At 42.3% G+C, this 477,892-nt stretch overlaps 2 protein-coding genes across 2 annotated transcripts; one reads left to right on the plus strand and one right to left on the minus strand.

The window, feature by feature from the left end:
* Positions 1-1,234: 1,234 nt before the first annotated feature.
* Positions 1,235-404,690, minus strand: LOC109432381 (uncharacterized). The gene is made up of 8 exons (XM_062845445.1): positions 404,001-404,690; positions 281,066-281,792; positions 104,755-104,813; positions 58,696-59,494; positions 2,942-3,062; positions 2,619-2,880; positions 2,436-2,559; positions 1,235-2,370 (listed from the first exon to the last, which is right to left on the minus strand). The coding sequence occupies exons 2-8, from the start codon at positions 281,576-281,578 to the stop codon at positions 2,140-2,142; spliced, it is 2,109 nt and encodes a 702-aa protein (XP_062701429.1). The 5' UTR covers positions 281,579-281,792; positions 404,001-404,690; the 3' UTR covers positions 1,235-2,139.
* On the plus strand, positions 315,070-316,893 carry LOC134289523 (uncharacterized). The gene has a single exon (XM_062855433.1). It carries the CDS (start codon positions 315,070-315,072, stop codon positions 316,891-316,893), a length of 1,824 nt encoding a protein of 607 aa, XP_062711417.1.
* Positions 404,691-477,892: the final 73,202 nt, after the last annotated feature.

Below are 477,892 nucleotides of genomic sequence, written 5' to 3' on the forward strand. Positions count from 1 at the left end.
TCCCGCCAAGTGATGAGTTGAAAGTGCATTTAAGAATTATATCACCGGAAATTCAAGAGTAATTAGTCTGAATCGTCTTGAATCCATTCTGGCAGCAGCTAAAACGGTTTAAACGCCTTTGAAATCACCCTGATGCTTACCAAAAAACAGTGTTCCAAAAAAGAATTTTCAGGAAAGTGTGGACCCCTTGAAACCCCCTCAAGACCCCTGTCACGCCCTCGAAACCCTCCGGAATCTGTAAATCTGCTTTTGAAACCCGCTGAAAATCCCCTACACTGCCTCGGATCCCTTGCTACACACATGGGAATCTCTGGAAACGCTTTTGTAACACTTCCTAAATCCACTGAAAATCACTCGAATTTTCCCGAAATGCCACCGCATACCCCCTGAGATCATCTCGCACATCCTGTTACGCACCTGAAATTCTCCTAAACCCCGGAAATGCCGTCAAAGGGTTCGGCATTGAAAGCCTTATGAAACTCCCTGTAGTCTATTCCCAAGTAACATTTTTATGTCAAATAGGCTAGAAGAGGTTCTCAAAACCATCATAAAACCAAAAAAGGCATTAGGTTTTATGACGGTTGTCAAAACTTCTACAAGACTAATTAGCTATCAGAATGTTACTTGGGTTGGAACCCCTGTAACACACATATCGGCACCAACATTTCAAAAGGGCGTAACTGCTTTTGCAATCAATTCCTTCTCACAGAGCTGTGGGTCGTATTTCATTCATCTTACGCAATTCACATCCATTAATCGAAAGAGGAGGATTTTATCTTTCTATTTGTGCTAGTGGATTGCACGAGATGGATGGGATACGCTCCACAGCTTTGTGAGAAGGCATTGGTTGTAAATGCAGTTACGCCCTTTTGAAATGTTGGTGCCGATATTTGTTTTAGTTTCCATTTCTCTGTATTTAACATAGGCTAATTCAACACTCTAACAGTCTAACATACATGAGACTTCCGAAACCTCCGAAAACGCCTCTGGAACCCCTTAAAAGTCCTCTTGGATGATTCAAACCCTCTCGGACTTCTTGTAAAGCAACCTGAGAAACCCCTATGTAAGCCCTCTGGAACCCCGCAAGACCCCTCTCGTCCTCCTTCTAAATCTTCTTACCAACCTCCTTGCCTTGAAATCCATTTACCTAGGTAAAATTTCTAGAAAGGTCATCAAGCGCGAAAAGCGCGAAAATGTGGAAATTCGGAATTAAAAAAAACATCTCAACACAATAAACTGTTTTAATTAATTTATTCGCACTTTACCTCCATACCTTAATAGCTACTGTATATGATATGTATATTTTTTATGAAAAACTATACCTCTCGTCTACCTGACTAGCCCAAACTGACTGACCGAGCATCCTCGTGTTGTGTATTGATATCGATTATCGTTTTTAATTGGCGACTGTTTGCGCAGAGCTATACTTTCTGCTTTGCACATTTTTTTATGTTTGTTCGACTACTACCTTCCCTTCAACTATCCGGGTAAATTTAGTGTTCTGTTGATTAGTTATATGTTCAAGCTAGTTTTTCTTTTGTGTCGTTGCTGCTGTTCGAGCACATTGAATCGATTGGTTGGATTTTGATTTGTTTTTGAGCCAAAAAATGTAACTACGATGCATATCCCGTTTTGCACCATCTGGATCATTGGTTTGCTAATTTCATCTCGACTATAAGCTCTTTTGCTTCACAGGTTTTTTGGTTTCGCTAGAAGGGAAGGATCTAGTCTGGAAATGAAATTCGATCGATTTGCTATCCTGATTTTCAAACATCTAACTATGGAAACACATGAATGTGGCTCCATTAGGCGCAATGAAATTAAACACTACAATATGACCAACGTAAAATAAATGTAACAAATTTCATTAACAATTGCTTCGTGTTGTTTTCTAACCAACCTGAATTCCGATTTGTGTAATTTTCTCCTAGAGGGTGTGGCATTTTCATCTTGTAACAAAACTAGTGTAATCATTGTTCGTGTATCTAGCGTTCCATAGCCATTTCCTCGACGTGTTTGCTACTATTTACACTTCATATTGTGACTATCTATGTTCAAGGGGTTTGCTACTTGCTATTAGGCTACCAATTGGTGATGATTTAATGCGGCTGATGCTACGACGAGATGGATTAAATAATATTACCTACATATGGCGCTGTCATCGGCGGTGCATATACTGTGAGCCGGAGCGAGAAACAGTTTCCCGTTGGAACAGGCGCACAGTTGGTAGACCTTGCTGTGCGATGACGACGAAGATGCTGTCGAACTGCTGCCACTGCTGTGATCTCGGGAAGATCCGGATGATGAGGACGACGGGGCTTGCACGGTTCGCAGATTAGGCATGATAATTGTGCTGGCATCCAGGCGAATCTGTTGAAAGGAAGAGATGAATGCCTTACTGACCAACTTCTTCCAAGCATACAAACGGAACTTACGCTGCCCGCCACCGAATGTAGCTTGAGATCATTGAGGCAGTTGGCTTCGATGCTTCCGGCACGCGATTGCAAGAATATTTCCTGAGTGGCGCGTGCCTCCAGAGATCGTGTTGGAGATTCCAGCCTTGACACAAGAAATGAAATTCATATAAAATCGGTTTCTCTTCGCCAGTACAAACTCACTTCAAATCCTTTCCGGCTTCGGCCCGGACCAACGGTGTCTGGATGGAATCCCTGAAAATGACTCCGCCTTCTCCTTCAACCCGCAATGAAGTGGCTCCGACGGTGACTTCATCCCGATCCACGGCAAACAGCGACGTACCGTGGGTGTCCGCTACCCGGAAATGATTGGCCAGAACTTCCAACCGATCGTGACCTAGAAAGAGCTGGTTCTCCAAATACCCTTCCGAGTCTCGCGTGTTGATACTGAAGTTGCGTGATGACTCTGCGAAATTAAGTAGTTTGGAATAAGTTTCCAGTTCAGCGCCAAATACCTTCAATCATACCAATCGAAATCGGCTGCCCATGTTTGGATCGTATCGAGGAAGCTCGCAGAATATCCAACACCATCGCTTGGCCCGTCAGTTGAATCCCTCCGGAAACTATCTTCAGCTGACCCATTCCGTCCTGCAAAGATAACAAATTAATCCACAAATTAACCGTGCTATCACAACCGAAGAAACAAAAAACACACCCAACTCTCCCACCAACCGCAGTTCATCAAATCAATCCGAGAAAATGAAGAAGTTTCCCTCCAGTATGTCCATCCAAGTCCATTCCCCCAACATTTCCCGAAGGAATCAAAGATCATTATCGCTACTAATGTGAGTTAGAAGCTCACTCAATGGGGAGAAAAAAGAAACAACCAAACAGTTTTCCCCACACTCAACGTAAATAAATAAACACGTGTCCCTCAATCAGTGTTCGCCAGCCGCACTCAGTCAACCCTCCTCTAGCTAGGAGCTGGGAGGATATAAGACGAATGGTGGTGGTGGTGCGGTTGGTAATACGTCAGACGGCTTTTCCCACAATGTGTATCAGAGCAGAATTGTCTGATGCCGTCTACCCCAGGTTACCCGGATAAACTGGGTGGATGGATGGTCGGGGGTGGCTTTCACGTCTTGGTGCCATGCCAGCAGGAGGCAGAAAAGTTTCAATTTCACCCGTCATATCCTTTTCCCTTTCACCTTTTCATCTGGGGGGGAATGAAATGAAGTGGAAAAGTTCTGATCGGGGAGCAGATTTCAGCTGAAGGGGGCGATACAATGGAATTTTGGTTTGTTAAAAAAAAATCGAGATTGTACTTTTTTTACTTACACATCATCTTTGGAATCTTCCCTTAAACTTCTTTTGATATTCCTCTAGATGTTCGTCGAAAAGTTTTGCTTTGTAATTCTTACAATAGTTTATCTGGGATTCATCAACAGTTTCTTCAAGGATTCTTCGAAAAGCTCGTTAGACACTCTTCCAGGAAATCATTCTGGAACTCGTTCAAGAATGTCTCCAAGAGTTCCTTTTGGGGTTTATGCAGGAATTCTTCCTGGTATTCGTGCAGGAGAGTCTTCTGGAACAACGATTTTGGATAATTCAAGAGATTTTGCTGGATCTATCGTCCTTGAAATTTCTCCAGGAATACTGACCTCGTGTCCTTCAGTGTTCTCTTAAAATCTCAAGGAATTCCTATTCGTAATTGTCCCGTACTAGGCGACAAGTTAATGTGTGAAAAGTTTCGAGCGATCACCATTTCAAATGCCGCCTACAAAGTGCTAGCCCAAATTATCTTCCGCGTCTTTCACCTAAAGTAAATGAGTTCTTGGGAAGTTACCAAGCCGGTTTCATCGACGACCGGTCGACAACGGACCAGATCTTCACTGTACGGCAAATCCTTCAGAAATGCCGTGAATACCAGGTCCCAACGCTGTTCATCGAATTCAAGACGTCATACGAAGTATCTACCGCACAGAGCTATGAAATATCATGGACGAGAAAAGCTTTCCCGGGAAGCTTACCAGACTGATAAGAGCAATGATGGACGGTATGCAGAACAGCGTAAAGATTTCGGGTGAACTATCCAGTTCATTCGAATCTTAACGAGGAATACAACAAGGTGATGGACTTTCCTGCCTACTATTCAACATCGCCCTGGAAGGTGTAGCCGGGCTCAACAGCCGGGGTACGATCTTCACGAAATCCGGCCAATTTGTCTGTTTTGCGGATGATATGGACATTATTGCTAGAACATTTGGAACGCTGGCAGAACTGTACACCCGCCTGAAACGTGAAGCAGCAAAGGTCGGATTGGTGGTGAATGCGGCTAAGACAAAATACATGCGAGGCAGGACATGCCTTGGCAGCAATGCTACGATAGACGGGGATATTTTCGAGGTGGTAGAAGAATTCGTCTACCTCAGTTCCTTGCTAACGGCTAACAGTAACGAAGGCGCATTATCAGTGGAAGTCGTGCCTACTATGGGCTCCAGAAGAAACTAATGTACTATGTACAAGACGCCAATAAGACCGGCGGTTCTTTACGGACACGAGACATGGCCCATGCTCGAAGAGGACCTGCAAGCACTCGGAGTTTTCGAGCGACGCGTGCTATGGACGATCGTCGGCGGCGCGGCGTGCAGGAGAACGGTGTGTGGCGGAGAAGGATGAACCACGAGCTCGTTGCACTCTACGGTGATCCCATCATCCTGAAAGTGGCTAAAGCTGGACGGATACGGTGGGCAGGGCATGTTGAAAGAATGTCGGACAATAACCCTGCAAAGTTGGTGTTTGCTAACCATCCTGTACAAGAAGGCGAGGAGCGCAGAGAGCACGATGGGCTGACCAGGTGGAGCGTGATCTGGCGAGCGTTGGGCGTGACCGACGTTGGAGAGCTGCAGCTGCAAATCGAGTATTATGACGGCAAATTATTATATCATGAATTTGATGTTGAACTAACTAAATGAAATGATTTGTTCCATACTTCTATATGAGAATGCCAAGGCTCATTCTGTGAATAATATATGAGGTTCTTCTGGAAATCCTCCTCTTTTATCTGAAAATCCTCCACGAGTTCCATTTTTTCTGAAAGCCTTCCTAGTATTTCTTAATGAAATCTCCCAGGAATTATGTTTGAAAATCCGTCACAGTTCATTCTGAGAATCTTGCAAGTACTCTTTCTAGAAGTCCTCCAGGTGTTTCTTGTGGGAATCCCCCATGACTGTTTGCTTGGATTCTTTCGGGAGTTTCTTCCGTGAATCCTCCAGATGTTCCTTCTAGAAATCTTCAAGAAGTTTTTTCTGCGTTTCCTTCGGGAATTGTAATTCCTGAAGAAATGCCTATTTCGAATTCCAGGATCATATACTAGAACGCTGTAGGGATTCCTAAAAGAACTTCTGAAGGATTTCTTGCAGAAATTCATAAAGGATTCTGGAGGAATCCACAGAAGGCATCCATGGTAGAATCATCAGAAGGAACTTCTTTGACCAGTAAACACTGAAGGAATTCTAGATGGCATTTGGCCGGGGTTCTGCTAAACCGAACTAAGCGCCAAAAAGATAATTCCGAGATAATTAAGCTTAAAGTTCAACCACTCACAAATAAACAACAGCGGAGATTATTTGAAACTTTTCCGCACACATGTAACTTACAAGCCATCATTAACCATCAGAAATTAAGAATACATGTAAATTATTTGGAATCATTGATATAATTACATTTTATTTCTTGGTACTTTGCACTCAGTTCACTCTGGCTGATCTAAAAGATTAGAAAATGGTTTATAGTTCAGTTTGGCTGAATGTGATTTTTTGTTTCAGGTAAAACCAGTTGGATAGTGAAAAAAATCTCGATTTTTCATCGTCTATCAAGTTGAAATCGATATCACTCACAATCCTTTACATGAATCAAAAAGGACGCGTATAGTATGGTAGCACTAAGCTCTCAAAATAGTTTGAAATATGAACGGCGGAAGCCCTCCCAGCTCAGCTTTTCCCACCCATGCTTTTTCTTCATAAGCGGTGCATGTGGAGGCACAGAGCAAGAGTGATTATGCCAAACGATGTACTTGCATACTCTGAGGCCCTGAGATGGGAATGTGGAGCAATTTGTGTACTTCAAATTTATACTGGTCGAAGAAAACCATGAAAATGTTCTGCCAAAGTGCACTAAGTACAAAAAAGTTTTCAAAAATATGAAATAGATTCGAACTTGGATCATCTGAGTGATAACCAAGCGCGTTACCTCTAGGTCATATTACCTTGCTGAAGGTCAGTCGTTAAGTCTGAATCAAGTTCTAAACATTCTTCTCAAGGATGGTTTTCGTGAAAACGCCATTTTTCGATCAGCCAAAGCGAACCAAGTGTTTGATTTATTTTCAAGCTTTATTAATCTGATTAGGCTTGTTGTTCAATGACGGCTCCTGTGTTAAATTACCAGTATGAGGTGTATCGACATAACGCTGGTATTAAAAACCACTTGGTTTTTGTATTGTTGGGAATTAATTGATTCTAAAATGCTGTGGACTTGGTTCGGTCTGGCTGAATGTGATTTGGAAAAATGGCAATCAGCTCCATCGAAGCATAATTGGTTCCTCCCACACCCATATTTCTAATAACGTGTTCATTTCTCTCACAGATTGTTTCTATGAGTCGGTTAGAAGTTAGAAATCTGACGGCGATGAGGAGAACTTGAAATGTTCAGCACCTGGATCAAAACTAAAATATTTCGCTGATTCTATCGAATGGTTTACAGTTCACTCTGGTTGGATGCAAAATGATGTTTTGTATGTTCCGCCAAACAGAAATTTTGAATTTACTCCACGAAGAGCTGTCAGAATTACTGGATTTTTACATGGAAGGAAGATCATCATTTTCTTCATTTAATGGCTAAGAAAACTCAATTTTTCAAAAAATGGTCTTTGGTTCGGTTTAGCAGAACCCCGACCATTTATGAAATAGTTGATAGATGAAATTTCTGGCAGAACCCCTAAATAACCTTCATGTCAGTATTTACGAAAAGAATTCCTGGAAGATTATCCAGATGGCATTCCCGGTGTAATCCAGTTCTTGAAGGAATCCCTAGTAGACTGACGACTCCACCAGAAACTCCAGGATTTCTCTGAATAGCATTTTTGGAGTAAGCGACAGATGCAATTCTTTCATTGGAATACAAGATAGAGTTATTCAGAAGAAAGTTCTTGAAAGTTCGTTGATTTTAGATACCAAACCAAAGTTCTGAAAATCTAAAAAAAAATCATGGTGACTCAGAAAAAGGTGCTCTTTTGTATAAAATCAAAAAATCAATACATTTTTCAAAATTTTAAACCCAATTAGCTGCCATCTTGACTACGGCACCATCTTTGGTTTTGAACCATCATCTATAATATTCTGGTCAATTCGGAGGCACATCATCAGCGGAAGTTGGGCCTACTACGGGCTCCAGAATAAACTGCGGTCGAAAAAGATTCATCCACGCGCCATATACACCATGTACAAAACGCTAATAAGCCGGTGGTCCTCTACGGACACGAGACATGGACCATGCTCGAGGAGGACCTGCAAGCACTCGGAGGTTTCGAGCGACGCGTGCTAAGGGCGATCTTCGGAGAACGATGTGTGGCGGATAAGGATGAACCACGAGCTCGCTGCACTTTACGGCGAACCTAGCATCCAGAAGGTGGCCAAATCCGGAAGGATACGGTGGGCAGGGCATGTTGCAAGAATGCTGGACAACAAAGCTGGTGTTTGCTACCGATCCGGTTGGCACAAGAAGGCGTGGAGCACAGAGAGCACGATGGGCGGACCAGGTGGAGTGTGAACTGGCGAGCATTGGGTGCGACCGAGGAAGCGGCAGCCTCAAACCGAGTATTGTTGCGTACTTTTGTTGATTATGTCTTATCTTAAATGTGATGTTGAACAAATAAATGCATATATGCATGTATGTAACTCCTTAAAACAGCTGCTATCTTGAATTTTGAGCCGCCATCTTGGATTTTGGGCCACCATCAGGCATATTCCAGTCGTCATTTTTGGACTCCGGACATCTTCTCTATACCAAATGTACATATATTGTATGTATTTAGAGCCTAAAACTCCTTTAACTGCTGCCATCTTGAATTTTAGGCCTCCAGCTTGACTTTTGGGCCGCCATCTTTCATATTCTGGTCGCCATTTTTTAACTCCGGACATCTTCTCTACACCAAATATTCAAATATTGCATGGCATGATACTTTTTCTGCTGAACTGCTCGTTTTTTATCACTTCAAAAATGCGAGACAAACAATCATTCAAAAACGAACAGTTAATGATTCCTAGGGAACGTCTATAAATTACGTCACCATGACTAGTTCACCGGAACTGGTATGGATCAGTAAAATGGACATAACTCCGGAACGCCTTGACCGATCCGCACCATTTTCTTAGACAAACAATGCTGTAAAAATCCGGTTCGATTCGAGCTATAATCCGTGAAATCCAATGGAAAGTGCCTTATAATGAGTAAACTGTTTTTGCGCACAGACATACCCAGGTATCAGGTATCAGAAGGCCGGCTCCAGAGGCACGTTATCCTCCATTTGGGACATTTGTGCTATCGCCAAAATAACATCCTGTTTCATCATCTACCTGAGGGAAAAGGAAGGAAAAAGGATTTGGATGGGGATAGGGACAGGTAGGGAAATAGGAAAAATACCCTGGAAGAGGGTACTAATGCACAAGCGTACCACAATGGGTTCAAACAGCGCCCTGAAAAGGGCACTGTAATAACGCATAAAGCGAAAGAGAGCCTATAGCTCTTTACCACAGCGGGTTAAGAACAACAGAATATCCTGAAGATTCAGGTTTCTGAAGTCAGTTTCACTTAATAAGTGTTTACCGAATACTCGGAAACGCAGTTGCGCGAAAACTGGACAGTTACATATCAAATGATACGAAGTTCCATAATCGGATTCACAGCTATCACAGGCAAATGAATCAGCTTGCAGAATATTCGCCATGTGATAGCTGAGTCGGCAGTGGCCAGTCAATGCTTTGACCAGCATGCTGCAATTCTGCTTAGACAGATTAGTTAGATACTTCGCCACCCGTAGAGATGGCTCAGCACTATACAATTTGGTTTGACGACATGACTCCAAACTATTCCAATATTGTCTGTGTTGAGTGACAGCCCAGGTGTGAATCTGAAGCTTAATATCGGAATAGCTGGCTCAGGGCCAATGAAGTCATGTGATGCTCCAGTGCGAGCTAACTCATCAGCCAATTCATTTCCAGCGATGGAAGAATGGCCAGGTACCCATAGAAGGTGAACAGCGTTTGCTGAATTCAGCTCCTCGATTTGAGTTCGACAAGCGATAACTATCTTCGACCTGGAGTTGGCCGAAGCAAGTGCTTAATAGCAGCCTGGCTATCTGAACAGAAGTATATTACTTTGCCCATTACGTGCTGCTGAAGTGCTGATTGCACTCCGCACATAAGAGCAAAGATTTCGGCCTGAAAAACGGTGCAGTGTCTGCCAAGTGAATAAGACTGATACAGCCTTAGCTCACGAGAATAAACACCAGCACCTGCTCGACCTTCGAGAAGGGAGCCATCAGTGTAACATACGATGCCGTCTGAAATACTTCTTTCCAGATAACCAGATGTCCACTCTTCCCGGGAAGGGAATTTCGTGGAAAATGTCCTATATGGAAAATTACAAGCAATTGTAAGATCACTTGGAGCAAGGACAATTTTGTCCCAATTCACCAAAAGTGGAAACAACGAGGTGTGTGTTGAACTGCGGTTCACAGGAGTTTCCTCTAGTAGACTGAGTACCCGTAACCGGTAAGTGCAAGAAAGGGCTTCTTGTTTGAGATGAATGTGTAGTGGGGCAACGTCAAAGAGAACTTCTAGCGCTGCCGTAGGAGTTGAAGAGAACGCTCCAGACATCGCAATTAAGCACATCCTTTGGAGATGGCCCAATTTTGATTGGACCGTTCTCACTTCACCCTTTTGCCACCACACAAGACATCCATAAGCCAATATTGGCCGAACCACAGTTGTGTAAATCCATTTGATATACTTGGGTTTTAGACCCCAAGTTGTACCAAAAGTACGCCGGCATTGCCCGAAGGCCATACAAGCTTTCTTGATTCTGAACTCAATGTGAGGTGTCTAGGAAAGCTTGGAATCAAGAATGACTCCAACGTACTTTACCTGTTCAGTCACATCGATTTCAGAATCAAAGAGACGCAAAGGTCGAACGCCATTACGGTTTCGCCTTTCCGTGAAAAGAACAATAGATGTTTTACTCGGATTAACCGAAAGGCCATATTGGCGACACCAACCCTCAACTACCTGAAGGGCGTTTTGCATCAGGTCGAAAAGGGTGCTGATGCACATACCAACTAACAATGTTAGGTAGTCGTCGGCAAAACCATAAGTAGGAAAACCGCTATTACTGAGTTGCCTCAATAGCGTATCTGCTACGAGATTCCACAAAAGCGGTGATAAGACTCCCCCTTGGGGGCATCCACAAACACTCAATTTCCTAATCCCTGCTAGACGCAATGTCGAGAAGAGATATCGGTTTTTGAGCATTTGGTGAATCCAATTGGAAATCATTGGAGATATACCATGACTCCGTGCGGCTTCCAATATGGCATCGAAAGGCACGTTGTCAAAGGCACCCTCGATATCTAAGAAAACACCCAAACAAGATTGCTTTTGAGCGAATGCTTTCTCGATATCGTAAACAACCTTGTGTAAAAGAGTCACAGTGGACTTACCAGATTGGTAGGCATGATGGTTCACATGAAGAGGCACGTTGGCCAGATGAACATCACGGATTTGATGAATCACAATGCGTTCTAAGCATTTCAGAAGAAAAGAGGTCAAACTGATAGGTCTGAAACTCTTTGCTTCTTCATACGACGCACGACCCACTTTCGGAATAAACTTTACAGTAATATCCCGCCAGGATTTGGGAATATACCCTGTAGCAAAACTGCAAACCAGTAGTTTTTTCAAAACATGTTTGAAATAATCAAATCCCTTCTGAAGCAAAATAGGATAAATCCCATCTGCCCCAGGAGATTTGAAAGGAGCAAAGCTATTAAGTGCCCACTCAATCGATTCTATAGTTACAATACTCCGAGCCAAAGCTAAAGAATCATAACTACAAGAAAAGACATCAGGTTCATCCGAAGATGTAATATCCACACATCCAGGGAAGTGTGTGCTGAATAAGCATTCCAGAACTTCCTCATCAGAGGAAGTCAGATCGCCATTTGGCAAACGAAGTTCGTTCACCCGGAAATCCTTAGATTTCGCAAGGATTTTGTTTAACCGACTGACTTCACTCAAGCTGGAAACATTTGTACAAAGGTTTTTTCCAGCCGATTCGTTCATCAGACCGGAGAGCTTTGCTGTAGGCCTTACGAGCCGACCTGAAAGCCTCCGAACCAGCCGAACGTCGTCTGTTCCAACTCTTTCTACATTGTTTCCTGAGTTTCGCCAGATCAGAGTTCCACCAAGGGGTTCCTCTTGTGATCTTCACAGACCGTAGAGGGCATGCTTCTTCAAAAGCTTCCATGATGAAGGTCGTTGTAGTATCAACGGCATCATCTAAATCACTTGGAGTGTCAATGGATGGTGAGTATCCATGAAATTTGGCCGCAACCAAATCAGTAAAAAGATCCCAGTTTGTTGACCGAGGATTCCTGAAACGCAATGTTTGCGAAGTAACATTTAAATGTTCAAAAAAGATATAGCGATGGTCAGAAAAAGATTCTTCATCTGACACATGCCAATTGATCAGCTCGTGACTAATTCTGCTAGAGCAAAGCGTTATATCTAACACTTCCTCTCTAGCAGATACCATGAAGGTTGGGCGGTTGCCTATGTTAAGTAATGCAAGATCTGTACTAATTAAGTACTTCATCAAACTGGAGCCTCTCAAGTTAATGTCTGAGCTGCCCCAGATTAAATGGTGAGCATTAGCATCACTGCCAACAATTAGCGGAAGGCCATTTGAATTATAGTATGCGATGACTTGTTTGAAAGCATCAGTAGGGGATGGTCCATCATGCGGTAAATAAACCGAACAATAGACGTATTTACTGTTGAGGTTTCCAACAGATACATCAATTGTTATAGCACATACATCTCTGGTGGTTAGTTCAGAGATGAGTGTAGCAACTATTGCGTTGTTGACAAGCACACAGGCTCGAGGTATGACACGCGAGTTTGCCATTTCATGTTTACTGAAAGTGACAAACACCGGGTTCACAAGGTTTCCTAGATATAAATTTCCCTTACGAAAGTAAGGTTCTTGTACCAAGGCCACTTGGGCTGTACCATTTTGCATAAGTCTGCAAAGATTGATCGTTGCTGTTCTTTTATGCTGAAGATTGATCTGAGCTATCCTAACCCTAGCCACTACCCAAACTAGGTAAGATTAAACTCTTCGCAAAAACAGCACAACAAAGAACAGCAACAATAAAACCAAATCGATATCGATTGGAAAACGCCAAAGGCGAGGATACACAGAATACACTGTGTAAATCGCATAATGCGAAACCATATAGGTGAAAATTTAAACTTATTACCAACATCTTCATAATCCCGCCCTTATTTAGCCTCAAGTGAGACTAAAGAAGGGCAGCTGATTGTCTCGGAGAAACACAAGGTCCACTGCACCATTGCCGGTTAGCGCGGTAAGGGCTACATACTGTGGAGGGCGCCCTGGTACTCCACAGGCTCCGTTAGCTATTAGGTTTTTATTATACCCCCCTAGCCATTCATTCCTAGGCACGGTAAGCATAAAGCCGCTTCACACCATGAATTAGGGGTCACCTGTTGGTGGATTCTTACCACCGGAACAGGCGGTCCGTAGTGTTATTCTTAGCCAATTGAGACAATCGCTACCGACACTACACAGCTATAGGGTGTCCCAGAAAGTATGGGCACAACTTTGCAGCTCTGCCATTTGGGAATGGGTGCATAAACAAACTTTATTTTCACACATAACCTACCTTAATATATTAACATCAAATGCCAATCATTGAAATTTGCATTTAACACTTCGTTTGAAAGCGGCAGAACATTCCCTAAAAGACCTTTTAAAGCTTCTGCACAAATTGCTATATTTTTTCAAAAACATCGCTTGACAAATTGTTTCCAACACATGAAATTGAGCTCGATAAAAATTTCAAAAAATATTTCTGTGTATTTCAATATGCGTATCTATTATACAACCCTTAGTTTGATTTGAAAACATATACTTTTGAACCTGAAAAATGAATGTAAACACCAAAATCGATATTTTTGAAACCATACATGAAAACAAGCTTCTGAATATATATCACAACATGCACTATAAGAAAAATAAATGCTCCAGCTTTATAAAGTGTAGATTGAATTTTTTCTATTCTCGTTAAAGCATGTTTAAAAACTCGAATGTCTGTGGGCTGGGCATGTCTTATCCAGAAATAGAAAATGCGAATTTTCCAGTTTTCTCAAAATTCTGAAATACCCGTACGCACAGGCAAAACATATTTTTATTAAAAATTTCAATCAACCATCTGAGGAAACATGTTTTCGTATATATCATGTGAAAAAAAATCGAAAAAAATGTTTCGAATTTGGATATTTGGCCAAACCGTAAAAATGTAGTTTGTGCGGAAGTTATAAAGATGTTTTTTCATTTTAAACATTTTGCATACAAAAACCCTTTTTAATGCATAAACTCTTTACAGGTATCAATCAAAATACCTTGAATTAAAATACAAAAATATAAAAATTGTTGTTTGTTAAGAAAATAATTGCATTTTCGCTATACAAAGTTGTGCCCATACTTTCTGGGACACCCTATATCTAGGCTGATCGAGAAAAGAAGTTAATATTGATGATCAACTTCATACGGACTCGAACAGCCGACATTCTCTAGTTTGCCCACCCGATCTTGCAGCGATTTGTTTCGGTTTGTTATCATCCGAGCTAACTTATTGTTGGATATGTCTGAAGATGGTGAACTAGATGCACTAGATGATTCATCAGGCTTTATGCACTTAGGGTCTGTGTCAATTGGCGAATTAAAATTTATTTTTACTTAAACTTGACAGTTCGATAATTATTTCCTTAGGAGAACTGTCAAGTTTAAGCACAAACCCTTAGTGTTGGTAGCAGACTATGGTGACATCGCGTTTGTTTTACTCCTGGTCCACAGTTGACTCATAGACGAACGCTAGCTGTCAAATTTGGTATCGTTATGCCCGATCGAAGACTCGCAGATGTTCAACAATTTTCGATGATTTCCATCACGATAATGGAATGTATGTTGGTGTAACAGTCCCACATAAGCATGCGGATATGCTTTATTGATTGTCACTAGGTGTTGCTCGATAGAAAGCAGATAACAAACACTGTTAATTATTGTGGCAAAAGCGCGCTGCAATTCTACAGCCACTTCACCGTACCACAGTTGACACAGTTCCTTTACTAGTAGTGCGGATCTGGGCTACCGAAAAGCTACTGGAGGAGTGGAAGGGTGGGGTCATTTGCCCCCAATGTGATGTAAGTGTATGTTATATCACATTGATTCGCCCCATCTACAAGAAGAGTGAAAAGTTGGAGTGCGAGAACTTCCGAGCGATCACAATTCTGAATGCTGCCTACAAAGTGCCATCCTAGATCATCCTTCGCCGGCTTTTACCCAAAATAAATACGATTTTGGGAGCCAGGCTCAACAGCCGAGGCATAATTTTCACGAAATCAGAACAATTTGTCTGTTATGCGTCGACATTAATATTAGGGTAGGTAATCAAAATTTGAACCAAATTGCGGCTTTCTGAAGCAGTGCAAATTTTAAGTGATTTTTTCTCCCACATGGAAATAAATTACTACGGCAAAATCGTATGTACATGAAAGCCACGGGTATAAGCTTTCTGTTAAATGGTAAAAAGTTTGTATTTGCACCGAATTTCATTGAAATATTTGATTTTTCATCAACAATGATTTTAATCTTAATTTGAACCATCATAATCATAATTTGAACCAATTTTAATCTTAATTTGAACTACTGGCGGCAGCAGCTCGAGCAACTCACAAAACAGCCAATTCTATGCTAAACAATTAAAAATCACATGAATCTGCTAATTCTCATACCTGTTTTTCATTAGGCAGTGGAATCTCAACTCAGAATGTTCGAAATTCTTTAGGAATTTGGAAACTAAATTTGGAATTTTTCATCCCCCAAGAGTAAACAAAGCAACCACTAGCGCAATCTACAGGCCAACACTAGAAGCTCACCCCCGTTTACTAGTTCAAATTTAGATTACAAATGGTTCAACTTAAGATAACATTCTTAAAGTAAGAATCACTTAAATTTGATAATTTTATGACAAATAATGCGAAATATTATTCGGTTGGTCGATTCTACGATAAATAAGCTTTCATTTGACGTATTCACATATTGCGTGTGATACAATGCATGAGCTGTACGAGTGCACCGAAAATGTGCTTTCTCTTGGGGGAAATGGGTGAAATCACAGTGATTTTTCAATTGCCTGTTTTCCATAACAAAAACGCTTTTTTCAATGCTTTTAAAGTCCATGTTATCAGGTTATATTACGGAAAGCTGTTTAACATCTTTTTCGGGAAAATATTTGCCTGAAAAGTACGTCGTTTTAATGAATTTTGAAATGGTTCAAATTAAGATTACAATTTGACTAGTTCAAAGTTTGATTTCTTACCCTATTGCTAGAACATTTTAACGGTGGCAAAACTGTACATCCGCAAAACTACGAGCTCGCTGGTGAAAGGTGGAACAAACTGTAAGGATATGATGGGCAGGCTATGTGGTGGGAATGCCGGACAACAACCCTGCGAAGCTGGTGTTTGCAAGAGATCCGAATGGTACAAGACGACCAGGAGGGCGGCGTCCAAGATTGGCGGAACAGGTGCAGAACGATCTGACACGCGGAGACGCGGTCGTGGATGATGGACTAGGGTAAGAAATCAAACTTTGAACTAGTCAAATTGTAATCTTAATTTGAACCATTTCAAAATTCATTAAAACGACGTACTTTTCAGGCAAATATTTTCCCGAAAAAGATGTTAAACAGCTTTCCGTAATATAACCTGATAACATGGACTTTAAAAGCATTGAAAAAAGCGTTTTTGTTATGGAAAACAGGCAATTGAAAAATCACTGTGATTTCACCCATTTCCCCCAAGAGAAAGCACATTTTCGGTGCACTCGTACAGCTCATGCATTGTATCACACGCAATATGTGAATACGTCAAATGAAAGCTTATTTATCGTAGAATCGACCAACCGAATAATATTTCGCATTATTTGTCATAAAATTATCAAATTTAAGTGATTCTTACTTTAAGAATGTTATCTTAAGTTGAACCATTTGTAATCTAAATTTGAACTAGTAAACGGGGGTGAGCTTCTAGTGTTGGCCTGTAGATTGCGCTAGTGGTTGCTTTGTTTACTCTTGGGGGATGAAAAATTCCAAATTTAGTTTCCAAATTCCTAAAGAATTTCGAACATTCTGAGTTGAGATTCCACTGCCTAATGAAAAACAGGTATGAGAATTAGCAGATTCATGTGATTTTTAATTGTTTAGCATAGAATTGGCTGTTTTGTGAGTTGCTCGAGCTGCTGCCGCCAGTAGTTCAAATTAAGATTAAAATTGGTTCAAATTATGATTATGATGGTTCAAATTAAGATTAAAATCATTGTTGATGAAAAATCAAATATTTCAATGAAATTCGGTGCAAATACAAACTTTTTACCATTTAACAGAAAGCTTATACCCGTGGCTTTCATGTACATACGATTTTGCCGTAGTAATTTATTTCCATGTGGGAGAAAAAATCACTTAAAATTTGCACTGCTTCAGAAAGCCGCAATTTGGTTCAAATTTTGATTACCTACCCTACAACCACGAACCGAGTATAGAAGCGTAGGTACTGATTGTGTTATCTTAATTGTGATATTGAGCATAAAATGTATGCATATGTATCATCACAAAACATGAATCTACCCTAAAGTATATTATTCACAGCAACTTATTTGATCATCCATTGATCCACCCCTCGTTCGCCCCAACTCACCCAATCACCCTTTTACAAGCAGAAAGAAAAACAAAACACCAACTCCAAAGTGACGTGCTCGATGATGGCGAGAAAAATTGCTCAACTTTTTGTTTGCATCCACTTCCCAGTTTTGTCTCCCTCCCTCCATGGCATGGTTGGTTGCTCGTTTCCCCATCATATTAGCTTCCAGGAAGCACACCTTTCACACCAACACCCGACCCTCTCCAACCAGTCAGTCATTCGATTCAATCCTCTGACAAATTCTTAAGAAATGAACAACTTTCCGTCGCATCGGGTTCCCCGCCCGCCCCGGCGTCAAGCAAGAGACTCCCCTTTTAGCTCATCTTTTCTTTCGCGAAGCAGGAGACTTCCCCTGACGCAACAAGAACCGAAGGCATGAGCTGGCCACCTTGGGTGGGTGGTGTTGAGAGTTGGAAGTGAAATGAGGGAAAAAAAGATAACAGAGGGATAAAGTTAATAAATTGCGGTGTTTTATGGCTTAGCACATGGCTTCGGTCTGTTTTACTGCGGTACTTTTGCTAAGGTCGAGGCCAGATTTGGCCATCAAGCTTGGTTTGGCTTGGCACTGAGTGCAGAAAAGTTTTTAATTTGCAATCCTCAAATGACATTAGTGCGTGGTTGGATGGGGAAATGGTTCATTATTTCGTATTAAATCAATTCTTAACGGTGAAAGCGGTTGAAAGGAACGTTTGTGGGAACATGTTTTTTTTTACTGTGCATTGTTGGGTCCTGGTGGGAAGCATTCGAGGCAATCCAATCGAATGGAAACGTAATCGGTTGGTGATATCTGTTGGTCGGTTGGTCTTTCTCTGGTAAATTGGTGTACTGTTACATGGGGTGGTGTTTGTTCAGTGTGAACTTCAACCAGAACAATTCAAATGTATTTTTATAAAACTGTTTGAGATCGTGATTCTCAGTTAATACGGGATTTCTAAACCTTGGGCTGATCTGGTTTTTGACGTGATAGTAGCGTGTTCTAACCATCACACCAGGTAAGTGAAGGTTTTAGTTTTGATTTCAAAGTTTCTGTCATAGTAAATCTCAGACACAGAGGTTATGAGTCAAAGCCGCTCTATTCTACGATACGGCCACATTGTGGTGCCCAGTAAATGGGGTGAAAAAAGCGAGGTGTATGCGAAATCAACCGTGCTCATTGGCATTCTGAAGGCGATAAGAATTCTTTTACTTTGGCTTCGACTTCGGCCTGATGTAACTGTGGGTGGGGTTTTTATAGGAGTCATTAGTAGCAATTGACTGGCTGAGTGAATCTGAAACAATACGAGGGAAAACTTTAGCTGTTTCTGAAGGTTAAATTAAGCGGGGGGTATAAAAACTTAATGAGTGCTAAATGGAAGGCATTTCGTTGTAAGCAGAAAGTTGCGTTAGTTAGATGGGACGTTGCTAATGATCGGTTTGCTAGGAGATAGTGTACATTTTTGTCACAAAGGAATTCGAAGGAACAGAATAAGGTTCTAGTTCGGTCATATCATTTAGCTTGCCAGACTTTTATTAAGGTTGCACTATTCGTCACCACTTTTGTAAAGCTATTTTTTCGCTACTAACTCATAATTATCCGGTACGATATTTATTAGGCCATAGGTGGACAATTTCAAAAACGTTTTCTGATTCTTAAGTCCACCCCCATATTTTGATTGGCATCCTAAAAGAAGTAACTGGTCAAAATTTCAGCCAAATCCATTGAAATTAGGAGGTGCATCAAATCAATTTTGTGTTTTACGACTATTTTTGAACTTCAAAAAATCATAACTACACTAAAACTTGACAAAACCTAATTCTTTCGGCACAAATTGAAAGCTATACTTGTTTGCTACAAATTCTCCGAACAACGTTTGCCAATAAAATTGAAGGAGAAATGTGTAATTATCACATATGTAATCAGAAAAACCTTTAAAAGTTGATTGTTTTGATAGATTTCGTTCTGGAACACCTTAATATACTTAATAAGTTGGATTTTTTTTTTTAAACGGCATCATATTCTCTAATGTTTTTTGGTTATTTGTTTCTTTGATACCAATGCTGTAGGAGTTGTGCAAAAATTACGAAAATTCGTGAAGGCCAAATGTGTCCTAAAACTAGCATTTTTTTTACCCATTTAGGGTCTCCAGTCAGCCTAGTGGTGAAGGCCATGGATCGCCAATCCGGAGACGGCGGGTTCGATTCCCGTTCCGGTCGGGGAAATGTTCTCGACTCCCTGGGCATAATGCATCATTGTACTTGCCTCACAACGTACTAATTCATGCAATGTCAGGCAAAGAAAGCCCTTCAATTAATAAGGAAGAGAGGCCGGCCAAGTTCCAGTGGGAACGTAAAGCCATTAAGAAGAAGAAGAAGAAGAAGACCCATTTTTTTATTTTGATGTAAATGTTTTGGAAGATGATTCTTTTTAATAATTTTAATAATTATTCTCGATTTTGTCAATTTCGGTTTTTGATTTTTCTAATTTTTATTTCTGGACATCCCCACACTTGTAGATTTCTCCTGGAGGTCTATTCGTGATACGGATTTTTTTAGATGAAAACATTTTGAGATTTTATGATTATTGTTGAAATATCATTTTTTTTTCATGGAAAATTTTATTTTCCGTGTAATTTTAAGGAAAACAATTTTAGAGTGTATTCGACTCTCTTAAACTATTTTACTACACTGAGGAAAAAATCACTTAAATTCTACTGGAAATCATAAGTAGATTTTTTCCATCTAACTAAGCATTTGCAACTTAAACGATTGGTTAGAGAAAATGTTCCACTGCAAAAATCCAATAGAAATTAAGTGAAATTTTTCACTACACAATTACATGAAATTTAAGTAAATTTTCAGTATGATTGTGATTTTGTAATTGTTTATTAAATTTTAGTCCATTTTAATGTATTCAAAAAATTGATTTTTCTCCTAAATATCGGAGTTTACCAAATGGTTTCTTTACAGAAAAGAAATCGTTGTAAATCACGGGATATATTGCATCATCACACTCAAGCATGCTTCGTTAGTGATGTGTGACAACGAAACGCTTCTTTTTGCAATCATTGGACTGCAGTAAAATCCACTTCAAAACCATATGCAATTTACGATGCAATACAGTGCAAAATTTTCAATAGCTTTTCTACAGAGTTGCACCAAATTTTCAAGCGGATTTCACTCAGTTCATGTAAACCTACTGAGAAAATCTTTTTCAACCTCTTACTTGACTTATTCCAGTGAAATTAAAATGTAATTTCCTCTCAGTGTATGATAGAATGATTTAGGAAAAAAAATAAAATATGTTAATTGTAGCGAATCTATGCAAAATAAACAATGACTTTTAAAAGGTGACAAAAAAAAAACAATTTTTCAATGATTTTTAAAAATTTTAAATTCGCTTTGAAAGACACCAAAAACCATTTTGAAATATACAGAACAGTCCTAAATTTCAGCCAAAAATATAAAAATTTTGATTGTCCACGAAACAGAAATTACAAAAATGCTCAAACTATACCCCGTCTAAAGGCGGGGTTGGGTATTAGAGGGTTATACCTTGAACGCGAGTCAGCTTTTAAGGACAAACGTCTTGAAATCCCGCTACAATAGTGCATTAGAACTTCAGAAGCACAAATCTCAAGAAACAAGCTTTGAACAACAGTGCATTTTATTATTCTGTACTTGCTCACTTGTAATAAGTTTAAAATAAAAAGCACAGGTGTGCTGGTTTTGTTTACGAAGAGATTTGTGCTCTCGAAATCGTGAGTAGGTGCCAAAGTTGGCCATTGTGACGGCCAATTTGGGATTCCAAGAAGTCTGTCCTTTAAGCTGCAATAAGTGAAATATATTATCTAATTTATTCATGAAATTGATAGTATATGCCTTACATTTATAGTCCTCGGTTGTCGCATTCGGTTGCTGATTGATTACTGTTCGGAACAATTAGGGTAATTCGCTAATTGTTGAACACCACCCAAATGTTGAACGGTTTCTTATCATAGAGTGAACTCAAGCCTTTTTTGCCACTAATTTTTGACTGGAACAGATGATTGTAAAAGTTTAACAACCTATTGCACTGATTTGAATACATATCACACAAAAATCAAAACAATATTTTAAATGTTATCTTTCCGATGGCACAAAAACTTCACCTTGCTTTAAAAAAATTATGATTTCACTGCCACAAAATAAGGTTTACTAAAGAATTCAATGCAAAAATCAATAACACCGCTTATTCACATTATTCGGAAGCAAAATACATACACTTTTTCTTTGATAAAACCTCTCTTTATGTTGCTAGTTTATTAATTAAATTGATTTCTTATTGCACTCCAACTTTATGTTCACGCTCCATTTGTTGACCGATGGCATAACCTAAAATGCGCATTTTTATCAGCAAGGCTGCCAGATTTTTTTTTTTAAATCACTGATTTACTTTTTTTACTTAGTTGAAAAAAATGCACTATTTTTCCTATATATGCGCTTATACATAGTTGAACAAATATTTTTGTAATTGCGTTGCGTTTTCCCCTACTTTTCACTCGCGGTTGTAATGTTAAAACGGCCTACTTTTCTTCACTAAAACAAAAGTGCCGAAAAATACTGCAGACAAGCGTAGAATCAGCTGCAGAAGCTATTTTTCCTCTTGCCCATGGTGCGGTATGACGACGACGAGAGTTTGCAAATTTCTGACACCTGCCTTATCATAGCCTACCTGATCAAACAAAAGCACCACGCTGACGAGCATGTATGCTTACCCGTGGTTCGTCTTGATACATGTACGTGAAGCAAGATTATACCAAGGATTATACTGAATGGGTATTTTTAGCAATTACAAAAAATGTTGTATGCAACTCCTTGCAAAACTCGATTTTTTCAGCACTCGTCGTATTTATCCAACTCGGCAAGCCTCGTTGGATAAATGTACGATTCGTGCTGAAAACTCATCATTTTGCCACTTGTTGCATAAATAACTATTTTAATACCTGTTTTCATAAAATATTCGATGTAACCGTGATTAAACAGCGTGTGTGTGAATTACAAACAATTTGCAGTTTTGTTTTGTCAATGCATTGATTAACCTCTGGCACCTTTGTTTTGGTCGTTGGTTTGTTTACATAATTGGTCGATCTCCGTGCCGTCGGGTGCCTAGAAATTTCAACTTTTTAAACTATGGATACGGATCAGAAGGTAAAAAGCTCCAATAATTTAATTGCCATACATTCACGACATTTTCTATTTGTTTTTAACAGATGAGCAAGATGCAGAATTAGTTTCTAGGAAACGCACCAAACAGAAGCAGTATCCGGAGGCTAACCTCAACCTTGCAGCAGAAGCTGTGAAATGCAAGGCAATGACGTTGGGGAATGCAGCAAAAGTCTACGGTGTGCCCAAAGCGACAATTCACTTCCGACTGAGTCCAAAGTGGTCAGGGAAACTACCCCGCGGACCCAACCCTGTACTAACAACCGACGAGGAAAACAAACTTGCCACTTGGATCAAGGAGATGGAAAGGCACGGTTTTCCCTGTACAAAAGCCGCTTTATTTTCAAAGGTCAAAACATTCCTGGATTGCGCGCAACGGATCACGATTTTCAAGCAAAACACCCCCGGTAAGTAAATGAATTTAACTCTTTATATTTTTTACTGACGAGCCCATATTTTTCAGGCTATAAGTGGCTGGAGCTCTTCATGAAACACCGTGGAATGAACGATGCGCTGGCAATTCGTAAGCCGGAAAGCATAAGTCGTGCTGCCGCGACAGTTTCCGAGTTAGACATCAGAAAGTGGTTCCAGCATATCGGAAAATATCTAACAGATAATAACCTATCCGACATCCTGAAAGACCCACATCGCGTACTGAACGGAGACGAAACAAGCTTTATGTTCGATCCTGTGACCAAATCAGTTATTGCGTCAAAGGGAAACCAGAACGTGTACCTGGTTCAACAAGCTGAGGCCAAGAAAAACGTCACGGTCTTGTTCACCTTCAACGCAGATGGGTACATGTTTCCGCCTGACACGATCCTCCCTTACAAGCGTTTGCCGACACCTGTCGTTAGATCTTTTCCAGCGAGCTGGTGCAAAGACCTAAATATTCCCACGCCTTCCGATATTCAAAGTCAATTCAACTGAAACAAAAATGCATTTTCACCCCACATTCCCAACAGCTGCCCGGGGGATTTTAGATTCAATTTTCATCGTAGGGTCTACCTACCTCACGCGCGGCATATTGGAAGCAACGAAAATCGCACCATTCGTTACTGACCTAGTTTTTATAACCCATCATCGTCCGGTGGTGGCCGGGTGCGATCGTGTTGCACCGCGTTAGGTCCGGTCGGTGTGATGCAATTTCAGTTACGCTTGGGACAACGATGGGTAATAAACCCGAAAGAACGATATAGAACCGCGACATCATATTGATCGCGCTGGAACAAAGATTGTTTATTTTTGTTTCGAAATCAAGGCGCCGAATTGGCCGGGTAAGGTTCTGAACTCAGGTGAACCTTAGCTGGAATGTTCTGAAATTGAGACACCGTATTGGCGGCATACGGCGCCGGACTTGTTTTGCACTCGATTTGTTTTGACTTCGAGTAAACTGAAAGAAAAGAATGTGGGGGTATAATTTCAACCAACATCCGCGGCCGGGGGCCGGCTAGGGTTCACTGTGCCCAAGTAAGGTACACTTCAATAACAAAGCGGGTGCTTTGTTTTGGAGAATTTGGTGCCAAATTCCAAAGACGATGAGGATGATGATGGTGACGATGATGATGATGGGGAGAATGATAATGACGTCGATGATTGGTTCAATTCTTTCACACACCCAAGCCTTGTATACACTCAAGTGAGGCGGGACTAGAAGATGTAGGCCTTGGTGTAAAGATTCTCAGTAGGTTTTGTGCGAACACGCCCAAGTCAGGCGTGGTTAGGAGATTTAAGTTTTTCGTTGGTATTAATATTCTTGGTAGGGCTTGGGATACGCCCAAGATAGAAGAGTCGTGATGTTTTCAAGAAGAGAAGGATTTTAATCACGATGAGGACAAGTAGGATAGGTAGAGGTCTAGGTTTTGGACTTATTAGTATTTTCATTTGGTAGGGTTTTGGATACGCCCAAGTTGGTTCGGGCATTGTTAGGAATTATCATGACATCTTCGGCAAGACGAGAATGATCGTAGGAATTTAAGACACGCCCAAGCTGGTTCGGGTATTGCTAGGAAATTTAGGCTATAAATACGGAGGCTTTGGCTTCAGTCGGGGCAGTCAGTGAAGACAGTTCGTAGAGAACAGTCAGTTGTCGAGAGTTCGGTGACAACGTTAACGCAGGCAGCACATCGGATAAGTCTTGAGCTCCCATGTGGGACACCTCTAGATACTGTCCAAATAAAAGCTGTAGGTAGGACGTAGTAGTCGGGTCAAGAAGAAGCTGGAAGTGTCTCTAGTAGTTCGGTGAAGAAATACAGATAATGTTAAGATGATATAAGAAAAAGTGAACCGTTGTAATATAAGATAAGTGATGGTTTGTGATACTTCAATATAGTTTATTAAAACTGTGTCGGACTGTAATGAAATGAAAGATATCACATTCCGTGTAGTGTTTAATGCAGCCCCTGGACGGTACAGGGCGCTTCACTGGGGCATCGGAAAAAGTGAACGAGGTTGGATGGACAAGGAAAACTTTCTGGCGTACATCCAGGAAGTGCTGTATCCGTCGTTGGTTGAACGAGATGTTCCGTTTCCGGTTATCTATTTTGTAGACGGCCACTCTTCTCACACCGGAATCGAAGCAGCCGAGCTATGCGAAAGCTTGGGAATAATATTGGTTGCTCTTTTCCCAAACGCGACACACATAATGCAGCCATGTGATGTTGCAATATGTAAGCCTCTCAAAAACCAGTGGACCAAGGAAATGGATCGATGGAAGATGGAGAACGAAGGACTCATGTTTACGATCGATCACTTTGCAGCTGCACTAGAAAGTGCAATCAATGCCGGAATAAAAACATCAACTGTTCGGGCTGGATTCCGAAAATGTGGACTCTTTCCTTTTGATGAAAATTCCATCGATTATAGCCGTTGCTTACAGAGGGTCTCTGAAAATCAATCAAAATTGATCGATTCGTCATTGTCCCCCGTACCGGATATTTCGACGGCTGGTTCTAGTCGGGGTTTGGATGTCGGTTCCCCAATTGCATCCGGTACGTCATTGTATCTACATTCCTCAAGTTTCGACCATCAATCAGTGCGGAGTACTACATGCGTGTCACAGTCACAGGACCCGGACATAACATTAGCGGAGCACGCTTCAGTTGAACAACAGCTACCTGGTCCAGACTCCTGTCTGATGAATATCATAACAGCCCGAACTCGCTCACCGAACCCGGAACCAACACTACATGAACAAACAGCCAATTCTACACCACTACCACACTCCTCCGTTGAAACAGACCCTTCGTACTCGTTACAGAATGCTGATCGTCGCGCTAGTATCAGCAATTTTCTTCAGCTTCCGCCCACACCAAAACGCAAGCAAGTGAAACGGAACTACAAGCAAAAACGTCATTTCATACTGACCGCAGCGGATCATATTAAAGAACTTGAACGAAAAGAGGAAGAGAAGGAGAATGTAGCAATTCGACGGCAGGAAGCTATTGATCTGAGGGCAGCAAAAAAGCGAACATAGAAAAGCAGAAACAAGAGCGAAAGATACTCTTAGAAGAACGACGAGCTTTGAAGAAAATGGAAATTGAAACGAAGGAGAATGAAAAAGAGAAAAAGAAAATGGAAAAGTTTAAGGGTGTGACTAAGAAGAAATCAAAAGATAGAGCAAAACCGAAGCAGATTCGAAACTGATCGTTGGAGAAGCAGAAACTAAAACGGAAAACTATCTGGATAGACGAAAAGCTTTTTTGTATCCCTCCCGAAACTACGATGAATTAACAATAAAATGCAAATGATATAGATAGTAACTTAAAACGGAAGAATCTCCAATAAGATGCAAAATACAAAGTGAAATAAAATAAAAAGACACAACTAACAGCATGACTTATTTTATTGAATACAACGATTACAAGTGGCGTGTAAGATCTTAGAATTTCTGAATGAATTTCTCATCGAATAACTGTATAAGTTTGTTTTTCTGAGTGCAGATTTTTTTCCAGTAGGAATGTAATTCCAAAAAGAAAGAAATTGTTCATACAGATCGGCATAGCGAATTTCCCGATGTAAAACAAGACGTGTGCTTGCTTTTTGCTAATTCGGTGTTGACAAACCGTTCAACATCTTGCGAATGTCGTCTAACATTTAGATAAGTAAGTTTGGCGACCTGTTCAACATTTGGGTCCTGTACTGATGGTAGGAAAACATAATTTTTTAAGCGAAAATTGAGATCAAACTGATGCAAATGCAAAAGAATTTATAAAAAACAACTACTTAAAGATGCTCAGCGATTTTTTTTTGTCGACTTCTTACGTGAATTGGCGAAAAATCGCAAAAAAAGTAAAACTTCATGCTTAACTGTTCAACAATTAGCGAATTACCCTACCTAAAACATTTTTATAAGCAGGTTATTGTAACCGTTTGTTTCAGGCCATTCAATTAAGTGCGCCAAATTAACTGACAGCATTTTCGAAGTGCTTCATAATATGGCACAAGTGGCACCGAGCAAAATTATAAAGGCGCCCTGCTCGAAATAGAGCTCGGCCACGCGAAGCGTTTGTGAATTTTGTGTTTACAGTTCTAATTAGACTAGTTCTCTCCCAAATGAAAAACTCTCAATCGGATGAGCACTCTTTTTTCGAAATGTGGGGTCGAACATTGCAACCCACCAGTAATCAGGTCTCTTGCATTTTGATACTCGAAGTGAACAGTTCACAGTTAGAGAAGCTAAAGTTGAAAGTTAAGTGCTAGAAGGAAGGGTCGTTTCTGCACACGTGCTCTAGTGAGCTTCACGACCAGATAAATCAGTGTAAGCTTTGACATTATGTATTGAAATAGTAGCAATTCCTAACTTTCTATACCGTAGTGATACCTAATAGAGAAATCGACAACCCAAAATAGGCAAGAGTGCGATTAGACACCTTGCAAATTAGAAAAGGTAAAATACATGTGATTGCATATAGGGGAAAATATCTAATTGGAATTGTGTGCCGTTCGAAGGCTTAAACCTTCGAACGAAGGTTTTTTTGGTAGGTGCAAAAATCCGGCATACCGCAGCCACACAAGCCCACGAGTGCACTCCAAACTGGAGGCTAGCGAACACGTGGAACAGGAGCTCGTTATTGAAGCCCTTTTCGTCGCCGCGAGCATCTGCGCTCAGCCCGTAGGGGTCCCCAAGTTACCGACCCTGAGCCAGTGGGCGTGCGGCTCACACGTGCAGCGGTAGCGTGCTTTAGCTCATCGCGAATCGACCGGCAAGCCAGCCCCCAAAGACCACGTTAAACCCCCAGTATAGTGTAGGCCACCATCTTTGATCCGGTCCGCAGAAACCTATTAAGTGAAGTGCCTTTTGTCGCCGCGTAGATAAGCGCACATCCCGTAGGGGTCCCCAAGCCACCGTCCCTGAGCCAGTGAGCGTGCGGCTCACACGTGCGTCGTTAGCGCGCCTGGCGATCCATCAACTAGCGAAACAACCGGCAAGCCAGCCATCAAGGATCTCGCTTAACCTTCTGTGCACTGGCCCCCATTGCACCTGAGCCGCTGCCGGTGCCACGAAGCTAGTTTCCGGAACTTCAGTACTCGACTAGAGTCCTACTTCCGGAACGTATCTAGTCTATCAACAACACAAGCCACTGCCTGGTGTCCCAGCAGTCGACGGAGGTCCTGTTGCCAGTGCGTAACCCGTATCTGTGTGTCGACGTGGGTCCGGCGACTGGCCAGAAACAGCAACCGAAAACTCAAGCCACAGCCTGGCACCCCAGCAGTCGACGGAGGTCCTGCTGCTGGGTGAATCGATTCGTACGACGTGCCCCAGCCACATCTCAAACAAGTCAATATCACATTTTGATCGTCAGTACTTGAACTCTGCCCGGGCATACACGTGGCCGACAGAGGTTCCCACTACCAGTGCGCCAGACGGACCACCAGCTCGAGGGTCTTGGAGCCGACGTACGCAGTATCAGACGTACTCGTACGGGCGAAATGATCCTGGAGCTTAAGCGCCAGAAGGATCACAAGGGCGCCGCCTACAAGAGGCTGGCAGAAGAGGTCCTTGGAGATGGAGTGGAGGTGAGGGCTCTTACGCATGAGGCGACTCTGAAGGTCAAAGACCTAGACGAGATCACCGAAGCGGAAGAGCTCGTCACGGCACTGCGGCAACAGTGCGATGTTCAGGTGGCCGCCACAGCCGTCAGGCTGCGGAAGGGGCCAGCAGGGACACAGATAGCTCTGGTTCAGCTACCTGTGGCGGATGTTAAAAAGTCCGTTAAAGTAGGAAGTATTAAAGTGGGCTGGTGTGTTTGTCACCTGACATTCCACGAGCCACCTGAGGTTTGCTTCAGGTGTCTGGAACCAGGACACAAGTCGTGGGACTGCAAAGGCCCCGACAGGCGCAAACTGTGTAGGCGATGCGGCGCTGAAGGTCATAAGGCCCAAAGCTGCACGAGTCCGCCCATCTGCATGATCTGTACCGGGAAAACCTCGAAAAACAGACATGCGATGGGTGGTCCAGGGTGCCCGGCCTTTAAGAAAGCCGCAGTGAGCAACAAATCACAGTGCAGGTAACGCAGCTGAACCTGAACCACTGTGATGCGGCTCAGCAACTGCTTTGTCAGGCGGTTTCTGAGTGGGAGACGGATATCGCCATCATTTCGGACCCATACCGAGTACCCGCCGGCAACGGCAACTGGGCCTCGGATGGGACCAGGAAAATGGCGGCGATATGGACGACGGGTAAATACCCCGTGCAGGAGTTGGTGTCTACTACCTATGAGGGCTTCGTGGTCGCCAAAGTAAACGGGGTCTTCTTCTGTAGCTGTTATGCGCCTCCGCGGTGGCCGATCGAGCGGTTCACGCAAATGCTGGACCGCTTAACGACCGTGCTAACAGGGCGAAGGCCGGTGGTAATAGCGGGTGACTTTAATGCCTGGGCTGTGGAATGGGGAAGCCGTTTCACGAACCAGCGGGGTCAGATCCTGCTAGAAACACTGGCCATCTTAGATGTCGACTTGGCTAACGTCGGTACCAAGAGTACCTATAGTCGAAACGGAGCGGAGTCAATTATTGACGTGACCTTTTGTAGTCCTGGCCTAACAAGTAGTTCGAACTGGAGAGTAGATGATGGCTACACTCACAGCGACCACCTGGCGGTTCGCTACAGTATCGACTACAACAACAGCAGACAGCGGATAGAAGAAGAGGCGGCTAGGCCAAGGCCAAGCCCTCGTAGGTGGAAGACATCATACTTCGACGAAGAGGTATTTAGGGAAGCGCTCCGCCGTGAGCGAAACTTAATCGGTTTAGACGGCGACGAGCTGGTAGCGGTGCTCTCACGTGCGTGTGATGCGACCATGCCTAGGCGAGTCCACCCTAGAAATGGGAGGCCACCGGCTTACTGGTGGACCGACGCGATTGCGGACCTGCGCCGCGCCTGCCTACGGGCTAGGCGACGGATGCAGCGAGCACGATCAGAGGAAGAGCGAAACGAACGGCGGGTGGTGTTCGCCGCTGCAAAAGCCGTGCTCAAGACCGAGATGAGAGCAAGCAAAAAGGCATGCTTCGAGGGTCTCTATCAGAGTGCCAATACGAACCCGTGGGGTGACGCTTACAGGATCGTTATGGCCAAGACGAGAGGGGTGATGGCTCCTACATAGCAATCTCCAGAGATGTTGGAGGGGATCATTGGAGGACTTTTTCCGCGTCATGATCCTAGTCCTTGGCCTCCTTTCGTAGGACAGCCGGGGACTGGGGCTGGCGATGAGGAGAGGGTCACCGATGTGGAACTTGCGGGGATAGCTAAGTCCCTTAGCGTAGGTAAGGCCCCAGGTCCGGACGGAGTTCCGAACCTGGCCTTAAAAGTAGCTATTGCAGAGGCTCCCGAGATGTTCAGGTCTGCTATGCAGAAATGCCTGGACGAGGGAGTTTTCCCAGAAGCTTGGAAGAGGCAGAGCCTGGTACTATTGCCAAAGGCGGGGAAACCACCCGGAGACCCGTCGGCATATAGACCAATATGCTTGATTGGCACGGCGGGGAAGGTGCTCGAAAAGATCATCCTCAATAGAATGTTGCGGTTCACCGAGGGCGAAAATAGTCTTTCGAGTAACCAGTACGGCTTCCGGAAGTGGAGGTCCACCGTAGACGCTATCTTGTCGGTTACAAAAAACCGCCGAGAAAGCACCCGAGCCTAAGAGGAGGGGAATTCGCTTTTGCGCGGTAGTGACTCTGGATGTAAGGAATGCGTTTAATAGCGCCAGCTGGTCTGCTATTGCCGATGCGCTCTTGCGTCTGGGGATACCGGAGTACCTGTACAAGATTCTCGGAAGTTACTTTCAGAATCGTGTACTAGTTTACGACACGGAGGTGGGTCGGAAGTGCTTTCACATAACCTCAGGAGTCCCTCAAGGTTCCATCCTGGGTCCGGTGTTATGGAATGTCATGTACGACGAGGTGTTGAGGTTAGAGTATCCAGTGGGAGTGGTGATTGTCGGATTTGCCGACGACATTACGCTCGAAGTCTACGGTGAAACGATCGAGGAGGTAAAGTTGACTACCAACCACTCGATCAAGGTTGTGGAGGCTTGGATGCGGTCCAGGAAACTGGAGCTGGCTCACCACAAGACAGAGGTGACGGTTGTTTACAACCGGAAGTCGGAGCAGCAGACGAAGATCAGTGTAGGAGAGTGTACTATCCTGTCAAAGCGCTCCGTCAAACACTTGGGCGTGATGATCGACGATAAGCTTACCTTCGGTAGTCACGTCGATTATGTCTGTAAAAGAGCCTCCACAGCTATCGCGGCACTGTCCCGGATGATGTCCAATAGCTCTGCGGTGTACGCCAGTAAGCGCAAGCTTCTGGCTAGTGTTGCTACGTCCATACTTAGGTATGGCGGCCCGGCGTGGGGCACCGCGCTAAGTACTAAATGCTACCGACGGAAGCTGGAAAGTACTTACAGGCTTATGTGCCTGAGGGTTGCGAGCGCGTACCGTACCGTGTCACACGACGCTCTCTGCGTCATTACTGGTATGGTGCCTATCAGCATTCTTATCAGTGAGGACATGGAGTGCTTCGAAATACGAGGGTAGATAGTTGGATTAATAGGCGCCATGGGGAAGTTACATTCCACCTGACACAGGTCCTTACAGGTCATGGTTGCTTCCGACAGTATCTACACCGTTTCGGGCATGCGGATTCTCCCGAATGCCCAGTGTGCAATGGTTTAGAGGAAACGGCGGAACACGTTTTGTTCGTGTGCCCGCGTTTTCGCACAATGCGTGACCGCATGCTTGCCACATGCGAGGAGGACACAACTCTGGACAACTTGGTCCAGAGAATGTGTAGGGATGAGATTAGCTGGAATGCCGTTTCAACGGCTATCACCCATATCGTCTGGGAGCTACAGAGGAGGTGGCGCGTGGACTCGGAGAATGGCTAGTCCAGATGCAGTACAAGAGGTGGTCCAGGGGTTCGAAGTCGGCTTCGTAGGTCATACCGGTGCCCTGCGGTCGAGATCGACCCTTACAGCGATTACGTGGCCGCGGAGAGGAAGTCCCGGTAGCGGTGCTGTCGTTGCGTCGGTCTACTGGGTTGGATCCAAGCCCGCAATTGGAAAGGGGTCCCCGGCAAGGGTCGGGGCAGGTGGAGACCCTGCCGTCAGCAACCTACGGATGCATCTGATAGGGCCTGAAGGGTAGTGATACCCTTCCTTTGCGGGCAGGTCAGATCGGGTTGCATGTGGGCATCAGTTCTTGGTGTCCGCTCAGCAGTAGGGCGCGGGCTGGGTTGACCCTGCCCACCTTCCGAGGACAAAGGGAGTGGCGAGGACCACTCGGGAAACTGGCTAAGCGCCAGCATGCTACCGTGATGGACTCTCCAAAGCGAGTCATCGATGTTCGTTGCTGCAGGCTACGCAGCTAACCTTGTGGGTGCGATGTGCACTAGCCCCTCTCTGAAGCAATACCTTCTTGGTGGTTCCGGAGAGACGTAGGGTTTGGCGACCATAGGAATGGTTTAGTGGGTACGAGGAGAGAGTAGTCCTGGATTTTACTTTTGTTGTAGAAGACGGCCTGTCAGACCTACACTACCCTAACCTTCTGTTAGGGTGTCTGTTGAGCAGATTATCCCCCTATGGTTTAGAAGGAAAAAAAACGACGAGATCCTCCCAACGGACACAAGTACGATGCGCTACGATTTCTCCCATGATTCCTTCAGAAATTCTTACAGATACTTCTGCAAGGATGCATCGAAGATTTCCTGCAGGAATTTTCCCATAACTTCTTTTAATGATTTTATAATGGATTCATCCATACAGTGATAGACATTCGTTTAGCCGAGGCTAAAAAATTGTCAAAAAAAACTTTTTTATCGTAGTATAGTATATCTAGTACTGTTTTATAAAAATGTGATACATCACACTTACATATACACTGAAACAAACAAAGGGTAAAAACCCTTCAAATGTCATTTTTTGCCTAGACAATCGTTTAGCCGAATTGTACAATTTTGAGAATTCCATAATGAAAAACTATCAAATTTCGAAAAATATCCAACAAAGTCATTTTGTATGGTGATCTGCATTATATTGCTGTGTGCGTTCAGGATGCAAATGATGCCCAAATGCGCTTCAAATGCGGTAACGCAGTGTTGCCAAAGACAACAAGGCAACCATAGTCAATATCACCGCCAACCTAGGATTCAAAAGCTCCCACTGACATCGGGTTACTTGTTAGAAAATCTTACCACATTTGGTGTTCCCGCATTTGATATTTGTATTTTGAATGCACACAGTAATAGATCGACTTGTAAATCATGAATTAGATCGTTTTTGGAAGTGTTGCCATATTAATTTTGCATGCATCTTATATAAATATGTCATAATATTGTAAATGTTTCCAAATTGAGATTTGATGTAGTTATTTTTATCGGAAGTATTTCAAAAGAATCTAATGAAAGTTTCATGACCAAAACAGGTTGAAAAATTACGAAAAACAATGTTTTTAACAGAAAAAAATAACGTAAACCATCTAAAAATCACGTATTTAAGTATTGTTTTGATGAAATATGATGGTTTCACTTGCGTAAATCACAGCGTTTACTACTATTACGTCTTCTAATAGCTCCCAATATCTTCTAGACTGTATTCTGGCTGAAATAACATACATTGGACGGCTCATATTTCGAGAAATGGCACCGAAAGTATTCAAATTTCTAGCATGAACTACTTGTTTCATAATTTAGACATTCTTTTCAAATAAATTATGTTAAAAATGAATGTGGTTCACAACTAAGACTCATTTATAATATACTAGCTGTCCCGGCAGACGTTGTACTGCCATTTTGACTGAGGTTGTTTGACAACTGTTGGGGAGTGATTTTGGCACCGCACTCTAGATTGGTTTTGTTGCGATCGTTTTGAATTTCTTCCCCACTCATGACAATTTCAGTAATTTCACAATTGCTCTGTTTTGCAGTTGATTTGCGTAACCTTTTTTACATATAAACACAGCCACCATGAATACGAATCAAACCCTGCAAGAGTCATCCCGAACGGTTCAGCCGTTTGTGAGTTTTGTTGCCTCAAAGGGACTTCAAACTCATTTTTATATATATAGATTTCTTCACATTGAATGAAATAAGCCAATTGTTTGACCATATCTTGCATTTTTGTATGAGCATCTGCTTTTGAATAAACAGGGTACAAAAAATCTGACACTTCTTGCAGTTCTTTCACTTTGCAGTCTTCTAACTCATTTGCTAGTAATGCTAGTATCAAACAGGTATACTCCACAGGCATTAGTGCACGTCTTTATTCCAATGCAGAACTATTTATTCTAGATTTTATCAATCCTTTAACCAACCAAAAACCAATATACTCTATTTTTTCATGACATTTTATGCAATAATTTGAACATTTCTAACAATAATTCTGTGCCATATTTTTGAAACTGCTAACCTAGCTTACGTTTGAGTGTTTACAGAAACCATTTCTCTTAAATAAATTTGTTTATCATCGCTTCTCCTTATCGGGACATTTTTTTTTGCAATACTTCTCTGAATTTCATAAATAAATAAACTTTTAAACTTTTAAGGTTAATTATCTTGCTAACACGTCATAAACTAAATGCCTTGAAGTATATCCTCAAAATATACTCAAGAAATTGCAAAAAATCTATTGAAAACCAATTTTTAATTTACCTCGGCTAAACGAATGTCTAGGCAAAAAATTACATTTTTACCCTCGGTTTTGTTTCAGTGCATATGTAAGTTTAATGTATCACATTTTTATAAAACAGTACTAGATATACTATCACTACGATGAAAAAAATTTATCATAAAATCTTTTGTGTGAGTTTCCTGACACTTTTTTTGGTCTCGGCTCAACGAATGTCTATCACTGTAGATTCCTTCAAGAATTCCTTTAAGAATTTTACCAGACATTCCTACTAGAATGTCTACTGCTATATGTTAAGTGCTGTTTCAAGGATTCCTTCAGGTATTTCTCCAGGGATTCCCAAAGGAATTTCTCCAATGATTTATCTGGAATTATTCGAAGTATTTCTATAGGTTTTTTCCTGAAATTCTTTCAACAAAATTCTACCACAGATAGTTCAAAAATTGATCCAGCAATTCCATCAAAATTATTTACAAAAAATCTTATGGGAGCTCATCCAAGAATACTTTCAATAATTCGTCCAGAAGTTACTGCATGCATGGATTCCTTTAGATTCATTTCCTGAGTTGCCAACAGAAATTCTTCCATAAATTCTTTTAGAACTCTCCTGTTTTTTTAAAGGAATTCCCCATGTATTTTCCGCTGCTTACTTAAGCAATTCCTTCAGGTATTTCTCTCAGAAATCATTCAGACATTTCCGCAGAAATTTCTCCAGGGATTCTCTCATAAATTCATTCTGGGACTCTTTCAGGAACAGCTCCAGGTATTATTTTATAAATATCCTCCAAGTATTCTTGAAGGAACTCTTCTTGGTATTCCTTCAGGAATTCCGCTTGGAAATTTTTAAAATAAAACCTACAGGATACAGGAGTTCCACCAGGACCGGTTTATGTATTTACTTGGGAACACCTCCAGGGATTGCTTCCGAGATTTCTGCTGGTGTTTCTAGAGGGATTTCCTCAAGAACAGCTAAAGAGATTCCTCCAGAGATTCCTCCGGGAAATTCTCCGGAAATTTCTTCAAAGATTCCTCCAGGCATTTTTCCAACGATTGCTCTTGGAAACGCTCCTGTGATTTTTCAAGAAATTCCTCCAGGGAGTCTACCAGGGATTCCTCCTGAAATTCCTCCTAGAATTCCTTTTGGTTTTCCTATAGGAATTCCTCCAGACATTCCTTCTGGCATACCTCCAGGAATTTCTTCAGGTATTCTTACAGAATTGCTCCAGGTATTCATTCCTCCATGAATTCCTCCAAGAACTTTTCCAGGATATTCATCCAGGAATTCTTTCAAAGATTTCTTCAGGCAATCCTCCAGGCATACCTTCTGAAATTCGTCCAGGATTTCATCAAAGAATTTCTCCAGGAATGGCTCCAGGTATTCCTGCAGGAAATCTTTCAGGTATGCCAGCAGAAATTCCTCCGGGTGTTCCTGCAGGAAGTTCTCCAGGTATTCCTGCAGGATTTCCTTTAAGTATTCCAAAGGATTATTCAGCTACCGGAAGAGTGAAAAGTAGGAGTAATCTGCCCCATTCCCCAGAAAGGCGACCATTTGGAATGTGAGAACTTCAGAGCGATCACTATTCTGAATGCTGCCTACAAAGTTCTATCCCAGATCATCTTTCATCGTCTGTCACCCAAAACAAATGAGTTCGTGGGAAGTTACCAAGCTGGCTTCATCGACGGCCGGTCGACACACGCTATGTCCAAAGGGAAGTATTATGAAAAGTGAATGTACCTCAAAGTTTATTCGCTAGAACCGTATTTTTGGACCTGTAGATTCAGAATATGTGCGATTTAAAATAATCCATCTTGGGTTTTTTTTTCCATACATTTTTATATGGGATGAAATTAACCTTAAAATGACTTTTTTCGTCATTTGTATGGGAAAATAGGAAAAAAAATCAAACAAATCGAAAAAAATCGAAAAACCCAAGATGACATATTTTAAACCGCACAGATTCTGAAACTAGAGGTCCAAACCTACGATCCTATGGAATAACATGTAGCACGCAAATTGCGGCTAAGAGTTTTCCCGTCTTCTTCTTCGTTCCCTGGCTCCGAAAACAGACGGTTTAAGCGCCACCTCCGAAGAGGACCGTCTGTCGACTTATGTTTGCCTGGCAAGAAACCCAACCTCAGGGCGGGTTTGTTTTATAAGAGACCAAATAGCGATTTAGGGACGATACAGAAAACTCAAAAGTACGGTTAATCGAGATATCTCACTTATAGAGGTCGCCTTAAGCGATTCTCAAAATATGGTTGATGCTAACCGTCGTTCTACCAACTCACAAAGACACCACTCACGAGTATCATCACTGGAAGAACTCATCAATTCAAATTTCCCTGTTAGCTTCGGACACGTGAGTGGAGAGTCTGATTTCCCAGGCTGTCTACCCTGGCGTACAAAAATAACTAAAAAAAAACAAGTAGAACGACGCGAACGTGAGAAATCTCGAAGACCAAAAAACTGTTACAGGAAAAGCACTAACATTTCACAAAAATACAGCATGTTTGAAGGTAACTACCAAAACTAACGAAACATTTATTCAATTTGATAACCTAGGTTTTATTCGAACATGTTCCTTTCCATGCTTTCTCTTCTTCTAGCTTTCCCTAATGTGTGCGGTTTAAATTTGTTATCCTACTCTGGTTCTATCGACAGTAATCGATCCAATAACTTTCTTCTCCGAGCTCGGTTAGTGTGTGGAGTTTAACGCATGCGCATGGTTAATTGGATTTTGTCTACTCACGGTACCCTTTTAACTACTGATGAATGCCGCCGGCAAAGAAGAAGCGACGGTGTGGCGGTCGACGGACGGCTTGGCAAAGCAGAATGCTATTCTTAGCGCATCCTCACTGGTGGTATTGCGACGATTGCACCAAATGCGCGCGGTGCGCGGCGGTTCGGAAAGTGCGCCTTTCTCGCTGCCGGTCGCTAAACGGACCGGATCACCTGCGCAGTTGCTTCTCGGTGTCGATGACGATGGGGGTCGTCGATGGCTCGGTGGGTGTGGTGGCTACCACATGGCCGACGTGGAAACGTGGGATTTCGGCCGCCTCCGGTGGTGAATGTTCCGATCACCGAAAAAGTTGGTTGATGGCGGAGCTGACGATGGGGGTCGTCGGTGGCTTGATCGGTATGGTTGCTACCACAGAAACGCCGATGAAAAACGAGGGTTTTCGGCCGCTCTGTCGGAACGGTTGTTCCCTTCCGGCTTTCCCCTCAAACCGGGACTTTTGAGCACTGCGACGTGGGGCCGAGAGCGTGTTTAGCGAAAAAGGTGCGGTGTGCCGAGCTTTCGGTCAAATCCTGAATAAAAAGCCGTCGAACGGCAGTTCGACTGGTTTAACAAAAAAAATCTCCACACAACAAATTTCACAATTACCTTTTTGCCTTTCTCGTACACTAAGTGTACTGGAAAGGCTATATGTTCACTCCAAAAATTACTTTTTGATAGAAGGCTCGGAGGGTCGAGTCACATATACCAATCAACTCAGCTCGACGAGTTAAGGTGATGTCTGTGTGTGTGTGTATGTATGTGTGTGTGTGTGTGTGTGTGTGTGTATGTGTGTGTGTGAGTATGTGTGTGTACAAAATAAACTCACATCACTTTTTGGCAGTAAACCTCAACCGATTTTAATGACCGACGGTTCATTCGACGCGGAATCTGGTCCCATTGTTTCCTATTGAAAATGGTTCGAATCGGTTCAGCCGTTCCGGAGTTATGGCCATTTAGGTGTTCCGGACCGGTACCCCAGGAAGGGGCCAGATATGAAAGTGCTACAAAACCATGCATGCGACACATCAAACCGCGGCTTTTTCAATAACCTGACGAATGGTAAGCAGGAAAATAGTCTTAGACCATATCTGAACCGGTAGTGTTCCGGAATCGGTTCCGGATATCCCGCTGGAAGTGCCAAAATATAAAAGTGAGCCAAATCCATGCATGCGACACATCAAATAGTGGTTTTATCGATAACCTGATGAACAGTAAGCAGGTAAATAGCCTTTGATCCAGCATAGACTACCGGTAGTGTTCCGGAACCGGTTCCAGATGCCCCGCCGGAAGTGGCCAAATATAAAATTGAACCAAACCCTAGATCAAACCCATGCATGCGACACATCAAATCGCGGCTCTTCAGATAACCTGATGAACGGTTAGCAAATAAATGGAATCAGACCATACTTAAGAAAACCAAATGTATTCCGGAACCGGTTCCGTGAGTCCCTTCGGATGTGGTCAAATGTAGATGGGAACCAAACCCATGCATGCGACACATTAAATAGCAACTTTTTCGATAACCTGTAGAACGGTAAGCAGGAAAATAGCCTTAGATCACAGCAGAGACTACCGGTAATATTCCGGAACCTATTCCGGGTGCCCCGCCAGGAGTGTCCAAATGTAAAAGTGAACAAAACCCTAAACCAAACCCATGCATGCGACACATTAAATAGCGGTTTTTTCGATAACCTGGAGAACGGTAAGCAGGAATGTAGCCCTCGATCAAACCTAGATCAACCTAGATCAGACTACCGGTGGTGTTCTGGAACCGGTTCCGGATGTCCCGCCGGAAGAGGTCAAATATCAAAGTGAACCAAGCCAATGCATGCGACACATCAAATCGCGTCTCTTTAGATAACCTGATGAACGATTAGCAAGAGAATGGTTTCAGACCATATTTGGGAAAACCAGTAGTATTCCGGAACCGGTTCCGGGTGTCCCACCGGGAGTGGTCAAATGCCTATGAGAGCCAAACTCATGCATGTGACACATCAAACCGCGGCTTTTTCGATAACCTGATGATCGATTTACAAGAAAATATTCTCAGATCACATTAGAGACTACCGGTAGTGTTCCAGAACCCGTGGTGTATGTCCCGCCAGAATGACCAAAATGTAAAATGAATCAAGTCGATGCATACACATCAATTTTCGGTTTTTCAGAAAACCTGTTGAACGGTTAGCAAGAAGCTAGTATCAGACCATATTTGAGACAATAGGTACTGGTACAGTCTTGGAAGCGGTTCCGGGTATCTCACGAAAAGTGGTAAAAACAGTGAAAATAATCAATGCAAGCGATAAATATGTGTAAAAGAACAAAATCTTGACAAAACTGAAGCAGGTTCATCAAATCACACCTTTTAAAATTCTTGAGGTGTAAATATATAGTAGAATGGGGGTGTTGCCGCGATCAGGGTTTTCGAGATGGGGAATCAGTGCCCTTGATTGGAGTTAGAGGAACGACACAACTTTATTACTCCGTAGAATCACTTTGCACACTATGTCTCGGGTGATGTGGTTTATTGCGCGTGCGAAACGTAACTGACTAACTAATCTGATCTACACTTCGTCTTTTTTACGTCAAGCGGGAAGATGAGTGGACAGTAAATTGGCAAAAAATCTACCTACGATCAGATCACTGTCGGCAGCATCATCGGATGCTGAGACGGACTGAGAAAGCTATGAGATAGAACGAGTACACTAGAACATTTTGATTCGAGCAGTTAGACTGGTACAATATTCACGTTGTGCGTGAACATACCGGCCACCGTTAAAAAGGGGCTTTTTAACTACTAATACCCTAGTTCTAATCTATCAATGGAAGTTCAATGTTCGTTGGTTCTTATGCTACACTTAATCTAAGCGATTTCACTTTGCAATTCATTATTCGGAATTCACTTTAGATATTAAGTTCGTTATCGCCACTCTTCGGATGACGTCACTGGTTGTTGGATAATCTTGTAGTGTCCGAGTGGTCGCTGCGTCTGACTTCGTCTGCTGTCGGGATCCTCTCACGATCGGGTTGTTTACATCTGCTCGTGGGATCTTCGTCGATGGCCATGTGCGTTGTCGGAAACACATAGTGACCTCGACCGTGCTTGGCTTGCAGTTGTTTGATGGTGCAGGAGTCGTCTCTTCGTCTCACGTGATCTTGTACGGGTGGATGGTCCTCGTCGACACCCTCGCTGGCTGGTCATTCTCTGGAACAAAACATAGGCGGCTTTTTCAACAATATTTGAGAACAAAAACAACACTTAACTGGGTTGGAGGCTACCGGCCTCCGCGGGTCCGATAAACGGACGATGACCGTTGGCACCAAGCTACTGAGCGTACTTGTGCATCGTAGAATGACCTTCCTTCGGGGACGAATTGGACCACTGGTTGAGTGTGACGAGACATCCTTCGGTTTAGAGTTGAGTCCAAGCACGAGTCGAACCTTGCATCCTTTGATCCTAGCTTCTCCTGTTGCAGAACCACTCGTCTCTCCGACATAGAGTGAATGCGGTCGGATACAGCATCAGAACGTTGGACAGCAGTAGGTCGAAACTCGTAGTGGTTGCAGACGTCGTCATCGCAGGCGGATATGGGGGATGAAACATTCCATTAGCTTTTTAGAAATTCAATAAAATACAAAGACTTACATGGATGGGAGGTCTTTCGACCCCCCAGCGTTGCGCAGAGTTAGACACTGCGATCGTCGGAAGGGTTCTAATTTCCTTCTGGTTCGTCAGCGGATGGATCTCCGCCGGGTTGCTGGATTGGTAACACGCAGATCTTCGTAATGGCACGCCGGAACTCGCCGTCCTTTGTCCGAACTGCCACCACTCGAACGAAGTTGTCGCCTCCTCTGAACACCTGCGTCACTCGTCCCAGTCTCCACTTCATTGGTGGAAGGTTGTCGTCCTTCAGCAAGACCATTGTACCCACTTTGATGTTGTCCCGTTGTTGAGTCCAACGAGTTCGAGGTTGCAGTCCAGAAAGGTATTCGGACTGCCACTGCTTCCATATCCGACGAACGTATTCCTGGGTCTGCTGATACCGGTCGAGCCTATTCATCGGAACATGAGCCAGGCTGGGCTCGGGTATTGCGATGAGTGGACGATGGACCAGAAAATGCCCTGGCGTGAGCACCTCGAGGTCGTTTGGATCTGCAGTGAGCTGGGTCAGTGGACGAGAATTGAGACAGGCTTCAATTTGTGTGAGGAGAGTTAGAAATTCATCCAGCGATAGAATAGTGTTCAGTAGAGTGCTGCGAAGATGCTTCTTGAGAGATTTGACAGCGGCCTCCCAAAGGCCACCGAAATTTGGAGATCTCGGTGGTATGAACTTGAACGAGATACCATCTTCAGCACAGCTACTGGTTACGAGATGCTGGTGATGTTGAGTGCCAAAGAGACGGACGAGCTCGTCTAGCTCACGCTTGGCACCTCTGAAATTTAGCGCGTTATCGCACTCGATTAGTTGTGGCTTCCCTCGCCGGGCAACGAAACGTCTCAGTGCGGCGATGAAAGAACTTGTGGACAAATCGGCTACACATTCGACATGAACAGCTTTTGTCACCATGCAGACGAAAATGGCGACGTAACACTTGGTAGGAGCTCCTTTTCTGCTTGTACGATAGAAGAAGGGTCCACAGTAGTCCACTCCAGAGCGAAGGAATGGTAGCGTAGGCGTAACTCGTTCTGTTGGTAGTTCGCCCATGAGCTGTTCCATGACGTCAGGTTTGCAGCGGAAACATCTTAGACACGAATGTACCACTTGTCGCGCTTGGTCGCGAATACGAAGTGGCCAGAATCGTTCCCTAACTGCAGCTGTTATCAGCTGGGGTCCAGCGTGGAGGTTGTTGAGGTGGTAGAACTTCAGGATCAGGTCGGTCAGTGGATGCTTGTCCGGCAGAATCATAGGATGTCGTTGGTTGTACGTCACTGGAGCGTTCCTCAGCCGGCCACCGACACGCAATATGCCATTCGCCAGGTGTGGAAGAAGCATTTTCAACCGCGAATTCCTTTTGACCTGCCCATCGCGAAGCACATCCGCGATATCGTGCGGAAACCTTTCTTCCTGAGCGATCTTCACTAGCTGTTCTGTACTTTGAACTAGTTCGACTGCAGATAGGAACCCCGTTCGTTTCTCGTCCCGATTCTGAGGGTTTGAGTTGTGGCGAAACCGAAGAATGATAGCTACGATGCGTACCAACTTCGTGAACGATGAATACAGCAAAAACAATTCGTTTGGCTGGATGATTTGTGTTGGCAGTGCTACGATACGTTCTTCGAGCTGGTCAGGCGGGAATTCTTCGTGAACAGGAGCAGTAAGCGATGGCCAGAAACGAGAGGGTTGTCGAAGCCAGTCGGGTCCATTCCACCAAGGGGTGAAATCCTTAAGTTCGTTTGGAGGCATTCCTCTGGAGATGACGTCCGCTGGGTTTTCTAGACCAGGCACGTGTGCCCAGATTCCTTTGGCAGTGATTCGTTGGATCTCTGACACCCGGTTTGCCACGAACGTTTTCCAACGAGATGGGTTAGAGGATAGCCAATGGTAGACTATCGTTGAATCCGTCCAGAAGAAACTCTTGGCATGGAGACTGGTGCTGGATTCGACCTTTTCGAAGAGGTGGCTTAGAAGAAGCGCGCCAGAGAGCTCTAGACGCGGCAAACTTATGGTTGGGTTTCGTTTCGAGTTTCCAAGTGGAGCCACCTTGGATTTTGCAGTGAGCAGGTTTGCGAAGACATCTCCGTTCGATGCAACTGTCCTTACGTAGATGCAGGCACCATAGGCGCGAGTTGAGGCGTCACAAAACCCATGTAGTTCAACAGAAACTACACTTGGAGTAGCAAGAACCCACCGTGGAACGCTTAAGTTCGCTATGTCCTGCAAGTTTTGTCGAAATTCTGCCCAAAGTTGTTGAGCAGAGTCACTGAGTTCATCGTCCCAGGTTTTTCCTTCTCTCCATAATTGTTGCATGAACAGCTTCGCTTGCACTACCACTGGACCAACAAGTCCCAGTGGATCAAAGAGCCGAGCGATATCCGAAAGAACGATGCGCTTGGTTATAGGGTAGACATCACTGTGCTTCGGCACCTCAAAGCAGAATTCGTCCGTGCGAGTGTTCCATTGCAGGCCGAGAGTTTTAACCGGAGAAGCTGCTTCGAGATCGAGAAGTGTACGCTCATCCCTTAAGTGTTCAGGAACGGCTTGGAGAATCTGTGGACAATTGGATGCCCACTTACGAAGTTGTAGTCCAGCCGAATTCATCAACTGGAGTAGCTGCTGTACAAGTTCCTGACCTTTTTCGATACTGTTGACACCAGTGAGCAGATCATCCATATAGAAATCCTTGCCCACGACAGCGGCTGCTGCAGGATGGCTTGTCGATCCGATTTCAGCGAGTGTTTGCAGACATTTTGTTGCGAGGTACGGAGCGGACGATGTACCATACGTCACGGTTGTGAGTTGGTATGTCCGGATTGGTTCTGAAGGAGAATCTCTCCAAAGGATCAGTTGAAGCATCTGATCGTTCGGGTTCATTCCAATTTGCCTATACATCTTTTCGATGTCCGAGATGATAGCAAACTGTGGAATGCGAAAGCGCAAGATAATGGTGACAAGATCGTCTTGCACTTGTGGACCCACCATGAGAGTGTCATTCAGCGACACTCCTGTATCCGTTACGCAAGATGCGTCGAAGACCACTCTCAGCTTTGTGGTAATGCTGTCTGGTCTGACGACACAATGGTGTGGTAGAAAGTAGGTTGGTAGCTGCGTTTCTAGATTGTCCACTAGCTTCATATGACCGAGCTCCGCGTACTCGTTGATGAACGCTGTGTATGCTTGCTTCAGTTGAGGATCAGCGTTGAGCCGACGTTCAAGGGACAGGAACCGACGAGTACCAACGACCTTTGAACTGCCAAGTTTTGCAAAGGCTGTCTCACGTTTTGGAAGAGCAACGACGAATCGACCAGTTGAATCCTGGGTAGTTGTTTTGGCAAAGTGCTCCTCACAGGCAGTTTCTTCCAACGACAAAGTGCTACTAGTTTGGCAAGACTCGATCTCCCAGAATCGAGCTAGTTGTTCTTCGATGGTTGGAGTGGAATAGGCAAGATTGACGACCGAAGATTGTACGATTCCTGACTGGACCTTCCCTGATTCTACCCATCCTAGTGCCGTATTTTGTAGGCTGGGTTGATAGGGGCCAGTTTTGACCTGACCTTCTCGCATCAAATCAAAGAAATTCTCTGCGCCGAAAATTAGGTCGATTGGACCTGGTTCACCAAACGAAGGGTCAGCAAGAACGATGTCCGATGGTAACTGAAGGCTGGATACATCCACTGCTTGTGTTGGTAGCTCCATTGTAATCCTCGGGAGGACATGGAATCTCCAAGTGGTCTCGAAATCTGCATGGTGGGATTGGATACGAGCGACGACCGAATATTTGGAAGAGGTAGACGACAATCCAACACCGCTGATAGGAAGAAAATCTTTGGATCGTTTCAGCTTCAGCTTCTGGACGAGTTGCTCCGATACGAAATTCAGCTGGGATCCGGAGTCCAGCAGAGCTCTGGCCCACAAGGATTGTCCCGATGGATCAAAGACTTTGACCAGAGCTGTAGACAGCAGCACCGTTGAAGGAACACGATGATGTTGTTTGGTGAGCGACGATGAGGCGTATTGGGCCGAAAGGGCAGAGATTGTGGGGGCTTGGTTCTCAATAGACGAAGTTGAGGGCCTGCTTGCATGAGAGGACTGCGAGTGGTTTGTTTCAGCGGACGGCGAAAAGGATGACTGCGAACCAGGCGACGACGACGACTTCGATGGTTGGGTTTGGGTTGGTTGGCTAGTAGAGGGCTGATTGGTTCGTTGATGCAGCATCGTATGATGTTTTTGGTTGCACACTCGACAGGCTCCACTCGAACAGTTCTTCATTTGATGGGAAGGAGAAAGGCAGTTGATGCACAGCGAATTCTTTTTGGTTGCTTCGAACCGCTCGGTAGCGGTCATCTTCCGAAAGGCTTCGCAATGGAAGGGCGAATGAGAGGATTGCTTGCAGAAAACGCATGATTTCTGCGACGACGATATGGCGGAATGAGCCGAGGTTAGTTTAGAGGAGGCGTTACGAGGTGAGGTAGTTGTACGAGTAGGTTCACTAGATCGAGATTTTGAAGCAGCTACAGATTGCAGGATCAAACTGTGACTTCTCAAGAAATCGATCAGTTCTTTGTACGTAGGAACATTAGTGGATCTTCTATGCGTCTCCCAGTGACGCATGGTAGCGATGTCAAGCCTTGAACTGAGCATGAAAACGAGAAGTGTGCTCCAGTCCTCCGGGTGCTCACCAACCTTCTCGAGCATTCGAAGGTTACGTTCGTATTCATCGATGAGCTTGTTGAGAGAGTCATAGCACTCCCTTTTCATAGGCTCGACATTGAAAAGCGCTTGGATGTACGCTTTAACAATGAGGTATTTGTTCTCGTACCTCTTTTCTAATAGTTCCCACGCTACACAATAGTTTGCTGATGTAACCTCAATAACTTCGATTACACGTTTTGCTTCTTTCGAAAGCGACGAAACTAAGTACGAAAATTTGTCTACATTGCTGAGCTGAGGAGTAGAATCAATCAGCGATTTGAAAGTGTCTCGGAATGTAGGCCAATCCCGAATGGATCCATCGAAATGCGGAAGTTTTATTTCCGGCAGCTTAACTCTAGACTGGATACTGTTCACTGGTTGTACAAGTTGTTGGGTAGCAATAGTGTTTGACGTGCTTGGTTTTTGTAGCTTTGATTTCAGAAACCCTTTTATCTTCAAATACGTGAGCTCGACTTCAGCACGTGTGGCCTTAATTGTAAGATCCAACTGTTCAGATGAACCTTCTTCCAATTGCATTGATTGCTCTAGTGCTTTACGAAATTCTTCGGACAACTCCAACTCTAACCTGACTCGTTTAAACTCGCCATAAATTTCCTCTAAATATTCCTGCCAACCTTCAAGCGCAGCGAGATCTGAATCCTCATATTTCCCAATATTCTTAGCAAGATTGTTGAGAGAATCCACGCAAAATCGCTCCTGCTTGGTAAGCTTTTTGAGTTCCGAAGCCATTATTTAATAGAACAAAGCAGCACTAGAACAATCGAAGTGAACCGCGTTTCCACACACGTGCCTTCACAATGCCAAATAGCACCCAAAATTCCAAAAAAAATGCTCACGTCCGAAACCACTCGAGTCATGCAAAATTGCGAAAAAATTAGTAAGTCAGCGAACTGATCTTACTTTTGGTATATCTTGCCACTCGGGTCACATGCACATGCAAGTGTACTTACAGTCTCCGTTGGGGTAGAGAGAGAACCCAAGCCACGCCACTTTTCGATACCCAAGCCACAGCAACGACGACAATGGGACGGAGCACAATAGACCGACGCTTCTCGATGGTGTTAGCAGCATCCAACGTTGTTCCCGCGTGGGTCAAATGTGGTTTTCACTATCACTTTTATTGCTAATTATCGCCGAAACCGCACTTCACACATGAATGTTCGATAATTTCTCAGCTCACAGTTCGTTTTTAGTCAGAAGTTCTTTTCTCGATCCACTTTCTTTCGTGACCGTTGATCACGTTATCTTCGTCACTAGTGTCCGTGTCACTTGAGTCTTTTGATCACTTTCACTAATGTCCGTTTGCACTTTTTCACACGAAAATCACTCCGAAATGACCGCGAATCGCAAACACTGTTCCCGACAGTCCTTGATCCGGTTCGAAGGACCAGATTTTTATGTTGCCGCGATCAGGGTTTTCGAGATGGGGAATCAGTGCCCTTGATTGGAGTTAGAGGAACGACACAACTTTATTACTCCGTAGAATCACTTTGCACACTATGTCTCGGGTGATGTGGTTTATTGCGCGTGCGAAACGTAACTGACTAACTAATCTGATCTACACTTCGTCTTTTTTACGTCAAGCGGGAAGATGAGTGGACAGTAAATTGGCAAAAAATCTACCTACGATCAGATCACTGTCGGCAGCATCATCGGATGCTGAGACAGACTGAGAAAGCTATGAGATAGAACGAGTACACTAGAACATTTTGATTCGAGCAGTTAGACTGGTACAATATTCACGTTGTGCGTGAACAGGGGGTTACATGGGAAAATTGAAATTTAATCGCATCAACAAAGTTTTTCAATCCCGTTTTGTGTCTGAAATTACTGCGCAAAATTTTGATTCGACTGGTTGCTGCTCGCGCTCTGTGATATAGTTTAAATTTTAATTGGATTCAGTATGAAAAATTTCACTGTCTCATTTTTTTTTTAATTGTTTGAATCCAACAACCAATGATAATAAAATACGGCCTTAAGTGTGCAAAAAAAAAGTTTATCGTAGACTTTTGGTTGTTTTTGGTTTGGAAATAAGTTATATTTAAGCTTGTTATTATCGTCTTGGTATTGATCGGCCTCCAGTAATAGTAAAGGTGGTCAGGCAGTCAACTAAGAGGACTGATATTTTTCAGCTCTGCCTATACATTGAACCAGTCTTGTGCATTATCACCATCATAACACGAAAAAGCCGCAACATCAACATTGGTCTTCTTCCTCCATCAACGCTACAGCCGACCGTCTCTATGTTGCTAACGAACACATTCGAGACGAGCGCATTGATACGGTGGCTGTCGCCGCCACGCTCTATCTTTGCAAATCTCCTGAGCAGCCGAACGCTTGTTAACAGTCGTTCCGACGCAGAGCTATGTCAGTCACAGCTGGGTGACTCTCATCTGAAAGGGCCAGGATGAAGGTCAATTTGTTAAGTAGTATTGCATGGCACAACAAACACAAACACAGCACGCCCTTTGAATATGAATGCAAGGCGTAGAACAAAAACTCGCTTCGGTGTTTCATCGTGTGGTTGAAAACATGAGACGATCGCTGATGTTGGATGTGGTTGACTCTGCATTGAACGAGTGTTGGCTTGAGTGGCTTATGCGTGAATCGATTATGTTTTGATGGACTGCGTTTGTCGTATGAAGTGATGGTTAAAGCGAGTGTCGTTCGACATTAATCATCCTGAAACTGCACAACCCTGCATTGAACATAACGTCGGAAATATGTGCCATCAATAAGTTTCCCAACTCGATGATGGCTTGGATAAAATTCTTGCTTTTATAAATAAAGTATTCATAGGATTCAGGATGCTTACGTCGACGGAAAGATTATGATAACATATTCGACGAGAAAGGCAGTATCACCACTAGGTGGATTAATCCGGGTTTTTCTATTCACACACACGCACACAATCTAGTTTGACCGCACTTAACCTTTTAACATAGGTTATTGAACTTTGCTATCTAATGGAAAGGAACGAAAAAGTAACATTTAATTTAATCTAAAAGACTTCTCACATTTCAACTATTACCAAATTAAACACACCGCGACACTAAACTTAGAACACGCACTCCCGCCTCTTCCACGGTCCAGGTCAAAATGGACGAGTAGAAGTTCTGTAGGTCCTCAGATAAGGTCGGATCCCAAGACTTCGTGGCCGGAAATACGTAAAATTACCGAAGTAATTTTACGATCTTTTCAAACGACAATTCTCATCAACCACGAATGAGAACCGAATAAATTGCTATCTCTTTCACTTTCATACCCATCTGAATGATCTGTATCGTTCCTTCTATTTTTAAATACCCGATCTATTTTTGACAAGAGAGTTCGGGCTTGAACATTGAACCTCGAGATTGTTCGGGTTTCGTGATGTAGTGGATAGAGCAGCAGGAATATTATTTGCATGTATTGAACTTGTGAAGGCGACTTGCATGCAAGTTGTATGCGGGTGCAACGGTGCATGTCATTTCGAATGGTGACATTGAATATCGCAAACATTTATAGTGAACTTTGGAATTTAGTATACTTTACAATGAAAACAATGAATTGAAATGAAAAATAAATTAACACGAATGATAAATTAACATTGAAGAACATGAAAAATATTTAATTTATTATACAATTTATGTGCATTTTATATACATTTTCTATTATATATTGAATAAATCCTAAAATAATATTTACAAAAAAGTGACCATGCTACAAACATTTGAGGTACATTCGATTATCATAATACTTCCCTTTGGACATAGCGTGCGACAACGGACCAGATCTTCACCGCATGGCAAACCCTCCAGAAATGCCGTGAGTATCAGGTCCCAACGCATCACCTGTTCTTCGACTTCAGAGCAGCATACGACTGTATCAACCGCGCAGAGCTATGGAGAATCATGGACTTAAACGGCTTTCCTGGGAAGCTGACTAGACTGATAAGAGCAACTATGGACGATGTGCAAAACTGCGTAAGGGTTTCGGGTGAACTATCCAGTTCATTTGAATCTCGCCGGGGACTGCGACAAGACTTTCATGTCTACTCTTCAACATCGCTCTGGAAGGTGTGATGCAACGAGCCAGGCTCAACAGCCGGGGAACGATTTTCACAAAATCCGGTCAATTTGTGTGCTTTGCGGACGACATGGACATTATTGCCAGAACATTTGGATCGGTGGCAGAGCTGTACACCCGCCTGAAACGCGAAGCAGCAAAGGTAGGGCTGGTGGTGAATGCCTCAAAAACAAAGTACATGCTGGTAGGCGGAACCGAAAACGACCGGATCCGTCTGGGTAGTAATGTTACGATAGACGGGGATACTTTCGAGGTGGTGGAGGAATTCGTCTACCTCGGATCCTTCCTTACGGCTGACAACAACGTGAGCCGTGAAATTCGAAGGCGCATCATCAGCGGAAGTCGGGCCTACTACGGGCTCCAGAAGAAGCTGCGGTCGAAAAAGATTCACCCACGCACAAAATGCACCATGTACAAAACGCTAATAAGACCGGTGGTCTTCTACGGGCACGAGACATGGACCATGCTCGAGGAGGACCTGCAAGCACTCAGAGTTTTCGAGCGACGCGTGCTAAGGACGATCTTTGGCGGTGTGCAGGAGAACGGTGTGTGGCGGAGAAAGATGAACCACGAGCTCGCTGCACTTTACGGCGAACCCAGCATCCAAAAGGTGGCCAAAGCCATACCAAGGGCATGTTGCAAGAATGCCGGACAACAACCCTGCAAAGTTGATGTTCGCAACAGAGCTGGATGGCGCAAGAAGGCGTGGAGCGCAGAGAGCACGATGGGTGGATCAGGTGGAGTGTGACTTGGCGAGCATCGGGCGTGACTGAGGATGGAGAACGGCAGCCACGAACCGTATATTATGGCGAACTAGGGTCTTGTACCATTTGGCCCGGTGTACCTATTTTGGGCACTTGCCGCTATAACTAAGTCAATTTCAAACCGATTGATTTGAAATTTTGTCCAGAGTTAGGCACGTACAGTATCTAACTCTGTACGAAAATTCAAATCAATCGGTTTGAAATTGACTTAGTTATAGCGGCAAGTGCCCAAAATAGGTACACCTGCCCAAATGGTACAATACCCTATATAAAAAAAAGTCTTAGTATACAAAGTCAACCAGAGAAGAAGTTGTCAATGTTACGTTATTATTATTTTGATATTTTCGTTTACTTTCGGATACCTCCAGAAAAAGGGATAATCATTTGAAATTGAATCGATACCAAACGGGATGGGATCACGATGATAGAAATTAATTATCCAGTGCAAAGCACGCTTGATTGGGTGCCAAAAAATAAACGGAATCAACAAGCCAATTCCACTCTGCCGGTTGCTCATGGGAATCTCAGCAAAACTGCAGCCCAACTGAAAATAAAAGTCGAAAAAGTTCAGGGCAGCAAGTGTGCAGACAGATACGATTAAGCTAATAACACTTAAAAATTAAATTTCATACGGATAGTTTAGATTGAAGTGTGCTTATGAGCTTTAAGCACTGGGAGAAAATCGCTTCTCGTTTTCACTAATCGACGGCTCTCTATTTAAACCTTATATTCTCGCAGTGCCATACCCAACATTCCGACGATTCGTTGGAGGAAAGCACCACGCTCGCTCGAATCCTCAGAGAAAAAGGATATAAGGCAGACGGAGTGAAATTAACTTTGAACGCCCCACTTGTCCGAGCTAACGACAAGTGCTCGACTAACACCAGCAGAAGGTAAGACAGCAAAAGGATATCAGCGAATGTGCTGTGGTGTGGCTGCAGCAGCAGCAGCAGCAGTGACTTGAATCCAAAAGTGCAATCAGGTGAAAATTTCTTTCCAACTCTTGGTGAAACTGCAACCTTTGCCGCCGTAGTCGTCGTCGTGCTGCAGCAGTTGGTTTTAGTTTGTTCAGTCAGCGCCTAGCTTGGCTTGTGTGGACGATGCAGCGGCCGAACCCAAGTGTACGGGTAACACTTGGTGGTGTAATGTAGCGTTTCAAGTGCGAAGAAGAGCTTCGAAAATAGTGTGGCGGAAATAGTTTTGGAATTGCTACTGGCTGGCTGGCTGGCTGGCAGGGTGTGAAGCAGGAAAAAAGAACGATGATAAAGTGAGTCTTTGGCTGTACTCGAGCGTCGACCAGGTGGGAATGTGTGCTGTAATTGGATTTCAAGGTTTATTTGCAGCTCAATTTCCGGCTCATAGCGCCATGTATGTGTAGTGTATAGGTTTGAAATCGACTGAGGAGTTAGCACAACGCTGGAGAAATTGACCATAATCTACCAAAGCTATTGGGAGTATCATATAGAACAAATCAGATCTAATGATATTTACTGCACAGTTGCCGGCTTGGGATAGCACCACGAACCTGTTTTGGAGGCAGAATTATGCCAAACAAGGAATCTCAATTCAATGTGTCATGCGACCCGGTGTCAAGGAATGAATAGTCGAGGGTTAAAAACAACTCGATTGTTGACGGAGCCTGTGAGGTACCTGGTGACCTCTTACAAAAATTTGTACCTTGCCGAGTTAATACAGGACTCCAGTCACCGACCTAATGGCTGACTGTCGATCTTCCTTTGCGAAACCCGTACTGGCTGTCTGATAGCCCCGCGTTGTCCGTCCTCTCGGTATAGACCAATAACCTCGACAGAATGATCCGCTCTAGGAGTTTCCCGGCCGTGTCTAAAAGGCAAATTGGTCTATAAGCCGACGGGTCGCCTGGTGGCTTCCCGTGCTTGGGAAGTAGAACCAATTTTTGCCTTTTTCACCTCTCCGGAAACTCGCCTCTATCCAAGCATCTCTGCATAGCCGATCCGACCATGTCAGGGCTAGCTTCGATGGCTGCTTTAATAGCCATCCTCGGAATGCCATCCGGGCCCGGGGCCTTGTTCAGCTTAAGTGATTTCGCAATTGCGGCCAACTCAGCATTCGTCACTGGGGGAACCTCACTCGGACCAGGATGGTCTTGCAATGTGGGTGCCCATGGTCTTACCTCGTGGTGCGGGAACAACGTTTCCACAATCCTCTACAGCATCGCGGGAGAGCGTTCCGGTGGTGCAGATGTGCCTTTCGTTTTGCACATGACTACCCGGTAGGCGTCTCCCCAGGGGGTTGTGTTGACCGTCTGACAGAGACGGAGCCTGAAGCACGCCCGCTTACGCGCCTTGATCTCAAAGTGTCAACTTTGCCGCCCTGTATGCCACCTCTCGCTTCGCTCCCAATTCATCGGTCCAGGCTCTTTGCATCCTTCTCCTTGACATGTGGTAAGATGCACGGAGCTCCGCGATTTCTTGACACCACCAGTATACCTGTCTTCGTCCATTCCTGGGTATGGATCGCCTCGGCATTGCCGCATCACACGCTCGTCTCAAGGTACCAACTAGACCGTCGCTAGACAGGTAGTCGGTATTCTGCTCCATAAGCAGTCGCTCCCCAAATGCCGGCTTATCGAAACTCGAGATTAGCCATCCTCGGTGAGTGTCGGTTATCCTCGACTGCTGCCGTCTACCGCCCTGTTCGATACTGTATCGAATCGCCAGGTGATCACCATGCGTGTACCCGTTATCAACTCTCTAGTCTGAGCTAAGTTTAAGCCCTGGGCTCCAGAAGGTCACATACATCAATGATGGACTCCGCACCGTTTCTGCTATATGTGCTTACACTGCCGACATTCGCGATCTCAACCGCCATAGCTTCGAGTAGAGCCCAACCTCTCTCGTTCGTAGAGTGACTGCCCCACTCGACTGCCCACGCGTTAAAGTCCCCACCAATGACCAAGGGGCTCAGTCCTACTAGTGCGCTTGACAGCGAGTCTAGCATGGACGAAAACTGACCTATCGGCCACCTAGGTGGGGCATAGCAGCTGCAGTAGTAAACCCCGTCGATCTTCGCAATCGCGAAGCCCTCGCACGTCGTGGAGATTATCTTCTGGAGGTGGAGTGGACCTGGTGTAATGGTTAGAACACTTGACTATCACGCCGAGGACCTGGGATCGAATCCCACTCCCGACAAACTCACTAAATGTGGGTTCTTCCTTCGGAAGGGAAGTAAAGCGTGGACCCCGAGATGAACTAGCCTAGGGCTAAAAATCTCGTTAATACAGATATAAAAAAAAATATCTTCTGGACCGGGTACCGACCGGTCGTACAGATTGCCGCTTTCTTGGCCTTATCCGCAACCCAGTTCCCGTTATTGGGGGGGATGCGGTATGAGTCCGAAAGAAGCGCGATGTCTGTACTCGACTTCGAGGCGGATTGCCACAACAGCTGCTGCGCGGCTTAACAGTGATTCAGTGAAGTGATTCACACTTCCGGCGGCTCACATACACTAAGCGGACACTCCGACCATCCGACTTCAACCATGCCCTTAGCAGTCGCTTTCTTCGCTTCCCCGACTGGAAGCTTGATCGTTGCCACAAAAGTTCAGCCTATTGGACGCAGTAGCTTAATTTCCCCAACAGGGGAGCAAAAAAAAAAGCTTGATCGTTGCGATCTGCGTACCTGCTGGGCCTCGCCTGATGTGGATCGACGCGCTTGGCGCGTCCACATTACACTGCTGTTTAAGGACAGCAGAGAGCTCCTCCGCGGTGGTGATCTCATCCAAGTTCTTGCACTGGAGAGTCGCCTCCGGCGTCAGAGCCCTCACCCGTACCTTGTCACCTAACACTTCTTGTGCTAGTGCCGTATAAGAAGAGCCCATGTTGACAGCATTCTTCTTAAGCTCTAGTATCATCTCTCCAGTCCTAGTGTGCCGGATGCTTTTAACATCCGCGCCTAGTCCCGAGAGACGATCCTCACTCCGCATAGCCCGCAGCACATCTGCGTAGCTGTTACCCTCTGTTTTGAGGACCAGTGCGTCGCCTTTCGTACGCTCATGCGCCGGCTTCACCTTGGTTTTGCTCAAAACCTTCTCTTTTGCGATACGCCCTTTCTTAATAACCGTAATCCAAGGGTTCTCCTTCTCTTGAACCGGTTGGTCACTGCTACCGCTCTTAGCAGCCTCACCTCCGGGTTTCGGATCTTTGCCCCGAGCCCGTTTCGCGACCGGCTTGGGGTTGCTCGCGCTACGCGGGCGTTTGCCACTCACCGGCCGCTCCTCGTCCATCGATCTCGGCCGTTTGGTTTGAGCCGAGATTTTCCCTCTTTCTGCAGCCGTTTGCGTGGACCTTTCTTTTCTACCCACGCTAATCGTGTTACCTCGCTCGAACAGGAGATCGTACTCCTTCCTGGCCTGGGCAACTGAATCGTGGAGCATCAACAGACCTTTTTTAAGGTCTTTGCTGATGTTGTTCCGCCCACTAGTGTATCCAATCAGCTCGTCAAGCTGTTAAGAAACCACCAGCAGCTTCGGAAGCCCATCTCTTTGGGGCTGTCCATAAACCACGTGGTCATTTTTTTGGGACTTCTCAACCCCCCCCCGCGTGGTCATCAGCCCATACAAAATTTTTTATTCATCCATACAAAATGGTCATTGGCCGAACCCCCCCCCCCTCTCATGACCACGTGGTTTATGGACAGCCCCTTTTGCGGGTCAGCGCACGCGTGAGTTCCGCTCCACTCATCTGCGTGTCCTCGGTCGCTGACCCGACCCTCGGTGTGCCATACTCTGACACTTGGGGGGATTCCACCCTCGTCGCTTGCGTTGGTGATCTGAACATTCCACTTCTCGCGAACGGGTTGATCACCTCACCCTCCGTATTCTCTGTCTCCCTGATTAAATATGTATCCAACTCTTTTGTAAGGGTCCCCCTTAGAGCCGCTATCCCTCACTGCCACTGAAATAGTCGCCCAAGGATCCCGGTGGTTATCTATGCAAGCAGGGAGGCTACCCACGGGTTGGCACAGGCCCTTATGGGACCTGAGCTCAGAGCCAGGATCAGCGCAAATCAGGATACTTCAACTAAACCTACCTCCACCCAGTTAGTTTCCTAAGCTGGGTACAGATCGGGAACGTACTCTAAGGCCTTGCCAAGGTTTAATGGGACGGAAGGCAACTCCGACATTAGCCCATCCGTCGTTTCTGGTCAGTGTCACCCGGCCCTACTAAGAGGATAGAATGCCGTCGCCACCAGCACTTCTCTACTCCGCGGTCATCTTAGAGTGTACCATCTCATCGACCAGTTTCATCGCGCGCGCGCGCGCGCTCCAGTATACCGTAATCAGGAACTTACTGGCATTGCTCCTGATGTGCTCGAGGCACCCCTGACTAGGCTAAGGCACTTTGGAAGCGGTGCCGGTTCGCTTGAACAGAGTTGATGCTTCCGGATGTGTGGTATTTCTGAAGAGGCCCAGCAGAGCCCACTGCTGAACCCGCGCCACGGCTAGGCAAACTCCACTTGAACAGTTCGTGTGCAGCGCACATGATGTTCGGTCACCTTGCGATGCCAAAGGTGGTGAGTCCTCACTGGTGTTAGAACATGCTTCGCCTAAGAAAAGCCATCTTAAGCTCCCACCGTCGTGGTGTCAGTCTTTTTTTTTTTTCCTTCTAAACCATAGGGGGATAATCTGCTCAACAGACACCCTAACAGAAGGTTAGGGTAGTGTAGGTCTGACAGGCCGTCTTCTACAACAAAAGTAAAATCCAGGACTACTCTCTCCTCGTACCCACTAAACCATTCCAAACCCTACGTCTCTCCGGAACCACCAAGAAGGTATTGCTTCAGAGAGGGGCTAGTGCACATCGCACCCACAAGGTTAGCTGCGTAGCCTGCAGCAATGAACATCGATGACTCGTTTTGGAGAGTCCATCACGGTAGCATGCTGGCGCTTAGCCAGTTTCCCGAGTGGTCCTCGCCACTCCCTTTGTCCTCGGAAGGCGGGCAGAGTCAACCCCGCCCGCGCCCTACTGCTGAGCGGACATCAAGAACTGATGCCCACATGCAACCCGATCTGACCTGCCCGCAAAGGAAGGGTATCACTACCCTTCAGGCCCTATCAGATGCATCCGTAGGTTGCTGACGGCAGGGTCTCCACCTGCCCCGACCCTTGCCGGGGACCCCTTTCCAACCGCGGGCTTGGATCCAACCCAGTAGACCGACGCCACGACAGCACCGCTACCGGGACTTCCTCTCCGCGGCCACTTAATCGCTGTAAGGGTTGATCTCGACCGCAGGGCACCGGTATGACCTACGAAGCCGACTCCGAACCCCTGGACCACCTCTTGTACTGCATCTGGACTAGCCATTCTCCGAGTCCACGCGCCACCTCCTCTGTTGCTCCCAGACGATGTGGGTAATAGCCGTTGAAACGGCGTTCCAGCCAAGTGGTGTCAGTCTACTGAGTTGGATCCGAGCCCGCGGTTGGAAGGGAATTTCCACTCCCTAGTAAGGGCCGGGGCAGGTGGAGACCCTACTATTAGCAACCTTCTGGTGCAGCTGATAGGGCCTGATGGGTAGTGATACCGTTGTATTCAGCAGGTCAGATCTGAGTGCACGTAGGTATCAGTTCTTGATGTCTGCAAAACAGTTGGGCATGCTACGTGATGGACTCTCCAAAGCGAGTCATCGATGTTCGTTTCTGCAGGCTACGCAACTAATTTTGAGAGTGCGGTGTGCACTAGTCCATCTCTGAAGCAATGCTTTCTTGGTGGTTCCGAAGAGACTAAGGGTTTGGCGACCATAGGAATGTTGTTTAGTGGGTCGAGGAGAGAGTAGTCCTGGATTTTACTTTTGTTGTAGAAGACGGCCTTATCCCCACACTACCCGAACCTACCTGATCGGGTGTCTGTTGACCAGATGTTTCTACTATGGTTGCAAACCAGTGTAAGTCTCTATAAGACCTGAAGAGACGGGAATTCTGAGCATCCCTACATTGGCTAGTTGGGCTCTGTAGTCGGTGTGGCAAGTCATCGTACAGTCTACTATCGCTCTTGAAACGTGGTATTCATTCATTCGTGTGGAAACTGCCTGCTATTCAAGGCGCGGTTGGAAAAGGCCGGAGGTCGGCTAGTTTAATAGTTTAGTTTTGAGTCAAAAGTGTGGATTTGGTTCACATGGTTTAGAAAAAAAAACAGATGTGCCTCGACTGAGGCGAATATGGAGAAGTGGAAAAGACAAAGACTGGTTCTACTTCCTTAACGCAAGAAGCCTCCTGCCGACCCGGCCTACGCACTTATTTGTCTACTGGACACCACTGGTTGGTGCTGCTGCGTGATCGAGTGCGCTATTCGTCAAACGAAACGTGGAGCGACTTGAGAATACGCACAGGCTGATGTCCCTAAGGGTGGCTAGCGCATACCGCACAATCTCAAAGAATACGTAGACTAGTGGTCATGAAGTCCATAGCGCTATTGGAGGCAAAGGACAAAAAGTGCATTGAGCTACGTGACATTAGAGGCGCGAGACGAATCGCCAGAACAATGAGACTCCTCCAGCAAGGGTAGATGGACACACAGACTCATACCGAATATGTTTAAATGGACCAGCAGATCCCATGGTGAGGTGAATTTTCCGGATTGGCGATCCATAGCCTTAACCACTAGGCTAACTGAAGACCCTTCCTGACACTATTTTTGTCGGACAAGGGGTAGGTGGTATCTGAAAAAAATTGGGCATACAGGTTCTTCCGCATGTCCGGAATGCACAAGTTGCAACGAGACTGCGGAAATCACTAGTTATGCTTGTAGATTCAGTGACTCAAATTCCCAAATCAATTTTATAAACCCTTTAACAGTCCCATACAATCCCCACTGTAAAGGAAAAATACTCCTAAAGTATAAAACATAACTTACCGATGAGAACTCCATCACTTTCAGTATCCACAGCGTCAGCGCCAGATTGATGATGATCATTATCATCAGGATCAGTATCACTGAGTAAAGGCATTTCTTGCGCCAACCGTACAGCGTCAACTGCACACCGGTCGTCCCACTACCCGACATCACTGCACTATTCTGAGGCCCAGCTGTTCTTGCTGCTGCACCACCCCCACCACTACTATCACCACCCCCACCGTAATTATTTACAACATTCCCACTGTGATGCACATTGTTACCGGCACTGGTGCTACTATGTACATTGCTGTTCGCACTACCATGGGGCGGGCCTTTACTGACCGCGCCCAGCGCACCAGTTCCACCATTTCTAGGCATTTGTGGTGGTTCCGCCGGGTGATGAGTGCCACTTCCTGGTGCCGTGGAAGTCGGTGTCGTCGTTGCGGTACTACTCGTTGGTGAAGGCCGGAAATTGATCTTCAAACTGTTCGCTGTGACGTCCGGTTCGTTGAATAGCTTGCTTGGGGTGGCCCCAAAGTTGGCACTGGTACTTCCGATAATCCGCGGCGGTTGCGACGAATACAAGGACGAAGATGCGACGGGTTTGCTGCTTCCGATCCCGGACAGTGTCGACGTATTGTTAGTGCCGAAGAGCGGTCGTTTCAGCATTCTTTCGCTGTCCAAGGGGGAAGAGTTGGAGGGCCCGGCTGTTTCTTGCTGTTCCACGATTATTGGGTGCAATATCTCTTTGGCTGGTTTGGAATTAGCGTCCTGCGGCACCGGTGGTGGGTTGAAAAACAGCGAACGAGGGCCATCTCTGGAAATGGATAAACAAAATCGAGATTAGTACACTAGATGAGGGTTCATTTGCGTAAACATGATTTAGCATTCTATCAATCAAGAAACGGGTAAATTTCCCAAGGCTCATAAATGCAAATCAACAAATACTCGCCGTAATCCCATGATGGGATCAAACGGGACCTTTCTGCTGAAAGCCAAAAGTGCATAATTTGTCACAGAAACGTACGTTCTCGTCCACACATGTTGCCATCCGCAAATTATCACAGTCGGTTTCGGTAATCATCGTCAGCTGGAAGCACTCTGCACGCGCTCTTGCCTTCTTATGAGCCGTGTAACGATGATGCTGGATGTGATGGACTTTTGGACGGGCCTGCAGCATCAACATTGCTGCTCTAAACTCATTACTTCGTTCCGTCACTGCGCCACCAGCTTCAAATCTGGAGCTCATTTCGAAAACATCCAGTACTCATCCCGGCGGTACGGTGGTGGCAACATGGTAATGACGACGCGAATGTGCCAACAGTTCACACACGCCCAACAGGGTCGAAGCTCGTATCAATTCTATTACAATTAAAATATTTACTAACAGCGTCGGAATTTATTGCATTCAACTCGAAAACAATTTTCCTACTTTCAAACAAATTAATACAAACAACAATCCGAAAATTCAATCCTGGAAGCGGCAGCACGGGCAACGGCGAGTGCCAGCTCCCGGCATTCCACTTGTTGACCATATGTCGGCAACGTCCGATCCGGTCCGCTCCGGTCGTATTCCCAACGGACTTTCCCCGAGGGTTCACCCGAGTCAATCATTTCATCGTATACATCCAGATAGAGCGCGTGGTTCAGTTCGGCTGGACGTTGTTGGTCAGCGCAGGTTGCAGGGCTGTTGTGTGTCGAGTTGTTGCCTCAACAAGCCCCAGTGCAAATACGCGACTATTTACGTTTGAAGAAGAGTGGACGTAGGTACCTAGTCGTTCGCCATCGACGGGACGACCCGCGCGTTGGCCCAGATGACCAACCATAGAGTTGATTGAGACACTCGGTGGGATGCGGAAGGCGAGAAGAGCGGGACGGTTGTTGTGTACGTTGCGGGATTATGCCGCCGTCGTCGGTCAGTCGTGTGGTACTCTATGCACACATATTTACAGGAGTACGTTCAGACTAGTAGTAGGTAGGTAGGAACCGAAAAGTGATTACGAACTAGGGGAAGTGTGGCAGAGCAAATAAACACAAAATTGTAAAATTATGTTTAGATACAAATCCCAGCTGTTGTGGACTAATTCGGCGGTTCGTTGCCCGACCGTGGGGTGATACTATTGTGTTCTTGAATTGGTGGACTTTTTTTTCTAACAAATTTACTGAGACTTCTATGCTTTTCTGATGGATAATTCGAGTTAATAACAGTTTGGAGTCCGCTAAGACGACTGATAAGATCATTCGATCTTGGATCACACCGAACAGAGGATTTTTCCAATCAAATACTAACCATTCAGGCACGGTAAAGGCTGGGTATGCTGCGCAATTCAGATCCCATTGTAATCCACTAGCCTCTGCCCAGCAACTCCTATCCCTACCTCCACACGGTACCGGCCGGAAACTACGAGCAACCTTAGGGAAGATCGAGTAACCAACCCCGGTGGGAACTTTGGTCGTAGGCTGACAGGGAAGGGGGGGGGTCTTGCTTCGCCAAACCAGAGCGTCTGTTCTCCAGGAGGAGCGGCTCACAACAGCGTCTGATCCCCATGTTAGGGGCGGCTGATCTACGTCCGAGTGCCAGGGAAGGAATCTAAGCTCAACTGTGCACTATGGTTCTCCGGAAAGTAGGGGGTTGGTGTCAGGCCTTACGAGCCAGCCGTAAAAAAACATTGTAGCGGAAAATCAGCAACAGAATAATACGAACCGAGACCAACGGCAACGACCCCAGCAAACAAAAAGGACTTGCGATTGGAAACTCGGTACGTGGAACTGCCGATCTCTTAACTTCATTGGGAGCACCCGCATACTCGCCGATCTACTGAAGGACCGCGGGTTCGGCATCGTAGCGCTGCAGGAGGTGTGTTGGACAGGATCCATGGTGCGAACCACCCCCCCTTGTAAGATTTTTTGTATGAAACTCTAAATATTTTTGTATTACACGTAAGATTTTGCAAGATTAAGATTTCTTCAACATAATAAACGTGCACAGCCCACACTCCGGAACTACATACTGATGATGACAAGGACGCATTTTACGCGCAGCTCGAACGCGAGTATGATCGCTGCCCAAGCCACGACGTCAAGATCATCATAGGAGATTTGAACGCTCAGGTAGGCCAGGAGGAGGAATTCAGACCGACGATTGGTAAGTTCAGCGCCCACCAGCAGACGAACGAAAACGGCCTACGACTCATTGATTTCGCCGCCTCCAAAAATATGGGCATACGTAGCACCTTTTTCCAACACAGCCTCCCTTATCGTTACACCTGGAAATCACCACAGCAGACGGAATATCAAATCGACCACGTTCTGATTGACGGCCGGCACTTCTCCGACATTATCGACGTCAGCACCTATCGTGGCGCCAAAATCGACTCCGACCACTATCTGGTGATGGTCAAACTGCGCCCAAAACTCTCCGTCATCAACAATGTACGGTACTGGCGACCGCCACGGTATAACCTAGAGCGACTGAAGCAATCGGATGTCGCCTCAGCATACGCGCAGAATCTCGAAGCTGCGTTGCCAGACGAGGGCGAGCTCGATGAGGCCCCTCTAGAGGACTGCTGGAGTACAGTGAAAGCAGCCATCAACGACGCAGCAGAGAGCACCATCGGGTACGTGGAACGGAATCGACGGAACGAATGGTTCGACGAAGAGTGCAGAAAGGTTTTGGAGGAGAAGAACGCAGCGAGGGCGGTAATGCTGCAGCAAGGGACTCTACAGAACGTGGAACGTTACAAACAGAAGCGGAAACAGCAGACCCGCTGCTTTTGGGAGAAAAAGCGCCCCCTGGAAGAAGCGGAGTGTGAAGAAATGAACTGCTGTACCGTTCCCAAGAAACACGGAGGTTCTATCAGAAGCTCAACACATCCCGCAAAGGCTAGGGGCCGCAAGCCGAAATATGCAGCGATAAAGATGGAGGCTTTTTGACGGACGGATGGGAGGTGATCGAAAGGTGGAAGCAGCACTTCGATCAGCACCTGAACGGCGTGGAGAACGTAGGCACGGGGCCCACGGCAACGGAGGAAACAACGACGCCAGTGCAGCGGAGAAAGGAAATGAACCAACTCCCACGCTGAGGGAAGTTAAGGATGCCATTCACCAGCTCAAAAATAACTAAGCAGCTGGTAAAGATGGTATCCCAGCTGAACTCATCAAGATGGGCCCAGAAAAGTTGGCCACCTGTCTGCATCGGCTTATAGTCAGGATCTGGGAAACCGATCAGCTACCGGAGGAGTGGAAGGAAGTGGTAATCTGTCCCATTCACCAGAAAGGCGACCATTTGGAATGTGAGAACTTCAGGGCGATCACTATTATGAATGCTGCCTACAATGTACTTTCCCAGATCATCTTCCGTCTTCTGTCACCTAAACCGAAAGAGTTGCGTTAACAAGCGCAATGGTGGGATTGAGTCCCGTGGTCATCGGTGGAGACTTCAACGCCTGGGCGATTGAGTGGGGTAGCCGCTTGACTAACGCGAGAGGTTGGGCCTTACTTGAAGCTATGGCTAGACTAAACGTAGATGTCGCGAACGTAGGCGAACAAAAAACCTACAGTAGGAATGGTGCAGAGTCCATCATTGATGTGACCTCCTGGAGCCCGGATCTAAACCCTAGCTCGGACTGAAGGGTCGACGATCGATACACGCATAGTGACCATCTGGCGATTCGATACAGAGTGGAACACGGAGGAAGACGGCCACAGCCGAAGGTCATCGACAGTCATCGGGGATGGCTGACCTCGCGATTCGATAAGCCGGCATTTGTGGAGCGATTGTTTATGGAGAGTAACACCGACGATCTATCCAGCGATGATCTAGTCGGAACCCTAAGCCGTGCATGTGACGCCGCTATGCCAAGGCGATCCCTACCCAGAAATGGACGCAAACCGGTGTACTGGTGGTGTCCAGAAATCGCAGAACTCCGCGCATCCTGTTTAAGAGCTAGAAGGAGGATGCAAAGGGCTCGTACCGATGAGGATAGAATTGAACGAAGCGAGGCCTACAGGGCGGCTAAACTGGCACTGAATAAAGAGATTAAGACTCTTAAGCGGGCGTGCTTCGAAAATCTCTGCCAGGCAGCCAACACGACCCCATGGGGTGATGCCTACAGAGTAGTCATGGCCAAAACGAAGGGCGCGTCAGCACCCCCAGAACGCTCTCCAGAGATGCTGCAGAAGATCGTGGAAACGCTGTTCCCGCGCCACGATACAAGACCATGGGCCCCCGTTCCCTATAGCCAAACCGGCCATAGCGAGGTAGCCCCGGTGACGAACGACGAACTCATTGCAATAGCGAAGTCGCTTAAGTTGAACAAGGCTCCGGGTCCGGACGGTATCCCGACATTAGCCATCAAGACGGCCATCGAGGCTATGCCTGACATGTTCGGAATGGCTATGCAGATGTGCCTAGACAGAGGCGAATTTCCGGAGAGGTGGAAAAGGCAAAGATTGGTTCTACTGCCCAAACCCGGGAAGCCACCTGGCGACCCGTCGGCATACAGACCTATCTGCTGGACACCGCCGGAAAACTGTTGGAACGGATCATTCTGTCGAGGCTGATGGTCTATACCGAGAAACCCGATGACTCTGGTCTCTCGGATAACCAGTTCGGCTTCCGGAAGGGTCGGTCGACGGTGGACGCTATTAGGGCTGTAACCAAAACGGCCGAAGTAGCGCTCCAAAAGAAGCGAACAGGAATCCGCTATTGCGCGGTCGTCACGCTGGACGTTAAGAATGCGTTCAACAGCGTCAGCTGGACCGCCATTGAGTGCGCAATACACCACCTAGGAGTCCCGGTTAGCCTATGCCGGATATTGGAGAGCTACTTCCAGAATAGAGTGCTAATTTATGACACCGAGGAAGGCGAGAGTAGCTACAAAATCACCGCAGGGGTACCGCAGGGGTCCATCTTGGGCCCGGTACTATGGAACGCGGCGTATGATGGCGTATTGAGGCTCAAACTTCCACCGGGCGTAAAGCTGGTCGGCTTCGCCGATGATATTACCCTCGTGGTATACGGCGAGTCGATAGAGGAAGTGGAACTGACAGCAACTCACGCAATTGGCATAGTGGAGGATTGGATGAGATCGAGACATTTGGCAGTCGCGCACCACAAAACGGAGGTGGTGGTGGTAAACAACCGCAAGTCTGAACAGCAGGCAGTGGTCACTACAGGTGGATGCACGATCAACTCTAAGCGCTCACTGAAGCAATTGGGGGTCATGATCGACGATAAGCTGAAATTCGGAAGCCACGTAGCCTGCAAAAGGGCAAGCATGGCGATAATGGCATTGTCAAAGATAATGTCAAACAGCTCGGTCTCGAGTAAGCGTAAGCTGCTCGCGGCAGTAGCGGTCTCCATACTACGGTATGGCGGCGCTGCATGGTCGAAGGCGCTAGTGGTTAACCGAAACGTGAAGCGACTTGAGAGTACCAGTACCCACAGGCTGATGTGCCTTAGGGTAGTGAGCGCATACCGCACGGTCTCAAAGGGCGCGGTATGTGTGCTAGCGGGCATGATGCCCATAGCTTTAGTGGTGGCAGAGGATGAAGAATGCTTCGAGCGACGCGGCATAAGAGGCACGAGGCGTATCGCCAGAACCTCGTCTATGCTGAAGTGGCAGAGCGAATGGGATTCCTCCAGCAAGGGCAGATGGACACACAGGCTCATACCGAGCGTGTCCAAGTGGACGAGCAGGCCCCATGGCGAGGTGAATTTTCACTTGACTCAATTTCTGCCAGGCCATGGGTGCTTTAGGTGGTATCTGCACAGATTCGGACACGCAGGCTCCCCCGCATGTCCGGATTGTGCAGACTGCGACGAGACCGCGGAGCATGTGCTCTTTGAATGTCCACGTTTCGTGGAGCAAAGGTCGAGTATGCAGGAGGTATGCGGTAGAGATATCACGCCTGACAACATTGTTGAAAGGATGTGTATGGGGGCAGACAAGTGGGACTCCGTTACTTCCACGGTTTCTCGAATCGTACTAGAACTACAGAGTAAATGGCGAGCCGAACAACAGCTAGTTGAGTTGGCCCCCCTTCCCCATCCAGGAGCTTGAGTTCAACGGGTAGTCTAAGTACTAGCCAGGACCCGAGCCTCCAGGGGAGAGTGAACAACTTAAGGCGGTAGCTGGTGGAACGCTTACTATTAGAGTGTACTCATGTTCGGTCCCCCCCTTCTCGAAGTCATCCCTAACGGGCGTACCGCGAAGGTAAGGAAGAGAGAGAATGAATTCTTAGTGGGTCGATCCCCACATCATCCGAGGAACCACCTCTTGGGTATCTGTTGCAGATTTTCTCATTCTATATATAAAAAAAAACCGAATGAGTTCGTGGGAAGTTATCAAGCTGGCTTCATCGACGGCCGGTCGACAACGGATCAGATCTTTACCGTACGGCAAATCCTCCAGAAATGCCGTGAATACCAGGTCTCAACGCATCACCTGTTCATCGACTTCAAAGCGGCATCCAACAGTATCGACCGCGCAGAGCTATGGAGAATCATGGACGAAAACGGCTTTCCTGGGAAGCTGACTAGACTGATTAAAGCAACGATGGACGGTGTGCAAAACTGCGTAAGGATTTCGGGTGAACTATCCAGTTCATTTGAATCTCGCCGGGGACTGCGACAAGGTGGTGGACTCTCATGCCTACTCTTCAACATCGCTCTGGAAGGTGTGATGCGACGAGCCGGGCTCAACAGCCGGGGAACGATTTTCACAAAATCCGGTCAATTTGTGTGCTTTGCGGACGACATGGACATTATCGCTAGAACATTTGGAACGGTGACAGAGCTGTACACCCGCCTGAAACGCGAAGCAGCAAAGGTCGGACTGGTGTTGAATGCCTCAAAAACAAAGTACATACTGGTAGGCGGAACCGAACACGACCGGATCCGTCTGGGTAGTAATGTTACGATAGACGGGGATACTTTCGAAGTGGTGGAGGAATTCGTCTACCTCGGATCCTGAGGGCCTGCAAGCACTCGGAGTTTTCGAGCGACCCGTGCTAAGGACGATCTTCGGCGGTGTACAGGAGAACGGTGGTGTGGCGGAGAAGGATGAACCACGAGCTCGCTGCACTTTACGGCGAACCCAGAAGGTGGACAGGGCATGTTGCAAGAATGCCGGACAACAACCCTGCAAAGCTGGTGTTTGCAACTAATCGGTTGGCACAAGAGCGCAGAGCGTTGGCGTGTAGCGCAGAGAGCACGATGAGCAGACCAGGTGGAGCGTGACCTGGCGAGCATTGGGCGCGACCGAGGATGGAGAGCGGCGCCACAAACCGAGTATTGTGGCGTACTATTGTTGATTATGTCTTGTCTTAAATGTGATGTATGTACTACATGTATGAAGTAGTTCAGTGGAGGTTACCATCCACCATACTTTTTTACCCATTTTTGCCATTCATGCGCGACGCTCTTTGCGGTCAACTCAGGCGTATAGATCTGATTTGACCGTCAAATATTTACGCTAATTTCACAGTTATTATCTTGTTTTCCCACACTCAAACGTTTTATATTTATAACAAATGTTACCCAATAGTAACAATTAAAGCCCGTGCGAGCAGCACGGGAAAACAAGCCGACTGCACCAGGGCCCTCTCCACTATTCGTCGGCACGGGATGCATGACATCTTGAATTGAGTATAAATGTTTGGTGGACTTCTACCCTACCCTGAAAAACATGATCCGCAGTGTCATTGTAATTCGGCAACTACACACCAAAGATGCGGTCCCTCTAGATGACTGCTGGGGTACAACCAAAGCAGCCATGAGCAGCGTGCGTGTTAATGCTGCAGCATTGAAACCGGTAGAATGTAGAGCGATACAAACAGATGCTGAAACAACAGACTTTCAGGAGAAAACGCCACCTGAAAGCAGCAAAGTGCGAGGAAATCAACTACAAGCATCTCGCAACGCCTTCGTGCCGTCGTGTGCCTAAATGTGCAAGGATAAGGACGAGAACCTCTTGACGGCTGGAAGTACGGTAATTGGTATGTGGAAGTAGCCCTTCGATGAGCATCGAATGGCAGAAAGCACCTGTTTTTCAAGTCAAAGCTAACAAAGCAGCTGAACTCTTCAAGATGAGCCCAAAAATTTGGCTACCTGCTTCGGTTAATAGTCAGGATCTAGGAAACCGAACAGATACTGCGTAATGGAAGAAAAAGGTAATACGCTGCTTCATTCGCCAGAAAGGTGAATAGTCAACTTTGTTGGAACTCTCGAGCGATAACCATGCTGAATGCTGCTTACAAAGTATTATCTCAGATTATAACCCGTCGTCTGTTACCTAAGACGAATGAGTTCATGGAAGTTATCAAGCCGGCTTCATCGCCGGCCGCTCGACAATGGGCCAGATTTTCACCGTGCGACAAGCCCTCCAGAAATGCCGCTGATAGTAAGTCCCACTGCAGCTCCTGTTCGTTGACTTCAAGGTAGTATACAGTGGTATCGACCACAACAAGCTGTTGAAAACCAATACACAGAATGGCTTTTCTAGGAAGCAGATGACGGATGGGGTACAAAACTGTGTTAAGTTTCCGGTGAACTATTTAGTTCATTAGCATGAGTGAAGAACTAGTAACTACGGACTACACGAACTGCTAAACAAAATGATGCATTCAGAAATTATAAGAACATGTTGGGACAACTTCTTGCACTCGGGTCACAATACAGAGATCTGTTACCGGTGCGATGTGTGGACGTAATAGAATTGCAATTAAATAAATATTTATTGTTCGCAAAGCTGTGCCAAAACCTATCAGCAAATAGCATCGATAATTCGCACTTTGCGGTACATTTAACATCATTTCACGGTTTGCTCGTTGCACACTCCTCCGCAGTTTTCCAAGTGGTGACGACCCACTAACTTTTCGTTTTAGGATCGCGACATAGGGCTACTGTTCCTGCAGTTGCGGATTTAATTTTCGATTGATGTGCTAAATAAAAATTATTAAAAGTAAATGTATTTAAATTTCAACAAGCATCGGCATTATAACAAATTTTATACTTAGTTTTCATAAATTCAAGGGACTAAAAATCATCACTATCACCACCAAGTTGAACGCTGTAATTTATTACATGATATGACGTTCTTGAACGCGCACTGATGAGGTCGCACATGCTCTAATTTATGGCCGATCCATGACGTCAAAAACCATCGTCTATCGAATCGTCTGAAGGCACACATATTGGCGCTCTTCTGTTTCTAGACGGCATCAGGTCCGATCTAGATCTTCTTATGTCGATTGCAATCGAACCACTGGGAACCTAAATCTTACTCTGAGGATCTACCGCCGTGCCGTCAGACCATCCTCCCAGTTAGCAATCCGCGTCCGTCAAACCCACGAATAGCTGTTTAATGTTTAGTCACCTATCCGCCGGCCGGATTCGACCGTGGAATATGTGAGAATTGGAAACATGTTTATGTCTCCACCACTCGAGAGTTGGCAAATACTTACGATTTAAAAATAACCTTTTCGATTCTTCCGAGCGATTCTCGCTCACACCGGCCGCGTGGCGGCAGACGAGTGGTCCATCACTTGGTCGGCAGAAGATAATTCTGTGGTTCGTGTTTTGTATATAACTAGGAACGACCGCATAGTAAGAAGCTGATTTGCAGACACGGACGCTCCTGGCCGGCCACTCCGAACGAATGCTGTCAACCGACCGGCAAATGTGGGTCACTGTCCAGGAGGACGACGACGACGATGACGACGGATGGCGGCGGGTGTGTCGCGCTCTCGGATCGTGTTCTTTCGCGAGAGATGCGTTGACATGCGGCCTGGTTTATGGCGGTATAAATAAACTGTCTCCACGGTCGATTGGGATGGCGTGTGTGATGGGAATGCTTGCAGGTGAGCGTTGGACAGTTTGCTTCGTGGTGCGGTAGGACGTTGGATCGCACTATACGTGAACTATCGATTCTTTGCGACGTAGGAATAGTTGCTATGTGTAACAGGTTTTTTTTTATAGAAATTATTAAAGGTACTTTCTGCTTGTTGCTTTCAAGTTTACTTTGTATGAAATATTTAGATAACAGATCCATATATTGGAAAGCATGTAAGGTAACTGATCTGAGCCCACAGAAATGACGGCATTATTTATGTAATCCTAAACAAATCCCACAATAGACCAATGGTCATAAAATCCTAGGCTTTTTATTCAATTCAATGTTTTAATATTGTCCACAATAGAACTAGTCATTTGCCAGTAATCTGCCTATGTTGTTAGCGTTGCTCCTCAGCTTACCCAGTAGCAGGCCCACCTTGATACCCAGTTCAAGGGGTCTCCTGTTACTGTGATATTGTCCGATTCAATGAAAATAAATACAAACACCCTGGACCATTATGAATCCTTTGGATATCTTATTCTACTCCTTTTTCTAGTAACTCCTATTTCCTGAAATTTATCTGAAATTCCTTCGAAATGCTTCTTGATACATCATTATATCCCTCTTAATACTCGCCGCAGCCCCTTAATCCCCTCTGAAGTCCTCTCGATCTTCATCCATTAGCCCACCGGTCGGATTTGTTCTTCAACATCACTTTCAACTTGTTGATGTAGTTCTCCGACAGTGCCTCTTTAAGCAGGCACCGCTCCGCCCTTGCATACTCCTCTTGTCTCAACGGTGTGGATTGTATCCGCACCTTCAGCTGGCCACTCGTTGCTCGAAGCGTTTCAGCCTTTCCTTACTTCGTCTAAGAAGTCAAAGCCATTGCTCGCACCACAATTATCTACTTCAAATAGCGGCTTCGCGTCCACAAGAGACACTGAAACCTTCACATTGTGCAGCAATAGGTCTATCCGTAGCTCCTCCGTTTTGTTCGTCAATGATAAGGCCTTCCTTGGGCAATCTTCCTCGCTCTCGTGAAGAAACTGCTGATCTTTCACCCAAGGGCTGCTAGGATTTATATCTGTATCCATGCCCCACTTTGAACACCCTTCGCCAGTTTGTCAGCCTCAGGTCTCCCCGATACGGAATTCGACGAATTGCTTAGGCGCTATACATAAACTACGTAGACTTTTTTCTGTCACCTCAGACCCCCCCCATCCACTCTCTCCTGGTAGACTTTTGTTCAAGCTAAATTTTCAAAATTTTTAAGGAGCGTAGACTTAGGCCCCTCGTACCACGGCTCAGAAACACGCCACGAATCCGTACGCCATCTCGCTCACATCCACAAATACATTCATCTGCACGTCCTGGATGTCTTCTGACCCTGCATTGTTGAATTAGCAACGTGGCAGCTTGAAAGCTTAGACAGCCGCTAGAATATTCGTCCATCGTTTCCACTTTCCGAAGGTCGCTTCGTCCAGAACAATATCCCACTAGCACCCTGTTCGCCACAGGTCTTGACTGAGCAACTGCACCAGCACGATTCGTTTCTTTGGACGATCTTCTCCTCGGAGGACCTTCAAACCTTTACTACCTCTGCGTTATGGATATTCTGTCAAGGCAGCTGCAACTCAAATACCGTTCCCGCATTGAACAGCGGATACTTCTCCTTCGAGCTCTTCGCCGACATGGCAATCTCTACGCTCCAATATTTGTTCGCAAACCGGTTAATGTTGCCGGTTTACGCGACTATCAGTGGCTCGGGTGTCCTTTCAAGTAACATTTTCTAGTCAAAGATTAGAAGAGGTTCTTAGAACCACCAAAAACCAAATAAAGGTTTTATGAAAGTTCTCAAAACCTATACAAGATTAATTTATCATCAAAATGTTACTTGGACCTTCTGCCTGCAGCCGTTTTTCCACCGCGTCATCCAACTTCGCCTTCAACAGCTGCACTGAATCATCCACCCGGTGCAGCAGAGGATGATGAGCCCCCTGAAAATTCCGCATTATAGAGCCAATCTCCGATGATCACCGGCATCCGCTATGTTTGTACAGGCAGATTCAATTGAGTTCCTGTCATTCGACTTCACGTAGCCACTCCGCGATGTTTTTTTGTCTGAAATCATCGTAGTAATGGATAAGATGACCCGTTTGCTAGCATTTCCAACATGACTGGCCATCTCGCTCCAACGTTTAGCTTCTTCTCAAATTCGTAAACATCCACGAACTCCCTTTTCCGGCAACTCTCTTTTCCAGGGCGCACACGATCGTTTACCGACGGTATAGAAAACATCACCTAGAAAACTTTGAAAACAATGTCAGTTGTACAACTGGTGAACATCCTCAGCGGATTGTCCTCCTTGCCGCGCTTATACCGGACCCAATCCAGCGTGTAGCTCGGTGGCAGCGTGTCGACCAGCTCCTGCACCGGTCATTATACTGAAATTATTGAACGTCTTCAACCGATCGGCATTCGACGCAGGAGCGTTCCTCGCCTTCGCCAGTATCGTATTCAACAGCTTCTCCAGCTTCCCGAACAGAATCCGTAGATCGGTAATCACATCCGGGACTGAGTCCGGTAGAACTAGCCGACTTCTTACGGCCTTGAGTGCGAAGCCTTGCAAGCAGTCCTGAAACCATTTCAGATTCTCTAGACTCAAGAATCCGTACACCACCGATGTGTATACGAAGCTGCTCATGAACGGCGACCAGACTTCTGATTCTTCGCGAAACTTCCGAAGATGTTCCGCTTTCCGAGCCGCTCATTGCTCTTGGGATATTCTTGGGCCACGACCCGTCAGTAACTCTGCTACACCGTAAATAACTACGCAGGTTTCTTTCCGCACGAGCATCTTCAAATGACTCCTCGCTTTCGCTATTTTCACTCGTCTCGGCTAATGATTCAGTGCTTAGTGGCACTGTATTCGGTTTCGCTCTGAGAGTCAGTGAACTTCTTCCCACACCAGCGGGTCAGCTCGTTTCGGGTACGCCTCAACACCTAACGGTTGACGGTTTTTCGACTACATGCTCGTCCAACCGCTCCCGTACTTTTTCCTTGGATGATGTAGCGAAGCTGCTTCAGCAAAGACCTCTTTGTTTCTTCAACGTGTTGACCTTGTTGACCCTGGAGAATGGTTTACTGCTTCCTCATTGACCAATCCAAATTCATGTGTGATAGTGGTTTGTGTTCAGATTTCCCGTGTTAATCTATCTGTAAGAACTTTGTAAACATCTTTTGTTCTCACGTATATGGATAGGCTTGCAGTAGGTTTCGTGAGACTTTTTTTGGACAACTCAATTGCATCCCGCTTTTCTAAAAAAAACTCTTGCTCTGCAGTGACGTCATCAAGAAAAACAAACAGGGTTCGAAGGCCATTCCAAAGAATGCAATGATTTTTTTTAGTAATTTCGTTGACGTCTTTCCATCCCTCTCACTGCCATCATTCAATCTGCCATTTACTGCTGACACTTACACTTGCCTCATCGGCCTAAGTATACCTTGTGGCAACCGGTCCTTATACAGTGCTGCCAGATCATAACCCTCATTGTATTTTTTTTTTCTAAAAGTCCTTCAAATATCCTCAAGCATCTTCGAAGACATCGTTCAAACCCAACAAACCATTTTAGAGTTACTATTTTTGAAGAAAAGAATACGTTTTTTTCCATACGCACATTTCGGAAGTTCTTCTTCTTCTTCTTCATGGCTTGACGTTCACATTTGAACTTGGCCTGCCTCTTCAAATTAGTGTTCTTAGAGTACTTCCACAGTTATTGATTGATTTGCCTGCCATTGCATGAATTTGTACATTGTGTGGTATACAGTGATACATTATGCCCAGGGAAAAATTTCCCGACCGGAACGGGAATCGAACACGCCGTCTCCGGATTGACGATTCATAGCCATAATCACTAGGTTAACTGGAGACCCGGAAGTTAGGTAAGGAAAAATCGTTATGTGTTGATGCAAAAGTAAATCTAGTGCATGAACAAAATCTCATTCAAAGTGAAAAAAAAATATCAAGCCAAAAATGGCATATTGTTTGTGTTTCGGGATGTAAATGTTCTACAGTAAGCCCGTAATTCAATTCCCAAAAGGGTATTGTACTTTGCACGAGTCGCTCGAAAAAGCTCCGATTCCAAGGGTCATGAGGAGGTCCACCGGTCTTATAAACGTCCTGTGCATCAGTAGATCGGCTCCAGAGAAACGTTATCCTTGATTTGAGATATTTGTGCCATACATGTATCTTCGCAAATCTCGGCTCTCGTTGTTATCAGCCGGCAGTGAGGAATCGAAGTAGATGAATTCTATCTACCACCCGTCTATCATAACACTGCTGCCAAACCTTGTCCTGCCCCGCTCAGTTCCACCAGTACGAATCTTGTTTTCGATACATAACCATCATTCCGACATTTGCTACTTGGCGTTAAAGGCTGGTGTACAGCTTTGTCACAGTTTCCATTTCAATGTTCTACCTAAGATATCTATGTCGTCCTCGGAACAAATAAATTGGCCTGATCGGTTTACAATCGTACCATGGTAGCAGACCGACTCTTCGCATGACACTCTCTAACACAATTTTGAACATCAGGCACGCAAGTCCATCACTTTGTCGTAGTCCCCGTCGAGATTTGAACAAAATATGATGTTAGCCCAAAATCTATACGCTGTTTTGAGCGCCACTCATCGTTGCTTTTATCAATTTTTAAAGCTCTCCAGAAAAGTCGTTGTTGTCCATAATTTTGCATAGTTATGTGCGGAACATACCTATCGTTTGCCGTGGAATCGATGAAAAGGTGATGCGTGGGGATCAGATATTCAAGAGTTTTTGCCGTATGCCAAAGATCTTATCCGTTGCGAACGACCGGTGATGGAGCCGGATCGTTAACTTTACACGAACTCTTTCGAACTCGGATCAATTTGCCGCACTCTTTTCTCCTACTGTTTTTTTGGGCTCATGCACAGAAAAAGCGAAAAACGAAGGGTTTTACGCATTCCATGCAATGAAATTCGTTTCTAGTATCTAGTATATTAACCTAACCCTAGTAGGATGTTGGGGCCAATATGACACAGATAGGCACGCTGAACGTGCACTACGCCACCGAGGCGCAAGGGTCTCCCTGAGAAAATCAACGGCCTCATTGAAGCACAGTACAGGACATTTTCGTGCAGAGTACAGCACAACGGTGTTTTGTCCGATCCCATTCGGGTTGTTGCTGGAGAGAGGCAAGAATGTATAATACATATCACCGCTATTGCTCCTCATTGTAATCGACGAGATCCTGGTAGGTGCGATTGACCGTGACCCAAATCGTGGATTGCTGTGGTAACCCATTACTATGGAGCACCTAAATGACTTCGAACTGGCTGATGATGTTGCTCTCCTAGCTCAACGGCGCTCTGATAGGCAGAGCAAGCTCGATGATCTTGCTAATCGCTCCTCAGCGGCAGGTCTTACCATCAACATCAACAAGACCAAATCGTTGGATATAAACACGGTCAACTCTTCCAGCTTTATGATAGCTGGGCAATCAGTGGAGAATGTTGAAAGCTTCCAATATCTTGGTAGCCAAATGGCGGCCGATGGCGGCACCAAGATCGACATAGGTGCACGGATCAAGAAGGCGAGGGCTGCTTTTACAAGTTTAAGAAATGCATAGAAAAACAACCAGTTTAGGGAACGTTCAAAATTACGTCCATTATTTGGGGGAGGGGGGGGGGTCTAGAAAAGTGTGAAAGTACGTGTACTGGGTATAGGAAAATTGCGTGACAGAGTGGGGAGGGGGGGTCTGGAAAACCCGAAAAACGATGGACGTAATATTTGAATCTTCCCTTAGTCTACGCACCAAGATCCGAATTTTTAACTCGAACGTGTTAACATACGCCGGTGAAACCTGGTGTGTATCAGTGGAGAACACTCAACGGGTGCAGGTATTCATCAATATATGCCTGCGGTATATAATTCGTGCATGGTGACCTCACAATAGGATCTCCAACGTGGAGCTCTACCATCGATGTCAATAGAGACCGAAATTCGGGTGCGAAAGTGGAGGTGGGTCGGCCACACTCTACGCAGGGGCGGAAACGAAATCTGCAAGCAAGCGTTAGATTGGAACCCAGCAGGACATCGCAGCAGAGGCAGACCCAGAGGCCGCGTAGTTGCCGGCTAAGAATAGGACTACTAACCCCAATTCAAGGTGTCAAGCGACCCGTGCCGAGGAATGAGTGATCGAGGGGGTGAAAAAGATGCTCGATCTTTAACGGAGCCTGTGGGGCACCTGGGCACCCCCCACAGTAAGCTGTCCCTTACCGCGTTAATGCAGAGCTCTGGCGTGGTGGACATTATTTCTCGTGCGACTCGTGGGAATCAAATATGAGTAAACAAATTTCAAAATCAAGTGTAACAGGTAGTAGTGGTGCGATCAACCCCTTCGCAAGAAGCGGGTTGATGCGGTCTCCAACAAGGAGAAGCGAGGAGTCAGGTGCTGGAAGCTGCTTACGCAGCTCAAGCGTGGGAGCTCCTGTCCACTCCACGGCAAGCCAGCCGGCGGAGGTTATGGACGGAGCATGGTTGCTGAGGGCCATCAGCCAAGTAGCAGGAAAAGGACGGCCCGCATTGGAGGTAGCTGAGCAGCAGCTTGGCAAAATTATCGACTTCGCGACGACTAAGTCGAATATAAGCAAGCACCTGAAAACGGCCTTGCTTCGGCTTAGAGCGTCAGTCGACGAGGCCAAGCAGGAGCACGCGGTCGCGTTGCTGGCTGCGGCAGCGGCGGAACCCGCAAAGGAGAAAGCGTCTAAGCTTACGCAAACGGAGGCCTTCTCCTTCGCGGGTAGTCCGAAGAGTGTGGAAGCGAATGCTCGTGACAAGCGTGACAAGCATTCGCAGAAGCGGGCGAGGCAGCCGTCAGGTGAGGAGCTGTCTGGCGGTGCCCGCAAGGCCAGGCGCATAATAACCCCGAAAGCCGGTGGTTATGCCGGAAAGTCGGACCCCAGCCAGGGTTCCCGGAAAGCTGGGAAGGGTGGGCCTGAAAAGGCTGGCCCGTCCCGGAATGATGGGAACAAGGGGTTGCGACCAATGGTGGGCCCTCAGCAGCCACAGAGCAGGGCGATCCAAGGAGAGGACCCTCCTTGGACAAAGGTAGAGCGGAAGAGGAAGAAGAAGGTGAATCCGCAGGCAGAAGTGCAGGTCGCCAAGCCAAGGCGTAGGAAGGCAAGTGCCAGGCGCGAAAAAGGTGACGCTATCGTCATCAATACCGAACAGTCGAAATACTCGGACGTCTTGAAGGCGATGAGGTGCGACGCCAAGCTCGAGGGTCTTGGAGCCGACGTACGCAGTATCAGACGTACTCGTACGGGCGAAATGATCCTGGAGCTTAAGCGCGAGAAGGATCACAAGGGCGCCGCCTACAAGAGGCTGGCAGAAGAGGTCCTTGGTGATGGAGTGGAGGTGAGGGCTCTTACGCATGAGGCGACTCTGAAGGTCAAAAACCTAGACGAGATCACCGAAGCGGAAGAGCTCGTCACGGCACTGCGGCAACAGTGCGATGTTCAGGTGGCCGCCACAGCCGTCAGGCTGCGGAAGGGGCCAGCAGGGACACAGATAGCTCTGGTTCAGCTACCTGTGGCGGACGTTAAAAAGTCCGTTAAAGTAGGGCGGATAAAGGTGGGCTGGTGCGTATGTCCTTTGATATTCCACGAGCCACCAGAGGTTTGCTTTAGGTGCCTGGAACCAGGACACAAGTCGTGGGACTGCAAAGGCCCCGACAGGCGCAAACTGTGTAGGCGATGCGGCGCTGAAGGTCATAAGGCCCAAAGCTGCACGAGTCCGCCCATCTGCATGATCTGTACCGGAAAAACCTCGAAAAACAGACATACGATGGGTGGTCCAGGGTGCCCGGCCTTTAAGAAAGCCGCAGTGAACAACAAATCACAGTGCAGGTAACGCAGCTGAACCTGAACCACTGTGATGCGGCTCAGCAACTGCTTTGTCAGGCGGTTTCTGAGTGGGAGACGGATATCGCCACCATTTCGGACCCATACCGAGTACCCGCCGGCAACGGCAACTGGGCCTCGGATGGGACCAGGAAAATGGCGGCGATATGGACGACGGGTAAATACCCCGTGCAGGAGTTGGTGTCTACTACCTATGAGGGCTTCGTGGTCGCCAAAGTAAACGGGGTCTTCTTCTGTAGCTTATGCGCCTCCGCGGTGGCCGATCGAGCGGTTCACGCAAATGCTGGACCGCTTAACGACCGTGCTAACAGGGCGAAGGCCGGTGGTAATAGCGGGTGACTTTAATGCCTGGGCTGTGGAATGGGGAAGCCGTTTCACGAACCAGCGGGGTCAGATCCTGCTAGAAACACTGGCCATCTTAGATGTCGACTTGGCTAATGTCGGTACCAAGAGTACCTATAGTCGAAACGGAGCGGAGTCAATTATTGACGTGACCTTTTGTAGTCCTGGCCTAACAAGTAGTTCGAACTGGAGAGTAGATGATGGCTACACTCACAGCGACCACCTGGCGGTTCGCTACAGTATCGACTACAACAACAGCAGACAGCGGATAGAAGAAGAGGCGGCTAGGCCAAGGCCAAGCCCTCGTAGGTGGAAGACATCATACTTCGACGGAGAGGTATTTAGGGAAGCGCTCCGCCGTGAGCGAAACTTACTCGGTTTAGACGGCGACGAGCTGGTAGCGGTGCTCTCACGTGCGTGTGATGCGACCATGCCTAGGCGAGTCCACCCTAGAAATAAGAGGCCACCGGCTTACTGGTGGACCGACGCGATTGCGGACCTGCGCCGCTCCTGCCTACGGGCTAGGCGGCGGATGCAGCGAGCACGATCAGAGGATGAGCGAAACGAACGGCGGGTGGTGTTCGCCGCTACAAAAGCCGCGCTCAAGACCGAGATAAGAGCAGGCAAAAAGGCCTGCTTTGAGGGTCTCTGTCAGAGTGCCAATACGAACCCGTGGGGTGATGCCTACAGGATCGTTATGGCCAAGACGAGAGGTGTGATGGCTCCTACAGAGCAATCTCCAGAGATGTTGGAGGGGATCATTGGAGGACTTTTTCCGCGTCATGATCCTAGTCCTTGGCCTCCTTTCGTAGGACAGCCGGGGACTGGGGCTGGCGATGAGGAAAGGGTCACCGATGTGGAACTTGCGGGGATAGCTAAGTCCCTTAGCGTAGGTAAGGCCCCAGGTCCGGACGGAGTTCCGAACCTGGCCTTAAAAGTAGCTATTGCAGAAGCTCCCGAGATGCTCAGGTCTGCTATGCAGAAATGCCTGGACGAGGGAGTTTTCCCAGAAGCTTGGAAGAGGCAGAGCCTGGTACTATTGCCAAAGGCGGGGAAACCACCCGGAGACCCGTCGGCATATAGACCAATATGCTTGATTGACACGGCGGGGAAGGTGCTCGAAAAGATCATCCTCAATAGAATGTTGAAGTTCACTGAGGGCGTAAATGGTCACTCGAGCAACTAGTATGGCTTCCGGAAGGGGAGGTCCACCGTAGACGCTATCTTGTCGGTTACAAAAACCGCCGAGAAAGCACTCGAGCCTAAGAGGAGGGGAGTTCGCTTCTGCGGGGTAGTGACTCTGGATGTAAGGAATGCATTGAATAGCGCCAGTTGGGCTGCTATTGCCGATGCGCTCCTGCGTCTGGGGATACCGGAGTACTTGTACAAGATTCTCGGAAGCTACTTCCAGAATCGCGTACTAGTTTACGACACGGAGGTGGGTCGGAAGTGCTTTCACATAACCTCAGGAGTCCCGCAAGGTTCCATCCTGGGTCCGGTGTTATGGAATGTCATGTACGACGAGGTGTTGAGGTTAGAGTACCCAGTGGGAGTGGTGATTGTTGGATTTGCCGACGATATTACGCTCGAAGTCTACGGTGAAACGATCGAGGAGGTGAAGTTGACTACCGACCACTCGATCAAAGTTGTGGAGGCGTGGATGCGGTCCAGAAAACTGGAGCTGGCTCACCACAAGACAGAGGTGACGGTCGTGAACAACATGCAGTCGGCGCAGCAGACGGAGATCAGTGTAGGAGAGTGCACTATCCTGTCGAAGCGCTCTGTCAAGCACTTGGGCGTGATGATCGACGATAAGCTTACCTTCGGTAGCCACGTCGATTATGCTTGTAAAAGAGCCTCCACAGCTATTGCGGCACTGTCCCGGATGATGTCCAATAGCTCAGCGGTGTGCGCCAGTAAGCGCAAGCTTCTGGCTAGTGTTGCTACGTCCATACTTAGGTATGGCGGCCCGGCGTGGGGTACAGCGCTAAGTACTGAATGCTACCGACGGAAGCTGGAAAGTACTTACAGGCTTATGTGTCTAAAGGTTGCAAGCGCGTACCGTACCGTGTCACACGACGCTCTCTGTGTCATTACTGGTATGGTGCCCATCAGCATTCTTATCAGTGAGGATATGGAGTGCTTCGAAATGCGCGGCACAAGAGGCATACGCAAGACTGTCAAGATGGCCTCTATGGTCAAATGGCAGCGCGCGTGGGACAGTTCCACCAAAGGAAGGTGGACCCATAGGTTGATACCGAGGGTAGATAGTTGGATTAATAGGCGCCATGGGGAAGTTTCATTCCACCTGACACAGGTCCTTTCCGACAGTATCTACACCGTTTCGGGCATGCGGATTCTCCCGAATGCCCAGTGTGCAATGGTTTAGAGGAAACGGGGGAACACGTTTTGTTCGTGTGCCCGCGTTTTCGCACAATGCGTGACCGCATGCTTGCCACATGCGGGGAGGACACAACTCCGGACAACCATATCGTCTGGGAGCTACAAAGGAGGTGGCGCGTGGACTCGGAGAATGGCTAGTCCAGATGCAGTACAAGAGGTGGTCCAGGGGTTCGAAGTCGGCTTCGTAGGTCATACCGGTGCCCTGCGGTCGAGATCGACCCTTACAGCGATTAAGTGGCCGCGGAGAGGAAGTCCCGGTAGCGGTGCTGTCGTGGCGTCAGTCTACTGGGTTGGATCTGAGCCCGCGGTTGGAAAGGGGTCCCCGGCAAGGGTCGGGGTAGGTGAGACCCTGCTGTCTGCAACCTACGGATGCATCTGATAAGGCCTGAAGGGTAGTGATACCCTTGCCTTCAGCAGGTCAGATCGGGTTGCATGTTCTTGATGTCCGCTCAGCAGTAGGGCGCGGGCGGGGTTGACCCTGCCCGCCTTCCGAGGACAAAGGGAGTGGCGAGGACCACTCGGGAAACTGGCTAAGCGCCAGCAGGCTACCGTGATGGACTCTCCAAAGCGAGTCATCGATGTTCGTTGCTGCTAGGCTACGGCAGCTAACCTTGAGGGTGCGATATGCACTAGCCCCTCTCTGAAGCAATACCTTCTTGGTGGTTCCGGAGAGACGTAGGGTTTGGCGACCATAGGAATGTGTTTTAGTGGGTCGAGGAGAGAGTAGTCCTGGCTTCTACCGGCATTGTAGAAGACGGCCTCAACCCCACATTACCCTAACCTTCCTGTTAGGGTATCTGATGAGCAGATTTATCCCCCTATGGTTTAGAAGGAAAAAAAAAAGACCCAGAGGCTCTTAGCGGCGCAGCTTCAAAAAAGAAATCAAGCAAGTCGACAGAAATTTGACCTGGCCACAGGTCAAGGCGATTACAGACAATCGCCCAGGATGGAAATCTTTCAATTCTGCCCTCTGCACCACTGTGGGTGTCCAGGACTTAAAGTAAGTAAGCAAGTAAACGGAGAGGTTTATCCCATAAAAACCACCTTCGGCACGGGCTTGATACCTGTGTTCTATTCACCATTCAGGTGTTCATCGCAGTGTTGCTTCCACCTTTCGATCACCTCACGTTGGTGCATCAAGAGGCTCCCGCCTATGAGAACAGTATAGCAGCAGAACGTTCTTACGGGTCCTATGCAGCATGACCACCCGCGCTGCGTTCGTCCCCCAAAAATTTCTCTACACTCCTCGTCGAATCAATACAGCAATCAAGTGGGCGTAAGGTTCTCGCCTTCGGTCGTTGATTGCAAAGAGTTTTGGACGCAGTTTGATGATCACAAAGTAGTGATCAGAGTTGATGTGTCGGAAAGTCCCGTCCAAATCTATTAAAAAAAAAAAAAATTCTTTCATTTAGTCGAAGCTAAGTTCCCTTTAACCAGTATACTTCCATTGGTCACGTACATTAGCACTTTATTACATATTTTCCGGTAGATTTGTCACTTTCACATCCTACAGTAACGCACAAAATCATGTTTTAGTAATGTTTCCATTTTCCCATTTCGATTCACGTTTTCAATAGAAAATTTTCCTCCGTTCACTTGAAAAACGACGAAATAATCGCGGACAATGAGCTCTCCATTCTCCAGTTTATGCTAATTCCATGGTATGTACATATAATGACGCCAAACAGATGGACACATCATTATTGGTGGTGAGTGAAAATGGCTGAGCCAGATCATGTTCACCAAATGTAGCGTTCATCCGACAATAATCCACTGATTCTAGTGCGGTGTGGCATTTTGTTTGCAAACCTTGGTGTGGTAGAGGGTAGCACCGACCACCCCCGCCGTCACCTCCTGGCGCGGATCTACACTTGGATCAACACTAGAGTGGCATAAAATATTTTTTGGATTTTCGAACCCCATCTTCTTAAAATAATATTAAATAGTCAAAAAGATAAATTATCGAATACAGGGAGGAATTCCGGGAGGAATTCCAGGAGGAATTGCAGGAGAAATTCCAGGATAAATTCCATGATAAATTCCAGAAGGAATTCCAGGAGGAATTCCAGGAGAAATTCCAGAAGAAATTCTAGGAGGAATTCCAGGAGGAATTCCAGGAGGAATTTCAGGAGGAATTCCAGGAGGAATTCCAGGAGAAATTCCAGGAGGAATTTCAGGAGGGTTTCCATGAGAAATTTTTAGAAAAAATCCAGGAGGAATTTATTCCAGGATAAATTGCAGAAGGAATTCCAGGAGAAATTCCAGGAGGAACTCCAGGAGGAATTCTGGGAGGAATTCCAGGAGGAATTCCAGGAGCAATTCCAGGAGCAATTCCAGGAGCAATTCCAGGAGCAATTCCAGGAGCAGTTCCAGGAGCAATTCCAGGAGCAATTCCAGGAGCAATTCCAGGAGCAATTCCAGGAGCAATTCCAGGAGCAATTCCAGGAGCAATTCCAGGAGCAATTCCAGGAGCAATTCCAGGAGCAATTCCAGGAGCAATTCTAGGAGCAATTCCAGGAGCAATTCCAGGAGCAATTCCAGGAGCAATTCCAGGAGCAATTCCAGGAGCAATTCCAGGAGCAATTCCAGGAGCAATTCCAGGTGCAATTCCAGGTGCAATTCCAGGTGCAATTCCAGGAGCAATTCCAGGAGCAATTCCAGGAGCAATTCCAGGAGCAATTCCAGGAGCAATTCCAGGAGCAATTCCAGGAGCAATTCCAGGAGCAATTCCAGGAGCAATTCCAGGAGCAATTCCAGGAGCAATTCCAGGTGCAATTCCAGGAGCAATTCCAGGAGCAATTCCAGGAGCAATTCCAGGAGCAATTCCAGGAGCAATTCCAGGAGCAATTCCAGGAGCAATTCCAGGAGCAATTCCAGGAGGAATTCCAGGAGCAATTCCAGGAGCAATTCCAGGAGCAATTCCAGGAGCAATTCCAGGAGCAATTCCAGGAGCAATTCCAGGAGCAATTCCAGGAGCAATTCCAGGAGCAATTCCAGGAGCAATTCCAGGAGCAATTCCAGGAGCAATTCCAGGAGCAATTCCAGGAGCAATTCCAGGAGCAATTCCAGGAGCAATTCCAGGAGCAATTCCAGGAGCAATTCCAGGAGCAATTCCAGGAGCAATTCCAGGAGCAATTCCAGGAGCAATTCCAGGAGCAATTCCAGGAGCAATTCCAGGAGCAATTCCAGGAGCAATTCCAGGAGCAATTCCAGGAGCAATTCCAGGAGCAATTCCAGGAGCAATTCCAGGAGCAATTCCAGGAGCAATTCCAGGAGCAATTCCAGGAGCAATTCCAGGAGCAATTCCAGGAGCAATTCCAGGAGCAATTCCAGGTGCAATTCCAGGTGCAATTCCAGGTGCAATTCCAGGAGCAATTCCAGGAGCAATTCCAGGAGCAATTCCAGGAGCAATTCCAGGAGCAATTCCAGGAGCAATTCCAGGAGCAATTCCAGGAGCAATTCCAGGAGCAATTCCAGGAGGAATTCCAGGAGCAATTCCAGGAGCAATTCCAGGAGCAATTCCAGGAGCAATTCCAGGAGCAATTCCAGGAGCAATTCCAGGAGCAATTCCAGGAGCAATTCCAGGAGCAATTCCAGGAGCAATTCCAGGAGCAATTCCAGGAGCAATTCCAGGAGCAATTCCAGGAGCAATTCCAGGAGCAATTCCAGGAGCAATTCCAGGAGCAATTCCAGGAGCAATTCCAGGAGCAATTCCAGGAGCAATTCCAGGAGCAATTCCAGGAGCAATTCCAGGAGCAATTCCAGGAGCAATTCCAGGAGCAATTCCAGGAGCAATTCCAGGAGCAATTCCAGGAGCAATTCCAGGAGCAATTCCAGGAGCAATTCCAGGAGCAATTCCAGGAGCAATTCCAGGAGCAATTCCAGGAGCAATTCCAGGAGCAATTCCAGGAGCAATTCCAGGAGCAATTCCAGGAGCAATTCCAGGAGCAATTCCAGGAGCAATTCCAGGAGCAATTCCAGGAGCAATTCCAGGAGCAATTCCAGGAGCAATTCCAGGAGCAATTCCAGGAGCAATTCCAGGAGCAATTCCAGGAGCAATTCCAGGAGCAATTCCAGGAGCAATTCCAGGAGCAATTCCAGGAGCAATTCCAGGAGCAATTCCAGGAGCAATTCCAGGAGCAATTCCAGGAGCAATTCCAGGAGCAATTCCAGGAGCAATTCCAGGAGCAATTCCAGGAGCAATTCCAGGAGCAATTCCAGGAGCAATTCCAGGAGCAATTCCAGGAGCAATTCCAGGAGCAATTCCAGGAGCAATTCCAGGAGCAATTCCAGGAGCAATTCCAGGAGCAATTCCAGGAGCAATTCCAGGTGCAATTCCAGGAGCAATTCCAGGAGCAATTCCAGGAGCAATTCCAGGAGCAATTCCAGGAGCAATTTCAGGAGCAATTCCAGGAGCAATTCCAGGAGCAATTCCAGGAGCAATTCCAGGAGCAATTCCAGGAGCAATTCCAGGAGCAATTCCAGGAGCAATTCCAGGAGCAATTCCAGGAGCAATTCCAGGAGCAATTCCAGGAGCAATTCCAGGAGCAATTCCAGGAGCAATTCCAGGAGCAATTCCAGGAGCAATTCCAGGAGCAATTCCAGGAGCAATTCCAGGAGCAATTCCAGGAGCAATTCCATTAGCAATTCCAGGAGCAATTCCAGGAGCAATTCCAGGAGCAATTCCAGGAGCAATTCCAGGAGCAATTCCAGGAGCAATTCCAGGAGCAATTCCAGGAGCAATTCCAGGAGCAATTCCAGGAGCAATTCCAGGAGCAATTCCAGGAGCAATTCCAGGAGCAATTCCAGGAGCAATTCCAGGAGCAATTCCAGGAGCAATTCCAGGAGCAATTCCAGGAGCAATTCCAGGAGCAATTCCAGGAGCAATTCCAGGAGCAATTCCAGGAGCAATTCCAGGAGCAATTCCAGGAGCAATTCCAGGAGCAATTCCAGGAGCAATTCCAGGAGCAATTCCAGGAGCAATTCCAGGAGCAATTCCAGGAGCAATTCCAGGAGCAATTCCAGGAGCAATTCCAGGAGCAATTCCAGGAGCAATTCCAGGAGCAATTCCAGGAGCAATTCCAGGAGCAATTCCAGGAGCAATTCCAGGAGCAATTCCAGGAGCAATTCCAGGTGCAATTCCAGGAGCAATTCCAGGAGCAATTCCAGGAGCAATTCCAGGAGCAATTCCAGGAGCAATTTCAGGAGCAATTCCAGGAGCAATTCCAGGAGCAATTCCAGGAGGAATTCCAGGAGGAATTCCAGGAGGAATTCCAGGAGGAATTCCAGGAGGAATTCCAGGAGGAATTTCAGGAGGAATTTCAGGAGGAATTCCAGGAGGAATTCCAGGAGGAATTCCAGGAGGAATTCCAGGAGGAATTCCAGGAGGAATTCCAGGAGGAATTCCAGGAAGAATTCCAGGAGGAATTCCAGGAGGAATTCCAGGAGGAATTCCAGGAAGAACTCCAGGAGGAATTCCAGGAAGAATTCCAGGAAGAATTCCAGGAGGAATTCCAGGAGGAATTCCAGGAGGGATTCCACGACAAATTCCATGAAGAAAACTCTGCAGGAGTTCCCGAAGGAATCTCCGGTGGAATTCCATCAGAGAGATTCCGAAAGTAATATCCCCAAATATATTCAGCGAGCACTCAGTCCTCAGCACAGCACGCCGAGCAGGTTTTCCAGAAATCACCCTATTCAGCACTCTTTGTGACCGACAGCCCGGCATCGGCCACAAATCTCTGCGTGAAAATGCGTTCGCTCCAGAATGAAAATATGTGTGCACGACTAAATTACCTCTATTTGTGGTTTGTCGATGCCCCTAGTCTCTGTATCTCTCTCTCTCTCTAGGAATAGATCCGCATTTACCGGCCGCGCGGTCGGCGGCGAATGCCATATGTACGAACAATTATATCAATTCGTGGCCGTAAACGTTATGTGGCGCTGCTGGCTGGGCTGGAACATTTCCTCCCACACACCAAAGGTACCCAAACAAATTTATTAATGCAAATGCATTTGTTGGAATAGCGGGAGAAATTGGTACTGTTTTGTTCTAGGTTGGTTATTTCGCTATTTAGCATTTGACCATCCGTGCAATTTTTGATCCGGTGCCAACAACGAGAAGACCGGCACACGAGGATAGTAGTTTTGTGGCACTCAACTGAACCTGATGCCGTTAAGCAGTTTAAACTGCATTTTCGGCTCGTATATCAAAGATTCGGTTGAAAGAGCCCTTTGTAGTGTGGACTTTCTTCTCTTTCGCTAGCGATAACTTTCACATGTTCACAATGAGCCGAGTGAGAGTTAATTTCAAGCGAAGAACTAGCACTTGACAAATGTCGTAAATTTTCTGCGAACAACAGTAAGATGATTCTTGGTGGACGAGAGAACAAGAACTATGGGACAGCATAATAGCTGACAGCTGGTAATTAGTGGTAATGCTAATGATTCAAAAACTGCATAATGAACGACCACCAACAGCGTTCAATCTTAGCACAGAACCCCGGTCTTGCAGCGGTACGATCTACCTGAACGATAACTGAAATAACAAACAATCACGATGACCAACCCCCGAAACGCCACGTTCGGACTTCATTCATCCAGGCTCCAAAACCGAACTTTAAGCAGTGCCAAGCATGCTCTTCTTGAGTTTTGGGAAGAATTCAACGTAAATTTAATTATCTTCTACCGTCGCTGTCGTCGTCGAATTGAAAGCCATCATAGACATGATTTCCTGTGACGTGATGGAAGGTTGGTTAGGATGGTTGGATGCCGTGGCATCCTTCTGGATGTTTTCCTCTGCTACCGCCTCAGAATTAATGCTCAAAGCAGCAAATTATTTTCATGGTCACGTTTCAGACATTTAATATAGCTGCGTTTGTTCGCATCCTGCTTGGAACTTATGAAAGGGTATATACACACTCAGATGGGTTGCATGCGGGTTTTGCGGGTGTGCTGGAGAAATGACAGTTCATTCCTGTTCTGAAAGTTTTTGAATTGCTGGAAAATCGATGAGCTAAAAATCGCTTTAAAAGAATTCAGCAAATCATTTTCATTTCTTAAACGTTCTAATGTGAGAATTATATCTTTGCCTTTCAATGGATTTTGCAGTAAATTTCACAACTATTTGTAGTTTATTACGTTACAGGAAAGCAATCCATCCCCAGCCATCTTAGCAAACTATAGTACAATCACTTGGAATGAGACGGGATCTCGTGATGCCGGCGACTTGTTTAACTCGCATCAATAAAATCTAGACCAACATACCAAAGAAGCCAAACAACCTTTTGAACTTTAGCATTTCCCGTTCTTGTTATGCGTATTTTGGATGAGACTTTTAGAACTGTCTGGTTTTGCACATGAGTCAGTTATGCGTTCCCTTGCAGCATGATCCTTGGAGTTTTCGAACGGAAGGTCTTGCGTACCATCTACAGCGGAGTGCAAGTAATGTCTGTGGCACACGACAACGATCAAAATATGGTAGCATCCGTAAATAAGCTCAGAAAAATCATCGATTCAAATGATGACGCGCTTGCTGACGAGCCTTGTTGCCTCAAAGCGGAAAAGGATTGCCGGGTAAATTTTCCAAAAATAATTTCTACAACGCTATATTTGAAGAATGCTACCAAGCGAGCTTCTAAAATACGGTGGAGAAGCACTGATGAGAGCACTACACTGGGCCATTACCAAGATTTGGGAGGAGGAAGTATTACCGGAGGAATGGATGGAAGGTATCGTGTGTCCCATCTACAAAAAGGGCGACAAGTTGGATTGCGGGAACTACCGCGCGATCACACTACTGAGCACTGCCTACAAGATACTCTCTCAAATTTTATGCCGCCGTCTATCACCGATTACAAGAGAGTTCGTGGGGCAATATCAGGCTGGATTCATGGGTGAACGCCCTACAACGGACCAGATGCTCGCCATCCGCCAGGTGTTGCAGGAATGCCGCGAATACAACGTGCCCACAAATTACTTCTTCATCGATTTCAAATCGGCGTATGATACTATCGATCGAGAACAGCTATGGTAGATTATGCACGAATACGGATTCCCGGATAAACTGATACGATTAATTAAGGTGACGATGGATCGAGTGATGTGAGTAGTTCGAGTATCGGGGACACTCTCGAGTCCCTTCAAATCTCGCAGAGGGTTACGGCAAGGTGATGGTCTTTCGTGCATGCTATTCAACATTGCTTTAGCGAATCGGACTAGTCATTAATGTGTCGAAGACAAAGTACATTATGCAAAGGGCTCCAGGGAGGAATCACCGCGCCCACCACCCCGAATTTCTATCGACGGTGATACAATCGAGGCGGTTGAAGAATTCGTGTACTTTGGCCTAATGGTGACCGCCGACATCGACACGGGCAGAGAAATTCAGAGGCGCATTGTGGCAGGAAATCGTGCTTACTTTGGACTCCGCAGAACTCTACGATCGAATAAAATTCGCCGTAACACGAAGTAAACTATCTACCAAATGCTGATTAGACCGGTTGTCGTCTATGGGTACGAAACATGGAGCCTACGTGCAGAGGACCAACGCACCCTTGGAGTTTTAGAACGGAAGGTGTTGCGTACCATCTACGGCGGAGTGCAGATGGAAGACGGGGCATGGAGAAGGCAAATGAACCACGAGCTGCACCAGCTGCTAAGAGTGCCAACCATCGTCCACACCGTGAAAATCGGGAGGCTACGGTGGACGGGTCACGTCATCAGGATGTCGGATAGTAACCCGACTAAAATGGTTCTCGAGAGTCATCCGACCGGTACAAGAAGACATGGAGCGCTGCGAGCTAGGTGGGTCGACCAAGTGGAGGACGATCTGCGGACCCTACGCAGAGTGCGGAACTGGAAACCAACAGCCATGAACCGAGTGGAATGGAGACGGCTACTATGTACAGCAGAGGCCACCCCGGCCTTGGCCTGATCGGTAAGGTAAGTAAGCCTTCTGCACTAATTCTTTCACGCTGATCCGTTTCTTCTTGATAATGACCTCTCGCAACTCATCCGATACGCTGTTGTCGAACACCTGCTCAGTAATGCACAAATCGAGAGCATTCCCGTAATCCCATAAACGTCCTTGCTCCCGCATCCTGCATTGCAGAAGGCACCCTTGAAACAGTGCATCGCAATAAGAAGGATATGAAAAATGCAGTGCCAGTGGACCAAAGCAACGTGAACAACAACCCTGTCGGCGTCTGCCGATTCCTCTGCAGAGCGTAGTCGAAGCGAAGCTGGATGATCTGTTGAAGCAGGATATCATAGAACCTGCCCCGCTGAAAATCACCTGGGCCTCACCTTTCGTGGTGATCCCGAAGGATGGAGGAAAAAGTGTACGACTGTGCGTTAATATGCGTATGGCTAACAAAGCCATAATCCCTGAACGACACCCGCTACCGACGTTCGAAGAGATAATGCCCCATTTGGATGGGTGTAAGTATTTTTCCAGAGGCCCATATAGCCGAGGCGGTAAACGCACGGGTATTCAGCATGACCATGCTGAGGGTGACGGGTTCGATTCCCGGTCGGTCCAGGATCTTTTCGTAAAGAAAATTTCCTTGACTTCCTTGGGCATAGAGTATCTTCGTGCCTGCCACACGATATACGCATGCAAAATGGTCATTGGCGATCTGGTGAAAGCATTCCACCAAATAGTGCTGGAGCCTGCTTCTCGTGAAATATCCACTTCTGTAACTCCGACCGCATACTTCCGTTACAAAAGACTGATGTTTGGGATGAACTGCTGCAGAAATATTCCAGCGGGAAATCGAACGTGTTTTGAAGGGCATGGAAGTTGTCCGCGTATTCATCGACGACATTCTTGTATACGCAAAAACTAAGGCGGAGCACGACGCTAGAGTGGAGTTAGCCAATTCTACATACGCGACGAACGTGCTACCGTTCGTATCCCAACGCTTACGGTTGCAAATTGATTACAACAATGTATCGCTCGCCAAATCGCTCTGAGCGTACGACGGTTTGATCGAGACGACGACGATGCGTTGTCCGCTGACATAAGCATAAATCACTCCAGGAAACTTCCATAAGGTTCAATGTAAACACATTGTATGATATGCTTTTGGCAGTCTGGCTGGCCCTTTAAAAGGGGTCTTCCCAGGCCGAATAAATCAGTTCAATTTGGTCTTCGGATCTCAACGCACAACGTGGTTCTTAATCGATATCACTACCGAGTGCCTTTAATAAGGCACAGCATTACAAAAAGCATAAACTGACGATTAACCGAGGAAAATGTGAATTCGGGAAAACATCGGTAGATTTCATGGGCCACACGTTATCCGAGCAAGGCATACTACCGAAAAACGACAAAGTTAGTGCTGTGCAGTCGTTTCGGCATCCACAAAACGCTACTGAGATGCACAGTTTTCTAGGGCTGGTGAACTACGCCGGTAAGATCATACCAAATCTCTCGGAAATGTCAACCACCCTTCGCCAAATGGCAGTTAAGTTCGCTAAATTTGAATGGACGAAGGAACGCCTACGATGATGTTTCGAGAAAAGACAATTACACCGTCTTCGACCTTGCGGCCTCTACAGACTGGACATTACAAACATTCGGCAACGGACAACACATACACCGAGTCCAATAAGTTCTCATACAAAATCAAACTGAATTCATTTCCCATCTGTAATTAGGATTTTCAAAATAAGTATATTTATTGAAAGGCCACCTAATACTGATCAAATACAGCATATGTTTTGGAACTAATTGTCCTTTGTCCTTCTCTGCTGATCGCTTATGTGTCGTAAGTCCATTTCAGCTGGCACGCACGCCATTTCATGGAAATTTCGTCTCATTTCAATGAGTAATGGTATTAAGTTAAAACAAATTAGGTTCCTGTCATCAACATTGTTAGTAGCCCACTCGGCCACGAAGCCCACAAGAAGGATGAGAAGATCAAGGCTGCCCTGGTTAACCCTAAGCACCTTGGATGCTTCAGCTCAAGGAACCGCACACTGCTTATCACCGATGCCAGCGACAAAGGTCTTGGTTCAGTCTTGGTAGAGATCATCCACAACGATGCCCGAGTCATCAGCTACGCGAGTAAAAGCCTTACCAAAACTGAACGGAAGTACTCAACACTCGATAAGGAAGCTCTGGCTATCGCCTGAGCTGCTGAACGGTTTCAGATGTAGCTAACCGGTATGGACTTCACCGTAATAACCGATCATAAGCCCTTAGTGGGTATGTATAACAATCCGTTTCCGACATTCTTAGCAAACTGCAGTAGAATCACTTGGCATGATACGGGACCTCGCAATACAGGCTCCGCCAAAGCTCCACTCCTTAATGAGGCAGCAATACACTCACTGTCTCGTAATGATGATTGCTGTCACCGATGCTTACTAGAGGAATGACACGCAAGGGGAATATCACTAATCATTATTCACACCCCACAGGTACTTTCAACGAGAAGTCAACACCCAACAAGCGACAAGAGAGGTAAGTCTTAAGAATGCAACACCTCCGGTATCAAAACGTGCACGCTCCGGGAAAGACTAATATTGCGGACCCACTATCGCGACTACCAAAGGATCCGAAGTGTACAACATTAGACAAAGGAGTTTAAACTGCGTTATCTGCTATTGTGGAAGTCAACAAGCCGGCTGCGATAACGATGTACGAAATTATGCTGTATTCGCGAGAGGATGCTGAGTTGCAGAGTGTAAAAAAGGCACTACACGATGATCAGTGGCAAGGCGATTTGAAACGATACGCAGTAAGAGCTTTGTTTCGCAAATGAAGTTCTACTGAGGGGATCTAGGATTGTCATCCCGTTAAAGTTGCGATAGTCGGTTCTTAAACTGGCGCACATCGGTCATCCAGGTCACGAGAAAATGAAACGGAGAATGCGCTGAAGGCAACCATTTGGAATGTGAGAATTTCAGAGCAATAACCATTTTGAAATCTGCCTTTAAAGTGCTATCCCAGATCATCTTCCGTCGTCTGTCACCTCAAACTAATGAACTCGTGGGAAGTTATCAAGCCGGCTTCATCGACGGTCTGTCAACAACGGACCAGATCTTCACCATCCAGCAAATTCTCCAGAAATGCCGTGAATACCAGGTCCCAACGCATCACTTGTTCATTGACTTCAAAGCGGCATACGACAGTATCAACCGCGCAGAGCTATGGAGAATCATGGACGAAAACGGCTTTCCTGGGAAGCTGACTAGACTGATTGAAGCAACGATGGACGGTGTGCAAAACTGCGTAAGGGTTTCGGGTGAACTATCCAGTTCATTCGTATCTTGCCGGGGACTGCGACAAGGTGACGGACTCTCATGTCTACTCTTCAACATCGCTCTGGAAGGTGTGATGCGACGAGCCGGGCTCAACAGCCGGGGAACGATTTTCACAAAATCCGGTCAATTTGTGTGCTTTGCGGACGACATGGACATTATCGCTAGAACATTTGGAACGGTGGCAGAACTGTACACCCGCCTGAAACGCGAAGCAGCAAAGGTCGGACTGGTGGTGAATGCCTCAAAAACAAAGTACATGCTGGTAGGCGGAACCGAAAACGACCGGATCCGTCTGGGTAGTAATGTTACGATAGACGGGGATACTTTCGAGGTGGTGGAGGAATTCGTCTACCTCGGATCCTTACTGACGGCTGACAACAACGTGAGCCGTGAAATTCGGAGGCGCATCATCAGCGGAAGTCGGGCCTACTACGGGCTCCAGAAGAAACTGCGGTCGAAAAAGATTCACCCACGCAGCAAATGCACCATGTACAAAACGCTAATAAGACCGGTGATCCTCTACGGGCACGAGACATGGACCATGCTCGAGGAGGACCTACAAGCATTCGGAGTTTTCGAGCGACGCGTGCTAAGAACGATCTTCGGCGGTGTGCAGGAGAACGGCGTGTGGCGGAGAAGGATGAACCACGAGCTCGCTGCACTTTACGGCGAACCCAGCATCCAGAAGGTGGCCAAAGCCGGAAGGATACGGTGGGCAGGGCATGTTGCAAGAATGCCGGACAACAACCCTGCAAAGCTGGTGTTTGCAACTGATCCGGTTGGCACAAGAAGGCGTGGAGCGCAGAGAGCACGATGGGCGGACCAGGTGGAGCGTGACTTGGCGAGCATCGGGCGCGACCGAGGATGGAGAGCGGCAGCCACAAATCGAGTATTGTGGCGCACTAGTGTTAATTATGTCCTATATTAAAGGTAATGTTGTGCATATTAATGTATGTATGTACATCTATGAACTAGATGAGGTAAAATTTGCATGATCATAACGACGAGCAGAAATTGATAATTTGATATTGCTGGTGGTCGATGTTGTCATTTTATCCTGAGAAAGCGTGAGGAAGGAACTTACGAGGACTACAGTTATGTTGGACGCTCCATCCAGGTTGTTAACTTCCTTTGCTTGTAATCTAGAAAATATTGGGATTGATAGGTAGTCAAACATTCAACAAAACTGTTGAATAACCGTTTGCATAATAAAAATAGCATGCATTTTTTAAATCAGCCGGGCGGCGGGCTGAGAATCCACCAAGGCCCACAAAAACACACTTCAAACATGGCGAGAAATTTCTCGCTTCCCCAAATACTTCGATGACACTTTAAATGAAACACGTGTTACCCATATATTTCTGTAGAAATGCGGTTTCGAAATGGAAACTATTGATTTTAGCTTGTGGCACTTGATTGTTTGCGGTAGGCATCAGCCGTCGCCGCAGAACTGGAGAGCAATCGATCTCTCGGCGATGGCTTGGTTGAACATGGTGTAGTAATCGTGACGATTTGAATGGAATGTGCACGTACCTACCTACCTAGCTACCCATAGCTAGGTACATATTCAAATGGAATCCGTTGCAACGGACACCACCGTTGCAGGTTTTTGTTTGCCGACAATCCAATTGAAATGCGTCGGCAGAAACGACCTCACGCCAGCCAAACTGTTGCGAAATTGATTCCAAAAATGTGCCATCTGTTCGAACGCAGCAGGAAAAAAACCTCAATCAAAAATCTCGTTTCAATCGTTTAATGTGCTCATGGAGGCAACCGATTTCATCACGTAGCTATTTTCTAGACTAGGCGAAAGTGTTTCGATTTCGAAACCGAAGTTGTCTAATCACTGCCTGAGACTTGGGGTATGCGATATATAAATTTGATTCTTTTCATTCTTCCATTCCATTGATGAAAAAAACAAAGAAACAGAGCTGAAGTACTAGTAAACTTTTTTTTTGGTGAAAACATTCTAATTATACACATTTTATAAAACAAAAAAAAAATATATGTTGTTCATATACCTAACCACATAACCTTAACTAACATACCTTTCCGTTCAGGTCTAATGCATCCTAATTGCCACTAAACGTCCATCAACCTCCCCCACGGGATGAAGCATTCCCGATCGTTTACTCTGGATAGAACAACCTAAAATTATCATTCCAACCGCACAGCAATTCGCGTCGTGTCGCTAACAGCAAACCCACAAACTGCTACCGTAGCCGTACCCGTCACGTCGCGTCGACACCATGATCTGCGTGACATGTGAACAGGTTTCATCGTTCTACGGATGTTTAAAATTTAGGCCCGCATCCACCGGTGGCGCAGCCGTGGTTGAGAAACCGCATCCATATCCGCTTTTATTTACACTATAAAATGCGTGCGCAGAATGCAACCAACAACGTTGCTGTTGCAGACTGCTGCCCTTCGTTCGTCGCCTGCCTAATGAAGGGTAATTGCGGATAACATATGGTTTATGCTTGCTTGGAGAAGCGGTTAAGGCCAAGTCTGAATGAAACCGATTTGTGTATAAATTCGATTGGATTTAGATAATGTGAAACGAATCTGCTGTGATTAAAATACGATACATAGATCTGGTCCTTATAAGTTCCAACCGCGTGCTTCCGTCGATGAGTTTGACCGCTTTAGCTTGCTCTCGAACGAAGTGGTGCCGCACGTCGATATGCTTCGTCCTCGCCGAGTAGCCCATCTCCTTTTCAGCCAGGCATATTAAGCTCTTGATGATCAGACACTCGTTGATACTGTACAGCTCACTGTTGAAACCTCGCCAACAGACGGCCTCTTGAGTGACCGTGGCCGATAAAGCAACAGTTGCTTGCCCCTTGGAACTCCAAGAAACTACTCCACCACACTGCAGAAATACATAACCGCTGTCAGATCGCCTCGTCTCCGGATCATTCGCTCAGTCGGCATCGTATCCAGGAAATGCCGGATTCACATCTCTCCTGTAAGTCAGCTTGCACAGCTTGATCCCCTTGAGGTATCGCAAAGTCGCTGGACGGGCCTTTCGCTGCAGAACGAACTTACCACGTTTACCGCGTGACTGATGTCTGGTCTCGTGCACTGTGCGATGATCTGAAGGCCTCCAATCAGCTCGCGAAATGGAACTTCCTTCATCTTTTCATGTTCCCCCACGAAATGGTTCATCGTCTCAGCAGTCGCTGGCGCTGGTTCGCGTCCAGCGGGGTTGATACTGGATTGCAATCCACCATATTGAATTTCTCGAGCAATTCCTCGATGTATCGCTCCTGGTCAAAGGAAATAGCGTCGTCGGTCTTGGTAACATGCAGATTAAGAATGTACTTGGCTTGGTCCTTCATCCGAAATTCGTCGCACAACTGCTACTTCACATCGTCAGCCATACCTTGACCGCTAAAGAACATAAGAAAGTCGTCGACGTAGACCGCCACCATGATGATCTTGTCACCTTTCACCTTGTAATACACGTACGTGTCATGCTTCTAGCGCTTCAGCCCCAACTGCTTTAGTTTCCGGTCCAGTTTGATATTCCATACTCTGCAGGCCTTCTTGAGGTCGCAAAGGTCCTTCTTCAGTCGGCAGACCTTCCTGGGTACGGCTTCGTTCCGGAATCCTTCTAACTGCTCCATGTACATCTCCTCACCTTCCATATCGCCTTGGAGGAACGCCGTTTTTTTTCCTTCTGAACCATAGGGGGAAAAATCTGCTCAACAAACACCCTAACATGAAGGTTAGGGTAGTGTGGGGTTTAGGCCGTCTTCTACAACAAAAGTAAAAGTCAGGACTACTCTATCCTCGACCCACTAAAACACATTCCTATGGTCGTCAAACCCTTCGTCTCTCCGGAACAGGGATGCCAGATGATTTTTCCAAAAATCTGTATCAGGATTTTGGAAAATCTGTACTTGTCTGTATTTTGAAACTGTGACTAAAAGCCAAAAAATACCAAGTTTCCGTAAATCCTGTCAAACCCCGGTAGACATCTGTAGGTTCAACATGTAAACAACATGTTTGTGTCCCGAATTTTGCACGAACATTTCTGTTTGCAGTAAGTTTTCACTAAACGGTGTAAATAGCAGAACGTTATGGTTTTGAATAGTAAAATAAATATGTCTATTCTTAATAATTCTGAACTTTAACGTCGCCGGATTTCTGTGAAAATTTATCCACGGATTCTTCCAAGAATTTTCCCTGGGACTTTCCTGGGAGTTTCCAAAAAATATCCTGAAACTGGTTCACGGGTTTCCGCAGAAATACTTTTCGAAAATCCTCATGGGATTCTTTAAAGGATTAAAGAGAAAATTTCTTCAGGGATTGCTACATAAGCTATACTTGTATTTCTTAATATATTTTTTAAAATATTTTTGGGGAAATTCCTCCAAATTTTTTTCAGGAGTTTTTCTATAGCATTTCTCCGAAAATTTATCAATGAATTTCTCCAGGAGTATCTCCATGAATTTCTTTTCACGTATGTTGAAAAGATGCAATTCCAGGAGATATTTTTCTTTAACAAACATTCAGAGACTCTATCAGAAATTTAGAAACTTTTAGTTTGTATGAAGAACTAGCATAAGTTAAAATACACAAAAATAGAGAGATTATAAAGTTATCTTCAAGAACCATTCCAGAAATTTTTGCTTAAAATTCTACCTTAACGATTTCTGCATTTTTCAGAAATTATCTCGGGATTTTTTTGGAAATTCCTCTAGAAATTCTCGAAAGATTTTTCTGTAAAGTTCCTTCGGGAGTTTATCCAATAGTTCCTTGAAGAATTCTCTAGACATTGCTTTGGATTTGTTCAGACCTTTCTTCAGGGATTTTTTTTTAATTTTTTTTCCAAAAGATTTTCTCAACAATTAGTTCTGCAGCAATTGTTGAGCGAATCTTTTGGAACTACTAATAAGCTTTATTCAAAGATTTTTTCTAGAAATGTTTCAAAGTATATTTGTAGAGGGTTCCCCAGTTCTTGTATGTTTCTCAAAGATTCCTAGAAAAATTCTTTTTTTTTTCTTTCTTTATTGGATCTCTAAAATATTCTTCCAAGAAACCTCTTCATAAACTGCACAAGTTTTTTTTTTCGATGAATCCTTCAGAAGTACCTCCAGCAGTTCTCCCAAGGATTTCTTTAGAAAATCCTCCAGGGAATCTTTAGAAACTCAATGAAAGCTTTCTTTAAAAAATCCACAAGTACCTTTGTCTGCAATGTCTGCATTTTTAAAGAGATTTCTTTAGGAATTCCTTCACAGATTTTCCAGGAATCACTGCAGAAATTTCTCAAGGATTCTTGCATTGATAGAGTTACTCCAGAAGTCTTTCAAGATTTTTTTTTCATTTTTTCTAAAAAAAAACATGAATGAGTTTCTGCAGGAATCACTGAACGAATTTCTCAAAAAATCTTGAAGATCCCTGGGAAGAGTTTCCGAACAAATTCCTTTAGGATTTGTAAATAATTTACTTGAAGAATTTCAGGATTTTTATTTTTTAAGGTATACTCCATGAAAGAACTTCTAAATTTAGAAATCTTGATGAAATCTTTGGAGATAAATACATTTTCACATACGAATTTCTAAAGAAATCTAAGCAGAAAATTCTGAAAGAAATCTAACTCTTAAGTAATGTCAAATTAGTGGTAAGTAAAAAAAAAATCGGGTTAAGTACTGTACCTTTGAATTCCACTAAGAATTTGCATCCTTTGACAGATACGTATTTCGAAACCTCAACTGTAAGGTCGTCTTCGGTATCTCGTACTTGACTCGACTTCAGTCAAGTCCAGTCGAGTCAAGTGCGAGACACTGAAGACGACCTTATAGTTGAGGTCGAAATACGTATCTGTCAAGGGATGCAAATTCTTAGTGGAACTCAAAGGCACAGTACTTAACCCGAATTTATTTTTTTACATCATAGAAGAAGTACCTGGAGAAACATTTCGGGAAATCCTTGGTAGAACGCATTACAAAACATTTGCAAAGATCCCAGAATTGAATTCTTCAGGTATTTCTTAAAGAATTTTCGTGGAAATTCTTTGGAAATATTCCTGAATAAATTTCTCAAAGAATCCGTGCAGATATCAATGGAATTATCCGTCGACAAAAAAAAATTCGATAACTTTTTAAAAAAAAATCTCCAGAAGAGTATGTAAAGTTTTTCTTGCTGGAGTTTAAGAAGGAACCCATATTAATCTATTCAAAAGAATTCCTGGAGAAATCATTCAAGGAATATCTTAAGAATTCCCTCTAGAAATTTCTCAAGGAATCCCTGCAAGAATCTCTTAAAAAAAAACCCTTACCGTTACCGGTGTTCCATACACTAGACGCCTCTCTGCCTTTTACCGAAATTAAAAAAAAAAACCCTCCCATACCACCTTCTCTGTGCTTCAATAAGCTAAGATGGGCAAAATTGCTAGGGCGTGATATTCACACCCAAAGGACCTGAGTTCCATTCGCGTTCGCAAATCTTTTCTTTTCATCTGCAAGGTAACGTTGAAAATGTTCAAATAATTTCATTACATATGAAGTGTTCCTTTTGCTACATTCGATGCATCATATTTTTGCAGGTTGTATTCGTACTCTGTAGTTTCCAAAAGCTCTATCGATTTTTTATCTTCAACACAATTTTAAAGTTGTTTGAAAAGATGTGTACTGGCTATTTCTTCTCAGGATCGATTCGATATTATTATTTAAAAGAAAACTGTCATTTTTTTCAATTTTCAACGAAAACATTATTTGTTAGTTTTCTCATTATTTTCATTGAACATATAAGAATGAAAAGCATAAAGAAAACCAGGTCTTTTGCTTAACAAAGTTTCCAACTTTTATTTCATTTTTCATGTACTTAAGCTTAAATTTTCCTTGCATCTTCATATTTCACTGGAAATTCGCGACTCTTGCAAATTGTCAAGCAAACAACAATACACATAAAAAAGAATCAGCAAAGATATAGTTTATTCGGTTTTCCTTATACTAACATAAACTTTGAAAACTTGCTAAAAAACTTCATTTTGGGCAAAGGTTAAAAAGTTTTATAATACAAGATTAAGATTTCAACGAGATAAAAACATAAAAAACGCCCATAACGTATGCCTATTACATATCTAGGACGTATTATGTTTCGTAATATTTGTTTTATTAGATTCTAAAGAATATTAAAGAAAAAAATCGTGTAATGAAATGGTTGAAAATTGAGGTCAAATGTGACAAATATAGATAACTTAATGGGTTTGTATGTTCTCTCAATAATTTTTATTACTTTACTAGCTGTCCCGGCAAACTTTGTTTTGCCGCCTGTGGTGGTTTGACAGCTGTTGAGGTCTTCGAAGCAATGCACTCTAGATTGATTTAATTTCGATCGCGTTGATTTTCTTCCCAGCTCTTAAAGAATCAGTACTTTATCAATTTTGTTACTTTTCTAGTTGATTTTCGTAGCTTTTTGTACATATAAACACAGACACCACGAATACGAACCGAACCGTGCAAGAGTCATGCTGATCGGTTCATCCGTTCGTGAGTTTTGTTGCCTCAAAGGGACTTCAAACTCATTTTTATATATATAGATTTTCCATCTTGCATGAATGTATGAGGGAAAAAATATGTGAAGGAAAAATCTGTATCAAGATCATAAAATCTGTATTTTTTCTGTACTCTGTATCCTGTCTGTATCAACCTCTAAAAATCTGTATAATACAGAAAAATCTGTATATCTGGCATCTCTGCTCCGGAACCACCAAGAAGGCATTGCTTCAGAGAGGGGCTAGTGCACATCGCACCCTCAAGGTTAGCTGCGTAGCCTAGCAGCAACGAACATCGATGACTCGCTTTGGAGAGTCCATCAGGGTAGCATGCTGGCGCTTAGCCAGTTTCCCGAGTGGTCCTCGCCACTCCCTTTGTTCTCGGAAGGCGGGCAGGGTCAACCCCGCCCGCGCCCAACTGCTTTGCAGACATCAAGAACTGATGCCTACGTGCAACCCGATCTGACCTGCTGAAGGTAAGGGTATCACTACCCTTCAGGCCCTATCAGCTGCATCAGAAGGTTGCTGACAGCAGGATCTCCACCTGCCCCGACCCTTGCCGGGGACCCCTTCACTGAAAATATATTTTGCTTCATTGTACGAAATCACTCGTCATGTTTACAAATGCCATTCGTTGTTTTCTGCAACGAAAAGCTTCGTATTGTGCATGAGTTCTTTTCGTATAAAATTGCTCCGACACATGTTTCTGTCTCTTTTTTTGTCGGAATGACATTAAACATGCTTAAAAAAATACCACACGTTCGTCCACTTGGATATCGCAGGCTTCGAATCACGTATCTTCTGATTGATACCTACCAGTGCTAACCACCCATCTGGTGGCGCTTGTTGAAACCATTCGAAAACAACCAGAACGGTTTCCACTTTGGTTCTGTTTATAAATAACTTTTACTTCCAACCTAGAGCATGTTTCCTTTCCTCTTCTCGCACACGCACCGTCATGGTCCACTGCACGAATTTATTCTAGCCTGCTTACTCTCACGCGAAATTTGACGTTTGAGCGGTGTCGGCACCGCTCAAACGTCAAATTTCGCGTGAGAGTAAGCAGGTCAGCATAAATTCGTGCAGTGGACCATATGCTCGTGAAAACAGGTTGCTTTGTTTTCTCTGCGATCCAATCAATCGTCAGTGATGACTGCAAAACTTTGTTGCATTCTACGAAGCAAAATTTTCTTTTTACGCATGGTTAGTAAAAAACGTTTGACTTTTGTATGTTTTCACTTTGTGGAGTTTAGGTCACCGTCGAATCTTATATATTACGATTGTTGACTATTTTCGGTGAAAACACACACTAGAGTATTGCAACCACACTGGTGGTGATCGATTCATGCATAAAATATCTGATGATGGCTGAAGTTGAGTAGGCCGAAACGTTATGTATAATCGAGTTTTAGTGTGTGTTTTCACCGAAAATAGTCAACAATCGTAATATATATATATATTTTGTATGTTTTGTTTTATTCTACACAGCTGGAGCTGAAATCTACGAATCAGCAAGTTGACCGCGTGTCGGATTCGTGATTTCGTACATGATACTACTCCATTTGTAATGTTTCAGCATGGTGGTACGAATGGACCGTACATTATATGCAAATTGCTTTCAATTTACGAAAACTAGTTTTACGAAACATATTCGTTGAGGTTTAACGAAAGAATATTCTGAGTGTTTCTAACCGCGGGCTCGGATCCAACCCAGTAGACCGACGCCACGACAGCATCGCTACCGGGACTTCCTCTCCGCGGCCACTTAATCGCTGTAAGGGTCGATCTCGACCGCTGGGCACCGGTATGACCTACGAAGCCGACTCCGAAACCCTGGACCACCTCTTGTACTGCATCTGAACTAGCCTCATTTGTTGGGCTTTCATATTTGCTTGATATTTCAGCAAAACTAATCACTAAACTTATGCATTTTCATATATTTATAGTGATTTTAAAAACTGCTTCGTAAAACGGAAGTGGTGCAAAAAACATCTAGAACAGCTATGGCAGATTATGCACGAATACGGATTCCCGGATAAACTGATACGTTTATTCAAGGCGACGATGGATCGAGTGATGTGCGTAGTGCGAGTATCAGAGACACTCTCGAGTCCCTTCGAATCTCGCAGAGGGTTACGGCAAAGTGATGGTCTTTCGTGCTTGCTGTTCAACATTGCATTGGAGGGTGTAATAAGAAGAGCGGGGATAAACACGAGTGGGACGATTTTCATGAAGTCCGTTCAGCTGCTTGGTTTCGCCGATGATATTGATATTATTGCTCGTAAATTTGAGATGATGGCGGAAACGTACACTGATAAAATACTTTCGTAAAAGCTCAACGAATATGCTTCGTAAAACCAGTTTTCGTAAATTGAAAGCAATTTGCGTAAAATGTACGGTCCATTCGTACCACCACGCTGAAACAGTACAAATGGAGTTGTATCATGTACGAAATCACGAATCCGACAGACGCTAAGCTTGCTCATTCGTAGATTTTAGCTCCCGCTTTGTAGAATGAAACAAAACAAACAAATGTCAAACGTTTTTTACTAACCATGCGTAAAAAGAAAATTCTGCTTCGTAGAATGCAACAAAGTTTGGCAGTCATCGCTGATGTTTGAGTGGAGCGCAGAGACAACAAAGCAACCTGTTTTCATGTGCATATGACGGTGCGTGTGCGAGAAGAGGAAAGGAAGCATGCTCTCAGTTGGAAGTAAAAGTTATTTACAAATTGAATCAGAGCAGAAAGCGTTCTGGTTGTTTCCGAACGGTTTCAACAAGCGCCTACAGATGGATGTCTAGCACTGGTAGGTCTCAATCAGAAGATACGTGTTCGGAGCCTGTGAAAACCAAGCTGATATACGCGTGCTATTTTTTTTCAACATGATTTATGTCGGTCCGACAAAAAAAAAGAGACAGAAAAAATCTGTGTTATTGTGTCGGAGTGATCTTTTTTACGAAACGAACTCAGGTAGATTACAAATCTTTTCGTTGCAGAAAACAACGAATGGCATTCGTAAACCGGACGAGCGATTTCGTACAATGCAACAAAATATTTTTTCAGTGTACATCCGACTAAAGAGTGAAGCCAGGCGAATCGGATTAGTCATTAATGTGTCGAAGACAAAGTACATGATGGCAAAGGGCTCCAGGGAGGAATCACCGCGCCCGCCACCCCGAATTCATATCGACGGTGATGAAATCGAGGCGGTTGAAAAATTCGTGTACTTGGGCTCACTGGTGACCGCCGACAATGACACCAGCAGAGAAATTCAGAGGCGCATTGTGGCAGGAAATCGTGCTTACTTTGGACTCCGGAGAACTCTACGATCGAATAAAGCTCGCCGTAACACGAAGTCAACTATCTACAAAACGCTGATTAGACCGGTCGTCCTCTATGGGCACGAAACATGGACTCTACGTGCAGAGGACCAACGCGCCCTTGGAGTTTTCGAACGGAAGGTGTTGCGTACCATCTACGGCGGAGTGCAGATGGAAGACGGGACTTGGAGAAGGCGAATGAACCACGAGCTGCATCAGCTGCTAAGAGAACCAACCATCGTCCATACCGCGAAAATCGGGAGGCTACGGTGGGCGGGTCACGTCATCAGGATGTCGGATAGCAACCCGACTAAAATGGTTCTCGAGAGTCATCCGTCCGGTACAAGAAGACGTGGAGCGCAGCGATCTGGGTGGGTCGACCAAGTGGAGGACGATCTGCGGACCCTACGCAGAGTGCGGAACTGGAGACAAACAGCCATGGACCGAGTGGAATGGAGGCGACTACTATGTACAGCAGAGGCCACCCCGGCCTTAGCCTGACCGAATGAATGAATGCAAAAAACATCTGCCATGGGGTAAAATGCCACTTCATGAAGCCATTCAAAAATTACGTCCTTCATTTTTCGGGCATTTTCGACTCCTTTATCCCCTGCTGTCCCGCTTTTTTTGTATACTCAATACATTGAGTATCACTCCTCGCTGAATGATGGTCGTCACATTTGAATGACCCCTAACATAGATAGCGTAGACATAAACAACCATGCGCCTCCATGTGTGTCTTACTCTTCTTGGAAACACTTGGCTGGTAATAAAATCACTCGAAAACCTTAACGCACAAAAAACCGGATGTTGGGAATTTTCATTGGAAAATCAAAAGATTTTCCATGGGTTCGGCGGGCTAGCTTCTAGAAGAATGTTTAATGCTAACACATCTTGACACCATTCACCTATACTTCTTCTTCTTCTTTCTGGCCCTACGTCCCCGCTGGGACTTGGCCTGCCTCTCTTCAACTTAATGTTCTTAGAGCACTGCCCACAGTTATTAATTGTAGGGCTTTCTTTGCCTACCATTATTGCATGAAATTGTATATTGTAAGGCAAGTACAATGATACACTATGCCCAGGGAGTCGAGAAAATTTTCCCGACCGGAACGGGAATCGAACCTGCCGTCACCGGATTGGCGATCCATAGCCTTAACCACTAGGCTAACTGGAGACCCCACCATTCACCTATAGTAATGATCAAATCACATTCAAGAATGATTTGGACTTTGGACTTTGTTCCCTTTTGGACTTTGTTCCCCTATATCCATTGTTCTCTACCTCTCTAAAGTGTGAGCCAGGTTGTACAATTGTATTGACTATTTTTATTTGATTATGGATGTAAATAGGTGTCTTATGTATAAAGCTATTGTTTTCACTCATTTTAACATAACGGCTAGCTTAACAACTTTTACACATTTATCATCAACATACCTTAAATAGTAGGACATATTGTCGTTCTGGTCGGCGACACTGGAACAATTGTCGTTTTCCTGAAATGACAAAAAATTGGAGAAAAAAAACAAACAAAAGTCAGTCATTCAAATTGAAATCGATTTCAAATTATGCGAACACAGCCTCAAAGAAATGCTTGGGAAAAGCTGTTAATTCGGTTAAATCTCCCCCAACATTTGTGCCCCTCTCCAATCAGCTGAAATCATCATTCGAATCGAAATTGTCGGACAATAGACGATGGGGAAAAAAATGTGAAAAATTATAGCGTGTATCGAGTGTATTTTCATTTTCATTTGGCTCGATTCGCTTGTGTGTGCATGTGTATAGCATTGCGAAGCCCCAAAGCGACATGCACTGATTGTTGTTCGCTTCTCACTTTTTGTATAAATCAATTTGAGGATCACCGAGATAAATATTTAATTTGCATGGTCCTCCGTTAAGGACAAGGTATTTGGAGTACATAGCTCAAAATTTCTAGAGCACCGTTTTTTAGAATCGTTGAACGGATTTGGATGAAAATGCATCACGCTAATTGTTCAGTGGTTGTCAACAGCGTGATGCATTTCAATCCAAATCCGTTCAACGGTTCTAAAAAACGGTGCTCTAGAAATTTTGAGCAATGTACTCCAAATACCTTGTCCTTAAGCACGCGGGCTGATTCAAGGTGAGTGGGATTCTGACGGACAAAATATACAACAAAAACGTGCAGCGTAGGGTGGTGTGTATTAAAATGCAACCTACGGAATTTTATTTCCTTCTAAACCTCAGAAAGAATATATGGCATAATTAATTTTTATCGAGGATTTTTCTAAATTTCAAAAATACCAAACGGAAATAATACTGAAATTAAAATGTTTGACACAGATAGGAAACGATTAGTTGCGAAAAAAAAGCTTTCAAATTGATGTTTCCAAAGGTGCATCTGAATAACTATCAAATTTATGGATTATTTTACCGAATGTTACATCTCTCAGGTTACACCCTTTCAACTAATCACGATTCCAGGGCAAGGAGTTCAAATACTTTTGGCACTATCTTCTTCTTCTTCTTCTATATGGTTTACGTCCCCACTGGGACTTGGCCTGTCTCGCTTCAACTTAGTGTTCTTTGAGCATTTCCACAGTTATTAATTGAAGGGCTTTCTTTGCCTGCCATTGCATGAATTTGTATATCGTGAGGCAAGTACAATGATACTCTATGCTCAGGGAGCCGAGAAAATTTTCCCGACCGGAACGGGAATCGAACCCGTCGTCATCGGATTGCCGATCCATAGCCTGAACCACTAGGCTGACCGGAGACCCACTACCATATAGCGGACAAATTTCAAACTAATGTCTTCATTGTCAGCTGTAACCTTCAGCCTCACTAGCTTCTCTTTTTAAAAAGTAGGAGTAGTTTCGATTTCATAACATTCTGATGGAGTGCTGCCAACCCCGATGACGAGTTGGTGCGAAATTCGTCTTATTCCAATCCATTTACCGATAGGTACCACAATAAATCAATTCACAAGAGATAAGAATTGAGAGATAAAAGTTGAGTCATGAAAGGTGAGGTATGAGTGGTGAGAGATGAGAGCAGAGAGATGAGATGAGAGTTGAGAAGTGAAAGATAAGGAATAAGAGATGAGTGATGATAATGAAGATGATAGATGTTAATGATATTTAAATGAGATGAGAAATGAGAGCTAAGAGATGAGAGATATTAGATAAAAGATGAGAGATTATTATGATCAAAGATATGAGAGATGAGAAATGAGATATTAGAATTGAGTGATAAGATATGAGACGTGGGAGATGAGATGTAGGAAATGAGATGTAAGAGATGAGAAATGAGATATGAGAGATGGGAGATGAGGTATGACAAAATTTAATATAAGAGAATATAAAAGAGGTGAGAGATAATTATGATGAGAGATAAGACATGACATATGAGATAATAGAGTTAAAAAGGGAGAGATAAGTGATAGTAGATAGATAAGAGAAAAGCGATGGGAGATGAGAGATGATGATAGCACATCGCGATGATGATGAATCGAGATGATAAATAAGAGATGAAAGATGAGAAGTGAGATGGGATATATGAGAAATGAGAGATGAGAGCAGGGATGCCAGATGATTTTTTGAAAAATCTGTATCACAATTTTCAAAAATTTGTATCTTATGCAAAATTTGGGTGAAAAATCTGTATCCCATACAAAAATAAAATGGCCCCTCTTGCTCAAAAATCTGTATTTCATATAAAACGAAATCTGTATGGATGCTCATAAATCTGTATAATACAGATAAATCTGTATATATGGCATCCCTGGATGAGAGATTCAGAGGTAACAATTTGATGCTGTACAAACCTTTCTCCAACTATTTAAAATCAGCCTTCATTTGAACCAAAGTTGAGCACAAGAGGTACAATCCTATATTCAGCTCCTAAACATGTAATTTTGGTGATTTTATGCACCCTACTAACAATCACTCGTTTAACAAGCACCTTCACGACGCATTGATTCAGCATGATGTTGAATAACATTTGGACAATTTTCAGGCACAACCTTTGTTCAGGTTTTGTTCACACAAATTTGGAGAAACTATAAAGTATAGTGTTGTGTACCAACTAAACTGTTTGTTGTTAAATCGTTTTACAACTATATAGTAAAACTGTTATTCAGCTTTAGCAAAAAATTTTAAAAATAATAAAACATGCAAAATGTTTCAATTTGCACAAGAGTTGAATGGAACTTAATGATGTGAACAAATATTGTGAAATAATAACTGCATATAATTTTACCCAAATCCAGATTCGAACTCGAGACTCGTCGATTGCCAGTTGCATGCTTTCCCATCTGCGCCATCCTATAGATGACGAATTGCAGCGCTCAAATCAAATCATAAACTTCCCGTGGTTTACTAATGATCAGACTTCGGCTCCTATTCAGCAGTGGTGAATTAGCACAACATCATGATTAACGACTGCACAACAGATTAATTCAGCTGTTGTTCAGTAAAAAACACGTGTTTTTTATCATGTACTCTGAGTCGAAGTATGATTAAACGAAAGCGCTTATTTGACTTGTGAAAAACACATTATACAGATACATGTCCTAATTTGTACATGAACTTAACAAGAAGCAGAAAAAAGTCTTGTTAAACTATGCTGTAAAGGAATTACTGCGAGTCAAATAATAATCTTATTGAACGCTTAAAAAGTGTTTTAAATTATCATTGTTAATACCAATACGAAAAGTTGAACATTGGCAACTTTTTCAATTGAAATAGAATTTGTACAGTAATGTGTACAGGATTATTTTTTTCAGCTATAATTACTATTATTAAGCAACAATTCAGCATGCATGCTTGTTTGCGGCTGGCGATTGTTAGTTGGGCAACCTTTAGCTGATTTGAGGTTCATTGTAGAGATGGGCGAACCGTTCGCGAATGGTTCAGAAGAACTAGTTCTAAAGAGAGAATGACTGAACTGTCGTTCGTTTGAAAAGAACGGTAGTTCTCCGTTCTCTAAAAAAAACGAGAAAACCTAATGTCTCGCAGAAATTTTGCTTTTGAACGAATATTTGGTTTTGAGAGAGCGAATATCGTCAATGATCTGCCCATCTCGCAAAATAGTACTCCAATGATATGTAGCCGGTCGAAAAACGGCAGTTGATAAATTATGATCAATTCAATACACAGTATCACAAATCCTACATATTTTTGCGGAGCTGAATTTGGTTTTATGTGTAGACATGTACATAAATAACACCGCAACGTACAAACGTCGAACTTCACAAAACAACCATAAAAACTACTGAACAGAAGAACGGTTCAAAAGAACTAGTTATTTCTAAGGAACTGTTGAATTGAAAATGGTACCCTTAAAAGAACAGTTTTGCCCATCTCTAGTTCTTTGGAAGGCTGATTTAAGGCTTAATATGCGCTTAATCAGTAATCAATTAAATTTATGCATTATGTAAAAATGAAATAAAAACACATTCGTAAGTCTATTTTTACCATTAGCTACGTCTATTTCCAGAGAGATGTTTAAAAATGTATAAATTAATCTGTCGGAAAACTGGGCATTGAACTCAGTCCTCCTGATTTATAGTCACTCACCTTAGCACCTACACCACACACAAACACAAACTCGTATACATATGCTCAGCATTACTTGTTGTGTCTGAATAATCAAGAACATAAGTTGAACTAAGTCTGTATTGAGACTGAGGAAGCGATGTGGAGTTCACGAAAACATGCTTGGGACAGCTGTCAAAAAATATTTGATCCCTTTGAAGCCGGAGGGGTCATATATGACCCCAACATAGAAACGGCTGTATAAATTCACTCATTAAGCAAAACAGAATACTGTCTTCGGCAAAGTTGTTGCAAATTGAGTCTTCTATTAAGGAAAAATGGGAACATTTGTGTTTGAGACTTCATTGACAACCTAGAACATCCTGAACACCTTGAAATTTGGAAAAACGAAATAATTGACATACCAGTTGTTCTAAAAGCTGAACTTGGATATGGGTTACGTTTATATGTATTCATTAACCCTTGGTCAAGAATATCAAGAGATGTTTTATATTCTGGGATGTTCTAGGTGTTCCAAATTGTCCTAGAGTTGAAGGACTTCACTACAAGAATAATTTTATGTATTTTCGCCACAAATAATAGCATTGCATTACCTACTGTGATCCGTGAATGTCATTTAGATACACCATAGGGATATCCCAGATCAGCCAAACTACCTTGGAGTTCAGAACTTCAGGTCTACACTCGTAACAATAGCCATATATGTTATACTGAGTAACGCTGCATAATCAACCGCGGTTACTGGAGCAGTCTGAAGTCTACTAGCTTAATATAACCCTTTGGGACATTCAGGGTCGTCCAAACTGTTCTATAATGAAGTCCTTCAAATCTACAAGAATAACTATGTGTTTTCGCCATAAATAATAGTATTGTATAATCTGGTGGTATCCGTGAAGTTCTTGAAATCTCATTCATGTTCAAAAGTCATTTAGAGACACCATAGGGATATTCCAGGGCAGCCAAACTACCTTGGAGTTCAGAACTTCAGGTCTACACTTGTAACAGTAGCCATATATGTTATACTGAGTCACGCTGCATAATTACTCGCGGTTACTGGAGCCATCTGAAGTCTACTAGTTTATTTTAACTCTTAAGGATATTCAAGGTCGTCCAAAATGTTCTATAATGAAGTCCTTCAAAACGACAAGAAAATTCTATGTATTTTCATCATAAATAATAGTATTGCATAATCTGCTGGGATCCGTGAAGCTCTTGAAATCTCAAATTTCATTCAAAGATACTATAGGGATATTCCAGGTCAGCCGAACTACCTTAGAGTTCAGAACTTCAGGTCTACACTCGTAACAGTAGCCATAGCTGTTTAACTGAGTAACGAAGCATAATCATCCGTGGTTATTAAAACAATCTGAAGTCTTCTTGCTTATTATTACCCTTTGGGATATTCACGGTCGTCCAAACTGTTCTATATGTAATGAAGTTCTTCTAATCTACAAGAATGTCTTTATGTATTTTCACCACAAATAATAGTATTGCATAATTTGCTGAGATCCCTGAAGCTCTTAAAATCTCAAATGTCATTTAGAGACACTATAGGGATATTTCAGGTCAGCCAAACTACTTTGGAGTTCAGAACTTCAGGTCTACATTCGTAACAACAGCCATATCTGCAATACTAAGTAACGTTGCATATTTATCTGTGGTTACTGGACCAATCTGAAGGCTACTTTTTATTTTTAACCTTTAAGACATTTAGGGTCGGGAAAACTGTTATAAAATGGAGTCCTTCAAATCTACAAGAAAAACTTTGTGTTTTCGCCATAAATAAACATAATCTGCTGAGATCCGTGAAGCTTTTGAAATCTTAAAAGTTATTTAGAGACACTATGGAAATATTCCAGGTCAGCCAAACTATCTTCCAAGATGAACTCCAGTTCAGATTATCCCGAACTACTACTATGTCATAGTCTCTGGTTATATTCTGTAAGCTCCAGTAAGTATAATAGATTATACAACATAACTCTTTATAGCCAAAACAGAAGCTTCAATTGCTGTAGATGCTAGATAATAAACACCAAAACGGATGGCCCCAGCTGAATCATGATGTCTATTGAATTTTCAGAAGACTTACTATACATGATAGATTACAAATCGGAGCTTTGTATAATGAAAGCAGTTACCGTTACACCGGTATACTATAGGAACTAAACTCAAGAACAGTTTGGATGACCTAGGATATCCCGACTGATGTAATACTCTCTATTGAACTTTCAGAAGACTGACTGGACATGATAGATTATAAATCGTGGCTTTGTATAATGAAAGAAGTTACCGTTACACCCGTAGACTTGAGGATCTAAACTCAAGAACAGTTTGGATTACCTACGATATCCCGACTTAGCTGATACTGTCTATTGAACTTCCAGAAGATCTACTGGACATGATAGATTACAAACCAAAGCTTTGTATAATGAAAGAAGCTACCGTTACGCCCATAGACATAGGATCCAAACTCAAGAACAGTTTGGATGACCTAGGGTATCCCGACTGATGTAATACTCTCTATTGAACATTCAGAAGACTTACTGGATATGATAGATCACAAATCGTAGCTTTGTATAATGAAAGAAGTTACCGTTACACCTATTGACTTTCGGATCTAAACTCAAGAACAGTTTGGATGACATAGGATAACTCGACTGATCTTATACTATCAATTGAACTTTCAGAAGACTTACTAGACATGATAGATCACAAATCGTAGCTTTGTATAATGAAAGAAGTTACCGTTACACATGTTGACTTTCGGATCTAAACTCAAGAACAGTTTGGATGACCTAGGATAACTCGACTGGTCTTATACTATCAATTGAACTTTCAGAAGACTTACTGGACATGATAGATTACAAATGAAAACTTTATATAATAACAGAAGTTACCGTTACACCCGTAGACTTTAGGATCCAAACTCAAGAACAGTTTGGATGACCTAGAATGTCCGGAAAAAATATTCTGCATAATATTTTACCTTTTTCATACTATTGAGCACCAAAACTACAGAAATACGTAGATAAAACTCCATTATAACGCTTGGAAAAATTCCGGCTTCAAAGGGTTAAGGTTGAACAACAGATGATTAATTCTGCATGTTGGTGTACACTGAAATAAATTTTGTTGTTGTTTCCACCGAATCCATTGTAAAATTAAGAACTGTACCAACAATTTTCAACCGAATGCAAAATTCTGTTAATTGTACTGAAACATTGTCAATATTACCATGCGTGAAGTACCATTGACTAAAAACATTCTTGATATTACTATTTTGACATTGTATTTTTGACCATGTTTATCTAAGACGCGCAACATTCAAGTCTACATGGTCGAAATTACAATGCCCAAATAGTAGAACCAAGAATGTTTTTAGTCAACAGTAATACACGCATGGTAATATTGACAATGTTTCAGTACAATTAACAGAATTTTGCATTCGGTTGAAAATTATTGGTACAGTTCTTAATTCTACCATGGATTCGGTGGAAACGACAACAAAATTTATTTCAGTTTATGTTTTAAAGCTGGTTACCCAGATGTATAATATTCAATTCAATTTGATATTCAGTCATCTATGTATTGCTGATTAAAGAGGTTGAACAAGGCATACCTCAGACCAATATCATTGTGTTCAGCCATTGACACCATTAACCAGTTATTGTTCAGCTAATACTCTCACTGTTCAGCATTCATTGTTACTTAGGGGCTGTTCATAAACCACGTAGACCAAAATTTGGCCCTCTCAGACCCCCCCTCCTCCCTCGTAGACTTTTGTCTGTACAAAAATTTTGAAATTTGTATGGAGCGTAGACTTTGGCCAGACCCCCCCTCCCCCCAAAAAGTCTACGTGGTTTATGAACGGTCCCTTAGGTGGTGGTGATGATGATTTTGATTTTGAAGAGCGATGAGAGATGATGATAATGATGAGAGATGAGAGTCTATAGATAAGGGATGAGAGGTATGCGATAAGTATGAGATAATGATGATAAGAGTTAAGAGTAAAGAAATGAGAGGTAAAGAATGAGAGATTAGAATTGAAAGATGATATATAAGAAATGGAAAATATGAGAAAGAGATACGAGATGATAGATGAGAAATAAGAGTTTAGAGATAAGAAATAAGTTATAATAGATGAGAGGCGAGAAATGTGAATTGAAATATTATAGGTAAGACATGATGATGATGAGAGATGAGAGATGAGAGAGAGATGGTGATGATGATGAGGCTGTGGATGATGATGATGATGATAATGAGAGATGCGAGTTTAGAGATTGGCATTACTGTAGTAAAGGTTATAGGAGAGAAGGACAGGAGGAAAATGTAGGGATTGAGAGGGCTACTGAGAAAAAAGGACATATAGCATAAGCAACGGCGATCCGTTACCGGGTAAACAAAGAAACGAAACAAATGATCAAGATGAAATGAAACTTCAGTCTTGTAAAATAAATTAAACGGGAGAGTTGTGTAGCTTTCGGTTCTGATGTACACAGAACAGAATCAGAGGAAACTATTGTTCCGCCGGGTGTACTAGTCGCTTCCTCCGGATATTACACAGTCTTGAGAGGAGCTCCTGGATAGGAATAATGTCTTGAGCATTCCAATTACTTTTGGAAGAATCTCGGAAAGAATTCTCAAAAAAATCTTGGAAAGAAGAAAGTACCTAGAGGAACCTCAGAAGTACTTCTGGAGGAAACCTAGAAAAAAATCTCTTTGGGAATGTTAGAAAAAACTTCTGAACAAATTCCAGAGGGAACTTGTGAAGGAATCTTGATCAAACTCCTGAAAAAATCACGAGTTATTTATGAATCGTAACTAAAATTCCTACGGTGTTCTGTAAGATTTTTTGGGAAAATTTCGATAAGGTTTGCGAGAAGAATGCAGCATGAGCAGGAATATTACAACATCGTACGGGGGCAAATGAGGCACGTTATAGACATACGCGAAACAGTCAGAACTCAGTCTTCCGGAGAAAGAAGCGACAGCAGGAAAAACGAAATTGCGGAAAGCTGTACCGCGCTAAGGACTCATGGAGGTTCTACGAGAAGCTGATCCGCTCGAGTAGATGCTTTGTGTTATAAGCCGACTTGTGACGAGACAATCACTAGAATCATCTCACGAGTGTCCGTGGCGTGGTCGAGAGGTTGCGGCAGCATTGCGATGTGCAGCTCAATGGCGACATTGCAAGTACCGAAGGTGGCGTGGTGACAGGTCTAGGAGTATGTGCGCAGGACGAAATATTTCCAGCCCCTAACCTCCAAGAGATTGAGAAGGATGTTGGCCGGTTGAAAAACAACAAAGCCAGTGGAGCAGATCAATTACCAAGTGAGCTTCTAAAATACGGTGGAGAAGCACTGGTGAGAGCACTTCACTGGGTCATTAGCAAGATTTTGGGTGGGGGAAGTATTACCGGAGGAATAGATGGAAGGTATCGTGTGTTCGACAACAAAAAGGGCGACAAGTAAGATTGCGGAAACTATCGCGCGATCATACTACTGAGCGCTGCCTACAACATACTCTCTCAAATTTTATGCCGCCGTCTATAACCGTTTGAAAGAGAGTACGTTGGGCAATAGCAGGCTGGACTCATGGGTGAACGCGCTATAATGGACCAGATGTTCGCCATCTGCCAGGTGTTGTAGAAATACCGCGAATACAACGTGCGCACACATCACTATTTCATTGATTTTAAATCGGCGTATGATACAATCGATTGTGATCAGCTATGGCAGATTATGCATGAATACGGATTCCCAGATAAATTGACACGATTGAACAGGGCGACGATGGATCGAGTGATGTGCGTAGTTCGAGTATTAGGGACACTCTCCAGTCCCCTCTTAAGGATTTTCACGAAGTCCGTTCAGCTGCTTGGTTTTGTTGATGATATTGATAATATAACTCGTAAATGTGTCATTAAATTGTAGACGACTAAGTTCATGATGGCATAGGGCTCTAGGGAGGATTTACTGCGATTCCGTGTACTTGGGCTCACTGATAACAACGACACCAGCAAAGAAATTCAGAGACGAACTGTGACAGGAAGTCGAGCTTACTTTGGATTCCGCAGAACTCTACGATCGAATGAAGCTTACGTCACAATTTTCGAAAACGTTCGACTATAATACGATACTTCTCCCACAGAGGAGTGAATCAATTACAACAAGAGATGAACACATAGTTTGTTTCTTCACAATAGCCTGATTGGATCATTACATCCATAACACCCCTAGACAGCACATACCGCGCGTGATTCCGTGGTCAATTTTTAAACGGGAAGCTGTTGTCTGCCACCCCACAATGGCAATTCGCAAGTCACCAAATATCACACACGTCACACATTCCGCAATCCGCCGCTGACAACCCAAAACCGACGATGGACGCTACAACAACAGCGCGGGAAAAGGTGCAACACCACGCGGCTGTCAATATTTTCGGGATTTTTTTTTCTTTGCCACCGCTCGATCGGTTGGGTTGTTATTTTTTCTTCGTCTTTCGAGTGGACACAAAACCGGCCGGAAAAACGTTGTGGTCACGCGAACCGAAAGATTCAAACTGAGCGGGAGAGAATGCGTTTTCCTCGGGCAGGGTTGGCCACCTCGAACGGTGGGTGCGCGGATGGGCAGCCGAAACGAACGACGTGAAAAGTGTGGTTGATCCTCTTGCTGGTGAGGAATCAACGAAAAAAAAAATGCCTTGACTAGAGACGATTGGAAGTTTTTTTCTCGGGCCTCAGGTTGCGCGTACGTACCTAAATACACACTGACTTCGACTGGTCCGTCGTCGTTGTCGGTGTTGTCGGTGTTGTGGCCATGGACGCGTGATCGACGAATACTGACCGACGACCGGGCCGCCGCCGTGGGCAATGTGTGATACCGGGAAATGTTTCAATTTTTAAGAGGAAGGAATTTATAATTTTCCTGTTGGTAGGGTTACCAGACGATGACTAACGTTGATAATTGTAATAATTGAGACTAATTTTGGTTAACTGCATGTTATGATGTATGTAGTCTAACGTGTAACGGAAGCTTACCCAACTAACAATCGCCAGCCGCAAACAAGCATGCATGCTGAATTATTGCTTTATAATAGTAATTATAGCTGAACTAAAATTATGCTGTACACATTATTGTACAAATGCTATTTCAAATGAAAAAGTAGCCAATGTTCAACTTTTCGTATTGGTATTAACAACGATAATTTAAAACACTTTTCAAGCGTTTAATAAGATTTTTATTCGACTCGCAATAATTCCTTTACAACATAGTTTACCAAGACTTTTTTTTCTGTTTCTTGTTAAGTTCATGGAAAAATTAGCACATGTATCTGTATAATGTGTTTTTCACAAGTCAAATATGCGCTTTCGTTTCATCATACTTCGACTCAGAGTACATCCCAACAAACATTTTTGCTGTAAAAGAGTGGAACAAACAACTCTTAAGCAAATTTTAGCTTAAGAAACTGTTATTCATCTAGTTCTGTTACTTGGGATGATGAAAGAACACGTTTTTTTACTAAACAACAGCTGAATTAATCTGTTGTTCAGTCGTTAACCATAATGTCTGTGTAAATTTACCACTGCTGAATAGGAGTCGAAGTTTGATCATTATTAAACCACGGGAAGTTCATGTTTTGATTTGAGCGCTGCAATTCATCATCTCTAGGATGGTGCAAATAGGAGGGCATGCGGCTGGCAATCGACGGGTCTCGAGTTCGAATCTGGATTTGGATAAACTTGTGTGTAGTTATTATTTCACAATATTTGTTCACAGCATTAAGTTCCAATCATAAACTCTTGTGGAAATTGAAAAATTTTGCATTTTATTTGTTTTTAATCATTTTTGCTAAAGCTGAATAACAGCTTTACTATATAGTTGTAAAACGATTTAACAACAAACAGTTCAGTTGATACACAACACTATGCTTTATAGTTTCTCCAAATTTGTGTGAACAAAATCCGAACAAAGGTTATGCCTGGAAATTATCCAAATGTTATTCAGCATCATGTTGAATCAATTCGTCGTAAAGGTGCTTGTAAAATGAGTGATTGTTAGTTGAGTATGCAGTTTCGCCTTACTTTACCTAGGCGACCCATAGTTTGGGAAACCATGACCTACCTTTTCAACAAGAGTCGGATCACTTTGCGGTCTTTGACAAAGTTGCTTGACATATAATCAAGGCATATAACAAGAATACCAAAGGTTTTAATTACTAAACGCTTACAGCCTCACCGGGCGCCAAAATTCAAAAACTTTAGATTTCTGCATACATTTGACCAAGTTTACCCATACAAACTTTGAGCCCCTTGAAAGGGGCTTACACTTAATCGATTTTGCTCAAATTTTGTATGTGGCTTCTGGGAGTATAAAACAACTGATTCAGGATGTAGGACTTGCCATATTTTTTTCCTAATTAAATGTTTTTCATATAAGTGTGGACCAACCCTACACATCCAGTGTTGGTGGTTGCCTGCGTCACTGTCACCCACTATGCTAATCTGTTCCTGGGTTGACCTTCATTGTTACCATTCAACAAATCATCGAAGTATTTCTTCCACTTGGCTACCACCATTATTTAGTCTGGCAGCAAATTTAATTTCCGGTCGGTGTCCATAGCGGGCACTGGCATAGTCTTCTGCCGTGCGCCCTTGACAGTTGTATAAAATCTTCTCATATCATTCCTATCCTTGCTTCCCTGCTCTTCGTGCAGTAGTTTATTGCTGCTCCTGCGGTGGCTTAGTTTCTCTTTTTACCCTTCTTACACCCATAAGAAGGGTATAAATACCGCTTGGAAAACCGACTTTCGATCCGAGGCCCGCAGGGCCGAGTCACATATACCAATCAACTCAGCTCGACGAATTGAGCAAATGTCTGTATGTGCGTGTGTGTGTATGTGTGTGTGTATGTGTGTGTGTATGTGTGTGTGTATGTATGTTACAAAAAAATGTCACTCACGGTTCTCAGCCGTCTGTTGACCGATTTGAGTTCTCTTGGAAGCAAATGAAAGCTACTACATCCTAGTAGAACGCTATTGAATTTTATTTTGATTGGACGTTCGGTTACCGAGATATCTTTCAAAGAGTGCTAGGGAGTAGTACAACTTAATTATTTTACAAAAAAATGTCACTCACGGTTCTCAGCCGTCTGTTGACCGATTTGAGTTCTCTTGGAAGCAAATGAAAGCTACTACATCCTAGTAGAACGCTATTGAATTTTATTTTGATTGGACGTTCGGTTACCGAGATATCTTTCAAAGAGTGCTAGGGAGTAGTACAACTTAATTATTTTAGATATTTTTGACAAAGTGTATCACCATAAATTTCTCAGCCGTCTATCAACCGAAACGGGTTCTTAAGGCTCGAAACGAAAGCTACTGCACCCTAGAAGAACGCTTTTGAATTTCATTCCGATTGGACATTTTGTAACCGAGATATCTTTCGGGGAGTACTTTGGAGTACACCTAAACCTCATTTTACGTCCACTATTGGCTTAGCGAAATAAAATTCTACTGCCAAAATAATAATTAAAATAGACATTTTTATATTTTTGTACACTTCTCCTAATCACGGAGATGTTTTAAAAAATATAAAAATGTTGAGTTTGCTCATTTTCTTGGCGGCAGAATTTTTTGTCGCTAAGTCATGCATGGACGTAAAAAAAGGACAAGGTGTAATACAACTTAACTTTTTAAGAGGTCTTTGACAAAATGCTTCATAATAAATGAATCAGCCGTGTGTCAATCGATTTGAGTTCTCTCAACATCAAATGAAAGCTACAGCATCCAAGTAGTATGCTATTAAATTTTATGCCGTTTGGACATTTTGTTTCCGAGATATCTTTCCACGAGTACTAAGGAGTAATGAAATTTACGCTTTTGAGAGATTTTTGATAAAATGTATCATAATACATTTCTCAGCCGTTTGTCAACAGATTTTTACCCTTCTTATACCCATAAGAAGGGTATAAATATCGCTCGAAAACCCGACTTTCGATCCGAGGCCCGGAGGGCCGAGTCTCATATACCAATGAATTCAGCTCGACGAACTGAGCAAATGTCTGTATGTGTGTGTGTGTGTGTATGTGCGTTACAAAAAAAAGTCACGCACGTTTCTCAGCCGTCTGTCAACCGATTTGAGTTCTCTTGGAAGCAAATGAAAGCTACTACATCCTAGTAGAACGCTATTGATTTTTTTTTCGATTGGACGTTTGGTTACCGAGATATCTCTCGAAGAGTACTTGAGTCATATTTCTAAACTTTTTAAGATTTTTGACCAAGTGTATCATAATAAATATTTCGACCGTTTGTCAATCGATTTAAATTCTCTTGGCACCAAATGAAAGCTACAGCATCCTAGTAGATCACCCAGAAAAATTAATTTTGATTGGACATTTGGTTACATAGATATCTTTCGAAGAGTACTTAGGATTTATACAACTAAACTTTTTGAGATTTTTGACCAATTGTATAATAATAAATATCTTAGCCGTCTGTCAACCGATTTCGGTTATCCTGGCACCAAATGAAAGCTACAACATTCTAGTAGAACCCTATACAATTTCATTACAATTGGACATTTGATTATCGAGATATCTTTCAAAGAGTACTTGGGAGTAATACAGGTTAACTTTTTGAGAGATTTTGGACCAAGGGTACCATAATAAATATCTCAGCCATCTGTCAACCGATTTAGGTTCTTTAAGCACCAAATGAAAGCTACAGCTTATCCTTGTATAAGGCCCTAAAATTTTATTTCGAATCGACATTTGAATACTGAGATATCTTACGAAGAGTATTTCATTAAATCGGGTTTTTATTACGCATAATACAACAATGTTTTTAATAAGTGTAAGAAGGGTTCTGTTCACCATAGGTGGATAAAATCGGGTTTTTTATCACTAGAAGTCGATAGTAACTTTCTTTAATGATCAGCACATTTCATCACTGTAATAGTTGAAGTCAGAAGGACAACAGTGCTCAGGCTGCACTATTAGGAACACGTGTTTGTTATCGACTGACCCGTTGAACTACAAGGTGAGAGCGTATAAGGACCAGTGCTACGTTGGACACTTTTCTGTGTCAACTCAAACGTCCTGGGTATAAAACATGTCAATGGTTTATCAATAAGAAAATGTCAATGTTGCCCCCGATGATTTGTGATTATAGTACTGGTTTTCAACAGCTTTCGGGTCACTCTATGTAAAAATTTATTAGACTATGCGTTTATATTCAAAAAACGCAAATAATGTTTATTCTCTGCAAAACCGCAATCACCTCGGAAGAATCTATAACCCCAGATATCAGCGGTTGATCTTTCTCTCAAACCCTGATTCATGATGCACTAAATCATCCCGAAAAACAGTGGCACACGTCCATGATTCATACCGATCAATCATGCCACACAGTGTACGAGCCGTGCACTGCCGCCGCCGTCAATTCATATGATGTGCATACTGTCTTTCGTAGGTATGGCAGGCACCGAGATGATACGCGCTCGCAAGCGAGCCGAACCATACTTAACTCATCAGCATCAGTGTTGTTGGTTAGTATCGCTCTACTTACATACCACCAACGGGACGACGGTGGCAATGGTTTATAAATAAAAAACAAACAGGAGAATGGCTGGTGTGTATCTACAGAAAATGCGCGAGATTCTATAGCTTCCATCAACCAACATCATTTACGTCACGCGTGGCTTTATGCTATTTATTCCCTCGTTATTTAGTGCATCATTCAATTCATTCAAGGGTTTATTACGCTGTGACGCCAGGGCAGCATAAGGGTTACGTCACAAGCAACAAAGGGGGAATACTTGGAACAAAATAAGGTAGACAGAGCCAGGAGAATACTTCATAGTTTTTTTTTTTAACTTTTTGCTGAGACAAATAAAGTGCTTTGCCTATTATTTTAGCATATTTAGCTCTAGTCCTCGCAAATGTATACATCATAAAGAGATAACCGATGGCATTGGTGCATCCTTGAGCTCAGCAAAAAAAAACATCCATTCAATCTTTCGGCCTTATATTTTAAAACGCTTGTCGATCTCCGCAACGAATCGATTGAAAACCATGTTTTTGATTAACATTTTATGAAAAATGTTCGTTTCAATAAATCAACTTTATTAGTTTCGAGCGTTTAAAATTAGGAACAATACCTTCCATACAATCCAGCCTTTAAATGCAGGATGCAAGGTGGTGTACTTATCGTTGAATGCATGAAACTTCCATGTTCGATTTTGTGTAACGCATTTTTTAGATTAATTAAGATATTGTTTTAGATTAGGTTCATTTCATTTATTTAGTTAACATCAAATTCATGATAATACTGAATCAACAATTTGCCGCCATAATACTCGATTTGCAGCTGCAGCTCTCCAACGTCGGTCACGCCCAACACTCGCCAGATCACGCTCCACCTGGTCCGCCCATCGTGCTCTCTGTGCTCCACGCCTTCTTGTACCAACCGGATGGTTAGCAAACACCAACTTTGCAGGGTTGTTGTCCGGCATTCTTGCAACATGCCCTGCCCATCGTATCCTTCCTGCTTTGGCCACTTTCTGGATGCTGGGTTCGCCGTAAAGTGCAGCGAGCTCGTGGTTCATCCTTCTCCGCCACACACCGTTCTCCTGCACGCCGCCGAAGATCGTCCTTAGCACCCGTCGCTCGAAAACTCCGAGTGCTTGTAGGTCTTCCTCGAGCATGGTCCATGTCTCGTGCCCGTAGAGGATCACCGGTCTTATTAGCGTTTTGTACATGGTGCATTTGGTGCGTGGGTGAATCTTTTTCGACCGCAGTTTCTTCTGGAGCCCGTAGTAGGCCCGACTTCCACTGATGATGCGCCTCCGAATTTCACGGCTCACGTTGTTGTCAGCCGTCAGTAAGGATCCGAGGTAGACGAAATCCTCCAGCACCTCGAAAGTATCCCCGTCTATCGTAACATTACTACCCAGACGGATCCGGTCGTGTTCGGTTCCGCCTACCAGCATGTACTTTGTTTTCGAGGCATTCACCACCAGTCCGACCTTTGCTGCTTCGCGTTTCAGGCGGGTGTACAGCTCTGCCACCGTTCCAAATGTTCTAGCGATAATGTCCGCAAAGTACACAAATTGACCGGATTTTGTGAAAATCGTTCCCCGGCTGTTGAGCCCGGCTCGTCGCATCACACCTTCCAGAGCAATGTTGAAGAGTAGGCATGAGAGTCCGTCACCTTGTCGCAGTCCCCGGCGAGATTCGAATGAACTTGATAGTTCACCCGAAACCCTTACACAGTTTTGCACACCGTCCATCGTTGCTATAATCAGTCTAGTCAGCTTCACAGGAAAGCCGTTTTCGTCCATGATTCTCCATAGCTCTGCGCGGTCGATACTGTCGTATGCCGCATTGAAGTCGATGATCAGGTGATGCGTTGGGACCTGGTATTCACGGCATTTCTGGAGGATTTGCCGTACGGTAAAGATCTGGTCCGTTGTCGACCGGCCGTCGATGAAGCCGGCTTGATAACTCCCCACGAGCTCATTCGTTTTAGGTGACAGACGACAGAAGATGATCCGGGATAGCACTTTGTAGGCAGCATTCAAAATAGTGATCGCCCTGAAGTTCTCACATTCCAAAACGTCGCTTTTCTTGTGAATGGGGCATATTACCCCTTCCTTCCACTCCTCCGGTAGCTGTTCGGTTTCCCAGATCCTGACTATCAGCCGATGCAGACAGGTGGCCAACTTTTCTGGGCCCATCTTGATGAGTTCAGCTACGATACCATCCTTACCAGCTGTTTTGTTAGTTTTGAGCTGGTGAATGGCATCCCTCAGCGTGGGAGTTGGTTCATTTCCGTCCTCCGCTGCACTGTCGTCGTCATTTCCTCCGTTGCCGTGGGCTCCCGTGCCTACGTTCTCCACGCCGTTCAAGTGCTGATCGAAGTGCTGCTTCCACCTTTCGATCACCTTACGTCCGTCCGTCAAGAAGCCTCCGTCTTTATCCCTGCATATTTCGGCTCGCGGCACGAAGCCGTTGCGGGATGCGTTGAGCTTCTGATAGAACTTCCGTGTTTCTTGGGAAGAACACAGCAGTTGCATTTCTTCACACTCCGCTTCTTCCAGGCGGCGCTTTTTCTCCCGAAAGAGACGGGTCTGCTGTTTCCGCTTCTATTTGTAACGTTCCTCGTTCTGTCGAGTCCCTTGCTGCAGCATTACCGCCCTCGCTGCGTTCTTCCCCTCCAAAACCGTTCTGCAGGCGAAACTAGAAACATTTTCTCATTTTTTTTCGGTTTTTGGATTTTTTTCATTTAACGAAGCAATATTTTCAAAATCGGATTTCGTACACATGCAGAGCATGGATCAAGGTATCCTCTGAATTTTTTTGAGGTGGAAAATGTTTTTCATTTTTGCAGAAACCATTTTTTTATGAAATTTTGTTAAAAAATGGTTTCTTCAAAAACGAAAAACGTTTTCCACTACAGTAAAAAATCAGAAGATACCTTATCCAAACTCTACATGTGCACGAAAACCGATTTTGAAAATATTACATCGTTATTTAATAAAACATAAAAAACTAAAAAGTGAGGAAATGCTTCCAATTTCGCCTTAATACGGCCCGTCACGGGTTTGGTCGTTTGGAAGAGGTTACAGCCTGCTGGAAGCACTAGCGAGGTTGGAGGTACAACTGTGCAACGTTGGCACCGTAAGCACATTCAGGAAAGACGAGCGGGAGTCGATCATCGACATTACCTTCTGCAGTCCATCCATCGCATCGCTAGCGAGCAACATGAACTGGAAAATAAGCGAAGAGTACACCCACCACAGTGATCACCAGGCGATCTGCTACAGCGTTGGTCAACGGAACCTTACGGCCATACAGAGAAACAGAACATGCGAGCGAAAGTGGAAGACGAAGGCCTACGACAAGGACCTCTTGCGAGGCTTGCGACACTACAATGACACGAAAACGGGAGCCAAGGTACAGACGACGTCCTGCGCATTGGTGGAACGACACAGTCGGCACCATCCGTGGTGCCTGTCTAAGAGCCAGAAGACGCTATCAGAGGGCAAGAAACCCTCCGGATAGGGAGGAGCGGAAGTTGACGTTCCAGGAGGGCAGAGCCGCATTTAAAAAGGAGATAATCGTGAGCAAGTCGAACTGCCACAAGGAACTATGCCAAGATGCCGACGCAAACCCCGCGTCGTGCCACGTACCGAGTCGTGAAGGAAGAAGAATAAAGGTCCAGTGACGCCAGCCGAAATGTGTCCAGACAAGCTGAAGATAATCGTGGAGGGTCTCTTTCCGAAGCACAACCCAACAACGTGGCCTCCAACACCGTATGGTGAGGAAGACGAAGGTATTGCGGAAGCTCGGAAGGTCTCCAATGTCGAGCTAGAAGTAGTGGCGAAGACACTGAAAGCGAGCAAAGCCCCGGGTCCGGACGGGATCCCCAATGTCGCGTTGAAATCGGCGGTCCTAGCTTACCATGATATGTTCAGGACGGTAATGCAGAAATGTTTGGAAGAAGGTCACTTCCCAGACTATGGAAGGTACAGAAACTGATTCTACTGCCAATGCCAGGAAAACCACCAGGGAACCCAGCCCCCTATAGGCCGATATGCCTGCTGGACATACTTGGGAAGCTGCTGGAGAAGATCATCCTCAACAGGGTGGTGCCGTTCACAGAAGCAGAGCATGGACTGTCACAGATGCAGTTTGGATTCCGGAAGGAAAAGTCGACCGTGGATGCTATCCGAACGATCCTGGAGAGGACCGAGAAGGCGTCCAAACAGAAGAGGAGAGGAAATCGGTACTGCACCGTAATCACTATTGACGTCAAGAACGCGTTCAATAGCGCCAGCTGAGAGGCCATTGCAGTAGCGCTGCACAGAATGCGGGTTCCAGACTATCTGTGTCGGATCATGAAAAGCTACTTCCAGAACAGAGTCTTGGTGTACGACACTGAAGCTGGACAGAGGAGGATGAAAGTGACGGCGGGAGTTCTACATGGCTCCATCCTCGGGCCAACGCTGTGGAACGCTATGTACAACGGAGTGCTTACGCTACAGCTACCCACAGGCGTTGTGCTCGTGATATCGTCTTATCAGTAACAGGCGAGTCACCTGAGGAGGTAGAAATGTTGGCGGCAGAATCGATCGGTGTCATAGAAAACTGGATGAATGGAGTCAAGTTGAAGATAGCCCGCCACAAAACGGAGGTGCTATAGGTGAGCAATTGCAAGGCAGTGCAGCGAGTGGAAATCTCTGTTGGAGAACACGCAGTGGCGTCGAAGCGAGAACTGAAGCACCTGGGTGTGATGATCGACGATCTTCTAAACTTAAACAGCCACGTCGACTATGCCTGTGAAAAGGCGGCGAAGGCGATCAACGCACTGTCGAGGATTATGCCAAATACCGGTGGTCCGAGAAGCAGCAAGAGGCGGTTGCTAGCGAGCGTGTCATCTTCGATACTGCGATACGGAGTCCCAGTCTGGGGTGCGGCGCTAAAAACCAAGCGAAACCGGGGGAAGCAAAACAGCGCGTTCCTGCTCGAGGCGGTAAGAAGATCGATGCCGGCAATTAGCGTGGACAACGTCGTCGACGAGATGTGCCGCACTGAAGAGATATGGAATGCGATCAGCAGGGTAGTCACAAAAATGATGACGGAGTTGCAGAGGAAGTGGAGGAGCGACCAAGCAAGCTGGGATCGCTTGAAGAGGAAGTGCACAGACGAGAAGCACTGTTTAGAAGCGACAAAAAGTGCAAGAGCACTGTAACAGAAGAGCGCATGAGCGCATTGTCCCTCCTGAAGCAGTCGCAGTCAGTGGTACCAGGGGGATCGAGGCATTTAGGTGTAGCAGAGTTTTTCCAATCGGTTTTCTCTGCTGGGGAGGTTGGGAGGAAAAACACACAGACATCACCTCAATTCGTCGAGCTGAGTCGATTGGTATATGAGACTCGACCCTCTGGCCCTTCTATCAAAAAGTCATTTTTGTAGTGAAGCCTTTCCTGCACACTTAGTGTACGAGAAAGGCAAAAATAATAAGACCTGTGGTTCTCTATGGATAGGAGACATGGACCATTACTATTAACCCTAGTATGGTGGTCGGATCAATATGACCCAGACAGGCACGCTGAACATGCGTTACGCCATCGTGGTGCGAAAACTCTGACATCCTTGGAGGGTTAGAAATGCGTTTTATTGATGAAATTAATTAGATTCGGCATACCGAAATAATCAAAATCTGAAACTTTCAGCAAATTTAGACATGCTCCAAAAAAAAACTCCCAAAAATAAATGGAGTAATTCTATTTATTTACCTTTCCATTCGATCTCAATCTATCTGGCGACAATATAGTCTCACCTTCCAATGTAGCACGTTTACAAACAGCATAGCAAAAGACAAGAAAAATCCTTCCGAACTCATCTTGTTTCCTTTTCACTTGACTGAGCCCTTCATTTTGCCCAGAGTCGCGCGCCGGTACAAATAGGGGGAATTATGGGAAGCACGTCTTATTCACATTTGGCCTCGCTCGACCCGACGACGACGAGGGCCAAACCCTACGGATGAAGAATTCGACAGAGCAGCTGTAGTAACGGAAACGTTCGTTCCTAGTAGAACGCGTACACATTCGAATCCCTTCCCGCGCACCCCCTTGGATTCAACTTTCAACTTTGGATTTAATTTCCTTCAGAAGCAAATCTCATTTCCTTTTAAAGTAACCGAGGCGAACCGAACACGGGTAAGCACATGTGGAAATGAGTTTTCTGCTGCTGCTGGGGTGATGCTGAGGCGAGAGCAATCGAGTGTGACTGGCCGTATGTGGTTCGTTTGTTTGGACTGCGGTGGACTGCATGAAAAATCGATCTCATATTTTGCGGCACACAGATGGATGGCCCCCCGCAATCAAAAGGGTCAACTTTTGGGTGAACTGGCTTTTCGGTTTTGGGTTAGAAATTTGGCAACCCCACGGCCGCCGAGGTGATTGCGGACTAAAGTGCCACGTTGAAATAGGAAGGGATATCGGTAAAGGAGTTCCAAGAAGTAGAAGGTACGGAGTTAAGACGGATGGCTTTGATCATGATCACCTGTTGGTTCGTGGATTTCAGTTTTCTCGAGCGAAGAGTTAATAGAAGGACTGTTACAAAATGGACAATTAGTTTCTACAATATCGCGTTCGATCCCCGATTTCGTAAAGGTAATGTACTTGAATTCCTTAGGCATAGACCTTCGTACCTGTCACACGACATACACACGCAAAAATGATCATTGGCAGAGGAAGCTCTCTGTTAATAACTACGGAAGTGCTCATAGAAAGCTGAGAAGCAGGCTTTGTTCCACTTGAGACGATACGTCAAAAAGAAGCAAACGGAAGTCAATCAATTCTATTAGCCCGATACAACAGGTTGTTAACTTCCACACAGCTAATTGAACAAATCAATAAATCACACTTCGACCGCCTTTAATCTCCTCCGATCAATAAACGCTTCTCTGCAATAAACAAACAAATAAAACAGCCAGCGGTGCGGGAGGATCAGAAACGTGAAAATTGATTCAATGAGAAAATGCTCATAAAATTCAATCGTTCCATCTGATCACAGCTCGGTGGTGCTGCACTACTAGTCCTCTCCTTGGCGTTTACTGCACTATTCGACGGACTTCACATCGGATTCTGCATCAAACCAGAACACAAACTGCACTCATATCGACAATCATTTTTAACTACTTTTGGGAATCTGGGATTTCGCCCAATTGCACTACAGATACATTGGTGAAGTGCAGTGCTTTACCGTAACGTGTGTTTTTGCTGCAAATCCCCTCGACTGGATGATGTTTGTGTTATGATTCCTGGAATGTTTCTTTTCCACGTGTTTGGGTATGTTCACCGTCTGTCCATATGTCCGTTCGCTCATCCGACGACAGCGCGCTGTATTGATTCTGTAAATAGGCCATTTCGGTAAATTACTCAAGCCAGCTCGATTGAAGGAATGCGTTCCACTTCGCTCCCCGAATAAACACATCTGTTCCGATGATCTATTTTTAAATCTCACACACTCATTCTCCAAGTTTTCCTGGAAACTATGGAACGCCAAGTGCTATGGAGGCGGGATAATTTGCTTACAATTGGTTGGCTTCTTTTTTAGTCCCGTGCAAATGAGATGTTTGTTGGTTTTTTAAACAAGAGTTTTTGTTTAATACCTACTTTAAATGGTTTATAATTGTTAAGCAGAGTGCTCAAACCAATAGCCTTTGTGGTCAGCCTTGTTGGCGATCACAGTCTTTGACATATTTTCGTCAAAATTCGGCTGTTTTGTCTCCGATATTCGCAGCACAATGATGCTGGGGTCTCCAGTTAGCCTAGTGGTTAAAACTATGGATCGCAGATCCGGAGACGGCGGGTTCAATTCCCGTTCAGGTCGGGAAAATTTTCTCGATTCCATGGGCATAGTGTATCATTGTACTTGCCTCACAATATAAAAATTCATGCAATGGCAGGCAAAGAAAGCCCTTCAATTAATAACTGTGGAAGTGCTCAAAGAACACTAGGTTGAAGCAAGACAGGCCAAGTCCCAGTGGGGAAGTAGAGCCATAAAGAAGAAGAAGAAGAAGATTCGCAGCACAATCGATCAAACTACTGTCCCCATATCGGCTAGCACACAGTAGGAGTATTCGACATGGGGCCTCCACCTGCCCCGGATCTCACCAAGGACCCGTTTTCATCCACAGGATCGGCTTTTCGGGCCCGTATGAAGTTGATCACTAATATCAACTTCTTTTCCCGATCAGCCTAGATAGCTGTGTACATTGGCGTAACTAGAGGGGGGGCCAGGGGGGCCAGGCCCCTCCCAGAATCCGCCAGGCCCACCACAGATTTTTTTCATGACTTTATATATGGAAATTAGAAAAAATCTGAAAACCACTGTCGTGGTGACAAACATAGATCTATATTCTCAATTTAGTTGAAAATTGGAGTTTTCGACTAGCGAAGTTGGATTTTTCTCCAAATCCGTGCGTCGGACCTAACTTCGGAAGTGGTGCGCTGTATAGCAAACAGCTATGCAGCGCACCACTTCCGAAGTTAGGTCCGACGCATGGATTTGGAGAAAAACCCAACTTCGCTAGTCGAAAATTCCGGGTTTCGACTGCACGTACAGTAATAGAAATTATTTGGCATAATATGTGTTTAAATTGACAGTTATAGGAGACAAGCAATACTTTGTACATCTTCTTTTTTAAATCGCTGAGAAATATAATCTAAATTATAATTTCCAGGAATTCCTGGATGGGTATCTTTAAAAATCTTTGAATTTTAGCAGCATTACTGCCAAATATGGTTAAGTGCTTCTTTATGGAAATCAAGTATCATGTGGGAAAAAACTCTGGTTGAATTTGCAATGGAATTCCAGCAAAAGTTTGTGAATTCCTAGTGAGAATAGATGTACGTAGCTGAAGCGTAAACGCGAGTGTATTCATTAAAACCATGCTGGAGGTGATTTCAAGTCGGTCACTATTAATTTCTTTTATTTCGTGGGCCAGGGGTATTTTTGCGTCTATCAAACAACGCACAAATTCAAATGGTCATTGAGGAAGTTTTAATATATTTAAAAGCTGGTGCTGCAAGATGTAATCGTAAGTTTGAAGGTATTCATGATTGGACTTGTAAAAGACTTGGTATTCATGAGATAATTGTGAAAGAATTCCTGGATGACTTCTTGGAGAATTTTTTGGCTTCTATGTCCCTCTAAAATTATCTAAAAGAATTTCAATACAAATCGCTGGAGGAATTCCTCTAGAAATCCTTCAAATTATTCAAAAAATCTACAAGTAATCCTGAAAAAAACCCTGGGGTGAATCCCTGAAAAACATTATGAACGGAATACTGTAATTTTTTAACTAACCGCTGAATAAATTTAAAAAAAAAATCTCGAGAGAAATTTCGAAAGAAATCATTACAAGAATTTTCGGAGCAATACCTGCAGGAATCCCTGGAGTAATTTGTGAAAGTATACCTGGAGGAATCCCTGGATGAATTCCTGGAGGAATCCGAAAAGCAATTATGCTAGGAATTTCAGCAAAAAAATCTGAAGAATCCGCATCAGAAATCCCTGTAGAAATTACTAGAATTTTTTTTAGATGAATCCTTGGAGGAATTTCTGGATGCATTTCTGGAGGAATCCTTAGAGGAATTCTTCAAGAAATCACAGGAGGAGTTCCTAGATGTATTTCTGGAGGATATCCGGGAGAACCTTCTGGAAAAATTCCATGCGGAATCTCTGGACTAATGCCTGGAGCATTAGGAGATTTTTTTATTATCGTACAAATTGGTATGAAGTTTCTGAAGGTTAATGAAATTAGGTAGGGATCATATATATTAGAAAAACTAAATTGAAAAAAATCAGGGTCGCCTAATTTTCGGCAGCTAATTAAACGCCCCATAATAAATTCAAAAGTTTCCATAAATAATTCGAAAACTGCCAATAAATAATTAGGGGTGGAAGCAATAATAAACTATAAAAGTTCCATAAACAAATCAAAAAACGCATAAATAAATCAAAACTTCCCATAAATAATTGATTTTCGAGCAATAAAAAATGCCGGAATTTCCACAAATAAATCAACAATTGCAATAAAAAACTACATTTTTTCCAACAAAAAATTTCGAACATACTACATCACAGAACTATTATGCTAGAAAGACTGAAACTATGTGTGCAATTTAACAGACAATCGCTTGCTGTCCGAACTCGCTAACGCTCGTCGGACTTTAAAAAGGGATAACATCTCTGTTCGCATTCTACCGGGCAAATTCTTGGATCTGTGGATTGCCTAGATCCGAATCGACGCAGTTACGGCGCGTCGGATTTCGGAAACTTCGGCGGCCTTCTGCCGCCTCAGTTCCTCAATCCTCTATGCGGCTTCGCCGCATGGCTCGGCCGAAACTTTTACTGTACACATTGTTTCGTACATATTGCTAAATTTTCAATTGCTTTTTTGATGTTTTCCAATTGGGAATTTTTGAATTATTTATGGAAAAATCAGATTTATTTATGGAAAATTTAAACTTTTCTGGTGGAAAAAATGTAGTTATTTATTGAAATTTTTGAATTATTTGTGGAAATTCCGACATTTTTTATTGCTCGAAAATCAATTATTTATGGGAAATTTTGATTTATTTATGCACTTTTTGATTTGTTTATGGAAATTTTATAGTTTATTATTGCTCCCACCCTTACTTATTTATTGGCAATTTCTGATTTTGGTATGGAAAATGATGAATTTTCTATGAGTCGTTTATATTTTAGCCCCTAATTTTCCGGAAAATTCCAGTGAAAATCAAAAATTTTCCACAGACACCACCTACTTTGAAAAATCGTAGAACGAAGCACATAGGCACATTTTTTTTTGGGAAATCATAAGCAAATTTTCTCAGCAATTCCAAGATGGATTTCTGGAGGAAATCCTAGAAAATTTTTTGGACAAATTCCTGGCGGATTCCCTGGAAAAGTTAATGGATTGATTGATTGATTTGTATTTTTTAAAGAGACTTTCAGCCATTGGCTCCAAAGTTAATGGATACATTTCTGAAGGAGGCATCCCTGGAGAAGTTCCTGGAGTAATGCCTGGAGCATTAGAGAAATTTCTGATGAAATTCCAAGATAAACTTCTAGAAGAATTCCCAGAGGAATTTCTGGAGGAATTTCAGGAGGAATTCTTAGAGGAATCTCACGGAAGAATCCTTAGAGGAATCCCTGCAGGAATTTCTGGTATATTCTTAGAGGAATTTCTAGAAGAACCCGTGAAATAACTCCTGGGCGGATTTCTAGAGGAATCCCTGGAGTTGAAATTCATGGATTTATTCCTAGAGGAAACCTGAAAGAATTTCCGGAGGAATCCCTTGGAAAAATTCCTATAGAATTTCCTTAAGAATCTCCTGAAAGAATATCGGAAGCAATCTCTAAATAATTTCCTGCAGAAATTCCTGGAGGAATGCTATAGGAATTTCCGAAGAAATTCCTGGAGGGATTCCTGGATCAATTTCTGAAGAAATACCTACGGTAAATCTTGGTGGAATTTCTTGAGGAGCCCCTGGAGACACTGCGGTAGTATACTACCGCAATTATACTGCGGTAGTATACTACTAAAATTATAATTTCTGAGGAATTCCCAGAAGAATTCCTATATGAATTCCTGAAGGACTTTCTGAAGGAATTCCTGGAGTATTTCTGAAGAAACCTCATAAGGAATTCCCGCAAAATTTCTTAGAGAAATTTCTACAAAATATCTTGAAAGAATCCCTGGAGATATTCTTGGAAAGAACCCTGGAGAAATCTCTGAAACTCTGGAGGAACCTTAGGAGGGATTCCTGGAGGAACTTCCGGACAAGTTTCAGGAGGAATTTCAGGAGGAATTTCTGGACAAATCTTTATAGGAAATCTTGAGGAAATTCCATGGAACTATTCATGGATTAATTCCAGGAGGAATCCTTTAATCATTTCTTTGTGGAATCCTTCAATGAATTCCTGGAAGAATCTCTAGAGGAATTCGGGAAGGAATCTATGGAGAAATTTCTGAATATATTCATAGAGAAATTCCCAAAGAAATTCTTAAAGAAATTCCTAGAGGAATTCTGAGAGGAATTTCTAATGGAGTTCCAGGAGAAATTTCCAGAGGAATTTCTGGAGGACTTACAGGAGCAATTTCAGAAGAAATTTCTGGAAGAATTACTGGAGAAATCATCGGAGGAATTTCTGGAGGAATCCATGAAATAATTCCTGGAGGAATGTGTAGAGGAAACCTCGGAGACTAAATTCCTGGATTAATTCTTGGGGGAAACCCTGGAAGGATTTCTGGAGGAATTCCCGGAACAATTCCTGAACGAATTGCTGTACGAATTTCCGAAGAAATTCCTGGAGGAATTCCTGGATCCATTCCTGAATAAATTACCGAAAGTATTCCTGAAGAAATACCTGGGGTAATTTTTGGTGAAATTCGTGGTAGAACTCCTAGAGGAGTCCCTGGAGAAATGCCTGGATGAAATCCTGGAAGAATCCCAGGAGGAATACCTGGAATAATTCTTGAATAAATTCCAGAAAGAATTTGTGGGGAAATATTTAAAAGAATTTCTTGAGGATTTCCTGGAGGATTCCTGAAAAAAATGTTTGAAGGAATTCCTAGAGATATCTCAGGAGGAAATCATTCAGAAATCCCAGGAAGAACTATTGGAATATTTCTTGGATAAACTCCGAGAGGAATTCTTGGGGTTATTTCTAAATGAATCCCTAGAGGATTTTCTAGATAAATTCTTGGAGAAATTGCGGTAATAATTTCTGAAGGAATCCTGGATTAATGCCTGGAGGAATCCCTATAGAAATCTCTGGAGGAACTTCTGGAGGAATGCCTGGAGTAACCCCTGGATAAATTCCTGGAGACATGCCTGTATCAATTCCTGGAGGAATCTCTCGAGAAATTCCTTAAGAAATCCCTGAAGGATAACCTGGGGAATTGCCTTGGAAAATCCCTGGAGAAATTCCTGGACTAATGCCTGGAGTAATCTCTGGATACATTTCTAGATGAGTACCTGGTGGAGTTTTCAAAAGAATTCTGGGAGTAATCTAGTGGAGTTTGGAGTTTTTAGAATACAAACTATCCCTGGAGGAATCCCTGAAGCAATTTCTGGAGAAACCTCAGGAGGAATGCCTGGAAAGTTTTGGACAAATTCCTGCAGGAAGTTCTAGATAAATTCTTTGCGGAATCCCAGGAAGAATTCCTGGATTAATCTGTAAAGGAATTTTTGTGGATATTCCTTGGAACTATCCCTGGAAGAATTCTTGAATGAATTCCTGGAGGAATCTCGAGAGAAGTTCTGGAAGCAGTTAATGGAGGAATTTCTAAAGAAATTCCAAGAGAAATTTCTGAAGAAACTCCAAGAGAAATTTCTGAAGAAAATCCAAGGAAATTTCTAGAGGAATTCCCGGAGGAATTTTTGGAGGAATTCCAGGAGGAATTCCTGAAGGAATTGCGGTAGTAATTTCTAAAGGAATTCCTATGGGAGTTCCTGGATCAATTCCTGGAGGATTTTCTGAAGGGATTCTTGGGGTAATACTTAAGTAACCTCTTGAGGAATTCCTGGAGGCATCCATAGAGGAATTTCTAGAGAATTACTTGGAAGAATTCCTGGGGGAATTCTTGCAAAAAAACTGGAGGAATCCCTGAAACAATTTCTGGGAGAACCTCAGGAGGAATTCCTGGACAAATCTTTATAGGAAATCTTGAGGAAAATCCGTGGAACTATTCATTGAAGATCTGCAGGAGGAATCCCTAAATGAATATCTTGAGAATCCCTGAATGAATTTCTGGAAGAATCACTAGAGGAATTCTGGAAGGAATCCATGGAGAAATTTCTGAAGGAATTCAAGGAGAAATTTTTAGAGGAATTCAGAAAGGAATTTCTGGTGGAGTTCCAGGAGGATTTTCTGGAGGAATTACTGCAGGAATCATCGGTGGAATTCCTGGAGTTATCCATGAAATAAATCCTGGAGGAATGTGTAGAGGAAACCTTAGAGAAGAAATTCCTGGAAGAATTTTCGGAGGAATTCATTGAAGAATTCCAAGATCCAAACTTGAATAAATTCCTGGAGTAATTCCTGAAGAAATACCTGGGGTAATACCTGGAGAAATTCTTGGTAGAACTCTTCCAGAAGTCTCTGGAGAAATGCCTGAATGAAATCCTAGAGGAATGCCAGTAGGAATACCTGGAATAATTCTTGAAAAAAAAATCCGGGAGGAATTTCCGAAGGAGTTCCTGGAGGAATCTCAAGATTCATTCCTGATGAAATACAAAGTTCGATTTCTGAGGGAATTCCAGGAGGATTTTCTGAAGAATTCTCAGGGGAAATACTGAAGAAACCGCTGAAATTCCTGAGGAAATCCTGAAATCCTGGATTAATTCCTGCGGGAGTTTCTGATGGAATCCCAATAAGAGTTCTTCTAGAAATGTTTAAAATAATGTCGGAATTCGTTTTTGTAAGAATAACAGAAGAAATTTCCGGTGAATCCCTGGAGGAACTCTTGAAGTAATTTCTGAAGAAACCCGATGAGGAATCCCGGAAGCAAGCCCCATTAGGAACTCTTTATGGAATCTCAGGAGAGCTTTCTTAGCGAATACCTGGAAGAATTTTTGTAGGAATATTCCTGGATAAAAAAATGAAGAAATCAATGTCTGCAGTAATTGTTGAAGGAATACTAGGATCCCTAGTGGAGCGGACCTGGTGGGATGGTTAGAACACTTGACTATCACTCCGAGGGATCGAATCCCACTCCCGACAAACTCGCAAAATGTGAGTTCTTCCTTCGGAAGGGAAATAAAGCGAGGGCCCCGAGATGAACTAGCCTAGGGCTAAAAATCTCGTTAATACACATAAAAAAACTAGGATCCCTAAAGGTTTTTTGTACAAATTTTTCAAGCAATTCTTGGAGTGTTTTTTTTTAAGAATCTCTAAGTAAAATTTTCTAAAAGAATTTCTGGAATACATTCCTGCAGAAATACTTCGAATCATTCCAGATGTAATTATTGGAGCAATCTCTAGTGGAATTTTGGAAGGCATATATGGAGATATCCCTGTAGAAATCTCTGAATACCTGCAGAAATACCTTAAAGGATCTCTGGAGAAATTCCTGAAGGAAACTTCGAAAAAAGCACTCGAACAATTACTGGAGGAACCACTAAAGATATTCCAGGACAAATCCCTGAAAAAATGTCTAGTGGAATCCCTAGATGAATTCTTGATTGAATTTCTGGAAGAAGCCAAGATGGAATCACTGAATTAAGCTATGAAAAAAAAAATCTTGGAGGAATTCGTACTCATATAGTTTACAAAACTATGAACAAATCTGAAACAGTCATTTTGTTTACTCAAAACTACAATACTGATTTGCATATTCACATATCGGGCGCCCATCCCGCTTAAAATTCATCTCAAGTCAGGCCCCCCTGGGCCCCCTCCAGGAAAAAAACCTAGTTACGCCAATGGCTGTGTAGTGTCGGTAGCGGTTAGTTCAACTGGCTAAGAATAGCACTACGGACCGCCTGTTCCAGTGGTAGGAATCCACTAATCAGGTGACCCCTAATTCATGGTGTTATGCGGCTTTATGCTTACCGTGCCTAGGAATGAATGGCTAGGGGGGTCTAATAAAAACCTAACCGCAAACGGAGCCTGTGGAGTACCAGGGCACCCTCCACAGTATTTGCCCTTACTGTGCTAACCGGAGCAATAGCGCGGTGGACCTTGTGTTTCTCCGAGACAATCAGCTGCCCTTCTTCAATCTCATACTTGAGGCTGAATAAGGGCGGGATTATGAAGATGTTATTAATTAGTTTAGATTTTCACCTATATGGTTTCGCATTATGCGTTTTACACAGTGTATTCTGTGCATCCTCGCCTTTGGCGCACTCAATTCGATACCGATCTGGCTTTATTGTTGCTGTTCTTTTTTGTGCTGTGATTGTTAAGAGTTTAATCTTGCCTAGTTTGGGTAGTGGCTACGGTTAGGATAGCTCAGATCAATCTTCAGCACAAAAGAACAGCAACGATCAATCTTTGTAGACTTATGCAAAATGGTACAGCCCAAGTGGCGTTAGTCCAAGAACCTTACTTTCGTAAGGGGAATTTCTATTTAGGAAACCTTGTGAATCCGGTGTTTGCTACTTTCAGTAAAAATGAAATGGCAAACTCACGTGTCATGCCTCGAGCATGTGTGCTTGTCAACAACGCAATCGTTGCTACACTCATCTCTGAACTAACTACCAGAGATGTATGTGCTATCATAATAGATGTATCTGTTGGAAACCTCAACAGGAAATACGTTTATTGTTCGGTTTATTTACCGCATGATGAACCATCCCCTACGGATGCTTTCAAGCAAGTCATTGCATACTGCACTTCAAAAGGCCTTCCGCTAATTGTTGGTAGTGATGCTAATGCTCACCATATAATCTGGGGCAGCTCAGACATCAATTTGAGAGGCTCCAGTTTGATGGAATACTTGAGTAGTACAGATCTTGGATTACTTAACATAGGCAACCGCCCAACCTTCATGGTATCTGGTAGAGAGGAAGTGTTAGACATAACGCTTTGCTCTAGCAGAATTAGTCATGAGCTGACCAATTGGCATGTGTCAGATGAAGAATCTTTATCTGATCATCGTTACATCTTGTTTGAACATGTGAATTTTACTTCGCAAACTTTGCGTTTCAGGAATCCCCGGTCAACCAACTGGGATCTCTTTACCGATTTGGTTGCAGCCAAATTTCATGGATACTCACCATCAATTGACACTCCAAGTGATTTAGATGATGCCGTTGATACTACAACGGCCTTCATCATGGAAGCTTTTGAAGAAGCCTGTCCTCTGCGGTCTGTGAAGACCACAAGAGGAACCCCTTGGTGGAACTCCGATCTGGCGAAGCTCAGGAAACAATGTAGAAAGAGTTGGAACAGACGACGTTCGGCTGGATCGGAGGCTTTCAGGTCGGCTCGCAAGGCCTACCAGAAAGCTCTTCGGTCTGCTGAACGATCCGGCTGGAAAAACCTTTGTACAAATGTTTCCAGTCTGAGTGAAGCCAGTCGATTGAACAAAATCCTTGCAAAATCTAAGGATTTTCAAGTGAACGAACTTCGTTTGCCAAATGGTGATTTCACTTCCTCTGATGAGGAAGTTTTAGAATGTTTATTCAGTACACACTTCCCCGGATGTGTGGATATTACATCTTCGGATGAACCTGATGTCTTTTCTTGTAGTTATGATTCTTTAGCTTCGGCTCGGAGTATCATAACTTTAGAATCGATTGAATGGGCACTTAATAGCTTTGCTCCTTTCAAATCTCCTGGGGCAGATGGGATTTATCCTATTTTGCTTCAGAAGGGATTTGATCATTTCAAACATGTTTTGAAACAACTACTTGTTTGCAGTTTTGCTACAGGGTATATTCCCAAATCCTGGCGGGATATTACTGTGAAGTTTATTCCGAAAGTGGGTCGCGCGTCGTATGAAGAAGCAAAGAGCTTCAGACCTATCAGTTTGACCTCTTTTCTTCTGAAATGCTTAGAACGCATTGTGGATCATCACATCCGTGATGTTTATCTGGCCAATGTGCCTCTTCATGTGAACCAACATGCTTACCAATCTGGAAAGTCCACTGTGACTCTTTTACACAAAGTTGTTTACGATATCGAGAAGGCATTCGCTCAAAAGCAATCCTGCTTGGGTGTTTTCTTAGATATCGAGGGTGCCTTTGACAACGTGCCTTTCGATGCCATATTGGAAGCCGCACGGGGTCATGGTATATCTCCAATGATTTCCAATTGGATTCACCAAATGCTCAAAAACCGACATCTCTTCTCGACATTGCGTCAAGCGGCGATTAGGAAATTGAGTGTTTGTGGATGCCCCCAAGGGGGAGTCTTATCACCACTTTTATGGAATCTCGTAGCAGATACGCTATTGAGGCAACTCAATAATAGCGGTTTTCCTACTTATGGTTTTGCCGACGACTACCTAACATTGTTAGTCGGTATGTGCATCAGCACCCTTTTCGACCTGATGCAAAACGCTCTTCAGGTAGTTGAGGGTTGGTGTCGCCAATATGGCCTTTCGGTAAATCCGAGTAAAACATCTATTGTTCTTTTCACGGAAAAGCGAAACCGTAATGGTGTTCGATCTTTACGTCTCTTTGATTCTGAAATCAATGTGACTGAACAGGTAAAGTACGTTGGAGTCATTCTTGATTCCAAGCTTTCCTGGACACCTCATGTTGAGTTCAGAATCAAGAAAGCTTGTATGGCCTTCGGGCAATGCCGGCGAACCTTTGGTACAACTTGGGGTCTAAAACCCAAGTATATCAAATGGATCTACACAATTGTTGTTCGGCCAATATTGGCCTATGGATGTCTTGTGTGGTGGCAAAAGGGCGAAGTGAGAACGGTCCAATCAAAGTTAGGCCATCTCCAAAGGATGTGCTTAATGGCGATGTCTGGAGCGTTCTCTTCAACTCCCACGGCAGCGCTCGAAGTTCTCTTTGACGTTGTCCCACTACACATTCATCTCAAACAAGAAGCACTTTCTTGCACTTACCGTCTATGGGTACTCGGTTTACTAGAGGAAACTCCTGTGAACCGCAGTTCAACACACACCTCGTTGTTTCCACTTTTGGTGAATTGGGACAAAGTTGTCCTTGCTCCAAGTGATCTTACAATTGCTTGTAATTTTCCATATAGGACATTTTCCACGAAATTCCCTTCCCGGGAAGAGTGGACATCTGGTTATCTGGAGAGAAGTATTTCAGACGGCATCGTATGTTACACTGATGGCTCCCTTCTAGAAGGTCGAGCAGGTGCTGGTGTTTATTCTCGTGAGCTAAGGCTGTATCAGTCTTATTCACTTGGCAGACACTGCACCGTTTTTCAGGCCGAAATCTTTGCTCTTATGTGCGGAGTGCAATCAGCACTTCAGCAGCACGTAATGGGCAAAGTAATATACTTCTGTTCAGATAGCCAGGCTGCTATTAAAGCACTTGCTTCGGCCAACTCCAGGTCGAAGATAGTTATCGCTTGTCGAACTCAAATTGAGGAGCTGAATTCAGCAAACGCTGTTCACCTTGTATGGGTACCTGGCCATTCTTCCATCGCTGGAAATGAATTGGCTGATGAGTTAGCTCGCACTGGAGCATCACATGACTTCATTGGCCCTGAGCCAGCTATTCCGGTATCCAAGTGTTGGGTGAAGCTTCAGATTGACACCTGGGCTGCCACTCAGCACAAACAATACTGGAATAGTTTGGAGTCATGTCGTCAAACAAAATTGTATTGTACTGAGCCATCTCTAGGGGTGGCAAAGTATCTAACAAATCTGTCAAAGCAGAATTGCAGCATTCTGGTCAAAGCATTGACTGGCCACTGCCGACTCAGTTATCACATGGCGAATATTCAGCAAGCTGATTCATTTGCATGTGATAGCTGTGAATCCGATTATGGAACTTCGTATCATTTAATATGTAACTGTCCAGCTTTTGCGCAATTGCGTTTCCGAGTACTCGGGAAACACTTATTTAGTGAAACTGACTTCAGAAACCTGAATCTTCGGGACGTTCTGTTGTTCTTGACCCGCTGTGGTAAAGAGCTATAGGCTCTCTTTACGCTTTATGCATTATCACAGTGCCCTTCTCAGGGCGCTGTTCGCACCCATTGTGGCACGCTTATGCGTTATTACAGTGTCCTTTTCAGGACGCTATGTGAACCCATTGTGGTACGCTTTTGCGAGTATGACGATCCTATTCCCTTACCTGTCCTTTCCCATCTCCTATCCTTTTTCCTTCCCTTCTCCGTCAGGTAAATGATGAATAGGCTCGTGTTCATGGCGATGGCACAAATTTCCCAAATAGAGGAGAACGTGCCTCTAGAGCCGACCTACTGATACCTGATACCTGGCTTCTTTTTTAGTCCCGTGCAAATGAGATGTTTGTTGGTTTTTTAAACAAGAGTTTTTGTTTAATACCTACTTTAAATGGTTTATAATTGTTAAGCAGAGTGCTCAAACCAATAGCCTTTGTGGTCAGCCTTGTTGGCGATCACAGTCTTTGACATATTTTCGTCAAAATTCGGCTGTTTTGTCTCCGATATTCGCAGCACAATGATGCTGGGGTCTCCAGTTAGCCTAGTGGTTAAAACTATGGATCGCAGATCCGGAGACGGCGGGTTCAATTCCCGTTCAGGTCGGGAAAATTTTCTCGATTCCATGGGCATAGTGTATCATTGTACTTGCCTCACAATATAAAAATTCATGCAATGGCAGGCAAAGAAAGCCCTTCAATTAATAACTGTGGAAGTGCTCAAAGAACACTAGGTTGAAGCAAGACAGGCCAAGTCCCAGTGGGGAAGTAGAGCCATAAAGAAGAAGAAGAAGAAGATTCGCAGCACAATCGATCAAACTACTGTCCCCATATCGGCTAGCACACAGTAGGAGTATTCGACATGGGGCCTCCACCTGCCCCGGATCTCACCAAGGACCCGTTTTCATCCACAGGCTCGGATCCAAACCAGTAGACCGACTATTCCTTTCCTTCCTCGACCCACCTAACAACATTCCCATGGTCGAAACCCTTCGTGTCTTCGGAACCATCAAGAAGGAATTGCACCATCAAGGTTACTTGCGTAGCCTGCAACAACGAACATCGATAACTCGCTTTGGGAAGTCCACCAAGGTAGCATGCAGGCGTTTAGCCAGTTTTCCGAGTGGTCCGTACCACTACCTTTATCCTCTGAAGGCAGGCAGGGTAGACAGCAAGCCTGCTTCCAACTGCACAACAACCATCAAGAACTGATATCGCGTGCACAGCGATTTGACCTTCCCGTAATAAAGCTCTATCAGCCAGCACACAAAAGGACGTGCCAACATTGGCGGGGATCCCTTTCAAACCGCGGGCTCGGATCCAACCCAGTAGATCGACTCCATGACAGCAACGCTACCAGAATGTCCTCCCCGCGGCCACATAATCGCTGTAAGGGTCGGTCTCGGCCGCAGGGCACCAGTATGACCTACGAAGCCAACTCCGAACTCCTGGACCACCACCACGTGCCACCTCCTCTGTAGCTACAAGACGATATGATGATGGTCGTTGGAACGACATTCCAGCCAAACTTATCCCTACACATCCTCTGGACCAAATTGTCCGGAGCTGTGTCCTCCCCGCATGTGGCAAGCATGCGGTCACGCATTGTACGAAAACATGGGCACACGAACAAAACGTGTTCCGCCGTTTCCTCTAAACCATTGCACACTGGGCATTCGGGAGAATCCGCAAGCCCGAAACGGTGTAGATACTGTCGGAAGCAACCATGACCTGTAAGGACCTGTGTCAGGTGGAATGTAACTTCCGCCTGCTAATCGAACTATCTATCCTCCTGCTAATCGAACTATCTATCCTCGGAATCAATGGGTCCACCTTCCTTTGGTGGAACTGTCTCACGTGCTCTGCCATTTGGCCATAGAGGCCATCCTGGCAGTCCTGCGTATGCCTCTTGTGCCGCGCATTTCGAAGAACTCAATGTCCTCACTGATGAGGATGCTGATAGGCACCATACTGCAGAGAGCGTCGTGTGACGCGCTCGCAACCCTCAGGCACATAAGCCTGTAAGTACTTTCCAGCTTCCGTCGGTAGCATTTAGTACTTAGCGCAGTGCCCCACGCCGGGCCGCCATACCTAAGTATGGACGTAGCAACACTAGCTTGAAGCTTGCGCTTACTGGCGTACACCGCAGTTTTCGTCCCAAAAAATCCGCCGCCCAAATAGGCTTCCAGAAAAAATATAAAAGTATGGGGATGTTCGAAATTAAAAATTAGAAAAATCAAAAACCGAAATTCACAAAATCGAGAATTAAAAAGAATTATCTTCCAAAACATGTTTAAATCGATTTTAGATGACGAAAAATGATATTTAGATCAAAATCAAAAATTTGGATATTAGAGGGGTTAAGTTGCATTGATCAGGAAAATACTGACTACATAAAACGTTTCAATCGCATTTTAAAGCGCTTCTAAAAGTAATACTGAAAAAAAAAATATTATACCATTACCAAAAATATTTCTGGCCAATCTTGGAGAAAAATAATTGTTTTTTTTTTCAAAACAATTTGACGGAATTGTGGTATGCATCTTAAAGGAGTAACAGATGAAATTTGAGATCGTTTTGTAAAAAAATCTGGTCAAAATCTGGAATGATTTGCTGCAGATTCGGCATTAAAATTTATTGACAATTCCTCAATATGTTCCTGATACAAATCATAATGTTTTTTTTTTAAATGATTTAAGAATATAGTAGCCTTGTGTTAGAAGTTCTTACACATTACACATTTTAAAAACTTTTCAGTTAAAGTTCCTGTTGAATTCATTCTGAAAATCAAATTCCCTTATCAACTTCTTCCAGATGATGCTTCCAGAATTCTTCTGGGATGGTTCAAGACTAATTTCAAGAATGTTTCTAGAATTCCAGATAGATTTTGGAAGCATACTAGATGGATTCTGGAAGCAACCCAGACCGTTTCTGGAAACATAATCATAAGGAATTTGTAGGCATCCTTGAAGCAACTTGAAAGCATCCCAGAAAGTTTGAAATATTTTTGAAGCATTGAAAACGAAATTTGAAGAAGGCATTTGAATGGATTTTTGAAGCATCCCTGACGAATTTTAGAAGCATCCCAGAAGGAATCTAAAAGTATCCCAGGAAAAGTGCGGGTGCATCCCAGAAGAACTCTGGAAGCATCCCAAAATCTGAAAGTATCACAAAAAAATCTGCAAGCAATTCTGATGGCATCTCAGAAAGATTCCGAAAGCAATCCAGAGGAACTCTTGAAGCATTCATAAAAGAGTCAGAAGAATCCAGGAAGCATGATTCTGGAAGTATCCCTGATATTATGTAATAGTAGTATTCTGGCAGCATACCTGAAGGACTTTAGAAGCATCCCAGAAAGATTTTGGAAGCAGCCAAGAACAATTCTGAAAACATCTCAGTAGAAATCTGGTGGCATCCCAGGAAGAATCTGGAAGAATCCCGGGATTCTTGAAGCAACGTATACGTATTCTGAAAGCAACCCAGAAGGATTCTGGAAGAATACCTAAGGTATTCTGGGAGCATTCCAGAAAGCTTCTGGAAGCATCTTAGAGCGAATCTGCAAACGTCCTATAAAGAATCTAGAAGTATTCCAAAAGAAATCTGGAAGCATCCCAGAAGAATTTGGAAGCACCTTAGATGGAATCTGGAAGAATCGCAGAAAAACTCAGGAAGCATCCTTAAAAAACTGGAAACATCCCAGAAAGATTCTAGAAGCAACCCAGAAGATATCTGGAAGCAACTCAGAAAGATTCTGGAAGTATCCCAGAAGGATTCTGGAGTTATCCTAGAAGGAATCTGGAAGCATCCCATAAGAAATCTGGAATAATTCCAGAAAAATTTTGGAAACAAGCCAGACAGAATCTGAGAGTATCTCTGAAGAACTTGGGAAGCATCTTTAGAAAAAAAAATCTGGAAGCATCGTAGAAGTTTTCTGGAAGTATCCCAGAAGGATGTTAGAAGCATCCTTGATGGATTATTAAAGCATGCCAGAAGAAATCTGGCAGTATCCTAAAAGCATTTTGGAAGGACTCGGGAAACATTTTAGAAGAATTCGAGAACCATCTCGAAAGAAATCTGAAAGCATCCCTAAAAGATTCTGCGAGCAACCTCGAAAAATTAGAAAGCAACCCAGAAAGAATCTGGAAGATTGTTTAAGAAAATATCCCTGAAGGATTATGTAAGTATCCCTGGTAGATTCTAGAACCATATCTGAAGAAATCTGCAAGCATCCCAGAAGGAATCTGGTAACATCCAAGAAAAACTCGGGAAGTGTCTCAAAAGAAATCTTGAAGCATCCCATAGAGATTCTGGGAGCAACCTAGAAGAATTCTGAAAGCAACTCAGAATAATTCTGGAAGCATCCGAGATGGAATCTGAAAGGGTCATGGAACAATTCTGGAATTATCCCTGATGGATTCTGGAAGCATCTCAGAAGGATTCTTGTAATATTCCCGAAAATCTAGGAAATGTTCCAAAAGGAATCTGGAAGCACCCCAGATGGAATCTGGAAGTATCCCGTAAGAACTTGGAAAGCATCCTGAAGGAAAACTGAAAGCAACCCAGAAGCATTCTGGAGCAATCCAAAAGGATTCTGGAAGCATCACATAAGGAATATGGATGCATTTCAGAAGTATTTTGGAAGTAATCCAGAAGGATTCTTGACCCAACCAAGAAGAATTCTGGAAGCATCCCTGAGGGATTCCGGAAGCATTCCGGATTGCCGTTTAGTGGCCACCAATATAGTTTTGTTCAACCTGAATTGATTGTGAATTCTGTATTATTTATTAAGCTGCATCATTATTTAGATATACATAGTATAGGTATTCAGAGGAACTCAGAATTATCAGTGGCCACATCTTACCTTCTAACTGGCTAGTATTATCCCGAGAGTAAAACATTCGAAGATTCAAAATGAAAATTGACATTCTCATTTTTTTAATTCGTGCTTCGCCACATTCATTGTCAGCTGAATGCATCTCTATTTTCATTCATACTTTCAATATGGGTATGAATGTAATGTAAATATCTATTAGAGTAAGTCTTCTGTATACCCGCTTGTACGGAAGTTCTGGTAGGGTGGGGCTAATTTTAAAAAATCTCTCCGGGATATGATTTCCCAACTGGAAAGTGATCTACTAGTCAGAATAAGAAAGTTGTGCAAAAATGAGCGATTTCGGGTGATATTTAGAGGTGGCGCAAAGGGTTTAAGTGAAATTTTGCTAAAGCAAACCTTCAAAAAACGTTTCAAATTTAATTTTCAAACAAAATTTTTCTAGACTAAATCGGTGATTTTAGAACCCAGTTGGGCCAATATGTGTTCAAAATTGCGTGATATTGCTTTCCGAGATATTTGAAAAAAAAATGACATATTTTGGCATCAAATTTTTGGGTTACGACATTTTTTTCAAATATCTCAGAAACCAATAGAGATATCGCAATTTTGAGCACAAATTTAGCCCAATTGAGTTCTAGTATCACAGATTTAGTCTAGAAAAATTATATTTGAAAATTTAATTTGAAATGTTTTTTAAAGGTTTGCTCTAGAAAAAAAAAAAATCACTTAGGGACGCAAAGGGACCCCTAAAGATCAACCAAAATCGTTCATTTTTGTACAGCTTACTTATTTCGACTAGTAGATCAATTTCCGCTTGGGAAATCATATCCCAGAGAGATTTTTTTTTAAATTAGCCCCGCCCTAATGTTCCGGGTTGTTCCGGATTGTTCCGGAACCACAATCGGACCATAATATGCAACTGATATTATCCGGAGTGCGGTTGACTTCCGATTTGCGGCTTCCGAATAAATATCTGGTGCGAAAGTATTCTTGGATGACAATGATTTTGCTTTCCGTAAGGAACTCGGGTTGATTCCGGCCCTGTAGCTGGCCAGGGTGAGGCCGCCGGCCAACGAGACCCCCACCAATCGATTCAGCACACTTTTTCCAAGCGAAAATGGTCTCAGCCGTTGGCAGAATCCGTTACCCAGCTGAGAAAATGAATTTAGTCGTGTTTCGGGTTCAATTTTTCCCACTGTGCGCTGGAGCAGATCAACTACCAAGCGAGCTTCTAAAATACGGTGGAGAAGCACTGGTGAGAGCACTACATTGGGTCATTACCAAGATTTGGGAGGAGGAAGTATTACCGGAGGAATATATGGATGGTATCGTGTGTCCCATCTACAAAAAGGGCGACAAGTTGGATTGCGGGAACTACCGCGCGATCACACTACTGAGCGCTGCCTACAAGATACTCTCTCAAATTTTATGCCGCCGTCTATCACCGATTGCAAGAGAGTTCGTGGGGCAATATCAGGCTGGATTTATGGGCGAACCAGATGTTCGCCATCCGCCAGTTGTTGCAGAAATGCCGCGGATACAACGTGCCCACACATCACTTGTTCATCGATTTCAAATCGGCATATGATACAATCGATCGAGAACAGCTATGGCAGATTATGCACGAATACGGATTCCCGGGTAAACCGATACGATTGATCAAGGCGACGATGGATCGAGTGATGTGCGTAGTTCGAGTATCAGGGACACTCTCGAGGCCCTTCGAATCTCGCAGAGGGTTACGGCGAGGTGGTGGTCTTTCGTGCTTGCTGTTCAACATTGCGTTAGAAGGTGTAGTGAGGAGAGCGGAGATAAACACGAGTGGGACGATTTTCACGAAGTCTGTTCAGCTGCTTGGTTTCGCTGATGATATTGATATTATAGCTCGAAAATTAGAGACTATGGCGGAAACGTACATCCGACTAAAATGTGAAGCCATGCGAATTGGATTAGTCATTAATGTGTCGAAGACGAAGAACATGATGGCAAAGGGCTCCAGGGAGGAATCACCACGCCCGCCTCCCCGAATTTATATCGACGGTGATGAAATCGAGGCGGTTGGAGAATTCGTGTACTTAGGCTCACTGGTGACCGCCGACAACGACACCAGCAGAGAAATTCAGAGGCGCATTGTGGCAGGAAATCGTGCTTACTTTGGACTCCGCAGAACTCTACGATCGAATAAAGTTCGCCGTAACACGAAGTTAACTTACTACAAAACGCTGATTAGACCGGTCGTCCTCTATGGGCACGAAACATGGACCCTACGTGCAGAGGACCAACGCGCCCTTGGAATTTTCGAACGGAAGGTGTTGCGTACCATCTACGGCGGAGTGCAGATGGAAGACGGGACTTGGAGAAGGCGAATGAACCACGAGCTGCATCAGCTGCTAAGAGACCCAACCATCGTCCATACCGCGAAAATCGGGAGACTACGGTGGGCGGGTCATGTCATCAGGATGTCGGATAGCAAGCCGACTAAAATCGTTCTCGAGAGTCATCCGACCGGTACAAGAAGACGTGGAACGCAGCGAGCAAGGTGGGTCGACCAAGTGGAGGACGATCTGCGGCCCCTACGCAGAGTGCGGAACTGGAGACAAACAGCCATGGACCGAGTGGAATGGAGACGGCTACTATGTACAGCAGAGGCCACCCCGGCCTTAGCCTGATCGGTAAGGTAAGTATCCGCCCCACCTGCTGGAGTGTCCACGAGTATTTCGTGGTCTTCCTTGGCTTTGTTTATTGACTTTCGGAGTTTAAGGCCATTGCCAAACTGCTGCACAGCCACCTCCTGGCACTGCGTGCACCGCCCTCTACTTCTACTTCCACTCCTCATCTTAACGGATTAACACGGGAAAGAGGTCCATCAAGCCAGAGCCCTGCATTAACGCGATAAGGGACGATGTACTGTGGGGGCTGGGAGTTCCCAGGTATCTCATTGGCTCCGGTAAACTATCGAGCATAACCCTCTCGATCACTCATTCCTCGGCACGGGTCGCTTGACTCTTGAACAACTACACGGCTGACTCGCAGCCGAGGGAGAGGGTCGCCAATCCCCTGGACTACCGTCCCTACTAACCTGCTGCCGGGGTCGACTTAGGTATACGAGAAAGTTCATGTGGATTCCGGCGCATTTGGGAAATGGATGTATGGCAGAGGTTCATGTTGGTGCATGGATTGCCGTTTGGTAACACTTTTCTGGCTCTAACTAAGGTTGTGTGTGAACGTATACATTAATTGTGCAGAGAAAAGGTGGAAAGTAGATAGCAATACATAAATGAAGATGAAAGACAGAGATTCAAGGGATTGAACCACAGACCTTCTTGATATGTATTAGAATCAGTAGCCATTCTATTATCAAGCCTGTCACTTTTTAACCCATTTCCCCACTGTGCCCCATAAAACCTCGATAAAAAGTAATACAATGATACCGGGTACAAATCAGATTTTCCTTTCTGCAAATTGCAACAATAAACCGTAATTAACAAGTACTTGAGCTCTGTAATTAATTTACATTTTAACGACTCTTTCATAGTTCATACCCAATGGTGACAAGACCCATTCCAGCGCAACGACTTCATTTCCTTACTGCCGTTCAAAACCCGCAGGACAAAACACACAGGAAAAAAGGCTCATTCGCCACACCACAACCAAACTGTGCTTACATAAGTAACAAAAACTGCACAACGTGTTCCACCACCTCCACCGCCGCAGCAAGTTCGAAAGTGCAACGGCGGAAAATTAAACTTCATGTTTCATAATTATGGCGTGTTTATGATCTCCGGAATCACACAAAATCTAGTGCCGAACTTTCTGCACCAAAGTCGGAAATCATGTTACGGGGCAATAACAAGACACAAAACCAACAGAAGAGAAGAAAAAAAAGACTCGAACAAACAATAATGAGAACGAACTGTTTTCCATTGCTGAATCGGTTGCACTTTACCACCACTACCGCGCACATAGGTACCCGTTTTGCAGAGTGTTGCATTTTGCTGAACGGGGAAAAACTTTCGCCATGTGTTTCAGTTTAGAGTTCTGAACCGAGTGGAAAGGGGCTTTCTTCGAAGTTCTCTTTGGGTGTCCGGGTGAAGAATGGGGAGACCACATCGACCGGGGAAGGCAATTTCGTTTCGCAGCACAGGACATTCTCTGCCGGCAGGCCGGCTGGCTGGCTGGCTGGCTGGTGTGTCCACAGCAAATGGCCGGGTGTTTCGGGCACAGCCAACACCGTCTGGTGCTATTTAAATAAATTTATAACGTTCTTCTTGAATAGACACGAACTGTCCGATACAAGCAAATTATGCGGAGGTCGCCAAGAGAATCCAGTGCGAGCCAACTTGTTCGTACGGAAGTGGCGAAAGGTTTTTAGAGGACACTAAAGGATGTGGTGCACACAAGAAATTCGTTACACGTACCTCCTTCTGGGTAGCAGGGATTATAGTGCAGGGGCCTGACGAACCCCCCCGCTTGCGAGTCAGACGCGTATTCGCCGGCTAAGAATAGGACTACTAACCCCAAGTCAAGGTGTCAAGCGACCCGTGTCGAGGAACGAGTGATCGAGGGGGTGAAAAAGATGCTCGATCTTTAACGGAACCTGTGGGGTATCCGGGCACCCCCCATAGTAGTTCGTTCCTTCCGTAATGCAGGGCTCTGGCGTGGTGGACCTTTTTTCCCGTACGACTCGTGGGATTAAAACATAAAACAAAATTATCAGACAAATCTGTAAGCAGGTGGAAGCGGTAGTGGTGGTGTCAACCCCCCTTCGCAAGGAGTGGGTTGATGAAGTCTCCGGTAAGGAGAAGTGAGGAGCTAGGTGTGGGATGCTGCGTACGCAGCTCAAGCGTGGGAGCTCCGGTCCACACCGCGGCAGGCCGGGCAGTCCTTTTCTGTTTTGGTTGACGGCCGTCAACAATCCTGCCCCATCTATTATCTCAACCGGCTGGATTGCCGGGGTGTGCACAGTGGTGCGTTGCTGAACAAAAGCCAGCCAAAACCTCTTACCCAAAACCCTCAAAAACATAAGAAAATCATGAAATCTATCGCAAGTTTTCGCAAAATAAATCATACACCAATCGAAAGCACTGGTCTTAGGCTTACAAAATCGCACAACCACATCGCGGGCGCGCACGTCCTACTATAGTTTTAGATCAATTTTGACTCAAAAATGGATAATTTTCAAGAATATCGAAGGATAACTCATTTTTAGGCAGCTTTTTCACAACTTAAATGCCATACAGATGATCTTCACATATCTACGAGCAAAGCCTTCAAAGCAACTATTATAGTTCATGCGTTTATTAAAGCACGGGACACTAGCATAGCTGTGAATAAACATTATAGATTTTGTATGAAGGCCATAAACCACAGTCCGTTCAGGAGGCTGTCAAAAATTCAAATTCATTTTTTTAGGTTTCGACCGCCCTCGCACCACTGTGGTGTGGACCGGAGCTGAAAACGGCCCTGTTGGGACTTCGTAAGTTGATGGACGATGCTAAGCAGGAACACTCGTGCAGACTACAGCAGCGGCGGAACCTGTGAAAGAAAACGATACGAGGTCTAAACAGACGGAGGCCTTCGCTTTCGCAGATAGTCCAAAAGGTGTGGTGGATACGACTGCTCGTGATAATCATTTGTAGAAGCGAGCGAGGCAGCCTTCCGTCAGGTGAGAAGCTGTCTGGCGGTGCCCGCAAGGCCAGGCAAATACTTACCCCGAAGGCCGGCATCAATGCCGGCTAGTTGGACCCCAGCCAGGTGTCCCGGAGAACTGTCCAATAGTTTTTGTACTGCGGCCTCTGAATATCGTTCACCTCTACCGAGCTCCCAACTAACAGTCACACCTTTAGTAAACATTATTGTTGCCACGTTGTTCAACAGCAGACTGAATAATGACTGTACTATCTTAAGATCAAGCTGCTATTCAAGTTTTATTCACACAAATCTGCAAAATTTATAAAGTCAATGTGTCAGAAAGGCACTGTACACGAAATGATTAGAAACGTTTTTTCGACTTAACCATATAGCTGTTTAAACAACAATCATACATTTTTAATCAAATCTTGAAATTATCTTTTGCAAGTGAATAAGTAATGAATAATAACCCATTCAAGAGCTAAATAATAATTATTATTATTGGCTCTTTATGATGGGGATCTTCAGCCCGAGGCTGGTTCATCCCCGTAACTTGGTGAACTGTTCCGGGCGGTTGATTGGCGACCACCGGTAATTTCGCTTCGCTTGGCTAAGCGACCTCACTCACTCTCCGTTTAGCTACCCCTTAGGGCGGGCCTTGGCGGTTGCACGGACTCGAAGAAAATGTCCTTTGACGGAAATGATGGCCGAAACGCCACGGTGCTTTGGGCCGTCGACTCCGGTCGACGCTGAACGTTACTCCAGCCCGTACCAAAAAGCGCCACAGCGCTGGAATGTCCAACGCGAATGACACTAGTCTCACTTTCGTTTAATTTAATCAACTATTTCGAATATTTACCTTTTTGTACTTATAAATCACTAAAAAACTTTAGTAGCGATCGCGAAGACGTAGACTACGTTACTTTACTATAAAGAAAATTACCAATTAGCCGTTTTGAACTTTTCCACTTTTCCACTTTTCTTAAATTTCCTTATAAACGTTAGTCAACTTTCACAATCGAAATATTGAACTTAATCAAAAACTAACTCGATAACGCGATGACTACTATATTCCAGCCGATATGCGAGCGAAATGTACGAGCTCAAGTAATTTTTCCAACAAGAAACCTATCTAAACAATTAACATATTATCTCTAGAAATTGCGCCAACGACAAATTCGAATGGCGAATTAAGAATTTGGCGCCGGTCTAGATTCGCCAAGATGGTGTAACTGAGATACATACATATATTCAGGAGCCATTGCTGCACTCACTACGTCTTTTTATGACATTGCTATAGATACAAACCATATATCGACAAATTATTTACATTTACAAAACGAACAGTCATAAGCAAAGTCAGGTTATGTTACGAGTTCAATTGCAATCATATATTTTTCGTCAGTTTCTACAAATGCAATTAATTAATGAAACTTAATCAAACAAAATAGTTACATAATTTTACTTAAAAAGAGAAAAACGTCAGAACCGTTTCTCTCGAACTGTTTCGTCATCTCAAATTCAATCTGAAATACAATTATCAAATTTAATTACTGCTATTTCATTCAAACCGATTAAAATAAACTAAATAAATTTACAAATTCAAAGTAAAAATTGTTTTGCTTAAAAAGAAAAAAACGTCAAAACGTTACATCACACCACCCGGTTTTATGAAAATTTGATCAGTCTCACTGATCAAATTTTCATAACTTTCTGAATTTCGAAAACCTTAATAGAAATTACCTCCTGCAGCTGAATTTACAAAAAAGAAATGTATCAGTTCGCTATTATTTGAACAGAGCGCACGCGTAATTCCTAACTTGAACAAACTAAAACAACCAATCTGCACAACGGAACTTGTCCATCGATTACGCTGACCGATAACATAACGGAACTGGTTGACTGCATCATCAAACAATATTTGACACATCCACAATCAACACTACGCAAAACCGGACTACCAGATCTAATCAGAACTAATTGTCTGACTCTGCAACCTGATAACCCATAAACTAAAGCCGTAAATCGAATTCTATTATCAAAAAAAAACATTTTTGACCAGCCTAGAATTCATAAAAACAATAGCGCGCAATTCTATTCATGTGCAACATCAAACTGACAGCATCCGAACTTGCATGCAACTTGTTGCATGCCACGCGCACACTGATAACCCTGCAGAAAACATCGCACTGTCACCAACGGTGACGTATGCAACTGAAAACATCGCACTGTCAGTTTGCACGATCGCGAGAATCAACAACAACAGGGAAACGAACAAGAGTTCGTTTCCTGCAAAAAGAAAGTGTTGGACAAGCTACTGGACGACAACGTGGGACCGAAAAAATCAACTTTAATTGCCGCTAAACCGGGAAAGTATAAGGTATTTATAATCAAATTAACAAATATTAATCAATTACACTAGTTTACAAAATAAAACAAAAGTCGTGAACTTCTATCAACGACCAAAGTTTTTGAAGCATAATTTAGCGCTGATTTCGAAACCGTGCTTCAAAAAATTTAAAGTAGAACAGTTTTTAAGTTTTAGCTCAATATCGAGTTTTACAACTTTTTAAAATATGGAATTTAGTAAAATTCAAATATCTTGCGTTTTGTTTAACCAATTTTAAATCTTTTTCCACGAATTAAAAGATATGAAGATATGAAGATCTGAATATAATACGATTCGATCATCTGAATGCAGGTTTTGCGTCGGATGGATGCAATTCAAGATGTATTGGCGTATTGGGGACGATCTCCTTAATATTTAGCAAATTCTCCAAAAATATATGAAGAAATGTATTTTTTTTTCAATAAAAAAAAAACAATTTAAAAATTCTTTCTCAACGTTTATTTGACATATCATATGTAGGCGAGTTACAGTAAAAAATTCAGCTCAATCGGAGCATTGAATACAAAGAATGAGATGTGTGAAGTAAGCGACTTTGCTTAAGGTGAAACGGGACGCCGTGTTATTTTTCCTATCTTGCCTCTCTTTCTAAGAATTTGCCTCGCGATTTTGAAGATGGTAATCTCGAGTTCTATCGCACTGAAGATGCTGAAAAACAATCAGCATATACACTGCAAGTGAGCATACACAGTGATAGGTTTTTGTTGCAAAATATGAAGTAGAATCTGAGATTACCATCTTAGTAGCAACAGAGCAATGGCGGATATTTCCCCGACCGTCCCGTTCGCACTTAAAAATGGAACAAAAAATCGATTTCAAATCATCAACCTTGTATGGAAAGTCGAAATCCGCTCTACTGTATTTTTTTTCCTTCGCGTTTTCGAACTCAGGGCATGATTCTACACCAAAAACGATCATCAGCTTACCGAGTTCAAAAATGCTGTAAACTAGTGTTATCATTTCTTCCCAGGAAAATCGTCGTGAGATTAACCAATCAACCGGCCTCCGACGGGAAAAACTATTGAAGAACGATTATGGGAGAACGCCATGTTAATCGACGACGTCTGCACATCGCTAACGGACTACGACTCGGATCGCGAGATTGATCTATAGCGATTTTTTACAACTGTACCCGAAAATAAAACCAACGTTGACGAGCAACCAGAGCGAATCCAGCTGAGGAAAACCCCCAACAGGACGAGTACTATGTTCCCGATTTTTGATATTTTGTTGGACGACGGGTCTTCAACGAGGTATGGGGCTGTCCATAAACCACGTGGTCATAGGGGGGGTTCGGCCAATGACCATTTTGTATGGACAAATAAAAAATTTTGTATGGACTAATGACCACGCGGGGGGGGGGGGGGGGGGGGGGGGTTGAAAAGTCTCAAAAAAATGACCACGTGGTTTATGGACAGCCCCTATGATGTGACCGGAGTAATGAAATGTGCTACACAAAAACCGACGGACGCGGACCCGCCTTAATGGAACGGCACGAAGACGACCGACGAAATATATGTGCACGGAATGCACTGGATCGACCAAATATTTTCGAGAGCTTACGAACGGTGTGGAAGTGTACCCTCCACCTAGTATCCACCGTGCAACCGATGGACCAGGATCTCCAAAGGACGACTCCGAAACTCCACGGACGGTGTGGGAGTGGACTCACGACTACCGATACGCGCGGAAAATCGGAAATTAACGGGTGAGTCATATTTTCTTATCTTACAACTAACGTAGATTTAAGTATAGTTACTAACATTGGGCTTCAATAGTTCTTTTCGCTAACTCCAAAACTTATGCGATGCATTTTTGCTTCATCCTAGTGATGATTTTCGTACATTTTCCTTAATAAGAGAATGTCATAGCTTGTTCACTAGAATCTTAGAATTTTTTCAAAAAATTGGCATGAAATATGCCTAGATTATTATCCTTTTCGTCTACTAGCTCATAGCTATCACCTAAAACTTTTTTAACATATGCTACTACATATTTTGCGTCAAATTTTGCACAAAAATCTTTGGATTTGTTGGACAACACTGTATTTTTCTTTAGCACCTTCTCTCCTACCTGATAATTGGGTGCGCGTCTATTTGAACGTAAATTGTACTATTTAGCTTGTTTTTCATATGCTTCAACAAGATTCTTTCCAACTGTCTTATACAATTCTTCTCGTTCTTCGTCATAGAGAATGGGATTACTTGTCCTATTTAAATTCTTGAGGTTCTCATACTCACTTCCATTAGATATCATGTTTCTACCGAAAGTAAGAAAGTATGGCGAATACTTCGTGGAATCGTTGACTGAATTTCAAATCGCACACGCTATTTGCTGTAAGTTTTTAGTCCACTGTTTGTGGTTGCCCTTTAGTGTGGCCCTTATCGCTGTTGTAACGACTTTATTCACCCTCTCAGTGTTATTGACTTGTGGGTGGTATGAGGGCGTGAGCCAATGCTTCACCCCATACTGCTTCAATAGAGAGGCAAATTCCTACGAGGTGAATTGACTACCATTACCTGTCAAAACAATTTACGGTACCCCGAACAGCAAAAAGATGGCCTGCTCCAGAAATTGCACCAAAGATGACGCCGTGGCCTGCCTAAATGGCTGGACCATAATGAACTTAGAGAAAACATCCGTTACCATCAGTAAACAAGTACATCGGCTCTTTACTGAAGCGGGAAATGGGCCAACATAGTCAAGGGTTATGAATTGCCAGGGGTAATCGCAATTCCTTTTCTGGGATCCCATTGTCGGAGTTGGGTTAACATTGATCCTTTCGACGTTTTGCAAGCTAAACAGCTTTTACAATAATCCTTGATCTCCGCGGCCATTTTTGGCCAAAAATACCTTTCTTCCAACGCATTGAGAGTCTTTTCGTAACCCAGATGAGTGATCTTATGGTTTAACTCAATCAATGGCAAGCGTTCCACATATTTATATATTAAATCACCAGTTACTCTTAAGGTTTTGTAGTTTTGAGGATTTTTAGTAATCTTATCAATTAAATCGGTGTAGTCCTGGTCTAAGACTTGGATGGTTTCAATGCGTGACAGACAATACGCTAAAACATTGTCCTTCCCTTTTCGGTACTGCAGAACAAAATCGTATGATTCTAATTTTAGAGCCCAGCGGAGTAATCTCGAATTAGCATTGGCTGCCATGATTGAAAATAACCATGTTATGCTTTTGCAATCCGTGACTACAGTGAAAGTAGTTCCCTCGACATAGTGTCTGAAATTTTCAATCGCCATCAGAACAGCCAAACATTCCTTCTCGGTTGCTGCATATTTCCTCTGAGTACTCGATAGTTTTTTGCTATAACAGCCAATGATGCGCTTCCCATCCTCCCATTCCTGTAACATCCGCTTCCCATTCCTGTAACAGTGCTGCTCCGACAGCCAGTTGTGAAGCATCAGTCTCGATTATGAATGGACGGGTATAATCGGGATTAGCCAAAACTGGAGCTGATGTCAAGACGGATTTGAGCTCCACTAGTGCCTTTTCAGCGTCATCCGACCACTTAAATTTCTTTGCCTTTTTAAGCAAATCCGTTATCGGCGCAGTTAAGTGGCTGTACCTTGGGATGAATTTTTGATAAAATACCATTAATCCCATCAGCCTCCTTACATCTCTGATCGTTTTGGGTCTGGGATAATTACACAAGTTTACAAAATAAAACGAAAGTCGTGAACTTCTGTCAACGACCAAAATTTTTGAAGCACAATTCAGTGCTGATTTCGAAACCGACCTTCAAAAAATTTAAAGTACAACAGTTTTTGAGATTTAGCTCAATATCGAGTTTTGCAACTTTTCAAAATATGTAATTTACTAAAATTCAAATATATTGCGTTTTGTTCAACCAATTTTAAACCTTTTTCCATAAATTAAAAGCTGAATACAATACCATTCGGTCATCTGAATACAGGTTTTGCGTCAGATTGATGAAATTCAAGATATTGGCGAGTTTTAGGGACGATCTCCTTAAATTTTAGCAAAATTCCCTAATATTTTTGAAGAAATGTATTTTTTTCAATAAGAAAAAACCAACTTAAAAATTCTTTCTCGACGTTTATTTGACATATCATATGTAGGCGAGTTACAGTAAAAAATTCAGCTCAATCGGAGCATTGATTACGGAGAATAAGGTGTGTGAAGTGAGCGACGTTGCTTAAAAATAGAACAAAAATCGATTTCAAATCATCAACCTTGTATGGAAAGTCGAAAAATTTTCCGCTCTACTGTAATTTTTTTCTTTCGCGTTTTCGAACTCAGGGCATGATTCTACACCAAAAATGATCATCAGCTTACCGAGTTCAAAAATGCTGTAAACTAGTGTTAAGAATCGGTTCCAGTTTTGAGCTGTCTATTGACAGACCCTGTTCCCCAAGATACTTAACTTGCTTTCTACAAAATCGGCTTTTCTCAACCGAAATGGTCAAACCTGCTCTTTTTAAACGAATAGCAACTTCTTTTAGCAGGCGAAAATGTTCGTCGAGCGTTTCCGTAGCTATAATTATATCGTCAAGAAATACAAACACAAAGGGTTCTAAGTCAAAGCCGATTGCCAAGTTCATTAGTCGATTCATTGTAAAAGGGGCATTTTTTAATACAAATGTTTGTCTTGATTCCAACCGGAAAGACAATATCAGTCCTTTTTTTTACAATTATGGAGCACCTCAAGGCGGCAAATCAAGTACACTATTTTTTTCCGGTGCATTTATATATTTAGCAAAGGTCAAAATATAAAAAAATCACGATTTTTTTACCCAATTTTTTCAAAAATGCTCAATTTATAAGGATTTTGAAATTTTTCCTGCGATTCGCAATTCCCATATTTTATAGCAAATTTTGTGTAGATTATTTCGGCCGAAGACAGTTTTGAGCTATCTCCTTCGTGAGCTGAGATATCGGCATAACAATGATAGCACAATCAGTGAAAAAATCGGATTTTCTTACGTGAATCGATTTTGTTCACTAGTTTCCATGACTACCATGCAATTTAAACAACACACGACAAATGTTTGTGTTGAAGTAGCAAAGATTACCAATCGTAGTAGCAGTTGCTAATCAAAGTAACAGCTGAAGTATTCAGTGTGACAGTATAAATAGCTGTAGTCATTAGCCAGTAAGTCATTCTTCAATAAACCATCAAGCGAGTGAAGCGCCCTGTACCGTCCAGGGGCAGCATTAAACACTACACGGAATGTGATATCTTTCATTTCATTACAGTCCGACACAGTTTTAATAAACTATATTGAAGTATCACAAACCATCACTTATATTACAACGATTCACTTGTTCTTATATTACCTTAACATTTTCAGTATTTCTTCACCGAACTACTAGAGACACTTCCAGCTTCTTCTTGACCCGACTACTACGTCCTACCTGCAGCCTTTATTTGGACAGTATCTAGAGGTGTCCCACATGGGAGCTCAAGACTTATCCGATGTGCTGCCTGCGTTAACGTTGTCACCGAATTCCCCGACTACTGACTCTCAACAACTGACCCCGACTGAAGCCAAAGCCTCCGTATTTATAGCCTAAATTTCCTAGCAATACCCGAACCAGCTTGGGCGTGTCTAAAATTCCTACGATCATTCTCGTCTTGCCGAAGATGTCATGATAAATCCTAACAATGCCCGAACCAACTTGGGCGTATCCAAAACCCTACCAAATGAAAATACTAATAAGTCCAAAACCTAGACCTCTACCTATCCTACTTGTTCTCATCGTGATTAAAATCCTTCTCTTCTTGAAAACATCACGACTCTTCTATCTTGGGCGTATCCCAAGCCCTACCAAGAATCTTAATGCCAACGAAAAACTTAAATCTCCTAACCACGCCTGACTTGAGCGTGTTCGCACAAAACCTACTGAGAATCTTTACACCAAGGCCGACATCTTCTAGCCCCGCCTCACTTGAGCGTATACAAGGCTTGGATGTGTGAAAGAATTGAACCCCACCATCGACGTCATTATCATTCTCCCCATCATCATCACCGTCACCATCATCATCCTCATCGTCTTTGGAATTTGGCACCAAATTCTCCAAAACAAAGCGCCTGCTTTGTTATTGAAGTGTACCTTACTTGGGCACAGTGAACCCTAGCCGAGCCCCGTCCCCGGATGTTGGTTGAAATTATACCCCCACATTCTTTTCTTTCAGTTTACTCGAAGTCAAAACAAATCGAGTGCAAAACAAGTCCGGCGCCGTATGCCGCCAATACGGTGTCTCAATTTCAGAACATTCCAGCTAAGGTTCACCTGAGTTCAGAACCTTACCCGGCCAATTCGGCGCCTTGATTTCGAAACAAAAATAAACAATCTTTGTTCCAGCGCGATCAATATGATGTCGCGGTTCCATATCATTCTTTCGGGTTTATTACCCATCGTTGTCTCAAGCGTAATTGAAATTGCATCACACCGACCGGACCTAACGCGTTGCAACACGATCGCACCCGGCCACCACCGGACGATGATGGGTTATAAAAACTAGGTCAGTAACGAATGGTGCGATTTTCGTTGCTTCCAATATGCCGCGCGTGAGGTAGGTAGACCCTACGATGAAAATTGAATCTAAAATCCCCCGGGCAGCTGTTGGGAATGTGGGGTGAAAATGCATTTTTGTTTCAGTTGAATTGACTTTGAATATCGGAAGGCGTGGGAATATTTAGGTCTTTGCATGCCCTCCCACTTAGCGGAGTTTGAACGTGTATAAAATTTCACGTTCAAATGTTAGTATGTGGGTAAAATGTATCCCCCGTAAAAAAAAAACTCAGCATTTAAATGATGATGCTAACGATGATTGTTAATATATAATCTGAAATTGCTATACTAATCTTCATCTTCCCTGTAAGTGTCTCAAAATGTTTTACATTACAGTTTTTCAACTTCCAAAAGAATCGTAAATTTACCGCATTAACTTACATTCCTCCTCAAGAGATTGACTTCATTGGTACTCGCTGCTGCTCCTCTTGGTTCGTCGTAGGGGTTCGGCTGCCATTGATATTTACCTCTTCTTGTTAAATGCCCAGATCAATTGGTTAGTATCAGGTCTCAGATGAGTGGTATTGTTGCTCTCCTGTTATACTGGTTTGTCTCGGTCGAATCGTATTCCGTGCTTGCAATTCCTGCGTTGTCGTTTGCAAAAAAATAGTTTTACTGTTGTTTTCTGTTGTTTCTCGGAAAAAGTGTCATAAGTTGCCTTCCGAACTGGATTGTTTATCATTGTCGTTTACGGTGTTGTGGTTGATTACTTATCGCCCGCCTTCTGAATTTTGTTGGTATTGGATCAATCTCAATAGTGATGCGAATATTGTTGTCTTTGACCTGGTGCAAATTGTGGAACTGTTGCACATTCTTTAAAGTGTTTGTAATTGTTTGACTTAAATTCCCAAGTTTTTGATGATGTCAATATGTCGTATTCCTGGTTATGGCTACTGTTGTTGTATGAAACACGGAGTAAGTGCTTCTTCAGTGGTAAAAATAATGCGGGTTGTGAACCCTACATTGTGTCGGAAATTTTCGGGAATTTTGAAGACGTCTTTCCTTTTGTCTCTCATCACATGTTTGTATGAATTGTTGTTGTTGTGGTTGTTGTATTTCTTGATGTTCCGCACTTGAATCGTCTCCGGTGATAAAATTATGTTCGCTGAATTCTCTCTTCCGCCATACCAGCACCTTTGACCTTCAACTTTCCATCCAATCTGTTATTCCTCGTCATCGTACCAATTGGCTGTGGTACGTTTTCATAGAGGTACCGTTGAACTGCTCCTCTGATTGCTCTCGCCAGGTGTTGCCTTCTCGTCTTGTCCTCCCGCGTCATCTCTCGAGGAAGTTGTATATAAATTCTATCGAAACCCTCGATTTATGAAATATTGATCTACCATGGCAAACTAAACTTTTAGTCTTCATGTTATTATCAGTTGTTTTTCTTGTATGTGCAAAATATAATCTTCACAGTAGTATTAAAAAAAACTACACCATTACATTAATCACGCTCTGTTACCGTTACTTTTCTTAATAGTCATAAACTGTTTTTTTTTTTTTTTTACTCAAAAACCGTAAAATATTAAAATGTGAGTTGTAGCAATGGAAAGCTTCTGCAGGGTCACTATTAACATCTGTATTACCAATTCCAAAAAATCTCACTACAGAATTCTCTCCAGTGCGTTTTCTTTCAATTCCTGTTTGCTCCGTTTCCTTTCGCAGGCTCGGCTTGATCGCCTTATTGCTACGACTTCTCCCCCTTACCGAATAAGGTTTTTGGATGGATACCTGTAACGAGACTTAGATCTTGTGTTTAATTCATGTTTTTATAAAATATAAATATATTTATGTTTATTTCTAGTTTTTGTTTCTTGACGCAATCTAATAATTCCGAATCTATAAATATTACTTCATTTTTCATTCACGTATTATTATTTTTTTTTTCAAATTAGTTATTCATTCATCATTCACATTCAACATTCACAAGCATTCTGGGGGCCCTCCCTTGTCCTCATCATTCAATTTTCATCCGATCTCGTATATACTTTCAAAAATGTTATGTAACATGGCCATTTTATATAGGAGCGTCCTCCGTAGTTTCATTAGGGTCTAAATTGTTTCTAAATTGTTTTTTTTTTCTGTTTAATCCGTTTTGCTTTATCCTTTCAGAGAATAATCGTTTGTTTGTTGTCATTGATTCTTTTTATTATTAATACTCTCAATCAACAATTTATGTCTTTTGCTTGTTTGCTCAAACCTCATTTATTATGTATTCCATATGTATTAACGGTCAATAGAGCTGCTTCTTTATTCAAGAATCTCTTAAGTTATTATTTTTCTTCTTATACATTCCCCGCTATTGTTACCCGATATACCCCAATGATATTGACCCCTTTTAAGATTACTTTGTATTTCCCATCATATTATTCCCAATATATCAATTGCCCAATTGGCTTCTTTAGTGGTGTTGAGATAATTCCATATTCACAATCTACATGCCAAACTGAGCCGACATCCAAATTTTCATGAACTTTGGTGCCCGGGAACCTATTTAAAAATCGATTTAAAGTTTGTATGGGAGCGATTTGTCGAATCACCCCTCGTCGCATTTCGTACTGGGCGGAGCTGTCAAGCAGTTGCCCAGCTGTCAAAAGGTGATTCCAAAAAATCTTTTTGTAATTGAATTTAGGTATCAAAATAAAGTTTTAAAAATCTGAAAAAAATCATACTGGCTTAAAAAAAGGTGCTCTTTCGAATAAAATCAAAAAATCAATATATTATTCTTAATTTGAAAACCCAATTCTTCATTCCCAATTTCTATATACCCTTTTCAATTAATCATTTTCCTTAGTTATCTTTCCTCATCCCAAATTACCCCTTTTCAGCTCTTCGGTACATTCAAATCGTTCTTGCATTCAAACTCATGCCGAATTGATGGACGCATTTTTGTTATAATTCAGCTGTACAAAATTTCCCGAAAACCTATTTTCATTATCCTGATTCATTTATCATCATCATTTCTTTATGTCTCTCCATAAAATTTATTTAGTTATTTATTGCTATTATCATATTTTTTTATTTTTATTTTTTCAATTCCTTTTAAGTTGTTACGATATAATTTCAATAAAGTTAATTCGTATGCTCTCCAATCGTTAACCGCTTTGTTGTGAACCTTACTACAATTATATATGTTAATTGTTTATTTATTATAATAATTCAATTAATATTCCTAGCTATCCTACGCAAGCCTCTATCCTAACATATTATTCCTATGGTATTTTTTTTTGACCAACATATTTAGTAACTAATATTTACAAAAATCATTCGTAATTAGGAAATAATTGGTTTTTCAATATTTACATCAATTTATACATTGACGACTACGCATAGCTAATCAATCATTATACTTTTTTAACCTATTATTGTGGACTTTTTCAAATTTGTTCCCATTTTTAATAATTGTGGTTTGTTCGCTGGGTAAGTCAACGACTACGTATGGGCCTCTCCATTTACTTTGAAGTTTTTGACCTGTTCCTGTTGGAATCGCTTGTACTAAAACCAATTCGCCCCACATAGGTTGCCATTCTTCGGTTTTCTTGTCATAAATAATTTTATGTTTCTCTTTGGAAATAATCAAATTTCTTTTGGCGTTTTCATGCAAATTTTTAAGAATTTGTTTCATTTCGCAAAAATAGTCATTATATGTTAGATCTGAATTTGTTGGAGTATATATGGAGGTAGGAATCCTTGCCTTTCTTCCATATAAAAGTTCGAATGGACTGTAGTTGGATGAGCTGTTATTTGTAGTATTGTATTCAAAGGTAAAATAATCAAGATGTTGGTCCCATTGTTGCGGGTTTTCTCCGACAAATTGTCGCAAATATGTTTTCAATTCTCTGTTTGATCGTTCTACTAGATTTGCTTGTGGGTGATAAGCACTTGTATTGATATTTTTGATTTTCAAAATTTTGCATGCGTGTTTAAAAAATTTGCTCATGAAATTTGCTCCTTGGTCTGTCACCAGTTCCAACGGAGTACCGAATTTACAAATGAATTTTTCGACAAAAGTTTTGGATACAGTCTCCGCTTCTTGATTGTCCATTGGAGCTACTACCAAAAATCTTGTAAGGTCATCCTGCATAACCAGCGCGTATTTGTTGCCCCATTCGGATTCTGGGAGAACAACAATGTCCATATATATTTTTTCAAATGGCTCGGATGACGTTGTAGTTACTATTAACGGAATTCTATTGGGTTTACAAATTTTATTTTTCTGACATGAATCACATTGTTTTACGTAATTTTCGATATCCCTTCTCATGTTTTTCCAATTTAATATAAGACCAATGCGTTTTCGCATTCGCCTTGCTCCAACATGTCCGCCTAAAGGAGCATCATGGAACTCTCGAAGAATTGTTTCGATATCTTCATTACGTACTTCAGTGCGTTCCGAATCTGCGTTATAAAGGCTTAACGTAATTTGATTTTTCAAAGCTAAAAATTGAATCATCTCAAGTACTTCAAATTGTTTAATCTTTCTTTGGTATGCATAAAACAGGTGCATTCCAAGGACTTTTACTGGGCCTAATAATCCCTTGCCGACGCATTTCTTCAATTTCCTCATTAATTTGTTTCTTTGTTGATTCAGGGAACCTATACTGCCTTTTATTTATTGGCACATTAGTCGTTGTTTCAATTTCATGTACTGCTGCATCTGTTACTGTCAGGTGATCCCCTTTCAAATAAAATACACCACAATATCTTGCCATTATATTTTCCATTGCGTCGTAATTAGCGCTTTTCAAATGCTTCAAATCAATTGTATCTAGCAATTTTTCGATACGATTTTTACCTTGTATTTGTTCATAATTCAAATTATCTATCAAACTTAGATCTTGGTTTGAATCTAAATCCTCCGGCGTATATTGATTCCCGGCCTCTACATTCTTATTGTAACATCCATTATTATAATATTCTTCATCAAAATGTTGATTTATGCATTCCTCGTCTTCATAATACTTCTCATAAAGGCACATATTGCATGAATAATCTTTTTTCGGTACGATTGGCTGTGTAACTATTTCATCATGTATGACTTCATCAATATCAAAATTTACTTGACAGCTTTTGTCATTGTTATCATATTGTATACAATTACTATTATCTTGTAAATCAGTCTGACAAGATTTATCTGATACCATTACGTACTTTGTTGTTGTAATATTGTTAATATTATATTCTACACTATCTGGCTTGCGTAGGGCTATGTAATCAAAGTTCTGGCTAATATATAATGTATGCTGTTTCAAAAATTCTGCTCCTATGATACCATGTACATTTAAGTGGTGAACTAAATAAAATTTTATCTTATACTTAGACTTCCCAATTATTAAACTAACTTCAGTAGATCCGAGCGTTCTTGTTTGACTTTCATTGAATCCCGAAATCAAAAACTTTTCAGATTCAGAATAATCTATGTCTGTTGCTCCGATTCTAGGGGCTGCATCCCATCTTAATATGTTTAGTTGTGAGCCTGTGTCTATCATGTAATTGATTTTTGTGTATGGTCTTTCTACAGTGGGGATATTTAACATAAATTGATTGTTGCCCGTCCAATGTATAAATACTTTTTCTTGTGCTGGAATGCATTTATCAAATTGAACCATTTGTTTTTGTGGTATGTTATAACTCTTATTTATGTTCATGGGCATCATTTTCTTATTACTTGCAGCATATAAGCGCCTTTCTAAATTATTTTCTGATTGACGGAGTGATCGGACGCAATTAACGAACCTCCGGTTATTTAGTTTTTTCGCTCATCATAGCAAATGTTATTGTTTTGAATTCCCAAGTTGCGTTCATCAAAATTTCCGTTGGTCCAATAAGGCATTTGGTAATCACCACGATAAATTTCTTGTTGTCCTAGATATCTATAATTGTTAAAATCTTTTTCATAACCTATTTCGCTCTGGTTGAATCTACTTTTATCGTAATGGAAGTTGTGATCAATACATTGTGGATTACTGAATTTCTGTTTTTCATTTTGTTGCCTGTAAAATTCTGCAGTGTGGGAATCCCTCAATCTCTGTTCGATGCGTTCTTGTTGTTCCACATCGATGCATTCTTCTTGTAGGTAATCTACCAAATCTTCCAATGAGTCTTCTTTTTTCGTTTTTGCAAAAATTTTCAAATTTATATCTTCCAATCCCGCTAGAAAATGTATTCTTAAATGTCTTTGAGCGTATGACTCAATTGTAGGATCTTTAATATAATCTTTTTCGAATTCATCAATATTCCTCTTAAGTTGAAGAACGCGATCTTTGTAGTTTTTAAAACTTTCACACTTGCCTTGTTCAAGGGTCTCTATTTTATTAAACAGTTCTTCCAATTGTAAACTAATTCCGAATTCTTTTTGGAGATTATCTTTAACTTCATCCCAAGTATTTGCAAGAATGTTTTTAAATTTTACCGCTGCTGGGCCTTTAAGTTTAGACAGTGCAATTTGAATGAGTATAGTTTCTGCATTTTGCTTTTCACTAGCATCAGTTATCCGTTTTATGGGTTTCAAAAAACAATTAATATGACATATGAAGGCATCTAATTCACACGCACTACCATGAAATTCTGGAATACACTGTATAGCAAAATTTATTGGAAATTCAAATCTAGCGTTGTTCGCTCCACTATTATTGCCTATTTCATCCATTGTATTCGTGATCATTTTTATGTTGATATTTTTACTGATTGATTTTTTTTTATTTCAAATTAACACAACCTAATTGTCGCCGGTCAGCTGCATAGTTACAAAATTATTATTTTTTTTTTACTTTTAATTGATTCCATTCCATTGTAATGCTAGTTTACAGCTGAAAATCATGTTTAGTGTAAAATTATGCCCTAAGTTTGAAAGCATAAGGAAAAAAAATACAGTAGAGCTGAAAATATTTTCGATATCCCGTACAAAGCTGGCGATTTTGAATCAATATTGCTACAACTGATAAAGATTTTTTTTTTTAAGAAAAATACAAATCTTGTTTTATTTATTGAATATTTTGCTAAAATTTAAGGAGATTGTTCCCAACACTCATCAATATCTAGTCTGAAAAATAATCAGATATTCAAAACATATTACATTCAGCTTCCTATTATTGCAAAAAAGATATTTAAATTTGGTGAATTGTAACTTGAGATATTTGAATTTTAGTAAATTCTAAAAAAACACTTGGTTGCGATTGTCTCGTATAATAAAAAAAACTGTACTTCTTAGTTTTCTTATTTTAAACACGGTTTCAAAATCAGCACGTAATTATGCATCAATAATTTTAATCGTTAACAGAAGTCCGCGACTTTCCTTTGATTTTGTTAACTAGTGTTTTTGTTCGTATTTTTCATCCACTTGTTCTTCTTGAAATCATTATTCTTGTTATGTTTTTCCATTATTTATTGAAAATCACTATGATTTCCTTCTTTTTTATAAATTTTTGAATAACTTCTTTATTTTTCCCACAACAGTATTTTAATTAAAATGTTTTTGATTATATCGTAAAAATTGTTCATCATTTCAGACCAACTCACAAAAAATTTAAACCATCTCAAAACACTTAATCATTTAAAAGGTTAATACTCACGATACCATCAAATAATGCAGGCTGAATGATGTCCATTGGTCCAGACACTCGGTTCCATACACAGGTTGTTGCGTTGCCATTTCCAATTCGGTGCTACGTTGTATTCCACTATCACTTGCGCTGCCACGAATTTCATCTTTTCCATCCAGTCTGTAACATTGATTTCTTCTCAATTGTTCAAAACTGTTCAATGTTTATGGTTTGCACTGATTCTGACACTGATTTCTTCTTCCAGTCAGAAAATTGGCGTCCCGCTGTTCTAATTGTCGAACAGTTTTTCGCTGTCACCATATGAAGCGCCCTGTACCGTCCAGGGGCAGCATTAAACACTACACGGAATGTGATATCTTTCATTTCATTACAGTCCGACACAGTTTTAATAAACTATATTGAAGTATCACAAACCATCACTTATATTACAACGATTCACTTGTTCTTATATTACCTTAACATTTTCAGTATTTCTTCACCGAACTACTAGAGACACTTCCAGCTTCTTCTTGACCCGACTACTACGTCCTACCTGCAGCCTTTATTTGGACAGTATCTAGAGGTGTCCCACATGGGAGCTCAAGACTTATCCGATGTGCTGCCTGCGTTAACGTTGTCACCGAATTCCCCGACTACTGACTCTCAACAACTGACCCCGACTGAAGCCAAAGCCTCCGTATTTATAGCCTAAATTTCCTAGCAATACCCGAACCAGCTTGGGCGTGTCTAAAATTCCTACGATCATTCTCGTCTTGCCGAAGATGTCATGATAAATCCTAACAATGCCCGAACCAACTTGGGCGTATCCAAAACCCTACCAAATGAAAATACTAATAAGTCCAAAACCTAGACCTCTACCTATCCTACTTGTTCTCATCGTGATTAAAATCCTTCTCTTCTTGAAAACATCACGACTCTTCTATCTTGGGCGTATCCCAAGCCCTACCAAGAATCTTAATGCCAACGAAAAACTTAAATCTCCTAACCACGCCTGACTTGAGCGTGTTCGCACAAAACCTACTGAGAATCTTTACACCAAGGCCGACATCTTCTAGCCCCGCCTCACTTGAGCGTATACAAGGCTTGGATGTGTGAAAGAATTGAACCCCACCATCGACGTCATTATCATTCTCCCCATCATCATCACCGTCACCATCATCATCCTCATCGTCTTTGGAATTTGGCACCAAATTCTCCAAAACAAAGCGCCTGCTTTGTTATTGAAGTGTACCTTACTTGGGCACAGTGAACCCTAGCCGAGCCCCGTCCCCGGATGTTGGTTGAAATTATACCCCCACATTCTTTTCTTTCAGTTTACTCGAAGTCAAAACAAATCGAGTGCAAAACAAGTCCGGCGCCGTATGCCGCCAATACGGTGTCTCAATTTCAGAACATTCCAGCTAAGGTTCACCTGAGTTCAGAACCTTACCCGGCCAATTCGGCGCCTTGATTTCGAAACAAAAATAAACAATCTTTGTTCCAGCGCGATCAATATGATGTCGCGGTTCCATATCATTCTTTCGGGTTTATTACCCATCGTTGTCTCAAGCGTAATTGAAATTGCATCACACCGACCGGACCTAACGCGTTGCAACACGATCGCACCCGGCCACCACCGGACGATGATGGGTTATAAAAACTAGGTCAGTAACGAATGGTGCGATTTTCGTTGCTTCCAATATGCCGCGCGTGAGGTAGGTAGACCCTACGATGAAAATTGAATCTAAAATCCCCCGGGCAGCTGTTGGGAATGTGGGGTGAAAATGCATTTTTGTTTCAGTTGAATTGACTTTGAATATCGGAAGGCGTGGGAATATTTAGGTCTTTGCACGAGAAACATCAATCTTTCAATAGGTTGTGGGCCCAGTCTCGCCCACGGAATAATCAAAAACCAATCAATAGGAGAAATTGAAGAGCCTGGAACCGATACCAACCGGGACGGAGAAGAATTCCACTACGGAGAACCTGAAACCCGAAGAGCCGTTGAAGTTCAAGATTTGAATTGGAATCCGGGAGCAAGAATGACCACCAGTGCGAAAAAGGCTGGAATAGTTCAGTTCTCCGGAGACGGGTTCGACACCTGGAAGTTCCGTGTCGAGACCCAGCTGGCGGCTCAAGGCGTTCGGGATATCATAACGGTCGATCCACCAGCGGATGCGGCGTCCGAAGATGTGAAGAAGGTTTTCCGGGAGAAGGATGACAGAGCGAAGGCGTTGCTGGTTACATTCATTGCCGACAGTCACCTGGAATACGTCCGGGACAAGCCGACAGCGAAGATCATGTGGGAATCCCTGTCAAACACGTTCTCCAAGAAGGGATTTGCGTCACAAACCTACATTCGTCGATCCCTGGCTCTCCTCCGGATGGATGAAGGTACTGCGTTGGCCGATCACTTTCGGCGATTCGATGAACTCGTGCGGCAGCTGAAGGACGCCGGGGCGACGTTAACAGAACTCGATCAAGTGAGTCAACTTTTCATTTCGTTGCCGGCCTCCTATGATGTTGTGACAACGGCGATGGAAAACCTAGCGGATGACCAGATCAAGCTGGACATGGTGAAGGCTCGTTTACTGGCAGAGGAACGGAAGCGATTTGGAAGGGATGGCAGCGTGATGAATAATTCTGAAGGAATGGTTCTGGCGACAAAGGCGAAGAATACGTCGGAGGATGGTCCCAAATTTTCCGGAAAATGTTTTGGATGTGGATTATTTGGCCACAAACGTGCGGCCTGTCCTAAAGCAAGAAACTATGCGCGAGCTCAAGCGGCAGAGATCCCGGTGGACCGAGAGGTGGCTTTGGTCTCTCCCGATGAACTAAACAAGTCTACGCGATACAAGATGGAATGGATACTCGACTCTGGAGCAAGCAGACATATGGCTAACACGGATAAAGTTTTTTCGTCGATTGCGGAGTTGGTCAACCCGGTAAACATCGATAGCGCCAAAAATGCGGAATGTATGCAAGCCCTAAAAGAAGGAATCGTAAAGGGGAAGGTGGTCACTGAAAGCGGAAGACTGTCCTTGAAGATCAGTAAGGTCTTGTACGTCCCCAATCTCCAGTTCAATCTACTATCTGTCGCGGCGTTGCTGAAGGTTGGTGTACATGTGGAATTTCTACCGGATCGAGCAGTTCTGAGCAAGTGTGGAGACATTATCGGTGAAGCCGTGATGCGTAGAAACTTGTTCTATCTCACGATGGATGTGGAGGCGGAATCAGCTTTAACAACAGGACCTGGAGAAATCAGTAATGTAGAAGGCTGGCAACGGCGGTATGCTCAACCGAGATACCAAAACGCGGAGAAGCTGCATCGTTCGGAAATGGTCCACGGAATGACGATTACGAAAACCCCCAAAAAGTTTGGTGAAATGCGTGCGGAAAACGGATTTGCAAAACCAGCGGCAAGATCATTGACCCGGATCCACCGAAGTCCAACGAAGGCCATCAGAAGCAAAACTCCCGCTGAAATGTGGAACGGAGAAAAGCCAAAGGTTGATCATTTGCTCACATCCGGGAGTCAGGCGTTCTCTTGGATTCCGGAACAGAAGCAAACAAAGTTGCATCCCATAGGACGCACAGGACAACGTTGCAAGATGCTGGGATATGCGCCATGTAGCGGTAATCGACCTTCAACAAGAAATCAGTTTGTGGCTCGAGATGTTTGGAAGAAGCCTGAAGATGAAGTTCCAATGACACGCACAGTTGTTCCCCTAACGATTCCGGAAACACAAGAGAAAGAGGGGGAAATAACGCAAGCTGTAGCCGAGGTATATCCCGATAAACAACCTGCACAAGCAGAAGCGATAGCAGAAATGTATCCCCATGAGTTTCGAGATGGAATTGATGATCACCATGAAGAAGAAGATCAAGATACTGAGGACATTATATCTGAAGATTCGACTGGCGAACCGAGTGACACGGAATCAAGAGCATCGGCACTCCCACCACAACTTGAAAGGAGTAACTTTCAGAATGAGACTGCTCCAAGGACTAGTGGTCGGGAGTGCAGGAAATCAGGTGGGTTAAAAGATTTTATTACTTCGTATGGATCGTTTTCTGCTGCCGATCATCCTTCTCAGGTTACCGAAACGTTTTACCCCTATGATGAAATGGAGCACGATACGAACAGTCTTGGCCATCGCAAATACCAGAGGAATAAAAAACAATCAAATGGACGTGTGAACTTCGTTCCTGAGCGGCAAATCGGAAGAGAAGATACCAGGATGTCACGCCAATCCAGGAGAAGTAAAGAAATCAGCAGCGATTGCAATGTCATCAACAGAAGCAGAGTAAATTACCATTTGACCGAGCGGATTGATGGCGGACCTTGGAGAAACGAAGTTAAAATAGCCACTCCAAAGACAACCAGGCCACAGAAGGGAGTCACGCAAAGGGCAGCAGAACGAATTCAGTTTGCCAACGGGCTCAATTTAAGTCATCAACCTTCGGAGCAAAATGGGATTAGAATTAAGCAACTGAGAGGGGGTGTTGAAGTAGCAAAGATTACCAATCGTAGTAGCAGTTGCTAATCAAAGTAACAGCTGAAGTATTCAGTGTGACAGTATATATAGCTGTAGTCATTAGCCAGTAAGTCATTCTTCAATAAACCATCAAGCGAGAAACATCAATCTTTCAATAGTTTGACATAATAGTACGTGCTAGTGTACATTTTTGATGAATTTCAGGAACTATTGGGTTGCTTTGATCATTACTGAGTCATACTGCATGACAGTATGTAAAGGTTTTGAGAGTTAATCATCGTTTTATATCTACATATGCTGAACGCAACTTTTCACACCCGCTTTATGAATAAATGAAAAAAGAGTTTTTTTCCTAGATTTCATCTGTTGATCAGATAACAGTGGCAAGTCACCGATTCAAAACTTCTAATTTTGATTGAAAATTATGTTCTAATAAGTATGCTGCGCAGCAGAAAGATTTTACATTGACATCTCTTAGGTTAACACCTCTTGTAACATATTAGGCCAGTCACTAATTTATTCATTTTTAAATAATTGTGGTATCTAAACATCCTGATGCTTTCTGAAATCTAACTCTAACTGCAAATATGTGCGCTAATGGTTTGCTTTTAAAATCTAATTATATAATAGATATCAATATTGTGTAAAGAATTAGCTTTAGTTAAAATTCGTGAATAAAAAGAAGAAAAAATATCCTAATATTCGTAAAAATACCTGAATTTCCATGCAAATGCTTAAATTTTTATGTCGATGAAAACTTTATTTTTATTTCTTACAATTTTTTTTTAGCTATTTTATTTTATTTATTTGAAAACAACCAATGTTAGAGCAGTAGTTCTGGGATAACTAGAATGAACCTATATATTTGCTTAACAAGAGCACCAAACTCTATTTAAAAAAGGTAAACATTGTTGAGCGATCTACACATCACTCAAAATATATCATAGAACTTAACACATGGAATTTGATTGTCTGACTTGCGATCACTTATATTATTAAAATTTCGCAGCGAGTCACTTTTTGAGTCTTTTTTTGAACCGGTAAGCGCAATCTATGTGAAATTATTATGTTTTCAGTTCAAAACCGAATTAGCGACATTTTTTCTTTTACTTCAGCTGCTTTTGCCTTGCGTTAAACACAATGTCGGAAGTGGGGCGCTGTATAGAGTACCAGGTGTACAATACAGCGCCCCACTTCCGACATAGTGTTTAACGCAAGGCAAAAGCAGCGGAAGTAAAAGAAAAAAATGTCGCTATTTCGGTTTTGAACTGGAAACATAATATCAAAGTAACCCAATTATTTCTGAAAATCTTCAAAAATTGTACTTGCATAACATAACATGTCATACACTTCGGCACCAACATTTCAAAAGGGCGTAACTGCATTTGGAAGTAATACCTTCTTTCAAAGCTGTAGGTCGTACTGCCTCCCTTACACTCAAACCACCGTGGTTGTCGGAAAGAGGAGAGTTTTTCCCATCTGGTACTTGTTGTGAAAAACATGGAAATCATAACACATGATCCACAGCTTTAAAAGAAAGTGATGATTCCAAAAGCAGTTACGCCCTTTTGAAATGTTGGTGTCGACTTGTTATTTGCTTTTTTGCATGGTAATCATAGAAACCAATAAACAAAAACAAATAACATAAGAAAATCCGATTTTTTTCATTGATTGTGTTATCATTATTATACCGATATCTCAGCTCATGAAGGAGATAGCTCAAAACTGTCTTCAGCCGAAATAATCTACATAAAATTTGCTATAAAATAAGGGAATTATGAATCGCAGGAAAAATTTCAAAATCCTCATAAATTGAGTATTTTTGAAAAATTTGGTGAAAAAAAACTCGATTTTTTTATATTTTAACCTTTGCTAAATATATAAAATCAGCTTCGATGACCTAAACTCCCTCCAAACTTTGTTAACGGGACCCAGAACTATGATTTACTTTGATCGATGACTTTTATTTCTTTTATTTTTCAACTTATATTAGCATTTTTTTGGTAAAAATGCCAAAAATCGTCCATTTTTCAAAAAATCGATGCGTGCAACCACTAAATATTTTTTGATCTGGTTTTCATACATGGAACTATTGTTTCTAAGACCCTAATCTATCATTCTAAGGGTGAGCAAGTCAACTTTTTGACACTTTTCATATTTTGGGTCACCCTTGCATTCTTTTTGAAGCAAATATCAAATTTATCCATTACAACCTTCGATGCCGTGGTTCACGGCATAAGTTTCAAATGATTATTGTAATTTTGTTTTTGTTTTCGTAAAATTATCTGTTTGAATAACAATTTTACAACAGCATTCTGGTTTGTTTTGTCAATATTTGTTTGGCTAATTGCAGTCGATTTAGTGCAAGACTCGACCCACCATGAACTACTGCATGCAAGAGTTGTATTTTTACTGAAATTACGAAGTAACCGTTGAAACAACCTTTCAACTATTTCAACGAGGACTTGCTATAGGGCACTGCATTGTTTTGATTTAGTATGGGATTTTGACGTTTCTTGGCCTTGTTGTTTACATAACTTCTGTAAGAGTGAAAGTGAAGGAGAAAATTTCATGCAGTGCCCTATGGTCCACTGCACGAATTTTTGCTGGCCTGCTTACTCTTAAGGGAAATTTGACGTTTGAGCGGTGCCGACACCTCTCAAACGTCGAATTTTCTGTGAGAGTAAGCAGGCCAGAATAATTTCGTGCAGTGGAACATTTGTTTTGTTTTCGTCTGTCATCAGGGCTCCCGTAAAATCTAATGTCACTTTCGGTGTTAAACCATATCTTCGCTGAAAATCCGTGGCTACAAAAGTTTATCGATTTGATTTTCATTATTTACAAGTGAATAAACATCGTGCGTGACGCTTCACAATAAAAATGAGTAAAGGTAGGTATGTATTTTGGTTTACTCAGATTCAATACAACACTTCACCCAAATTTTCCATTTCAGCTCACTTTGTCATCATTCAAATGCAATAATTCCAGGGCCCAATGCTGTCGGTCTTGCCGCATCAGTGGGTTCTGAAGGACGGATTGACGTAGCCAAACAAAAATGCGATATCGCTCTCGAAGGATGCATCATCAAAGCCATCACATACTTGGACAAAAATCCCTTGTGTTGTGAAGAAAAAGAACATTGCTATCTACGAGATAGCGCAGCAGAAAGCAGCAGAACTTTCAGTATTGTCGACGGACGCATCGGATTTCGCTTCACGGAAACAGCAGAAAAAGGTGCACAAAAGTCAACCTGCTCAAGGATATGATTATAATGCTGTCGATATGTATCAACTTGTCGAACAATCTGAAGTGTCGCTGCTCAGCGCATCAGAAGTCGAAGTTTTACTACAGAATTCTCAAGAAGTGGGACTTGAATCGCAGGTTGCAGAGGAGGAGGTCAGCTATCATGAGGAATACGTGGAAAATTATGATGAGGTAAAAACATCCTTGAATAGACCATTTTATTGTAAATTTGTTTTCCTACAGAAAATTAAAAAGCAAGAGGATTAGTTTAACGATAGAGCTTAAAAAAGTTAGGCCGACGGGCTACCCACGGCGTTTGTATCGTTTTTGTATGAGTTTAATATTTATATACTACATACAGCCACTTAGTCACAGTTAACCAAACACACCCTTCCGTGACTTTATTTCCAACCAAAACTGAAAACAAAGTAGTCGGCGATTTTTCAAATCGATCGTCTTACCACCGCAACGGGTGGGAATTTTTCATTAGTTTGTAACAACCACGTGATGTGAACGGTCGCTCTTAACTTTTCGCTTTAAATAAACCCATTCTGTTAGTTTGTACCCCGTGCCTTTTCCGTGTTCCGGATAACCGAATCCCTTCAAAACATATGGAAGATGCTACGCCTATTTGTCTGTGATGAATATATGATTTAGAATAGCTGCTTGCTGATTCTATGAATGAAAATTAGGTAAGGGATAACGTGGCGCAAAAATTGTCCATGTTCAACCCTCAGGTTAAATACACTTTTTGATAATATTTTTTGCTTTTAGGAACAACATTCGGAAAAAAAGGATCTCACAGGCGATCGATCAAGCGAGTGATCGAATAATTATTATTCAAGCTGTCGCAAGAAAGATAGACGAATCTCTCACAAAAATCGGTTGCTGCAATTAAAAGCGACTTCGACTTGAAGATAGAAGCCGCCCTGCGTATTCGCCGCCATGACAACGACACTACTGACCAAAACTGGGATTTGACATAGTCGGTGTTCAGTCAGAGTGGACTACACGATTTTTTGGGCAGGAATTTGATTGATAACTCTGAATTTTCGATGTAATTTTGATGCAGATGTATCATTACACAGAAAAATTATATTCTTCTTTCATTCCTGGGCACCCACGGTGGTGCAGAGGGCCGAATTGAAAGATTTCCATCCTGGGTGATTGCCAGCCATCGCCTGGACCTGTGGCCAGGTCAAATTTATGTCGACTTGCTTGATTTCGTTATTGAGGCTGCGCCGCCATGAGCGTCTGGGTCTGCCTCTGCTACGATGTCCTGCTGGGTTCCAGTCTAACGCTTGTTTGCAGATTTCGTTTCCGCCCCTGCGTAGAGTGTGGCCAACCCACCCCAACTTTCGCTCCCGAATTTCTGTCGCTATCGGCTTTTGATGACATCGACCATGGAGCTCCACGTTGGAGATCCAATTGTGAGGCCACCATGCACGAATTATATACCGCAGGCATCTCTTGATGAAGACCTGCAGCCGTTGAGTGTTCTCCACTGATACACACCACTGGCGTATAGCAGCACAGATTTCACGTTCGAGTTGAAAATTCGGATTTTGGTGCGTCGACTAATCTGGTTGTTTTTCCATACATTTCATAAACTCGCAAAAGCAGCCCTCGCCTTCTTGATCCGTGCACCTATGTCGATCTTGGTGCCGCCATCGGCCGCCATTTGGCTACCAAGATATTGGAAGCTTTCAACATTCTCCACTGATTTCCCAGCTACCGTAAATCTGGAAGGGTTGACCGTGTTTACCTCCAACGATTTGGTCTTGTTGACGTTGATGGTAAGACCTGCCGCTGAGGAGCGATTGGCAAGATCATCGAGTTTGCTCTGCATATCAGAGCGCCGTTGAGCTAGGAGAGCAACGTCATCTCACTCCAGCAACGACCCGGATAAGATCGGACAAAACACCGTTGTGCAGTACTCCGTACGAAAATGCCTCGTACTGTGCTTCATTAAGGCCTATAATTTCCTCAAAGTCACCCGGTCGGAAGCTTTTTCGTAATCAATGAACACCAGGTAGAGAGACTCTTGGAATTCATTGATTTGCTCCAGAATGATACGGAGCGTGACAATATGGTCCACACAGGATCGTCCGGCACGGAATCCTGCTTGCTGCCGTCGGAGAGTTGCGTCACGATACACAGCAACATGATGCCCCGCCAATTATCGCATACAGTTAGGTCACCCTTTTTGGGTACCTTTACTAAGACGCCTTGCATCCAATCGGCCGGAAATGTCGCGGTTTCCCATATGTTGTATCGATGCAGTAGTTGTGCGGATACTACGGGGTCAGCTTTGAGCATCTCAGCTGATATGCGATCGACCCCTGGGGCTCTGTTCGATTTCATGCTACGGATGGCTGTTTCTATCTCCTGCAATGATGGAGCTTCCGTGTTGACACGGGTAATGCGTCGAACCCTTGGCGGATCATGCTGAGGTGTTGATGGCATGACCGACACTTGAAAAAGGTTTCCAAAGTGCTCGAACCAGCGTTTCAGCAGGTCAGCCGGGTCGGTCAGTAACTGTCCAGACGTGTCTTTCACGGGCATCGTAGCATTCATCTTGGTCCCACTAAGGCGACGCGAGACATCGTAGAGGAGACGGATGTCGCCTGTGTTTGCGGCATTCTCACCTTCGTCGGCTAGGGGGCCACCCACGCTCTTTTGTCCCGTCTACATGACGGGTTTTCACTTCATTCTCGAGAGCCGAATAGCGCTGACGGGCTACGGCTTTGGCTCCTCGTGTTTTCGCTCGTTCTATCGCGGCTTTGGCGTTCCTTCGTTCATCTATCTTCCTCCAGGTATCATCTGTGATCCACTGCTTTCTTCGGGTGCGTAGCTCACCCAAATTATTCACTCCGGTGGCGATGAAGGCGTTCTTAATAGCGCTCCATTGATCTTCTACGCTTCCACCTTCTGGAATATTCGCAGCACGGTTCTCTAGCTCCTCGACGAAGGACCTTTTCACCGCAGCGTCTTCCAGTCGGCGTGTGTTGAACCGGCGCCCGATTTTCTCCTCCTGTCGCTGGATCCTGGCAATGCGCAGTCGGATCTCACCGATTAGGAGATGATGGTCGGTCGCAATGTCGGCGCTACGTTTGTTCCGCACATCAAGAAGGCTCCGTCTTCATTTTCGGCGGATGCAGATGTGGTCGATTTGATTTTCCGTGACGCCATCACGGAAAACCCATGTCACTTTGTGCACTGGTCGATGAGGAAAGAGCGATCCCCCAATCACCATATAATTGTTGCAAAACTCTGCAAACAGCTCCCCGACGTGCTCATAGTCCGAGTTGTCGGAACTAACCTTCGCGTTGAAGTCGCCCATGAGGATCTTGATATCATCTTTCGGAGTCTTGTCCACGACAGCATTCAGTTGACTGTAAAAGTTCTCGTTGTCTTGCAATTCGGCAGCATCGGTTGGCGCGTAACATTGGATCATTGTAAGGTTTCGAAGCCGTTTTCTGAATCTGGCTACAATTATTCTCTCATTAATAGGTACCCACTTCACGAGCGCCACGTGGGCGTGAGCGCTAAGCAGGAAACCAACTCCACGGTGGCGATGAGCATGTTCACCTCATAGGCCAGAGTATAGCAGAATTTCACCCGACCCCAATCTGTGTTCTCCAAAGTTCGACCAACGGACTTCGCTCAGTCCTAGGATCTCAAGCTTCATACGGCTTTCATTGGCTAATTGTGCCAGTTTACCCTGCTGGGCTAGGATTAATACATTCCAAATTCCAATTCTTGTCCGTTGTTTCGCGCTAAAAGTCGTTGCCGTTGAATCAGTTCGTAATCGTTCATTTTCGGTATCTGTTACGGTTTTCCGGTTTCGGGAACAGTAGGTTGTTGGCCTAATGTTCCCTATCCACCGTGGTGGGGCTGCCAGCTTAGGTATAGCTTCCGGTGGAGGAGCAGTTCATACTTAGCCACTGGATGCCAGAACAGACGCTGTTTGAACCGCACCTTCTTGGTGAACAGGCGCTCGAGACGTACCTCCTCAATCTAGCTGAAGTCAGAAGGACAACAGTGCCCAGGCTGCACCACCAGATAAGCACACACCTCTTAGCTAGCGGTCTTTGTCATCGCTTGACCCGTGGAAGCATTATCGGTTCACCGTTTTGCAGCTTTTCCTGGAGGAATCCCTGAAAAAATTCCTGGAGGAGTCCCTGAAGAAATTTTTGTAGGAATCCCTCAAGAAGTTTCTGGAGGAATCCCTGGAAGAATACATGAAGGAATCCCTGGAGTAATCTCATGGGGAATTCCTGGTGAAAGCTCTGAAATAATCCCTGAAGGAAGCCCAGAAGGAGTTGTGGATGGAATGCCTGGTGGAATCCCTGAAGGAAGTGCTGGTGGAGTCCCTGAATGAATTCCTGGAGGAATTCCTAAATGAATTCCAGGAGGAAACCCTGAAGAAATGCCTGGTGGAATCCCTGAAGAAGTTTCTGGGGGAATGCTGAATTCCTGGAGGACTTCCTGGTGGAATCCTTTAAGGAATCCCTGAATAAATTCCTGGAGAAAATCCTGAAGAAATCCCTAAAGAAACTTCTGTAGGAATTCCTGGAAGAATCCCTGAAGGAATTCCTGGAGAATTCCCTGGAGGAACCTCTTAAGGAAGCTCCCGAAGACCCACCTCTCGGGTTACTGATCAGCAGATTTCCTTATTCTCTTTTTCTCCCTGATATGTATTGTACGAGCGAATTAAATAAGCTGCATTCCGAAATACCGACTCTACTGGCATTATTGTGAGTTGCGATATATAGTTCCAGTTCTGTTCGAATGAATGCAGCACAGATCGTAGCAGCAGCGTGTGAGAGTGTACAGTGTACACACTTGTGGGTGGCGGGGTGCAACGAGGTTATAGAAATTCCCAAAATTTGTTCTGTCAGGCCGATGATGCTGAGCTACACTCGTTCCGGCAGCAGATGGTCGGTCAGCAGGGTGATGCGATGCGATAGGAAAACGAGAAAGCCATAGTCAAAAGAGTTCGGTCATAGTGAGGGGGTGCGCCACCGTATAGTAGCATAAGCATAAACGCATTTCGTATAATTCCTCGGATCAAAATGGAATCTCGTTCTCGTCGTCCTTTGCTAGGATAGGATGTAGGAGCCGTGGACGGGTCACAAAGAAGGGTTGTGGCTTGCGCTGGGTGTGACGGCTCTGGCTAGTCTCTCATCGCAAATGAAGCTTACCAGAAAAGCCGAAATTTAAACAAATGCAGACAGGTTTTTGCGCCGCCGGTCATGGTTGCTGAAGTAGCTAAAGTTGCCGTTGGAATTGATTGCAGCAAGTACAGAAAATTGGTAATGTATGACTGGATAAAGCTTGCATTTTAGAGCAAGTTTACCGGGGGCTACTATCTGGGCGAGTAAAATGATTGCCCACAGAGTTGTTATTTTAGTTTAGTTACTCATTTCCATACCGGTCGCTACTATATTTAGTTACCGGATTGCGTACCGGTCGTTGCCAAATACTGTTGCGGTATAAACAAAATATTTTGCAAACCTATTTTGGAAGAATTTTCTCTGGGATTCGGCAGGAATTCCTTATGAGATTCTAGCATGAATTTTTACTGAGTATTCTCGAGCAATACATACGTACTAGGGTTTCCCCAGGAATTCCAGATTTCCCCAGGAATCCCTTCCGGGATTTTACCTAAAATTTCTGCTGGGATTTCCTTTCAGGATTCCTCCTGGAATTCCTCCGGCGATTCCTCCAAGAGTTCCTCCAGGGATTCATTCCGGAATTTCTCCGGGGATTCTACCAGGAGTTCCTTCGGGGATTCCTCACGAAATTCTTCCGGGGATTCCTCCAGGAATTCCTCCGATGATTCCTCCGAGGATCCTTCCAGGAATTCTTCCGGGGATTCCCCCAAGAATTCCTTTTAGTATTCCTCCGGGAATTCTTCCGAGGATTCTTCCGGGAATTCCTCCGAGGATTCCTCCAGGTTTTCCTCCGGAAATTCTTCCGAGGATTCTTCCGGGAATTCCTCCAGGAATTCCTCCGTGGGTTCCTTCGCGGATTCCCCCAGGAATTCTTCCGGGGATTACCTCAGGAATTCCTCCGGGAATTCCTTCGAGGATTTCTCTTGGAATTTTTCGAGGACTCCTCCAGGAATTCCTCCGGGAATTCCTCCGAGTAATCCCTCCGAGGATTCCTCCAGGAGTTTCTCCAAAGATTCCTCAGGGAATTTCTCCGAGGATTCCTCCGGGAATTGCTCCAGGATTTTCTCCGGGAATTCCTCCGAGGGTTCGTCCGGAAATTCCTCCAGGAATTCTTCCGGGAATTTTTCCAAGAATTTATCCAGGATTTTCTTTGGGAATTCGTCCGGGGGTTCATCCAAGAATTTATTCGGATGTTCCTTCAGGAATTCTTTCATGGGATTTTTCCAGGAATTCCTCCGGGATTCCTTCCGGCTATTCCCCGAGGATTGCTCCAGGGAATCCTCAGGGAAATACCTCGTGAATTCACCTGAGGAATCTCCGGATGAAATTCTAGAATTTCTTTCGAAGGAATTTTAGGAGGAATATCCAGAGAAATTTTATATGAAATTCCCGGAGGAACTACCGGATAAATTGTTGAGCAATCCTGGAGGATTTCCTGCAATAACCCCCGTAGGAATAACCGGAGGAATTGCTGGAGAAATTTCCGGAGGAATTCTTGTACTAACTTTTGCAGGAATGCCAGAAGAAATAAAGAATTCCTGGAGGAATTCATGGAGGAATTCCTGGAGAAATTCGCGGAGGAATCCTCGGAGGAATTTCTGGAGGAATCCCTGGAGGAATTCCTAGAGGTATCCTATGAGAACTTTCTGGAGGAATTCCCGGAGAAAATTCTGGAGGAATTCCCAGAGGAATTACTGGAGAAATTCCCAGAGGAATCCCTGGAGGAATTCTCGGATGAATTTCTGAAGGAATCCCTAGAGGAATTCCCGTTGGTTTTTCTGGACGAATTTCTGGAGGAAACCCCGTAGGAATCCCCGGAGGAATCCCTGGAAGAATTCCCGGAGGAATTCCCGGTGGGATCCCCGGAGGAATTTGGTCAGGATGGCCGTTTAACCTGTTCCGGGTGGACCAGTGATCTACACACTTCCCGAACTATTTCTCGCCAAAATCCCCTTGACGCGCGGAGCGAAATTTTCCTTTTCTCGCTCACACCCCGGAAGACATCCCACAGCAGTGACACTCATTTCTTCCGGCTTGTCCTCCTCCTCTATTGTGGTGTCGTATTTCCATAGTGGAGGCTGTCCCTTCCTTTTGGGAGTGATATTTTCTTTTGATTCTTCCAGCACTTCACTCACCCGAACGCTGAGACGGCAGACGGGTACTCCTGGACATTTTCGCTTGTTTTCGCAGATTTTCTCTAACTGCAAGTGTTTACAAAATTTGTTGCTTGCCAGCGCTGCGTTTTGTTGGAAACAAACAAATAAAAACAACACAGCACTTTTAACATATATGAAATAGCAATCGTTTCCCGCGAAACTATCGGGCGCCTAAATTTGTGCGCTCGATGTTTCCCGAAAGCATTGCTGCTATTTTACTAGCCCGGTTAGTAGCCCCCGATAAGGTATAGCGCTATGATACTGCGCTATGTAATTTAGTTTAGTCGCGCACCGGTAAAGGTGCTCTTAGTAAGAAGTGGAAATGTGAAGGTACTTCAGAATGGCAACACTGCCATACAACATGAACTTGCAGACAGTGAATTTACTTCCACGCCATTGTCGGGTCCGAAGAAACATTCACGCCGTGTTCGATTTCCGAACTCCATAACTTTCCCGCCAATTGCTCGAACCAAGGAAACACAGTGAGCAGCAAAAATGTTATTGCAACTTGTGCCGACTTTAGCATAGGTATAAATTTTATTCTCCAATCGGCAGGCTACATATTCTTCGGGAATTGGAAATGATAGTGCAGCCACTTTCACCAGGATAGTCCGGATACAATAGGTACCGAAAACTGGAAATAACCGAACCTTTTGTCGATAACTCAGACATCAATGGCAACCGGCTGGAGAAGCCAGACAGAGGATTGCTTCCCGACTAGAAAGTTTTGCGCTTTGGTTTGGTGTTTTACGATCGGTTGTCCCCCTTGCTAGGCATGTCGGCGCAATATTTTGAGCAGCTTGTCGAACTTTAAATAACTGTTCGGGGAAGCCGAAATTATTAAAGTTTATTATTCAAAATTCTTGTCTCCTTTCTGCGGCAGTTTCATTCGTGTTGTTCGCACACTGCAATGAAAGATCATTTTAAACTTTCATAACTAGTGCCCTTGCATGCGGAAGCGTACACATAAACAAGTGCGTTCAGCTCACACCTACGATACGTGGCTACCTCTTCGCCCATACCTGCCTACCGAAATTGTGCTGCTGTTGTTCGGTGTTCTTGCACCGAACAAGTTTGTCGGAAAACTTTGGACATTAAAAAATGCTTCTTCACGAAAGTGAAGCGTAATGAAATATGTCTTTATAAGCAAAACTTAGCCGGTGGGTTTGGGACTGGCTGTGGGAAGGATTTTTAAAGTGGAACGATTGAAGTAAAGGGCTGCAAAACGGTGAGTCGAAAGGAGAGCGTCCAACATAGCTCTGATCCTCACAAGTTCCTACCTCATGCTTCCACGGGTCAAGCGATGACAAAAACCGCCAGCTAAGAGTTGTGTGCTTAGCTGGTAGTGCAGCCTGGGCACTGTTGTCGTTATGACTTCAGCTAGATTGAGGAGGTACGTCTCGAGCGTCTGTTCACCAAGGAGGTGCGGCTCAAACAGCGTCTGTTCAGGCATTCAGAGGCTGAGTAAGAAATGCTCCTCCACCGGAAGCTATACCTAAGGTGGCAGCCCCACCACGGTGGATAGGGGACCTTAGGCCAACAACCTACTGTCTCCGAAACCCAAAAAAAAAAACGTTACTGAAACCGAAAATGAAAGATTACGAACTGATTCAACGGCAACGACTTTTAGTGCGAAACAACGGACAAGAATTGGAACTTGGAATGTATTAATCCTAGCCCAGCAGGGTAAACTGGCACTACTAGCCAATGAGGCATGCCGTATGAAGCTTGAGATCCTAGGACTGAAGGCGAAGTCCGTAGGCCGTACTTTGGAGAACACAGATTGGCGTTGGGTCAAATTCTGCTATACTCTGGCCTACGAGGTGAACACGCTCCTCGCCACCGTGGAGTTGGTTTCCTGCTCAGCGCTCATGCCCACGCAGCGCTCATGAAGTGGGAACCTATTAATGAGAGGATAATTGTAGCCAGATTCAGAACACGGGTTCGAAACCTTACCATGATCCAATGTTATGCGCCAACCGTTGCTGCTGAATTGCAAGATAAAGAGAACTTTTACAGTCAACTGAATGCTGTCGTGGGCAAGACTCCGAAAGGTGATATTAGGATCCTCATGGGCGACTTCAACGCGAAGGTTGGTTCCGACAACTCGGACTATGAGCTCGTCATGGGACGCCATGGTCTCGGAGAAATGAGCGAAAACGGAGAGCTGTTTGCAGAGTTTTGTGGCAACAATGATATGGTGATTGGGGGATCGCTCTTTCCTCATCGACCAGTGCACAAAGTGACATGGGTTTTCCGTGATGGCGTCACGGAAAACCAAATCGACCACTCTGCATCAGCCGAAAATGGAGACGGAGCCTTCTTGATGTGCGGAACAAACGTAGCGCCGACATTGCGTCCGACCATCATCTCTTAATCGGCGAGATCCGACTGCGTATTGCCAGGATCCAGCGACAGGAGCAGAACATCGGGCGCCGGTTCAACACACGCCGACTGGAAGACACTGCGGTGAAAAGGTCCTTCGTCGAGGAGCTAGAGAACCTGCAAATATTCCAGAAGGTGGAAGCGTAGAAGATCAATGGAGCGCCATCAAGGACGCCTTCATCGCCACCGGCGCGAATAATTTGGGTGAGCTACGCACCCGAAGAAAGCAGTGGATCACAGATGATACCTGGAGGAAGATAGAGGAGCGAAGGCACGCCAAAGCCGCGATAGAGAGAGCGAAACACGAGGAGCCAAAGCCGTAGCCCGTCAGCGCTATTCGGCTCTCGAGAAGGAAGTGAAACGCTTATGTAGACGTGACAAAAGAGCGTGGGTGGACTCCCTAGCCGACGAAGGCGAGAAAGCCGCAAACACAGGCGACATCCGTCTCCTCTACGATGTCTCGCGCCGCCTTAGTGGGACCAAGATGAATGCTACGATGCCCGTGAAAGACACGACTGGACAGTTACTGACCGACCCGGCTGACCAGTTGAAACGCTGGTTCGAGCACTTTGGAAACCTTTTGCAAGTGTCGGTCACGCCATCAACACCTCAGCATGATCCGCCAAGGGTTCGACGCATTACCCGTGTCAATACCGAAGCTCCATCAGTGCTGGAGATAGAAACAGCCATCCGTAGCATGAAATCGAACAGAGCCCCAGAGGTAGATCGCATATCAGCAGAGATGCTCAAAGTTGACCCCGTAGTATCCGCACAACTACTGCATCAATTATTCTGCAACATATGGGAAACCGCGACATTTCCGGCCGACTGGATGCAAGGCGTCTTAGTAAAGGTACCCAAAAAGGGTGACCTGACTGAATGCGATAATTGGCGGGGCATCATGTTACTGTGTATCGTTCTCAAAGTCCTTTGCAAAGTGATCCTTAACCGGATACAGGAGAAGATTGACGCAACTGTCCGACGGCAGCAAGCAGGATTCCGTGTCGGACGATCCTGTGTGGACCATATTGTCACGCTCCGTATCATTCTGGAGCAAATCAATGAATTCCAAAAGTCTCTCTACCTGGTGTTCATTGATTACGAAAAAGCTTTCGGCCGTCTCAATCACGGAAACATGTGGGAAGCCCTCAGGCGCAAGGGTGTCCCTGAGAAAATCATCGGCCTCATTGAAGCACAGTACAGAGCATTTTCGTGCAGAGTACTGCACAACGGTGTTTGTCCGATCCCATCCGGGTCGTTGCTGGAGTGAGGCAAGGATGTATACTATCAACGCTACTGTTCCTCATCGTAATCGACGAGATCCTGGTAGGTGCGATTGACCGTGAACCAAATCGTGGTTTTCTGTGACAACCCATTACTATGGGGCACCTAAATGACTTCGAACTGGCTGATGACGTTGCTCTCCTAGCTCAACGGCGCTCTGTATGCAGAGCAAGCTCGATGATCTTGCCAATCGCTCCTCAGCGGCAGGTCTTACCATCATCGTCAACAAGACCAAATCGTTGGATGTAAACACGGTCAACCCTTCCAGCTTTACGGTAGCTGGGGAATCATAGTGGAGAATGTTGAAAGCTTCCAATATCTTGGTAGCCAAATGGCGGCCGATGGCGGCACCAAGATCGACATACAGTGATAGACAATCGTTTAGCCGAGTCTAAAAAAATTTCAAAAAAGTGTCAGGAAACTCATGCAAAAGATTTTCTGAAAAAACTTTTTTAACGTAGTGATAGTATATCTAGTACTGTTTTATAAAAATGTGATACATCATGCTTACATATACACTGAAACAAAAACGAGGGTAAAAACCCTTCGAATGTCATTTTTTGCCTAGACATTCGTTTAGCCGAATTGAACATTTTTTTAGAATTCCATGATAAAAAACTAACAAATTTCGAAAAATATCCAACAAAGTCATTTTGTATGATGACCTGTATTATAGATCGACTTGTAAATCATGATTTAGGTCATTTTTGGAAGTGTTGCCATATTAATTTTGCATGCATCTCATATAAATATGTCATAATATTGTAAATGTTTCCAAATTGAGATTTGATGTAGTTATTTTTATCGGAAGTGTTTCAAAAGAATGCAATGAAACTTTCATGACCAAAGCAGGTTGAAAATTTACAAAAACAATGTTTTTAACAGAAAAAAATAACGCAAACCATCAAAAAATCACGTATTTAAGTGTTGTTTGGATGAAATATTATGGTTTTACTAGTATAAATCACAACGTTTACTACTATTACGTCTTCTAATAGCTCCCAATATCTTCCAGACTGTATTCTGGCTGAAATAACATACATTGAACGGCTCATATTTCGAGAAATGGCACCGAAAGTATTCAATTTTCTAGCATGAACTACTTGTTTCATAATTTAGGCATTCTTTTCAAATTAATCATGTTAAAAATGAATGTGGTTCACAACTAAGACTCATTTATAATATATTTCTTCAGATTGAATGAAATAAGCCAATTGTTTGACCATATCTTGTATTTTTGTATGAGCATCTTCTTTTAAATAAACAGGGTACAAAAATTCTGACACTACTTGCAGTTCTTTCACTTAGCAGTCTTCTAACTCATTTAGTAATGCTAGTATCAAACAGGTATACTCCACAGGCATTAGGGCACGTCCTTATTTCAATGCAGAACTGTTTATTTTAGCTTTTATCAATCCCATTTTAAAGTTTAAACAACCAGAAACTAGTATACTTAATTATTTCTTGGCATTTTATGCAATAATTTGAACATTTCTAACAATAATTCTGTGCCATATTTTCAAAACTGCTAATCTAGCTTACGTTTGATTGTTTACAGAAATCATTTTTCCTAAATAAATTTGTTTATCGTCGCTTCTCCTTATCGGGACATTTTTTAATAATATTTCTCTGAATTTCACAAACAAATAAACTTTTAAGATCAATTATCTTGCTAACACGTCATAAACTAAATGCCTTGGAGTATATCCTCGAAATATATTCACGAAATTGCTAAAAAACTATTGAAAACCAATTTTTTATTTACCTCGGCTAAACGAATGTCTAGGCAAAAAATGACATTTGAAGGGTTTTTACCCTCGTTTTTGTTTCAGTGTACATGTAAGTGTGATGTATCACATTTTTATAAAACAGTACTAGATATACTTTAACTAGGATAAAAAAGTATTATAATAAAATCTTTAGTATGGGTTTCCTGACACTTTTTTTGGTCTCGGCTAAACGAATGTCTATCACTGTAGGTGCACGGATCAAGAAGGCGAGGGCTGCTTTTGCGAGTTTAAGAAATGTATGGAAAAGCAACCAAATTAGTCGACGCACCAAAATCCGAATTTTTAACTCGAACGTGAAATCTGTGCTGCTATACGCCAGTGAAACCTGGTGTGTATCAGTGGAGAACACTCAACGGCTGCAGGTGAAACAGGACTACCCCACTTACTTTCAAAATTGCAACCGAACTTCTTAATTCGAACTCGCTGTCTTAAAGATATATCCTCATTTCAATAGATTCACCAACACTTGTAAATACTACACCACTTTTTTTTGAACAAAATATAGTCTTACAAAAAACACTGAAGTAACGTAAAATAATCACTACTTATTAAAACCGACTGACTGGCTCATTAGGCCGTGTCGATTTTTGCAAAATTGCGAATACACAATCCCGAATAGTCACAAATGGTTGCAAATGGACCCAAATGAAGCCCTGCAAAATTTAAAAATTCTAAAAAATCGGTAAGCTAGTCCGCAATCGACTTGAAGTTTTATATGGGAATTTTAATTTTTCAGTATGGGGAAATCCAACTTTTCAAACTTTTGAAGAAAAAGGCACATTAAAGCAACTCTAAAAATCCGCTCCCCCCTGAAGATTTAGTGCATATATTAGGGAACATGTTGTTAGAAGACAACTTTTTAGTTGCACTTAAGATAAGGGCGTTATTAAATTTCGAAACAATGAACATTTTACTCGCATGATTTCTTACTTCTTTAATTGGCATCACTGCACGTTTTGCGTGTTGAAGAGGGTGGTAACAGCCATCAGCGGCGTCACCACCCGTCGCTGGATGGAGACGCAAATACCTGATAAAAATGAGTAGTTAGGATTGTAAATATTCTTGCGATATTGCTTCATAAAAACTTGGTATCTTCGGCGAAGTTGTTGGCATGGTCAAGAGCTGTCCAGTGATGAACTAAATCATTGGCAAATCCATCGCTTGGCGGCGCTAGTGTGCATACAAACTGCATGCAAAAGTATTCATGTATATGCGTGTATCTCAATAACGTGATAATTTAACTTTGTGGTGTCTTCGACAAAGTTGTTGGCTGGGCCACGGGCTATCCAGTGACGAACCAAGTAACTAGGGATTCAACCGATAGGCGGCGCTAGTGTGCATACAAACTGGGTGCAAAAATACAAACGTATGCAGTGATAGTCAGGCTAATGGTATAGGTAAAACCGTCACAGTTATCATTTCTGTATATTTTTTGTTTTTGTTTAAGGTATTCGATTGACTTAAGTGTGTGATCAACAATTCCGGGTAATTTTCCTGTTGGCACAAAATTTATGATTTAAAGTGATCATGTTATATGTAGTTCTTGTTATAGATAAGCTTAAAAACAACTTACAATTGAAAGAAGGGAATCTTTGAAAAACATAAGTAAAGACAAAAATTGCAAATCAGTAAAAGCTGGAAAGAACATCCTATGTGTTGAAGAAAGGAAAATCTTTTATGAGTATTGATCAAATTCCGTCAAAATAATATTTGATCAATTGGATCCACATTATGATTAACTTTTTCACATGGCAAATTTGTGGAAATGTTCTAATTGAAATTGCGCACATCAATAAAATAATTAAATTACAAAAAAGTATTGTGAAGTTTGCAAGGTTTGAGTTCACATTATTTTTTTTTGTTTCAGAGTGATTTGTTCTTCTTCAAACTATAGGTTTTTTTTTCAAAGTTACTCCAAAATCATTTCCTGTTTGCTCTTACATCAGTTCAAATAATTTATTTAACTTTCGCATATAAATCTGAACAAAAACATCTTACAATCGTTATCGTGGGCTAATCGATCCCAAACAAATAAAAAACACGATTTATTTTTCCTTAAGAATGTTTTATATTATCATTAGATTGGGAACACATCTGGATTGAGAACTTTAGAAAATTTCTGGGAAATGGTATTTTCTGGCAAATGTCTTTCTGGCCAATGGCATTCTGGCGAATGGTTTTCTGGCAAATATCGCACAATCGGAAAAGTACATTTTTATGCATGAATTTCAATATTTATAGAACTTTTGATGACGAAATCGGGTGAAGCGAATACTTGGCAGCTAGAAACATTCATTTGAATATTCATTATATTTGCGATACAGTTACGGTAACAAAAGTTTGAAAGTGTCTTTGCAGTTCGCGTAACAGGCAATTTCGGAAAAAATTGAACTTTATACAGAAATATGTGACTAATTGGCTGTAAACATGAAAACTTATCATTTAATAACTCTTGGCCAGATGATGAACATTTTTTACAAATTGTTTCAAGTTTGAAGCGATATTTTCAACAAATGAAAATGGCCCTCTCGTCGATTGATCATTTCACCCGAAATCACGGTACCCTGCCTTCGCATGGATCAGACCAATCGAATCGCGCTTCCAACCATGTTAGCGTTTGCAGCTGACCTAATAATCATCGTTGACAATGAGGCGGACTTGGAGCTGAGCTTGTCAAAATTGAGAGAGTATCTGTCATACGTTGAGCAAAGCTTAAACGCAGGTAAGTCCACGGAATGAGTGACTGAGCTACAAATCGGTGGACCTGGACAGGTTTATCAGACTACTGAACCATGACACTACTTGAGCATATATCTTACCGACCGCTAAGCTGGAACGACGTTTGATCATACAGATTCGTTGCTGAAATGCAGTGCGTGTCTCTCAAGCCGTGATGGAGTTCCTGAAGAATTACAATCCACCCTTGGAGCTTGGTCGCGTCATTCCTGAGTCTTTGTTGCCCCGTCGATATTTTATGGTACCCTCAGGTTACTGTGCTAATCAAGTACAGTACAGGAAGATTCTTTTAGATGATATGAACGAGAGGTTGTGCAAAACATAGCAAGTTTGTGTCCGAGGCCAGCGGGACGGCCCTCTCGTCCGTTCCGTTCTCTCTCTCGTTTGTCGGGTGAAGATCACTGCGTCCAGATTTTAGAACTATTGTGATATACCCTTTTGCTGTGAGGTACGCAAGTTATCTCAGTAACATATTTGTCACTGAGATACCTTGGTATCGACTGAACTCAAGACTATCTATTATTGATGAATAGAGATCTTAAGTTACAGTATGTAACTCCCCCATTCTGGTGAGACTAGCTTTATAAAGCCACCCACGTCCTTGGGAGATAAGATCCATATGTCAGCAGGCCCTAAAAAGGGCTTGCTGAGAACTTTGAACCTACGTTGAGTGAGTGCACTGCAATAGCAGAGGATGTGTTCTGATGTTTCCCTCTCCTCGTCACAGAAGCGGCAATTTGAGGTTTGGATTGCTCCGATCTTTTGTAGATGGTATCTGCAGGGGCAGTGTCCAGTTATTAGACCGGTGTAGATGTTGAGATCCCTTTTGTTGAGACCTAATAGTTGTTGGTGTGTGGCTGCCGCATATAACTTGGCAGCACTGTGCATTGCTCCGGTCAGGCGGCGGGCATCAATCCCGCTCTACACACATGCATGGCCACACGTCTGACTCTACACAGTGGCGTGATGCAAGACGTCAGTCAGCCTGCGCGCCCACCGAGCAAGCAGCTCCAGTACAAGTCACAGCTGCATCCTACGGATCTGTGCGCTATGGTCGATTCCTCGGAACCCGGATCACACAGTTGGGTTTTCTTGGGGTTTATCGTTACGAGCCTTTTAGATTGGCTCGTATGGGGAAGTGCATTCCAGTTTGATGTGATTTGACTGACCATATTTTTTCAGTTCTATTTTTACAGAGCAGTCAGAGATCCCGCAGAAGGGCTCAGGGCCAATGAACCTTTCATTAGATCCATTCCTGGCTAGCTCATCAGCAATCTCGTTTCCCTCTAGACCCGTATGTCCTGGGATCCAATATAGGTAGACTCGATTGCGTATGGATAAGTTTTTGAAAGCCAGAATGCATTCCCACACTAGCTTTGAGTTACAAGTGTAGTTATTAAGCGACTAAAGTGCCGCTTGGCTGTCAGAGAAAATACATATTTTTGCAAACCTACACAGCTAGCCGCGTTCGGTAATTTTTACCGAAATCTCAACAGCTGAACGTTCGGTAATGGTTTTCTACCGAAATTCTGTAAAAAATACCAAATTTCGGTAAAATGTTATCGTTTATCTGTCAAATTTTAACGAAGTTCGGTAAAGGTCACCGAATTTCTCCGGTGAAAAACTTAACGGTTGAGATTCCGGTAAAATATTACCGAAGTCGGTAATTTTTGCTAAGTGTGTATACTTTCTCCTCAGGCATAATAACACGCATTCTAATATTGCATATATTTCCGCCTGAAATACTGTGGGCCACTGTCCTAAGTGGACAGAGATTTTTGTTCTAGGGCCATAGATTCCGGAGCCTGTCAGATTATTCATTTTCGAACTATCTGTGAAGAAATTTATAGAGCCTGTTGGAACGCTGGGTTCACCTCCTTCCCACTCCTGGCGGGAAGGAATGGACACATCGTAAGGTAAGTCATAATTGACTACCGTTTCCATCCAGTCACTACAAATTCCTATTGCGGGATTTATGGCAAATTCATTTAATATGCTGAGGTGACCCGTAAGGTCTCCCGACAGCAGTGTTTTTGTTCTCTTTAACCTTAGAGCACTTTTTTCCGCTTCCAGCTTTATGAATTGATCTAACCGGGGCAGGTGAAGCATTGCGTCTAGGGCCAAAGTGGGTGTACTACGAACTGCACCAGTGATCGCTATGCAAGCGGTGCGTTGGATTTTGTTGAGCTTCGCCCTTGCAGCAGCCTCATTAGTTTTAGGCCACCAGACAAGGGAAGCGTAAGTAGTCCTGGGACGAACAATGGTTTTATATATCCACATGATCATACTTGGTTTTAGGCCCCATCTTTTACCCAGGGTTTTTGAACAAACCCAAAGTGTATTGAGACCTTTCTGCACAACTGATTGGAGATGAGAGTTCCAATTCAGTTTTGCGTCGAGTATGACAACTAGATATTTTACTTAGCTTGAATAAACTAGTTGTGTATGATTCAAGAAAAGGGGTTTCAGTTGGACCTTCCTCCGTTTGGTGAAAGGGATAATGGAAGTTTTTGTAGGATTTATGCCTAGTTGTTCCTGTGAATACCGGGCAACTCACTGGAACAATCCGTTCCCAGCCATCTTAGCAAACTGCAGTAGAATCACTTGGCATAATACGGAACCTCACGGTGATGGCGTCTTGCTCCGCCAACAGTCCACTCGTCAATGAGGCAGCATCACACTGATGACGACCCCGTCATGGTGCTGGCTGTCACTGATGCTTGCTAGGGGAAATACACGCATGGGAAATGCTACTCAGCTTTGTTCATACCCCACATTCTCCCTCTTCTCAGAAAAAAAGTTTTCGACTAGCAGGCTTGTTATTTTTACGCTCAAACCCTCAATTTCGTTCTCTTCATCCTTATGGCACCAATGCAACAAGATACACTTCAAGATACAAGAATTAAGACGAATGGCCACATTTACTTTTTTGTTTAGTAAACGCACTTTTGTTAATAGCGAGCCTATATCATTTGATTGATAACTTGCAATGCTAACCAATCATCTATGGGGTTTTGCCGAGCTCCAATAAAAATAACTACAACACACGCAGTTGGGTGATGCGTCTTCTCTCCTTCAAGCGCACGTCTCGTTATGCAGCCGGCCCTGTTTTTCTCTCACTCAAATCAATCGTTATTCACGATTGCGAAAATTCGACGCATTCAACGAAAACGAACATATTTTGTAAGAATTATTTGTCAAAAAAAAGAAAAAAAACAAGAGATTAACGAATTTGAGATTTATCAGACTAAAGATTCCGTATATCATACAACTCCATTTTCAATGCTTCAATGTGATGGTACAGATGGACCATATATAACACACAAATGTCCTTCATTATACGAAAATAGATTCTACAAAACGAGTTCAAAAGAGGTTCTACAACATATTTTCAGTAGATATGTTTTCATTGCGTACTTCGAATTTTAAACTGTTTTACGATATGCAATTTTTATGGGCGGTTTTCATTACACGTCCCTGCATTTTCCTCACGCACAGCTTTCGGCAGTTATCATGCAACGCCATTTCCTTAGACGGGTTTCTTTACACATCGCTGCATTTTCCTGATGCAAACAATTTTCGGCAGTTTTTCAGTAACATTTCCTTGGACGGATTTCATTTCACGTCCCTGTATTTTCCTTATGCAGAAAAAATTTTCGGCGGTTATCCAACAACGCCTTTATCTTGGACGGTTTTCACTACACGTCCCTGCATTTTCTTTATGCAGAATAATTTTCGGCGGTTATCCAAAAATGCCGTTTCCTTGGACGGTTTTCATTACACGTCCCTGCATTTTCCTTATGCAGAAAAATTGTCGGCGGTTATCCAACAGCGCCTTTACCTTGGACGGTTTTCACTACACGTCCCTGCATTTTCTTTATGCAGAATAATTTTCGGCGGTTATCCAAAAATGCCGTTTCCTTGGACGGTTTTCATTACACGTCCCTGCATTTTCCTTATGCAGAAAAATTGTCGGCGGTTATCCAACAACGCCTTTACCTTGGACGGTTTTCATTACACGTCCCTGCATTTTCTTTATGCAGAATAATTTTCGGCGGTTATCCAAAAAATGCCGTTTCCTTGGACGGTTTTCATTACACGTCCCTGCATTTTCCTTATGCAGAAAAATTTTCGGCGGTTCGAAACGCCATTAATATGCCCAACCAAAAACCCGAGCAAAAACCAACCCAACCAACCAACGCCGCGAGAATTTTACGGCAACATTCACAATAGTCAAACACCTCTACCATCATGCACATCAACCTGTTTGCATTTACCGTTCAACCGAGCGACAACACGAGCATGTACGATCCGAGGAATCAACGAAAGCGCGACCATCCATGCCGAGCAAGAACATGAAGAAACATGCATGCAATCATCGACCGACCACCTATCCACAGCGTGCTACCAGCCGACAACAAAAATCAACCACGTCACCGCGCCTTTGTTCATGTGTTTGTGCTAGAACCAAGGCTAAAACAGAACGCGGTTGGCATGACAAAAACTTTCCGCGCTCTAGCTTTCGTCAGGAACCGCAGAATTGCAACACCCACTTCACTGTGTTTGCAGCACCACCAAACACTTCACACAAAAAAACGGTTTGTTTTCTCTCACTGTTTTTATGCCAAGTGATTCTACCTATTTTATGATTAACTTGTTATTGATTATGATGCACTCCTGGCAGGATCGCCAATGTGAATACCGGGCAACTCACTGGAACAATCCGTTCCCAGCCATCTTAGCAAACTGCAGTAGAATCACTTGGCATAATACGGAACCTCACGGTGATGGCGTCTTGCTCCGCCAACAGTCCACTCGTCAATGAGGCAGCATCACACTGATGACGACCCCGTCATGGTGCTGGCTGTCACTGATGCTTGCTAGGGGAAATACACGCATGGGAAATGCTACTCAGCTTTGTTCATACCCCACAGTTCCTTATGACACCAGGAAAAAGTGTGATTTAGGGCAGATTGCATTCTTTCCACGATAACACTTTCGAATTTGCCTCGTACAATAATGACAACGTCATCAGCATATCCAACCACTTCGAAGCCTCTTCTCTCTAAGCTGTCTAGAAGCTCATCCGCCACCAGTGACCACAACAAAGGAGAAAGCACTCCGCCTTGCGGACACCCCCTTGTTGCTTTAACAGTAATGTATGAACCGCTAAGCTCAGAGGGATTTTTCGATTAGCTAGCATAGCATGTACCCAGGTAACAATGCATGGGTCGAATTTTCTCCTCAACATTGCTGACCCTATAGACGAATAAGAAGCGTTATAGAATGCGCCCTCAATATCAAGAAATGCTACAAGAGCAATATCTTTTGCATTAAGTGTTTTTTCGATCTTTTGAACTACCGTATGTAGCGCCGAGATCGTAGATTTTCCACTTTGATAAGCGAATTGGTTTTTTGACAAAGGCATTGCTTTCATAAATTTGTGATTTATGTACTCGCATAGTACCTTTTCCATAATTTTGAGCATTACAGAGGATAAACTTATCAGCCTGAATGCTTTGGGGTTGGTTTTATCTCTCTTTCCTGCCTTCGGAATGAAGACAGCCCGGATTTGACGCCAATCGTTGGGTATATGCCCCAAAATCAGACTCGCCCTAAAAATCTCAACCAAGGGTGGAACCAGTGTTTTCCCTTCTTTTTGGATCAACGCTGGGAATATTCCATCCATGCCAGGAGACTTAAATGGCTCGAAAGATCTCACAGCCCTCTCAACCCTGGCCCGAGTGAAAGCTTCCTTTGCAACCTTCCGTTCCGTTAATTGGCTACTAGACAAGCGTTATGTAACGAAAAAAGATTAAGTGTAGAATTAGCATTTAAGTTAAAACACACGTTAATATAAACAAAAAAAAAACGAAAAAAGACAGCATATACCAATTCCTCCTATCTAAAATCTAATTTCTGCGGAATTCATTAGTTTATAGTTTCAAATTCGAGTGCCTTACCATTCCCTTTAAGATTTTCTAAATACTGAGCAACACAGCTCTCCGCCAAGTAAAATATCTGTAGCAAAACAAGGGATGATATGTATGGTCTCATTCCCTTCAAAGAGTACGGCATGAAAATTGACACCATGATTCACGACGTGAGCCACACACTTATCCTCACTAAATAGCTTATACAAGGCACTCTTTCAGCTAACCCAGAACGTTGAGTCAGTACCAATGTACCTAACGACAAAAGGGAAGCATTCTTGTAACATCTGTGCAGCGGTGGCTCCTCCGAGCCATTCATCCATCCGCTCGGCACGACAGCAACAGTAGCAAGCAAGCCAACACACCGGATTGAGATGCATCCAAGCGGAATGTGTTTTGCAATGTTTTTACTCAAGCCTTTTAGAGCGTGATGTGCGAGGGATTTCCTGCAAGCGGCAATATGTAGGTACGTACACACCTGCTGGTTGGATGGCTGGCAAGCTGACTGCGTCTCTGCGAGCACACACAGATTCCGGTGTGCCCATGAAAAGCTAATATCTGGACGAACATTTGAAAAGGGCCTATCTGCTTTTTGTAAACAAACATGTTTTTGTCTCTGTAAGGCCCATCTGCATCCACCCACGCACATCAACACCCTTAACAGATAGCTTGAAGAACACTCTTTCTGATAAGGGTGTTGACGTGCGTGGGTGGATGCAGATGGGCCCTACAGAGACAAAAACATGTTTGTTTACGCAAAGCAGATAGGCCCTTTTCAAATGTTCGTCCAGATATATATACGGTTTCGGAAGAGTCTCGGGCGGGCGTGCCGGAAAAAGCAACCTGAACATCATGAACAAAAGCAGAAGGGTGCTTAAAGTTTGTTTATTATGTGTATAAATTGTATTAGCTTTGCTCACTTGTGGGAGCTTCATGCTTCTCTACTGGGAAACTGGTACCCTAGCGTGTTGCTTCTTTTCCTTATGGCTGCAAGGACATGAGGGACCGTGTGGCAAGAAGTCTTTAACTACTTGGTTGCTACTTGTTTCGCACAGATAGGCTTGCACAAATCAAAATTATAATGAGATGTAATCCACTGTTGGTTTAGGTAGACCATTTGTGGATTTTTCTTTTATAAAAAAAACGGTATGGTAATTGCAATGAAAGTTGGGTTTTAGGACGATTCACAATGACGGACCTCCATATTTAAGTTAGAAAGTGGAACTCAAACATTGTCCTAAGTGGTTTGTGCGGTAAACAATTCAGTAGGTTTGTTTTGTCCGAGTGCTAATTCTGTACTTTTTTTCTACGTTCCCGATATTTTCTGGATGTGTTACTCACCAATCCAGATACTTTACTCATCGCTCCATCCGTGTCACCTGAAGTACAACGAGTTGCTGCGATTTCTAAGCTGAAATTTTGTCATTTCTCTGGAGTCATCACTTCGTCCGATAGCAAACCCCAACAATGAAGTCTATTTACTTCGCTTGCACGCAGACGGTGAACCAGACTGATGAAATTGTGTGCAAGGGTTTCTGTAAGTCATCGTTTCATCTAGAATGCGCGCATCAGTCCTCTGAAATGCGCAATAGTGTAGCTCAGTGTTGCAAAAATTTAATTCATTCATTTGAACACTAACCAACCAATCTGTTCAGTCATCTTTCCTTCTAGTTATGTTCAAAACAATTTCATTCAATCAGAGCACCTATCAAATGAGAAGCGAATCCTTGTCAATTGAATAAATTGTCACTCGAATGAGTAGCTTAACTCGAAACACGAAAAACCCCGCAAAATTCCGCCAGACTGAAAAAATGTCGAATGTCGGGTCAAAGTCGGGTCAATTTTTATCGAATGTTGGACCACTGTTAGGCCAACATTGATCAACTATTGGGTCTAAGTTGGGTTTGGTGGCCAAAATAAAAATAGGTGAATGATAGGTTGATGTCGGGTTTGACGTCATCAACGATGGTAAAAGCTTTGAACCTACAACACCACACATTTATGCTTCCTAGCTGGGGCTCAATTGAATGATATGTGCCTTGTCTGAGGCTGGAGCTGATGTCAATTGAATGATCAGAGGCTATTCAATTGATATTCCGATAGTAAATGGAAAAATGAGTGGTTACCATTCTCAATTTCAGCTTTAAATGTCGGTTGATACTGACACTTCGCACCACTTGTAGCTATCTGTTCCCAGCTCTTTTGGATGTGCGAAGCATGCACAAAAATGATGGATAACGCTAATTTTCGTCAGGCCATTTCCTCCCCTAACAATGTAATGGAAATGATGGCTGAACAACAAACCAAAGCTTTGGATGAAATGCGGAAAAAAGTTGCGGTCAACACTACCAAAATCAATGCTACCGTCGATGGGGGTGACAATGGGTCTGGGGGTGAGATTGGGTCAAAACGAAGAAACATAATATTTGAAATATCTCGTTAAATATACAATATTATCAATAAAACGTGGAATTACTTGAAAGAGGACATATTTTTACATGTCATGAAGCTGACATAGACTTTATGGCAGCAATAGTTTTTGTTAAAAAAAAATCGCTAAACGGGAGTGATGAAACCACTAGTAAACCACTATGTAAAAATTTCTTCGTTCTTAATATTTTACAAAGGTACCCAACCTTAAATTTTCCTGTAAATAGTAAGGTAGAAGTCTTATCTAGGCAATGCAACGAAGATTATTGGCTTGTAATTGATTTTTTATTTAAAAAGTCAATATTTTCGATGTTTAGTTTTATACATCAATATTGGGGTGAGATTGCGTCAAGCAAAAAATTGAATGAACATAACCACAATGTATAAGCTCACTTGTGATCTAGTGCACGAGTTTATCCATTAAACGTTTAAACGGTATCTTGTTTACACTGCCTCCAAAGAGGCGATTTTATTTTTGTAAACATTGTCTCATTCAAAAGTCAAGCGAGTTTGGTTATGCGTTTTGTGCACTAGACCATAACAACAAACCAACGCTTCTGACAGGTTCTCCAATCGTCGTCTATTTTTCGTGCATAACAACAACGTAAGTTTACAAAATAACGTGAAATTTCTTTCATTTAGTTTAACTACTTATTTATTTAACTATAGAAATATGCCGCGAAAATACCAGCGAGCCACAGGATCCCGAAAATACCGGGACTATCAAGACGGAAACTTGGCACAATGCCTTAAAGCCATTGAACGCGGAATGACACACAGGAAGGCATCCGAAATATACGGAATCCCGAAAAGCACCATCGGAAACAAGCTATATGGCGAGAAAACTAAAACAAGCGGTGGCCAACGTGTTTTCTCGTCGGATGAGGAGGCAATGTTTGTCAAATGCCTAACGTCTACGAGCGATTTTGGATTTCCGGTGAACGAAGACGATTTGCGTGCCATTGTGAAGGACTATCTGTCGAAAATCGGAAGAACAGTAAAGTGTTTCAAGAATAACATTCCTGGCCGGGACTGGAATAAGTTGTTCTTAAGGCACCACCCAGATCTCTCCGTTAGATTTGTGGCCAACATAAAGAAGAGTCGAGCTGCCGTGACAACTGAAATTCTGACCGAGTACATTGGCAACCTTGAGAAGGAGTTAGTCAATGTTCCTCCGGAAAATATCTGGAACTTTGACGAAACCAACGTGACTGATGACCCAGGGGCAAGGAAGTGCATCGTGAAGCGAGGATCCAAATATCCGGGAAACATAATGAATTCATCGAAGAGCAGCATCTCGATTATGATGGCTGGAAGTGCAGCGGGGGCGGTATTGCCGCCATATGTCGTGTATAAATCCTCGAAGCTACACAGATAAAAATAATGAGATTTACACGTCATGTAAACTTCATTTTAGTCATGTAAACTTAGTGTTATGATGGTTTACATGATATATCATGTAAATTTGTGTTATATGTCATGTAAACTCTCAGAGTCATGCTGAATTACATGAGATATAATGGAAGTTTACATGATATTTCATGAACTTTACATGATATGTCATGTAAACTTCTATGATATCCCACGCTCCAATTATGTGCATCATATATCACAGAATGTTACACTCTTTTTTCGATCTGTGAAGGTACAACAACTCGGCAAGTGGATGGTTTGATTCCGCCATTTTCGAGAATTGGTATGAAGTCCATTTGTTGCCTGCCCTGAAAAAGCTTAACGGTAAGAAGGTTGTCATCGGCGACAATGTGAGCTCTCATTTTTCGCCCCGTGTGCTCGAATTGTGCGAATCACACAATATTTCCTTTGTGTGCCTTCCCCCGAACCCCACGCACATTACACAGCCACTTGATGTCGCTTTTTTGGACCCATGAAGCGCAACTGGAGACAAATTCTCAGGACATACAAAGAAAAAAGCTCATCCTCAGCCACAACATTGCAAAAGCCACATTTTCCAGGATTGTTGAAGGAATTGATGAACAGTCTCAAGCAAACCCAGAAAAGCAACTTGATTTCGGGATTCAAGAAGTGTGGCATATATCCCACTTCCACCACGCCGCTCCTCAAGAGCATTACACATGCGCCATGCTCACCAGAGAAAATTGAAGACAGCTTCAAGGATTTTCTCAATCTGAAACGAACAGCGGTTCTGGAAGGCGGAAAACCGAAACGACGCAAGAAGTTCAACATCCCAGCTGGATCAAGTGTTACAGCCGAAGACGTTGCTAAGGATGAAAATAAGGAAAACGAGCCTCAAAAGAAACGCAAGAAGCCGGTTAACAAGCGCCAGAAGAGGATTCTTTGAAGTTGATGTTAAACATGATCCATTAAGTTGAAATGTATTTGAAATAAAGCCAAAGTTATAATTCATGAATTTGAAATAAAACCATGTTTTTAACTATTTTCATTTACTAACTAAAAGAAGCATTGAGTTTTAATTGTATTATTTGATAATTCCATATATTGTATTACGTGTTAGTTTTTTTTCTTTATTAAGGAGATTTTCAGCCCTGGGCTGGTTCATCTCCTATGAATATATTTCAAATTATCAAATTCATATAAGTGTTATCTAATACATTTTGTTACATTTTATGATTGCTTTTTCAACTTTGATTTGGAGCTACTTCTAGTTACACGAGTGTTAGTGTCATCGCGAACGATTTCTACGCCGTGCTGCAGACCCACTGGAATACATTTCTTCTTTCGGTTCGTTTGTATTACGTGTTAGTTTAACTTTGGAAGTATATAGGCCAACTATTATTTACGTTGATCGTGTATGATTCATTCAGAAAGCAATACGATAGAAAAGGGAAGATTCAGGGGCGATATACAAATTATATCACGCAAAAATCGACCTTTTTAAACCCTCCTAACCTCTATGTTCCTATGGAACTTCACCGTTGTATGGGTCGTCAAATTCTGCAAAAGCCCCACTTCCCCCTAAAAGCATGATGTAATTTGTGCACGGCCCCTTACGTTTATATTTATGACCATTTGAAGTAGTTTAGAAAGGTAATACATTGCCCAGAAACGTTGTATTATCAAACTTCAACAAAGTTTCGGTTGTCTTGGCCCTTTTGAGTGGGTTGATCATTGTTTAGAATCACCTAAATTTTTTTCGTTATTATTTTTACTGTACTTTTACTGTATTTTATGTACATTTTCTAGTTATGATCGATAAAATAAATTTATCTTCCTAGATAACCGACTTCGAACATTTTGACCCATTCTCACCCCCTCTAAGGGGTGAGATTGGGTCAATTTTCAATCAATTGTAGTATTATTGAAAATTAATATAATAAGCTAGTTTCTCGCTAAACTGTCACTTCAGCATAGAATAGTATACCTACAAAATAAGAAGTTTGTCCGACTTCGATTTAATTTGGTATTTAACTAACAATCCTAGAGTATCATTTTTTGACCCATTCTCACCCCCAACGACGGTATCCTACAACGCATGCCATATCAAACAAAATCTCTCGCTCCACGATCGCAACTACCGTTGCCGTCTCGTAAACGACCACGACTTGTCATCGAAGAACCTTTGCATCATGACAACATAACCATCGGTACCAAAGAAATATCTCCTGACGAATCCATCCCGTTACCTGCACCGCGTACAGAAGAAAAGCAACATCACAGCATCAGCAGATCGAAAACCTGGTAAAGAGCAACCTCAAAACTGATGAAACTGTCGATGTCGCCAAGCTAATATACCAAAGGGGAGATCTCTAGATGAACCCATTCGTCTTTTTCAAAGTCGGGATGAACCAGGGGCTGAAGGATGTAGCACTGTCTGCAAATTGGGACTTCTCAATTTAGTTTTTGTGAATGGGATGAATAGCGTTGAGCTACTGGAGCCTCCATCAGCGCTGACGAAAATTGACAGTCATCATTTCATCGTAATGAAATATGAAATCATAGGAAAATGTGATGGTTGCAGTGGTGTTGACCCCCTCAACTTTGATTTCAGCCAATGTGATTTCGAGTCGCTCTACCTCTCACTCACCTCAGTGCGTTGGAACGAATGCCTGAATGGGTGCAACCTTGACGAGGTTGTTGCAAATTTGTATGAGCGTGTGCACGATTTTCTCCGCGACAATGTTCCAGTGAAGCAACAACGTCCACGATGGGAGAGAAGACAACCTTGGTGGACCAACGCACTGCGGCATCTACGAAACCGTCTCCGTCTGCGCAACGCGAGCAATGTTGTTTTCGGACAAGGAATGAACAGCGCAAAGTTGAGCTGCGTGTTTTAGAGGGCGAATATAACTCTTTGTATGTTACATGAGCAATGCTTTAGCTGCTACATTCGTCGCACCGAAGAGATCATCGAACAGGATCCCAAGTCTTTCTGGCCATTCGTCAGAGGCCAGAAGCAATCTAATGGAATTCCTCAGCGTGTTTGTTACAACGGAATGACAGCCGATACTCCAGTTGATTCAGCAAATCTGTTCTCGGCATTCTTTCGAAGTGTGCTAAATAATAACCGAACACCTTCGTCAGACGCATACTTGAGCAATTTGGCCCAAGGGGGCGCCCATAAATGACGTAGCTTTTTTTAAGCAATTTTTGATACCTCCTCCCCTCTCGTAGCATTTTGTCACCAATTCGGATAACCCCCCCCCCCACCCCTGTAAAAAATCGAAACTTAGTTCTGATTCCAATTTTAACTTGTAGGTATGTGTTTAACGAATATCATGAAAAAACAACAATAGCAAGAAAACATTGCCGACTGCCAGGTTCAGATCCCCGACAGCAAGGCCATAGGTGCAACCAGTGAAAATTATCACCAAAGTTAATGACTCAATTAAACACCCATCGTTCTGATTGATGCCGAAGAACAGGAAGTTGATGCTCCCAATAAAGTTAAATATCATACAAGCCTAGGAACTCTTTCGAAGATATTCGTGTGCTCACTAATAAATCTTTTTAGAATACCTAATTGGTTTCATTTGAATAAAATTCACAATGACATTTAAGGGACGCTGCAGGAGTATCTACGAAAATTCTTTCAGCAGTTCATTCTGGAATTCTTCAAGGAGTTTCTATTGGATTCCTTTTTTCTGCGAATTCCTCCAGCACTTCCTTCTTAGATTTCTTCAAAAATTTCCTTAGGGATTCCATTTGAAAATTCCTCCTTGTTCCTTCAGAGCTTCCTCCAAGAATTCCTTCTGGAGTTTTTTCTTAGATTCCACCAAAAGTTTTTTCTGAGATTTTTCCGATAGTTTTTTTTTTTTTAATGTTTATTCAAGGTTTCCTTCAGGGTTTCTTTCAAGGTTTTTTTCTCCTCTGGTGGAAGAGCAGTTTCTTCGAACATCTCTACAGGGATGTTAACCGGAATATCTTTCAAAACTTCTTTCTGGGTTTCCTAAAGAAGTTCCTTGCGAGATTTCCTTCTTGGTTTCCTTCAGGAATTCACTCAGATATTCATTCCGAGAACCTTTCCGGCATTCTCTCAAAACCCCACTAGGAGCTGCTTCTTCTGGGAGTTTATTCGGGAATTCCTCGAGACCTTGTCACCTTCCCCAAAGAAGGTCACATGAGATTGGAGACAAAATAGGTTGAAAGGTGGAACTGGCGGTACTGATCCCCATTGCCCACGTACCTACACCAGCCTTAAATCGGTTCGATTAGTGGAAACCAGTCATGAAGCGTAATCGAGCCAATCCGTAAAAAAGCAGAAGCATAAATTTTACATGCAATGAAAAAGGGTGTATATTTAGTACTTACGTTTTTACTGCTTAACCTACTTCTAATCCTATGTTTAGTGTGTGTGTGGGCGTCAGTGACTCGTGTATCCCGCGACGACTACTGGTTGCCCCGCCTGTGTGGACAGAAGTTCATTTGCCGGTCGCATACCAGCTATTCCAACACTGGAGCTCCCAATCGATCGCGCCAAGGATCCAGTGCACAGTGGTCCACGAATCAGATTTATGAGGAAAGATGCATTCAACGCCTTCAAGTGAGTTTTTAGGCAAATATGGTCTTCTACAAAGTTGTCCCTAATAATAAGGCCCTCTTTCCGATGTGCATGAAAATTAGGGTGGTCCATATTTTTAAAGAATTTGGTAACCAAACTTTTTTATTTGCAAGAATAACTTTATACATTCTTCAGGAAAGTTGTAGATCTATCAATTTTGAGCAAGTTTGCCGAAGACATTTTTTATGTAGCTTTAAAATTGACCGATCTAGAGGTATTTTTCTGAACAAGCTTAGGGTGGTTCAAGAAAAACCGGTTTTCTTGCGTTAACTTTTTCAGTTTCGATTTTTCATCAAAGTCGCCCAAGAAACACTTGTAGAGCATTTGAAGACGCGTCGTTTCGTGCGCTGAGATGATCGTTATCTCTTTTGGTTCAAAAGTTATAGGCATTTGGTTCAAAAGTTATAGGCATTTTTTTAAAAATCATAGTTTTTTAAAAAGGTGTTAAGACGGGTTGGGGCAAGCATAAAAACATTCTTTTGCCCGCATTCAACAGAAGAAATGTTGTTATAAAACATATCAAAAAATTAGAGGGGTGTTATTTTTATAACTAGATAACTATAATAGAAAGCTACGTAGCATATTACGTACGTGATTTATAGACGCCCCCCAATATGATTTGAACGTGGCCAGTTTCAATTTTTCTCTGGATGATATTCTACGCAAGCTGCGAGGGTTGGATGGCAGTAAAGGCGCTGGACCGGATCATCTACCCCCACTGTTTATCAAGAGCTGTGCCGAATCGCTTGCCGTTCCAGCTGCTCCGTGGCGAAAGAAATATATCCGCCGAATGCATGAAAAACTACTGCTATAACACCGATTCACAAGTCGGGTACGGTTCATGATGTGGAGAACTACCGTGGAATTTCCATTCTGAGCTGCATGCCTAACGTTTTTGAAAGCCTTGTGCCCAGTTCGCTATATCTACAAGTGAAACATGTTAATTCCAACATGGATTTGTTAAAACAAAAAAACGTTCTACTACCACCAATTTGATGACTTACGTTGGTAAATACATTGGAATAGCGACAATAAGTAGATGTCGTGCATGTCGACTTTACGAAAGCGTTCGACAGAGTGTCCCATTTATTGGCTGTTGATAAATTGGACAGAATTGACACGGTGGATACTGTCATATCTTACTGGACGAAGCGCTTACGTGCGCATCAATGGAACGAACTCGGATGCTTTTGGCATTACATCTGGGGTACCCCAAGATAGTCACTTGGGCCCTCTTTCCTTCATACTATTTATTGACGATCTTTGCGAAACCATCCAATCTCCGAAACTCATGGTTGCCGACGACTTGAAATTTTTTCGCACAATTTCTTCGCTTGTGGAATGCTGTGCCCTTCAAGCTAACATCGACAGACTATCGAATTGGAGCATGCTCAATGTCATGGAAGTAAATATCCGAAAATGTAATGTGATTTCGTTTTGCCGCTCAAGAAGTAAAATCGGTTTCGACTACAGGATGTCAACAACTTCTATCGCCAGAGTTGATGCTGTCAGGGAGCTAGGTGTGCTGTTGGATAGAAGGCTAAACTTTGCACAACACATTGCAGCACCGATTGCAAAGGCATTTGTAATTCTTGGATTAATCAAGCGGAACACAATGTATTTCACGGATGTGTACTGTTTGAAGAGTTTGTATCACACACTAGTGCGCAGTCACGACGAGCTTAGTGGTCTAGTGGCTACCGCTTCTGATTCATATACAACTCATGTATATTCGTATGTTCGTAGCGATCGCTAGAACCAGAAACGGATTGAAAAAAGCCGTTTCCCTTCCATACAACTTTCATCACAGCACAGTGTCAATCTATCATATAACGCCTACAAGTTATGCAACCAAGCGGACTGTGTCGCTTCACAGTAATCTTCACACAATCTATCGCTTTACGCCTGGCATCCTTGCACCAATGCATGATCCATGTGCCAAAAATAATCATTTCCCACCAACACACCAACATCCGCATGACCTTGTGCAGGCGCAGAGGATTCAACGGCCTGATGTGGGCAAGCGATTGCAATCATCACGCTCACACACTGAAGATTCCTGTTAGTCCCAAGCAGATATCTCATTGGTTCCTTGTGTGAGTGTAGCTGATCTGGCGATACTGGAGTAGCAACTGCGGGCGGTCAATAAAGCTCAAGCTCACACTAGTGCGCAGTCACGATTTGGCTGAAATTTTAACCAGTTCCTTCTTATAGGATGCCAATTAAAATATGCGGGTGGACTTGAGAATAAGAGAATATTTTTTCAAAAGTTGACAGGCCCAAGTGCACACTTGTGCTTATTGGTCATTCTCTGACACTCCGACGTTGATTATCTGCCCCTAACCTGTTAAAAGGACGTTGTTTTGAGCCGTTGCTCCTGAAAAAACAGACGCTCAGGTTTGCATAAGCAAATCTGTCAGCCTACGACCAGAGTTTCTACCGGGGTTGGTTACCTGATCTTCCAAAAGTTGCTCGCAGTTTCCAATTGGTACCACGGGCAGGTAAGAGTGGGAATTGCTTGGAAGAGGATAATGACCTCAGCAGATATGTATTACGTGATACCCAATCCTGGCTGTTTTATTTGACTCAAAATCTACCATTCTACTTCGAAGGGTTGTCCAGAAAATTGAAATTGGGGAAATTGTTTATTTTCGGCAGTTTTGTTCTCCTCGCTATGGGGGATTTTTTGAAAGCTGTTGAACTCAGAGTTAGCCACAAATCCTTCCCAAACAAGCTGAATTATACGTACAAGTTTGGAGAAATTTGGCAGACAAAAACCTGCCGATAATACCCATCGTTACCCTATTCTGACCCTTTGACAAGCGACACCAATACACCTCCCCATGGTATTCAAGGATTTAAAGAAACATTACTTACTGCTAAATATGCCCCCGTATCGGTTTATCATGACGACCGTCATCATGTGTCGCTCTTCTGCTACAAACTAAATTATTAAATTTCCCAACGTAACAAATTTAAGCAGAGCAAACATATTTTTCAACTCCATTAAAACCCCGTTGCACGTCACATTCCTGACATCTTTTACCAGCCAGCAGCCCACTAGCGTCACCCATCATCACACCCGATATCTTTTCCCATATGCCGTCTGCCAGTCCAGCTCCAGAAAGCAAGGAAGTATTTAACCCTTTTTCGAAACAAGGCTCTGCCTCCGTCCGTCCGAAGGTTCTGGTAGGATTTCTGGTGATGCTCGGTTCGGAACCATCATGGCCCATCAACCCCGAAAACCCGAAGCCGGAAAAACTGTCACCACCGCACCACACCCCAATCCAGAGAGAGGGTCGACCACCATCAACAGCTTCAGTTTTGCGGAGGAAGCACGCTGTCGCTCACGCTCGCACACACAACAAAAAGAGCAATAAAACCAAATGATGATCCGTTGAGACTGAGACAACGACGACGACGGTCGACGACTAACTGGATCTGAGTCTGGGACTGGATGTTTGTGTATGCTTTCGGAGATGTCAAAACAAAACCACAGTCAGTCGACGTCGTCGACGTGGAACAAGGGACGTGTGGAACCCTTCCGGAGGGTATTTAAAATTTGTTTAATTAATTTGTTTATTCCGGCACATTATCTGCCGGGTTTAAGGGCACCCAGGATATGGGGAGTTTTTGGTTTGGATGGGGGTTCAAAAGTGTGTCACTGGGATTTTTATGTGAACGAAGTGTCAAATGCGATATTTCCGCTTGATATGGGAGTCCTTTATATGTGTTACCATACTAGATACAGTTGCGTTTGTAATATGCGTTTATTTGCATTTCCAAGAATTCAATTTGGATTCCCAGAGGAACTCTTATAGACTTTGTTCTAGGCCAGTCGCAGCAGAAAACTCGTGAGTATTCCGCAACATCATGCTGGAGATGGCGAACACGATTTCCGATTAGTCCAAGAACTTTTCGCAATGGAATTTTCAGTGACTGCCTTGGACATTAAAGTACCTCTGTGCCTGCCACAATATCTACGAATGCATAATGGTCATTGGCAGATGAAGCTCTCAGTGAGTAAATGTGAAACCGTTTATAGAACTTAGTACCATGTTTTGTCCCAATTGGGTCGTTGCGCGGTAAAAAAAGATTTTTTTCTGAATCTCCTCTTGGATATTCAGGTATTTTTCCAGAAACATTTCAGATATCCCTTCAAATGTTTAATGCAAACTATTTAACTGCCTTAGCAGTTAGTTGCAAAACGGTGAGTCGATAAGGAGAGCGTCCAACATAGCTCTAGCCCTCACAAGTTCCTACCTTATGCGATGACAAAGACCGCCAACTAAGAGCTCTATGCTTAGGTGGTAATGCATCCTGGAAACTGTTGTCCTTCTGACTTCAGCTAGATTGAGAATGTACATTCCGAGCATCTGTTCACCAAGGAGGTGCGGCTTAAACAGCATCTGTTCTGGCTGAGTAAGAAATGCCGCATCACGCCCAGCTAGATCCAAGGTGCTAGCCTCATCAGCGTGGTCGACCCAGTGTTGGTTAGGACGCTAAACAGAACTAACACGATGGCCCTCCGACAAGACCCGTTGGCGTGGGCCCAATAAGCCACCCGTAGAGATCCCCTTTACAAATAACATAGGAGAAAACACGACTCGATACAATCGGCAAAGACCCACACGACGAAATAAGGACTACGATTGGAAACTTGGAACATGGAGTTGCAAGTCACTTCGTTTTGCAGGATGTGACGGGATAATCTACGACGAACTACATCCCCGCTACTTCGTCATCGTAGCGTTGGTTGCAGGAACTTTGTTGGACTAGACAGAAAGTGTGGAGAAGCGGGCATCGAGCGGTTACCTTCTACCAAAATTGTGGCACCACCAATGAACTGGGAACAGGATTTATAGTGTTGGGCAAGATGCGACAACGTGTGATCGGCTGGCAGCCGATCAACGCAAGGATGTGCATGTTGAGAGTTAAGCGCCGTTTCTTCAACTACAGCATCATCAACGTCCACTGCCCACACGAAGGGAGACCCGATGACGAGAAAGAAGCGTTCTACGCGCAGTTAGAGCAAACATACGATGGTTGCTCACCGCGTGACGTGAAAACCGTTGTCGACGACATGAACGCGCAGGTATGAAGGGAGGAAATGTACAGACCGGTAATCGGGCGAAACAGCCTGCACGCCGTATCGAATGATAACGGCCAGCGATGCGTAAACTTTGCAGCCTCCCGTGGTATATGGTAGTCTGAAACACTTTCTATATTCTTCTCAGATATAAGTAATGTACGCACATACCGCAGTGCGAACATAGATTCGGATCACCACCTAGTCGCTGCATGTATGCGCTCAAAACTTCCGACAGTTACTATCGCGTCGAAGTCGAACGCCGCGGCCAAACATCCAGCAGCTGCATAACGTAGAAGTAGCTCAAGGCTACGCGCAGCAGCTAGCAGGGGCCCTACCAACGGAAGAGCAGCTTGGCGCAGCTACCCTTGGAGATTTCTGGAGGGATATACCATCCGCCATAGGTAGTACCTCGGCTGCATCACTAGGCTTCGCGACTCCGAATCACAGAAACGACTGGTACGACGGCGAATGTGAACAGTTGCTGCATTCAGGTGCGAAACAGACATAACTCAGTCTTCCGGAGGAGGAAGCGCCAGCAGGAAGAATGAGATCGCGAAGCGATGGAAGAGCAGGGATGGGAACACTCACTTTCGAAGAGTTACACTCACTTGCTATTTTCTCAGCGCAGAAGCGTGCAATCGAGAAACGATGTATAGACGACTTTTGCCTTGTGGTTTTGTCTAAAACTTTGCCGAATAGAGTAGGGGTCACACATGAATCCCAAAGACGTGACAGAGCTGTGAAAGCGACTCTCCACGAGGTGAGTGTAAATTATTTATTTATTTATTTATTTATTTATTTATTTATTTATTTATTTATTTATTTCTTGGTCTTAGATAATCATCGTACAGACTGTTTCTTAACCTATATTCTTAATCCTACTTACAAACATATTCTTACTTACATCAAAGTCAAACAGATAAAAAACTGAATTAAATGCACGAATACAAACATTAAAAGGACTGTAGAACCCATAATCCGTCCTGTGAACTGGTAGAACAAGCGCATCATAATTTCGAAGGATTCGTGGTGGAACGTGGACGTTTATGTTTTAAAGTAGTGCAGAGCAATCTATGCGATTCGTGAGTAAATCAAATATAAACACACGCTGCAATTTGATACGTCTATTAGCAAGCGTTTCCAGGTCGATCAATTGACAACGTGAGTTGTACGGTGGCAAATCTTCGGGGTTCGTCCACGGAAGCTGCCGAAGGGCAAATTTGATGAAAAACCTCTGTATCCGCTCCAGTTTCAGAATTTGCGTAACATGATGAGGTGCCCAGACTGGTGCGGTATATTCAAGTATGCTACGAACTAGACTGCAGTAGAGAGCCTTTAAAGCGTAGATGTCAGTGATGAATGTTGCGTGGCGACGAATAAAACCTAGCACTGACCGTGCCTTGGCTGCTGTCAGCTCGACGTGCTCATTGAACCTCAACTGACTGTCCATAATCACTCCTAGGTCGCGAATGGAATCAACCCGTTCGAGTAAATCAGTGCCAATTTTGTAGGAGTATCGAATTGGCGATTGACTGCGGGTAAAGGTGATCACTTTGCATTTTGTTATGTTAACACGCATCCCGTTTTCGTCACACCAGATTAAAAGTTGATCGATATCATTCTGCAACTCTGCACAGTCTAAAACGGATGTTATTATTCGGAACATTTTTAGATCGTCGGCAAAAAATAGTTTTCCAGATGATAATCGGTCTGCTAGCTCGTTGATGAATAGGATGAATAGTAGAGGTCCAAGAACACTTCCTTGTGGAACCCGGATGTAATCATGAAATCAGCAGAAACCTCATGACAAATTTGAACGAATGCTCTACGATTAGTATGATACGACTTCAGCCAGATGACAATCCAACTCGGGAAACCCAGTTGTGTTAGTTTTTCGATTATACGACTATGCGGAACTAAATCGAAGGCCTTCGAAAAATCTACGTACACTGAGTCTACTTGGGTTCGGGATTCCATTGCAGGAAAGAGCGTGTTGACGTAAACCATCAAATTTGAGGTTGTGGAGCGGTGTTCAACAAATCCGTGCTGAAATTCGTTGATGATTGGTTTCGCAGCATTGTACAAGACACGATGGACAGCGGTTTCGAAGACTTTTCCGAGGCAGCACAGTATCGATATTCCACGATAATTTTCTACGTTGTTAATAGCTCCTGCTTTGTGGATCGGTATCATTCTGGCGGTTTTCCACATGGTCGGAAATGTGCCTTCAGCAAGGGAACGATTGAACATTATAGTTATTGGATTAACCAACTCGATAGCGCAACTTTTGATTACTGAAGGTGGCAGTCCGTCAACACCAGAACTTTTTGAGGCATCAAGGCCTTGCAAAAGCACTAATACTTCTCTGGTGGAAAATCGGAAATTCGGCAAATTCATGTCATACGATGGGAGAGCCGTGGATCTGTTACTGGTGAGAGAGGTGGTAGAATAGACGCTTCTGAAGAAATCGGCAAAAAGGGTTGCAGTTTCTTTGGTCGAGTTCGCTGTTCGCCCCTTGTTTTGAACATTACAAGGAGTACGTTTTGACGATTTCAGTGATCTGACGAATGCCCAAAATGAAGACGGATTTTGCTTTATGTTGGACTGGAGCCTGTTAACATAGCTCTCGTAGGTCGATGAAAGTAAATCGTTATAATCACTTTCGATTAGACGAAGCACGTTCCTATTCTCGTCGGACCGTTCGCAAAAAAATCGGTTCCTCGCTTTCCGGAGCTTGTTGCGCATACGGCGAAGTTCGGCTGTCCACCATGGTTTACGAGTGACGGCATCCGGAATATTCCTTCGGCGAGGCACGCATTCTTCAAATATACCTTGCAACGTGTCATAAAAAACGGCAACAGTCTCGTCTACCGTCGAACGGTTTAGGTGCTGATTCCAGTCGATAGTTGATATTTTATTGCGAAGTAGACTAACATCGCTCCTTTGAAAGTCAAATTCCATTACATCCTTCGGCTCGTCAGTATCATTGTAAGAAGCAATAATAAACCGAGAATCTAGCCTGAGAATAAATGGTTTATGATGTTCATCTATTCTTAAAAGTGGTAGGGGTCAATAAGCTCCGTACAATCAGTAGTGTTCACGAATGCCAGATCAAGAATTCTGCTATTGTGATTACTGATAGAATTCATTTGAACGAGACCGCAAGTGGAAATCGCCTCAGTTAGAGCAATCTCCTGTTCCGTTGTAGCATTCATTGGTAGGTATCCGTTAATATCGTCGTCAAACTGCCAATGGAGGTTTGGAAGATTATAGTCACCTAACACTAGAACGATGTCTGTATCCGCTAGCGTATCACACACAGCTTGAACGGCGTTCGAATGAGCGATATACTTTGTAGTGTCAGAGTTGGGACGTAGATAAATGGAAACTATGGAAAGTGATCGGCGTTCCAGTTTAATGTGAACTACAACCTGTTCGAGGTGGTCGCAATCACTCAATGAAACTGAACTGCAACGATGGATTGACTTTACGGCAATAAGTACACCACCACCTCTTGAAAGCTCGCTTGTGTTCGCACTCCGATCGCAACGAAAAATATGATAGTCGGATGCAATTTCGCTATCAGCAATGCCTGGTTGAAGCCAGGTTTCGGTTAGTACAACTACATCATAGTCGCAGCTTGATAGCATCAGGCGAAGCGTTGTAGTTTTGGTGCGCAATCCTCTGACGTTTTGGTAGTATACCAAAAGAAAACCGTCCGGAGACATGGGATTTCGTTCGACGACAGCTGCACTTCGTACGGAAGATTCCATCTGGAGACTGCTGTGCGTGGGTGAAGCTGTCTCAGCTGAACAGGGTGGATCGTCAACATTCGGAGCCTCGGCATGCGTATTACTGAAAACTGGACAAGCTTCAGGTGGAGGAATGGACGAATCGATCGGATACTTGCCTGCGTGTGGAGTTTGGAAGACCCTTTCCCTTGCCACGAAAACAGGGCCGGGATGACTCTGATGGCTGGAGCTCGTAGAGTGTTGAATGGCAGATGTTTGACAGTAAACATTGAGCGGCGCGACTGTTTCGGGCGGGTCAGGGTCCTCCATGAGGCTTTCGCAGGTGCATCCCGGCGAGCGTTGATTGGAGAGTAACAGGACGGAAGATTCCATCTGGAGACTGCTGTGCGTGGGTGAAGCTGTCTCAGCAGAACAGGGTGGATCGTCAACATTCAGAGCCTCGGCATGCGTATTGCTGAAAACTGGACAAGCTTCAGGTGGGGGAATGGACGAATCGATCGGATACTTGCCTGCGTGTAGAGTTTGGAAGACCCTTTCCCTTGCCACGAAAACAGGGCCGGGATGACTCTGATGGCTGGAGCTCGTAGAGTAATGCGGGGCAAAAGTTCGCACCTAACAGACTTCACAAAATAACTATTGCACGAAAAGAAAATAATATCGTTTTTCTTCTTTGAACGGGTCCCTATCATGTTGCCTTCAAAACGTAGTACTAGATTTTCTCGCGTTCCTTTTGTAGTTTTAATAATACAATTTTTAAAATAAGTACTCCAATGCGAACTTTTGCCCCATAGTGGGGGCAAAAGTTCGCATTATGCGGGGCAAAAGTTCGCACCTTGAACAGGGTAGTTTATTGGTATGATGTTAATTTATATCATGTTAATTCATGTTCATCTTTTCACTCTAGCCATGAAATCTGTTTCTTTCTGTTTATAGAATTACGACCCAACTGGAATACGACCTGGTGTTCAGCTTTTGTATAGAGTGTGTTCTATGAAGACTTCCACAACTATTAACTATGAGTTGTCCTTTACAGCGTTACTGAAGTTGTCAAAATACATTGTGGGGTAATCATAGAGATACGTGTTGCACAAAATACATGAAAAAAAAATCAAATATGCAGCAAAACTGTTGAACGGGACTGTTATCGAATCTTATCCCCGTCAGAATGGTAATGGACTATAACTATGAATTTACAAACTAAGCTATGAAAGACCCCGGTAAAGTAGATGAACATAAGACCTTCAAAAACATACGAAAAGACACGACGAGGATAACGGAGAAAGTGTTTTAAAAGGTTTTTTAGTCATTTTTCTTTTATTGATTTAAATGGGTGAACATAATGTATGCCTTACAATCAATCTTCTTACAAAAGTAAATTCAAACCCTTTGCCGCAACGATTTCAGGGTGCATACTACACACATTATGCATATATAGTAGTTTCTGTACGAAATCATCATTGCTCCAAAGATTCTGTAATTATATTGATGTACTAGACTCAGAAATCTAGTGCGAACTTTTGCCCCACAGCTACTGCGAACTTTTGCCCCACTGTCGAGGTTTTAACAATGTCCCTTTCTGCTAGAAGCACTAGTAGTTTATTGTTTATTCGAGTGCACCTCTCGAACTACTATGGAATAACGATTCTCCGACATAAAGAGGTTATGAGATTCTTCTTCTTCCTGTTACTACAAATTCTTATTCCAAAAGGTACAAAAATTCTATCAAAACCCCTAGAAACACATTTTTTCGCATAACTCTGCCAAACCATAACGAAATCGTTCCAAATTTTATTGACGGGTAGCTGACCTGATTATGTGTCGAACCCATACAGATTTGTTTGGGTTCTTAACTCGTGCTCAGAAAAAGACCCACTGCGAACTTTTGCCCCGCATTACTCTACATTCACCTCGTGGAGAGTTGCCTTCGCAGCTCCCTCACAACTTCGGTATGCGTGAGCGACCCCTATTCCATTCGGCAAACTTTTAGACAAAATCACAAGGCAAAAGTCGTCCATACATCGTTTTTTGATTGCACGCTTCTGAGCTGAGAAAATTGCAAGTGAGTGTAACTCTTGGCAAGTGAGTCTTCCCATCCTTGTGGAAGAGCTGTACCGCGCTAAGGACACACGGATGTTCTACGAGCAGCTGTGCTACAAGCCTATATGTGCCGAGACTATCATGGGAATCTTCCCACGAGCGAGCGTGAGGTGGTCAAGAGGTGGCTGCAGCATTGCAATGAGCACCTCAATGGCGACGTTGCAAGTACCGAAGGTGGCGTGTTAGCAGATGTTAGAGTACGTGCGCAAGACGAAAGACTCCGGCCGGTAGTCTCCAAGAGCCGGGAGAAGATACACTACCAAGCGAGTTTGCAAAATGCGGTGAAGAAGCACTGGTGAGAGCACTACACTGGGTCGTTACCTAGATTTGAGAGGAGTAAGTATTACCGGAGGAATGGATGGAAGGTATCGTGTGTCCCATCTACAAAAAGGGCGACAAGTTGGATTGCGGGAACTATCGCGCGATCACACTACCAAGCGCTGCCTACAAGGTACTCTCTCAAATTCAATGCTGCCGTCTATAACCGACTGCAACACAGTTCGTGGGGCATTATCAGGCTGGATTCATGGGTGAACCCGCTACAACGGATCAGATGTTCGCTATCCGCCAGGTGTTGCAAAAACGCCGCGAATACAACGTGTCAACTATCACTTGTTCGTCAATTTTAATTCGGCGTATGTTACAATCGATCGAGAACAGCTATGGCAGATTATGCACGAATACGGATTTCCAGATAAACTGATACGATTGATCAAGGCGACGATGGTTCGACCCAAGTAACACACATGGTAACAAAACAGCACATGTAAGTGTTGCACAGGATTCACTGTGACTTACTGCGCAGTGCGCAACCCTTACCGGCGCTACCGTGACTGTTTTACGCCCATGTGTGTTGCTTTGGAAATGATGTGCGAAGTTCAAGTATCGGGGACTCTCTCAAGTCCCCTCGGATCTCTCAGTTTTTCGTTCTTGCTGCTTAATATTGTTTTAGAGGGTGTAAAAAGGAGAGCGAGGATAAACACGCGTGGAACGATTTTCACGATGTTCGTTCAGCTGCTTGGTTTTGCTAATGATATTGATATTATAGTTCGCAAGTTTGAGACGATGCTTCGCGATGGCGGAAACGCACGAAGAATGAAGCCAGGCGAATCGGATTAGTCATTAATGTGTCGAAGACAAAGTACATGATGGCAAAGGGCTCCAGGGAGGAATCAGCGAGCCCGCCACCCCGAATTTATATCGACGGTGATGAAATTGAGGCGGTTGAAGAATTCGTGTACTTGGGCTTACTGGTGACCGCCGACAACGACACCAGCAGAAAAATTCAGAGGCGCATTGTGGCAGGAAATCGTGCCTACTTTGGACTCCGCAGAACTCTACGATCGAATAAAGTTCGCCGTAACACGAAGTTAACCATCTACAAAACGCTGATTAGACCGGTAGTCCTTTATGGGCACAAAACATGGACTTTACGTGCAGAGGACCAACGTACCCTTGGAGTTTTCGAATGTAAGGCGTTGCGTATCATCTACGGCGAAGTGCAGATGGAAGTCCTACTCAGCCAATCGACAACTCCATTTTGTTGAAAAAAAAAATCCTAAAATTTGGTACTGCTAAATATTTTCTTCTTCGTTATATCATCTTAGTCTGGCAAGCTTGGTTTCAAAATATGCAGTAACCTTAGCTTCGTATTCGATGAAATATTCCAGCACCTCGTCTTTCGAATTCAACAGATAGACCACAGTAAAATGAGTGTAGTCATCGTAAATATGACTAAGTACCGCATCTGATTCCACGTATGCGGGACGAACGGCCCACACACGTCTGCATGAATTAGCTCGATGGGCCTTAGGGACTTCGGCTCTGGCACCTTGATACTGCTCTCATAACGCCGAGAGGTGACACGGTCCACCCTAACGGGTGTTTGACGTGATCAGGGACTAATCAGTTACATACAACTTATCAGTTGAACACAACTAAACAAATACAACGTTAACAGGCACGGTCCAAAAGCATTGCGGGGAGAAAGGTGGAGCTCGAAAAGGCATCTGATAGGGTATGTGACCATTTGGGCAGGAGCACCTATTTTGGGCACTTGCTGATATAACTCAGTCAATTTTAAGCCAATTGACTTAATTTTTGGATTACGGTAAGATACGCACAGTATCTAGCCATGTACAAAATCTCATATCAATTGGTTTGAACTGAGTTATATCAGCAATTGCTGATATAACTCAGTCAAATTCAAACCAATTGATATAAAATTTTGTACATGGCTAGATACTGTGCGTATCTTATCGTAATCCAAAAATTGAGTAAATTGGCCTAAAATTGACTGAGCTACAGCAGCAAGTGCCCAAAATAGGTGCTCCTGCCCAAATGGTCCCAGACCCTACCTAGTTAAAAGCAGGCATCAAATTTCTCACTCACGTGATCGGATTCCTCGGATTTATCCACCTCTGCGATCATGATTTTTCACTGCATGGGATGAAAAATAAAAGTCTCTCCCTCCAGCGCTCGCGTTAATTCTCTTTCTCTCCATGCACAACTCACACATAAACAGCAGAGCTACAAATTTTTCACTCCGTCTCCAAGTCACATAACGTCTCCACCGATGCACGAGACCAATTATTTTGACGTTTAGTACTGCCGTGTTTACATTAATTGTTCTTGTTTTCATGGCCATCTAGATAACACATAACTGCTCACTGAGCAGTGCTCAGACGTCAACCGGGTGAAAACATGGGTTGATGCAGACTTACCAATCATTTTCTCCTGTGAGAACAAACGATTTGTGAGTAACCGCTAGTTGGAGAGAGCATACTTTTATCACGCCAAAGAACCGGAGTGAGGGCCTTTTCAATCGTCTATGAGTGCATGGAAAATATCACAAACTGCTTTTTCCGGATAATATCGCTGTGTGATAGATCGTTACTCGCGTGAGTGAGGGAAAAATTTGATGCCTGGTTAAAAGCCACGCTTGTGGTAGCTGCAAAAACTGGTAATCCACTGCACACACTCCCTAGGTTAAGGTTGCAGCGATCGTCGTTGTGTGGGAGCGAAGAGAGCATCCATCGTACAGACTGAGCTATGATCGACACCGAACTCGTAATCCGGACCCAAAAGGATAGTCTTCTAAGCACAGCCGTACGATATAGATGTGCTTCCTCGTGATTAAGAACGGGTTACCAAGCCGGGAAAGATAGTATAGTTTCACAATAGTTCGTTGAATCTTGGCGACGTAGAAAAAGTGACAAGATCAGTGCATGCTACCCAAATCCACGTGAATTGACCCACACGGATAAAAATTGGACAGCGCAGGGAATACGCTCCCAAAATAGTCCCGAGAAATTGTTGGATATTCGGTTGAAGGTGCCGTAAATTAACGGACCTTCTAATCTCTCGATTAACGGCTACGCAGTCTTGGGATTTAAAAAACGAGTTGTTTTATTCCTCAGGGGGGAAATAATTACTATCGTTTTTTGTCAATTGTTTTGTCTAACTGTAACTGTCCCTTTTTGTGTCGTTTTTGGTACATGACTTCGAAATCACTTTCAGTTTAACGGTTTTTTTTTTTTTTTTTTTTCTAATGTTCTTCATAGTTTTCGCGGGCGCGAAACCATACTTACCTTACCGGTCAGGCTAAGGCCGGGGTGGCCTCTGCTGTACATAGTAGCCGCCTCCATTCCACTCGGTCCATGGCTGTTTGTCTCCAGTTCCGCACTCTGCGTAGGGTCCGCAGATCGTCCTCCACTTGGTCGACCCACCTAGCTCGCTGCGCTCCACGTCTTCTTGTACCGGTCGGATGACTCTCGAGAACCATTTTAGTCGGGTTGCTATCCGACATCCTGATGACGTGACCCGCCCACCGTAGCCTCCCAATTTTCGCGGTATGGACGATGGTTGGTTCTCCCAGCAGCTGATGCAGCTCGTGGTTCATTCGCCTTCTCCAAGTCCCGTCTTCCATCTGCACTCCGCCGTAGATGGTACGCAACACCTTCCGTTCGAAAACTTCAAGGGCGCGTTGGTCCTCTGCACGTAGAGTCCATGTTTCGTGCCCATAGAGGACGACCGGTCTAATCAACGTTTTGTAGATGGTTAACTTCGTGTTACGGCGAACTTTATTCGATCGTAGAGTTCTGCGGAGTCCAAAGTAGGCACGATTTCCTGCCACAATGCGCCTCTGAATTTCTCTGCTGGTGTCGTTGTCGGCGGTCACCAGTGAGCCCAAGTACACGAATTTTTCAACCGCCTCGATTTCATCATCGTCGATATGAATTCGGGGTGGCGGGCGCGGTGATTCCTCCCTGGAGCCCTTTGCCATCATGTACTTTGTCTTCGACACATTAATGACTAATCCGATTCGCCTGGCTTCACTCTTTAGTCGGATGTACGTTTCCGCCATCGTCTCAAATTTACGAGCAATAATATCAATATCATCGGCGAAACCAAGCAGCTGAACGGACTTCGTGGAAATCGTCCCACTCGTGTTTATCCCCGCTCTTCTAATTACACCCTCCAAAGCAATGTTGAACAGCAAGCACGAAAGACCATCACCTTGCCGTAACCCTCTGCGAGATTCGAAGGGACTCGAGAGTGTCCCTGATACTCGAACTACGCACATCACTCGATCCATCGTCGCCTTGATCAACCGTATCAGTTTATCCGGGAATCCGTATTCGTGCATAATCTGCCATAGCTGTTCTCGATCGATTGCATCATACGCCGATTTGAAATCGATGAACAAGTGATGTGTGGGCACGTTGTATTCGCGGCATTTCTACAACGCCTGGCGGATGGCGAACATTTGGTCCGTTGTAGCGCGTTCACCCATAAATCCAGCCTGATATTGCCCCACGAACTCTCTTGCAATCGGTGATAGACGGCGGCATAAAATTTGAGAGAGTATTTTGTAGGCAGCGCTCAGTAGTGTGATCGCGCGGTAGTTCCTGCAATCCAACTTGTCGCCCTTTTTGTAGATGGGACACACGATACCTTCCATCCATTCCTCCGGTAATACTTCCTCCTCCCAAATCTTGGTAATGACCCAGTGTAGTGCTCTCACCAGTGCTTCTCCACCGTATTTTAGAAGCTCGCTTGGTAGTTCATCTGCTCCAGCGGCTTTGTTGTTTTTCAACCGGCCAACCTCCTCCTCAATCTCTTGAAGGTCAGGGGCCGGGAGTCTTTCGTTCTGTGCACATACTCCTAGATCTGATACCACGCCACCTTCGGTACTTGCAACGTCGCCATTGAGGTGCTCATCGTAATGCTGCCGCCACCGCTCGCTCGTGAGAATATTCCCGTGATTATCTCGGCACATGTCGGCTTGTGGCACAAAGCCTCTGCGCGAGCGGTTCAGCTTCTCGTAGAACTTTCGTGTTTCCTTAGCGCTGTACAGCTCTTCCATCGCTTCGCGATCTCGTTCTTCCTGCTGGCGCTTCTTCATCCGGGAGACTGAGTTCTGCCTGTTCCGCGCCTGTTTGTAACGTGCCTCATTTGCTCTCGTACGGTGTTGCAGCATTCTCGCCCATGCTGCATTCTTCTCGTTTTTCAACTGTTCACATTCGCCGTCATACTAGTCGTTTCTGTGATTCGGAGTCGCGAAGCCTAATGCTGTAGCCGAGGTACTACCTATGGCAGATCGGATGTCCCTCCAGCCATCTTCTAGTGTAGCTGCGCCAAGCTGCTCTTCCGTTGGTAGGGCCACTGCTAAATGCTGCGCGTAGTCTTGAGCCACTTCTACTTTACGCAGCTGCTCGATGTTGAGCCGCGGCGTTCGACTTCGACGCGTGGTGATAACTGTCGAAAGTTTTGAGCGCATGCATACAGCGACTAAGTAGTGATCCGAATCTATATTCGCACTGCGGTATGTGCGGACGTTGGTTATATCTGAGAAGAATTTACCGTCGATTAGAACGTGGTCGATTTAGTTTTCTGTTTAATGGTCGGGTGATCTCCAGGTGGCTTTGTGGATATCTTTGCGGGGGAAGAAGGTGCTTCGGACTACCATACCACGGGAGGCTGCAAAGTTTACGCATCGCTGGCCGTTATCATTCGATACGGCGTGCAGGCTGTTTCGCCCGATTACCGGTCTGTACATTTCCTCCCTTCCTACCTGCGCGTTCATGTCGCCGACAACGATTTTCACGTCACGCGGCGAGCAACCATCGTATGTTTGCTCTAACTGCGCGTAGAACGCTTCTTTCTCGTCATCGGGTCTCCCTTCGTGTGGGCAGTGGACGTTGATGATGCTGTAGTTGAAGAAACGGCCCTTAACTCTCAACATGCACATCCTTGCGTTGATCGGCTGCCACCCGATCACACGTTGTCGCATCTTGCCCAACACTATAAATCCTGTTCCCAGTTCATTGGTGGTGCCACAGCTTTGGTAGAAGGTAGCCGCTCGATGCCCGCTTTTCCACACTTTCTGTCCAGTCCAACAAAGTTCCTGCAACGCCACGATGTCGAAGTTGCGGGGATGTAGTTTGTCGTAGATTATCCTGTCACATCCTGCGAAACCTAGTGACTTGCAATTCCATGTTCCAAGTTTCCAATCGTAGTCCTTATTTCGTCGCGTGGGTCTTTGCCGATTGTATCGAGTCGTATTTTCTCCTATGTTATTCGCAACGGGGATTTTTACGGGTGGCTTATTGGGCCTACGCCAACACTCCTGTCTCGCCGGAGGGCCATCGTGCCAGTTCTGTTTAACGTCCCAACCAACACTGGGACGACCACGCTGATGGGGCTACCACCTTGGATCTAGCTGGGCGTGGTGCAGCGTTTCTTACTCAGCCGCTGGATGCCAGAACAGACGCGAAACCATGTTTGGTGAATTTTGAAGTCCAACCGGTGGTGAAGAAAAGTGACTCCGCTTACCTCAGTTGGTGGAGCCGGTAAAGTACATGTGTAGAACGGGTCTCGGCTGAGGACACCGCAGGATCCCTCAACAGAGGCCGAAGATCGAACACAGGGTTTAGGCCACTATAGATCGTGAGCGAGAGGATAGTGACGAAGTTCCTCAAAAAGGCCACATTTCGAGCACAGTGTTAAGCCGTTATGGCTCGCTAGGGGTGGATAGTGACAGATTTCCCGTATTTAGAGTGAGGAGTTCCCGGATGGAGCTAACCAGTGCTGGGTGAATTCAAGAAAGACGGAAGAAGAACGGGTTCGGTGTGTCGTCGGCATGTCGATTGGTCGAAGGTGCAGCAGCATGCGGTGGCCCTAACGAGCGCGTGCGTAGTTATAAGAAACGCTATAGTTAAGTGATCACAATATATCTAGTTAACTTCGAAAACACTGTTTGCTATACCCCAGAAGAAAAGAAAGAAACTTTGTTCCACAGGTTGACCAAGCCAAGCCAGTAGAGAGAATGACCGGTGAGTACTAATTGTAAAACTTTTATATAAACCAGCAGAACCAAAACCGGTAACAACCTTCCCGAAGACTTTCTCTACCATATCGTGTATCCACAGCATACGGAGATTGGCTTCGCCAACGTGTCCAAAGCGTCTGTGCCAGAGTTCGAAGTCATCATTGTTAGCCACCTTAGTCTTTTCGATCAGGACCTTTACGTTGACGAAAGTAACTTTGAAGCTTGTTCCTCTCTTTTTGCAGAACATAAATTGCAGCTTAGCTTGGGAACCTGTAGCACATTATCCATAGCAGCTCTCAATCGGTTTCCATTAAACATCATTTCAGCTCTCACGCTTCCTACCACATTCATTTCTATCGATTCTGCACTTTTGGCTACAACAATTCGAACCATTACATGCCATTCAATCTGTTTTCCATCTTCAGAGCTTCCAACAACCAATGCTTGTTCATAACATGTAGCCAAAAACGCAATGTCCGCTTCCACACCGATATGCGCTTTGCCTCTGGTTACAAACTTGGGTCACCGATTGTTTGGTTTATTTACTTGATAACAGTTCCATTGTTTTGTCCATTGGTTTCTCCTTTCAATCCGATCGTTTATGCCCTATTTTTTCACAGTTATAGCACTTGAATTTCCAATTCATGCTCACAAATGCCGATTCCGAACTTTCGGATGATTCACTTGCATTCTTGTTCGCTCGCCTCGTTTCCTCACACAAATTCCGGCGTCAACAGATCCAGCTCTACAGTTTCCAATGCCGTAACAAGCACATACACAACCAGGAAATGGTTCTGTATTCCAACGCCTTTACTCATCTTCATCGCTAAAACACCTTCCGTAGCGTATCTTGTCGTTAGCGGCAGTCAGGCCCGGATTAAGGATTGTGGGGGCCCGGGGCCCGAGCGGTTGTGAAGGCCCCTCGGAGATAAAAAAATGCGATGAGCAATACAGTTTTTCTTTGTTTTTGAGTAGTATTTGAACCAAAATTGGTTTTTGTGGGGCCCCTAAAATGTGGGGGCCAGGGGCCCTGGCCCCCCCGTCCCCCCCCCCCCCTTAGATCCGGCCCTGGCGGCAGTCATCAAAATTCTTGCAAACGGTTCCTCCTCAATTGATAGGGTTTTCGACCCTATTCCCGGCACTACATGTAAATAACACTACCTTAATTCACAACTGAACGACCGTTTTAGTCCACTTCTTTCATCTGAATCAGATACCATAATGTGTGAACTTGTTGTTAACAGTGATTGTTGTGAAGATTTTCTGCCGGAAAGTTGATTTTTGACGAGTTCACTGCATCTAGTCCAGCGCCAATTCTCGACACCAGTGTCGAGCTTCCAGTAAAATTAAATACGAAATCACTCCGTGCCCATCTTTGTGCTGATGAAGTGCACTCGTCTGCGTGTAATTGTTGTTTTGTGCACTTGTGCGGATCTCGTTGTGGAAATATTGCGGGAGTGCGTTTGGAAAGTGATATTTTGATTTGTTTGCTGTGAGGTGCCGGGAATTGACGTGGGTGCCTAAGTAGTTAGAAACCCTAGCTCCACTCAATCTATCAAGTTCCGCTCTTCCAGCAAAGCGTCATCCGAAACATCCACTTGTAGATGTTGGTTCCATTGAAGAGCCTCTTCTTATCTTCACCGTCCATCTTGGAATTTCCGTTCGAATGAAAATCTCTCCAGACTGCTTCCAGAACTTCCGGTCAGCTTTAAAACCCGTAGTAAGCGATGTGGTTAGTAGCGTGGTTGAAAAAATCGCTTTTGATCCACACCGCTTATTCGATTCGTAATCAGATTCTAAGCCTTCTCCCAAAAAATGAGCTGATTTGGTTGAAGATTGAGAGTGCACAAACTCTTCAAAGTTTGGGAAAAGGACGTTTTTCATTCAATTGACCGTAACATTTCCCTAGGTGCCCAAGAGTGTTAGTTGACCCTTACTTCTCCTAGGCTACAACTTTGCGAAGACCACATTCAAATCGGACGCCTCATTAATTTGTTATCGATTTTTATCCAGAATGAAAATATTCGATCATGATGATTACAATATTCGATGGGCATCACTGAAATTTGTCTTGAAACATAGTAGCCATGATTTGTGTGTGCTATCTTTGGCGCCATGTGCTGCAATGTTGCCTGCTGGGAAGTTGAACGATCACTGTTAAAGTTTCTGTAGTTGGATGAAAATCGATAACTAATTAATGAGGCATCCGATTTGAATGTGGTCTTCGGCAAAGTTATAGCTAATAGAGTAGTCTAGGGGAACAAAGGGTCAACTAACACTCTAGGGCACTTGGGCAAATGTTACGGTTAATTTAATGAAAACCATCCTTTTCCCACAGTAATTCCCATACACACTTTGAAGGGCTTGTGCACTCTCAATTTTCAACCAAATCAGCTCATTTTTTGGGAGAAGGCTTAGAATCTGACTACGAATCGAATAAGCGGTGTGGAGCAAAAACGATTTTTTGAACCACGCTAGTGGTCAGTGCTATAGCTTGATAAATTTAGAGTTGCAACGTAACACATTCTTTGTACATAGTTTGAGGTTCCGTAATGAATGAATATGTAAATCGTATTTATGCTGTCACTCACATAATACTCATGGTTCTTCTTCTCTTCTTTATGGCTATACGTCCCCACTGGGACTTGGCCTGCATCGTTTCAATTTAGTGTTCCACAGTTTAGCGCTTCCACAGTTATTAATTGAAGGGCTTCCTTTGCCTGCCATTGCATGAATTTGTATATTGTGAGGCAAGTACAATGATACACCATGCCCAGGGAGTATAGACAATTTTCTCGACCGGAACGGGAATCGAACCCGCCGTCTCCGGATTGACGATCCAAAGCCTTAATCACTAGGCTAACTGGAGATCCATGGTATCCTACGATTTGTCGATTGCTTCAACATGGAGCAGATCAACGAATTTCAAGAATCGCTTTATTTGGTATTCATTGATTATGCGAAAGCTTTCGATCGTCAGAATCACACAAACTGTGAGACGCTTTTTAATTTTTAATTCACCTACCTTTAAATTTTTGAATCAATACCTAATCGAGTTGATAAATAAAATTAAGGGCTTGCACCTCCAGAGCTATTCGAACATCTTACACATAACTGTTTAAAATCTTCAAATTGAAATCGTAATTGAATTCTACATAGATCGGCATTGATTTCAACATTCCGACAGAGACAGATCCGTTTAAAAATTTAAAAGCTTTCGTCTAGGCTTGTTCTCAGTCCTTACTTTACGATTGAAAATCGCATCAATAGAAGCCATTACAGCAAGGCACCTCTCATATGCTCACAACACCCCACAACTGCAAACACGCTTTAGCATCATCCAGGAGGGTAGACCACATGGAAAATCGAACCCGAGACCCGTAGAGGAAAAGGCAGCCCCAACCTATCACAATCACCACCGCAAAAGCGGTCCGGTTGGCTTGGGGCTTCAGCGGTGGGGCCACTGGTAGTGTGAATAAATCAAATGTTGTCGGTTGGCTCATGGGTTACGGCAATTATTGGCCGTGTTTGATCCGTGTCGAATTTCACTGCTCACACTTATCTGGCAACGACCGTGTGATGTTGACGGGTCGTCGGGTGGGTGCGGTGCTGATGGATGGACAAATTGATGCCTTGCGAAAGTTAAACGAAATTTTGGTTTGGACCACGTGGGGTTTGGTTTGGCTGACCATAACTCCAGTTTGTCGGCGTTTAATTTGCGGCTTGTAACCATGATCTGGAGGGACAACATGAAACAATTGTTGGGGTCAGCTTTGTTGAAAGCTTTCCGTAGTTTCGCAAAAATCTCATTATCTTGTTACCTTTTTTTTCACGGTAATTCAACGGTTGCGGAACATGTTGCATCAAAGAGCAGGGTAAAATAGCTGCAAAACGTTCTTTCTAATTAGCTTCACCATTTCGCTTGCACGTGTGTTAGCACCTTTCAGTTTGGCATGGGAACTACCCCCCGAAGTCGGTTTCATGGTTTATGGCTCCGGCAGGAGAGGTACCTTTCAGCGCTTTTAATCTACAAACTACGCTCCCGAGGGGTCGAGAAAGAGGGATTTGTTCCCCAGCAGAGTTTGTACCGGAGTAAAAACGAGTGCAAAACCATGTTGCCTTCGTTTCCAGAAATGACCCACACGAGCAAACAACAGCATCGGAGGAAGTGGTCAGCAGCGCCAGCAGCGGTCAGTGACGACGTCCAGCTGGATATGTTGACGCGGGTTGCGCTGCTCCAAAGTAACGTTGACACCTTGCCACAAATTTGCGCCACAGCTCGGAAGGTGTAAAATTATGACACGGTGCTTTTTTCTCACCTGTCATCGTTAAACCGGACCGACAAAACGACGGGCACAAAAGTGGTTTTGGTGTTTTGTGACGGCGGACGAGTGCTCTGCATCTGTTTTTAACTGGTTGTTTTTTTTTGAGTTTCTGATAATTATTATGGAAATTATAGCATTCATCTACTTTTCAGTGGCTGTCTTAGTTAAAGTACATCCGTATTGCAATGACCGAAAAGAGGACTTTATCCGTCTAATAATCAGTTAGAAGATACATCACTCTGCTATCGACGACAACGGTCTGAGACTAGTTTTTTTTTCTGAAGCTAGTGTAGGACTCTGGCATGGTCGACCTTCTTTCCCGTGCAACTCGTGGTATTAACTATAAAGTCCAATAAACAAACAAAGCAAACAGGTACAAAAGGTAGTGGCGTGGCTAAGCCCTTCTCAAGAAGTGGGTTGGCCAGGTCTCCGTTAAGGAGTAGTAGGAAGTAGGGCTGGGCACGCAGCTTCAGCGTGGGAGCTCCGATGCCCTCCCTGACAAGCCAGCCGGTGGAGATATTGGACGGAGCGTGGTTGTTGAAGGCCATCAACCAAAAAAGAGAAGGACTGCCCGCAATCGAGGCTGGTCATGGCTGAGCAGCAGCTTGGCAAGATCATTGAGTATGCGTTAACGAAGTCCAACATTAGTTAGGACCTCAAAACGGCCCTGTTGCGACTTTGTAAGTCGATGGACGATGCCAAGCAGGATCACGTGGGACTCGTGAAGACTGCGGCAGCGGCGGGACCGGTGAACCCCGAAGGTCGGCAGTAATGCCGGCAAGTCGGATCCCAGTCAGGCCTTCCAGAAAGCTGGGAAGGGGCGGGGGGTTGAAAAGGCTAACCCATCCCGGATGGAAGGGAACGGGGTTTGCGACCGTTGTTGGACCCTCTGCAACCACAGAGTAGGGAGAACCAAGGGAAGCACCCCTCTTGGACGAAGGTCGAACGGAAGAAGACGGGGAAAACCCGCAGGTCGAGGAAGTCAGGGACGTCAAACCGAGAAGGCGTAAAAAAGTAGGTGCCCAGCGCGAGAAAGGCGATACGTTTGTCATCAAGACCGAACAGTCGAAGTACTTGGATGTCTTGAAGGCGATGCGAAGTGACACCAAGCCCGTGGATCTGGGAGCCGACATGCGCAGTATTACACGTGCTCGTACGAGTGAGATGATCCTGGAGCACAAGGGCGCTGCCTACAAAAGTTTGGTGGAAGAGGTCCTTGGTGAAGGGTTAGGGGTGAGAGTTCTAACAAACGAGACGACTTTTAAGGCAAAAAACCTAGACGAGATCACCGAATTGGAAGAGCGGAAACAGTGTGACGTGCAGGTGGCCGCCGAAACCGTCAGGCTATGGACGGGGCCGGCAGGAGCACAGGTAACTTTGGTTCAGCTACCTGTGGCGGACGTAAAAAAGTCCGTTTAACTAGGGAGGATCAAAGTAGGCTGGTGCGTATGTCATCCGACATTCCACGAGCCACTAGAGGTTTTTTTCAGGTGTCTGGAACCAGGACACAAGTCATGGGACAACAAAAGGCCCTGCCAGGGTGTAGGAGATACGGCGTCGAAGGCCATAAGGCACAAGGCTGCACGAGTCCACCCATCTGTCTGATCTGTACCGGGAAATCCGTGAACAACAGGCATCCAACGGGTGGTCCAAGGTGCCTGGCCTTCAAGAAAGCCGCAGTGAACAAATCACAGTGTAGGTAACGCAGCTGAACCAACTCAGCAACTGCTTTGTTAGACGGTTTCTGAGTCGGGAACGGATATCGCTTTCATAGCTGACCCATACTGCGTAATCGCCAGCAACGGCAATTGGGTCACGGATGGGTCCAGAAAAATGGCGGCGATATGGACGACGGGTAAATACCCCGTCCAAGGGATGGTCTACTACCTATGAGGGCTTAGTGGTCACCAAAGTAATCGGGGTCTTCTTCTGACGCTGTTATGTGCCTCCATGGTAGTCGGTTGAGCAGTTCGCACAGATGCTGGGCTGTTTGACGACCATGCTAACAGGGCGAAAGTCGGTGGTAATGGCGGGTGACTTTAATGCCTGGGCCGTGGAATGAGGAAGTCGATTTACGAACCAGCGGGGTCAGATCCTGCTAAAGACGCTGGCTATACTAGATGTTTACCTGACTCATGTCGGTACTAAGACTACTTTTATTCGGAACCAGGTCTTCCCCATCAGGCGAGTCCACCCTAGAAATGGGAGGCCACCGGCTTACTGGTGGACCGACGCGATTGCGGACCTGCGCCGCGCCTGCCTACGGGCTAGGCGAGATGTTGGAGGGGATCATTGGAGGACTTTTCCCGCGTCATGATCCTAGTCCTTGGCCTCCTTTCGTAGGACAGCCGGGAACTGGGGCTGGCGATAAGGAGAGGGTCACCGATGTGGAACATGCGTGGATAGCAAAGTCCCTTAGCGTAGGTAAGGCCCAAGGTCCGGACGGAGTAGCTATTGCAAAGGCTCCCGAGATGTTCAGGTCTGCTATGCAGAAATGCCTGGACGAGGGAGTTTGCCCAGAAGCTCGGAAGAGGCAGAGTTTTGGTACTTTTGCGTAAGGCGGAAAAACCACCCGGAGACCCGTCGGCATATAGACCAATATGCTTGATTGACACGGCGGGGAAGGTGCTCGAAAAGATCATCCTCAATAGAATGTTGAGGTTCACCGAGGGCGAAAATGGTCTTTCGAGCAACCAGTACGGCTTCTGGAAGGGGAGATCCACCGTAGACGCTATCCTGTCGGTTACAAAAACCGCCGAGAAAGCACTCGAGCCTAAGAGGAGGGGTATTCGCTTCTGCGCGGTAGTGACTCTGGGTGTAAGGAATGCGTTTAATAGCGCCAACTGGTCTGCTATTGCCGATGCGCTCTTGCGTCTGGGTACCGGAGTACCTGTACAAGATTCTCGAAAGTTACTTTCAGAATCGTGTACTAGTTTACGACACGGAGGTGGGTCGAAAGTGCTTTCACATAACCTCAGGAGTCCCGCAAGGTTTCATCCTGGGTCCGGTGTTATGGAATGTCATGTACGACGAGGTGATGAGGTTAGAGTACCCAGTGGGAGTGGAGATTGTCGGATTTGCCGACGACATTACGCTCGAAGTCTACGGTGAAACGATCGAGGAGGTGAAGTTGACTACCGACCGATCAAGGTTGTTGAGGCGTGGATGCGATCCAGGAAACTGGAACTGGCTCACCACAAGACAGAGGTGGCGGTTGTTAACAACCGGAAGTTGGAGCAGCAGACGGAGATCAGTGTAGGAGAGTGTACTATCCTATCAAAGCGCTCCGTCGAACACTTGGGCGTGATGATCAACGAAAAGCTTAACTTCGGTAGCCACGTCGATTATGCCTGTAAAAGAGCCTCCACAGCTATTGCGGCACTGTCCCGGATGATGTCCAATAGCTCAGCGGTGTACGCCAGTAAGCGCAAGCTTCTGGCTAGTGTTGGTACGTCCATACTTAGGTATGGCGGCCCGGCGTGGGGCACCGCGCTAAGTACTAAATGCTACCGACGGAAGCTGGAAAGTACTAACAGGCTTATGTGCCTGAGGGTTGCGAGCGCATACCGTACCGTGTCACACGACGCTCTCTGCGTCATTACTGGTATGGTGCCTATCAACATTCTTATCAGTGAGGACATGGAGGGATTCGAAATGCGCGGCACTGCCAGGATGACCTCTATGGTCAAATGGCAGCGCGCGTGGGACAGTTCCACCAAAGGAAGGTGGACCTATAGGTTGATACCGAGGGTAGATAGTTGGATTAATAGGCGCCATGGGGAAGTTGCATTCCACCTGACACAGGTCCTTACAGGTCATGGTTGCTTCCGACAGTATCTACACCGTTTCGGGCATGCGGATTCTCCCGAATGTCCAGTGTGCACTGGTTTAGAGGAAACGGCGGAACACGTTTTGTTCGTGTGCCCGCGTTTTCGCACAATGCGTGACCGCATGCTAGTCACGTGCGGGGAGGACACAACTCCGGACAATTTGGTCCAGAGTATGTGTAGGGATGAGTTTAGCTGGAACGCCGTTTCAACGGCTATCACCCATATCGTCTGGGAGCTACAGAGGAGGTGGCACGTGGACTCGGAGAATGGCTAGTCCAGATGCAGTACAAGAGGTGGTCCAGGGGTTCGAAGTCGGCTTCGTAGGTCATACCGTTGCCCTGCGGTCGAGATCGACCCTTACAGCGATTAAGTGGCCGCGGAGAGGAAGTCCCGGTAGCGGTGCTGTCGTGGTGTCGGTCTACTGGGTTGGATTCGAGCCCGCGGTTGGAAAGGGGTCCTCGGCAAGGGTCGGGGTAGATGAGACCCTGCTGTCAGCAACCTTCTGGTGCAGCTGATAGGACCTGAAGGGTAGTGATACCCTTCCTTTGCGGGCAGGTCAGATCGGGTTGCACGTGGGCATCAGTTCTTGATGTCTGCCAAGCAGTTTGGCGCGGGCGGGGTTGACCCTGCCCGCCTTTCGAGGACAAAGGGAGTGGCGAGGACCACTCGGGAAACTGACTAAGCGCCAGCATGTTACCGTGATGGACTCTTCAAAGCGAGTCATCGATGTTCGTTGCTGCTATGATACGCAGCTAACCTTGAGGGTGCGATGTGCACTAGCAACTCTCTGAAGCAATACCTTCTTGGTGGTTCCGGAGAGACGTAGGGTGTGGCGACCTTAGGAATGTGTTTTAGGGGGTCGATGAGAGAGTAGTCCTGGCTTTTACTAGTGTTGTAGAAGACGGCCTTAACCCTACACTTCTCAAACCTTCCTGTTAGGGTGTCTGTTGAGCAGATTTTTCCCCCTACGGTTTAGAAGGAGAAAAAAAAGATCTTCCCCATCAGACTAAGGCACACCGAGGGTATAAATGGTCTCTCGAGTTAACAGTTCGGCTTCTGGTAGAGGAGGTCGACCGTAGACGCTATCCGGTCGTTTACAAAGACCACTGAAATAGCGCTCCAGCGTAAGCGGAGGGTTATAGCTACTGTGCATTAGTGATATAGGATGTAAGGAATAGCGCCAGTCGGCCGGCTATTGCCGATGCGCTCCTGCATCTGGGGATACCCGGGTACCTGTACAAGATTCTCGGATGGTACTGTCAGAATCGAATACTAGTTTATGACACAGATTGGGTTTAAGGGAAAATGATTCTTCGTTCGGCTTAGTTCCTACGATGCGAGTTAAAGTCCATTGAGTATCAACATATTCAAATTAAAGCTTAAATGTATCCGTCTAGAGCAAAATTGGTTGAAATGCAACCGCATATTGTCGCACAGTTGGGACAGTAAATTGCCCGAATCAATTCACACAACCCCATTCGAAGGAGTCATTTAAATCCTGCATCAACTCGTGTCGTGATTGACCACTGATTGATGGCCTCCATGCTTTTTTACATTATTGACAACTGATGAATATAGATTGTGCCCACCGTCCGGAAGTCCGAGCGGAGGGACGCCGGAAAACCAGATGAAGGCAAAACAGCCTGCTAGAAAATGAATGTGTCTCTATCAATCAGCAGTTTGTTGCGATTGAGATAGACATATATTTGTCGATAGCAGCAGAAAACCGACACGGAATAGATACAACAACTCAATCTTGTTTTTGCCATGGTTGGAGAAACCATTGCTGCTGCTGCTGCTGCAGGATGGGTTTGATTTGTGCAGCGTTGCTGACGTGAACGGAAAATCCCGGAGAAATATTGAGGATCGTAGCATAATTTATCGTTTAACCCCCGCCGATCCCAACGACCGACCAACTGACGACGACCGGGGCCATATATGAAGTTATTTCCTCTCATAAATTCATCTCATGACGGTTTCGCGCTCAAGCTAAATTTAATAGAAAAATCAAATAGCATCCTGGTACCATTTCGGCGGAATGCAATGCCGAGTCGAGTCGAGTCGAGAGTTTCCAGTTATTCCTGGAATCGACGACGTCGGACGGACGGTTGGCGAGGGTGAATTATACGCGGCACGATTTTCAATAAAGTGCATCTTTGCTGGTGCAAGCCAGGGATCGAATGGACTTGCTTGCCATTTGTTTGTGCGCTGCTAGCTGGTACGAAGTGGAAGCTGATTTGACGACACAACGAATTCCGGCTGGTGGGTTTCACTGGAAGGAACGTGCTTCAGTCATAATCTTCTTTGGATTGAAAGCAGCAGAAGGTACAGTTCAAGTGGAGAGTACATTTTAGCTGACAGAGTCAAGGTGAGCATATGAAACGGAGCTAAATTGATGGTGATTTTTATTTGTTTGTTTAAGTTCAAGTCGAATTGATGAATCTTGGATGAATTTTGAAGCATGTCTGTCGAACAAAGTGTATTAGTGGACAAAAGAACTGTAAAATCATGATAAGATAAAAACGAAAACAAAAAATTTTTGGTGAGACTTTGCAAGTAACAGCTAAATGATATGAAATGACAAACTCGCGTATCATGTCTCGACCATGCGTGCTTGTCAACAACGCAATTATAGCTACTCTATAACTGAATTAACTGTCAGAGATGTATGTGCTGTTACAAGTGACATATAGGTTGGGATCGTCAACAGAAAATACGTATATTGTTAGGTTTAAGGACTGTATCGTTAATTATGAGTACACCTTAAAATTGCTGTATTTCAAAATGTTTTATTTATTTTGTAAATTAAATTCAATTACATTGTTCATTGAACATCAGAAAAGCCTATGACATGATTGTATATTTAATTTTTCGTGGATCTTGCCACCTCTCGCACTTTCTTCTTGGCGTGCTTCATAAGGTTTTGGACAACCGTTCCAACGATGGTTTTGCATACGTTGACCCAGTTTTTCTTGAATTTTGTGACGACCTCTGCTCCTCTATCCTTTTTCCGTAGTTTCCCTTTCATCAAAGTTAACTATTTCTCAATGGGCCTTACTTACGGGCAATTTAGAGGATTCATCGCCTTTAGGCCATACAAGCTTTCTTGATTCTGAACTCAATGTGAGGTGTCCAGGAAAGCTTGGAATCAAGAATGACTTCAACGTACTTTACCTGTTCAGGCACATCGATTTCAGAATCAAAGAGACGCAAAGGTCGAACGCCATTACGGTTTCGCCTTTCCGTGAAAAGAACAATAGATGTTTTACTCGGATTAATCGAAAGGCCATATTGGCGACACCAACCCTCAACTACCTGAAGGGCGCTTTGCATCACGTCGAAAAGGGTGCTGATGCACATACCAACTAACAATGTTAGGTAGTCGTCGGCAAAACCATAAGTAGGAAAACCGCTATTATTGAGTTGCCTCAATAGCGTGTCTGCTACGAGATTCCACAAAAGCGGTGATAAGACTCCCCCTTGGGGCCATCCACAAACACTCAATTTCCTAATCCCTGCTAGACGCAATGTCGAGAAGAGATATCGGTTTTTGAGCATTTGGTGAATATGACATCGAAAGGCACGTTGTCAAAGGCACCCTCGATATCTAAGAAAACACCCAGACAAGACTGCTTTTGAGCGAATGCTTTCTCGATATCGTTAACAACCTTGTGTAAAAGAGTCACAGTGGACTTACCAGATTGGTAGGCATGTTGGTTCACATGAAGAGGCACGTTGGCGAGATGAACATCGCGGATGTGATGATCCACAATGCGTTCTAAGCATTTCAGAAGAAAAGAGGTCAAACTGATAGGTCTGAAACTCTTTGCTTCTTCATACGACGCACGACCTACTTTTGGAATAAACTTTACAGTAATATCTCGCCAGTATTTGGGAATATACTCTGTAGCAAAACTGCAAACAAGTAGTTTTTTCAAAAGATGTTTGAAATAATCAAATCCCTTCTGAAGCAAAATAGGATAAATCCCATCTGCCCCAGGAGATTTGAAAGGAGCAAAGCTATTAAGAGCCCACTCAATCGATTCTATAGTTACAATACTCCTAGCCAAAGCTAAAGAATCATAACTACAAGAAAAGACATCAGTTTCATCCGAAGATATAATATCCACACATCCAGGGAAGTGTATGCTGAATAAGCATTTCAGAACCTCCTCATCAGAAAAGTCAGATCGCCATTTGGCAAACGAAGTTCGTTCACTCGGAAATCCTTAGATTTCGCAAGGATTTTGTTTAACCGACTGACTTCACTCAAGCTGGAAACATTTGTACAAAGGTTTTTCCAGCCGGATCGTTCAGCAGACCGGAGAGCTTTCCTGTAGGCCTTGCGAGCCGACCTGAAAGCCTCGAGGCAGATCCGATCCACCAGAACGTCGTCTGTTCCAACTCTTTCTACATTGTTTCCTGAGCTTCGCCAGATCAGAGTTCCGCCAAGGGGTTCCTCTTGTGCTCTTCACAGACCGCAGAGAGCAAGCTTCTTCAAAAGCTTCAATGATGAAGGCGGTTGTAGTATCAATCAGTGTCAATTGATGGTGAGTATCCATGAAATTTGGCTGCAACCGAATCGGAAAAGAGATCCCAGTTGGTTGACCAGGGGTTCCTGAAACGCAAAGTTTGCGAAGTAACATTCACATGTTCAAACAAGATGTAGCGATGGTCAGATAAAGATTCTTCATCTGACACATGCCAATTGGTCAGCTCGTGACTAATTCTGCTAGAGCAAAGCGTTATGTCTAAAACTTCCTCTCTAGCAGATACCATGAAGGTTGGGCGGTTGCCTATGTTAAGTAATCCAAGATCTGTACTACTTAAGTATTCCATCAAACTGGAGCCTCTCAAATTGATGTCTGAGCTGTCCCAGATTACATGGTGAGCATTAGCATCACTACCAACAATTAGCGGAAGGCCTTTTGGAGTGCAGTATGCAATGACTTGCTTGAAAGCATCCGTAGGGGATGGTTCATCATGCGGTAAATAAACCGAACAATAAACGTATTTCCTGTTGAGGTTGTTCATCGATTGTGATAGCACATACATCTCTAGTAGTTAGTTCAGAGATGAGTGTAGCGACGATTGCGTTGTTGCCAAGCACACATGCTCGAGGCATGACACGTGAGTTTGTCATTTCATTTTTACTGAAAGTAGCAAACACCGGATTCACAAGGTTTCCTAGATAGAAATTCCCCTTACGAAGGTAAGAATCTTGGACTAACGCCACTTGGGCTGTACCATTTTGCATGAGTCTGCAAAGATTGATCGTTGCTGCTCTTTTGTGCTGAAGATTGATCTTTTTTTTCTTCTAAACCATAGGGGGATAATCTGCTCAACAGACACCCTAACAGAAGGTTAGGGTAGTGTAGGTCTGAGGCCGTCTTCTACAACAAAAGTAAAAGCCAGGACTACTCTCTCCTCGAGAGTATGGTCGCCAAACCCTACGTCTCTCCGGAACCACCAAGAAGCTATTGCTTCAGAGAGGGGCTAGTGCACATCGCACCCACAAGGTTAGCTGCGTAGCCTGCAGCAACGAACATCGATGACTCGCTTTGGAGAGTCCATCACGGTAGCAAGCTGGCGCTTAGCCAGTTTCCCGAGTGGTCCTCGCCACTCCCTTTGTCCTCGGAAGGCGGGCAGGGTCAACCCCGCCCGCGCCCTACTGCTGAGCGGACATCAAGAACTGATGCCCACATGCAACCCGATCTGACCTGCCCGCAAAGGAAGGGTATCACTACCCTTCAGGCCCTATCAGATGCATCCGTAGGTTGCAGACAGCAGGGTCTCACCTACCCCGACCCTTGCCGGGGACCCCTTTCCAACCGCGGGCTCAGATCCAACCCAGTGAACTGACGCCACGACAGAACCGCTACCGGGACTTCCTCTTCGCGGCCACATAATCGCAGTAAGGGTCGATCTCGACCGCAGGGCACCGGTATGACCTACGAAGCCGACTCCGAACCCCTGGACCACCTCTTGTACTGCATCTGGACTAGCCACTCTCCGAGTCCACGCGCCACCTCCTCTGTAGCTCCCAGACGATATGGGTGATAGCCGTTGAAACGGCGTTCCAGCCAAACTCATCCCTACACATCCTCTGGACCAAGTTGTCCGGGTTTGTGTCCTCCCCGCATGTGGCAAGCATGCGGTCACGCATTGTGCGAAAACGCGGGCACACGAACAAAACGTGTTCCGCCGTTTCCTCTAAACCATTGCACACTGGGCATTCGGGAGAATCCGCATGCCCGAAACGGTGTAGATACTGTCGGAAGCAACCATGACCTGTCTGCCGTAATTCTGCAAAGTGACGTAAGCGCCATTCAAAATTTCGATAATTTTTGGTAAATTATATATTATATCTGGTGTGAAAATAACACTGTGGTATGCCTGCTGTATTAGAATGCAAGATCTAGTCGTAATCTATCATCTATGGAAATAAACTTAGAGGATGAGCAAGAGTTTTATGCATAGTAACCAAAAAATGGGCCAAAACCTTCAATGTCGCTTACGTCACTTTGCAGAATTGCGGCAGTGTAAGGACCTGTGTCAGGTGGAATGTAACTTCCCCATGGCGCCTATTAATCCAACTATCTACCCTCGGTATCAACCTATGCATAGGTATGGGTCCACCTTCCTTTGGTGGAACTGTCCCACGCGCGCTGCCATTAGACCATAGAGGCCATCCTGACAGTCCTGCGTATGCCTCTTGTGCCGCGCATTTCGAAGCACTCCATGTCCTCACTGATAAGAATGCTGATAGGCAACATACCAGTAATGACGCAGAGAGCGTCGTGTGACACGGTACGGTACGCGCTCGCAAACCTCAGGCACATAAGCCTGTAAGTACTTTCCAGCTTCCGTCTTTAGGATTTAGTACTTAGCGCGGTGCCCCACGCCGGGCCGCCATACCTAAGTATGGACGTAGCAACACTAGCCAGAAGCTTGCGCTTACTGGTGTACACCGCAGAGCTATTGGACATCATCCGGGACAGTGCCGCAATAGCTGTGGAGGCTCTTTTACAGGCATATTCGACGTGGCTACCGAAGGTAAGCTTATCGTCGATCATCACGCTCAAGTGTTTGACGGAGCGCTTTGACAGGATAGTGCACTCTCCTACACTGATCTCCGTCTGCTGCTCCGACTTCAGGTTGTTAACAACCGTCACCTCTGTCTTGTGGTGAGCCAGCTCCAGTTTCCTGGACCGCATCCACGCCTCCACAACTTTGATCGAGTGGTTGGTAGTCAACTTTACCTCCTCGATCGTTTCACCGTAGACTTCGAGCGTAATGTCGTCGGCAAATCCGACAATCACCACTCCCACTGGGTACTCTAACCTCAACACCTCGACGTACATGACATTCCATAACACCGGACCCAGGATGGAACCTTGCGGGACTCCTGAGGTTATGTGAAAGCGCTTTCGACCCACCTCCGTGTCGTAGACTAGTACACGATTCTGAAAGTAACTTCCGAGAATCTTGTACAGGTACTCCGGTATCCCCAGACGCAAGAGCGCATCGGCAATAGCAGACCAGCTGGCGCTATTAAACGCATTCCTAACATCCAGAGTCACTACTGCGCAAAGGCGAATTCCCCTCCTCTTAGGCTCGAGTGCTTTCTCGGCGGTTGCCTATGAAGATTGATCTGAGCTATCCTAACCGCAGCCACTACCCAAACTAGGTAATATCAAACTCTTAACAATCACAGCTCAAAAAAGAACAGCAACAATAAAGCCAGATCGGTATCGATTTGAATGCGCCAAAGGCGAGGATGCACAGAATACACTGTGTAAAACGCATAATGCGAAACCATATAGGTGAAAATTTAAATTAATTAATAACATCTTCATAACCCTTATTCAGCCTCAAGTATGAGATTGAAGAAGGGCAGCTGATTGCCTCGGAGAAACACAAGGTCCACCGCGCTATTGCTCCGGTTAGCGCAGTAACGGTTGCGATTAGGTTTTTATACACGCAACCTGAGATTGGCAGATGCTAATACAATTGGGTATGAAACATATACAAATATTGTATTAGGGCCTTGCAAATACAAAAATTGGTAGGTGGCAGTATACCAAAAATTGTATTGGCTTCCCAGAATCTGGAAAAGGAAAATTTCGCATGTGTGCGTGTGCTCTGTCGCACTGGTTTTTCATTATTTGTTCTATTTTTAGACTGATCATGGCAGCAGCGGCGGCATCAAATACCAATACATGTTTAAAAAGTAATACGGGCGGTGGCGGGAATCGAACCGAGACACTATCATGGTGATACACAATATCCTGCGCTCTAACCAGCACGTCTATAACTACACATGAATAGACAGGAGGCTGAAAGCCATCATCATCAACACAAACGTGGCTTGGTGATGGAAGTGATACAGCCGCCACACTGCACAATGGGTTCAGAGCCGTATTTGCGAAGACAAAACTGTTTAAGCTTCAGCTTTAAGTTTTTAGACACATATTGTGTTTTAGAAAGTGTATTTTCAATAGGGTCACCCCTATTATTGTCATGATAGGGTGGTTCGTCTGGTTAAACTGATTCAAAAATCTGCTTTCTAATAATTTTATTTGCAATGCCATGATGGATGGTGATGGATCGTTTAATTAGAAATTCCACCAATAAACGGCAAATTCTAAATTTCATATATCTCAGGACTCTCACCACTTAGAAAGTTGGTGTCTTCGACAACGTTGTTAAGTGAGTCAAGGGCTTACAGTTAATGATCCACTAGGCGGCGCTAGTTACACATTTGCAAAATCATTCAAATGATTGATATTTTTTCGTGAAGTAATCAACTAGCTGTAAGTTTGTTTTCTTTGAACGTGTCTAAGTCAAGTCAAAGGTTTTTCAAAGATCTATGTATTAGTCATAATTGTGCAATGTCGCATTCCATTCGGTTCATTTGATCCAGAGATATAACAATTAAACGAAGAACACTCAAATATGAACTACTTTATTAGAGTTGCTCCAATTTTATGTAAAGTTATCCAATCGAGCCCAAATTTGTACCGTTTATATCTTACTAGTTGTAGGCAGGAAAATTTTGAGAATATTTGGTGCATTTTTGAAAAAGTTACAGCTTGCTGAATATATTTGAAATAATAAATAAAAGTTGCATGCTTCAATTAGTTCGTAACTAGCGCCGCCTACTGACAGAACCTTGAACCAATCAGCTAATCAACTGAGCGGCCGTAACCAACCTAACAACATCGCCGAAGACATCAACTTTCTAAGTGATCTGAGTCCTGAGATATATGGAATATAATATTTGTTTAAGTTTTAAAAATTGCCTAAAACATTTTTAGCAAGTTGCATCCTTTTATAAAGTCCACCAAAACTATTCAAATTTTGATTACTTGTTCCTCAACGAGTTTGATTTAATTGCGCAAATTTGGGCTTGATTGATTATTCAACTTTACACGAAATTAGAGCCCTTCTATCTATATCTAGTTTTTGACTTCCGTTTATCAAATTACTGTACCTTAAGACTAAGCGAACCGAATTTAATTAAATTTTGAAAGTTTGTGACTAATGTATTGGCCTTCATGTATCGTTGGACTCGACTAAAATATGACCAAAGGCAAAAAAGTTGCAACTTATTGAAAACTTTTCGAAAAGTTGTAATGATTCGAATATTTTATCCAAGGGCTGAAAGTCTCTTGAATAAAGACAAATCAATCAAATCAATCGAATGTTTTATTTTCGTAAATTTGCTATAACTTTGTAAAACATTCTGATATTGTATAGAGAATAATTAATCAGCAGATTTTTGGATAAGCCACACTTGATTGACCGTAATCATTTCACAATAATGAAAAAAAAAAGAAATGACAGAACTTGGCAGAAACATTTTTGTCGTCGTAAATACGACCCTAGACCCATTGTGCACTGAAAAGCCCGCATCCAGCAGGTTGCTGTTTGCAAGTGGAAAATTCCATGTAGACAATAGGACGCGAAGCTCAGCAGCGAAGCGAAAGTTATTTTTAGACGCAACCCGGTTCAACTTCTCGGGTTTGAATGGAGGTGTTTGTGTGTAGTGGTATGGAAGCTATGGAACCGTGAAGCGCATCTTAATACAACGAATGGATTATGATTTATCACATTTTCTGTACGTTTTTAATACATAAATTGGTAGAAAAGGCATATCTCAATTTTTGGTAGCTTTCCTTGTTTTGCGTGTAAGACCCCTCAAACCATTCATTCCTTAGTACGGTAAGCGTAAAGCCGCATATCACTTTGAATTAGGGGTCGCCTAATTAGTGGACTCCTACCACTGGAACAGTTGAACCAACCGCTACCGACACTACACAGCTACACAGTCATTTGGCATAACGGCCATTTGGCATAATACAAAGAACAGCCTTCTAGGTAAGAATGTGCATACTCTGGTAACCAAGGTGCTGAAGCCTTATTGCATGCAGATATACGGTGTATTTAGAGCAATCATTACTGTTCAGTTCGACAGCAGCCAAACTGAAGAAGCGTCTAGTGACGTCGAAGCGAATGCTGAACAGCAAAGCGGCGATAATAAAATTGACGGCCGAACAGCGACCAGCGTCAGTATTTTTTCATCCGTCGTCGAGACAACTACACCGCAGCGAGTGTGAAGCCGAAGCAAAGGAGAACGATTGGCCCGTCGACAACAACGAACGTCGTCGAGCGGAGCCGATTGGCCGTGCGCTGGTAGCGTGATCGTCGCGTGGCTCCACCTCCGTGTATGGGAGCGCTGCTATAAATATAGTGCGCATCGTGGCGGCAGGCAGCATCAGTTTTTTCGGACCGCCAACGAGTGAACATCGAATGAAATCAAGTGTTATTAGAAGAGAAATGTTAAATACAGTAGTTTAGGTGAAGTTCTCTCGTGTTTGCTTATTCAGTCGCCGAGCATCCGAAACATCCCCGATTCCACCAGAGTTATCAGGATTAATTTTCCTCTGAGTTATTAGGAGATAATTTTCAATTTTCAAGGCTGAAAGAGTTGTTCAGGTTGCCACCGAGGCTTCACGAGGCAAAGCTAGGCCAAAGTCCGGTCATCATCCTGGGAAGGAACGCGAGGGTTCCTGCTCCCACCCGGCTCGGTTCCTGAGCGGAACGCGAGCACCACAACGTAACCAGCGCAGTACAGTCCACTGCCATCCCGTACAACTACTTTACATGCAAACTTAAGGTTGGTTTAAAGTGGAAATGGGCAATTATGCGACTGCTCTAAGATTATACCAGTATAATCTTAATTTGATTCTATAACTACCCATTTCCACTTTAAATCAACCCTAAGTTTGCCTATAAAGTAATGATTGCCCTAAATACACCGTATATCTGCATGCAACAAGACTTCAGCACCGTGGTTACTTGGATAATCCTTGTTATGTCAAATGACCTTTATGCCAAATGAGGTAGAACCAATTTCTAGAAATGTGTCACATAAAAAACAACCGTAGTGGTAGCTGTCAAGGGGCATCTTTGAAACCAATAGACGAGATGTATTTGATGTTTCGGAAGTTTTAAGTTATCCCCACTATCTGGGAAATCGGGTAGCCCTCGTTCACCATGATGGAGTTGAGGTGTTGCCCGTCCCAGCAGACGCGATACTGCCCAGCCTTTTCTTGACGGCGACCAGCGGATTGTTCCATTGCGAGAACTGTGTCTCCTCGATAACGTTCAGCGCTTTCATCCGGTCGATCGTCCTGTTTACCTCCATGTGGTTACCCTGTTTACCGGTGACATGGGGTTATCCCGTTGCGTTGCTTGCGGGTGGTGCATTCCCCACATCGATTTGGTGCTCGTACAGCATCGTGCGTCTTAGTTTTCCTAGGATGATGCCGATTCTCTTACCCTAAATCCTACTCTCTATCCTAACGCTCTACCCTAAGTCCTTGGACTACCCTCAATCGTCCATCCTACCCTTGGTCATCATGCCAATAATTTTCTTGACCTGTAAGGTCTTGCGTGGTAATTTTAACAACCTACATACATACATTTATTTGTTCAACATCATTAAGACAAGACATAATCAACAATAGTACGCCACAATACTCGGTTTGTGGCTGCCGCTCTCCATCCTCGGTCGCGCCCAATGCTCGCCAAGTCACGCTCCACCTGGTCCGCCCATCGTGCTCTCTGCGCTCCACGTCTTCATGTGCCAACCGGATCCGATGCAAACACCAGCTTTGCAGGGTTGTTGTCCGGCATTCTTGCAACATGCCCTGCCCAACGTATCCTTCCGGCTTTGGCCATCTTCTGGATGCTGGGTTCGCCGTAAAGTGCAGCGAGCTCGTGGTTCATTCTTCTCCGCCACACACCGTTCTCTTGCACACCGCCGAAGATCGTTCTTAGCACGCGTCGCTCGAAAACTCCGAGTGCTTGCAGGTCCTCCTCGAGCATGGTCCATGTCTCGTGTCCGCAGAGGATCACCGGTCTTATCAGCGTTTTGTATATGGTGCATTTGGTGCGTGGGTGAATCTTTTTCGACCGCAGTTTCTTCTGGAGCCCGTAGTAGGCCCGACTTCCGCTGATGATGCGCCTCCGAATTTCTCGGCTCACGTTGTTGTCAGCCGTCAGTAAGGATCCGAGGTAGACGAATTCCTCCACCACCTCGAAAGTATCCCCGTCTATCGTAACATTACTACCCAGACGGATCCGGTCGTTTTCGGTTCCGCCTACCAGCATGTACTTTGTTTTTGAGGCATTCACCACCAGTCCGACCTTTGCTGCTTCGCGTTTCAGGCGGGTGTACAGTTCTGCCACCGTTCCAAATGTTCTAGCGATAATGTCCATGTCGTCCGCAAAGCACACAAATTGACCGGATTTTGTGAAAATCGTTCCCCGGCTGTTGAGCCCGGCTCGTCGCATCACACCTTCCAGCGCGATGTTGAAGAGTAGACATGAGAGTCCGTCACCTTGTCGCAGTCCCCGGCGAGATACGAATGAACTGGATAGTTCACCCGAAACCCTTACGCAGTTTTGCACACCGTTCATCGTTGCTTTAATCAGTCTAGTCAGCTTCCCAGGAAAGCCGTTTTCGTCCATGATTCTCCATAGCTCTGCGCGGTCGATACTATCGTATGCCGCTTTGAAGTCGATGAACAGGTGGTGCGTTGGGACCTGGTATTCACGGCATTTCTGGAGGATTTGCCGTACGGTAAAGATCTGGTCCGTTGTCGACCGGCCGTCGATGAAGCCGGCTTGATAACTTCCCACGAACTCATTTGTTTTAGGTGACAGACGACGGAAGATAATCTGGGATAGCACTTTGTAGGCAGCATTCAAAATAGTGATCGCCCTGAAGTTCTCACATTCCAAATGGTCGCCTTTCTTGTGAATGGGGCAGATTACCCCTTCCTTCCACTCCTCCGGTAGCTGTTCGGTTTCCCAGATCCTGACTATCAGCCGATGCAGACAGGTGGCCAACTTGTCTGGGCCCATCTTGATGAATTCAGCTGCGATACCATCCTTACCAGCTGCTTTGTTGGTTTTGAGCTGGTGAATGGCATCCTTAACTTCCCTCAGCGTGGGAGTTGGTTCATTTCCGTCCTCCGCTGCACTGGCGTCGTCGTTCCTTCCGTTGCCGTGGGCTCCCGTGCCTACGTTCTCCACGCCGTTCAGGTGCTGATCGAAGTGCTGCTTCCACCTTTCGATCACCTCACGTCTGTCCGTCAAGAGGCCTCCGTCTTTATCCCTGCATATTTCGGCTCGCGGCACGAAGCCGTTGCGGGATGCGTTGAGCTTCTGATAGAACTTCCGTGTTTCTTGGGAACGGCACAGCAGTTCCATTTCTTCACACTCCGCTTCTTCCAGGCGGCGCTTTTTCTCCCGAAAGAGGCGGGTCTGCTGTTTCCGCTTCTGTTTGTAACGTTCCACGTTCTGTCGAGTCCCTTGCTGCAGCATTACCGCCCTCGCTGCGTTCTTCCCCTCCAAAACCGTTCTGCACTCTTCGTTGAACCATTCGTTCCATCGATTCCGTTCCACGTACCCGATGGTGCTCTCGGCTGCGTCGTTGATGGCTGCTTTCACTGTACTCCAGCAGTCCTCTAGAGGGGCCTCATCGAGCTCGCCCTCGTCTGGCAACGCGGCTTCGAGATTCTGCGCGTATGCTGAGGCGACATCCGGTTGCTTCAGTCGCTCTAGGTTGTACCGTGGCGGCCGCCGGTACCGTACATTGTTGATGACGGAGAGTTTTGGGCGCAGTTTGACCATCACCAGATAGTGGTCGGAGTCGATGTTGGCGCCACGATAGGTCCTGACGTCGATAATGTCGGAGAAGTGCCGTCCGTCAATCAGAACGTGGTCGATTTGACATTCCGTCTGCTGTGGTGATTTCCAGGTGTAACGATAAGGGAGGCTGTGTTGGAAAAAGGTGCTACGTATGGCCATATTTTTGGAGGCGGCGAAATCAATGAGTCGTAGGCCATTTTCGTTCGTCTGCTGGTGGGCGCTGAACTTACCAATCGTCGGTCTGAATTCCTCCTCCTGGCCTACCTGAGCGTTCAAATCTCCTATGATGATCTTGACGTCGTGGCTTGGGCAGCGATCGTACTCGCGTTCGAGCTGCGCGTAAAATGCGTCCTTGTCATCATCAGTACTTCCGGAGTGTGGGCTGTGCACGTTTATTATGCTGAAGTTGAAGAATCGGCCCTTGATCCTCAACCTGCACATTCTTTCGTCGATCGGCCACCAACCGATCACGCGCCTCTGCATATCACCCATCACGATGAAAGCTGTTCCCAGCTCGCGTGTGTTGCCGCAGCTCTGGTAGATGGTATGTGTTAGGAATAAATAACCCTCAACCGTTTGTCCATCGTTAGAATTACAAACAGCTTCACTGTACTTGAACTTGAATACCAATACCCGCACAACGTGCAATATAGTTATACCATTGTTTTGCACTATCCATTCGTCAACAGTAATTGCAATCGCGCACATGCTAGACAGTGTAAAGATAAATTCTACTTCTATATTAAACGTAAGGATCTTTTTCTCTTTATACCTAAAATATCAATACTTAAACTAAATTTGTTCTTAAAATTAGGTATTACTATTCTATTGTATCGGAGATATATTTGTTGCTGAATGTTATGTTATGCGGAGACTAAATGTAAGTTATTAAGTGCTACTAATCGACATGCCAATTAACCGAAATATAATTCACAGCTTCGAGCTAACTTTCGAGTCAAAAATCGGTTTTGCTTCGGAGAATCCGAATCTTCTGCAACAGTATGATTACCTCTAAACGTTCGCACCATGGATCCTGTCCAACACACCTCCTGCAGCGCTACGATGCCGAACCCGCGGTCCTTCAATAGATCGGCGAGTATGCGGGTGCTCCCAATGAAGTTGAGAGATCGGCAGTTCCACGTACCGAGTTTCCAATCGCAAGTCCTTTTTGTACGCTGGGGTCGTTGCCGTTGATCTCGGTTCGTATTATTCTGTTGCTGATTTTCCGTTACAATGGTTTTTTACGGCTGGCTCGTAGGGCCTGACACCAACCTCCTACTTTCCGGAGGACCATAGTGCACAGTTGAGCTTAGAGTCCTTCCCTGGCACTCGGACGTAGATCAGCCGCCCCTAACATGGGGATCAGACGCTGTTGTGAGCCGCTCCTCCTGGAGAACAGACGCTCAGGTTTGCCGAAGCAAACCCCCCCTTCCCTGTCAGCCTACGACCAAAGTTCCCACCGGGGTTGGTTACCCGATCTTCCCTAAGGTTGCTAATAGTTTCCGGCCGGTACCGCGTGGAGGTAGGGATAGGAGTTGCTGGGCAGAGGCTAGTGGATCACAATGGGACTTGAATTGCGCAGCATACCCAGCCTTTACCGTGCCCTCAACCTACTTGTAAGCATTATAGATAGATAGGCAGATATACAGGCAAACAGACCGGTAGATAGATAGATGGCCAGATAGATGGATAGATAGAATAGCCTTGATTAATCTAATAAGTAATTCTGTCATCAACCTGAGCGTCAACTACGATACGAACTCTGTAAATTATGTCATTATACCAGTTGAAAGTTTCCGGAAAAATTGATCGTGTAAAGTATATAGTATTTTCTGAATCTTACGAGCAACTTAAAATGAAACCATTACAGATCCGATTTCCCAGTCCAACGCTCATTTGCACCTTTTCAACCATGTGATTACAGTAAATCACACCAACGTGATCGCAAAAAAAAACAGAATGTCACTCGCTGACCGGGGTGTGCAATCTTTCCGTAACATATGTATTTAAAATTACCTCCACTGCAGGCATCAATCATCCTGAACAGCTCATAATTTCCCGTGGCAGGTCGCATGAGTTCATAAATTTCCACATTGTTACACAATGGTGGTAATTTTTTCCACACTCTCCACCGTTCAACGAGTCCACCTGCTGCTGTTGCTATAACCGACACTCAATTTTCCGCCCTATTGCATCGTTCATTTCATTTCATTTGATTCCGATCGGGCGCGCCGGTTGAAGGGCTGGACAGAGGACCCAGAGAAGGGGGCTCAACGGTAAATGCATAAACTGTGGCGTCCGTCCGCGCTTAATGACCAATCACATGTGCACAAGTGATTATTTCTTCGCTGTTTACCACTTAATTTCATAAAATATTCATACGCTGCTGCCGGGGCCAGTAAAGTCCACAGCCAGGTCGAGCCGAACCGGACCAGTCTGAAGTCAGACAAGTTGAGCCGATTCAGTGGGGCCTTGATTGCGGTGGCATATTTGATGACTTGAGGAATGCGCCACCGCGAGCGTCAGTCGGTTTTCCAGCTGTGTTCTCTAATCAATGCATGGAATTTTGTTTCGCGGAAAGCTCCTACACGATATATCTAATCTCGAACCCGCATTTTGGGAACTGCAGCAGGCAACACAATCCACTGACCGTCATTCGTGTGAATTTCATTGACACAAATTGATCCTCTGGGGAGTAGGTGAGGCAGCAACAACGGGTCGTCATTCTATCGATTCACGGGACCGGAATTATCGGCAAATATGTTTGCTGAAAAGAGCACGTTTCCGCTGATGAGTGGTTGAAACATGGCGGTTTGAACGCGATGTGATGACAACATGACGAAGGGGGCTCGTTTTGACGGGCTTAATCACGTATTCAAATCACTTCGATACTGTTGCATTGAAGCTTGCCAACATCAACATATGGGTGGAAGAGCAACTGCGATTTAAATTGAAACATGAGTAAGGCTAATGTCATCCCGTTAGGATGGGGCCTGATTTATTTAAAGTCGCCAGCACAAATTCGGGGGTTCCTTTAAACCGTCAGAAACTCATAACAAGTTTTAAACCACAAACACCTATCTGCGGATCAATGGTAATGCACAAATCAACCGCAAAATCTTCCCGGAGTTTCTTAATAAATTATTCCCGGTGACCCTCTATTTCGAAATATCATCACGAAATTGCTTCGGGAACTTTTCCGGAAGTTTACGGATTTCCGGATTTTTTTCCCAAAAATTCTTTCTGGAGATCCTCCGTATTCTATCCACCGATCCCTGAAGAATTCCTTCTGGATTTTCTCCGGGAATTTCTTCCATAATTACTTGCTACAAGATTTCTCCATGGAACTTCATTGACAATTCTCATTTGAATTCTTTCTGTATTCCTTTTGGAGCTCCGTCCGCAGTTCTCTTAAGAATTCGTTTCGAAGTATTCCCGTCAATTCTTCCTGTAGTTCCTTCGAAAAACTCTTACAGACTTCTTTCTTGAGGTCTTCAGACCCTTCAGTAATACCTACTTCCATCGGACATTTTTTGTACGATTCCTACCGAAATTCCCATCGAAGTTTACCTGGGAGTTTCTCCCAGAGTTTCTCTCGTAGGTCTTCCAAGAATTCTTAACGACGCTCGTCATGGAATTCCTTTTGAATATTCTTTAATAATTTCTTCCGAAGTTACATCAGCAAATTTCTTTGGAAACATGCATCTAAGTTCATCTTTTCCGGAGTCCAATCAGCAAATTTTCACTATATTTCTTCCAGAGATTAGCAGGAAATTTCTTTCAGAGTTCTATCGGGAATTCTCTCACAGTTTCTATGATAGTCCTTCTAGAGTTCCTACGGAAGTCCCTTCCGAAGTTGTGTTTAGAAATAATTTTCAGTTATGTTCCGAGAATTCCTTTTGATATTGCATCAGAAGCTTTTCCGGAAACCCTCCGGGAATCCCTGTGGGCGATCGTCATGGAATTCATTCCGAAATTTCCTCCAGAGTTGCTACAAAATATCCTGTTTCTTTTGTTTCATAAGGAATTCGATAGAGCACTTTAGAGATCAGTGACGAAAAAAATCACATCGTTGAATGTTAAATTGCATGAATTCGAAGACAACTCATGGGTGAACATACCTCTCTAGAATGATTTTGAGATACGACAAGACAACTTTAATTTTAAAAGGCTGAACGTTGATCCTCAATGTCATTCCATATTTTTGTTCATTCAGGCCAACTTGTTCATTTCTTAATTCATCATTGTCAAAATCGAATTCTGATTCTACGACAATCAAAATAACATTCACTGCGAGTATCAAGAAATTGATACTCAATCCAATTCACTTTCGTGTGGTAAATAGAAGGTACCCAATCCACACATTGTTGTCACTGTGGTATTTGGAATGAAATATGAATTATGTACAACAGGCCAACGAGTATGCCAGTTGAGATACCTGATTCAGGTAAGAATCCATGCCTCGATACGTGCTGAAAGTGTCGCCAAGCTGCCGCAACGCATACAACAATGCAAACAACATTGCGTATTTCTATGAACATATGTTCCACCGGGGAGTTTTCCAGGAGTTCAATCAGGGATTCCTCCAGTAGTTCCATCAGGGAATCCTCCAGGAATTCCATCATATGTTCCTCCAGAAGTTCCATCAGGGATTTCTCCAGCAGTTCCATCAGGGATTCTTCCAGCAGTTCCATCAGGGAGTCCTCCAGGAGTTCCATCATATATTCCTCCAGAAGTTCCATCAGGGATTTCTCCAGGAGTTCCATCAGGGATTTCTTCAGGAGTTCCATCAGGGATTCCTCCAGCAGTTCCATCAGGGATTCCTCCAGGAGTTCCAACCGGAACTTCTCCAGGAGTTCCAACCGGAACTCCTTCAGGAGTTCCATCATGGATTCTTCCAGAAGTTCCTAGAGGGATTTCCCCAGCAGTTCCATCAGGGATTCTTCCAGCAGTTCCATCAGGAATTCCTACAGGAGTTCCATCAGGGATTCTTTCAGGAGTTCTATCAGGGATTTGATGGATTGATGGAACTGCTGGAGAAATCCCTGATGGAACTCCCTGGAGGACTCCCTTATGAAGCTGCTGGAGGATTCCCTGATGAAACAGCTGGAGGAATCTTTGATGGAACTCCTGGAAAAATCCTTTATGGAACTTCTGGAAGAATCCCTGATAGAACTCCTGGAGGAATCCATGCAGGAACTGCTAGAGGAAGCTCTGATGGAACTGCTGGAGGAATCTCTGAAGGAACTTCTGGAGGAATCTTTGATGGAACTCCTGGAAGAATCCCTGATGGAACTCCTGGAAGAATCCCTGATGGAACTCCTGGAACAATCCCTGATGGAACTCCTGAAGAAATCCCTGATGGAACTGCTGGAGGAATCTCTGAAGGAACTTCTGGAGGAATCTTTGATGGAACTGCTGGAGGAATCCCTGATGGAACTCATGGAAAAATTACTGATGGAACTCCCGGAGGAATCCCTGATGGAACTGCAGGAGGAATCCCTGAAGGAATCCTGGAATCTTCCAGAAGTTCCATCAGGGATTTTTTTGACATGTCAATGCAGATTTTTTTTTCAGTAGTACATAGGTGTAGGGGGCTGTACATAAACCACGTAGACCGAAATTTGGCCTTCTCAGACTCCCCCTCCCCCCTCGTAGACTTTTGTCCATACAAACATTTTTAAATTTGTATGGAGCGTAGACTTTGGCCAGACTCCCCCTCTCCCCAAAAAAGTCTACGTGGTTTATGAACGGCCCCTAGAGGCGTGGGATACTTAAATAATCCAAAATCAATTACGGTCTTTTGAAATGTTGAAAAATAACCAAATATTGAGAACAAGCTGCTTTTAATGATAGCTTCATTATGCTAATGCAATAAATTGTATAAAAAAAATTTGAGTTGTAAATAAGTTTTCAGTGCAAATTTAATCAAAATGTTAACGGTGGTCATATGTAGTTTAGGAATCAACTGATTAAGATTAGCATTTGATAATACAAACGATCGCATTGTAGTTATACATTGAATGATTGTGTTGACAATGTTTATTGATCTATTTCTTTTGAGAAATACATTTTTATTCGACAGCATATTTGTTCCAATATAATTAAAAATTCATATAAAAACGGATGATGGGTTTTGGTAATGCACTTTCAATGAACAATTCAAAAAACGATGAAGTGCACGTCAAACGTTGAATATTAGAACACTGTCTAAACATCTTTCCAAACGTAATTAGGAATCACCTGCATGAACACCTCTTTGTTCAACTTGATTAATAAAATATTCTCCAGCGTGTCCGGTCCTAGTCTGGTTCTCTGTGGAGACAATACCAACGCCAGAGCGGAGAATCCATGTTCTACCGACACTTGGTTGGACAGTGCGGCCAATACCACCATCGCTACTTCGTGCATCTCCGGATGAGTTTTTTCTCGTTTGAGCCAGTAATCCCAGATGTCGGTGTTGAAATTTTGGCGAGGTTCTGCATCTTGAGCTTTGACTTGCTGAGCAAATTTTGATCCGTTAGAGCTGGAGGATTCGTCCAAACTTCCACCAAATAGGAATGTAATGAAATCGTCATACTGACAGCTCTCACTCGTGCCACTTTGGTCAGCATCAGCTTCCACAGATGGTCGCAGACTGCGGATGCGATCGTATGTTTCCTTGATGTACCCCTGTAAATGTAAATGTTTAAACGTATAGCATCTAATTCATCCAATCGTGTAGCAAATGTTGTAACAATGTATCAATATATTATCAAAGTATTTTGGAATAAAGGAACCATCCATTAATGACGTAGATTCTTGGGGGGAGGGGGAGTCTGATTTGGCTACACGAACTAGGTATGGGAGAGTATTCTACGAGGGGGGAAGGGGGTGTCAAAAATCGGCCAAAAAATGCAACGTCATTTATGGATGCTCCTAAAGCTCTCAAATAGACGTTATCCATATTTACCTGTATCATTGACTTCTCGTTGTCATTGAAAAGTGTTGAATTCAAAAAATTCAATCGTGGATCCAAATACAGCGATACTTGAAATGCGCGCGATGTTTTCAAATTCTCGAACCGGTTGGTCAGCGTTTCTACCAGCCGCGGAGCGAAAGGATTCGTTGAAAGATTACGAAGTTCACTCACTGTCATCAGCCAGGCCAAATAGAAATCGGGGAGAGATACATGTTTCTCCTGCATCTTCAGAGTACAAATGTACGGTGGTCTGAATGCTTGTATGTAGTTGGCTATGAAGGTCCAGTTGGCGGAAGACAACTCTAAAATGGAAAAAAATAAAACTTAAATAAATGCTACATGAATCACATAGACAACCACAACATTGGATATATGGGCCCTCCTAGCTTATCTTGTAATGGGAACAAATTAGAACTTACCCAATTCAGGAAATTCTTGGCCAAGCTTTTCGAAAAACTGTTTTTGAGTTTGGATGGTGTTGATCATTTTGTAAATTCCTCCCCAACGTGTCGGACTATAATCCGGCGGTTTTGTTGCATCATTGTCCTCGAAGAAGGCAGCGTACTTTACTGCTCTACACTTTTTGGCCATGGATGTGATTTGTTTCACTGACTCATCTGACTTGTTCACAACGTCGTTGATGGCCAATTGAAGCGTATGCACCGCGCATCTAATCAAATTTAGTTGCTCTTGAAATGCATTGGAGAGGTCATTTGTCAGCTCAGAGTCACCCTCCATCTTCTCGGTATTGTCCTCATCGAAGCTTGCGTCATTGTTTCCTGGGTCTTGCTTTTGGAGCTCCTCTATCTGCTGGAGTAGCATGCTGTCCAAGTCCGTTTTCAGTTTTCGCACTGTTTCCAGCATATTGGCCCCATTATCCACCGTAACAGAGTAAATCTGCTGAACTGAAACGCCATATGAAGCAAGCACCTCCAAGACTTTTTCCCTCAAAACTGATGCAGTCTGTCTTTCTCGGAGCTCGACCATACCTGAAAATGTAAGTATATGTTCAAAGTTATTGATACTAATTAAGAAGATAAGTAGAGATTAGCAAGAAGTTACCTAATGTGCGGATGACAACTGTTCCGTTCAAGGCATATTGGGCATTTATACCCAAAACGTGGCGACCGAATCGAGAAGCGGTGTCAATTTTGATTGATATCAACTTGTGGCGCATTTCATCCGCGATCGCTTTTCGGATCAGTTCGGTAATCCCGTGTAGATGTGCCCTGACGTTGGATTTATTGATGGTGACACCAACAGCCGCTCCCAAGGGTCCGTACAGCTGTTTTGATCCTTCCCATTCCATCGCTTCCAAAGGAAGGCCACCGTAGGTAACCATTTTTATTATGGAATCAATTAGCAGCTGAGCATCTATGGCCACCGGTCGCTTGGGTATAACTCTTGCTCGCTTTTCCGGGACTACGTCGTCCTTCAACAAACCGTTTTTGTTGGCAGCCTCCGGATGACGCGTCCGAAAGTGGCGGATAAAATTACCCACATCCAACACAGTTTGTGTGTATTTACATTTCTTCGCGGTATCGATAGCACAAGAGCCAGCAGATCCTTCCCGGTTAATGAAACGCAGGGCAATGTCCTGGAGCGTCGGATTTTCTGTAAGGAACAGCGGAATGTCAGTACAAGCTAAACTTGAAATTACGGGAAATGTTTTATACATACCTGCTTTGCGTTTTGACGGTCCTGCCTGTGCCGAATCCATTGTAGCTACTAAAAACGAAACTCAGACGAATTTGAATTTTCGCGGAATGAAACTCAATTTCAATTTGACAACCGTTTGTTGACATCCCACAGGCAGTGAACATCAACCATAACAGTGTTCATTTGATGCACGATAGAGATGTGCGCTAATGTCATGGATGAACATAGCATAATGAAACCCACAACAAACATAATCGTCTACACTGAGACAATTTGACTATCGTAAATTATGATCGTATATTGACCATTTTCGTCACTGTTAGAGATATTCTTCCGGGAAATCTTTTGGTATTTCAACCAGATATTTTATCTAACTAACGATCTTCCGAGATATTCACAAAGTGTTTGCATGAGATTTTGCCGCACTTATTTTATTCGTTGCGAAGTTTTTTTCCGGGAATTGTTCAAACAGTTTCTTGATATCCTTCCCTATTTCCATCCAAGGTTGTGTGAAGAATTAGCTTAAGTTACAATTCACAAATAAAAAGAAATTGAAAAAAAAACCTTCCAAGGTTCCTCCAAAAATTCCTTCAGAAGTTCTTCTAGGAATGACAGAATCCGCAGTTTATCCGGGGATTTCTGCCAAAGTACCTCCGAGAAAACCTCAAAGTGTTTTACTTAGAGTTCCTTTCTTAGCTCTTGTGTTTTTTTTTGTTCAGAACTGATGAGGAAATTCTTTTCGGAAATTCTCCGAAAAATATAATACTAAGAATCATTCGCAGTTCCTTTAAAAATTCCTGTTAATGTTTCACTTCCGAAGTTCTTTTGAAAAGTTTTTCTAGCTTTCTGGCGTCACAACGAAAATTGCTTTCGGTGTTTTCCGGTAATTATCTCCGGAGTATATTCTTATCTTTTTCGGAGAGCCTATGGAAGTTTCTAACAAAGATCTTTCGAAATTTCTTCCCGGAGCACCTCCGGAAATTCTTTACATATTCCCTCCAAAATTTCATTCTGCAATCCTCCGGGAATCCCAACTCGTCCGGAGATCTTCTGGGAAACGTCCATTGGCAATTCCCACTTGGGCTTCTCCGGAAATTCTTTTCGAAGTTCCTGCAGGGATTTCTTCAGCTGATAGTCAGGAAAATCCTGCGGAAGGAATATATTCTGAAGTATACCGAGTGTTCTTCAGATAACACTAGTTTACAGCATTTTTGAACTCGGTACGCTGATGATCATTTTTGGTGTAGAATCATGCCCTGAGTTCGAAAACGCAAAGGAAAAAAATTACAGTAGAGCGGAAAATTTTTCGACTTTCCATAGAAGGTTGATGGTTTGAAATCGATGCTTGTTCTATTTTTAAGCAACGTCGCTCACTTCAAACATCTCATTCTCCGTAATCAATGCTCCGATTGAGCTGAAATTTTTACTGTAACTCGCCTAGATATGATATGTCAAATGATCGTCGAGAAAGAATTTTTAAATTGTTTTTTTCTTATTGAAAAAAATACATTTCTTCAAAAATTTTTGGGAATTTTGTTAAAATTTAAGGATATTGTCCCTAAAACACGCCAATATCTTGAATTTCATCAATCTGACGCAACACCTGTATGCAGATGATCGAATGGTATTGTATTCAGCTTTCGATTTATGGAAAAAGATTTAAAATTGGTTGAACAAAACGCAATATATTTGAATTTTAGTAAATTACATATTTTTAAAAGTTGTAAAACTCGATATTGAGCTAAAACTCAAAAACTGTTCTACTTAAAATTTTTTGAAGGTCGGTTTCGAAATCAGCACTAAATTGTGCTCCAAAAATTTTGGTCGTTGATAGAAGTTCACGACTTTCGTTTTATTTTGTAAACTAGTGTAATTCGCCAACTGTTTCTAGGAGAATCTCTGCCATCGGTCCTTTGAAAATTCCTTGTGAAGTTCTTTCGGGAACTGTCTCACTTTTCCTGCGGAAATAACTTGCGAAATTCCTTCGTGTTTTCCTTCTGAAGTACACCGTGTCCAATAAGTTCTCAAACAAAATCAAATTGAATTCATTTCTCATCTGTAATTAGGATTTTCAAAGTAAGTTTATTTATTGAAATGCCAACTAACATTGAATTAATTGTCCTTTATCCTCTCTTATGTGTCGTAAGTCGATTTCAGCTGGCACGCACGCCATTTCATTGGTATTTCGTCTCATTTTAACAGGTAAAGGTTTTAGGTTTAAACAAATTAGGTTCCTGTCCTCACCATTGCTAGTAGCAACTACGGCCAGAAGAGAAAAAATGTAACATTCTGTATTGGTGAAGTACGAAGCCGTTTTATGTTGTACAAAATAAAACGTAAATTAAACAAAAATGTCCATTTACCGTGATTTCGGGTGAAATTGATCAGTGGGGTGAAATTGATCGACGTGAGGGCAATTTTTGTTTGTCAAAAATTAAGCTTAGAACTTAAAACAATTTGTAGAAAATGATCATCATCTGGCTCAAGGGTTATTGAGTGATGAGTTTACACGTTTTACAACTAATTAGTCACATATTTCTGTATTAAATTAAATATTTTCCGAAATTGCGTGTTTGGCGAATTTCAAAGACACTTTCAAACTTTTGTTGCCGTAGCTGTATGGCAAATGTAATAAATATTTGAATGAATGTTTGTAGCCGCCGAGTGTTCGCTGAACCCGATTTCGTCATCAAAAGTTCTATAATTATTGATATTTATGCATAAAATTGTACTTTTGCTCAAGTAGAGACTTGTTTAGTATGAAAATTGCATACCTTTAGGCGTTTTCATTAGATTTATTCAACTTTTAACCTAAATAATTAAGAATTTACTAAACTTGTATGACTTTTACAAAGCTTTTAGCATTCTGGGGTAATTAATTCAGATGGAAAAAATATTTTCGGCACTTACAAAGACTTTTCACTGACTGATCAATTTCACCCCGAAACTAAACTTTTTGATTTTTTTATTTTAAATGATATGTATTGCAATAAAATGATTTGTAGTAAAAGTTTCAACTTCGTTGACTGATGAAACCCGTGGTAGTACTTGTTTTAAAGCATTGAGTTTGACCATATCGATAACTATTCAAAAATTAGAAGCCAAAATCTGTGAAAAGTGATCAATTTCACCCGAAATCACGGTACCTGTTTTATTGAAATTTGTTGTGTCAAAGAGGCATGGCTGCATATTATCCTGTTGATTCACACCATTCTCACTTCTAAAACATGCTTGTGCTATTGTGGTAAATTTTGTTCAAAATTAAGGTTCTATGATGTTTATCTTTAATATAACGGTAATTTTCAATGAAATCAGCCAAGTTGAGCTTATTTGGAAATTTCTTACCATATCATCACTAAAATTGCTTAAATTCAACCTTAGTATATCCATTTGGTACAATACTGGGGATAAAGACTCAAAATTTAACCTTATGGACCCTATTTGGCTACCGTAGAATGAAGAACTTTTCGAACATTTTTCTTGGGTGCCGGAGCAAACGGATTTCAGAAAACGGAAGTGTACTGCTAGGCTTCTAAAAACAAACAAAAAATATCGTTATTCTAAACCGTATGCTTTATTGAATCAGTATTATGTGGCCCTTCAATACATGCATTCATTTTGAAAATATGATTAACAGATGTGAAATAAAATTATAATTTCTAAATTTGTATTTTGTATGAGAACTTATTGGACACGGTGTACTTCCACCATTTTATCGAAAACTCTTTACGGATGTCTTCCAGCAATTCCATAGAGGGGTCCTTCTGCAATTTTTTTCGAAGTTTTCCGGAAACGTGTAAAGTATTAGCAATAGTTAAAAATTCAAAAATAAAAAAAAATCCGGAAATTTCTTCCATAGTTCTACAGAATTTATTTTTTGAGTTCCTCCGCCATTTTCTTCACAGGGTCCTTCAAAAATTTCTTTTGGTGATTCACATAGAATTTGTTCCGTATTTCTTCCGGAAATTTCTTTCGAAGTTGCTCCAGGATTTTTTTTCAGTTTTCTTCTGGGCTTCCTCCGCAGTTTCTCCGTGAGTTCATTCTAAAGTTTCAATAAAAAAAAAATAGCCGGGGTTCCTCGGAGAGTGCATTTCAGAGTTCCTACAGGAATGCTTCTCGGTGTTCTTATAAATGTCCTTTGGGCTTCTTCCGGGAACCCCTTCCGGAGTTTCTCGGTGAATTTCTTTGGAAGTTTTTGAACGAATTATATCCGAAAGTGGTTTCGAATATTCTCTATAAGGCTTCTTCGGCATTTTTTCTCAGTTCTACCGGGAATCCTCTCCGGAGTTCTACTCCTCCGGGAATGCTTTTTGAAGTTTCTCCGGAAATCCTTTAATTATTATTATTAGCTTAAATAGGGAGATTTTCAGCCCGAGGCTGGTTCATCCCCAGAAATCCTTTTCGTTAGCTTATGCGGGAATTTATTTTGGAGTTCCACTGAGAAATTGTTTCCTTATATCTGGGGTTATTCAGGGAATTGTTCTCGCAGTTTTAATTGAAATTATTTCCGGAGTTGTTTCCGGATTTTCTTGTGAATGTTACAAAAGAATCTGAATATAAGCTTCGGACATGCATGCATGGTTCAGGCATTCATTCAAGATCTTTTGCATAGATGCTTTTGTTTCAGAAACTCGTAGAACATATAGTAAATACAACATTTGTCGGAATTTAAAAACATTGTAATTATCAGGTAAGTCGGTCGGGAGCACTACTGAGCAGGGTCGTGCAATTTCGAAAGGAAAACATGACGTACGACGACTGTAGCAAATCGTTTCCCATGCGAACGGACTGCTGTGATGCTTCATCTCTCACCCAGCAACACACTCGTTCGTTGCTGCTACAGAAACAAGTGTGTATGAAACATGGGATGATACACTTGGATTTTCGTTTCATTTATGAGTCATTGAAATACTTCAACATGCTAAAAACACTATTTAAACCACATTTTTAAATAGTGGTGCACGCCAATAGAATGATAATTATGTTTTATGAAAGAGGATAACAAATTCGACCACTTAAATCCAATTAACCGGCGCCTGTAACCATTGAGAGACTAGCGCGCACCAGTGAGACACTAATGCTCTGACGGGTGAAGCACAAGCAATGCGACCGGGTGGGAGACTACCGAGTGCTACGATGAGTGGAAAAGTTTTTTTTAACGACCGAGTCATTAGAAAAATGTATGAAACACTTGAAGTGACTCATTCAAATGTTGCATGAAAGTGTATCATTGAAACGAAATTGTACGCCCCTGCTACTGAGACTCCTCGATTCAATAGCCTCAGGGTCGGCACGCTCACGTCACGGAACTCGCGGGCAGGGAACTCTCGCACTTAAAATAGGGAACCACAACAGCACTTCACGGACAACTACACTTTATTCGGGTTTATACTAATGTATTTGTGGCACTTCCTTCTCACTCTATCTCTCACTTTCTGAAAGCTAACCCGACCTTATCGTTGGGGGCCCCTTTCTCTGCAACACGCTATCACACCTGTCCTCCACTGTGTCCTGGATAGTGTGCGCGATGGCGGTGCACGGTACTTTACACCGTTATATACGATGTCAACGTCCTTCGGGTTTGGGTGGCTTGGGGGTGGCAACGCACGGGTTTCTGAACCTCCTACGCGTCTCGGTGCTGCCAATATGGTGACGGATAGGCCTTCGGCAAGTTCTGTGCAGAAATACACCCACGAAAACGACGTAGGGAAATCGGCCGGGCACTTTCACGTCAAAAACGGCGGGGTTCTGTTATACGGGGAGGACATTACTAACGGGTTTTCATACGAGAAGTGATAGTAGAATTACTTCGCACTCACTCTGTCCACTTCTACAAACTTCTTGAAACTTCAACTTTTTTCTACTTCTCAAACTTTTCTGGCTACTTCAATCTTTTAGCTTTCTGCTGTCTAGACGAACTCTGGGCAAGTGAACGATCACCGAGTCCTCAACCGCCTTGACCTCATTTATCGGTCATTACCCTCCCCAACCGTCCAATTGCTCAGTGGCCCCCATTACTCCCCCAGGGCCCACCAGTCCCTCTGGTGGTGGGTTTCTATCTAAACTACGGTGTGTAGCGTGCTGGCTGACTGTTGTTTGCGGGGTGGTGGAGCCTAGCCTTATATTTTTTTAACTATTGGGAGCATGTAGCTGGATGAGATCTACACTAAACACGAGTATTACCTACCATTAACATTTTGAACTTTCACACAACACACATCATGAAATTCTCGGTAACACTCACGACACAAAATAACCAACACTTACAAAATCCTAGATGCAACTCCTGAATAAATCCCAAGTAAAACTTCTGGAGCATATTCTGGTGAAAACCCTGGAGGAATTCCAGGTGAAACTGCCAGAGGTATTCCAGGTAAAACTACTGGTGGAATCATAGGTGGAACTCTTGGAAAACCCTAGAAGAAACTTTGGAGAAATAGCAGGAGGAAATCATGTGGCAATCATTGGTGGAATTTCCGAAAGTCGTGAAAAAATCTCAGATGGAACTCATGGTGAAACTCCCGGGGCACTTCCAGGTGGAACTCCCGGTAGAATCATAGCTGGAACTCATGGAAAATCCTGGATCGAAATTCTGGAAAAATTTCAGTGGGTACTCAATGAGAGATCTTTGGTGGAACTCTCCGAGGAATTTTAGGTAAAACCTCTGGTGAAACTCGCCTAGCATTCCCTGGGGGGAACTCCTGCTTAATTCCAAGTGGAACTCAAAGAGGAATTCCAGCTACAACTGCTGGTGCGATGGGATCATAGGTGGAACTCCAAGAAATATCCAAGATGGATCATCTGGAGTAATCCAAAGTGGGACTAATAAAAGAATCCAAGGTTCACTTCGTGAAGGACTCACAGGTTGATCTCCCGGATGAATTTTAAGGGGATATATTGGAGAAATCTCAGATGAGATCCTGCAGAAGTCCCAGATATAACTGGAGAAATCCCTGGTGGATCTCCTTGAGAAATCCCAAGTAAAATTACTGGAAATTCTCAGGCAAAATTTCTGGAAAAATCCAAGATGGAACTCCTGGAGAAACCCCCGCTGTAAATTCTACAGAAATCCCTGGGGCATTCTTGGAGCAGTTCTAGGTGGAATTCCAAAAAAATCTGGTCCAAAAAATCGAGGGTCACAAATAAATTATTTGAGAAATTTTAATATTTTATTATGAAATCAGAGGTACCCCCAAAAGTTTTTTTAACAAATCCGATATGTTAAACACCTTATTTTTTCGTCAAATACATTTATTATTTATCATGACCGCACCTCCCCCACACCCTTGACGAGTCATCGAGCACTGTGATAAAAGCAGAAAATGAGATTGTTCCAGTCATATTCGAATCTAACAAAGAGTAAGCTTTTTCGATCCATCTTGATGAGATCTGTTGCTCTGACGTGGTCATTCCTTGATTCTTCATTGCCCGTGCTTGCAATCTACACTAAGGTCTTTTTTTACACGGGTAGTTTTTCTGCTTTAACTCGGTCAATTTTGAGCCAATTCACATGAAAATTTGTACACAGGTAGACACGGTTAGTACTACCTGTTACTCGACATTTAGGTAATCGACGAAGTCCTGTTTCCACCTTTCTATCATCCCTGCTCGTTTCGGCTTGTAGCACGCAGCCTTTGCGGGGTGCCTTGAGCTTCTGGTAGAATTTTCGTGTATATCGAGAACATCACGTCAGTTAAACGGGTGGTCGGCCTGGATTAGGCCACCCGAGTGTGATATAAGTTGGTGTGCACAAGAGAATTCCCGTAGGAAGATGCATATTTGTAGTGTTTTTTTTAGTTGATAACTGTCGACGTCAATCATTTTCTATGTAAATAAACTTTGAATCCATACATCGCGTGTACGAGAGCGCGAGTAATGAGGACCCGGCATCGCTTTGCGCTGGAGATTGCATCGATTGATCATTCATAGTTGTGGCAATATCTCAATCTCAGCGCGCTATGATTTTGGCATTTTTTGGTTTTGAGGAGTTGTTGTCGCCGGCAGGGGCGCGTTGGCTTGGGGGAGCGGTAACTTCAGGTGACGGTGTACGCTGGCTGTGCAAGTCACGCAGTGGTATTGGTGTACACATTTTAAATAAGTGATTATGGGTCGGGTGCTGTGGTGGTTACGACTGGAAAAAAAATAAAGTGAAAGTGTGCGTGTGTGTGACAAGTGTAAAAGTGTAGTATACGTCACATCATCACAGTGAAAGGCATCGGGAAGCAAAATTGTGCGCTTGGAGCATCTCGCTCGGATGCAGGAAAATACATGCATTCTTCTGTACCGTCTTCCAAATAGTATGTAGCGGGTGATGTAAGTTGGTGGGCGATGTTGGTGCGCTGATGCGTGGGAATGCGTGGCTTCAACTCTGTATGGGGAGGGTTTAGTATGTAACGTTGATGCGAGCAACAACAGACATCGGTAGAAATGCTTCGCGTATAGCATGTCACGTGGCATGTGGCGTGGGCTGTGTAGTGGTGTACGTGTAATTATAGGCGAAAAGTTGAAGATCGAAGTGTGACGTACCAAGCGACTATATTAAGGGCACAGTGGTCCCGAGCGAGCTTTTCTGTTGCGGTATAACCAGTAAACGATTTTAAATGAAAATTATTTTTTATTGAATGGGATTCACGAAATAGGCGTTGCCACGAACGGATGTCTACTTTAAACGTTTGTCATTTTTTGCGCGTTCTCAAAACGATTTTTTTTCGATGATTTCGCTGGTGGTTTGGCCGGGATTATGCCACCCGCTCAGTTTTCCGCGTGTGAAAGTGTAATTCTTCAGCATAATAAATACCATCCGCGAGTTTTGGTGTGATGCCAGTAACTGATGGCTCGGTTGATACTTCACTACGTTTTAAATGTACGCGACAATGAAAGCAATCATATTTCGGTCGTTGCTGCACTGTTGGAGAAATGAGAGTACAACTATACCTCGGCAGACTATGAAGAACTTGGTGAGATCATTCCAATTAAAAATCGTCATTTTATTCCTACATGGGATATTTATCATACCAAATACGTGCCAGAAACAAAAATGCAAATTTTTGATTCAGGAAGTGTTAATGCATTTCAGATATCCAATTGATATCCGGATGCATCAATGCGGGGCTTACTGTATCAGAAAACGACCTCAAGATGCACGTGGAAGTCCAGGCATACTTGAAATGGGTCGTTGGATGTGCAGTAGAGCTATCACCTTCCATCTCCAGGACTAAAATTGTTTGCGTCTATGGATAAAAGTTAATGTCAGAAAATTGACGCAGATATTTTTCTTCCATAAAAGCACTGCCGGTCAGTGGGCGATGGATTGTACACACACACATATCGAGAACATCACGTCAGTTCAAATTTCTAATAAAAAGTAGGTCTATCAGCTTCCTTTGTTCGATTGTTCTGGTCCATCGCGGAGCAGAAATTATGAATTGCACGGTTACCCAGGCACAGTTTCATTCCAATAAATCAACTAAATACACCCGATTCTTTTTTTTTTGCACGGGTATGGTTTTTTATATAACTCAATTTTGAACCGATTCTCATGAAATTGTGTACACAGTTATTACAGTAGGGGAGACTGGGTAGACTCTCCTGTATTTCATCTTGGAATTAGAAAACACTAATCAACTGTTTTAGAAAAATGCTAAGAATATCTCAAAACTACTATTTGGTTGCAAAAATAATAACTAAGATAATACATATACATAAATTTAACAATTTTTTGAAAATGAAAATTCAGCAACAGAAGAAGATCTTTTTTTTTAAGATTTTCATTATTTTATTGATTAGATAAAATCACCCGCAAAACATAATATTAAGGTACAAAGCATTCGACAATAATGTTATCTACGCGTATACTTTTTGTTGGAGGCAAAAATAAGTGTACCAATTTAAATATTTCAATTTTCCTAAAATATTTGAAGTGGGTTCACTTGATCCCTTAAACTTGTGGAGATACGATCACTCAACTGAATTGCTTACTAACACCACAAAGCACTATAAAAAACACAGTCATCGTAGAAGCAATGGTTGCCATAAACATTTATTGGTTAGCATTGATTTTGCATACAGAAAAATAAATACATATAATCTAACCGGCGTTGCTGGCAGCCCTGCCTCACAAGTTTGACATTTCACGACCAAAACAATACTGAGTTGGGTTTTCAGAAGAAAAAAAAGTTTCTCTTGGAGACTTCTGCGGGAAAATAGAAAAATCCTGTAAAAACTGTGAATTTATAATAATTGTGAACTTTTTCTACCATAAATACTGTTTTTGGGTTCCAGAATGCCACGAATCTACAAAGCGAAAGGAAAATTCATCGATCGAGTGCAAGTGAATGAAGCCTCATTGCAGCAAGCGGTGGCCGCTGTGCTGGAGGGTCGACCCATTAAAACGACCGCTAAGCAGTTCGGGGTACCAGTCATGACCGTCAAACGCTATGTCAGGAAACAGAAGGCTTCCAACAAGTTGATTCGCTACGGACCGGTGTGCAGATCGTCATCGAGAGCCTTTTCCGACGAAGAGGAGGAAATGCTGCAGGATTATGCGTTAAAGGCGACCAAGCTTAATCACGGACTTACTCCTATTGGTGTCCGGAAACTGGCTTACCAGTTTGCACTTGCAAATGATAAACCAATCGCTGCAAAATGGGGAAACGGTTTAGCTTCTTTCGAGTGGTATTATGGATTCATGCGCCGGCGCAAGTGTTTGGCACTCAGGAAAACACACAAGTTTGAGTCGCGGTACCAGCTTCAACAAGCACAATGTTGCTCAATTTTTCGACAAATTGCGAACGGTTCAAGCATGGTACAACTTTGAGGCAATTGACATCTGGAATTTGGATGAAACTGGCGTGACTACTGTCCATGACACCACAAAGATAGTGGCTGCTAAAGGATGCAAACAGGTCAGCAAAGCCACGTTTGGCGAAAGAGGTGAGTTAGTCACGGCATGCTGTGCTATTAATGCTGCAGGAGGGTTTATTCCCCCGTTCATGATTTTCCCTCGATAAAACTGACAGGATGCTTAGCAACTGCTACCCTGGAACTGCCGGTAAACCCCATCCAAGTGGTTGGATGACCGCCGAGAATTTCGTATTAGTATCGATGCTCTGTCTTACGCCAAGGCCAACGGAATTCATTTGCTAACAATCCCACCGCACACATCGCACAAGCTGCAGCCACTGGATAGGACTGTCTATGGTCCTTTGAAAACACTCTACAACCGGGTATGTGATGATTGGATGTCACAGCATGCAGGAAAAACACTGACTATATACTAAGAGTAAGAATATTAAGAATGCCCACTCCGCCGATGCTCGAGGGGACACTACCGCAGCGCTATCTGCGGATGAAAGTTCAACCTTCACGCGATAGTGTGCGTTACTGATTATATGCGGATACCAAAACATACGCACACCATCTTCCCTTATGACAAATCACGAACATTGTTACATAGCGCTTCCACCTTGAAACGCTTAGAGAGCGCCACTTGTCTTGTCGCTTGACGTTTACATAGAAAAAGGCAAGAGAGGGCATTCTTTCTATTTTTATTCTTTGCTATATATGAGATAGCGGAGTGTTTTGGCAAGGTTTTCGCTCAGGCGTTTACTGTAAATAACATCCTCAGTGGATTCCGAACAACTGGGATTTATCCTATGAATTCGGAAATATTCACCGACGAAGACTTTCTATCTTCATACGTGACTGGCAGACCTGAACCTGTTGATCAATCAAGTACTGCTCCTGCTGCCATGGATGTGGTTGATGAGGACGGATCAATCATTCAAAACAGTAATGCTGCTGATGTCGACCGACAGGAAAATATGGTTCATCCGACGGCGTTTCAGGAACTCCCGCTCCGATAACTTCTACGCAAGTTGATGCACATGATTCAACAATTGACTCCATCGGTGATCAACACAAAGATACCAGAAAACGTCGTAAGCCGGCTAGATTTCTTCCAGAAAAAGAACCTTCGAAGCTTCCGAAGAAAACAGTTCGGAATAATCCCAAGATTCTGAAACAAGTATCCGTTGCTCCCCCCACTGTGCATCCACCTACGCCGGTCGTCAAGCAGGAACCGCGCCATGATCAAACAACTGGACACAAAATCAAATCTCCAGAGGAAATTCGACCGTTTCCCAAAGCATCGCCACGCAAAAATTTGCGAAAGGGTCGGAAGCGCGGAGCGACTGAAATCCTGACGGACAGTCCTGTTCGAGTAAAAATCGAACATGAGTTTAAAATCAAACAGGATAAACAACAAAACAAGAAACAGCGAAACAAAAAAACATGCCGTCGTAAACTTTAATTCTTCAACAAGTCCGAAAGCCAATTATATTTTATCTTTCTCACATCAAACAATAAGCTGCCATTTAAGTCAAGCGACCAACATAACATGTATACTGAAGGAATTTGAATAAAACGGTTGAAAACGAGAATTTTGTTTCTATTTCGTTAGGTATTAATAGCCTCAATTATCAGAAACGTCTTAAAAAGAAGAAATTTGAATTACGTGACGATTCTTATAACATTTGGGAACATACAGGGGATGGCCAAAATGTTTGGGATAGGCAACTTTTTTTCTCTCACAAAAAAATCAACATGCTGTAACTTTTCATAGAGTGCATCAAAAAATCTCAAATTATGACTGTTTGTCAACCTACTATATGTGCATCATTGGTACCGTAAAACGGGGTATCTTTGATAATGCGGGTAACTTTGATAGTGCAACAGGCATGGTATAGTTTATCTTATAATTATGATTCCTTCAACCAGTTAAGAAAAAGGCAAACGTAGATCAATTGTATACATATGAAAGTTCATCTTAGATGTATTTTCATTAAAACCTAGTTTATAAACAACTTTTTGGACAAAAAATAGAAATTGTTGATATTTTTGTCATTTGTCAACCCCTTCAAACAATCTGCTATACGACTTTGTTTCAACTATTTTTTGAATGAATGGACTCTTATTTTCAATAGATTCATCATAGTAGATTCCAAATCTGGCCTTGAATCTCTTAGCGAAGTGTGTTTTTACGAAATGGAAGCAATTTTGTAAATTGAGACATAAATCTCCATACAGCGATAAACGCCTAAAAGTATGCAATGCCCTTGGAATTCCATGTCGATAAATCTGTGTTGTTCAAAATTTGTTAATAAAACATTCAAAAACAACAAAAAAACTCACCGTGAATAGCATGTTATTATATGGCGATGTACCATTAAACATATATTTTTACAAAGATTACGATTTTTGATAGCTAAATTCACTGTTTTTCACTCAGTACTCCACAAACCTAGCCACAAACTCATTTTTATATGTAGAAATTAGTAAAAAATCCATGTTTTGATATAAAAATCTATTGAATATATTCCACAAGGCTGCTCATATGATGTTCATACTCCTAAGAATTCAATCTATGATTATTTTTAAGTTTTGATGTGTTTTACAGGGAACTATCAAAGTTACCCCAAAATGAAAAACTTATTCTCGCTCATATGGAAAACTAAAAATCACCCAAAATATTTAAGATTATCAAATCTCTCAATTGCAATTGATAACTGATAACCCAGTACTTGTTTTAAAAATATAAAACTAGGGTAAACACAGTCACATGGAAAAATATTAAGAAAATTCGCTGAAAAACTATCAAAGTTACCCCGTTTTACGGTACAAATTTGGGCTCGATTGATCAATTTTTCGCGAAGTTAGAACCGATCGGGTAAAACACTATTATTTAGTCAACTAATTTTTGAACTGTCATATCTCGGATACCAGTGAACCGAATTGAATTAATTTTTTAACGTTTATCAACAATATATTGATACTTAATACGACGTTATAAAATGTAATATTTTCTGACGGCGAATTAAGTTATACCGGATTGAAACTTTTACCCATATATAGGAAAATAAGTCAAATTTACAATACCACAAAAAATTTACTAAATGCGTTCTTCCTTCAATCTAAATAGGCTCTAATATATCTGATTAGAGATAACTTGAGACCGGAAGTGGAAAATCTTTGGATATCAACACTAAAATTTATTAACATTGATGTAAAAAAATTGCATTTTTGCTAGAAAAATCCAAAAAGTGTCAATCCATGATAACTTTTTTCAACGTTTAAAAAGTGCCTATGTTTTAATAGTTTGTGAAGCATTTGCATATTGTTAGTGTACGTTCAAAATTTCATTCAATTCGGTTCACTGGTTTCCGAGATATGACACCTCAAAAATGAGTCGTCTGAAAAATAGTGTTTTACGCGAACGGTTCTAATTTTGCGAAATATTAATCAATCGAGCCCAAATTTGTACCAATGATGCACACATAATAGGTTGATAACCAGTCAAAATTTGAGATTTTTTGATGCGCTCTATGAAAAGTTATAGCTTGTTGCACTTTTTTGTGAGAGAAAAAAAAGTTGCCTATCCCAAACATTTTGGCCATCCCCTGTACATACAATACAACATAAACTATGGAAAGATCGTTTTGTTGAAAGTATCAGTAATTTTTCAAGCATAATTTTGGGACATTTTCTCACAAAAGTAAAACAAAATCAAGTTTTGAATTGCTGTTTTAGGGAGGGATCATGTCTCCCCAAACAAGGGATCAAATCTCCACTAGTCTGAACATTTTACGATTAAGATTACTTTTTCTAAAATCTTTATAACTTTTGTTCTGAGCAATAAAACGTCCATATTTTTTTTTTGACATTTATGTGATCTATATGAAACTACAAAGAAACTCCTCCCTCGTTTTTGCATTGTAGAGATAATCTGAGAAAAAGAAAAGGAGATCAAGTCTACCCAGTCTCCCCTACAATGTTATTTTTACACCAGATATTGTATATAATATACCAAAAAATGTCGACATTTTGAATGCCGCTTACGTCACTTTGCAGAATTGCGGCAGTATAGGCACGATAAGCACTATATGTGTACAAGAAATCAGTTCAATTGATTCAAAATTGACTGAGTTATAGCAAAAAAAAAAAAAAAACAACCCGTGCAAAAAAATACGCGTACTGTTAATCGTCATCTGATTTCGACTTTAGATTGTCTGCTTGCACCACCGATGTTCCTCCCACGTTAGCAAATGAATCAAAATCATTGGTCAGAAAAATACGGCTCTTTGCACGTGGACAATAAACTTGTGAGGATTTCATGAGAGCACATTTGCGCGTTAACGAGGTGCATGAACAGCACCGTATGCCGGCAAATGGCAGGGGCGTCAAGCCGAATAAAACCCGAGACAATATTGGCGATAAAACTATACACATTCAACTAGATCCGTAGAAATGATGACATACGATGCTCGCCAGGCCTGCGTCCATATATATCAGCCGGGAGGATTCTAATTTAATGAACTGGGAAAATCCGTTCTCCGTAGTCGGGGACAAACAGCAAACAGTGCATTATAAAACTTCTTTATGGTTCATATAAAAAAAAATTAAACTAGCTTCCGTGCAGAAATTTCCACTGCGCACATATGCGAGTTGCGGTGAAGTTGTGCTTTTGTTTCCAATCCAACCCAAGCACAGTCGTCGAAGTGCATTCCTTCTCAGCTGCAGTGTGAATGGCAACGAACGACCAGTTTCACAACCAGTTGGGTAGACACAATCCGTAATCGGGTGATAAAAACTGCCGTGACGAGTGAGTGAGTTATAGTATAGAGCGAAGGACTTGATGTTAAACCTAGAGCTCTGTCCGACGCGACGACACGGAGTCCCAGTATGGCAGTCTGCAATGACAGCAGAGACGGAAATGAGGCGACCGGGGAGTCAACGAGTGCATTCACAAAATAGGTACGTACTCCAGTTTCATCGAGCAACTAAGCCTGCGGCAGATGATAATGAGATCGGAAGCTCGACAGTAGCTTTGTTGGAAAATATTTAATTAGCGTCACTTTCACTGTGGACGAGATCAGCACGGTTATTGTTAGTGTGAAATGAGCAGGTTTTTTTAGTGTCACTGGAATACATTTGTCTGTTGCTGGTAGTTTCTAAGCCATTAATAAACTTTAGACTAGAGATTAGAGACTAGATAGTTAGCGCTCAATTTCGAGTTGATTAGATGCGTTTTGTATTAGTTTAACCGGAGAATTCTCACGGAGTTTCTCCGTGGATTTGCCTGAGAAGTTTTACTGGATTTTTTTCGATGCTTTGCCTAGATTACCTCAAAAAGAAATTTGTCCAACAGGTTCTCACGGGGTTTATTCTGGAGTTCTTCCGAAATTTCTGCTCGGTCTGATCTCAGGGCTTATGTAGACTTTTTTTTGCCGAGATTTCTTTTTGAGTTCTTGCTTGAATATTTCCAGAGATTTTAAGGATCTCTCTCTTAAAATATCTTAGGATTTACCTTATGCATTTTTCGGCATTGCTTCTAGAGTTTCTCCCTGGTTTATCTACTTAACCTTGCGAGGCCTCGTCTTGAGATTTTTTAGTGTCTTTTACGATTTTACCGATTAAGACTGTTACATTCCGTGTATTTCGGGGTTGTTGCGACCAGATCCAGCAAAGACAAGTGCTTTTTCGCAGTTGCAAACTTCGCATATACTTTGAAGCCTTCAAGTATTATGGACGTTTCGTCAAGCAAACGAGCACCCATGGACAACGTGCTGAAGAACAACCGTAAGTGAGAATGAGCGGATAGCTGCCAGAAAGCGTTCGAGCAATTCAAAGCGCTTCTTAAATTAGCTTTGTTGCTGACCCATTTTGACCCAAACAAGGACCTTATTGTCCGTAGAAGATGCAGCAAGAGATGTCCTTCACGGATCAGTGAAGGTTATTTCACGTATTTCGAGTCCACTCACCGCTGCAGAACAAATATGCAGGTACGGACAAATTGAGACAGAAGCCTTGGTTTTGGTGTTCGCTGTAACTCATTTTCAAGCTCTTCGGTCGGAAACTCATCTTGCAAACGGACCACAAACCTCTAGTCAAGGTGTTTGGAAGCAAGAAAGGCATTCCTGTACATACCGCCAACCGATTTCAACATTGGGCTCTAGCACTGATGCTGTACAACATTGACATCCACTTTGTGAAAACTGAAGAAACCGGTCCTGCTTTTAAGGTTGGGCTGCAAAACGGTGAGTCGTTAAGGAGAGCGTCCAATATAGCTCTGGTCCTCACAAGTTCCTACCTCATGTTTCCACGGGTCAAGCGATGACAAAGACCGCCAGCTAAGAGTTGGGTGCTTAGCTGGTAGTGCAGCCTGGGCACTGTTGTCCTTCTGACTTCAGCTTGATTGAGGAGGTACGATCCGAGCGTCTGTTCACCAAGGAGGGGCGGCTCAAACAGCGTCTGTTCTGGCATCCAGCGGCTGAGTAAGAAACGCTGCACCACGCCCAGCTAGATCCAAGGTGGTAGCCCCATCAGCGTGGTCGTCCCAGTGTTGGTTGGGACGTTAAACGGAACTGGCACGATGGCCCTCCGGCGAGACAGGAGTGTTGGCGTAGGCCCAATAAGCCACCCGTAAAAATCCCCATTGCGAATAACATAGGAGAAAATACGACTCGATACAATCGGCAAAGACCCACGCGACGAAACAAGGACTACGATTGAAAACTTGGAACATGGAATTGTAAGTCACTAGGTTTCGCAGGATGTGACAGGACAATTTACGACGAACTACATCCCCGCAACTTCGACATCGTGGCGTTGCAGGAACTTTGTTGGACTGGACAGAAAGTGTGGAAAAGCGGGCATCGAGCGGCTACCTTCTACCAAAGCTGTGGCACCACCAATGAACTGGGAACAGGATTTATAGTGTTGGGCAAGATGCGACAACGTGTGATCGGGTGGCAGCCGATCAACACAAGGATGTGCATGTGGAGAATTAAGGGCCGTTTCTTCAACTACAGCATCATCAACGAAGGGAGACCTGATGACAAGAATGAAGCGTTCCACGCGCAGTTAGAGCAAACATACGATGGTTGCTCGCCGCGTGACGTGAAAACCGTTATCGGCGACATAAACGCGCAGATAGGAAGGGAGGAAATGTATAGACCGGTAATCGGGCGAAACAGCCTGCACGCCGTATCGAATGATAACGGCCAGCGATGCGTAAACTTTGCAGCCTCCCGTGGTATGGTAGTCCGAATCACCTTCTTTCCCCGCAAAGATATCCACAAAGCCACCTGGAGATCACCCGACCACCAAACAGAAATCCAAATCGACCACGTTCTAATCGACGGTAAATTCTTCTCGGATATAACCAATGTCCGCACATACCGCAGTGCGAATATAGATTCGGATCACTATTTAGTCGCTGTATGCATGCGCTCAAAACTTTCGACAGTTATCACCCTGCGTCGAAGTCGAACGCCGCAGCTCAACATCGAGCAGCTGCATAACGTAGAAGTGGCTCAAGACTACGCGCAGCAATTAGCAGTGGCCCTATCAACGGAAGAGCAGCTTGGCGCAGCTATACTTGAAGATGGCTGGAGGAACATCCGATCCGCCATAGGTAGTACCTCGGCTACACTGCTGTAATTCTGCAAAGTGACGTAAGCGCCATTCAAAATGCCGATATTTTTCGGTATATTATACATAATATCTGGTGTAAAAATAACACTGTGGTATGCCTGCTGTATTAGAATGCAAGATCTAGTCGTAATCTATCATCTATGGAAAGAAATTTAGAGGATGAGCAAGAGTTTTATGCATAATAACCAAAAAATGGGCCAAAACCATCAATGTCGCTTACGTCACTTTGCAGAATTACGGCAGTACAGCGCTAGGCTTCACGACTCCGAATCACAGAAACGACTGGTACGACGGCGAATGTGAGCAGTTGAAAAACGAGAAGAATGCGGCATGGGCGAGAATGCTGCAACACCGTACGAGAGCGAATGACGCACGTTACAAACAGGCGCGGAATAGGCAGAACTCAGTTTTCCGGATGAAGAAGCGCCAGCAGGAAGAACGAGATCGCGAAGCGATGGAAGAGCTGTACCGCGCTAAGGACACACGAAAGTTCTACGAGAAGCTGAACCGCTCGCGCAGAGGCTTTGTGCCATAAGCCGACATGTGCCGAGATAATCACGGGAATATTCTCACGAGCGAGCGTGAGGTGGTCGAGAGGTGGCGGCAGCATTACGATGAGCACCTCAATGACGACGTTGAAAGTACTGAAGGTGGCGTGGTAACAGATCTTGGAGTATGTGCACAGGACGAAAGACTTCCGGCCCCTGACCTTCAAGAGATTGAGGAGGAGGTTGGCCGGTTGAAAAACAACAAAGCTGCTGGAGCAGGTCAACTACCAAGCGAGCTTCTAAAATACGGTGGAGAAACACTGGTGAGAGCACAACACTGGGTCATTACCATGATTTGGGACGAGGGAGTATTACCGGAGGAATGGATGGAAGGTATCGTGTGTCCCATCTACAAAAAGGGCGACAAGTTGGATTGCGGGAACTACCGCGCGATCACACTACTGAGCGCTGCCTACAAGATACTCTCTCAAATTTTATGCCGCCGTCTATCACCGATTGCAAGAGAGTTCGTGGGGCAAAATCAGGCTGGATTTATGGGCGAACGCGCTACAACGGACCAGATGTTCGCCATCCGCCAGGTGTTGCAGAAATGCCGCGAATACAAAGTGCCCACACATCACTTGTTCATCGATTTCAAATCGGCGTATGATACAATCGATCGAGAACAGCTATGGCAGATTATGCACGAATACGGATTCCCGGATAAACTGATACGGTTGATCAAGGCGACGATGGATCGAGTGATGTGCGTAGTTCGAGTATCAGGGACACTCTCGAGTCCCTTCGAATCTCGCAGAGGGTTACGGCAAGGTGATGGTCTTTCGTGCTTGCTGTTCAACATTGCTTTAGAGGGTGTAATAAGGAGAGCGGGGATAAACACGAGTGGGACGATTTTCACGAAGTCCGTTCAGCTGCTTGGTTTCGGTGATGATATTGATATTATTGCCCGTAAATTTGAGACGATGGTGGAAACGTACATCCGACTAAAGAGTGAAGCCAGGCGAATCGGATTAGTCATTAATGTGTCGAAGACAAAGTACATGATGGCAAAGTGCTCCAGAGAAAAATCACCGCGCCGCTGCCCCGAATTTATATCGACGGTGATGAAATCGAGGCGGTTGAAGAATTCGTGTACTTGGGCTCACTGGTGATTGCCGACAACGACACCAGCAGAGAAATTCAGAGGCGCATTGTGGCAGGAAATCGTGCTTACTTTGGATTCCGCAGAACTCTACGATCGAATAAAGTTCGCCGTAACACGAAGTTGACTATCTACAAAACGCTGGTTAGACCGGTCGTTCTCTATGGGCACGAAACATGGACCCTACGTGCAGAGGACCAACGCGCCCTTGGAGTTTTCGAACGGAAGGTGCTGCGTACCATCTACGGCGGAGTGCAGATGAAAGACGAGGCTTGGAGAAGGCGAATAAACCACGAGGTACATCGGCTGCTGAAAGAACCAAGCATCGTTCACACCGCGAAAATCGGGAGGCTACGGTGGGCGGGTCACGTCATCAGGATGTCGGATAGCAACCCGACTAAAAGGGTTCTCGAAAGTCATCCGACCGGTATAAGCAGACGTGGAGCGCAGCGAGCTAGATGGGTCGATCAAGTGGAGGACGATCTGCGGAGCCTGCCGAGATTGTTCGAAAGAGTTTGCCGAAACATCAGCAAATTGATTGAAAGCTTCGAAAACTGACAGCATTTTTTGCTGAACCCATCGGTATTCAAAGATTTTACAGTTAATCAGATTACCGAGATATCAGCAATTATGCCATCCATTGCCGAATTTTGGCAATACAACTGTCACTTTTGCAGCCGCCATGCCTAAGTGAAAAAGCAAAACAAATCAATCTTACATTTTGCTGAAGGGGCTTGAAGTGTTTTCTCAAAGGTAAATAACTATTGTATGCAAAAATATAATACTTCTGTAAGTAAATGATTGCTTATAACAGCTTATAACGCATCCCATTCCATTTTCTGGCAACCACGCTAATTTGATGCTGTTTTCCGAAGAGCTAATTTGATGCTGTTCCCGTTACAGAAGCTTTTGTTTTGGGTGGTTTTGAAGGGAAAAAAGAAAAGAACCCCGGGTAGACGAGAATATCTAAATCATATCTCAAATCGAACACTTTTTGCTGTCATAGCTCGATGTGATATTGATAAGTTATTCAAAAATCTAATGAATATCGCACGAATAGTTCAAAGGGATATGATGTCAGTTTTTGTTTTTGTCGAAATAGCTGAAAATTTCTACATAAGAACAAGTTTAGCTCTTCTGCACGAAATGGAACACATACACCCATAGAGATGGCTCAATGTTAGTGAAATGCCATGTGCCCCTTTCTAAGCTGTGAAAACTAAGAACCGCATGCTCTTATTTTTATGTTATTTACAACAGCGAGCCACAGTTGAGTGGTAAGCATCGCCGCCTGTGAGTCCTAAGGTCGTAGGTTCGATGCTGCATGCTGACATTTTTTTATTTTTTTTTTTTTTCCAGGAAAAAGTGACAAATCTTGTCTGCTATTATTTTGATCTTGTAATATCTTAACGAGCTATTATTGAGTAGTTCACCGTATTAGATTTTGCTATTATTTCTGTTCTTTTGCCTCTTATATCAATCAAACCAATATCAGTTTTTGCTCTTCAGTAATTCAATCTATCATAGCAGAATATGCTATTCATCAGATTTTTCCACCTACTCGGGACACCGCCGGCAACAAACTAAATATTTTTATTAATTAATTGTAAAAACAAACAATATACAAGTTACGAGTTATGACTTCTTTATTGTGTTACCATGCGTGCGCAAAGTTCTTTATTTAATTTCAAATATTTTTCTCATCCCAAAACCAAAATAAAACAAATTGCCGAGATTCAGCAAATTCATTTTCGCTGGAAAATTATTTTGCTGAGCGTTCAGCAAATATTTTTGCTGAGAATCTCGGCAAAATATCGTTAGCTGTCGTTCCTGTGATTGCCGAGGTCTCGGCAAATCTCATTTTTGCTGAGGTGATTGCCGAGCACTCGGCGGTGCCAATCTCGGCAATCGGATTGCCGAGATTCGGCGAAAAAAACTTAGTGTGTACGCAGAGTGCGGAACTGGAGACAAACATCCATGGACCGAGTAGAATGGAGACGGCTACTATGTACAGCAGAGGCCACCCCGGGAACAAATTGACGTGGTAACAGTCAAAAAATTTCAATAATGAACTAATGTATTTGTGAGATGCCGTGTCAGAACTCCTCCAGAGTTATCTCTAATTTTCTGAAGACTGGGAATTCCTTTACAGTTTATAGAATATGTAAGAAAGTTTTCATTGTAGAATCCTTCAAATGTTACTTCAAAAGTTTATTCATGCTTTTTAGGAGTTTGTAACTAATGGGGCCTCCCCCTGTCCGACATCTATGAGACCCACTTATTCACTGTCTCAGGGTCGGCATACACTCCCGATCAAAAGTTTGGGGTCACCCCCTCAAAAACATGTCATTTTTTTAGGCCCATATCTTCGCCAATTTGCGTCCGATTTCCAAACCCTAGGTCTCATTCAAAAGATAATAAATCAAAGAAACTTTGAACATGATTTATAAGAAACATTTTCAAAAAAAAAAAAATGTTTGTAAACTTAACCCAAACTTGCCAAATTTTCTAAAAAATGAATATTAACTTACGGCAGTGTCGCTGGAAATTGGGTCGACCAAATTTTAAGATGATAGCGATAATAATGGGTTATTCTATTAGCTTTCAACTGCTTTTTACAGAACTTAGCTAAAAAATCTAGAAAAAAAGTTATTAAGTAAATTAATCCTTGATGTCATCGACCAAAAGTTTGGGGTCACCCCTCAAAATGATGTATCGGCCAAAAGTTTGGGGTCACTATCGTAAAACATGGAAAATTGATTTGTTGATATCTTTGTCATCTTTCATTCAATTTTAATTCTTCTTGGCTTATTTGAAACAAAATAAATGATACTTACTGCATAGACATTGAACCACACATATTTGTTGAAATTTACATACATACTATAACTTAACGTAAATTTGCCTCATTTTTAGAAGCGAGGTGAAATGTGTTAACTTTACATAACATTTTTATATACAAAAATCGTTAAAATCTTAACGTTAATGACATAAAACGTAAATTTAGTTAATTATCTTAGAAATGAGCCAAAAATAAATAAAATTGAACTATAGATGACGAAGATATCATTAAATCACTTTTCCATGTTTTACGAAAGTGACCCCAAACTTTTGGCTGATACATCATATTGAGGGGTGACCCCAAACTTTTGGTCGATGACATGAAGAGTTATTTTACTTAAAAACTTTTTTTTCTAGATTTTTTTGCTAAGTTCTGTAAAAAGCAGTTGAAAGCTAATAGAAAATGGGTTACCGCTCTCATCTTAAAGGTTGGTCGACCCAATTTCCAGCGACACTGCCGTTAGTTTATATTCATTATTCAGAAAATTTGGCAACTTTGGGTTAAGTTTACTTACAAATTTTTTTGAAAAAGTTTCTTTTAAATCATGTTCATAGTTTCTTTGACTTATTATCTTTTGAATGAGACCTAGGGTTTGGAAATCGGACGCAAATTGGCGGAGATATGGGCCTAAAAAAATGACATGTTTTTGAGGGGGTGACCCCAAACTTTTGATCGGGAGTGTATGCGCTTGACTCTCCGCGGCCAAGAAAACACTTGAAGTCCGCATTGCAACACAAACCCACTTTAATTTCAAACTTTGTGCACACAGGTACCTTTATTCTGCTTCCCACTTTCTTACAATCTATCAACTACCTTAACTCTTCTTCCTTCTTCCCTTAAACGGTTGGCGGAGCCCCTTTTTCTTTCCGCAACCACACTGTCTACCTACCTCCTTCGACGCTGGATCACTTCGCTTGTCCCTCGATGCTGCTCGACATTGTTTGTGATAGAAGACGTAAATTTGTGTGTGCTGCCCGTTCCTTTTATGTGCATCCAAGTGAACTTAAATTTACACGAATTTTTCTAAGAGCGTGATGGGAACGATTGGAACGCAGGTCTGGGGAGTTCTTACCTGGATTTTTCTTACATTCTGCTCCTTCCACTATCTCTCACTCAAAACTTGTTGTATTAAACTCCTTCCGACTTCGCCTTCTTTAAACTTTCTTTGAGCTTCGAATAATTTTTTGAAACTCGTCTATACTCTTCGAGCTTTGGCTTGGATTTAGAGCAATAGCGCTTTACCATCCAGACTTCCCGACAGAGGGATTCCCGCTTAATGGCCGCATTATGCTTAAGCCTGCGATGTCTGTTGGTGAGTAGCGGAACTGTGTGGTGTGGTTGCTAGTTGTCCGGTGGGCGGTGGGTGGTAGTTGGTGATGCTCATCGGATTCACAAACATCTTCTTGGTATTAATCTCACAAATCTCGGACAGACAGACACACCACTGGTTACAAGTTCTAGCGAAATTCCACCTGGAGATACTAGGAGTTGCTAAAGAATTCGTCCTTACTTTCCTCGGGAATATCTCCAGAATTTCCACGGAAATTTCTCCAGCAGTTTATCGGGGATTTCTCCAAAAGCAATGCATCCAGGATCCAGAAGTTCCATGGGAAATCCCCGAGGAGTTTCTCGGTAATTGCTCCAGGAATTCCTCGGGAATTCCTCCAGGAGATCCTCGGGAATTCCTTCAGCAGTTTCATGGAAATTCCTCCAGGAGCTCCTCGGAAAATGGCGCAGGGTTTTCTAGGGAATTTTTCTGTGAGTTGATCGAGAATTCTTGCAGGAATACCTAGAATTCCTCAAAGAGTTTCTCGGGAATTCCTCAAGAAGCTTTTTGGAAAATCTTACAAGAGTTCCTCGGGAGTACCTCCAGAAGATCAACAGGAATTGCTCTAGCAGTTCCTTGGGATTTACTCCAAAAGTTCCTCGATAATTTCTTCAGGAGTTCCACAGCGTTCCAGAAGTTCCCAGGAAATGCTTCCAGGAGTTGCCCGGAAATTTCTGCAGAAGTGGCATCCAGGACTTCTTCCATAAAATTCTTCCAGGCGTGATTCAGAAGTTCCTCCAGGAGCTTCTCGAAAATTCCTGTATGATCTCCATTGGATTTCCTCAAGACGTTTCTTCAGGAGGTCTTCGGATTTTCTTCAGGAGTTCCTTGGCAATTTCTTTTTCAGAAGTTTCTTGGGAATTCCTCCAAAACTTCCTCGAAAATTTCTCCAGGAGCTCCCCGTGAGTTTCTGCAGAAGTACCCTGGAAATTTCTTCAACAGTTCTTCGAGAATTATTTTAGCAGTTCTACCAGAAGTTCCTCTGAAATTCTTCCTCCATACTTTGCGAATTCCCTCAGGAGTTGCTCGGCAATTTTCCTAGGAGAATAGCTTTTTTACGACTTCACAGGAAATTCATTCAGGATTTTCATGAGTAGTTCTGCAGGAGTTTCCCGGGAATTTATCAAGGAGTTTCTCAGAAGTTTCTCCAAGAATTCCATGTAAATTCTTCAAGGTATTCCACAGAAATTTCTCCAGGAGTTATTTAGGAATACCCAAAGAAATTCCACGAGAATTCCGTCGGAGTTCCTCGAAAATTTCCCCAAGAGCTCCTCGGGAATTCCTCCAGGAGTTTCACAGGAATACATTTAGGAATTCTTTTAAAATTCCTCGGAAAGATCTCCAGAACTTCCTCGGGAATTTCTCCAGGAGTTCTTTGGCAATGGTCACTGGCCCTGGCAACTTTTCCAGAAGTTCCTAGGATTTTTTTTTTCATTATTTCCTCCGGAATTGCTCTTCCAGATTTCCCTAGCAAGCGCTCTGGGAATTTCTCAAGGAGTTTCTTGGGAATATCTCCTGGAGTTTCTCGAGCGTTCCTCCAACAGTTCCGCGGGATTTTTTCTAGAAAATACACACTAAAAAAATCTCAATTTTAATAGTGACACAATTAATCGAACTGCCTGAAAAAGCTTTGACATAAACATAAATGTGCCACATTTTTACACTTTTTGTGACGTACGTATTAAGTTTATATTGTTTGAGTTCTTCCAGTCATAATTTTAAATCACAGAACTGATAATTTAGTCCTCTGTGCTGTAAATTTACGCGATATGTTACAGAAACATAATGTTTACTGATGTTGAACTGTCAAACAGCACTTTACAAAATCAGATGAAGACTGCAGACTGCATTGAAAAATTGTTTATTACGAAGGTGAAACAGCATGAAAACTGACCATAAATTTAACACCGGGTTGAGCCACAAACTTGGAAATGACAATCCGTTGCCATCAGCCGATGCAGTGGTAAACAAAAACAGCCACGCTCAGTGAATCAGAAGGCGGCTTTGTCTGCTTGGCTGCGATGACGGCTGTCTCAGTACATGCATACACGCCAGCAGTGACGACGCGACAGCCGAACTGGCAAGTTCGTTTATGGTAGAAGTTGTTCATCTTCGACTGCCATCTCATCAACGTGATGAGTCAGCCGAGAGAGTAAGATCGAAAACTGACACTCTGAGGATCGAAGTTCGATTCCCGAATGGAACTTTTTGTTTTTTTTTTGTTTCAATATTCGGTGCTATGAATAACACAGTTATCAATCATGTATACATACAAGCAGCCGACGCGCTGAGCGGTAAAATTACATGAGTCAAACATTTTCCGTTTCCTGTAAAAATAAGATCGCACACAATTTTGCGTCTAATGTGTTGCTTTTATATGTCGGACTTATATGACACAAAATTACAAGATTTTTTCGAAGTGTGTACTTGAGAAGGTCTTCATGAGTTACTTGGGAAATGCTGCAGAAGTTCTACATGAATTTATTCAGAAGCTCTTCGGGAATATCCCCAAGAATTCTTAAAAAAATCTTCCAGGAGAACTTATGATATAATTTCTAAGGCAGTGGTGATCAGCACTTTCCGCATTTTTGCACAATATTTGATTAGAAATCAATAAAAACTGGGAAAATGTTTTATTAACTTATACTTAATTCAAATCTTAGTATTGTGGCTAACTATTAATTAACACTTTTGTTATATTAACAATTTTTCGAAATTTGTCCAATTGAGCAAAAAATTAGGTGTGGCCCGTGGGCTTTGGAATCGTTGTGATGTCACCAACTTTCTATGTTTTCCCCACTGAACACAAACAATGTGTCTTACTTCATTGCTGAAAACAACTGAGTGAAAAAAAACAATCAAAAACAACCATTATAACTCACCAGAAACGTAGCGAATCCATTTTCGTTCAATCCTCCGACGGCGGCAATATTGCAATCGATTTCCCGCAACAGCTTCAGCGCCTCCTCGGTCTGAGGCAACAGCGGTAACGGTGGAGGACTACGACCACCACCACCAACACTGCCGTCGACGACAGCCGCACAATCCGGTCGCCGCTGATCTTCTTTGCAATCAGTGTAAAAATTCCAATTCACTTGCCGAACGAGAAGCTGAGGAAATCCTCCACCAACGACGGAAGCCGATTCGTCAGGACAATAGCGCAAGAATGCCGGTCTAGGTTTGGAACCGGGCGCAGCTGATGGCAGTGCGGTCGGTGGATGACGTTGTTGTTGCTGTTGATTGGCGGCCAGGCTTATTTCAGCGCCAACGCAAGTCGATGGCCGTCGTGGTGACAAGTATAACTGAGGGGAATCGTTCTCCCGCCGTGGTACATTTTCGCTCTGTACCGACGATGATGATTGATTGCCTTCGCTCAATGCGTCATCAAAGGTCATTACAATGCAAACTGCACCGGAGATGGATAGATGATGCCGGGTATTAGAAGGATTTCGGGAATGCCAGTCCGCAAAAGTCACTGTCGTTTTTTGTGACTGCCTAGCACTGCATCTATCTATACCACTGAAAAGCTATCGTATGGGAACCGGAATCGTTTTCTCATGGTTGATGCTTGACACTGTACGATTTTTTACTCTTCTCACTTGAAACAATCTGCAAAAGAGAAAAGATAGGGGATTTGGAGATTAGCCATATTCCAGTTCAATGATTGTCAACTTCATATCGGAGGAAAAGAGTGAAGGAAGAATAAGTGATCCTTTCAAGTCGAAGGATTTTATTTTTGTTATTGTATTGCAACGATTTATCATTCAATGGCTATAATTAACTGACTATATTTAACCTTATTCAACTAGAATTTACTTTGGGTTTCGACCGTGATGTTCCTTCGTTTCGTCTTGGGTATCCTTCAAGAATTTATCCAAGAAGACCTCCAAGACTTTTGCCAAGAAATTCTCCATGCATTCCTCCAGAATTTCCTCCAAGAATTTCTTCAGGAATTCCTCCACGAAATCCTCTAGAAATGTCTTCAACAATCCCTCTAGGAATTTCTCCAGAAATTCCTTGAAGAATTCCTCCAAAAACCTGCAGGAATTTCTACATAAGTTCGTCTGAAAATTTCTCCAGGGATTCCTCCGAGATTTCTTTCAGGCATTTCTCCAGAAATTCCTCCAGGAATTTGTCAAGATTTTTTTCAAGGAACTCCTCCATGAATGCTTCCAGGATCCTTAAGGAAACCTTTAGAAATTCCTCAAGAAAATACTCCTGGGATTACTCTAAGACATCGTCCGAGAATTCCTACAGAGATTTCCTCAGTAATTCTGCCAAACATTTTTTTAAGGAATGACATTAAAAATTCATCCCAAAATTACTCCTGGAACTCCTTCAGGAATCTCTCCAGAGATTCAATAATAAATTCTTCTTGGAAGTCACCAGGAAATCCTCCAGAAATTCCCCCAGAAACATCTTCAGGAAGTCCTCTAGGAATTACACTTATAATGTCTTCAGGAATTCTATGAAGTATTCCCTCAGGATTCCAACCAAGAATTCCTCAAGGAACATCTTCAAGAATTCACCCAGGAATTTCTCCCAAGTTATCTGCCTAGAATTCCTCCAAAAAATCCTACAAAAATTTTCCCAAGGATTTCACCAGGGGTCCCTCCAAGACTTCCGCCAAGAATTCTTCCGAGAATCCCTTCTGGAATTTCGTCAGAAATATTTCCAGGGACTTTTTCAAGACATTCCTTCAAGAATTGATCGAAAAAATCCTCCAGAAATTCTTTCATAAATACCTCCAATATTGCTCAGGAAACGTACAGAAATTCCCCAAGAAAATAGTCCTGGGACAACTCCAGGGATTTCTCCGCAAATTCCTTCAGGGATTTCTTCAGGAACTGCACCGAGACTTTTTTCAAGAAATTATCCATTAGATCCTTCAAGAATTTCTCTATTAATTACTCCAAGAGTTCTGCTAAGAATTTCTTTAGAAATATCGCCAGGGATTTTTCAATAAATATCTTCAGGAGTTTTTCCAGGAAATCCTTCAGAAATTTCTTTATTAATGCCTACCGGAATCCCCCAAGAAATTCCTCAGAAAATTCCTTTGGGAAATCCTCCAAGAATTTCTCCAGAAACTCCTCCAAGACATCCGCCAAGAATTCCTCCAACGATCCTATTCAGAATACCCTTTCAAGAATTTCTTAAGGAATACCTCCAAGCTTCTTTCAAGAATTCCACCAAAAATCTTCCTATGAGTTTCTCTAGAAATAACTTGATGAATTCTTTCAGAAATTTCTTCAAGAATTCCTACAATAAAACTTCCAGGAATTTCTTCAAGAATTACTTGAAGAAATTTCTGGGGGACAACCTGGAGTACTTTCTGGACGAATTCATGTTGCAAGTTAACAAAGGATTTTTTAAAAAGAATCTCCTGGGGGGAATCCAAGAGGAATTCCTGGAAGAATTACTAGAGGAATTTCTTTAGTAGTTTCATGGGGTTCCTCATGAAAATCTTCAGGAGTGTACATGGGAGCGCATTCCTAAGGTAAATCTTTCAAAAGCTCCTTCCTCCAGATGTTGCGATAGGTTTAGGATTAGAACATGCAGGTTCAGAGAAGCCTTTAAATTTTTTTTTTCAAAAACTGTTCTTATGAATCCTTTTGAAAGGCCTTCAAAAGGCCCAGAACAATTACCGGCAAAACTCTTTGAGTAACTCCAAGGATTATCTTACAGTAATTCGCAGCCAAACTCCTAAAGGAGTTCCAGGTGGAGCTTCTAGAGAAATTCCCAGTCGAACTTCTCGAAGAATTTCACAGTGGAACAGTGGAACTCCTGGAGGAACTCCCAGTGGAACTCCTGGAAGAATTTCCAGTAGAATAACTAGATGAGTTACAAGGGATACTATTGGAGGAACTCGCGGTGCAATCGGTGGTGCAATTCCTGGTGGAATTTACGAGGATACTCCTAAAGGGATTCCCGACCGAACTACTTAAGGAACTGCCGGTGATATTTCTAGTGGAATTGCCAATGCAACTTCTAGATGAATTCCCTGTAAAATTTCTGGAGGAGTTCTCAATGGAATACTTAGAAAAATTCCCGGTGGAACTCCTAGAAAATTTCCTGATGGAATTATTTTCCAAATATAAAAAAAAATGAAGAGAACGCGCCTCAGAAGCCGAGCTACTCATAGAGGAATTTCTAGTAGAACTCCTAGAAGTTTTCTTCTCTTCAAGTAATTCCTGTAGTAGTTCCTTCTGCAATTCATCTAGAAGTTTTTTTTTTCAGAAATTCCTCTAGGACATCCTCCATGAATTGTTCTAGAATTTCTTAAAGAAAATCCTCTACGCGATCTTCCCGGAATTCCTCTAGGAGTTGCTCCGGGAACTCCACTAGAAGTTTTTTGTTTTCGGAAATTCCTTTGGGAGTTCTTCCGCGAATTCGTCTATGATTTTTTCCGGGAATTCCTGTAGGAGCTCCTCCGGAAATTCCTCCAGGAATTCCTCTGGGAATTTATTCAGAAGTTAATCTGGGAATTCCACAAGGAGTTCCTTCGGAAATTCCTCTAGAAGTTCCTTCGGGTTTTCCTCGAGCAGTTCCCCAGAAATTCCTCCATGTCTTCCTCTGGTAATTCCCCTAGGATTTCCTCCGGCGATTCCTCCAGGTGTTCTTCTGAAAATTCCTACAGGAGTTCCTCCGGAAATTCTTCCGGGAATTCCTCAGAAAGAACTCTTCCGGGATTTCCTCCGGGAATTCCTCCAGTAGTTTCTCCGATAATTTCTCCAGGAGTTCCTCCGGAAATTCCTCCAGGATTTTCTTCGGGAATTTCTCCAGGAGATCCTCCGGAAATTCCTATAGGTGTTCCTCTAGGAATTCCTCAGATAGTTTCTCCGGAAGCGCTTTCAGGATTTCCTCCGGGAATTCCTCCATGAGTTCCTTCGAGAATTCCTCCTGGAGTTCCTCTGGGAAATTCTCCACGAGTTCTTCCAGGAATTCCTTAAGGAGTTCATCCAGAAACTCAGGGAGTTCATCTGGAAGTTCCTACAGGAGTTCCTCCGGCAATTTCTCAAAGAGTTTCTCCGGAAACTCTTCCAGGATTTCCTTCTGGAATTCCTCCAGGAATTCCTCCGGGAATTCCTCCAGGAGTTCCTCCGAAAATTCCTCCCAAGAGTTCCTCCGAAAATTCTTCCGGGAATTCCTCCAAGAATTCGTCCGGGAATTCCACCGGAAACTCAGGGAGTTCCTCTGGAAATTCCGACAGATGTTCACTAGGGAATCCCAACAGGAGTTCCTCCGGGAATTTCTCCAGGAAGTGTGTCCGATAATTCGTCCAGGAGTTCCTCTGGAAATTCCTCCAGGAGTTCATCCGGAAATTCCTGCAGGAGCTCCTACAGGTGTTCTTCCGGGAAGTCCTCAGACAGTTGCTCCGGAAGCTCTTCCAGGATTTTCTCCGGGAATTCCTCCATGAGTTCCTCCGAGAATTCCTCCAAGATTTCCTCTGAGAATTTCTGAAAAAGAGTTTCTGTGGAAACTTCTCCTGGAATTCCTTCTGAAGGAAATTTATCCATGACCTTTATCAGGAATTCTTCAACGACTGCCTACAAGAGATCTTATAGAAGTTTTTTGGGTTTTTACCAGGAGTTCCCTTGAACATTTTTCCGCCACTTCCTCCTTAAATTCTTCAAGTGAATTTTCCGTGAATTTCTTCAGAAGTTTCACCGAGTACTCTAGGAAGTAAACTGGAAATTTCTCTATGATTTTCATGATTGGGAGTTATTTAGGGAATCTCTAAGAGTTCCTGCGGGAATCCCTTGAAGAGTTTCTTCGGGAATCCTTTTAGGGGCTCCTGCGGGAATCTCTTCAGGATTTCCTCCGGGAAACCTTTTGGAATTTCATCCGGAAATTTATGCAAGAGTTCTGCCGAGAATTGCTCCACGAGCTCCTCCGGGAATTTCTCCAGGAGTTCCTCTGGAAATTCCTCCTGGAAGTTCTCCATGAATTCTTCCAGAGTTCCTCCGAGAAATGCTGCAGGAGGTCCTCCAGGAATTTCTGCAGCAGTTCCTCCGGGAATGGCAGCAGGAGTTCCTTCGGGAACTAATCCACGAGCTCCTCCGGGGATACATCCCGGAGTTATGCCGAATATTTCTCCAGGAGTTCCTCCGGGAATTTCTCTAGGAGTTCTTCCGGGAGTTCCTTCAAGAGTACCTTCAGGAATTCCTCGAAGATATTCTCCGGGAAATCTACTAGGAACTACGAGAATTCCTTTAGGAGTTTTTTTTTCTGAGAATTCTCCCCAGAGTTACTCCAGAAAATCCTCCGAGAATGAATTCTTGGAGTTATGCTTTTTAATTTTTATTTTCTGGAGGAATTTCCGTATAAATTCCTGGACTTTTCCTGTAAGAATTCATGAAGTAATTTCTGGAGGAATTGCTAAAATAATTACTGGAGGAATTCCTAAAGTATTTCCCGGAACAATTCCTTGAGTAATTTTTCTGGAGGAAAATCTGAAGGATTCCCCGGAGTTAGTCCTGGATAATTTCCTGGAATAGTTTTTGGAGGAATTCCTGGAGCAGTTCCTGGACGATTTTTTGGATTATTTCCTGGAACAATTCCTAGAAGAATTCCTGTAATAATTTGTGGAGGAATTCGTAGAGAAATTCCAGGAGGAATTTGTAGAGTAATCCCTGCAGAATGTCCTGGAGTAATTCCTAAAAGAATTCCTGGAGTATTTGCTGGAGGATTTGCTGTAATGTATCCTGGAGGAATTCCTTGAGGAATGACTTATGGATTTATGGAGGAATTAGTTGAGGAATTCAAGAAGGGGTTCCATGCAGAATTCCAAGCGGAAGCCTTGGAAAAGTCCCTTGATGAATTTCTTGGGAAGTCCTTGAAGGAATTTCTGAATGAATTTGTGATGGAATTTCCAAAGGAATTTCTGGTTGTATCCGTTGCGGAATTCGTAGAGAAATCCCTGTAGAAAAACAGTGAAAAAAGGTCAGGTCACTACAATATACAGATTTTACGATCCATACTTCAAAATACTGTGAAAATCATTTGTATGCAGCGGACGCTTAAATGACAACACAAAGAGATTCTCGTAATATTATGAGATACAACAGAAATAGTCATTAAGAATTCACACCGTTAAAGTAAAGAGATACAGGAAGGTCTTCATTCCAGAATAGTTTGGACGACCTAGATCACCAAGTGGATGTTGCTAAGTTAATTTCAGAATTGAACTCTGGGGCACTAGAGTAGTGTTGATTATATTCCACGAACATTCACTGCTATAAAAATATCCAAAGATTTATAGATGTTTCGACCAATATTTCAAAATACATTTGGTCCATTTTTATGTCAGTGGACACCCAACTAGCAATACATAGAGATACTCGTAATATCATGAGGTGCAACGTAATATCAGGTGACACAATCGTGAAAGACTTACATCGAGAGAGTAAAGAGAAACAAGAGTAGAGCCTGTAGACCTTGAAGGTCCTAATTCCAGAATAGTTTGGAAAGCCTGGAATATCCCATGAATGATCTAAAAGCATTATAGTTGTGCATTGAGGCTCCACCAGCAGTATAGACTACATTCCACGAATATTTTTCTTACAATTAAAGCATGACATAGTATGTAGATATCGTAACCCAAACTTCAAAGTGTATTGGAGGCCATTTGTATTTCATGAAATGTCCAACTACCACATTATCGAGTTGCTCGTAGCATTGCGACCATCTCGGACGTTTACGTTACTATATGTTTTGAACAGAGATAACACAAACGATGGTAGATCCAGTAGATCTTAAGAAATTGAATTCCAGAGTAGTTTGGATGACTTAGATCACCCAATTCATGCACTAGGGGTACTTTGAGTACCGTAGACTATGTTTTGTGATCATTCACATTACGTATAACATTTGGGTTAGAATGTTGGATTTGTGACACAAACTTCGGAGTACTGCGCGTTTCGCCGTAAATCCACCCGCAAATTTGATCGCAATCGTAAATAGATGTACGCTTTGACGTTAAATCGTATGTACTGTCTTCTACGATAATTTCGCAAATTACCCCAGGAATAACGCGCATATGACACCAAAACGGTTTCTTGCAGTCGCGCACGTCTATTTACCATTGCGATTGAATTTGCGGGCTAGTTTTTCCCGCAACGCAGGATATTTTGGAGGCCTCAGAATAGCTCTGAGATGAAAACTTCAACAGACTATGGTGGGTAGTGATACCTTGTATGTCTAGGATCAGTCAAAACTATGGGGCTGTTCATAAACCACGTAGACCAAATTTTGGCCATCTCAGACCCCCCCCCCTCCCCCCTCGTAGACTTTTGTCCATACAAAAATTTTGAAATTTGTATGGAGCGTAGACTTTGGCCAGACCCCCCCTCCCCCCAAAAAGTCTACGTGGTTTATGAACGGCCCCTATTGATGATTAGCAAAACGATGAAATTTGAGCAGAACTATGTAGAACTTATAAAACGTACAAAAAATCCCCGAATTTTCAGCGACCAGCAAAAGGGGGAGGGGTGGGTGCAAAGGGGAGATGTACCATGCATTTCTTAGTACAACCATTCCTCTTGACTTAAAAAAAAACTCCAGGGTAAATTTTTTTAAAACAAAGAAGATATTGCATTTCCACCAAAAGAAAATTGTCCCGGGTGTTTACGAGGTAACCGAGTGAACTTACGTTTACCTTCGCAAATGGATACTTCGTCAGAAATTACGTGCCTGGATGTTACACAACTATTTGCTGTGTATGTTAGCACACGAAAACTATTCCTACAAGAACAAAAACCGTGAACTTCATCAAAGCCTATGCTAAAACACTCGGTTCTCAATGCTAGCAGATCTTTCCGAGCATGCCCTACTAATGATGGTTAATTATTTAAACAAGTGAGGAGCGCAACAACTTGTAAGCTTCTTACAAAACTGTAGTACTTTGGCAACAGTTTTTTTCGTCGGTTTCCCCCAACCCAGAAGAGCTTCCTTCAAGAGAGTTAAATGAGCAAACGAGTGCTAACTCCCCTTCGTTCCGAGTTGTACTCGACTGAGTTACCGGAAAAGTTTTCGCCCACTATTCGATTCAGATTCGAAACCGGAAGGACATGCGATAACAAGTGTGCACTGCTCAGGCGGAGCTGTTTTCGCAAAAGGTTCTTACCAAGAACTGTTGTTCATAAGTCTTCGGTTGGTGCATCGAAATTAGAATCGACGACGACTTGGACGGTGACGTTTGTCAGTATGGTTTGGTTAGTACTTCTTGGGTTGGTGGAGTTTTCGTAGCGAGTGGGAAATTACATTCGAGCAGCACAATGAGCCGATTAAAACTTTCACCAGTCGAACACAATCAGTTGGTAGTAGGTTCCTACTAGGTACGTGTGGCATGTAAACATAGTTTTTTATTCATGCTTTCAGGTAATAATAATAATGGTAGTTCTGAAATTATATGGCACGCTATATTTAGGGTGGCTATTACCAAACGGTTATGGATACAAAACATACAGTTAACTGTAATCGATTATGAATACACATAAGCACCCCTTTTTGTTGGTGTTGGCAATTACCTAGTGTTCATGCATGGCAATAAAAGTGTAATTAGGGCGTGTTATGGTTGTACAATTGATATTATAGAACATAAGAAGCATCTGTCGTCGTGAGTGTTCACACTTGTTTTACTTCATAATTTATGGGTTTAATTATTTATTGTCGATCACCTTCCATCGATGTGGGAAGTCATTTCGGCCGTGTTCGTAACAGCCCTAATAGAGTCCACCGTTGATCAACCCTTTCAAAAGCCGAACTGGTTATCCGGGAGCCCAGAGTAGTCAGGTTTCGCGGTATAGACCATCAGCTTTGGCGGAATGATCCGTTCCAACAGTTTCCCAGCAGTGTCCAGAAGGCGGATAGGTCTGTATGCCGACGACGGGTCGCCAGGTGGCTTGCCGGGTTTGGGCAGTAGAACCAATCATTACCTTTTCCACCTCTTTGGAAATTCGTATCTGTATAGCCATTCTGAACATGTCAGCCTCGATGGCCGTCTTGATGGCTTCTGTCAGGATACCGTTCGGACCTGGATCCTTGTTCAACTTAAGCGACTTCGTTATTTCGATGAACTCATCGTTCGCCACCGACCCTGCTTTGACCTGTTTGGCCATAGGGGATGAAGGCGCATGTTCTTGTATCGTGGCGCAGGGACAACGTTTCTACGATCTTCTGCAACATCTCGAAGGAGCGTTGAGGGTGCTGACGCGCCCTTCATTTTGGCCATGACTACTCTGTAGGCATCACCCCAAGGGGTCGTGTTGGCTGCCTGGCAGGGGTATTTGAAGCACACTCGCTCACGCGTCTTAATATCTTAGTTTAGTGCCAGCAGAGAAGAGAAGGACATCTCAGAACAAACCGACCACACGAAAAGTTTCCATGGTGTATAAACGTCAAAACAACTGCGTGGCTCTAAGTGTTTTGATTACTTTCAGGTATAATCAAAATAAATGAAAATATGACGTCATATCGATGATTAGTTCTCTTATTTTCCGATATTTAGACACGGACACGTTCAGTACTTCCAGTGAGCTATTCGCTCTTTGAAGGAAGCACGACACTAGACAACGGACTAGCATGCAACGCCCAGTGGCGCAGCCGAAAACTTTTCCTGACAGCTGCGGCGGGAATCGAACCCGCGCTCCCAGCACGATGCGATTAAATGCTTGGTGACACTAGCCGCACGACCACGAACCCACATATTTTGTTTCATTGAGAGCATATCAATTGTTGTTTCAACCACTATTGCAATAATATGATAAACGTACCAAAGATGTTTTTTTGCAATTGCAGGCTGTTATAAAGCATAATAATAGTGTTTTACTATTTTTTCTTAATTGGCATAATGATATTATACATATTCCCACCACTATTTCATCGCGTACCCTATTTACGGTTTTATGAGATAAGCAACTCTGACTGTGTTCCCGAAATACATTCTAGTTAAACACAATCTTTTTGAAAATCAGTTTTTGAGATGGTGTACCTGGTTCCGATATACTTTGCGCTTTCGTGTCAACACGGTTGAAATTTTCCGAGTAAAAAGTGTGATTTCAACCGCTAGGTGTCGCGACCAACAGAATGAAATATTTATCAGTTTCTGATTCCGGAGATGTCCTTCTCTTCTCTGGTGCCAGTTAGCCGCCCTGTAGGCCTCACTTCATTCCATGCTACCTTCATCTAGCCCTTAGGCAGGATGCGCGAGTTCTGCGCTTCTAGACATCAACAGTATACCGGTTTGCGTCCATTTCTAGATAGGGATCGCCTTAGCATTGCGGCGTCACATGCACGGCTTAGGGTTCCAACTTGATCACCGTTGGATAGACTGTCGGTACCCTCCATAAGCAATCGCTCTACAAATGACGGTTGATGACCTTCGGATGTGGCCGTCTTCCTCCGTGTTCTAACCTGTATCAAATCGCTAGGTGGTCACTGTGCGTTAGGCCTGTCCACCTTTTCAAAAATGTTCTCTGATTCTCAAGTCCACCCCCATATTTTGATTGGCATCCTAAAAGCAGTAACTGGTCAAAATTTCAGCCAAATCCATTGAAATTAAGAGGTGCATCAAATCAATTTAGAGTTTTTCGACTATTTTTGAACTTCAAAAAATCATAACTACACTAAAACTTGTCAAAACTTAATTCTTTCGGCAGAAATTGAAAGCTATACTTGTTTGCTACAACTTCTCGGAACAACGTGTGCCAATAAAATTGAAGGTAACATGCGTAATTATCACATTTGTGATCAGAAAAACCTTAAAAAGTTGATTTTTTGATAGATTTCGTTCTGGAACACCCTAATATACGTAATAAGTTTGATGTTTTAAAACGGCATCATATTCTCTCATGTTTTTTGGTTATTTGCTTCTTTGACACTAATGCTGTAGGAGTTGAGCAAAAAATATTAAAATTCGGGAAAGCCAAATGTGGCCTAAAAACTAGCTTTTAGGGGGCAATCACGCTGTGGCGCGAAATTGTACTGAACGTAGTAGCTTTGCTTCCTTGTAGTTTGCCTTGGCTACCCCCTATCACGGGTGATAACAAACAAGCGTAATGACAGGTGTTGGCTATCATATCAGTGCTGACGCGATGCCACTTTTTGCGCGCCAAAGCGTGATTGCACCCGAAAAGCTAGTTCTTAGGCCACATTTGGCTTTCACGAATTATAGGAATTTTTGCTCAACTCCTACAGCATTGGTGTCAAAGAAGCAAATAACCAAAAAACATTGGAGAATATGATGCCGTTTTGAAAAATCCAACTTATTACGTATCACACAGTGTGCGTGTATCTATCGTTGACACTCCAGTCCAAGCTAGGGTTTAGATCCGGGCTCGAGAAGATCACATCAATGATGCACTCTGCACCGTTCCTACTGTAGGTTTTTTTTTGTTACCTACGCTCGCGAAATACACGTACAGTCCTTCGAGTAGAGCCCAGTCTCTAGCGTTTGTCAAACGGCTACTCCACTCAATCGCCCAGGCGTTGAAGTCTCCACCGATGATCACGGGACTCAATCCCACTAGTGCACTTGATAGCGAATCCAGCATAGACGATAACTGGTCTATTGGACACCTGGAGGGAGCATAACAACTGCAGTAGTTGGAAATTATTTCCTGGACCGGAAAACGACCGGTTGTACAGTTTGCCGGTAGCTTCGCCTGTAGCGGATAGCTACACAGTTTCCGTTATCGGGAGGGATGCGATATGGGTCCGATAGTAGTGCCCCAAGTAACACACTTGTCACCGAAGAGTCACGTCGGCGCAGGTTTTTGTTGCGCAGAAGTCACTGTGACTTACTTCTAACAAATAAACACTTATTTGCTAGAAGTAAGTCACAGTGACTTTTGCGCAACATAAACCTGCGCCGCCGTGACTCTTCGGTGACAAGTGTTACTTGGGCCTTGTGTTCAGAAGCGCTGCGTACGTCCCCCGGACATCAAGTGCAGCAAGTTGGATGAGACGGCTTAAAAACTGTTGTTAGTGGGCTACTGCGAAGATAGGAAGGCTTACAGATTCATTGATCCGGAGACCATTAATATCATTAGGGCAGCAACAAGTTCAGGAGGAGCGTCCGGACTTCGAAGTAGAATTTTACGGCTGAAAAGTAGAAGATGAGCTGCCGCTGACCGTACCTTTCAAGATTCAAAAATGTCTGCGAACCGACAATGGCGGCGAATATACCGGAAAGCAATTCGAGGACTTTCTCGAGGCGAATGGCATTCGTCAAGAGATGACTTTGCCTCATAATTCGGAGAAAAATGGGTTGACTGAGCGCATGAACCGGATGATTCAGGAGCGAGCGAGATGTCTGATATTTAACGGCAAGTTGGACAAACAATATTGAGCGGAAGCGACGTCGTTCGGTTAAATCGGTCATCGACGAAGGGTATCTCCGTCACCCATTTCAAGAAGTTTATGGGACGGAAACCGGATCTGCCCAATCTACGAGTCTTCGGGACTGTGGCATACCACTAGTGCACCCTATACGCGGAGGTGCGTGTCGGCTGCATTCGCGCACCGTCCAACATTGCGAACCGACCGCGAATCAATACTCGCGCATCATCGGGCATCCGATGACAACCGCGAACGCTCGTCAGCGACACGAAGGTTCGAGCGAGCCAACCGGGCTCGACAGACCTCGTGACCGACGACCGTCCTCTTTCGCATCGCAGCTACCGGACGAACAACACGTGTCGCACGCAACCGGCTTCTCGGTGAGTAACAGCAATCGGCGGAAACTTCCAGACGAAAAATCACAGGGACTAGAGTGATGGCTCACGCGAAGTGGGAGCCCAAATCAGAGCCGTGCATCCTGATCGGCTATACGGAGTGCTCCAAGGCCTATCGAATGTTCAACCCAAAGAACAATCAAGTATTTGAAAGCCGGGATGTCGTAATGCTGGATAAGCGTCAGGTAGCAGATGTTCCGATACCGAAGAAGACTGATTCGACCGTCGAATCTATGGTTTTCACGAAAGTTGATCAGCAAGTGATCATGGATGGTGATCAACAAGCCACCGTGGTCAACAAGCAAGATGCCTTTGCTGACTTGACGTGTAGAAATCAGAAGCGAAGAAAGGGAGAATGAAAGTCCGACAACGTTGGCGGCGTAAAGGAGATGCCCTTCGTCAGAGACCGATTCGACGGATTAAGTGAACGACTGTCGACGTATCTTCCGCCCAAAATCGTTTGTCCAACTTGCCGTCAAATGTCAGACTTCTCGCTCGCTCCTGGAACGTCCGGTTCATGTACTCAGCTGTCGTCGTCTCGTGACGAATGCCATTTGCCTTGAGAAAGTCCTCGAATTGCTTACCAGTATATTCGCCACCGTTGTTGGCGGACAGTGTACTAGAAGAGCCACAGGAGCCGCAACAACCGCTTGCACTCCCCTCGCATTTTTCTCAACATCCTACGATGAGGTGCACCGTGAGGGAGCGCCGATTCCCAGGCAAGTATGCAGATTTCAGGGTACAGTATCTTGTCTCAAAAAGTTTGAAACTCCCTAGAGTTGACGACGAGATGACCGATGACCAGGAACAGGATGTGTTTCGGGAGCTTGGACTGCACTGCGCTCCAATTAAATTAACTTTAACTTTAAATAGCTGTTGAAGTGTAACATGCAACTGATAGGCCAAGCCAAGCAGATTCTGGGTTTGAGTGACACCAGGACCAATGATGAGGAATTGCTCAAGAAATTCAATATGGTGGACTGCAATCAAGTATAGACCCTGCTGGACGCGAACTAGCGACTGCTGTAGACGATGAGCCCACAAAATAAGGGGGAACGCGAAAAGATGAAGGAAGTTCCGTTTCGCGAACTGATTGGAGGTTATCAGTTTATCGCACAGTGCACAAGGCCATTATCAATCACGCGGTAAGCGTGGTGAGTTCGTTTGCAGCGATCCTGCCCTTCTACACTGGATATCGGCCAAGAGAATTTTTCAATATCTCAAGGAGACCAAGCAGTGCAAGCTGACTTACAGAAGAGATGCGCATCCGGCGTTTCCTGGATACAGCGATGCCAACTGGGCAAACTTTCGGAGACGAGGCGATCTGTCAGCGGTTACGTATATCCGCAGTGTGGCCAGCAGGGATGCCATATATACAGATTTATCTGTATTATACAGATTTTTGAGCATCTATACAGATTGCGTTTATATGGAATACAGATTTTTCATTTGTATAGGATACAGATTTTTCACCCAAATTTTGTATGGGATACAGATTTTTGAACGAGTGGTACAGAAATTCATCTGGCATCGCTAGTGGCCAGACTTGATAATTCTCCTCAAAATCAAAAGAGTTTTACAACACGCTCATAGAGCGATGTTTTGCTTCTGCCTCGTCGCTACTGTTCCCTTTGTTCTCGTTTGCAAACATGTCGGGTATCTATCTGTCAAACTGCATACTTTTTCGCTTTGACAGTTATATCCCGGCCTATCTCTGCCAGCAAAAGATGTTTCGGCAGCGATGCCAGCGACATTCGTTCTCTATAGTTTATTACCTGTATTGAGCAAACGAACCCCAAACAAAGAGGCAATAAAAACTGAGATAGGAAGAGGAGAACGAAAAAAGAGCCGATGATGACTTCGGGTAGAGTGCGTTTTTTGCCTCGGGAGTCTTTGTTTGTATGGGAGTGGAACTCGCGAGTGCTTTTTGAGTGTGACTGGACGTGAGAAACAAAACAATAAATTAGAGTGTTGGACGAACCCCTCTCTGTGCGACAAGCTCGCGCTCGGTGCTGTACACACTAAAAAAATCTCAATTTTAATAGTGACACAATTAATCGAACTGCCTGAAAAAGCTTTGACATAAACATAAATGTGCCACATTTTTACACTTTTTGTGACGTACGTATTAAGTTTATATTGTTTGAGTTCTTCCAGTCATAATTTTAAATCACAGAACTGATAATTTAGTCCTCTGTGCTGTAAATTTACGCGATATGTTACAGAAACATAATGTTTACTGATGTTGAACTGTCAAACAGCACTTTACAAAATCAGATGAAGACTGCAGACTGCATTGAAAAATTGTTTATTACGAAGGTGAAACAGCATGAAAACTGACCATAAATTTAACACCGGGTTGAGCCACAAACTTGGAAATGACAATCCGTTGCCATCAGCCGATGCAGTGGTAAACAAAAACAGCCACGCTCAGTGAATCAGAAGGCGGCTTTGTCTGCTTGGCTGCGATGACGGCTGTCTCAGTACATGCATACACGCCAGCAGTGACGACGCGACAGCCGAACTGGCAAGTTCGTTTATGGTAGAAGTTGTTCATCTTCGACTGCCATCTCATCAACGTGATGAGTCAGCCGAGAGAGTAAGATCGAAAACTGACACTCTGAGGATCGAAGTTCGATTCCCGAATGGAACTTTTTGTTTTTTTTTTGTTTCAATATTCGGTGCTATGAATAACACAGTTATCAATCATGTATACATACAAGCAGCCGACGCGCTGAGCGGTAAAATTACATGAGTCAAACATTTTCCGTTTCCTGTAAAAATAAGATCGCACACAATTTTGCGTCTAATGTGTTGCTTTTATATGTCGGACTTATATGACACAAAATTACAAGATTTTTTCGAAGTGTGTAGGTAGAGGATTTGCGTTGTGATTTCCGAGTTTGATGTTTTATCTTCAATCTTCAAAAAATCGCCGAAATCGCTTCCTCATTTTCTCGCGAGGGAGTTTCTGTCAAGCCTGAGTGTGGCAAAGCAAATTTCTTGGAGTCCCAGAAGGCAAGCAGCTGCGATATCAACGAGTTACTGATCATCAAGTGCAGCAACAGGAGCTCAATCTGCCTGGCTGATAAAGAGGTAGGCTACTTGGCGAGGACAAAGCATATCGACGTGTGACACCACTTCGTTCGAGAACTAGTAGAGACGAAGTCAAAAAAGCTGGAACACGTGGCTTCCAATTTTAAGATTTGCAGATATTCTGATCAAGGCGTTACCTGGACTCAAGCTGCAAGAAGACAGGAAGTTATTAGGTTGAACACGCACTTTGCCTTCAAGTACTTCATCTATAGACTGTTTCAGAAATTATAAATACACTAACGATAACCTGCCATTTCAATTTGAGCACATTATCCAAAAAAGTTTCTTATAGCTCTAATAGTAAACATGCCAACGAAGCAAATAATACCAATTTTGTTGATGTTTCTGGTAAAAGTTAAAAAATAGGGCTCTGTAAACAAGATGATCAAAATTTGAAGTTGCACAAAGTAGTCAAAAAATGTAGCATAGTAGAATAGAAAAAAATCTCACAGATAAAATATTTAATTTCCAAACACAATAAAAATTGCTGTATCGATAATAAAAGATATTTCTCGATTGCTTAGAGTAATTTTTACTGGAATATTTGATCAAAAACCACCATTAGGGGCCTTCTCAAAACAAAAATTTTTGTTTTAAATTTCTCAACAACACCAGTAGCAACAAACGTTAAGCAAACGAATGTCTTAATTACTGCTTACTGCATTCGTTTTTATGGTATGGCAAGCTTTGCCATCTGAAGGATCGAATGAGCTGAAAAAATGAGTTTGTTTAGATTAAATGCGTTCAGGAAAGCTAAGAAACTGTGTGGTAGTTCTTATGTTCCGTAGAAAACCTTAAAAAATGAGAAACTTGATCTCCGAAAAAATGTTGTGGAAATGTCTTTATCGATTTTTCCCAAACTTTTATCAAGGCATTCCTTAGACAACTTGTTGAAAAAGCGAATGTGATAAAAATTTAGATAATTTTTGGTATTTAGTGATAAGCAATGTTGAAATCACTAAAAAACACCTTTGTGCAAATGAAAATTTGAAAAATTAAGTTATTTGTTAGAGAACTCGACTGTTCTTTAAAATATCAAGACAATTGAAAGGAAATAAAAAAATATGGAGTACAATATGATATACTCTGAAAGAAGTTGGTAAAAATCATTAGAACGGTTCGTTTAATTTAATAAACAAAGTGTATTTATAATTTCTGAAACAGTCTATATTTCAGACATATTGGCGGATTGGTATCCCCGGAGAAAAGGCAATAAATTAAGTGTCAATTTTTTACCTTTTTTTGGAAAACCTCTGTTTACCGATAGATCGGTCATTAGTGAATTACAAATGTATTTTTTTTTTCATTTATTTAGTAGTAACAATGAAAGAGAACTTCTGTCATCCTGAAAATTCTTTAACAGTTCCCCTGAATTTGAGGGGATAAGTGACAAAAACCCACTTTCGAGTAAATGAGGTTCAAAGTTGTTCACCAATTTTTCATCCCATACAAAATGTATGGAGTTTCAAAATCAACCCACCGATTTGTTGTAATTTTTTTAATCATCGTAAAAACAATCTTGAAAAAGTTATTAAAAGCTTTAAATCTGAAACATTTTTTGATAATCTCAGCTGAAAAACGACAAATTGCATCTTGGCCCCTCTTTTAATACCCCTCAAAGACTATTAGGGCGCTTTTTAGTTGTGACAGAGAAAATTCATATGGCTATGCTATGCAGGGTATTAACATCACTGCTACATGCATTTCAAGACCTATCAAAGTACTTAGTCAACATACCAACAGTGTGTGCCTGTGAAATGATAATCAATACAATATGCACAAACACGTTTCAAATGTGGCTTGATTTACCAAGTTAACAAGAACGTCGAAGCAATGGACGCCCAACACGAATACGCTTTCACCACTAAGCTGCTTGTTTCTGTTTCCCGTAGCAGTCATATTGGTAACTCGACTTCATGTTAGCCATCATCATCCAATCTTCTTCATGGCGTTACACCAAAACTAGGAGGTGGCTTGCTCCTCAGCTGAATCTTCTAGGGGCAGTTCTACAGCTGTTACTGAGAGCATATGTTTTCAATTGAATATTTTCTTATGGAATGCATACAAGAAGGTAATCTTTGCGAAGAACGATACTTTTTTCATAAAAAGATCCTTGCCCGACTGGGAATCGAACCCAAACACCAGCACAGCATAATCTAGATCATTCGGATATATTGAGTCGGGCAAGATGTCTACGCTCGATTCGGGAAGCTTTTGACTCAGAAACATAATTAGCTCAACGATTGTAGCTAAATTCTTCATTTTACACCTCAATGTCAGTGAAAACAATCTGCATAAACTGTCTCAATTGAATTGCTACTTACTCCGCATACCCTGCCCGTCTACAGAATGGCTTGAATTAAACCATCAGAATGTGGTTTCTGCTTCATCTATCGCTTAGTAGTAACCCAGCATCGCATCGGGGAGCCATGCAAAACCGAAAGAATTTGCCTTCTCTCGTTATAGTACTACCACTGGAGGCGAGAATATCTGCTGGCAGCCACGTTCATCCCGTAGACGCTCTCATTCATATTCATGAATGATGTGGAATTGTCGGTGGGTTGTAGAATCATACTCCTCGGAAAGCACACTTCAATGGAGCATCATTGAATCACACTCTCTGCTCCATAGCAGCACTTTCGAGCTGTTGTTGTCGGTTCGGATCGTACCGGTCGGTGGCGGCGATGAAGAAATGTTCTTCGATGGTTATGGGAAACCATGCCGATTGGAGGGGAGGGGGAGGCAAAACAGGATTTTGTGGGTGAAATGGAAAATACCAAACATCAAACCATCCAATCCGATGATGCTCTGACCGCATGCCTCCTGCCACCACCACCGTTGTTGTCGGTCGACGGTGATCGGAGTCCAGCCGGAAACGGCAGACGACCAGACCGAATGGAAGCCACCCACCAGCTAAATACAACAGTGCCTTCTGTTGTAAAAGGCTTTCTAGGTGGAGGCGCACAAAGGAAGTGGTTAGGAAGGGGAGCCATTTTTCAATTGAGGCAAATTTCATGCAAATTTGTTGTGCTGAACCATGAGTTTATAGAGATTAATCGTCTAGAGGTAGGAAATCTGCTGTGTACACAGATCAGGAGTTAGTCATCGAGTCCAGCTGGCATACCGGAGAATTGACAAATATTATTGTGGTTTTAATACTTGAGCATGTCCTTGTGAAGTAATAAAGATTAATCCATATGGATTGATGTGATATCAATAACCAAACACATATGACTAAAAATGATCAAAGACATTCTAAAAAACTTCACCAGGCACAATCCTGTAGTTATGCAAGAGAATCATCGGAAGTTTTTAGAGAGCTCATCTTTGAGTCCCGTTTAAATTTCTCGTCAGTATATGGATAATTCTCTATATAAGCTTGTTAGGATAAGGATCTCTCCGCTGGAAGTCAACAAACGAGATACCCTGTGATTATCGTAAAGATTTTTCGGACACCAACGAAGGAGAAGCGACATGTTTCCCTAGCAACCCTAAACCGTTTCCACTGCTGGGGCTTTTTTTTTATTACCGTACGGGTTTGAGCCGAAGCGTCTCAGATTTTCATGAAACTTTTTCCACAGGCAGGGCTCATAGATAAATGAACAAAACAAAAATGAGAAAAAATCAGGGTCGCCTATTTTCCCGGAAAACTCAGTTGGATTTTTTTTGTTTTCCCGTGATACTACTTACTCTGAAAAATCAAAACTCAAGAACGAAGCATCGTAGAAACAAAGTTTTTTTTTAGAAAATGAAAGCAAATTTTCTCAGAAATCTAAAAAAAAACCCGAATTAATCCACCTAGCGGTGATGGTGCCTTTCTCGTGCTTTAAAATATCCTTTCGACAAAACTTAAGCGACATGTAGATGACATTGACATAAATACAAAATGAAAACTGCTTAATCTACTCAATATGGATACATTTTATAAAATGCTATAGCATGACATCCGATATTCAGACAATATAAGACAGTGGTTCCCAACCTTTTTGAGGTGGCGGCCCCCACCAAAACATCTGTGGCCCAATGAAATGTTTTAGGAAAAAAAAATATGAATTAAATGAACGAAACTGACTTTTTTTTTGGATACTATGACATAGCCAGAAATTTACTGTGAGGGATTTTCGATGTTCAATATCTAATACGTTTTTTTATTCGACACTCATATTTCGTAAACAATAATGTCATGTACGTTCAATTTGAGTCATAGCTGAAAAATAGCGGCGCAGCATCGTTGATGGATGACAATCAATGTTGTTCAATTTTTACGTTTATTTGTCTGTGAAGCTATTTTAAACGGATTTAACACTAATCAGTTGTGCGTAAGTATCAATATATTCAATATTTTTGATTGGCCATCAATATTTTGTGAAATTGAACAATTTTGTTGGATTTTTAATGTTTATTAGATCAATGTCACCCCCTAGAAGGGGTTAAATTGGGCCAATTTTAATTAGGCTACAACATCGTCAAAATACATTTTAGAGCATTTATATCTACACTAGTCCTGAGTTATACCTAAATGAACGAGTATACGACATTTAATGTTAATTTAGAGCTAAAATATTGTTGTAACGACTTATAAAAGGAAGGACTATGCAATTTAGGGCCAATGACACCCCCACTGACGGTACCACATCCATGAGTTAGGTTAAAATTTACATTTTACTACCCGGATCCGGTTCCGGGTAACTACCGGTTGTACCAAATATGGTCTGACACTATTTTCTTGTTAACTGTTCATCGGGTTACCAAAAACGCTGCAAAATGATGTGTCGCATGCATGGTATGACAATTCCGGCGGGACACTCGGAACCGGTTTTGGAACACTACCAGTTGTTTCTAATGTGATCTAAGGCTACTTTCTTGCTAACCGTTCATCAGGTTATCGCAAAAGCTACGATTTGATGTGTCACATGCCTCGATTTGGATCACTTTTACATATGGCCACTTCCGGCCACTCAAAACCGATTCCGAAATATTTGCTGGTCGTTCATTAGGTAATCGAAAAAGCCGCTCTTTGATATGACCCATGTATGGGTTTGGTTCATTTTAAGATTTGACCATTTCGGCAGGATACTTGGATCCGATTCCGGAACATTACCGGTTCAGATATGGTCTGAGACTATTTTCCTGCTAATTGTTCATCAGGTTATCGAAAATGCCGCGGTTTGATGTGTCGCATGCATGTGTTTTTTTCACTTTTATATTTGGCCACTTCCGGCGGGATGTCCGGAACCGGTTCCGGAACATTACCGGTTCAGAAATGGTCAGAGACAATTTTCCTGCTTACCGCTTATCAGGTTATCGAAAATGCCGTGGTTTGATGTGTCGCATGCATGGGTTTATTGCATTTTCATATCTGGCCGCTTACTGGGGTACCGTTCCGGAACACCTAAATGGCCATATCTCCGGAACGGCTAGACCGATCCGAACCATTTTCAATAGGAAACAATGGGACCAGATTCCCCGTCGAATGAACCGTCGGTCATTAAAATCGGTTGAGGTTTACTGCCAAAAAGTGATGTGAGTTTTTTTGTCCACACACACACACACACACACATACACACACACACACATACACACACACAGACATCACCTCAATTCGTCGAGCTGAGTTGATTGGTATATGTGACTTGACCCTCCGGGCCTTCTATCAAAAAGTCATTTTTGGAGTAAACATATAGCCTTTCCGGTACACTTAGTGTACGAGAAAGGCAAAAATATGAACTGGACAAAATTTTCCATAAAATTTTCCACAGTTCGTGAAGAAAAGCCGAAAAGACAATGCCTGAACTCGTGGGAAATTTTCAAAAAAATATTTTTGAGGAGGTTATTTCATAAGCTTTATTCGCTGAAATTTTTGGAATGTACTTTTTTGCCTGTACCGGAAAGGCTATATGTTTACTCCAAAAATGACTTTTTGATAGAAGGCCCGGAGGGTCAAGTCACATATACCAATCAACTCAGCTCGACGAATTGAGGTGATGTCTGTGTGTGTGTATGTGTGTGTGTGTATGTGTGTGTGTGTGTGTGTGTGTGTGGACAAAAAAACTCACATCACTTTTTGGCAGTAAACCTCAACCGATTTTAATGACCGACGGTTCATTCGACGGGGAATCTGGTCCCATTGTTTCCTATTGAAAATGGTTCGGATCGATCTAGCCGTTCCGGAGATATGGCCATTTAGGTGTTCCGGAACGGTACCCCAGTAAGCGGCCAGATATGAAAATGCAATAAACCCATGCATGCGACACATCAAACCACGGCATTTTCGATAACCTGATAAGCGGTAAGCAGGAAAATTGTCTCTGACCATTTCTGAACCGGTAATGTTCCGGAACCGGTTCCGGACATCCCGCCGGAAGTGGCCAAATATAAAAGTGAAAAAAACACATGCATGCGACACATCAAACCGCGGCATTTTCGATAACCTGATGAGCGGTAAGCAGGAAAATTGTCTCTGATCGTATCTGAACCGGTAATGTTCCGGAACCGGTTCCGGACATTCCTCCGGAAGTGGCCAGATAAAAAAGTGAAACAAACCCATGCATGCGACACATCAAACCACGGCATTTTCAATAATCTGATGAGCGGTAAGCAGGAAAATAGTCTCAGACCATATCTGAACCGGTATTGTTCCGGAACCGGTTCTGGGTGTCCCGCCGGAAGTGGCCAAATATAAAAGTGGAACAAACCCATGCATGCGACACATCAAAACACGGAATTTTCGGTAATCTGATGACCGGTAAGCAGGAAAATTGTCTCAGACCATACCTCACCCCGTATGTTCCGGACATCACGCCGGAAGTGGCCAAATATAAAAGTGAAACAAACCCATGCATGCGACACATCAAACCACGGCATTCTCGATAATCTGATGAGCGGTAAGCAGCAAAACAGTTTCAGACCATATCTGAACCGGTAGTGTTCCGGAACCGGTTCTGGGTGTCCCGTCGGAAGTGGCCAAATATAAAAATGAACCAAACTCATGCATGCGACACATCAAACTACGACATTTTCGATAACCTGATGAACGTTTAGTAGGTTAATAGTCTCAGACCATATCTGAACCGCTAGAGTCCCGCCGGAAGTGGCCAAATATACAAGCTAATCAAACCCATGCATGCGACACATCAAACCACGGCATTTTCAATAATCTGATGAGCGGTAAGCAGGATAATAATCTCAGACCATATCTGAACCGATAGTGTTCCGGAACTGGTTCTGGGTGTCCCGCCGGAAGAGGCCAAATATAAAAGAGAACCGTGCATACGACACATCGAACCACGGAATTTTCGAAAATCTGATGAGCGGTAAGCAGGAAAATAATTTCAGACCATATCTGAACCGGTAGAGTTCCGGAACCGGTTCTGGGTATCCCGCCGGAAGAGGCCAAATATAAAAGTGATTCAAACTCATGCATGCGACACATCAAACCACGACATTTTCGATAACCTGATGAACAATTAGCAGGAAAATAGTCTCAGACCATATATGAACCGGTAATGTTCCGGAATCGGATCCAAGTATCCTGCCGAAATGGTCAAATCTTAAAATGAACCAAACCCATACATGGGTCATATCAAAGAGCGGCTTTTTCGATTACCTAATGAACGACCAGCAAATATTTCGGAATCGGTTTTGAGTGGCCGGAAGTGGCCATATGTAAAAGTGATCCAAATCGAGGCATGTGACACATCAAATCGTAGCTTTTGCGATAACCTGATGAACGGTTAGCAAGAAAGTAGCCTTAGATCACATTAGAAACAACTGGTAGTGTTCCAAAACCGGTTCCGAGTGTCCCGCCGGAATTGTCATACCATGCATGCGACACATCATTTTGCAGCGTTTTTGGTAACCCGATGAACAGTTAACAAGAAAATAGTGTCAGACCATATTTGGTACAACCGGTAGTTACCCGGAACCGGATCCGGGTAGTAAAATGTAAATTTTAACCTAACTCATGGATGTGGTACCGTCAGTGGGGGTGTCATTGGCCCTAAATTGCATAGTCCTTCCTTTTATAAGTCGTTACAACAATATTTTAGCTCTAAATTAACATTAAATGTCGTATACTCGTTCATTTAGGTATAACTCAGGACTAGTGTAGATATAAATGCTCTAAAATGTATTTTGACGATGTTGTAGCCTAATTAAAATTGGCCCAATTTAACCCCTTCTAGGGGGTGACATTGATCTAATAAACATTAAAAATCCAACAAAATTGTTCAATTTCACAAAATATTGATGGCCAATCAAAAATATTGAATATATTGATACTTACGCACAACTGATTAGTGTTAAATCCGTTTAAAATAGCTTCACAGACAAATAAACGTAAAAATTGAACAACATTGATTGTCATCCATCAACGATGCTGCGCCGCTATTTTTCAGCTATGACTCAAATTGAACGTACATGACATTATTGTTTACGAAATATGAGTGTCGAATAAAAAAACGTATTAGATATTGAACATCGAAAATCCCTCACAGTAAATTTCTGGCTATGTCATAGTATCCAAAAAAAAAGTCAGTTTCGTTCATTTAATTCATATTTTTTTTCCTAAAACATTTCATTGGGCCACAGATGTTTTGGTGGGGGCCGCCACCTCAAAAAGGTTGGGAACCACTGTCTTATATTGTCTGAATATCGGATGTCATGCTATAGCATTTTATAAAATGTATCCATATTGAGTAGATTAAGCAGTTTTCATTTTGTATTTATGTCAATGTCATCTACATGTCGCTTAAGTTTTGTCGAAAGGATATTTTAAAGCACGAGAAAGGCACCATCACCGCTAGGTGGATTAATTCGGGTTTTTTACCCTTCTTACACCCATAAGAAGGGTATAAATACCGCTTGGAAAACCGACTTTCGATCCGAGGCCCGCAGGGCCGAGTCACATATACCAATCAACTCAGCTCGACGAATTGAGCAAATGTCTGTATGTGCGTGTGTGTGTATGTGTGTGTGTATGTGTGTGTGTATGTATGTTACAAAAAAATGTCACTCACGGTTCTCAGCCATCTGTTGACCGATTTGAGTTCTCTTGAAAGCAAATGAAAGCTACTACATCCTAGTAGAACGCTATTGAATTTTATTTTGATTGGACGTTCGGTTACCGAGATATCTTTCAAAGAGTGTTAGGGAGTAGTACAACTTAATTATTTTAGATATTTTTGACAAAGTGTATCACCATAAATTTCTCAGCCGTCTATCAACCGATTTGGGTTCTTAAGGCCCCAAACGAAAGCTACTACATCCTAGTAGAACGCTATTGATTTTTTTTTGATTGGACGTTCGGTTACCGAGATATCTTTCAAAGAGTGCTAGGGAGTAGTACAACTTAATTATTTTAGATATTTTTGATAAAGTGTATCACCATAAATTTCTCAGCCGTCTATCAACCGATTCGGGTTCTTAAGGCCCGAAACGAAAGCTACTGCACCCTAGAAGAACGCTTTTGAATTTCATTCCGATTGGACATTTTGTAACCGAGATATCTTTCGGGGAGAACTTTGGAGTAATACAACTTAACTTTTTAAGAGGTCTTTGACAAAATGCTTCATAATAAATGAATCAGCCGTGTGCAATCGATTTGAGTTCTCTCAGCATCAAATGAAAGCTACAGCATCCAAGTAGTATGCTATTAAATTTCATGCCGTTTGGACATTTTGTTTCCGAGATATCTTTCCACGAGTACTAAGGAGTAATGAAATTTACGCTTTTGAGAGATTTTTGATAAAATGTATCATAATACATTTCTCAGACGTTTGTCAACAGATTTTTACCCTTCTTACACCCATAAGAAGGGTATAAATATCGCTCGAAAAACCGACTTTCGATCCGAGGCCCGGAGGGCCGAGTCTCATATACCAATGAATTCAGCTCGACGAACTGAGCAAATGTCTGTATGTGTGTGTGTGTATGTGTGTATGTGTGTGTGTGTATGTGCGTTACAAAAAAAAGTCACGCACGTTTCTCAGCCGTCTGTCAACCGATTTGATTTCTCTTGGAAGCAAATGAAAGCTACTACATCCTAGTAGAACGCTATTGATTTTTTTTTCGATTGGACGTTTGGTTACCGAGATATCTCTCGAAAAGTACTTATGAGTCATATTTCTAAACTTTTTAAGATTTTTGACCAAGTGTATCATAATAAATATTTCGACCGTTTGTCAATCGATTTAAATTCTCTTAGCACCAAATGAAAGCTACAGCATCCTAGTAGATCACCCAGAAATTTTATTTCGATTGGACATTTGGTTACAGAGATATCTTTCGAAGAGTACTTAGGATTTATACAACTAAACTTTTTGAGATTTTTGACCAATTGTATAATAATAAATATCTTAGCCGTCTGTCAACCGATTTCGGTTATCCTGGCTCCAAATGAAAGCTACAACATTCTAGTTGAACCCCATACAATTTCATTACAATTGGACATTTGATTATCGAGATATCTTTCAAAGAGTACTTGGGAGTAATACAGGTTAACTTTTTGAGAGATTTTGGACCAAGGGTACCATAATAAATATCTCAGCCATCTGTCAACCGATTTAGGTTCTCTAAGCACCAAATGAAAGCTACAGCTTATCCTTGTATAAGGCCCTGAAATTTTATTTCGAATCGACATTTGATTACTGAGATATCTTACGAAGAGTATTTCATTAAATCGGGTTTTTATTATTGTATTCACTTGTTATCTTGCATTAGTTTTTCACCAGTCTATGGGAAATTATTTTTCAATAAATTATGCTGATATCATACAAAGTGTATTCTAGCAGGTTATTGTTTTCAACAAAATTTTAATTATCAAATTCCAAATACACATGAATTTTATGAAAACTAACAATATGTTAAATGAAAGCTTTGAATTTATATATTGTGGAAAAAATGCACACACTAAGATCAGCTCGGTATTTTCCCCATCTTTTTGCTGAGTTCTCAACAGCAGATTTAACTCGGTACGCTCGGTTATTTATTTTGCGGATATTCTGTAAATGAGCTACCGAGCTCAGCTCACAAACTGTCAAAAGTTACTGAAGCACGGTAAATATCGTTACTGGTGAACGGTAAATACGATTACCGAGTGTACCGAAACAAATCTGCTGTTGAAAACTCAGTAAAAAGATGGAAAAAGTACTGAACTCAGTGAAAAAATTACTGAGCTGGAACATCTGAATCTTAGTGTGCAAGAACCGGACAACCAAAATAACTAGTTAATGCCAAAACTGATAAACTTAGTAGATATATCATTTTTGTCCTTTTTACACCATAACCATGAATACCAAGAACTTCGGAGCCAATTTATTCGACTGATTAAGAGATATTAGGCAAAGTGCATCTCGCTGATTTTCTTATCCATTTGTTAATCGATTCAAGATTATTTGGCAGTTAACAAAAGATACAATATTTCATAATATGAAAGCTATTTTTTAACATTCCATATAAGATTCTAGGAGGTGTCTGGCATTTCTGGTAAGTCCATGGTCTGATGCTATTTTGGGAACCAATTCACTAGATGTCAAAAGAACAATATTTTCTAGAACTTTTGGTCAATCACACAAAATAAATTTGCTTAATACGCATAATACAACAATATTTTTAATAAGTGTAAGAAGGGTTCTGTTCACCATAGGTGGATTAAATCGGGTTTTTTATGCACTTTCAATTTATGCACCTTTTTTATGCCCTGCATAAAAAGAGGGAGAGCTACCCAGAACCAATATTGTGCATAAGAATATTTAATAATGCCAGGAACTATTGCAACGGCGACCGGGGTGTGTTTACAGATGAGAGTAAAGGAAGGTTACAGGTTCGTTTTTGGGTGTGTCCGAAGGCCTTATGTGCGTTACATGGGCTCCGCGTGGGTCTTAAGGGGATATCGGAGTCATTTCGGGAGTCTCAGAGCATTTTAGGCTGGTTTCAAAGCCGTTATGGAGGCGTTTTTAGGGGTTTTGGTTAGGAGGATTTTTTTTAGACATTTCAAGATGTTCCAGATCGTTTTTGGCGAAAATTCAGAGGCGTTACGGAAGCGTTACGGAGGAGTTTTCGGGGTGTTCGGAGCCTCTCAGGTACGTTACATGGGGTCCGACGGGGTTTAAGGGGGATTTTGGAGGCATTTTAAGACGTTTCAGAGCATTTTCGGCAGGATGCAGAGGCGTTACTTATGCATTACGGAGGAGTTTTCGGGGTGTTCAGAGTTTCTCAGGTGCGTTACATGGGGTCCGAGGGGGTTTAAGGGGGATTTTGGAGGCATTTCAAGACGTTTCAGAGCATTTTCGGCGGGATGCAGGGGCGTTACTTATGCGTTACGGAGGAGTTTTCGGGGTGTTCAGAGCTTCTCAGGTGCGTTACATTGGGTCCGAGGGGGTTTAAGGGGGATTTTGGAGGCATTTCAAAATGTTTCACACCATTTTCGGCGTGATTTGGAGGCGTTACGGAAGCGTTACGGAGGAGTTTTCAGGGTGTTCGGAGCCTCTCAGGTGCGTTACATGGGGTCCGAGGGGGTTTGAGGGGGATTTCGGAGGCATTTCAAGACGTTTCAGAGCATTTTCGGCGGGATGCAGAGGCGTTACTTAAGCGTTACGAGGAGTTTTCGTGGGGTTCGGAGCCTTTCAGGTGCGTTACATGGAGTCCGAGGGGATTTAAAAGGGATTTTGGAGGCATTTCAAGACGTTTCAGAGCATTTTCGGGGGATTCAGAGGCGTTACGGTAGCGTTACGGAGAAGTTCTCTGGGGTTTCAAAGCCTCTCAGGTGCGTTACATGGGGTCGCCGGGGGGTTCAAGGGGGATTTTTGAGGCATTTCAGGAAGTTTCAGAGCAGACTCTGAAATAACTTAAATCGCCCCTCAAACCTCATGCACCCTTTAAAGTCACCTGATATCCCTTGAATTGCCCCTGAAGCCCCTTGGAACGCCCCTGAAACCTACTTAATACTATTGAAATACCCCAGAATTCTCCGTAATCCCATGAAAACACCAACAAATCTTGACAGAACACCCTTGTAAGGCTCCTCAAACCCCCCGAAACAACCCCTTAAAACGCCCCTGAAGCCCCTTCTTGGAACCCCCTTTTTGGGCTCTGTGGGAACATTCTGGAAACCCCCTTAGCCCCCCCTCATCTGCCCAGGAGCAAGATCTGTTCTCGCAAGCTAGATTTTCTAATTAAAGCCCAAACTTAATTTATGCATAAATTTCCCTCTTTTTATGCCTTTTTTAATTTATGCACATTTTTAATTTATGCAGTCCCAGCCATGTGCATAAAAAGAGGTTCCAGTGTACCCCACAGGCTCCGTTAATGATCGAGCATTTTTTTCACCCCCTAGACCACTCATTCCTCGGCACGGGTTGCTTGACACCTTGAATTGGAGTTAGTAGTCCTATTCTTAGCCGGCGACTACATACACAGCTGACTCGCAAGCGTGGGGAGGAGGGTATCGTCAGGTCCCGGAACTGTAATCCCTGCTGCCCCAAGACACACAGGCATGGGCTGAGTCGAATGTAGACGACACCTACGTACAAAAGAGGAAACTTAGACCTTAGTCTGACCGGTAAGTAAGGTAAAGTAAGCCCTACACGAATTACGAATTACACCCTTTCAAAATAACCCAATTAGAAATAAATCTTTCGGAGTAATGAGTCATTCAAGGTAATAGCATTCAGGGTAATAGGGTAAAGTGAATCAATGACATCCCGTTCACTTGTATTCGGTTCACTGGTAAATCTATTAAATCCTTTTTTTTTTGTTTAAAGCTCATCAGCTGGCTTCAAGTCATATTTGACTCTAGCAAATTGATAGGAACGTTCATTTTTCTACAACGCTTCCTACGGTGAAACCCTTTCACTCTTCATAGCTATTACATGTGGTAGCAAACTCACTCCTACCCCAACACCAAAGTGTGGTGAGTAAACCCATTATTATAACAGCAAACAGTATGTGTATAAATATGAAATATTATGTGTACACAATCATTTTATAAATATATGTGGTTTCCAAGTATGGCAACGTGCAGAGGAGTCTAGCAGGCAAAGCTGCACAGCCAATGCGGAGCGAAAGAGTAACCTGGTAGTCAGTAAGTTGGTGGAACGACGACCTACAAAAGGCAAACCACCCTTTTACTCCTAGGCCATACCTTCATCCCCATCGTAACAGACGGGGCAAATGCTAACAAAACAGCAGATAATCAGACACTGCTTTCACCTTGATAAATCTACTCCGCACAAGGAAAGAAGGGATTTGTGCTATGGTGGTTCTCATAAGCATTTTTCAGCAGAATTAGTTCGTTTGGTTTCACTAGGCTAATGCTCTCCGAAAATAATGAGCACTATTTCGTTGACAGACCCTAGCAACAGGCGCAGGGCTTTGATTGGAGGGACAATGCAGGCCCAGAGTCGTGTTTGCCAATGCAAACAATGTGCCAGGGTTCTTCGTCCACCGCCATCACACCACCCTCAGTATGCCAGTTCGTCGTCATCGTCATCGTCGGACGTCAAGTCGAAGGTTTGCGCTGAATCAACTCCGGAGTACACAGGGAAGCTCATTAAAATTTCATTTTCTACCTCACCCATCATGGTCTACACACTTGTTCCATAAACTGTCCTTAAAGCGACACAAGCATCCTTCCGCCACCACTGACTGCACTGACTGGTTGTTCAACTCGTGATTGTGTGTCGGTCGTAGGGTCTACTACCTAGCATCGATGCGATGGAAGGATGCTCTCTCAATGGTTTGAGTTTGTCTAATCAGGCGTGCTTGGAATTGCTTGACGATGACACCACGTGGATGCGGGTGGGCTGGAAGGGTAGTATTGCATTGTATCGGTTCAAGTTGATCTTGATTCCGAATCGCGTGACCATTGGTGCCTGTGTTGCCAGATGCACAGGTTTAAGGACATCGTCAAACAGTATCGTGCGCTGCTCCATGCCATCTCTTCTGTATATTGTCTCTGCCGTACAGCACAGCAAGCTGACCGTTCTCTTGTACCCTGCCAAAGATCCAGCTTATACATACATTGTTCCAGAATTATTTACCTCCAATCCAAATGCAGAAATTGGAGCTCAACTGCGTTGTGATATTCACAGTAAGCTCGATGATCTTGCCGACCGCTCCTAGGCAGAAGGTCTCACCTTCAACATCAATAAGACTAAATCGTCGGATGTTTTTTTTTTTTTTTATAAAATTAGTATCTCAATCAATTTTTACATTCTTCAACTTAATCTAGGTGTTCTGTGTATTATAACACACTATCATCCTAATTTGGTGAAATAAATTTAAGCTATTATCAATACCAATTAATAACATATTACATTTCATTTGCTGTAGCAGTTAAGATTTTTTGCAGGCTTTATTTTTCACCTGCGTGTCAGAAATACATTTTTTCAACTTATCCTAACCCTAACCCAACTTAAACTAATTATACAAAGAACTAATCGTAGCAATAGAAGACTGCAACGATTTTTGACGAAAGTTGGCAATGATTTTAGTTGACATCTGTTCCAATGTTTCAATATTAGAAATTTGATGCAACTCATTAGTGCTATACCAGGGAGGCAACTTCAGAATCATTTTCAAAATTTTATTTTGAATCCTCTGCAGTTGCTTCTTTCTGGTATTGCAGCAGCTCGACCATATTGGGACAGCGTACAACATGGCCGGTCTGAAAATTTGTTTATAAATCAAAAATTTGTTTTTGCGACAAAGTTTTGATTTTCTATTAATAAGTGGGTATAAACACTTAATGTATTTATTGCACTTTGTTTGAATACTTTCTTTGTGGTTTTTAAAAGTTAAGTTTTTATCTAGTAAGAGCCCTAGATACTTAACTTCTTCCGACCAATTTATTGGAGTTCCCCTCATAGTGACAACATGTCTACTTGAGGGTTTCAAATAAAGAGCTCTTGGCTTATGTGGGAATATGATAAGTTGAGTTTTGGAAGCATTTGGAGAAATCTTCCATTTTTGCAAATAAGAAGAAAAAATATCTAAACTTTTTTGCAATCTACTACAAATGACACGCAAACTTCGCCCCTTGGCTGAGATACCCGTGTCATCTGCAAATAACGATTTTTGACATCCCTGTGGCAAATCAGGTAAGTCGGAGGTAAAAATATTGTATAAGATTGGTCCCAGTATGCTGCCTTGTGGAACACCAGCTCTTACAGGTAATCTATCTGACTTGGAATTTTGATAGTTTACCTGAAGTGTGCGATCCGATAAATAGTTTTGAATAATTTTAATAATATATAGTGGAAAATTAAAATGTTTCAATTTTTCGATCAAGCCTTCGTGCCAAACACTATCGAATGCTTTTTCTATGTCAAGAAGTGCTACACCAGTGGAGTAACCTTCAGATTTATTGGAACGAATGAAATTCGTTACCCGTAAAAGTTGATGAGTAGTCGAATGACCATGGCGGAATCCGAACTGCTCATTGGCAAAAATAGAATTTTCATCAATATGAATCATCATTCTATTTAAAATAAGCTTTTCAAAAAGTTTACTGATAGATGACAGTAAGCTAATTGGACGATAACTAGAAGCTTCGGCAGTATTTTTGTCAGGCTTCAAAATTGGAACAACTTTAGCATTTTTTCATTTTTCAGGAAAATATGCTAACTGAAAACATTTGTTAAATATATTAACCATAAATGATAAGCAACTTCACTTCACTTCATGGGTTTGCGCTAACGTAAGAACCTCGACAACACTTATAACACGCGACGCGAGACAGACACAACACTTGTTATTCTTACAAAACGTTAAAAAGGAGATATAATTACCTTTTTGAGTCGACCGGTTTCGGGCTCGTTGTTGCCCATCGACAGGACGATGTCTGACTGATTACGATGATAACTAATACTACAATCCTACTGTGTGCAGTATTCGTCGTGAAGCATTGTATATTACTGAATTCTCAGCTTGGTCAAGTGGAAAAGAGAGGACATAATTGGGGCATCATCTTCATTCATAAGCGGGCGGTCGGCTGTAGCTATATACATGGATTCCCATGCGTTAAGCTGCGTAGCTTTTTGGACATTTTTCAGCAGTTTCGCTTGTTCCCAGTCTGCAGTATGTCCTAGCGTCGTGGTGTGCATTGCCACACTTGAATCGCAAGTTCTTTCGTGTTCTACCGCGTTCTTGTGTTCACGTAGACGAGTTTTAAACTTACGACGTGTTTGCCCAATATACACCGCGGGGCAGTCTCGGCATGGGATTTGGTAAATTCCGGATTTTTCGTCTATTGGGACTTTGTCTTTCAGATTGCACAATGCATCCTTTAAGGTGTTGCTACTCTTGTACACCACCTGAAATCCGTGATGGTTGAGGGCTGTTTGGATTGGATTGGTGAGCTTAGGGTAAAAAGGAAGGCTGATCCTTTTAACATCCTCCTTTTCCGGCCGCAGTGTCGTAGCATTACTTCTGTATTTCTTCCTTTCGTGTTTTCGCAGAATTTTATCCACAAATTCCTTTTCGTATCCGTTCACCTCTGCAGCCTTGTGAATCCTGTTCCGCTCCTCGACGAAATCATCTCTTTCCATGGGTATGTTGTAGAGACGATGGGCCATGGAGTGGAAAGCTGCTTTTTGCTGGGCTCCGAAGTGATTTGAATCTGATGTTATATACCGATCCGTGGAAGTTGGTTTTCGATATATTCCAAATTTAAGTTTGTTATCTTCCCTCCTGGAAATCATCAAGTCGAGGAAGGGTAGTTTACCCTCCGCTTCTTGCTCTACCGTAAACTTGATGGTTCTATGTCGCGAATTAAGTAGTTCAAGCGTCTGTGACAAATACCGCTCTTTGACTACTGCGAAGACATCGTCAACATAGCGTCTCCAGATTCGAGGAAAACACCTTTCTTTCTCTAAACCAACTTCGAAGTCACTCAAAAAGAGGTTTGCAAGAAGTGGAGAGAGTTTGCTCCCCATGCTGAGGCCGAAGGTCTGCTTGTAGAACTTCCCTCTGAATGAGAAGTAGTTCTGGTTCATACAAACTTCTGCCACCGAAAGATACGCCTCAATTTGGTGTCGGGGCACTCGACATCGTTCTAAATGTCTCTGCAGGCTGTTCAAAGCGTCATTTACTGGTACGTCATCCGCTATGACGTTGAGCAATGTATCTCCAAAACAAACAGCAAGGGGGGGAAGCAATCGCACGCGAATTTCGAGACATGGTGCCTGATTCGTAAATTGCAAGCCCGGAATGTGGTCTACTCTCGAGCGGATAAAGGAAATGCAGTGGTCATCATGGACAAGCCAGATTACGACTCCCGTGTTCTGAACATGATCGCTGATGGTCCATATGAAGAGTGCAAGTTCAAGAATGGAAAACCGAAAGACCCCCTCAATGCGATGACTGAAGAGGCTAACGGCGTTCGTCAGAAAGTAGCGCGTTTGGTGGGTGAAGACTGTCTGGAACGAAAATTGCACGTACCCAACCCAAAGGTAGCGTCGCTCTACTGTTTGCCGAAGATTCACAAGAATCCAGTAGGAATGCGACCAATCTCTTCCAACGTCTCGACTCCTACCGAAAAGATGGCCGCTTGGCTAGTTAACGAATTGAGAAAACATCCTGTAGCTCACGGGAGGAGCGTCCGTAATTCTGTTGAATTGGTGGAGCACCTGAAAGATATCGAACTACGGCGAGGGGAAGTACTAGTATCGTTTGATGTAACAGCGCTTTTTCCAAACGTACCAGTAAATGACGCTTTGAACAGCCTGCAGAGACATTTAGAACGATGTCGAGTGCCCCGACACCAAATTGAGGCGTATCTTTCGGTGGCAGAAGTTTGTATGAACCAGAACTACTTCTCATTCAGAGGGAAGTTCTACAAGCAGACCTTCGGCCTCAGCATGGGGAGCAAACTCTCTCCACTTCTTGCAAACCTCTTTTTGAGTGACTTCGAAGTTGGTTTAGAGAAAGAAAGGTGTTTTCCTCGAATCTGGAGACGCTATGTTGACGATGTCTTCGCAGTAGTCAAAGAGCGGTATTTGTCACAGACGCTTGAACTACTTAATTCGCGACATAGAACCATCAAGTTTACGGTAGAGCAAGAAGCGGAGGGTAAACTACCCTTCCTCGACTTGATGATTTCCAGGAGGGAAGATAACAAACTTAAATTTGGAATATATCGAAAACCAACTTCCACGGATCGGTATATAACATCAGATTCAAATCACTTCGGAGCCCAGCAAAAAGCAGCTTTCCACTCCATGGCCCATCGTCTCTACAACATACCCATGGAAAGAGATGATTTCGTCGAGGAGCGGAACAGGATTCACAAGGCTGCAGAGGTGAACGGATACGAAAAGGAATTTGTGGATAAAATTCTGCGAAAACACGAAAGGAAGAAATACAGAAGTAATGCTACGACACTGCGGCCGGAAAAGGAGGATGTTAAAAGGATCAGCCTTCCTTTTTACCCTAAGCTCACCAATCCAATCCAAACAGCCCTCAACCATCACGGATTTCAGGTGGTGTACAAGAGTAGCAACACCTTAAAGGATGCATTGTGCAATCTGAAAGACAAAGTCCCAATAGACGAAAAATCCGGAATTTACCAAATCCCATGCCGAGACTGCCCCGCGGTGTATATTGGGCAAACACGTCGTAAGTTTAAAACTCGTCTACGTGAACACAAGAACGCGGTAGAACACGAAAGAACTTGCGATTCAAGTGTGGCAATGCACACCACGACGCTAGGACATACTGCAGACTGGGAACAAGCGAAACTGCTGAAAAATGTCCAAAAAGCTACGCAGCTTAACGCATGGGAATCCATGTATATAGCTACAGCCGACCGCCCGCTTATGAATGAAGATGATGCCCCAATTATGTCCTCTCTTTTCCACTTGACCAAGCTGAGAATTCAGTAATATACAATGCTTCACGACGAATACTGCACACAGTAGGATTGTAGTATTAGTTATCATCGTAATCAGTCAGACATCGTCCTGTCGATGGGCAACAACGAGCCCGAAACCGGTCGACTCAAAAAGGTAATTATATCTCCTTTTTTAACGTTTTGTAAGAATAACAAGTGTTGTGTCTGTCTCGGGTCGCGTGTTATAAGTGTGGATAAGCAACTTTCTGGAAGTTTTTTGATGAGAATATAGAAAATTCCGTCATCACCCGGAGCTTTCATATTCTTAAACTTCTTTATAATAGTTCTCACTTCGTCCAAATCAGTGCCCAATGAATTGTCGAAAAAGTTCTCATGATTGAGAATGTTTTCGAATTCGCGGGCAACCTGATGTTCTATTGGACTAGTGAGACCTATACTGAAATTATGCGCACTTTCAAACTGTTTGGCAAGTTTTTGTGCTTTTTCAGAATTAGTTAATAATATTTTGTTATCCTCTTTCAGCGCAGGAATAGGCTTCTGAGGTTTTTTCAAAATTTTTGTCAATTTCCAAAACGGCTTAGAGCCGGGGTTTAATTGAGAAACTTTCTTTGCAAAATTTTTGTTTCTCAATTCGGTGAAACGTTTTTTAATTTCCTTCTGAAAATCCTGCCAGATTACTTTCAAAGCAGGATCTCGAGTTCGTTGGAATTGTCTTCTTCTCACGTTTTTAAGACGGATCAGAAGTTTCAGATCGTCGTCAATAATAACTGAGTCGAATTTGACTTCACACTTTGGTATTGATGCGCTTCTAGCTTCGACTATAGTACTAGTCAAAGTTTCGAGGGCATTGTCAATATCAAAATGTGTTTCCAATGAAACATTAACATCTAAATGGCTATCGATGTATGTTTTATATGTATCCCAGTCAGCTCTGTGATAATTGAAAGTAGAGCTGATGGGATTAAAAATCGCTTCATGGGAAATTTGCAATGTTACAGGAAGATGGTCAGAATCAAAGTCAGCATGAGTAATCAATTGGCTACAATGCTGACTTGAGTCAGTTAAGACCAAATCAATTGTTGAGGGATTTCTAGCAGAAGAAAAACAAGTGGGGCTATCGGGATATAGAATAGAAAAATATCCTGAAGAGCACTGATCAAATAAAATCCTGCCGTTTGAATTGGACTGAAGATTATTCCACGAACGGTGTTTCGCATTAAAATCACCAATTATGAAAAATTTGGTCCTGTTAATTTTCGCAAATCAGATTTAAGAAAATCTATTTGCTGGCCAGTGCATTGAAAAGGCAAGTAGGCCGCAATGAAAGTATGTTTACCAAAGTTTGTTTCAACAGAAACACCCAAAGTTTCAAAAGTTTTGGTTTCGAATGATGAAAAAATTTGATGCTTGATGTCAACGATGATAGCAACTCCACCACATGCTCCATCTAGGCGATCATTTCTATAAATAAAATAGTTTGGGTTTCGTTTGATTGAAGACCCAGGTTTTAGATAAGTTTCAGTAATAACTGCAATATGCACATTATTAACTGTTAAAAAATGGAATAGCTCATCCTCTTTGCCATTTAGAGAACGAGCATTCCAATTTAAAATATTCAAAAACTTATTTGGATCCATTACCAAAACGTAATCCAATTACTATTTTATTTGTAAATTTAACTCCAACCTGGACTGCTTCAGCCATAGTTTGAGTTTTGAGCATTGCATCAATCATTTGTTGCAATTGTTCAGATAAAAAGTCAAAATCGGAAGCAGACATGCCTGAATCACGTGCATTTTCCGAATTTGATTTTTGGTGATAGGAATTATTTGAATTTTGCTTACCCGCAGCCACATGGGCATGGGTTGCTCGATTCGTTTGAACAAAATTAGAAATATTACTCACTCCACTGCTGGAGGGTAGATTATGCGCTCTAATGTTTGTTTGGTGGTTAACTACCTCCGGCGAATAGGTACGAGCGGTATGAAAATTATTCAACCGATTGTTGATGGAAGAATTTGTGTTGTTAGAAATTCTACCTGCAGAGTTTCGGGTACGACTAGCGTTCCCATTCATCTGCCGGGCACGTGATTCGACAACTTTTTTGCGGATAGGGCAATCCCAAAAGTTTGACTTATGGTTGCCACCGCAATTCGTACATTTAAATTTTCTGGTATCTTCCCTTACCGGACAGTCGTCCTTGGCGTGAGAAGAACCTCCACAAATCATGCATTTAGCATCCATGTGGCAATGTTTCGTTCCGTGCCCCCAACCTTGGCACTGACGGCACTGAGTTGGGTTCTGGAAATTACCCCCAGGCTTACGAAAATGTTCCCATGTCACTTGGACAAGAAACATTTTCTTCGCCTTTTCCAAATATTTCAAGTTATTTATATCACTTTTGTTGAAGTGAACTAAAAAAAATTCTTGAGAGATACCCTGCCGAGGATTCTCAGAGCGGGTTCTCTTTTTCATTTTTATTACTTGGACTGGAGTGAATCCAAGTAATAAGTTGAGTTCAGTTTTGATCTCATCAGGTGATTTATCATTACTAGAGAGACCTTTTAATACGACTTTGAACAAGCGTGCAGACCTGTCGTCATATGTGAAAAATTTATGCTTCTTCTCAGTAAGGTACTTGAGAAGAAGATCCCGATCTTTCAGGGTTTCCGGCAATACGCGGCAGTCTCCTTTCCTGGCAATTTGGAAGGAAACCTTGATTCCCCTTATGGAGTTCAAGATCTCCTGCCTAAAACCAGCAAATTCACAGACGCTGACCAAGATTGGCGGCACCCGTTGTTTTTTAGCAGAAATTGAAGTACCTGGGCTAGAGGCATCCTCAATTTGCTGTTCCGAAAAATTGTTCAGCGTTTCATAAGGATTACTCATTTCAACGAAATTTTCATCCGAAACAATTGTTTTAGTAGAAGGAAGCGGAGAAGCTGAAAGTTATCCTTTCCTTCTAACTTTGCCGCGTTTAGCGAAAGTTTTGAAACCGACTTTTTTGGAAGGAAGCGGTGAATTCAAGGATTCACCCTTCCTTTTGTTCGATGATGCAACCATGATTTAATTAAAAGCGACCTTCCAGGAGGTTTTTTCCCTAATCGGTGTCCAAGTAGGATTACCACCGTTTCACGGAATTTGACTTCCGTAAACGGGTCCAACGAATAATCGAAGGCACGGGTCCAGGCAAGGATCGAAAAGGAATCAGTAGGTATAAATTTAGCGCTGAAAAGTGCTATTGTGGGTAGTACTGAGAAGTACTGTTGAATTGCTTTAGGTAGTAAAACTTCCTGCAGCAGAGAGCGCTTACGTCCGCACAGCACAAGAGTACGATGCGAACTGAAATAGTCAGATGTTAATATGGTCAACTCTTCCAGCTTTACGGTAGCTGGACAATCAGTGGAGAATATTGAGAGCTTGCAATATCTTGGTAGCCAAGTGATAGCCGATGACCGCACCAAGATCGGCATAGGTGCACGGACACTACAAAATACCACAAACAATCCGGGAAATCAAAACAGATAGATTAGTTGACGCAACAATAATTTTTAACTCAAACGTGAAATCTGTGCTGCGGGACTGGTGTACCCCAGTGAAAACTGATGTGTGGGTATAATCACAGTGAACAGACATCCAAGTCCAATCTGAATTTTGTGTAAGGAATATATCATCGGCAACATCGTGGCGCTGCAATCGGTTGATTTTCCATACTTATTTAATTTACCACTTAAAATATTTCAATTCACCACTGACTGCGGGAATATGGTGTATGGCGGCGTAAGTGTTTTTATCGTGTATTGGTTTGCAACCTTACTCAAGTGAAGATTTAAATCATTACACACTCAATCCTGAATTGCCTGTTCAGCACTATTTTGACAAAAATAGAATAGCAAATCGTTTTCGGTAGCTTCGGTAATCAATTTTACTGAGGCTCAGTACACCACCCCTGTCAAAACCGGGAGCAAAAGGTAAACAATGCATTATAGCTGTATTCAGCTGTTTTATTTTCGTCAAAAATTTACCGAACACGGTATTCCAAATTAGCCCAGTCAACCAGTCATCGTATAAGATGTTGTATAAGGTGTTAAAGTGGAGGTGGTATGCGTACATTTTACATGCGCCTAAATAGAGGCATGCACGCATATGGCTTCTACTTTATCATCTTATGCAACATCTTATACGATGACTGGTTGTTTGGGAAGTGTGTACACAGCTTTCTGAATGAAATTGGATGTCTGTTGTTTGCGGTATAATGTATTGTTATATTATTGTCATGTATTGTTTCTGTATGGGAATATGACACTGCATTGTTTTGTATTGGATTTTGAAGTTTCTTGGCCTTGTTGTTTCCAGCATTTTTGTAAAAGTGAAAGAGAAGGAGAGAATTTCATGCAGTGTTGTTCCTGCCCTTCATGGCGATTCGTTGACTAAACTGAGTCATTCGATGTGGAACAAGCAACGATGACTGCCTAGTTTTATTTCCCGTTGTCGACTCTTCTGTTCTTCGGACGGCGACGATCTTAAGCCCTGGTTCAGTTTCTCAGATCCGGACTATTAGCTAGTGCAGGCCAACTTTTCCGGGCCCTTATTGTTCAGCTCCGATACAATCCTTACACCTTAGTTGACTTATTGTTGTTGAACTGCGGGATAGCTTCTTTAACTACTCTCAACGTGGGTGTTGGCTCGTTGTTGCTGCCTGCTGTAATGACCTAGTTATATCTCCCGCTGTCTTGATCCTCCATGTCTGCGCTCTCCTTTCGATCTCTTTACGTCCGACAGTCAAGATGCTCCCGTCTTTATCCCTGCACATACCGACCTTTGCGGGATGTGCTAAGCTTCTGGTAGAATTCGTGTTTCTTGTGAACGGCACAGCAATTCCATTTGTTCTCATTCGGCTTCTTCCAGGTGGCACTTTTTCTCCCGGAAGAGACGGGTCTGCTGTTTCCGTGTTTTTTTATATCGCTCCACGTTCTGTCGGGTCCCGTGCTACGGCATGGACGACCTCGCTGCACAGTGGTGCGAGGGCGGTCGAAACCTAAAAAATGAAAATGCTTTTCACGCACATAGGGTATTGTACCGCTATAACTATTCAACTAGTCAATTTCAAACCGATTGATTTGAATTTTTGTACAAAGTAAGATACTCTACGTGCCTAACAAAATTTCAAATCAATCGGCTTGAAATTGACTTAGTTATAGCGGCAAGTGCCCAAAATAGGTACACCTGCCCAAATGGTACAAGACCCTATAATATTTTTGTCAGATTCCTAAATATTTCAACTGTAGAAATCCAAAATTTCAGATCGATTCATTGAAATTTGAATTTTTGACAGCCTCCTGAACCGACTGTGGTTTATGGCCTTCATACAAAATCTATAATGTTTATTCACAGCTATGCCTGTGTCCCGTGCTTTAATAAACGCATGAACTATAATAGTTGCTTTGAAGGCTTTGTTCGTAGATATGTGAAGATCATCTGTATGGCATTTAAGTTGTGAAAAAGCTGCCTAAAAATGAGTTATCCTTCGATATTCTTGAAAATTACCCATTTTTGAGTCAAAATTGATCTAAAACTATAGTAGGACGTGCGCGCCCGCGATGTGGTTGTACGATTTTGTAAGCCTAAGACCAGGACTTTCGATTGAGGTATGATTTATTTTGCGAAAACTTGCGATATATTTCATGATTTTCATATGTTTTTGAGGGTTTTGGGTAAGAGGTTTTGGCTGGCTTTTGTTCAGCAACGCACCACTGTGCGCTGCGTTCTTCTATTTCAAAATCACTCTACATTCATCGTCGAACCAATCGTTCCTTCGGCTCCGTTCCATAGTACCCAACGCTGGTCTCAGCTGCGTTGTTGATGGTTGCTTTTATCGTACACAGAAAAAAAATATTCATGTAAAATTCAGCGAGAAATAATGCACTTAAAGGGAATGCTAGAGTTAGTGCATATTTACATGAAATATCATGTAAAATTGCGTTACAATCGTGTAAATTTCCGCTAATAGTAACTTAGTAACGTGCCCGTGTAGTTGCCGGCTTAGAATAGCACTACGGACCACCTGTTCCGGGGGTAAAAGTCCACCAAACAGGTAACCCCAATCCAAGGTGTCAGGCGACCCGTGCTGAGGGATGAATGGTTGAGGGGGTTTAAAACATGCTCGATCTTTAACGGAGCCCGTAGCGTGGGTAAGATCACCTTTTTGGGTTGCGTTGCGGCGAAAGATCTACCAAACCGAACCCTAGTCCTAACTGCTTCCAGCTAGTGGAGCAGCACATTTGAGTAATCAAAGGAAAACACTTTGGTCCTTATTACATTTTACACCTTGTTGAAAGTGATAGGTCTCGGTTTTAGGTGTAGCCGAGATGGATCTTGAAACAAGGAAACATGGGTTAGTATTCCTAATCTTTTATTTGGTGTACACTGGTTTGAAACAGAAAGGATTAGGGTTCCGATGCATGGTCAATATCGGTATCATTTCTTGACGTTCTCGTTAAGAGGTCCGATTTTGACTGAAAAAGGAGCGTGTTAAAAGCGGAACCTATCAATCAGAATCCTTCCTTGCGATTATGTTGAAAATGACTACTGTAACAAAACCGAATACTTTATAACTTCTCAAAGGTGATAAAGTAATACGACATGCACTATACAAAGGACACGGGGTATACCACAATAGATCAAAATATTGGTCGCAGTGGTTATGTCCCGAACAGAGAAAAAAAACGTAACTGGTTGGTTTACGCGATGGTAGGCGGAAATTTACACGATGGTAATGTAATTTTACATTATATCTCATGTAAAAATGCACTAACTGCACTAACTAATGTGCATGATTTCTAGCTGAATTTAAATAACATTTTTTTCTGTGTAATCCAGCATCGAGCTTACCCTCGTCTGGTAACGCGGCCTCGAGATTCTGCGCGTAGGCTGAGGCGACATCCGGTTGTTCGAGTCGCTCTTTGTTGTACCCATGGCGGTCGTCGGTACCGTACATTGTTGACGACGGAGAGTTTGGGGCGCAGTTTGACCATCACCAGATAGTGGTCGGAGTCAATATTAGCGCCACGATAGGTCCAGACGTCGATAATGCCGAAGATGTGCCGATCGTCAATCAGAACGTGGTCGAATTGAGATTCCATCTGCTGTGGTGATCCCTAGGTGTAACGATAAGTGAGACTGTGTTGGAAAAAGGTGCTACGGATGGCTATGTTTTTCGAGGCGGTGAAATCAATGAGTCGTAGGCCGTTTTCGTTCGTCTGCTGGTGGGCGCTGAACTTTCCAATCGTCTGTCTGAATTCCTCTTCGTGGCCTACCTGAGCGTTTAAATATCCTATGATGATCTTGACGTCGTGGCTTGGGTAGCGGTCGTACTCGCGTTCGAGCTATGCGTAAAATGCGTCCTTGTCATCATCAGTGCTTCCGGAGTGTGGGCTGTACACGTTTATTATGCTGAAGTTGAAGAATCGGCCTTTGATCCTCAACCTGCACATTCTTTCGTCGATCGGCTACTAACTGATCACGCGCCTCTGCATATCGCCGATCACGATGAAAGCTGTTCCCAGCTCGTGTGTATTGTTGCAGCTCTGGAAGATGGTATGATTACCTCTACATGTTCACACCATGGATCTTGCCCAACACACCTCCTGCAGCGCTACGATACCGAACCTGCGATCCTTCAGTAGATCGGCGAGTATGCGAGTTAGGTTGTCCCAAAATTGCACATGGTCAAAAATCTTGGGGGCTCACCCTGCAAATGATAGCTAAGGGTGTTATAAACAAACTTTTGTATGACGGCAATTTTCAGAAATGACGTGAAAAATGGTAATTTTTCTTAATATATTTCATACAAATATTTTTTACCGTACAAAAATTAGCAAATTTTATGAGGAAAAACTTTGCAGAAGACAGCATGGTGTTTTTTGTATCCGTTTTAGAATTATTCACAATTTACTATTTGGTGAAATTTAAATTTTTAGGTATTTTTCTAAAAATGTCACATAAGAACTTCCCAAAAACACATACAAAGTAAAAAATCACGTATGCTCAACAAGTTTGTGTTTTGATTGTGTTATGGTAACATCATTAATTGATTTTTATTTTTTGTTATTCAATCCCTCCATATAGAAATTAACTAGCAAAGATTAAAAAAAAAGCTAGCTCTCTTGACAAGCTTCGTACTGCCTATCGATTTTTTAAAGATATTCTCCACAAAATGTTGAGCTAAAGGGTGAGTCGTTAATTATTGTGCCACCCTACCTTCAAGTGATTCACAAATTGTCTACAGTTAACGAAATGAAACCAAATTTTTACTGTAGTTTCGTATATGTATGTATTTCAACTTTTTGGTATAGGTTCAAATTTAGGATGCGTTTTAGTGAAATTCACGACATTTTTAATTAACGCCCTCCATGTGGACATGTTCAGGCTCCACTTGCAACAAATAATTAAAGCTATCTGGTTTGTTTATGCGCATCGTGCCTGGTTTTCACCCAGCTCCAAGCTCATGTTTCACTGACAACCGCTCCTGAAACCTATTGACGAACTTTAAGATGATCCGATAATGTATAATCATCAATTGTTCCAAGGCGCTATACCATGATTTTAGATTTTAGCATGTGATTGTACAACATCTTTTTTAGAACTGTGAACTAAATTTATTTTATATCGAGCGGAATCTCACTGATAACTGCTCAATTCATTTTATGTAAACAATAGACTCTAAGGAGAAACTGTACAAAATTTGGTTGATTTTGATGAAGTAGGAAAAAAGTTACGTTAGTTTGAAAATGGCACAATAATTATCGACTCACCCTTTATATTATTGCGCTTATCTTACTTTCCTGTCGATATTCTGAATTATTTTTCTACACGAAGACATGTGAGTCCTGGACCAGTGAAACAGCCAAGGAAACAGTGGCAAAGTGAATAAATAAAGTTTTGGACATAAACAAGTGACGTCTTTTTTTTCGTCCTATGTGTTGATCAAAATGATAGGGACTACTAGAACGTTTTATTCATGTCTTTGAACGATTTGAACAACATCATTGAAAAACAAAATCGGCATGTTTTGCGGAATGTATCACCTTCTAAATGGTTTACAAAATATGCCGTGCGTTTCATTTCATTTCATTTCATTTCATTTTATTTATTCAAATAAGTAACTTAAGACCTAACGTCTTTTTTTATGTTACATTGATTTTGTGTAGAATAAGTGCAACTATTCACATTCGACCTTACAGAATCATAGCTTAGTTCATTTGTCTTGTATAATAACATAAGAAGTATCTTTTAACTAAAGTGCTCAAAACATTTCCGTCTAAATCCCATCCCTGATGATTCAACAGTTAGTTCATTTGGTAACGAGTTCCAATACGCAACACCTCTTACGAAAAAGGAATTTCCATACTTAAACGATAGGTGCCCAGGCAAGATAAATTTAATACATCTTCCACTTCTACTAAAAGTCAATTTACTGTGTAAATAACCAGGTTCTTGCTATGAATTATAAGACAAGCTCGAAGTTTGGCAAAGATTTCGAAAGAACATCCTATTAATTTACATTGCAAGTGTGAAACATGATCGAAACGCCTAAGATTGAAAACATATCTCACACAGGCATTCAAGGCTACATGGAGTTTATTCATCGAATTTGCCGAAGCTTGAGGTAACAAAAAATCACATGCAATAAAAACCGGAAAAATCAAGGCTTTGAATAATTTCAATTTAATTTCAGAGGTAAGAAAATGTGCAGTAAGTTGCAAAGTTTTCAACTTGCCATAAATTTTTCCACACTGTTGTAGAATGTAATCATCCCAACTAAAATCATTTTTCAACGTGTAACCGAGGCTAGAGGATTTCTCCACGTATATTGAAGAATTCCCATTTATCCTTTTGGAGCCGATTTTTTTCGCCGCTGTCGTCGCAACCTCGCTGGTGTCGAACACGTTTGTTATGCTCGGTTTCATCGCCGGGGTCATATATGATCCCTCCGGCTCCAAAGGGTTAAAGACAGCATTGGAAAACTCTCAGCACGGGTTGGGGTCAAGTTCATTGCGTGCGTCTTGTCTACGTTTATCGATAGTTGATTTCTTGTAGACCAATCAAGTATCCCGGTCAAGTCTTCATTGACGTATCTAGAAATGTTATTCAATTCATGATCTGAACAATCGAAATAGAGTGAACTTTGCAATATTTCAACACGTTGGGCAAACCATTAATGTAAAAAGCGAAGAAAATGGGTCCTAGTATAGACCCCTGAGAAACTCCAGACGTTATCGGGTTAAAACTAGAAAAAAATCCATTATTGTATACACATTGAGTGCGTTCAGTTAGATAAGAATATATCAGTTGTGTAGCTTCAAAAGAAAATCTAAATTTATTCTGAAGTTTGGTGCAAAGCTTTGAATGGCAAATCGTGTCGAATGCCTTTGAAAATCTAGCAAAACTAAAACTACTGGTTTTCCTTTGTCTAATACTACCCCAATGTCGTCAAAAACTTTCATCATAGCTGTTTTCGTACTATGTTTAGACCTATAACCTGATTGAAATTGCGTTAAAGCTATGTTCACTTAGAATCCGGAATCATGTCACATTTTCTAGTGGCGCTCTCAATGAACATAATCATCATTCTTTTGCAGCACTCTGATCATACACTAATCCTCTTTAAATGGTGAAAATTTAATCGATTTTCTTGCAACGAGTGAAAAGTTATTTCAGATTGAAGACAAGAGGAGGAAAAAAATCTTGCACAAACACGTTGAAAATTTAGCGTGGTCAGGTACGACAGTCGCGAAAAGTGTTAATATCGTCAAAACCATTATGTGTTATGTGCACAGATGTTGTTAACCATGGCATAAGGAAGTGTCCTCGGAAGAAAAAAGCTTGGGTTCATTGATAAATCTGCTTTGAATTTGAAGATTTGGCAAGAAGTTCGAACTCTGGGCATGTTTTTTCGCAACAAGAGAACAAATTCATACAAGGATGACAGCCTCAAGAATCGCGTGCTGCTTTTCAAAAACGCGCACAAGGGATATGTAGAGGTTTTACTTATTTTGATGAGCTGCCATGACAGCCGGAGACGTTCAGTGGTATCGTCACAGATGGGTAGTGTTTATCAACGAAAAAAACACCCAAATTTCGCGTTTTCTCAATTCACTGAATTGCCCCTCATTTCGCAATAAAAAAAAAGTTTGGCAAATTTTCTTCGGAATCCTAGTCAGACTAGTCAAGGCACTCAGGACACTGCATAGATGACCTGATTGTTGAACAAACGTGCGGAAGGAGTTGTTGCTAAAATTTACCACCGTTGTGCAGATTTTAAGAGAGGTCAACACTGAACAAGTGAGGAAATGTGTGAAAAATAAAAATAAATAATTTCAATGATATTTTGCAATGAAAGTACAATAAATAACCTTTGTTTTGAGGGCTTCACCTTTTATGTTTGTTATTCCATCCCTAAGATATACACTCATTGCACAATTATGAGTCACTCAAGGAACAATCATTTCATAATATGAATCGTTTTTCATACAAAAATAACATTTTCATTATTTTTATTTTATATTCTCTTCATTGAAACTCCTTTTTATTGTTTTATATAAAAATTTGCTTGTAAAATTCACTTAAGGCGGTGAAAATTACTAAAATATTGGTGAATAATGAAAACCACAATAATGGGTCAAAATTGGCTGTGTAACAATTATGGGTCAATTTGTTGCCTATTATGGGTCACTCAAGAGAAATCGGCTCAACAATGATGTTTTGCCTATTTTTTCAATAAATGATCACTTATTCTCGATAGATCAACTATAGTAGAATCTAAAACTGGTCTCAAACCTCTTAACGAAGCGTGTTTTCGCGATTTGGAATCAATTTTTCAAAATTGGGACAAAATCCTCAACACAACCACCGATAAACGCCTAAAAGTATGCAATGCCCATGTACGCAGAACTGTCAATATTATGCTGCACAAAAAGTGACCCATAATTGTGTGATTTTCGGTGTTCCTTGGCACAATAATGAGTCACTTAAATTTTGCCTGAAATAAGCTTCAATTAGCTGCAGTCACATGAATTTATACATTTAAAACGTAAATTATACCTTTATTCTGGTGACGATACCATTTTGCACTTGAAAATCACTGAAGCTCGCTTTTACAGAGCTTACGAAAGAAGCGCACGCACTTTCCGATATTCACAATAGAAGCGTTACTTTGACAGATGGTTTTGCGCCCAACAAAAAATATCGAAAAATATCGAAAATATGTATATTTTGACGTATAAGCCCGTTTGCGATACGTATAGTGACACAAAATAAATCAACTTATCATCGAAAAATGATAATAGGTAACAAAAGCTTGCAATTAATTAGTATTTAACTATTAAAGTGAAAAGTCACTAATAATTGTGTGTGACCCATAATTGTGCAATGAGTGTACGTGATTTTGTCATTCCGGATTCTAGATGAACATAGCTTTAAAAGGTTAAATTCATCAACATATTTACATATTTGCTTTTGAGCAGAAGTTCGTAGACCTTAGACAAGGCACTCAAAATGCTAATGGGACGTAAATTTCGAATGGAGTTCAAAGAGGGTTTTTTTCTTAATGGGGATAACCTTTGCTTCTTTCCAGCATTTGGGAAACCGTCAACTTGTAACAATTGTATTAAACATGTGTACTATCAATGGAAGTATGCATGGGATACACATTTTTAGGAATTTAATTGATACATTATCAAGGCCTACGGCATCAGATTTGATGTCAAACAAAGCATTAATAACTTGGACTTCATCAACAGCATTGAAATTAAACACAAGGAGTTCTTGATTTCGATGAACAGGTCTGAAAGAATTGCTTTCGTTAAAAGATTCGGAGAAAACAGTATTTACATCATTTGCATTAAGGGCTGAAAGTCTCTCTAATAAAGACAAATCAATCAATCAATCATTTGCATTAAAATTGTTACACGAGTCTTTGAAATTATTTATTCCAGCATGTTTCAATCGTTTCTAAAGTAGCTTTGGAGGTGAATCAGTGTTGATTTGTGAACTGTAGTAATCAGTTTTTGACTTCTGTATAAGGTAGTTCACTCTATTTCGCAGTCTTCTATAAAGAGCATGATCTACGTCGTTTGATGATATTTTCCATTGTTTAAATGCTAAATCCCTGTCCACTATAGCTTTCGCAATGCTGTTATTGAACCACGGATTAGATTTACGGTATTGAGCAACAGAGCGTAAAGACACAAACGTTTCATGCAGATCACAAAGAACGGCATTGAAACATTCAGTAAGAATGTCAGGATTATTGATACTATAAAACACCTCCCAATCAATTAATTGCAATGACTCTCACAAGGAACTTATATTGACGCGGTTGTAGCCTCGATATTGGAAACAATTGAGTGTTCTATTGCTGTTGTTATCTATGTCTAAAGAGGCGAATATCAGATCATGATTAGATAGAACGAGAAAGTCTACTTGGTTAAACTTCAAAACTTTATTAGGAGCGTTAGATATTAACAAGTCAAGTTACGAAGAACCGTTTGAATGAAAAAACGTTGGTTCAGTTCCTATACATTCTACACCATAGCCAGTCATAACATCTTGAATCCTGGCAACCCTGGAAGCGTGCGAATCAGCTAAATTAGTATTAAAATCACCAAGGAAAAACATTCCATTGTAATAGGCACCATACTGACAGAACAATGAGTTCAATGTTTCTGAGCAGTCCAAAAAAACTGCAAATAATCCCGACATACCCTATTTCATTAAACTTTCACATGCATCTCCACCGGAGTTGCTTTGATCAGTCTTGTCAGCTTCTCAGGAAATCCGTTTTCATCCACGATTTTCAGTAGATTTTTTTAACAGAAGAAAAGAAAGTTGCTAACGTGTAGGAGTTCCGTTCAGCAAGAAAATGGAGATGCCGCTAACGGACGAGGAGTGAATGAAGCAGGAAGCGTTCAAGTCAGCAGGAATTCCGTGGCGCTGCTAGCAATTGAGAAGTTACGAGTGTACAAAAAGATGTACTTTATTTCTCTTCCCCCCCCCCCCCATGGTACTGTCAACAAATTGATAGCTGCTACAACACTTCCTTTCTTCGCTTATATTGTCCATTGTTCTTATAAAACTAAAACACTTAAAATTAAAACTTAACACTTGAGCACAGCTCTCACTTTCACTCTCTAGACTTCCCCATCTAGACTTCCCTATAGACTTTCATCTATAAACTAACTCCTATCAACTGACTTCTATAAACTCAACTTTTAACTGACTACATACTGATTGCCCCCCTCTGAACATAGTAATGTCTTTTATAAGTTGGCTTTCAAGTAATATTTCTGACTGTACACGTCTGTTTTGGCTACCTAGCTCATACCTTTTCGGGTGTTAACGAACATTCGTTGAACCCCACGTGACTCGCTATTTACTATTTACGTTAACGGTGGTTCGTAGATTCCAACATGCTTGCTCGGAGCGTTCTGACCTCTAGGTCTTTGTTTATCTTAACGGTGAACCGTTGATCCACATGTGTGTTCTCGGGCGACACATTATATTTACTGTTTTTACATTTAAACGCAAACTTAATATGGAATAGTAAGGGTGATAACGAATTTGGGTCGTTACACGAGGACGAGAAAATTATACCATGTGGGCGTTTGCGATGCGGATGATCCTTATCCGTGACGGAAGCTGGTGTGCCGAGGACGGAAACGGTAAAGGCGTTTCTGAGGAAGCAAAGCTGCAGGCCCTGGCAACGATCTGCCTAAGTCTAGAGAGCTACTACTGCAGCCTGGTGCAAGATGCGGCCACGGCGAAAGAAGTATGGGAGATGGTCTTCATGCATCGATACAGGTCAAGAAGTTCCTTGCCGTCTCTGTATCGTCCATGGTTTCCAAACCTCATTCTCATTTTACAACAAATGTCTGAATCTGTCGATTCTAATGAGAATTCCAAGAGCGGAGTTGTCGCTAAACCAAGATTACTCACTGGACAAAACGTCGAAAATAGTCCAGAACCAAAGGAGTTGCAACATTCCGATGAAGACACGTCGGCAGATTCTGACATGGTAATTGATTTTTTTGGATGGATTATTAGCGAAGATGAAATGGCGAACAAGAGTTTGCAGAAAGAGTTGACTTCTCATGAGAAGGTCCCAGAATACACATGTGGATTGAAATCTGACGACTCCGAATTACAGAGACAGAGCAGATACCTATATGAAAAAAACATAAAGGTATTGTTGAACGATCCCATGCAAGGATGCAGGAAGCAAGATGTCGAAGCTTTGCTTTCGACTCACAAACCGTTTGAGAATGTAACAGGCTATTCGGATTGTCCGAGCGCAGATAATGTATCGTGTGTATGTAAGATGTCCACGGCGCCAAAGGACGGCGATCACATCTTCGTGAAACTACTTATGTATGCTATCTGGCCAGATAGGTTTTGAACGAAAATCAGTAACGGGATGCTCTTCGAACAATCAAACGAGTCGTGGCAAGAAAAGTACCCGGGTAGAGCGAAATGGCAAATGGAGGGCAAATTTTACCATTAAAATAGAATGTTTAAATGGCAAAATTTGCTATTTGTTTGTTTGAAATAAGAGTTAAAATAACAAAAATAATAACTAAATTTCTATGGCATAACAACTAAAGAATAACTGATTTTGCCATTGTAATAACAAAATAATAGCAAAAAGAATGTCAAAATAATAGCATATTTTAATATGATGGTAAATTATGTTATTGTTTTGATATTGTGGCAGGATAGTATGATAGTAACATTTGTTATTATTAAGTTATTATACTATTTAATAACAACTCGTCAATTACAAGTTCTACAATGATAGCATATTTTGTAATTTATGTGTCATCCTGAGCTATTCATAAAGAACTGAAGAATTGCAAATTTAGATATGATGACAAAATATGTTATTCTTTAGTTATTGGTTTGTTATTCACCTCTACCCGGGATCGATGATGTTCAAGAAGATACCAATATCTGAACAATTACTGATCCCAAATCGCTCGAGACAAAGTGCAATTTAATAATAATTAAACATTCAAATTGTATTAGTTATTTATGCCATTCATTTACTTTATTTATAGCAACAGTTCACATGGTTTGATTAGTCTTGTTATGTTATTTTGGTCGGCCGTTTTTTGATCGCTAGAATTCTGACAAATCTGGCACCCCAGATCGGTGCTGCGATGTCGCTGCTTTTTTTGGGTTCAATTCAAAAGCCACTGCTGATTGGATCCAAATAGGAGAAACGGGTTGTTTGAATAGAATTAGGTCCGATGCGAATGGAATTCAATGTGTGTGTGTGTGGGGCGACATGTGTCCGTTTTCGGCATGTTTGCCATTCGGGAGGAGGACACATCGCCACCATGTTTGACCCAAATCAGATCCGTTTGAGAGGTTGAAGACGAAATGCCAGCACTGTCGAACGATTTGCTTCAATCCAGAGACATTGAATTATCCATTATTGTGCCTAGGTCGTTGCATTGCCCGGGGCGCCTTTCGAAGTGACGAGAAATGCATCCCACGACGACACCTGAATTGCACAGACCAGTAGTGCACGGCGCCGCAGACACACGGTTAGCGAGTAATCTATTATTAATGGCTACCGATGTCTCGTGCTTGTCTCTCGGTATACCTGGCGGGATTCTATCACCCGGCTAAACGAAGCATAATGTAATCATGCTTCCTGGCGGGGTGTTTTCAAGGAGCAGGATTGTGAATCATAGCGATTTAATGGATGCACTGAGGAGGGTGGAGCAAGGGAGCATGGATAATGGCAGACAATTAAGCGTTCCATAATAAATACAAAATTTCCCATAAATAATTCCAAAAGTCCCAGTGAAGAAACAGGGGTGAAAGCAGTAATAAATAATAAAAGTTCCATAAACAAATAGAAAAATGCATAAATAAATCAAAACTTTCCATAAATAATAGATTTTTGAGCAATTGAAAACGTCAAAAATGCAATGAATAAATCAACTGTTGCAATAAACAAAGCCAATTTTCCCACCAAATAACTTCGAATTTTCCATAAATAAATCCGATTTTTCCATAATAAATTAGAAAATTCACAATAAAAAAATATCGAAAAAGCAATAAAAAATTAAAAAAATGCAATAAAAAATGACGAAATTACCCATGAAAAACAAATGCAAAAAAGTATGAGACAGTGAAATGCTGAATCGCACTTATATGACTGAAACAACTGAAAAGCTTGCGTAACTATGATTGCAATTTACCGAGCAATTGCTTGCTGTCCGAACTCGCTATCGCTCGTCGGACCTAAAAAAAGGATAACATCTATGTTTGCATTATACCGGGCAAATTCTTGGATCTGTGGTTTGCCTAGAACCGAAACGATGCAGTTGCGGTGCATCGGATATCGGAAACTTCGGTGGCCTTCTGCCGCCTCAGTTCCTCAATCCTCTATGTATTTTTTTGGCTTAAAATGCATTTACGTTTATTGCTCGTTTTTTGACATTTATTGATAATTTAGTTTTCCGTTTATTGCACATTTTGAATTATTTATTGCTTTTTAGATATTTTTTATTGTAATTTTTCTAATTTATTATGGAAAAATCGGATTTATTTATGGAAATTTCGAAGTTTTTTGGTGGGAAAATTTGCTTTTTTTATTGCAACAGTTGAATTATTCATTGCATTTTTGACGTTTTTAATTGCTCAAAAATCAATTATTTATGGAAACTTTTGATTTATTTATGCATTTTTCTATTTGTTTATGGAACTTTTGTTATTTATTACTGCTTACACCCCTGCTTCTTCACTGGGACTTTAGGAATTATTTATGACGAATGATCACTTTCTTATGAGTCGTTTATATTTTAGCCATGGATAATTTGCTCTGCGGTAATTGTTAGTCTGAATGAAAGGTTAAGTAATTCTGTCTCAAGAAGAAACATTGTCTGCCAGATGTATCAATCTGTCTGAATGAGCTTGTTTTAGTGTTAGTAAAGTTTATGACCTCATCAGAACTTAAAAATAGGAATGCATCGCATGAACATAGGGTTTTCTCAACTAATTTCATATGTTTAAAGAACCGGTGTAAATACAAAGGACGTAACCAGAGGAATTTGTACGAAGTCTCACCTATGTAATTTAAAAAATCTCATTTGCTACTATGAATATTTGATCAGAAGACACAGTGTGTGGATGCTGGTTCATTTCTGCCCTCTGTCTAAAGCTTCCCTCCTATTTAGGTTTTCGACAAAGTACTGCTACCACCTTTCAATCACCGCTTGTTCGTTAAGTTACTCCTTCTTTCTAATGGTCATATTCATGCATTACCTACGCATATTACTTTGTATTGATTTTCGTCCAACTTACAAATGAACTTAACACAAATCTCGTGTCAAACACTAATTGCCACAATGAGCTTAAAAGAGCAACGTAATAATGTCACACAAAGTAGCAAACTGCAAACATAAAAATCTCTAGTAAATATCCATATGGTGCAACCATTGACTATACACTACACATCGCAACTGAAGCACCGTCATCATCATCACCATAAACAATAAACAGGACAGCCCACACGTAAAAGCGGTCGGACAAGTACGCAAACATCGCTCTTCATGAAAAAATAAGCTTTAGCAGTGTTATAACACAAAAAAGGGATAACGGTCGCTGGCCCTATGTCCATAGGGTAGAATCACCTACATTGAACTTCTACGATAGAAATTTTACAAATGAAATCGGAATCACTGACCAAATCCTTAAATACGCTAACAAGTGTGAACCATCAAAAATGCAAATGTCCTATGAACACTCCATTACCCTTCCTGTAAAACTGAAAAGACAAATCATGCATACACAATAGCACGTCACTTTTATGAAGTGGATCTTCCAGCTGGGTGAATAAAATGCTCTGAGAGGAGGGGGAGGGAGCAAGTGCATCGCCCATCATAAATTGCGTTGCTCTGCTCCAGCACCAGCCCCACTGTTGCACTGTTGGTGGTTGTGCGGAAATCCATGCAGACAGATGTCAGCCCATGAATGGAGCTCAGGGTTACAGTAAGAAAGAAAAAAAAAACGGTGTAGACTGAAACTGAACACACCACGTACGGAACGGAAGCAATCGTTAATACTATCTCGGAGTCTGATCGGAATAATAAACAGATGCAAAATGGTGGCGCTAGTGGTGGGTTGAAGGGCTACAGGAAATGGGATCAACGATGATTGATTCAATGATTGGTATGCAAACATTTTAATATTTTCGATAGATCGTGTCGTTGCGCGCTTGTTGGGTGAACTTCGAGTACGTACTTCAACGGGAAATTGTCTTTGAATTACACATGAGTTCCAGTCCAGAGGCAAACTATGTACTACTAAAAGAGTGTAAGTAATAATTTTGTTTGCATGTTTAATGTTCATTCAAAACCAAATTTTAGAGCAACTTCTATCCTTGTCTCCACGTCCACGTCCATGTTCTGATTTGCGGACGGCACTTTTCCAATATTATCGACGTCAGAATCGTGACCCTAACGGTGAATCTTTCCATTACCTGGTGATGGTCAAACTGCCTCCAAACATTCCGTCATTAACAGTGCACGGTCCTGGCAATCGCCACGGTACAACTTTGAGTGACTGAATCAACTGGATGTCGCCTAGCATACGCATAGAATCTGGAGGCACAGTTGCCAGACAAGAGCGAGCTTGTTGTGTTTTCTCTAGATGAGTGCAGTAATAGTAGCCATCAACAAAGCAGCTGAGAGCATCATCGCAGGTACGCGGAACTGATTCAACAAGGAGTACAAAGCGGTTTGCCTGCGATCATGCTGCAGCATGACATCCGGCAGAACGCTGAACCATGCGTTGAGCTACAGAAACAAAGCGGAGTAGGAGATATTGAAATTGCTATGCCGTTGTAAAAAAAAACATAATATTTCCTATTACATACTCTTATGAGGAAGTTCAGCACGAGGCTGATTTATCCCTGAATATAGAGAAGAAGTAGGGATTTCCCAGTTAGCCTTATGGATAAGGCTTTGGATCGCCAATCCGGAGACAGCGGGTAAGATTCCCTTTCCGGTCGGAGACATTCTCGACTTCTCTGAGCATTGTACTTGCCTCACATTATACAAATTCATGCAATGTCAGGAAAAGTAAGGCCTCAATTAATAACTGTGAAAGTTCTCAAAAAACACTAAGTTGAAGAAAGGCAGGCCTTGAGTAGTGAGACTGCAGTACATTTCTACAGCTAGGGTAGCGAGCCATTTGGGTAGTGACCGGTATCTTGGGCACTCTTCGCTATAACTCAATCAATTCCAAACCAATTGACTTGAAATTTTTTACACGTTTAGATACTATACGTATCTCATCGCGTTCTAAAAATTGTGCCAATCGGTTCAAAATTGGCTGAGTTAAAGCAGAAAAGTGTCCAAAATAGGAGCCCTGCCGAGATGGTTCCACTTTCCTATGCTTTTCGAGACTGACCCGTCCCGCCAACTTGAAGCAATCGGTATATCGGACATCGTGTGTGTCGAGATTTCTGCTTACTACCTCTCGGACAGTAGTCTGTACCTCGATGGGATTACATTGCTTCCAGAAATGAGTAAACATCATGTTACTGCTCTCTGGGGTCTCTCAGCTAACCAGCTTCTGTGTACAATCTGATAGAGCCTGGCCACGGGAGGAAGCTGGAAGTTGTTCACAACAGTTTGCATTCTCTTCGTCCTTGGTCCTTTCAAGAAAGTTGACGGTGATGTTTTCGAGGGTGGATTCGGCAGGAGTGGATGGTAGTCCGCAGATTGCTGTTTTCATTAGGTTGTTCTGCGTTCAGCTGGTAAGCTAAATTCCGTAGAAACGACGACTACAGATTACGGCATCGGTCACTCGGTGTCTTGTTGCGTGGTTGATATGCGTCCATTTAAGGACAGACTTTTTAGGATCCCTAAATGGCCGACTTTGGTACCTACTCACGATTTTGAGCGCACAAATCTCTTCGTAAACAAAACCAGCACACTTGATCTTCTTATTTTAGGCTTTTTACAAGTGAGCAATAACCAAGGCAAGAACAGAATAATAAAACGCTTCTTGAGATTTGTGCGTCTGAAGTTCTGACGCATTGTTGAAGCGGAAGACGTTTGTCCTTAAATAATATGCTCTGGATCATGTTGACAAGATTTGTTCAGCTGTTCGTAGCGAGACAAGGTTGCGCAAAGATAGCACTCAATCAAGCGGTACTCCCATGACTTTTAGAATCTCCCGCAAGGCGATCGCCTTTCCGTTTTCGGTGTTTTTGGCGGGCGGTGAGTCGTGTTGCAGATGTGAAATCTTGAGCTTTTTTCTAGGGCTATCAAAGCTAGTTTTTTTAGTCCGCCACTTGCTGACGACGTTTGTTGCCGCTTGCATCTTTCGGCAGATTGACCGGAGATGCTTTCTGGTGGATAGGAACAGAATGTCGTTCTTGTTCTCTTATGTGTACACCCCTGAAAGACCGCACTGATGGCACGAGAAAGACTGTGATCAACACCAAAGAGCATTCAGGCATTTCGATCTTTCCTCTCGTTACCTTTTATCGGTGGTTGCTGACCATCAGAACCGCGAAGGTTCTGTTTATGAAAATAATTTCGATAACACTGAACAGGTTACCCGGGGTCTCCAGTTAACCTAGTGGTTAAGGCTATGGATCGCCAATCCGGAGACGGCGGGTTCGATTCTCGTTCCGGTCGAACTCCCTGGGCATAGTGTATCATTGTACTTGCCTCACAATATGCAAATTCATGCTATGGCAGGCAAAGAAGGCCCTTTAATTATTAACTGTGGAAGTGCTCAAACAACACTAAGTTGAAGCGAGGCAGGCCAAGTCCCAGTGGGGACGTCGAGCCATAAAGAAGAAGAAGAAGGTTACCCGAAACTCCTCATTCCACTAGTTGTTGGAGGATGCTGGGGGCCCAAGCCCGATTGTAGATCTTGGCAAGGTCAAGTGATACCTACAATAACCATGTGTTCGTTAGATAAGCCTGGACCGAAATACCGGAATGCTTGTTGGCGGTAACGTAGTAGGCCGTTAGACCCGATGTGCTCCATCAGTCGTCGGTTTGCCATTGGTTCTGCAATTTTGCATACACAGCTGATGAGTGTTATCGAGCCGTAGCTGGAGGTACAGTTCGTCAGTCCGGAAGTCTTGGGAATCGGTACTACGTTGCTTTACCTCTGATTCATCTGGTCGTGTTACCCTTGACCCTACTCAGGCGTAGTATCGAGTAAAAAGCCTGGCGGGTATTTGTCTATGCTGAATAATTCACAAAAGTATTCCACGAACGACTTATGCGATAATCTGCGGGTCCCTGGTAGTAAAGTACTCCATCGATCTTTAGTGAAAATCCTTTCACTCAGCGATTCCCTTACAGATCCGAGGAGGATGGCTGATCCTCGTTGATAGTATCGAAGAACGCTGTCCAGGCCCGTGATTGAAGCCGAGGGGCTTGTTCAACACTGAAGTCAATGCCATTTTTGAACTGGGTCCAGACGGCTTGGCCATAAGCCAGCGAGGTCAACGTAAGGTTTCCGGGTCTAACTGACTTGTCCACACTGCAATAAATTTTGTTGTGGGAACTACCGATTCCATAGTAAAATTTCTAACCGTACCTATGATTCTCAACCGACAACAAAATCTGTTAAGGTAACTGAAATATGCTTGAAATTACAATGCATTGTAGTAAATTCAACTAAAAGCATAGTCGTCTCAACAACAAAACATTGTTAATTTTTCCAGGACACGCATTTTACAACACATTATGGTTAAAAATACAATGCTCATTTGTTAAATTAAGATTATTTTTGGTAATGTTAATTGCACTGCTAGTTAAGTTGACAGTAGGGGTATTCACTAAACAGATTAAATTGCTGGGTAAGCCATGATTTTCTGCTTATTTGAAATGTTTCATGATTTTGCGAATGAAATAATCAAAGATTGCCTTGGTGATCGCGACGTTTAATCAGTTTAATCACTTTAAGCTGTTAAGGGGCTGTCCATTATTTACGTAAGGGATTTTTTACGATTTTTCGACACCCCCACCCCCCTTTGTAAGATTTTTTGTAAGAGAGCCCAAAATTTTTTGTATAACTCGTAAGATTTTTCAAACCCCCCCTCCCCCTATAAACCCTTACGTAATTAATGGACAGCCCCTAAGTGAATCCCTTTAGTGTTTTAGTGGAATTAACTGGAAATTGTTGTCGGTTGAGAATCATAGGTACGGTTAGTAATTTTACTATGGAATCGGTAGTTTCCACAACAAAATTTATTTCAGTGCAGTCTTAGTATTAGGGGCCACCTAAAATAACGTAACATTTTTTTTTTGTCAATTTTCAACACCCCCTCCCCCCTTGTAGCCTAATTTTCCTTACCTCATACATGGCTCGTAGTTATTTCAGGGACTTCTCCTCCCTCCTAAAATGCTACGTCATTTATGGACGACTCCTAATTGGAGGGTAGTTGTCGCTTCCCCTGGTATCCAATTCGATGAGCCAAAAGGTGCAGCTAAAGATGGACGTGGAAACTCTCGCTAGGTTGTTGCTGCATGCAGGACAATACATTTTTCTCTGGCGTTGATGTTTGTTCGCCTGCCCAATGCTTGATAGTGTCAATTGACGTCACCAAGAATCGCCATGAAGGGTGAGTCGTTAATTATTGTGCCACCCTACCTTCAACTGATTCGCAAATTGTCTACAGTTAACGAAATGAAACCAAATTTTTACAGTACTTTAGTATATGTATGTATTTCAACTTTTTGGTATAGGTTCAAATTTAGGATGCGTTTTGATGAAATTCACGACATTTTTAATTAACGCCCTCCATGTGGACATGTTCAGGCTCCACTTGAAAAAAATAATTAAAGCTCTCTGATTTGTTTATGCGCATCGTGCCTGGTTTTCACCCAGCTCCAAGCTTATGTTTCACTGACAACCGTTCCTGAAACCTATTGACGAACATGAGGATGATCTGATAATGTATAATCGTTAATTGTTCCAAGGCGCAGTAGCATGATTTTTTATTTTAGCATGTGATTGTACAACATCTTTTTTAGAACTGTTAACTAAATTTATTCTATATCGACCGGAATCTCACTGATAACTGCTCAATTCATTATATGCAAACATTAGACCATAAGGACAAACTGTGCAAAATTTGGTTGATTTTGGTAAAGTAGGAAAAAAGTTACGTTAGTTTGAAAATGGCACAATAATTATCGACTCACCCTTTAGGACCGTGGATCTTGTGCAAGTCTGCTTCTAGCTGGTTCCTTAGATCGGGGAATTTTCCGTACGGGAGGTAGACGAAAATAATCGAAACGTGGGAAGACAAGGCCTTTTTTCTTACTGCGACAATTGGGACTCGGTATTAAGGTTAATCTCTTCAGACGTAATGTACGACTTCTATCGACTGGTAGATATTAGCGCCGGTTTATAGAAGAGGTGGGCAAAACGGCTCACTTCAGTGATCGGATCCGAACCGGATCCATCACATTAGTGAACCGGATCTTTTGAGCAGATCAGCGGCTCATTTATGGAATGAATGACCAAGCTTCACCGAACCAAATGGGGTTGCATGCTTCCAGTTTATTCTCTTAATCGGACCCCACACGAGCATCAATACTTCATCAATATCACTACTTCTTGACAAAATTCCCATCAAACCTTGAGCTTAATCGAAAGATTTTCCAATAATACATAGGAGTAACCACGAGCTAGACGAAAATTCCAACAAAAAGTATTGATATTGATGAAGTATTGATGCTCGTGTGGGGCCCGCTTCACACACAGCAAGCGGCACTCATTCTCTTGATCTTCCCGCCCGCATTATCTCTCTCCCTGCGCCAGCACCACACAACCTACTGGATACTGCTGAAGAACCGAACGAAAGAAGTGATAATGTGTGAGTTCGTGTTCGAGTTCGGGTTGTTCGGATCAGATCTGTCTGGACTGCCGGTACTGCTCTCCCACTTGAGCTGAGAGCGATAGATCGTGTGCGTTGTTTGCGGCTGCATGGCCAGGGAGAGGGAACTTGACCAACGCTGCTGTTGGTTGTGGTGTGCTTGGCGCGTTTCGTAGAGCTGCTGTGTTTTGGAAATGACACAGAGCAAAACAAAGAGAACCTATCGGTTCTTTTAGGCTCTTTCTCACAGAATCATGTAAACTGCTGGTGACCCGGCTCTCTCTGTAAAAGATCCACGGTTCACTCACTCACTTTACTGATACGATTCTTTTGAACGGATCCGGATCTGATTGCCCATCTCTAGTTTATAGTAAACCATCTGTAACGCTTACCTCACACGGTCAGAAAATTCACTCATTTTCGAGCTAAAGTGGGACAACTCAAAATTGAGAAAATTTTTTTTCCAGCGATAGCGCTGGCCCAAGTGCAAAAATCTCATCAGTTTAAGCCGTATAATATTCTTGATGATGCGAAGAATATTATACGGCTTAATCCAGTTGGATTTTTGCACTTGGGCCAGCGCTATCGCTGGAAATGCAATTTACTCATTTTTTGAGCTGTTCCAGTTTAGCTCAGTTTTGTGTGAATCTTACTCACTTTAGAGTAACTTTTTCTTAGCGTGCAGGTGTTGTACAACGTCGCAGGGGTGGGGCAGTGTATTTCCTGGATGACCAGGAAAACCAGTTGGATATCATGTGCCCGAACTTTCAAGGGTTGTAGGTATGTCGCCGAGGGCTGAAAATCTTCTAAATAAGGTTAATAATAAGGGTTGTAGGTCGCCTGGGCGTGTTGGTCGTTGGAAACAAGTTGGAATTATTACCCGGACGAGCGGTTGATGCCGTGTTCATGGTGGAGCTTACTACCTGGACTGTGGGGTCTATGGTGCCCAGAAGGACCTGGCGTAGGGTTGGAAAATAAACTCATATGGTCTGTTGCCGGTGACCGATGGGATGGGCCGTCATCGCGTTCGTGGCTTCTTTTTTCGTGCCATCGTGACAGATGGCCAACAATCGTCTCAGTTGAAGTTGTACCTTAGTCGTTCTGTGTTCTTCAAGCCTATGCACAAAGGAGGGGTTTTGGGGGTTGAACCCCTCCCAATGTCGTTGTTTCATACACAAGGCGCCCCTCCGCCCTTTGCCAAAACCCCTCCCTTGTCGCCTTTTCTGTGCAAGGGCCTGGTGTTCTTTGATGGTTTCTACGCAGGAAACATGAATGTTGGGGGATGTGTTTTTCTTCGCTGGTAGTTATCTTGCTCTTGACGATACCAGCTGATGCCAGTGAAATAGTATACTGCGAAGCTGGATACAAAGAAGTTGAACTCACAAGCAGCATGCAAGTTGTACTCGAAATCAGCTCACTGAATCCAATTCCTCCAGCATCCTCAGGGAGACGGGATTTTACACCCTTGTGCATCCCGTTTCTAGACCGGAGGGGATCTCAAGGATCCTTAGGTCCGTCCCATAAGTTGCAGAGACACTCGAATGTTGGAGATTGTCCGTCCGCACTGACAGAGCCCCAGCTAGCCGAGGCTCCCGCTGGCAATGGATTGGTTGTGGGGTTGTTCGTGGGTGGGTTTGGTGGTGCGTTGTTGTCCGGTTTTGCTCAGTCGACTCCTCTGAGCAATAGGTCTCGGGTTGGTTGTTTTCAATTAATGCTACTGTATTGATGTTGGGGGTCGAGGGGGAGAGAACTGAGCGGACGACTAGGAAAGGAAATATCCCGTGGCTCTTTACGTTACTTCAGTTTAGAGCGGTTGAGCCCCTTCGAGTCACCGCCATCAGGACTGCAGGGGCCCCGTTTGGACGAATTCGAGATGGATATGGTGTTATGGCTGTTGATGTAGACGGCGCTACTGATGTTGTTTAACTTTAAGATGTAGTCGATGATAATGGTGTTCTCCTGTGGTTGTTAATCTTTGAATTGATCGTTTGCGGTTTGGGTACTGCAAGATCGGAGAGTGGGTTGCCTTGTCTACTCTGATCTCCTCGGTTGAGGATTGGGAGTATGTTGCTTTGGTTTTCTCAGTTGCGGCAAGCGAGATGGTAGGGTTGATGGAGCATACTGCCGGATGGCTTCTTCCGGTAAGGAGTTTTTTAGGAAAGCGTATATTTATATCAAGTTACCCTGGAGTTGACTGACTGTGGCACCAGCCGTATTAGTTCCCCCGGGGGACCGTGATTTTTTGCGCTATATAGACGGGCATTGGCGGAGACAAAGGGGGGCAAGAGGGGGCACTTGCCCCCTCTAACTATAAATTTCTGTTTAAATACGCCAAAAAATGTTTCAGAAAAATTAACAAAATAAATTGAATTAATTTGGCGCCAGCAAATTTCACTAGATACGCCAAAAACTGTTTCAGAAAAATTAACAAAATAAATTGAATTAATTTGGTGCCAGCAAATTTCACTAGATACGCCAAAAAATGTTTCAGAAAAATTAACAAAATAAATTGAATTAATTTGGTGCCAGCAAATTTCACTAGATACGCCAAAAAATGTTTCAGAAAATTTAACAAAATAAATTGAATTAATTTGGTGCCAGCAAATTTCACTAGATACGCCAAAAAATGTTTCAGAAAAATTAACAAAATAAATTGAATTAATTTGGCGCCAGCAAATTTCACTAGATACGCCAAAAACTGTTTCAGAAAAATTAACAAAATAAATTGAATTAATTTGGTGCCACCAAATTTCACTAGATACGCCAAAAACTGTTTCAGAAAAATTAACAAAATAAATTGAATTAATTTGGTGCCAGCAAATTTCACTAGATACGCCAAAAAATGTTTCAGAAAAATTAACAAAATAAATTGAATTAATTTGGCGCCAGCAAATTTCACTAGATACGCCAAAAAATGTTTCAGAAAAATTAATAAAATAGATAGAATCACTTGGGCATCTAAAAGCTAAACTAGATTTGCCAAAGTAATTTTTATCAACTTAAAGAAAATATTTGATTTTTTGTCGGCTGCATTGGCGGAGACAAAGGGGGGCAAGAGGGGGCACTTGCCCCCTCTAACTATAAATTTCTGTTTAAATACGCCAAAAAATGTTTCAGAAAAATTAACAAAATAAATTGAATTAATTTTGCGCCAGCAAATTTCACTAGATACGCCAAAAAATGTTTCAGAAAAATTAATAAAATAGATAGAATCACTTGGGCATCTAAAAGTTAAACTAGATTTGCCAAAGTAATTTTTATCAACTTAAAGAAAATATTTGATTTTTTGTCGGCTGCATTGGCGGAGACAAAGGGGGGCAAGAGGGGGCACTTGCCCCCTCTAACTATAAATTTCTGTTTAAATACGCCAAAAAATGTTTCAGAAAAATTAACAAAATAAATTGAATTAATTTTGCGCCAGCAAATTTCACTAGATACGCCAAAAAATGTTTCAGAAAAATTAACAAAATAAATTGAATTAATTTGGTGCCAGCAAATTTCACTAGATACGCCAAAAAATGTTTCAGAAAAATTAACAAAATAAATTGAATTAATTTGGCGCCAGCAAATTTCACTAGATACGCCAAAAATGTTTCAGAAAAATTAATAAAATAGATAGAATCACTTGGGCATCTAAAAGTTAAACTAGATTTGCCAAAGTAGTTTTTATCAACTTAAAGAAAATATTTGATTTTTTGTCGGCTGCATTGGCAGAGACAAAGGGGGGCAAGAGGGGGCACTTGCCCCCCCTAACTATAAATTTCTGTTTAAATACGCCAAAAAATGTTTCAGAAAAATTAACAAAATAAATTGAATTAATTTTGCGCCAGCAAATTTCACTAGATACGCCAAAAAATGTTTCAGAAAAATTAACAAAATAAATTGAATTAATTTGGTGCCAGCAAATTTCACTAGATACGCCAAAAAATGTTTCAGAAAAATTAACAAAATAAATTGAATTAATTTGGTGCCAGCAAATTTCACTAGATACGCCAAAAAATGTTTCAGAAAAATTAACAACATAAATTGAATTAATTTGGCGCCAGCAAATTTCACTAGATACGCCAAAAATGTTTCAGAAAAATTAATAAAATAGATAGAATCACTTGGGCATCTAAAAGTTAAACTAGATTTGCCAAAGTAGTTTTTATCAACTTAAAGAAAATATTTGATTTTTTATCGGCTGCATTGGCGGAGACAAAGGGGGCAAGAGGGGGCACTTGCCCCCTCTAACTATAAATTTCTGTTTAAATACGCCAAAAAATGTTTCAGAAAAATTAACAAAATAAATTGAATTAATTTGGCGCCAGCAAATTTCACTAGATACGCCAAAAATGTTTCAGAAAAATTAATAAAATAGATAGAATCACTTGGGCATCTAAAAGTTAAACTAGATTTGCCAAAGTAGTTTTTATCAACTTAAAGAAAATATTTGATTTTTTATCGGCTGCATTGGCGGAGACAAAGGGGGCAAGAGGGGGCACTTGCCCCCTCTAACTATAAATTTCTGTTTAAATACGCCAAAAAATGTTTCAGAAAAATTAACAAAATAAATTGAATTAATTTTGCGCCAGCAAATTTCACTAGATACGCCAAAAAATGTTTCAGAAAAATTAACAAAATAAATTGAATTAATTTGGTGCCAGCAAATTTCACTAGATACGCCAAAAAATGTTTCAGAAAAATTAACAAAATAAATTGAATTAATTTGGTGCCAGCAAATTTCACTAGATACGCCAAAAAATGTTTCAGAAAAATTAACAAAATAAATTGAATTAATTTGGCGCCAGCAAATTTCACTAGATACGCCAAAAATGTTTCAGAAAAATTAATAAAATAGATAGAATCACTTGGGCATCTAAAAGTTAAACTAGATTTGCCAAAGTAGTTTTTATCAACTTAAAGAAAATATTTGATTTTTTATCGGCTGCATTGGCGGAGACAAAGGGGGCAAGAGGGGGCACTTGCCCCCTCTAACTATAAATTTCTGTTTAAATACGCCAAAAAATGTTTCAGAAAAATTAACAAAATAAATTGAATTAATTTGGCGCCAGCAAATTTCACTAGATACGCCAAAAACTGTTTCAGAAAAATTAACAAAATAAATTGAATTAATTTGGTGCCAGCAATGAGTGTTATCGAGCCGTAGCTGGAGGTACAGTTCGTCAGTCCGGAAGTCTTGGGAATCGGTACTACGTTGCTTTACCTCTGATTCATCTGGTCGTGTTACCCTTGACCCTACTCAGGCGTAGTATCGAGTAAAAAGCCTGGCGGGTATTTGTCTATGCTGAATAATTCACAAAAGTATTCCACGAACGACTTATGCGATAATCTGCGGGTCCCTGGTAGTAAAGTACTCCATCGATCTTTAGTGAAAATCCTTTCACTCAGCGATTCCCTTACAGATCCGAGGAGGATGGCTGATCCTCGTTGATAGTATCGAAGAACGCTGTCCAGGCCCGTGATTGAAGCCGAGGGGCTTGTTCAACACTGAAGTCAATGCCATTTTTGAACTGGGTCCAGACGGCTTGGCCATAAGCCAGCGAGGTCAACGTAAGGTTTCCGGGTCTAACTGACTTGTCCACACTGCAATAAATTTTGTTGTGGGAACTACCGATTCCATAGTAAAATTTCTAACCGTACCTATGATTCTCAACCGACAACAAAATCTGTTAAGGTAACTGAAATATGCTTGAAATTACAATGCATTGTAGTAAATTCAACTAAAAGCATAGTCGTCTCAACAACAAAACATTGTTAATTTTTCCAGGACACGCATTTTACAACACATTATGGTTAAAAATACAATGCTCATTTGTTAAATTAAGATTATTTTTGGTAATGTTAATTGCACTGCTAGTTAAGTTGACAGTAGGGGTATTCACTAAACAGATTAAATTGCTGGGTAAGCCATGATTTTCTGCTTATTTGAAATGTTTCATGATTTTGCGAATGAAATAATCAAAGATTGCCTTGGTGATCGCGACGTTTAATCAGTTTAATCACTTTAAGCTGTTAAGGGGCTGTCCATTATTTACGTAAGGGATTTTTTACGATTTTTCGACACCCCCACCCCCCTTTGTAAGATTTTTTGTAAGAGAGCCCAAAATTTTTTGTATAACTCGTAAGATTTTTCAAACCCCCCCTCCCCCTATAAACCCTTACGTAATTAATGGACAGCCCCTAAGTGAATCCCTTTAGTGTTTTAGTGGAATTAACTGGAAATTGTTGTCGGTTGAGAATCATAGGTACGGTTAGTAATTTTACTATGGAATCGGTAGTTTCCACAACAAAATTTATTTCAGTGCAGTCTTAGTATTAGGGGCCACCTAAAATAACGTAACATTTTTTTTTTGTCAATTTTCAACACCCCCTCCCCCCTTGTAGCCTAATTTTCCTTACCTCATACATGGCTCGTAGTTATTTCAGGGACTTCTCCTCCCTCCTAAAATGCTACGTCATTTATGGACGACTCCTAATTGGAGGGTAGTTGTCGCTTCCCCTGGTATCCAATTCGATGAGCCAAAAGGTGCAGCTAAAGATGGACGTGGAAACTCTCGCTAGGTTGTTGCTGCATGCAGGACAATACATTTTTCTCTGGCGTTGATGTTTGTTCGCCTGCCCAATGCTTGATAGTGTCAATTGACGTCACCAAGAATCGCCATGAAGGGTGAGTCGTTAATTATTGTGCCACCCTACCTTCAACTGATTCGCAAATTGTCTACAGTTAACGAAATGAAACCAAATTTTTACAGTACTTTAGTATATGTATGTATTTCAACTTTTTGGTATAGGTTCAAATTTAGGATGCGTTTTGATGAAATTCACGACATTTTTAATTAACGCCCTCCATGTGGACATGTTCAGGCTCCACTTGAAAAAAATAATTAAAGCTCTCTGATTTGTTTATGCGCATCGTGCCTGGTTTTCACCCAGCTCCAAGCTTATGTTTCACTGACAACCGTTCCTGAAACCTATTGACGAACATGAGGATGATCTGATAATGTATAATCGTTAATTGTTCCAAGGCGCAGTAGCATGATTTTTTATTTTAGCATGTGATTGTACAACATCTTTTTTAGAACTGTTAACTAAATTTATTCTATATCGACCGGAATCTCACTGATAACTGCTCAATTCATTATATGCAAACATTAGACCATAAGGACAAACTGTGCAAAATTTGGTTGATTTTGGTAAAGTAGGAAAAAAGTTACGTTAGTTTGAAAATGGCACAATAATTATCGACTCACCCTTTAGGACCGTGGATCTTGTGCAAGTCTGCTTCTAGCTGGTTCCTTAGATCGGGGAATTTTCCGTACGGGAGGTAGACGAAAATAATCGAAACGTGGGAAGACAAGGCCTTTTTTCTTACTGCGACAATTGGGACTCGGTATTAAGGTTAATCTCTTCAGACGTAATGTACGACTTCTATCGACTGGTAGATATTAGCGCCGGTTTATAGAAGAGGTGGGCAAAACGGCTCACTTCAGTGATCGGATCCGAACCGGATCCATCACATTAGTGAACCGGATCTTTTGAGCAGATCAGCGGCTCATTTATGGAATGAATGACCAAGCTTCACCGAACCAAATGGGGTTGCATGCTTCCAGTTTATTCTCTTAATCGGACCCCACACGAGCATCAATACTTCATCAATATCACTACTTCTTGACAAAATTCCCATCAAACCTTGAGCTTAATCGAAAGATTTTCCAATAATACATAGGAGTAACCACGAGCTAGACGAAAATTCCAACAAAAAGTATTGATATTGATGAAGTATTGATGCTCGTGTGGGGCCCGCTTCACACACAGCAAGCGGCACTCATTCTCTTGATCTTCCCGCCCGCATTATCTCTCTCCCTGCGCCAGCACCACACAACCTACTGGATACTGCTGAAGAACCGAACGAAAGAAGTGATAATGTGTGAGTTCGTGTTCGAGTTCGGGTTGTTCGGATCAGATCTGTCTGGACTGCCGGTACTGCTCTCCCACTTGAGCTGAGAGCGATAGATCGTGTGCGTTGTTTGCGGCTGCATGGCCAGGGAGAGGGAACTTGACCAACGCTGCTGTTGGTTGTGGTGTGCTTGGCGCGTTTCGTAGAGCTGCTGTGTTTTGGAAATGACACAGAGCAAAACAAAGAGAACCTATCGGTTCTTTTAGGCTCTTTCTCACAGAATCATGTAAACTGCTGGTGACCCGGCTCTCTCTGTAAAAGATCCACGGTTCACTCACTCACTTTACTGATACGATTCTTTTGAACGGATCCGGATCTGATTGCCCATCTCTAGTTTATAGTAAACCATCTGTAACGCTTACCTCACACGGTCAGAAAATTCACTCATTTTCGAGCTAAAGTGGGACAACTCAAAATTGAGAAAAATTTTTTTCCAGCGATAGCGCTGGCCCAAGTGCAAAAATCTCATCAGTTTAAGCCGTATAATATTCTTGATGATGCGAAGAATATTATACGGCTTAATCCAGTTGGATTTTTGCACTTGGGCCAGCGCTATCGCTGGAAATGCAATTTACTCATTTTTTGAGCTGTTCCAGTTTAGCTCAGTTTTGTGTGAATCTTACTCACTTTAGAGTAACTTTTTCTTAGCGTGCAGGTGTTGTACAACGTCGCAGGGGTGGGGCAGTGTATTTCCTGGATGACCAGGAAAACCAGTTGGATATCATGTGCCCGAACTTTCAAGGGTTGTAGGTATGTCGCCGAGGGCTGAAAATCTTCTAAATAAGGTTAATAATAAGGGTTGTAGGTCGCCTGGGCGTGTTGGTCGTTGGAAACAAGTTGGAATTATTACCCGGACGAGCGGTTGATGCCGTGTTCATGGTGGAGCTTACTACCTGGACTGTGGGGTCTATGGTGCCCAGAAGGACCTGGCGTAGGGTTGGAAAATAAACTCATATGGTCTGTTGCCGGTGACCGATGGGATGGGCCGTCATCGCGTTCGTGGCTTCTTTTTTCGTGCCATCGTGACAGATGGCCAACAATCGTCTCAGTTGAAGTTGTACCTTAGTCGTTCTGTGTTCTTCAAGCCTATGCACAAAGGAGGGGTTTTGGGGGTTGAACCCCTCCCAATGTCGTTGTTTCATACACAAGGCGCCCCTCCGCCCTTTGCCAAAACCCCTCCCTTGTCGCCTTTTCTGTGCAAGGGCCTGGTGTTCTTTGATGGTTTCTACGCAGGAAACATGAATGTTGGGGGATGTGTTTTTCTTCGCTGGTAGTTATCTTGCTCTTGACGATACCAGCTGATGCCAGTGAAATAGTATACTGCGAAGCTGGATACAAAGAAGTTGAACTCACAAGCAGCATGCAAGTTGTACTCGAAATCAGCTCACTGAATCCAATTCCTCCAGCATCCTCAGGGAGACGGGATTTTACACCCTTGTGCATCCCGTTTCTAGACCGGAGGGGATCTCAAGGATCCTTAGGTCCGTCCCATAAGTTGCAGAGACACTCGAATGTTGGAGATTGTCCGTCCGCACTGACAGAGCCCCAGCTAGCCGAGGCTCCCGCTGGCAATGGATTGGTTGTGGGGTTGTTCGTGGGTGGGTTTGGTGGTGCGTTGTTGTCCGGTTTTGCTCAGTCGACTCCTCTGAGCAATAGGTCTCGGGTTGGTTGTTTTCAATTAATGCTACTGTATTGATGTTGGGGGTCGAGGGGGAGAGAACTGAGCGGACGACTAGGAAAGGAAATATCCCGTGGCTCTTTACGTTACTTCAGTTTAGAGCGGTTGAGCCCCTTCGAGTCACCGCCATCAGGACTGCAGGGGCCCCGTTTGGACGAATTCGAGATGGATATGGTGTTATGGCTGTTGATGTAGACGGCGCTACTGATGTTGTTTAACTTTAAGATGTAGTCGATGATAATGGTGTTCTCCTGTGGTTGTTAATCTTTGAATTGATCGTTTGCGGTTTGGGTACTGCAAGATCGGAGAGTGGGTTGCCTTGTCTACTCTGATCTCCTCGGTTGAGGATTGGGAGTATGTTGCTTTGGTTTTCTCAGTTGCGGCAAGCGAGATGGTAGGGTTGATGGAGCATACTGCCGGATGGCTTCTTCCGGTAAGGAGTTTTTTAGGAAAGCGTATATTTATATCAAGTTACCCTGGAGTTGACTGACTGTGGCACCAGCCGTATTAGTTCCCCCGGGGGACCGTGATTTTTTGCGCTATATAGACGGGCATTGGCGGAGACAAAGGGGGGCAAGAGGGGGCACTTGCCCCCTCTAACTATAAATTTCTGTTTAAATACGCCAAAAAATGTTTCAGAAAAATTAACAAAATAAATTGAATTAATTTGGCGCCAGCAAATTTCACTAGATACGCCAAAAACTGTTTCAGAAAAATTAACAAAATAAATTGAATTAATTTGGTGCCAGCAAATTTCACTAGATACGCCAAAAAATGTTTCAGAAAAATTAACAAAATAAATTGAATTAATTTGGTGCCAGCAAATTTCACTAGATACGCCAAAAATGTTTCAGAAAATTTAACAAAATAAATTGAATTAATTTGGTGCCAGCAAATTTCACTAGATACGCCAAAAAATGTTTCAGAAAAATTAACAAAATAAATTGAATTAATTTGGCGCCAGCAAATTTCACTAGATACGCCAAAAACTGTTTCAGAAAAATTAACAAAATAAATTGAATTAATTTGGTGCCACCAAATTTCACTAGATACGCCAAAAACTGTTTCAGAAAAATTAACAAAATAAATTGAATTAATTTGGTGCCAGCAAATTTCACTAGATACGCCAAAAAATGTTTCAGAAAAATTAACAAAATAAATTGAATTAATTTGGCGCCAGCAAATTTCACTAGATACGCCAAAAAATGTTTCAGAAAAATTAATAAAATAGATAGAATCACTTGGGCATCTAAAAGCTAAACTAGATTTGCCAAAGTAATTTTTATCAACTTAAAGAAAATATTTGATTTTTTGTCGGCTGCATTGGCGGAGACAAAGGGGGGCAAGAGGGGGCACTTGCCCCCTCTAACTATAAATTTCTGTTTAAATACGCCAAAAAATGTTTCAGAAAAATTAACAAAATAAATTGAATTAATTTTGCGCCAGCAAATTTCACTAGATACGCCAAAAAATGTTTCAGAAAAATTAATAAAATAGATAGAATCACTTGGGCATCTAAAAGTTAAACTAGATTTGCCAAAGTAATTTTTATCAACTTAAAGAAAATATTTGATTTTTTGTCGGCTGCATTGGCGGAGACAAAGGGGGGCAAGAGGGGGCACTTGCCCCCTCTAACTATAAATTTCTGTTTAAATACGCCAAAAAATGTTTCAGAAAAATTAACAAAATAAATTGAATTAATTTTGCGCCAGCAAATTTCACTAGATACGCCAAAAAATGTTTCAGAAAAATTAACAAAATAAATTGAATTAATTTGGTGCCAGCAAATTTCACTAGATACGCCAAAAAATGTTTCAGAAAAATTAACAAAATAAATTGAATTAATTTGGCGCCAGCAAATTTCACTAGATACGCCAAAAATGTTTCAGAAAAATTAATAAAATAGATAGAATCACTTGGGCATCTAAAAGTTAAACTAGATTTGCCAAAGTAGTTTTTATCAACTTAAAGAAAATATTTGATTTTTTGTCGGCTGCATTGGCAGAGACAAAGGGGGGCAAGAGGGGGCACTTGCCCCCCCTAACTATAAATTTCTGTTTAAATACGCCAAAAAATGTTTCAGAAAAATTAACAAAATAAATTGAATTAATTTTGCGCCAGCAAATTTCACTAGATACGCCAAAAAATGTTTCAGAAAAATTAACAAAATAAATTGAATTAATTTGGTGCCAGCAAATTTCACTAGATACGCCAAAAAATGTTTCAGAAAAATTAACAAAATAAATTGAATTAATTTGGTGCCAGCAAATTTCACTAGATACGCCAAAAAATGTTTCAGAAAAATTAACAACATAAATTGAATTAATTTGGCGCCAGCAAATTTCACTAGATACGCCAAAAATGTTTCAGAAAAATTAATAAAATAGATAGAATCACTTGGGCATCTAAAAGTTAAACTAGATTTGCCAAAGTAGTTTTTATCAACTTAAAGAAAATATTTGATTTTTTATCGGCTGCATTGGCGGAGACAAAGGGGGCAAGAGGGGGCACTTGCCCCCTCTAACTATAAATTTCTGTTTAAATACGCCAAAAAATGTTTCAGAAAAATTAACAAAATAAATTGAATTAATTTGGCGCCAGCAAATTTCACTAGATACGCCAAAAATGTTTCAGAAAAATTAATAAAATAGATAGAATCACTTGGGCATCTAAAAGTTAAACTAGATTTGCCAAAGTAGTTTTTATCAACTTAAAGAAAATATTTGATTTTTTATCGGCTGCATTGGCGGAGACAAAGGGGGCAAGAGGGGGCACTTGCCCCCTCTAACTATAAATTTCTGTTTAAATACGCCAAAAAATGTTTCAGAAAAATTAACAAAATAAATTGAATTAATTTTGCGCCAGCAAATTTCACTAGATACGCCAAAAAATGTTTCAGAAAAATTAACAAAATAAATTGAATTAATTTGGTGCCAGCAAATTTCACTAGATACGCCAAAAAATGTTTCAGAAAAATTAACAAAATAAATTGAATTAATTTGGTGCCAGCAAATTTCACTAGATACGCCAAAAAATGTTTCAGAAAAATTAACAAAATAAATTGAATTAATTTGGCGCCAGCAAATTTCACTAGATACGCCAAAAATGTTTCAGAAAAATTAATAAAATAGATAGAATCACTTGGGCATCTAAAAGTTAAACTAGATTTGCCAAAGTAGTTTTTATCAACTTAAAGAAAATATTTGATTTTTTATCGGCTGCATTGGCGGAGACAAAGGGGGCAAGAGGGGGCACTTGCCCCCTCTAACTATAAATTTCTGTTTAAATACGCCAAAAAATGTTTCAGAAAAATTAACAAAATAAATTGAATTAATTTGGCGCCAGCAAATTTCACTAGATACGCCAAAAACTGTTTCAGAAAAATTAACAAAATAAATTGAATTAATTTGGTGCCAGCAAATTTCACTAGATACGCCAAAAAATGTTTCAGAAAAATTAACAAAATAAATTGAATTAATTTGGCGCCAGCAAATTTCACTAGATACGCCAAAAATGTTTCAGAAAAATTAATAAAATAGATAGAATCACTTGGGCATCTAAAAGTTAAACTAGATTTGCCAAAGTAATTTTTATCAACTTAAAGAAAATATTTGATTTTTTGTCGGCTGCATTGGCGGAGACAAAGGGGGGCAAGAGGGGGCAAGAGGGGGCACTTGCCCCCTCTAACTATAAATTTCTGTTTAAATACGCCAAAAAATGTTTCAGAAAAATTAACAAAATAAATTGAATTAATTTTGCGCCAGCAAATTTCACTAGATACGCCAAAAAATGTTTCAGAAAAATTAATAAAATAGATAGAATCACTTGGGCATCTAAAAGTTAAACTAGATTTGCCAAAGTAATTTTTATCAACTTAAAGAAAATATTTGATTTTTTGTCGGCTGCATTGGCAGAGACAAAGGGGGGCAAGAGGGGGCACTTGCCCCCCCCTAACTATAAATTTCTGTTTAAATACGCCAAAAAATGTTTCAGAAAAATTAACAAAATAAATTGAATTAGTTTGGTGCCAGCAAATTTCACTAGATACGCCAAAAATGTTTCAGAAAAATTAATAAAATAGATAGAATCACTTGGGCATCTAAAAGTTAAACTAGATTTGCCAAAGTAATTTTTATCAACTTAAAGAAAATATTTGATTTTTTGTCGGCTGCATTGGCGGAGACAAAGGGGGGCAAGAGGGGGCACTTGCCCCCTCTAACTATAAATTTCTGTTTAAATACGCCAAAAAATGTTTCAGAAAAATTAACAAAATAAATTGAATTAATTTTGCGCCAGCAAATTTCACTAGATACGCCAAAAAATGTTTCAGAAAAATTAATAAAATAGATAGAATCACTTGGGCATCTAAAAGTTAAACTAGATTTGCCAAAGTAATTTTTATCAACTTAAAGAAAATATTTGATTTTTTGTCGGCTGCATTGGCGGAGACAAAGGGGGGCAAGAGGGGGCACTTGCCCCCTCTAACTATAAATTTCTGTTTAAATACGCCAAAAAATGTTTCAGAAAAATTAACAAAATAAATTGAATTAATTTTGCGCCAGCAAATTTCACTAGATACGCCAAAAAATGTTTCAGAAAAATTAATAAAATAGATAGAATCACTTGGGCATCTAAAAGTTAAACTAGATTTGCCAAAGTAATTTTTATCAACTTAAAGAAAATATTTGATTTTTTGTCGGCTGCATTGGCAGAGACAAAGGGGGGCAAGAGGGGGCACTTGCCCCCCCCTAACTATAAATTTCTGTTTAAATACGCCAAAAAATGTTTCAGAAAAATTAACAAAATAAATTGAATTAGTTTGGTGCCAGCAAATTTCACTAGATACGCCAAAAATGTTTCAGAAAAATTAATAAAATAGATAGAATCACTTGGGCATCTAAAAGTTAAACTAGATTTGCCAAAGTAATTTTTATCAACTTAAAGAAAATATTTGATTTTTTGTCGGCTGCATTGGCGGAGACAAAGGGGGGCAAGAGGGGGCACTTGCCCCCTCTAACTATAAATTTCTGTTTAAATACGCCAAAAAATGTTTCAGAAAAATTAACAAAATAAATTGAATTAATTTGGCGCCAGCAAATTTCACTAGATACGCCAAAAATGTTTCAGAAAAATTAATAAAATAGATAGAATCACTTGGGCATCTAAAAGTTAAACTAGATTTGCCAAAGTAATTTTTATCAACTTAAAGAAAATATTTGATTTTTTGTCGGCTGCATTGGCGGAGACAAAGGGGGGCAAGAGGGGGCACTTGCCCCCTCTAACTATAAATTTCTGTTTAAATACGCCAAAAAATGTTTCAGAAAAATTAACAAAATAAATTGAATTAATTTTGCGCCAGCAAATTTCACTAGATACGCCAAAAAATGTTTCAGAAAAATTAATAAAATAGATAGAATCACTTGGGCATCTAAAAGTTAAACTAGATTTGCCAAAGTAATTTTTATCAACTTAAAGAAAATATTTGATTTTTTGTCGGCTGCATTGGCAGAGACAAAGGGGGGCAAGAGGGGGCACTTGCCCCCCCTAACTATAAATTTCTGTTTAAATACGCCAAAAAATGTTTCAGAAAAATTAACAAAATAAATTGAATTAATTTTGCGCCAGCAAATTTCACTAGATACGCCAAAAAATGTTTCAGAAAAATTAACAAAATAAATTGAATTAATTTGGTGCCAGCAAATTTCACTAGATACGCCAAAAAATGTTTCAGAAAATTTAACAAAATAAATTGAATTAATTTGGCGCCAGCAAATTTCACTAGATACGCCAAAAAATGTTTCAGAAAATTTAACAAAATAAATTGAATTAATTTGGCGCCAGCAAATTTCACTAGATACGCCAAAAAATGTTTCAGAAAATTTAACAAAATAAATTGAATTAATTTGGCGCCAGCAAATTTCACTAGATACGCCAAAAAATGTTTCAGAAAAATTAACAAAATAAATTGAATTAATTTTGCGCCAGCAAATTTCACTAGATACGCCAAAAAATGTTTCAGAAAAATTAATAAAATAGATAGAATCACTTGGGCATCTAAAAGTTAAACTAGATTTGCCAAAGTAATTTTTATCAACTTAAAGAAAATATTTGATTTTTTGTCGGCTGCATTGGCAGAGACAAAGGGGGGCAAGAGGGGGCACTTGCCCCCCCCTAACTATAAATTTCTGTTTAAATACGCCAAAAAATGTTTCAGAAAAATTAACAAAATAAATTGAATTAGTTTGGTGCCAGCAAATTTCACTAGATACGCCAAAAATGTTTCAGAAAAATTAATAAAATAGATAGAATCACTTGGGCATCTAAAAGTTAAACTAGATTTGCCAAAGTAATTTTTATCAACTTAAAGAAAATATTTGATTTTTTGTCGGCTGCATTGGCGGAGACAAAGGGGGGCAAGAGGGGGCACTTGCCCCCTCTAACTATAAATTTCTGTTTAAATACGCCAAAAAATGTTTCAGAAAAATTAACAAAATAAATTGAATTAATTTTGCGCCAGCAAATTTCACTAGATACGCCAAAAAATGTTTCAGAAAAATTAATAAAATAGATAGAATCACTTGGGCATCTAAAAGTTAAACTAGATTTGCCAAAGTAATTTTTATCAACTTAAAGAAAATATTTGATTTTTTGTCGGCTGCATTGGCAGAGACAAAGGGGGGCAAGAGGGGGCACTTGCCCCCCCTAACTATAAATTTCTGTTTAAATACGCCAAAAAATGTTTCAGAAAAATTAACAAAATAAATTGAATTAATTTGGCGCCAGCAAATTTCACTAGATACGCCAAAAATGTTTCAGAAAAATTAATAAAATAGATAGAATCACTTGGGCATCTAAAAGTTAAACTAGATTTGCCAAAGTAATTTTTATCAACTTAAAGAAAATATTTGATTTTTTGTCGGCTGCATTGGCGGAGACAAAGGGGGGCAAGAGGGGGCACTTGCCCCCTCTAACTATAAATTTCTGTTTAAATACGCCAAAAAATGTTTCAGAAAAATTAACAAAATAAATTGAATTAATTTTGCGCCAGCAAATTTCACTAGATACGCCAAAAAATGTTTCAGAAAAATTAATAAAATAGATAGAATCACTTGGGCATCTAAAAGTTAAACTAGATTTGCCAAAGTAATTTTTATCAACTTAAAGAAAATATTTGATTTTTTGTCGGCTGCATTGGCAGAGACAAAGGGGGGCAAGAGGGGGCACTTGCCCCCCCTAACTATAAATTTCTGTTTAAATACGCCAAAAAATGTTTCAGAAAAATTAACAAAATAAATTGAATTAATTTTGCGCCAGCAAATTTCACTAGATACGCCAAAAAATGTTTCAGAAAAATTAACAAAATAAATTGAATTAATTTGGTGCCAGCAAATTTCACTAGATACGCCAAAAAATGTTTCAGAAAATTTAACAAAATAAATTGAATTAATTTGGCGCCAGCAAATTTCACTAGATACGCCAAAAAATGTTTCAGAAAATTTAACAAAATAAATTGAATTAATTTGGCGCCAGCAAATTTCACTAGATACGCCAAAAAATGTTTCAGAAAATTTAACAAAATAAATTGAATTAATTTGGCGCCAGCAAATTTCACTAGATACGCCAAAAAATGTTTCAGAAAAATTAACAAAATAAATTGAATTAATTTTGCGCCAGCAAATTTCACTAGATACGCCAAAAAATGTTTCAGAAAAATCACTTCACTTCACTGAACTGAACTGAAGATATTTATATATAGGGACTCTGACTTTCTTAGTACTTACTCTGGTAAGGCATGTTTCTCTAGCGATAGCATTATCGCATTTGCAGTTTTGCATAGGGTAATAGAAGTTTCAGTTTTTCGCGTTGGTATTTGATTGAGAACACTATAACGGACGTTTTAGGTTGGATTATAATTTCTTTGGAGTGAAACTTTGCCTACTATTTGGCGTTTTCTGATCAGGTTTTTGCTGCACTTTAGGCCATGCTGTATTTTAGTAGAAGCATTGTGCAAAAAATAAAAACGATTTTTTGCTCAAAATCATAAAACCGATCATGCTACTGCATTTCTTTCTCTATTCAATGCACAGTTTATACCATTTCTCTTGAATAATAAGAGTAGAAAAATTACAGTTGTGAATTAGGAAACTTCTTTCGATTGGTACTTCGCCGATAATTCAACATTTAAAACAAATTGATGCCCGAAAGCATGTAACTTTCATGTAACATTTCGCTACCGTAGAACAGGGTACTTTTGATAATGCGGGTAACGTTGATTGTGCGGGAGGTATTGTATTTTGGATTTTATAACATAGAATCTGTCAATCAGTTAAGCAAAAGGCACACGTAGGTCAAAATAATACATATGAAGAGCCATCTCAGGTGATTTTATTAATTGGAAGCAATTTTGTGAATTGTATGTATGTATTTACTGATGTGCGTAAAATATAATTTTGCATGACTCTAACATTTATTTTTAAAATTTCACACCGTATCTATATATATAAAAATGAGTTTGAAATTCATTTGAGGCAACAAAACTCAAGAGCGGATGAACCGATCAGCATGACTCTTGCACGGTTCGATCCGTCTTCAGGGTGGCTGTGTTTATATGTAGAAAAAGTTATCAAAATTATCAAGAAAAAAATGAAAATAGTGAAGTTACTGGTTGTTTTATGAGCTGGGAAGAAATTCAACGTGATCGAAATAAAACCAATCTAGAGGGCGGTGCTGCAATGACCTCAAAAGTTGTCAAATCATCACAAGTGGGCAAGATGAAATTTGCCGGGGCAGCTAGTTATGCATAAAATAATGTGAATACTCTCAGTCGTTTTAATTCACATTTGTAGGGTTCTCGTACTGATTGCATTGCTTTTATATGGCCCAAAGTCACCCCTAAAACGGAGTATTTGTACTACAGCTCGAGTAAATAAGTTTTTTATGCAAAATAGCATACAAAACCAAGAAAACTTATTATACTTTTCAAAACAACTACCCAGTACACCGAGAAAACAGCAATTCATTACATGTTCGGTTTTCAGCTGTTTTCTGCTGGGCATTTTAAAACAACGATATTGTACAGTACGTCGAACCATAAAATTCACATCAAGTTTTCTTAATAGAAAATTGACTAAATGTGACTTTTTTCTACGTCGGATGGTCAACGCAAGTTATATTTACCGTATACTATCCACTATTTGATAATCACTTTGATAAATGTTAGTATTTTGAGCGAAACATATTTCTTTCTTTTTGGCCCAAAGTTACCCCCCAGGCCCAATGTCACCCCGACTGGCAGTACTTCAGAAATTTTTCCAAGGATTCCTTCAGAAATCCATCGAAAGTGTCCTTTTTGGAAGAAACTCCTCCAGAAATTCCTCAAGAAATACCTTCAGAAATCTTCATAAACTCCACCAAGAGTGTTTTTTTTTTAATTTTTTTTTTCAGAATTCCTCCACAAGTTTCTCATGATTCTTTTAGGGATTTCTTCAAAGATACAGGATCCTTAAGGGATTCCTTAAGAAATTCAAGAACTCCTCCAATATTTTTCTGTGAAATTTCTGAATGAACTGCAGAAAAAAATCTCTGGAGGAATCTTTGAAGGAATCACAGGAGATATTTCTGATGGAATTAGAAAACAATTCTAAAAAGAATCATTGTAGGGGTTTCTATAAGAATCCCTGAAGCAATTTCTAGGTATTTCTAGGAGAATTCTACGAAGAAAAATCCAAGGAACATCTTTTGCTGATAATCATAAAGAAATTCTTAAAACTGAAAGAGTCCCTGGAGATATTTCCGAAGAAATTCCTGAAGAAATTTCAGAAGAAATCCAACGAGGAATTACTTAAAAAAAGGTTCTCCAGTCTAATTACTGTAAAAATCCCTGAAGGTATTTTTGAAGGAATTCCAGGAAAATTCCTGAAGGAATCTCAGGAGGAATGTCTGAAGAAATTTCTGAAGGAATAACAAGGAAAACTTCCTGAAAAAACGCTTGGTGGAACTCCAAGAAGAATTTATTGAGAAACTCTAGATGAGTTCTTGGAGAAATCCTTCAACAGAGAACCAGGAGGATTTTTTTAATATTCCTGCCTGGAGAAATCCAAAAAACCTTATGAGAAATTTCCAATTCAATTTGTGAAGAAATGGCTAGTAAAAATTTCTGGAAATTTTCTGAATCCGTGGAAAAATTTCTAGAGGTATCCTTGGAGGAAATACTGGAGGAATTTCTGAGGAAATATTCAGAGGAATGCTACTGGAACACAAGAATCTCTGTATGAATTTCTGCAGGAATCCCTGGATCAATTCTCGCTAGAATCACTGGAGTTAATAATGCAAGAATCTCTGCGGGAATTCTTGTTTGATTTTCTGGATGAACCCCTGAAGTATTTTCTGGAGACTTTACTGCGGGTGTTTCCAATGGAATCCTTGGGGAAATTCCCGAGGAAATCTCTGGAGGAGTTCGTGAAGAAATCCTGTATGAGTTCCTGTAAAAATCACCGGAATATTTTCTAAAAAAAAAAATCCCTAGCTTACACAATTTCTGAAACAATCTTTAAAAGAACGTCAGAATGCAAAGATGAACTAGCCTAGGGCTGGAAATCTCAATAAAGAAATTTAAAACTTATGGTTTCCCTGGACAAACTTCTGATTCCTTCAGAGGGATTTTCTAAAAGACACTCTAGAAGACTTTCTGAAGTAATCCCTGGCGAAGTTTCAGAAGGAATCCATGGAAAATTTCCTTAACGAATTCTTGGATAAATTTCTGAAGAAATTTTTAAGGGCTTATCTGAAAAAATTCTTAAAGATTCCTCTCAACTGGAAGAATTTCTGGAAGGATCTATTGATTGTTTATTGATGAATACTGGAGTAATTTCTGAAGATATCCATAGTGCAATTTTGGAAGGAATTCATAGAAGGTTTTCTAAAGAATCCCTGCAAGAATTTCTAAAGAAATCTTTGGCGGAGCTTTATTATGAATCTTGAAAAAAAAAATAAAGAGAACTCAGAAGGATGTTCTAAAGAAATTCTTCGTGAAATTTCTGGAGGAATTCTGAACTTTATAATTTCTGAAAGAAATTACTTGAAATATGTTTGAAGTAATCCATGGGTGATTGTGCGAAAGAATCTCAGGAGAGATTTTTGAAAGAATCCATTGAACATTTCTTTCAGAAGCTTATGGAGCTCTGGAGGAATTTCTGTACAAGTCGATGGATGAATTTTTAAAAGAATCCCCGGAGAATTTTATAAAGGAATCTATGCAAGATTTTTTGAACGAAATCATTGGAGGATTTTTTAAAGCAATCCATGGAATGATTTCGAATGGAAGCCATTCTTTATAGAAGAGTTCTTTTTTTAGTTCTTAATTTCTGGATAAATCTTTAGGGAATTTCAGGGAATTTTCTGAATGAATCTATGGATTTATTAAAAGAATCCCTGAAACAATTTATTAAGAAATTCTCAGAGAAATGATTTCATGGAAAACTTTCTGAAGGAATCACTAGAGGAATTTTGGTAGGAATGCGTGAATGGTTTTCTAAATGAATTATTCGAGAAATTTCTGGAGAAAGCTCTCGAAGAGTTTCTGAAAAAAATCTGATGAAGTTCATGGACGAATGTTTGAAACAATCCTGCAAGATTTTCCAAAATAAACCGTTAAGATTTTTTTGCAGTTTCTAATTGAGTTTCCGAATAAATTTCCGAATGATGGCTGGATAGATTTCTTGGAAGAATTATTAAAGGAATCCCTTGAGTAATTCCTGAAGACGATTCCGAAGGAATCCCTGAAAGAATTTCCAAAGAAATATCTAGAATAATTTCTGAAGACATCGGAGGAAGAATTTTTGAAATAAACCCAGGGAGTGGTTCCAATATCACAGAGGATTTTTTTTTTGTAAATATGAGTGCGCAAAAAAATCAATAATCAATTCGGCGGTTTTCTTATATTCAGGAGAAGCAATGTCTAAAATCATAGAGGATATTTTTTAACGTATGGAGGCATTGTAATATTCACAGGCGCAGAATATTTCGAAAAATCATTTTATTAAATTTAAGAAGGCGGAATAAAATTTTCTTCATACTGGAAAAATATTTTACTTACAATATGGGAAGCAAAATATTTAGAAAAATGACACAGGTAACTTTTCCTAAATTTATGAGGAAGCTCAAAATTTCGGAAAAATTACGTGAACATTCTTACATACAGCTCTTCCAAAATCACAAAGGATTTTTTTCTTCCTCCAATGGGGGCGAAAAAAAAATCAAAAGGGAAATTTTTCCATATGGACGCAGAAATATAAATCAAATAGGCGATTTTCTTGCAGCAACAAGAAGGGAAGAAAAATTCTTTAAAAAAAAGTATAGGCGACTTTTCAACAATAAATAAGTAGGTAAGGTATAGTGATAATAATGATAATGATAAATGGAGAAATTTCTCCATAAAGGCTTTTTATGTTTTTAAGAGAACAAAAAATCTTAAAGTTTCAGTAAAATTATGTTTGGACGAAAACAGGATTGGTTATCATTTTACAAGAAGCGTATTCTCATTCTTGACTATTTTTTTAATTTCCTGAAGAGCTGGTTACTTAGTGATTGACTTGGTGTAAACTTGATGACACGTGGTGCCACTGGTAATGCAAATCATATATATTTCTTATAAACTAAATTGTCAGTTGCATATTGATATTTAAAATCTCCTGGATGCACTGATATGAAACATTATTGAATATAACAAAAAAATATTTTAGTGACGCGATCAAAAATAACATTAAGGGGATTCACTAAACAGTGTAAACTGATTAAACTGATTAAACGTCGCGATCACCAAGGCAATCTTCGATTATTTCATTCGCAAAATCATGAAACATTTCAAATAAGCAGAAAATCATGGCTTGCGCAGCAAATTAATCTGTTTAGTGAGTCCTCCTATTAATTTGGAAAGTTTTGAAACTTGGATATTAAATTAACATATACCAGTCAAATAAAACGCATGGAAAGCAAACACCCTAGAAAAATCCCAAGTAACAATTTTGATTTTATCGAAGCTTTTTAGCGATTCAAAAACCCTAAACATAAAACCATTGATGCCGACTTTACAGTCATCTCGAGTTCTAATATGCCTCCATAAGCCTACGTTCTGGCTAGTTGGCCCAGTCTTATTACGATCTACAGGACTTTCGTATGCAAACCAGCTTAGGATTTCGGGTTGTATCATAGTTTGGTCGTATCCCCGATACAACCTTCCAAATAAAACCATCTTCTGACTTGTCAAACATTTGTTTTGCTTATTTCTCACTAATATTCGATCTTCAGAATAAATTATGATTGTTTTTTTTTTTATACAGCCATCAATTGGAAAGATGTCGATCTGGAATTTAGATTTGTTTTCCTATTTAATACGTGGTAGGAGACATGCCACGGGAAATTTGTGGTGAATGTGACTGTGATTATGACAAAAAATAAGTGCGCCACACAAACTGTGCATTAATTGGAAGTTAAATGCATTTAAATTACTCGATGGAGTTGGATGCTTTAAAGGTTTTTTCAACATAGCGGTGTTTTAAAGACATTATGAAAATTCTGAAAATAAGCATGACGGAAATGTGTTGAATAGTTAAGTTTGATCTCAAGCTGTACGTAAAATCATAATATTCAGTAATGACTTTTCTGTATTTACATAAATTATCCCGGCTAGGCGACATATTTTTCTGATAAAACTCTGTGTTCCTGATGGTTCCTCCAATAGGACTAACCCCCCTGAGGTGGTCATATCAGAGCTCATGACAGGCCACGAAATCTTTTGTTGGTTTTATGCATTGCCTCACAGTTTTGTGTATTAGCTTACAAAAAAAAATCTCCGACAACAACCGCACATGAAAAACTACCACATAAAACTAATATAGAACAACTAGCTTTTTCACATGCTCGTATAAAACCAGGATAAAACATGAATAAACATTCAAGGCATGCTTATTGTTACTTGGATATGGTATTGCAAAAAGTTTGCTGTCTGCGCAAAATAGTCTATGAAACTTTTGATCAACATTGTAGCATACTGAGAATATTTTTTGGTCATGTAAAAAACAAGTCAGAATGTTAAACGTCTTAAGCGCCGCCATGATGCGATAGTATTTTAAAAAGCGCAATTTGTACCAACTTATGACCATGACCAACATTGTGCCACCGCCAAATTATGAACCGAATTCCATGATTTAAGCTCTTTTAATATGTATGTACATATGTCTCTTGCCGCCAAATTACTATAACACTCGATACGCCAAATAATCGCTGCCCCCCCATTATCAGGATCCTGGCTCCGCTACTGTAGACGGGCGTTGATATTGTGTTTTGATAGGGTAGGCTCGAGATCGGCGATGCGCTCGTTCTTCCTTTTGAAGTCTTTCAACAGATGTTTGACCATCGATTTAAGTTCGTCTATCTCTGAGTCTTTGCTGGTGTTGACAATACCAGGAAAGAAGTCATCTGTTTGTAGATTTTTTGTTATTTTGGTCATACTTGTTTCTCTGGACGGCGTCCATTTTCCTATAAGTAGGACAATTACGGCTGGAGACTGCATGTTTCGTGTCGAGCTGCTGGTTCTTCTCGCGTTTCTTGTGCCCTTCTTCACAATTGTGTGACTATCATGCCGTTTATTGTCAAGATGATGACTGGGGAGTTTACAAGTTCGCCCTTATCGTTGCGGCACTAGATGCGTCAGGACGTCAGGTCCGCCAGGATTTCAGCCAAGTATTGGTCGCAAAGGCCCTCGGTGTCAGGATCAGGATTAATAACAACGCATCTTACCTATGATTGAGGGACGAGTGTTCCTCGATAGTAATGTCAGTACATATTTGTACTGGAAAATTCACAGCACAGAAACTGAACTGCCACACGGGAGCATTCAGCACAAAAATTAAATATGTTCACATATTTCCACCACTCGTGTCTCGCATGCACAGACAAATGTAGGTTTCAATGAGAGACACTGTGCCGGAACCAACCACACAATACGGTGAAAATACATGTTTACCGCAAGTTAGCACGCGGTTGGAGATTTCTGAATGCCCTTTTTCGCGCTCAATCTCTCTGATTTCTGGGCTTCAAGTGTATCACACGTTCAAAACCTTCACTAAATAAAGATAGCCCTATTCATACGAACGATCGCAAAAAAAAACACCAAAGTTAGAAGAAAACTTGCGACTGCGCACGTGGTTGATAGTGATAACGACAGTGTCCTGACTGTACTGACGGGGATAAAGTTCAATGTATTTCACAACGGCTTTCTTTCGCGAGCCAAAATGTACAAGGATATAAGGACAGAATCTTCTCTACTGACGGACGTAACATGGTTGAAAGATGGAAGCAGTATGTCAGGATACAACTCCCACGCTAAGGGAAATTAAGTGGACATGATGCACCGTCACTGAGCTTATGGAGAAATCATTGACTTTTTCCTTTTCAGTAATATGACAATGACTTTCCATTGGGGCCTAATCAAGGCCATAAGGGCGGCAGCCGCAAACCAAACATTGAGGCCTTACATCATTAACTAAACAAGTGTGGGGATCGGTGGTATGACAGCGAAATTGGGATCAAAATATAAGATTGACGAAAGTTTTGTCGATGAGGTCTAAGTTGGGAAAAATCGCAGCAAGGAAGTTTAAAAAAAATGTTTGGGTACATACCGATCTCTCAATGATACTCATGCTCGCGAAATACTGTGCAGACAGGCAGATTTTGTTTCAATTGGGATGCTATAGAGTAGAGTGCGGCAAAAGTTCGAGTGGGGCAAGAGTTTCTTTTGACGTTTTTTAGCTCAAATTAAATTATTTCTTTCGGGTGTCAAGGTTGTTCGAAACCTTTTAGAATGAGTGTCTTTCACTCCAAAAATTATGAAAATTGATGGATATTCCGCAAAGTTATGACTAAATGTCGGTTTTCGATCAAAAAATTGTAATTTGCGATGCTCCTTCCAACCATGGATTGGAATTGTAAAGAAATCAAATTCGATCTTTTATTTTGGGGTGTAACTAGGTATATTTTAAAGATTCTTTAGCATGTATAACTTTTTGCAAAAAAGATTCGGAAATCATATTTTACACATAGTGGGGCAAAAGTTCGAATTGTGGGGCAAAAGTTCGAGTCATGTGGCAACTTTAGGTAAAAACCTAAAATTCTGTAAAACCCTGATTTGGGTAAAATCCAGTTCGAACTTTAAAGTGTATTCCAGTTTCTACATCAAATATAAATTGGTTCCAGATATTCCTATTACCAAAGTGTCAAAATAGTGAGCTACGGTTAGCAAAATTCCACAAACACTAGATTCGAACTTTTGCCCCAGTAGTGGGGCAAGAGTTCAAATAAGACGCACACATACAAAAAGTGTTGTAACTCAAAATTGAAAAGACATTAGACGTAACTTTCTTCACCAAAATTTTAGCTCATGGATGGTAGAATCACCACACGGTATTCATTTATTATTATCTGCTTCGATTTTTTGAAAACAATTAAATTTTCAACCAGGGTCGAACTTTTGCCCCACCTTACTCTAACAAAAATAAAAACAACAGTTACAGCTAATCAATTTAGCAAAACATCGATTAACAAACGAATGATTGGCGAAGAATCAATGACCACATTACCGACAGCCGGAACAACGTTATTCCACTAATTAATTTCTCATTACCGAACTGTGTACACTACAAAGCTTTGAATAAAACCTATTACTTCTGTTTCTCGCCAACAGCAACAGCAATCGTTTCCCCAGCAAACCATCATACCGATACAGGTACCACCTAGGAAAATTCTGACAGCTTCTGCTATAACCCTGAACTGGATTTGGAAATTGTTCATTGTACCCAATGGTAAACCCCAGAGACTATATATGGGGGTGCATTTGGCAAATTGAGCGAAACCGAAATGGAATTTCACATGGACAGGCAGTTTATAGTAGAATAAACTCAATTTGTTGTGGTCAAATATGATTTCATAAAAATACTTTTTTTGCAATTTATCGCTTTAAGCCGATCATCTCATTTATAACACTGTCGACATATTACTTAAATTTTTCAGAACTAGTGAAACGTGCATTCTCGCATAAAAAAGAACTCAATCCATGGAGCACAGGTAACCATTTAAATACCTAGCAGCAACAAATTTAACCGAAATCAACCCAAACAAATAAGCAACCAGGTAAGAGCGTTTGCTGTTTGCCTGGTGCTTCTCGATTTTCGACATAAATTATCGCTATCATTTGAAGTGCAATCACGGCTGCTTGCCGGCGCGGGACGCAGGTGGGTGAGTCGACACACGGTGGACACCGATCGATGACCGTTCACCACAACCGACACCCAAACAGGGATTTGAAACAGTTTCAGACATTCTTCGCGAAATCTTTCAGTGGTTCCTCCAGAAATACTTCTAAAAAATCTTCCAGAAATTCGTTCCCGGATTTCTATAAGAATTCTTCATAGCATTCATCCCCCTGAAAATTTTCCAAGGATTTTTCAACAAACTATTCCAAAACTTACTCCAGGAAATATTCTAAACATTTCTTCAGAAATTTTTCCAAGAATTCCTCCAGAAATTTGTCTAAGGATTTGAAAATTCATTCAAAGATGCTTTCAGAACAGACCTGACCTGACCAGACCAGAGATTCAGAGATGTCTTCAGGAGGATTCAGGGACGCCTCCAGGAGTTTCATCAGGAAGTCCATCGGAAGATCTCTCAGGTATGCCGACAGAAGTTCCTTCAGGGATTGCTCTTAGAGTACCTTCAGAGATTCTTTCAGGAGGATTCAGGAATGCCTCCAAAAGGTCCTTCAGGGATACCTATAGGGAATCCTTCAGAGATTGGTCTGAAAGTTCCTTCTGAAATTCAAGAATTTCTACAGGAGTTCCGTCAGGAATCTGTCGTCCAAGATTTCCTTCAGAGTTTCTTCCAGGAGGAAACACAAGGATACCACCAGGAGTTTCAAGGATTCCCCCAAAAGAGGTTCAGAGAATTCCTACGAGAATTCCTCCTGGAATACCTTCCGGGATTCCTCTTGGAATCACTTCGGAAATTCCTCCTGGAATTCCTTCGGAGATTCTTCCTGGAATTACATGAAGGATTCTTCCTGGAAATCCTTCGGGGATTCCTCCTTTATTTTTTTTTTTTAGAAAATTCCTACTAGAATTCTTTCCGGGGAGTTCCTGGAGTTTCTTCTGGGATTCTTCCTAGAATTCTTTCTGGGATTCCTCCTGAAATACCTTCTGGAATTCCTCCTGGAATTGCTTTCGGAATTCTTAGGAAATTCCTCTCAACATTCCTTCAGGAATTCTTCCTGGATTTCTTCCGGGGATTCCTCCTGAAATTCCTTTGGAGATTTCTCCTGGAATTCCTCCTAGAAATTCTTCAGATTCTTTTTTGAATCCCTAGGAGATAACAAATTCCTACATATATTCCTCTTGTAATTTCTCCGAGTTTTCCTGCTGGAATTCTTTGCTGGTTCCTCCTAGAATTTCCTTGGAAATTTATCTTGGTATTCCTTCGGGTATTTCTCCCGGAATTTCTTCGGGGATTCCTCCTGAAATTTCTTCTGGGATTCCTCCTAGAATTCTTTTTGGTATTCCTCCTGGAATTCCTTAGAGAATTCTTCCTGGAGTTCCTTCAGGACTTCCTTCTAAATTTCTTTTGGGGATTCCACCTGGAATTCCCTCGTGGAAACCTCCTAGAAATTCTACGGAGACTCCTCCTGGAGTCCTCTGGAGATTTTTCCAGGTATTCCTCTTAGAATTCCTTTGGAAATTATTCCTGGAAATGGTTGGGAAATTCCTCCTGGAATTTTTTCGGAGATTCCTTATGGAATTTCTTCGTGGATTCCCCCTGGAATTCTTTCGGGGTTCTCTCCTAGAGTTCCTTCGTGAGTTCCGCTTGAAATTCCTTCGGAAATTCATCTTGAAATTCCTTTGGAGATTCCTCTTGGAATCTCTTCGGTAATTCCTCTAGAAATTCCTTCGAGCATTCTTCTGGGAATTCCTTCTGCGGTTTCTCTAGGAATTCCATCGGGGATTTGTAATTTCTCCGAGTAATCTTCCTGGAATTCTATCGAAGATTCCTCCTGAAATATCCCTTGGAATACCTTCGCATATTCCTCCTGGAATTTCTTCGGGAGTTCTTTTGGAATTCCCCCTAGAAATCCTTCGAGGATTGAATTCTTTCAGTGATTCCTCCTGAAATTCCTTCTGGGATTCCTCCTAGAATTCTTCTTGGGATTCCTCCTGGGATTCCTGGGCTCCTCCTGGGCTTCCTCCTGAATTTCTTTCGGGGATTCCACATGGAATTCCTTCGTGGAAACCTTCTAGAAATTCTACAGAGATTCCTCGTGGAGTCTTCCGGAGATTTTTCCTGAGACTCCTTCTGGGATTCCTTTCTCTTAGAATTCCATTGGGAATTCTTCCTGGAAATGGTTGGGGAATTCCTCCTGGAATTTCTTTGGGAATTCCTTATGGAATTTCTTCGTTGATTCCTCCTGGAATTCTTTCGGAGTTCTATCCTAGAATTTCTTCGGGAGTTCCTCTTGAAATTCCTTCCAGCATTCTTCGGTGATTCCTTCTGCGGTTCCTCTTGATATTCCATCGGGGATTCCTCCGGGAATTCTTTCAGGGATTCCGCTTGAAACTCTTTTGGATTCTTCTTGATTCCTCCTGAAATTCTTTAGGGGATTCCTCTAAGAATTCCTTCGGGAATTGCTTAGGGGATTCCTCTTAGATTTTTCTGGGGGATTCCTCCTCTAGGAATTTCGTCGGGGGTTACTCTTGAAATTTCTTCGGGAATTTCTTGGGGATTTCTCCTGGAATTCCTTCGGTTGATTCCTACTAGAATTCTTCTGGGAATTCCTCCTGGAGTTCTTTCTGGGATTCATCCTGGAATTCTTGCTGGGATTTCTCCTGGAATTCCTTCTGGGATTCCTCCTGGAATCCAAAGATTATTCCAAAAGTTTTTAAAGATTCCATATTATAATATATTAATTATATGCATTATTTCAAGGGTCGCTCGAGTATTTCTTCCAAGCATTTCTTCAGAAATTTTTTCATGTATTTCTCCACGAATTCTTCCAAGAATTCCTGAAATAATCCAAAGATTCTTCCTCAAATTGATCTTTGGATTCTTCTATAAATTCTTTCAAAATTTACTCCAGGAGTTATTCCAAGCATTTCTTCAGGAATCCTTCCAGAAATAGCTCCAGAAATTCTTCTAAGGATTCCTCCGTCCATTCTTCTAAGAATTACTCCAACAATTCCTCCAAGGATTCCTTAATGCATTCAAATATTCTTCAAGAAATTCTTCTAAGGATTCCTCTATCAATTCTTGCTGAGGTTACTTTAGGAATTTTTCTAAGCATATCTTCAGGAATTCTTCTTAGTATTTCTTCCAGCATTCTTCTAGGATGTTTTCTAAGTATTCCTTAAAGAATTCAACCAAGAATTCCTCAAAACATGCTTCCAATAGTTCCTCCAGGAATTATTCCAAGTATTTCTCCGGAAACTATTTCAAGCGTTCCTCCAGATAGTCATCTAAGGATTCTCCAAGGAAATTATCCAGGAATTTCTCAAGGAATCCTTGCAAGAATTCCTGATATCATCCAAAGACTCTTCCAAAAATTCTTCCAAGCATTCCTGCAGGAATTCTAGAATTCCTCCGGGAATTCTTCCAAGCATACCTCCAAGAATTCCTCCAAGGATTCTTCCAGGATTCCAATGAAGCCTCCAGGCAATCTTGCAAGGATTCCTGAACTTATTCAATGACTTTTCTATAAATTCTTCCAATGATTCCTCTTTGAATTATTCCAAGGGTTACTCCGGGAATTCGTCCAAGCATTCCTTCAGGAGCTCTTTTATGGATATCTTCAAGAATTCTCATTCTCATTCCAAGGATTCATCTAGGGAATTTTCCAAGATTTTTCGAATTCATTCAAAAAATTTTCAAAAACTTTTCCAAAGTTTTTAATTCTTTACGAATTCTATGAATTCTTCCAAGGGTTTTTCTAGGAATTTTTCTAAGCATTTCTCCAGAAATTCTTCCAAGCATTTCTCCGGGAATTCATTTAGGGATTCCTCCAGTAATTCTTCCATACATTCCTGAATTCTTCCAAAGTTTCTTCCAGAATTTCTAGTAAGAATTCATCTATGAATTCCTAAAAAAAAATAACTCCAGGAATTCTTATGAGAATTTTCCCGGAACTATTAAAAGCATTTCTTCGGAAATTCTTCCCAGTATTGGATACCCACAGTAATTCATTTGAGGATTCCTCCAAGAATTCTTAACTTGATCCAAAGATTCTTCCAGAGATGATATCCAAGGATTTTCCAAAGAATTCTTCTAAAGGATACTCCAGGCATTTTTTTAGGAATTCTTCCAAGCGTTCCTTCAATACTTTCAAGCATATCTCCGGAAACTCTTCCAAGAATTCCTCCATACGTGCTTCGAATGATTCTCCCAGGAATTTGTCCGGGAAATTTTGCAAGGCTTCCTGAATTCATATGTAGATTGTAGAATCTTCCAATGATTTCTCTATGAATTCTCTCAAGTATTTCTCCAGAAATTCTTTCATGGATTCCTCCAGGAATCATTTTAAGGATTCACTCAGGAAATTTTCCAAAAACTCCTGAATTCATTCAAAGATTCTTCAAAGGTTTTTCCAAAGATTCCACAGGAATTCTAGGAATTCTTTCAAGGATTACTCTAGGAATTCCTCCAAGCGTTTCTCCAGAAATTCATTCAAAGATTCCTGAATAACTTAAAATATTCTTCCAAAAATTATTTTAAAGATTCTTCTTCTTAAATGCATTTTTACAAAATTTACTCCACGGTTTTTCACAAGCACGTTTCCAGTAAATATTCCAAGCATTTCTTCAGGAATCCTTCCAGAAATTGCTTTAGGAATTCTTCCAGGAATAGAATGGTTGCTGTTTACATTTGTATTGGACACATTCCAGCGTAACGGGACACCGCGAGGAACTAACTTTTGTTAACAAATGACGTCTGCAATCAATTATAATGTTCATGATCATATGGTTTAACAGGTTTTATAACAAGCTTATTAGATCTACTTGCTGATGCAATACTTGTTCTATGGGGTTTTGGTTCCAATTTACTTTATATAATATGTTACATTTCGTAACGGGACACCATCGCAGAAATCTTCTTTTTAAAATTTCCAATCTGAAATGCGTATACACTAAAACCCCAATTTACGCTCAAAACGGGGGGAGCGTAAATTGGGGGAGCGTAACTTGGGGGGAGCGCTATTTGGGAATTAGTGCGTAAATCGGGGGAGCGCTATTTGGGAATTAGTGCGTAAATCGGGGCAGTGTTTTTTTTCAGTTTTATAATTAGTTTGTGAAGATCGAAATCACAAAGTTCCTAACCTATTAAAAGGTTATAAGTTATTCAATTACAATTAATAATTTAGCATTTTTGCTAAGTTCAGTGGTTCCCAAACTACGGTCATGGGCCAAGCGAATTTCTCAAGAATCAGAGATGTGAAGATAAGGTGAAAAGGTTTTCCGAATTCTGCACTTCAGGGAGTATGTACTTACCACAATGTAGTTGTATTGCAACAATCAGTGGTTTCCAACCTATGCTCAAGGGCCACGTGAATATCTCAAGAACCGAAAGTGCTAGGAAGAAGAGCAAATGTTTTTCGGATTGATCATCTCAAGGATCAGTATTTCTGATATAGATATGTTGAAAAATCAGTGGTTTCCAATCCATGCTCACGGGCCACGAGAATATCTCAAGAACCGAAAGTGCTAGGAAGAAGAGCAAATGTTTTTCGGATTGATCATCTCAAGGATCAGTATCTCTGATATAGATATGTTGAAAAATCAGTGGTTTCCAATCTATGCTCACGGGCCACGTGAATATCTGAAGAACCGAAAGTGATAGGAAGAAGAGCAAATGTTTTTCGGATTGATCATCTCAAGGATCAGTATCTCTGTTATAGATATGTTGGAAAATCAGTGGTTTCCAATCTATGCTCACGGGCCACGTGAATATCTCAAGAACCGAAAGTGCTAGGAAGAAGAGCAAATGTTTTTCGGATTGATCATCTCAAGGATCAGTATCTCTGATATAGATATGTTGAAAAATCAGTGGTTTCCAATCTATGCTCACGGGCCACGTGAATATCTGAAGAACCGAAAGTGATAGGAAGAAGAGCAAATCTGGAGCTCGATTTGAATAGGTCGTATGTGCTTTTGTCGATTAAAAATTTGATCAGTTGGATTCGCTTATTATAGCGAAAACCGTTGAAATTGAGCAAAGTTGATACATACAGCAGAATCCTCACAAAACAGGCTTTCTGTTCCATCATTAAAAGTTTGCAAAATATCTGCCATATTGCTACAATGCCTGAAATAAACTGATCGAATTTTATATCGACAAAAGCACATACGACCTATTTAAATCGAGCTCCAGAAATGTTTTTCGGATTGATCATCTCAAGGATCAGTATCTCTGTTATAGATATGTTGGAAAATCAGTGGTTTCCAATCTATGCTCACGGGCCACGTGAATATCTCAAGAACCAAAAGTGCTAGGAAGAAGAGCAAATGTTTTACGGATTGGCCATCTTAAGGATCAGTATCTCTAATATTGATATGTTGAAAATTAGTGGTTTCCAATCTATGATCACGGGCCACGTGAATATCTCAAGAACCGAAAGTGCTAGGAAGAAGAGCAAATGTTTGTCGGATTGATCATCTCAAGGATCAGTATATCTAATGTAGATATGTTTAAAAATCAGTGGTTTCCAATCTATGATCACGGGCCACGTGAATATCTCAAGATCCGAAAGTGCTAGGAAGAAAAACCAATGTTTTACGGATTGATCATCTTAAGGATCAGTATCTCAGATATTGATATGTTGAAAATTAGTGGTTTTCAATCTATGCTCAGTGTATCATTGTACTTGCCTCACAATATACAAATTCATGCAATGGCAGGCAAAGAAAGCCCTTCAATTAATAACTGTGGAAGTGCTTAAAGAACACTAAGTTGAAGCGAGGCAGACCAAGTCCCAGTGGGAACGTAGAGCCACAAAGAAGAAGAAGAAGAAGAATCTATGCTGAAAATTTCAAGAACCGAAAGTGCTAGGCAGAAGAGCAAATATGTTACGGATTGGTCATCGTAAGGATCAGTATCTCTAATATTGATATGTTGAAAATTAGTGGTTTCCAATCTATGATCACGGGCCACGTGAATATCTCAAGATCCGAAAGAACTAGGAAGAAAAGCCAATGTTTTACGGATTGATCATTCAAAGGATCAGTATCCCTAATATAGATATGTTGAAACATCAGTTATTTCTAATCTATGGTCACGGCCCATGTGAATATCTCAAGAACCGAAAATGCTAGGAAGAAGAGCAAAGTTTAAGTTTAAGTTCATTTGGCCGAATGTCGTTTGGCCGAATGCCATCTGGCCGATAGGGTCTTTTTTTTCGAATGCCGTTTGGCAGAATCATGATCAAAAGAATCCAGAGGAAGTTTATGACATTCTTACTGCCAATATGACCATCAGAAGTATTTCCTTCTTTCAATCATAGGCTATTCTTTCTAGTTTTGATTTTCATTGACTAGTTGGCGTTGAAACTACCGATATTTAATCAAAGTTTTTTCCTTCTTTGAATCATGGACTGTTCTTTTGAGATATACTGAAACGGGAAACAATGCCATGGTCACTTTATTTCATCATTCATTTTTCCGCCAAACGGCATTTGGCCAAATGACCTTTTCGTCCAAATGGAGTTCGACCAAACGGCATTCGGCAAAATGACCCGGAACCCTATTGTATAATGCTGCTTGAGATGCATACAGGTCGGACTCGATTATCCGGGGGTTCAATTAACCGGGGGCTCGATTATCCGGGGCTCGATTATCCGGCAAAAATGGCTCGATTATCCGGGGAAAAAATTGTTAATGCTTTGTTTACGAGATTTAAGATTATAATATGTCAAAAAATGTAATAATCCTCAAATACACCACCTGAAAATTGGATTTAACCTATTTGAAAATTGTTTTTATTTTTTCACATTTTTCAGCTAAAATTTCATTTTCAAAAAACATGATTATAATAATACCTGACGTTAAGTTAAGGCACTACAACGTCATGTATGTTAGCTTCTATGTTAAACGAACAGTTTTTGATTGAAGAACATCAAAAATAAAGGAAAAGAAGCATGGCTCGATTATCCGGGTGATTCGATTATCCGGGGTGAAATAATTTTGGAGACACCCGGATAATCGAGTCCGACCTGTAATTTGAAAAGCCGATTTCACTTTCTCATCGCCTTTGGGATTCTTGAGGATCGAGCTTGGTGGTCTAGTGGCTACCGCTTCTGATTCATATGCAGAAGGTCCTGGGTTCAATCCCTGGAAGGTCTCTTTCCTCCTATTTTGTATCTTTCAATCTACTATTAACTATCTACTATTCTACCAATGCATGATCCATGTGCCAAAAATAAACATTTCCCACCAACACACCAACATCCGCATGACCTTGTGCAGGCGCAGAGGATTCAACGGTCTGATGTGGGCAAGCGATTGCAATCATCACTTCCCTCCCCTTCCCCATTGACCTGCAACCTGACGCAGCAGGTGCCATTGTCGCCTAAAAATACAAGACCACCAACGCTTACACACTGAAGATGCCTGTTAGTCCCAAGCAGCTATCTCATTGGTTCCTTGTGTGAGTGTAGCTGATCTGGCGATACTGGAGTAGCAACTGCGGGCGGTCAATCAAGCTCAAGCTCAAGCCTTTAGGATTCTTGAGGAATTCGCATGGCCCGTAACTCCAGTTTGAAAACCCCAGAGCATTGTAATGCATACCCCTTGAGATGCATAATCCAACAAATATTCACTCTTTCTCCTCACTCTTTAGGTTCTTGCGGAAACAGCATGACCCGTAACCCCAGCTTGAGAACCACTGTTTCTCATCTCTCGTCTAATCTCTCACTTCATCTCTCATCTCATCTCTCATCTCATCTCTCATCTCATCTCTCATCTCATCTCTCATCTCATCTCTCATCTCATCTCTCATCTCATCTCTCATCTCATCTCTCATCTCATCTCTCATCTCATCTCTCATCTCATCTCTCATCTCATCTCTCATCTCATCTCTCATCTCATCTCTCATCTCATCTCTCATCTCATCTCTCATCTCATCTCTCATCTTATCTCTCATCTCATCTCTCATCTCATCTCTCATCTCATCTCTCATCTCATCTCTCATCTCATCTCTCATCTCATCTCTCATCTCTCATCTCATCTCTCATCTCATCTCTCATCTCATCTCTCATCTCATCTCTCATCTCATCTCTCATCTCATCTCTCATCTCATCTCTCATCTTATCTCTCATCTCATCTCTCATCTCATCTCTCATCTTATCTCTCATCTCATCACTCTTCTCATATCTCATCTTATCTCTCATCTCATCTCTCATCTCATCTCTCATCTCATCTCTCATCTCATCTCTTATCTCATCTCTCATCTCATCTCTCAACTCATCTCTCATCTCATCTCTCATCTCATCTCTCATCTCATCTCTCATCTCATCTCTCATCTCATCTCTCATCTCATCTCTCATCTCATCTCTCATCTCATCTCTCATCTCATATCTCATCTCATCTCTCATCTCATCTCTCATCTTATCTCTCATCTCATCACTCTTCTTATATCTCATCTTATCTCTCATCTCATCTCTCATCTCATCTCTCATCTCATCTCTCATCTCATCTCTCATCTCATCTCTCATCTCATCTCTCATCTCATCTCTCATCTCATCTCTCATCTCATCTCTCATCTCATCTCTCATCTCTCATCTCTCATCTCTCATCTCTCATCTCTCATCTCTCATCTCTCATCTCTCATCTCTCATCTCTCATCTCTCATCTCTCATCACATCTCTCATCTCATCTTTCATCTCATCTCTCATCTCTCATCTCTCATCTCTCATCTCTCATCTCTCATCTCTCATCTCTCATCTCTCATCTCTCATCTCTCATCTCTCATCTCTCATCTCTCATCTCTCATCTCTCATCTCTCATCTCTCATCTCTCATCTCTCATCTCTCATCTCTCATCTCTCATCTCTCATCTCTCATCTCTCATCTCTCATCTCTCATCTCTCATCTCTCATCTCTCATCTCTCATCTCATCTCTCATCTCATCTCTCATCTTATCTCTCATCTCATCACTCTTCTCATATCTCATCTCATATCTCATCTCATCTCTCATCTCATCTCTCATCTCATCTCTCATCTCATCTCTCATCTCATCTCTCATCTCATTTCTCATCTTATCTCTCATCTCATCACTCTTCTCATATCTCATCTCATCTCTCATCTTATCTCTCATCTCATCTCACATCTCATCTCTCATCTCATCTCTCATCTCTCATCTCTCATCTCTCATCTCATCTCTCATCTCATCTTTCATCTCATCTCTCATCTCTCATCTCTCATCTCTCATCTCTCATCTCTCATCTCTCATCTCTCATCTCTCATCTCTCATCTCTCATCTCTCATCTCTCATCTCTCATCTCTCATCTCTCATCTCTCATCTCTCATCTCTCATCTCTCATCTCTCTTCTCTCATCTCTCATCTCTCATCTCTCATCTCTCATCTCTCATCTCTCATCTCTCATCTCTCATCTCTCATCTCTCATCTCTCATCTCTCATCTCTCATCTCTCATCTCTCATCTCTCATCTCTCATCTCTCATCTCTCATCTCTCATCTCTCATCTCTCATCTCTCATCTCTCATCTCTCATCTCTCATCTCTCATCTCTCATCTCTCATCTCTCATCTCTCATCTCTCATCTCTCATCTCTCATCTCTCATCTCTCATCTCTCATCTCTCATCTCTCATCTCTCATCTCTCATCTCTCATCTCTCATCTCTCATCTCTCATCTCTCACCTCTCATCTCTCATCTCTCATCTCATCTCTCATCTCATCTATCATCTCATCTTTCATATCATCTCATGTCATCCTTCCCTAACCCTCCATCCTATCCTCTACACTCCCCTCTACCCTACCTTCTACCCTACCCACTACTCTAACCCTCTACCCTACCCTCAACCCAACCTTCTACTTACCCTACCTTCTACCCTACTCTCTACCCGAACCCTCTAGCCAACCCTCTACCTTAACCCTCTACCCAACCCTCTATCCTACCTTCTACCCTAACCCTCTACCCTACTCTCTACTCTACCTTTTACCCTACCATCTACCCTACCTTCTACCCTACCATCTTACATTACCCTCTACCCTAACCATCTACCCTACCCTCTACCCTAACCCTCTATCATAGTCTCTACCCTACCCTCTACCCTAACCCTCTATTATAGCCTCTATCCTACACTCTACCCTAACCCTCTACCTTACCCTCTACCCTAACCCTCTATTATAGCCTCTACCCTACACTCTACCCTAACCCTCTACCCTACCCTCTACCCTACCATCTAACATTACCCTCTACCCTAACCCTCAATGTATCATATGTATCACATGTTACTTGTTCCCGAATACCTAAAACCCCAATTTACGCCTAAGGAGCGTAAATTGGGGGAGCGCTATTTGGGAATTAGTGCGTAAATGGGGGGAGCGTTATTTGGGAATTAGTGCGTAAATCGGGGGGCGCAAATTGAGTTTGGCGCAAAAGAAGTGAGCGTAAATTGGGGTTTTAGTGTATTAGCTCTGTTATGAAGTTTTGAATAATAGAGTCTTCTAGACATTTCTTCTTTGGATTGATGTGAACAAGATTGCCGAAGTGAGTTTTACTGAGAAATGTATAGTTTTGGAAATATTCTTGATTTAGTTTTGGGAGCGCAGCGTTACGCTCGCGTGAAAACAATGTTTTGCAAATGGTGTCCCGTTACGGCTAAAGACATCTAGTTGTAGATTGAATGCTTTGCTAGATAGAATGTTGGTGTCTTCGGCAATATTTTTCAGACAGATAGTAGCTATCCGGCAGGACACCAATAGTCCTTCAAACCCACTCTGGCCCTATGGTGGCCATCGGAATGGGCCCTGGGGAACCTGTTTCGAGTTTTATTTAACCTTCACGTATCCGACCTTCTACAACTCATTTTCAAAATGCTGGCATTTCGCCAATTTTCATCCGATTTTTTTGAAATCGCCCTCAATTGATCATAAATTGTAGCTAGTTTATTATACTCAAGTGGTCATGCAATATCCGGAACCATTCCGGAGATATTCCGGATTGTGCTGGGGTCAGGGGGTTGTCAAAATGGCTAAAAGTGATTATTTCGTATGTTGTTGTGTTTGAACCATCGATTTTCAACCAAATTTTTGTTGCGAATAGTGGAACACCACAACTGCTATAACCAGATTTGAATCAGTTGGCCCATCCGGATTCCCGTGACAGGTTCCGCGGGGCCTCATTGGGGATACTTCTGGCTTTCAACCTATACATGCCGTGCGACATATCAATCTTCATGATTTCGAATGACTGAGTCAGAAACGATAAACCACAGACAATCAGACGTAACACTGGCGTAATTTCTATCGACCATGCTTTTAACGATCATTTTTTATCTTCATAGTTGTCGCTTTCACAACCAAAGGCGGGTACATCGTTTTTATTTGCGTTTGACGTTTAACACTAGCGCCTTCTGTTGACGATATTGCACAACGCAGTGTTTCGTGAAACATTTCTACCAGGTGATGATAGCGTGAACTGGGCGATGATCAATCTTCATTTCGTATCAATCTTCATTTCGAAAGAATGGGATAGAAAAAAATGACTTAATTATATATCAAATGCCAGCATTTTGAAAATGAGTTATCGGGGGTCGGGTACGTGAAGTTTAATTGTATCTCCAAAACTATGGTTGTGCGACGTATCTACCTTCTCGGTTTTTTCCACATTCTACATTATAATGATCCGAAGAAAATTAAATGATATCTATAGTACATTCTTCCAACACAGTCTTTTCAAGCATGCGACATATGTTGATTTAATCATTTATTTGAAGGCTCATGCGCCTTGAGAATAAAAGAGCCAAGTTTCGTTGAAATAAATTTTACATTTTAAAAGGGATTTTTTTTATTCTATGTTAGTTTTGGGGAACCGTTGAACTTGCCGTTTGGTCGAGGTTAGAGAGAACAAAGTTTTTTTTGGAAGAGATGGGATTATGGGGGCTTTCCGTTGATATTTAGCTAACGACAACCAGTAACGATACAAACAAACTGATTTCGAGAAGAAAAAAAAAGTTGACAACCAAAACGACAAGAGGGAGGTCGCTAGACTTTCAATCAACGGTTACTAATTTATGTTATCACAAAAAGTAATGCTACGCCATTTTCGTGATGCATTTGACACTTTTTTTTAATAAGAACATAAACTTAAAAATATGTCTGTCGTCATAAAAGTAAACTATACGGTTATGAATGGGGTAAAGAAGGAATACCAACCATCACTTCGGGATCTTCAATTTTTGAACGCTGTGTGATTCTATAAACCTTTTTATACATCATGGTGGTAATTCATAGGACATGTTAAAAAGGTTATAGCTTTTAAATAGTCTTCTGTCATCACAAAACTTAATAAAACATCACCTTTTATACTGATTCACCAGAATACCTGCCCTTTACGTAGTTACGTAGTTTCCGTGGAGAGCTGAGAAGTGGGCTTTGTTCCAGTAGGGGTGTTATACCAAGAAGGATAATGAAAATATATACACCCTATAATATCATTTCATCATGGTTACAGATTTTTGGTTAAATATTTAATCAAACCAAACTTATTTATCCACTGATGAATGCCTTTAAAATTTTCGTAACGGGACACCATATCCACGCACCCATTGTAACGCCTAAGATAACGCGTCGATCAAGGTAACCCATATGTTGGAAGAAAGGTCTCCACGAGTACTAAGAGAATCCTGAAAATCATTTTTCTAAAGCTAGTAATAAATTCGCTATTACAACAAATATACTATTTTCGTAACGGGACACCATTAAATTGCGGCTATTGCAAAAAGTGCTTAAAACATATCAAAACCCATTTTTAAGAAAAGTGTCCTTTGGGTGTATAAAATATACGTTATTGTACTACATTAACAAATAATAGGTATAATGTTTTCGAACTTCTCCGTGCCAGCAGGCACATTTGAAAATTATCAATGAAAAATTTCATTTTTCTTACATAAAATGCTATTATTTCACCTAGCTATTTAAATACGTAACCAGTCAAATTTTAAGTAAAACAAATGGTTTTCCTAAGATTGAATCTACCTTTTTTCATATGCTGGAAAGCTTGGGGCGAAACAATCACTTTGATATTTCACACCCTTGGCGTAGAGGTGCGTGGAATGTGTCATTGATTGCTCTTAGTTGGCACCAGCAGCGGAAAGTGTAGACAAGAACCTTTATAGCATCTAGTTTCCAGCGCTGACAGCCCGGCGGCGGCGACACCATCGCTTGTATTCAATCATTCAATGCATCATCTGTGCTACTCTCGGTTGTCAACTTTCTCAAATTCTAACCTCAAGCTCACGGAAGCATGGTAGTCAAGAACTGTCACATCGCATAGAAAAATAGCGAAAAACGTTGATTGTTAGAAAACGGGATAGTTTTGTGAAAAGTCGGAGAATAGAAATCAACAATGGTTTGAAAGGCAACTTTCTATGTTTACTTAAAGTTCCGGAGCAACTTCTTCACCGAGAAAATTCAATTTTACTACCACACAAAGTTCCATCTGTTATATTTTGGGTTTGGAATGTCGATCTATTCTCCAGAAGTTCTTCTAAGAATCCCTGCAACAATTCTTCCAATAATTCCTTTATTTTTCCAAAAAATCTTTCAAAAGCTCTTTAAAGGACTCCTCTTTGAATTTTTCCTAACGTTACCTCAGGAATTTTTCCAAGCATTCCTTAAGGAATTCTTCCAATCATTTCTCCAGGAATTCTTCAAATGATTCCTCCAAGAATTCTTTCAAGAATTCATAGAAAATGCTTCAAGAATTCTTCAAGGTCTTCTAAGGATTCTCCCAGGAAATTTTATAGGAATTCCTCCAGGAAATCTTACAAGTTTTCCTGAATTCATCCAAAACTTTTCCAAAAATTCTTCCAAGTATTCCTCCAAGAATTCTTTCAAGCATTCCTCCAGAAATTCTTATAAGGATTCCTCCAAGAATTCTTCCAAGCATTTCTTCAGCAATTCTTTCAAGAATTTCTCTAGATGTTATTCCAAGCATTTCTTCAGGAATTCTTCCCCTAGGATATCTCTCCCAACAATCTCCTAAGCATTGCTCCAATAATTCTTCCAAGACATCCTTCAGGTATACTTTCAAGCATTTCTCCGGGAACTCTTCGATGATTTCTCTAGAAGTTCTTCCAGGGATTCTACCAAGAAATCTTCGAGGAGTTCCTCCGGGAAATTTTGCAAAGATTCCTGAATTTATCCAGCGTTTCTTCCAAGGATTCCTCTATGAACTCTTTCAAGTATGTCTCCAGGATTTCTTCTAGAAATTTTCCAACATTTCGTGACTTCAATCAAAGTTACTTTCAAAAGTTTTACTGAAGATTCTATATAAATTCTATGAATTCTAGCAAGAGTTACTCTAGGAATTCTTTCAAGCATTTCTCTATAACTTTTTTTTTGAGATTCCTGAATTCATCCAATGTTTCTGAACACGCTTTGGTGGACCCATTTAATTACATTTTGTGACTTATAATAGTAAAATGAAACAACATTAGATTCTATCCATCTTGCCATAGCGAAGGCATGAGAGTTGACTGATTTAATTTACTATTCAACATGTATAACAGTGTACTGTATAGTGTAGGGTAATGACACATGTGATTGACTGTTTGTACGAACAGTTTCTTCCAGAAATTCTTCCAAGGATTGCTTTATGTATTCTTCAAGAAATACTTCAGGAATTCTTACAAGCGTTTTCTTGGAATTGTTCAAAGCATTTCTGGACAAATTCTTCCCCGAATTGATCTAGAAATTCATCCATGAACACCTCCAGGAGTTTTTCTAACGATTCCTCTAAAAATTCTCCAACAATTCTTCCAAGGATTCCTGAATTCATCCCAGGATTTTTCCAGATATATCACTCAAGGATTGCTCGATGAACTATTCTTAAGGTTACCACAGGAATTTTTCCAAGCATTTCTTCAGGAATTCTTCAAAGCATTCCTGCAGGATTTTTTAAAGGATTCCTCCAAGAATTCTTACAAGAATTCCACCAAAAATTTCTCCAGAAATTCTACGAAGGATTCCTCCAAAAATTCTTTCAGGATTCTCCAAGGAAATCTTATAGGAATTCCTCCAGGAAAACTATCAAGGATTCTTGATAACAGCTCAAACATTCTTCCAGACAATTTTTCCAAGGATTCCTTTATGAATTCTTCTAAAATTTACTCCAGGAATGCCTATAAGTACTTTTCCTGGAATGATTCAAAGCATTTCTTCAGAAGTTCTCCCCCAAATTGCTCTAGAAATTCATCCATGGACACCTCCAGGAATGCTTCTAACGATTCCTCCAAGAGTTCTTCCAAGTATTTCTCCAACAATTCTTCCAAGGATTCCTGAATTCATCCAAAAGTTCTTCCGGAAATATTATTCAAGAATTTCTCTAAGAATTCTTCCTAAGATTACTACAGGAATGTTTCCAAGCATTTCTTCAGGAATTTTTCTAAGGATTCCTCCAAGAATTCTTCCATGAATTCCACCAAGAATCCACCAGAAATCCTTCCAAGCATCTCTCTGGAAAATCTTTTAAGGATTTCAGAAATTCTTCCAGGGATTCTCCCCAGAAATCTTCTAGGAATTCCTTCAGGAAAACTTGGAAGGATTCCTGATATCATCCAAATACTCTGAACGATTTTTCCAAGATATTTTTAATTGATATTTCCAGAAGTTCTTCTGAAAACATTTGAAATTATTGCCAACAAAAATTCCCGGAAATTCTGCATGACTTGTTTGGGTGCACAACCGACAGTTGCTCTCACCATTCCGCCGCCGACGACGCGACGTCTCTCGGACTCAAGTGGTGTAAAATTAATTGTGCACACCATAAATTGAATGCAAAATTTAATACCTTAATCAATGAGGTTTCCAGTCTGGTCCAGCAGCGTGTGTTGTCGCCCAACAATTTCCATCCCGTCCCGCACTCTGGGTCCAGGGCACCAGCACTACGATGAGCATCGAATTCCCATATTGATGCATACCTACCCCGAGTGGATCCCCGCAAATTTTTTGTTCTTCTCACCAATCTGAAGTACAAATGCACTCGTGGTAAAACGTCACACTTATTAATAATACCTACACTCACAAGCCGCAAACCTGGTGGGTCAATTCCCAGCCAGCTGGACGTCGTTTGGTTGGTGCTGTTGCTGTTGCGATATAGAGTAATTATCTTTTTATTACATAATTTTCCGTGACCAATTTCCGGTGTTTAAGAGAGCGTGAGTTCTGAAGCACCTACGTTTATTATTTTTCGTTTCGAGCATTGCATATTGCTGGCGCGATAATGGATATGGCTGCCACTCTGTTTGATATTTAATCCACATGGTTGGTTAGATGAGCCCGTTTCCCGATGTCTACAGTAGCGCTCAGAAGTCATGTGATGCATGAAGAAAGTGTGATTGCTGAAGCATAAGAAAGCATGAATCCGAACAATATGCAGAGATCTTACTCAACGGTCAATGATGCGTGCCTCTAGACTGCGCCAAGACCAGGCAATTGCAATGGTCGGGAAATAAATTTGATAACCGGCAAAACTAATCCAAGCAGCACACCTGCTTGAATCGTCTGTTTTTGGAATAGAAAGAAACATAGCGCCATAGGCTGAAGAAAAGTACTCATACCCTATCTAATGAAACACTGATTGAATGACACTTGTGTTCGCTATTGTAACATAAAACCGGGTGCTAAAACATGGTGAAAATTTTCGCACCCTTAAGAGAGCTCGAAAACTGTTTGCAGCAGTCGGTAGTGGTCCAACAAAACCACATACGATATCTATTTATGATTATAGGTTGTTTCGAAAAAACCCACCCATCCGGATCGAGACCGGCCGGCCATCAGCCGCAAATGAATGGTTATTTCATGACCACTCCATTCAACTCATCGCCGTCCCCGTCAGCTGTCGGTTGGGTTTTGTGGGGGAAAAGTTTGGGGTAGGGGATGAAACAGGAGCCACCACAACACGAACGATGATATGTGGGCTGACCGAATGTTAATTATGCGTGTCGCTAGGTTGACTCTTTCATCTGGTGATTGGCGTGATCGATAACATATCTTTTTATGATTATTGCTACCGGAATGTAAAACAATTTGCCTGATAATATTATTACCCTTTTTTACGTAATCTGATCAATATTTTATTTAGTAAAAGGGTAGTTGGCCACAATTACCGCTACATAAATTAAATACTAAGGGAGAGGGAAGGAATAATAGAAATGTATTGTATTGATTAGTTTTATTTTCCTACAAATATCTGTAAATCATTTAGCACCTAATCAAATCAAAACTAATGACGCGTTTCTTGTTTTATATGTTTTGTTAAACATTAAACTTATGACAATATACAAAATCATGTCGCAATACGCATTTTGCAACTGCCAAAAGAGTACAATATTCAAAAGAAGTTACAACTGATTGAGCATTACAATTATTACACTTTTTAATTTCTGGTGAAATTCCTGGCAAAATAACTTCTTGGGATAGCCCTGGAAGAATTACACGAATAATTTCTTTCGAAATTTTAATAAAACATTCTGGAGACATTAAATATAAAACTCTTGGAAGAGTTTTTCAAGGAACTCCTGCGGAAAAATCTTGAAGTAATCTCTATATAAATTTTTGATAATATCGTTGGAAATAAAGGAATTTCTAAACTTGGGTTTAAGCAGCAATATTAAAAACGATTCAAGAAAGCATTCTTTAAAGAATCCGTGGATTAATTTGGGAAGGAATTTTGAATGAATGGAGCAAAAGAGTTTTCAAGAAAATCTTTAAAAGATTCACTTAGAAGTTCCATCAAGAATCTTTCGAGTAATTTTAACGTCCTGAAAGAAATTCTGAAAAAAATGAAGGAATTTCTGAAGGAATCTTTTAAAGATTTTCTTTAAAAATCCTTTTTAAAATTTCTGATAATATTTTGAATTTCGGAATTTCTCCTCCATCTCTGCCAAATTCAGGTGTCTGTTGAGCTGATAAACCCTCCTTCTTTAGCGTATTGAAGAAAAAAAAATAAAAAAATCAGTAGTACCACTGACAAATACTCAAAGATTTTCTTTTCGAATTTCAGAGTTTCTCTGAATTTTTCTCCAGGAATTTCTTCGGTATTTTTTTTTCAGAGCACTGCCGAAAATTCCAAAAGGAGTTTCTTCAGTAATTCCTTCAGAGGTTCTCCTGAAAAATTCTTCTGGAATTCCTTCAAAAATTCCTTTAAATTCCTTCCGAGAAATTCTTCAGGAATTTTGTCAAAAGTTCCGCTTAGAAATTTCTCTTCAAGAGATTCTGTAAGAGATTCCTCTGAAATTCATTAAGGTTTTTCGTGAGTATCTTCAGGAAGACGGGAACTACGCCAGACGTTCCTGCGTGAACTATTTTTTACCCATTCCTGATTCCTGGGATTCCCTGAGTGACTTGAGAAAAACTTTCAGAAGAGCTCCTAAAATAATTCTTGTACCTGAACATGTTCTCGGAGGAACTCCTGAAGGCGATTCTAAAGGAAATTTATGAAAGGACGTCTAATGAAATTCTTGCTGGAGCTCCTGAAACAATTCAATGCCAATTCATGCATGAATTTTCGGAAGAATTCTAAAGGAACTCCTTGTAAAGCTCAATAAGAAATTTATAAGGCAATTTCTAGAACTACTTAAAAATTCTTGGAAAAATGTTGGAAGAAACCTCTCTTAAAAATTCCGGGTGTAACACCTGAAAACATTTACTACTGGAACTTCTAAATGAATTCCTATAGAAGGAACTGGTACAGAAAAATTTCTGAAAAAAAAATCACGAAAAAACTTTTGAAATAATCTTTGAAGAATCTACTGGAAAAAAATGTGGATAAACTAATCATAAAATTCCCAGAGGAAGCCCGAGCAGAAGAGAATATCAACAGCATAATAAAAAGTGTTATTTTTGCATAATAACTGTATAATGGAAACAGTATTTTTTTAATGATATTGACATATCTGATTATGTTATAAACTTTTCTGTCATAAGCGGCAAAATAACAAAAGAATGTTCCTGGAAGAACAATTTAATAGCATGTTTTGTTAGGTTCAATAACAACTTAATAACAATGATGCTTGCAGTGAATTTGAAAACATGTTATTGTTGTGTTATAGTTCAACACTAGGGCTGTCCAGCTTTTCAAAAATGTTCTCTGATTTTTAAGTCCACCCCTATATTTTGATTGGCATTCTAAAAGAAGTAACTGGTCAAAATTTCAGCCAAACCCATTGAAATTAAGAGGTGCATCAAATCAATTTTGTGTTTTTCGACTATTTTTGAACTTCAAAAAATCATAACTACACTAAAACTTGTTTAACTCTTTTGACAGAAATTGAAAGCTATACTTGTTTGCTACAACTTTTCCGAACAACGTGTGCCAACAAAATTGAAGGAGACATGTTGATTGATTGATTTGTCTTTATTAGAGAGACTTTCAGCCCTTGGCTGGTTCGTCTCTAAGGAAACATGTGTAATTATCACATTTGTATTCAGAAAAACCTTAAATAGTTGATTTTTTGAGAGATTTCGTTCTGGAACACCCTAATATACGTAATAAGTTTGATTTTTTCAAACGGCATCATATTCTCCAATGTTTTGTGGTTATTTGCTTCTATGACACCTGTTGATGCCGTGATAGACTGGGCGTACTCATGGCCTGGGAGCCTGGGAGTGCAGTGGTCACAGAACTAATGAGTACACTACTGTGCGGTACACTTTAAAACCTTCTTCACGTAAGTAACTAACGTACACCAAGTTCTTGTAATAAAACAGTTTATTGCATTAACGACTAAGGTTCTATATTTACATATTTACACAATTAGCATGTTGGTTCTGATTAATAACTACACACATCCCGGTCTGTGGGCGAGAGGTGCGACAACGGGCGAGCGCGCACGAGCACGGTATCGATCGTGCAGAGGGACCGTACAGGCCGGCGATCAACAAAAGTACTGACTGCTATACCGTTGTTCAGTTGCTGATCTTCGTTGGTTATTCAGTTGTGTAAGACAGTTATCAAAGGGGGGGGGGGTGTGATGTTGGAACGGTGCGTGGAAGTATCTACTCAGTCTGGTATACTGCTGCAAGATACGACTGGCTCGACGTAGCTATTGTTCCACCAAATGAATGCTATCCACATCTGTTTACGTACCAGCGTGGAGGCTATCGAAAGCGAGAAAGTGATTGTACCCTTGCTAGCTGGATTCGACTATCTGTAGCAACACAGCAGAATAATTGCATTCTGTCTACAGTATGGTTTTTATAGCATGCAGTAGACATCTGTTTGCACAATGAGTGCGGATGGATTACCAAACTGGTCAAAATATAAAACTACGTTCACGTTAGGCGTGAACAACACCAATGCTGTAGAAGTTGAGCAAAAATTACTAAAGACTGCCCCAGAAAGTATGGACGCACCTAGTCTTCAGTTGTCTGGGGCTAACTAATGGTTCTTGTTTCGGGCTTCGTTTTGGCTATTTCTGCTTACTATAGGATCGACAATTCAAACGTTCTTTGCCACGATGAGCATTAGAATTCGAAATGGTAACTTTTTTGGTCGTACCCCGCTTTGTGTAAGTTAGAAGGTTTTTTCTTGTGCTCAAACACCTTCATTATTTGTTTATCCAAACGAGGGATACCAAGATCTTTATTGTTTACCCAATTTCTGCCTATGCTTCAACGTGTTATCCCCACCGTGGTTGCTGATTACTGCTTGCACGATTTTTTCACTTACTCCCACCATATTTTGTTCATTTCCTAAGTGACCTTTCAAACTCTGTACATCGTTTGTGCACATTTTTTCGATAATGTTCCGCTGAAAGTCCATGTATTTTGAAACAAACTGTTGGAATCGCAAAAACCGCTATACAAATGTTGAGAAAATAGGTTGACCAACAGGATGTAGCTTTCAAAAAGAACTAGTCATCAAAAGTTTTGAAATGCCACTATTTTCTTACTGCGTCCATACTTTCTGGACCGGTCTTTAAAATTCGTGAAAGCCAAATGCGGCCTAAAAACTAACTTTTCGGGTGCAAAATGTTTGGTAACCATTCATAATGGAACTCGTAACATGAGTCTCGGAGACGATGAATTTCCATTGAATCTTCTGGTATAGATCACGGAGGAACTTCTGGTCGAATTCATGGAGCTTTTGGAAGTAATTTCTGAGGTATTTCTGAAAAGTTCCCGGAGGTATTTTCAAAAGATGTTTAAAAGAAACTGCTGAAAAAAAATGTTAAAATTTAGAATCATTTCTCGAATGAACTCATTGAAGAGATCTCAGAGAAACTTTCGAAAAAAGTTTTAAAGAGACTTATACAATGGATTTCCGTAGTTTTTTTTTGTGAATTCTTTTCAAAGTTTATCAGTGAATTCATTCCGAAGATACTCTGGAAATTTAGGGTTAGGGTCTCCAGTTAGCCTTGTGGATAAGGCTTTGGATCGCCAATCCGGAGAAGGCGGGTTCGATTCCCGTTCCGGTCGGAAAAATTTTCTCGACTCCTTGGGCATTGTACTTGCCTAACAATATACAAATTCATGCAATAGCAGGTAAAGAAACCCGAATAAAAAATACAGCAGAAAAACCGAACGTTGTATTGTAACAGTACTATTTAGAACCATATTTTTACAATAGACAACACTGTAAAAATAAAAAATACAAAAACAATTAGATGTAATGTAAAACACCATACCGTGAATTGTAAATAAGATTTTTACAATATATTATACAGGTTGTTAAGTATCGTAACAATATAAAAAAATATTTTTCTCCATATATTTTTTTTTTGCAAAACCATACATTTTATTGTTAATGAATTGTTCAAAATACTGATACGTGGGTTTAAATACACCGTACATTGTATGGTACATGAATGGTTTCAAACAATAAAATGTACCGTAAATAAATTGTTTTTAATTGTAATTTCACTACTGGTTATACATTTAATTAAATGGTTTTGGAATGGTTTTCTTTTGTTAAGTTGTATTGTTTCACATTACATAAACCATATATTGTTATATTATCTTGCCATTTTCCTCCTGTTAATGGCATCTTAGGCTTATTAGATTTATTAGAATGCGCTTTGGGAATTCTCCAGAGCGTTTTGGATAACCCTTCATATATAGGATCGCCCACGTCTAAGTCTGAGTAGTCTCTACACGGAGAAAAAACATTAGTAAACACAAACGAATTTCAGTTTGTTTTAACCGGATTTTTGTTTTGAATTGGGCACAAACGACAAATTAGTTTGATTCAACTGCCCGCGTTAGTTGAAATTACTGCAATTTCCGTTTGTTTGTTTCACTGATTCAACGGTTAAATTCTACAAACATCCGTTTGAAATAACTGATAAGATGATTGTTTGATTTTGACAGCTGCGAAAACAACGGATTTCGGTAGTTGTTTCAACCGACGCTATTGTTATGTCGTTTTCGTTTTTGCGGTGGTGCTACACCGGTGTAGCACTTTTGCACCGAAAGTGTTCGTTTTTGATTTTCGTGCTACACCGGTGCAGCACTTTTTCTGCACCGCGCATGATAGTGTAGCACTCAAAAAATCGGGAGTGTAGCAGGTGCACACCGTGTCCACCAATCAGCGTTTGCCAAGTTGTCAATATTTTGGTGTTTATACACGCACACCAATGCAACTGCACCGAAAATGTTCGTTTATTCAGCGAAAAGTGTAGCACGAAGCGGTGTAGCACCGCCGCAAAAACGAAAACGACATTAGAAACAAACGATGAAATTGGTTGAAAAAAACAAACGCTATCGGTTGAACTTACCGGAGTTTTATCTTTTTTTTCTTGTAGAATTATGTTGAGAAGCGTTTTTATTTATTTTTATTTTATTCATTTTCTGCTAAATATTTATTAGCCATTTTGGTGAATTCATGTATTTGTGTACTAATTAACATACTCTTTTAAATAAGTGCAAATATTCAATAACTAGAAAACGTTCGGGTCATCGTTGTACAATGTACTTACATCAGTAAGAGATGTAAGCGATCCATAAGGCTCCTCGTTACGAGTTTCTACGCTTGGGATTCTTATTCGGGAAGTCCGTGTTGGACAGCAAACCCGGTCGATGCTCAAATGGCGCTCAGTGGGATATGATGTACTCAGCTTGGCTGTTAGTTTTCATCGGACTTAGCTTCTTCAGCTACGGTTGCTACTTCCTTCTACTACTTCTACTGCATTCTACTCGTTTTAGAATAGATGCGAGATGTGTTCGATTCTTTTCGGCGACTATCAGAAATTCAAAGAAACACCATACCCATTCAACAATTATTTACTAAATCACAGGAGAATATATAAATCTTACCTAATAAAGTTGAACGAATTTAACTTTTTCGATTATTTTTACATCTATGTAACAAAAGTACATCTCTCTTTGTATGCACAATGCCAACTTTGAGTTTGCATGGTTGCTGCTGATGGTGGGGACGGAAAGCTGATAAAAAATAACCCAATAAATTGGTTTGTTTCGAACCAAAACGGCAGTAGATTTTTCGTCAAAGAAAATATTAGTTTGATTTAACTGCCAAGCCGGTTGTATCGAACCAAAATTTCAGTTTGTAAACCTGAACCGGAACAACCTACATTTTAGTAAAAACAAACGCCTTGCTATAGTTGAAAACAACAAATCATTGGTTTGAAACTACAAATACTGTTCAAATTTTTTTTGACACTTCGGGTAGTAGAAACAACTAATTTGCGTGGTTGATTCAAACCGAAACCAATGATTTGGAACAAACAAAATGGGTGTTAAAACTACTATTTCATTAGTTTGGAAAACAACAAACGTATTAGTTGTTTCAAACTGGATTGATTTTTCTCCGTGCAGATAACCGGGTTTTGCAAACTTAGAATTATTTGTGGCAACACTTTGAGCGGCATGATGGAACTATGCCGAGCGCGCTAAGTGTTATTAGACCACTAATGTAGTTGCATGAAGTGGGTGACGAGGTACATAAGTATCATTACAGCGTGCTTAACTGTTATTGCAATATTGAGGCACCAGTTTGACTGAAGTTTGAAATACATAACAACTCATGAGATAACTGTCAAGTTCGATTCAAATATACTTTAGGTTGAAAAGCGAACCCGCAGACGAACCTATATTAAAAGTCATTTCAGTGTTCAGTCCAGTCCATATGTTAAAGCTGGCTCTACGTCAGAGATAAAGTTTGTCAATCGCATTTGATTCGATTGTGGTCGAAGGCAAGTTCACATGAGAGAAGAGGAGAAAACTCCCCTAAATGCAAATACAGCAAGAATAGTGTTGAACTCATCCACTGATTTACGGTAATCTGACCTGCATCTTTCCGGGTTGGCCTACATTCGTATTTCTCTCGTCGCACTCTACACACCTAGCCTGCCATATCTCTTGGACCCCTGCTTGGACCTGCAGTTCTTAGGACATCTGGTGTACCACTGATTTAAACATGTTATTGACTTTAAATTGATGTTTCAACTTATTCACTTTTTTTCTCTTTGCTTTCCTTTGCATCAAAAAAGTCACAAACATCAACAAAACAAAGCACGGAAAAAATCTTAAACTGAATAAATCTGGTGTTTGATTTGAATAGGTCGAATCTGCATATAGGAATCACAGCAATCGAACACCAGAAAAACAGTATAATATATTGTTACATAAAAATCCAATGTAAATGTATAGTATAGCGAACCATATCATTACAATACACTTTATTGTAGCTGGTACACTGTATGGTGCAGGAATGGTTTTCACTATACATTCTATGGTTAGTTTTTATTCGGGAAGCCCTTCAATTAATAAATGTGGAAGTGCTCAAAGAACACTAAGTTGAAGTGAGGCAGGCCAAGTTCCAGTGGGGACGTAGAACCATAGAGAAGAAGAAAAAGAAGATACTCTGGAAATTTCTTCAAGGTGAAACTGCAGTTCCTCTGGGTTTTTAAAGATCCTCCGGGAATCATTCCTACCGAGGTTACAGTGTAAATTCCTTCCGCATTTTATTTGTATGATCTTCTGGGGATTCTATGAGATTTCCTTTCGATTTCGGAGTTCATTCGGAAACTTCTTCGGAGTTTCTGAGAATGTACCTACGAATGTTTCTCCATCACTCTTTCGGTACATCCTCCAATAATTTCATAAAATAAGACCTCTGTTTTCGAAAGTTTCATCCAGAGTACTTTCAGGACAATTACATTTTCCAAGGCTTGGTACTTCTAGTGCAATCCCAAGTGCAATTGCTAAAGAAACCCCAGGTTCTATTCTTGTTTTAATTATAGATGAAACACTTGAAAGAATCGAGCCGAAATATGTAGGGATAAAGACGGAGGCCTCTTGACAGACGAACGTGAGGTGATCGGAAGGTGCAAGCAGCACTTCGATCAGCATCTGAATGGCGTGGAGAACGTAGGCACGGGAGCCCACAGCAACGGAGGAAACGACGACGTCAGTGCAGCGGAGGACGGAAATGAACCAACTCCCACGCTGAGGGAAGTTAAGGATGCCATTCACAAGCTCAAAACCAACAAAGCAGCTGGTAAGGATGGTATCGCAGCTGAACTCGTCAAAATGGGCCCAGAAAAGTTGGCCACCTGTCTGCATCGGCTGATAGTCAGGATCTGGGAAACCGAACAGCTACCGGAGGAGTGAAAGGAAGGGGTAATCTGTCCCATTCACAAGAAAGGCGACCATTTGGAATGTGAGAACTTCAGGGTGACCACTATTTTGAATGCTGCCTACAAAGTGCTATCCCAGATCATCTCCCGTCGTCTGTCACCTAAAACGAATGAGTTCGTGGGAAGTTATCAAGCCGGCTTCATCGACGGCTGGTCGACAACTCCAGAAATGCCGTGAATACCAGGTCGCAACGCATCACCTGTTCATCGACTTCAAAGCGGCATACGACAGTATCAACCGCGCAAAGCTATGGAGAATCATGGACGAAAACGGCTTTCCTGGGAAGCTGACTAGACTGATTAAAGCAACGATGGACGGTGTGCAAAACTGCGTAAGGGTTTCGGGTGAACTATCCAGTTCATTACAATCTCGCCGGGGACTGAGACAAGGTGATGGACTCTCGCATGCCTACTTTTTAACATCGCTCTGGAAGGTGTGATGCGACGAGCCGGGCTCAACAGCCGGGGAACGGTTTTCACAAAATCCGGTCAATTTGTGTGCTTTGCGGACGACATGGACATTATTGCCAGAGCATTTGGTTGATTGATTGATTTGTCTTTATTAAAGAGACTTTCAGCCCTTGGCTGGTTCGTCTCTAGAACATTTGGAACGGTGGCAGAGCTGTACACCCGCCTGAAACGCGAAGCAGCGAAGGCCGGACTGGTGGTGAATGCCTCAAAAACAAAGTACATGCTGGTAGGCGGAACCGAACACGACCGGATCCATCTGGGTAGTAATTTTGTCAGCAAATTCATTGTGATTTTTTTTTTGATAGTTCCTTCAATTTCTTTGGTAATTTTTTTGACAATTTGTTTGAAAATAAACACAAGGAATTCCTTTGGAATGAATCGAGCTAAACTTTGAAGGTTCTTTATGCAATTTCTTTTGGAATTCTTTCGGAAGTGCCTACTTATTACATCTGGGCATCCTTCGACAATTTCTTCAAGATTCCCTTAGGTAAGTTTTATACCAATTCCTTTGTTCTTCAGCTATTTCCTTTCGGTGCCTACAGCTATTTCTATGCAAACGTTTTTAAAAATCGCTTTTTGATATTTTCCGGAAAATTCTTTGGGAACTTCTCTGGCCATCACCCTATTTTTTGGAAATTCTTCAGTTTATTTTTATTTAGATTTTCTTCGTCCTTTCCGTTCTAAATTTTTGGATTTTTTTTTTTTAATTCGCAAGAGAGTACATAATGAAACTTCAAAAGCACTAACAGACGGAATGCCGTAAGGTACTACCAAAGGAATTTTCTGAGGAACAACCTGAGAAATTTTCAAAAGATTGCCACAGAAGTTAGAAAACGGATTGACTAAGGAATTTTTAAAGTACCTGCCGATTGAATTTCGAAAGCAACTTTCGAAAGAATAACAAAAGTAATAGTCAGGTATATTTAAAATGGGATTGCCGGTGAAACTCTAAAAGGGATTGTTGAATGAAATCCCGCCAAACGTTATTCAAAAGACTTTCACAATTTACCGAAGAAATTTTCAAAGGAAATGCCAAATGAATTTTTAAAAACAGCATTTCTGTAGAAAAAAAAATCTAAAAAAGTTCACAAAACCATTGCTGAAGCATTGCCGAGAATTGATCAAGAAAGTTTCTAAAGGAATTGGCTCACACTTTTTTTCAATAATTGCCGTAAGAATTCCTGAAGGATTTTCAGATGGGATTTTCGTACCTAGACACGAAAATCCCTTCGGCAAATCCAAAGATATTTCTTATCGAATTGCTGCACGGATTTCCAAAGATGACTTTGGATTGCTAAAGATGACGAAGATATCACCAAATCACTTTTCCATGTTTAACGATAGTGACCCCAAAATTTTTGGTCGATGACATCAAAAGTAAGTTTACTTAATTATTTTTTTCCTAGATGTTTTAGCCAAGTTCGGCAAAAAGCAGTTGAAAGCTAATAGAAAATTGGTTATATCACCGCTCTCACCATTAAATTTTGACGACCCAATTTCCAGCGACACTTCCGTAAGTTTATATTCATTTTTAGAATATTTGGAAACTTTGGGTTAAGTTTACATACAAATAATTTTGTAAAAGTTTCAAAGTTACTTTCACTTATAATCTTTTGAATGACATCTAGGGCTTTGAAATCGGACGCAAATTGGCGGAGATATGAGCCTAAAAAATTTACATGTTTTTGAAAGGGTGACCCCAAACTTTTGATCGGGAGTGTAATTCCTAGAAATACTAGTGCCTCGATGTGAGTGAATTCTCAAACTAATTAGTTTAACATGTTAAAGCTTTCATTCTGATCAACTCTGCATGAAGACAGTTCCTTCCAAGTGGCCCAGAACGCTAAGACTAAACTGGAAGCTTCTTAGACCACTAGCCAAAGGCGTAGCCATCTTTTCAGTCGGGGGGGCAAGCACCCTAAGCAAATTTATACCTACTAGCTTTTATAACTAAACACAATACGATGAAATTGAATATAATAACATTATATTCTGAAAGCATTATTAAACCCTTCAGCAGTCACGCTGTTGTGTTTTGTACAATACGTTAAAAAAGCTCGCTCGATCTACATAAATCAACGTGGTGTTGGTAGCGGGGAGTACATTCCTGAAAAGATGAATGAAGGATTTTTGAAATTTCCGAAGGAACTCCTGAACGAAGTTTTGAAGAGAACCTGAGAGGTATTTCTAAAGAATCATTTGAGAAATTCCTGGAGTTATCACTGGAAGAATGCCTGGAGGAAGCCCTAAAGAATCCCTAGAGGAATACCCGGAGGAATCCCTGGAAGAATTTCTGAAAGTCTACCTGGAGGAAGCCTTGTATAAATGGGAGGAATACCTAGAGAAATATCTAAAAAGATCTCATTAAGAAAATCTAGAAGAAATCCTAGATAAATTTCTGGAGGACTCCTTGAAGGAAGTTCTGGAGCAATTCCGTGAGGAATTCTGGCAGGAATCCGTAGAAAAATTTCAGAAGAAATCTCTTGAGGAATTCCTAGAGGAAATCGGTAAATTTCTTGGGGCAATTCCTGGAAACATTCCTGGAAGAATTCCCGGAGAAATCTCCAGAGGAGTTCATGTAGAAATTGCTGGAGAAATTTCTGAAAAAAATCCCTTGAGAAATTTCAGGAGGAATTCCTGGAATAACCCTTGGAGAAATTTCTGGAGGATTCCCTGAAGCAAATCCTGAGCAAATCTCTGGAGGAATTCCTGGAGGAATGTCTGAAGGAATCTCTGAAAATTTCCTGGAAGAATGTATGAAGTAATCCCTAGAGGATTTCCTGAAGAAATTCCTGGAGAAATCGCTAGCATAGTTTCTGGAAGATGTCCAGGAGCGATTCCTGGAGAAGCTCCTAGAGATTCCTGGATAAAATCCCAAAGAAATGCCTGGAAGAATTCCTATTCCTGCGGGAATTGCTAGAGGAATCTCTAGAGGAATTCTTGAAATAATTACTGGATGGATTTCGAAAGGAATCTGCAGAGGAATTCTTAGAAATTTCTATTTCTATATCTGTTATTTTTCTATTTCTGAAAAAAAAAATCTCTTAGGAAATTCCTGGAGGAGTTTCTAGCGGAATTCCGGGAGAAGTCCTTGAAGGGATTTCCTAGAAAAAAAATTGTAGAAATTCCTAGATTAAATCCTGGAGGAATGACTGAGGGAATTTCTTGAGGTATTCCTGTGAGAACTGCTGGAGGAAGCCATGATGAAATTCCTGGAGGAATTCTCGAAAGAATTACTGGATATATTTCTAGAGAAATCTCTAGAGGAATTCTAGGAGATGTCTATTATTTGTCTATTTCTGAAAAAATCCCTTGAAAAAATCCTGGAGGAATTTCTGTAGGAATTTCTGAAAAAATCCTTGAAGGAATTTCTGAAAAAATCTCCAGGGGAATCCTTGAAGAAATTTGTGAAGAAATCTCTGGAGGAATCTCTAGAGGAATACCTGGAGGAATACTGAAGGAATCTCTGAAAAATTCCTGAAGGTATTCCTGGAGATTTTCCTGGAAGAATTTCTGAAGAAATCCCTAGAGGATTCGCTGGAAGAATACTTAGAGGAACTTCCGAAGGACTTCCTGGAGGAATCCCTGGGGAAATTCGAGGAGAAATCCTTGAAGGAATCCCTTAAGCAATTCATGAAGGTATCTCAGGAGAAATCCTGGAGGAATCCCTGATAATTTCCTGAGGGTATTCCTGGGAGAACTTCTGAAAAAATCTCCAGAAGATCCAGGAAAAAATCCTAAGAAGATTCAGGAAAAAATCCTGAAGAAATTGCTGACATATTTTCTGAAGAATGTTCCCGACCAATTCTTGGATCAATTTCTAGAGAAATTGATGGAGGAATTGCTGAAGAAACCCTTGGGGTAATTCCTGGAGAATTTCCTGGGGGAGTTCCTGGAGAAATTCCTGGATAAAATCCTGGAGGAATGCCTGGAGGCATTTTTGGAGGTTTCCCTTTGGGAATTGCTGAAGGAATCCTTGATGGAAATCCTGGAGGAATCATTGCAGGAATTCTTGCAACAATTACTGGATGAATTTCTGAAAAAAAATCCCTGAGAAATTCCTGGAGGAATTCCTGGAAAAATCGTCGAAGGAATTTCTGTATGAATACCTTGGTAAATCCTTGAGAATTCCGTGGAGAGAGAATCCCTGAAGAAGTTGCTGGAGGAATTTTTAGCAGAATTACTTAGGGAATCCCTGCAGTAATTCCTGGTGGAAAATCTGGAAGGATTTATGGAGGAATACCTGAAAAAATTCTGGAACGTATTTCTAGAGAGAATCCTGGAAGAACTTTTTAGGATTTCCTGGAGAAATTCCTGGATGAATTGCTGACATAATTTATAATGGAATTCTTTGATTATTTCCTGGTGAAATTCCTGGAGGTATCCCTGAAGATATTCCAAGAGGAACTCCTCGAGGAGACCTGGAGGAATTCCTGGATGAATTTCTGGAGGTATCCCAGGAAAAAATCATAGATAGAAACTCCAGGAAGAGTCCCTGAAGAAATTTCTGGAGGAATATCTGGTGGAATCGTTAAAAAAAATCCGGAAGAAATCTCTGCAAGAATCTTAGAAGAAATCTCAGGAAAAATTTCCTGGAAGAATGCCTAGGAGAATTCTTGGTGGAATTCTTGGAGGAATCCCTGGAATAATTCTTGGAGAAATCTGTGAAGAAATTCCTGTAGGAATCTCTTGACTTGAAGATTTCCTGGAAAATTTCTGTAGGAATTCCTGGTGAAATTCTTTGAAGAGTCCCGGAAGCAATTACTGGAGGAATCTCTGGAGGAATACCTGGAGGAAGTCCTGAAGGAATGGCGGAATTTCTGGAGGAATCTCTAGATGAATTATTGGGCGAAAATTTAGAGAAATCCCTTCAGGAATTTCCACAGGAATCTCTGGGAAAATTCCTAGAGGATTTCCTGAAGAAATTCGTGGATGAATCTTTTAAGGAATTCGTAGAGTAATATCAGGATTAATTCCTGAAGAAATCGCAGATGGAATTCTTGGAGCAATTCTAGAGTAATCCTTACAAGAGTTCCTGGAGAAACTCCAGAAGGAATCCCGGAAGCAATTTCAAGAAAAATTCCTAATGGAATCCAAAAACAGTTCCTGAATGAAGTACTGAGTTAATTTCTGAAGTACATGGGATGGCCAAAATGTTTGAGATAGGCAACTTTTCTCACAAAAAAGTTCAACATGCTGTAACTTTTCATAGAGTGCATCAAAAAATCTCAAATTTTGACTGTTTGTCAACCTATTATATGTGCATCATTGGTACAAATTTGGGCTCGATTGATCAATCTTTCGCAAAGTTAGAACCGTTCGAGTAAAACACTATTTTTAGACAACTCATTTTTGAGCTATCATATCTCGGAAACCAGTAAACCAAATTGAATGAAATTTTGAACGTACACTAACAATATACAAATGCTTCACAAACTATTAAAACATAGACACTTTTTGAACGTTGAAAAAAGTTATCATAGATTGACACTTTTTGGATTTTTCTTGAAAAAATGTATTTTTTTACGTCAATGTCAATAAATTTTAGTGTTGATGTCAAAAGATTTTCCACTCCTGTTCTCAAGTTATCCTCAATCAGATATATTAGAGCCTATTTAGATTAAAGGAAGAACACATATAGTAATTTTTGTGTGGTATTGTAAATTTGACTTATTTTCCTCTATATGGGCAAAAATTTAAACCCGATATAACTTAATTCGCCGCGGAAAAATATTACATTTTATAACGTTGTATTAACTATCAATATATTGTTGATAAACGTTAAAAAAAATCATTCAGTTCGGTTCACTGGTTTTCGAGATATGACAGCTCAAAAATGAGTTGTTTAATAAATAGTGTTTTACCAGAACGGTTCTAACTTTGCGAAAAATTATTCAATCGAGCCCAAATTTGTACCAATGATGCACATTTAACAGAATCTCCTTGAGGAATCTCCTTGAGGAATCCCTGTAGCAGTTTCTAAAGAATCCCTGCAAGAGTTCCTGAAGAAACCCCAGTAGGACTGCTAAACGAAATTCCTCGATGTATTCCTGAGGGAATCCCTAAACAGTCCCTGGAGAAAGTAATGGATTTATTCCTGGAGTAGTTGCTGAAAGAATTCCAAGAGGAACTCCTGAAGGAATTCTAAAAAGTGTTCCTGGGGGAATCCTTGTAGGAATTTCTAAAAAAATCCCTGAAGTTTTTCCTGAAAGACACACAGAAAAATTTCCCGGGAGAAACACTGGAGCAATTCTTGAAGGAAAAGCTGGATCAATTCCTGAAGAAATCCCATAACGAATTCCTTAGGAAATCCCAGGAAAGCTTTCTTAACAAATTCCTGGAAGAATTTCGGTAGGAAAAAAATATGAAGGAATCCATGTCTGCAATAATTTTTGGACGAATTATTATTGGAATCTTTGGATGGACTCACTAAATAATGTTTTGTACAATGTTTTAAGGAACTCCTAGATTAGTTTTTGGCTTATCTCTGGTAAAATTTCCTGTAAGGGTTTCTGGAAGGTATTCCTGCTGAAATTCTTCGAATTATTCCAGATTGACTTATTGGAGCAATCTCAAGTGGAATTTTTGAAGGAATATATGGAGTAATCCCCGAAAAATCTCTGAAAAGACACATGCAGAAATGCCTAAAAGAATTTCTGTTGACATTCCTTCGAGAATTCCTGGAGAAATTCCTGGAGAAATACTCGAAAAAAGCACTGGAACAATCACTGGAGCTGGAGGAACTTCTATAGATATCCCAGGAGAAATTCCCAGAGGAATATCTGATGAAACCCTGATGGATTCATAGAGGAATCGATGAAAAAAAATTTTTGGTGCAAACTATGATCCAGGAGGAATTCGTCGATGCATCCTTGCAGAAGTATCTGTAAAACTTTCTGAAGGAATCGTGGGAGAATTCTTGAAACATTGTTTTGAACAAACCCTGAAACAATCATTATCGGATCCCTGCAAGATGCATATGGAAGAATTCACGAAGGAGAAGCTCCTGGAGAAGTCCCTTGTGGAATTTCTGAAAAAAATCCTTGAAGAATAAATTCAGATCCTGAATAAATGCATGAAACAATTCCTGAAAAGAAAAGAAATCCCAAGTATTTTGCTCTTAGAATGATATTTGTTAGAATTGAATACTAGTGAAATTTTGTGTAGCAGTAGAACATAACTGCATTCTATAGCAGTATATGGTTCTACAAAGTCATTATATTCCCTACCTTAACCGTCTACGACATATCTGGAAAATTTAGCATGCTGTTTTTGCATTCCATGAATAAACATCACAAAATTTAGCCATTCAACCAAGCTTGTTATTTGGACATTTGGTTATTTGGTATTGTATGGTAAGATTGAAGTGGTTCTCTTGGAGAAATATTTGGCGAAATTTCCTGTGGTTTTCTAGTAAAAAAGGTTTGATGATTGTGGATAAAAGCATTAAATATTAGGACAGTTTATTTTTTGAGATATTCTGGAACTCTGAGCTATTGCTAATCTTTGAGTTGACTCGATTTGAATAAAAATCTGTTGGCCAGGGGGGAGGGGCACACCCCCCCTGCCCCTCTCTGGCTACGCCCATGACACTAGCGCCACGTGGTGAGTGATTCTCGAACTGAATTGTTTTCTATGTAACAGTTCTTAGTCTCCTGAATAACTTTGTAACTTTGCCGTAATCAGTTTTCTTCTAAATGGTTCAGAACGTGAGCTATTCCACAACTACTGGTAACATGTAATGCTACCCCAAATATCCGACAAGGTGCCCTGTATAGTAGATTCCCGGTGACCAATGTTTTCGGAACAACTGTTTCGGACAATCATACAACAACCATATCAACGCATTTTTGACAAAATAATTTTTCAAATAAGCCATTGGTCATTTGAATTAGTGATAAATTCATCATTCTATAAGAGTTAGAATTTTTGAGTCATTATGATTCAATGTATTATTCGTAACTTTTTCTTCATGCCCGAAAGAGAGTAACACTACTTAAACGTGGATCAATTTTCAGTCGAAAAATAACGTAATTACATCTTCATGACTCCAATACTTTTAAGAAATGATTACCTTTTCATGAAAGAGATGTTCAGTTTTTTTTTAAATTAAATTGAGTCACAAATGATTCCGATAAGCATGCTCTTAGACTGTTCAATTTGAAATTAATTTTGCACTAACCTTGATTGAACGTGATTCTACAATATATCGGTAATCTTTTTTTTCTAAACTGATGTACACTATTTTTTGTAATCACTCCATTTTAAACACCAAAATATCTTCCATTCATTTCTGCATTTCCATGTTTACTCGCTTCACTTGAACTGAAATCACCGAAAAAGAGCTAAACACTCACACCCACTATATACTTCGGCATGCGAGCAAAGAAACTTCCCGCCCCTTCTATAGCTCGTCAGATTGTAAAAATTTCTCACGCTTTTTGCTCCTTCCACCGGAACCGTAACGGCATGCACGTTTTCACGTTTATGTTTCACATTCACTGCTTCAGCACAAACCCCAAATCTTAAAACCGAGAAGTCTACAACAGCTGACTGGACCACTTCCGGTTTAAACAACACGCACGCACAATCCCCGCGACAAAATGTTCTAAATAATTCACTCGATTCGAGATGCGAACCCGCGCGAAAACCCACCTGACGCCTGAAGTTAGACCGCCCGACGAGCAAGTTCGAAATCCACTGAATGCCATCGCCGTCGTCGCCGGATGGGATTGCTGCACACTGGACCAAAATATTTTCATTGCCATCAAAAGGGCCCACTCTGCTGGCTGTCGGCTCTCATCGGAGTTTTCCCGACGACGAACGTCGTCAACAGAGAGGTAGAGCGAGAGAATGAGCAGAGTTTTTCCGGGAGAATGCTCTCGCTCAGTTTCCATTCGCACCGGACTGTCGTCGTTTCCACCCCGCACTCGGGGAAACCCCCAGAGGATCCGTCCAGAGAGAACCGGGCGCACTTATGTGGTTTTTCCTTGAGATCGGTGTTATTTTATTGGATGATGTTATTTATCTGGGCTCCCATTCCGAGTGCGCGCGGGGAAGTCTTAAGAAAATTATGTACCTACACCTTCAGCGGGAGGAACACGGACGAAACGGGTGGCCGGCTCTTTGCTCATTTTGGGGACTCCGGCTCAGCTACGATAACGGCCGGTTACGGCGACGACACACGCTCTCGGCCAGCTGCCAGAAGCGTAGTGGGTGGTGGAAAGCGTGGCGGCACAGAATGTTCGTACGGTTCAGTGAATGATGGTTTGTGATGTTTTGTAGCAAAAATATTGTGGTAGAAATGTTGAACGGAAAAACAAAACGAACGGGAGACCAAACGTGGGAACGCGTCAGGAAGCGTGGGAAAACTTGGTAGACTGGTGTTCGACATGAATTGCGTTTAGATGACTACGAGTCAATTCAAAGGGATATTCGAAAGGAAATCAACTTATTTGAGGGTAATGGTAAACCAACGAAGCCTTTTGAACAGGTTTGAATTGTTATCTTTGGTTAATGTTGGTGATAAAAGTAGTAAGATCTTGACACCTATATGGTTTCACATCGGGCATGGTAAAGGCTAGGTATGCTGCGCAATTCAGATCCCATTGTGATCCACTAGCCTCTGCTCAGCAACCCCTATCCCTACATCCTCGAGGTACCGGCCGGAAACTATGAGCAACTATTAGGGAGGACCGGGTAATCAACTCCAGTGGGAACATTGGTCGAAGGCTGACATGGAAGGGCGGTTCATCGGGAGCACCCGCATACTCGCCGATCTACTGAAGGACCGTGGGTTCGGCACCGTAGCGCTGCAGGAGGTGTGTTGGACAGGATCCATGGTGCGAACGTTTAGAGGTAATCATACCATCTACCAGAGCTGCGGCAACACACGCGAGCTGGGAACAGCTTTCATCGTGATGAGTGATATGCAGAGGCGCGTGATCGGTTGGTGACCGATCGACGAAAGAATGTGCAGGTTGAGGATCAAGGGCCGATTCTTCAACTTCAGCATAATAAACGTGCACAGCCCACACTCCGGAAGCACTGATGATGAAAAGGGCGCATTTCACGCGCAGCTCGAACGCGAGTACGACTGCTGGCCAAGCCACGACGTCAAGATTATCATAGGAGATTTAAACGCTCAGGTAGGCCAGGAGGAGGAATTCAGACCACCGATAGGAAAGTTCAGCGCCCACCAGTAGACGAACTAAAACGGCCTACGACTCCTTGATTTCGCCGCCTCCAAAAGCATGGCCATACGTAGAACCTTTTTCCAACACAGTTTCCCTTATCATTACACCTGGAGATCACAACAGCAGACGGAATCTCAAATCGACCACGTTCTGATTGATGGACGGCACTTCTCCGACATTATCGACGTCAGGACCTATCGTGGCGCCAACATCGACTTCGATCACTATCTGGTGATGGTCAAACTGCGCCCAAAACTCTCCGTCATTAACAATGTAAGGTACCGACGACCGCCACGGTACAACTTAGAGCGACACAATCGGATGTCGCCTCAGCATACGCGCAGAGTCTCAAGGCCACGTTGCCAGATGAGGGCGAGCTAGATGAGGCCCCTCTAGAGGATTGCTGGAGTACAGCAAAAGCAGCCATCAACGATGCAGCCGAGAGCACCATTGGGTATGTGGAACGGAATCGACGGAACGAATGGTTCGACGAAGAGTGCAGAACGGTTTTGGAGGAAAAGGACGCAGCGAGGGCAGTAATGCTGCAGCAAGGGACTCGACAGAACGTGGAACGTCACAAACAGAAGCGGAAACAGTAGACCCGCCTCTTTCGGGAGAAAAAGCGCCGCCTGGAAGAAGTGGAGTGCGAAGAAATGGAACTGCTGTACCGTTCCCAAGAAACACGGAAGTTCTACCAGAAGCTCAACACATCTCGCAACGGTTTCGTGCCGCGAGCCGAAATATGCAGTGAAAAAGACGGAGGCCTCTTGACGGACGGACGCGAGGTGTTCGGAAGGTGGAAGCAGCACTTCGATCAGCACCTGAATGGCGTGGAGAACGTAGGCACGGGAGACCACGGCAATGGAGGAAACGACAGCGGAGGACGGAATTGCGGAAATGGACCAACTCCTATGTTGAGGGAAGTCAAGGATACCATTCGTCAGCTCAAAACTAACAAAGCAGTTGCACAATGGTCGGAAAAAGATAAAGTTCGGCCAAAACTCTTTTTATGTGTGTAATCGAAGTTATAGGTTGCCTAGATATGTTATATAGTATTTTTAGTGTTTAAAAAGGGGTATTCAAAAATAACGTAATTTCAATAATTTCAAAAACGGTAAAAATCAGTAAACCCCATATTTTTTTCGTTTTTTGTTAGAAAATCAATTCGAACTTAAATAAATGATAATCTTTCGATCAAATCCAATCAAGTTTGTTCAAAACGTGTGAAAAATGTGGAAAGATAAATTTTATTTCAGTAAAAAATGGAAAAATAACGTAAAATATATGAAAAAACATGACCTTTTTAAAAAGCTCTAATTTGAAAAACTGCAAATTTCTGCAAAATATTTAAACGTTTTTAGGCAGCTCTAAGCATGATGTTTCAGATGTACTATTTGAAATTGCGGCGACACGTGACGACACGAACCGTTTTTTAACTTAAAAATTACCAAAATTTCTAAGGTACAATATATGAAAATTTTAAAAGTTTTGTGACACATTAATTTTGCACCATACGTGCATTCAAATAGTCCAATAACAAGCTTTCATATGCTGGATAACTTAAAACATATATTCCATTCTCAAATTTTATTATTTTACTTTTTTCGAATAATAATTTTTTCAATTTTATGACTTAGGCCACTTTGGCAGTGAAAATGTCATTGAAATACAAAAGCTGGTATGCTTTTAATTAAGAACCATAAAAGTACAATACATTAACTTTGTTATAAGGTGAAATAAAGTTTAAAAATATCAATTTCGTTTTTTGAGAGTTTTGGCCGCCCCTTTGTATGGAGCCCGACCAATGTGAGTTGGTAAGGATGGTATCGCAGCTGAACTCATCAAAATGGGCCCAGAAAAGTTGGCCACCTGTCTGCATCGGCTGATAGTTAGGATCTGGGAAACCGAATAGCTACCGGAGGAGTGGAAGGAAGGGGTAATCTGTCCCATTCACAAGAAAGGCGACCATTTGGAATGTGAGAGCTTCAGGGTGACCACTATTTTGAATGCTGCCTACAAAGTGCTACCCAGATCATCTCCCGTCGTCTGTCACCTTAAACGAATGAGTTCGTGGGAAGTTATCAAGCCAGCTTCATCGACGGCCGGTCGACAACGGACCAGATCTTCACCTTTCGGCAAATCCTCCAGAAATGCCGTGAATACAAGGTCCCCACGCATCACCTGTTCATCGACTTCAAGGCGGCATACGACAGTATCGACCGCGCAGAGCTATGGAGAATCATGGACGAAAACGGCTTTCCTGGGAAGCTGACTAGACTGATTAAAGCAACAATGGACGATGTGCAAAACTGCGTAAAGTTTTCGGGTGAACTATCCTGTTCGTTCGAATCTCGCCGGGAACTGCGACAAGATGATGGACTCTCATGCCTACTCTTCAACATCGCTTTGGTAAGTGTGATGCGACGAGCCGGGCGCAACAGTCGGGGAACAATTTTCACAAAATCCAGCCAATTTTGTGCTTTGCGGACGACATGGACATTATTGCCAGAACATTTGGTACGGTGGCAGAGCTGTACACCCGCCTGAAACGTGAAGCAGCAAAGGTCGGACTGGTGGTGAATGCCTCAAAAACAAAGTACATGCTACTAGGCGGAACCGAACACGACCGGATCCGTATGGGTAGTAATGTTAGCCGGGGATACTTTCGAGGTGGTGGAGGAATTCGTCTACCTCGGATCCTTATGGACGGCTGACAACAACGTGAGCCGTGAAATTCGAAGGCGCATCATCAGCGGAAGTCGGGCCTACTACGGGCTCCAGAAGAAACTGCGGTCTAAAAAGATTCACCCACGCACCAAATGCACCATGTACAAAACCATGCTTGAGGAGGACCTGCAAGCACTCGGAGTTTTCGAGTGACGCGTGCTAAGAACGGAGAACGGTGTGTGGCGGAGAAGAATGAACCACGACCTCGCTGCACTCTACTGCGAACCCAGCATCCAGAAGGTGGCCAAGGCCGGAAGGATACGGTGGGCAGGGCATGTTGCAAGAATGCCGGACAACAACCCTGCAAAGCTGGTGTTTGCTACTGATCCGGTTGGCACAAGAAGGCGTGGAGCGCAGAGAGCCCGATGGGCGGACCAGGTGGAGCGTGACTTGGCGAGCATTTGGCGCGACAGAGGATGGAGAGCAGTAGCCACAAATCGAGTATTGTAGCGTACTATTGTTGATTGTCTTGTCTTAAATGTGTATTTTTGTGAGTGGAGCTGATCTGGCAATTCCAGAGTATCAATTGCGAGCAATCAATCAAGCAATCAAGAAGAAAATACCTTTAAATGAGTTTTATTAATTTTGGTTTATGATTCTCTTGTAGTACTTCATAAAACTTTAAATGTTACACTTGAGAAGGGTGCTCTATGCCAGAGTCTGTGAAGATTCAGAGATGTTCCAGGGGGCTTCATGAGAGTTCCATGGAATTTCAGGGAGTCTAAGACGTGTTCCACGGGGGCGGGAGAAAGTATCAGAGGCGTTCCGTGGGACTTTAGAGGGTTTCAGAGACGTTCTAGGGGTGATCCAGGGGGTTTCAGGAGCATTCTGGGGGTTTTCAAGGGGCTTCCAGAGCAGGAACGAATGATCGATACATAACCACGGAACGGAATGCCTCTAATATTATTTTTTGAGGTTATGGCTTTCAGTCTTGGAATAAAAACTCAAAAACGGATTGTTAAGTTTTTATGAAAACTTAACAATCCGTTTTTGAGTTTTCTTCCAAGACTGAAAGCCGTAACCTCAAAACATAAGATCAACAGTCGATTCCTCAAGAAATTTCTAATATTATTGCAAAAGATTAAACATATCAATATACACCAAAATCTCCAAATTTTCGATGCTATGTTTTCCTAGTATTGAAGTGTATTTGCTGAAAATTTCAGGTTGTGATTTGTTGTGCTTCGTCAACTAGAGTATGTGTGCCATCAGTAATCTCATGCTCCCATTTTCATCCTATTCGAAAACAAGCGATTACGGCACCGATTGACTCCGTTCTTTTTGTTTTCATGGGTGCTCACTTCTAACAAAAAATACAAAAATAAGAAACAAAACAAACAGCGCTTCAATCCTTTGTTTTTCGTGGGATGAAAATGGGAACCACATGCTTAATAAGGGAACCAATACCCTATTATAATTTGAAAAATTACACAATTTTTTCGATTTTTTATTTTTTCTTTTCTTTAATTTTTCATGTTTATATTCCACTAACTTCTGTCCAAAAGCTTTTTTTGACACATCTATATATATCTATATATATGAACGAAATTTCATCACAATTCCCGCAGAAACTTTCCGAAAAATATTCGAATGCACTTTTGGTAGAATTTTCGAAGGAAGATATTCTCAAAAGAATTCAAGGCGGAATTTTCCGGAAAACTTCTGTAGAAACTTTCGAATGAACTAGTGAAGTTACTGCTGGCAGGATATCTGCAGTAACTTGAGGGAAAAAGGAGAGGCTTTTGGATCATTGATAAACTCTTATGGTAGAGTTCTAGAAGCAACTACGCAAGAATTTCCAAAGGAGCTCGTAGAGAAATTCGCAGAGAAAGTTTTGTAGGAATATCCAGAGGAACTCTTGGAAGAATTCAATAGAAATACACTAGAACTCTTATGGCGCTGTAGTCACTTTTCCTAATTAATTATTTTGTTTGTTTATAAGTGTCCATCTTGTAGAGGATCTTATGTTTTGGTAAACAAAATTTATTTGACACTTCTAGGACAGCTACTGATGCTGTAAGGAAGTGGAAAACTAGATGTTAGTCACACGAACAGTCGCGACTTTGGACTTCTGTGGCTGCTTATTCTAATAAGAATTCCCAGTGGAACTCCTTGAGGGATTCCAAGTGGGAATCCTAGAGAAATTCCCGAAGGAACTCTGTAAGGAATTCCCAGCGAAGCTTTAAAATTATTCACAGTGGAACTCCTACAATAATTCCCAGAAGATTTTCTAGAGGATTTCCCAGAAGAAATCATATAGGATTTTTGTTTTTATTTGCTTTAGTGTGTATCTTAACTTAAAGCTAATTCTACATAGGAGTCCCCGATAAATCTCCCAAAAGAACTCCTAGTAGAACTATTAGAAGAATTCCTTCCATCAGACCTTTCGGAACTTCCTCAATTACTTCAGGCCGAATTCCTTGATGATGTTCTCCAGGAATTTCTTCTGTAGTTTTTTCGGATATTCTTCCACAAGTTTTTCCGGTAATTTCTGCAGAACTTCATCCGAGAATTACAAAAGTTTTTCCCCTCAAGTATATTCGTGAAGAATTATTCATGACGGCTTTCCAAGTATTTCTCCATATCCCAGTAGAACATACAGAACCCGGATAGAGGAAAAGCTCAATAATAGCATATATTGATATTGAGATAAAAAATCTAAAAATAAAATAAAAATTAAACTCCTGGAACATCATTATCATATCGTATTTAGAACTAGTAAGATGTAACGAATAGCAGCAAACTATTCATTTGATCTTGAAATGGCACATTTTGATATTGTTCAGATGTTCCAGGAACACTGTTTAGATATTATTCTCAGAACTTATCGGCACCAACATTTCAAAAGAGCGTAACTGCATTTACAACCAATGCCTTCTCACAAAGCTGTGGAGCGTATCCCATCCCTCTCGAGCAATCCACTAGCATAAATAGAAAGATAAAATCCTCCTCTTTCGATTAATGGATGTGAATTGCGTGAGACGAAAGAAATACGACCCACAGCTCTGTGAGAAGGCATTGGTTGCAAAAGCAGTTACGCCCTTTTGAAATGTTGGTGCCGTTTTATCTTTTATATCAATCAAACCAATATCACGCTTTGATCGTCATTATTTCACTTCTACCCGGATAAAAACTCCAAGAAAAGTCACCGGGATCTTCCGAAAAAAAATCTATAGCAGATCTAGGAAAATTCCTGTAGAAATCCCATATGTAACTCCTAGCAAAATGTTCTGTGTAACACTCAGAGGGATTCCTGCCATAGCTTCATGAGCGGCTTCCGGAAGAACTCTTTGAAGATTTCTCAGAGAAATATCGGGATAAATTTCGGAGCAACTCCTAGAAGAAATTCCAGGGGAACCCCCAAAAAATTGTCAGAGGAACTTGTGGAAGAACTGCCGGAAAGGAACTGTCCATTAATTACGTAAGGGTTTTGGGGGGAGGGGGAGTTTTTGAAAAATCTTACGAGCCATACAAACATATTCGGGCTGTCGTACAAAAAATCTTACAAGGGGGGGTGAGGGCAAGGTTGCGACCATTCATTTGCAAAGATTTACATTCATTTGCTATTATCTCAGTTCAGAAGCATGCTATCGAAAAACAATGTATGGATGAATTTAACCTTGTAGTTTTATCTGAAAGTTTTCCGAATAACATTGGGATCGCACACGCATACCATAGCCGTGAGCGAGCTGTGAAGGCAACTTTCCACAGCGTGAATGTAATTTACATTCATCGCGTGGAGAGTTGCCTTCACAGCTCACTCACGACTTTGGTATACGTTTGCGACCCCAATGTTATTCGGCAAACTTTCAGATAAAATTACAAGGTTAAATTCATCCATACATTGTTTTTCGATAGCATGCTTCTGAACTGAGATAATAGCAAATGAATGTAAATCTTTGCAAATGAATGATCGCAACCTTGGGTGAGGGTGTCGAAAAATCGCGAAAATTCCCTTACGTAATAAATGAACAGCCCCAAAAGAATTCCGGGAGGATTTCCTGCTCTAAACTCCTGAATAAGACCTTGTAAAACATGTGGAAGAATTCACGGTTGAACGGTTCCTTGAAAGCAGTGTTCGCAGGGGAACTCCTGCAGGAAGTTTCGGTGCAACTCTTTGAGCAATTCCAAGTGGAAGTCCTGAAGGTATTCCCGATAAATCTCGCGAAAGAATTCCCGTTGGAACTGTTAAAAAGGATTTACGGTAGTGCTCTTAGAGAAACCCTCGGTCAAACTCTTGGAAAAGTTCTTGGTGTAACTACGGAATTCCTGGTAAAACTTCTGGAGTAATTCTCGGTAGAACTCCTAGAGGAATTTTCAGTTGAATTTCCAAAAGAATTCTGTGTGGAACTCCTACTCCTTCCAATGGAGCTCCAAGAAAAATTTCCAGTGAAGCTCCTAGAATTTCCGTTTGAATAGGAATTCCCGTGAAACCCCGGTACTTCAGGAGGAACTATACCGGAAAAGTTTCCGGAGGAACTTCTCGAGTAATTTTCGAAGTAACTCTTGAAGGAATTTCCGGAGCAACTTCTCGAGGAATTCCCGTAGGAACTCCTGGAGAATTTTCCGGTAGAACTCCTGAAAGTATTTCTGAAGTAATTCGGGTTGGAACTACTAAAGCAATTCGATATTCGCGAAGAAACTACTGGGAAAATTATCGGAGGAACTTCTGGTGGAATTTCCGAACCAACTCTTGAAAAAAAAAAAAAAACCGGAGATACTCCTGGAGGAACTCCTGATCCAATTTCCGAAGGAACTCCCGAAGGAATTCCCCAAGGAATTTTTGGAGCATTAAATTGGGTAATTCCTAAAGGAACTCTTACAGAAATTTCCAGAGGAGCTCCTGATGCAATTCTCGATGGAATTTCAGGAGCGGTTCCCAGAGGAACTCCTGGATCAATTTTCGGAGGAACTTCTGGAACAATTCCCGGCAGCACTCTTTGTGCAATTTTCGGTAGAAATCTTGGAGGAATTTCCGGAGCATTATCTTTAGGAGCTCCTGGAGCAATTTCTGAAGGAATTTACGGAGGAATTCTTGGAGCATATTCCGGAGCAACTCTTGGAAAAATCCCTGAGTCACATATTTCTCAAATTCCTGAAGAAAATCCCGTAGGAACTCCGGTGGTAAAACCCGGAGGAGCTCTTGAAGCAATTACCGGAGGAATTCCTCATGAACTTCTGAAGAAATTCCGAGGTACTGTACTGGAACAATCCCCGGAGGATCTCATGTAGCAATTTCTATAGGATTTTCCTGAATTACTCCTATAACATTATTTGTAGGAACTCCTGAAGGAATGAAACATCTGGAAGATTCTTCGGCGGAATACCTGAAAGATTTCACAATGATATTTTTACTGGAACTAAAAATTTGAACTAAATTGAATTAATTTATTAAATTAATGCCAGAAAGGCCATTTTTATATAAATAATATCAGTATTCCATATAAATTATAATTTATAAATTATTATAAATTATTTCAGTAATCCATGCACCATCCTTATGATCTTAGTGTTATACAGGGGATAGACAAAATGATCGGGACAGGCAAAATTTTCACTTTTCAAAAAATGTTTAATTAGCTGTAACTATTCGAAAAGTGCATCAAATATTCTCAAATTTTTACTGTAAGTTCTTCAACTAGTTGTATATCAGTGGACAAAATTTGGAAAAGATCGGACAATTCTTCACGTAGTTATAAAGATTTTTGAAAATGGTAAAATTATCCGATAGCCAACTTTGAGCTGTTATATCTTCGGATTCAATTAACCGAATGTAATGAAATTTTGACCATTAATGACTTATATAATGAACTATGAAAAACCATTGACTTAACTTAATATTCTTAACACGGAAGAAAATTATAACGATTAGATTATTTTTCTAATAAAACACCAAATTATCCAAAACATCAACATCGTTTCAAAATTCAAGATGCAAGTTATAGTTCGTTTAGTTTCCCTCTAATTGCCTTATATATAAATGCGTTTTGAAAGAAAGTAACAACATAGCCGCCAATAAATTGAAAAAGTAATGGGATGCATAATAAAAATAGACCAATTTAGTAAAAAACCGTGAAAAAAATTAAATCGCTATAACTTTTTCGCTTGTTAAAAATTTCAAGTTTAGTCAAATGTTTTCCAGAGTTCATTATATAAGTCATGAATGGTCAAAATTTCATTGCAATCGGTTCATTGACTCCGGAGGTATAACAGCTCAAAGTTGGCTATCGGGTAATTTTATCTTTTTCAAAAATCTTCATAACTTCGTGAATAATTGTTCGATCTTTTCCAAATTTTGTCCACTGATACACAACTAGTTGAAGAACTTACAGTAAAAATTTGAGAATATTCGATGCACTTTTCGAAAAGTTACAACTAGTTGAACATTTTTTGTAAAGTGAAAATTTTGCCTGTCCCGATCATTTTGTCTATCCCCTGTATATGGATCCTATAAAACACGCTGACCTCATGCACCTTTATGGCCCTACACAATTTGGATGTTATGCACCAACTAAATTGAGCACCATTTTCAAATCCCCTGTACCATCTTTGCACAAACCCATGAGTTTGTTATCTTAAAATTCTATACCAAATTGCAATTACTTGCCACGCATGATAATTAAGGTGTATCTGAAGAACCTTCTAAAGGAATCACTGCAGGCATTATTGAAGGGATGCTTGGAAGAGAGGAAGCTCTCGAAAACTCCTGAAGGAGTCCCTGAAGAAATTCCTAAAGAAATACCTGTATATCCTGTAGGAATCCCTCGAGGAATTACCAGAGAAATTCCTACAGCAATTCCTGAAGGAATTCCTGACGGAATCCCTGAAAGAATTTGAGGAGGTTTCCCTGGAGGCACTTTTCTAAGAATCCTTGGAAAAAAGCCTGTAGGTTTCCGTGTAGGAATTATTAGTGAAATTCCTGGAGAATGTCTGGAGGAATTTCTGGAGGAATCTCTGGAGAAATCTCTGGAGAAATCTCTGGTGGGACGTTTCGATGAATTTATGGAAGAAATCCTGGAGGAGTTCGATGACGAATGCATAATGGAATTCCTGGAGAAATCTCTAGTGGAATCCTTGAGTGGAATTCCGAGAAAAAGTTTTGCAGGAATCGCTGAAAGAATTTCTGGAGGAACCCCGAAGAAATCCCTAGAGGCACTTCCAAAGGAATCCTTGGATGAAATGCTGAAGAAATCCCTGGAAATTCCTGCAGAAATCCCTGGAGGAATTCCTGAAGGAATCCGTGAAGGAATTCCAGGATGAATCCCTTGAGGGATTATGGGAGAAATCTCCGGAGGAATCCGAAAAGAATTCCTGGAGACTGCAATATTACTTATCAAATTTCCTTTCCTTAACGTCTATGGAGATAGTTTGAGTGCTCTGTATCTTCTGAAGTAGACGTTAAACTAACATGCATTTCCTAGCGATTGTGAGGACGTGACCAAATATACAATGAGGTGCTTGTTTTGGTCAACTCTAAAACGTAGGAAAAGTCGCTAATCCCAAACGTTCTTTTAGCGACAATACACGTTAGACTTCTCAAAACATAGTTGAGCATTGTACACCCACCCACGATGTGTACAATTGCTTAAGCTATGCTGTGCTATGTTCGTCTTTCTTCTATACCAATTCAAACAAAATGAAACCCTCTCACTTCCGAGCATTCCATGCGTAATATTGACGGGAAACATGCAATCAAATCGAATTACGCGTACCCCCAAACTGGTGCTGCTCACGAAACGATTTCCTCCATGATAAGCAATAATTGACGCGAATTGACTGCTCTGCCACACTGCTGGTGCGTGTCCGCGCGCTTAGATTTCTCATTTCCGCAGAGAGGAATCCACATCGTTGCTCGTACCACCAATACCTCTCGGTTAATGGCATCAAATGATGAAGAGTTACAACAACTAAGCAGACGCGTTCGCAGCGTCAAATGAGTTTCATTTCCTTCGCACGGATATGAGACAGTGGCCCTCGTTCGTCAGAAGGCACATTTTCTCGCGAAAAATTCAACTGAGGACGTTACTGTTACGGTTATGCTTAGGAGACAACTTTTTGTCTATTAGCACCCGGCGCATGTTGCTGTTTCGTTGAATTTTTATTAAATTCCACCAGTAAATTAATGGTCGCGACGAGGAGCACTGCGCAGCCTGAATGGGCCACCAACTCGGCATTTGACCATACGCAAGAGAAAATATATCATCTTTGGAAGAGTAGCTTCGCAAAAAAGTTACCCTACCTCCCATGAGGAGTTACCATTTTGCACCTAACCTAGAAAGCGTGGTTCACACCGACGGGCCGACGGAAACTGACTGCAGAGGAAGCCTTTTCATAATGAGCGGAAGAGGATAATTATTTATCCACCCAGCGCCAGCAATTCTGCTGCTCATCGTGTAATTGTTACAACCCAGCTAGGCTATAATATGGGTAGAAGGCTGAAAGAATTTTTAATTAAAACTGCGCAGGGCGCACGCGATTGTCAATTTATGACAGCACACCTCTTCTCACAATAATAATGGAAGAAGGTTATATAGGTTATCTTCTCTTCTCTTAGAGAAAAGGCCTCGAGTTGCAAGTCATTTGATTTCAATGGGGTTACTGAGAGTTGTGATAGTTAATTGTCTCGTTCCGTTTCGCAATATAGCCTCAGAGAAAAAATGCGCAGAACCTACATTGATACCTTGTTGATTACAAAGTAAATTCACTCAAACGCTGAGAGTGTAGTAGATAATCATCTTCGTTGATTTTGGGAGGTGTTCCTCCAGTTTCTCCGAACATGTAGGGATCCCACATCCCAGGCATTTTTCAACCATGTACTGCCAGCGCGTTCGCGGCAGCCCATGAAGTAGTCGACCTGATTCCCCGCCAGTTGATATTCCCACTGAAGTGTAGTCTGCAGCAACGAACATCGATGACTCGCTTTGGGGAGTCCACCAAGGTAGAATGCTGGCGCTTAAGCTGTTAGTACACAGGGTCAAATATTTGTCCAAAAAGAAACCAATGCTCAAACATCTTGTTTGACTCAATCGAATTTTCATTAGTGTCAATTTGATGTTGTTTCTTGAGTTCTTTTCTTGTCAAATATTTGACCCTGTATACTACTGGCCTTAGCCAGTTTTCCGAAGTAGTCCTTACCCCTCCCTCTGTCTTCGGAAGGCAGGTAGGGTCGACACCGCGCCTGCTTCCAACTGCATAGTAAGTATGAAGAACTGATACCGAGTGCAACGCGATTTGACCTTCTCGCAAGTAAGACCTTACTCAAGTAACACACTTGTCACAGAAGAGTCACAGCAGCGCAGGTTTTTGTTGCGCAGAAGTCGCTGTGACCAAATAAATATTTACTTGCTAGAAGTCATAGTGACATCTGCGCAACAATAACCTGCGCCGCCGTGACTCTTGTGTGACAAGTGTGTTACCTGGGTATCAGCCAGAACGACTTGCTGAGATGGAGTCTCCACCTGACCCGACCTTACCAGGACACCTTTACAACTGCAGGCTCGGATCCAATCCAGTAGACTGACGCCAAGCAGGGGTTACAGTCCCGGGCCTGACGAACCCCCCCGCTTGCGAGTCAGCCAAGCAGTTGCCGACTAAGAATAGGACTGCTAACCCTAATTCAAGGTGTTGTTACTACCGGCTAGCCCCGCGGCTATACCCCTCAGGGTCGGCGACTGCTTGCTTCGGGAGGACACACTTAGGGGAGACTGAGGAGACTTGATCCCTGGGGAGACTTGTTCCCCCCATATTTTCTCGGAATCAAAAACAGTTTTCTTCTAGCATATTTTTTCCAAAACAACATCTGGACAGACGACAATGTTTTGGCTACAATTGATTTTAATTGTGTATTGCATTATTTTTTAATGGCTGATAGTTTGTTTTTAATCCTTCAGAAATCTTTAAGGCGATTCCGAAAAATCTCAATAACTTTGTGAAAACTGAACCAAATCGTGTCAAAATTTCACAGCACATAGTATAAACAAAATACATTCAAACGTATTTATAAAAATAAGGTTATTATATAAATATTTCAATTAATGTAGCTTAGTGTATACAACAGTGACATGGGGAGACTTGATCCCTCGAGGATTACACACACATTATACATGTGAAAAATAAAATTCTATTTGGAAGCCTCTATTTACTCGGAATTCTAGAATATTCAATGATAAAACGTGTCAGATAATTATTATTTTATTACACACCATTAAAAGGGGGATCAAGTCTCCCCATTTTCAAAATACGGCATATCCTTAACAATTTAAGGAAATCTTATAATTTCAAATACACCATATTCATCAAAAATGTAAGAAAACTTGAAAAGAAAATGAACAGGAAGCTTCTGGTGTTATTTTCCCTTTAAATCAAACATGTGCTTAAAAGGGGATCAATTGTGACCCATTTTTGAAAAATACGTCATAAGACATGCCTCCATAAAAACACAGTTTTGGAAACTTTAACAATAATTTAAAGTCCTTTTGTTGTGTATAAACTTGCAATAGATGTTTACCTGCCATTCTGTACGAAAAATGGATCTAGTTTTGTGTTTTTTCTCAATGTTACAGGTAAATTAAGAAAAAGGGATCAAATCTCCCCAGTCTCCCCTACCTTTTTCAAGGAACAATGCGGATAAAACAAAATAGAGGCAGACCCACGAATAGGGAAACCAAGGCGGTCTTCAGTAGATTAAATAGTACAAAACACAATGAAAATGGACTTAAAAATATATATTGAGACATACAATAATCGGGGGGGAAGGGGTCGTTGCGGCCGTGCAGGAACGGTGATAGTGAGAGAGAGAAGGAATGTTGGTTTTACTTGCCAAATAACTCGGGATCAATCCTCCGGATGTTGGTTTGAAGATGATCTTGGTCAGTTCGTCGGAGCACCATGCCGGTTCGGTCTGCTGCTTGAGGGCTTCGTGGAGTTCATGGGCGGTCGCATGGCAGGGTCCTACTGGGATAGCTTCAGCGTGATGGCCGGACTGTCCTCGTTAACACACCGACGTCCCAGACGCTCGCGGACGAGGGCGGTAACTCATCGGATGTTGAGCGGCGGTAAGCGGGGCATGCCCACGGGCCTCACCGTCGCCCTCACCTCAGAAACGTCCGTTACCTGGTACCCTCGTGGCGTGTGATCCAGCAATGGCGTTGCTTGCTGACCACCAGCGTCGGGCTCGCCGTTGTTTCGTCTTGGCACTCCCACTGAATTTCTTCGGAAGGTGGCCTTTGCTGGATGAGACCTCTTGTGGCCCCACCTTGATCCTAGCTCGTCGAATCTTCCACGGGAAAGCGGTTCACTCACTTCACGAACAGGACGACCTTCGACCGCGACACTCGATATTCAGGCACTTGATTCCAGCTACCGGACACTCCTAAGTGGAAACTTCTTGGCTTGTATACTATGAGATCACCACCGGGCCGGTCTTGCGGGCTCTTTTTCTGTTCACGGTTTTCCGGGTCCACGGGAAATTTTAAGTTTTCGGAGCTCGTTTGATTCCATCCGGGCTTGTCGAATATCAGCTACTCTCTGCCTTTTTTCTCCCTTTTTCTCTCCTCCAGTCCCTCTTTATCACCTCTAGCCACCTCTCTCTCTCTCCCATTCTCTCTCTCTCTCTCTAAATCGATTTCCGTGGAACTGTCATTGTAGCAGTGGTGCCACACTCGAAGATAGCATAAGTTGGGTGGGGATGCGAGATGTGCCTAATCTTATTTTCCAAAGCTGTAGTAAGGGGATATGGGACCTATTTATCCTAGCTTCTCGTATTCCTAATTTATCTCTGACATTATCAAAAAACTCCTACTATGCAAAACTAACTCCTACTATGCAAAACAAACTAAATACCGTATGGCCTCCTTAACGTGGGTGTATTTAAATTGGTTCCGAATTGTCGGTAACAGTGTCAAGCGACCCGTGCCGAGGAATGAGTGATCGAGGGGGCGGAAAAGATGTTGGATTGTTAATGGAACCTGTAGGGTATCTGGGCCATCACCCGAAAGATAGAAGGACTACCTGCGAACGAGGTGGCTGAGCAACAGCTTGGCAAGATCATCGACTTTGCGTCCACGAAGTCCAACTTTTTTTTATCTGTATTAACGAGTTTTTAGCCCTAGGCTAGTTCATCTCGGAACCCACGCTTTACTTCTCTTCCGAAGGAAGTCCAACAATAGCAAGGATCTGGAAACAGCCCTGTAGCGGCTTTATAAGTCGATAAACAATGCCAAGCAGGACCACGTGAGACTCGTGAATACTGCAGCAGCGGCGGAACCGGTGAATCTAAAGGTTACGAAGTCCATCCAGAGGATGACCTTTGCTTTCGCAGGTAGTCCAAAAGGTGTGGTGAATGCGACTGCCCGTGATAAGAACTCCCAGAGGTGGGTGAGGCAGCCGTCAGATGAGGAGCTTTCTAGCGATGCCAGCAAGACCAGAAGGATAGTAACCCCGAATGTCCGCAGTGATGCCAGCATGTCCGACCCCAGCCAGGCGTCCCGGAAAGCTGGGAAGGGAGGGCCTGAAAAGGCTCGCTCGTCCCGGAGGAATGGGAACTAGGGGTTGCGACCGTTGTTAGATCCCCAGCAACCACAGAGTAGGATGAACCAAGGAGAGAACCCCCCTTGGACGAAGGTTGAGCGGAAGAAGAAGAAGAAAAAGCCGCAGGTCGAGGAAGTTAGGGACGTCAAACCAAGGCATAAATGAGTAGGCGCCAAGCTCGAGAAAGGCGACGCCCTCGTCATTAAGACCTAACAGTCAAACAGCTCGGACGTCTTGAAGGCGATGCGAAGCGACGGCAAGCTCGTGAATCTGGGAGCCGACGTGCGCAGTATTAGACGTACTTGTACAGGCTACATGACCCTAGAGCTGCAGCGCGATAAGGAACGCATGGGCACCGTCTACAAAAGTTTAGCAGAAGAGGTCCTTGGCAAAGGGGAGAGGTGAGGGCTCTCAACTGGTGAAAAACCTGGTGAAAAACCTAGATGAGGTCACCGAAGTGGAAGAGCTCGACACGGCACTGCGGTAACAGTGTGACGTGTAGTTGAACACTGCAACCGTTAGGCTGCGGAAGGGGCCGGCAGGGACACAGGTAGCTTTGGTACAACTACCTGTAGTGGAAGTAAAAACGTCCGTTAAAGAATGGAGAATCAAGGTGGCTGGTGTGTATGTCATCTGACATTCCACGAGTCACTGTAGGTTTGTTTCAAGTGTCTGGAACCAGGACACAAGTCATGGAACTGCAAAGGCCCTGACAAGAGCAAAGTGTGTAGTAGATGCAGCGCCAAAGGTCATAAGGCATAAGGCAGCACGAGTCTACCCATTTGTCTGATTTGTGAACAACAAGTGAAGATCCGTGAACAACAAGCACCCAACGTGTTGGCGAATCACTGGGTAGTTTCGAACTCGATGAAGTGAGCTCCGAGTACGCCCTTCGCTTTAATCGTCCGTCAGCCGTTGACGGCTGATGGGCAATTGTCATGTACATGCAATACTTGATGTAATAGGATAGGAGAAAAACATTTTCGACAAAGCATCGAAGTGAGAAGGTCGATTGACTATAGTTAAAACGAATTGTAAGCTAAAATCGTATTTCTACTTATCCTAAATTGAATTAATATTACATTTGTGAACTCGCAGGTAGATATTCCTAAATTGATTAAATATGACACTCTACTTACAAATAACTTACAACTATTGTCACATATGAAATTTAGTACGGAGAAATCAGATTGGACAGTTATAACCTAAAACTAGTAAAGAACACCAAATGTAAGTAGAACATGAACTATGATTTTGTCCTAAACCTAACATGCAAATAAATTAATAGCTTTGAAGCTGTGTCATACGGACCCGCTATCAGGATTGTTCTTCCGACGTCCAAACTGAAAAATCTTCCCCAACAAAACGGATGTCCAAGGAGCCCGACCTTCATGAAAGCCAGTGAACAGTGAAAAATAACAGTGCATGTAACTCAGCTGAACCTGAACTACTGTGACACAGCTCAGTAACAGCTTAGTCAGGCGGTTTCTGAGTGGGGGACGGATATCGTCATCATAGCGGACCCGTACCGAGTACCCAACGGCAACGGCAATAGGGCACTGCACTGTTTTGATTTTGTATGGAATTTTGACGTTTCTTGGCCTTGTTGTTTACAAAATTTCTGTAAGAGTGAAAGAGTAGGAGAGAATTTCATGCAGTGCCCTATTGGGTCGCTGATTGGTCTAGAACATGGTTTCCCAAACTGTGGGTCGCAACCCCCCAGGGGGGTCGCCGGCCTTCATCCAGGGGGTCGCAAGAGACAGTCGAATATTTTAGTGTAACAGACCACAAATGATAAAATTTCTATGGTGGGTCGCGAAAAGTACGTCTGCTGGCCAAAGGGGGTCGTGCACCTGAAAGTTTGGGAACCTATGGTCTAGAAAAATGGGGCCCATATAGCCGAGGCGGTAAACGCACGGGTATTCAGCATGACCATGCTGAGGGTGACGGGTTCGATTCCCGGTCGGTCCAGGATCTTTTCGTAAAGGAAATTTCCTTGACTTCCTTGGGCATAGAGTATCTTCGTACCTGCCACACGATATACGCATGCAAAATGGTCATTGGCAGAGGAAGCTCTCAGTTAATAACTGTGGAAGTGCACACATAGAACACTAAGCTGAGAAGCAGGCATTGTCCCAATGAGGACGTTACGCCAAGAAGAGAGAGAGATGGACGACGGGTAAATACCCCGTCCAGGAGTTGGTGTCTACTACCTATGAGGGCTTCGTGGTCGCCAAAGCAAACGGGGTCTTCTTCTGTAGCTGTTATGCGCCTTCGCGGCGGTCGATCGAGCAGTTGTTGGGGTGACGACCGTGCTAACTGGGTGAAGGCCGGTGGTAATAGCGGGTGACTTCAATGCCTGGGCCGTGAAATGGGAAAATTTGCTCTACGAACCAGCGGGGTCAAATCCTGCTAGAGACACTGGCCTGACACAGCAGGCAGCGGGTAGAGGAAGAGGCTGCTAGGCCAAGCCCAAGCCCTCGCAGGCGGAAGACATCATACTTCGACGAAGGGGTGTTTAGGGTGTGAGCGAAACCTACTTGGTTTAGATGGCGACGGGCTGTTAGCGGTGCTGGTTCTCCCTGTTCAAGTGTCTATTAAGCAGATCATCTTCCTATGGTTTAGAAGATAAAAAAGCCGGCAGCTACACGGACATTGTTCGTATTCCACTCATTAGGAAAAATATTCAACAAATAAAAACAGGTTCGATGATTTACGAGTCATTGTCAAAGATATAAGCTTTGAATCATATTTTCTAAAGTTGAAACCATATTTTTGATCAAGTGTAATGTCTGAATCAAGCATTCAATAATGTACGGATAGGAACCTACGAGTTGAAACATAATTAGCTGAAATGTCATCTATTGTTTCCGAATCTATCCACTTTGCTTGGGAATGGAACTACAATTCCCTCAATGTGGTACCACTCGACTCATCGTCTCAGCTTCGATGCACTAATCTCACTACACCCTGGCGGCCCACCATTATAAATTCAAATCATTATCACTGCCAACAACCAACCAGCTTCCGATGGTAGGTACCTGAATCCGTCGAGCACTCGAAAGGTCAGACATCCGTAACATTCCAATTTCCCCTGAAAACGTATGGCCCAATCGACCGTGACAATCCGCTGACAATGCCGACGATGACGATGACGAGGACGACGAGGTACTAAAACAAAACGGGATGCGAAATGATACGATTTGTGCAACTTTTCCTCTCGAGAATGTGTGGATCATCCTCTGCTAGCTGCTGTTGAACGAATGGAGCAGAGGAACATGGCTGGAAACTTTTCGATGAAATCGGATACAAAAGTGCCGCTAGCAGAACGGCGATGACTGGCAATAGTCCTCTGTTACCTGTACTACATCAGCTTGCTCCTGTATGTCTCCTGAGTAGCATTTTACACATTTGTTGCAAATCCCTGCTACGCAGTGGTTCAGATTTTGGAAAGATTAAGGCGAATTTGACCGAAGCTAACGATCATTCTTTTCTATGGGGGCAGGAATGAGAACTCTATAAAAAAAAAAGTGACTCCCCAAAAATGTGCCATGGCGCAGCTTAGGAAAAGTGTACTTTTTTCACTTTTTCATGTCGAATTTCGCATAGTAGAGAAACAAACGAGCACTTTTTGGAAAGAAAATTTACTTCTCTTCCAGATGCGCTTAGATCCGGTAGGTACTTACGAACAATTTATATGAAAATTTTGAGGAGCTCTTGCTATGCCTCCGGCGGGCAATCATCCGGATTTTTTGTTAGCTGGTCAATCCGGTGTCTGTCGGCGTGGGCATCAAGAATAATGATAATAGAAGCCATTACCAATGAAAAGTAGTAACTATCATGGCAAAATATTAGTTAATTTTGAAGACGAAAAATTGAATTTTTTGATGTTAACAAACGTTTTTCTCCTCATCTCACCTAGCGCCTCTACAATTGGGGGTCATTCGAGTTCGAATTCGTGTCGGTCGAGCTGTGGTCTTCTGTTTAAGCATGCATGGATGAATATTGATTAATAACTTCTGTCTCGTGAGTCGAAATGAGTTGCGGTCTTCGGCAACATTCATCATTGAGATCTGAAGAATTCAATTTGACTTTGGCCCTATGACTTTATCCATGTGTGTGTGATGGTTAGAACACTTGACTATCACGCCGAGGACCTGGGATCGAATCCCACTCCCGACAAACTCGTAAAATGTGAGTTCTTCCTTCGGAAGGGAAGTAAAGCGTGGGTCCCGAGATGAACTAGCTTAGGGCTAAAAATCTCGTTAATACAGATAAAAAAAAAATTATCCATGTGTGAATGCCCCACAGGGTGGAGAACATTTTTTTGAAAATTCTTCATAGTAATTCCCATACAAACCTATTTTGCTTTTGGGCCACCATTAAATGACCACAGAAAAGGCTGAAAATTTGACAGGACTCTAGTTTTGCACCAAGGATTGTAATGAACATATGGGAGCTTTGAATTTTCAACATGTTTGAAGTCTGAACTGCCCTAGCTCTCGCTCCAGAAGCACTGATGATAACAAGGACGCATTCTACATGCAGCTGAAACGCGAGTATTACCGCTGGCCAAGTCACGACATCAAGATCATTATAAAGGACCCAAACGCTGAGATAGGCTTGGACGAGGAATCTAGATTGAACAGTTCAACGATCACCAGCTATCAAATGAAAACATCCTACGACTCATAGATTATGCCGCCTATAAGAAAACGGCCATAAGTAGCCATAATTATTACAAATGTACCTCATGGAAATATATAAACTCGTTCAATACTTGTTTGAAGGCCTTTCAAAAATTCCTTCTTTCGTAAAATTTTCCGATTTTTTTTTTCCAAAAGTTTCTTTGGAAGGAAAATTTTTCGATCGCACATTTGAATGATTCTGGAATTCTGGAAGAAACGTCCGGAAAAAAAAATATTGGAGCAGCCCGTGGAAGAAATTCTTAAAGCATTCTAAAAAACTTCTGTAAGAATTATTACAGAAGTTTTCCAGATTTTTTTAGAAATTGCTGCTCTTCCAATATTTTTTTCCGGAAGTTTTTTACGCTAAATTGATTTTTATTTCCAAAAGCTTTTCCGATATTTTATCTGAGAATTCCCCGTAGAATTTCTTACGAAAGTTTCAGCGGGAGTTTTATTTCGAAATCCTAAAGAGCGCTACCGGAGGTTCCGATGAGACTGTTTTCCGGTAGTTATTTTAGAAATAAGGATTTTTTTTTTAGAAATTTATCTGACATTTTTTCAAAGGTTCCTCAGTGAACTCTTCAGGGGATGTTTCTAGAATTCCCACTGAGATTTCTGCTAGTAGTTGTTTTGTAAGTTCTTTGAGAAGTTCATTGTAGAGGTCTAAAATTGGTTCTGATAATTCATCCAGCAATTATTCTAGTAGTTTTTCAGAGCGTTGTTCCGAGGATTCTTACAGGAATGGCTCTGAATTTGTTTCAGAAGTACTCTGGAAAATGTTACCAGATTTTCTGCCAAAATTTCTCCAGAATTTCCTCCTAATACTCGTACGGTAATTCATGTGATGATTCCCCCGAAAGGTCTTCCAAGACTTGCCCGGAAATTCTTCTAGGAGTTCCCCTAGACATTTTCTCAAGTTTTCATCAAAATGATTTAAGAAATATGTTAAGGAGCATGCCGAAATTTTCCTGGAATTTAAGCAAGAGTTTCTCGAGTTATTCTTCTCAGAGACCTAAGAGACATTCTTGTAGAAGCTTATCTGATAAATTTTAGGCAGGGATGACAAGCTCCTCAGTGTGAATGTGCGCGGTTTTAATATGGAAATAAGCTGCACTGTGCACATTTTCAGTGCGGAATGCCATCCCTGATTTTATGGATTTCTCTAAGAACTGCTCCAGGAATTTCGCCCAGAAACTTTTTAGACATTTCTCCAAGAAATCATTTAGAAATTTATCTAGGATATTCTCAAAAGATTGCCTCCAGATTTTTTTTAATTCTTTCAATCGATTGATTTGAACAGAATTGTTTCCCAAAATTTCACCAAGGCCAAATGCTCCTTTCACAATTCCTCCAGCAATCACTCCACTCCAAGAAGTTCTTCAGGAGTTCCTCTAGGTATTTCTCCAAAGCCTCTTTAATAGATTTCCGCAAGGATTTCTTTAGGTTTTGCCCAATACCCAACAGATGTTACTGAAGGTTTTTTTCCAGTGATTATCCCAAGAAATTCTCTGCAGATTCTTTCAGGAATTTTGTCACCTTCCCCAAAGAAGGTCGCATGAGATTGGAGACAAAATAGGTTGAAAGATGGAACTGGCGGTACTGATCCCCATTGCCCACGTACCTACACCAGCCTTAAATCGGTTCGATTAGTGGAACCAGTCATGAAGCGTAATCGAGTCAATCCGTAAATAAGCAGAAGCATAAATTTTACATGCAATGAAAAAAGGGTGTATATTTAGTACTTACGTTTTTACTGCTTAACCTACTTCTAATCCTATGTTTAGTGTGTGTGTGGGCGTCAGTGTCTCGTGTATCCCGCGACGACTACTGGTTGCCCCGCCTGTGTGGACAGAAGTTCATTTGCCGGTCGCATACCAACTATTCCAGCACTGGAGCTCCCAATCGATCGCGCCAAGGATCCAGTGGCACAGCTACCCCATGTTTGTTGGTGAATAAAAGGCCTTATAAGTAGACATGATTTGGTGCTTAGATTCTCCCCCAGATGCGCACAACACTTTAGGAATTGGTTCAGAAATTTGCCCTTACCGATCTCAAACACTACATCACTCTACTCCATTATTCCTTTCTGGAGCTGCATGCACGATATGGTGGAAATTTGTGTGGCTGAATAATGTAATCAAAAATAGCATAAGCAAGGTTTTTCCTCCATAAAAGCCAATCAATTTTACCTTGCTCTAGGCCTGCCAGAATCACCATACCTCCACAACACAACTGCAAAATCTCACTTGCTAACAAATTTTGTTTGGTTCACAAAACATTCTTCTACGGTCAGGCTAACTATCACCTCAACGTGTGTAAACTTTCGCGCGCGTTGTGCCTGCTTTGCGGTTAACCGAGAAGAGAACTGGTGATCGAGTGCGATCCAACTGCTGATCAGTGTTGCAGAGCTGATGTGTGGGGACAGTATTCTCTTATCATTGCAGGGTTTTGATAAGAGCAGATGGACAGTAAAGAGTGAGATCTTAGAGAAGCGGGACTTGCATGAGGGTTTCTGATACCGGTTTAAGGGGCTTGTTGGCGGGAGATCAATATATTCTGTGCATCAACGTGAACTTTTTCTATCGGCTCCTCCATATGAGTGTTGCTTTCAATGTTACTGCTAGTGGCTTGGGGCCTTGTTGGGGATCTCATTCAGGCATCGGTGGATATTGTGTTGTGTTGTATTGTTGTACGTGTTGTGTATTTGACATGGTAAGAAGGACCTATGCTTTCGTTCAATACGGCAACTTTAGGAGCAACATTGAAGCTCTCGCGAGGCCGTTGGCTGTGAGAAGGTTACAATTTCTCCATCCATATTTCTGTAAAGGTACTTCCAGTAGTTTTTTTCCGAGAATTTCTCCAACGGATCTAAATGTTTCTTCAATTGTAATCCAAGAATTGCTTCCCATATTCCTCAATTTCCTCGAATTCGTGCAGGAACTTTGCAGGGAGTTCCTGGGAGATTCAAGTATCCCACTAGAAATGTTGAGATGAATTCTTCCAGGAATCCTCCCAAGGATTTTTCAGAGAATGCTTCAAACATATTTTGCGTAATACCATATCCATGTTTCTGGAATTTACTACAAAACGTTTTACAAAAAATCTCTCAGACTTCATTTCAAAAGTTCCCGTTTGAATTCTTACAGAAATTCTTCTCCAAAGATTCCTGCAGGTATTTCTTCAGGTATTCTTCTAGGATTTTTTCCAAGGAATCCTCTAAAATTTCTTCCAAGAATATTTCATCCAAGTAACAATATGATAAAGTTTAAAAAATACCATAAAACCTTATACTTTTTATTTTTGTTTTGTATTGATTCTTAGAACTACTTCTAGCCAGTTTGACTGAACAATGTTACTTGAGCGCAATAACTTATGCTGAAAATTGTCTATAAATAAATGGACCTGGGATCGAATCTCACACCCAACAAACAAGGGAAGTAAAGCGTGGGTCCCGAGATGAACTAGCCTAGGGCTAAAAATTTCGTTAATACAGATAAAAAATATATCTATAAATACCTCCTAGAACTTCAAGATTTTTTTCCATTAATCCTTTTCGAATGCTTACAAAAACTTTTCCAGCTATTCTTCCAAGGATACCCCGGAAATGCTTGCAAAAATCTTCAGCCAGTTCTGATGAAAATCTCCTAAGAAATCTTTATGCACATCTCCAAGAACTTCTTAAAGGATTTCTCCGAGAGTTCTTCAAATAGTTCATTAAGGATTCCTCCAAAAAAATCTTCTAGAAAGTCTTCCAAGAATTCTCCAAGTATTATTGCCAAGATTCCGCCAAAAAATTTTCAACAGTTTCTCGTGAAATTCAAATTCCCAAATTCCAAAATCCCTTTGATTTGTTTTCCTACTGGATTTCTCGTAGTATTCGTACTGAAATTCTTCTAAGAATTTACTCAAGAACTATACCAAGGACTAATTCAGAAATGTGTCTAAGGATTCCATCAGAAACAGCTCTTCCAAGATTTCTCCGAAAATTCTATGGGGTATCTTCTTCCAAATATTTCTCCAATAATTATTCCAATGATACCTCCAAAACTTCAGCCTGAGAATTCCTAACCGATGCTTTTAAATGAACCGTTCAAAATGCCGATAGAAATACTTCCAAATTGCAGCAGAAAACCTTGGTTAATTTTCGAAGAATCCTTTGGGGAAATAAGAAAAAATCCCAGAGATTTCCTTGGCCGGAATCCTAGTATAAATTGATGAAAAACAATTTTAGAATGATTTCCTACGGAAATCGTTGGAAAGATTTCCGGAGAAATTTTTGCAAGAATTACATTTAAAAATAGTGCTTAGATGAACTCTTGATAGAATTCCCGAAAAAAATCTGGAAAGCAATTTTGGAGAAACATTTGGAAGAACTATTACAGTACCATTGCGAAAAGACATGTGAAAAATATGCGAGGAATCTTTGGGAAAAGCAGCGAAAAATCCTTGAATGAAATCCTTGGGTAATTCAGGAAGGATTCAACCAAATTATTCCTTGAACTGTTGTGGCTTTCTCAGTCTAAGAGCATTGAAACGGCTAGTTTGGTATAGCCGTTTCAATGCTCTTAGACTGAGAAAGCCACAACAGTTCAACATTTCCTCCCAGTCGTATACCTCCTCCAAACCCAAATTTTTAAGGAATTCCTGTTTGGAGCACAGCGTGGAAGAATGTATGAATATTTTTTCGTAATATTTCTTGCAGGAATTTCAAACCCTGGAAAATTGCTTGACAAATTAACGGGGAAATTCTTTTCATTTTGGAGGAATTCTTAGAAGATTTACCAGGCGAGTCCTTGAACGAAGTGCTAGAATGATTCTTGGATAAATGTTTAGAGAAATCTTGGGTGAGTTTCATCTGGAGAAATGCTGGGTGAGTTTTTCAGAAGAATGAATAGAAAGCTTTGAAAGGAACTCCTGGGGCAATCCTTGGGTGAAAGTCCTGGAGGTATCTTCAGATAGAACTTCTGGAGAAATGACAAGAAGGATTTCCTGATGTTTTTCTCAGAATTCACTTTTAGAGAAGTCCCCAGAAGGAAGTCCTGATGGGATCTCCAAAAGGATCTCCTGGAGAATTCTAGAAAAATACAAAAATGCAACTCCACAAAGCATTCAAAAAGATATTCCTGGCAAAATTTACGGAGGGAATCATAGAAGAACCTCCAGAGAAAATTTTTGGCGTTGACGTTCGTCACCAAATTTCTGGTGGAATTTCCATAGGGAACTTCTGGAGAAATTTACAGAAAAAAAACTGCTGCCGTAATCGCTACAAGGAACTTTGGGAGATTTTTTCAGATAGAACGCCTGAAAAATCTTTGAAATAAAATCCAGGGGGAGTCCCCAAGAAAAACTATTGGAAAATTCTCAAATACCATTGGTGGAATCTCCAGAACTCCTGAAAGATTTTGTAGATAGAACTCCTAGAGGAATTCCATGGAAGAACTCCTAGAATAACTTATGCAGGTTTCCTTTGAGTAAACTATTGGAGGAATCCCCAGAGGCAACTTCTAGAGAAATTTCCAGAGGCAATTCCTAGAGGAATCCTTAGAAGGAACCTCTGGAGATATCTACAGAAAGAATTCGTAAAGAAAACTCTAGAAGCAAGGTTGCGACCATTCATTTGCAAAGATTTACATTCATTTGCTATTATCTCAGTTCAGAAGCATGCTATCGAAAAACAATGTATGGATGAATTTAACCTTGTAGTTTTATCTGAACGTTTGCCGAATAACATTGGGGTCGCAAACGTATACGAAAGTCGTGAGCGAGCTGTGAAGGCAACTATCCACACGGTAAATGCAAATTTCATTCACGTTGTGGAAAGTTGCCTTCACAGCTCGCTTACGACTTTGGAATGCGTGTGCGACCCCAATGTTATTCGGCAAAGTTTCAGATAAAACTACAAGGTTAAATTCATCCATACATTTTTTTTCGATAGCATGCTTCTGAACTGAGATAATAGCAAATGAATGTAAATCTTTGCAAATGAATGGTTGCAACCTTGTCTAGAAGGAACTCCTAGAGCAAATGCAAGAGGTTTGCCTAGAGAGATGAAGCTCCTGGAGAAATCTGCTTAAGGAAGTTCTGGGAGAATCCTCTGCAAAAACTTCTAAAAGAACTGCAGAAAAAATCTCATGTAGGTACATCTGGAGTGAAAGAACTCCTAAAGACATTCTCAGAGAGAACACCTGGAGTAGTCCCCAGAGAGGACTCCTGAAATAATTTCCTCAGGAGTTCGTAATTTCCTTCCCAGGAATCCCTTGTGAAGAAACCTTCAGCAGTTTCATCCGGGGAATCCTCCAGCATTTTCATCCGAGATTTCCAAAAAATCCTCCAACAATTTCTCCAGAGAATCCTCCATTTTCCTCCCAGGAATTTCTTCAGTAATTCTAACTCTGGTACCCTCTAGCAATTGTGGGGAATGCTCTAGCAATCTAGCAATCTATCCTTGAATTTTCCTTTTCTTTTTCCTTCAATTTCTACCGCCACCGATTGTTTTCGAGAAAACATCCACCAATGTTTCGAGGACTCTACGTATTCAGTCCAAGGAATCCCACAGTCATTCTTTTCTGAAATCTTTCAGCAGTTTCGTCCGAGCATCCGTTAGAAATTTCTGTCGCCAGAGATTCGTTTCAGGAAATGCTCCAACAGAATTATGTAGTCTGGATTCCGTTGTCGATGGCCATTCCACATGAGGTTTTTTTTTATAGATTCCTGGGTTAATTCACAAAACACCACCAGCCGCTGGCTGCAACGTCCTCAATAACGTTAAAAATTATTTGACACAGCCGAGAGCACCATAGGGTACGTGGGAAGAAGTCGGCAGAACGAATGGTTTGGCGAGGAGTGCAGAGCGACTTAAGTGGAGAAGAACACAGCACGGGTGCTAATACTGCGGCATGAATCCCGGCAGGGCCTGGAACAATACAAATAGAAACAGAAACAGCAGACCCGGCTCTTTTGGGAAGAGCAACACCGCCTAGAAGAAACGGAGTGCATGAAAATTGAGCATCCGTGCCGTTGTTCCCAAGAAAAACTGATGCTCTACCAGAAGCTCCATGTCTTCCGCAACGGCTTTACGCCGCGAGTCGACATCTTCAGGGATAATGACAGTGACCTCTTGACGGTCGGATGTGAGGTGATTGAAAGGTCGAAGCACCGATAAGTACCGATAAGGACCTGTATGATGAGAAAAACGTAGGCACGGGATATCAGGGCAACAGGAGAAAGGAATGCGTCAGTGCAGTAGAGGATAAACTGACCCAACTCCCATATCGAGGAAAGATGGGTTCAGAAGAATTGGCTGTCAACACCGATTGATAGTCAGGATCTGAGAAGCCGAGCAGCTACCATAGGAATGAAAAGAAAGGACAATCGACTCCAATGTGAGAATTTCAGAGCGATTACCATTTCGAATACTGCCTACAAAGTGCTATCCCAGATCATCTTCTGAGTTCGTGGGAAGGTATCAAGCTGGCTTTATCGACGGCCGGTCAACAACGAGCTAGAGCTTCCCCGGCTTCCCCGGGGGCAAAACCATGCTACCACCCTACGCAGAGTGCGGAACTGGAGACAAACAGCCATGGACCGAGTAGAATGGAGACGGCTACTATGTACAGCAGAGGCCGCCCAGGCATAAGCCTGATCGGTAAGGTAAGTAACAGCAATGATCGGACTGGTGGTGAACGCATCAAAAACGAAGCACATGCTAGCTGGTGGAACCGCGAACGACAGCGCGAGCCTAGGCAGCAGTGTTACGAGACCCGGGGACGCTTTCGAATTGGTAGAAGAGTTTGTCTACTTAGGATCCTTATTAACGGCAGCCGTGAAACACGAAGGCGTATCATCAGTGGCAGTCGCGCCTGCTGTGAGCTCCACAAGAAGCTGCGGTCGAAAAGGATTCACCCTCGCACCAAATGTACCATGTCGCTGACAAGACCGGTGGTTCTCTCGGTGGTCATGAGACCTGGACCATGTTCGAGGAGGACATGCAATCACTCGAAGTGTTCGAGCATCGGGTGCTTAGGACCACTTTGGCGGTGTACAGGAGAATGGAGTGTGGTGGCGAAGAATAAACCTTGAGCTCGCTCCACTCTACAGCGAACCTAGCACCCGGAAACTCACAAAAGCTGGAAGGATAGATCGGTAGGGAATGTAGTGAGAATGCCGAATAACAACCCTGCAAAGCTGGTGTTCGCTAGAGATCCGGTTGTTACAAACAGACCTGAAGGGCAGCAAGCAAGATGGGCGGATCTGGTGCAGAACGATCTGATCAATGCAACGTTACCGAATACCCTTCAAAGATTGTGTTGGTGTGATTTCAATTACCTACTACTTATATTGCATTAAGGACAAACGTCTTAAAATCCCGCTTCAACAGTGCATCAGAACTTCAGACGCACAAATCTCAAGAAGCAAGCTTCAAACAACAGTGCATTTAATTATTCTGTTCTTGCTCACTTGTCATAAGCTTAAAATAAGAAGATCCGGTGCACAGGTTTTGTTTACGAAGAGATTTGTGCGCTCGAAATCGTGAGTAGGTGCCAAAGTCGTCCATTGTGGCGGCCATTTTGGGATTCTAACAAGTTTGTCCTTAAACTGACATGCATTTGTTTCTTCAAGCGCAAGTGGATTTTTGTCAGCTTTTCCAGTCGCTGAACCCCTGTGCCGCTGCCCTCCGGATTGAGTGCATGTTTACCTTCGCTTATGGCATAACCTCCATCCGTCTCTAGAGAGATAGGTACCAACTCAGGTGAACTCACTCACGTGTAGCTAGGTAGGCGGTAGGCCCCAAATGATACCAGCCAGCAGAGCAATGATGCGCTTCGCTCTGCAACAACGAACGCTGAGGCTGCTTGCTGCTAACCACATACACGCGTGGTGCGGCGCGGCGCTATTCGCATTATCCTGAAGTCTCTCACCGCAAAGTCGTTGTTATTGTTGTTGTTCAAATCACTGATTAACACCTGTTAGTGTTCTCACTCGCGTATTTCCGGTGATGGCACTGCACTGCATGGTGGTGGTGACGGCGCGGCGGTGGCAGTGGCATTACCGGTTTTGACTTTACGATTCATGCCCCGGTCCAACTTTTCAGCACACGTGTAGTTCCGTTAGTTGGCTGGCTGCGAATGTAGGTTTTGGGTGGGTGTTGGTCGGATGGGGGGCTGGATGACAAGCTGTGGGAAAACTTGGCGTATGAATTTCATTTTAAACCGAAATGATTCCTAACTTTGCATTCATGCAGGTAATGTTGCGTTACGAAAGTTATACCATACCGAGTTCTCGGTAAGCCGTAGCTACGCGTAAGCGTCGCTATGTTGCTAGAGCGGGGTAGCTTGAACAAACCGCTGTTTGTTAATACGTATTTGTTACTTCAACATCGTAATACCTTCTGACTAGTTTGCCATGCAAATGTATTTATTTGTACAAAGGAACAGTTGTCTCTCTGATTATAAATAATGCTAAAATCTAAATTTTTGGGATCGAATTCTGTTTTTTTAACTTATTAGTCAAAGGATTTTTTTACATAAATGAACTTATAGTTTAATTGATGTCAGTTTTTTTTTTCTAAATTATCACCTAGATGGATTTCGAACCGTTCATGATGATGCTCTGGAGATTCATAGCACTTTTAGCGGGTTACAGAGGCGTTATATTGGCGATTTCAAGGTTTTGGAAGGTCTCAGGTGCGTCACAGGTGGTCCGAGGGGGATTCAGGGGGTTCACGGCGCCATTTCAGGAAAACTATGATGACTTACAGTATATTTTAGAGACGGTACAAGTGCTTTCTTGGGGTTTCGGAGGATCACTGGAGGATTTTGAGAAGGCTTCAGAGTTCCTACAGTATTCGACAATATATTTTGGTTCACTGCTCTCAGTTTCAGGGGGATTTCAGAGGTGTATTAAGGGCAAACATCTTGAAATCCCGCTTCAAGAATGCATCAGAACTTCAGACGCACAAATCTCAAGAAGCAAGCTTAAAAAAATAGTGCATTTTATTATTCTGTTCTTGCTCACTTGTAATAGGGCACTGCATTGTTTTGATTTTGTATGGTATTTTGACGTTTCTTGGCCTTGTTGTTTACAAAATTTCTGTAAGAGTGAAAGAGAGGGAGAGAATTTCATGCAGTGCCCTATATGTTTAAAATAAGAAGATAAGATGCGCTGGTTTTGTTTACGAAGAGATTTGTACGCTCGAAATCATGAGTAGGTGTCAAAGTCAGCCATTGGGGCGGCCATTTTAAAATTCTGACAAGTCTGTCCTTAAGGAAAGACTTGTTAGAATCCCAAAATGGTCGTCACAATGGCCGACTTTGGCACCTACTCACGATTTTGAGGGCACAAATCTCTTCGTAAACAAAACCAGCGCACCTGATCTTCTTATTTTAAGCTTATTACAAGTGAGCAAGAACAGAATAATGAAATGCTTTGTTGTGTGAAGCTTGCTTCTTGAGATTTGTGCGTTTGAAGTTTTGATGCACTGTTAAAGCGGGATGTCAAGACGTTTGTCCTTAAAGCATTTCAGGCGGTTTTAAAAGAGATTCAAGCAAGGATTCAAGACGTTTCAGGCTGATGACGCTTGTAGATTCGATGACGTATACTTAAAAGAGTTCTTTGGAGTTTCTCAAATAAACATTGAACTCACCACTAGACAGTACATAGTTATGTACATGAGTTACATGAGATTCTCTGAATTATAGGTGAACATTTGAAAAGGGCGTAACAGTCATCAGGGCTGGCATTTCCTCACTCACTGCGCGCAAAGCGTAGTTTCTAAACGCAAAGCGCAAAGAGCAGATGGCTACGCAATGAGAAATAAAAAGAACGCAGTGAGCAAACTCACACGCAGAGAGCAGTTTGCCATTACACACTGCGTTATTTGTTCTGCTCACTGTGAAAGAGTGTGAAAGTAAATTGACAATGAGTGAGGTGAAACGAAGTGAAATCAGAGACAAACAGACGTAACGCTGTCGAAATATGCTTCCTATATTTGTCAAGATCCTGATTACTTTGAGAATTGATGTTTTCGGTAAAGTTGTTAGGCTGATCAAGGGCCTAAAGGTTATGGATCGTTTGATTGAGTATTCCACCACTAGGTGGGGCTAGAGGTCAAACAAATTTTATATTTCATATATCTCAGGACTCTGATCACTTAGAAAGTTGATGTCTTCGGCAATGTTGTTTGGTAAGTCAAGGGCTCAAAGTAAATGGACCACTTGTTTCGAAACTCCGCCACTAGACGGCGATAGTTACACATTTGCAAGATCATAAAAATGATTGATTTTTTTCATTAAGTATTCAACATGCTTTAATGTTGTTTTCTTTGAACATATTCAAGTCAAGTAAAATGTTTTACAAAGACCAATATGTTAGCCGTAAATGTGCAAAATTGCATTTCATTCGGTTCAATAAATTCTGAGATATAGCAGTTTATAGAAAAATACTCAAATATGAATCATTTACCTAGAATCGCTCTAACTTCATGTAAAATTATCAAATCAAGCCCAAATTTGTACTATTTAGAGCTTACTAGTTGTGCAATAAGCGATAAAAATTTGAGAATTGTTGGTGCACAGCTTGCTGAATATTTTTGCGATAATTAATGAAAGTTGCATGCTTCTTCTAATTGATAACTAGCGCCATCTACTGGCAGAATATTTAAACAATTTATCAATCAACTGAAAGGCCTTAACCAACCGAACAACATTGCCGAAGACACCATCTTTCTAAGTGACCAGAATCTTGAAATATATATAATATACATTTTATTTGCTCTGTAGCGCCGCCTAGTGGAGAAATTTTTAATCAAACGAATCATAATTGGTAAGTTCTCAACCAGCCAAATATTTTTCCGAAGACATCAACTCTCGAAGTTATCACGATCATGAGATGTTTGGTATAAAAAACTCGTCAGTATTACGTCTGTTTGTCTCTGACATAAAAGAAATCACAGACAACAAGATGTGACGCTTGTGAAAATTTCATACCGTATATCTCAGCACCATGATTACTTAGATAGTATGTGTGTTTGACAAAGTTGTTAGAATAGTGTAGGTCTTGCTAGTGATATGCTGTTTGGTTATAAATACATCCACTAGGTGGCGATAGCGATCAAGCAAATTTTATATTCCATATATCTCAGGACTCTGATCACTTAGAAAGATGGTGTCTTCGGCAATGTTGTTTTGTTGGTTAAGGCATTTCCGTTGATTGGTAAATTGTTTCAATATTCTACCATTAGGTGGCGCCAGTTAACAATGAGTAGAAGCATGCAACTTTAATTATTTATCGCAAAAATATTCAGCAAGCTGCAACTTTTTATTAAGTGCACCAAAAATTCTCAAATTTTTATCGCTTATTGCACAACTAGGTAGCTCTAAATGGTACTAAATGCTAATTGGGCTTGATTCGATAATTTTTCATGAAGTTAGAGCGATTTCAATTAAATGATTCATATTTAAGTATTTTTCATTAAACTGCTATATCTCATAATTTAGTGAACCGAATGAAATTAAATTTTGCACATTTACGGCTAACATATTGGTCTTTGTAAAACATTTGACTTGACTTGAATATGTTCAAAGAAAACAAAATTACAGCATGTTTAATACTTAATGAAAAAAATCAATCATTTGCATGGCATTGCAAATGTGTAACTAGCGCTGCCTAGTGGCGAAATTTCGAAACAAATTGTCCATGAACTGTAAGCCCTTGTCCTACCAAACAACAATGCCGAAGACACCATAATTCTAAGTGATCAGAGTCCTGAGATATATGAAATATAAAATTTGTTCGATCACTATCGCCGCCTAATGGAAGAATTCCGAATCAAACTACCCATTACCAGTAGGTCCTTGAACAGCCTGATAATTATGCCGAAAACACCAACTCTGTAAGTCATCAGGATCCTGAGATATATAGGAAGAAATTTTCGTCAGTGTTACGTTCGTTTATCTGTGATTTCTGTCATACCAACTGCGCAATTAGCAGCGCAATGAGTATGCGTGCATCATGTGTCCTTTACTGTTTGCGTGAAACAGATACATTGGCACAGTGCCAAAACGCAGTGCGCCTCAAAGAGCAAAAGACCCGTGAGAATGAGCATCCGTACGCAGCACATTCGTTTGTGTTGAATGCGCGCAGCCAGTGGCTCACTGCGTTTTTAATTTTGATGAGAATTCCAGCCCTGACAGTCATTGGGAAGTTCTGCTTCTCCCGTCCCTCCTAGGCGTATTCCTAATTTTTAATGAAATCTCTTACCAGTACAGTCAGGTTTTTTACGCGGGGGATACGTACCGCGTAAAAAAACTCAGTTCAAATTTCAAAAAACCTCGTAAAAAAAGACCTGACTGTAATAAATATAGGGAACTCTCCTCTATCTGTTAACGGAACAAGATTTGATAAATAAATTGAAATAAATTGTTCCGCGCTTTCCACATGGTCATCAAGCTGTGAGATACGAACTTCAAATTTTGATACGATCATTTTTTAGGATCTTCCGGTGGGCCAATAAGTGGCCACTGTGGTCCATAAGAGGATCAAATCAGTGACTATGGTCTTAGACCAAGAATTTTGATTGTATTGGAAAAAATCGCATAGCTCTAGTGGAAGTTTCATCAAATGGCCATTTTTACGGATGTTCCGGATCTTCCGGTGGGCCAATAAGTGGCCACTGTGATCCATAAGTGGACCGAATCATTGACTATGGTCTTAGACCAAGAATTTTGATTGTATTGGAAAAAATCGCATAGCTCTAGTGGAAGTTTCATCAAATGGCCATTTTTACGGATGTTCCGGATCTTCCGATGGGCCAACAAGTGGCCACTGTGATCCATAAGAGGACCGAATCATTGACTATGGTCTTAGACCACGAATTTTGATTGTATTGGAAAAAATAGCATAGCTCTAGAGGAAGTTTCATCAAATGGCCATTTTTACGGATGCTCCGGATCTTCCGGTGGGCCAATAAGTGGCCACTGTGATCCATAAGTGGACCGAATCATCGACTATGGTCTTAGACCAAGAATTTTGATTGTATTGGAAAAAATCGCATAGCTCTAGCGGAAGTTTCATCAAATGGCCATTTTTACGGATGTTCCGGATCTTCCGGTGGGCCTGGTACTCTAACATCGAAACCAAATGGCCCCCAACAATGTTGGACACTGTCATGCAACTAAATTATACTTCTCCGGTGGGATTTTGGATGCTGGTTATCGAAATTACTGAAAAACCTGAATCATTTGCTCAAACTAGCAGAAAAATAGGAAAAAAACACAGACATATTTGCCTCCCCCGAAAGGGGGGAGGGGTTCCGCGGGGCGGCACCGAAGGTAAAAGTTAGTACAACTATTCCCCTTGAATAAAAGTCCTAGTTTTTGAGAATCGGTCAATGCACTGCTGAGAACGAGCAGTTTCAAAATTTTTGGTTCGTCCTGGTCCTTTACGGGTTAAACGATCTTTTTCCAATAACGAACTTCTTATACATATTTCCATTTTGTTGCATAGCAAGAGACGGCATAACAAACACCTTTCCTGAGTTTAATTCTAACAAATAGACGAATATTACTCTGAGCCGTGACAAAATCACCTAAGCCATCTGAGGGGGTGTAACCCCTATCCTGAGTAATTTCCAAAAAATGTCCATTAAATATTGTTGGATTAATTCCCAAAAGAATCCGAAGATAAATTCCTAAAGGTGCTTAAAGAGTATATTCAAGAGAAATTCTGAATAGGTTTTCCTGAAGACATTTCTGAAGAAACCCGTGGAAGAATTTATGGAAGAGTCCCCGGAGAGATTTCTCGAAAAATCTATGGAGAAAATTCCGATGAAGTCCATGGAATATTTAATACAAGAATACTGGAAAAACATATGAAGGGATCTCTAGAAGAACTATAGAAAGAATCTCCGGCGAAATTTCAGAAGCAATTCACAAAAGAATTTCTTAAGACATTCTCTCAGAAATGTCCAAATTCCAAATCAATCCATGCAAGATTTTCTTAAATAACCTGTGCAAGCTTTTCTGAATGGGATCCCTAGTGGATTTTCTAAAGGAATATATGTAGTTATTTCGTAGTACTTGAAGAAATTTCAGGAGAAATATTTGAAAGAGTCCCTGGAAGAATTTTCAATGAAATCGCTTGAAAATTCTATGGTAGAGTCTCTGTAGAAAGCACCTAACGAATCCCTGATAGATTTCATCAAAGAATCTCTAGAAAAAAAAAAGTTATAAAGGAAAATTTTTAAGGTATATCTATAAGAATCTTCGCAAGATATTATTTAGGAATCCCTGGAGGAATATCTGAAGGCATTTCAAGCTGAATTTATAATGGTGTACCTGGGAGAGTTAGTCAAAGAATCCCATACATACATACATTTATTTGTTCAATATCATAAAGATAAGACATAATCAACAATAGTACGCCACAATACTCGGTTTGTGGCTGCCACTCTCCATCCTCGGTCGCGCCCAATGCTCGCCAAGTCACGCTCCACCTGGTCCGCCCATCGTGCTCTCTGCGCTACACGCCTTCTTGTGCCAACCGGATCAGTTGCAAACACCAGCTTTGCAGGGTTGTTGTCCAGCATTCTTGCAGCATGCCCTGCCCACCGTATACTTCCAGCTTTGGCCACCTTCTGGATGCTGAGTTCGCCGTAAAGTGCAGCGAGCTCGTGGTTCATCCTTCTCCGCCACACACCGTTCTTATGCACACCGCCGAAGATCGTTCTTAGCACGCGTCGCTCGAAAACTCCGAGTGCTTGTAGGTCCTCCTCGAGCATGGACCATGTCTCGTGCCCGTAGAGGATCACCGGTCTTATTAGCGTTTTGTACATGGTGCATTTGGTACGTGGGTGAATCTGTTTCGACCGCAGTTTCTTCTGGAGCCCGTAGTAGGGCTGACTTCCGCTGATGAGGCGCCTCCGAATTTCACGTTGTTGTCAGCCGTTAGTAAGGATCCGAGGTAGGCGAATTCCTCCACCACCTCAAAAGTATCCCCGTCTATCGTAACATTACTACCCAGACGGATCCGGTCGTGTTCGGTTCCGCCTACCAGCATGTACTTTATTTTTGAGGCATTCACCACCAGTCCGACCTTTGCTGCTTCGCGTTTCAGGCGGGTTCCAAATGTTCTAGCGATAATGTCCATGTCGTCCGCAAAGCACACAAATTGACCAGATTTTGTGAAAATCGTTCCCCTGCTGTTGAGCCCGGCTCGTCGTATCACACCTTCCAGAGCGATGTTGAAGAGTAGGCATGAGAGTCCGTCACCTTGTCGCAGTCCCCGGCGAGATTCGAATGAGCGGGATAGTTCACCCGAAACCTTTACGCAGTTTTGCACACCGTCCATCGTTGCTTTAATCAGTCAGTCAGCTTCCCAGGAAAGCCGTTTTCGTCCATGATTCTCCATAGCTCTGCGCGGTCGATACTGTCGTATGCCGCTTTGAAGTCGATGAACAGGTGATGCGTTGGGACCTGGTATTCACGGCATTTCTGGAGGATTTGCCGTACGGTAAAGATCTGATCCGTTGTCGACCGGCCGTCGATGAAGCCAGCCTGATAACTTCCCACGACCTCATTCGTTTTAGGTGACAGACGACGGAAGATGATCTGGGATAGCACTTTGTAGGCAGCATTCAAAATAGTGATCGCTCTGAAGTTCTCACATTCCAAATGGTCGCCTTTCTTGTGAATGGGGCAGATTACCCCTTCCTTCCACTCTTCCGGTAGCTGTTCGGTTTCCCAGATCCTGACTATCAGCCGATGCAGACAGGTGGCCAACTTTTTTGGGCCGATCTTGATGAGTTCAGCTGCGATACCATCCTTACCAGCTGTTCTGTTGGTTTTGAGCTGGAGAATGGCATCCTTAACTTCCCTCAGCGTGGGAGTTGGTTCATTTCCGTCCTCCGCTGCACTGGCGTCGTCGTTTCTTCCGTTGCCGTGGGCTCCCGTGCCTACGTTCTCCACGCCGTTCAGGTGCTGATCGAAGTGCTGCTTCCACCTTAACCTCACGTCCGTCCGTCAAGAGGCCTCCGTCTTTATTCCTGCATATTTCGGCTCGCGGCACGAAGCCGTTGCGGGATGCGTTGAGCTTCTGATAGAACTTCCGTGTTTCTTGGGAACGGCACAGCAGTTCCATTTCTTCGCGCTCAGCTTCTTCCAGGCGTCGCTTTTTCTCCCGAAAGAGGCGGGTCTGCTGCTTCCGCTTCTGTTTGTAACGTTCCACGTTCTGTCAAGTCCCTTGCTGCAGCATTACCGCCCTCGCTGCGTTCTTCTCCTCCAAAACCGTTCTGCACTCTTCGTCGAACCATTCGTTCCGTCGATTCCGTTCCACGTACCCGATGGTGCTCTCGGCTGCGTCGTTGATGGCTGCTTTCACTGTACTCCAGCAGTCCTCTAGAGGGGCCTCATCGAGCTCGCCCTCGTCTGGCAACGCGGCCTCGAGATTCTGTGCGTATGCTGAGGCGACATCCGCTTGTTTCAGTCACTCTAGGTTGTACCGTGGCGGTCGTCGGTACCGTACATTGTTGATGACGGAGAGTTTTGGGCGCAGTTTGACCATCACCAGATAGTGTTCGGTGTCGATGTTGGCGCCACGATAGGTCGATAATATCGGAGAAGTTCCGTTCCTCAATCAGAACGTGGTCGATTTGAGATTCTGTCTGCTGTGGTGATCTCCAAGTGTAACGATAAGGGAGGCTGTGTTGGAAAAAGGTGCTACGTATGGCCATATTTTTGGAGGCGGCGAAATCAATGAGTAGTAAGCCGTTTTCGTTCGTCTGCTGGTGGGCGCTGAACTTACCAATCGTCGGTCTGAATTCTTCCTCCTGGCCTACCTGAGCGTTCAAATCTCCTATGATGATCTTGACGTCATGGCTTGGGCAGCGATCGTACTCGCGTTCGAGCTGCGCGTAAAATGCGTCCTTGTCATCATCAGTGCTTCCGGAGTGTGGGCTGTGCACGTTTATTATGCTGAAGTTTAAGAATCGGCCCTTGATCCTCAACCTGCACATTCTTTCGTCGATCGGCCACCAACCGATCACGCGCCTCTGCATATCACCCATCACGATGAAAGCTGTTCCCAGGTCGCGTGTGTTGCCGCAGCTCTGGTAGATGGTATGATTACCTCTAAACGTTCGCACCATGGATCCTGTCCAACACACCTCCTGCAGCGCTACGATGCCGAACCCGCGGTCCTTCAGTAGATCGGCGAGTATGCGGGTGCTCCCAATGAAGTTGAGAGATCGGCAGTTCCACGTACCGAATTTCCAATCGCAAGTCCTTTTTGTTCGCTGGAGTCGTTGCCGTTGGTCTCGGTTCGTATTATTCTGTTGCTGATTTTCCGTTACAATGGTTTATTACGGCTGGCTCGTAGGGCCTGACACCAACCCCCTACTTTCCGGAGGACCATAGTGCACAGTTGAGCTTAGAGTCCTTCCCTGGCACTCGGACGTAGATCAGCCGCCCCTGACATGGGGATCATATGCTGTTGTGAGCCGCTCCTCCTGGAGAACAGACGCTCAGGTTTGCCGAAGCAAACCCCGCCTTCCCTGTCAGCCTACGACCAAAGTTCCCACCGAGGTTGGTTACCCGATCTTCCCTTAGGTTGCTCATAGTTTCCGGCCGGTACCGCGTGGAGGTAGGGATAGGAGTTGCTGGGCAGAGGCTAGTGGATCACAATGGGATCTGAATCGCTTGAGAAAGTTCCTAACGCATTCTCACAAAGCAGTTCCCAACGAATGCTTACATAATTTAACAAAAAAAAATAAATAAATAAAATAAAACAGTGTAGGGAGTTCAAAGAAATCTATGGAAGAATTACTGTGGAAATCCATGGATGGTTTTCTTTAGAAATTCTTAGAGACATCTCTAGAAAAACTTCAGAAAGAAACTCTGCAGGAATATCATATCCTTGAACGTATTGGTTGAATTTCAGGAGCAACCTATGGAGAATCTCTGGATTTTTTAAAAACACACTGAATGATTTTTTTAAGTGAAAATAAAAAAAAACATGGAAGATTTCATATCAGAATAATTGGGGAAACTTCTGGAATAATATTAGGAGGTATTTTTCAAATGTCTTTGAAAAAATTCCTGTACGATATTCAAAAATTATCCATGGTGGAATTTCTGAAAAAATCCACCGAAGGTTTTGTATAGGAACCATTGAAAAATTTCTGGAGTAAATTTTTTAATGAAGACCCGGGAGCAATATCTGAAGAATACTTCTAAATTTATCCCTAAAACATTGTTTAAAAAAATCCATAAAGGAATCAGTGTGGGAACTTCTGCTGGGTTTCATAAAGAAATTTCCATTGATTTTCGAATAAATATCTAGTAGAATTTCGGAAGGAATCCCCAGACGATTTTTTGGAATAATCAAGAAGAATTTGTGAAACAATCATTAGTGGAGCTTTGAAAAGAATTTCTAAAATGAGTTTTGGAAGCAATTCCTGAAAAAAAAAATGCAATATTTACATAGAGATCTGAAGAAAGTGTTTGAAGATTTACTGGAAAGTTCCCGACGAATTTTTGAAAGACTCCTAGGAGGCATATCTGAAGCAATCTGTTCACGCCAATTTCTCCCTTTTTGTGTTGATATCCACCAAACTCAATTCCTTTAAGAACAAATCCAAGTGAACAGATTTAGAGTGTTACCAATACGAAATAATAGACAAATAGTACCCTCTGTACAGAATATAGAACATTAACCAACCATAGTGAACAGTAGAACTTGTGCTCTTCCTAAAATGTACCCATTTGTATCAATCCATTGAGACATACTGTATAAAACCAACTAATGAACCCAATAAAGTAAGTCAGTTATAGTTAACCAAGAGATCAGTACAAACCGAAACACATCACTCTCGTTATCCAGTGTACCAGTGCACCCCCTGCTGCAAAGGTGTCTTCCAGAACCATCCATATGATTTTTGCGTTAACACAATCCATGTACTTAAGATTCTCCGCAAGGATTATTTTGGAAATTTCCGAAGGAATCTCTGTAGGAATTTTTAAAGCAATCCCTGATTAAAATTTTCCGATGAATCCTTGTAAGATTTTTTGAAAGAGTTCATAAAAGAGTTTTTATAAAAAAAATGGAAAAAAATCAATGAGACCACTTTATATTAATCATGACGCATGGGAGAAATCTCAAATTCAAAAAGGCGTTTTTTACACTTAACGTGGGGTATTATTATAACGTATTATATTGACAGTGATATTTTTTTTGTTAAATTTACTCATAAACTATCGAAAAAAACTCATTGGAAAGTCCCTTACATTGGGGATCAACATTCTTCTTAGTGATTTTGTAAGCGTAAGAACCATGAAAATATCGTGAGATCCATTAGAAGCAATCCAGGTGTGTTCGATCGCGATTTGAGCAAATACATGGTGCCAATGTACAGTGCAGAGAATTCGTTACCGTGCAGGCTTACATGCATACCGATCTCTCAAGCATCAAACAAAATTCCGCGTCTCGAAACCGTGCTCGGTAGCTTTTTGACAACCTACTAGGAAATCCTGTTAATTGTCGACATTCTGGAAACTCTTCGAAAAATCCCCGAGAAAAAAACTTTCTCGGAATTCCAAGTCACATTACTCATGAAGAAGTCATGGGAAGAAACAATAAAAAGATCTCCAGAAAACCTTAAAACCATGGAAAAATGCTTCAAATGTCCCAAGAGGAAACTTTGTAATTAGAAGTACATACTTGGAAAACCTGTAGGAAAAAAATAAAAAAAAATAGTGAGAATTCCTGCAAAACTCTTGTAAAATCCCGCGGAACTAATGAAAGCAATTTCGGAAAATATCTAAAAAACATCCGAAGGAAATCCCAGAGAAAAACTCTGGAAACGATTTTGTGGAAAAAGAAACCTGAATGAAATTCCGGGAGGAACTCTCACAGAATTCCCGAAAAGAACTCTAGCAGACATCGACCTCTGAGAGTAATCTTAGTAAAAGCCTTAGAAGGTATTTCGAAAGAGGCTACTCATGAAGAAATTCTGGAAAAATCAAAAATTCTGCAAATAATTCAAAAATAATACCTGGGACACAGACAAATAGACGTAACACTTGCAAAATTTCCATAAACCACACTTTTAACGATCAATTTAAATCTTCATGGTTGTGACCTTCACAATCAGAGACGCGCGCATCGTTTTTCTTTGTGGTTGACGTTTCACGCTATCACCATCTGTTGACGAAATTGCACAACGCAGTGTTTCGTGAAACATTTCCATCAGGTGATGGTAATGTGCACTGGGCGATGGATTTTTACGAAAATTGTTCTAGATGTTACGTCTGTTTGTCTGTGCCTTTGAGATTTTCTGGAAGAAATCCATGGAGAAGTGTCTACAGAAGTCCCGAGAGGAACATTTACAGAAGTCCTATGCAAAACTCTAGGCAAATCTTTGGATTGCAGATACTGTAGGAATATAAGCACAAACTCTTGAAGATTCCCGAGGAGAAACTATTGAAAATCAATACGCAAATCTCTGGAAGAAATCCCACGAAAAATTTTGGAAACGATACTCAAACACACTGCTACTTTGCAGATTGTGCAGACTGAACGAACGGTTATAGGGCACTGCATGAAACTCTCTTTTTCTTTTTCACTCTTACAGAAATTATGTAAACAACAAGGCCAAGAATCGTCAAAATGCCATATAAAACCAAAACAATGCAGTGCCCTATATAAGGAAACAGACACGAACAACGAACTCCTTGGATGAAAAATTGTACTTGACAGGAACCGCTCTCCGTGGCATAAATAATACACCTAAACTACTGACGATGCCAGTTGAATGACCACGAAGCCTTACTGGATAAATCTCGGGAGAAACTCAGAAAGACATCCCGGAAGAAACCCATTGAAACATTGAAACATGAACTTCTGGGACAAACTGGAACACATCCTAGCAAAATCAACCGTAAAAATCTCTAAACACATTCTCAAGAAACTCCTGTGGAAATTCCTGGATAAAGCCCGAATCCTTATAGGAATCCCTAGAAACCGTTAATTGATTCCGAGAGGGGAGTTCGGAAGAGATCCCATGAAGAGAGAGCGCTGAGAGCAAATCCGTGAAAACCTCTGGATGAAATCTCGGGAGAAACTCCTAGAGAAATCCAAAGAGATGTACCATAGACTTAACAGTACTAGTACAGTAGTTGGATGTACTGCCGGAGACAGTCCGGGAATACTTCCATGAAGAAAACTCTAATTTCTGCAATAGCCAAGAACGATGAAACATAATTTGTCTCACTCAGAAAAATCATGAAGTAGAGCATGAATCGCAGTGACATTGGGCTTTCGGACATACCTCTACCTACAGCATTCGTAGTCATCACCAAATATTGAATGAAAAGTAAAAATGTGAATGGAACCACCGTAACCACGGTTTGGTATGAAGCCATTCTCCATTCTGTGAACTATATGTAGAGGAATGTATTCAAATATGAACAGAGTAAGCAGCGGAGTGGCACAAAAATGACATGCTCCCTATTTTAGGGAAGCGGAAAAAGGTTATAGTGGCGGGTGATAAATTTGTTTGCATAAATCTTTATATTGCACACATTTATAATTTATTGAGTTTTATTTTCCATTTCATGAACTGCGATTTACAGCGACACTCACCACTGGTCGGAGTCCTCCTGAAGCACGTGTGGGAAGAGGTATTGAAGCATTCGGGAGGCAAGCCCTTCCCGAATATATTGGATTTTGCCCTTTGGACGCGGTGGCACGCTAGTACACAAATCCAAAAAAGAGCAACTGCTAGGAAATTAGTTTATTTCCGTTTGTTCCGATGCAATGACGATGGATACTTTTGCAAATGGTGTATTACAAGCCACCACTGTCTGGATGCGCTAACTTAGCGCAATGCAAATTACATTAACTTTCATGTGTGAACCGTTTAACTTCCACTGCAGTACAGCAACCAACAACGGCACGTACCGAAGTGCTGCCTCCGAAAATAAAGTGCAGCATAAATAAAAATAAATTTGAAGCATAAAACATGTTCGCATACTGGTGAAGGATGTGTGCTGTGCATCCAGCTGGTTTGCATGTCTGATTTCAATAAATTTAACGTTGATTTGAGAGAAGTTTTCCGGAACGGTGCCGAAGCAGAACTAATTCGTTCTGGCGTTACTTGCATTCTTGGAAAATGCCACCTGATCAGGTTTTTGTGCTTTGGTTTTGGGCTGCAAAACGGTGAGTCAATATTTATGGAGAGCGTTCAACATAGCTCTGGTCCTCACAAGTTCCTACCTCATGCTTCCACGGGCCAAGCGATGACAAAGACCGCCAGCAGCCTGGGCACTGTTGTCCTTCTGACCGCAGCTAGAGTAAGGAAGACGACCCGAGCGTCTGTTCACCAAGGAGGTGCGGCTCAAACAGTGTCTGTTCTGGCATCCAGCGGCTGAGTAAGAAACGCTGCATCACGCCCAGCTAGATCCAAGATGGGAGCCCCAACGATGGGTCGTCCCAGTGTTAGTTGGGACGTTAAACAAAACTGGCACGATGGCCCTCCGGTGAATCAGGAGTGTTGGCGTAGGCCCTATAAGCCACGCGTAAAAATTTGCATTGCGAATAACATAGGAGAAAATACGACTCGATACAATCAGCAAAGACCCACGCGACGAAATAAGGGCTACGATTGGAAACTTGGAACATGGAATTGCATGTCACTAGGTTTCGCAGGATGTGACAGGATAATCTACGACGAATTACATCCCCGCAACTTCGACATCGTGGCGTTGCAGGAACTTTGTTGGACTGGACAGAAAGTGTGGAAAAGCGAGCATCGAGAGGCTACCTTCTACCAAAGCTTTGGCACCACCAATGAACTGGGAACAGGACTTATAGTGATGGGCAAGATGCGACTACGTGTGATCGGGTGGCAGTCGATCAACGCAAGGATGTGCATGTTGAGAGTTAAGGGCCGTTTCTTCAACTACAGCATCATCAACGTCCACTGCCCACAAGAAGGGAGACCCGATGACGAGAAAGAAGCGTTCTACGCGCAGTTAGAGCAAACATACGATGGTTGCTCGCCGCGTGACGTGAAAATCGTTGTCGGCGACATGAACGCGCAGGTAGAAAGGGAGGAAATGTACAGACCGGTAATCGGGCGAAACAGCCTGCACGCCGTATCGAATGATAACGGCCAGCGATGCGTAAACTTTGCAGCCTCCCGTGGTATGGTAGTCCGAAGCACCTTCTTCCCCCGCAAAGATATCCACAAAGCCACCTGGAGATCACCCGACCATCAAACAGAAAACCAAATCGACCACGTTCTAATCGACGGTAAATTCTTCTCGGATATAACCAACGTCCGCACATACCGCAGTGCGAATATAGATTCGGATCACTACTTAGTCGCTGTATGCATGCGCTCAAAACTTTCGACAGTTATCACCACGCGTCGAAGTCGAACGCCGCGACTCAATATCGAGCAGCTGCGTAACGTAGAAGTGGCTCAAGACTACGCGCAGCAGTTAGCAGTGGCCCTACCAACGGAAGAGCAGCTTGGCGCAGCTACACTTGAAGATGGCTGGAGGGACATCCGATCCGCCGTAGGTAGTACCTCGGCTACGGTACTAAGCTTCGCGACTCCGAATCACAGAAACGACTGGTACGGCGAATGTGAACAGATGAAAAACGAGAAGAATGCAGCATGGGCGAGAATGCTGCAGCACCGTACAAGAGCGAATGAGACACGTTATAGAACAGGCAGATCTCAGACTTCCGGAGAAAGAAGCGCTAGCAGCAAGAACGAGATCATTAAGCGATGGAAGAGCTGTACCGCACTGAAGACAACGGAAGTTCTACGAGAAGCTAAACCGCTCGCGCAGGGCGGTGCCACAAGCTTACATGTGCCGAGAAGATCACGGGAATCTTCTCACGAGTGAGCGTGAGGTGGCCGAGAGGTGGCGGCAGCATTACGATGAGCACCTCAATGGCGACGTTGCAAGCACCGAAGGTGCCGTGGTAACAGATCTAGGAGTACGTGCGAGGGACGAAATATTTCCAGCCCCTAACTTCCAAGAGATTGAGGAGGAGGTTGGCCGGTTGAAAAACAATAAAGCCGCTAGATCAGATCAACTACCAAGCGAGTTTCTAAAATACGATGGAGAAGCACTGATGACGGCACTACAATAGGTCATTACCAAGATTTGGGAGGAAGTATTACAAGAGGAGTGGATGGAAGGTATCGTGTGTACCATCTACAAAAAGGGCGACAAGTTGGATTGCAGGAACTACCGCGCGATCACACTACTGAGCGCTGCCTACAAGATACTCTCTCAAATTTTATGCCGCCGTCTATCACCGATTGCAAGAGAGTTCGTGGGGCAATATCAGGCTGGATTCATGGGTGAACGCACTGCAACGGACCAGATGTTCGCCATCCGCCAGGTGTTGCAGAAATGCCGGGAATACAACGTGCCCATAGATCACTTGTTCATCGATTTCAAATCGGCGTATGATGCAATCAATCGAGACCAGCTACGGCAGATTATGCACGAGTACGGATTCCCGGATAAACTGATACGATTGATCAAGGCGACGATGGATCGAGTGATGTGCGTAGTTCGAGTATCAGGGACACTCTCGAGTCCCTTCGAATCTCGCAGAGGGTTACGGCAAGGTGATGGTCTTTCGTGCTTGCTGTTCAACATTGCGTTGGATGGTGTAATAAGGAGAGCGGGGATAAACACGAGTGGAACGATTTTCACGAAGTCAGTGAAGAGAATTGTCAGACAAAAGAAGCACAAAACAAGCAACAAAGAAGGTGCGACGATTAGTCTTTATCCCTACTGGTGACAAATAATGACATGATCTCGAAATTTTTTGTTGCAGACAAAACGGAAGCTGAATTTGTTGCGTACTTTTCAACTCGTGAATAATCAATTATTACTAACCCAAAGTCGAAACTGTTCGATGATAGAGCTTCACCAGAGTTGCAGTGTTTACCGACTCGAAGTTACCGTTCGAAAATCGCAATGCAAGGCTTGAAAATCCCTGAACTCGTGGTGTACGATGTTAATCCCATTATTTTCCAGTTGGGACAAACTTATGTCGCATGGTTTGTTTTGTCACAACAAATACAGGTTGCGACATTGTCGTTATTGTTGCGCGATGGTTGAATTTTGATCCTCGCACGAAGTTCGTTCAGCTGCTTGGTTTCGCTGATGATACAGTCAGGTTTTTTTACGCGGGGGATACATACCGCGTAAAAAAAACCGCGTAAAAATAAACCGCGTTAATTCAAAAATCCGCGTAAAAATAAACCGCGTTAATTCAAAAATCCGCGTAAAAAAACCGCGTTAATTCAAAAATCCGCGTAAATGAAAACCATGTTTTATAAATTTAACTCAATTATTTCCTGCTTAATTTTATATTAAAAAATGAACTCAACGAATTATTTTAAGACAACATTTTAAGATTTTTGCCTGTCACTCAAAATTTCTACAAGTTACACAAACTGCCAAGCTATTGTTTAAAGGTTTAAAGCTTTTACCATCATTGATGACGTCAAACCCGACATCAACCTATCATTCACCTATTTTTATTTTGGCCACCAAACCCAACATGGATCCAATACTTGGTCGATGTTGGTCCAACAGTGGCTCAACATTCGATAAAAATTGACCCAACTTTGACCCAACATTCGATATTTTTTCAGTCTGGCGGAATTTTGCAGTGTTTTCTCGTGTTTCGTGCCCAGCTACTCATTCGAGTGACAATGTATTCAATTAACAAGGATTCGCTTCTCATTTGATAGGTGTCCTGATTGAATGAAATCGTTTTGAACATAAGTCGAAGGAACAATGTTTGAAAAGATTTGTTGGTTAATGTTCAAATGAATGAGATGAAGTTTTGCAACACTGGTTGTTAAGACTCCATCTCACAGTTGTCGCATAAGTGTCGAAGTACAGGCAGTAAATCATTTTCACTTAACCTCCCGTAACTCGCGCGGTTGTCCACCACCGTCAACACCACGCTAATTACTGAACACGAAAAGCGAGATTATTTCAACATGTTGTACAAAATACAACAGCGCGATTGCTCGAGGGTTGATAGTTAAAGGTCACAAAGCATTCTTAGAAAAATTTGGGATATTCCAGGTAATCCTAAGTGTTCTGAAACTCAGTTTTTAAAGTCTATGGCTATGACAGTAGTTTCTTAAGCTAAACTTGGATCTAAACTCTAGAATAGTTTGGATGACCTAGGATATCCCGACTGATCTGAAACTGCCTCTCTCTCTCTTCTTGGCGTAACGTCCTCACTGGGACAAAGCCTGCTTCTCAGCTTAGTGTTCTATGAGCACTTCCACAGTTATTAACTGAGAGCTTCCTCTGCCAATGACCATTTTGCATGTGTATATCGTGTGGCAGGCACGAAGATACTCTATGCTCAAGGAAGTCAAGGAAATTTCCTTTACGAAAAGATCCTGGACCGACCGGGAATCGAACCTGTCACCCTCAGCATGGTCATGCTGAATACCCGTGCGTTTACCGCCTCGGCTATATGGGCCCTGAAACTGCCTATTGAACTTTTAAAAGACTTACTGGGCATAATAGATTACAAATCGTTGCTTTGTATAATGCAGGAAGTTACCGCTGTACCCGTAGAACATGGGATCTAAACTCCAGAATAGTTTGGATGACCTAGGATATCCCGACTGATCTGAAACTGCCTATTTAACTTTTAAAAGACTTACTGGGCATAATAGATTACAAATCGTTGCTTTGTATCATGCAAGAAGTTACCGCTGCACCCGTAGAATATGGGATCTAAACTCCAGAACAGTTTGGATGACCTAGGATATCCCGACTGATGTGAAACTGCCTATTGAACTTTTAAAAGACTTACTGGGCATAATAGATTACAAATCGTTGCTTTGTATAATGCAGGAAGTTACCGCTGTACCCGTAGACAGAGATGGAATCCTCCTCAGAGCAAAACAAGAGAACAAAAAATCTGCACCACGCTCCCGCATCTAATGCCAGAGCGGCTTCTCTCAGTTTCTTTCGCCTTCCTGCTTGCAGCTTGTGACACCGAAACATGTGCGGATTTGTTTGCACAAAAAAAGTGCGTTTGCTCAAAATTGAGGCACTTTGTGCACCGGGAGTTAACATAAATATGCTTTTATGCTCATAAATCAATAATTAACAAACGTACAAGTATTTATGTATGCAATTGTGTCATGCAATGCGAACGGAACGATCATACCGCGTAAAACGCCGGTGAAATTGTCGATCAACTTTGCGGGAGCCTCAAAAATGATGCACAAAAATGTTTCTCTTTGTGCTGATTTCTTGTGGTTCGACGTTTCTCTTTGTTTTCGCATGCTTCCTCCTTGCGCTACGCTCCCGCACAAACGATAGCGGTGGGAGCGTACAAAGATAAAGAGAACAAAAACATGCATTTAAGGCACATTGCGGGAGCAAATGACAAGCCTGCTCGTAGAACGTGGGATCTAAACTCCAGAATAGTTTGGATGACCTAGGATATCCCGACTGATCTGAAACTGTCTATTGAACTTTTAAAAGACTTACTGGGCATAATAGATTACAAATCGTTGATTTGTATGATGCAAGAAGCTACCGCTGCACCCGTAGACTTTAGGATCTAAACTCCAGAATAGTTTGGATGACCTAGGATATCCCGACTAATCTGAAACTGTCTATTGAACTTTCAAAAGACTTACTGGGCTTAATAGATTACAAATCGTTGCTTTGTATAATGCAAGAAGTTACCGCTGCACCCGTAGAATATGGGATCTAAACTCCAGAACAGTTTGGATGACCTAGGATATCCCGACTGATCTGAAACTGCCTATTGAACTTTTAAAAGACTTACTGGGCATAATAGATTACAAATCGTTGCTTTGTATATTGCAAGAAGTAACCGTTACAGACGTAGACTTTATAATCTAAACTCAGAACAGTTTGGATGTCCTTGGATATACAGAAAATTATTCTGCATCATATTCTACCTGTTTAATGCTGTTAAGCACCAAAACTACAGAAATATGGAGAAAAAACTCTATAATAATGCTTGGAAAAATTCCGGCTTAAAATTAAAAATCCACGTAAATGAAAACCGCGTTAATTCAAAAAAAACCGCGTAAAAATAAACCGCGTTAATACAAAAATCCGCGTAAAAAAAACCGCGTTAATTCAAAAATCCGCGTAAAAAAACCGCGTTAATTCAAAAATCCGCGTAAAAACACCTCGTAAATGAAAACCGCGTAAAAAAAACCGCGTAAAAAAAACCTGACTGTATTGATATTATAGCTCGTAAATTTGAGACGATGGCGGAAACGTACATCCGACTAAAGAGTGAGGTCAGGCGAATTGGATTAGTAATTAATGTGTCGAAGACAAAGTACATGATGGCAAAGGACTCCAGGGAGGAATCACCGCGCCCACCACCCTGAATTTCTATCGACGGTGATGAAATCGAGGCAGCTGAAGAATACTTGGGCTCACTGGTGATCGCCGACAACGACACCAGCAGAGACATTCAGAGGCGCATTGTGGCAGGAAATCGTTCTTACTTTGGACTCCGCAAAACTCTCCGATCGAATGAAGTTCGCCGTAACACGAAGTTAACTATCTACAAAACGCTGATTAGACCGGTCGTTCTCTATGGGCACGAAACATGGACCCTACTTGTAGAGGACTAACGCGCCCTTGGAGTTTTGAAACGGAAGGTTTTGCGTACAATCTACGGCGGAGTGCAGATGGAAGACGGGGCTTGGAGAAGGCGAATGAACCACGAGCTGCATCAGCTGCTTAGAGAACCAACCATCATCCACACCGCGAAAATTGGGAGGCTACGGTGGGCGGGTCACGCCATCAGGATGTTGGATAGCAACCCGACCAAAATTGTTCTCGAGAGTTCTCCGACCGGTACAAGAAGACGTGGAGCGCAGCGAGCTAGGTGGGTCGACCAAGTGGAGGACGATCTGCGGACCATACGCAGAATGTGGAACTGGAGACACACTGCCATGGACCTAGTGGAGTGGAGACGGCTACTATGTACAGCAGAGGCCACCCCGGCTTTAGTCCGATCGGTAAGTAAGTATTCATGTATGTACTAACTCTTCGAAGATTGGAAAGTGCTAGTACGCGAGGAACATATGTACTAGAATCCTTATTACTGAACACATGTTCCATTATTGGAATGGTATTCCTGCTAATGTTAAAACCCGGGTCTTCTTACTGGGGAGAATTTAGCGGTAAACTAGGGTGATGCTAGGTTTTCGATGCATGGCCAATTATCAGTGCTCTTGTTTTGTTTTCTATAAGAAAGAAATTTCTAAGAAAGCAAAACAAAAACCGTATCAAAATCGATACTTTATTGCCCGTCAATGGCAATTGAGTAATGCGACATGCACTACACTAACGATACGGCATACGGGTAAGGCTGAAATATAAACGACTCATAAAAAAGTGATCATTTTCCATAACAAAATCAGAAATTGCTAATAAAGAAGTAGGGGTGGAAGCAATAATAAACTATAAAATTCCCATAAACAAATCAAAAAGTGCATAAATAAATCAAAATTTCCCATAAATAATTGATTTTCGAGCAATAAAAAACGTCGGAATTTCCATGAATAATTCAATAATTGCAATAAATAACTACATTTTTTCCACCAAAACAGTTAAAATTTTCCATAAATAAATCTGATTTTTCCATAAATAATTTAAAAATTCCCAATTGAGAAACATCAAAAAAGCAATTGAAAATTTAGCAATAAATAGGAACTGATGAGCAAGGTAAAAGTACCGGCTGAGCCATGCGGCGAAGCCGCATAGAGGATTGAGGAACTGAGGCGGCAGAAGGCCGCCGATGTTTCCGAAATTCGATGCGCCGTAACTGCGTCGATTCGGTTCTAGGCAATCCACAGATCCAAGAATTTGCCCGGATAATGCAAACAGAGATGTTATCCCTTTTTTAAGTCCGACGAGCGTTAGCGAGTTCGGACAGCAAGCGATTGTCTGTTACATTGCACAATAGTTTCAATATTTCTATCATAGTTCTATAATGTAGTATGTTCAAAAATTTTTGTTGGAAAAAATATAGTTTTTTATTGCAATTGTTTATTTATTTGTGGAAATTCTTACATTTTTTATTGCTAGAAAATCAATTATTTATGGGAAGTTTCGATTTATTTATGCGCTTTTTGAATTGTTTATGGAACTTTTCTAGTTTATTATTGCTTCCACCCCTAATTATTTATTGGTAATTTTCGAATTATTTATGGAAACTTTTTAATTTATTATGGGACGATTAATTGGCTGCCATACGGGTAATGTCACAATAGATCTAAAAGCTGGTCGCAGTGACAGACCCGAACAGAAATAAAAAAAGCACTCGCAGAAGCGAGCGAGGCAGTCGTCATGTGAGGAGCTGTCTGGAGGTACCCGCAAGGCTAGGAGGATAATAACTCCGAAGGTCGGCAGTAAACGGCCTGGCTCGAGGGTCTCTGTCAGAGTGCCAATGCGAATCGATGAGGTGATGCCTAAAGTCTCCAGAGGTGTTGGAGGTGATCATCGAGGGGCTTTTTCCGCGTGATGAGGAACTTGCGAGGATGGCAAAGTCACTTAGCGTAGGTGAGACCCCAGGTCCGGACGGAGTTCCGAACCCTACCTTTAATGCATCTATTTCAGATGCTCCCGGGATGTGCAGGTCTGCCATGCAGAAATGCTTGAACGAAGGAGTTTTCCCAGAGGTTTGGAAGCGACAGAGACTTGTTCTATTGCCACAGTCGGAATATAGACCATTACTCTCAATCAACACGGCGGGGAAGGTGCTCAAAAAGATCATCCTCAACAGAATGTTGAGGCACAACGAGGGTGTGAATGGTCTCTCGAGCAATTAGTTCAGCTTCCAGAAGAGAAGGTCGACCGTAGACGCTATGCTGTAGGTTACAGAAACACTCAACTTACACAACTCACGCCAATCTTGTCCAGAAGATATGTAATAACGTGTTTTTTTGGAATGCCGTTTCAACGGCTATCGTCCACATCGTCTTGGAGCTACAGAGGAGGTGGCGCGTAGACTCGGTTAATGATTGGTTCAGACGCTATACAAGAGGTGGTCCAAGGATTCGGAGTCGGCTTCGTAGGTCATTCCGGTGCCCAGCGGTCGAAATTGAAACCCTTACAGCAGTAACGTGGCGTGGGAGGACATTATGGTAGCGTTGCTGTCGTGGCGTCGGTCTACTGGATTGGATCCGAACCCACGGTTGGAAAGGGGTCCCCGTCAAGGTCGGGGAAGGTGGATGGCCCGAGTCGACATGTCCTTCAGTGTGCTGGCTGATAGGGCCTTACTTGCGGGAAGGTCAAATCACGTTGCACACTGTATCCGTTCTTGATACTTGTTGTGCAGTTAGAAACAGGCGTGTTGTTGAGATTGTCTGTTTTTCTAGGTCCAAGGGTAGTGGTAAGGACTACTCGGGAAACTGGTTAAGTGGTAGCATGCTAGACATTGGTGGACTCCCCAAAGCGAGTCATCGATGTTCGTTACTGCAGGCTACGCAGTTAACCTATATGGAATGCCCTGTTCAGGTGTCTTTTTGAGCAGATTATACCCCCATTGCAAAGAAAAGCCTTTTGAGACTATACTCTCTGAACACTACTACACATTGGTCTGGAGCTGATCAACCATAACAAATATTGACGATGAACTTCAAACTTGCGGAAACACTACGCTAGAAATAAAACTTGTTTGTACCAGAAGTATATTAGCAGCAGAATCCTCAGAAAACCCAAAATAAAGCTAACGAATCCATAATTCAACATTCATCTCACGTGGCTTGGTGAAAAACGAAAACCGGCCATTTACTGGCCCATTTGTGCGGCACAGCACTCTCGGCCACAATTGGATGGAACGTAGCAATTAAAATCTATTCAGCTAAACCATTTCCTCCGCATCCGTCCATCGGCACCTTTCTGTCTCGGCATGCAAACAAGCTTGCGTTAAAACAAGTCCTTCCTTCCTTCCATTCTTCCCGTTGCACCCTCTTGCTCCGAAGCGTCACTGCAGATTCCATCCCAGTCGAAATGAGCGAGAACAGCTTAATGACACTTAATTCAATTCAACACCCGACCGGTTGTAGGTACCTCTACCGACCAACACAGTTGTTCATCTACCAGGTCCGGAAGACGCGCGCTGCTGCAGCCAAACCGAAAGGACGACGACGACGACGACGACGACGACGACTACCGTCGCCGTAAAGATGCTTTGAAACCCAGAAGTAGCTTACTCAACAGCTGCCAAGTATCATCCTGTCTTTTTATCAGCTTAATTATCTCCTTCTCGGACGATGGCGACGACTGGCACTGACTGGCAATAGTAAGTACTTCCGCAGTCGGCACTGATTTTCACTTTCGAATGTGTACTCTCAGTTGAAAATTGGATTTCCGATGCAAATGGATTTATCACGTACAATGGGTTGGCCAGAAATCCGAAAGACGATGAATTATAAAGTTATGAATTTTCGTAGGATTTAGGTCTGCGACTGTGGTCTACTTTTAAGCCAGCTTTAATGTGCTTAGATTTTCAGAACGTTTCCTCCACGGTGATGCAGTAGTTATTTTGCGTAGTAAAAAAGAAATACATTTTCTCCACCCTAACAAATTGAAATCATACAAGATTCTTCAAAATTTTATATTTTAAATTGCCCACTGTCATTGTATAATTTTATCCAATCCTTTCAATTGGATTATATATAACAAACGAACAGAAATTGCAGTATCAGAACTATTTATCAATGATTTATAATTACAACCTCTCCTCTCCTCTCTCCTCTTCTTGGCGTAACGTCCTCACTGGGACAAAGCCTGCTTCTCAGCTTAGTGTTCTATGAGCACTTCCACAGTTTTTAACTGAGAGCTTCCTCTGCCAATGACCATTTTTGCATGTGTATATCGTGTGGCAGGCACGAAGATACTCTATGCCCAAGGAATTCAAGGAAATTTCCTTTACGAAAAGATCCTGGACCGACCGGGAATCGAACCCGTCACCCTCAGCACGGTCATGCTGAATACCCGTGCGTTTACCGCCTCGGCTATATGGGCCCCTTATAATTACAACCTTGTCTACTAATTACCATCCCTAAGGTGCATCATGTGTACATATTTCACAGAGCGTAACTGTTTGCACCTTCCTTGTCAACAGGATGTTCGAATGGCTTCATGGGGCGTCTGCTTCTTGGAGCCCACTGATACGGACAAGTCGAGTTGGAGTGCAGCACAATTGCTCCTCATAAGTGAGATTGAAGAGTGTGTAAGTGTAAGTGTATGCAAGAACGACGTGGCAAGAAGAGGTTACCTACGCGTGTGATTTGTAGCTGCTGTGATAAACCGGACAATCAATTCTAAATAATTGGCGTGCTGATAGGTCACACCTTCGCATGGGTGGTAGATAGCGGTTGTGGTACCCTACTACTAATGGCGATGACTGTTGGGCAGTGCGATGAACTACGAATGTGGCCACGCTGCTGGTGCGAATATCGAAGAGAACATGTACGTTCTCTTCAGATAATAGTTCCATAGGAACTGCTTGGACAACAAGTCGCAGTTGAGAAATTCATATGCATACATGGAATGTGGCTGTTATTTTTTCATCCCTCATCTGTAGAGCCTTTTAACCACTGCGTTCATTATTTAGGAATATTGTGGTATGACCCATATTTAATTTAATGCCAGTCAAATATCCTGTCACAATTGAGCTGTGATGGACAATGGTTGATGTAACACCTGATCCCAACTAGGCACAACTCGTTTTATAAAGTTTTTTACCTTGTTGGGATTACTTTTCCAAATTTCCAAGGACCCTAGAAACCCTTTACCAAATATTGCCAATCTTCGATGGGACAGCACTCCACAGTTGCAGAGTAAATGTTCGGCAGTTTCGTTTTCCGTTTGACAGAAACAACACTCGGAGGATTGGATTTTTCCAATCTTACATAGATGATACTTACTCGGGCAGTGGCCAGTCATCAGACCAGTAATTATCCTGAGATCTTTTTTGTTTAGATTCAATATGGACCTGGCTTTTTCTGCACTGGGTTTAATGAACCTTTTCGTTTGCTAGGATGTATCCGTGGCATTTCAATTAGATTCCACCGTGGACATTTCCCAAGTTTTTAGTTTCATCCGTAGAGCACACTCAGGAACTCCACGAAAAGGTTCAGGGCCTACAAAGCTTGATGCCGCTCCCTGTCTGGCGAGAATGTCGGCATTTTCATTCCCCGGAATTCCACAATGACCGGGCACCCAGTATAAAGTTACCTCGTTCCTACTGGCCAGTTGTTTCAAAGAAATAATGCATTTGGATTAACAAGTGAAGGCTCTTAGCGCATTTGGAGCCGCCTGACTGTCCGAAAAAATACAGATCTTGGCCAATCTATAATATCTTTTCAGACAAATGTTGGCACACTCTACAATGGCTTGAACTTCCGCTTGAAATACAGTGGGACTGCATCCCATTGGTATAGCTTTACTGATACCAGGGTCAAAAATACCAGCTTCAGTATTTTCTTCCATCTTAGACCCATCGGTATAAAATACAATAGAACCCGGACGTAAACTTGGCCCACCACCATCCCAAACATAGCGACATGGTATCACTAATTTAAAGGGAACTTCATAGTTGGTATTCCTTATCATCCAATCTTCTACTGTTTAATTTGAAGTCTTTGATGACCCTCAAATGTCCAACAAGATCCCCGTTTAGGACTTTATTGTAACAAGTAAACTGAAGGGCACTTTTTGCCGCTTTTAGTTTAATAAATTGGTGCAATGGCAGAATATTGAGAGGGGCATCCAAAACAACTGATGGAGTGCTTTTCATTGCTCCTGTCATAGATATACAAGCAATTCTTTGTAACTTACTTAGAGGCCATGCACAAATTACGTCACGCTTCTAGGGGAGAGGGGGGTCGGTTTTGCATAACGTTACGACCCATACAAAATGTTTTGAGGTCTCATACAAAAAGTGTGACAGGGAGGAGGGGGTTGAAAATGGTCGATTTTCACGTGACGTAATTTGTGTATCACCCCTTAGCTTACTGGATAAACTTGTAATTAGAGGGCACGAAATATTACTAATTGGCAAATTGAGAGATGAAATTTGTGAAAAAATCGCGCTCTGGTGAGATTCGAACCCACGACTCCGTATTCGCTAGACCGGCGCTTTAACCAACTAAGCCACATAACAGGTAAGTGTTCTGCGGAATAGAAAGCCAGACTAACTCCGAAGCCGCACCATTTCACAAACTCATCTCTCTTTTCGGCTTAGATGCCAATCCACAACACACTCGTGTTTGTGCCCACTGACTACAAGAGCGAGCGAATTATTTATATGAAGCCAAGACTTACTCTCGCACTCCGCATACCTAGCCACCAGGCAGTTTGTTTTGCTGGTGTCTAATTAGTATGCGTCGAGAGCTCGGCATGGTCGGACGCTCGAACGACCGAACTGCGCCAAGTGACGCAAGCAAGAGTACAATGATACATATTGCCCATTTTACTGGCACCACAGGATTGCTGGTTCGCATGATGAAGGTTTATTTCTATCACTTTTATTGGACTCATTTTTGTATTATTGTTATTATTATTATTTTCTATTGTTTTCCTTTTCTTAAATTTAATATAATGTATTTGTTTCAGATACAAAGGCACTTTATTCCCGCTGTTGAAGACGCTTTTGAACCGAATACCGAAACTGATTTCCATAAGGTACACCGGGGCAAGTTGAAGCGGATGGGGCAAGATGAAACGCGAAGTTTTGAAATAGATTTCAATACAATTTGGAAACGTTTCTTTCGCTAAAAGTTTGTTTGAATAAAAAACTATGTGTTATGGCAATCAAATTGTTTAACATCATTAGAAAACATTAGGTTAACCCGCTGTTTCATCTTGCCTCACCCGTTTCAACTTGCCCCGGTGTACCTTAGGCATTCGACTGCCCTTGGTCATTTGGACCGCCAAACCCAGCACTAGTACCCACTATCTGGGGGTTTTCCTCCTGAGTGGTTATTTCCGAGACAGATTCACTATTGGCTGAGTGCCATATAGAGCCTCCTGCCAAGCCCACTTGTCCGTGGAGTTGCTAAATCTTGATGGACTTGAAGAAAATCCATGACCGCATCTTCTGGAACGTCCATAGGGGTTTGTTCAGAAGTATTCGGGTTTACAGGGCGCTTCTTTTACATAAGAATCTGCCCATATCTATAGTTGCACAAACTGTCTTTCGTCAAGCTTATGCAGGGACGAATCATCAACTGTTAAAAAAGTTCAACATGATCTCCTTTCAAGTGACGACGAAGAATTCTCCACGCGTCCGTGAAAAGATTTTCGTTCTGGTTTTAAATGAGCGACAGAATCATTTCATTGCTATACTTGGCACTCCGTGCGAAAAAGACGATCAGTTCGTTGGGGCGTGGGATTTTATCTTCGTCCACTACTACTAGATCGGCTCCTTCCCAAAGAGTTAGAGACTGGGATTCGTGCTTCACCCAATCTGCTGTGTCTTTGTCCTGGCACGTAAGCACTAAATACCCAGGCCTGGACCGACAGTAAGCAAATTTGGGTTTGAACTGTTCCCGGCGCTGCTGTACGACCTTCTTGTTGATTTGTTGGTTGACAGCTCAACAGCAGGATAGCTCCTGGGCAAAATTCCTAGTCTTACCCTACTAGCAATTTCTTTATAGGTTGGTGCTGGAAGGGCTTCATATACCCGTCCACGTAGTATATTCGAACCATAAGGGCGTACTGGGTTTTCTAGAGCCCTGTCGTTCCCCCCTACATTCCGAAAACACGGAGACAAATTTCGTTCGTTTGAAACAAAAATATTCATGTTTAGCAAAGCAAAGCAAAGCAAAGCAAAGCAAAGCAAAGATAACCGTACACATCGTAGTTGCTACTCCGTGATTGACCAGAACAATCGAAGTTGCACAGAGAGCCAATGAATGTGAAAGCTTGGGACTAGCTAACCATTCTCAATGTGCACAATTCGAGAGTTCAGCTATTTAAAGTCAATAACGGCGCTGGCCACGTCCTTACGGTCATCAGGAAAGGGAAGGAATGTTAGTTCGACAACCGTTGCTACTAGAAACCGTGGAATCCACAGCATCCCCACAGTTGTCACGGGAAGGAATGGTGGTTAGTAGGGTAGGGTAAGGTGTGGATCTAGGAGCCACCTCTGTTAGGTGATATGATCCACTAGTTATATGGAAATACACGTCGCGGTCAAGATGTTTATAAGGAAGGTGTTAGCGTATAAGCAGTAAGTGGATGCGGGGAGTGCGGCACACTGCGGGGGGATGGAGGTGACAGCCGGCCAGTTTGTTTATGCTGCAGAACGCTACAGAAGCGTTGCTGCGCCGCATCGGCAACAACATTCTCAACACGGATAACCAATGTTGACATATTTCCATGGCACTCATAAAATGAGTACCTAATATTCCCCCAGGTTTAAAATTTGCTCGTGCCCCCGCATTTTTGTTAATTATGAATACAATGGTGATTTATTAACCAAAAGAGATTGCTTTGCCGAAAATATTGCAAAATATTAGCTTAAGTGGGTGTACGAGCTAATTTGCAATCCGTGTAAGTAGGAAACACTCGATGAGTGGTCATGGAGTTTGTCCGATTTTAAGGCTAAGATAGTTAAGCGTGTATGGTTTCTGTGGGGTTGCTACGTTGCTAGGGTTGAAAGTTTTTGTTTGTCATCTCACTAGTGAAAAAAATTAAATACAAACTTGCCAGCTGTCGTTAGGTTTTCCAATATGGCGGATGGTGCAATCCGACATATTGGATTACCTTCCTTTTACTTACCTTGGTCGCGGTCTTCATCACGATTATGATTTATTTGATCACGATGACCACTGATCCCGGATTTCGTGCTCGCGTTTCCATGGCCCTACCGTGGAAACCGACTGATCTACGATTATTGTAGCGCGATTCTGAACCCGGATTTTTCACTCGCACTTCCATCGCCCTACCGAGAAAACCGACTGACCAACGAATATTGTAGCGCGATTCTGATCCCGGATTTTTCACTCGCACCCCCATCACTCTTACCTGAAAATTGTCTGCCATTCGAAAATTCTCAAGCTAATCTGATTCCGCATTCCACACTCGCGCTTGCATGGCTCTACCGAGAAAACCGACTGACCAACGAATATTGTAGCGCGATTCTGAACCCGGATTTTTCACTCGCACTTCCATCGCCCTATCGAGAAAACCGACTGACCCTTGAAACAAAAATATTCATGTTTATTCGGTAAAGTGATAAAATTTTTAAAACCAAAAAATTCAATTTTTAAAACTAACTCTATTACATATTAATTGCTACAGTACCAATTGAGGCCCCCTGTTCCACCGTCGAGATCATAAACAAAAACTCACAAGTTTCAGCTGCCACTCCAAACAAGATTTCCTCCTGCAAAAAATATGTTTCACCAGAAGTTTCCTCGAAATCACGTTGTTTTCGGGAGTGTATGTTATCGGTGGTGACGATGAAAAAATCTGACATGCGATCTGTGTTTGCTGCGATGGAAATTTTGTTTATGAAAATTATGTTTTTTATGATTTTCATATTTTTATGCTGGCTACGCAATAGGAGGCGGTATGTCAGCCCCCTGATGTTATCTACATGGTGTTGGCATTGAAAATGTCACGCTGGAGGTGGTTTTTTTTCAGCGAAGAAAATGAAATTTAATGGGAAAACAAATATTTCCGCCAACCTGCCGCAAAAAAAAAAAACAAAAAATAATACATTTGTTTCTAACCTAACCTGTCAGAAGATGCATGTTTGTTCCAAACATGGATTACATTCGCTTCAAATGTGACGTTCGATTTGTTTCAATCAGTTTTATTTTTGTTGCCTGAACAAATTGACAATTTATTTGAATTTCCTCAAATATTTTTGATTTTACCATATTTTTTTCTGCGTTGTTCTTGTTACATTTGATTGAATAGAAATATTGAAATTTACCTGGCGTGGCGGGGCTTTGTTAACCCAGTTGCTCACTTTACCTACTTGAACACGAACTTCACGAATCTTCTTTGATGCCAGCTTTTCGTCGTTGCTGGTAATGCGGTCAAGATCATCCTTTCTCAGCCTTTCCGGAGTATCAGCTAAGGCTAAGGGATCAATAGCCCGCTCTCGGTCGGACTTCAGCGAACTCCATACCACCTTTGATTAAGTTTTGGAGTGGCCTGCGCGCCGCACCGCACAATCCATAGCGTTTCTTCTGCACTTTGCCGTCTCGCAATGGGAAAAATAGGTATAAAACGCGAATAAATTCAATACCTCTGCTCGGAGTGGATGGATTCGAATGAAATTTTGACACAAACTGCAAAAATCTCTACAGTTTCAGATAAGGCACGATGCTGGAAATCCATGTATCGGTCCCGTTTTACCCCACTCTCACTCTTTTTCATCTTTTTAGAAAAATCTTGAAGTGCAAAATAATTGTTTTATTTAATTCGTGTTTGTGTAAAAACTTCCATAGTATCAAATGGAGCTGGTTTGGCACACCACACGGCCTCAAAAATTGAAATATCAGCAAATAACCCCGATTTCCCCTATTTCTTTAAACTTTCACATGCATCTCCGATCGGAGTGGAACGCAATCGATAGAAGCAGGACCAACCCAATGTCAAATTCCCGGTACTATGGAAGTTTTTACACAAATACGAGTTAAATAAGGCATTTATTTTGCACACCAGCCGGGAATAGATGAGGATTTTCCCAAAAATATGTGAGAAAGAGAGAGCGGGGTAAAACGAGCTCAATACACTGATTTCCAGCATCGTGCGGCGTATGACACCATCCTTATCTGAAACTGTAGAGATTTTTGCAGTATGTGTCAAAATTTTATTCGAATCCATCCACTCCGAGCAGAGATATTGAATTTATTCGCGTTATTTTTTCCCACTGTGCGTCTCCTTGATTAGCATTCTCTCCCATCACCCCTAACTGTTGATCATCACTTTGCAAAACCAGGTGAGATAGTTGCACTGATCTGATGGTAACATTAGCATTGTATTCTTCTTGAGCGTCCAGTAAATCCGGACTATCTTGCACTTGGGATGGGGAATTTAATATTGATGGCGATGGTGTACGCACATCCACTAGAGATTCGCTTTGAAGCTCATCATCACTAGATGCCATGACACTTGACAGATTCAGATAAATTGAGATTGATAACTGCTCAAATTTCCCCCCGCTTAACACTGTTACGAACGACTAGCTCAGCGTTCCTCTACAATCTCGGGTCGGCACCTCACTTGCTTGAGAAGACTCAAAGAGAAAACGAAGTGGACAATCAACGACACAATAAATACGGAGGACATACATACACCTAAGGCTCAGAGAGAAAATGACAATACAATTACAAACACATTTTTAGGTTTTTTTTTAAACATAATAAGGAAGGTAGGGAAATTTTGAAAGAGGAAGAAAGGATAGATGGGTACCGTTGCGGCCGAGCTGCGTCCGTTGGGGCCCTTTAACGGTACATGCGGAGAGAATGAGTTGTCGGAGCATACCTTCAAGCGTCGCTCCAGATTGTGGATGACCTACGGGAAGGTCAATGTGGTACGGTTCATTAAGACGGTCGGTAACCCGATACCGCTGGTCTAGAAAATGATGCTTTCTCTTAGTACGTCCAGAGGGGGGGGGGGGCATAGTGCCGTAGCCCGACGTCCGCTGCACTCCGGCGACATTCCACAAGCCTTCTTCCGGATTCCAGGCTGATTTGGCAGGCCAGGTTACCGCATGGAATAAAACGGTCCAACCTTCGTCGTGACGTCCCAAACGCTCGTGTACGGAGCGACAACGCATTGGATGTTGGACTATAAATAGCCCTCACCGCCAAAACTACGGTGGTCGAGCTCTCGCCACGTGTGACAAGGCGATAACGAGGGGGCTCGCCTGTCACCAGCGTAGGGCTCGCCACCTTCCTGCTGAACACGGTCTTCGTTTGTTGAGGGGATCTCCCTTTTTCTGCAGACAGGCGTTCGGTGACCGGTCCACGATACGTGTGCTCGAATCCGGACGACAGTTTCCGCGTCCACTATACTGCTCACACACACACACTTCAATTATATCGGCGGAATTTCAAAATCCGTTTTTCTTGGGTGATCCGAGACCTCTAACCGGCGCACGTAGTGTCTTCTGCGATCGTCCTCTAGGTACTACTTCCCAATCAATTCTCAAGCGTCCTGTTAACCATTTCATTGTCTGTACGTACGTATATCCTCTCGCATCGATCTGTCATCTCTTCCGCACTCATACTCCGATTCTCCGGAAACAGGTAATCGTCGACTTCAATTCGCCCGAAGAGATGCGAATCGTTCAGTTTAGGTTAGTAAATGTTGTTAGGTCTCTGTCATAATTAACTACGAAGTTAATGTTTTCTTCAACGATACGGTCAAAAATAAGGTGCCGCAAAATTCCTAATTCTAGCCGCGAATATTCATTGTCCCTACCTGAGATATATCCCTCAATCATTGACAAAGCATTACATCATATATATAAAATCCCAGCGTTGTCTGTCTGTCTGTCCGTAACGCTTTGAAATGTTTCATTGAAATGTTTCACCATAGCTATATCAAACTTTTGAGATTTCGAGTACTTTCTGGAAGTTATTGGACTCCTCAGATATAATAATAAGATGAACATTCTGGAATGTTCTGGAACATCAAAATGCTTAACACTTCCGAGAACTATCTGGAAGTTACTGCAAGTTTCAGACAAAAAATAACGTTCTGTAATGTTCTGGAGTATCAAACTTCTTAAATTTTCGAGGTGTGTACTTAGAAGTATACTTTCAGGCGTTTACGATTTCTAGAGCATTCGCCCATTCAATGGATAAAAATCCTACAACAGTTGGCTATGGTACAGTCTGTTTATAACACAGTCCCGCAAAGAGTGAAACCAAATCTACCTATCGAACTGTCAAATCGGCTACCTATCGAGCACGCCAGCAAAATTATGAAAACAAAGTCTGGCGAAGAAGAAGAACAACAATCCAAAGAAGTCGTCTTTGCATGTCTCTATATATACAGTCTCTAGGCTATGGTTAAAAAGTACATACATGATAGAATAAATTCTGGCGCTTCTGATAAGTCCAATGGTGAGTGAAATGTTTCACATGTTTATTGATACACTGGCTTCTGAGGAGAAGCTTTCTCAATTGTTATTCTAGAAGTTTCAAGAATCTTCTTGATGGATAAAATTTTTCTTAATTTTTGTTGGAAGATCAAAAACAGGTGCGTCAAAATTGGTGATTTGATGTTGCATGAAGAAGAAGAAGAAGAGCGATAACACAGGGGAAGATTTTAAAATGCCTCTATAAAATCTAAAACAAACAAACAAGTTAAAAACGGTTTGATGTACGGTACTACATGTTGAATGTATAAATTTAAATTTAACATTTTTTTCTTGATAAGGTACTTAATTTGTAGTCCGTCCAAAGTCTAACACCGTATATCAAACCGTTTTTAATTAGATTTTGCTTTAGATTCTATAGAGACATTTTAAAGTCTTCCCCTGTGTTATAGGGATAGGGATTTTTCAAAACATCATCGCTCTTCTTCTTCATGCAACATCAAATCACCAAAAGGGCTGCATGAAATGAAACCCTGGAGTTGTCTATCTGTCCTCCTGTGACGTTTAGCAAAATTTTACTGAAATATTTCACGTATAGTGGAATGGTAAGAATAGCATTGTATGAACTAGAGAAAAAACAATAATAAGAAAAATCAAAAAAAATATAGGAAGGAAAATGAGGTTTTTAAAACTGTTCCAGAACTTTTCACGAGTGCTCGATTTTTTTCTTTTTTTTTACAAATGAGGTTTCCGAGCATAACGGAATATTCAAAAGTTCTCAGATTGGATAACAAAAAACTTCTGGAGCTTACCAGGAAGAAGAAAAACAAGTATCTAGAAAATTCTAGAACACTCTTTGGAGGAATTAATTGAATATGCTTTTTTTCATAATTGAAAGGTAATTTCCAAAATTTCCTAAAATAAGGAAAATAAGATATTCTAGGATATATTTCGAAGGAATGAAGAAACATTTCTCGGAATTGCGAAAACGTGGTTAGCCACGTAGGGTCAGCTAGTTTAAATATATTTGAGTAATTGTTAAAATAAGCGTTTTCTCATCTTCACTGTTTTCATTTATTCAACCTGTTTTTCATTGAATCTCTGAGAAGGGTGTTATTCTCTAGTAAAACAATGCAAATACCGGACAGCAGTGAAGCCCAATAAAACCCGGAACGTGACGAAACGGTACATAATTTAGGCTGGAACGGATTCCATCCTGCCCAGTCCCTACTTCCATTTTACGACAGCGTCTCCCAGGACAGCGAGTCCTTTTCCCAAACTCCCAAAAACTCATTAAAATTATTATATGAAAATTCTCATAATCATAACATCGTCATCATTATCACTCCTCGGTTCAGCTTTTCCCGTGCAGTTTGGGCCAAATCCTTTCCTCTTATTGTTACGGCGGGAAAGCCCACACAACTCCCCCAGCTCGCCCTTTGCTGCCCACTAAGCAAACTGCGGAAAAAAATCTCACAAACCCGAAAAAAAAAAATATCCCATCAAAATGCGAGGACACCCGGCACAGCGTAACCAACGTACCATGATGACCGGCCACACCATGTGATGCAGAAGAAAATTTCCATCACCTTCGCTCGGTCGTGTGCATGGAAGGGCCACGGAATAACGCAAATGACGGTCGTAATTAAACATTGTTATACGACGACGAATACGGTTCCCCAGCTCCGGAGGCGGGAAATCCGCTTCCTAATCCATTCAGATGGGCATTCAGACATCCACCTACCACTACTGCACTGACTCTGACTGCCATGGGTACCATAGTGTGAGGTGGGTTCCAACCGGCGCACGGGGACATGAGTGTATCAAGGGATGAGGGGTTAGCTACGTTTACACATATTACCGTGGACAACTGCGTGACGTCAACGCTATAGTGGATTCCGCTTCGCTTTGGAGCGCTATCTCGGCCCTAATAGCGTCCACCGTCGATCAACGCTTCCGGAAGCCGAACTAGTTATGCGAGAGTCCAGAGTCAGATTTCTCGGTAGTCGGTATAGACCGTCAGCCTCGACAGAATGATCCGTTCCAATAGTTTCCCGGTCTAGTAGAGAGCAGATAGGTCTGTATACTGAAAGGTCGCCAGGTGGCTTCCCGAGTTGGGGCAGTAGAACCAATCTTCGCCTTGTCCACGTCTCCGGAAATTCACCTCTGTCTAGGCACATCTGCATAGCCATTCTGAACATGTCAGGGATACCGGCCGGAAACGGAGCCTTGATCAACTTAAGCGACATCGCTATTCTGATGAGCTCGTCGTTCGTCATGGCAGCTTTGGCCGGTTTGGCCATAGGGGACGGAGGCCCATAGTCTTGTAACGTGGCACGGGGACAGCATTTCCATGATCTTCTGCAGCATCTCGGGGGAGCGCTCTGGGGGTGCTGACGCGTCCTTCGTTTTGGCCATGACTACTCTGTAGGCATCACCCCAAGGGGTCGTGTTGGCTGCCTAGCATAGATTCTCAGCACACCCACTTATGTGCCTTAATGTCTTTGTTCAGTTACAATTTAGCCGCTCTATAGGCCGCACTACGTTCCATTCTACCCTCATCGGTGCGAGCTCTTTGCATCCTCCTTCCAGCTCTCAGGCAGGATGAGCGGAGTTCTGCGATTTCCGGACACCACCATTATACCGGTTTGCGTCCATTTGTGGGTAGGGATCGCCTTGATATTGCGGCGTCACACGCATGGCTTAGGGTTTCGACTAGATAATCGCTGGATAGATCGTCGGTATTACCCTCCATCTCCATAAGCAATCACTCCACAAATGCCGGCTTATCGAAGTGCGAGGTCAACCATCCTCGACGACGGTCGGTGACCTTCGGCTGTGGCCGTCTTCCTCCGTGTTCTACCCTGTATCGAATCGCCAGATGGTCAGTGTACGTGTATCCATCGTCGATCCTCCAGTCCGAGCTAGGGTTTAGACCCGGGCTCCAGAAGGTCACATCAATGATGGACTCTGTACCGCTCGTACTGTAGTTTTTTTGTCGCCTACGTTCGCGACACCTACGTTCAGTCTAGCCATAGCTTAGTGTTACCGTTAGAGATGCGGTATGGATCTGATAATAAGGCGATATCTGTACGTGACCTCGAGACTGACTGATACAGTAATTGTTTTGCGGCTTCACAGTGGTTCAGGATTGGCTGTGTTACCTGCATTATCGTCAGTTGGTTCGACCTCCTCGCGTGCCTGGACGTTGAGGCTTGCCCGTCGTGTGATCCTTGTGCAAATCATGTATTTTGGTGCCGAGTTGCACTCCCTGGCAATGTGGCCTTCCACGCTGCACTTCCTGCAGAGTTCGCTCCTGTCGGGGCCTTTACACGCCCACGACTTGTGTCTTTGATCAAAGTACTTGAAACACGCCTGTAGCGGCTCGTAGCTGCTGAGCGGACACACTGACCAACCTACTCTGATCATGTCGACTGTAGTCGCCTTGTTTACCTCCCTTACGGCAAGCTCCTCTGGGTCGGTGGTCTCGTCCATGTTTTGACACTTGAGAGTCGTCTCCTCCGTTAGGGCTTTTACCTGCACTTTTCTGCTCAATACCTCTTGAGTTAGTGCATTGTAGGAGGTGCCTTCCTCGGCCGCCTCCTTCTTCAGCACTAGCGTCATCTCTTGAGTCCTGGTGCTTACCTTACCTTACCAATCAGGCTAAGGCCGGGGTGGCCTCTGCTGTACATAGTAGCCGTCTCCATTCCGCTCGGTCCATGGCAGTTTGTCTCCAGTTCCGCACTCTGCGTAGGGTCCGCAGATTGTCCTCCACTTGGTCGACCCACCTAGCTCGCTGCGCTTAACGTCTTCTTGTACCGGTCGGATGACTTTCGAAAACCATTTTAGTCGGGTTGCTATCCGACATCCTGATGACGCGACCCGCCCACCGTAGCCTCCCGATTTTCGCGGTATGGACGATGGTTGGTTCTCTTAGCAGCTGATGAAGCTCGTGGTTTATTCGCCTTCTCCAAGTCCCGTCTTCCATCTGCACTCCGCCGTAGATGGTACGCAACACCTTCCGTTCGAAAACTCCAAGGGCGCGTTGGTCCTCTGCACGCAGGGTCCATGTTTCGTGCCCATAGAGGACGACCGGTCTAATCAGCGTTTTGTAGATAGTTAACTTCGTGTTACGGCGAACTTTATTCGATCGTAGAGTTTTGCGGAGTCCAAAGTAAGCACGATTTCCTGCCACAATGCGCCTCTGAATTTCTCTGCTGGTGTCATTGTCGGCGGTCACCAGTGAGCCCAAGTACACGAATTCTTCAACCGCCTCGATTTCATCACCGTCGATATAAATTCGGGGTGGCGGGCGCGGTGATTCCTCCCTGGAGCCCTTTGCCATCATGTACTTTGTTTTCGACACATTAATGACTAATCCGATTCGCCTGGCTTCACTCTTTAGTCGGATATACGTTTCCGCCATCGTCTCAATTTTACGAGCAATAATATCAATATCATCAGCGAAACCAAGCAGCTGAACGGACTTCGTGAAAATCGTACCACTCGTGTTAATCCCCGCTCTCCTTATTACACCCTCTAAAGGAATGTTGAACAGCAAGCACGAAAGACCATCACCTTGCCGTAACCCTCTGCGAGATTCGAAGGGACTCGAGAGTGTCCCTGATACTCGAACTACGCACATCACTCGACCCATCGTCGCCTTGATCAATCGTATCAGTTTATCCGGGAATCCGTATTCGTGCATAATCTGCCATAGCTGTTCTCGATCGATTGTATCATACGCCGATTTGAAATCGATGAACAAGTGATGTGTGGGCACGTTGTATTCGCGGCATTTCTGCAACACCTGGCGGATGGCGAACATCTCGTCCGTTGTAGCGCGTTCACCCATGAATCCAGCCTGGTATTGCCCCACGAACTCTCTTGCAATCGGTGATAGACGGCGGCATAAAATTTGGGAGAGTACCTTGTAGGCAGCGCTCAGTAGTGTGATCGCGCGATAGTTCCCGCAATCCAACTTGTGGCCCTTTTTGTAGATGGGACACACGATACCTTCCATCCATTCCTCCGGTAATACTTCCTCCTCCCAAATCTTGGTAATGATCCAGTGTAGTGCTCAAACCAGTGCTTCTCCACCGTATTTTAGAAGCTCGCTTGGTAGTTGATCTGCCCCAGCGGCTTTGTTGTTTTTCAACCGGCCACCCTCCTCCTTAATCTCTTGGAGATCAGGGGCCGGAAGTCTTTAGTCCTGTGCACATACTCCTAAATCTGTTACAACGCCAGCTTCGGTACTTGCAACTTCGCCATTGAGGTGCTCATCGTAATGCTGCCGCCACCTGTCGACCACCTCACGATCGCTCGTGAGAATATTTCCGTAATTATCTCGGCACATGTCGGCTTGTGGCACGAAGCCTCTGCGCGAGCGCACATTGGTCGGGCTCCATACAAAGGGGCGGCCAAAACTCTCAAAAAACGAAATTGATATTTTTAAACTTTATTTCACCTTATAACAAAGATAATGTATTGTAGTTTTATGATTCTTAATTAAAAGCATACCACCTTTTGTATTTCAATGACATTTTCACTGCCAAAGTGGCCTAAGTCATAAAATTGAAAAATGAATTATTCAAAAAAAGTAAAATAATAATATTTTGAGAATGGAATATATGTTTTATGTTATCCAGCATATGAAAGCTTGTTATGGGACTGTTTTAATGCACGCATGGTGCAAAACTAATATGTCACAAAACTTTTAAAATTTTTATATATTGTACCTTAGAAATTTTGGTAGTTTTTAAGTTAAAAAAAGGTTCGTGTCGTCACGTGTCGCCGCAATTTCGAATAGTACATCTTAAACATCATGCTTAGGGCTGCATGAAAACGTTTACATATTTTGCAGAAATTTGCTGTTTTTCAAATTAGAGCTATTTAAAAAAGTCATGTTTTTTTTCATATATTTTACGTTATTTTTCCATTTTTGACTGAAATAATATTTATTTTCCCACATTTTTCAAACGTTTTGAACAAACTTAATTGGTTTTGATCGAGAGATGATCATTTATTTAAATTCAAATTGATTATTTAACAAAAACCGCAAAAATGTGGGGTTTACTGATTTTTACCGTTTTTTGAAATTATTGAAGTTACGTAATTTTTGAATACCCCTTTTTAAACACTAAAAATACTATATAACATATCTGGACAACCTATAACTTCGATTAAACACATAAAAAGAGTTTTGGCCGAACTTTATCTTTTTCCGACCATTGTGGAGCGGTTCAGTTTCTCGTAGAACTTTCGTGTGTCCTTAGCACGGTACAGCTCTTCCATCGCTTCGAGATCTCGTTGTTCCTACTGGCGCTTCTTCATCCGGAAAACTGAGTTCTGCCTGTTCCGTGCCTGTTTGTAACGTGCCTCATTCGCTCTCGTACGGTGTTGCAGCATTCTCGCCCATGCTGCATTCTTCTCGTTTTTCAACTGTTCACTTTCGCCGTCGTACCAGTCGTTTCTGTGTTTCGGAGTCGCGAAGCCTAGTGCTGTAGCCGAGGTACTACCTATGGCGGATCGGATGTCTCTCCAGCCATCTTCAAGTGTAGCTGCGCCAAGCTGCTCTTCCGTTGGTAGGGCCACTGCTAACTGCTGCGCGTAGTCTTGAGCCACTTCTACGTTACGCAGCTGCTCGATGTTGAGTCGCGGCGTTTGACTTCGACGTGTGGTGATAACTGTCGAAAGTTTTGAGTGCATGCATACCAAGTAGTGATCCGAATCTATATTCGCACTGCGGTATGTGCGGACATTGGTTATATCCGAGAAGAATTTACCGTCGATTAGAACGTGGTCGATTTGGTTTTCTGTTTGATGGTCGGGTGATCTCCAGGTGGCTTTGTGGATATCTTTGCGGGGGAAGAAGGTGCTTCGGACCACCATACCACGGGAGGCTGCAAAGTTTACGCATCGCTGGTCGTTATCGTTCGATACGGCGTGCAGGCTGTTTCGCCCGATTACCGGTCGGTACATTTCCTCCCTTCCTACGTGCGCGTTCATGTCGCCGACAACGATTTTCACGACACGCGGCGAGCAACCATCGTATGTTACTAACTGCGCGTAGAACGCTTCATTCTTGTCATCAGGTCTCCCTTCGTGTGGGCAGTGGTCGTTGATGATGTTGTAGTTGAAGAAACGGCCCTTAATTCTCCACATGCACATCCTTGTGTTTATCGGCTGCCACCCGATCACACGTTGTCGCATCTTGCCCAACACTATAAACCCTGTTCCCAGTTCATTGGTGGTGCCATAGCTTTGGTAGAAGGTAGCTGCTCGATGCCCGCTTTTCCACACTTTCTGTCCAGTCCAACAAAGTTCTTGCAACGCCACGATGTCGAAGTTGCGGGATGTAGTTCGTCGTAGATTATCCTGTCACATCCTGCAAAACCTAGTGACTTGCAATTCCATGTTCCAAGTTTCCAATCGTAGTCCTTATTTCGTCGCGTGGGTCTTTGCCGATTGTATCGAGTCGTATTTTCTCCTATGTTATTCGATTTTTATGGGTGGCTTATTGGGCCTATGTCAACACTCCTGTCTCGCCGGAGGGTCATCGTGCCAGTTCTGTTCAACGTCTCAACCAACACTGTGGGACGACCACGCTGATGGGGCTACCACCTTGGATCTAGCTGGACGTGGTGCAGCGTTTCTTATTCAGCCGCTGGATGCCAGAACAGACGCTGTTTGAGCCGCATCTCCTTGGTGAACAGACGCTCGGGTCGTACCTCCTCAATCTAGCTGAAGTCAGAAGGACAACAATGCCCAGACTGCACTACCAGCTAAGCACACAACTCTTAGCTGGCGATCTTTGTCATCGCTTGACCCGTGGAAGCATGAGGTAGGAACTTGTGAGGACCAGAGCTATGTTGGACGCTCTCCTTATCGACTCACCGTACTGCTCGACGTACGTGTCTGCCTCGGTTTTGAAGACCAGCGCGTCGCTCCGTTCGCGTTTGCGGGCTGATTTCACTTTTCTCACCACCTTCTTTTTTCCAACCTTTATCCATGAGTTCTTCTTCTCTTGGTCCGGTTGGCCACCGTTCCTCTTAGGGTTGGCCTCTTGAGGCTTGGTTTCCCTGTCCTTTGTGCGTTTCGCAACCTATTTGGCAGCCTGATTAGTGATTAATCGTGCTGGCCGTCCCTTTCATCCTCTTTGGCTTTCCGCCCGCCTCTACCGGACAATTCTTGGGCCGCGACTCCTCGGCAGGTTTCGATCATGCAGCTCGAGCCGTAGGGTGGTTTGATCGCTCCTCCACGGCTCCGGTGAGCTGCTTGAAACCGTGCTGCATCATTGCGTTGCCAGCAAAGAGCAATCTGTCCGTTTAGGTAGACTGCTTCTCATTGCTCGCATCAGCCGCACGCCGCTCTTCGACCAGGAAGTCATACTCCTTCTTGGCCAGAGCCAACGATTTGTGGAGCTTCAGCAGACCCTGTTTCAGGTCCTTGCTGATGGTAGACCACTTGCTCGTGTAGCCGATGAGTGCTCTTCCAGCCGTTCGGTAACTACCCTACATCTTTGGTAGTCCACTCCTGTTGCGGTTCAGCGCCCGCGTGAGGTCCGCGCCGGTTATCTACTCTTCCTCGGCTGGTGCTGCGCTGTCTCGTGCTCCTCCTGTTGAACCTCCTGCCGCCTGTTCGTTGGTGAGTTCACCAGTCCCTCGTAGTGACGATCTCGCCAGTTCTCCTCGTGCTAATGGATTCAACGCTGTTCCCTCTGTCGCTCCACTCTCGATCACATGGTTTATGGGTTTAGTAGTCATTTCTGTTGGATCCCTCTTAGAGCC

Source organism: Aedes albopictus, chromosome 1, assembly GCF_035046485.1.
Source record: "Aedes albopictus strain Foshan chromosome 1, AalbF5, whole genome shotgun sequence".
Classification (NCBI taxonomy): domain Eukaryota; kingdom Metazoa; phylum Arthropoda; class Insecta; order Diptera; family Culicidae; genus Aedes; species Aedes albopictus.

Excerpts from the sequence above, each read along its gene's own strand:
- LOC109432381 (XM_062845445.1), bottom strand. The coding sequence starts at position 281,578 with ATGACCTTTGATGACGCATTGAGCGAAGGCAATCAATCATCATCGTCG. Across the intron at positions 59,495-104,754 it reads AATATGTCCTACTATTTAAG|AGATGGCCCTCGTTCGCTGT; the intron begins GTATGTTGATGA and ends ATCCATTTCCAG. Across the intron at positions 2,560-2,618 it reads GAAGCCGGAAAGGATTTGAA|GCTGGAATCTCCAACACGAT; the intron begins GTGAGTTTGTAC and ends TCTTGTGTCAAG.
- LOC134289523 (XM_062855433.1), top strand. The coding sequence starts at position 315,070 with ATGTCTCTGCAGGCTGTTCAAAGCGTCATTTACTGGTACGTCATCCGC.